We start from the raw sequence: 510834 nt of genomic DNA on the forward strand, positions 1-510834 counted from the left end.
GGCTGCGCTGCAGCGTGTTTTGGAACAGAACAGAACACGCCGTACCACGCAGCCCCACTTTAAACCACGGGCCAGGACGTGAGCGACTGGTACTCAGCGGTCGCTTGTTTTGGGACCGGCCAGCCCAATCGGTGTTCCTTTTTCTTTTTAGTGAATCGCTGTCTTCCTGCTTTGCATGTCATTTCCCCTCATTTGCATGGGTGGATCGGATCGGGCGCGGATCGGATCGGGAAGCAGGATAGTGAACTGGGTCGGGATCACAAACTGGTCAGGGCACTATCGGTCAGCTTAGTGAATCTAGCCCTCTGTCCCATGTTTGTCTCTACATTAATCCTCCTTCCCCCTCCCCCCCCCTTTACAAAAGCTGTTCCGATGGTCATGGAGTTCCTATGAGCGTCAGAGCAGTGCAGAGCATTCAGCGTGCCGGCTGGCGCTAAAAACCTCGTCTGCACTTTTGTAAAAAAAGGGTGGGGGGGAGTTATTCTTTATAATTGTTTCCAGAACTGTAATCAAGCTTACCGGGTCTATAATTTCCCAGATCACCCTGGAACCCTTTTTTAAAAATCAGCATTACATTGGCCACCTTCCAATCTTCAGGACTTTCCTGCACACTAAGCCCATTTCTAATTCGATGGTATTCTAGCCACTGTTTCCACTTCTTTTTTTTTTTTTTTCTTCTCCAGTTCGTGCACTAAGGTTCACATTAATTGGCATTACCTGAAAAAATTAATGGGGGGGAGTACTTACCGCAAAGATGTGCTGAGAATCGAGTTGGTACAGCGAATGGCCACTAAGATGGTCTCGGGGCTCAAAGATCTATCATACGAAGAAAGGCTGAACGAATTGCGGCTATACTCTCTCGAAGAACGTAGGGAGAGAGGGGACATGATTGAGACGTTTAAGTATGTCACTGGTCGTATCAAGGTAGAAGATGATGTTTTCCTTCTTAGGGGACCCTCGGCCACAAGAGGACACCCGCTGAAAATAAAGGGCGGGAAGTTTCATGGCGACACTAGGAAGTACTTCTTCACTGAAAGAGTGGTGGACAGCTGGAATAAGCTCCCAGTACAGGTGGTTGAGGCCAGCAGCGTGCCAGTTTTTAAGAACAGTTGGGATGCTCATGTCGGATCTCTACAAGGGAAAAGGTCATCAGAGAGCAATTAACTAGGGGGGTGGGTCAATGGAGTGGGCAGACTCGATGGGCCTTGGCCCTTTTCTCCCGTCACTTTCTATGTTTCTATGCCTCCTTAATGCTCCCACATTAATCACACGATATCCAATTATCACACGCTAATCAGACTGTGCTGGCTGGATAACACTTTCAAGCCCTTTCCCCAGCCATGCCACGCCCCTCCCCCCAAATATTTAATACAATACAGAACACACAATTAGTGCAATTAAGAAGCAAACTACCCCAAAACGCTTTAATGCATTTTGTGATAGGTCTGTTATGCCACGTAATATACATGTGCACGAGTCGAGTCTCTTTCATTTGAAAGGAAGCTCTGGAAGGAGAGGGCATAGGATGAAGTTAAGAGGTGACAGGCTCCGGAGTAATCTAAGGAAATACTTTTTTACAGAAAGGGTGGTAGATGCGTGGAACAGCCTCCCGGAAGAGGTGCTGGAGACAGAGACTGTGTCTGAATTCAAGAGGGCCTGGGATAGGCCCGTAGGATCTCTCGGAGAGAGAAAGAGATAATGGTTACTGCGGATGGGCCATTTGGCCTTTATCTGCCGCCATGTTTCTATGTTATTCGCACATTAGTGCTTAACGTGATTTAATGAACAGGCTCCCTTCAAGAGTTGGAGTATGGTAATTCTAATATGACTTTAGTCTGTCTCCTGTAGTTAGAACTGGGAAGAGACCTTTGCACTGGTTTGCACAGAAAGAAAGCAGAGATTGAATTTGGTCATGCCCTAGATCAGTGGTCTCAAACTTGCGGCCCATCAGGTACTATTTTGAGGCCCTCGGTCTGTTTATCATAATCACAAAAGTAAAATTAAACAGTTTCTTGATCATATGTCTCTTTAGCTATAAATTACAATATTATTATTATTAAGGCTTAGCCAAAAGGAAAGTTTTACCTCATTCAAAATTGTTATTTCTTTAATAAGACATTAACTATTTTTTCTGAGGCCCTCCAAGTACCTACAAATCCAAAATGTGGCCCTGCAAAGGGTTTGAGTTGGAGACCACTGCCTTAACTGTATCCATCTTCCAAAATAGATGGCTTAGATTAAAGCAAAAATGAAAGCCCAGGTCATCCAAACAATGTCAAAATATACCAATGTGGACTCGGGCTAAAACAACATTAACCTATGTTCTTGTTGCTAAAGGAAAGCCTCAGCCCCACCACTCCACCACTAGTTATGAAATTCAAATGCGGGAAGAATTATGCAGGAACTCATCATTGGCTGCCAGTAGCGTGTTTTATCAAACTAATTTTTTTGTGTGTATATATCTTAAATGCTTATATAGTCAACGTTTTCAAATATCATGTTTTTAAAGCTTGTACTTAGCTCATTCAATTACAGCCAATATCCAGGAGTGGAACCCGACATGCATGTTTCGCACCATATAATAGTGCTGTGTCAAGGGTCTCCCTAGGATAAAAAGGGGAAAAAAGGGGCCATTAGAAACATTCGTAACCCCCTCCCCCCACCTACAAAAGCATTCACATCAAATTTATCACTATACCCATGCCTACCAGAAACGCATAATTCTTCCCGCATTTGAATTTCATAACTAGCGGTGGAGTGGTGGGGCTGAGGCTTTCCTTTAGCAACAAGAACATAGGTTAATGTTGTTTTAGCCCGAGTCCACATTGGTATATTTTAACTGTATCCATGACATCCTGTTTGTCTTTGGGAAGCAGAGCCAAGATTGTGATGTCATTATGCCTCATTCCACCAATAAGAGCCAACCTCATCAATGATGTCACAATGGCTTGATTGTCCCGTTCTCCCCTCTGCCCTCCAACCCAGCCAGGAGATTAACCGTTCCCTTTAACTCAGTGGTCTCAAACTCGCGGCCCGCCAGGTACTATTTTGAGGCCCTCGGTATGTTTAGCATAATCACAAAAGTGAAATAAAACAGTTTCTCAATCATATGTCTCTTTAGCTATAAATAACAATATTATTATTAAGACTTAGCCAAAAGGAAAGATTTATAAACTATAAAGAGTTTTTTACCTCTGCAAAATTGTCATTTCTTTAATAAGACATTAACTATTTTTTTCTGAGGCCCTCCAGTACCTACAAATCCCAAAATGTGGCCCTGCAAAGGGTTTGAGTTTGAGACTAGAGAATGACACGGTGACAAAATTCATCACCGTCCCCGTCCCCGCGGATAACCGCGGGAAACCATCTTCATGTCATTCTTTAAGGAGAGAGCGAAGAATCAGAGTATGAATGACCACAACCACTGCCCCGCAAGCTTTGCTTTGAAGAATGCTGGTGTAGAAGGACTGAGGTTGAAACAGACACTACAGAATAGAAACATAGAAAGATGACGGCAGAAAAGGGCTATAGCCCATGAAGTCTGCCCACTCTACTGACCCACCCCATTAAGTCTGAGTACTAATGACCTATTTCCTAAACTCGACCCTCGTAAGGATCCCACTAGGGCATCCCATTTATTCTTAAAGTCAAGCACGCTGGTGGCCTTGATCACCTGCTCTGGAAGCTTGTTCCAGTGATCTACAACCCTTTCCGTGAAGAAATACTTCCTTACGTCACTATCGAATTTCCCTCCTCTGAGTTTGAGCGGATGCCCCCTTGTGACCAAGGGTCCTTTGAGAAAGAAGATGTCTTCTTCCACCTCGACACGTCCCGTGATGTATTTAAATGTCTCAATCATGTCCCCCCTCTCCCTGCGTTCCTCCAGAGTGTAGAGCTGCAATTTGTTTAGTCGTTCTTCGTACGAGAGACCCTTGAGCCCCGAGATCATCCTAGTGGCCATCCGCTGAACCGACTCAACTCTAAGCACGTCTTTACTGTAATGTGGCCTCCAGAATTGCACACAGTACTCCAGATGAGGTCTCACCATGGTTCTGTACAGTGGCATTATGACTTCAGATTTGCGGCTAACGAAGCTTCTATTGATACATCCCATAAGTTGCCTTGCTTTGGATGAGGCCTTCTCCACTTTTTTGGCGGCCTTCATGTCTGCACTGATGATTACTCCCAAGTCTCTTTCTTCTGAAGTCCTAGCTAGTGTTTCTCCATTTAAGGTGTAAGGTTTGCATGGATTTCTGCTACCGAGATGCATAACCTTAGTGTTGAAGCCCAGCTGCCATGTCGAGGACCAGTTTTCCAACGTAAGCAGATCCTGCGTCATACTATCCTGCAGATTGCTTTCACTTACTATATTACATAGTTTGGCGTCATCAGCGAATAGAGTTACTTTACCCTGAAGCCCTCGGGTCAAGTCCCTTATGAATATGTTAAAAAGGAGTGGACCCAGGACCGAGCCCTGTGGCACTCCGCTGGTCACCTCCGATATCTCAAAGAGGGTGCCGTTGACCACCACCCTCTGACGTCTTCCACTCAGCCAATCATTGACCCATGCAATTAGTGTCTCACCTAACCCCATCGATTTCATCTTGTTTAATAGTCTACGGCAGTGTTTTTCAACCTTTTTTGGGCAAAGGCACACTTGTTTCATGAAAAAAATCACGAGGCACACCACCATTAGAAAATGTTAAAAAATTTAACTCTGTGCCTATATTGACTATATATAAAGTAATTCTCTTGAATAGGAATCAAATAAACACAAAGAAAATATTTTATAATTACTTTATTATGAAATATTAAGTAAACAGAATAGTGAAAAATTATAAAATACTTTATTCAGTGCGAAACCTGGGCCTGTTTGGCTGAACACAAAGCTGATATTCTGGCTGGAATCGAAGAAAGACACACACGTAGCTCTTCGTCAACAGCCGTTCCCTTCACCGCCCCGTCACCGTCACCGCCATCCCTTTCACCGCCCCGTCACCGCCACTGCCATCCCATTCACCGCCTCGTCACCGTCCCCGCTGCATCCATATAAGCCTTAGTACTGTAATATTTAGCTTATTCCTTTCTTATAAATCAAAGTTCCTGCTGCTGAACTAGAGAAAGAGATGTTCAGCTGGCAGGGCTTTGTTTATAAATTTTTATCAACACAACTAATATACTACTTTATCCTAAAGCAAAAAATAAATAAATAAATAAATATAATTTTTTTTTTCTACCTTTGTTGTCTGGTTTCTGCTTTCCACATCTTCTCATTGAATTCCTTCCATCCACTGTGTGTTTTCTCTCTGCGTCTTCCATTTGCTGTTACTGTGCCTCTCCCTTCACCCCCCCAATTGGTCTAGCACCCATCTTCTTCCCTCCGCTCCCCCATAGTCTGGCATCTGTCTTCTTCCCACTCTGTCTTCCACATTTCCCTTCGGGGTCTGTTCCTCTCCACCCTCCTTCAATGTCTGTCCTATTCCTTTCCACCACCACCCTTCCCTCCCTCCTTTACCATCTGTTCCTTTCTACTACCCTTCAGCTCCTCTCACGTGGCTTATCTATCTACCTTCCTCCCTCTTATTTTCATGGCACGTTACAATGTAATTTGTGCAAGCCACTGGAGCTTGCGAGCTCGGTCCCTGTCCCATCCCCACAAACCATCTCGCTTCTGTGCTCCTATTTTCCCCATTTCTAATATCTCCCCTATGTATCTGCCATTGCCCCCCCCCCTGTGTCCATATACCATCCCCATGGCATGTCCCCTTTATGTCTCTGTCCCTATGCCCCATGCACATAATTTCCCCTCTTTCTGTTACCTTCCTGTGTCCAGATTTCCCCTATCTTCCTCTTCCATACCAGTGTGTCTCTTCTTTTCAACCCCATCTAGCTTTTTTCCCTCTTTCTTCCCCCCCCCCCCCCCCCTGCTTCTAGCATCTGGCTCACCTGCCTGTCCTTCCCTTTCTTTCCTGCTGTGGGTTTTTCTTTCCGTCTTCATCCCCTTGGCCCAGAATCCTTTTCCCTTTCACTCCCTCCTTCCAATTTGAGCCGGGAACACGAGCGATCGCACGGTCCCCGCAGCCACCACTCGCCTGCCCAATCGATCCTACTGTTTAGCCAGCTCTCTCCCTTCGCCTCACCTTAGTTTGTAGGTTTTGTTTTTCGGCGACATGCACGCTTTCCCAAAGAGCCGCGCACGCGCGGCTGCTCAGTGTTCAATCTTCTGCTCTGCTGCAACTTCCTGTTTCCGGTTGCGTCAGAGCAGAAGATCGAAACTGAACAGCAGCGGGGACCGGGGGAGTCTCATGGGAGCGCGTGCGGGACCCGGCCTGAGGCCTAATCAGTGTCTGCACCGTACAGCACACCAGGGAACAGCGGTTGAAAAACACTGGTCTATGGTGTGGGACGCTGTCGAAAGCCTTACTGAAATCCAAGTACACTATGTCCAGAGACTCTCCCGAGTCTAGCTTTCCTGTTACCCAATCAAAGAAGCTGATAAGATTGGATTGGCATGACCTACCCCTAGTGAATCCAGAGCAGATATTGTGATGTCATAATGCCTCATTCCACCAGTGCCTAAGAGCCAATCACATCAGTGATGTCACAATGGCTTCATTATCCTTGGCTCACATAAGAATCAGAGTATGAATGGCCACAACCACTGACCCACAAGCTTTGCTTTGAAGAATGCTGGTGTAGAAGGACTGAGGCTGAAATAGACACTAAAAAATGACATGGGATTATTTCCCGCGGTTATCCACGGGGACGGGAACGGTGATGAATTTTGTCACTGTGTCATTCTTTATTTGAGACCACTGCCCTAGATCAATGTCTCTCAAACTATGGGCTACGGCACAGTGGTATGCCCCATAGAGATTCTGGGTGTGCCACGAGAGATTCCAGAATTTGACTTTATTTTAAAAAATTCCTTTCATAAGTATACACTAGAATAGATGACATGTACATCACGTACGCAAGAGTCTGTCAATATTAAGAGCGTCGGTGTGCGTAAGAATACAGATGAGCATCATTCTTTGACGTGACTGGTCCTCGAAAACTAACAGCAAGTTATTTTATTTTTTTTATTTTTTTTTTATGCAGTTGTTAATCCTGACTTGAGCGACAAAGCAATTGAGGCTTTGTTACCATTTGGATTTTCTAATCTTCGTGAACTTGGATTTTCAGCTCTGACAGAAATTAAAATCGAAAAAAGAGAATGACTACAGATGGTGGATGATGAAATGCGTGTTTGCTTGTCGACTATGAGCAGCTAAAAAAAACCCCAGCTCATCCATCGCTTCGATTAGCAATTCTATTTTATATACAGTACTTTAGTTTCATCATTGTTACAATTACCCATGCATAGCTTAAAAAACTTTCAATAAATAACTCTCAATTTTTGGGGAGGGGTTTGTAATTTTATAATTTCAATTATAATGTGCCACAAAAAAATGTGCTCCATTTTCAGTGTGCCTGAGCTAATCTAATCTTTGGTTTATATACCGGGTCATCTCCCAGTAGAGCTCAACTCGGTTCACATACAATTAAGACTAGAGTACATAGGAGAAGGAAGAACTAATTAAAAACTAAAGTACACTTTGAGGACCTGCGTAAGGACCATGGTTGGATGGAGAAGGACTGGTTTTCGTATTTTCATCTTTCCTCCTATATACATTCCTTCTCCCGGGCAGCTCTCACAGATCGGCGCATGGAAACCATCTCAGAGGCCCTAAGTCTGACTGCGCAGGACATGATTCCTTTGAGATTTCATCATCGCCATCTCCAAGAGCAGTTGGGCGAACTTTCATATGAATCCTATGCAGAAAAATGGTCCCTGGAACTATCCTGCACAGTGACAGCGCATATGATTAAGAGAGGTCTTCCTGGGACGGCACGCCTGACACCTAGTGTGCCCTTGATTGAAATAAACTTAAAATTTTTGCTGCATCTCTACAGGTCTCCTGCTTACCTCTTTCGAGCTAAGATGTGTGCTTCGGCACAATGCTTTAAATGTTCTTATTCCCCGTCTACTCTTGGACATCAGTTTTGGTCCTGCCCGAGGGTTCATTCCTTTTGGCTACAGCTTCATCGACACATCCAGACCATGTGGACTTACAACTTTGCCCTCCGACCGGAATTGTTGTTTACCTTGGACCATCTTCCTCTTCTCCATCCGAAGGGTTTTCGGAGTTTTATGGCTCGCTCGGTGTTTTTGGGTGAAGAAGGTGATTTTGCACTATTGGATTTCTTCAGATTCCCCCACTTTGTCCCACTGGCGTGTCTTGATGTTACAACACGCTTCTAGGGAACGTTTACAATTCTCGGATTTTGACTCTGTGAGGGGTAAAGCTTTTAGTTTTTGTTGGGAACCATTCTGGCTTACGTTAACCCCCAGAGCTCGTAGTCATCTGCTTAATGTTTAAATTTCTTTTGTGGCACTACATGGAATGGAGTGTATTTTGCTGTATTGGAACTGGTTTGGGGAAGGGGTGGGGGGGAGAATGGGTGGGCGTTTAGTTCTATGGTGAATTTTGGGAGAACGTCTGTATTCAACTGTTTTGTTGTACACCATGTCTCACGTGCCTGTGTGTATTGTTTCCTTTTTGAAAATTAATAAGCATATTAAACATAAAAACTAAAGTACATAAGAAAAGCATAAGAAAAATAACTATAATATTGTCATTTCATTGAGGCTGTAGTTAAACCATTTAAAACAAAGTTTTCAGGAATTTACGAAATAATTGCAGCTGGCCTAAAAGCCTAACAGAGACCCAGCCAAACACAAAGCCATTCTGGTTTGAGTCTTTTCACCTTCCCAACCTCTTCTCATTCGTCTCCTAGTGCTATGTGATCTCCCAATGATAGGGTCTCGGATTGCAGCGAGGAGTCCTACGTTTTTTCCAGCAAGAATTCCTGTCCCCACACTTTGCCGGACTGTGATGCCGTCAGCGAGGTCGTCAGCCCTAAAGGATGTCATTGTAAATTCATATGCTCCATTTCGCTGTACAGCTTCAATGACTTTCACCACGGCCTCTTTGGTGAAAGCTTTTATTGGGCCGAGGCACTTTGCACTCGTTGAATGGATGCATTGTGTAAATCTAGTGCAGACTCCTTTCCAGATGAGCATTCAGGCTTTTCTCCAGCACTGCTGACAAGGCCCCCCCCCCCCCCCCCCCCCTTTGCTCTGGCTGCAAATTGCAATCTCCATACACTAAATCACTTCCAAACATTATGCAGGGGGGTTGTTGTTGTTGGGGGTGGGGTTTCTCCCCTTACTTACAGAATAGGAGACAACCTTTGAATAAGGGGTTATTTATTTCTGGATCTCCAGATGATGATCCAAATGTTGCAGTTCCCACTTTCTGCCTTAAAGTGTCTCTCAAGCCTCATTTTGATCAATGGGAAATTAAGACATCTTTGGTCTTTTCTCGCCCGGGTTTCCTTGTGAGAAGCTTTGTAAGGCTGCCATGTGCAGCCGGTGGTCTCATTGCAACACAGTGTGTAACAAGCTGGATTTTCCGTCACCTCTGAAACCTCCAGAAAACAGTTTGAAGGGAATCCTATAGAGTGCTTTGGATCAAAGCTGCGTTATTTCTAGTTATGCATCAATAATCTGTTTGTAGTGCAGGAACATAGTGGTTCTGTAGGTTTGGAAAAGAAATGGATTCTTGTAACACCTTCCCTTCTCTCCTAGTTGGAATCAAAGACTTAGGGCTCCTTTTATGAAGGTGCGCTGGTGTTTTTATCGTACACCCCTTCTTAACATACTAACATAGTAGATGACGGCAGATAAAGACCCGAATGGTCCATCCAGTCTGCCCAACCTGATTCAATTTAAATTTTATAATTTTTTTTTCTTAGCTATTTCTGGGCAAGAATCCAAAGCTTTACCCTGTACTGTGCTTGGGTTCCAACTGCTGAAATCTCAGGAACTGGATTGCAACCTCCGCACACTGTTGCATGTGCAGATCGGTAAGCTGTGTGGGAACCCATTGTGCGCAGACTTTCCTGTATGCAGATCCATAGCAGCCAGGACTGCTGTTTGCCAAATAAGCAAACAGCAGTCCTGGCTGGGTAACTACATCAATGGAGCCAGGCTGACCTACGGTGCCTTTCGGAAAGTAATTAAAACCGTACTGTTTGACCGATTCATCTCTTAATCAGAAGCCTCACTAAATTTATATTTTTCTTCTGTCTATTCCTCGTGTAATATGTTGTACCTTCACCATTTGCTTTCTGTAATTCGCCGATTGTCCAGCCCTCTTCGACGTGAACCGCCTAGAAGTCATCTGACTATGGTGGCATAGAAGAATAAAGTTATTATTATTATATCCAGATTTGCAGCCAATTGAGAGACCATTATTCGTCGGCCTTCTCTCATCAAAGTATCCGCTCTGTCAGCGGGCTCTTGGGTACACAATGTTGATGGGCGACTAGAATAACCTTTGTCGGTTACACCTGTTCTTTCCACTTTAGACCTTTTTACCCACTCAGAAACCTTTCGTTGATTCATGGTGCTATGTCCGTACTGAGTCAAGATCCGATGGTGAATGTCCGCAACTTTCACTCTCCCTGCCCAAATACAGCGCACTTCAATGGTGCAATCGTGCAAGGAGCACCTACATTTCTGACCTCATGGCTGCCACATGACTAGATGTGCTGCACTGTGCATGGATGAACTATTCCAATAGGCAATGCATGAGTACATATGTTGCATTTCATTAGCTCTGTTCCAGTTATCGCGTAATTTAACAATTGCCGTAGCGAATAATAAATTATATGTCAAAAATAATTGGAAGATCATTGGGCTGTTCTCCTTCATTCTTTATTTTGGATTTGCCAGAAGCTCTTGGTCATTTACCTAAAGGAAATAGGGTGTTGTGTAAGAAAATGAGTCTCTTGGCTAGAAAATGTATATTACAATATTGGACGATCCCTGATCCTCCGGGGTTTTGGTATTGGTGGAATCAATTGCATCAGTTGGCCATTTGGGAAGCTAGAGATGCTGGAAATATAAGAAAGTGAAAGATGTTATTTTTACAAGTTTGGGATTCATATTTGCAAGATTTGCACCCTAAGGGCCGTAGTGCGATTTTAAAGTTGGATCTCTTAATTGGGCTTTTATTTAGTTAAATGAAGAGAGTATCATTGGGTAGAGAGTACTATTGGATGGGGAGGGGTGGGGTGGAGAGGGACGGTAAAACATTTATAGTTAAAGTGGGGGTTTATTGAAATTGGAATTTGTCTTTTATTATGTATATTAATAATTGATGCATTATTAATGTGCTTTGATGTTGTATTTGATGATATTTGCATCAATAAAAACTGTTTGAATCTAATTTTTGATTCCCCCTCATACATGCTACAAAGCAAGAATAAAGAGATGGACATAGATTAGAGAATGACACGGTGACAAAATTCATCACCGTTCCCGTCCCCGCGGATAACCACGGGAAATAAACCCATGTCATTTTCTAGTGTCTGTTTCAACCTCGGTCCTTCTACACCAGCATTCTTCAAAGCAAAGCTTGTGGGTCAGTGGCTGGGCTTATGTGAGCCAAGGATAATGAAGCCATTGTGACATCACTGATGTGATTGGCTCTTAGGCACTGGTGGAATGAGGCATTATGACATCACAATATCTGCTCTGGATACCAGAGACTGTCATTCTGTAGTGTCTGTTTCAACCTCAGTCCTTCTACACCAGCATTCTTCAAAGCAAAGCTTGAGGGTCAGTGGTTGTGGCCATTCATACTCTGATTCTTATGTGAGCCAAGGATAATGAAGCCATTGTGACATCACTGATGTGATTGGCTCTTAGGCACTGGTGGAATGAGGCATTATGACATCACAATATCTGCTCTGGATACCAGAGACTGTCATTCTGTAGTGTCTGTTTCAACCTCAGTCCTTCTACACCAGCATTCTTCAAAGCAAAGCTTGCAGATCAGTGGTTGTGCCCAATTATACTCTGATTCTTCCCTCTCTCCTTAAAGAATAACATGAAGATGGTTTCCCGCGGTTATCCGCGGGGACGGGAACGGTGATGAATTTTGTCACCCTGTCATTCTCTAACATAGATCCCATGGAGTAATTTTCCAGATGGAAGTGGATACTTTGCTCTGGAGTGTGAATGCATGGGGCTGGAAGAGGGGAGGAGTAGAATAATACTCCTAGTTTTTCTCACTGTAAGGAACTAAATTAGAATGGAAAGGCTTTTTCTTTTTTTGTAAATCTTTATTAGTTTTCAAGGTTCATAGTCATTCGCATGCGAGACTTCCGTGCGCAAATATTGCAGCGCCGACAATTCAGCACAAGACACCAGCTCGCCGCCTAAAAAGTGACTTTTAAAGAGCTCCCCCCAGTTTACTTCATACTCTTCGCGCTGCCATTGGGGGGAGGTTTGGGGGGGTTGGAACCCTCCATTATAGAGTAAACTTAACTTTTTCCCGATTTTTTAGGAAAAAGTTAAGTTTTCTCTATAATGTGGGGGGTTGCACCCCCACCTCCCTCAATGGCAGCACGAACAGTCTGAAGTAAAGTGGGGCGGAGTTCTCCCCCCACACACCCCTCGTCGGAGTTCCCCCCCCCACACCCCTCGTCAGAGCTCTTTAAAAGTCACTTTTTAGGCGGCGCGCTGGTGTCTTGCGCCAAATTGTTGGCACTGCAATGTCGGCGCGCTGAAGTCTCGCGCGCTTTTGTCCCGTCACCGTTTTCAATTGTTAACAGTGCAATATAGTGAATTTAAACATAAACGAATCAAACAAAAGCACTTTAAATATACAAATAATTCAACAACAAACATTTTCACACACACACACCCTTAACTAATGGAAATATAACCACATGTATAATTTCAATAAAAGGCTTTTTCTTTAACAGATTGTGCAGTACAAGTCCCATAAGGTAATGGGGGATGTAGTCAGCACAGCAGCACCAGGCTGGGGAGCAGCCTGGTGGAAAAGTAGAGACTCAGCAGGAGATTAGCTGTTTAACACCCCCCTGCGCAGAAGGTTTATAGTGTACTGAGAGCAGGGTTTAAAGCAGTGGTCCCCAACCCAGGTCCAGGAGGTACTCCAGTCAATCAGGGTTTCGGGATATCCAAAATGAATATCCATGAGAGAGATTTGCATATACTGCTTCCACTGCATCCAAATCTCTCTCATGAGTATTCATTGTGATACATCACAATACAGTTCACGTCACAACCTCAGTTCTGGAAGGTTTAAGGGTTTCATCCATGTTTTTGCATTAGGACTTTCAGAAAGACAGGGTTGTCGAAACATAGACCATGTTGGGTCCTTAGTCCCCATTTCTGGGTCCTTGACATCTCGTCATGTGGATTCATTTTCTGTATTTTCAATAAAGACCTGCATCTTGGGCATCGTCGTCTCCACAGTGTTTTTGATACTCTTTGGGATCCTGCCAGGTACTTGTGATCTGAATTGGCCGTTGCTGGAAACAGGATACTGGGTTTGATGGACCTTCGGTCTGTCCCAATGCTTATGGTCTTATGTTCTAACCATCTGGTATCATTCTTTAGTGTCTAACTCAACCTCAGTCCTTCTACACCAGCATTCTTCAATGCAAGGCTTAGGGCTCAGTAACTGTGTCCATTCATACTCTGATTCTTATGTGAGCCAAGTATAGGACAATCAAGCCATTGTGACATTACTGATGAGGTTGGCTCATAGACATTGGTGGAATGAGGCATTATGACATCACAATCTCAGCTCTGGAATGTAGCTACTCTTTGGGTTTCTGTCAGGAACTTAAGACCTGGATTGGCCAATGTTGGAAACTGGATATGGGGTTTGATGGACCTTCGATCTGTCTCAGTATGGCAATACTTATGGTCTTATGATCTAACCATCCGGTGTCATTATTTAGTGTCTCTCTCAACCTCAGTCTTTGTACACCAGCATTCTTCAATGCAAGGCTTGAGGGTCATTTGCTGTGCCCATTCATTCTTCCCTCTCTCCTTAAAGAATATAGATCTCCCTCATGCATATTTATTAGGAATATCCTGAAAACCTGGTCTCCTTGCCGCCCTTGAGAACCGAACTTGGTGTAGATTGTACAATTCCAGAATTTTGTGACACAAGATTCCTTTCAATCAAATATTAATGGACACACTTTCTTGTGAGAGTAGCAAATGTGATTGAATATTATGTATGTGAAGCTGTCCTCTGAAAACGGTCACGATTGACGCTTTTATTTTTTTTCACTTTGCAATGGCGTACCAAGGGGGGGGGTCCACCCCGGGTGCATGCCCTAGGGGGGTGCATAGTGGTCCGGATCCAGAACGTCCTGCCCTACTGTTGAGAAAGACCTGCGCCTCAGCGTGGCTGCCGGTGTACCCCCTCTGATGTACTTGCTCTGGAGCAGGGTCATCAGCCGCGCTGAGGTGTAGGAAGGTCCCACAATGAGTACGTCTGCCGGCTCTGCTCCGGAAGAAGTAAGTTACATTGGAGGGGGTAGACCTGGGAGTTGCGGCAAGGTCCCACGATGACTGCATCTGCCAGGTCCACCCCCTCCGACGTAACTTACTTCTTCCGGAGCAGAGCCGGCAGACGTACTCATCATGGGACCTTGCTGCATGAAGGGAGCAGGACTTCTGATATGAAAGAGTGGTGGAGGGAGAGAAAGGGGGTAGGGTGGTCTGGAAGGGTGGTACTGATGGAATTGGTGTGCAGGGAAAGGGGAGAGAGGCATAAGGAGAAAGGATACTGGATGGAATTGGATTGGAGGGAAAGAAAGGGGGTAGATGCTAATTGAAGAGGGGTGGATGGAGAGAGAAAGGGCAGACATTGGATGGTAATGGGGAGGGTAGAGGGGGAGCCTATGCTAGATGGAAGTGCAGATGGGAGAGATAAGGGAGCAAATGCAGGAAGGAAATGGTAGGAGAGAAAAAGGAGAGCAGATGCTGGATGGAAGTGGACAGAGAGAGTGGAGAAGGTACTAGATGGAAGGGGTAGAGAAAGAGGGTACATGATGGAAGGAGGGGATAAATAAAAGGAGGGCACATGATGGGGAAAAGGATTGAATTAGTGAAATACTGGAGGGGGTGAGGGAAAAAGGTGGCGAGCTGTAGGTAGACAGTAAAAAAGGAAATTGATGAGAGGGTAGTAAGAACGTAATCTAGACAGATGCAGAAAATAAACTGAAAAGGAAAATGAGGGGAAAAAGGGATTGCAAAAGAGAGGTGTGGGAGAGGGAAGGAGAGTAGAGAGACGCAGACTAATGGGGATGGAAGGAGAGATGGAAGGGGGAGGCATACAATTTCTGGAAGGGGCATAGAAGGATAGAAGATGCCATATAGGGGCAGAGAGACGGCAGACAGTAGATGGAAGGAAGAGAGTAACAAGAAGATGAGGAAAATAGAAGCCAGAGAAGACAAAGGTAGAACAAAAATTTTCTATTTATTTTTTGCTTTAGGAGACATATGTCACTGTTTCTGTGGTGTTGCATTGTATGCAGAGTCCAGCTTCTTGCTGGTTCAATTTAACCTTTGTCTATGTATTTCTATTTTATCCCCCCTTTTACAAAACTGTGGAGTGTTTTTCAGCGCCAGCCGTGGTGGTAGCAGCTCTGATGCTCAGAATTCTATGAGTGTCAGAGCTGTTACCACCGTGGCTAAAATCCACACTACAGTTTTGTAAAAGAGGGAGGGGTTAGTTTGTGATTACATATTCCTTACTAGGTGAAGGTGTTTTCTGTGTTCTGTGTATTCGAAAGACATGGTTTCCTGTTAGGATTGATCTGTACTAGTCTGGCTTGTTTAGTTTTACAATGGGTGTATTAATGTTGTACTGCTCACTACAGTATGTAAGATGTTGCCTTTTCCTAGGTACACTCTTGTGTGATGTTTGGATTGTTACTAAAAATCTCGGCTTTGAGAGTCCAGCAACATTCAGGCTATTTTCCTCACAGCAAATATTTTTCCCTCTTCTTTTTCTGATTCAAAACTGGTCCCTGGATACACAATGAAGATATCAACGAGAGGATCTTGTCTTGTACACAAGCATCTGTTTGGAGAGATGGATTATGGTTTCTATTACACTTCTTTAATCAAGCATGTGGGCATTGTTTTTATCTCCACTGTGTAGAGATGCTACAGGAAACCTCCCAGAGTAGAGCTCTGTGGTAGAGAGTTGCGTGGGGACAGAAATCCCACCCATCCCCGCCCGTCCCTGCCCGTATCCTCTCCATCCCCAACCGTCCCCATCAGGATCCTCTCCGTCCCCACCCGTCCCTGTCAGGATCCTCTCCGTCCCCACCCATCCCCGCAAGGAATTACCTCCATCCCCGCCCGTCCCCATAAAAAGCAGCAATTACTTCAGACAGGATCATCAATTCCACAGTTTCTTTTGCAGTTTTCCTTGTGGAATCTCTTTGGTGGAACCCTTTTTTTGTTTTCTGTTCAAGTAATTAACTTATAAACCCCCTCTTTTACTAAGGCTGACGTGTCCATTATATTATAGAAACATAGAAACATAGAAGATGACGGCAGAAAAGGGCCACAGCCCATCAAGTCTGCCCACTCTATTGACCCACCCCATTGAGTCTGAGTGCTAGTGACCTAGTTCCTTAACTTGACCCTCGTAGGGATCCCACGTGGATGTCCCATTTATTCTTAAAATCGAGCACGCTGGTGGCCTTGATCACCTGCACCGGTGATCACCTGCACCAAAGCCTTCCATCCCCGTGGGAGTCCCGTAGGCCAGAAGGGGGTCCCCGTGGGAGTCCCGTGGGTTATGGGGGGATTCCTGCAGGACCCCCGCAGTACCCGCAGGATTCCCTCGATCCCCGTTCCCGTGCAGACCTCTACTCTGTGGCTGGCTTCTCCAAGGTCTCCTGGTGGTGTTTTCATAGAAACATAGAAACATAGAAGATGACGGCAGAAAAGGGCTACAGCCCATCAAGTATGCCCACTCTGCTTACCCACCCCCTGTCTATGCCCTAATGACCCAATTTCCTTATCTTGACCCTCGTAGGGATCCCACATGGGTATCCCATTTATTCTTAAAGTCTGGCACGTTGTCTGCCTCGATCACCTGCACTGGAAGCTTGTTCCAATGATCAACCACTCTCTCTGTGAAGAAATACTTTCTGGTGTCGCCATGAAATTTTCCGCCCCTGAGTTTGAGCGGGTGCCCTCTTGTGGCCGAGGGTCCCTTGAGAAAGAAAATATCATCTTCCACTTCGACACGTCCCGTGAGGTACTTAAATGTTTCGATCATGTCTCCCCTCTCCCTACGTTCCTCAAGAGTGTAGAGCTGCAATTTGTTCAGTCTCTCTTCGTACGAGAGACCCTTGAGCCCCGAGATCATCCTGGTGGCCGTCCGTTGAACTGATTCAATTCTGCGCACATCTTTATTGTAATGTGGCCTCCAGAATTGCACACAGTACTCCAGATGAGGTCTCACCATGGCCCTGTACAACGGCATTATGACTTCAGGCTTTCGGCTGACGAAACTTCTATTGGTACAACCCAATATCTGCCTTGCCTTAGATGAAGCCTTCTCCACTTGATTGGCAGTTTTCATGTCTGCACTGATGATTACTCCTAAATCTCGTTCTGCTGAAGTCCTAGTTAAAGTTTCTCCGTTCAAGAAGTACGTCCTGCATGGATTTCCGCTTCCGAGGTGCATGACCTTACATTTCTTAGCATTGAAGCCTAGCTGCCAGGTTGAGGACCAACTTTCCAATGTAAGCAGGTCCTATGCCATATAATTCTGTAAACTGCATTCACTTACTATATTACATAGTTTGGCGTCATCGGCGAATAGTGTTATTTTACCTTGAAGCCCTTGAGTCAGATCCCCTATGAATATGTTGAAAAGGAGTGGACCCAGGACCGAGCCCTGCGGCACTCCACTGGTCACCTCCGATGTTTTAGAGAGGGTACCATTAACCACCACCCTCTGAAGTCTGCCACTCAGCCAATCATTGACCCATGCAGTTAGTGTCTCTCCTAACCCCATCGATTCCATCTTGCTTAGCAGCCTGCGGTGTGGGACACTGTCAAAAGCTTTACTGAAGTCCAGGTACACGATGTCCAAAGACTCTCCCAAGTCCAACTTTCTTGTTACCCAGTCAAAGAAGCTGATGAGATTGGATTGGCAGGACCTACCCTTGGTGAATCCATGCTGACTGGGATCCCGAAGATTCCCTTCATTCAAGATCGTGTCCAATTTGCTTTTAATTAGTGTTTCCATGAGTTTGCACACTATTGATGTGAGACTCACCGGTCTATAATTCGCAGCCTCTGCCCTGCAACCCTTTTTATGCAGAGGAACGACATTAGCTAATTTCCAGTCCAGGGGAACTTTCCCCTTACTTAGGGAGAGATTGAATAGCTCAGCCAACGGTTTCGCCAGGACATCGCTCAATTCTATGAGCACTCTTGGGTGCAAATTGTCTGGTCCCATGGCTTTGTTCACCTTGAGTCTTGCCAGTTCACTGTAAACTTCACCTGGTGTGAACTCAAAATTCTGAAACAGGTCTTCTGTGCTTTGTGTTGCCTTCAACTGCGGACCGTGTCCCGGTGCCTCACAGGTGAAGACTGAGCAGAAGTATTCATTCAGTAGTTTGGCTTTATCGGAATCTGCTTCCACGTAACTTCCGTCCGGTCTTCTAAGGCGTACTATCCCGCCTGTGTTCCTTTTTCTGTCACTAATATACCTGAAGAAGGATTTGTCCCCCTTTTTAATGTTTTTTGCCAGAATTTCTTCCACTCGAAGTTTTGCCTCCCTAACTGCCATTTTGACCGCTGTAGACCTGGTCCTATATTCTACTTTTGCCTCTCTTTTCTCCGTGCGCTTGTAGGAGAGAAACGCTTTTTTCTTCTCCTTAATGAGGTGCGAGATCTCCGCGGTGAACCATTGGGGTTTATTGTTTCTTTGTCGTTTATTTACTGATTTTATGAAGCGGCTAGTTGCTTCATGTATGGTTGATTTCAGTGTTAACCACTTAGCTTCTACATCATCGGTCTCCTCTTGGTCCTGCAGCATCTGATGGACGAAATCTCCCATGCGTGCGAAGTCTGTGCCCCGGAAATTGAGTACCTTTGTTTTCGTGTTTGATCTAGGGAAGCCTTTCCTAAGGTTGAACCATACTATGTTGTGGTCGCTGGAGGCTAGCGTATCTCCTACTGAGACCTCTGAAACGCTTTCCCCGTTGGTGAGTACCAGGTCGAGGATCGCCTGGGCCCTAGTGGGCTCCGTTACCATTTCTTCCAGTCCATTTCAAGAAACACACAGAGGCCATGGCAGCGGCTACAATCCCAAGGAGACACCTTTACTAAACCCATTTTAAGTACAGTCCTTTCTCGTTATTCAATGTAGTATGGTTCGCGAAAAAGTTCGCTAACCACAAAATCGCAAATAATGAAAAGCTGAGTCTATGGGAAAATCGAGGTTGGGTTCCAGCCTCAAAACTGCAGAAAATGAACAAGGGATCCTATTGAGAAAATAGGGTTAGGTTCCTGCATGGGACAGCACTTAGGGCTCCTTTTACTAAGGCGCGCTTGCGTTTTTAGCGCACGCAGGAAATTACCATGCGCTACACCGCACGCTGAGCTTCTAGAACTAACGCCAGCTCAATGCTGGCGTTAAGGTCGAGTGCGCAGCAGTGTGACACGCACTATTCCACGCGTTAAAGCCCTAACACAGCTTAGTAAACGGAGCCCTTAGAGTACCTGTAGATGCTTGTAATTCACCCTCCGGACACTTGGGGCCGTGTCCAGAAACAAACGCCTGACCGCAAGATACAAGTGAAAGCTGGTTTTGCAGGCACCGGTCCACGAATACGCAAACACAGCAGTGCGAATGGGGAATATTGTTTGCAATTGATGCAACTGCGGATAACGACAACGCAATGTACTGGGGGGCTGGGAATTTTAATAATTGGCACTGGAATCTCAGTGCTGGAAAAATCTGCACTGAGCAGTATTCTACAGCAGTGTTTTTCAACCTTTTTACACCTATGGACCAGCAGAAATAAAATAATTATTCTATGGACCGGCGGTTGAAGAACACTGGGCTAAGTCGTGGGCCAGACCCCGCCCATCTCTACCCAATCTCCACCCCAGACCCCGCCCCCGTAATAGTACTAATTGCACCTTGCATGTCCCGTGCCTCATCTGGAAGCCTTCCCTCTGATGTTGCAACGTCAGAGAGAAGGCTTCCGGTTCAGGCGCAGGACGCCCATAGGAGCCACTGCCCGTGGCTTTGTGTACTGAATCAGTTAGGAAGAGGGAGCTGGCTCGAAGATAACTCCGCATCAATTGCACCATGGACTGGCGGTTGAAGAACACTGTTTTGGGCCTGTTCTACAGTATAAAGAGCCCAACGGGATGAGCGCCCTTTATAGAACAGCTCTAGGAGCCAATTCCCACTCTTAAGTTCAGGTGCCAGCATTTACGTCTGTTACAATCTGGTGTATACGCTGGCACTTAATTTGCGGGAGGGCACAAATCATAGTGCTCTAAGTTTCAAGTTTTATTAAAATTTGTTGTGTACGCAATGCCAAATATTTCAAAGCGTATTACAAGTTAAAAAAAATTGGGGGGGAACCATGAGACATTTTGCTACAATATAATAATATATATATACGTACAAATTTAGTACTGATATAGAAAGAGAGGGGGGATGAACTAAATTGTTAAAGAAAATGGAGAAACATTTATGGGTAACACATCGGGGGAGGGGCAAAAAGTGAGAAAAAGGAAGATGAACACATTTTTGAGTACACCCTCACATTTTTGAGTACGCCCTCACCTGGAATGCTGTGTCCAGCACTGGTCGCCGTACATGAAGAAAGACACGGTACTACTCGAAAGGGTCCAGAGAAGAGCGACTAAAATGGTTAAGGGGCTGGAGGAGTTGCCGTACAGTGAGAGATTAGAGAAACTGGGCCTCTTCTGGAGACTGAGAGGGGACATGATCGAAACGTTCAAAATACTGAAGGGAATAGACTTAGTAGATAAAGACCGACTGTTCACCCTCTCCAAGGTAGAGAAAACAAGAGGACACTCTCTAAAGTTGACAGGGGATAGATTCCGTACAAACATAAGGAAGTTCTTCTTCACCCAGAGAGTGGTAGAAATCTGGAACGCTCTCAAGGAGGCTGTTATAGGGGAAAACACCCTCCAGGGATTCAAGACAAAGTTGGACAAGTTCCTGCTAAACTGGAGCGTACGCAGGTGAGGCTGGACTCATTTAGAGCACTGGTCTTTGACCTGAGGGCCACCATGTGAGCGGACTTCTGGGCAGGATGGACCACTGGTCTGACCCAGCAGCAGCATTTCTTATGTTCTTATGACTAAATAAAACTGGATATAAAATTTTAACCGTAAACTGGTTATCTTGTCTATGTCTCAAATGCATCCTTGTACAGGAAACTTTTTAAAAAACCTTTGAATTTTGCTAATGAGGTTTCACCATGCAAATAATTTGGTAGATTATTCCAGAGCTGAGGAGCTATAACTGAAAAAATAGTAGATCTCCTAGTGCCTATTGCTTTTAAGGAGGGAATGGTCAGAAGATGTTGCTCTGTTGATCTGAGTGTCCTAGATGGGGTGCTCTAAAACAGCGTTCCTCAACTTGGTCCTGGGCAGTGGCGTAGTAAAGGGGGGAGCAAGGGGGCGATCTGTCCCGGCACCCCTCCTCTTCTGCACACCTCCCCCTTCCCGCCCTTCGCCCCTTTTTAATTCTGGCACGAGCAGCCACCAACTTGCTGCCCACGTCGGCTTCAGCGCCCTCTCTGACATCACTTCTGGGAAGTGACATCAGAGAAAGCGCCGAAGCCGACACAAGCAGTAAGTTGGTGGCTGCTCGTGCATGCATGCAGCAAGAAGGGCGGGAAAGCGGGTGGGGAGCGGTGTCACTGCCCTGGGCACCGCTCACCCTCGCTATGCCACTGGTCCTGGGGTACCCCCCCTTGCCAGTCAGGTTTTCAGGATATCCACAATGAATATGCATGAAAGAAATTTGCATGAAAGAAATTTGCAGGAAATTTGCAGTGTATGCAAATCAAGTTGGTGCATATTCATTGTGGATATCCTGAAAATCTGACTGGCAAGGGGAGTACCCCAGGACCGAGTTGAGAAACGCAGCTCTAAAACATCGCACCTAACTTCTAGGAACGCTCCTGATCTGCCCATACTCCTACCATGGCCATGCCCCTTTGGAGTAGTGCGCTAGAAAAGTTAGGCGTGACTTTTATAGAGCAGAGCCTAGGGCAGACGAACACAAAAACCAGACTGGTGCCAATTAAATCCAATTATTGACTGTTAATAATTGTTAATAATTGATTTGCACGCACATCTGCCCAGCAAATTAACATGCCTAAGTTTTGGTGAACTATTTATGATTTATTTATTTATTTATTTAATATATTTGCTTCCCCCATATCCAACAATTCTAAGTGGGTTCCAGTGTAACATACATAATAAAAGAGCACACAATATACACTGACACACCAACAAACAGAACACAATATCCAAGCCCATAAGAAGCAGGAACTTAAAATGACGTATTGACCCAAAGTGGTGAACTGGATTAGAAACTGGTTGACGGACAGACGCCAGAGGGTGTTGGTTAATGGAATTCGCTCGGAGGAGGGAAAGGTGAGTAGTGGAGTCCCTCAGGGATCGGTGCTGGGGCCGATCCTCTTTAATATGTTTGTGAGCGACATTGCCAAAGGGTTAGAAGGAAAAGTTTGCTGTTTTGCGGATGATACCAAGATTTGTAACAGAGTAGACACCGAGGAGGGAGTGTTAAACATGAAAAAGGATCTGCAACAGTTAGAAGAATGGTCTAATATCTGGCAACTAAAATTCAATGCAAAGAAGTGCAGAGTAATGCATTTGGGGGATTAGAAATCGGAAGGAGCTGTATATGCTGGGAGGAGAGAAGCTGATATGCACGGATGGGGAGAGGGACCTTGGGGTGATAGTGTCTGAAGATCTAAAGGTGAAGAAACAGTGTGAAAAGGCAGTGGCTGCTGTTAGAAGGATGCTAGGCTGTATAGAGAGAGGCATGGCCGGTAGAAGAAAGAAGGTGTTGATGCCCCTGTACAGGTCGATGGTGAGGCCCCATTTGGAGTATTATATTCAATTTTGGAGACCGTATCTGGTGAAGGACATAAAAAGACGAAGCAGTCCAGAGGAAGGCGACGAAAATGGTAGGAGGTTTGTGCCAGAACACGTATGAGGAGAGACTGGAAGCCCTGAATATGTATAGCCTAGAGGAAAGAAGGGACAGGGGAGATATGATGCAGATGTTCAAATACTTCAAAGGTATTAATGTAAAACAAAATCTATTCCAGAGAAAGGAAAATGGTAAAACCAGAGGGCATAATTTGAGGTTGAGGGGTGGTAGATTCAAGAGTAATGTTAGGAAATTCTTCTGTATGAAGAGGGTGGTTGATGCATGGAATGCGCTCCCGAGGGAGGTGGTATAGAAGAAAACGGTGACAGAGTTTAAACAAGCATGGGATGAACACAGAGGATCTCTAATCAGAAAATAATGGCCATACATTGAAGGACCTAAGGCCAGTACTGGGCAGGCTTGGACGGCCTGTGTCCCATATATGGATATTCAGTTGAGGACGGGCTGGGAAGGGTTTCGATGACTGGAATGGTTAAGATGGGGGAGTGAGCTTTGATGGAGACTCCAGTAGATGGAACCTAAGCACACTACTGGACAGGGCTCTGGGTTTCTGGCCCAAATATATCTAACAAAAAGGACCATTTAAACTAAATTAATTTATGGAGCATATGTATGGTTGAGCAGATTGGATGGACCACTCGGGTCTTTATCTGCCTTCATTTACTATGTTACTATGATCTAAAATGTCATATGTAAAACAAAAAACAGATCATACTTCCTTCCAAAATGAAGGTATTCAGAAGGCTCCTTCCCATCCAATTACTTCACCTAGCAAATCGGCATTCAAATAAGGCTGTTTTCAAGCTTTTCCTGAACTAATTCAAAGTAGGTGCCTGTTTTAAGTCTGAAGGGGGAGCATTCCAGCAAACTGGACCCTGCACAGGGAACATAGTTTTGCGAATTACTGATAACTTCACAAAGCTCAGAGGTGGCTCCATTAAACACATCTTGTCCATAAAATTCAATATGCATGATGGTTGATAAAGCTGTGAGACAGGATGCAAAACAGTTGGACAATTGTCCTGCAGCAGCTTGAAAATTCTACATAAAACCTTACATTCAATTCTGAGGTGAATTGGCAACCAATATAAATCACGCAAAATAGGTGAGATACGATCAAATGTGGAGGCATGTATAATCACGTGTGCAGTGGCATTCTGTGTCAATTGCATAGCCAGAAACACATACTCGGGTAACCCCAAGTAGAGAGAATTACAATAGTCAAATAACGGAATGATCATCAAACAATGACAATTCTAAAATTGTCATATTATAGAAAATCTCTCAACCTTCGCAGCAATCGTAATTTGAAAAATATGTGAGAAATTACTTCCCTTACCTGATGTTTAAAAGATAGCGAGGAATCTAATAACACCCCCAAATACCTACATTGCTGTAGAACCAGGACAGCAATACTACCCAACATGAATTTGGAAGGGCAAGCTGACAAATTTTTTTGATGACGAAGAAACAAAACCTCTGTTTTCTCCACATTCAACTTTAGCTAATTTTCCAGCTGACTCATCCAGTCCTGTATTATATCAAAACAAGCAAAGCTTTATCAACCAATTTTTCCACAGGAAAGATGAAAACTTACACCTAGATTCCGCATTCCTTACACAATGGCCACATATAGATGTTGACAACGACTGCTGACAAAGCCACGATTCAATGTGGACCAATCTGATTTTTTTCTGTTCCACTTCGACACAATACACTCTATCTTCCAAGAATGACCAGAACCAGTCTAAAACTGTCCTGGCTATACCCAGCGCACAAAGTCTTGCCAACAAAATTTGATGGTTGACCGTATCAAAGGATGCGGAAACATCTAAGAACACCATAAAGTAGGATGTTCCATGATCAAGCCCCCTGCGCACAATATCAATTATAGACAACATCGTAAAGACCTATACAGAAAGCGGGGCTTAATGGGTTGTTTACTGCACAGTAACCACTAACAGAGAGGTCCAAAACAAACAAGACAACGTCATCAAATGGTTCCACAATAGAAAAGGGACAACCAAAAAACGAAACAGCAATAGAAATGATGATCTTGATAAACCGTTTATTACGAAAAAGTCTTCACAAACAAAAGTGATGCGTGTACTTGAGAAATCCAAATGGTACATAGTATCAAATCTGTGGTATGGACCTGACACGAATCGTGTTTCAGTATTAGAGAGCATCCAAAATACTGTGTGATAAAGGTCAGAGCACAGTCAACGCGGTCTGAGTCCTATTTTTATGGTATAATAAGAACGAACCCCAGAAGGTTGTCTAATACCGAAACAACGGATCATCTCAGCATATTTCTATTGTTGGTTTACGTTTATTTGGACTTGTTCATAATCCACATGCTTTTTAATAGAACCCATTGGGACCCCTGAGGAAGACAGTATTCTCAAAACACGGACCATGTTGGGTCCATATCTCTCAGAGGATTGGGTCCTTGTTTTTATGTGGATTACGAAGTTGAACTTTTAATAAAGTCCTCATCTTGAACACCAATTCTCCACAGAGTCTTTTTGCTTCTATGTTGCTATAACCATATAGTTCTATGACATCACAAGGCAGGTATAAAGAGCCTTAGCCAATAGGAAAAGGAGATGCAAATGTTAAGAGCTTTAGCCAATAGGGAGAGGAGGAGACAGTGCATGCAACAGATGGGCAGACTAGATGGACCATTTAGCCTTTATCTGCCATCATGTTTCTATGTTTCTACAACCATAAAGCTCTGTGATCTCACAATCCAGGTGTAAAGAGCCTTAGACAATAGGGAGAGGAGATGCAAATGTTAAGAGCCTTAGCCAATAGGGAGAGGAGGAGATAGTGGATGCTGCAGATGGGCAGACTGGATGGGCCATTTGGCCTTTATCTGCCATCATGTTTCTATGTTTCTATGATGCACAATTGTCAAAACTTTATATTCAATCCAAAACTCTATTGGTAACCAATATAGTTGCTTTAACACTGGTGAAATATGCTCATACCTAGGTACCTCATGGCAAAGAGTTACTAAGCATTTTGTCTAGAGAAAGAAAATTGAGAATTCCTTTAGTAAGTCTAACCTGCTATTGTCAAATGATTTATTTTACCATTTCAGACTCTGTAAATTGTGGCTTTCACTTGCAGCTGGCAAATAAGAGGCTTTTTACAGAAGCAGAGAAACAAGAAAAACAATCTTTATTAAAGCAATACATAAACATTATCTCAGTGAGTCACTGTCTCCGAGAACCACATTCCAAAGGCTCTTCATTCTGACCTTCAGTCACAAGAATGAGCTCCATTTCATTCTAAGTGATTTTCCAAAGATTTGAGATGTAAAAGAGTCATACTGGCATCTTGGAGAGCCACCAAGTGCCACTTAGGCCTCCAGCTATGGGAGTGTGAACAGAAAGGTGGCACAGGGGTGCATCCTTGAGTGGGCAGAGACTTGGATGTTAGAGATGGTGGGGTGGAGGCACTAGCAGTTCTTTTGCTACCCACTTAGTATAAACAAGCAGAGGAAGCAAAAGGCATTAGATTCTCTCACCACAGCCTTTAGAACTACTTCTTAAGTTTTAGATCGCTCTTATACACATCTTCCTTTAACAGTCAGGCTTTTTTGGCCACTGTTGGAAACAGGCTACTGGACAGGATAGACCTTCGGTCTGTCCCAGTACAGCAATTCTTATGTTCTTATGTGAGCAAAGTATAGGACAATCAAGCCATAGTGACATCACTGATGAAGTTGGCCCTTAGGCATTGGTGGAATGAGGCATTATTATGACGTCACAATCTCAGCTCTGGAATGTTGCTCTGGAACGCATTGACAGAGGTTGTGATAAGAGTGGTTAACGTAGCTGGTTTTAAAAAAGGTTTGAACAATTTCCTGGAGGAAAAGTCCATAATCTGTTATTGAGACAGACATGGGGGAAGCCACTGCTTGTCCTGGATCGGAAGCATAGAATGTTGCTACTATTTGGGTTATTGCCATGTACTAGTGACCTGGATTGGCCACCGTGAAGATGAACTACTGGGCTAGATAGACCATTGGTCTGACTCGGTAAGGCTGTTCTTATGTTCTTATGTCACAGATACATATTAGGAAACATTGCCAGCTATTAAGAACATAAGAAGTTGCCTCCACTGGGTCAGACCAGAGGTCCATCTCGCCCAGCGGTCCGCTCCCGCGGCGGCCCATCAGGTCTGTGACCTGTGAAGTGGTTTCTGACCACTTCTATAACCTACCTCTAGTTTTATCTGTACCCCTCAATCCCCTTATCCTCCAGGAACCTATCCAAACCTTCCTTGGACCTCTGTAAAGTGCTCTGGCCTATCACATCCTCCGGAAGCGCGTTCCATGTGTCCACCACCCTCTGGGTAAAAAATAACTTCCTAGCATTAGTTCTAAACCTGTCCCCTTTCAATTTCTCCGAGTGACCCCTAGTGCTTGTGGTTCCCCACAGTTTGAAGAATCTGTCCTTATCCACTTTCTCTATGCCCTTTAGGATTTTGAAGGTTTCTATCATGTCCCCTCTAAGTCTCCTCTTTTCCAGGCGGGGAGTCACGAGCGGTGTGCCACAGGGATCGGTGCTGGGGCCTTTACTCTTTAACATATTCATCAATGACCTGGAAAAGGAGGCAAAGTGCGAGGTTATAAAATTCGCAGACGATACCAAACTGTGCGGCAGAGTTACGACCAGGGAGGAGTGTGAGGACCTACAAAGGGACCTGGACAAGCTGGAAGACTGGGCAAACAAATGGCAAATGCGCTTCAACGTGGACAAATGCAAGGTCATGCATATAGGGAAAAAGAACCCGTTGTTCAGCTACAAATTAGGGGGGGTATTGTTGGGAGACAGCAGACTAGAGAGAGACTTGGGTGTGCTGGTGGATGCATCACTGAAGCCATCTGCACAGTGCGCAGCAGCCTCGAAAAAAGCCAACAGGATGCTGGGCATCATAAAGAAGGGCATAGCAACCAGAACACGGGAAGTCATCATGCCTTTGTATCGAGCGATGGTACGTCCACATCTGGAGTACTGCGTTCAGTATTGGTCGCCGCACCTCAAGAAGGACATGGCGGTACTTGAGAGAGTCCAAAGGAGAGCAACGAAATTGGTAAGAGGGCTGGAACACTGCTCATATGCCGAGAGGCTGGATAGGCTGGGGCTCTTCTCTCTGGAGAAAAGGAGGCTCAGGGGAGATATGATAGAGACTTTCAAGATCATGAGGGGCATAGAGAAGGTGGATAGGGACAGATTCTTTAGACTGAAGGGGACAGCAAATACGAGGGGACATTCTGAGAAACTGAAGGGAGATAGGTTCAAAACAAATGCAAGGAAGTTTTTTTTCACCCAAAGGGTAGTGGACACTTGGAATGCGCTACCAGAGGAAGTGATCAGACAGAATACGGTACAAGGATTCAAACAGGGATTGGATGGATTCCTGAGGGATAAAGGGATCGTGGGATACTGAGGGAGGAGCTGGGAGGTAACACAAGTATAGGAAGTAAATCAGGTAATGAGTATAAACTAACCTGGTCGTGCATGTGCAAGACCGGAGGGCTAGGACTTCGATAGGAAGGCAGGACTTAAATGGGAAACCAAGGTGGCAAGGGAGCCCCTTCTGATGATTCAGACAGGTCTTGACCTGTTTTGGGCCGCCGCGGGAGCGGACTGCTGGGCGGGATGGACCTGTGGTCTGACCCGGCGGAGGCACTGCTTATGTTCTTATGTTCTTATGTTCTTATGTTCTTAACAGCCCCAGCATTTTTAACCTGTCAGCGTATGAAAAATTTTCCATACCCATTATCAGTTTAGTCGCTCTTCTCTGGACTCCCTCGAGTACTGCCATGTCCTTCTTGAGGTACGGTGACCAGTATTGGACACAGTACTTCAGGTGCGGGCGCACCATTGCGCGATACAGCGGCATGATGACTTCCTTCGTCCTGGTTGTGATACCCTTTTTGATGATGCCCAGCATTCTGTTTGCTTTCTTTGAGGCTGTCGCACACTGCGCCGATGGTTTCAATGTTGTGTCCACCATCACCCTCAGGTCTCTTTCAAGGTTGCTCATCCCTAGCAATATTCCCCCATTTTGTAGCTGAACATCGGGTTCTTTTTCCCTACATGCATGACCTTGCATTTCTCTACATTAAAACTCATTTGCCACTTTTTTGCCCATTTTTCCAGTCTCGTTAGGTCCCTTTGCAGGTCTTCACTAGGTTCTGGAAGATTAAAAGTCTGCTGAAAGAGCCAGGTCTTCAAAACTGCTTTGAAATGTTTAAAAGGTAGTTTCCCACAAATGTGCAACATTAGAAGATCAAACAGTGAAGACAAAAAGTCTTGCCTTAGTTTTTTCACTAACGCTAACAGCTGACATCGCTAGCTACACGCGTCCAAGATTATGAAAGGCATAGAGAGAGTAGAGAGGGACAGATTCTTCAAACTTTCAGAAAATAAAAAAACAAGAGGGCATTCGGAAAAGTTGAAAGGGGACAGATACAAAACGAATGCTAGGAAGTTCTTCTTTACCCAACGTGTGGTCGACACCTGGAACGCGCTTCCAGAGGACGTTATAGGGCAGGGAACAGTATCGGGGTTTAAGAAAGGATTGGACAATTTCCTGCTGGAAAAGGGGATAGAAGGGTATAGATAGAGGTTTACTACACAGGTCTTGGACCTGTTGGGCCGCCGCGTGAGCGGACTGCTGGGCGCGATGGACCTCAGGTCTGACCCAGCAGAGGCATTGCTTATGTTCTTATGTTCTTATGTTCTTCTTAACTGTGCTCTCTGTTCCGATGCCGGTTTTTATATGGCTCTCAGCTGAATGGTTCCAGTTACACTACTCCAAGCAAGCTAGCTCATGTTTGGAATTCATCATACTCAGTGTCCTATGATGAAGGCACTATTTCGGGCTGAAACTTGGGTCCTTGTTGGGACGTTATTTTGTTTACGAATAAATTGATATTATTTGGTTTTAAGGACATCTCTCTTGCCTTTCTTCTGTTTTGTTCAACGTTAGAAGATTCCACAATTGAGAAGCCATAATAATAATAATAATTTATTTTTTTATATACTGCTACACCAAAAAGTTCAAAGTGGTTTACAACAAAGAAAATTAATACATACAGTGTGATTAGAAATAAAATAAAAGGTAAAATAAGCAAATAAAATTGAAATAGATCAGTTAAAACATGAGATTTTTGTAAAAACACGGAACGTGTTAAGGCGTCAACCTATCAAACAGATGGGTCTTTAACAATTTTCTAAAATCAAAATAAGAGGTAGCCTCTAACATAGTTTTTCCAAGCCCCATATTCAGTTTAGCGGCCTGGAAAGCGAAAGTTCTCTCAAGATACTTCTTATAGTGACAGGATTGAAAAGAGGGATAGTTAAACAGGTTAATTCTACGTATATTCTTGTTAGAATGACTCAAGAGAAAATGGAGAATAAGATAGTCTGGTAACATACCGAAAACTGCTTTATAACAAATATTAAAGAATATAACAGAACTCTGGACTCTACCAGCAACCAATGAAGTTTTTGATAAAAACGAGTAATGTGCTTCCATTTTTTAAATCCCAAAATGAGGCGAACAGCTGTGTTCTGAATCAGTCTCAGTTTCTTGAGTATTTTCTTGTAAGCCCCCTAGATACACAATATTACAGTAATCCAGAATACTCAAAATAGAAGACTGCACTGCAGACGAAAAGAGGCTTCGTCAAAGAACTTCTTAATGGTGCGGAGCTTCCAGAGTACCAAAATAAAGTATCGAAATAAAGTAAAATGCAGAGTTTCTTGTTGTCTCAAATTGAGCAAGAAGGGGACTGGGCAAAACCATCCCGTAGTCGTCGTACGAACGAAGCATACAGGCTGGGAAATAAGGTATAGTATGTGTAGAGAGGTACGGTGAGGTAGCAAGAGAAAAAGCATGAATTTTCACTTCCGCCCTTGTTTGACACAGGACTGACATTTGCTTTATTTTTCTAAATTAGACAAATATCTTTTCACTGTAAAATTTCTAAACTTCCAAGTTTGCATGAATGAAGCCTTTAGAATTCATTACTGTACTTCAGCATTTAAAACAGATGATAAATATTTTATTTCCAATCTACAGAAATTAATTATAACCTGCAGCTGTAGTATGAAGCAATCTGAAAGCCCTCCCAGTAATACATGTTTATATTTTCTGAGACTGAGTGCCATTCATAGAAAGGAGATCTATTGTACCACGGTTTCTGCCTTGGAAAAAACCATGCATTGGCGTAATTAGTCTTGAAGAGTCTACATTATATCTTTCTTGTTGACTTAATACTTGCATTCACCGCTGGCAAGGAAGAATGCTCCCCATGTGTCTTTGTGTTGTTGAACTACTATTTCTGAAAAAGAAAAATGGAGTCTGTCTTACAGGCAGCTGAAGCATAAATAATCAGCCAATTGTCTATATTTTTCAATAAAGGTCCAAGTTCCCATTTATGAAATGCTGAAAGATCGACATGCCTTGTAGACTACCTGTGCTCATTAATAAAATAGTGTACACACAGGGCTGTCCCCAGTGTTGTTTAAAGTACTAGATCAAAGTACTTAAGTAAGAGTAAAAAGTATAATGAGAAATGAATTAAAAAATGACCCCCCCTTTCACTAAGCCATGGTAGAGGTTTCTACCGCAGCCCGGAGAACTAAATGCTCTTAAAACTGCTCCAATGACGCTCATAGAATTCCTATGAACATCGTAGCAGCGTCCAAAGCATTTAGCGCCCCAGACCGTGGTAGAATCCTGTACCGTAACTTAGTAAAAAGATGGTTACTCAAGTAAAAAGTGCCTAAAATAATGCTTTTTAAGTTAAAAAGTAAAAGTATTGCATCTATAATGTCTGTTCATCAAGAATTGCTACCAGCTGCAGCTTCATCTCTGCTTTAAAGTGACCCAACTCATCTAACCAGTTCAAACACAGGCAACCCCACTGTTCTTTTAGGCTATATTCAATGGCTCAAATTATAAGAGATCTTTAAACAGGGTCAATGCACCCCCAATACTGAACAAACTCCTTTACTGTGTCCAGGGAGAGGAAATTCTTGTTGGGTTTAGTACCCCCCACGCGTGGAGGGGCATAATCGAAAGGGACGTCTAAGTCCGTTTTCGTCTAAGTCACAAGTCGTCCAAAGTAAAAAAAAACAGCCTAGGACACATTTTTGAAAAATACGTCCAAAAAGTTTTTTGTTTCGAAAATCGTCTAACTATACGTCCTGCCGATCTAATCGTCCAAGTCACTAAATTGTCCATCTTTATAATACATTTTCGTCCAACTTTTCGTCCAAGTCAAAAACGCCTAGAACAAGCCCTGTTGGACGTGGGAGGGGTCTGCAAAGTGATGGACTGAACACCCAGATATGCCACCTAAACAGTGGGGTACTTTACAGGACACTGTTGTGAACTTCACAAAAAGGGTGCCATGTCTTCTCCTCACTACAGCTCCTTTATAGGTCATGGTGAGCCCCCCAAACCACCTCCAGGATCCCCTAGACCCACTTATCTACCATCCCAATAGCCCTTATGTCTGCAGTAAAAAAGGGTTTCGGGGTATATAGGGGAGTGCACATGTTTAAGTATCAATGCAGTGATTACAGGGGCTTATGGGCATGGGTCCTCCTCTCTATAGGTCCCTAACCCCCCCGTCCCTCCCCCCCTGACGACTTAAGCTGCCTCTGTGCTGGACAACTAGGCTTTCCTATGCCAGGCGGCCAGGTGATGATGGTCTGGAGGCTGAATTATAAAGTGTGATTAATAATTTTATGGGGGTGGGGGAGGATCGGTGATCACTGAGGTAGTGTGTGGGGGTCTGTTTTATGTGTTTGCAGTGCTTATCTGGTGACTTTAGGTGGGTTTTTGTGACTTAGACCATGTTTTACATGGTCTAAGTCAAAACATCCAAGTTCCATCGATCCTGGGCTGTATAACTTTCAGTTATACATGCTGTACGACTAAATCTAAGCCAGCCCATGTCCCACCCAACTCTCGCCCTCGACACTCCTCCCAAAATGCCCCGTTTAGCTTTGGTCGTTCAGCAGCACTATGAAGGCCTAGGTCGTTTAGAAATACGTCCAAAACCCATTTTTATTATCGGCACTTGGACGTATTTGGGAAATGTTCGTCCAAGTGCCGAATTAGGCCAGTTTTTGGACGTACTGTATTTCTCTTTCGATTATGAGCCCTATCGCCTTTACTCATTCTAGGAATTTGTCTAACCATTTAATTCAATCCAGATTTTCTTCTCATTTGGAAGCAAATAATTCAGAGGGCAAACTCAGACAGTATGGATGTCTGACGTGTGTCATCTCTCTCAGTACCCAATAAACTAATCCTTGGATTGGAACGACATACAGACTTCAATCTAAAACTACATGCAAATCCATTGGTGTGGTAGATATCATCATCTGTCCTGGCTCTAAAGTGTATGTAGCCTGCAAAATTAAGGTCATCAGGGTCCGGCTTAAGCAGCATAGAAACTGTTTATGTACCAAGAACCTTATGTCACCTATGGCAGTGATTCCCAACCCTGTCCTGGAGGAACACCAGGCCAATCGGGTTTTCAGGCTAGCCCTAATGAATATGCATGAGAGAGATTTGCATATGATGGAAGTGATAGGCATGCAAATTTGCTTCATGCATATTCATTAGGGCTAGCCTGAAAACCCGATTGGCCTGGTGTTCCTCCAGGACAGGGTTGGGAACCACTGACCTATGGTACCATGAATTTGGTGAACTTAGATGGCTGATAATTGAAGCAATACCAGCATCTTATAGTAGCATAGTAAATGTTGGCAGATAAAGACCTGAACGGTCCATCCTGTCTACCCATAAGTTATACAAGTTTCAAGTTTATTATCATTATGTCTAGGCCAGTGGTTCTCAACCCTGTCCTGGGGACCCCGCAGCCAGTCGGGTTTTCAAGCTATCCCTAATGAATATGCACGAGAGAGATTTGCATACCTGTCACTTCCATTATATGCAAATCTCTCTCGTGCATATTCATTAGGGATAGCTTGAATATCCGACTTGCTACGGGGTCCCCAGGACAGGGTTGAGAACTAGAGAATGACACGGTGACAAAATTAATCATCGTTCCCGTCCCCGCGGATAACCGCGGGAAACCATCTTCATGTCATTCTTTAAGGAGAGAGGGAAGAATCAGAGTATGAATGGCCACAACCACTGACCCACAAGCTTTGCTCTGAAGAAGGACTGAGGCTGAAACAGACACTACAGAATGACAGTCTCTGGTATCCAGAGCAGATATTGTGATGTCATAATGCCTCATTCCACCAGTGCCTAAGAGCCAATCACATCAGTGATGTCACAATGGCTTCATTATCCTTGGCTCACATAAGAATCAGAGTATGAATGGGCCCAGCTTTGCTTTGAAGAATGCTGGTGTAGAAGGACCGAGGTTGAAATAGACACTAGAAAATGACATGGGATTATTTCCCGCGGTTATCTGCGGGGACGGGAACGGTGATGAATTTTGTCACCGTGTCATTCTCTATTGAGAACCACTGGTCTAGGCAGTTTACAATAAATTTAATAAAAAACATATCTTATAAAACAGGGGATTAAAAGATAACATTATTACTGGGACACATAGACAATTTTCCAACTCTCGCTCTCATTCTGATAAATTCCCATTATACCCATTAAAAAATACATGATCATCTGCTGTTCTATTGTCCTTTGATACTTAACTTTTGGAGGTCAATATGGAGCAGGATTAATAACATATTGGAATCATCAATTCCACTGACGTATGTGGAATGTTACTACATGTTAAGCCCCCTATGGATCGATATAAATGCTGTCTCTTCATTATCATGACCGGGATAGCCATGCAGATGGTAACCTGAAATTGGAAGAATTACGATCGTCTAAATTTCCCTTTCTGGTGGGCAAATCTTTGCTCTAGCTATAGATATGACAGGATGAATGCCGATAGTTTGGGGCACAGTAATGTATTTAAATTGGTGTGGGGCCCATTGACATCTTATATAACCTCACTATAGTAGGTCTTTGATTGAGTGTCAGTTTTGTTTATTTTCGTACACATCCAGGGAAGGGGGGGTTTTCTGTCCTAATTGTTATTTGAATATTTACATTTGAGTATTTACACTCAGGGTGGGTAGGAGGGTGGGAGGATATTATTATTTAGAATAGGGTAAGGTTTTTGCAATAATCTATGTTTTGTGTTTTAATTGAATAATCATTGGGTGGGAAGGTGGGAGAAAATGGTTGGTTATGAATACTTGTAAGCTGAATGTGCTTTTATTGTATTACTAGTCTTTAAGCCCGTTACATTAACAGGTGCTAGAGCAGATGTCTGTCTGTCTGGGGGGGGGGGTTGGCTCTCTCTCCTTGAACGCTGTCTGTCTGTCATTCTTTCTGTCTGTGTCTCTCCCTGGCCCCCTGCCTGTATTTCTCTGTTGCGCCATGCAGGCCTGTCTCTCCGTGGCCCCAGCCTATGTCCTTAGTGCCCTCAGTGCCTCCTTCCTATGTCCTTAGTGCCCCCAGTGTCGCCTTCCTATGTCCTTAGTGTCCCATCCTTTGTTCTTAGTGTCCTCAGTGCCTCCTATGTCCTTAGTGCCCCCAGTGCCTCCTTCCCATGTCCTTAGTACCCCTTCCTACGTCCTTAGTGCCCCCAGTGCCTCCGTCCTGTGTCCTTAGTGCCCCCAGTGTCTCCTTCCCATGTCCTTAGTGCCCCAGTGTCTCCTTCCCATGTCATTAGTGCCCCAGTGCCTCCTCCCCGTGTCCTTAGTGCCCTCAGTGCCCCTTCCTATGTCCTTAGTGCCCCCAGTGCCTCCTTCCTATGTCCCCCTCACTGCCTTCCAGACTTTGACCCACTCCCACCCCCAAAGCCAGACTGTCTGCCTGCCTGCCTTCCATCCCCCATGCAGTAGAACCATTGAGCAACATCTTTCAATTTCTACCTCCCCCCCATTCCCCCTGTACAGTAGAAGCCGGCATTTTTCTTTCCCTCCCTTCCTCCCATCCACCCTGTGCAGTAGAACCGGTAACCAGCACCCCCCCCCCCCCCGCCACTACCGCCCTGTGCAGCCGACCCCAATGACCCTCCCATCCGACCCTCCCACCGTGAGACGATCTACAAACCTCCCGGCAAAAGCAGCGTCTCCAGCACTTTAAACCAGTGGTGTACCTAGCATATGTGACCCCCATCTATATGAAAAATATGATTTTAGTAACAATCTACATATCGCACAACAAGAGTGTACCTAGGAAAAGGCAGCATCTTAAACACTGCAGTGAGCACTAGAACACCAACACATACATTGTAAAACTAAACAAACCAGATCCTGCACAGTCAATTGATCCTGTACAGTCGATGCTATCAGAAAGCCATGTCCCTTTCATACACACAGACAGATACACCCTAGCCCAATATGGAATAATCACAAACTAAAAATAAAAATATGTAGACAAAAGTTAAACTGAACTGCCAAGAAACCAGACTCTGCATACAATGCAACACCACAAAAACAGTAATACATGTCCTCTAATACTGTGCAAAATATAAAAACAGTAGATGTAAATTTGAAAAAACTGATACATAACAATCACCACTTTACAAATTAACAAATAAAAATAAAACAAATAATGGGAAATAAGAAAATACCATTTTATTGGACTAATCCCCATAAGCTCGGTCCCCATCCCCGCAAACCACCTGATTCCATCCACATAAGCCTTGAATTGTTTTATATTGAACTTATTATATTAAAGTATAAAAAGAAACAATATTCTGTACAATTGACAATTTATAAATCAGCGTCTTTTCCCCACTCTCTGTTCACCATTTCCCTTCAGCATCCTCAGCCCACTCTCTCTCCACTTTCCTTCAGCGCACGCACATAAAAACAAGCAAGTAATTTTATATCATTTTCATTCTATTCATTCATAGAAATTAAAGTCTAAATAATGCTAGTCACATAACAAAACATGATTTTACAAAAATAATTCCCTGTACAGTCAAGCCTGCAAGGATTACTAGATGTCTTTCAGCAGCTCCCCTCCCTTACCTTCGTGGCCAAGTCAAAATGATCTACCAACAATAAAATTTTAAAAACACAAAGCACACTGTACGCAGAGAAAATGTTAATTATCATTTATATTCCGTGGGTTTTTAAAGAGGTCAAGGCAGATGACTTTATGCAATGTCACCTCAGTAACAACTATACAAAAATAGACAAATATACTCCCTCCCTTTTTACTAAACCGCGATAGCGTTTTTTTAGCACAGGGAGCTGCGCTGAATGCCCCACGCTGCTCTCGACGCTCATAGGCTCCCTGTGCTAAAAACTGCTATTGCAGTTTAGTAAAAGGGGCCCATAGTGCAAAATATAGACAGCATATATAAATTCTCAAAACGGACACATTTTGATCACTAAATTGAAAATAAAATCATTTTTCCTACCTTTGTTTGGTAATTTCATCAGTCTCTGGTTGCATCCAATATTTCTTCCCTTCTTTCAACTTCCTGTATGCTTCCTCTCCTCCAGACCTCATTCCCTCCCCCATCTTTTTCTTTCTTTCATCCTGCCCCCTTCTTTCTTTCTCTCTCCATGCCCCCTTTCTTTCTGTATGTCTGTCTTTCTCTTTCTCTCTTCGCGCCCCATTTCTTTCTTTGTTTCACCCTGCCCCCTTCTTTCTCTCTCCATGCCCCCTTTCTTTCTCTATGTCTGTCTTTCTCTCTCTCTCCCCATGCCCTTTTTTTTTCTTTCTTTCACCCTATCCCTTTCTTTCTTTCTGGATCCCTGTCCTCCCCCCCCCTTTCTTTCTTTCTGGCTCCGTCTCCCCCCCTTTCTTTCTTTCTCCCTGCCCTCCCCATACCACTGCCGCCACCAGCACCATGCTGCCACCACCGCCGGGGAAAGGGTGCCACTGGCCATCGGAAACAGGCCTGCGCCGAAATTGCCCTGCTTCGTTTCCCGCGGGCCGACCAATTCTGGCTGTCGGACGTCAATTCTAACGTTGGAGAGGACGTTCCGGGCCAGCCAGGCAGCGATTGGCTGGCCCAGAACGTCCTCTCCGACATCAGAATTGACGTTGGACGGCTATAGTTTGGTCGGCCCACGGGAAAAGAAGCAGGGCGAATTCGGAGGGAGGGAGAACTGGCGCCGGCTTCTTTCAGATGATTGCAATGACAGCCTTTCCTCGGTGGCAGGCCAGCAGTGCACCCCCTTGGGCCCGTGCACCTGGGGCAGACCACCACCCCCTGCTCCCCCCTAGGTACGCCACTGCTTTAAACACACTGCTTTGCGGCCTTCTACTGCCGATTTCCTCTGCCGCATCCATGATGACATCATCAGAGACAGAGGTGCGGCAGAGGAAATCGGCAGTTTAAAGTGCTGGGGACGCTGCTGGTGCCAGGAGGTTTATAGATTGTCTTGCGGTGGAAGGGGCGAATGGGAGGGTCAGTGGGGTCGACTGCACGCGGCGGTAGTGGCGGGGGGGAGATGGAAACATGCGGAGGTTTGTGGTCGTTTCGCGGTGGGAGGGGCGGATGGGAGGCTCAACGGGGTTTGGATGCGTTGGGGAGGGTTGACAACGACGAACTGCCTTCCTTCCTTACAGTGAGTGAAGGGGGGAGGTCGAAGCGCGCATGCGCACTCTTGCCGGCCATGGACATGCGGATCACGGAAAACACAGGTAAGAGTGCGCATGCGCATTTAGGGTTTTATTATAGTAGATTTTATGTGACATTTTTATGTATGGCATGATTGAAGTTTGGAAAATCAATAAAGAACTTAAAAATATATATATATATGATTAGATTAACTTGTCTCTTTCAACTACTGAAGTTGCCATCTAAGCTCACTTCAGCCTATCCAAACATCCCATTGTTTGCAGGATATCTACCGCCAGTAACATCCTCATGTTCCAAGTTAGTGGAGTTCCCATTGATACCCACCCCAGCCCAAACTACACCAAATTACCATATATGGGACACAGACTGTGCAAGTGCATGCAGGAGACAAAGTGCAACATAGTCAACTGAAGAAACAATTCTGGATTTTTGAATTGGGATCTGTCAAACCAAGTGGTTTAAATGATTTCATTGAGTGAAACACCATATTGTGAACCATATTCAAAATTAAATATTATTTTATTTCTAGTCACCTCATATCTGTCAGGTGGATATATGCACAGTATGCGAGTCCCATGTCTTTCTCTGCAGCAACGCCATCTTTACCACCACATGGGAGTTATTCTACAAGGGATCAATGTATAACAAGAGAGGGTTCCAAGAGCTCTGTAGAACCTGCTGGCTCCATCTGATGAGGACACATAGTTGATGTCAGATAAAGGCCAAATGGCCCATCCTGTCTTCCATCTGCAGCATCCACTATCTCCTCCTCTCCCTAAGAGATCCCACTTGCTGATCCACACTTTGTTGAATTCAGACAGTCTTTGGGCCTCTTCTACCAAACTGTGCTAGCAGTTTGTAGCGCGGTGAGCTGCGCTGAATGGCCTGCGCTGCTCCTGACGCTCATAGAGTTCCTATGAGCGTCGGGAGCAGCGGGAGCCATTCAGCACAGCTCTCTGCACTAAAAACTGCTAGCGCAGTTTGATAGAAGAGGCCTTTTCTCTCCACTACCTCTACCAGGAGACTATTCTACCCTTTCTGTAGAAAAAGTATTTGCTTACATTACTGCTGAGTAGGGTTACCATATGGAATATTGCTATACCTTTGGTTTTGGCCAGGTACTAGTGACCTGGATTGGCTACTGTGAGAATGGGCTACTGGGCTTGATGGACCATTGGTCTGACCCAGTAAGGCTATTCTTTAAGTCTTGTTTTATTTATTAAAGTTTTCATACATACAACAACAAAGAAAGAAAAAAGAAAAATCAAACATATCAGGATATACAGATCAAAAGGATTCAATTATACAGTTACATTATGCATTGGAAACACGTGGAGGCATTTAAGAGTCATCAGAACTCAACAGCAAATAATCGTTAAGAATTGACCATTTCCTTAAGGAAGTAACATTGGTTGAGCAACGTTTCTTAACTGAATAACATTCATATCTACAGGTGAGGCATAGTAAGTTCCACCAATGTGTATGGGAGACTTTCGATAGATCCTTCCAGTAGGTACATACTATTTTTACAGCCATGTCCAATAGTGTATCTAACAATTGGCAGAAGTGGTCAGGTAAGGTGGAGGTAAAGTGATCCTCTTAACAATATAATGCATAAAGAGATGGGATCTGAAATGGGGAGAATATCAGTTATGGTGGACCAAACTTCCGTCCAGTATTTATAAAGGTGTGAACATTCAAAGAGGAGATGTTTTAAATCACCTGTCTGCGATCCACAGGACCAACATAGTCTTGTGAATGTCAGGTCAATCAAGTGGGAACGCACAGGGGTCCAGAGAGCTCTATGAAAGAGGAAGAAAAGTGATTGAATGGTGGATGCAGATTTTGAAGTTCTATAAAGACCTCGTCAGATGGAGTCCCAAGTGGAGTCTGAAATTTCCAAGCATTTTTCCAAGCAGAGTGAAGAGATGACAAATTAGAAGCTTTAGTATTTTTTAAGTGCTTGTAAATATTGGAAACAATATGTCCTTTAATGTGTAATTTCAATGAGAGGTCAAGAATGGTAGCATTGGTTTGTAATGAAGAAGGAGAAATCGTACTCTTATGGAGAGAAGATCTCAACTGCAACCAAGGGAAAAACTGGGAATCGGGTAGGGAATAGGAGATTGGGCCTGAGAAAAAGGAATCCAGTTACATGTTTCATGGTCAATGAAAAAAGATATATACCAAATATTTAGTGACTGCCAAGAGGTTCACGAAACCACTTTTTTGTCTATCAGTATAGTGGGATTGTTCCACAAGGGGATGTGAAAAGACTTGGAGGTAGGGGTTTCCAGCATGGAGTCTAAAAATTTAAGAGATTCGTAAGTGTGTTTAATGATAGGGTTAGATTTTCCAAGTTTAGGAAGAGACATGCCAAGAATCGTAGCCATTGAAAGAGGGTGCATATACTGGTTTTCCAAGGAAAGCCGGGGAGGCATAGTTGACGTATAATAAATGATTTATGATAAAGAAGAAGATCAGGGAAATCTACGCCACCTAGGAGTTTAGGGTTTTTCAGTTTCAGTAAGGATATTCTGGAAGCTTTGGCATTTCACAAGAATTTGGCAAGGAGTCTCTCCAATGATTTGTAAAATGGCATGGGAAATAGTAATGGAAACATATTCAAGAGATATATGATTTTGGGAATGAGAACCATCTTAAGGGACTCAAGAGAGATGTAAGGGTGACCACGGGGCAATGGATTATTTGAGTTTGGTCAAAATGAGGTCCATATTTATTTTGGCAGAGGTATGTAAATCCTTACTGAAATGAATTCCCAAATACTTGATGGACAGCGATACCCATGTTAAAGAAAAACTGGGAAGGTAAAAAGGGACACAGTGAGCATTCAGTGACATACATTCCATCTTATCCCAATTGATCTTGTATCCCGAAAGGATAGAGAAGTCATCAATAAGGGTTATCAAAGCTTTCAAGGAATCTTCAGGATCAGTTAGATATAAGAGTATGTCATCTGCGTATTCTTCCTTACCAAAAGGAAGCCACAAATGTGGTGGTTAAGTCTTATGGCAACTAACAGGGGCTCTAGGGCCAAATTGAAAAGCAGGGGTGAGATGGGACAGCCCTGCCATATGCCTCTCTGAAGAGTGAAAGATCCAGAGAGTTCTCCGTTAGCCAATATTCTCACTGAGGGAGAGTTGTAGAGAAGATGGAGCATATGAACAAATTCAGATGGGAAACCAAATTTATCCAATACAGCAGATAGAGCCATTCAACCCGATTGAAGGCCTTCTCTGCGTCCAGAGACACGGACATAACAGGGAAGGTCCTTGACCGGGCCAGATGAATGATATTACAGAATAATCTACTAATATCAGCACCATATCTACCACCAAGGAAAAACTTGGTCTTTATGTATAAGAGGTTGTATGACCTTTTCCAATTGAAAACTCAAGAGTTTAGTGCATATCTTATAGTCAAGATTAAGCAAAGATATTGGTCTGTAGTTCTGTACTAGTTGATCATCTCTACCAGATTTAGGGATAATAACAATTGTCGCTTCAGAAAATAGGCCTAAGGAGGCCGGATTAGATATAATAGCATGATAGTAACATTGAAGTTTGGGAACCAGAAAATCTGAAAGAGATTTGTACAGTTCAGTTGGAAGTCCGTCGGGGCCTGGAGATTTTGCCGAGTGTAGCGATTTTATAGCTGCCAGGATCTCTGAGGCATGAACAGGAGCTTGAAGGTCTTGAAGTTGGGCTTCTCTGACCTGAAGTAAGTGAAGACTGGAAAGGAACTTGTGGGTCTCTCCAGTAAGGCTATTCTTATGTTCTTATGTTCATATGGCTCCAGAATAAAAAGAGGACAGATTGAGACATTTTAGTTAATTTTCTATACCTTTCTCCCAGGGGAGTTCAGGACAGTTTATTCAGGTACTCATGCATTTTTCCCTGTCTGTCCTGTTGAGCTCAAAATCTATCTAATGTACCTGGGGTAATGGGGGGATTAAGTGACTTGCTAGGGTCACATGGAACATCATGGGTTTGAACCCATAACTCCAGGGTGCTGAGGCTGTAGCTTTAATCACTGCGCTACTCTAGAAATCAAAGTGTAGCAAACATGAGCTGAGTATAGAACAATCAAGCCATTGTGTCATCACTGAAGAGGTAGGCTCTTAGGCATTGGTGGAATGAGGCATTATGACATCACAACACCAACTCTGGTCATCAGAGGCTGAAGATTGTCACACTATTTATTTATTCAATTTTCTACATTGTTCTCCCCAGGGAGCTCAGAACAGTTTACATGGATTTATTTAGGTACTCATGCATTTCCCCCTGTCTTTCCCAGCAAGCTCACAATCTATCTAATGTACCTGGGGGGGGGGGGGGGGGGGCAACCAAAACTGGCACACAGATTAGATTAGAGGTCAACTGAATTTTCTGTTTTGGCTTCAGCTTTGGTGCTCCAGCAGTGACGAGATCAGTGGCATAGTAAGGGGTGGCACCCGTCCTCCTCCTCTCGCCACCCCCCTGCTCCTTCCCGACCCTCTCTGCCGTGCAGCCCATCCCTTCCGTCATACTTCTTTAATTTTCCTGGCGCAAGCAGTATCACGGAACTTGCTGCCCGCATTGGTGTCGGCTCTCTCTGATGCCACTACTAGGTCCCATGTCTAGGAAGTGACAGAGGGATGGGAAGGGGTGCATGGGGGGTTGGTAAGGAGCGGGGGTGGGGTGGGGGGGAGAAGCAGGAGAAGAGGGCAAGGGAGGGGCATCACTCACTCACCCTTGCTATGCCACTGCTGGGGATTAGAACTGGCATAGACAGAAGCAATCTTAAAAATGTCTGTCCTAGTCTCTTGAGGCTCTTATGACTTCCTGTGAAAAAAAACAAAAAGCACACCAATATCCAGCAGAAACACAAACAGCCAAAAGGGAAAACGTATCTAGGTTTTACTTCCATTGAAACTAATGGATGGTAAAACTCAGATGTCTCAATCCGTCCTTTTTCTGGAACCATATGGTAACCCTACGCCTGAGTCTATCACCTCTTAACCTCATTCTATGCCTTCTCACTAGGCTGTATAGAAAGAGAAATAACCAGCAGAAAGAAGGGAAGTATTGATGTCCCTGGATAGGTCATTGATGAGGCCACACTTGGAGTATTGAGTTCAGTTTTGGAGGTCATATCTGGCGAGGGATATAAAAGGTGACAAAAATGGTAAGGGGTTTGAACCAAAAGAAGTACACGAAGAGACTGGAAGACGTAAACATTTATTTATTTATTCACTTTGATTTCTATCCCGTTCTCCCAGGAGCTCAGAACAGGTTACAAAAGGACACTCAAAGTAAATTACAAGACATTCACGGTAGCAAGAACATGTTCGGATGTAGAAAGGCATTCACAGTAGTTATAGAAGAAGTTACAAAAAGATTGGTTGTAGAACAAGGAGCCCTTATGAAAGGGGGAGTGGTGGAGTCTGTTGGCTGGTGCTGCTCATTTGAAGAGGAAGGTCTTCTCTGCTTCTCGGAAGGCCATCAATGAGTCCTATGATCTTATCTGAGCGGGCAGTTGGTTCCATAGTCGGGGGGGGGGGGGGGGGAGGGATAAAGTGGCTGTACAAGCATTTACGTGCAGTCTCCATTTGGAGAGATCTTCCTGCGGGAATGCATACTCGTCTCTCAGCTTCGGAGCAGAGAATACGAGTGGGGGTGTACTGAAGTAGCTTGGATGTGATTTAGGCGGGGGGTGATGATGTGGAATCTTTCGTACGCCATTACAAGGGCTTTGAAAGTATAGAATTTGTTGACCGGTAGCCAGTGTTCTGTGTGGAGAGCAGGGGAGATGGGGGTTGAGGCATGTGGGATCACTTCATGGGCGTAGTTAGAGGGTGGGTCATTGGTGTGGGCAGACTAAATGGGCCATGGCCCTTTTCTGCCGTCATTTTCTATGTTTCTATGAGGTCGTATGGAAGGAGGATTGCGGAGCTTTGGACTCGCTGGAGGCGTTCGAGTTCTTTGGTGATTATTCCATTGAATATGGAGTTACAGTAGTCCATCCTGGAGAATACATAGGCGTAGAGGAGTTGGGCTAGGTCAGGTTTAGAGGCATGTGGGATCACTTCATGGGCGTAGTTAGAGGGTGGGTCATTGGTGTGGGCAGACTAGATGGGCCATGGCCCTTTTCTGCCGTCATTTTCTATGTTTCTATGAGGTCGTATGGAAGGAGGATTGCGGAGCTTTGGACTCGCTGGAGGCGTTCGAGTTCTTTGGTGATTATTCCATTGAATATGGAGTTACAGTAGTCCATCCTGGCGAATACATAGGCGTAGAGGAGTTGGGCCAGGTCAGGTTTAGAGATATACGGTTTGATCCTTCTTAGTTGGTACAGGTAATAGAGGGAGGTAGAGACCACCTGCGAGAGAGGAGGGACAGGGGAGATATGATATAGACATTTAAATACTTGAAAAGTATTAATATAGAACCAAATCTTTTCCAAAGGGAAAATGGTAAAACTAGAGAGCATAACTTGAGGTTGTAGGGAGGAAGACTTAGGAGTAATGTTAGGAAATTATTTTTCACGGAGAGGGTGGTGGATGGCAAGAATGCTCTCCCAAGGGAGGTGGTGGAAAGGAAAACGATAATGGATTTCAAAAAAGCATGGGATAAACACAAAGGATCTTTACTTAGAAAACAAATAAATGATATAAATTTAAGAATTAAGGTTGGTATTGGACAAACTTGTATGGTTTGTGTCCCATATGTGGTGATTCGGTGTGGGCTGGGCATCAATGGGAACTCCACTAACTTGGAACATGAGGATGTTACTGGCCAAACTTTACAGTAGATATCCAACGGGATAGTTGGGTAGGCTGGAGTGAGTTTGGACCGCCACTTCAGCAGTTGGAACCTAGGACAATACCAGATGGACTTTACAGTCTATGAGCCAGAAATATCAAAGAGACAAGTTAATTTAATCATGTATTTTTAATGGTGTAACTAATGGACAGACTGGATGAACCATTCAGGTCTTTATCTGCCGTCATTTACTATGTTACTACATTACCTGGCAAATACCCAAAGAGTAGCAACATTCCAGAGCTGAGATTGTGATGTCATAATCCTCATTCCAGGAACAAACAAAACAGAACTGCAGACGTGTACAACAACGTAGGCAAAATTTATTGTGACAAACAAAAAAAAAATATATAAAACCTTTTTACCAAACAGGGGACTCAACACGGTCCGTGTTTCGGACAACCTTCATCAGGGGTCCTATTTAAGTACAAAATGTAACACAAAATGCAAATATTACAATCATATGAAGAACAATATTAAAAAAAATATTAAAACGGAGGATTAAAAAATAATCCTCATTCCACCAATGCCTAAGAGCCAACTCATCAGTGATGTCACAATGACTTAATTAATGGCAACTTAAGCATTTGGAACCTAGGACAATACCAGGTGGACTTTGCAGTCTACGACCCAGAAATATCAAAGAAGAGACCAGTTAATTTAATCATGTATTTTTAATGGGTGTAACTAATGGGTAGACTGGATGGACCTTTCAGGTCTTTATCTGCCGTCATTTACCATGTTACTATATAACTGACTTTAATGAGTAACAAGTGACGTCAAGCCGGCAACAATTTGTGACGCCTCCTGCTCTTTGCATTGTGGGTGTTGTGGTGCGGACGTCGAAGGGGGGAAATCAGGTTTGCAATCACCGCCGTGCAGCGAGCTCTGCTTTAAGCTGGGTCGGGAGACAGGGGAAGAAAGTGCTGTGGGCCCGAGCCAGAGGGTGAAGGGCGGAAGCGCGGTGAGGCCCTGAGGGGCGGAAGCGCTGCGAGCCAGTGCGTGACTGCGGGGCGGAAGTGGCTGCCGGGGAGACATCCGGCTCGGGCTCGTCCTCCTCCGGCTGGGACGGTGCTTTTGGGGCGGTCGGCTGCGCTTCGTCGATGGCGGGGAATTTCTGGCAGAGCTCGCACTAGTAAGTGGGCGCCCCGGGGCTGGGGAAGGGGTTGCTTTGGGCGTTGTTGTCCCGGAAGGAAGAGCGCGTGAGGCTCCTTTCAGCCCCAGGAAGGGTCTTTCTTTAGCTCGTCCCCTCCCCCCCCCCCAGGTAACAGATTGGTGGGTGAGAACTTGCAGTCATAACTAAATTTTTTTCATTATTATGCTCAAAGAGGGGTAATTTGATTGGAGTTCGACACCCTTAATCCTTTTGAAAAGTTATGTTCTTTCTGCTACTACTAAAGAACAAAAAAGAAACCGAAACCCCAGGTAAAATCAAACAACAGAAGAACAAGTGGGGGAATGGGATGGACAAACATAAAAGCAAATTCAAGAAGCAACGAGGGGGCAAAAACAGTTAGCAGAATTTAAAAAAGGAATTGGATAAATACAAACTATATAGCAAGAGAATGAAACAGAATATTTTCACTAAAAATAAATGACTTCCACACTTCAGAGGGCCTGTGGTTAACCTGCTAAACAAGGTCGGGGGAGGGGGAGAGCAGACTTCCTAATGGGCAGGAATGGATGCTCCATGCTGCTCTTTATCCAACATCTAAGACGGGCTACACCAGGACTTTCATATACTTGGGCCATTTTTATGTGAACTTTGGAGTGAACCTGGATGCATTAATATTGTGTATTTATTGATACAAATAAAGATTACTTCCTTGCAGCTTTATTTTATGTTCTCTAGTTCTATAACTTCCCTTTCTTAGGAAATAGGTTTGTTTGTTACTACCTTTTAAACATCTGTCGCATCTCTCCTATGTCTGTAGGGTAAACATATTCAGGTCTTCAAGTCTGTCTTCTGACGCAGACCTCATTCCATTTTGGTCACTTCTTCAGACTTGCTTTGAGTCCTTTTATGTCCCTATCGAGATACCGCCTCCAAAACTAAACACAGTATTCCTAATGTGCCTCACCAACAACTTATACAGGCGCATTTATCACCCCCCTCCTTTGTTAGCAGTTCATCAGTTTGCTTTTGTGCTTCATGTTTACTCCCTGGTCATGCTCCCTTTCTGCACAGCCTTTCATCCTCATCACATTGTTTGTCACTCCAAGTTCTCTCTCCTGGGCAATGTACATTAGCCTCTTGCATACAATTCTGTTGGATTTCTGTACCCAATGGGCATACTCTGCATTTCTTCACACTAAATCTTGGTTGTCTAGCATTAGACCTATCTTCTGCTTATAAAAGATTACTTCTTATGTTGTCTATTCTGTTGCAAATTTTGGTGTCATCAGCATAAAGGCAGATTTTGCCTTCATACCTTTCCCTTACACCAGTATTGCTCAACAGAATTGGCCCATGGCTGATCCTTGATTCACTGTGCTACTCTTTTCCTCCACTGAATTTTGTGTCTCACCACCTTCTGTCACAAGAACATAAAAATTGCCGCTGCTGGGTCAGACCAGTGGTCCATCGTGCCCAGCAGTCTGCTCGCATGGCAACCCTTATGTCAAAGACCAGTGTCCTATTTGAGTCTAGCCTTACCTGCATACGTTCTGGTTCAGCAGGAACTTATCTAACCTTTCCTTGAATCCCTGGAGGGTGTTTTCCCTATAAGAGCCTCTGGAAGAGCGTTCCCGATTTCTACCACTCTCTGGGTAAAGAAGAACTTCCTTACATTTGTATGAAATCTATCTCCTTTTAACTTTAGAGAGTGCCCTCTCATTCTCTTCATCTTGGAGAGGGCACCTTTCTCTATTAAGTCAAGTCCCTTCAATATCATCCAATTCACCATCTTGGGTCTTAGCTTCAGGCTGCTCAGTTTATTGATGGACTTCCTATGAGAGACTATCAAAGCTTTTGCTGAAATCCATATAGATTAGAAACATAAATTGAGGGCGCCTAATTAAATAAATCGCAGTAGTTTGGTATAATCTGCCCTTCTGTCCTTGGTAAAACTGTTGCCTCTGGCTTTGCAAACCATTAGAATGTGGATAGTCCACTACCCTTTCCTTAAGTAGCATTTCCATTACTTTTCCAACCAACAAAGTAAGGCTTACCGGCCTGTAGTTTTGTCACAACTTCTTTGTTACCACTTTTGTGAAAGGGGACCACATCAGCCTTTCTCCAGTACCATGAAATCTTTCTTCTCTTTACGGATGTATGAAATACATCCTTTAGAGCAGGGATCTCAAAGTCCCTCTTTGAGGGCCACAATCCAGTCGGGTTTTCAGGATTTCCCCAATGAATATGCATTGAAAGCAGTGCATGCATATAGGTCTCATGCATATTTATTGGGGAAATCCTGAAAACCCAACTGGATTGCGGCCCGACTTTGAGACCCCTGCTTTAGAGGAACCATCAGAACCTCTCTGAGCTCCCTCAATATTCTGGGATGTACGTCATCAGGCATTAGGGCTGGTTTAAGATGCTTGGTGGTGTTTGGAGAATTGTGAAGACGCCACTACAATAGTGGATTTGCTTTTGGAGCAAGGACTTTGATGCAGCCAGTGTGACACGGGGATTCCCTGTTGGGTTTTTAGGACACAGCATTAAGATTGTAAGGCCTGTGAAGTCTGCTTGAAATCAGAACCACAAGGAGATTACTGCAGCTAAGTGTCCTGGTTTTCATTCATTTGCCTTGCCTTTTCTATGAAGTCTAATTTGCACAGTTTCAACTCTGCATGGATTGTGCACGATTACTACTGAACTAATTCTCTCTATGAAGTCCAGTTAATAGAACATAAGTAGTTCCTCTGCTGGGTCAAACCAGAGGTCCATCGTGCCCAGCAGTCCACTCATGCGGTGGCCCATCAGGTCCAGGACCTGTATAGTAATCCTCTATCCATACCCTTCTATCCCCTTTTTCTTCAGGAAATTATCTAATCCCTTCTTGAACCCTAATACCGTACTCTGTCCTATCACACCCTCTGGAAGCGCATTCCAGGTGTCCACCACCCTTTATGTGAAGAACTTCCTACCATTGGTTCTGAATCTGTCCCCTCTTAATTTTTCCGAATGCCCTCTCGTTCTTGTAGTTTTTGGAAGTTTGAAGAATCTGTCCTTCTCCACTTTCTCTATGCCCTTCATGATCTTGTAAGTCTCTATCATGTCCCCTCTAAGCCTCCGCTTTTCCAGGGAAAAGAGCCCTAGTTTCGCTAATCTTTCACCATATGAAAAGTTTTCCATACCTTTTATCAATCGCGCCGCTCTTTTCTGAACCCTCTCAAGTAACACCATATCCTTCTTAAGATATGCGACCAATATTGGACGCAGTACACCAGATGCGGGTGCACCATCGCCCGATACAACGGCAGGATAACTTCTTTCGTTCTGGTTGTAATACCTTTCTTGATAATACCTAGCATTCTATTCGCCTTCTTAGCGGCCGCTGTGCACTGTGCCAACGGTTTCATTGTCTTGTCCACTATAACCCCCAAGTCCTTCTCTAGGGTACTTCCACCCATTACCAGTCCTCCCATCGTATAGCTGTACTTTGGGTTTCTGTTTCCTACGTGCAAGACTTTACATTTCTCTACATTAAACTTCATCTGCCATCTCGTCGCCCACTCTTCTAGTTTATTCAGGTCCCTTCTGTGTGCTGACTATTCAGGAGTTCAGATGCTGACGCGGTGCCTTCGCTGGGTGTGTCATCCACAATTCCTCCAGATGTGAGCCATCTCCCTGACCAAAACCGCCAAACATGCTGGACACGGAGGATTATTGGACTCCAGAGGCAACAGAGAGATCTCCGAACTCTTTTCAAAGTGGGCTGAACAACTCCAGTATCAGACAACTGAGTAGCTGTTATAAAACGATCAATTGTTTGCTGTGCAGGTGAAGAAGAGAGAACCAGCGAGGGAATGATCCTCATCATCCCCTTCCTTTTCATGTGTGGCATTGTGGCAGGTAAATTATTAGAAGGAAAACAGGATCAGCTTGGGCAGAGTGGCCCAGGGGTCTTGATTTTATTTATTGATTTATTTAATTATACTGCTTAGCATAAAAAGTATTAAATTAGTTCACAGTTAAAAAAATACAACAGAACTTGTCCAAACTTTTCTTAAAACCAGCTACGCTAGCCGCTCTTACCACATCCTCTGGCTTATATTAGGAGCATCTTTAAAAATCATGCTAGGGCTTATTTTCAGGATAGGTCTTATTTTCGGGGAAACAGGGTAGTTGTCAATTTCAGTTATTTTGGGGGAGAGAGTAATCCATATATAAAGTCCAGCATAATAAAATGCTCATTTTCTAGTACTTATTTATTTATTTTAAAAATGTATTTTCTGCCTCTATCCTGAGCGGATCACAACAAAACAGAGACAAAATATTTCACATAATCTTCACAACAAAACAAACTGCAGCAAATAACCCTACCACAGCATTCCCTCTTCCAAAATTTCAAATATAAAATCTCGCAAAGACATCTCAATCTAAAATAAATGATTCACAATATTTTGCTCTAGAAAAAGCTTCTACAAATAAATGGTAGATGTCAAATTAACCAATGTATTGAATGTAATCTGCTTTATTTAGCATATTATGTCCTGCCTTGTTATAATTAGTTGTGGCGGCAGTGCTGCCTCTTTCCATACAAGCTTTCTGCTTCATACAAATTTATAGGGACCTAGGAATTGTTCCTATACTGATAATTTTATTAATATTATTGCTATTTAGTAAATGATCTTCCCTTTAATTGTACTCATATTGCGTGTTTGCTATGGTCATATGTTAATGACACTTGATAACTTCCCAAACCCATTCTGTTATTCTACAGCCCAGGGGAAATTCCCTTCTTCTGTTGATCCTGTTTCCTCTACTTAGGAGCTTTGGGGGGGTTTTACTCACCTTGGGCTAGATTCACTAAGGGCACAGATTGGATCCGATCCTTGTCCGGAGGGCTGGTTCACGAATCGCCCTCAAGCAAATGAGGGCGATCGGAATCACGCACCCAACCGAGCGCCCAGATCACTCTGTAGCGATCCTGACGCATGCGCAGACTGTCTGTAGATGGTCTGCGCATGTGTCAAAGAGCAGCAACTTTAAAAAGAAAACTTAGTCCAGAGAGCCCATGGTTTAAACCCGCGGGTTAAAACTATGGGCTCGCACTGCAGGGGAAGGCCAAGGCAGCGCTTGTGGCAGAGAGCAGGAGAGTCGGGGTAGAGAGCGTGTAGGAGATTTGGGGCAGAGCAGGCCAGCAGGAGAAAATTGGCAGAGAGTCGGGGCAGGAGAGGAGATGTGGGGCAGAGCAGGCCGGCAGGAGCAAATTGGCAGAGAGTCGGGGCAGGAGAGGAGATATGGGGCAGAGCAGGCCGGCAGGAGCAAATTGGCAGAGAGTCGGGGCAGGGAGCAGGAGAGGAAATTCAGGGCAGAGCAGGCTGGCAGGAGCAAATTGGCAGAGAGTCGGAGCAGGAGAGGAGATTCGGGGCAGAGCAGGCTGGCAGGAGCAAATTGGCAAGGAGTCGGGGCAGGGAGCAGGAGAGGAGATTTGGGGCAGAGCAGGCCGGCAGGAGCAAATTGGCAGAGAGTCGGGACAGGGAGCAGGAGAGGAGATTCGGGGCAGAACAGGCTGGCAGGAGCAAATTGGCAGAGAGTCGGGGCAGGAGAGCAGATTCGGGGCAGAACAGGCCGGCAGGAGAAAATTGCAGCAGAGAGCAGGAGAGTCGGGGTAGAGAGCGTGTAGGAGATTCGGGGCAGAGCAGGCTGGCAGGAGAAAATTTGCAGAGAGTCAGGGCAAGGAGCAGGAGAGGAGATTAGGGGCAGAGCAAATTGGCAGAGATTCAGGGCAGAGCAGGCTGGCAGGAGCAAATTGGCAGAGAGTCGGGGGCAGGAGAGGAGATTTGGGGCAGAGCAGGCCAGCAGGAGAAAATCGCAGCAGAGAGCAGGAGAGTCGGGGGCAGAGAGTTGGAAAGACAGGGTAGACAGCAGGCAGTCGGAAAGCCGTGAACGACTGGTCCCCAGCAGTCGCTTGTTTGTGATCGGTCAGCCCAGTCGGTGTTGCAGGGTTTTTGTTAGTGAATCGCTGCCTGCCTACATTTCAGTGCCGTTCCCCCCTCATTTGCATGTGCGGATTGGAAGATGATCAGGACAGAGGTTAGTGAATCAGATCGGAGGGAAATTGGGTCGCAAAGGTGTCGCAAACCGATCGGTTTGCTTAATGAATCTAACCCCTTGAACTTTAGCAGGATTAGGGAGACTTTCACTTAACTTTTTCTGAAGATAAGGAGTGTGCAGCTATTTTTCCTTGCATGGATATTTCCTCCCTTCCTCCCCCATGCCTTTTAACTGTTCTTTCTCTTCCCCACCCCCTTCCCTAAAGAGGTCCAGGGATCAGAGTTGGGAGCCACTATCTTTTTATTCTGTGAAATGAACACAAACTTCTCTGTTAAAGTGTGTTAATATCTCATCTGTATTAGTGAGGTTGTTGTCTTATTCCTGGTTCTTAAATATATAATTTTCTAGTTTACAGTGGATTTTGGATAAACAAGATTTGTTGAAAGAACGTCAAAAGGACTTGAAATTTCTGACAGAAGAAGAGTACTGGAAACTACAGATATTTTTTACTAATGGTAAAACTTTGTTCCGTAAAATTGCATTAAACATGGCTTTATGTTTAATTATATACCAACTGATAGGGAGATATACAATGTTATTCTGTGATGATTATTGAATATCTATTTATTATTATCACAGCTCTATATAATAATTAAATTTAATTATAATTTGTGAAGTGTTCAGACCAATACCCGTGTATTCTGTGATCTCACTGAACTGGGGTACATTTGGGACCATCATCACACTTCTAATGTCCCATTGCCAGCCTCCTTCTTCTATATAATTGGTAAGACTCTTTAATACTCATTATATATGAGGCCGGGGGCCGGGCTTAAGAATAAATTTTAGCGAACACGGAAGTTAAGAGTTAACACTATATGCACAAGCACTTTATGATTTAAGCACTTTACCTCGCTGCAGCTGGAAGTTAAAGAGAATAACGCCAGCCTATTGGAACAGACATCAAGATAAGTGTTTTAAAAAAAAAACTATCTATAAACATATATAATGAGTATTAAAGAGTCTTACCAATTATATAGAAGAAGGAGGCTGGCAATGGGACATTAGAAGTGTGATGATGGTCCCAAATGTACCCCAGTTCAGTGAGATCACAGAATACACGGGTATTGGTCTGAACACTTCACAAATTATAATTAAATTTAATTATTATATAGAGCTGTGATAATAATAAATAGATATTTATGTTTAATTAGAAATTTATATCAGTTCCCATCCTTGTGTTCTGTTTCTGACGTTTATTTTGATTGTTAAGAGAAATGCTGACTTCTAATGCAGTGTGTCTAGTGGTCTTGAGTGCTAGGGTCTTGTATCTGAACTAGAAATTGCTTGCAGAAAACTGTCAGTCATGTAAACTGTCAGTCATGGAAGGGACGTTAATCTCCCGAAACCAGGCTTGGTTGAACCCGTCATCTGACATCCAGCTCTTTTCAACTGTTTCATCTTGCTCTGAAGATAAGTTGGTTATGACTTTCATTTTTGGTGGGAGCTCGCTGGGGAGGGTTCTTTGACTGTCAGTCATGTAAACTGCTAGTCCTATCTTGCTACTGTAATTTGTCCAACCACCATTATTAGATCTGCTCCCCCTATGTTAAATTTGGGTGCAATTGTTTCAACTGTCTTGCTAATGTAAATCATCCAATCATTTATATTAGAACTGTCCGTTAATATATGGGCATTGTCCCACCACTGCAAGATGTCTGTCATCATAAGAACATAAGAATTGCCGCTGCTGGGTCAGACCAGTGGTCCATCTTGCCCAGCAGTCCGCTCACACGACGGCCCCCAGGTCAAAGACCAGTGCTCTAAAATGAGTACAGCCTCACCTGTGTACATAGAAACATAGAAAGATGACGGCAGAAAAGGGCTATAGCCCATCAAGTCTGCCCACTCTACTGTCCCACCCCATCAGAGTGCTACTCGACCTACGTAGAGATCCCACGTGGATGTCCCATTTATTCTTAAAGTCGAGCATGCTAGTGGCCTTGATCACTTGCACCGGTAGTTTGTTCCAGTGATCCACCACCCTTTCTGTAAAGAAGTACTTCCTGGTGTCATCACCAAATCTCCCTCCTCTGAGTTTGAGCGGGTGCCCTCTTGTGATTGAAGGTCCCTTAGGAAAGAATATGTCGTTTTCCACCTCGACACGACCTGTGTACGTCCCACTTTAGCAGGAACTTTTCCAACTTTGTCTTGAAACCCTGGAAGGAGTTTTCCCTTATAACAGTCTCTGGAAGAGTGTTCCAGCTCTCCACCACTCTCTGGGTGAAGACGAACTTCCTTATGTTTGTACGGAATCTATCCCCTTTCAACTTTTACAGAGTGCCCTCTCATTCTCCCTACCTTGGAGAGTGTGAACAATCTGTCTTTATCTACTATTAGTAGACTATCTCAATCTTCTCACTTTTCTCTATTCAAAGTCTTTCTCTAACTTTCTTTAGCTAACCTATATGATGTATGTTATCTTGTAACCCGTTGGCTCTTTTGGGAGGACAGGATATATAAACAAATGTTTTCAACTCCACCTCCTTCCCAGGGAGCTGCATCTGCCCCCTCAGTTTGTTTTCTGCAAGCAAGTTACCCAGAAGTTTTTTTGATCTGCTCTGCGGTTTTATTCTTTTTGGGTATTTTTTCTCAGGGTTCTTTGGAGGCTTGATGCCTGGAGGTTCCCACTTAGTGGGATCTCTGCCTGGGAAAAGATGCAGACTTACATGGTGGAAGTCTGCTTCTAGCAGGATCAGCGTCTCGGAGACACCTGCTGGTATTTTTTTTTATAGCTCAGGGGCCGTACCCTGCGTAGCTGCTCACATCCCTGATTCAGTTGTGAGCTTGAGCACAGGCTGTTTGGGCTCCTTCCCAGCTTGGCTGGAACGAACAGTGGTCTGGCTGCATGATGCTCCCCTCTTTCGTGGCGTGGTTTTTAAGGGGTTGAGGTTCAGTCCGACTGGCAGCCAGAAAACCAGGTTTGTCCAGCGAATCTGTGAGGCAGATTTCTTCTCCCTTGATTCCAGCTGAAATCCTGTGCTGAAGCAGGCAGGCACCATATGGGCACAGTGAGTAAAGCTATTGAAGCCTAGGTGGAAAATCGGGGAGAGCCCTAAAAGTTGAATTTGAGGGTTTCTAACCCCAGAGCCCAGGTCCCCCTCCTCTAAAACCCCTTTCTCTGTGATTTCTTTCCTTCAGAGAGTTCTCCATGGGCCATTCTTTGCGCCATTTTTCTGGCAGTAGCCATCTTGGATTTTAAATGATCTTTTTTTTCTTTTGCATCCATTTGCCGAGGAACCCCTCGATTTTCTCAAAATTGACTGGGATGGACTCCTCAGGCCTTTTTTTTTTTTAATGGAAATACTTTTAACAATGCCCTCAGGCCTTTTTATTCCTATATCATGCCAGGTTTGCACTGACTGGCCAGCTTGCCAAGGAGTGTCCATATCACTCTTGCGATGGAGCGTTCGGGGAAAGGGTGGGAGCCTCAGGCTCAGCCTCCTCCTCCAGGGCTAAGGTTTCACAGGAGGTGCATTGCCAGGGGATGAGACCCTTTCCAGGATCCTCCGAATCTGTACTGGCCAAACGCAGTCACATGGGTGCTGCGGAGCCCAGGAGGACCGGCAGGGGGTCACTGCCAAGGTCAAGGTCAGCGATTACATCAGCGAGATGAGTTTCTGAGTTACAAATTATTTCCTGTACGGAGCTATTTCTTAGGATCATGGAAACAGGGCTCTCTTTCGCACGGTTCCGTCCTTCTTTCACAAAGTAGTTTTGGCCTTCCACGTCATTCTAGAAGTCCTTTTGCCTGCTTTTCACTCTATGGGGTATAAGAAAAAGGATAAAGCATTGCATTTGCTGGATGTCAAGCGAGTGCTTCTTTGTTACCTCGAAGTTACCAATGAGTTTCGCCTTTTGGATCTCTCTTTTGTTTTGAGCAGTTGTGCCAAGAAAGGGAGGCCGGTGTCTAAAGCCTCGATTTCTAGTTGGATTAAAATGGCTATTTCCTCTGCGTATGTTGGCTATGGTAAAGAGCCCTCTATCACTTTGCTAGAGGGGTTGCTACCTCTTGGGCAGAGACTAGGGCTATCTCGCCTGAGGAGATTTGTGGAGCAGCTACATGGTCCACCCTTCATACCCTCACCAGGTTCTCTAGTGTGGACTTAGCAGCCAGGAAAGACCCCGCTTTCAGGTCCTCTGTTTCGAAGGGAGGCTTAGCAGGCCCGCCCTAGACTCCAGGGACTGCTTTGGTACGTCCCTAGCATTCAGGACCACTAGACACGTATCGCTAGAAAGAAAGATTAAGTTCTTACCTCTATAATCTTTTTTTCTTGTAGATATGTCTAGTGGTCCTGAAGCCCCGCCCTGTGAATGGGCTTTGCCTGCCTTCTGCACTAAGATTTCTCTGTCTCTCAGAGGAGCTGAGAGGATATAAAAAAAAAAAATAATGCATAGGAACATCCTCGACCATACCATCTGGTTTAAGTCTACTTGATGGCAGGATATAAGAGTAGCTATATGCATGGTTATATACTAGCTATTTATGAGCTCTATACCTGGTTAGTCCTGTTTTGCACAAGTTTGGATGTTATAATGTTAATTACCATGTTTATTACCGAGCAGAAAAGTATTGTGACTCGGGGATTTTCCCAGTTTCCCTTCTTCTAGTTATGTGTTTTTATTCCAGTGCTATCTGATTGTTTTTGTACAAACTGAGGAGGCAGGAGCAGCTAGCTCCCTGTGAAGGAGTTAGAGTTGAAAATACGATTGATGTTTTTGTTACAAGCAACTTGCTAGTTCAGATACGTGACCCTAGTGTTCAGGGGCACTAGACGCATCTGCAAGAAAGATTACCGAGGAAAGAGCCTAATCTTTTTATCCTCCATTTTTGTTGTTAATGAACAGATGTGTAGTGCATAGCATTGTTAAAATATTCTGCTACAAAATACATAGAATGCACAGCTGTCACCTCCACACTATAGAGTAGGGGTGTCCAACCTGTGGCCCCGGTCGAGGGCAATGCAGTGTTTTCCTCTGCTGCCCCGGGTGTTTACCGTCTTGCTGGCTCCCTCCTCTGTCTTGCTGCAGTGTTTGTGCGGCCCCAGAAACATTTTTTTCAGCCAATGCGGCCCAAGGAAGCCAAAAGGTTGGACACCCCTGCTATAGAGTTAAAGTAGGGGTGACAGTTAAAAATGTGCATTGCTTTTCTGTTGCATTGCACCTTGTTTTGGCTCACATGATAATGCAAAGACTTGATAAGTCGGTAGCACTGCAATTTTACTTGCACTTTGTGAAAATTCCACTAATTTTGTTCACTTTATAATTATGATTTGTGCACTTATGTAGGCCTGTGATAGTGCACAGCGGGGCTTGAAGGTTAATCCTGGAGCACTGGTTCACCAGAGCACTGCTAGCTTTAATTATTTCACTGAGGTTACATATATATAAATATAAAAATTGATTTTTAGCTGGGGATTTTTGATTGTTACTGATAACCCTTGTGGCATGATGTGAAACTTGTGGGATTTACCCCTATAATAAGGCAAAGCTTGTTTTTGGAGCCAACAAACACCCGCTTAAATGGAAGTGATTACATACAAACCAAAGTAAATTGACCCCAGGAAATCCACAGAGAAGAAAGTCCAAAGAAAACCAAGAAAACACTGGAGTTGACGATGATCCTGAGATGGACTTTTAATAAAAGGATCAAATTTCCAAATGTACAATAAAACAATCCACATGAAATTGAAATAATCCACATAAAAACCTAAAGGATCTAGTCCGCTGGGTCCTGCCCTACCAGCAGACTAGGTCCTTTAGGTTTTAACGTGGGGCCTGCCCTACCAGCGGACTAGGTCCTTTAGGTTTTAACGTGGGGCCTGCCCTACCAGCGGACTAGGTCCTTTAGGTTTTAACGTGGGGCCTGCCCTACCAGCGGACTAGGTCCTTTAGGTTTTAACGTGGGGCCTGCCCTACCAGCGGACTAGGTCTTTTAGGTTTTAACGTGGGGCCTGCCCTACCAGCGGACTAGGTCCTTTAGGTTTTAACGTGGGGCCTGCCCTACCAGCGGACTAGGTCCTTTAGGTTTTAACGTGGGGCCTGCCCTACCAGCGGACTAGGTCCTTTAGGTTTTAACGTGGGGCCTGCCCTACCAGCAGACTAGGTCCTTTAGGTTCCTACAAGCAGACTAGGTCCTTTAGGTTTTAACGTGGGGCCTGCCCTACCAGCAGACTAGGTCCTTTAGGTTTTAACGTGGGGCCTGCCCTACCAGCGGACTAGGTCCTTTAGGTTTTAACGTGGGGCCTGCCCTACCAGCGGACTAGGTCCTTTAGGTTTTAATGTGGGGCCTGCCCTACCAGCGGACTAGGTCCTTTAGGTTTTAACGTGGGGCCTGCCCTACCAGCGGACTAGGTCCTTTAGGTTTTAACGTGGGGCCTGCCCTACCAGCGGACTAGGTCCTTTAGGTTTTAACGTGGGGCCTGCCCTACCAGCAGACTAGGTCCTTTAGGTTTTAATGTGGGGCCTGCCCTACCAGCGGACTAGATCCTTTAGGTTTTTATGTGGATTATTTCAATTTCATGTGGATTGTTTTATTGTACATTTGGAAATTTGATTCTTTTATTAAAAGTCCATCTCAGGATCATCGTCGCTCCACAATGTTTCCTTGGTTTTCAGTGATTACATTCAAATCAAATATATTTTAGCTGTGTGATTGGCACATTTCCTTTTGTACAGGAAGCAGGCTGATCACCACCCACAGAACCCAATGCCAGTGGTCTCCAACGCACAGCCCCCAAAGTCCTCCATTGCGGCCCTCAAACAGTTGGCTGAAATGCTCTTCAAAATCCTGTAAATACATTAATTTCAATCTTGCCCACCTGATGTAGTAAACTTCAAACAGTCTCTTAAGTATGTTACACAAGTGTCTCATTTATGTAATGTAATGTAATGTAATTTATTTCTTATATACCGCTACATCCGTTAGGTTCTAAGTGGTTTACAGAAAATATACATTAAGATTAGAATTAAGAAAGGTACTTGAAAAATTCCCTTACTGTCCCGAAGGCTCACAATCTAACTAAAGTACCTGGAGGGTAATAGAGAAGTGAAAAGTAGAGTTAGAGGAAAAATAAAAATAAAATAAACATTTTAACAAGACAGCATTGATCTAAATACCGTATTTTCGCGGATATAACGCGCGCGTTATACGCGATTTTACCTACCGCGCATACCCCTCGCGCGTTATATGCCTGAGCGCGGTATAGAAAAGTTTTTTAAACATAGTTCCCACCCCGCCCGACGCCCGATTCACCCCCCCCCAGCAGGACCGCTCGCACCCCCACCCCGAACGACCGCTCGCACGCGCTCCCACCCGCACCCACGATCGGAGCAAGAGGGAGCCCAAGCCCTCTTGCCCGGCCGACTCCCCGACGTCCGATACATCCCCCCCCCCCGAAGGACCGCCGACTTCCCGACAATATCGGGCCAGGAGGGAGCCCAAACCCTCCTGGCCACGGCGACCCCCCACCCCGCACTACATTACGGGCAGGAGGCAGCCAACGAAGGAATGAGGCCGGATTGGCCCATCCGTCCTAAAGCTCCGCCTACTGGTGGGGCCTAAGGCGCGTGGGCCAATCAGAATAGGCCCTGGAGCCTTAGGTCCCACCTGGGGGCGCGGCCTGAGACACATGGTCGGGTTTGGCCCATGTGCCTCAGGCCGCGCCCCCAGGTGGGACCTAAGGCGCCAGGGCCTATTCTGATTGGCCCACGCGCCTTAGGCCCCACCAGTAGGCGGAGCTTTAGGACGGATGGGCCAATCCGGCCTCATTCCTTCGTTGGCTGCCTGCCGGACAGGCGGGTTTGGCTCCCGTCTGTCCGGCCAACTTCCAAAGGGACGGGGAAGGGGGGTGGGGGGGTCGTGGGGGTCGGCCAGGGGGGTCGCGGGTCGGCTGGGGGACGGGCGGAGGTTCTTGGGGGGGGGCGGTCGTTGGGGGGGGGGGGGGTTTTGCGTCGAGGGCAGGAGGGCCTGGGATCCCTCCTGCCCGTAATGTAGTGCGGGGTGGGGTTAGGGGGTCGCCGTGGCCAGGAGGGTTTGGGCTCCCTTCTGGCCCAACTACACAAAGGTACGGGGAAGGCGGGTGGGGGTGTCGTGGGGGTCGGCCAGGGGGGTCGCGGGTCGGCTGGGGGACGGGCGGAGGTTCTTGGGGGGGGGGGCGGTCGTTGGGGGGAGGGGGTTTGCGTCGAGGGCAGGAGGGCCTGGGATCCCTCCTGCCCGTAATGTAGTGCGGGGTGGGGTTAGGGGGTCGCCGTGGCCAGGAGGGTTTGGGCTCCCTCCTGGCCCGATATTGTTGGGGAGTCGGCGGTCCTTCGGGGTGAGGGTGCGAGTGGTCCTGCCGGGGGGGGGGGGGATGTATCGGACGTCAGGGGGGGCATCAGGCTTTCAGGATGGGGACAGACCTTCAAGGGGGGACAGGACTTCAAGGGGGGACAGTGCACGGAAAGTCAGGGGGGGTGAACGGAGAGTCAGGACAGCGCACGGAAAGTCAGGGCAGTGCACGGAAGTCAGGGGGGTGAACGGAGAGTCGGGACAGCGCACGGAAAGTCAGGGCGGGCGAAAGTAGCGTCGGGCATCATGCGCGTTATATGCCTGAGCGCGGTATAGAAAAGTTTTGGTACATATCATCGTGATTTCTGCGCGCTATACCCCTGTGCGCGTTTTACACAGGTGCGCGTTATATCCGCGAAAATACGGTACTTTGGAAGGTAGAAGAGAGGAGAGAAAGGAATAGAAGCAGAAGGGGGAGCCGTTGAACAGTAGAATTCTGTTTTATTTATTTTATTTATGGAATGTACTACTGCTGACAATACAAAATAAAGCAAGTTTTTAAAATATATCCCTGAATGTTGTAAAATCAACATTAGTATTAATTCTTAATGTCTGAACAAGCAGGGCAAGGCAGTCTTCAAAATTAGTAGTATGTTCAAGCTTGAAATCGTTTAGTGGCCCTCAGTGCTTTCTTGTTTTCACACTGTGACCCTGTACATGAAAAAGGTTGGAGACCATTGTTTAATTTAAACCAATTTTATGGCCGATATCTGTGATACAGCCTGGAATAGTAAGATAACTATGTTCTGCAAGAAAAAAGTGAGGCTTGACCTGGTATTTGAAGAGAGAATGTAGTTTGAAAATATAAAGGCCTAGCAGTAAAACACTTCCTCTGAGGTATTTTTCCTGCAAGACTGAAGGAGAAAAATTGAAAATGCACCAATATGTCTTCTTTTATCCTTGGAGGGAAGAAAATGTGTATTCTTTAAATGGAGGAGGGAGATGGGGGTTTGGCCTTCACTTCTCTGAGCTAGCGGATGAGAAACTCATTTGTCTTGCCTACAAAATCTCCTGTGACTTTTCTAATGGTACAGAGGCAGTTAGGCCACAGTCAACCACAAACATTTGATCTGTGGTACTTTGTCCTATCAGCATCATTGTGTCCAACTGCAAAACGGCAATGAGAGATGGAAGTGGGTTCTACGTAATGCACAATCCCCTTGTTTTGGTGAGGCTCTTCAGAGCACGTGGAGTAATTGTGATGTAACAGAAAGGAAGTCCAACAGGACTGTAGTAAGGAACTAAAGAAGAATACTGCAGAAACGATGCACTTGATGACGAGTCTTTATTTCAGTCACTAAACGCTGTATGATGAAGGAACAGGGACCTGACACGGTCTGTGTTTTGATCAAGACATCTTCCTCAGGGGTCCGATGAGTTCCTAATAAGCCACATCTTCATGCAAATAATCCAGAACTCGCGGTGAGGCGTGAGTGCCTAGAAGAACTGCGTGTCAGCGGGTTCCCGAATGCCGAAGTGGACATGTTGTTGTGGCCTGTTTAGGAACTCGTTGGACCTCTGAGGAAGATGTGTTGATCGAAACACGGACCTTGTCGGGCCCCTGTTCCTTCATCATACAGGTGGACTACATTTCGACAATGTTTATTGACTGAAATAAAGTCTTGTCATCAAGTGCATCGTTTCTGCAGTATTCTTCTTTGGTTTCCTCTAATTGTGATGTAATTCACTTGACAAAGGGATTCAAAACAATATTTTATCCTTGCTGGTTTTCAGTGAATTCAGCTGCCATAGTCTTCACTCTACTTTGCCACTTAAGTTATAGCTGTTCACCAGAAAAACTTACTTTCTTAAATTCTTTTTACAGTTATTCAAGCTTTAGGTGAACACCTTAAATTAAGACAACAGGTTATTGCCACAGCCACAGTCTACTTCAAGAGGTTCTATGCCAGGTACGCCCTTTTCTTATTCAGTGTTCTGCAAGTTTCACTTTTCATGCTGATGGATGTTAGCGTATTAGTTTAACATTTTTGAACAAACATGTTAATGAAATGAGTGTAGAAATAGACTGAGAGCCAGGGAAACCAGGGTTCAAATACCACTTCCTTCACTGATATTCCCTGTGATCTTAAGCAGATCACTAAGGGGGCCCTTCCACTAAACCAGGGATCTCAAAGTTCCTCCTTGAGGGCCGCAATCCAGTCTGGTTTTCAGGATTTCCCCAATGAATATGCATTGAAAGCAGTGCATGCACATAGATCTCGTGTATATTCATTGGGGAAATCCTGAAAACCCGACTGGAATGCGGCCCTCGAGGAGGGACTTTGAGATCCCTGCACTAAACTGTGGTAAAATTTGCAGTTACTGCGGCTACATGCTATTATATTACACAGTAGCTGCATTTTAAACACAGCACTTATTCAGGGCATTCCCATACAATTTTATTATAGATCTGAATACATTCAGATTAACACATATTCCCAGTTAATGTGAAAGCACTTGGCACGTTCTCTTTGGGAGGGGTAAGTGGCCCCACGTTAAACTCTGTTTCAAGTTTATTAAAAGTTTGTTATACCACCAAATCAGGTTTCAAGGCGGTGTACATCTAATAAATATATTAAAAAATAACAAAAGGGTATAACATCAATTCATAGTATAACAAAAAAGCTTAAAACCAAGCAGTAATTTATACAAATTAATACAGAGACAAACAACAAGGAAGGAAAACAAAAGGAACAGGGGGATGTTATAGTGGACTAATTAACTAATTTCCAATGATTTAATTTTTTATTTGTTTTTCATGTGTAACTGTTTAAAATGAATGATTTTGTTGATCATGAAAATGGAAATGAATAAAAATCTAAAATAAGATTAAAAAAAGGAACAGGGGAGAACTTCAATGTATTAAAGTACAGAGAGGGAGGGAGAAACCATAAATTGTAAGCTGAAATAATTGAAGGGGAAAAACGTCCTTAAGATGGTTATGGGTAGTTAGAAACATGAGGGCAGATAAAGGCCAAATGGCAGCATCCACTATATCCTCCTCTTCCTATAGGTTTAGGTTTTTGACACCTGGAATGTGAAGTCATAGAGCCATTATGGTTATGAGCTAAGGCTCTTAACATTTGCATTGTGAGGTCATAGAGCTTTATGGTTATGGAAGCATGAGGGCAGGTAAAGGCCAAATGGCAGCATCCAATATCTCCTCCTCTTCCTATAGGCTAAGGCTCTTTACACCTGGAATGTGAGGTCATAGAGCCATTATGGTTATGAGCTAAGGTTCTTAACACTTGCATTGTGAGGTCATAAAGCCATTATGGTTATGAGCTAACACTTGCATTGTGAGGTCATAGAGCTTTATGGTTATAGGAACATGAGGGCAGATAAAGGCCAAATGGCCCACAGCCAGTCTGCCCATCCGCAATAACATCCTAGATTGAAATAAAGAAGGCTTGATTTTACTCTGCTGGCTCTGGCGGATTGCTCATTGTCCGTTCCCACTGTCTTCTTTGCTGCATTGTGTCCGTGGGTTCCCATCCTGTTGGACTCCTTGGTGGTATTACAGCATTGGAGTCAACATCGCTTTCACTCTAGCTCAAATAATTGTCAATATTGCCCTCATGATCATTGTCCACCACATCACTTAGCTCCTCTAAAATCGCCAGCACCTCTTCATTTGACAGTCCCCACTTAGCCATTATTTTAAAGTTCGTGAATTATTATTATTTTTTTTTTTTGCATTAAAACACTGAGGACAGAAATGCGAATTAGTCAATGGAAGCAGGAAGCTGATTGTTGTGTTCTCTGTAATGAGACTTTGAGATAAGCCATTGTTACATGTAGTCTTGACTTTTTTCTTTTAATTCCTGCAAGTTCCTGAACGATTATGCTTCGTACGACACAACACTCGTGTAAAAGACAAAAGCCATTTTTATTATGTGAAAGGTACTATGGGGTCAGTATGACCCTGAAGTGATAAAACGTAAATTTAAAAAACCCATTTATACAGAAAGAATAAAAAAATAAAAGCATATGTTTTACGACAAAATACATGAAAGGCCACTTCAGGATTTGGGGTAGTTTAAAAAAATGCAGGACTTCAATGACGATTCAAATAGACCGCATGGCACCACACGAGAGTTAAAACAAGAATTCATTTACATTTTGGCTTTTAATTCCTTCCTAAGGAAATGCTAATGGTTAGCATCTGATTCCATGTCTCTGCTGGGGATCTTGGTAAGTCAGGTGGTTTGTTGCTCTGCTGATCCTTGTAGAAACCTTTTGCCTGCATCACCATAACACATGAAAAGTGTGATTATAGCGTGAGCAGAGTAGGAAGGAGAGAGATGATGAATTGCCAAAGTGTAAAGGAATTCTTGAGAGCAGGCTAACTAGTCTGTTTTCAAACCAACTAGAACTGCATGACCTGGTTATTTGACCATGTATATGCAAATCTCTCATGCATAATTGAGATCATCTAAAAAGCAGACCAGAGCCACAGAACTAACAAGTTAATTTTTAGAGCAATGCTGGGGGTGGGGGGGGGGGGGGGTGAAACTTTCACAGCAAGTCATCTGCATTTAGACATAGGTGAAAAGGCTTTGCCAGGATCAGGCTGGGGCTGAACAGAAGAGCCACCACTGGGCTACAAAACAAGAAAGGTAGTGCAGAGAGCAGAAAATGTTCAGATAGAAATAAGCAAAATAGAAAAAATAATTTTTCAAAACTGTTTTAAATGCCAAAAACTGAATATAAAAGGGAAACAAAACCTGATCCAGTGCCCAAGAATTTTGGCCACAGAAATAGGGAAAGAAACCTCTAGAAATCCCTTTAAGTATAACCCCCTTTTAAAATTTAGATGTTTATCAGTTTATACGATCCTCAGAAGCACCACTTAAGAGTTCAAATGATTTCATTACCCTAAGCTTTAAGCGTTAGATCATCATCGGATTACAAAAATTCTTTTTATAAATATATTTAATTCATTTTCATTGATTTTTAGAACTAAATAGTAGTGATGCCTTGGAATCCGAACTTAAACCATTCCAGAACCCCGTTTGAGTTCCAAGACAAATTTTTCCCATTGAAAATAATAGAAACTGGATTAATCCGTTCCTGGATCCCCACAAACTCAAATTTTAACAGTAAATACACTGGATTTTAGGGACAGAAACACACACTTATAATGTGCAGGGCGTTCGGATTCCAAAGCAGAGTTCGGATTCTGGGGCAAAATTTACTGCAGAAAAAAGGTCGGATTCCAAAGCGTTTGAGTTCTGGGGCATTCGGATTCCCAGGTACCACTGTACTTAGCTTTATTCTTGTGGTCTGAATCAGGGACCTGAAATTCACCGATATGTTCGCTGATAAGCAAGTCACCAGTATCATAGACCACTTTAACTAACAAATTTTGGCCAGCACCTAATTTTTATTTTTAAAAAACCCAAAACTGCCCCCTAGAATTGAAAATCTATACCCAAGTGACTTTCCTAATTCTTTCCCAGTTGCTTACCGATCCAGATCAATGGGTCTCTCTCCATTTGTCCTGGTTGGGTTGTATAACTGCAGTTAAAATTTCGATATTATCTAAACTTCTGTATTTGTTTATGACTCTGCCAATCTCGATACAAAAAAACATGTTTTTAGAGAAATACATAAAGTATTCTATTACATCGGATATAAGAAGCCACCTAGAGTGGCTAGAAAGATATTATGGCAATTGAAAGGGAGGCACGGGTGTATCCAGTTTAGAACGTTATCATAAAGTAGCAGTAGGAGATACGCTAGCCTCCAGCGACCACAACATAGTATGGTTCAACCTTAGGAAAGGCTTCCCTAGATCAAACACGAAAACAAAGGTACTCAATTTCCGGGGCACAGACTTCGCACGCATGGGAGATTTCGTCCATCAGACGCTGCAGAACCAAGCGGAGACCGATGATGTAGAAGCTAAGTGGTTAACACTAAAATCAACCATACATGAAGCAACTAGCCACTTCATAAAATCAGTAAATAAACGACAAAGAAACAATAAACCCCAATGGTTCACCGCGGAGATCTCGCACCTCATTAAGGAGAAGAAAAAAGCGTTTCTCTCCTAAAAGCGCACGGAGAAAAGAGAGGCAAAAGTAGAATATAGGACCAGGTCTACAGCGGTCAAAATGGCAGTTAGGGAGGCAAAACTTCGAGTGGAAGAAATTCTGGCAAAAAACATTAAAAAGGGGGACAAATCCTTCTTCAGGTATATTAGTGACAGAAAAAGGAACACAGGCGGGATAGTACGCCTTAGAAGACCGGACGGAAGTTACGTGGAAGCAGATTCCGATAAAGCCGAACTACTGAATGAATACTTCTGCTCAGTCTTCACCTGTGAGGCACCAGGACACGGTCCCCAGTTGAAGGCAACACAAAGCACAGAAGACCCGTTTCAGAATTTTGAGTTCACACCAGGTGAAGTTTACAGTGAACTGGCAAGACTCAAGGTGAACAAAGCCATAGGACCAGACAATTTGCACCCAAGAGTGCTCAGAGAATTGAGCGATGTCCTGGCGAAACCGTTGGCTGAGCTATTCAATCTCTCCCTAAGTATGGGGAAAGTTCCCCTGGACTGGAAATTAGCTAATGTCGTTCCTCTGCATAAAAAGGGTTGCAGGGCAGAGGCTGCGAATTATAGACCGGTGAGTCTCACATCAATAGTGTGCAAACTCATGGAAACACTAATTAAAAGCAAATTGGACACGATCTTGAATGAAGGGAATCTTCGGGATCCCAGTCAGCATGGATTCACCAAGGGTAGGTCCTGCCAATCCAATCTCATCAGCTTCTTTGACTGGGTAACAAGAAAGTTGGACTTGGGAGAGTCTTTGGACATCGTGTACCTGGACTTCAGTAAAGCTTTTGACAGTGTCCCACACAGCAGGCTGCTAAGCAAGATGGAATCGATGGGGTTAGGAGAGACACTAACTGCATGGGTCAATGATTGGCTGAGTGGCAGACTTCAGAGGGTGGTGGTTAATGGTACCCTCTCTAAAACATCGGAGGTGACCAGTGGAGTGCCGCAGGGCTTGGTCCTAGGTCCACTCCTTTTCAACATATTCATAGGGGATCTGACTCAAGGGCTTCAAGGTAAAATAACACTATTCGCCGATGACGCCAAACTATGTAATATAGTAAGTGAATGCAGTTTACAGAATTATATGGCGCAGGACCTGCTTACATTGGAAAGTTGGTCCTCAACCTGGCAGCTAGGCTTCAATGCTAAAAAATGTAAGGTCATGCACCTCGGAAGCGGAAATCCATGCAGGACGTACTTCTTGAACGGAGAAACTTTAACTAGGACTTCAGCAGAATGAGATTTAGGAGTAATCATCAGTGCAGACATGAAAACTGCCAATCAAGTGGAGAAGGCTTCATCTAAGGCAAGGCAGATATTGGGTTGTATCAATAGAAGTTTCGTCAGCCGAAAGCCTGAAGTCATAATGCCGTTGTACAGGGCCATGGTGAGACCTCATCTGAAGTACTGTGTGCAATTCTGGAGGCCACATTACAGTAAAGATGTGCGCAGAATTGAATCAGTTCAACGGACGGCCACCAGGATGATCTCGGGGCTCAAGGGTCTCTCGTACGACGAGAGACTGAACAAATTGCAGCTTTACACTCTTGAGGAACGTAGGGAGAGGGGAGACATGATCGAAACATTTAAGTACCTCACGGGACGTGTCGAAGTGGAAGATGATATTTTCTTTCTCAAGGGACCCTCGGCCACAAGAGGGCACCCGCTCAAACTCAGGGGCGGAAAATTTCATGGCGACACCAGAAAGTATTTCTTCACAGAGAGAGTGGTTGATCATTGGAACAAGCTTCCAGTGCAGGTGATCAAGGCAGACAGCGTGCCAGACTTTAAGAATAAATGGGATACCCATGTGGGATCTCTACGAGGGTCAAGATAAGGAAATTGGTTCATTAGGGCATAGACAGGGGGTGGGTAAGCAGAGTGGGCAAACTTGATGGGCTGTAGCCCTTTTCTGCCGTCATCTTCTATGTTTCTATGACTACAGATCCTGGAGACCTGGACCAGTAAAATCTCAAAACAATAATAATAATAACAGTTTATATACCGCAGGCCTGTGAAGTTCTGTGTGGTTTACAAAGATTAAAAGATGGTACAAATTGATTGAACTTAACAGAGCAAGTGATTAACAGCTCTAGGGATCAGTTATTGTGGAGAAAGAGTTGCACGGGTCAGCTGCTTAGATACTTCAGGAACAGATATGTTTTTAGGCGTTTCCTGAATTCCCTATAAGTAGTAGGCTTCATATAAGCAAAAATGAATCTAATCTAATCTTCATTTTATATACCAAATCTACTCCCAAGGAGCTCGACTCGGTTTACAGTTCGTTAAAAAATGAAACATAACAAGTAAAAACTGTGGGATAAAAACAGAAATTGGTTAGATTAGATGGATGGAAAAAGTTAGAAAAAAAGTATGTTGAATTGCTTAAAATTACTATACGACAGCAAGAATCTAATTAACTATAGTGAAAACAACCAGGTTTTTAAACTTTTTCGAAATTGAAATAATTGATCTACTAGTCTTAGAGAATCTGGAAGTCCATTCCAAATTCTCACCAATTTAAAAATAAAAAGATTTACTAAGCTTCCCAATGCATTTAATACCTTTCAGAGAAGGAAATGCTAATTTGTGAATTGTTGTAATTCTTGAATAGCAGGATCTAAAGGAATTCCAAGAGTCAAATATTCCATAAAGGAGTTTGAAAACCACACATGCACACTTGAACTGTATCCTATGATGGACTGGAAGCCATCAATACCATTATGGACCGTACTATGGCTCCCCAAACAGCAACTCTTTGTACTTATTGGGGAGACCAGACCACTTGTAAGATATTTGCTGCAGTCTTGGCTGTGCATTTATACAAAAATGTTTCCGGAGAGACAGGTCTACGCACTCACGGCGATGTTGTATATGCCGAGGCTATATATGGATCATTTGTGGGGAGTTTATTTTTGATGGGCAAGAGCTTTATGCACCCTTAGTCAATTGTGGTTAGATCAAGGTATGATCCACTGGGTATCAGGTCAAAAGCGTGTCGGGACAAAGGCGCTCGCAGACGAGCACAGCGCGGAGGTGCGCGCCGCACAAAATTACTGTTTTTACGGCTCCTACGGGGGGGGGCGGGGGGGAACCCCCCACTTAATAGAGATCGCACCGTGTTGTGGGGGCGTTGTGGGGGGTGTGGGGGGTTGTAACCCCCCCACATTTTAATGAAAACTTCACTTTTTCCCTGTTTTTAGGGAAAAAGTTAAGTTTACAGTAAAATGTGGAGGGTTACAACCCCCCAAACCCCCCACAACGCCGGCGCGATCTCTATTAAGTAAACTGGGGGGGCTAACCAACAAAACCCCCCGTCGGAGCCCCTAAAAACTGTAATTTTCTTCGGCGCGCGCCTCCGTCTTGCGCTCAGTTGTCGGCGCGCGCCTTTGTCTTTCGCCGAGTTGTCTATGAACCGATCCACTGGGATGTAATATGAGAGGAATATGAACTCTCTAATAGGGACTCCATTTATTATATGCCATTACGAATCTTTCCGTATAAGAGGATGAGAGATGAGCTGCTATTAGCAGAACCATATTAGAGCAAGCTGTGAAAAGTAGGCCCTGGACAGGATCAATAGCATACTGTATAAAGATATGGGAACAAGATTTAGAAGATAATTTTGATACAGATACATGAAATCATAGTTCCAAATGTTGAAGGTCTCTATAGTATATTGTCTCAATGAAAATGGTCATAAATTCTGTATTGCTGGTAGTACACTCCCAAACATTTTGAATGTAATTTATACAAATGTTAATGTATTGTGTTGGAGAGAATGTGGTATTGGAGACTTTTGCCATTTGTGGTGGACATATCCAAAAATTTGTGAGTTTTAGAAACAGTTGTTGGAGAGCTTCACTATTTTCACTGGCGAGACATACATAGAGGATAGCTGGCTCGTCCCCACTAGGAACACATAAGAACATAAGTATAGCCTTACTGGGTCAGACCAATGGTCCATAAAGCCCAGTAGCCCGTTCTCACGGTGGCCAATCCAGGTCACTAGTACCTGGCCAAAACCCAAAGAGTAGCAACATTCCAGCATCTCGAAGAATAGCAGGATTCCTGAACCCCAATCAGAGCAACATTCCAGAGCTGAGATTGTGATGTCATAATGCCTCAGAGCCAATCTCAGCAGTGATCTTACAATGGCTTAATTGTCCTATTCTTGGCTCACGTAAGAACATAAGATTAGCCTTACTGGGTCAGACCAATGATCCATCAAGCCCAGTAGCCCGTTCTCACGGTGGCCAATCCAGGTCACTAGTACTTGGACAAAACCCAAGGTGTAGCAATATTCCATGCTACCAATACAGGGCTACCAATACAGGGCAAGCAGTGGCTTCCCCTTTGTCTTTCTCAATAACAGACTATGGACTCTTCCTCCAGGAACTTGTCCAAACCTTTCTTAAAACCAGCTACGATCAGGTAAACACAGTAGAGATACCTGATAAACAAAGTACAGATAACTAGAATTACCAGCATGTATGTATAGAACGTGATTTCCTTCTGTCAGAGGTATTAAGGCCATGGGATATATTTCTTGTTCTTTTACGTACATTTTTGCGGCTATTTGGAATACACTTTCTTATGAAATCAGGTCTATTACCTTATGTTCTTCATCTATTTAGGAAACCCCTGAAAACTCTTCTCTTTCAGCAGTCCTTAGATGAGCACATAACTAATCTAAATTAGTATTACGAGTGCCAATAAACTTGGACTCCTTTTCCGTCCTGTTGTTCCGAGTCGAGCCCCAGTATCTGGGGATAATCTATATATATAAAATCGGAGGTATGTATGTGTGTATGTGCCGCGATCACGCAAAAACGGCTTGACCGATTTGAACGAAACTTGGTATGCAGATCCCTCACTACCTGGGATGATATGTTCTGGGGGTCTCGCGGCCCACTTGCACACGTGGGCGGAGCTACAAACATAAAATCAGATTTCACCCATTCATGTCAATGGAAAAAAAGTAAAACGCTGCCATTCTCACAGTAATTCAAAAACGGCTTGACCGATTTGAACGAAACTTGGTATGCAGATCCCTCACTACCTGGGGTGATATGTTTTGGGGGTCTCGCGGCCCACAACTCTATGTTGCTTGCTCAAGGGTGGGTTCACCCAAGAATTTATATGTTCTTGCTCCAGGAGGTGAATCTAAAATTGTTGTTTATAATCACGTTTTGCGTTAGTTGTATTGTATTCATTTTGTCAAATATTTCACATTATAATTTGAATATTGTACTTTTTATTAAGCTGTAAAAAAATAATTTCATTCACCACTATAAAGTATCTTTATTTGAATCCATTTACAGTGTTATTGCTATAATTAAATACCCGTGCAACGCCGGGGCATCAGCTAGTTAGTATATAAATGTAAGGATTGGATTGGATTATGTGTGCAAATAAGTAGGATGATTGATTATGGTAAAAATGTGTTGGTATTGAAAACCATCTCAGAAAAAGCTAACAGTATTGTAACACCTTTACAGAAGCTCTTATAAACAGCTCATTAGTAGTGGCACAGAAGCTCTTAATAAATAATATCTGCTGAGTGCTAAGGCCTGTTTGTTGCAAATGAAGCCACCATCTGTTCTGAAAGATAGACATTCTTTGGCCTGTTATTTGTTTATAGCTGGAAAATTGCTTATGGCTTCGCATTGGAAATGACGTGATATACCTACAATGACTCAACTTTAAATTTTTTTTTTTTAAATAAATCTTTGATTTTCAAACTTTTATAGTGTAATAGAAATGATAAATCAGAAATACTGTAGATCACACACTATTAACTATATAATTATACATTAAAACAATTATTTTCTCCCATCCTCATCTTCATTCTAAAATAATACTACATTTGATGTAAATACAATATTATAATTAAATAATTTAACTTTCAAAAATAAATTCCCCTCCCCCACACACCCTTCCTGGATGTGTAAGGAAACATGTCTCTTACTATAATGTAACAAAATTAGTCAATGGGCTCCATATATCATTAAAGAGCTTACTAATCCCCAAATGTTCTGCCGTCATTCATATTTATATGATGGAAAATTATGTCCCCTATGCAATTATCTCATGTACTAAGTATCAAATTACCTAGACATGCCAAGCTTACAGCTATGAAACATGGATGCATACAATTTTACCAAAACATTTGGGACAGTTATATACGATGGAAAGACCAAAAATCAGAGTAGGCACAATTAGTGCGATGGTGTGTGATTGGCAGTACATTTGCTGACTTACAGTTGTTAAGATGAGCTGCTCTGTTTTGCATTTGTAATAATTGTAATTGTGGAGGTTATTGATTAAAATAAACACCACCATTTCTGCCTTTACTGAGTGGCTGTTCGTAAATATAGTCTTTACGAACTTTGCACCGATAATTTACATATGTTTTCATCTTTCAGATATTCTCTCAAAAGTATAGACCCAGTCTTAATGGCACCAACATGTGTGTTTCTGGCATCCAAAGTAGAGGTATGAATGAGTTTTTTTCTTCCAATTTTACTACTACTGCTAGACTTAGGCAGCCCTGTACATTAGACATTACTCCTGACAGAATTCTGCGCAAAAATTTTGAAAATTCTGTGCATAATATTTCAATATTCTGCAAAGTTTATTTGTAGTGTTTTGCATAGTCATCCCACTCACCACCTCTCTCGCTTGCACCCTAAATCCCTTCCCCACTCCCCATGGTCTCTTTCTCTTCCTCTCTCTATGATCAAGCATCTCTTCTTCTCAGCCCCCCTTTCTGGCCCCCTTTCCTTCTCGTCCCTTTTCTCCTCTACTTACTGATCCATCATCTATGTCTCCTCTCCTCTCCCTGCATGTTATGCAACCATGTCCCCTCCTTCCCCCCCCATTGACCTAGCATCCATGTCCCCTCATTGATCTGGCCTCTCTCCAACTGACCAACACCCCCCCCCACATACACATACTCTGTGAGATCTGACATACCTGCGAGCCTCTCAGAACAGCAGTAGCGACAGCAGGTAACTGGCAGAGGCAGCACTGTGAACAGGCTACTCACGGCCAACCTTCCCTCTGCCACGTCATGCATCTACAGGAAGTGATGCAGCAGAGGGAAGCCGGCCACGAGCTGCCTATTCACAGCGCTGCCTCTGCCAGCTGGCTGCCACTACTGCTGCTTCTTTGGAAGGCCCGCAGGTATGTCGGATCTTATGGCAGACGTGGTCAGAGGGAGAGAGGTCAGACCCAAGGAGGTGATAGGAACAGGGGCAGAATTCTACATTGATGGGGAATTCTGTGCTGCCCAGTTGTGCAGAATTCCGCTAGGAGTAAAACATGTACAAGAGAATTGCTGCTCAATAGAGCTTACAGTCATTAAGAGAATCCACCTTTCTCTGCTGCTAGAACGCCATTAGAGTTCATTTCCATGCAAAACCTCTAACATAGTATGCTAAAGGTAAAGTAGACAATGTTTGCCTTGAAACACTAACACTGTATGAATTTCAGTGTAGCTGATGATAAGAAATCTGAAAAGTGAATAAAAAAAGCCTGAAAACAAAGCTTTCTGAAGATTGGCTTTCCCGTTCCACCACAAGTGATAGACAAAGGGAAATGAACAGGTTGTAGCTGTGATAACCTTTTTATTGGACAGACTTCGTCTGTTTGCGACTAATTCCAGTACCAGCAGTAGTGCTTTGTTTTGGGATCTATACAGGTGCCAGTCTGTGCCATCTGTAGCGTTCTTGGGAAAGTGGTTCCTGAAAGCTTCTCGGTGTATGAAATCTTTTGGTTAAAAGGTGTTTGTTTTGGTTTTTTGGGGTTTTTTTTTTAACCTGTTGCCATCTGCGTGCAACCACAAGACTCTACTCATGTGCCCTATTCCATTATCACTGTATTTAACATTGTGTGAGTTCAATCAGTCTGATTAGTGATAGGAATACAAGTTATTCACTAGAAATTCATGCTGAGAAAAATGGGGTTTCGGGACCTTCAAAATGTTGGAGGTTTTTAATATTATAAAAATTCAGAAACCTTAGGGCTTCATTTTATTTTATTTTTTTTTTAGTTTCCATTATACTCCAGCACTACTATTCAAATTAATGTACAGGGTGAGGCAAAATAAAAGTAGTCCCCTAGAGATTTTTGCCATTTTCTCAGCAATTGCTTTTGAATTTCACCAATAATTTTTTTTTAACCGTGTTTATTTGTAAAGGAATATACTTAGGGCTCCTTTATGAAGGTAACGGTTTAACGCGCGTAATAGCGTGCACTAAACCGCCGGACGCGCTAGCCGCTACCGCCGCCTCTTGAGCAGGCGGTAGTTTTTTGGCCAGCGCAGGGGTTAGCGCGTGATGAAAAGTCGCGCGTGTTAAACCCGCTAGCACGGCTTCGTAAAAGGAGCCCTTAGTCGTCATACTTACTTACCATTAAACATTATTTAATTATCTTCAGCTATGTTGATGTTACTGACATTTTGACGCTAATACTGTATTTTTCACTCCATAAGACACACTTTTTTCCCCGCCAAAAGTGGGTGGAAATGTCTGTGCGTCTTATGGAGCAAGTACTATGTCACAGACTGTGATGTGCAGTATTCTCCCTAGCGTCTTTTATCCGGGCGCTCCACCCAGCTAATTTAGTTGAACACCCGGCTGTCTGCCAGGGAAACTTACAGTATATACTGTACCTTTTTTCACCTTTTTAAATCCTGGTGGTCCAGCAGTGTATCGGCAGGAGCGAGCTTTCTGCTGAGCCCCTCCCTCTTTGGACGGCTGCCTCAGACCTCGCGGTCAGTGGCGCACAAGACAGGAGCGAGCTTTATTGCTCTCCAGCCTGGCCCTGCACCACTCCCTGAATGGCTGCCATAAGTTCTCGAGAGTATCTAATCTTTCCATACCAACATTGCACCTATGGCCCTGTTTATCCAGAGAAAGCCTAGCAAATCTTGATATCTCACTGATAACTTACGTGTTTGATGGTTTTGCACTGCAGTAAGAATCCCAGAAATTGGAGAAAAAAGTTTCTCGATTGATAAAATAACATAAAATGTTATTTGTATGCCGTGATACACCATGGAGTTCAGTATGGTTAACAGGGTTATCTAAAGACCATACAAGGTATTGTGTACCATGATTTATTGAAAAATATCTGCCTGAGGTGTTCTCCTTTAACTCTTTCAAACTGGGCATTAGTTGCCAAGGTATGACCTGTCCAGCAGTTATTATGTTTGAACTATCCTCTCTAGTGGCTCTTGCGCCCTCTATACTGATACATGCCCAGGACACAATTTTATATAAAAGTTGTCATGTTGCATCTGCGGAGGGATGGATTCTCCAAACTGAGGCTTCTTTAAACTTAAAAGCATAAGAATAGCCATACTGGATCTGACCAATTGTCCATCTAGTCCAGTATCCTGTTTCCACAAGTACCTGGCAAAAGCCCAAATAGTAGCAACATTCCATTGTACCAATCCAGGGCAAGCAGTGGCTTCCTCCATGTCTGTCTCAATAGCAGACTATGGAATTTTCCTCCAGGAACTTGTCCAAACCTTTTTTAAACCCAGCTATGCTAACTGTTTTTACCACATTCTCTAGCAATGAATTCCAGAGCTTAACTATTCATTGAGTGAAAAATATATTTCCTTCTATTTGTTTTAAATGTTTTGGAATGTTAATGCTGTGTTCTGTAACTGTAGATATTTTCTTAGGGAAAGCTTTGATGACAAAGAAAACCAAAATCAGTTGAGATGGATTTTCATGAGCTCTTGCCTCCCAGACTGACTTCACTTCTTTTTCCAGGAATTTGGTGTTGTTTCAAATACCAGACTGATCTCTGCAGCTACTTCTGTATGTAAGTGCAAAGACTTCCTGTTTGCTCTTTTTGTTGTCAGATGTAAAGTTTCCTTTAGATCTCCGCCATTACTTCTCTGGCCTAAGTTAGCTCTTCATCTGATTTATGAAGAGCTAATAATGCAGAGGCACTGGTGCCAGCTTGAAAAAGGGGCTCGCAGCTCTCTGCTGTTTGTTACAGAAATGTCCAATGTAGGACATACAGTATTAATTTATGAAAACATATCTGTTTGCTAGTACAGTGGTACCTCGGTTTGTGAGTGTTTTGCAAAACGAGCAAAACATTCGCAAAATCGGCACCTCGTAAACCGAGCATGGCTCGATTTATGAGCACCCTCCCCCCGCGATCCGGCACCCCCCCCCCGCCACTGCTTACTGTCATCTGGGCACCGGCACCGGCATGTCCTGTGCATTGGTGCCGGTGCCCGAAGATCGGCCTCCTCTTCTTGCTGGGCCTTGAGCATCTGCACATGCTCAAGGCCTATGCCGGATCGCGGGGGGGGGGGGGGGGTGCCGGATCGCGGGGGGGGAGGGGTGCCGGATCGCGGCAGGGGGGAGGGTGCCGGATCGCAGGGGGGCCTTTGGGGGGAGCAATGCCGGTTCTCGTGGGGGGATGGGGGGGAACGTATCAAAGCGAGTTTCCATTATTTCCTATGGGGAAACTTGCTTTGATAAACGAGCATTTTGGATTACGAGCATGCTCCTGGAACGGATTATGCTCATAATCCTGCAGTTTACAGCCAGTTGTTAAAGCTCTGTCTTACTCGCGGCTCTGCACTACAGTTGTGGCAGGTGAGATCAGAGCAGTATTAGCTGAGCAAAGAAAATGTTGGTAGCTAGAGTGCTACAAATGTCTCTGAAAAAAAAGTGAAAACTAGATGGACCGAAAGTTAAGCTCCCTTTGGTTGTGGGTAGGGTTCACTGTGTTCCATGGTGTTAATGCGATTAAATTAAAAAAAAAAAGTCCAGGGGTAATGGTATCACTTTTGGGGAAAGGTGTGGCTCACAAGTAGAACTGCTGCACCCAGAGGTTGTGGGATCAAATCCCGGTGCTGCTCCCTGTGACCCTGGGCAAGTCACTTAATCCTCCAGTGCTCGCTGCTTTGAATGCCAAAGCTACAAATCACTGTTTCCAACTCGGGTCCCAAGAACCTGGCAGAAACTCAACATTCCTGAGCTCAGATTGTGATGTCATAATGCCTCATTCCACCAGTGCCTAAGCCAACTTCATCAGTGATGTCACAATGGCTTCACTTTCCTATACTTGGCTCACATAAGAACATAAGAATTGCCATACTGGGACAGACTGAAGGTGTGGCTCACTGGTAGAGCTTCTGCCTCTGCACCCAGACCAAATCCCGATGCTGCTCCCTGTGACCCTGAGCAAGTCTCAATCCTCCAGTGCTCACCGCTTTGAATGCCAAAGCTACAAAAAGGCAGTATACAAGTCCCCATTCCCTTCTAGATTGCAAGAATTATGTTGATACAAAGATCGCAGCAATTATGTTTTGCCTTGTAAAGACCTCGGCAATTTTCCTGGTCCCTTCACTTAGCGTACACCCTTTAGACCTGGTATTCTAAGGATTTATTCTCCTAACTTTGTTCCTAAATTGTTGCCTTTAAAAATTTATTAGGGCTGAGTGCCTAAAGCTATACTCTAAATTTCACTTCTAAATTTAGGAGCATGAAGAGTGAGTTGCAACTGAGGAGTTGGGTGAGAGGCACCCAGAGCAGTGGTGCCCCTCCCCCGCTCTCTTCTCTACCCACCGTCCCCCCCTCTCTGCCGCACACACCCCTTCGCTACCCCGTCCCTCTTTTAACTTCCCTTGCGCGAGTAGTATAACCAACTCGCTGCCCGCGTTGGCTCTCCATGTACGGGGCCCGGAAGTGATGTCGGTGGGAGAACCGATGCAGGCACGAGCAGCAGTTGCAGTTGCTGCTCACACCAGTGCAGAGCTAGAGGTATGGTGGGGGGGGGAACTGAAGGTGTGGGAGGAGTGGTAAGGAGTGGTCCGGGGTGGACCGCCACCCCCCTTCCCTTTACTGCACCACAAGGTGGAGGTTATGAGCTTAGCACAGATTTTCATCACTAGTCTTGTAAATAGAAGCAAATGGATGGCAGGCCTTAATTTATAAATTCCCAATACAAAATAATCTTCAGTTACTTATATTTACTCCAGTCCCTCCATAGGTTTGAGAGGCCTTAATTTATACGCATTAGGATGAATTTTCTGCTGAAAGCTTGGGTTTCTAAATTTGGTACAAAGGTAAACCAAGAAGAAGAGGACTTCCATAGAGGGGCATAATCGAAAGGGACGTCTAAGTCTGTTACGTCCAACTTGCAAGTCGTCCAAAGTAAAAAAAACAGCTTAAGACACATTTTCGAAAAATACGTCCAACTTTTTTTTGTTTCGAAAATCGTCTAATTATACGTCCTGCCGATCTGATCGTCCAAGCCGCTAAATCGTCCATCTTTATACCACATTTTCGTCCAACTTTTCGTCCAAGTCAAAAACACCTAGAACAAGCCCTGTTGGACGTGGGAGGGGTCTGCAAAGTGATGGACTGAACACCCAGACATGGCACCTAAATACTGGGGTACCTTACAGGGCACTGCTGTGAACTTTACATAAAGGATGCCATGTCTTCTCCTCACTACAGCTCCCTTATAGGTCATGGTGAGCCCCCCAAACCACCTCCAGAATCCCCTAGACCCACATATCTACCACCCCAATAGCCCATATAGCTGCAGGAGCCACTTATATGCCAGTACAAAAGGGTTTTGGGGGTGTATAGGAGAGTGCACATGTTTAAGTATCAATGCAGTGATTACAGGGGCTTATGGGCATGGGTCCTCCTCTCCATGAGTCCCTAAGCCGGCCCACGTCCCGCCCAAATCCCATCCTTGACACTCCTTCCGAACGCCTCGTTTAGCTTTGGTCGTTCAATGGCACTATGAAGGCCTAGGTTGTTTAGTATCGGCACTTGGACGTTTATGAGAAATGTTCGTCCAAGTGCCAATTTAGGCCAGTTTTGGGATGTATTTCTCTTTCAATTATGAGCCCCTTATTGTATAACCATCCTACCCAGAATGACATGTGGCGTAGAGCAAAGTGGGTCTAAAATTGATGTTTCCAAAAGAATATATGAAAAGGCCTCCCATAGGCTAACTTAAGTGTGCCTAGCCTCAATATTAGCTGTTCCCATATAGAACAAAATAAGCTACTATCTTTTGTAATCGTGGGTGATCAGATTTTAGGACCTCTTATAATTTCCATATTATTTCAGGTCCACAACCTGATTCCAAATTTTAATTGCCTACGCCTGTCCTTCCTACCTGCTATTTTGTGTAAAAAAACTACATCTGCAGGCGTGTGCTTCATGAGCTGTATCATTGAAATATATAATAATCAAAAAACCACTAATCACAAAAGTAGTAGAAGTAAACCCTCAAATCATGTGTGAAGAAGGAAAGCAACTCTTATCTCGAACGGTATAACCCATGAACCAGCGCTGGCTGAAAATAGGTCACAAATTTAAGAGCCAGAATTTGGGAGCTTAGCTTTTTTTTTTTTTTTTTTTTTTTAATATCAGGCCATTCATTTTCACCAAAGTCAGGGCTCTTGTAGAAAAGAGAATGAGTCACTGAGAAGCCAGGTCAGCCAATTCAGCTTTGTTTAATGTGTAAATGGCACATTCAGAGGTCATAATAGGTTTCACTGGCTTCCAGGGTTTTTTCTTGTTAATTGGTTCATTGTCTCTAAACACTTTTAGGCCAGGATTCAGCCATTGCAGTCAGTGTTTTCTTAAATGCTGGCTCCAGTGATACCTGGATAGTGGTCAGCACCAAAACTTTTCTAGATAGTGGCAATACTCAGTCTGCTATTTGGATAATTTAGGACAGTTTTCTGTAGGCCTTTACTTATCCAGGTAAGTGTATTTTTGGATAGTAGACTGAATATTAGAACAACTGTTTCCAGATATGTTGCTGGACTGCCCTGACTCTTCCCTTGCTGCACTCTGGTTCTACCTACATAGTTCAGAGGTGGTCTATAAGGATATTTATACAGAGGCACTGTTCTAACAGCACCCTCTTGATATCCCTGTTAGCAGATAGTAAGTTATGCTGTATTCCAGACCAAAGCTTTTGTTCATTTCCTTTTGTCTCTCCTTAGGGCTAGATTCACTAAAGATAGCAACTCAATCACTGTTGGCAGATTTTCAAACGGCGATTAATTCACTATCAAGTTTGCATGGGACAGATGTTCTATGTGACTTAAACGCGCACCATCTGTCCCATTAAGAAAGCCCTCCCCCCCCGAACCCCCCATAAATGGCAGGAGGGATGCCCACTCCCTCCTGCCACGAAGGCCCTCCCCAGAAAAAAGTGGCAGGAGGGATGCCCACTCCCTCCTGCTACTGCAGTGCTCTCACCCCGCCTTGGTGCCCATACCTTTCTGTTGGGAGCAGGAGGTACCGAAAACACCTCCAGCTCTTCCTCTGGTCGCTATGTCACTGGGCCTTAGGCCCCACCCCCGGTGCATCATGTGATGCACAGGGAGGGGCCTAAGGGCCCTAATTGGCTCAGATGCCTCGGGTTCTTCCCTTGGGAGGGGCCTGAGCTGTCTGAGCCAATCAGGACCTTCCTTAGGAAGTCCCTGATTGTGAGTCTTCGTGGCAGGAAGGCGTGAGCATCCCGCCTGCTGTTTTGTTTTTTGTTTTTTTAGGTTCTGGGGGGCACGGTGGCTCATGGGGGTGTATGCAATTATCGGGGGGGGGGGGGAGGGCTGTTGGCAGTGCTAGGGGGATTTTTTTTCTTTTTTATGGGGCATATATTTTGCATGTGTCATACACACAAAATATCTGTGCCATGAAAAAAAAACCAAAACCCCAGGCAGACCTTAAATAGCCAAGCAATGTAAGTAAATCAATCGCTTGGCTATTTTGCATGGGGTTTTACTGATTTACATGGCCGGATCGAGGGGAAAAACACATGGTGGGCCATTTTGTGAATCAGGTCGGTTAGCAGTGATCGTTGCTAAACCTGTGAAAACAGATTTAGCGGCGATCGCTGACTTTAGTGAACCTAGGCCTTAGTCTTTCTGGGGTCTTTGTCCTTTCTTTCCCTCAGCAGTAGGTTTTTCATTTCCTTTTCCACTTTAGAGCTCTTCTGACTGGTCTATCCTCGGCTTCCACCTGTTTCCTCTCCTGGACTCTATCCAGTTCCATCTGCTGTCTGCCCTCTTTTCTTCCAGGCATTAAGGAGAGGGAGAATTGAATGCAGCTTCTTAGACAGGCAAATAGTGGCTTGGGTTTTGGCCAGTTACTAGCGACCTGGATTGGCCACCATGAGAACGGGCTACTGGGCTTGATGGACCATGGAGCATCGCCATACCCACTTAAGCACCAATGTGCATCAATAACCTTAGTTATCCCATTCAACCCACTATGAAGATATTAGGAGTAACACTGGACCAGAACCTGACCATGAAAAACCAGGTAGACTCCTTGATCAGAAAAATCTTTCTCACCCTCTGGAAGCTTCAGTCCATCAGAGCTTACGTAGACGTCTCATTTCGAATTCTGATACAATCCCTTATACTGAGTCAACTCGATTATTGTAACATCGCCTACTTGGCACTCTCCCAGAAGAATATGCGGTGACTGCAACTAGTTCAAAATGCAGCGGTTAGACTACTTTGTGGACTGAAGAAGTTTGATCACGTAGCACCTTCCTATCGACTTCTACACTGGCTGCCGATGGAGGCACGTGTGAAATTCAAGTTTGGTTGTTTTTGCTTCAAGGTACTTTATGGTTTAGTCCCTAAATACATAACAGCCTTTTTCACTTTCACAACCAACAGAAACAAGCGAAGCTCGCACCCTAACTTTGTTTCTCCACCGGTTAGAGGTTGTAAATTTAAAAGTCATCACCAACATCTTCTCGCACATCAAGCAGCATCATGGGGTAAAGACCTTGAACAATTGCTCGTGCCTACTACCTATGGGGAATTCAGGAAACGCCTAAAAACATATCTGTTCCTGAAATACTTAGGAAACCAACTCGTACAATCTTAGCCCTCAACAAACGATCACTAGAATTGTCAGTCACATGGGGAATTCAGGAAACGCCTAAAAACATATCTGTTCCTGAAATACTTAGGAAACCAACTCGTACAATCTTAGCCCTCAACAAACGATCACTAGAATTGTCGGTCACTAAGTCTGTACTTTGTCTATTCCATTCAACCTGTAACATTTCCAATCATTGTAAACCGCATAGAACTTCACGGTCCTGCGGTATATAAATTGTTATTATTATTATTAGTCTGACCCAGTAAGGCTATTCTTATGTTCATTGCTACTGAGAATATATTTGTTCTCCTGCAGTGATTAATATATGAAATATAGTTCAAAGCATCATTACAATCCAGAAACAAAAGCGCATGTAGCTAGATTTAAAAACAATCGAAAGGTATTTACTTTATTAATGGGAGGGGAATTCCACTTGCTACTCACCTGTGAGGAACTATTTGAATACAGCAGACTAGGCATTCACTAGTAAAGTTTTGGGTTCATAAATTAATCCGATCTATATTTTATCTAAATTCTTTCTCCATTATAACTAACGCTTGTGCTACTTTTCTTCTACGTGTTTTTGATTGCTTAGCCACTGCAGGCATTTTTTTAACATCCCCTTTTCATTTTGAAAATAGCAATTCCTCAAGCGCCCTCAGCCAAGCAACACATATCAAATACCACTAATACTTTTCCTTGGCTTCATACATACAAAAACTAAGGGGCAAATTTCTATAAATGGCTTCCCAATTGTAGGCAGCAGTGGGCATCCTACTGCTGTCTAACCAGCCAATCAGGACACCCGTTTTCTAACCCCCCCCCAAGACAGGCTACCTACACTGTGGGCATCTGTCACGGGTGCAGGGAGACGCCTAGGGACGCTTAAGCTCACCCAAGGCTGGGCATGGGCGTGGTTTCACCCGGAATTGGCCTTAGGCAAGCTTAAGTAGCCCGTCTCCCTAGGGCCCTGATAGGTGCTTGAAATGTAGGCCAGCAAAATGCTAGCCTACATTTCAAATAGATGCAGCCATGGCAGGGGACTCCCAAACCTCACTGCCCACTCCCTCCCACCACCACCCCGAACTCTCCTGACACTGTCCATGGCAGGTGGGATGCCCACTCCCTCCACAAAATTCTCGGCAGGAGGAATGCCTACTCCCTCCTGATGGCACCCCCAAACACATGACCCTCCCCTCCAAACCCCTACATAGGAGGGGCTTTAGATGCCTGGGCCAACTGGAGTCTTAGGCCTCCTCAGTACATTCTGAGAATCACTGGGATTGTTCTAAGACTCCGATTGGCCAGGGGAGGTCATGTGTTCAGGGGAGATGTTAGCAGGAGGGAGTGGGCATCCCTCCTGCTGGAGATATTTTTTTTTTGGGGGGGATGTGCTGGCAGGAGGGATTGAGCATCCTTCCTGCTGGGGTGGGGGTACCTGCTGGGGTTGTTTCAGGGGCTCTGGCAGGAGGGAGTGGGCCTCCCTCCTTCCGGGAATGTTCATGGGGGCGGTGTTTCTCTGCCACAGCTGCTGAGCTGATCGCAGCAGGGGGATTCCCTTGCTGCGATCAGCTCACTGACAACGTGATTCTCTAACCAGCGCCTGTGATATGGGCGCCGGTTACGGAATCGGGCAGGTTAAGTGGGAGACAGATGTGATTCTGTATAGGACGCCTCTGTGCAATTCTCAGCCGCCGCTTATAATCGGGCCCTAAGTGCTTGTTAGCTGTGTGATGGTCAGTCCCCACTAGTATCAGCAATACTTTTTATAAGGGATTGGGAGGGTAGGGTTTTAGAGAGCATCTTTTTTTCCTCTGCTGAGTTTTACATGTACTTCCATTCTCCTATGCAGATCTTGGGTGAGTGTCAGTAGTCATTGACTTCTAATTATACAGCATGTTAATGCTTTTTACCTTGGCATATGTGCAGTGCAAATAGTTTTTCATGATGAGGTTTGTTGTTGATACGTAACTGTAGCTCATGAGTCTTAGAATCTCTTTAAATATTTTTGAGGCCTTACAGAATGAGTTTGCAGTCTGCTGGTCCATGGCCTTGTTTCAGGTGTGGTAGGAGGGAAGGTGCTAACCCCTTTTTTTTTTTTTTCTTTTTTCCAGCTCTGCTTTTGTGTTGAAGGTCTAGTTTCTCAAGAGACTTCTCCTCCAGCTTGTGACCACTGAAGAATTCTTCAGTCATTCCCAAGCCAGTTGTCTAGAGTTAGGATAGGGTTGTCCAACCTGTGGCCCGAGGGCCGCGCAGCGTTTTCCTCTGCTGCCCCCGGGTGTTTACCGCCTTGCCGGCTCCTTCCTCTGTCTTGCTGCAGCATTTGTGCGGCCCCAGAAACATTTTTTTCGGCCAATGTGGCCCAGGAAGCCAAAAGGTTGGACACCCCTGATTTAGAGAAAGTGAGAAAAAGAACTTGTGACCTTGGTGTTAAGGTGGCTAAGAAAAGAACATTACTTACACTCTTATTTTTGTCCTGCAGTAAAAACTAGATTTTCGTATGCCTTTCCGAAGGAGTTTCCCTATAGGATGAACCATGTAAGTATCAATATATTGTATAAAACACTGTGATGCAGCAGTAACTAATACTTTCCTGCAGTTTAATGTGGACAAGAAGCTGTGAGATTTAGTAAACCATCCTCCATTAGGAATGACTTCACCAGGTTCTCTGTCCCTTGGTTTATATGGCTCCTTCACAATGTAAATAGATGGTCTGTTCTGTAATAACTGTTTGTAACAACCGCACGAGCTTGATTGTGGGAAAGAATTTAAGAATCTATAGGTGAGCTTCTTGGAATTTTCTACATTACAATTTTCTCATTAGAGTAGGGTGCTGTCATTCCTCCATCCATCTCTTGGAAGGGGTGATCAGAGTAGATAATGACATGAGTAGAGACAAATAGCAACACACTTCAGAAGCATGCTCAGTCTACTGCTCTGGATTAGAGAATGACACGGGGACAAATTTTTCCCTGTCCCCACAGGAGCTCAATTTCCCTGACCCATCCCCGCCTCGTTCCTATAAGTGCTGCCTTAACTGCACAAGCCTCGAACACTTATGATTTTAAAGTGTTTGAGGCTTGTGCAGATGAGGACGGAGCTTAGGCATTGGTGGAATGAGGCATTATGACATCACAATCTGAGCTCTAGAATGTTACTACTTGTGATTTTAAGGTGTTTGAGGCTTGTGCAGATGAGGCCGGAGCTTAGGCATTATGACATCACAATCTGAGCTCTAGAATGTTGCTACTTGTGATTTTAAAGTGTTTGAGGTTTGTGCAGATGAGGACAGAGCTTAGGCATTATGACATCACAATCTGAGCTCTAGAATGTTGCTGCTTAGGATTTTAAAGCGTTTGAGGCTTGGGCAGATGAGGACGGAGTTTGGCATTGGTGGAATGAGGCATTATGACATCACAGTCTGAACTCTAGAATGTTGCTACTTAGGATTTTAAAGGGTTTGAGACTTGTACAGATGAGGATGGAGCTTGCAGGAATGGGGCAGGGACAGGAAAAGAAGTTGTGGGGATGGGACAAGAAAATGAGTTTCACTGGGGAAGAATTTGTCTCCATGTCATTCTCTAATCCAGAGCTGTAACCTGAGCTTGCAGCTATATAAATGATTACATGAAACTGGAAAAACTGGGATCATCTCAACTTTACATTCTGGTGGGCAAGTTTATGTTTAATTTACAATTATAAGAAAATGAACGCTGATTTGTTAGGGAATAAAAAACCTTTAAATTAATCTGGGGTCCATTGTCGTCTTTTGTAGAATTATTATAGTCATGATTTTGTTGTTAGATAAAATGCACATCCAGGGAGGGGGGAGGATTATAAGGTCTTTTAATTATTTATATATAGATGATAATAAGAGGGAAGGATGGAGTGTTTTTTTGAGGTTTGATTAATCATCTGTATAACTTATGTTTAAAATATCTTGGAACATATGAAAAAATTTTATAGTTACTTTAATGATAAAAGATGGGTGGGGAGGGTAATGATCTGTATGAATCTTGTAAAATCATAAGTGATGTCTAAAGTGTTAAATGTATAATTTATGTTGTTTCCACTTATTGAAAGTGTTTTAAAATGAATAAAGATTATTAAAAAAAAAAAAAGAATATGCTTTTCAAGATGAAAAGCCCTAGCTGGAGGAAGAACTAAGAATCTATGCCCTTGAAAATGCAACACATGTTTGGGAACATATTTGGAAATCTTAGTCCAGAAATACTCGGGGGCCATTTCATGAAAAATTTTAAAATCAAGAACCTGCAATTTAAAGATATGACACTTTTCGATGGGACATTGGGACATACCTAGCGTGACCTTATGTCCCATTTTGAGGTACCTGTCCCATTGTCCCCAAGCACCGAAATACCCCGTTTTCAGAAAGAGAACAACTAGGTCCTCAGTGTACAAGTACCACGGGCTGAAATACGAAAGGTTTTTGACCTTCCTGTTTTTAAGAAGGAGCCTCCATTACTTAGTTTCTCACACTTAGTACTTAGAGCAGTGGTCTCAAACTCGGCGGCCTGGGGGCCACATGCGGCCCGCCAGGTACTATTTTGAGGCCCTCGGTATGTTTATCCTAATCACAAAAGTAAAATAAAACAGTTTCTTGATCATATGTCTCTTTAGCTATAAATGACAATATTATTATTAATACTTAATTAAGACTTAGCCAAAAGGAAAGATTTATAAACTATAAAGAGTTTTACTTCATGCAAAATTGGCATTTCTTTAATAAGACATTAACTATTTTTTTCTGAGGCCCTCCAAGTACCTAAAAATCCCAAATGTGGCCCTGCAAAGGGTTTGAGTTGGAGACAACTGACTTAGAGTGTCATGTGTACAATGTATAAAAAACGCAGCTCTTCAGTTTTGGTATTTTGTAAGTCTTAACAACTGCATAATTTTATCATACCTCAAATCAGTGTTCTAACATGAATCCTTTCAGCCGATACTTACCTAGTGCCTGTGTGGGTAAGAACATGTGTCTATGGCTTTAATTTACTGCTCAGACTTAGGGCTCCTTTTACAAAGCTGCACTAGCGGTTTTATGGCATGCACCGGATTAGCGTGCGCTAGCCGGAAATCTACCGCCTGCTCAAAAGGAGGCGGTAGCAGCTAGCGCACGCGGCAATTTAGCCCTAGCTAAAGGCCCTAGCGCGGCTTTGTAAAAGGAGCCCTTAGTCTTGGGCTTATTTGGAGGGGGAAGGGTTTTCCAAGAGCAGCTGGAAACATATTGAAGTGCAGTACTTGGAGCTTATTCCTGAGCCCCTTAATCTGGATCTTTGCTTTTAGGCAGGGTTTTGTTGATCAGGATAGGAATCGGCCCCAAGGTGGAGGATGTTGCTGTAGCCACAGATCTCCAACAACAACACACTCCTAATTTGCCAAACAAATCCTAAACTAGAAACAACAAGGAAGGCAACCAAGTCACATCAAGGTCTGCGTGGGGGAAGCTCACAGTGCCAAACTTGTCTCACAACTTATGAGCCAAATACAGTGTAACATGTCAAAAAAGCATGTCACACTGTATAATGTTATAGGGCGCTCTCAGTGTGAACCCTCAGTGATAGGAGCACAGCTCCGACACTTCACTTCTGGGTCAAGGCGATAAGCCTCCACCCGCACACCATCATCGAGCGCCCTGCGTGTGCCAGAATCAAACCAATCAACAATCAAAGTGAGTAAATAAAACTCAACACAAACGACCTGAGCGACCCCCACACAAACCCTGCCAGCCAAACCCCCTCAAAAAGCACGCACAAAATCACAACAAAATCAAAAACCATACCAAAAGGTGAAAAACATATCCAAAAATAAACAATACTTATCCAAAACTGTCACACCGACGGAAAAACCGCGCCAGGAGGAAAGGTTCAACCGCGCTGGTTTCGGGAGGAGCCCTTCTTCAGGAACCTGGCCTCCAACAGAACACGAGCAGAGAGGACGGCTGGAGGGCTGGACGGCTGTTACACTGTATTTAGCTCATAAGTTGTGAGACAAGTTTGGCACTGTGAGCTTCCCCCACGCAGACCTTGATGTGACTTGGTTGCCTTCCTTGTTGTTTGTAGCCACAGATCTTGCAGGACTTTCTCTTTCTCTTTGAGGTCCTTTTACTAAGCTGTGATATAAAGTGACCTTAGCATGCACTAATGTAGGCTTTTCCCATATGATATTTTTACCACAGCAGTAAAATGGTTGATTTTACTTTTTCACACTGATAGTCATTCTCTGTCTCTCTCATTGATAACTTTTTTTTTATTACCAGTAAGGGCTCACATGGTAATCCTGCTCTAATCATAGTAGTTCTTTTTTTAAAAAAAATTCTTTTATTCATTTTAAATCCATCAACAAGTGTACAAAATTATACCAGTACGTAACAAACATGAACATAAGAAGTTGCCTCCGCTGGGTCAGACCAGAGGTCCATCGTGGCCAGCAGTCCGCACCTGTTGCGGCCCATCAGGTCCATGACCTGTCAGTGGTCCCTGAACTCATCCTATAACCTATCACTACTTCTATCTGTACCCCTCAATCCCCTTCTCCTTCAGGAATTTATCTAAACCCACTTTGAATCCCTGTATTGTGTTCTGTTCAATCACAGCTTCCGGGAGTGCGTTCCATGTGTCCACCACTCTCTGGGTGAAGAAGAACTTCCTGGCATTGGTTCTAAACCTGTCCCCTTTCAGTTTCTCCGAGTGCCCCCTTGTACTTGTTCCCCACAGTCTGAAGAATCTATCCCTATCTACCTTATCTATGCCTTTCAGGATCTTAAAAGTTTCTATCATGTCTCCACTTTTCCAGGGAGAACAGCCCCAGCTTTTCCAGCCTGTCGGCATATGACAAGTTTTCCATACCTCTTATCATTTTCGTCGCTCTTCTCTGGACCCCCTCAAGTATTGCCATGTCCTTCTTGAGGTACGGCAATCAATACTGGACACAGTACTCCAGATGCGGGCATACCATAGCACGATACAGCGGCATGATGACTTCCTTTGTCCTGGTCATGATACCCTTCTTGATAATACCCAGCATTCTGTTGGCTTTCTTTGAAGCTGTCCCACATTGTGCTGATGCTTTCATTGTTGTATCCACCAGCACACCCACTTGAAAATCTTACACATATAATCATAAAATATAAAAATTACCACCCATTCACCCTCAGTTACTACAAATAAACATAATTCAAGTAGAAACACCACATATTAAAAAAGATCAAATATTTCTCCCCTAACCCCCCCCAATAAAATATATATATCTAACAAAGGAAAATGATGTTCACTCATTACAATAACTTTCTAATGGCCCCCAGATCTTCTTAAAATTATCATAATTACCTTTCTGCAAAGCAATTGCTCTTTCCATTTTATAAATATGATAAAGTGAATTCCACCAAAAAGAATAATTAATATTTGTATAATTTTTCCATTTATTAGTAATATGCTGAATTGAATTATTAGTAATATGCTTTCAAGCAGATTTCCTGGGACATCAAGCCGCAATGTGGTATAAATTACTTTCTGGATATATGAATAAAAAAACAAAAAATGGTCTTAGAGACATTTGGAGCATTGAGATCAAGCAGCAAATTTCTGCATCTCAGTGGCCACGAATTTGGTCTTGGAGAATGAGATGTACAGTGTTAGCATCTATAAGACAAACTTGGTTCTTTTTGTTGCATAGAGCGTTTTGGACCCCTGTTCGTTTACAAAAAGTAGATAGCTCTAAGTCTAATAGATGCTGGCATTGTAATCTGGAAGCAGGGACATTGGACCATTTACTTTATTATTGTCCCTGTATTAAAATTTTTTGGAATTCAATTTGGACTCAAGTAAATTGTCTATTAGAAAACCATGTGGCACTATCCTATGATACTATTCTGTTTGGCATGTCTATGAGGGGAAAAAAAGGGAAAAAAGTCAAATTTCAGCGCCTAATAACAAAACTTTTATTAATAATAATATAGTAGTTCTGATTAGCAAAGAAATGCCCACTCTCTGCGCTCCCAAAAAATATATATTTTTAGCATATGAGTAGTGTGTACCTGAGCAAATTCCACCGTAAGCCCTCTTAAGCTGCAGTAAGTGCTCTATAACACTTAGCTTAGTAAAAGGACTACTTTGTGATTCGAACATGGATCAATAAAACTATACTTGGATAGTGGGTGATTTGCAGCGGGATTCAGGGTTCTGCTTTTTCTTGCATTTTGTCTCGTCAGTACACGTACCCCAGGGAATGATAAATATCTATAGTCAGTTAGCTCTTCTTTTGGCATTTGTATTAACCATGGGTGTTACCTTTTTTCTTCCATTTTCAGATACTAGAATGTGAATTTTATCTCTTAGAATTAATGGTAAGTAAGCTCTTACAACGTCATGATGTTATATTTGCTATACAGCTATAAAACATTCATATGAATACTTGTTTCTGTTCATGTACTGCAGGGGTGCCAAAGTCCCTCCTTGAGTGCCGCAATCCAGTCGGGTTTTTGGGATTTCCCCAATGATTATGCATGAGATCTATTTGCATGCACTGCTTTCATTGTATGCTAATAGATCTCATGCATATTCATTGGGGAAATCCTGAAAACCCAACTGGATTGCGGCCCTCGAGGAGGGACTTTAACACCCCTGATGTACTAGGTAAGATGATTGGTGTTCATTATTCAGTTGGTCTCTGTTGCTTTCAGTATATGCTATTTCCCATAGTATAGTGTGAGATTTCAGCATTCCTTTATTATAACTTTTAGAACATGATATACCAGTGGTTCTTAATCCTGTCCTAGGGTCCACCAGCCAGTCGGGTTTTTGAGATATCCCTAATGAATATGCATGAGGCAGATTTGCATGCCTGTCACCTCCATTATATGAAAATCTGTCTCATGCATATTCATTAGGGATATCCCAAAAACCTGACTGGCTGGTTTAAGAACCATTGTGATATACTATTTCTTGTGACATACTTTTATCTAGGTTCAACCTGATCTGGTTCAAGGGATAGTGGTGCCCTAAGCCAACTTGCTTTGCTAGTGTCCCCTTCCACCTTTTCCCCTTGGGCCAGCATCTCTTCCCACCCTCAGTCTGGCCTGTCTTTCATCTTCCCTATGGATCTGATACTACTGCTCCTTTCTCACTCCCTCAGTTGTCAGAAGCAGTAGCATGACAGGCTACCTTCAGCCAACACCTGGGTCTTCCCTGCGCCACATTCTGCCTCTTCTGTAGGCAAAATGCAGCAGAGAGAAGACCCAGGGGCTAGCCAAAGGTAAAGTTTCTGGAATCCAGTGGATTACAGGACCAGAGGCAACAATGGATTCACTAGAGGTAGGTCTTCAGATAAATCTGATCAATTTCTTTGACTGGGTGCCCAGACAATTAGATAGAGGGAGTGCGCTAGATGTGGCGTATTTAGATTTTAGCAAAGCCTTTGACAGTGTTCCACACAGATGTCTAATAAATAAACTGAATGGTCTTGGGATCGACCCCAAAGTGATTGACTGGTTCAGGAACTGGTTAAGTGGAAGACGACAGAGTGTTGTGGTCAATGGAGATCGCTTGGAGGAAAGGGATGTTACCAGTGGTGTGCCTCAAGGTTCTGTTCTTGGGCCTTTTCTTTTTAACATTTTAATATGTGACATTGCTCAAGGGCTGTCAGGTAAGATTTACCTCTTTGCAGATGATACCAAAATCTGCAATAGAGTAGACACCCTGGATGGTGTGAATAACCTTTCGAAGCTTGAAGAATGGTCTGAAATTTGACGGCTAAAATGTAATGCTAAGAAATGCAAGGACATGCATTTGGGCTGCAAAAACCTGTAGGAACAGTACAGTTTAGAAAGTTACTAAAAACCTAACTGTTTGATAAATTTGTATTATGATTGTTCTCTTGTCTTGTTTACATGTATGCTTCACTGATTGTACAGTCCTTCTTGATTGTTAACCGCCTGGAACTCATGGTTGGGCGGTATACAAGAATAGAGCTTATTATTATGTGCGCGGGTGTGATTGTATGTGATGATCTTAAGGTGGCCAAACAGGTTGAAAAGGTGACAGCGAAAGCTAGAAGGATGCTAGGGCACATAGGAAAAGGTATGGCCAATAGGAAAAAGGAGGTATTGATGTCCATGTATAAGACTCTGATGATACCCTATTTAGAATATTATGCACAATTCTGGAGACCACATCTTCAAAAAGATATAAAAAGGATTGAGTTGGTCCAGATGAAAGCTACTAAAATGGTGCGTGGTCTTCGTCATAAGGCGTATGGGGACAGACTTAAAGATCTCAATATATATACTTTAAACTTTAGAGGAAAGGTGGGAGAGGGGAAATATAATAGAGATGTATAAATACCTATATGGCGTAAATGCGCATGAGTTGAGTCTCTTTCATTTGAAAGGAAGCTCTGGAATGAGCGGGCATAGGATGAAGTGATAGGCTCAGGAGTAATCTAAGGAAATACTTTTTATGTTGCAACAATTTTATTGATGACTATGCAAGAAAACAACAATAAAGATACAATAACAAGACAACCTTGTCATCATTTGTGTAATATGTCTCCCTCCATCCATCCCACTCCCCATCCCCTCTAACAGTCAATAATTGAAGTGAAAACTTCACCATACTGAAACAAATATGAGTACCACTTCTTGCCGAAGAGGAAATACTTTTTTACAGAAAGGGTAGTAGATACGTGGAACAGTCTCTCAGAAGAGGTGGCAGAGACAAAGACTGTGTCTGAATTCAAGAAAGTGTGGGATAGGCATGTGGTATCTCTTTAAGCAATGGTCTCAAATGCAAACCCTTTGCAGGGCCACATTTTGGATTTGTAGGTACATGGAGGGCCACAGAAAAAATAGTTAATGTCTTATTAAAGAAATGACAACTTTGCATAAGGTAAAACTCATAGTTTATAAATCTTTCCTTTAACTGTTAAATGAAAGATTTATAAGAGTTTTACCTCATCTCTCTCCCTCTCCCTCTCTCCCTTCCCCAGTGTAACATTTCTCCTTCCCGTCTTTCCCATCCATCTTGCTCTCTCCATGAGTCCAACACTTTTTGCTTCTTGCACACTTTTTCTCTCTATCCTTGTCTCTTCCCTTGAGTGGCATCCCTCCTTCCCATCCCCCAACCCAACATGCTCTCTCCCCATGCACCATCACACCCTCCCCTTCAGTATGTAGTACTTTTCTTTTCCCTCCCTTTCTGCCAGGTCCAGCAGCACCTTTTCTCCCTTCCTTTTACCTCCCCCCTGTCCAGCAGTAACTCTCCTCCCTTCCATTTCCCTCCCCCCTGTCCAGCAGCACCTCTCTCTCTCCTCATGTCTAGCAGTACCCCTTCTCCCTTCCATCCTTCCCTCTCTAGCAAAACCCTTCTCTTCTCTAGCCTAGCGGCAGCTCACTATATAATTTTAACTTAGCCCCATAGCTGCCACTAGCAGTAGTTTACAAGCAGTTTCATTAGGCAGCCTCAGGACCTTTGCTAGGCCGGCCCAACAAAGACAAAACACCTTGCTTCAACTTTGCACTCATGTGTCCTCTATAAAACATCTCAACAAGACAAATGCATCTCGTGGGTCACATGGCATCCACCATTCATGTAACTCCCTTTGCTCAACTTCATCTCAGATCTACCTTGCATCTCAGACCTATCTGAGGAGTTCCCCAAATCGAGAAGATGTGGCATAAGAATCCACTCGTGCAACTGAAGAAATCTGCTGAGCTTGTCGGCTAGGGTATTCTGTTTGCCTTGGACATATATGGCTTTGACAAATATGTTTTGAGGACTTGCCCAGTTCCAAATGTGCTCAGCTTCTTGTGTCTCCCCTCAACCAAAAGTAACCTCTCTTCTGTTCCAGACTGTATTCTCCTCATCATCTGGAAGTGGATGCCTTTCTTCTAGATTGGTCACACAAGTTCCTCTATGCCTTTTTGCCAATCACTCTGGTTCTGAAGTCATTGGTCAAATTCAAACAAGGGTCAGCCACCATGATCCTAATAGCGCCTTGGTTTTCCCTTCTACGTCAACTGAGTTTCAAGGATTCAATTCCATTACAGATCTTTTCAGCTCTACTCACTCAAAGTCAAGGATCTCTTTTACATCCCAATCTGCAATCTCTGCACCTAACAGCTTGGTCCTCTTAACCTGACTTCAGCAAATTATAATCTTTCAGATTCAGTACAAGCCATTGTAGCTGCTTCCAGAAAGTCTTCTACTCAGCAATGCTATTGACTCAAATGGACATTCTTCATTTTGTGGTGTAATCTCCATCAACTCCATCCTTCCACATCTCAGTATTGGACTACCTTCTCCATTTATCCAACTGGGCTTAAGACCACTTTGGTTAGAGTTCACATTAGTGCTTACCCTGTTCCTTTTAACAATAAACCGTTAGCCACTCATCCACTTGTTTCCCAATTTCTGAAAGGCCTCTTGAACTCCAGACCTCCACTAAAGCCGCCTCCAGTTATCTTGTAATTCAATGTAGTCCTCAATAGTCTGATGAAGCCACCATTTGAACCACTGGCAACTACTCTCAAGTTTCTCACTTGGAAAGTGGTCTTCTTGATCTGTGTCACTTCTGCTCGTCGAGTGAATGGACTACAGGTGTTGGTTTGTGATCCACCATTTACAATATTTCATCACAATAAAGTGGTTCTTAGAACTCATCCTAAATTCCCAAAGTTATTATGGAATTTCACGTGAATCAACCTATTGTGCTACCTGTGTTCTTTCCAAAGCCTTATTCTTACCCTTGAGAAATTGGACTGTAAACGTGCCTTGTCTTACATACAGAGAACTAAGCCACACAGGTCTTCGCCTCAACTGTTAATCTCTTTCGATCCTAACTGGTTGGGTCTACCTGTAACCAAACAAACTATTTCCACATAGTTAGCAACCTGCATTTCCTTTTGCTATGCTCAGGCTGGGCTGCAGGTCGAAAATCTTGTTACAGCACACAAAGTCCGAGCTATGGCAGCATCAGTGGCTTTTTTGTGTTCCACTCTCATTGAAGATATTTGCAAAGCAGCTTACTTGGTTCTCAATTCACACATTTATATTTCACTACTGTCTAGAATCTTATTCCAGAGGAGATGGTCGTTTCAGCCAAGCAGTTTTAGAAAATTTATTTTCTTGCTAATGGCCAACTCTCTCACCATCCTGTTCAGTAAGATAAGGAGTCCCACATGTGAGAATATTCTGCCTGATTGTCCAAGGATAAAGCACAGTTACTTACCTTAACCGCTGTTATCCAGGGACAGCAGGCAGATATTCTCACATCCCTCCCATCTCCCCTGGTTGGCTTCTTAGTTTGCTTATGGAACTGCGAGCTGACGTCTGTTGAGAAGGCACTCACACATGCACAAAGCGGGCAGTCTCGAAGCTTCGTATGAAGTTTAAAGCAACAGTACACTTTTAACACTGTCCAAACCAGACTCCGTGGATGATACCACTCACATGTGAAAATATCTGCCTGCTGTCAGAGAGATAACACCTGTTAGGTAAGTAGCGTTGCTTTACAGGAATATGGGAGAGTGAGAGAAGAGAGGGAGTAGTACTGGCTTGTGGGTTGGGTGGACAGAGAGACAGGACCCAGTGAAAAATAAGTGTTCACCTTATGACCGGGTATGGTCAGAGGATGGATGTTTCTGTGCCTTTAATCACCGGTCCCGTGTCTCACCTTGTCCAATGTTTTGAATCAGTCCAATTGTCCAATTTTGAATCAGTAGTTGGGACTTTTGCAGTCTCCACTCAACATACATCAGTTGCTCCTTTAGAATGATACATAAAGGAGAAAAACTTTAACAAAATATACTTTTCTTGGGAGGGAGGAAAGAAGTTTCTATCAGGACCTAGAAAAGGTGCTACATCAAGAGTACAGGCAAACAAGAATAAATAACCATTGTGGTTGGTATTTAGAATGACAAATAATGCTTTGTTCTTTAACTCCTGAGGAGAGATTAATGCTTAAGGGTTTTGAAAGCTCCTCTTATGTTCAGCCTTAGCAGTCAGCAAACAGGCAAACACGTTAAAATGTGATGATACCTCGAGTGGAGTGGACCTGGAGATTTTTAAATAGGTGTAGTTATAAAAATAGGTCCTATTTAAAAAAGAAGGACTACTATATAGTGTTTTAGAATGAAAAGAGAACATGTCAGGAATAAATCTGGACAAGAAAACCTTAATTAGGAAACGAGTAGCTTGCTGCTTTTAAATTTTAGGCTTAATAAACTCACTTTGCCAGATCTGAGCTCAATTCCAGATATTTCCCTGCCCTGTGCAGCATAAAAAAATAGAGGAGGAGGGGAGGAAGAACCTTATGGCCCTCATTAAAGGGATCCCCATTTGTTACAAAGCCATCTGCTCTCTTCCTAAGAGATCATTAGAATTGCAGACACTGGCCACTGCCTAATGCTCACAAAAGGACAATGAGCAAAAAATTCAGATGGCACCTCTAGTGCTCTCAGGGACCTGCAGGACTCGTAAGAACCAAAGCAAAGCCCATGCTTAGGTACATATGGGATGACATATGAATTCAGTCAGCTTGCCTGTGCTCAGGCCACCAGTAGCTTCTTCAGAATGAATGTTACAGGAGTAGATACATAGCATAATCGAGACAAAATGGACAAGACACGTTTCATGTTTGGAAAGCTAGTTGTCCAATGACCGAGTTATGGTAAATAGTGAATAGGTAACTATACATGCTAAAGTAAAATTAAACAACCGAGATACATTAACTAACTACTGTATACATGCTATAGTAGATATAAACATTTGAGATAATCTAATAAACTGTATATGCTTTGGTGAGGAAGTTAGCGCTATTGGCCAGTTGGTGAGTTTAACCGAGATTGTTTAGGCTTGGTCTTTTCATGGTGAGTTTGTCTGAGATCATATAGGCTTGCTTTTTTTCATGGAGCTGGATTTGTGAAGAGGAAGGTTTTCATGGCCTTCCTAACATTCCACACGTTGTCCAGCTCTCTGATAGATGGGGGGGGGTTGAGGTTCCATAGTTTGGGCAGGAAGTGCGAGTAGGCTGATTCTGTTTTGAGGGTGCATCCAGGGGGAGGAGACAGTCGTCTTTCTTTCTGGGATCTTAATGGTTGTCTTGGGTTATAGATTGGTAGCTTGGGAATCATATAGCCTGGTACCAATTTCTTGAAGGTTTTGAATGCCAGGACTAGGGCTTTGAAGATACAGCGCTTCTTGATAGGCAGCCAATGAACTGATGCTAGCGCTGGGGTGACGTGGTCACGGATGCTCAAGTTTTTTAATAGGCAGACTGTAGCATTTTGGACATATTGGAGGGGGGGAGAGTTTTTTGGCGGATGGGCCTACTAGTAATGCATTACAGTAATCCATAAGGAACAGGACAAAAGCGTAGAATAACTGGGCAAATTCAGGGTCTGAGACATTTATTCGGATGCTCCTCAGCTGGTGGAGGTAGTAAAAGGAGGTTGACCCTATTTGAGAAATGTGGTCTGTAAGAGATAGATTTGAGTCCAGTAGTATTCCTAGGCTGTGAGGGTATTATTTCCTCAAGAAAGGCGGAGACGCGTGTACGTGCAGTTTTTTTTGTGAACCCAGAGGGGCTGCTTTTGATGCATTTAGCTGTAGTTTGTTTATGGTCATCCAACGTTGGATTGGCAGGTCACCATATAAGATAAGTATTGCTGATTTGAAAAAACAAGTACAGTCAAACCTCGGTTTGCGAGTGTTTTGCAAGATGAGCAAAACATTCCTGCAAATCTTGTCTCGCAAACACTCCCCGCCCGAACAGCACTCAGCCTTACTCCATCTAGTACTGGCACGCAGCCCACAGAACGTGCTGGTGCCGGTGAAAGAAGTTCCTACCTCTTGCCTGGACCTTGAGCATGCGCAGATGCTTAAGGCCCAGGCAAGGGGCAGGAACTTCTTACACTGGCACATCATGTGGGCTGCATGCCGTTGCCAGATGGGGTAAGGCTGAGTGCTGTTGGGGGGGGGGGGGGGGGGGACAGTTCGCGCGGGGGGGGGGTGGGAGGAGAGGGAGAGGGGGGAGAGGGGAGAGGGGGGGGCAGTTCACGCGGGGGGGGGAGAGGGGGTGGGAGCCACTGGCCTTGGGGGTGAGGGTGGGTAAGAACATATTAAGTGAGTTTCCCTTACTTCCTATGGGGAAACTCGCTTTGATATATGAGTAATTTGGTTTACGAGCATGCTTCTGGAACGAATTATGCTCGTAAACCAAGGTTTCACTGTATATGAACTAAGAGAGTGAAAGTGATAGTTGTATCACGATTTGCTGGGCAGCTTGATTGATGCAATTGAACATTAATAGATTTAAAATACAGAAACACTAATAACAAAATATCACGAAGTTATAAGGGAAGGAATGGAGGTAATGGCATAAATGAGTATTTGTTATAAACTGGACAGAATGTGGACATGGGATAACGTATGTTTTGGGAGGTCCTATGCACTGAAAACTGTTTATATTGTGTGATATGCCATCCTCCTAGGCTATTACTTGAGGGTTTATTAATGGGGGTCTTTGATAATAAGCAAAAAGGATAAGAAATATGATTAATTATAGAGGAAAAATAGTTTGATGGCATATTTAAGCCAAGTAATATGACACAGTGGTTGTTAAATATCATTTAACCCTGTTTGCTATAATCAGAAATCAAACTATGCCATCTTATCCAGTGAAATGGAGACAAACAGCTTTTCTATCATTGCATATCCATCATTCTATCATCATCCATTGATAGGCGGTGTATAAATAACTAATAAACTAAGCAAAAGATACTCCAGTATTTTGTTTTCGGATATGACCTTAAATTATACAATCTGATAAACACGTTTGACATAATGTCATTTTAGCTCTTTCAGTTCCAGAATCTTCAATCTGTTTCATGTAAGTGGATTTCCGTGGGAGTCGCATAGCATGTGGAATTGGCATGAATGATGATTCCTAAAATCTAGGAAGGTGATGTGATACGCTGCCTGGTCTGAGCAGTCTGTGGGTAGGAAAGCAGACTGAGAAACGTGGCATAGTTAAGTGCAGTGTTTGCAGAGTAAGCTGGAGACATAGATGAGCTCATTATGCTGATCTTGTGCTCTGTAATTTAAATATGAAGATGGTACCATGGGCAAGTAACAATAAAAAACACCATGAATACCTTCTTTCACATCAAGCAGCATTGTGGGGTAAAGACCTAGATCAACTGCTTTCGCCCACTACTTATGAGGAATTCAGAAAACGTCTAAAAACTCAACTGTTCCTAAAGTATCTAGACAACTGACCCACTCATCTTTCTCCTCCATAGTGATTCCTCTGTCCTATTAATCTCTTTCTCCTCAACAACGCACTTCCGGTCCTATTAACTCTCCTCTTCCCCCCTCTTAAATTCAATCAATTTGTACCTCGCTTAATCTATTGTAAACCGCATAGAACTTAACGGTATTGCGGTATATAAACTGTTATTATTATTATTATTAAAGCTGTTCCCCACTTTGTGTTACTTTTCCTATTTCAGGATTGCTGTTTGATAGTGTACCATCCTTATAGACCACTTCTCCAGTACGTTCAGGACATGGGGCAGGAAGATATGTTGCTTCCCCTTGCATGGTAAGAACTTTACTGCCAGTATTTGTTTTATAGTTAGATGGATTGGGTTCCCAGTTACAGTGAAGATGCATAAAACCCATCTGTCCAAATAAAAGAAGTCTGATTTTATTTCTATTAATAACCCCATGTGGCCATGTTTCGCCATAGGCTATGAACGTAAAAGAATCGCAGTGAAATCAAAGTCAAAACATAATGAAATAAATAAGTACAGATATAAAGAAATAATCAAATAAATAAAATCCAGTTCAAATCAAATAAGATAATGCATTAAATTAAAATACTTACATACACTGAGCTTCCATATAAAACTCTGTAAAACAATTTATACCTCTATGTACACCAAGTTTGTTTTTCCCACCAAAGTTTGTCCTGCTTAAACTGTGAAAGCTCTTGTAACCTGTTCTGGGCTCCTTTGGGAGGACGGGCTGAATAAATAAATAAAAGTGCTCACGGATAATAGACAATAAAAATAGTCGGTAGTAAGTTAATTGAGTGGATTCCTGCTCAGGTGATTTGCATAGGTAGTGAACTCAAACACTAGTACAACAATACCTTTCCTGATCAGCAGGGCTAGTACAAGATAGAGAGTTGCGCGGGGACAGAAATCCCGCCCGTCCCCGCCAGGATCCTCTCCGTCTCCACCTGTCCCCGCCAGGATCCTCTCCATCCCCACCCGTCCCCGTGAGGAATTACCTCCATCCCCACCCGTCCCCATAAAAAGCAGCAATTACTTCTGACAGGATCATCGATTCCACAGTTTCTTTTGTGTTTGCGCTGCTGTTTTCCTTGTGGAATCTCTTTGGTGGAACCCTTTTTTTGTTTTCTGTTCAGGTAATTAACTTATAAACCCCCTCTTTTACTAAGGCTGATGTGTCCATTATATTATATGGATGAACCCTGCTTCCAAAGCCTTCCATCCCCGTGGGAGTCCCGTGGGCCAGAGGAGGGTCCCCGTGGGTTACGGGGGGATTCCCGCGATCCCCATTCCCGTCCAGACCTCTAGTACAAGAGAGTGCGACACTGTGCAGGAATTACAAGCCAAATGTAAATGGAGTGTGCCATGTCATACTCATTAGACTCATTTGTAAATACAAACGCATACCTGCAGGGGGAAGATATAAAACAAGCCCCCTGCTAGCCCCTGTGAAACTCAAAATATATACAATAAGAATATAGTTCACATTGTTGGGAGTAAGAATAGAAGGTCTAACATCTTCTCAATCGAAACTTATGGATTTGGCATTCATAGCTGCTAGACTCGCATTATCCCAACAATGGCGAACGCTAAGGGCTCCTTTTACGAAGCCGCGCTAGGGTTTTTTAGCGCGCGCATATTTTTATCGTGCGCTAACCCCCGCGCCTGCCGTAAAGCTACCACCTGCTCAAGAGGAGGCAGTAGCGGCTAGCGCAGCCGGCAAATTAGCACGCACTATTACATGCGTTAAACTGCTAATGCAGCTTCATAAAAGGAGCCCTAAATGTATGTGAGAGAACCTATGTGAGAGAACGCTTAGGAATAGTGTGTGAAAAATATAGACTTTCGGCCCTTTTAACTAATCAGTGGATGAAATTTAATGATATATGGGAGAGTTATATTGAATTAAAAATAAAAAGCTTTTTGAAAGAATTATCTTATTCCTGTGGTTATGGAACCAGGTCTTCTGGGAGGGGGGGGGGGAGAGATAGGGAATGGGATTGTTTCGTTTGTAGTATTTATAAGATGCATTATTTTTTTATTAGTTTCTTAAGCTTATGAAATATATTGTGTTGTATTGAGATCATTGTATTAAAATCAATCATTAAATAAAATTATTTTTTAAAAAGTATATATTTCACTACCATAAGAACCTGCAAAAAACAGTGTCAGAAAGTACAGAACAAGAAGTGCTCACAAATCGGTGTTTTTTTCCTTTAAAACAGTGTATTGCAAACTGTGTGCCACGACACACTAGTGTGCCTCCTGAAATTTCAGGTGTGCCACGAAATGCTGGGAAGGAGAGGCGCCGGCTGACTGCCTACAGGACATGCCGGCGCCAGTGCCTCTCCTTCTTTCCGCGTGTCTTCCCGGCTGTCTGGAGGGCCTTTGCTTATGCGCAATGTCGATGTGCTGATATCACGCATGCACATGATGTCATCGTGTCGACATCACACACTTCCGAGATGCCTTGAGCCGCGGCCACTACGTTTAGTGCGTTGCAGCTCAACAAAGTTTGCAGGACACTGCTTTAGACTAACAGCATTTTTTGCTCACAAGCAGTGAAAAGCGAATGAATCTGCTTATGTCAACTGATGACTAAATACTAGTGCTGCCCGATTCACGATTCGAATCAGGTGAATCGATTCGAATCGGCTCGTTTTTGTAAAACACCGGACTTACCGATTCGTCCCGATTAAAGTTCATTCTTTTTTCACTGCTGGCTGCCAGACTCATTCCCATCTAATGTAACTTCCGGTTTTGCAAAACCAGAAGTTACATCAGAAGAAACGAAAGGATGTGGGAGCGTCGAGGGGGAGCGAGCAGACCTCGTGCAGCGGACCAGTCGGAAGCAAAGGGTATTTTTTGGCTGTCTCTGCATTTCTCCTCTCTTCCCCGCAATTCTACATCCAGTCGAGTAAGTAACTGAACTGGCAGGGGGGCTGAGAATCGGCAGGGGGTGCTCAGAATTGTCAGGGGGGCTGGTGAGTCTTGGGGGCTGGGGATGGAAGCTCAGAATCGGCAGGGGGGCTGTGGATGGAAGCTCAGAATTGGCAGGGGGGCTGGTGAGTCTGGGGGACTGGGGATGGAAGCTGGGAATTTTTGATATGATATTGCCTTGGTTAAATAAAATGTTTAAACTTAAAAAGCTGTGTCATTAACAGTGAATCGAATCGAAAAATCGATTCAACAGGGTGAATCGAATCGAAATATTTTTCTCTGAATCGGGCAGCACTACTAAATACCTTTACTGAGGTCAGAGGTCAAAACTAAGCAGATTCTTAGGGCTCCTTTTACAAAGCCGCGTTAGTGATTTAATGCGCATAATAGCGTGCGCTAATTTGCTGGCTGCGCTAGCTGCTATCGCCTCCTCTTGAACAGGCGGTAGTTTTTCGGCTATCTTGGGGGTTAGCGCACGCTAAAAAGGTGTGTGTGGTAAAGCCACTAATGCGGCTTCGTAAAAGGAGCCCTTAGTTTTAACGACAAAGATTTTTGTGAGTGCTCTTTCAGCTGAGAAAACTAGAATTGGATTGGATTTCTGCTGAAACATAGGTTAGGAAAAAAAATGTTTGAAACAGTACTAAAACAAATCTGCTGCCAAAAATTGCGATTTTCAAAAGAATTTAAAAAATGAAAACGGATGGTACAGATCAATTCCATAACTGCTGGCACCCTCCAAAATATAATTTTTTAAGAAAAAATGCTGTCAAACAGCCGCAAAATTGCACAAAAAAAGGCGTTAAATCCACATGTTTCGGCGTGCATGCCAATGGCGTGATTGGTATCCTCGAGACACTGGAGACACGAAAAGTACCCAGTCAATATCTGTCATTTAAAAAATATTTCTTACACAAAACTTTCATGTGGACTGCCAAACAATTCAAATAGTAAATAGAGAAGAGTAAAATATAAAATATTGGCATGCAAATAATATGCCTATCAGATTTGATAATAAATATAGTTTAAAAGATATATAAAAATTACCTTAGGCTGTATGTTAGACGGTAAAAACAATATAATGAAAGACATATAAAGTTAGCATTCTTTCTCAAATAATGAGTTTTGATATTCATAAAAAGACAGACCTTGGCCACAACTATATCAAATTTAAATATAAATCTTTGTTCTCTTTGCAATAATATTTTATCATTGCGCCACCTCTTCAATCTGGGCTTGTTTTTTGTTAAAAAACATAGAAAGTTAACTCTTCAAATGTATGCTTCAGTAATTCATATGTTAAAAGCTCGCTTACCCCTCCCCCCTTTTTACAAAACCACAAAAGCGGTTTTTAGCACGGGCTGGCATGCTGAATGCTCTGCACTGCGTCGGGAGCAGCGCAGAGCATTCAGTGCGCCGGTCTCTGCTAAAAAACGCTTCCACAGTTTTGTAAAATGGGCGGTTAGTCTTACCTATATACAGTAAACCACAAGGGCATATAACATCATAAATAACATGCCGTCTGGCAATTTGAATATTGTTTCAATTCATATTTCTTTCTCTCCTGATGTTGGATAAATGAACATCTTTGTTTTAACATTCAAATTGCACACAGAACAATTCAGACATAGAAAGTCTTCCCAAACTTTGCCCCTCCTTTACGAACGCATAGCACAGGTTTTAGCGTTCGTAAAAGGCGGGGTTTGTTCCTTATATGTAAAATGGGACATGCAGAAGGTGTTAGGATATCTTAAGTTTTTTTTTAATCTCTTGAAGGCAACTATCAGATATCCCTGTTTGAAAAGTTTTGTACAACAGGCCAATATTTCTTCATATCCTTATTATATTGTATGTATGAATCTCTTGATTTTTGTACTCAGCAGGGACTTTCTGTCTTGTGATTCAGCCTTTAATCCTGTTCTAATGAATCTATCAGGATAACCTCTATCAACAACAAATCTGGAAGCCTTAATTCTAAATTGGCATATTGTCTTCCTCTCTGGAACATAACTCTTAACTCTTAAAAATTGGCTATACGACAAATTTCATTTGATGGCATGACTATTATAATAATTTATTAAGAACATAAGAATAGCCTTACTGGGTCAGACCAATGGTCCATCAAGTCCAGTAACCCATTCTCACGGTGGCCAATCCAGATCACTAGTACCTGGCCAAAACCCAAGGTGTGGCTATATTCCATGTTACCAATACAGGGCAAGCAATGGCTCCCCCCATGTCTTTCTCAATAACGGACTATGGACTTTTCCTCCAGGAACTTACTCAAACCTTTCTTAAAACCAGCTATGCTATCCACTCTTACCACATCCTCAGGAATCTGTTATAGGGGAAAACACCCTCCAGGGATTCAAGACAAAGTTGGACAGGTTCCTGCTAAACTGGAACGTACACAGGTGAGGCTGGACTCATTTATAGCACTGGTCTTTGACCTAAGGGCCACCGCGTGAGCGGACTGCTGGGCAGGATGGACCACTGGTCTGACCCAGCAGCGGCAATTATTATGTTCTTATGTTCTTAACTATTCTCTGAGTGAAAAAAAATTCTGCTTATTGGTTTTAAAAGTATTTCCCTGTGACTTCATCGAGTGTCCCCTAGTCTTTGTAATTTTTGACGGAGTGAAAAATCAATCCACTTGTACCCGTTCTACTCCACTCAGGATTTTGTAGACTTCAATCTTATCTCCCCTCAGCCGTCTCTTTTCCAAGCTGAAGAGCCCTAACTGTTTTAGTCTTTCCTCATACGAGAGCAGTTCCATCCCCTTTACCATCTTGGTTGCTCTTCTTTGAACCTTTTCTAGCGCCACTATATCTTTCTTGACGTAAGGAGACCAGAACTGAACGCAGTACTCCAAATGAGGTTGCACCATGGAGCAATACAAGGGCATTATGACATTCTTAGTCTTGTTAACCATCCCTTTTTTAATAATTCCCAGCATCCTGTTTGCTTTTTTGGCCGCCGCCACACATTGGACAGAAGGTTTCATTGTATTGTCTACAATGATACCCAGATCCTTTTCTTGGGTGCTAATCCCCAAGGTGGACCCTAGCATCCGGTAACTGTGATTCAGGTTATTCTTCCCAATGTGCATCACTTTGCATTTGTCCACATTAAATTTCATCTGCCACTTGGACGTCCAGTCTTCCAATTTCCTAAGGTCCGCCTGCAATTTTTCACAATCTGCATGCGTTTTAACAACTTTAAATTTGCAGATGACACTAAACTGTTCAATCACCTCACTTGTCGTTCCAATTTCCAGATCATTTATAAATAAGTTAAATAGTCCCAGTACAGACCCCTGTGGCACTCCACTGTTTACTCTTCTCCATTGAGAAAAATTACCATTTAATCCTACCCTCTGTTTTCTATCCGATAACCAATTCCTATTCCACAACTGAACTTCGCCAACTATCCCATGACTCTTTAATTTTCTGAGGAGCCTCTCGTGAGGAACTTTATCAAAAGCTTTCTGAAAATGTAGATACACACTATATCAACCGGCTCACCTTTCACCTTTATCCACATGTTTATTCACACCTTCAAAGAAGTCGAGCAAATTTGTGAGGCAAGATCTCCCTCGGCTGAACCCATGCCGACTCCGTCTCATTAAATCACGCTTGTCTACGTGTTCCACAGTTTTATTTTTTATCATCGTTTCTACCATTTTGCCCGATAATATGGTAGTCTTCTAAAACACCATCTACATTGATAATCTTGATATGTAAAAAGATCACCTGATCTTACATAGTAAATAATAGCGGATAAATGAGGTGTTGACGCCCCTTTACTATAATTCATCTGAAACTTGAGGTTCTGCATCCCCAACCCTATATGTCGTGTCTATCCAAGTTAGGTTGTAAGGTCTTCCGAGCAGGGACTGTGTGTAAATGTCAAAATGTACAGCGCTGCATATGCCTTTCAGCGCTATGTAAGTTATAGGAGTGTGTGGCGCAGTGGTTGGATCTACAGCCTCAGCACCCTGGGGTTGTGGGTTCAAACCCCGCGCTGCTCCTTGTGACGCTGGGCAAGTCACTTAGTCCTCCATAGCCCCAGGTATGTTAGATAGATTGTGAGCCCACCGGGACGGAGAGGGAAAATGCTTGAGTACCTGATTGTAAAAACCGCTTAGATAACCTTGATAGGCGGTATATAAAATCCTAATAAAAACTAAAAAAACTTATAAGTAATAGTAGTATATCTCTGGTATTAAGCCATATGTGGAAATCAAAAAGTGCTTCCAATCCTCCTGTCTAGATATCATCTATGTAGTGATACCATAGATACAGTAGACTCTCAGTTAAAATACACCCATGGGGTTTGATAGATGCCGGATAAATGTGGTTTCTTTGACAGAAAACAGTTTCAGCTCATGGTCCAATCCCTAGTCCTAGGATTTCTAGACTACTGCAACATCCTCTTATCTCCCCGCAGTCATGACAAAACAACTAGAAATAGTACAAAACACAGCCCTGAGACTGATCTATTCGCTGAAGAAATAAGACCACGTCACCGCCGCATACCTCGACTCACACTGGCTCCCAGTTCAAGCAAGAATACTATTCAAATTTTACTGTCTACTATTCAAAGCCATGAATGGGGACAGCCCAGCCTACTTGAACAACCGCCTTCTCCGACCTATCGCAACCAGGCAAAGGAGAACCCAGACACCATTCACGCACCCCCCCCCAATCAGAGGCGTCAAACGCAAAAAAATGTACGATGGCCACGCAGGCAGCGAAACTAGACCACCAACTGTCCAATCTACTGATCATGACACCAGACTACAAAATTTTGAGAAAAGAAATAAAAACCCTGCTATTCAAGAAATCCATCAAGACAAACTAACACCGCAGGAAGCATTTCAATCCCCTGAAGTAACCCGCTCAACTCTGTAACTCTTCTGGAAATGTCCAGATAACCTCTTATGGAATCCGCCTTGAACTGCAAGGTAATGGCGGAATAAAAGTCACTAATGTAATGTAAGTCTTATTCAAGGGCATCAGTACCTCATTTCTCCTACTGGCCATTCTTCTCCCTGTGGATCCAAGCATCCTCCTAGCTTTCATTGACATATTTTCTCTGGAACACCTGGTCTAATCCTGTCTGTTTTCAAACTCTCTCTATTTTAACCAGTTTATCCCCGTGGCAAATTTGGTGGTTCTCCATTAAAGTTTTGAGTTGCTACCCCCCTTCTCTGCCTCTTATATATAATTTCTTTACAGCGTTCTGTTGGATGAAAAAGAATGAGTTGAACATCTCTACTGTCTCTCTCATTTTAGAGCTGCCTTCCATTTGGTTTCTGCATTCATTCTCTTTGGGAAACAGAATTAAAATGACAAAGGCACAGCTGTTTCAAACCATCTTAAGTGATGGAATCTTGTCCCCGTCCCTCCAGTTCGTTTCTTTTTGCTGGTAAAACTACAAAAAAGGCTAGTGAACACACATTGCCAGTGCTAGAACGCTGCAGATGAGCCATAAGAACATAAGAAATGCCTCTGCTGGGTCAGACCCGAGGTCCATCGTGCCCAGCAGTCCGCTCACGCGGCGGCCCAACAGGTCCAGGACCTGTGCAGTAATCTTCTATCTATACCCCTCTATCCCCATTTCCAGTAGGAATTTGTCCAATCCTTTCTTGAACCCCAGTACCGTACTCTGCCTTATAACGTCCTCTGGAAGCGCATTCCAGGTGTCCACCACACGTTGGGTAAAGAAGAACTTCCTAGCATTTGTTTTGAATCTGTCCCCTTTCAACTTTTCCGAATGCCCTCTTGTTCTCTTATTTTTCGAAAGTTCAAAGAATCTGTCCCTCTCTACTCTCTCTATGCCCTTCATGATCTTGTAAGTCTCTATCATATCCCCTCTAAGTCTCCTCTTCTCCAGGGAAAAGAGACCCAGCTTCTCCAATCTCTCAGAATATGACAGGTTTTCCATACCTATTATCAGACGTGTTGCTCTCCTTTGAACCCTCTCGACTAACGCCATATCCTTCTTAAGATACGGCGACCAATATTGGACGCAGTACTCCAAATGTGGGCGCACCATCGCCCGATACAACGGCAGGATAACTTCTTTCGTTCTGGCTGTAATACCCTTTTTGATTATACCAAGCATTCTATTCGCTCTCTTAGCGGCCGCTGCACACTGTGCCGACGGCTTCATTGTCATGTCCACCATTACCCCCAAGTCCCTTTCCTGGGTACTCTTATTCAATAACATCCCTCCCATTGTATAGTTGTACCTCGAGTTTCTGCTCCCCACATGTAATACTTTACATTTTTCAATGTTGAACTTCATCTGCCATTTCGCCGCCCATTCTTCTAATTTGTTCAAGTCCCTTTGCAACTTTTCGCAGTCCTCTGTAGTCCGAGCTCCATTAAATAGTTTGGTGTTGTCCGCAAATTTTATTATCTCGCACTTCGTTCCTGTTTCTAGATCATTTATGAAGATATTAAATAGCAGCGGCCCGAGCACCGAGCCCTGCGGGACACCACTCGTGACCCTCCTCCAGTCGCAGTAGTGACCCTTCACTCCTACCCTTTGTTTTCTACCCTCCAACCAGTTTCTGATCCATCTATGTACGTCTCCTTCCACCCCATGGTTCTTCAGTTTCTGGAGTAGACGTTCATGGGGCACCTTGTCAAAGGCTTTTTGGAAATCTAGATATATGATGTCTATGGGGTCTCCTTTGTCCATCCGTTTGTTGATCCCTTCGAAGAAGTGCAATAAGTTCGTTAGGCACGATCTTCCCTTGCAGAAACCATGCTGGCTGGTTATCAGAAGTTCATTTTTTTCAAAATGTTGATCGATGTTTTCTTTTATCAGTGCTTCTGCCATTTTCCCTGGAACCGAAGTCAGGCTCACCGACCTGTAGTTTCCCGGGTCACCTCTTGATCCCTTTTTAAAGATGGGCGTAACGTTGGCTATCTTCCAATCTTCCGGGATCTCGCCTGTTTTCAGGGATAAGTTGCAAATTTGCTGCAGTAGTTCCGCTATCTCCTCCTTTAATTCCTTCAGAACCCTTGGATGTATGCCATCCGGACCCGGGGATTTGTCAGTTTTTAGTTTTTCTATCTGCCTACGAACGTCCTCAAGGCTCACTTCTATGGATGTTAATTTTTCTGCCTGACTTCCGTTGAAGAATTGCTCAGGTTCCGGTATGTTGGACGTGTTTTCGTTTGTAAATACAGACGAGAAGAACATGTTAAGCCTTTCTGCCACTACCTTCTCCTCCTTCACCACTCCCTTCCTGTCTCCGTCGTCCAGCGGTCCCACTTCCTCTCTAGCCGGCTGCTTCCCTTTAACATATCTGAAGAATGGTTTGAAATTTCTTGCTTCCCTGGCTAGCCTCTCTTCATACTCTCTTTTGGCTTTCCGAACCTCACGGTGACATTCTTTTTGATGCTTCTTGTGCTCTTTCCAGTTCCCCTCAGTTTTGTCCTTTTTCCATTTCTTGAATGATTTTTTCTTATTGCCTATCGCTTCCTTCACTGTTTTGGTTATCCACGCCGGGTCTTTTGTTCGATTCTTTTTACACCCCTTCCTGAATCTGGGGATATACAGATTTTGCGCCTCACTCACTATGTCCCTGAAGAAGGACCAGGCATGATTTACCGTTAGCCATGTTTTGGAAGTGTTCCTAAGTTTCTTCCTTACCAATTCCCTCATTGCTTCGTAGTTTCCTTTCCTGAAGTTAAAAGTTGTCGCAATGGATCTCTTTCCTTTTGACACTCCTACCTCAACCTTGAACTTGATCATATTATGATCGCTGTTTCCCAACGGTCCCACTACTTCTACTTCCTTTGCAGGTCCCCTTAACCCATTTAGGATTAGATCCAGAGTGGCATTTCCTCTTGTCGGTTCTCTAACAAGCTGTTCAATGAAACAATCCTGTGTAGCTTCCAGGAATTTTGTCTCCCTAGTGCATTTCGAGCTTCCAAGCCTCCAGTCTATCCCAGGGTAGTTGAAGTCTCCCATAATAACCGTGTTGCCGCTTTTGCATTCACGCTTCATCTCGGCTTCCATTTCCTCATCGATATCTCTGGTTTGCCCCGGTGGACGATAAAATAGGCCTATCTTTATTTCAGGCCCTTTCCTTCCCGGTATTTTAACCCATAGAGATTCCGGCTTGCTGGCCGTCTCTGCTGTGTCCATTTGTGTGGATTGTATGCCTTCTTTTATGTATAGGGCTATTCCACCTCCTTTTTGTCCTGTTCTGTCCTGGCGATAGAGCTTGTATCCCGGTAGTGCTGTATCCCATTTGCTTTCCTCATTCCACCATGTTTCAGAGATTCCAATGATGTCGATGTCTTCTGCGTTGGCCAAGGCTTCTAGTTCCCCCATTTTGTTTCTTAGGCTCCTTGCATTAGCATATATGCACTTTAGATCCTGGTATTTTGCTGTCCTCCTTTCTTTTCCCTGTGCTTCGGTCCATATTTTCTTCTCTTTTGCTGCAGACATTGTAACCACTTCTTCTGGGTTAGTCGACTCCTGCAGTTTGTCCCTTGTTCCTTCCCAGCCATTTTTCCCCTCGGTATCTTCACAGGATACCGTCTTCCGAATCGTCGACCCTTTGTCAACTGTCGGCTTTCCCCTTCTTCTTAGTTTAAAGCCTGTTCTATTCCTCTCTTGACGTTGTTTGCTAGGAGTCTAGTTCCTGCTACGCTCAGGTGCAGTCCATCTTTCCTGTATAGCTTGCTGTATAGCCGTCATTCATTTTGCCGATTTATAACGTTCAAGTGCAGATAGGTTGCAGAGGTGTATTTGGACCAGACTCAATAGCATTGAGGGGGACGTATTGCTCGAGTAACAGTATTTAATTCACTTGTTTGGTCTTTTTTGGACTTGAGCTGAGCAAGACTGCAAGTGAATTACTTTGTGCGTGAGCTCTAGGATGAATGCTTTTATTTTGAAAACAAAACTTTCTGGTAATGTTTTGTATGTGTATGTATAGGTCCCTTGAAGTCTGTTATAACGAGATTATATTGTATACAGTGTGTGTATCCTATATAATAAAACCCTAGAGCGCGCATGCACTCTTGAAACTTCGTGATCCCTGCCGCTGTGATTTCTGATCCGTGGCCGCGTTCCATTTTAGAACGCGGAGGCAGGGATCATTCTAGCCACTCCCCTCCTCCTGCCCTCACTCACCAATACTGTATACAATATAATCTCGTTATAACAGACTTCAAGGGACCTAGCAAAACAGTCCGTTATATCCAGAGTTGCATTTTTTAAAAACTTTATTTAGGTCAACTTGAAACAGCGTACATACAATCAATGAACAACAATCACTGCAACATCAATAACAAAACTCAGCAAAACATTGGTACGGCACAAAATGATTGCAAAACCAGAACGCTAAAAGATGTTCTAAAGCATTATGTCTTACTGTACTGGAAAGAAAAATAATCTTGTCATTTTCTTCTGGGCTGCATTTCTTTCATATGTTTTAGTGATGTACGCATTTTGATACTGTATCACTGGCACGCCACGCGCCTTGAAGGCAGAGCCTATATGTCTGTTATAGCTGAACAAAACTACAGCTAAAAGCGGCTCTGGGGACCAAATTGTTTGTCCGTTATATGCGAGTCCGCTATATGTGGTGCTTTTCTGCATGTTCATAAAGGCACACGGTTGGACCAGCGGACCTCATCCGTTATAGACAGTATTCCGTTATAAGCGAGTCCGTTATAACGAGATTATACTGTGCATGTATATATTTGTTTGTTTAAGTTTATTTAAGATTTGATATTCCGCTTCTGCATTTTACTGACCTAAGCGGTTTACAATGTATCAAACTAAAATGAAATTATATATATTGTACTAGTGTTTAAGCCCGTTACATTAACGGGGGCTAGAAAGCAGCCCCCTTTCCCTCTCCCCCTCCAGTTCCTCCCTGACTGTCTCTCCGTGGCCCACTTCTGTCTCCCCTCCCCCAAGCAAAGCTGCATACCTTCCAGCACACCCCTCCCCCAAAGCAGCCCTTTCCTTCTCCCCCTCCTTTGAGAATTTTTACCTGCATGGGACACCTGCAGCACCGGCATGATACCCTCCAGCCGTTCCTCTGAGCGAAACTGCCACCACCTGTTCAAACTCCTTCATGCGCCGCCCGCCTACACACTGTTGAAGCTGCCGCACGCCGTCCCCACAGTCTGGCCGGCTCCCTTAGTCCCTTCCTGCCCTGATTTGCTCTGCCGTGTCCCTGATGACATCATCAGAGACGGGCAGAGCAAATCAGGGCAGTAGAAGGCCACGAAGCAGCGTGTTTAGAGTGCTGTGTCAGCTGCTGGTGTCAGGAGGTTTGTCGGGACCGCGGGAAGGGAAGAGGGGCGGCGGCAAGGGACTGAGGGAGCCGGCAAGACCGCGGGAAGGGAGGGTTGGATGGGAGAGTCAGACCGCGGTGGGGAGGGTCGGATGGGAGGCTGAACGGGGGTTCGGGTGTCTGGGGGGGGGGGGTGAAGACGCCGCCGCCGAAGACGAACTGTCTTACAGGGAAAAAAACCCTAAGCGCGCATTCGCACTCCTTTGGCCACAGCCCGACAGATCAGGGATCAGGGAAGCACGCGGTAAGAGTGCGCATGCGCGCTTAGCATTTTATTATATAGATGATAGAAACTATTACAGAATTAAATTTTGTGACTTGTCATTGTGCATTTGGGTTGGCGAAGGCTTCACTTTTTTGCTTACCCTAAGCCTTCCTTTAAGTAAATATATTTCTTAGTGGCACATAAGAATAGCCTTACTGGGTCAGACCAATAGTCCATCAAGCCCAGTAGCCCTTTCTCACGGTGGCCAATCCAGGTCCCTAGCCAAAACTCTCCTTTCACAGCATGCCCCACTCATAGATCCCCCGTCTGCCAAAACATAGCCAGTATCCCTCTGGGGAGATGGTGAGAGGGTTGCCAGCTGAACAGACCAAAAAGGAATCTCCCCATATGTAGCTACAGGAAAGGACAAAGCAGTTCAGAAAAACAGTATTGTGGGATCACTGTATTAAGCTGGCTGCCCTCTACAAAAACATACAAATTAAAACTATCCTTCCCCTCATTAAGAGGCATTTCCCATAAAGGAAAACTAGGGACATCCCTTCCCTTCAGAATCACCGAGCTCTGGAACAACCTTTCCTCCCCTCTTTGGAACCTGAGCTCTCTCCAACCTTTCCGCAAACATCCGAAGACCTGGCTATTCTCAAAAATCTGATACTTATTCCATCTCCGGCATTCTAAGCCCTCTAAAACTCTTCATACTTGGACCTCTAACCCTTCATTGTAGTTCCTTTCCATCCCATCTCCTGTAAACCATGCCGAGTTCCACGAATGTGGAGATGATGGCGGTATACAAACCTAAGATTTAGTTTAGTTTAGTTTAGCCTTACTGAGTCAGACCAATGGTCCATCAAGCCCGGTGGCCAATCCAGGTCCCTAGTACCTGGCCAAAACCTAAGGAGTAGCAACATTCATACTCTGATTCTACCGTTTCTCCTTAAAGAATGACATGGGAATGGTTTCCTGCGATTATCTGTGGGGACAGGAACGGTAATGAATTTTGTCACTGTGTCATTCTCTGTCCCTAACCACATTTACATGCTGGCAGGTGCTTCGGTGTAGATGCCTACCAGCTAATTTTTTTAAATTACTTTCAATTATCAGCAACAATTAAGCCAATTAAGAAAATTAAGTTAAGTGCCTAGACCGGCTAGGTGCGTTGATCTTCAGGTTCTATTTATAGAATCTGGGCCAGAATACTCACAGGAATCTGCTAAACCAATTGCTGAAGGCTGCATCGGTGTCTAACCGAAGCAGTATGGGAAAACGGCATCAGCTTACCTGTCTAAAGTCTGTGGGAGAAGCAGGATATGAACCCTGCTCTCAGCTTACTGCTTTAACCAATGGGCTTTCCATCCACCCTTGTTAGCAAAAGTTGGGTCCAGCCACCTCCCGGCACCTATTCCTTTTGGAGTTTTCTAGATGTTATGGCTCCAACTTCTCTCCCAGCCCAAAATATGACTTGTGTCCTCTTTGTCTTTGTATTTCAAGATGACTCTTAGCTCTGTGGGTAGGAAATTTTGTGTGTCTTGTTTTTAACATCCTTAAAAAACCCCAAATAGAAAACACTCTTGGAAGGCTAAATATACATATTCCTTTTAAGAGAAAGGCTTTGGTTCTGGATATATTTTTCCACTAAGTAACTTATGTTTGGCTAACATTCTAACTGGAACCACATCTCCTTTGTTTTGGACCAAATTCAGTTACATTTCTTGTCTTAATCCCTGGCCTTTGAGTAACGTAGAATATCTTTAGCTTTGAAACAGAGCTCTGTTTTGAGACTGGCGTTTACCACTAAACATCTTACAATTTATTTATTTATTTATTTATTTTTTCAAAGAAAGATATGGACTGATAAGCCTCTGATAAAAAGTGTTATATTGTAAGATAACTTTATTCATCCCTGAGAAGATTAATTCTAGCATTTGAAAGAGAACCATCCTTGGGTAACATTTCCTCTTTTGTTAATGTATGTTTTATCTCCATAGGCGGATAGTGAATGATACCTACAGGACAGATCTGTGTCTATTATACCCTCCTTTCATGATAGCCCTAGGTAAGTGATGATGGGTGTGGATATGTTTTAAGTACAGTACAAGCTTGACAAGCCAGTTATTTTGGCAGTATTATCTTGATCTCTGTCTAAAGCCTGCTATATTTTTTTCTCCCATTTCTCAGTCTCCTTTCTTTTTGTCTTAATAGAATTTCTGTTTGCACAATTTATTTATTGCTTCCCATCTTTCTCACTCTTTGTTTTAAAGAGCCCTTTCCCAAATTTACAGTTCAGGTTATGATATATTCTGATAAATATGGTTATTAGGATTCATAAAAATAATTGGAAGGAGCTTTCAGAAACTGTTTAGGTACCAGAAAAGAGGAGAGTTCTGTGTGCTAGGGGCGAGAGGGCTCTTAGAGGAGATAACGTGTGATTGGAACAACTGAGTGACATCACTGAAGGCAGGAACAAGAACAAATGCCATGAATGGTGTGTGGCAGTTGGGATGTGCCCAGAGGGGCATGACCTAAAGGGCACGCACCTTAGAGTCTCTTGGAGTCGAGGAGTGGTTTGTATGAATTCTTCCTCAAGTCTATTTGCTTTTTATTTAATTATGGGTAAGCAGAAAGCTAAGATACATAATATCCCAACCTCCTCACCCAAAATACCAGGCCCAATGGATAAATATAGTGTGTTGCAAACTTTTTAAGCTGCGTCACACTAATCTCGGGGCCGTGGCTGGAGGGCACCTGGAAATGTGTGGACAACGATGCCACGTGCATGTGTGATGTCATCACGTCAACGTCCACCAGCCACAGCCCTGAGCCTCCTATTACCGCCACTGGTGTAGAGTGCTGGAGAAGGAGCAGAGACGCAGGCTGACTGATTACAGGACATGCCTCTAGCTGTGAAAATCACGTCCTGTAAGCAGTGCGCCGGCACTTCGCCAATATCTCATGGCATACCTGGAATCTGCCGTGGTACACAGCTTGCGATACACTGGACAAACACATGATGGCGTTTAAAAGAAATTGTGTCTAATTTTCCTTTGTCTTCTCCAGAGCTTGGCCCCTCCTTGAATCAAGGGGGTAGATCCATTCCATCTCAGCCATGGTTACCCAGTCTCAGTCCAACATGGCTTTAGAGAATGTGGGTAATTTACAATCTTCAGCAGGAGGATCCAAGGGCCACTTGTCCTCACAGTCTGGGGCCACTGTTTCTTTCCATAATAAATTGCACTAGCTAAACAGTTAGATTTAGTTGTGTTCTTTCACCAAAGTTACTGCAGATAAGCTGGAGAAAATAGAGGTGAAGACTTCTCAATTGGGAAATTATATAGTATCTGAGTTGTGCTGGTGTGACTGCTAGTAAAGATAGTTTAGTAATTCCCAGGAAACGTGAATGAATGGCAAATGATCTCAGATTTCTACATTTTCCTGTTACGCATTTCTTATCGCCTGAGACTTTGCTAAGGAAATATTTTTCTGAAGTCTTGAGGCTTCCAAACTCTAAAGAAATTGCTTTATCAGAGATGTTTTTCCTTCCTGCTAATGTGCTTCAGTTGCCTACAGCAGAAGGAGCTGCTGCTGTTCTAATAGTCCCAGTCTAACTGTATTTTTGGAAGACTCACAGGAGATGTCTAAGGCAGCAAAATGGTTGGTGACATTTGTAATAGAAGAAGATAGGAGTATTAAGAAAACATAGAAACATAGAAGATGACGGCAGAAAAGGGCTACAGCCCATCAAGTCTGCCCACTCTGCTTACCCACCCCCTGTCTATGCCCTAATGACCCAATTTCCTTATCTTGACCCTCGTAGGGATCCCACATGGGAATCCCATTTATTCTTAAAGTCTGGCACGCTGTCTGCCTCGATCACCTGCACTGGAAGCTTGTTCCAATGATCAACCGCTCTCTCTGTGAAGAAATACTTTCTGGTGTCGCCATGAAATTTTCCGCCCCTGAGTTTGAGCGGGTGCCCTCTTGTGGCCGAGGGTCCCTTGAGAAAGAAAATATCATCTTCCACTTCGACACGTCCCGTGAGGTACTTAAATGTTTCGATCATGTCTCCCCTCTTCCTACGTTCCTCAAGAGTGTAGAACTGCAATTTGTTCAGTCTCTCTTCGTACGAGAGACCCTTGAGCCCCGAGATCATCCTGGTGGCCGTCCATTGAACCGATTCAATTCTGCGCACATCTTTACTGTAATGTGGCCTCCAGAATTGCACACAGTACTCCAGATGAGGTCTCACCATGGCCCTGTACAACGGCATTATGACTTCAGGCTTTCGGCTGACGAAACTTCTATTGATACAACCCAATATCTGCCTTGCCTTAGATGAAGCCTTCTCCACTTGATTGGCAGTTTTCATGTCTGCACTGATGATTACTCCTAAATCTCGTTCTGCTGAAGTCCTAGTTAAAGTTTCTCCGTTCAAGAAGTACGTCCTGCATGGATTTCCGCTTCCGAGGTGCATGACCTTACATTTCTTAGCATTGAAGCCTAGCTGCCAGGTTGAGGACCAACTTTCCAATGTAAGCAGGTCCTGCGCCATATAATTCTGTAAACTGCATTCACTTACTATATTACATAGTTTGGCGTCATCGGCGAATAGTGTTATTTTACCTTGAAGCCCTTGAGTCAGATCCCCTATGAATATGTTGAAAAGGAGTGGACCCAGGACCGAGCCCTGCGGCACTCCACTGGTCACCTCCGATGTTTTAGAGAGGGTACCATTAACCACCACCCTCTGAAGTCTGCCATTCAGCCAATCATTGACCCATGCAGTTAGTGTCTCTCCTAACCCCATCGATTCCATCTTGCTTAGCAGCCTGCGGTGTGGGACACTGTCAAAAGCTTTCCTGAAGTCCAGGTACACGACGTCCAAAGACTCTCCCAAGTCCAACTTTCTTGTTACCCAGTCAAAGAAGCTGATGAGATTGGATTGGCAGGACCTACCCTTGGTGAATCCATGCTGACTGGGATCCCGAAGATTCCCTTCATTCAAGATCGTGTCCAATTTGCTTTTAATTAGTGTTTCCATGAGTTTGCACACTATTGATGTGAGACTCACCGGTCTATAATTCGCAGCCTCTGCCCTGCAACCCTTTTTATGCAGAGGAACGACATTAGCTAATTTCCAGTCCAGGGGAACTTTCCCCTTACTTAGGGAGAGATTGAATAGCTCAGCCAACGGTTTTGCCAGGACATCGCTCAATTCTCTGAGCATTCTTGGGTGCAAATTGTCTGGTCCCATGGCTTTGTTCACCTTGAGTCTTGCCAGTTCACTGTAAACTTCACCTGGTGTGAACTCAAAATTCTGAAACGGGTCTTCTGTGCTTTGTGTTGCCTTCAACTGGGGACCGTGTCCCGGTGCCTCACAGGTGAAGACTGAGCAGAAGTATTCATTCAGTAGTTCGGCTTTATCGGAATCTGCTTCCACGTAACTTCCGTCCGGTCTTCTAAGGCGTACTATCCCGCCTGTGTTCCTTTTTCTGTCACTAATATACCTGAAGAAGGATTTGTCCCCCTTTTTAATGTTTTTGCCAGAATTTCTTCCACTCGAAGTTTTGCCTCCCTAATTGCCATTTTGACCGCTGTAGACCTGGTCCTATATTCTACTTTTGCCTCTCTTTTCTCCGTGCGCTTATAGGAGAGAAACGCTTTTTTCTTCTCCTTAATGAGGTGCGAGATCTCCGTGGTGAACCATTGGGGTTTATTGTTTCTTTGTCGTTTATTTACTGATTTTATGAAGCGGCTAGTTGCTTCATGTATGGTTGATTTCAGTGTTAACCACTTAGCTTCTACATCATCGGTCTCCGCTTGGTCCTGCAGCGTCTGATGGACGAAATTTCCCATGCGTGCGAAGTCTGTGCCCCGGAAATTGAGTACCTTTGTTTTCGTGTTTGATCTAGGGAAGCCTTTCCTAAGGTTGAACCATACTATATTGTGGTCGCTGGAGGCTAGCGTATCTCCTACTGAGACCTCTGAAACGCTTTCCCCGTTGGTGAGTACCAGGTCGAGGATCGCCTGGGCCCTAGTGGGCTCCGTTACCATTTGTTTGAGACGTGCTCCCTTTATGGAGGTTAAGAGCCTCCTGCTACCGCTGGTTGTCGCTGAAAATGAGTTCCAGTCTGCATCAGGCATATTGAAGTCCCCTAGCAGTACAGCTTCTCCTCGTAGAGTGATATTCTCTATGTCTTCAATTAATTCTGCGTCCATGTCTTCCAGTTGTCTTGGGGGTCTGTAAACCACACCTAGATACAGGCATTTTTCTCTGCCTCTTGCCAGGTTTACCCAGAGGGACTCCCCGGTGTACTTGACATCTGTGATCCTGGTGGTTTTGATGTCCTCTTTAATGTATAGAGCTACCCCCCCTCCTAACCTGCCCTCTCTGTCCTGACAAAGTAGATTGTAGCCCGGTATAGCCATATCCCACCCATATGAGTCCGTGAACCAAGTTTCAGATATTGCCACCACATCTAGGTCGGCATTCCTTATTTCAGCCTCCAATTCTAGAATTTTGTTACCTAAACTGTGTGCATTGACATACATCTTGTGTTTGCTAAGTCCCTGTGAGGCGTATCCTACCCGAGTCGGTGTGACTCCCAAAGAACTGTTTGCAATGTGGGTTCTTACCTTGGACATGGAAGCGGAGTTTCGACTCACCTCATCAGGATAATTCCTTTCTGCACTAATATGTGAATGGGTACCCTCCCCCGACTTACCTAGTTTAAAGCCCTGTGAAGCAGGCGGGCTAGTCGGTGTCCGAAGACGTTCTTACCCCTACTGGTCAGATGGAGTCCGTCTGGTCCCTGAAGTCCTTGTAGCGCTTCCCCATAGTTTAGGAATCCGAAGTTCATATCCCGGCACCATCCCTGTAGCCACTCGTTCGTCCTCAGGATACGTTCATCTCTGGCTCTTCCCTTGCCTCTAACTGGGAGGATCGATGAGAAAACCACCTGCGCTCCTGTCTGCTTCAGCCTCTCACCCAGTGCTCCAAAGTCTCTGGTGATGGTCTCCGGTGTGTTCCTGGTCGTGTCGTTGGTTCCTATGTGGACAAGAAGCATAGGAAAGTGGTCTCGGGGCGTGAGTAGTCTATCCAGACTGGCGGTGACATCTCGTATCCTGGCTCCAGGCAGACAGCAGACCTCCCTAGATTGCATATCCGGTCTGCAAATTGGTCCCTCGGTGCCCCTCAGCATACAGTACTCCCCCGAGTACATACAGTACTCCCCCGAAATTCATGGGGGTTCCGTTCCAGGAACCCCCGTGAACTTTGAAAAACCGCAAATGCTGTTTTTCGCTTGTCGGGAGGCAGGAGAGGGCAGCTGGAGCGCCGGTGGGTGAGGAAAATCACTCGCGGTTTGCTCTGACCGCCTGTTCCTGTAGTAAAGTTGGGCTGCACCAATCAGGAGCTGCTTTGACACGCAACTCCTGATTGGTGTAGCCCAACTTTACTAAGGAAGAGGCAGTCAGAGCAAACCGTGAATGAGTCCACAATTTGCAAACTGTGAATTTGCGGGGGGAACACTGTATTTCCAACATAAAGATTCTTTCTTTTGTGGCCAAAGGATTCAACTTTTTCTGGATGCAACCTACACCATACCGCTGAGACGGAAGGCCCTTTTTTAGTCTTGAAATCTCAACTTGTGGCGTTGGGTGGAATTTTTTATTTGAACTTTGTGTAGATAATTGGTTACTTTTGCAGGGAAGAATTATGTATTCTTTGAGTCATCTCAGTTGGAAAATTTTATTTCTCATAATGTTTTATTTCACTTCATATTCTTGCTTTTTGACAAGAAATTTGCAATAAGGGAGGTAAATTATAAAGTGGATGATTAAGAAAATAGTGCATCTATATAGGATTGTATGATCCTTTATTCCTTATATTTTTCTTTACAATATTGGCCCTGCTCCCTCTCACGATGTGGACTTTATTTAGTATATTTTCTTTAGATACAATTTTCTTATGTTACTATGATTCAGACGTTAAATACTTGAAAGGTATTAACGTAGAACATAATCTTTTCCAGAGAACATAATTTGAGGTTGAGGGGTGGTAGACCCAAGAGCAATGTAAGGAAATTCTTTTTTATGGAGAGGGTGGTGGATGCCTGGAATGCGCTTCCAAGAGAGGTGGTGGAGATGAAAATGGTGACAGAGTTCAAAAAAGCGTGGGATGAACACAGAGGATCTAGAATCAGAAAAGAATAGTAAATATTGAAGAACTAAGGCCAGTACTGGGCAGACTTACACGGTCTGTGTCTGTATATGGCTGTTTGGTGGAGGATGGGCTGGGGAGGGCTTCAATGGCTGGGAGGATGTAGATGGGCTGGAGTGAGCTTTGACGGAGACTTCAGTAGTTGGAACCTAAGCACAGTACCGAGCAGAGCTCTTTGGATTCTTGCCCAGAAATAGCTAAAAAAAAAAAAGACAAATTTTTAGATTGAATCAGGTTGGGCTGACTAGATGGACCATTTGGGTCTTTATCTGCCGTCATCTACTATGTTACTATGTATTTTCATTTTTAAGAACCAGGGATTTTTCTTGTGTTTTCCTTCTCTGCTTGTTCTGACTTTTTCCTAAATGTTATTTATTATCTTCAACCTTTTTTTTTTTTTCTATTCGCCTTCTTTTCCAAATTTGAAATACCAGGTGCTCTGGCTCCTAGATTTTTCTAGCTCTGTTTTTTAGATACATAATATGAGCTTTTAAAATTTCATGGGACTGCTTCAGCAGTTCTAAAGATCTGGTTAGACCTCATTTAGAATATTGTATACAATTCTGGAGACTGCATCTTCAAAAAAGATATAAACAGGATGGAGTCAGTTCAGAGGAAGGCTACTAAAATGTTTGGTCTTCATGATAAGCTGTATGGGGACAGACTTAAAGATCTCAATACTTTGGAGGAAATGCAGGAGAGAGGAAATATGATAGAGATGTTTAAATACCTATATGGCATAAATATGCATAAGGCGAATCTCTCATTTGAAAAGCTCTGGAATGAGAGAGCATAGGATGAAGTTAAGACATGATATGCTCAGGAGTAATTTAAGGAAATACCTTTTTTTACAGAAATGATGGTAGATGCATACAATGGTCTCCTGGTAGAGATGGTGGAGACAGACTGTGTCTGAATTCAAGAGAGCGTGGGACAGGCACATGGGATCTCTTAGGACGAGGAGGAGATTGTGGATGCTGCGGATGGGCAGACTGGATGGGCCATTTGGCCTTTATCTGCCATCGTGTTTCTATGTATTTATTTTGTACCTGGGGCAATGGAGGATTAAGTGACTTGTCCAGGGTCACAGGAGGCAGTGCTGGGATCAATCCCACAACCTCAGGATGCCGAGGGGTGGCCTAGTGCTAGAGCTGCTGCCTCAACTCAAAATGCCTATATATATGTGAACCCAGGGCAGGATTAACCAATAGGCCAAGTAGGCACGTGCCTAGGGCCCGAAATAGTCAGGGGGCCCCGATGAAGGAGGGCATCAACATTGTTTTTTCCAAACGGTGATGGGCCCCTCCAGCATCGATTGGCAATGCGGGCCCCCCCCCCCCCCCCCCGATTGGCAACATGGCCCCCCCCCATCGACAGAAAGTAAGACAAGCAAGCAACATGGGTAAGAAAGGCAACGGGAACTGTAATTGTGCAAGCGGTGCTGCTTGCCCAAAGCTTCCCTCTGACGCAGCTTCCTGTTTCCGCCTGGGCGCATGGTGGGGTGGGGCGGGGCAGGGGGGCCCAATGTGCTTGTGTGCCTAGGGGCCCTCGACGAATTAATCCTGCCCTGTGTGAACCGCTTTGAATGTGTAGCCACCTTTTTGGTATACAAGTCCTTCCCCCTTTATCTGCCTTCATATTTTTCTGTTTCTAATTTTATCACTTCAGATCTGTAGGCAAGCTTTCCAAATTTCAGTTTTAGTGTGCCATACAGCTTATATGAAATAAAATGTCACAGCTTTCCAAGAGAGTTTTTCTCTGAGACCATTATTGTTAAGCATTGTAATGAGACCTTAATGTTGACTAAAGGCTTACTAGCATCAGTCCCTAAAGCCAGCTATTGGCATGACAGAGTTGGCAGTTGCTCTTTTGTGAATCCCATCTCACGTCACAACACAGAGCCTTTTTGGCTCTGACATACAGGGATTCCCCTCTTCCTTCACACACCCTCTTCTCATTTAACTCTGTTCTTGAGCAAGTCAAATTGTCCACCTTGCACTGCTTTCTCCTTCTATCACAAGACTCCTACACAAATTCACTTGACTCCCATCCTTTTAAAATTTGAAATCGGGGGGGGGGGGGGGGGGGGGGGCGTGGCCGTGCAGAGCGCAGGGAAGACGCGGTTCTCCCCTTGATCTAGCCTCCCTGCACTATATTCGGCGACTATATTTCGCCCTGAGAGCTTCCTTCGGTTTTGTTGGGGCTTATGGACAGGTTTGTGCACAAAACCGGAGTGGAGATGGCAGCGAAAACAGGCAAAAAGGAGCGTGAGCGCCTGAAGTCGGGGCCTGGATCTGAAGGGAAAATGGCGGGCTCCGCGGATGCGGCGGATCTGGTGGGTGACGAATTAATTAGCCGCCTCACTGAAGCGGTTGTTACTGCCCTGGGCTCCCGTTTGGATGAAATGAATGCAAATCTGGCGACACTTTCCACCACAGTGGCTGATTTTAATGGTAGAGTGGCTGAGGTTGAGAACAGGGTCAGCTCAGCGGAGGACTCTATCATTGCAGTACAGGAGGAGCTGAACCAACTGCGTAGCAAAGTTCTCAGTTGTGAGGAAAAATTGGAGGACTAGGAGAACCGTTCTAGGCGGAACAATCTGCGTTTGGTGGGTATCCCTGAGACAATATCGGATGTGGAGCTGCTTCCTACCCTGGAAAAATGGATGGCATCTGAGTTGCTGGCTGCACATGGCTTGGGCCCCTTGAGAATAGAAAGAGCGCACCGGTTGGGCAGGAAACAGGAAGGTATGCCCAGGCCTCGTGTGGTGATTGTGCGTATTCTTAACTTTGCCCACAAAGATCTGATTTTCAAGAATTACCGCCAAAGAAAAGATCTGCAGTTCCAGAATCAGCGGATTCTGCTATTCCAGGATTACTCTGCACAGGTGGCTTCTCTCCGTCGGAGCTTCTCTTCAGTCTGCAAACAGCTCACCGAGCGCAAGCTGCGTTTTACGCTGCAGTTTCCCGCCAAGCTCCGGGTGCTCTATAATAATAATAATAATAACTTTATTTTTATATACCGCCAGCTATCTTGCGACTTCTAGGCGGTTTACAGTAAAAGAGATTGTGAATACAGTAAAAGAAAATGTAAATACAATAAAGAGAGGCTTTACGTACAATGAATTAAGGAGTTTAGCAGTGTACATCTCAATACAATAAATAATGGGCAGCCATTTATGTTTGACTCTAGTGATGCGGCTCGGGCCCAAGTTTTACAATGGTTTCCTGACCTGGCACTTGAAGGCTGTGCTTCTTTCCTGTGCCTTCTTCTATAGCCTCAGTGGAGGACCAAATGGAGCAAGGGTGGCCTTTCTGCAGGGACATGATGTCTATGCCACTTTGCATTTACACTTGTTATACCCAATTAATGAGGACAGTATTTTGTTCCGGTTTGAAGATGTTTTTATAGCACTTGTTTGGTTTGTTTGTGCTACTTGTTTTACTACGCTTTGACCTGTGTAGTTCTTTTCCTTTCTGCAGCACATCTGTCTGATGCCACTTTTCTAGCCCTTGTCTTTGATTCTTTTTTTCATCTTGGGGGCGGGGTTTCTGTGTGGGAGGCTGGAGGGGGGGGGGCTTGGGTTACATAGAGTCCCTCCATGAAGGAGTGGTGGTTTTCGGGGGATTGGGAGGGGGGAGTTGGGAGGGGAGGGGGATTTGGGGGAAGAGGGGAGGGGGTTCTGGATCAGTGTGGTGCTTGCTGGGTATAGTATGTGTGTTCTTTGGAAGTGTGGCTGCCGGGGGGAGGGCTGGGACCTCTGGCAGGAGATTTTGGTTTTTTGGGTGCGTTAGTATCGCTGGTTCTATTCACTGGATGTCACCTAAAAAGGGGGTGCGCTGTGTGACGTGGAATGTGTCTGGTATTAATTCCCCCATTAAGAGGACTAAGATTTTGCAATATTTAGCTAGGCATCAGGCTGATATTGTGGGCCTGCAAGAGACTAAGCTTACTAAGAAAGAACATGGTAAATTGCGACAGTCATGGGTGGGCCAATGTTATTCTGCCTCTGCTTCTAAGGCTAAGGCCGGAGTGGCCTTGCTCATACATAAATCTGTACCTTTTATTAAGTCCAGAGTTATCTCGGACCCGGAGGGGCATTATGTACTTGTGCAGGGCACTTTGTATCAACAACCTGTTATCCTGATGTCTGTGTATGCTCCTAATAGCTCTCAAAGATCCTTCTATAAAAAGCTTTTGGGGGTCTTGATGTCACTGACCCAGATCTCTGTGACCCAGACTTTTGCTGGGGGACTTTAATTCTATCTTGGATCCTGTATTGGATTCCACCAGGGGGTCCTCTGGTTCTTCCGGGAGGTCGGATAATGGGCTACAGGCTTGGCTGACTGCTTTAGATCTAGTGGATGTATGGAGAATATGTCATCCTGAGGAGAGGGATTTTACCCATACTTCTAAGGTGCATGATTCCTCCTCTAGAATAGACTATATTTTCCTATATGCTCCTCCTTCTATGCGGTCCATAAGGCTGAAATGGGAACTTTGGTCATCTCGGATCACACTATGGCATGGATGGATATTAGTGTGGGAAGAGGGCCCCCTGGTGGGGGAGGGCGTTGGTGTTTTCCAGTGGCGCTCTACTCGGATCCTGATTTCAAACAGTATCTGGAGCGGCAGTGGCGGGATTATGCAGAATTTAATGGGGTGCATGTGGGGGATGGGGTGCTTTTTTGGGAGACTGCTAAGGTGGTACTCCGAGGGACTGTGTTGGCTTATTGTGCCCACCAGAAGAAAATGAGGGCAGCTAAGATTATGCTCCTTGAACGTAAGGTGCGGGAGGCCAGAATTCTGGCCCTCCGCTTGCCTACTTTGGCCCATAAGAATGCTTTTCGGGTGGCACGGTCAGCGCTCCATGCCCTCCTACACGAGCAAGCCCAGAAATCTCTTTTTTATTATAAATATCGATTACATCGTTTCGGTAATAGGCCTGGCAGAATGCTGGCCCAACTGACTAAGGCGCGGCGGGGTTCTTCTTCCATTACCTCCCTTCGGGATTCTGGGGGGAGGCTGGTAACAGACCAGTCTCACCTTGAACAGCTATTTGTGCGCTTTTATAGCTCCTTGTATACAGCAGAGGTGGTGAACCAGGACGTTCAGATTCACGCTTATCTGGACACTTTGCCCCTGTCTCGGTTATCGGACACTGACAGCGCGAGCCTTACCTCTCCTATAATGAGGGAGGAGGTGTTGGGGGTTCTTAAACACTTGCCTTTGTGTAAATCGCCAGGTCCGGACGGGTTCAGTGGTGAATTCTACCGTCTTTTGCAGGGCTTTGTGGCTGACCCGTTGCGACTGTATTATGAGCAGACGGTGGATGGGGGTCATTTTCCTTCCAGTTCGAATCAGGCTTTGATCACGGTACTGCCTAAGCCGGGTAAAGACCCTCTTTCGGTGGAGTCATATCGGCCTATATCACTTATTAATGTTGATCTTAAAATTTTAGCGAGGATCTTAGCTAATCGGCTAGCGCCGCTTGTTCCCTCATTGGTGGGGGTAGACCAGGTGGATTTTGTGAAAGGTCAGCAGGCGGGCCATAATGTTCGGAAGCTCTTGATAGCTTTGGCTCATTGTGCATCTCGGAGATTACCTGCGTTGGCCATTAGTTTTGATTCCGAAAAGGCCTTTGATAGGGTCGAGTGGGCATTTCTTTTCCCACTCTTACAACGATATGGGGTGGATGGATTTTACCTGAGGGCTCTTCGTGCACTTTATTCCAACCCGGCGGCCGCTGTATTGTTTAATGGGGTTGCTTCTCCGGTTTTCCCATTGAAGAGGGGTACCCGGCAGGGTTGTCCCCTGTCACCTTTACTTTATATTCTATTTCTGGAACCCTTATTACTTCAGATACGTACGCATCCTCGAATATCAGGAGTGGAGATGAGAACTTCTTCCCTGCGTTGCATGGCCTTTGCGGATGATATTATGATGGTATTATCTGATCCGGTCACGAACCTTTCTTTCTTATTGGACTTGTTCCGGAGGTTTGGGGCCTTATCGGGTCTTAAACTTAATGTATCTAAATCGGAAGCATTGCCCATTAATATCGATATACCCTTTGTATGGTCTGATTTCCCCTTGAAAGAGGCTTCTCAACAGGTGAAATATCTAGGAACCTATATTCCTTCTTTGGTAGAGCGTCTTTATGAGCTCAATGTGAGGCCCTTGCTTCGTAAATCTGTTGAGAATCTTTGCCTATGGGGTGCGTTACCGGTATCCCTTGGGGGTCGCATATTTCTCTATAATATGATGATTGTTCCTAGATGGCTTTATTTGCTACAGACTCTGCCCCTCTGGATCCGTCACCGGGACTTGGAGGTGTTGTATCAAGCTCTGCGGGTTTTTCTGTGGAGGGGGCGGCGACCTCGTCTGCCCCTTCGTATCTTGATGTTACCTGAGGCGCAAGGGGGTTTTGGTTTATTGGATTTGCGTACGTATAATTTAGCATGTGGTCTGCGGCAGGTGCGGGATTGGTGCTTGGAGAGTTCCTCTTTTCTGACCTTTGCGGTGGAGAGGGATTTCTTGGCGCCGGTTTCTGGTTTATTTCTGCTGCATGCCCCCTCCATGCAGTTGACTTCGTCTCAGAGGCGGCATGTAGTCTGGTCCTATATGAGTACTATATGGAAAATGCTTTGTAAACATTTGAGTCTTAACTTTACTGTCTCTCCTATGTTGCCTCTATTGGGAAATCCGCATTTTAGTCCGGGTAGTGAATCCCGAGTTTTTCAGGTTTGGCATGATCATGGGATTCGTAGGGTGGGAGATGTCCTTTCTGAAAGAGGGACTCTCTTGTCATCTGTTGAGCTGGCGTCTTTATATGGGTTGGACAGTGTGGATGCCTTCAGCTATTTACAACTTCATCATTACAGCGGCAAGCGCTGAATCGGGTTGCCAGAGCAAAGGAGAAGAAGGCAGCGTGCTCTGGTAGCCTGACTGAGAGAGGGAGAGTCGGAGACACAGAGTTCTGCGCAGGGGAAGGAGGCAGGAAGAAGCACAGGACTCGGGGAAGCGGCGAGAGTACGCTCCGCCCACCCCCACCGCGTCAGAGGCAGCGTCGGACTCCCCCTTGATAGGGGGCGGAGCCAACGCGGCGAGCGCTGAATCGGGTTGCCAGAGCAAAGGAGAAGAAGGCAGCGTGCTCTGGTAGCCTGACTGAGAGAGGGAGAGTCGGAGACACAGAGTTCTGCGCAGGGGAAGGAGGCAGGAAGAAGCACAGGACTCGGGGAAGCGGCGAGAGTACGCTCCGCCCACCCCCACCGCGTCAGAGGCAGCGTCGGACTCCCCCTTGATAGGGGGCGGAGCCAACGCGGCAAGCGCTGAATCGGGTTGCCAGAGCAAAGGAGAAGAAGGCAGCGTGCTCTGGAAGCCTGACTGAGAGAGGGAGAGTCGGAGACACAGAGTTCTGCGCAGGGGAAGGAGGCAGGAAGAAGCACAGGACTCGGGGGAAGCGGCGAGAGTACGCTCCGCCCACCCCCACCGCGTCAGAGGCAGCGTCGGACTCCCCCTTGATAGGGGGCGGAGCCAACGCGGCAAGCGCTGAATCGGGTTGCCAGAGCAAAGGAGAAGAAGGCAGCGTGCTCTGGAAGCCTGACTGAGAGAGGGAGAGTCGGAGACACAGAGTTCTGCGCAGGGGAAGGAGGCAGGAAGAAGCACAGGACTCGGGGAAGCGGCGAGAGTACGCTCCGCCCACCCCCACCGCGTCAGAGGCAGCGTCGGACTCCCCCTTGATAGGGGGCGGAGCCAACGCGGCGAGCGCTGAATCGGGTTGCCAGAGCAAAAGAGAAGAAGGCAGCGTGCTCTGGTAGCCTGACTGAGAGAGGGAGAGTCGGAGACACAGAGTTCTGCGCAGGGGAAGGAGGCAGGAAGAAGCACAGGACTCGGGGAAGCGGCGAGAGTACGCTCCGCCCACCCCCACCGCTTCAGAGGCAGCATCGGACTCCCCCTTGATAGGGGGCGGAGCCAACAGCGCGCAGCCGTTCGGCGCGCGGCGAAGGCAAGCGGCAAAGGCGCTCGCCTTAGCGAGAGCGCCTTTGCGAAGGGCCTTTGAGAAGGGACAAGGCAACGGAGTAAGACAGAAGGGTAAAGAAGCGACAAGTACAGAAGGAAAGCACAGAAGGTAAGAAAGAGATAGACACAAAGGGCCAAGCCGTTCACACAAGTATAACAAGCAGGCAGAGGGAGAGAGTGAGAGAGAGGACACCAGCGGCTGGTAGAGAGAGAGAGGACTCCAGCAGCAGGTAGAGAGAGAGAGAGAGACACCAGCACAGAGCACCAACACAGAGAGAGAAGAGACAGAGAGGACACCACCAACAGGCAGTGAGCGAGAGGACACCAGAGATAGTTAGTGAAAGAAAGAGAGGGCACCAGCACAAAGAGAGAGTCAGGGAGGACACCAACAGCAGATAGGGAGAGAGAAAGGACACAAAGCGGGCACAAGTCACAAGTAATCTCAACTGATATCTTAAAGAAGGAACAACAATGGAAGCAGAAGGAAGCCAGAAGATGAGCTTTCCAGTGTTCTGCACAGACTGTCATATGTACGACTATCTCCCCTCGGGGAGACAGTCATATGTATGCAGTTGGTGTCAGGAACTGAAAAGCTTGAAGAAGGAGGTCAAGCGACTAGAGGACAAGATTCAGGAGCTAGAAGGATTTCACGCCACGGAGAGACACATTGAGGAGGAAGTCAGGGAACTCGAGAGATTCATTGAAGAGGCATACAGGACGAAGTGGAAGAGAACGAACTTCAGATGAAAGAAGAAGCTACAAGGATACCAACATGCAAGGGAGAGCAAGAAGAAGATTACCTCAAGGATGACACCCACAGAGGACTATCGCAAGAGGGGGAGATTTTGGCTAGTCGAGGCCCAAAAGAAGAAAGAGTGAAGTACATTGAGGACCTGAGACCGAAGCGAAAATTGAAGAGAGGAAAGTCAGCGATCCTAGTGGGAGACTCGATCCTTAGGCATGTGGACAGCCACATAGCAGGAGGGAGAGAGGACCGACTGGTGACCTGCCTTCCGGGAGCAAGAACCAAGGACATCGTGGACAAAATTGAAATGATCCTGGAAGGGGCGGAGACAGAAGAGACCGCTGTAGTGATCCACATCGGGACGAACGATGTCAGCAGGAGAGACTACAAAAGAAGCACACTGTTAGAACAATTCAAGATTCTGGGAAGGAAGCTGAAGATGAGGGCCCAGAAGATAGTGTTCTCAGAGATCCTACCAGTTCCGAGGGCAGATGTGAAAAGGCAGGAGGAACTACAATCAATAAATACGTGGATGAGGAGATGGTGTGAGGAAGAAGGATTCCACTTCGTGAGGAACTGGACGGCGTTCTGGGGCAAGAGCAAGCTCTACAGGAAAGATGGACTGCACCTGAGCGCAGCAGGAACTAGACTCCTAGCAAACAACGTCAAGAGAGGAATAGAACAGGCTTTAAACTAAGAAGAAGGGGAAAGCCGACAGTTGACAAAGGGTCGACGATTCGGAAGACGGTATCCTGTGAAGATACCGAGGGGAAAAATGGTTGGGAAGGAACAAGGGACAAACTGCAGGAGTCGACTAACCCAGAAGAAGTGGTTACAATGTCTGCAGCAAAAGAGAAGAAAATATGGACCGAAGCACAGGGAAAAGAAAGGAGGACAGCAAAATACCAGGATCTAAAGTGCATATATGCTAATGCAAGGAGCCTAAGAAACAAAATGGGGGAACTAGAAGCCTTGGCCAACGCAGAAGACATCGACATCATTGGAATCTCTGAAACATGGTGGAATGAGGAAAGCAAATGGGATACAGCACTACCTGGATACAAGCTCTATCGCCAGGACAGAACAGGACAAAAAGGAGGTGGAATAGCCCTATACATAAAAGAAGGCATACAATCCACACAAATGGACACAGCAGAGACGGCCAGCAAGCCGGAATCTCTATGGGTTAAAATACCGGGAAGGAAAGGGCCTGAAATAAAGATGGGCCTATTTTATCGCCCACCGGGGCAAACCAGAGATATCGATGAGGAAATGGAAGCCGAGATGAAGCGTGAATGCAAAAGCGGCAACACGGTTATTATGGGAGACTTCAACTACCCTGGGATAGACTGGAGGCTTGGAAGCTCGAAATGCACTAGGGAGACAAAATTCCTGGAAGCTACACAGGATTGTTTCATGGAACAGCTTGTTAGAGAACCGACGAGAGGAAATGCCACTCTGGATCTAATCCTAAATGGGTTAAGGGGAACTGCAAAGGAAGTAGAAGTAGTGGGACCGTTGGGAAACAGCGATCATAATATGATCAAGTTCAAGGTTGAGGTAGGAGTGTCAAAGGGCAAGAGATCCATTGCGACAACTTTTAACTTCAGGAAAGGAAACTACGAAGCAATGAGGGAATTGGTAAGGAAGAAACTTAGGAACACTTCCAAAACATGGCTAACGGTAAATCATGCCTGGTCCTTCTTCAGGGACATGGTGAGCGAGGCACAAAATCTGTATATCCCCAGATTCAGGAAGGGGTGTAAAAAGAATCGAACAAAAGACCCGGCGTGGATAACCAAAACAGTGAAGGAAGCGATAGGCAATAAGAAAAAATCATTCAAGAAATGGAAAAAGGACAAAACTGAGGGGAACTGGAAAGAGCACAAGAAGCATCAAAAAGAATGTCACCGTGAGGTTCGGAAAGCCAAAAGAGAGTATGAAGAGAGGCTAGCCAGGGAAGCAAGAAATTTCAAACCATTCTTCAGATATGTTAAAGGGAAGCAGCCGGCTAGAGAGGAAGTGTGACCGCTGGACGACGGAGACAGGAAGGGAGTGGTGAAGGAGGAGAAGGTAGTGGCAGAAAGGCTTAACATGTTCTTCTCGTCTGTATTTACAAACGAAAACACGTCCAACATACCGGAACCTGAGCAATTCTTCAACGGAAGTCAGGCAGAAAAATTAACATCCATAGAAGTGAGCCTTGAGGACGTTCGTAGGCAGATAGAAAAACTAAAAACTGACAAATCCCCGGGTCCGGATGGCATACATCCAAGGGTTCTGAAGGAATTAAAGGAGGAGATAGCGGAACTACTGCAGCAAATTTGCAACTTATCCCTGAAAACAGGCGAGATCCCGGAAGATTGGAAGATAACCAACGTTACGCCCATCTTTAAAAAGGGATCAAGAGGTGACCCGGGAAACTAAAGGCCGGTGAGCCTGACTTCGGTTCCGGGGAAAATGGCAGAAGCACTGATAAAAGAAAACATCGATCAACATTTTGAAAAAAATGAACTTCTGATAACCAGCCAGCATGGTTTCTGCAAGGGAAGATCGTGCCTAACGAACTTATTGCACTTCTTCGAAGGGATCAACAAACGGATGGACAAAGGAGACCCCATAGACATCATATATCTAGATTTCCAAAAAGCCTTTGACAAGGTGCCCCATGAACGTCTACTCCGGAAACTGAAGAACCATGGGGTGGAAGGAGACGTACAAAGATGGATCAGAAACTGGTTGGAGGGTAGAAAACAAAGGGTAGGATTGAAGGGTCACTACTCCGACTGGAGGAGGGTCATGAGTGGTGTCCCGCAGGGCTCGGTGCTCGGGCCGCTGCTATTTAATATCTTCATAAATGATCTAGAAACAGGAACGAAGTGCGAGATAATAAAATTTGCGGACGACACCAAACTATTTAATGGAGCTCGGACTACAGAGGACTGCGAAAAGTTGCAAAGGGACTTGAACAAATTAGAAGAATGGGCGGCGAAATGGCAGATGAAGTTCAACATTGAAAAATGTAAAGTATTACATGTGGGGAGCAGAAACTCGAGGTACAACTATACAATGGGAGGGATGTTATTGAATAAGAGTACCCAGGAAAGGGACTTGGGGGTAATGGTGGACATGACAATGAAGCCGTCGGCACAGTGTGCAGCGGCCGCTAAGAGAGCGAATAGAATGCTTGGTATAATCAAAAAGGGTATTACAGCCAGAACGAAAGAAGTTATCCTGCCGTTGTATCGGGCGTTGGTGCGCCTGCATTTGGAGTACTGCGTCCAATATTGGTCGCCGTATCTTAAGAAGGATATGGCATTAGTCGAGAGGGTTCAAAGGAGAGCAACACGTCTGATAATAGGTATGGAAAACCTGTCATACTCTGAGAGATTGGAGAAGCTGGGTCTCTTTTCCCTGGAGAAGAGGAGACTTAGAGGGGATATGATAGAGACTTACAAGATCATGAAGGGCATAGAGAGAGTAGAGAGGGACAGATTCTTTGAACTTTCGAAAAATAAGAGAACAAGAGGGCATTCGGAAAAGTTGAAAGGGGACAGATTCAAAACAAATGCTAGGAAGTTCTTCTTTACCCAACGTGTGGTGGACACCTGGAATGCGCTTCCAGAGGACGTTATAAGGCAGAGTACGGTACTGGGGTTCAAGAAAGGATTGGACAAATTCCTACTGGAAATGGGGATAGAGGGGTATAGATAGAAGATTACTGCACAGGTCCTGGACCTGTTGGGCCGCCGCGTGAGCGGACTGCTGGGCGCGATGGACCTCGGGTCTGACCCAGCGGAGGCATTTCTTATGTTCTTACATTTGGAGTCTTGCTCGGGATCCCTTAAGTGTTTCGGTGGCAAGGAGTTTAGGTCAGAGTTTGGCGGTGTGGGAGGACTCGGTTCCGCGTCTCCGTCTCTTTGTCAGTGCCTTGCAGTCTTCTTTGTCTAATGCACGGGCTGATATACTGGCTGGGGCGTGGAGCGCTGATTTGGGCTGTACTATTCTACCCACTCTGATTTCTCACTGTTTTGTTTTCTTGCGTTTCCTCTCTCAGAACATGCTTCATAGAGAGCAGGAATATAAATTTTTGCATAGAATGTTTATTTCCCCGCAGAGAGCTCATCGTGCTGGTTTTGCGGCACATGCTTGCTGTCCCAAGTGTTCCTTGAGCCCTGCTACTCTGGGGCACATGTTTTGGGCGTGTCCGTTGATCCAGCCTTTTTGGCTGGAGGTGTGGGCTTTCCTGTCCTCCATTTGTGTTTCGTTGCCTGCATGCACCCCTGCTTCTGCCCTTTTTTACAATACTGAGGCTCTTCCACTTTGCTCGGTAGCACAGAGGTTGTTGATCTCTAAGGCTCTCCTATTGGCTAAGAGGATCATTTTGTTCTTTTGGCGGTCACAACAAGCCCCGTCCTTATCCCAGTGGCATGGGTCACTTTTTGATTTAGCTCTGCTGGAACGCAGAGCAGCAGGGACACAGGTTGAGAGCCTTTGGATCAAATTTCAAGATATTTGGGAGGGGTACTGGCTGACTTTTCCGCATGGGGAGCGGAGCCTATTGTTGAATTGCTGACGTGTCCGTTAAGCTCTCCTTCAGGGACCTGGAGGTTCACCTCCCCTTAGTGGGGTTTGCTCTTGTGGGACTGGGTCTGTTTCTGTCTCCTCTTATACTGAGTTTTTCTTTATGGTTCTGTTTTTAACTGTTATTAACCACACTGGTCTGGGGGTGGGGTGGGTTGGGGAATTGGGATTTTTCGCCTTTGCCTTTGTTTTATGCCTCTGGTGCTGGTGGGGGATGGGTGGGGAGGGTAATTGTAAAATCCTCTATTGGGCATGTACCATCTGTATTTTGTGTCTGCTGTCTGCTTCATGTGGACGGGCGGGTGCCATTATTTAGCAGATATGTTTATGTAATATTGCTCTTTTTCTTGTACTTGTGTGATGTTGGTTTTGCTCAATAAAGAAATATTATAATAAAAACAAAAAAAACTTGAAATCGAACGTGGTCTCTCCATTTCTAAAGAGCACCTTCTTCTGAACTTCATAACATTTTTAAATATACCTTACAATAATGGTCATTAATTGGTGATTAGCATCCAATTATTAGCTGACTAGTCTTTAAGCCCGTTATATTAACGGGTGCTAGAATATATGTCTGTCTGTCTGTCTTTCTTTATTTCTGTCTCTCTCCTGCCCCTGTCTCTTTCTTCCTTTTTTTATCTCTCTCCCTCCCACTGTCTGTCTTTCTTTCTGTCTGTCTCTCTCCCTGGCCCCCTTTGTCTGTCTGTGTTTCTTTCTTTCTGTCTTTCTCCCTGCCTTTTTGTGTGTGTGTCTGTCTTTCATTCTCGTGCGCTGCCTGCCTATCTTTCTGTCTCTCTCCATGGCCCCCTTATGTCTCCCCCCCAAAGCAAACCAAGATTGCTCCCTGGCCCCCTTCCCCCCCTCCCCCACTTCCCTGTGCAGCAACAGCAGCATTCCCCCCCTTCTCTGTGTAGCAGCAACAGCATTCCCCCCTTCCGTGTGCAGCAGTATTCCCCCCCCTCCCTGTACAGCAGCAGCATTCCCCCACACTTCCCTGTACAGCAGCAGCATTCCCTCCTCTGTGTAGCAGCAACAGCATTCCCCCCCTTTCCCTGTGTAGCAGCAGCATTCCCCCCCCACACACATACTTTCGAGTTGCCATAAATTTGGTAAAATTAGACTTTGGCATGAGGGGGAGGGAAAGATTAGAGGTGAGACTGATCAGAGCATCAACTCCATGTTACCATTACTGATGTCACTTCCTCTGTAGCTTTATTGTCTGTGGAGATCAGTTGGTTAGCCTCTGTGTCTTCTCTCCACTGCGGCCAACCCTAGCGGAAACAGGAAGTTGTGAGAGGGCAGGCCGCATTGGAGAGAAGACGGTGAGGCCAGTGGAAGCACAGCGCAGTACTTTTCGGTTAAACGCTATGAGCAGGCGAGAGGGAGGAGGGGGAAAAATTGGCATCGAGCATGACAGGTGCCGGATCCGGATAACAAAATTCATTTTTAAATTCAAAGCTGATGCTGCGGCTCCTCTCTCGATCCCCGCCTGGTGCGGTTCGAGAGAGTAGCCGCGGCGGCGGCTTTGAGCTCTGAATCAGCATTGGTATCGAACATGACAGGTGACTCAGCCCCAGATGCGCACCTTTGGAGAGCCGGGTGAGGAAGTCCGCCGTAGCCTCGCGCCTCCCCCCCCCCCCCCCCCCCGGGAGTACAAAAGGAAAGGATGACAAAGTTTATTTTTAAATTCAAAGCCGACACTTCGGCTCCTCTCTTGATCCCCGCCTGGTGTGGTTCGAGAGAGTAGCCGCGGTGGCGGCTTTGCAGGTAATTTCAAGTGTTCAAGCCCGATGCGTGGTAAGCGCGCATGCGCACTCTTGTGGCCACATCCCGACAGATCAGATCTCAGGGAACACGGCTTAAGAGTGCTCATGCACGCTTAACATATTATTATTATAGATGGCTCATTAAGCAATTAAGTTGCATATACAGAATGACACGGGGACAAATTTTTCCCTGTCCCTGCCAGAACTCGTTTTTCCGTCCCCACAAGTTCTTTTTGTGTCCCTGCCCCATTCCTGCAAGCTCTGTCCTCATCTGCACAAGCCTCCAACACTTTAAAATCATGTGTTTGAGGCTTGTGCAGTTAAGACATGCCCACATTTATGCACCATATATAGAATCTGTGGGTTCATGTCAAGCAAGATAAGTATTGTTAAAGCATTGAAGTTTTCTGACATCTCGTAACACTATATTTGCAGATTTACTAGCCGTGTGCTATGATTGAACCAGTGTTGCTGGTAGTCTTGACAAGTATTGAGGCATAAAATTCTGAGATTTTATTCACATTTTTCATCATGATACTTGAGGAGTTAATATAGTTTGAATTATTAAATGCTTATAATTAGGTCCCTGTATTTTGGTAAGATCATTCATCTTTGAACAGTCAAAGTACAACAGATTAATCTATTTTGACTCGACAGTACAGCTCAGATGCTCAGAGTTTTCTCTCAGGCTACCTACCTGCACTGCTAAGAACATAAGAATAGCCTTACTGGGTCAGAACAATGGTCCATCAAGCCCAGTAGCCCATTCTCACGGTGGCCAATCCAGGTCACTAGTACCTGGTCAAAACCCAAGGAGTAGCAACATTCCAGCATCTCAAAGAATAGCAAGATTCCGGAACCCCAATGAGAGCAACATTCCAGAGCTGAGATTGTGATGTCATAATGCCTCAGAGCCAACCTCAGCAGTGATGTTACAATGGCTTAATTGTCCTATACTTGGCTCATGTAAGAACATAAGAATAGCCTAATTGGGTCAGACCAATAATCCATCAAGCCCAGTAGCCCATTCTCACGGTGGCCAATCCAGGTCACTAGTACCTGGCCAAAACCCAGAGTAGCAACATTCCATGCTACCGATCCAGGGCAAGCAGAGGCTTCCCCCATGTCTTAATAACAGACTATGGACTTTTCCTCCAGGAATTTGTCCAAACCTTTCTTAAAACCAGCTACGCTATCCGCTTTTACCACAACCTCTCTTATAGTTACTGTCGTTTAAACCAGTGACACCTGAAGAAGGCGTCTATATACACCGAAACTAGGATCCTGGTTGGGACCATATTCTTTTATTAATAAAGGCTTTGTTTGGGGTTGAAAGGATGTCTCCCTTGCTTTTCTGCTGTACTGTTGCTATTCTAAGGCGAGGCTTTCTCTGTTTGCTCCATTTTGACTCGAGCATTGATGAACAACTATCAGGTGCTTATCCTGGTATGTTTGTAGAACTCAGTCTCTGGCAATATTGAAATCTAGGCTAAAAGCTTTCTTTTTTGAGACTGCTTTTAACTCCTAATTCCCACTCAGTTGTAAATTACCCACGCCTGTTTTATCATTCCCGCCACAGCCATCAAACTACTATATAAAGCTAAAAAATACGACCATGTCACTCTTCTCCGTGAAGTGCACTGGTTACCTGTCTCACATCACTCCACATACAAAATTCTTCTGCTCGTCTTCAAAATAAAACTTAACACGCTCTCCAGCATTCCTCGATAAACACGTCATTCCATACTAGAAACATAGAAATTGACGGTAGAAAAGGGCTATAGCCCATCGAGTCTGCCCATACCAGTGACCCACTCCCTGATTCTTACTCTCCTAGAGATCCCACATGAATATCCCATTTCCTCTTGAAATCTAACACGCTGCTGGCCTCAATCACCCGCTGAGGCAGCTCGTTCCAATGATCGACCACCCTTTCGGTGAAGAAGTACTTCCTAGCATCACCCTGAAATTTCCCTCCTCTGATTTTCAGCGAGTGTCCTCTGGTTACCGAGGGCCCCGTAAGACTGAAGATATCATCTTTCACCACTATACGCCCAGTAATATACTTGAAGGTTTCAATCATGTCTCCTCTCTGTCTTCGCTCCTCCAATGAGTACAATTAGGGCCAGAACTGACTAACTGTTCCAACAATTAAAGAACTTTTTTACACGAGAAATACAATTTTTTCCATAAGAACATAAGAATGGCCGCTGCCGGGTCAGACCAGTGGCCCATCGTGCCCAGCAGTCCCCTCATGCGGCAGCCCTCTGGTCAAAGACCAGCGCCCTAACTGAGACTATCCCTACCTGCGAACGTTCTGGTTCAGCAGGAACTTGTCTAACTTGGTCTTGAATCCCTGGAGGGTGTTTTCCCCTATGGCAGACTCCGGAAGAGCGTTCCAGTTTTCTACCACTCTCTGCCTCTGGAATGCCATGCCTTCTTATCTTCGCCACGAAAATTCTCTCGGTAAATTCAAAACCAAACTCAAAACCTTTTTATTCGAAGACGCATTCCCCAATACAAGAGAGTAACCGCTCCTCAACTGCAGCATCGTTTTATTATAAAGACCTGCTTCTATGAAGGGACCCCCATTCCATGCTGTTTTTCCCCCTCCCCTCGTATCCTTCTTTACTTTTACTTCTATGATGTAATTATCAACTTTCCTCACCCCTTGCTCCTTTCATTCCCAGTTATGTCCATGTCTTTGTCCTCATTTTGTTAAAATTTTTGTCCCATACATTTATTTTAATATTTTAACCATTGTAAACCAGTTAGATACATGTAGGTGTAAATAAACTTAAGAAATTCCCTAACCCTTATTTATCCTGTTTGTTTTAATTAGATTGTAAGCTCTATTGAGCAGGGATTGTCTCTGACATGTTTAATGTACAGCGCTGCATACGTCTATCAGCGCTATAGAAATAAGTAGAAGTAGAGTCTATAGGTTGGGCCTTTTATGTTTTTAAAATGTTTAGTTTATTATTTAGTTTAATGTTTTGCCTTTCTTTCAGCTTGCCTCCATGTAGCCTGTGTGGTCCAGCAGAAGGATGCAAGGCAGTGGTTTGCTGAGCTCTCTGTTGACATGGAGAAGGTAATTTGTTCATTGGGGGCACAGAACGCCAAACCAAGTGTTCTTTAGACATGACAGATCAAATGACTTTCTCAATTAGAACTGCAGGTTGGTTTGTTTTTTTATAAGTGCCCCTAGCCACTATTTATTTACTTATTTATATATATATATATATATATATATATATATATATATATATATATATATATATATATATATATCCTGTCCTCCCCAAAGAGTTCAGAATGGGTTAACAGTTTACATTCACAGTGTTACAATATAGGGTTTACCTACAGTGTGTTGCAGTATATCTTCATATAGGATTGCTTTCTGATGCTGGTGAAGGATTGAGGAAGTGACTAGGCCAAAAGGTAGGTTTTTACAGCTTTTCTAAAGTTAAGAAGTCCTTTAAGGGCTCTGATATGAGGAGATAGGCTATTCCAGAGGTTTGGTAAGAAATGGGAATAGGATTGTTTCCAGGCTGTATGGAGTTGGAGAGTGTGTCCTGATGGTGTATGTAGGCGTATTTCATCTTGGGAGCGTAGCGTTCTCTTTGGGGTGTAGAGAGGAAGTTTGTCTGAGAAGTAGTTGGGTGACATGTTGTAGAGGAATTTATATGCCAGCACTAGGCCTTTGAAAATGCAGCGTTTGGTTATGGGCAGCCAGTGGGCTGATATCCATGATAAGCCGATTCATGGGCTTGTAGGTTTTTCAGTAATCTTATTGCTTCATTTTGAACCTGCTGTAGTCATGTGATGGTGGTTGCTGTAAGACCGTTGAATGAAGCGTTGCAGTAATCTAGGCTTCCGCACAAATCATAGCACAGAAACCGTCTTAGCTTCTCTGACTAATTACCTCTTCCACTTATTTTCACTGGGAAAACGCCCTGATACTCCAGTTCGACCTGAGCAGTGCCTTTGACCTGGTTGACCATGACATTTTACTCAGATGCCTCGACTCCATTGGCATCACCAGACAAGTACTAAGCTGGTTCACAGGCTTCTTAAAAAAACACACTTACCAGGTTCACTGTAACGGAACCTTCTCCCAATCCTGGCACAATCCCTGCGGAGTTCCTCAGGGCTCCCCTCTATCCCCCTCTCTATTCAACGTCTACATGGCTTCGTTGGGTCATATGTTATCTGACCTAAAACTGAAATTGTATATATACGCAGATGACATCACTATTATCATTCCCATAACTTCTCTTACACAAGAGACTGAACAATTCACCTCTTCCGTCTTCACCAAGATAGAACAATGGACCACATTATTCAAATTAAAACTAAACCCAGAAAAAAACAAAATTTTCCTGGCTAGTCCCACCAACAAGCTAACAAATACCTCCTTGAAATTAACGGGTTAGACTACCCAATTAACCCCACTATCAAAATCCTTGGAGTCATCCTAGACTGATGCCTGACTTTCGAAGTCCATACTAATGCACTGGTTAAAAAATGTAAAGAGGGGATAATAGAGCCCCCTGTAGTACTCCATATTTGATTTGTTTTAGTCTCAGTCTCCCAGTGAAAAGTATCGGTCCATCTTTTTGAGTATTTTCCCCAGAAACTTCAATCTTTTCTATCCACATGCCTGAACCAGACCAGTTTTTTTCTTTCCTCCCTCCTCCTCCTCCACAGTCTCTGCTAGCTTTTCCTAACCTTTTATTCCTTCCCTTGATTGTATTTGTCCTAGCATTTTCTTCTTTTGAGGTTTCAGTTCAGTCAGCTTCTTTCAACGGCATCATAAACTTTCGTTTATAGCCGCCCCCTGGGTTTTCTCCTGTATTTTATTTTCATAATCTTGCACAGCCTAGCTGTTGCAAAGACAGTGGGTGGCCAGGAGCCAAAAGCTACTTTTCCCTCCAGAACCCAGTGCCACTATAACTGGCAACTGGTTTTCTTCGAAGATACCTCCGACAAATACCTTTATAATAGCTTATAACAACTCACAGACCTCAGCGGTGTTGCTGCGTGAAAATCAAGTTTTAACACACGCAGTTTTTACACACCAAACTCGTTATCGGTCTAAAAATTTTTGAAAGTGCTTGTAATGCAATCTCTCTCTATATAAATACATCTTATAGGTATAAATACTCATCTTAATGTGCAAAAATGTGGCTTGGGGGTGCATATTCTGACATAGGACTATGATTTGCCACCAGGTTGTATGAAGGAATCCCCCTAAATTATACCTATAAAATCTATAATAATAAAACGCTAAGCGCGCATGCGCACTCACACCGCGTGTTCCCTGATCCCTGTTGTGTCAGGATGTGCCAAGGCGAGAGTGCGCATGCACGCTCCGCGAGGGGAGGAGGGAGAGGGCTGGGGCTGTCCCGCTGGCAGCATGGCCCCGATCCCCTGTGCCCGCTCACCGCCCCACTGCCGAGCTCCAAAGCGAAGAAGCCGCGGTCCGGCCCAGCCCGCTGAGAGGGAGAGCGGCGCTGGCACCGGGGAGGGAGGTGGGACACAGACGAGGGCTTCAAGCTAAGTACTCCCAACCACAGACCTCCCAAGCTCCGCCCTAAACCCACCCAAGCTGTGCCCCAGATCCTACCCCCTTTACTAATTATAATGCAATTTTTTTCCTTTCATTTTTCATATACACACAGGAGATATAAATTCTCAAAACTGACGCATTTCAATCACTAAATTGAAAATAAAATCATTTTTCTTACCTTTGTTGTCTGGTGATTTAATTAGTTCCTGGTTGGACTTCCTTCTGACTGTGCATCTAACGTTTCTTTCACAATCTAGCCCCATCCCCTTTGGGTCCAGGTCTCTATCTCTCTTTTCCCTCTGCTTACCCTCCCCAGATCCAGTGTCAGTTCTCCTTTGTACCTACCACCACCTTTGTTTCAGGTCTCCCTCTCTTTCCCTCCTCTGTTATGATCTTCCATCTATCTGTTCTTCCTCAGGGTCTCTCTCACTCTGTCTGCACCTCCCATAGTCCAGCATCTGCCTCCTGTCTTTCTTCTGCTTGCAACCCCCCGCCCCTCCAGCATTTGTTCTCCTTTCTTCCAGGTCTTTCTCTGCTTCTCTCTTTCTCCTTCCTTCCTCCCTCCCTGGTCCAGAATCTTTTCATCTCTCTGCAGTCTCTCTCTCTCTTCCCTCTATACACCCCCAAGTCCAACATCTGCCCCCTCTCTTCTGCCTCCCCTTTGTTTCAGGTTTCTCCCTCTCTCTATCTTCCTTCTGCTAACATTTTGAGTCCTCCTACCTTTGATCCAGGTCTTTGTCTCTCTCACACTCTGTCTTACCCCTCCCCAGGGCCTGACATCTCTCTCTCCTCGGTTCAGGGTGTTCCCCTCTCTACCTCTAGTCCAGCATCTGCCCTGCCTTTTCCTGTCTTCAAGTCTATTTTTCCGCCCCTCCTCAAGGACCTTTTCTGTCTCTCTCTCTCTCTCTCTGCCTGCCTCTCCTCAAGGTCCTTTTTTGTCTCTCTCCCTCTCTTCCCCCCCCCCCACCCCCGGTGTCCAGATCCAGCGTCCCACCGGGGCCCTCACGATGGGTGGGGCCTTACCTCTGCTGCTTCCCGCACCCAGTGAGAGAGGTCATTCCGCAGTCCACCGCTAAGCTAATTATGGCAGCCTGCAGAGCGAATCTAGCAGGCTGCCGTTGGCTTCTGAACCACATTCCCTCTGCTGCGATCCCGCCCCTCCTCTGACATCAGGGGCGGGTCCGCGGCAGAAGGAACGTGTGCGGAGATTGACAGCAGCCTGCTAGGTTTGCTCTGCAGGCTTCTGTAATTAGCTTGATGGTACTCGAAAGCGGCAGTGGCAGCGCTTTTAAAGGTGAGACTAGAAGGGAAGAGCAGGAGAGCCGGGCCGCATTGAGAGCCGTTTTAGCCTGGGGGCCATTTGTTGTGCAGGGCTGTTTTGAGGTATTATAATACAATACATAATACATGAGCTTGTGTAAAGGTGTTATAATATAGAGTTAGCATTTTTTAATGTTTTTTACTACAGACATATTTATACCATAATCAGTCATTCTACATATATACATGCCTTTATACCATTTATACACTCATACATTTATGCAATCTTCCTACTTATATACACATATAGTATCATGTACATATAATACAATTAGTATGTACTTTGATTTTTATTTATTCCTTTTTTTTCAAGTTTTTATTTTTATTTTGTACATTCTTTTACAAATACAGCATTATAAATCATTATAATTTCCATAGTATAAACCTAACAAATCGACTGACAGACCTTCCATGTTACTACGCGGCATCCACTATGCAGGCAAACTGGGAAAATCCCTTCTCTTCAATATCACAGGTCTTTGGAACGACCTCACCTCCCCGTTGCGGAACCTGAGCTCCCTTCAGTTATTCCGCAAACAACTGAAAACCTGGCTTTTCAGCAAATTGTAACTCTATCCTTCCCCCCTTTCTCTCCCCCCTTCTACACATAAGTTCATGTAATCCTTTTTCTTCTTCTCTACCCACTATTTTAAGTTCTTGTAAACCGTGTCGAGCTCCATTCTCATGGAGATGATGCGGTAAATAAACTTAAGGTTTAGATTAGATTAGATTAGATGTGATTTTTATTTATGTTGTTGAGAAACCAAAAAGAGACTATTGGTTGTGCTTTAACTTTGTTCTATTGTATTGCTAGAGAACAAAATATAGTTTGACGTCATAGGATATTTTAATTAATACTAAATCATCATGCTGACCTTACCAGCTCTCATTTTCATCTAAAATAAGATGTAATTTTTAACAAAAGAGGCAATGTTAATAAATGTTAATAAGCCTCCAAATTATGTTGCCTTTTTTTGTGCATTTTTTAGTAGTTCTTTAAACTTCTTTATGAGAACTAGGACAGAACAAATCTGAACTTGATTTCAACCATGGGTTTGTTTGTTTTTTTTCCATGAGATTTTGGAGATAATCCGGGTGATTCTGAAACTGTACGAACAATGGAAAAATTTTGACGAAAGAAAAGAAATGGCTGCTATCCTCAGCAAAATGCCAAAGCCCAAACCTCCTCCAAATAGGTATGTTGTTCTTGAGGCTTGCGCTCCGTTGTTTTGTCTTTGACTTGCTGATCATCTATGTGAGGGGGCCAGTGGAAGGCACATGAGGGGGTGGGTTTGGACTGTTGATGCATGCAACTCGGGGCACCTTCAAACTATGTGCAAATAGCATTAAGAACTGGGATTCAGGAGGAGCTTTGGCACTTGGCTGTCTGTTAAACACTTAGTGTGGAAATGCATTTGTAAACGCCTAAAAATGACAGTGCAGGCCTGTGGGTTTCAACCTGTTGGCCATATACCCATGATGCTCATGCCCGGCTACCAGGATTCTGGCAAGGGGAAGTCTAGAAAGGAGGAATCTTTGTGGGGGAAGGTACAAAAAAATTGGTTCTGTTTCCCTTACCACTGATGGGCCACATTCTCAAACTGTTGCTTCCCTGCTTATTTTTTCTTTCAATTTTTCTAGTGAATTTAGTGTTCGTGAAAGGTACCCGATTGACAGCACTGGAAACTGAAGCCAACATTTATCCACAGAACAGGTACAGCCTGGGCAGCGGCAGTGCAAGCTTCCTCCCCCTACACACTGCCCCGCCAATGTGCCTCAACCCTGTTCAGTTTCCATATCCGTTCAGTTGTTGGCCTCTCTTCTGGGACTGCCAGGCAAAATGCCGTTTAGTACCTACTGTGGTGGTGGTGGTTTTAATGCCATGAACAATAGGAATGAGGCCACCCATTGACTCTTAGAGGGAAGTGACCAGGGCTCACTGTAAACCTGAGCAGAACTGACAGCAATTAAGTAGGGAATGTTTTCCATGAGGCTGTGTCAATTAACATTTATAAAACAAAATGTTTCCTAGGTTTTTACACCTTCCCTGTGAGTCTGGAAATTGCAGGGACCTCAGATTTTCCCTGTCGCTGCCAGTCATTGCCTCCTGCAAAACAATAGTCATTGCCACAGCATTCTAAGCTACGTGCATTTCTGTTCAGCAATTGCAATATATTGCATCAAAAGTACAGTGATTTTAGAAATAGATTGATGCCGTACCTTCATTACTGAAAATCTAGACCTCGCCCATCGATTTTTAGGGAGATGGCGTCCAGCTGGGAATATTTAGCATGAAAAAAAGTGCTTCAGAATGCTGATATATTATCAATAATCACTAGCACATCTGAATACAGAGCATACAATTTGTTACTCCACTCTCCATCTCCTATGCTGTCAGGGAGCCAAAGGGGCCTCATTATTTGACTAGATGTTAAATTGTTTAGACCATGAAATCCCTTTGTTTTATTTAGCATCTGGTACTTACATGGTTGGATGTATACTGTCTGCAGTGGTGTTTCCCCTTCTGTTTTGCGTTTTAGGTACTAAATGTTAAAAGTAAAGCTTGTTTGAATGTTCCAGTTTTTTAAGCTGGGCTAATGTTTTATTGGTGTAACAGGATAACACAGAATAAAAATTAGAGCTTTGGTTTCTGATTGGTGTCTGATATATACCACATGGCTCCTGTTTCCTTTGAATGGAGTGCTTATATTGGACTAAAATGCACTGGCCAATGAGCTCTCTGCTTGCTGTATATTCAGTAAGGCCAATGGCAATGTATTGCTACCATATTCTGGAAGGATCATTTTTCAGACTGGAAGGCAACTTTAATTAACATGCCAGTTTAATTTCTCCTAAAAAAATTTTTAAAATAATTTTATCCCATTCTGGACTCTCTATGCCTTAACCCTTTCAGGACCATAAGGATCGTAGGCCAATTTTTGTGGTTTTGACGACATTTTTATGGTAAAAAGGGCTTGCAGATGCCAAAAAATTGATTTTTTTTGTGAAATATCATTATTTTTATTTAAAAAATCACACTTCTGGCTTATGGACAGTGTGGCAAGTGAATCTTCTCGTCAATCTGGCAACGACACTAATGAATGAATGTCGGAACCAGTTTGTTTACATAAAGGCAGTATCATATGGAATCCGTACATATCAAATTTAGAACTGTAGACTATCCCAATCAAAATTTATAGGATTTTAAAGTTATGGGACAAATATGTCCCTTGGTCCTGAAAGGGCTACACAAGACTCACTAAATCGTAGAATGCCTGGAAAATTCATACTGAAATTCAATGGGTCTTGTAGTTTTAATACAATACATTTCTATTGCAGAAATAAATCTCCTTTTACATGGTGCTGTCTAGTATTCAAGTTTTACACTTGAGGTTTCTGGTTGACTGAAGATTTTTGGATGGCAAGTTCTCTTGGTCCCAGTTTCAGGACTATCCAGTCTCTAGCTTTGACTCCATTTTCTTTAGATTGCCATCTGTGATTGCATTGTTACTGACACGATAACTTGTCCACCCTGCAGTGAAATTAAGCCCAAGCAACTTTTTCAGTTCACTTTCCAAATGGATGTCAGGTGATTGCGACTTTCAGGTTGGAAATGGCCTTATCCCTCACTTGATTTATGTTTGATCAGGGTACCAAACAGAATCGGTTCATGCATTCAAAAATCATCACATCTGACAAAGTGGACTCTGGTCATCTAAGGCTCAGTCCTCAGTAAATTGGTTGGTCAATAAGATATGTAAACCAATAATTTCTTCTGCCATCTTATAAATAATTATAACCAAAAATTATTTAATTAAAACATCACGTTATTCTCTTAATTTTTAAATAAAAACATTAGTGCTCAGAAAATGGCCACCCAACAAATGGTCTGTGGCCACATTCCCAAAGGCGTTCTGAGCCACCTCTTTTCAATCATCGCACTATTGAGTAAATTCCTTAATTAATTAATAAGATTTTTAAGTACTTATCTTGTGACATTGTTGAAATGTCTGTTTCGGTGTCAAGTCAAAAGCGCGCCGGGACAAAAGCGCGCCCAGACAATTGAGCGCAGCGCGGAGGCGCAATAAGTCAAAAATTGTTGAACAATTGGCCAATGGGACATTTGAAACAGACGGTTCATAGACAACGGCGCGAAAGACAAAGGCGTGCCCAGACAATTGAGCGCAGTGCGGAGGCGCGCGCCGCTCATAATTACTGTTTTTAGGGCTCCGACGGGGGTGTGTGGGGGGGGGAACCCCCCCACTTTACTTAATAGACATCGCGCCGCGTTGTGGGGGCGTTGTGGGGTGTGTGGGGGGTTCTAACCCCCCAAATTTTACTGAAAACTTAACTTTTTCCCTGTTTTTAGGGAAAAAGTTAAGTTTACAGTAAAATGTGGAGGGTTGCAACCCCCCAAACCCCCCATAACGCCGGCGCGATGTCTGTTAAGTAAAGTGGGGGGGGGGTTCCCCAACAAAACCCCCCGTCGGAGCCCTAAAAACAGTAATTTTGAGTGGCGCGCGCCTCCGCACTGCGCTCAATTGTCTGGGCACGCCTTTGTCTTTCGCGCCGTTGTCTATGAACCGTCTGTTTCAAATGTCCCATTGGCCAATTGTTCAACAATTTTTGACTTATTGCGAGACTGCTGTTGAGATCTCAGCATTCATTTTCATGGCTGAAAGAGGATGGCAGGAGCAAGTGGGAATTGATCCTGCCCCAGTGTGCCGCTGGACTACCAGGGAAACGAGGTAGGCTTGGGGTCCTTTCTTTGGGTCCGGCAGGGGGTTGGCATGTTAGTCTGGAGAGGGAGGGGGAACTCTGCCTATTCTTGTTGTTGGGGAAAGTCTCCTGTGGGGGGTGCTGTCCTCTGCAGGAACCTAACCCCATTTTGCAGTTTGTGAATATTTTCAAGAACCATACTACCGTGAATAACGAGAATAGACTGTATATAAAATTAATATACATTTGTTAAGCATTTGCTTTAATTGGAAAAATATTCACTCGCTAGCTCTGTCACAATCCCACATCAACCTATGAGAAACACAAAAATGATCACACTTTCTTACTGGCTATTACCTCAATGTGTTCAATCATGATAGAATATGGACCCACACAATCTCACAGGTTTGTCCATAAGATTTCACTATTCAATTTCAAGAGTATTAGTATTTTATTCACAAATAAATCACTGCTGTCTTTACAGTAGTAAAATCGTTTTCCTTACTGAAATGAAGTTGTTCTAATACCATGAATTGTAAATCATAAAGCTCATGATTAGTTTGTAGCCAGTGATCTTCAAGGGTAACGTCCCATTGCTTAAATGCTCCCCTTTTCGAATTTTAATACGACATCTTGAATGTCCAATATAATATAAACCATAGGGGCATTTAATACAATATATTGCATGTGCTGAATTACAATCCATCCTATGGTGCAAATAAAACACTTCATCTGTCCTTGGAATCAAAATTTTTTAAAATCTCCAAACTTAGAGGGAAGCATGAGTATTATTGACATTTAAAGTGGTCCCATCACTTGACTGATTCAAACTCATTGACGATGACTGAAAAAAGGTGTATCTCAGTACTCATTTAGGAATGTGGGCACAGGATGTTAGTTGGGCGGCCATTTTGTCAGCACTAATAATTTTTTTAAAATAACTTTTTTTAAGAGGATGAAGTAATGAGTTTGGTTTAAAAATAATTTTTTACTTATAAGATGGTAGGACACAAGGAAATTATTAATTTACATAAGTGAACAATTTTTTAGGGTTTATAAGAGTTATCTCCCCAATATTTATAGTTGTAGTCTATAAGATGCCATCTGCCTCTGTCAATTTTGTTACTCCAGACTAGCCCAGCCACTCCCTTTTCAGACCTTATCCCACACAATGCTTGTGAATATGTTCATGATGTAACAAGCAAGTAAAGCAAACTTTGGGTTTCATGAGCCAGTTTTATTGATTGTGCAGGGATAAAATGAGTTGCAGCATTGAACATGAACTTGTTGCAGGTTTTTTCATAAGCCCCTATTCTTGACACCTCTACATCACAAAGCTCTTATTTTTCTTCTAATTTCAGTTCTGTGGTTTTGAAGAGAGGGAGAAGGGGAGGAAGCAATGTATCACCTTGATTTAACCTGTTTAATGTTTTCTTCTCAAACAGTGAAGGAGAACAGGGTCCAAACGGAAGCCAGAGCTCTAGCTACAGTCAATCGTAACCCATGCCAAAAGATTTTGTAATGGACCACTTTGGGTCATGGTGCATCTGAACTTTAAGCTAAAGAAATGGACATGGGTGTGTTGGGGGAGTAGGGGAGCTTCAATAAACCTCTTCATGGAAGCAAAGCAGGAATGAGTGGTTTGTTTGTGTTGAACATTTGCTCCTTCCTTCCAAGGGCTTAGTTCCTCAGTGCTCTCGTGTACTGCCCCACATGACTTCTAGAGCAAGTGGATCATGTGCTGATGAACCAAACCCAGCATGGTTCCTCTCTTCACGCTGAAATATGCTTTTTTTGGAAATAAGCTACTGAGATCTATCAGACAGTTTAAATAAAGTCCTTTTTTTTTTTTTTTTTAAATCAAATGGTAAGAAACTGAAAATGTGTTTAAAAACTGAAAATTTTGTTCCTTCAGGGGTGAAGAGACTGCATGTTTGTTTTTATTGCGGTTTTGATGTTCTGTTCTTGCCTTCTTTGTTGGTAGCGTTTTAAAATAGCCAAGGTGCATCCCTTTAATTTCTTTATTTTTCTTTAAAGAAAAGTACGGGCTTGTGTAAAGTGTTTGGTGCGTGGTACCCATCTCAGAAAAACTATCCTAAGTTGAATGGGATTCCTCCTACAATCTAATTATTCCCCTCATCACCTATTGCTTAAAAAAACCCTCAAGGGACAGAGTTTAGACCTGCGTTTGGCCATTTAGGAACTTGATTTGGTATTAAATACCACAGAGCTGAATACTTGCGTTTTCAAAAAACAGGTTTGAAACTCTGAGTGCTATGATTGGTCAGACCAGATCAGATGACTCTTAACATTCCACTTTGTATGTCGCCTGGTTAAGGGTGTGCAATAGATGTACTTAAAAGAACACTTGTCATGCTTAATTTACTATGAAGAAACTCAAACTACCACTAATCATACTACACTTTTACACGAGTATAAAATCCAGTAGTCACGGCTTACCTTTTTATTAGATTCCCTGCCAATGTTAGCTAGTGGAGTTTTACACAGTAATAAAGGAAACCATGTGACGGGGATCTCTCTCGGGCATTTGACAGTGCGTTTACATTAACTTCATCGTGCTTGGGGAAACTGTTCTTTACTTGAAGCGACCAATTTTAATTTTGCTCACATGGATGTAAATTTACACCGAGCAGTCTTATCTATCCGGGTTAGATTTCTGAATGTTGGTTCTTTAAATTGGTCTCTGTGCAGAGGGAGTGTTGCCAATTACTGCTGCTGTTCTGCCAACTTCCCCAGGAGAGCAGACATTCCGGTATGATAAACCAATGGAAAATCTCCAGAATTGCTCTTATCTTGAATCTCTTAAGAAGGAGCACTGTATGCTTGATCACATAGACCCTGCTATTATTTTCGAAGTCTGTTTTCCAAAGCACAATGTAAATGTTGAGCCTCAGACAACAAAATGGTTGGGCTTGAAAGTCCTTAAAACAGACTGCTTGTAAGTTTCAAAATTTGACCTTTTTAAAATACAAATTATATTTAAAAAAATCTCTGGAACTGTGAAAAGTGTATCATGATGTTCCTCCTCGATCTTAATCATTCTGCTGAATTCAAGGGGCAGTTAATAAGGTGCATGTCAAGGTCTGTTATTGTGCTTAAATGCACCATATTTGACTCTTCCTTCATAAAACCAAAGGTTTTGAACCCTGACGCAGAGGAAACTTGCCTTTGCTCTCACTGTTTGTTGTTCAAGACAATTTATCTGACCTCCCCCCCATTCTGCTTACTGTAATTAGAACCTAGTCCCTAAAGTCTTAGTGATAACCTTTCATATTTGTTATTCTCAGAAATATTTTGATTTACATTGTAGTTTTTAAATAGAAATAAACCAATTCTAAAGTCTGTATTGTAGGTGTGTTTATTTATAAGACCTTCCTCCTGCTTTGGTAAACGTTAACATTATTGCTGTTTAAATTTCTACTTTCTTCATCGCTATTTAGAGGTGATTATTTTCAATAAGCGAGAGATTTTTAAAACTTGTAACACTTAACTGTACAGACCAAGGTAAGCCTGGTAGAAACTCAGCCTTGCTTAAGCATTCTGTTGATAGCATTTTTTTTTTTGGAGGGGGGGTTAGGTGCCATTGACTCGTGCTTGAGTCCTAGCAGCTTGATGAATTACAGATCTAAAAAGAGATCAGTTTTATGCTAGTCCGATAAGGTCCTTTAGCAACATTACCATGTCCAGCCATCTGATTGCAGGTCGCCCTTTTCGCCTGGTTCCTTTGATCTTTCAAAACATGTCCTTCGCCAATGATATTTATCTTCTGACAGTATGACCAAAATTACGACAGTTGTAACTTCATCATTTTGGCTTCAAGTGACATAACCGGTTTGATCTCTTCCAGAATCGATTTCTTAATTCTTCTGGCGGTCCACAGCATGCATAAAATCCTTCTCCACCTTTAGAGCTCAAATGAGTCAGTCTTCTTTCTGTCTTGTTTTCGTAGTGTCCAGCTTTTACATCTCTAATTGACCACTGATAGTGTTGGTGCCATAAAATATTACAGTATGATGGGAAAAGAAACCACTGATAGCGTTGGTACAGGGTGGGCCATGGAAAAGTAGCCCGGCAATAGTATGACAAGATGACTGAGCAAGTGGATTGTTTTTATTCACGTATCCACAAGTTACAACAGATGGTGAAAATGGTCCCCGTTCACGTCTATGTACCTTTGGGCACATTGGATCATGTTGGCTGATACTGTTAGCACGAAGGGATAGGTTCAGAACAAATGCTAGGAAGTTCTTCTTCACTCAGAGGGTGGTGGACACCTGGAATGCGCTTCCAGAGGAGGTGGTAGAGCAGAGTACGACTTTGAGTTTCAAAATGGGATTGGACAAGTTCCTGAAGGAAAAGGGGATCGAGGGATACAATTAGAGGGTTACTATACAGTACACAATGCTTTAGAGTAATAGATCACTTACAGGTCATTGACCTGGGGGGCTGCCGCGTGAGCAGACTGCTGGGCATGATGGACCTATGGTCTGACTCGGCAGAGGCAATGCTTATGTGTAGGAGCGTGGTGTTTTTGCTCCTGCCTCACTGCTCCCTTCTAAAATGGCTGCCTCAACCTTTCGCTGGTGCTCGTGGCATTTCTTGTAGTACCGTGAGAGGTCGCAGCAGCCATTTTAGAACTTGGAAGCAGCAAGGAGGCAAGAGTGAAAGGGCTGCACTCCTATCACAAAAATCCCTGTTGGACCACCAGGTACTTCAGTAGTTCTGGGGGGGCCATGGGAGAAGAGCTACAGGTTGCCAACCCTGCCCTAGTACATGTAGCATCTCTTTCCTCTCCACATTCACTCCCACTACATACAGTATCTCTTTCCCTCCCTTCCCACCAACCCTGATCCTGTGCAATTGTACCGGCCCTTCTCTTCTGGCCAACGACAGCGTTCCTTCACTCTTCCACACTACCGTCAGCTGACCCGGAAGTCTTCTCTCTGACACAAAATACATCACAGGGAAGGTTTCTGGGTCAGCTGCTGGTAGCGTGGAGGAGTGAAGGAACGTTGCCTTCAGCTTGAGAAGACTGAGTGAATATGGCTACATTGGACCTGATGCCAGAAGAAGGTACCATATCTGCGGGATCCCCTATCAACGATGACCCATCCCCATGGGATTCCCACAAGTATAGAGAAGATCCCCCGAGGACCTGGAGGGGATCTTTGCAGACTTCACAGGATTCACATTGCCTCCTTTCCCGTGCAGCTCCTTAGTCAGCGGAGACCCACTCGACCCATGCATCAGCAGGGGAGATACCTTCTGGATCAGACAATCGACCTACATCTTAACACACACTCCCCGATTCATCTAGTAGGGAGTGCTTCAAGGAGTCTGACTCATCTTCAACCGTTCAGACAAGGATATGCCAGAATACTCAGCAGAAGAATCCCATTACATATCTTCTTATCCTTCCACTTCTGCTCAACGACACAAGTCTCAGACAGGGAATACATCTTTTACTGACTTTGTGAGGCAGATGAGTCAAACTTTGCCCATCAAAATGGAAACAGAGGAGGAACCTCACTCTGAAATTTTTAATATCAAAATCAAGCACAATACTATAGAAATAAAATTAATGAAGCAAAGAAAATTTACTACGAAACCTGTATTAAAATAGCTAATAACTCCGCAGCCTTATTTAATATCCTAAAATCGCTAACCTCTTTTAAATCCCGACCATTGCAAGGAGCAAAAAGCGTACTCGCAGCACAAGACTTAGCCAACTTTTTCATAGAAAAAATTCAGAAAATAAGACAAACTTTCCCGAATAATCAAGATTTGGAGACGGAGCATATAGATCCAGGCTCCTGTATTCCAATCTCAAAATGCTCCCACTTCGTATACCATCAATACAAGAACTGCAAAACTTATTCAATGCACTAAAGCTAAAAGGAAATAAAGAGGATTTACTTCCCCCACACATTCTGAAATTTTTTTTTAATATATTTGGCATATACATTCACCAATTAATCTCAACTTCTTTAGAAAAAGGGGTCATACCTAAAAGATGGAAAAACTCCACTATTCACCCGATACTGAAAGACACAAAGGGGAATTTAGATGACCCATGTAACTATCGTCCTATTGCTAAAATACCATTTATAGCAAAAATGACAGAAAAGATAGTCTTCAATCAACTGTCTGAATTTTTTGATAAAACAGGAGCGTTACACCCACATCAAACTGGTTTCCAACAACACTACTCAACAGAGCATTCCCTAATAGGATTGACATCTTCAATCCTATATTTTGGGGATCAACATAAATCTGTTCTTATTTCTTTAGACTTATCATCAGCATTTGACACTATTGATCACCACCTATTATTAAGCAGATTAGAATCCTTAGGAATAACAGATGTTGTTTTGCAGTGGTTTCAGTCATATTTTAAGGAAAGAACTTCAAAAGTGATATTCAATGATTCCTCAGCAAACATAAAACCAAGTCACTTTGGGATTCCCCAGGGATCAATCTTGTCACCATTATTATTCAATGTATTTCTGGCACCCCTATTAACTCTTAGTCAATCAATAGGACTGATACCCTTTGCCTACGCTGATGACGTGCAACTTCTGTACCCTCTAGACACGAACGTAGCCGGGGACATCATTGAAATAAATGACAAACTTTCAAAAATTACTAAATGGCTACAAGACAATAAGCTAGCACTTAATACACTTAAAACTGAAATCATACTTTTTCTCTGTAGAGAGGGGCTTGAACTAGGTACAGATATTATTATGAATAAAACAATCCTCAAAGCAGCTACAAAAGTGAAAATTTTAGGAGTTGTGTTAGATCAAAAACTGAACTATCATGAACAAATTAGCAAAAACCTGCTTCTATAGACTAAGAATGATTAGATCATTATCACCTTTTCTTGATGAATCTACGCTAAATATTTTTATTCATTCACTGGTAATATCAAAAATAGATTACTGTAAAGGAGCTTCTTTAAAAGAAATACGTAGAATCCAGATCATTCAAAATACTGCAATAAAAATAATTATGAAAAAGAAAAAATTTGATCACATGACACCACTTTTAAGAGAGAAACACTGGCTACCAGTAATCCATAGAATCACCTATAAGATAGCTTTACTTACTCATAAAATACTTATAAATAAAGCCCCAACATTTCTAGAAAGATATTTAATACCTTACTCCCCATTTAAATCTTTAAGATCAGAAGATAAAGCTTTATTAATAGTCCCTTCTTTAAAAGTGATCTACTCCAGGAGAGACATGATTTTTTCTGTTTCGGCCCCCCAAATCTGGAACTTACTTCCAATTTACATAAGAGAGGAAAAACTATTGAATAAATTTCAAAGTCTTCTGAAGAGCTGGCTTTTTAAAGATGCTTTTCAATAAACCGGCATTTTTATATTTTGGGGCAGGACGTGGAGGCTCATTGTCACCTGTAGAACTAGTTCGTTGAAATATGTGGGTTTGTGTTTCCCTTCCTGTGTGTACTAACCTGTGCCTGATTTTATTTGTAGTTTTATTTTTTAATATTGTATTTTATACTACCCTTTGCCCTAATGTATCAATGTCTATTAGTATTGTATGTGTTGGATGTGGATTTTATAATTTTTATTTTTTTGATTTGTTTATTGTAAATCGCATTGAAATATGATTTTGCGATCAAATCAAAGATCGCAAAATCATATTTCAATGCGATTATTAAACTTGAAACTTGAATTCTTTGACTTTGAGGCACCACCAAACAAATGCATTAAGGTACCTTTGCATAGGGTCATGAAAGAAGCTTTATTTAAGAACTGGGGGAATCCCCTATCAGTCCAGGTAGCTCTTAAAAAGATAAACACAATGTTAATGTATAGAATTCAAAAGTGTCCAGCTTTGACAGAACTCAGCTTCATCATCATTCATTAGCTGTGGAATCTGCTTCAAATGACTGCACAGCTCATGAGCATTGGAGTCTTTCAGCAAATACATTTCCAAGCATCTGTGCTCATCACTAGAATTATGAACTACTAATTCTACACATCCATTTACTTTAAAAATCTTTACTTAAACAACTGGCAGAGTTGGAGGAATTCCTTCCTCCAGACAAACTAAAACATGGTATGGTTTAATCAACATGGTATGGTTTAATCTTAGGAAAGGTTTCACTAAATCTACCACGCTGACTAAGGTCCTCAAATTCAGGGAATGGCCACCCGGGTGGTCTCGGGACTCAAGGATCTCCCGTACGAAGAACGGTTAGACAAATTGAAGCTATACTCGCTCAAGGAGCGCAGAGAGAGGGGGGACATGATCGAGACGTTCAAATATCTTACAGGCCGCATCGAGGCGGAGGAGGATATCTTATTTTTCAAGGGACCCGCGGCAACAAGAGGGCATCCGTGGAAAATCAGGGGCGGGAAACTACGAGGTGACACCAGGAAATTCTTTTTCACTGAAAGGGTGGTTGATCGCTGGAATAGTCTTCCACTGGAGGTGATTGAGGCCAGCAGCGTGCCTGATTTTAGGCCAAATGGGATAGACACATGGGATCTATTCACAAGGCAAAGGTAGGGGAGGGTCATTAGGGTGGGCAGACTGGATGGGCCATGGCCCTTATCTGCCATCTATTTCTATGTTTCTAAATTCAATAATTATCTAAGAACTAATTCACTATGAGAAAGTATACTGTATTGCTAGAGGAACTTCCAATGCATTTGATATTTTCTTCCTGGACAGCTGCAATTGCAATGAGCCATTTGGCCTGACAAGAGAATCTGATCTGGAAACTTCAGTTCAAAACTGCTTTTCCAATGTTCCTTGTATGAGCAGCGACCTGTTTGGGGATAAAGTTGAAGAGGTGACAGATCAAAAAACATACAGATACTATGATGACTTTATCTAAACCACAAATCTCTCAATCTTCATCTTCTAGAAGATATTCTCCCTCATCCAAATATTCATGTTACAATCAGTCATCATCTAGGCTTTCTGTTCAGGAACTCCAGGCAAGAAAGGATGCAGAAATCACAATCTCAGTCCAAACAGCAGTACTCCTTTTTACTCCTTTCTAGAGAGCATTGCCAATGTTTCCCTGCTTCTTCCTCCCAGTCTCTCTTCCATCAACGTTAGATTTTCATCACAACAGATCATTGGGTGCTTTGGGTCATCACTTAGGGCTACACCTCATGTTTGATCAGAAAACCTCCAAACCACCCTCCAAAAGGAGTCTCCTTTCAACTCCTTCCAGAAGGTCCTACTTCACCAAGAACTCTTGGCTCTTCTGTACCTAAATGCAATTGAACCTGTTCCTTTGCAGGAGAGGGGCTGGAGGCTCTAGTCAAAGAACTTCCTGATACCAATAATGACTGGAGGCCTTTGGCCAATTCTAGACCTTTGGGGCCTCAATAAATACTTGTTGAAAAATTTCACATGGTCTCTCTGGAAACTCTTCTACCTCTACTGGAAAACAGCAATTGGCTTTGCTCTCTAAATCTCAGAGGCCTACACTCACATATCCATCTTATGTGCTCACAGAAAGTACCTTTGCTTTCACATTGGATCTTGACATTTCCAATACAAAAGTCTTGCCCTTTGAACTGGCTTTGTCCCCTTGTGTCTTCACAAAATGCCTAGTGGTAGTGGCGATAGTCCTTAGCACATGGAGGTTTCATGTATTTCCCTGCTTAGACGACTGATCAAGGCTTCATCGTCACAAGTAGCCTAGGATGCCATCAGTTCAACAATTTATCTCCTGGAGCTGGCTCCAGTTTGCAGTCATCTACTAAAAGTCACATCTGCATCCTTCTCAAATGCTGGCATTCATAAATGCTCACCTGTATACGATTCAAGGTCGAGCTTTTCTACCGAAGCGAAGAATGGATAATCTAATTCACCTGTGTCAGTCTTCTCCCTTCAACATACTTCCTTCTCTGCCACATGGCGTCCACATCATTCAATTGCCACTTCTTTACCTCAGCGTTTCACAATGGACCCTAATGACCCACTGGTCTCAAGCCATGGGACCTCTGTCTGCTGCAATCAGAGTTACCTTGACCCTCCTTGCACACTCGCTAAGTCTTCCCTTCTAGTAGCGGAGTGCCTCAGTGCTGTGGTCAAATCTGTTCAATATGTTTGTGAGCGATATTACTGAAAGATTAGAAGATAAGGTTTGCCTTTTTGCTGATGATACCAAGATCTGTAAGAGTAGACACCCCGGAAGGAGTGGAAAACATGAAAAAGGATCTGCAAAAGTTGGAAAAATGGTCTAACGCAGTGTTCTTCAACCACTGGTCCATGGACCAGTGCCAGTCCACAGAAATTTTCTGCCGGTCCACAGGGCCAGCACGTGCAACAGGCCCAAAACAGTGTTCTTCAGTCGCCAGTCCACGGTGCGATCGATGTGGCGTTATCTACGAGCCAGCTCCCTCTTCCTAACTGATTCAGTGCTCCTATGGGCATCCTGCGCCTGAACCGGAAGGCTTCCAGATGAGGCATGGGACGTGCAAGGTGCAATTAGTACTATTATGTGGGCGGGGTCTGGGGTGGAGATTGGGTAGACATGGGTGGGGTCTGGCCCACAACTTAGCCCAGTGTTCTTCAACCGCCGGTCCACAGACCAATGCCGGTCCACAGAATAATTCTTTTATTTCTGCCAGTCCATAGGTGTAAAAAGGTTGAAAAACACTGGTCTAACGTCTGGAAAATAAAATTCAATGCAAAGAATTACAGAGGAATGCATTTGGGAAGCAGAAATCTGAGGGAGCCATATGTGCTGGAGGGTGAGAGGCTGCAAGGGACCTAGGGATGAAAGTGTCTAAGGATCTGAAGGCAACAAAACAGTATGATAAAGCACTGCCTGTAGCCAGAAGGTTGCTAGGCTGTATAGAAAAATTTAATCATGAATTTATAAGACACATAACTAATGGGCAGATTGAATGGACCTTTCAGGTAGGTATTTGTCTGTTGTCATTTACTATGTTACTATGTCTAGGATATACATTTACAAGGTTTTACATGAAAGCAAGCAATAAAATACTTAGCTTTTTTGATGCTTCAGCAAGGATATAAGCAAAGTGGAGGCAGTGTTAGGACTGTTCAAAGCAATTTGCTCAAATAAGAATTTACAAGACAAGTTTCCTGAGTTGAAAACTTCCCTAGCACAAATGTACACCTGTGCACATACCAAGTGAACTTCTCCATTCCAGGCCCAGCCGAGACTTTCAAAGCAAAGCTGTATTTATGGAAACTCCGTACCATCAAACACTACTTTGACTGCCTCTCCTTTCGATTGCTGGTTCAGTCTCTAATCTTAAGCACCTTAGACTACTGCAATACCATATATTTGAGATCCTTCAAGAACACCATCAAACGCCTGAGAATCATTCAGAATACTGCCGTCTGTCTTATATATGGTCACTGGTTGCCAATGGAGGCAAGGGTCATCTTCAAGTTTGCCTGCCTTTGCTTCAAAACCTTAACGGGTTCATCCCCGATTTACCTGTTGTGCCATTTTGTGTTTCCAGGCACCACTTGCACACGTAGTGCCTATCTGTTTGCCTTCCCCTCCCTGAAGGGCTGTGTCTACAAGAGATTCCTTGATAGAACACTGTCATTCCAAGCTGGCAAATGGAATAAATGTCTAACCACCCTCATTTCAAGTGCACCCTCCTACCAATCCTTCAGGAAATCAATTAAAACCTACCTCTGATAAATTTCTCTGACTCCTTCCTACCTTGTTATTTCACTGAAATACCTGCTGTATCTCTGACATATTTCCGGTTATACCCAACCTCTCTAGGCTCACTAATGTAATTGAAATTTGTTACCAATGTACTTGACAATATTTTCTGTAACATCGCTGTCTCTTCCTCTGTAAACCGCTCTGAACTGCTTGTGGTATTGCGGTATACAAAATAAAGTTATTATTATTATAGGAGCCTGTCCTCAGCAGGGATACAGAAGCCACAAGTGCATGCATTCTCTAGCTCTCTTTCCTAGTGCCGTCCTGCTACTCTCATGTGTTCATTCAGGCAGTGCCCCCAGGTCAGCAGCACACACCATCCCCCTAAAATTTTGGCATTTGTGTTTTTTTCTCAATTGCCAACAAATCCTTCACACTCTCCCCCCGTTCTTCAATCCTACTCCTTTGCAACAATCTGTCCCAAAGCCCTTAAAACTCAGCCCCGCCTTCCTGCGACTAAAGCCTTCTCATTGGTCGGATCCTACCACCGCCTCTGCGGTAGGAGAGGGGGGGGGGGAGTATTGGAGAGCTGTAATGAGCTGGAAGTAGTTAGCCATCCTTCTAGTTTTGAGACGGGCAGTTTATCCATTTTTAAAGCTTACAAAATAAAATAAAAATGTGAGACAGCTGGCCATCCTAGCTTCCTGAATTTTGAACATATCTGACAACCTCCTTCAAATCTGCACCTGCCCGGTTTGCCTACGTCTTTAATCAGGCTTTGGGCTGAGCAGAGGTAGCCCAGCGTCAGATAGTCACAACATATTTTTATTTCTCGCTCTTAAGGCAAATATTGTAGTATATTATGGCTCCACATATACAAACTCATCACATCTATATATATAAAATCGGAGGTATGTATGTGTGTATGTGCCACGATCACGCAAAAACGGCTTGACCGATTTGAACGAAACTTGGTATGCAGATCCCTCACTACCTGGGATGATATGTTCTGGGGGTCTCGCGGCCCACCTGCACACGTGGGCGGAGCTACAAACAGAACATCAGATTTCACCCATTCATGTCAATGGAAAAAATGTAAAAAGCTGCCATTCTCACAGTAATTCAAAAACGGCTTGACCGATTTGAACGAAACTTGGTATGCTGATCCCTCACTACCTGGGGTGATATGTTCTGGGGGTCTCGCGGCCCACAAAGCACAGTTACTTACCGTAACAGGTGTTATCCAGGGACAGCAGGCAGATATTCTTAACGTATGGGTGACGTCACCGACGGAGCCCCGGTACGGACCTTTTTAACTAGAAAGTTCTAGTTGGCCGCACCGCGCATGCGCGAGTGCCTTCCCGCCCGACGGAGGAGTGCGTGGTCTCCAGTTAGGATAAGCCAGCTAAGAAGCCAACCCGGGGAGGTGGGTGGGTCGTAAGAATATCTGCCTGCTGTCCCTGGATAACACCTGTTACGGTAAGTAACTGTGCTTTATCCCAGGACAAGCAGGCAGCATATTCTTAACGTATGGGTGACCACTAAGCTAACAGAGAGGGAGGAGGGATGGTTGGCCATTAGGAAAATAAATTTTGTAACACAGATTGACCAAAGTGTCCATCCCGTCTGGAGAAGGCATCCAGACAGTAGTGAGTAGTGAATGTGTGAACTGAAGACCAAGTGGCCGCCTTGCAGATTTCCTCAATAGGAGTGGAACGGAGGAAAGCCACAGAAGCAGCCATAGCTCTGACCCTGTGGGCCGTGACAGGTCCTTCCAGTGACAGGCCGGCCCGAGCATAACAGAACGTAATACAGGCAGCAAGCCAATTGGACAGCGTTCGTTTAGATACAGGGTGACCCAGACGATTAGGATCGAAGGTCAGAAAAAGTTGAGGAGAGGAGCGGTGAGCCCTGGTACGGTCAAGGTAGTACGCCAGGGCACGCTTACAATCCAGCGTGTGAAGAGCCTGTTCCCCAGGATGAGAATGGGGTTTAGGGAAGAAAACAGGCAGCACGATGGACTGGTTGAGGTGAAAGGCTGAAACCACCTTAGGAAGGAATTTAGGATGGGTACGCAGAACCACCTTGTCATGGTGAAAAACAGTGAACGGTGGATCGGCGACCAGTGCATGGAGCTCACTAACCCTCCTGGCAGAGGTGATGGCAATGAGGAAAAGCACCTTCCATGTGAGAAGTTTGAGCGAGGTAGTAGCCAGAGGCTCAAAAGGAGGTTTCATGAGGGCTGACAAAACCACATTGAGGTCCCAGACGACTGGGGGAGGCTGAAGAGGTGGTTTGATATTGAAGAGGCCTCTCATGAACCGGGAAACCAGAGGATGAGCCGTGAGGGGTTTTCCAAGGATAGGCTCATGAAACGCAGTGATGGCACTGAGGTGGACTCTGATTGAGGTCGACTTGAGGCCAGCGTCGGAGAGAGAGAGCAAATAGTCCAGTACAGTTTCCACCGCCAGAGAGGTGGGATTGTGATGATGAAGAAGACACCAAGCGGAGAACCGGGTCCACTTCTGATGGTAACATTGGAGTGTGGAGGGTTTCCTGGAGGCATCCAAAATGCGACGGACTGGCTGAGACAGGTTTTCTGGAGAGGTCAGCCCGAGAGAAACCAAGCTGTCAGGTGGAGCGAAGACAGATTGGGATGTAGTAGAGACTGATGTTGCTGTGTAAGAAGAGTAGGAAACACAGGTAGAGGAATGGGATCCCTGGAACTGAGCTGAAGCAGGAGGGAGAACCAATGTTGTCTGGGCCACCGAGGGGCGATGAGAATCATGGTGGCCCTGTCCTTGCGGAGCTTGAACAGGGTCCGCAACATCAGAGGAAGTGGAGGGAAGGCATAGAGGAACCGATCCGTCCAGTCGAGTAGGAATGCATCCGGTGCCAGACGATGAGGAGAGTAGAGTCTGGAGCAGAACTGGGGCAGCTGATGGTTGTGAGGAGCTGCAAAGAGGTCCACCTGTGGAGTGCCCCATCGAGCAAAGATGGAGTGGAGAGTGGGAGGATCCAGGGTCCACTCGTGAGGTTGAAGGATGCGGCTGAGCTGGTCGGCCAGGGAGTTCTGTTCGCCCTGGATATAGACTGCTTTGAGAAAAAGATTGTGGGCTGTGGCCCAGGTCCAAATTCGGAGGGCCTCCTGACAAAGGAGACGAGATCCGGTGCCGCCTTGCTTGTTGATGTAGTACATGGCGACTTGGTTGTCCGTGCACAGGAGAAGAACCTGAGGATAGAGAAGGTGCTGGAAGGCCTTGAGAGCATAAAACATGGCTCTGAGTTCCAGGAAATTGATGTGATATTGACGCTCCTGAGGGGTCCAGAGTCCCTGGGTGCGTAGATCCCCTATGTGAGCTCCCCATGCATAGGGGGAGGCATCTGTGGTGATGATCATGGAATGAGGGGGCGGATGAAGAAGGAGGCCCCTGGAAAGATTTGAGGAGTTCAACCACCATTGAAGAGAGTGCTGAAGAGATGATGTCACAGAGATGGGATGAGAAAGAGGATCCCTGGTCTGCGACCATTGGTTGGCGAGGGTCCATTGCGGTATCCTCAAATGGAGTCGCGCCAGAGGAACCACATGGACTGTCGAGGCCATGTGACCCAGAAGAATCATCATTTGGCGAGCAGGGATGGATGGTTGGATGAGCACCTGTCGACAGAGGTGAAGCAGTGTCCGGTGCCGGTCGGCAGGAAGGAACGCTCTCATGGAGTTGGTATCGAGAAGTGCTCCGATGAACTGAAGGCGCTGCGTGGGAAGCAGATGCGACTTGGGATAATTGATCTCGAACCCCAAGAGATGGAGGAAAGAGATGGTGTGGTGAGTGGATTGCAGCACAAGTGGAGCGGTCGTTGCTTTCACCAACCAATCGTCCAAGTAGGGGAACACTTGAAGGTTGTGGGACCTGAGACAGGCCGCTACCACAATCAGGCACTTGGTGAACACCCTGGGCGAAGATGCGAGACCAAAGGGAAGCACCTTGTACTGATAGTGGTGATTGAGTATCTGGAATCGGAGGTAGCGACGTGAAGCCTGATGGATTGGGATGTGAGTGTAGGCCTCCTTGAGGTCCAGGGAACATAGCCAGTCGTGTTGAGACAGAAGAGGATAAAGTGTGGCAAGTGAGAGCATTCTGAACTTTTCCTTGACTAAACACTTGTTGAGGTTCCTGAGGTCGAGGATAGGACGAAGATCTCCTGTTTTCTTGGGTACCAAGAAGTAGCGGGAGTAAAATCCCTGACCTCTTTGGTCTGGTGGAACTTCTTCGATGGCATTGAGAAGGAGGAGGGATTGGACCTCCCTGAGGAGGAGAGGAGTTTGGGAGGAGTGAGAAGCAGACTCTACGGGAGGATGGTCTGGAGGAAGAGTCTGAAATCTTAGTGAGTATCCGTGACGGATGATGTTTAGAACCCACAGGTCTGATGTGATGGCCTCCCAGCGTCGTAGAAAGATGGTGAGGCGGCCCCCGATAGGTTGAGGCAGAGGCAGCGAGGGTTGGAGACTGGCTATGCCCTGGAGAAAAGAGTCAAAAGGGCTGAGGAGGCTTAGTTTGAGGGAGAGGCTTAGCTGTCTGGTGAGATTGCGAGCGAGCCTGAGAGTGTTGTTGCTGTTGTTGGCGAGGCCGACGAGATTGCTGTTGAGGAGGATTCAGCGGCCTAGCAGAAAAGCGACGTTGGTAAGAAGACTGAGGTCTGTATGGTCGTGTCGGCGGAGTCTTCTTTTTAGGCTTAATGAGGGTGTCCCATCTGGTCTCGTGAGCCGAAAGTTTTTGTGTGGTGGTATCTAGAGACTCCCCAAAAAGTTCATCACCAAGACAGGGCGCGTTGGCAAGGCGGTCTTGGTGGTTGACATCCAGGTCAGATACTCTCAGCCAGGCAAGGCGTCGCATAGCAATTGCCAGAGCAGAAGCACGGGAGGAGAGCTCGAAGGAGTCATAGATTGAGCGTACCATGAACTTCCTGAGCTGAAGGAGGGTGGAAATTTGTTGTTGAAACAAAGGGACCTTGCGTTCAGGGATGTACTTTTGCAGAGCAGAAAGTTGTTGTACCAGATATTTCATATAAAAAGAAAAATGAAATGAATAATTGTTGGCTCTGCTAGCCAGCATGGCATTCTGGTATAGGCGCTTTCCAAATTTATCCATTGTTTTACCCTCTCTGCCAGGAGGGGTGGAGGCATAGACACTGGAACCATGAGATTTCTTGAGAGTGGATTCTACTAGGAGGCTCTCATGTGGCAACTGGGGTTTATCAAATCCCGGGATAGGGATGACCCTGTATAAACTGTCCAGTTTCTTAGGGGCACCTGGAACAGTAAGGGGGTTCTCCAAGTTTTTATAAAACGTCTCCCGCAGAATATCATGGACGGGGAGTTTGAGAAATTCCTTGGGAGGTTGGTCGAAGTCCAAGGCTTCTAAAAAGGCCTGGGACTTCTTAGAGTCGGACTCGAGTGGGATGGAAAGAGCCCCAGACATCTCCCGAAGGAATTTTGTAAATGAGGACTGCTCGGGCTTGGAGGTGGATTCAGCCATGGAGGGTTCCTCATCAGTGGAAGAGGCATCCTCCTCGGTACCGAGGGGGGATTGCTCCCATAAGTCAGGGTCCCTGATGGCCGGCTCAGCATGGCGGGTTTTAGAAAGGGACTTGCCAGATCTCATGGATACGGTGCCGGGGGATGAAGACCGGTGCCGATCTCTGTCCCGGGAGGAGTGGTGTCGATCCCGGTCCCGAGACGATCGATGTCGATCTTGGGTTCGGGATGGGTCCTCCGCCGTGCAGGTCTGTAATGTAGGCTGTGCCGATAAGACCGGCATCGAAGTATTCATCGGTACCGAGGGGGTGGCCACTGGCGTAGTGGTGCGAGGCTCGGGCCGGACCGGTACCGGAAGGAGCGGTGCCAGCAGGGTTGGGAGCAGTTCCTGAAGCTGGTGCTCGAGTTGCTCCTGTAATTTAGTTTGGAGGATGGCCGAGATACGGTCCTCCAATGGGGGCACCGGTACCGTTTTACTTTTCTTCGGTACCATAGGTGCCGCTCTACGCTCCGGTGATGAGGAGGCCGATGAAGAGGCACTCACCGTTATCGGAGCGGAGCGCTTACGGGACTTGCGGGACGTCGGAAGGACCGGTGTCACCGCCGTGGCTGGAGGGCGCTCAAGGGAAGTGGAAGGCTTCTTAGCTGGCTTACCTGGCGCCATCGACCCCGCAGAAGGATCAGGTGGTGTCGATGTTGACGGTGCCGATTTCGGCGGTGCCGTCGACGTCGGGGTCGGATCCATAGCAGAACCGGTGCCGAAGAGGAGATTCTGCTGAATTTGTCTATTTTTAAGTGTGCGTTTTTGAAGAGTCGCGCAGCGGGTGCAGGTGTCAGCCCGATGTTCCGGACCCAAGCACTGTAGGCACCAGTTGTGTGGGTCCGAAAGGGAAATCGGGCGTGCACACCGCTGGCACTTCTTAAAACCCGGCTGAGGGGGCATGAAGGGGAATACGGCCTCAGCGAAATCAAAGTCGGAGGCTTGTATGATGGCAACAGGCCCCGCCGGGGCCTGTTGAAAAATAAAGGAAAAAATAAAGTTGTTTTTTTTTTTTTTTTTTGTAAATTAGACAGAAAGGAAAAACCCGAAGGAAAAAAGCAGAAAAAATCAAAATAACGCGAGCGGGAAGGCAAAAAAGGAGTGTTCAACAGCCGTTGAATACCACATGCGTCTTCTTCGCTCCGCGGAAACGAAGAAACTGGAGACCACGCACTCCTCCGTCGGGCGGGAAGGCACTCGCGCATGCGCGGTGCGGCCAACTAGAACTTTCTAGTTAAAAAGGTCCGTACCGGGGCTCCGTCGGTGACGTCACCCATACGTTAAGAATATGCTGCCTGCTTGTCCTGGGATAACTCTATGTTGCTTGCTCAAGGGTGGGTTCACCCAAGAATTTATATGTTCTTGCTCCAGGAGGTGAAACTAAAATTGTTGATTATAATCACGTTTTGCGTTAGTTGTATTGTATTCATTTTGTCAAATATTTCACATTATAATTTGAATATTGTACTTTTTATTAAGCTGTAAAAAAATAATTTCATTCACCACTATAAAGTATCTTTATTTGAATCCATTTACAGTGTTATTGCTATAATTAAATACCCGTGCAACGCCGGGGAATCAGCTAGTTATTAATAAAGAGTCCCGGCGAGCTGACTCTGGGTTTTGTGGTCTTCCGGTGGCGCTCGGCAGGACTCCGAGGTGAGCAGGTTTTCCGCGTCCCCCGAGCTCCTTTGGACCTCGCCGGCTCCCGTCTGCCTTGCGGATTGGGGGAGGGTGTTGGCACGTGTCACCTCCCTCGAGCCCGGCGGAGGTGGCGTGGAGCGCGAGATGCGTTCTACAGCCAGGTACGAGTAGACGGGGGGGTGGAGACGCCCGTGCTGCGTTCCGCCAGGAGAAGATTCTACAGCTGCGCGCGGGCGAGGGGGTTTCCCGGAAGCGCCCGGCGAGCCGGGCAGGAGAAGCGCGAGGTGAGGGCGGCGGCGGCGCGCGCGCTCTCTCTCTCCTTCCTCCGGGCTCGGCCTGCTGTGCGGTTGGGGGGCGGGAAGCGAAGCCAGCGTTTCCTCTCACCTGCTTTCAGGTTCCCAAAGCGCAGCCGCAGAAAAGTTCGAGCCTCTTTATTAGATAAATGAAGTGTTTACTTTTCGCAGGTGCCCGGGAGTGTTGACGGCTTCTCGTAGGGATTATCAGGGCCGCCTTCCCTGGTTCCGATTGATTTTTTTCATTCGTGGCCTCCTTCTCTTCATTTATGTGTACTCGAGAATTGTGTGTGCTTAGCCCAGGCTTTCCTTGAATTGAGTTTCTTCCCAGGAGATGGTTCCGTTACTCTGTCTCGAGTGTTTTACACCAAAACAAACCTGTGAGAATTTCTGAAAGAAGTTTCGGACCACTGTGTTGATGGATTTGTACTTAATTGCCGCGTTTGAAGATGAAAAAGGAAGACTCGAGGATTTTGATTTTAGAAAGTTGCCATGCCAAAGCTTAAAGTCTTAAGCTCTTCTTTTTTGCGTGTGGGGTTACAGTCAAAGTGGTACACTTATTTTGTACCTGGGCAGTTAAGTATTAAGTGATTTACTCCGAATCGATCTCAAGGACCTGCACTGGGAATCGAACTCAAAACCTCAGGGTGCTGAGGCAGCTGCCCTGACCACTGGGCCATTCCTCCACTTAGTGCACCTTTATACAGCTCTTTCGTGCTCTCCCGATCCATTTTACCACATCTGTAAAATGGCTGATTTTCTTTGTTGTATTAATGGTCATGAGCTAAGGGAATGGGGACTTGTATACCACCTTTTTGTGGCTTTGGCATTTCAAAGCTGATGTTCAAAGCGGTGGGCACTGGGGGATTAAGTGACTTGCCCAAGGTCACAAGGAACAGTACTGAGATTTCACCTCACAACCTCTGAGAGCAGAGGCAGCAGATTTACCAGTGAGCCACACCTTCTCATTAAAGAATCATGTGAGCACTTCCCACTATCCATTTTGTAAGTGGATGGGTTCATGTGGATTGCTTAGTACAGCTAGTGTTCATCTTAAACACTTAAAACCAAACTTCTCTAGTTCAACACTAACCGAGATTTAATTTTTAAAACGGTGTCCTTAGATGATGTATATCATGGAGGCGCGCGTAAAGTTTAAATTTGCCTGCTTCTGCTTCAAAGCACTACACGGACTTGCCCCTAAATATATAACTGACCTTTTCGTCTTCTCAGCCAACAGACACAAGAGAAGCTCACATTCCAACTTCGTTTCCCCCCCAGTCAGAGGTTGTAAACTGAAAAAACACCATGAACATCTTCTCTCGCACCAAGCAGCATCATGGGGTAAAGACCTAGAACAATTGCTTTCGCCCACTACTTATGAGGAATTTAGGAAACGTCTGAAAACACACCTGTTCCTAAAGTATCTAGACAACTGATCCTCTCTTCTCTCTCCCCTCTATAGCGATTAACTTGTTCTATTGATCACTCTCTCCTCAAAAATGGATTTCCTGTCCTATTAACTCTTTCTTCCTCCCCTCTTAAAGTCAATCAATTTGTACCTTTGCTTAATCTTTGTAAACCGCATAGAACTTCACGGTATTGCGGTATATAAGCTGTTGTTGTTATTATTATTATATTTGAAGGATGAGACTACCTCTAAGGTTCCAGGGACACTTCGTGATATCTGCCTGAGTATTAACACCATACTGCAAGAGTTTCTTTAAATTTAATAAGAACAAACTGACTTCAGTTGCTTTTCTTCCGGTCCACTTTAGGTTGATGGTGTAGATCAGTGTGCCGCAAACTTTAAAGCAGCGGCACACTAAACTCAGGCCCGCAGCTGGAGGGCATCCGAAAGTGCACAGACATTGATGTGATAATGTCACACGCATGTGTGATATCATCACATAGACGTCCGTGCATGCGCGGATGTGCTCTAGTTGCGGCACTGAGACTTTTATTACCGCTGGTGGTGGGGTTCTAGAGAGGGAGAGGTGCGGATAGCAGGAAAGGCATTGGCACCGGCTGACTGCCTATAGGACATGCCTCTCGCTGCGAGAGGCACGACCTGCAAGCAGTCAGCCAGCACCTCTTGGAGCGTCTTGCGGCACACCTGAAATCTGCAGGCCATGGCACACAGTTTGTGATACACTGGTGTAGATGGTGATTTTGTCTACTCTAGATTACTGCAGCTCTTTATGGCCCCCTTTATCAAGCCATGTTAGGGTTTTTTATTTGAACCGCTATGGTAAAAGCTCCAATGCTCATAGAATTCCTATGAGCATCGTAGCTTTTACCACAGTGGCCGGCGATAAAAAACCCTTAACGCAGCTTGATAAAAAGGGACCTATATTTGGAAATCTCAGGGCCCCTTTTACAAAGCTGCAGTAACGATTCTTCAGCAGCAAATGCTCCAAAGCCCATTCAATTCCTATGGGCTTTGGTGCATTTGTCGTGGGAGATTGTAAGCTCCTCTGAGCAGGGACCTCTCTTGCTTGCAGGGGAGCCCGCTGCGTGTGCCTGGTAGTGCTATATAATTACATAACATTAGAGATTTCTATTCCTCCATTGCCTTGTGGTTCAAGGTGGATTACAAAAGAATTACAAAAAACGTATTACAAGAAGAAGATATCTGGTAATTTCTAGTGGAGATAAAGTGTAGATGAAGTTGCTTTGGGGACTCGGGAAGGTATTGGGAAGTGGGAAGGAGCTAGCGGTATTAAGTTGTTTGCAGGAATTTCTTGAAAAGTAGCATCTTTACTTCTTTTCTGAATGTTTTGTAGTCTGGGGTCATAATTATTAGATTGGAGATTTAGTTGTCGAGTTTTGCTACTTGTGTGGCTAGGAGGCCATCATATAGTTTTTTCCGTTTGACTTCTTTGATTGGAGGGTGCGTGAATGGGGTGTGGGTGTTCTGTGTGTAGTTGATGTAGTTTGGATGAGGCGGTTGTTTAGGTAGGTTGGGTTGTCGCCGTTTATTGTTTTAAAAAGTAGACAGAATTTGAATAGTATTCTTGCTGGAATTGGAAGCCGGTGTGAGTTGAGGTAGGCCTCTGTGATGTGGTCGTGTTTCCTCAATGAATATATAAGTCTCAGTGCTGTGTTTTGGATTGTTTGTAGTTGTTTTATCATTGTTGCTGGGCAGGGGAGGAATATTGCAATAAAAGACATAGTTCTTCAACCGCCGGTCCGCGGACCGGTGTCAGTCCGCAGAAAATTCCTGCCGGTCCGCGCAGGGCTGGCGAGATGGACGCTGTTAAATTTCCTGCCCTGGTGGTGTTCGGGGAAATCTTCTGTTCCTCCCAGCCTCGGGCGATCAAGACAGGCTGCTGACGTCGGGCATTCCCTCTGAGTCTCGCCTATGCGGAAACAGGAAGTTGAAACAAAATAGGCGGGACTCAGAGAGGGAAGGTCCCGACGTCGGCAGCCTGTCTTGATCGCTGCCCCTGCCGAGTCGCCGAAGAGGGCCGCGGGGAAGCTGCAAGTAGAAGGGAGATGGTCAGCGTGCGCTGTGGGGGGCTGCGTGTGGATTGGGGCCATCAGCAGCGTCTGTGCTGAGAGTCTGCCCACCTGCAGGATGCGGCGGATAGGGGCCTCCGGCTCGTCTTGGGCGGCAGGGCCTGCGGTGCAAAGCTGTTTTTGCCGGCTTGGGGGGGGTGGGTCGCGAATGTGCAGGGAGCCTTCAACAGTGGCTGTCTCCTCTCCTAGCAGCTCTGTACTTACCAGGGCAGTGATTCACTTTGGCAACTTCCCCTTCCTCAGAGGCAGCAATGACCCAAGGCTGCCTAAGGAAATCACCGCTGCAGGCAAGTACTGAGAGCTGCTGGAAGGAGAGGAAGCCACTGTTGGAGGCTGGGAAGCTGCTGGATAAAGGGAGAGCTGCTACTGCACCTGAAGGTAGAAAGAGAGATGCTGCTGGGAGGGGAAGAGCGAAAGGGATGGGAAGAGAGCTACTGTTGGATAAGGGGGAGGAGTGAAGGGAGAAGGAAAAAAGGAAGGAAACAGCTGGCAGGGAGATTAGAGGAGGGAAAGGGGAGAGACAGGAATGAGAAAGTAGAGAGAGATTGATGCTGGAAAGGGGGTCAGCAGAGAAATGAGAGAGGGATAAATATGCTAGATCTGGAGTAGGAGAGATAAAAATGAAGAAAGCAGTGAAGCTGGAATGAATGATGTAAAAAGGAGAGAGGAGGCACAGGCTGGATGGAAAGGAGAGAGGGGCATAGAAAGAAGTCAGATACATATGGAAGGAGGAGAGGCCAGACAGTGGATGGAACGGGCAGATGCTGGAAGGAAGAGTGGAAAGAAGATGAAAGCAGAGACCACAAAAGGTAGAAAAAAATCATTTTATTTCTATTTTGTCATTACAATATATCAGATTTGAAATATATATCCTGCTAGAGACATAACTGGGGACTGCAAAGCCTAACACTATTCCTATCATGTGTGACTGCAATATTCTGTTAGCATGATATTTCTGTGTAGCATTCTGTAATAATTTGGCTTGTTCAGTTTTCTTGATAGTAGAGGGGATATATGTGAAGGGGAGGGGAGACAGGGGTTTTGTTGGTCCTTACTCTGAATATTTATATTTATAAAATGACAATTGTACAGAATATTGTTTCTTTTTATACTTTAATAAAATAAGTTCAATATAAAATCATAACTGAGGCTTGTGCAGATGGGATCAGATGGTTTGTGGGGACCGAGCTTGCGGAGACGGGCGAAAATGTGTTTTTTTATTTCGGTCTTAGTAGTTTGCCGGTCCACAAAATAATTCTTTTATTTCTGCCGGTCCACGGGTGTAAAAAGGTTGAAGAACACTGGTCTAAGAGACCTTGGACTAGGGATTGTACTAAGAGCTGGAATTGTGTTCTATTGAAGAATTTTCGAACTTGTCTTAAGTTTCTCATAACTGTGAATGATGTCTGTATTGTTTTATTGATTTGTGGTTGCATGGTGCAGCATCTATCTATCGTCATTCCTAGTAGTTTTAGGGTGGGTTGAATGGGGTAATTGAGTTAATGTCTATATTGGTTATGGTTGAGACTTTGTTATTTTCGAGGGGGATGAATTTTGTTTTGTCTGGGTTCAGCTTCAGTTTATGATCTTTCATCCATGTTGCTACTGTTTCTAGTGTTCGGTGTAGTGTGTCTGTCATAGAGGGCTTGGGTTGATCAAAAGGTATGAGAATGGTGATGTCGTCTGCATAGCTTTATGAGGTTAGGCCTAGTTTGTCCAGGCAGGCGCCGAGGGAGGCAGTATAGAGATTGATGAGAGTATGGGATAGTGGGGATCCTTGAGGTACGCCGCAGGGGTTGGACCAAGGTTCTGATTTTTCTTTGTCTGACTTTACTATGTAGGTTCTGGATTTTAGGAATCCTTCAAACCATGAGTATACCTTATCAGTGATACTTGGATCAGATTTGCATGCCTGTCACTTCCATTATATGCAAATCTCTCTCATGCATATTCATTAGGGCTAGCCTGAAAACCCGATTGGCCTGGTGGTCCTCTAGGACAGGGTTGGGAACCACTGTTGTAAAAAATGAATATTATTTTTCCCTTTTGAATATACACATACAATGAGGGATACTTTCTGGTTTCTTGTGTGTGGGGATAAATGTCGGATAGGGAGGGGGAGGGGTATTTGATCTGAATGAATCTTGTAAGAATATTAAGTGATGTCAAGTGTAAAATGAATGTACTGTATATTATATTACACTTATGGGGTAAAGACCTTGAACAATTGCTCGTGCCTACTACCTATGGGGAATTCAGGAAACGCCTAAAAACACATCTGTTCCTGAAATACTTAGGAAACCAACCTATACAATCTTAGTCCTCAACAAACGATCGCTAGAACTATCAATCACTAAGTCTGTACTTTGTTTATTCTATTCAATCTGTAACATTTCTAATCATTGTAAACTGCATAGAACTTCACGGTCCTGCGGTATATAAACTGTTATTATTATTTATTATTATTATTATTATTGAAAGTGAAATGAATAAAGATTAAAAAATATATATATATCTTCTTTTACCAGCAGGAACTCTGTTCGTTTGCTTATGGCTTTTCCTGCTACTAAAAGTCTAAGATACAGGTTTATTTGTGAGAAATGTTTTCCTTTTTACGTAGTAAACATTTGGAATTGTTTACCATTAAATATTTGTCTTCTACTGTTTTAGTTTTCAGAAGTTATTATTATTAGTTATTTATATACATTACATTTACATTACATTACAATGTACTTGTTATCCGCATTACCAAAAGTTCTATGCGGTTTACAAAAAATTTTAATTATAACATATTACATAGAAAGAATGGATTAATTAGTCAAATATTTAAGGAAAAAATAGGTTTTCAATTTTCTCCTGAAATGTTTGTAAGAATCAGCGGAAAGCAGCAATGAATGAAATTCCTTTTCATGAGAAGCTTCCTGGAATACTAGAACATGATTAAGGAATTTCTTACTTTTACAACCTTTTATGGGCGGGAAATTAAACAAAGTGTGTGTTTTTCTACTATTTTTATATATGGCTATAATGAAGCTATCAATCAGATAAATTGGGGCTGAGCCATAAAGAAACTTATAACAAATACCGCCCAGCTTAAACAAAATCCGAGCCTCCACAGGCAACCAGTGAAGTTCATAATAAAACGGTGTTACATGGTTGTATTTCTTCAATCCGTAAATCAGTTTAACTGCTGTATTTTGAATTATAGCTTATAGCAAATGTAACCACCCCGAACATATAATCCAGCTGCCAAAATAACTTCACCGTATATTTATTGTCCAGAATGTAAAGGTAACTTGACCGAATATGTATCGTCTAAAATTGTAATTGTAACATTAACGAAATTGTAACTTCGCTGTAAATGTACAGTCTTTTCATATGTTAACCGCATAGAACTTCCACGGTAATGCGGTATACAAGAATAAAGTTATTATTATTATCAATGGAGGTTGTTTAAGTGGTAACATGATAACTTTCTGGTATTTTTTAAAATATGTATTTACAGTTGTTATTATCTGCCTTGAACTTACTATGATGGGGATTAGGCAGGCTAGAAGTATTATAGTTTAGTATAGAAAGTCATCTCTGTGTTTTGTTCCTCTGTCCTCAGTGAATAACAAATGCGTGTGAAAGACCCTTCATCATATGTGATCCTGGAAAAAATGAAACGGGATAAGAAGCCAAAGAAGCCACCTGATGAAGATTCCTCCGATGACATTGCCGGTGAGTGTTGGGAACAGTGCAGAGCATTTAGTGTGCTGGCCTGCGCTTTAAACCGCTATCGCGGTTTTGTAAATGGGGAGGCTAATTAATAATTATTAAACCATTGGAGCCTCAAAACTCTTTAGCAGGTGCTCTTTTACTGCTTATTTATTAGAGCCCAAAGTATTATCATTGGCTCCATTTCTCCAGGAAAACCAGCACAGTAAAAAAAAAAAACCCTCCACCTTATGGAGAAAAGACTATGCTCCAAAAACCTGACCAAGTATGAATAACAACTTATGAAATCCCGTTCTGTGACAAGGAGGTACTCTCTAGTTCTTAATTTTATATAACTCAACTCCTCTACTTAAAGTCTAAAACATGGGTTTAAACACTTATTTTCTTTCGTGAAAGTGGTAAATCTCAGTTCTGTCTACCGTCTTAACCACAGCATGTCTGTCTTTCTCCAGAAGAGCATACTCCTTCCTCAATATCTTTAGAGGGGCAAAATTGTAATCTACATCATATTCCACAATGAGGCAGAGTGTGAACATATATGGCGATTTGGTGTAGGATGGGCAGGGGAGGGCCTCAATGGAAACTCCACTAACTTAGAACATGAGGATGTTACTGGCCAGACTTTACAGTAGATATCCTGCACACAGTGGGATGGTTGGAAAGGCTGGAGTGAGCTTAGAAGGCAACTTCAGCATTTGGAGCCTAAGACAATACCGTGTGGACTTTAGTCTATGGCCCAGAAATATCAAAAAAGAGCCAAGTTAATTTAATCATGGATTTTTAATGAGAATAACTAATGGGCAGACTGGATGGACTTTCCAGGCCTTTATCTGCCGTCATTTACTATGTTACTATTTGCAGACAGTGTCTACATATTGTATTTCTAGGCTTGACATGTCAGCATGTGAGCCGAGCCGTGGATGTGAATCAGGTGAAAAGGGCAGTGGCCCAGAACGTTTGGTCCATGTGTTCAGAATGTCTGAAGGAGAGAAGGACCAACAATGGAGAGCCGGTGTCACTCACTGATATCTGGTTATGCCTCAAGTGTGGGCATCAGGCAAGTGACTTTTGAAGGGAAGCTTTTTGGGTTGGGTAACATTGGTTTGAAATAGAAATCCAAAAATGCTTAAAAATTGCAAGATATTACTGTTTATTAAAAAGTAATATATAGAAATAAAACAAAAACACATAAAGGAAAAAAAATAACTTTTTTATTGGACTAACTTGCCCCCCATTTTACAAAACCATGGCGCAGTTTTTAGCGCCAGCTGCGGCAGTAACAGCTCAGACACTCATAGGAATTCTCTGGGTGTCGGAGCTGTTACTGCCTCGGCCAGTGCTCAAATCCATGTTACGGTTTTGTAAAAGGGGAATTAATGTAGTTTATGATTAGCTTTCAAAGGTAACCTGTCTTCCTCAGATCAGAAAAATTAGTACAGTGTTCCCTCGCGAATCGCGGACTCGCTCATTTGCGGTCTGCTCTGACCACCTCTTCCTGTAGTAAAGTCGGGCTACACCAATCAGGAGCTGCGTGTCAAAGCAGTTTCTGATTGGTATAGCCCAACTTTACTACAGGAAGAGGTGGTCTGAACAGACCGCGAGTGATTTTCTTTACCCGCCGGTGCTCCAGCTGCCCTCTCCTGCCTCCCATGCCTTTGCACTTTTTCAAAATTTGTGGAGGTTCCTACCAGGAACCCCCCACGAATTTCGGGGGAGTACTGTATTCTACACAATCCTAAACTTTTCTCAAAATAAAGATACACAATATATGAAGAGACTCGCAGACACAGTTTAAAATTAACTAAACTAAACTAAACCTTAAGTTTGTATACCGCATCCTCTGCACAATCGTAGAGCTCGGCACGGTTTATAGGAGTTGGTATAGAAAGGAACTCCAATGAAGGGTTAAATGCCAAAGTATAAAGAATGTTTAGAGAGCTTAGAATACCTAAAATAAAGTAAGATAAAAGGGAAGTCAGCCTAAATTAATGGGTTTAGCCAAAAAGTCATCCTCACTGTTCGCTTTTCAGGACTATAAGTTAGACGTGTTTCTCAACATGCTGTACTTATATCATTGGGGGTACGCAGGCCACCTGTTGGGGGTATGTGGCCTGGCCGTCGCAAGGGATGCCTCCCGCTGGGATCCCAGCCTGCCCCCCACTGAAGCCGCCGGGGATGCCTCCTGTACCACCACCCTCCCCTGAAGCTGACCTGGAGCCGACACGCTCCATCCCCCCCCCAAGCAACAACTCCAGGCTATGGTGCGTGCAGTGGCTGGCCCACAAGCCTCCCCCCCACCCGACATCAGTTCTGACATTGGAGAAAAGGTTCTGGACCAGCTAGGTCGGCTTCGGGGGAGGGGGAGGGAATGGGGTCCGGAGGAGAGGAAACATGCAGGAGGCAGAAAGGAAGAAATATTGCAAATGCAACCAGAGACTCATGAAATCACCAGATAACAAAGGTAGGAAAAAGAATTTTACCAAAATGTCAGTTTTGTGAATTTATATCTGCTGTCTATATTTTACTCTATATTTGTCTATTTAAGAACATAAGAATAGTCTAACTTGGACAGACCAATGGTCCCTCAAGTCCAGTAGCCCGTTCTTATGGTGGTGGGCAAGCAGTGGCTTCCCACGTCTTTCTCAATAGCAAACTATGGACTTTTCCTCCAGGAACTTGTCCAAACCTTTCTTAAAACCAGCTACGCTATCCACTCCACATCCTCTGGCAATGCATTTCAGAGCTTAACTATTCTCTGAAAAAAAAAGTTCCTCCAATTGGTTTTAAAAGTATTTCCGTATAACTTCATCGAGTGTCCCCTAGTCTTTGTAATTTTTGACGGAGTGAAAAATAAAGTTCATAATAAAGTTCTGCTGTATTTTGAATTATAGTTCATAATAAAGTATTCATGAAGTATTTTGAAATAAAGTTCATAATAAAGTATTCATAATAAAGTTCGATCCACTTGTATTTTTAATGTAAATCGCTTAGAAATTATATAAGCATTTAATCAAATTTTTAATAAAATTTGAAACTTAGCCTTGGCTCAACCTGTTCTGAGAGTCCTACGTACTTTTTTGAAGCGTGCATTATTGTTTGGAATGAAATCTATTCTAGTACACGGGCTAGATGCGCATCCTCCTACCTTGTCACAATGGTGATCCTTGATGATTTATCAATTGAAGATGGAACGTTGTGACATTCCTGAGATGGACTCCGTTAAGGGCCATCAATTACAACTTACTTAGGAGCCTTTTTGGGCCTCTATTTGACTGTGTAGTTATTTTCTTGTACTCTCTGTGACATTTGCTCTCCTGCTGCTCCATGCCTTTTTTTTTGGGTGGGGGGAGGGGGTGGTTTTTATGGTTTTGCTAATTTGGTCTATGCTATATTATTATTCTGGTGGTTTTCGCTTTTGATCAATAAACAGTTTTGCAAATAAAACTTGAAACTTGAAACCTGTTCTATTCCACTCAGGACTTTATAGACTTCAAAAATATCTCCCCTCATCTGTCTCGTTTCCAAGCTGAAGAGCCCTAACCGTTTTAGTCTTTCCTCATACAAGAGGATTTACATCCCCTTTACCATCTTGGTCGCTCTTCTTTGAACCTTTTCTAGCGCAACTATATATTTCTTGTAGTGCTGCCCGATTCAGGAAAAAAAATTTTGATTCGATTCAACCTATTGAATTGGTTTTTCGATTCGATTTTCCTGCCCAATTGGGTGTTTTTTTTTTTTTTTTTTCAAACATCCTGGTGGGTTTATTTTATAGCCCCTTTTGGCTTCTCCTAACCACTCTGCCGCTGTGGTGTAAACAAAATAAAAAAAACAAATAGGACTTTTCCTCTCTGTTAAATTCTAGTTCACGTTTGCGGTCTAACGCCAGCTCTCGCAGGATACACTTTTCAAATTTGACATATTGTAATCACAAAACAGAAAATAAAACTATTTTTTCTACCTTTTATTGTCTGGTCATTATTCAAATCATGTTAGTCCCAGGCACTGGTTTGTCTTCTGATACCTCGCTTGCCAGGGTCTTCTTCTTTCTCCATGCTAACCATCCATCTGCCATCTCTGTCCTCCCCTTCCGTTTCCCTTCCCTCCCCCGGAGGTCTGGCATCTTTCCTTTTTTTTGTCTCCATCCACAGATCCACCTTTTCTTAACTACCCTTTCATCCAGCATCTCTCCCTCCTTCCCCACCACTCCAGGGTCCACCATCTCTCCCTTTCTCTTCCCAACTACCCTCCTATCCAGTATCTCTATCCCCCCTTCCATATCATCCCTTGTGTCCAACTTCTCACACTTTCTGTTCCTTCCCTCCCTAAATCCCATTGTCCATCATCTCTCTCCCTCTCCTCTACTTTTAGACCCATTATTTCTTCCCCCTAAAGTCCAGCATATGCATGTCTCTTTGAACCCCCCTTCCCTCCCTCCCTCCCTCCCTCCCTCTGTGTACTTCTACACCAGGGCCCTCCTCCCCTGAAGGTCTGTCCTCCCTGAAGACCTATGCCACCATCCCTGAAGGCCTGCATCCCAGCCCTGAAGGCCTGCCTGTTCCTCTTGAAGGCCTGTCTCCCCCCCTTGAAGGCCTGCATCCCACCCCTGAAGGCCTGCCTGTCACTCTTGAAGGCCTGTCCCCCCCCTCTTAAAGGTCTGCATCTCACCCCTGAAGGCCTGCCTGTCTGTCCCCCCTGAAGGCCTGTCCCACCCCCCACCCCGGAAGACTGCTCAACCCCCCCCCAGAAGGCCTTCATGTTCCCCCTGGCCTCCCACTGGTGGCCGGCTTCCCCCCCTGGCCTCTCCACACCGTTTACCTTTAAGGAGCAGCCTGCAGAGAAGATCGCAGTGCTAGCGATCTTTACACTGCTTTTGAGCTGTTTCCTCCGCCGCGGTCCCGCCCCTCCTCTGACGTCAGAGGCAGGATCGCGGTAGAGGAAACAGCTCATAAGCAGTGCAAAGATCGCTAGCACCACAATCTTCTCTGCAGGCTGCTCCTTAAAGGTAAACGGTGCGGGGAGGCCAGGGGCTAAGCCGGACGAGAGGGAGGGGAACCAGACGCCAGGGGGGAAGCCGGACAGCAGCACTTCAACTGACCTTCCCCCTCGCCCTCTAAAGCAGGTGCGGCAGCTGCCGCTCCTGCTTTAGTAGGCGAGGGGGGAGGGTGTGCCGAATCAGGAAGCCGATTTCTTTGTTGTTTTGAATCGATTCACCCGAAGTGAATCGGTGAACCTATTCGAATCATGAATCGGGCAGCACTAATTTCTTGAGATAAGGAGACCAGAATTTAACACAATACTTCAAATGAGGTCGCACCATGGAGCGATACAGAGGCATTATGACATTCTTAGTCTTCTTAATCATCCCTTTTTTTAATAATTCCCAGCATCCTGTTTGCTTTTTTGGCCGCCACCACACATTGGGCGGAACGTTTCATCGTATTGTCTACAATGATACCCAGATCCTTTTCTTGGGCGCTAACCCCCAAGATGGACCCTAGCATCCAGAGTATTCTTCCTAATGTGCATCACTTTGCATTTGTCTACATTAAATTTCATCTGGCACTTGGATGCCCAGTCTTCCAATTTCCTAAGGTCCACCTGCAATTGTTCACAATCTGCATGCATGTTAATAACGTTGAACAATTTAGTGTCATCTGCAAATTTAATCACCTCACTCGTTGTTCCAATTTCCAGATCATTTATAAATACAGTGGTACCTCGGTTTACGAGTGCACCGGTTTGCAAGTGTTTTGCAAGACGAGCAAAACATTTGCAAAATTGGCACCTCGGAAACCGAGCGTGTCTCGATTTATGAGCGCCCCCCCCCCCGTGATCTGGCACCCTCCCCTCTGCGATCCGGCACCCTCCCCCCACGATCCGGCACCCCCCCCCACCCGCCGTGACCTGAAGTCCCCCAGACCCACCCGAATCTGCTTCTTACTTTCATCTGGCCTCGGCACAGGCATGTCCTATGCGTTGGTGCCGGTGCCCGAAGATTGGCCTTCTCTTCTGTGCTGGGCCTTGAGCATCTGCGCATGCTCAAGGCCTGCGAGTTCATGTTCTCTCCAAGATCTCTGAGAATCTCGGAAAGAGCATGAACTCGCAGGCCTTGAGCATGCGTAGATGCTCAAGGCCCAGCACAGAAGAGGAAGCCGATCTTCGGGCATCGGCACCAACACACAGGACATGCCTGTGCCGAGGCCAGATGAAAGTAAGAAGCGGGTTCGGGTGGGTCTGGGGGACTTCAGGTTGCAGCGGCGGGGGGGGGGAGGGTGCCGGATCGCGGGGGGGCCTTCGGGGGGAGCAATGCCAGTTCTCGTGGGGAGGGGAGGGGAGATAGAGCAGCGTCGCTGGCCTCAGGGGGTGGGAACGTATCAAAGCGAGTTTCCATTATTTCCTATGGGGAAATTAGCTTTGATATACGAGTATTTTGGTTTACGAGCATGCTTCTAGAACAAATCATGCTCGTAAACCAAGGTACCAGCACCAGTCCCAGTACAAACCCCTGCGGCACTCCACTGTTTACTCTCCTTCATTGAGAAAAATGACCATTTAACCCTACCCTCTGTTTTCTATCCGATAACCAATTCCTTATCCAGAACTAAACTTTGCCACCTATTCCATGACTCTTTAATTTTCTCATGAGCCTCTCGTGAGGAACTTTATCAAAAGCTTTCTGAAAATCTAGATACACTATATCAACAAGCTCACCTTTATCCACATGTTTATTCACACCTTCAAAGAAGTCAAGCAAATTTGTGAGTCAAGATTTCTCTCTGCTGAACCCATGCTGACTCTTGTCTCATTAAATCATGTTTGTCTACAGGTTCCACCATTTTATTTTTTATAATCGTTTCCACCATTTTGCCTGGCACCGAAGGGAGGCTTACTGGTCTGTAATTTCCCAGATCTCACCTGGAGCCCTTTTTAAAAATCATCTTTACATTGGCCACCCTCCAATCTTCAGGTACTACAAATGATTTTAGCGACAGGTTACAGATCACTAACAGCAGGTCAGCAATTTCATGTTAGAGTACTTTTAATACCCTTGGATGTATACCATCCGGTCCTGGCGATTTATCACCTTTTAACTTGTCGTTTTGGCTCAGTACATTTTCCAGATTCACCAAGATTTCTTTCAGTTCCTCCGTATCATCACTCTTGAAAACCATTTCCGGTTCAGGTAGATCTCTACAGTTAGTTAGTTTCAAGTTTATTAAAAAAATTTTTAGACCGCTTATTCAGATTTCTAAGCGGTTTACAATATAAAATTACATAAAAGCACATAAAAACAAGGCATACTAGATAATGTCCAAACATAACTAGAAGGTTTTGATGTAACGTACGGAACTACTTCAAACATTAGGGTAGTGGGGAAGAACTACAATTATTATAGAAAAGGAGCAACATAAAAGGGAAAGACAATGGGTTAGGGTAAAAAAGCAGTTATTTTAAATTTTGCCCTTAAGAAGACAGTTGTTATCCAAAAGCATCTTGTTAGTTAGTTATTTAGCCCATCCTCCCAAAGGAGCCCAGAACGGGTTACAGGAGTACATTCATAGTATAGGTAGGACAAATTTTAGTGAGACAAACAGACTTTACAGCATAGACAAAGGGGTTTAGATTACAGCAATTACAGTATAGACATAACATGCAGACTTACAAATAAAGACTTCTTTAGCACTCTCCAGACCAGTAGAGGTTAACTTTACGAGTGGGTATATATCTAATCATGACCAGCAGGTGGAGACTGAAAACAAAACTTTGGGACAGTATATCCTAGCCCCTCCTCTCTATTTCCCTCAGTCTTCTTTCAGTCTCCAGCAGGTGTTGAGTGATCTGTACCCATCTCCCTTGGTAGGGCTGTTGGAATTTGTTTAGGGGTTTATTGTCCCTGTTTTTGGCCGGACGGAGCTTGGTCGGGCCCTGTTTGGGGGTCCGTCCGACCTCGGGGGTGTCAAACCCGGCGGGTCTCGAGCGGGGTCCCTCCCCCCACTTCCTCCACCTCCCCACATTTTTTTAGAGGAGCCTCAGCAGTAAGCCTTGCCCCCTAAGTCAAGCAAGGCATATTGCTTCGAGAGCCTGTGGAGTCTGTTCTGTAAAAAAAAAAAATCCTGAGGTAGTGCTGGTCTGAAGGGTTGTTTCCCTTTAAGAAAACTGTATTTTACTGTATTTTTTCATGTAACCGGCACTTTTTTATAGCTAGGTCACGTATGGAGCAATTGTGCCCTTCTCCGGGGGAGTAGGACACAATTGAGTCCAGCCGCGAGGCACTCGCGGCCGGCCTGAACTCGGCGGTTTGGGTCGGTGAGGTGGTGGAGCTCCGTCGGCAGCGGCTGCAGGCGCCCAGAGCTCCCCGCCGATGGTGCCTCGCGAGTCGGCTTGGAGCAGTGGGGAAGCCCGGTCTTCCACAACCGCCCACGGAGGGATTCCCCGAAGGTTCCCTCTCAGCTGATTTTTTGACAGCTGATGCCGACTTGCCTGTCTTAGCGGCTGAGACTGTTCAGTCTTCTCAGCGCTACAGGCCATGGAGGGAGCATTTTTGGCGGGAACTTCGCCATTTTCTTTGTCTGGCCCCTCCATTTTGTCTGCAACCTCAGGTGACCTTCCCCCTGTATGGCGAACACAGGGGCAGGTTTCAGCATGGACCCCTGCTGGGGCAGGGAGTCCCTGGGGACCCCCAGGGGTTTTTTGCCCCCAATTTATTTTCTTTCTTTGTGCGGACTTTTGGGGGTCCCACGTGCACCTGGGGGGTTTCGGGGGGGGGGGGTTTCCCTCCGCGCCCCCTATGGCTTTGCATCCCTCTTTTCGTTTGGCGTCCCCTCTTCCTCCTCCCTCATCCAAGCGCCCGCGGGGGGGCTTGGATTGCGAATTGGTGGGCGGTGGAGCGTGTTGGCCTGGTTGAGGACCTGGCTGCTTTGGCGGGCTTCCAGGATCCTCTAGAGGGGACGCCCGCTGGCAGCGGGGCGGCGGGTTTCCCGTCTTCCAGAGCAGATGCGTCCGTGGTGCGCTTTTTATTCAGAGGGATGAGTTTTTAGACCTGTGTAGCAGGTCTCCTTGGTGCTGCATTTTTGCAGTGGCGCCACCGGAGACCCCGCGTATGGGGGCCCCTCTGCTTCAGGGGGTCTGTCCTGTTTCCCGCTCTTTTCTTGTGCGTCAGGATTTGCGGGATTTTGTGTTGGCGCAGTGGCCTATGGGCGCAGTTTCGTTTGGTGTGCGCCTTGGCTCTTGGGTATCCCGTCCCGGAGGGAGATAGGGCTACCTTAATTTCGCCAATGGGGAACGCGGTGGTCTCGGCACTTCCTAAGCGGCATACCGTGCCTGTTATGGACGGTTCTGCTCTTAGGGTCTCGGAGGAGCGTGCGTTAGAGACACTTCTTAAGTATGATTTTGATGTCTCTGCCTTTGGGGTCCAGGCGGCTATTTGTGGGGAGCTAGTCGCTCGCGCCGTGTTTCGGTGGGCTGAGCGTGTCCTGGATCGGGAGTCTGATGACTGGTCTCTAGTGGATCAGGAGGTAGCGAAGATTGCGATGGCTGCCTCGTTCCTCTCAGATGCTCGTTATGACTTGGTGCGGATTTCGGCTAAGTATGGCATGGCCGCGCGGCGTATTTTGTGGCTGCGCGCTTGGGCGGCGGAGTCTGCGTCCAAAGCTAAGTTTACTAAAGTTCCCTTTAGGGGGTCTTTTTGTTTGGAGAGGAATTAGATGAGTTGATTCAGACTCTGACGGACTCGAAGGTGCCCCGTCTGCCTGAGGACCGTGCCCGCCCTGCGTTTCGGTGTGGGGCTGCCCGGGGGCATTTGCGGGAATTTCGCAAGTATCGCCCGGGGCGTGGGGCTGCTTCTTTCCCGGCTCAGGGTTTTTCCCGGGGTCGGTTCTTCCAGCGCATGCAGCCCTTTCGGGGGGCCCGTCGGGGGGCAGGGAATCCCTCCGCCGGTTCCCCCGCTTCCCGTCCTGCGCAATGACTCCTTGCCGGCGCCCCCTTTGGTTCCGGTGGGGGCCCGGCTGCGCAAATTTTTCCCCAAATGGGCCGAGATCACGTCCGATCAGTGGGTCCTTGAGGTGGTGCGGGACGGTTACGCTCTGGAGTTCACCCGCTTTCTGCCGGACCTTTTCCTCGCTTCTCCATGTCAGACTCCATGGAAGACGCAGGCTTTTCGTCAGACCCTTCAGCGTTTGCTAGATCTCGAGGCAGTGGGGCCGGTGCCCCCTACGGAGTGGGGCACCGGCAGGTACTCCATTTACTTTGTGGTGGCCATAAAGGAGGGGACCTTTCGGCCCATCCTAGATTTGAAAGGGGTCAACAGAGCTCTCAAGATTCCGTCTTTCCGCATGGAAACGCTGCGGTCGGTCATTCTGGCGGTTCAGCCGGGGGAGTTTCTCACGTCTCTCGATCTGACGGAGGCCTACTTGCAGGTTCCAATTCGGGCCTCTCATCAGCGCTTCCTTCGCTTTGCGATCTTGGGGCGGCACTTTCAGTTCTGTGCGCTTCCCTTTGGTCTGGCCACGGCTCCTCGGACGTTCACCAAGGTAATGGTGGTCGTCGCGGCAGCCTTGCGGTCGGTGGGCATCCTGGTTCACCCCTACCTGGACGACTGGTTGATTCGGGCAAAGTCGTTGCAGGAGAGCTCCCGGGTTACGGCTCGGGTGGTGGAGTTTCTCTGGTTGCTGGGCTGGGTGGTCAACCTTTCCAAGAGTCGGTTGGTCCCAGCTCAGCGTCTGGAGTGCCTTGGGGTTATGTTCGACACCTCCTTGGGGAAGGTCTTCCTTCCAGAGGCCCGGGTGAGCAAATTGCAATCTCAGATTCGCCTGCTTTTGGCGTCCCGGGGTCCTCGGGCGCGAGATTTCCTCCAAGTCCTGGGGTCAATGGCGGCGTCCCTGGACGTGGTGAGGTGGGCGCGGGCCCACATGTGTCCTCTTCAGTATGCTCTGCTCCGGAGGTGGTCTCCCCGGAGGCAAGATTTGGATGTTCCGGTTCCCCTGCGAGGCTTGGCGCGCTGCAGTCTGCGCTGGTGGCTCCGGACCCCTCACCTGGTTCAGGGGGTGGGTCTGGATCTCCCGCAGTGGACGGTGCTCCTTACGGATGCGAGTCTCCTCGGTTGGGGGGCTCAGTTTATGGGCCACTCAGCTCGGGGCACCTGGTCCGCGGAGGAGGCCTCCTGGTCGATCAACGTGTTGGAGACCAGAGCGGTCAGGCTGGCGCTGTTAGCTTTCCACTCCCTTTTGCTGGGCAAGTCGGTCAGAGTCCTGTCGGACAATGCCACGGCGGTGGCTTATGTCAATCGTCAGGGGGGCACCAAGAGCACTCCTGTGGCGCAGGAGGCGGCTCGGCTCATGGTTTGGGCGGAGTCCCATCTTCTGGACCTCTCGGCTTCTCATATAGCCGGGGTAGAAAATGTTCAGGCAGACTTCCTCAGTCGTCACTTCCTGGATCCAGGAGAGTGGTTTCTCGGCGCCGGAGCGTTTTCAGTTGATAGTGCAGGCTTGGGGGCAGCCCCTGATGGACCTGATGGCCACGAGTGGCAACGCCAAAGTGCCCCGCTTCTTCAGTCGGCGCAGGGACAGTCTGGCCGAGGGTCTGGATGCTCTGGTCCAGCCGTGGCCAATGGAGGGGCTCCTGTATGTGTTCCCTCCTTGGCCGCTGGTGGGCAGAGTACTTCTTCGCATTGTTCGCCATCCGGAGCTGGTGGTTCGGGTGGCTCCGGATTGGCCTCGGCGTCCGTGGTATGCGGATTTGGTGAGGCATCTGGTGGCGGATCCTCTTCCTCTGCCTCTCTTGGACGACCTTCTGACGCAGGGTCCCATTCCCATGTTCGACCCGTCTCCCTTCTGTCTTACGGCGTGGCTCTTGAAAGGGGTCGCCTGAGCAGGAAGGGTTATTCAGGCAAGGTAATTTCTACACTCTTGGGGTCCCGTAGGCTTTCTACCTCTCGGGCTTATGTGCGGGTTTGGCGTCTCTTTGAGGGATGGTGCCGGGCGCGGGGAGTGGTCTCTTTTCGCGCTTCCCTGCCTCACATTCTAGAATTCTTGCAGAATGGCCTGGATAGAGGCCTGGCTTGGTCTTCTCTCCGGGTGCATCTTGCGGCCCTGTCGGCTTTTCGAGGGTTGGTGTCAGGTCAGCGTTTGTCGGCCCTTCCTGATGTGATTCGGTTTTTGCGGGTGGCCAAGTTGCTTCGGCCTCCCATTCGGCCCTCGGTTTCCTCTTGGGATCTCAATCTGGTTCTCTCGGTTCTGGTGCGTCCGCCTTTTGAGCCTTTGGATGGCTGTTCTTTGAAGGACCTTACTTTGAATGCGGTCTTTTTGGTGGCCATTACGTCTGCTAGGCGTGTTTCTGAGCTGCAGGCGTTCTCTTGTAGGGCTCCCTTCTTGGAGTTTTCTAGGGAGCGGGTCGTCTTGCGGCCTGTTCCTTCCTTTCTGCCGACAGTAGTGTCTTCTTTTCATGTCAATCAATCGGTGGTCCTCCCGGTCTTGGGAAATCGGGAGGGCTCGTCTGAGCAACGACAGCTGCGCAAGTCGGTCGGGTTCTCCGCTCTTATGTGCAGCGGACTCGGGAATTCCGGAAATCCGATCATCTCTTTGTCCTTCTGGCGGGTCCTCGTCGGGGGGCTGGCGCTGCTAAGGCTATTATTGCGCGCTGGATCAAGGAGGCGATTGCTTCCGCATATCTTCTGAAACAGAAGCCTGTTCCGGAGTTTCTCAAGGCTCCTTCCACTCGGGGTCAGGCGGCTTCTTGGGCTGAGTCGTCGCTCGTGCCTCCAGTGGATATTTGTAAGGCTGCGGTTTGGTCCTCCTTGCATTCCTTTGTTCGACATTATCGGGTAGATGTTCAGGCGCGTCGGGACGCGGTGTTCGGTGAGCGTGTTCTGGTATCGGCCCTTCGGGGGTCCCGCCCGTAAGAGGGACTGCTTTGGTACGTCCCACTCGTAAAGTTAACCTCTACTGGTCTGGAGAGTGCTAAAGAAGGAGAAATTAGGTTCTTACCTGCTAATTTACTTTCTTTTAGCTTCTCCAGACCAGTAGAGGTCCCCACCCTGTCTGTTGTTGTTGTTGTTGGGGCTGTTGCGCGGGCAGTTTTTGGTTTTTGCTGCGGGTTCTAGTATTTTTCTAGGGCCGGGGAGAATTGAAGAACAGCGGCTGTGGCTCGGCTGGCTTAGCTGGCGAGCTGTGGGGACATTCTTCCTTCGGGAATTTCTCCTCTGCATTTTCCAACAGCATTTTGGGTATGTTATTTGTTACTCCTTTCGGAGTATTGTTTTTTCTCTCTGTTTTTTTCCAGTTCTTGGTTCTGCTTGGCTATTCGGCAGACTGAGGGAAATAGAGAGGAGGGGCTAGGATATACTGTCCCAAAGTTTTGTTTTCAGTCTCCACCTGCTGGTCATGATTAGATATATACCCACTCGTAAAGTTAACCTCTACTGGTCTGGAGAAGCTAAAAGAAAGTAAATTAGCAGGTAAGAACCTAATTTCTCCTTAGTGGACATAGGGTGGTTTAAATTGCAGCATTTTCAGTGTTGTCAGAGAATGTGGTAGTAATTCAGGTTATATTGTGGTGGCATGCGAGTTTTAGCGAGATTCCGTTTGGTATATTAGGTGGTGTCTTTGGGATTCCATCAGTCCGGGATATAGACGTGGGTTTTCAAGGAGCTTGGTTTGTAATGAGGAAGATTTTCACGGCTTTTCTGAAGTTCCAAAGATTATCTAGTGATCTAATGGATGGGAGGATATGTAATGAGAATATGAGCTTCTTCGGGCTGTCTCAGATGTGAGTGAGCGACCTGCTGGAAGGACCAGCCGTTTTCTGTTTGGGATCTCAGTGATCAGTTGGGGACATAATTTTGTAGTTTTGATGCTATGTAGTTTGGTGTCATTTTGTGGAAAGTCTTGAAAGCTAGCACTAAGGCTTTAAAAGCGCATCGTTTTTGGATAGGCAGCCAGTGCGTGGATGTTAGTGCAGTGTTTTTCAACCGCTGTTCCGCGGCACACTAGTGTGCCGCGAGATGTTGCCTGGTGTGCCGCAGGGCCGCCGGGCCCGGAGCTGACAGGGGGCCCGAGGCAGGGGCGCCAGTAGCTCGCCAAGGCAAAGTGAGTCGATCACCCAGGACTCACTTTGTCTTGGCGATCTAATCTATCGAGCCGATAAGTCTTCTTCTCCCCGACGTCAATTCTGCAGTCGGAGAGGAAGTTCGGGCCAGCCAATCGCTGCCTGGCTGGGCGGAACTTCCTCTCCGATTGCAGAATTGACGTCAGGGAGAGCATGCGTCGGCGTCAGCTTTGGGGCCTGTTATCCATTGGTGGGTCCTGTTCCCCGATGGCAGCGGCAGTGGCAGTGGCTTGGGGAACGGCAGGGAGAAAGAAAGAAAGGGGGCAGGCAGGGAAACAGAAGGAAAGAAGAGAAACAGAAAGAAAGAAAGAAAGAAAGGTCAGGGAGAGAGGAAGAAAAAGTTGGGGGAGGGAATGAGGTGTGGAGGAGAGAAAGCATACAGGCTGATAGAAGGTAAGAAAGATTGGATGCACAGTCAGAAGAAGAAAGTGCAACCAGAGACTCATGAAATCACCAGACAAGGTAGGAAATATGATTTTATTTTAAATTTAGCAAAGTGGAGGCAGTATTACCACAGTTTTCAAAGGAATTTGCCCAAATAACTTAATAGTTAACTGGGTAAATTCCCAGAGATGAAAACTTCCCTTCACTTACTATGCACAGTTCTGAATTTATATCTGCTGTCTATATTTTACAATATGGTCACCTTTTACTAAACCGCAAAAGTGGTTTTTAGCGCAGGGAGCCTATGAGCGTCAAGAGCAGCGCTGGGCATTCAGCGCAGCTCCCTGCGCTAAAAACTGCTATTGTGGTTTAATAAAAAGGATGGAGGGTATATTTGTCTATTTTTGTATGCTATAAAAACCAAATACAGAGAGAGACTGAGAGCTGTTGACGAAGAGCTACGTGTGTGTCTTTCTTCGATTCCAGCCAGAATATCAGCTTTGTGTTCAGCCAAACAGGCCCAGGTTTCGCACTGAATAAAGTATTTTATAATTTTTATAATTTTTATTTCGTAATAAAGTAATTATAAAATACTTTCTTTGTGTTTATTTGATTCCTATTCAAGAGAATTACTTTATATATAGTCAATATAGGCAGAGAGTTAAATTTTTTAACATTTTCTAATGGTGGTGTGCCTCGTGATTTTTTTCATGAAACAAGTGTGCCTTTGCCCAAAAAAGGTTGAAAAACACTGTGTTAGTGCAGGGGTGACATGGTCGCAGAAGCCCAAGTTTTTTAGAAGTCGGATTGCGGCGTTTTGCACACCTTGTAGATGGGAGAGTGTTTTTGCTGGTAAGCCTACTAGTAGAGTGTTGCAGTAATCTAAGCGGGATAGTACAAACGCGTATAGTAGCTGGGCGAAATCGTTTTCTGAAAAGTAAGCACGGATGCATTTTAATTGGCGAAGGTAATAGAAGGATGAAGATACTAAATTTGATACATGGTCTGAGAGCGACAGGTTTGAGTCGAGAATCACTCCTAGGCTGCGGACTTTGTGTTTGGCTGTAAGGGTGTCATTTCCCCAGGAAAGAGATGGGCGGGGGTATGCGCAGGAGTCTTTATGTATCCAGAGAAGTTGTGTTTTTGACGCGTTGAGCTGTAGTTTATTTGCAGTCATCCAGTTTTTTATTTCTGTTAGGCAGCAGTGCATTTTTTCCATTTGTACATCTCGGTGTTGACCTAGGGCAGGGGTAGGCAATTCCGGTCCTCGAGAGCTGGAGCCAGGTCAGGTTTTCAGGATATTCACAATAGATATGCATGAGATAGATTTGCATCTCAAGGAGGCAGTGCATGCAAATCCATCTCATACATATTAATTGTGGAGATCCTGAAAACCTGACCTGGCTCCGGCTCTCAAGGACTGGAATTGCCTACCCCTGACCTAGGGGAAGCTGTATGTCATCTGTGTACGAGTATATTTTGTTTTGATGCTTCTCTGCGATGTTGAGTACTGGTTTGACATATATGTTAAAGAGGAGTGGGGATAGTAGTGCACCCTGATGCACTCGGCAGTTGAGAGGTTTTGGCTCCGATAAGGAGGGTTCCAGTAGTACTTTCTGAGACATTTTGTATAGGAAGGAGGAGAACCATGCCAGTGTGACATCATGGATTCCGATAGAGTGTAGTCTGAATAGGAGGAGTGGGTGACCTCTTTGAAAAAAATACCCCGAATATAAATGATAATTAACATTTTCTCTGTGTACAGTGCGCTTTGTGTTTTTTTAATTTTGTGGTTGCCATTATGTATTAATAAGATTATATTGTGTGTACAGTGTTCCCCTGTGAGTTTGCGAATCGCAGACTCACTAATTCGCGGCGTGCTCCGACTGCCTCTTCCTGTAGTAAAGTCGGGCTATACCAATCAGGAGCTGCGTGTCAAAGCAGCTTCTGATTGGTGTAGCCCGACTTTACTTCAGGAAGAGGCGGTCAGAGCAGACTGCGAGGATTTTCTTTACCTGCCGGCGCTCCAGCTGCCCTCTCCTGCCTCCCCTGCCTTGCAAAATTTGTGGGGGTTCCTGGAACGGAACCCCCACAAATTTCAGGGGAGTACTGTATATGAAAAATGGATGAAAGAAATTGCAGTTCAATTAGTACTATTATTATGGGGGTGGGATCGGGTGGAGCTTGGGCAGGGGTACTCGGTTGGTATTTGTTAGGCTTAGGGGGTACTTGGCTTGCAGAAATTGAGAAACACTGTAGTAGACAGTAGAAGCTACTAAAGAGGTGTATATATTGTAGTTGTGATATTAATCATATTGGAACTAAAGAGCTGAGCAGAATCTTATCAAAGATCAAGAGCCTGCAAATCATGTTTCCTCTCATTATGTTGAGTAGCATACGTAGATGAAAGAAGTATACGTAGATGAAAATATTGTTGCCAGTTGAACCTAGCCCCACATATCACACTGGTTTGTCCTGAAATTTCTTTCCCTCCTGACCCCCATTGATGTTGAGGCTCATTTCCCATCCAAACCTCTGTGCAAGGAGGGGAGTAAATGGCTAAAGACAGGAAGGGAGCTTGGTCAGCTTATGCACTCTCTCCTAGATCACTTTATGGGAGCTAAAATGGGGCAGCCTTTGATTACATTTTTGTACTATCTGTGAAGGGCACAGATCTCAACCATAAGGCTTCTTGGCCCACCCAAGTTGGGACCTCCTACCTGACCATTAATTCATCACTTGTGAGCAGGAGCTCCAGTGGTATCATAGAAAATATGTAACCTAATCCTTCCTGACTCCTTTGGAGTTGATAATATTTTGTATGCAATTATAATAATAATAATAACTTTATTTTTGTATACCGCAATACCACAAACAGTTCAGAGCGGTTTACAATGTAAGAGAGACTGTACATACACAGTGAAGATACAATGCAAGGGAATGTAATTTGCAGTTGAGCGCAGTTTACAATGCAGAGGACTGTACATATTCAGCATGGGTGTTTATACAGCCTTCTTCCTCTACCATATACAGTATATTACAGAATCATTCACTTTAGTTGTAGGATAAAACTCCTAGGAGCTGATGGGTAAGAATTGTGGCTCAGTGTGATTTGCTTCTTCATCTGTCATCTCAGGCCTCCCTTTGTTGGAAGAGCTGTGGAACCAGTCTGAGGAATATGACTGTGATCCCTATTAGCACAGAACTCCCTGTGATCTAGGGTTAGTTGGAAAAGCTCTAGTATTGTGCAGCCATCTTGTAAGGCTTGCTAGCATCCCTCCTTGTGATACTGGATAAGTCATCTAACCCTCAATTGCTCCAGGTATAAAGTAGAGAATGACACGGTGAAAAAATTGGTCCCCGTCACCGCCCCGTCCCCGTCTCACCATCCTCTGCACCGCCCCTTCACCGCCATTCCCTTCACCGCCCCGTCACCGCCACTGCCACCCCATTCACCGCCCCGTCACCGCCACTGCAACCCCATTCACCGCCCCGTCACCGTCACCGCTGCATACATAAAAGCCTCAAACGGGTACGATTTTATATACTTTTCTTTATTTACGTATAAAGGAAACATTCTTTAAAACCTTAAAACTTAGTTAAATATTAGTTAATAACTATACAAAAACAAACACGACATGTACTTTTAATGCTTACAATGTTAGCCTACATGGTAAGTAGACGCGGCCGCTGTACCTAATCGTGGCAAAGATCTCCCTGCCGTGATTAGCATAGTGATCGCGGCTACGGCTGCAAGTCTCCCCTCCCCCCAGCGATCACGACAGGAGGGCACCCAACCCCTCCTGTATGCTTCTCCTCTGATCCTCCTTCCCTCAACCAAGCATCTCTCTCTCTCCCTCCATGAGTCCAACTTTTCACTCTCTGCGCTCTCCCCCTTCCCCAGTGTAACATTTCTCCTTCCCTCTTTTCTGTCCTCCCCATCCATCTTGCCCTCTCCATGAGTCCAACACTTTCTGCCTCCTGCACACTTTCTCTCTCTGTCCTTGCCTCTTCCCTCAGTGGTATCCCTCCTTCGCACCCCACAACCCAACATGCTCTCTCCCCATGTACCATCTCACCTTCCCCTCCAGTGTGTAGCACCTTTCCTTTCCCTCCTTTTCTGCCAGGTTCAGCAGTACCTCTTCTCCCTTCCTTTTACTTCCCCCTTGTCCAGCAGTACCCCTTCTCCCTTCCCTGTTCCCATTGTCCAGCAGTACCCCTTCCCTCCTGTCCAACAGTATCCTTTCTCCCTTCCTTATTCCCCTCCTCCCCTTGTCCAGCAGTACCTGGTGTACACTGGGCAGGAAGAGAAGCTCCGGCATCAGCGTCAGCTGACTAGCAACTTCCTGCAGCTGCATTTTTTGCTGGGACTCCTGTCTTCGTGTATCCGGCAGATATGCGAAGGCAGGTGTCCCATACGATGGGGGGTTGCTAGTCAGCTGACGCCGGAGATTCTCTTCTTTCCCAGTGTGCAAGATTGCGCCAGCGTCAGCTGATTTGCAACTGCCTGCTGCCGTCGCGTATGCCGGGACTTCTGCCTTCGCGTATCCGGCAGATACACGAAGGCAGGAGTCCCAGCATACGCGACGGCAGCAGGCAGTTGCTCAGATTTCGGGATCAGGTTGCCCAGTTGCAGTTGCCCAGATTGCGAGTTCGGGTACTAGACTGTGTATTCCTGTAGACCCCCCCCAACGGCCCTCCCGACAATCGCAGCAGAAGGGTACCCAACCCCTCCTGCCGGTCCTCCCAATGGCCTCCCCTAAGATCGCCGGCAGGAGGGTACCCAACCCCTCCTGCTGGACCCCCCCCCCAACGAACCCTCCCACCCCGGAACCCCCTTAGTCTTACTTTCCAAGTTGGACCGGACGGCTCCTCACACGTATGGCCAGCAGGCTTGCCTCCGTCCAAATGAGGCGGGCCCGCCCCTACCCTGCCCAACCCACAGGATCCTAGGGCCTGATTGGTCTAGGCACCTAAAGCCACTCCCGCTATAGGAGGGGCCTTAGGTGCTTGGGCCAATCAGGCCCTAGGATCCTGTGGGTTAGGCAGGGGAGGGGAGGGGCGGGCCCGCCTCATTTGGACGGAGGCAGGCCTGCTGGCCAGACAAGCGAGGAGCTGTCCGGTCCAACTTGGAAAATAAGACTAAGGGTGGTGTTTCGGGATGGCGGGGTTTGTTGGGGGAGGGTCCGGCAGGAGGGGTTGGGCACCCTCCTATTGGCGATATAGGGGGCCGTTGGGGGGGCCGGCAGGAGGGGTTGGGCACCCTCCTATCAGTGATCATAGGGGGGCTGTTGGGGAGCTGGCAGGAGGGGTTGGATATCCTCCTGCCGCGATCGTTGGGGAGGGCTGGTTCTGTCGGCATGAAGGGCTGAGCACCTTCCTGCCGGCGATCGTCGGGGGGGGGGGCGGGTTCTATTGGCAGGAAGGGTTGATCTGACAAATGCAAGTTGGATCGAGAGTAAATGCGGCAACGTGCGAGTTGGATCGAAAGTTGGAGGAGACAGACAACATGGCGGAGACATCTAACACCCGGTCACGAACACGGTGAAACACAGGTAAATAGCGGTTCCTAGAAGGGGGGACATTGGCCTACGGGGACAAATCTATTCACCGTTTTTGCGGGCGGTGAAAGGATTTGTCCCCGCGTCTGCGGCGATTTGCTAATGAGGTCACCATAACCCGCAGCCAAACCGCAGCCACGCAGCGGTTCGCTGCGGGGATCGCTCCCCGTGTCATTCTCTAGTATAAAGCTTAGACTGTAAGCCCACCAGGAACAAAAAAGTACCTGCATATGGTATATGTAAACTGCTTTGGTTGTACACAGAAGTCCATTATATCAAATCCATGACTCTTATGCTGTATGCACATGTATGTATGAATGACACCTGTAGTAAGTGGAAAAGATGATGGGGTTCCTCTTCAGATATTGTACACAAAAAGGAATTGTGTGGGACTACATTGGCAAGTATTTCTACCATTCAATATGGCTTCAGTACCATTGGTACTTGATTCATTCATACCAGTAAATTTATCATTCTTGAAGGCTGTAAGTGGATTTTGTATGCCAGGAGAAAAAGATTTACAGTCCCCCCCAATCCCCCAAAATCTCCAGTTTATGGCTTTAAATCCATACAATTACATACTAAATAAATAAAATGTACAGTGGCTAGCACATCCCATTGTTTTATCTTGTGCAGGAAAAAAAATCATTAAGAGTCTGCATGAAGTGGCTGGTTTACAGCAGAGCATTCTTGACGCTATCCTGTATTTTTCTGGAATCTAGGGCTGTAGTCGGAATTTAGATGGTCAGCATTCCTTGAAGCATTTCCAGGCGCTGCACTCGGAACCTCACTGCATTGTAATCAACCTAAGCACATGGATTATATGGTAAGATGCTGCACAGCTGGTCATCTCACTCTTATTTCAGGGTTTCTTTTATCTAAAAGGATGGTTCCATAGTAATAAAGCTGAAAGGGAATTGGAAATAGCTCTGAGGAAAGGAATGATTATAGTGGAGAGTGGTCTTAGCAACCCTCTAACTGCATCTTTCTTGACCTTCATGGACTAGTGGTAGAGTTGGCTCCATATCTTCCTTTAGTGTTGCCTGCTACTACTTCTGGTTTCTTTCCTCCCTCTGAAATGTTCTTTCTTTCTTCATGGAGAGCAATATAGCACCCTCTTCTTATCCTACTCTCTGCCTTTCTTTATTCCTCGGGATTGGTGGAACTTTGCCTGTCCCAAATTTCAACCCAGAACTCTTTTCTAAATAAATATTTTTCATTGCCCCCAAATTTATTCAGGTTGTACTATTGAGCTTTCTAATACAATGTGTCTAGTAGTCCTGAATGTTAGGGTTATGTCCCTGAACCTGCAAGTTGATTGCAGAAGATGTCGCACATCTTTCAACGCTGCCTTCTTCCCAGTGGGCTGGCCCATGCCCCTTCAGTTTTCCCTTCTGCAAGCAAGTTGAAAAGTTGTCTTTCTGCTCTGCTCTACGTGTTTATTATTTTTGAGTTTTGTTTTTAGGATACGAATTTCGAGGCTTGGTGCCCACTAACCTAGGACCTCTGCCCAGGAGAAGATGCAGACTCATTGTGCTGAAGTCTGCAACTAGCAGGATCAACCTTCAAGGATACCTGTCTAACCAGTCTGCTTTAATATTTGTGGAACTTGGGGTCCGTTCCCCTAGTAGCTTGCTTGCATGCCTGATTTATCAGGAGCTGTTAAGAACATAAGAATTGCCGCTGCTGGGTCAGACCAGCGGTCCATCATGCCCAGCTCACGGGCGGCCCCTAGGTCAAAGATCAGTGCCCTAACTGAGACTAGCCCTACCTGCGTACGTTCAAGTTTAACAGGAACTTGGCCATGTTTCTGGCCATTTAGGCTTAATTGGGAGCTGGCTACATTTCCTTCCCCATCATGGCATGGGATTAGAAGGGGTTTGAGACTCAGTCCGACATTGGTCCGACTGGCAACCCAAAGACCACAGATTGTAGAGTTAATTTGAGGGAGAAATCTCCAGTTTTCCAGCTGCAGGTCCCTCTCATAGAAAGCTGTATTTTTTAAAAAAATTAAAATTTTTAGTTTGCTTTCCCTATGTTGCTTTTGGCACTAAAATTGCTGCCGAGGTGACCTTAGCGTTTTAGGCAGGCAAACTACAATGTTGGCTCGTTGAATGTCTTCATCTCCCAAAGTTGACAAAGACTATACACAAATATACTCAGGATACAGGTGAGGGTGTTGCAAGGATATTTATTAACAGTGGAAGATTAAGTTCTTACTCGATAATCATCTTTCCAGTAGAAAAGCACACGAGTCCTGAACCTGTAGGTAGTGCATCTTCACCTGCGAGGAATGCAGAAGGCATCTACTTTTTCAGCTCCACCTCCCTTCATCACTGGTCTCTGCCCTCTCTCCTCAGGTTGTACCAAAACAGAGATAACCCCTGAAAAAGAAGGAACAACAAGAAGGGGCAAGGGGAACTCTTCATTCACATACTTTTGATCTGTGATCAAGCTCCTGATAAATCAGGTATGCGAGCAAGCTGCTAGGGGAATGGACCCCGAGTGCCACAAATAGTAAAGCAGACTGTTTATACAGGTATCCTTGAAGGTTAAATATTCAACGCTGCATACGCCTTTCAGCGCTATAGAAATGATAAATAGTAGTCGTAGTATTTAACACTTCTATAGCACTGAAGGGCATACACAGCACTGTACATTTTGACATTAAATAGACAGTTTCAAGTTTATTAATATCTTACTATCTCACACCAAGGGTAAAAACCATCTGGGCGGCTTACAATCTAAAATCGAATTCCAAATAAAATTGGGTCACATTACATCAACATATAAGGTTAAGAGTTGAAATACAATTATTATAGAAAAGTAGGGGGGAAATACAATTAGGATCAAACTTTCCATGTCTTGCAGATACTCTCAGGAGTCAAGAACAACTATCTATTACGGTAAGCATCTTTAAAAAGAAATACTTTAAATTCAGTTTTAAACTTATCAAGTGTATTCATTAGTCGGAGATTCATAGGCACTGAATTCCAGAGCTGTGAACCTTTTATTGAAAAAAATTGCTGTTCTAATATGCTCATGGACGATATCTCGATATATTGGAACAACAAGACGTTTTTGGATTTCAGATCTAAGAAATCTTGATGGACTATTACATTACAATACATTACAGATTTCTTTTCCGCCATTACCTTGCGGTTCAAGGCGGATTACAAAAGAGATATAGAAGGTGGGTTACAAAAGAAGATTTCTGGTCATTTCCAGAGCGAGTAAAGAGTAGATCAGGTTGATTCGGGGGGGTCAGGAAGAATATGGGAGGAAGGAAGGTATTCGTAGTATTAAGACTTTTTCAGGGATTTCGGATTTCTTGAAGAGTATAGTCTTTATCCCAGGACAAGCAGGCAGCATATTCTCTACATGTGGATGACGTCATCCACTGAGCCCCGATGCGGACAGCTTTTCAAGCAAACTTGATTGAAGATCTCAAAGTTTGCTAGTGCTGCACCGCGCATGTGTGTGCCTTCCCGCTCCACTAGAGGGCGCGTCTCCTCAACGTGGTCCTCAGTTCTTAGTTTTCCGCGGAGCCAGAAAGCCCTGTCTCTCTTCTCTGTATTTTATCGGAAGTCGCTGTGCCCCGCGTCTTTTGTTTTTCTTCGACCGATCTTTAAAAAAAAACTATTTTTTTTGTTTTTCCTACTTTCGTTCGCAACCGGGGGACCCTGTTTTTTTCCTTGGCCGCGGCTTTCCTTCCTGCCTTATGTCCCGGCCTCTTACCGGGTTCAAGAAGTGCACGCAGTGCAGTCGGATGATCTCCATCACAGACCCGCACCATTGGTGTATCCTTTGCCTGGGTGTTGACCACCCTACGTACTCTTGCCCTCGTTGTGGCACCCTTCAGCCTCGGGCTCTTCGTCGACAGCGGGTCAAGATTGTGGAACTCTTCAACATGGACCCATCCTCGGATAAAACCTTGACCCCGGTCTTGGCCTCGGTCTAGACATCGGCCTTGAAGACCTCGGTCCCGAGCAAGTTTCCCTCGACTTCAAAGGCCTCGGCAACTCTGGCTTTGAAGAACTCGGCCTCGGGTAAGTCTCCTTCAGGTTCAGCTCAGCTACCGAAGAAGCCGTCCTCGGAGTCTCTGGCCAACCAGGCATTGAGTGTAGTCCTGCCGGCCTTGACGAGACCTCCTCCTAAACGTGCCTCCACATTATGAGAATACTCTACATCAAGGTCGCCCTCGTTGGAGCACACTGCTGCACCTGTTCATCCAAATTCTTTGGGCTCGGTGCCCATGTTTGAGGATATGCTTAAGGCCATCTTAACCTCGCAGATCTCCTCTGCTTTGGCTCAGCTTGCCCCGTCCTTGACCTCGTTCTTCATTGACCGGCCTGAGCGTTGCGCCGAGGGCTCTCGAGGCAAGGCGCGTCGGTCTCGACGCTCATCCTCGAGTGTCTCCTCGCCTACTACCTCGAGGCGGACTTCTCCCGCCGCCCGACCTCGGTCGAAGCGCCAGCCTAAACGTACTTCTTCCTCGAGGCAGCGGTCAGCCAAACGGCCCAGGGATTCTCCCCCGAGGCAGGGTAGGTCGCCGGGTCCTTGCACTATGGGGTCCATCAAGCCCTCGGACCTAGTACTGTCCGACCCTCGTCTTCGCCGTTCTCCCATGCCGTCTCAGTCTCTGTACTGAGGGGCTTAGAGATCAAAGACTCCAGCCTCCCTGCCGAGTTGAAAGGTCTCTTCTTTCCAGGGCTCGCCAAGGTGGGCTCCCCGGATCTCTGTTCCTCAGACCCTTTGGTCCTCGCCTTCCAGGCTCTATAAGCACAGGCTGTTGTCGACTCCCCCTCGTTCTCTTAGCGGGGCCTCCTTGACGTCCCTGCTTGTGGACACTGACCTGCCAGTGCAGTACTCGAGGGAGGCTTCCCCCTCGTTCTCTGCTGCCCTGAAGTCCTGCTCGGCTTCGCCCCTTGGGGGGCATTCTTCGGGCAAGCCGTCCTCCTTCACCAGGTTCGTGATGGACATGGGCAAAGCGCTGCAACTGGACCTCCAGTCTGGATCCAGGTATACCTGGGAATATTTGGAGTAGATGGAGCTTCCTTACCCAGCAAAGGAATCCCTCTGTCTCACCTTGAACCCCATTGTGCAGCAGACTTTCTTCCGGAATTTGGAGACGCCTTACTCTATTCCGGCTATTCTGTCCAAAATGGAGTCTAGGTACCGGATGGTACTCTGTAAAGGGTTTGAAAAGGCTCAGCTCTCCCACCAGTCCTTGGTGGTGGAGTCTTCCTTGAAGAAGTCTAATCCTTCCAAGGTCTACGCGGCTGTCCCCCCGGGCCGGGAAGGCCGGACTATGGACAAGTTTGGCAGGTGCCTGTACCAAAATTCGATGATGGCGAACAGAGTTCTGAACTACAATTTTACTTTTACATCTTATCTGAAACAGTGCATCAAATCCATGCCCTCTTTTCAGAAGGATTTGCCTGTTCATCGCCAGCTGGAATTTCACTGGCTCCTGGATACGCTGTCGCAGATTTGGCTTTATATGTTTCAGGCGACGTATGATGCCTTTGAACTCTCCTCGAGGGTTTCCGCCTTTGCGGTAGCCATGCGCTGCTTAGCCTGGCTCCGCATAGTTGGCATGGACCCGAATCTGCAGGACTGGCTGGCGAATCTTCCGTGTTTGGGCAACGAACTCTTTGACGACTCCATCGAGGCAGCCACCAAACGCCTCTCCGAGCATGAGCGCTCCTTTGCCTCCTTGGTCAGACTCAAGGCGAAGCCTGCTTCTCCTAAGTCGTACAAGTTGCCTCCCCAGTGTTATCCCCAGAAGTCCACGACGGCTTTTTCAAGGCCGCCTCCTCAGCGTCCGCAGCAGCAAAGGGCCCCTCGGAAGCCTCAGACCCCTGTGGCGGCTAAGCCTGCGCCATCTTTTTGACTGTCCCTGTTGGAGTGGGCCGGCCCCCTCTGTCCTCGAGCTTTCTCCCCTGCCTATAGGGGTCCGCCTCACAGCCTTTTATCGCCGCTGGGAACTGATCACTTTGGACAACTGGGTTCTCTCGGTCATCAGGGAGGGGTATTCCCTGCAATTCCGGACACCTCCTCTGGACCTATCCCCAAGAGAGTGTCCTTCCAACAGTGCGCTACTCCCCCTTCTTCTCCAGGAGGCTCATGCCCTCCTTCGCCTCCGGGCGGTGGAGGAGGTCCCTTTGTGTCAGCGGGGTGCTGGATTCTACTCCCGGTACTTCCTGTTCCCCAAAAAGACCGGGGACCTGCGCCCTATCTTGGACCTCTGGGTGCTGAACAAGTTCTTGGTCAGGGAGAAGTTCCGTATGCTCTCTCTTCCCACGTTGTATCCCCTGATGGATGAGGGGGACTGGTTGTGTTCCCTGGACCTGAAAGAGGCCTACACTCACATCCCGATCCACCCAGCCTCTCGCAGGTTCCTTCGCTTTCGGGTAGGAGACCTTCACCTGCAGTATCGAGTCCTCCCGTTCGGACTCGCTTCCTCCCCACGAATCTTCACGAAGTGCCTCATGGTGGTGGCGGTGGCCCTGCGGTCGCCGGGTCTTCAGGTATTCCCGTACCTCGACGACTGGCTTATCAAAGCACCGTCCCAGGGGGGGGGGGGGGCGTATTTCAGCGACCCTAAGGACTATTACGTTCCTTCAGCGTCTGGGCTTCGAGATCAACTTCCCCAAGTCCCTGTTGTGCCTCTTTCAGTCTCTGCAGTTCATTGGGGCGATTCTAGACATGGTTCGCCTCTGCTCGTTTCTGCCTCAACCTCGGTAGGCCACCCTCATCCACCTGTGCTGGCAGGTCTCCCTTCAGTCCACGGCCTCGGCCAAGCAGATGATGCCTCCATCGTCCATGTGACTCCTTTTGCCAGACTTCACCTCCGGGTACCTCAGTGGACCCTGGCGTCCCAGTGGAGACAGGACCGGGATCCTGCTTCTCAGCACATTGCGGTGACTCCCTCCTTGCGGCATTTGCTCCGTTGGTGGTTGCTCTCTTCCAATCTTTCCAGAGGTTTTCTCTTTCTCACGCCTCCGCCGCAGAAGGTCCTAAAAACGGACTCCTCCGCGTATGCCTGGGGGGCTTACCTCGACGGCCTCCGGACTCAGGGTCTTTGGTTGAGTGCCGACCGTCGTTGCCACATCAACCTGCTGGAACTTCGGGCCATTTTCAAGGCGATGTTCACCTTTCGGCATTTGCTTCGAGATTGCATAATTCTGGTACGCACGGACAACCAGGTGGCGATGTATTATGTGAACAAGCAGGGGGGTACGGGTTCCCTGTCTCTTTGCCGGGAGGCTCTTCGGCTTTGGGAGTGGGCAATATTACATTACATTACATTAGGGACTTCTATTCCGCCTATACCTTGCAGTTCAATATGCCACAACATCTTCCTTCGAGCGGTCTACATCCAAGGCGAGCAAAACTGCCTGGTGGACAAATTGAGTCACCTTCTCCAGCCGCACGAATGGTCGCTCCATTCCTTGACTCTGCGTCAGGTGTTTGCTCGATGGGGGACGCCGCAGATAGATCTGTTCACCTCACCCCTCAACCACAAGTTGCCTCACTTCTGCTCCAGGATTTACTCCCCGAATCGTCTCGAGGCGGATGCTTTCCTTCTAGATTGGATGGGCAGGTTCCTCTATGCTTTCCTTCCCTTTCCTCTGATTCTGAAGACTCTTGTGCAGCTCAAGTCGACTCATGCCGCCATGATTTTGATCGCTCCTCGGTGGCCCCGGCCTCAGTGTCAGGGAGCCTCTACTTCTGCCTGTATTTCCTTCACTACTGTCTCAGAGTTGGGGGTCGCTGCTGCATCCCAATATGTAGTCTCTACACTTAACTGCTTGGTTCCTTTCCACCTGACCCCCCTCCTTTGGTTTTTCTCAATCGGTGAGGGATGTTCTCGAGGCCTCTCGGAAGAGTTCTACTCGACAATGCTACTCCCAGAAATGGACTAGATTTGCTGCATGGTGTGCTGAGCATTGTCTGGAGCCAGTCGGCTTCCTTGTCTTCCGTGCTGGATTATCTGTTGCACTTATCTCGGTCTGGTCTCAAATCGATATCTATTCGAGTCCACTTCAGTACGATTGCTGCCTTTCAACAGCCGCTTGATGGGAAACTGCTCTCTGTCCATCTGGTGGTTTCCCGATTTATGAATATGAGAGAATATGAGGAAAGACTGGCAGGAGAAGCAAGAAACTTCAAACCCTTCTTCAGGTATGTGAAAGGGAAACAACCAGCCAGAGAGGAAGTGGGACCACTGGACGACGGAGACAGGAAAGGAGCGATAAAGGAGGAAAAAGAGATGGCTGAAAGGTTAAACAAATTCTTCTCGTCGGTCTTCACCAGAGAGGACACATCCAATATCCCAGAACCCGAGGTGATTATAAACGGAGAACACGATGAAAGGCTGGTACAACTAGAGGTAAGCAAAGAGGATGTCCTCAGACAGATAGACAAACTAAAGAGCGACAAATCACCAGGCCCGGATGGCATCCACCCAAGGGTACTAAAAGAACTGAGAAACGAAATAGCAGAGACACTTCGCCAAATATGTAACCTCTCCCTAAAAACTGGGGAGATCCCAGAGGACTGGAAAATAGCAAATGTCGCGCCCATCTTTAAGAAGGGATCAAGGGGTGACCCGGGAAACTACAGGCCTGTGAGCTTGACCTCGGTTCCTGGAAAGATGATGGAAGCAATGGTAAAGGACACAATCTGCGAACACATAGAAAACAATGGACAACTGAAGGCGAGCCAGCATGGCTTCTGCAAGGGAAGGTCATGCCTCACGAACTTGCTGTACTTCTTTGAGGGAATAAACAGTCAGATGGATAAGGGAGAATCCATAGACATCATTTACCTTGACTTTCAAAAAGCTTTCGACAAGGTACCTCACGAACGGCTACTTAAAAAACTGTGGAACCACGGGGTGCAAGGGGATATCTACCGATGGATCAAACACTGGCTAGCGGGCAGAAAACAGAGGGTTGGAGTCAAGGGCCAATACTCAGATTGGCAATGGGTCACAAGCGGAGTTCCGCAGGGGTCGGTGCTGGGACCTCTACTGTTCAATATATTTATTAACGATCTGGAGACGGGGACAAAATGTGAGGTTATCAAATTTGCTGATGACACCAAACTCTGCAGCAGAGTTAGGAACACGGAAGACTGTGAAGACCTGCAAAGGGACCTAATGAGACTGGAAGACTGGGCAAAAAAGTGGCAAATGAGTTTTAACGTAGAGAAATGCAAGGTCATGCATGTAGGGAAAAAGAACCCGATGTTCAACTACAAAATGGGGGGAACACTGCTAGGGGTGAGTAACCTGGAAAGGGACCTGGGGGTGATGGTCGACACATCACTGAAACCATCGGCGCAATGTGCAACAGCCTCAAAGAAAGCAAACAGAATGCTGGGCATCATCAAAAAGGGTATCACAACCCGGACGAAGGAAGTCATCATGCCGCTGTATCGCGCAATGGTGCGCCCACACCTGGAGTACTGTGTTCAATACTGGTCGCCGTACCTCAAGAAGGACATGGCGGTACTCGTGGGAGTGCAGAGGAGGGCGACTAAGCTGATAAAAGGTATGGAAAATTTTCCATACGCTGACAGGTTAAAAATGCTGGGGCTGTTCTCCCTGGAGAAGAGGAGACTTAGAGGGGACATGATAGAAACCTTCAAAATCCTTAAGGGCATAGAGAGAGTGAATAAGGACAGATTCTTCAAACTGTGGGGAGCCACAAGCACTAGGGGTCACTCGGAGAAATTGAAAGGGGACAGGTTTAGAACAAATGCTAGAAAATTCTTTTTTACACAGAGGGTGGTGGACACATGGAACGCGCTTCCGGAGGAAGTGATAGGCCAGAACTCTGTACAGGGGTTCAAGAAGGATTTGGATAGGTTCCTGGAGGATAAAGGGATAGAGGGGTACAGATAGAACTTAAGGTAGGTTATAGAAGTGGTCAGAAACCACTTCACAGGTCGCAGACCTGATAGGCCGCCGCGGGAGCGGACCGCTGGGCGAGATGGACCTCGGTCTGACCCAGTGGAGGCAACTTCTTATGTTCTTATGAAGGGCCTCTTCAATGTTCATCCTCCACTCAAGCCTCCCCCGGTGGTTTGGGATCTTAATGTGGTTCTGGCTCAATTGATGAAACCTCCATTTGAACCCATTGATAAGGCTCATCTGAAGTATCTCACTTGGAAGGTGGTGTTCCTGATTGCCGTCACATCTGCTCGCAGAGACAGTGAGCTACAGGCTCTGGTTGTGGACCCGCCTTTTACTGGTTTTCATCATGACAAGGTGGTCCTTCGTACTCATCCTAAGTTCTTGCCTAAGGTGGTTTCGGATTTCCACCTCAACCAGCCCATTGTTCTTCCAGTGTTTTTTCCTAAGCCCCACTCTCATTCTGGAGAAGTGGCGCTTCACACTCTTGACTGTAAGAGAGCGTTGGCTTTTTACCTCCAATGCACCCGATCTCATCGGACGGCTCCTCAACTCTTCATATCTTTCGATCCGAATCGTTGGTGCATCCTGTTTCCAAGCGTACCTTGTCCAACTGGTTAGCTGCTTGTATTTCCTTCTGCTACGCTCAGGCTGGTCTCCCGCTGCAGGGTTGGGTCACGGGGCATAAAGTCCGAGCGATGGCAGCATCAGTTGCTTTTCTCAGGTCCACGCCTATTGAGGAGATCTGCAAGGCCGCCACTTGGTCCTCGATTCATACATTCTCCTCTCACTACTGTCTGGATACTTTTTCCAGATGCGACGGCCTGTTCAGCCAGTCGGTTTTGCGTAATCTGTTCTCTTAAATTGCCAACTCTCCCACTGTCCCATCTTGGTTAGCTTGGAGGTCACTCCATGTAGAGAATATGCTGCCTGCTTGTCCTGGGATAAAGCACAGTTACTTACCATAACAGGTGTTATCCAGGGATAGCAGGCAGATATTCTCGCAACCCTCCCTCCTCCTCAGGTTGGCTTCTTTGATAGCTATCTGAACTGAGGACCACATTGAGGAGACGCGCCCTCTAGTGGAGCGGGAAGGCACACACATGCGCGGTGCAGCACTAGCAAACTTTGAGATCTTCAATCAAGTTTGCTTGAAAAGCAAACATCATCCACATGTAGAGAATATCTGCTTGCTGTCCCTGGATAACACCTGTTACGGTAAGTAACTGTGCTTTATTTCTTTTCTGGACGTTTTGTAGTCTGGGGTAGTCTGGAGTCAAGAAACATACAGGTATAAGATAAGGAGGTTCACCTGTTGTTAATATTTTAAAAGTTAATAGAATCATTTTATAAGTGATACAGTGTGAAATAGGAAGCCACTGGGCTTTTTTCAAAAAAGGGTAATATGGTCGAATTTATGGATGTTAAAAATTAACCAGATCGTTGTGTTTTGAATATTTTGAAGTCTTTGAATGTCCTTTTGACGTATCCCAGCATAAAGCGCATTACAATAATCCAACTGTTGGATTACTAGTGAATGTACTAATATAGTCAAAGCCTCTGGAAAAAGTAATGTTTGGACTGACCGAATTAATCTTAGTTTAAAGAAGGATCATTTTACCACATTGGAGATCTGTAGTTGATATGATAACTTTGAATCAAATTTGATCCCAAGAATCTTGGTTGATGTAACTAGGGGAATTGATATATTGTTTAGTTGAATATTCAAAGGTAAAACAACATTATCATAAGGGGTGAAGGTTATAGATGTTGATTTATCTGGGTTAAGTTTAAAGTTTATGATTCGTTAACCAATCAGGTTAGGAAGACTGGATGGACCATTCAGGTCTTTATCTGCTGTCATCTACTATGTTACAATCTGAAATACGAATGAGATTTGAATTTATAGATGCAATTTTGGTGTTTGAACCAGTATCTAGAGCAGGGGTGCCCAACACGTCGATCGCGATCGACCGGTCGATCGGGAAGACAACGCCAGTCGATCTCGTGTTGCCGTTCCAATCGGCCGGCCGATCAGCCTTCCTCTCCCCAAGGTTCCCCACCGGAATCTCCCCAAGGTTCCCCACGCACACTCATTCTTGCTGCGCCCTTCCTGCCCGACTGCCAGAACCCGTCGTCCGACTGGGGAATGATGTCACTTCCTTCGGGAGAAGGCGGGAGGGAGGTCTAGGGAAGTCACGACCCTTGAGAGCTGAGCGCCGGCTGCTCCTGGCGGAATTGACAAGCCAGACTGGAGAAAGGCGGTCGGGAGCAGGAGGTGATCTGCCCAAAATGCCGGAGCTGCTGCTGCTGCTCTGACGTCTTGAGCCTGAAAATGGGAAGTTGAGTGTCGTGCTAAAAAGAGACTGGAACGGCTCTCATGGAAGACTGGCTTTTTTTCTTTTCTTTTCCTCGGCCCTGGGGATCCAGAGATTTGGGCCTGCAGAAGCCTCACGCTGACCAGCATTCCTCTCCCTGACATCAATTCTTACATTGGAGAGGAATTTCTGGGCCAGCCAATCGCTGCCTGGCTGGCCCGGAACTTCCTCTCCGACATCAGAATTGAAGGGGAGCAGAATGCTGGTCAGTGCAAGGCTTCTGCATGCAGAGCTTGGGGGGCGGTGGCTTGGAGGCCTGTTCCTCGGTGGCGACGGCAAACCTAGTGGCTTGGGGGAGGGCAGGGAAAAAGAAACAAAGGGGGCAAGCAGGGAGACAAAAAGAAAGTGGGCATGGAGAGAGAGAGAGAAAGAAAGAACAGGAGGCAGGGAGAAAGAAAGAAAAAGTTGGGGGAGAGAATGAGGTATGGAAGAGAGAAAGCATATAGGAGGCTGAAAGAAGGAGTGGGCTGAAATCAGAAGATGTCAGAAGAAGTGCAGCCAGAGTGAAGTGAGAAGAAGTCAGAAGAAGAAAGTGCAACCAGAGACTCATGAAATCACCAAACAAAAGTAGGAAAAATGATTTTATTTTCAATTTAGTGATCAAAATGTGTCTGTTTTGAGAATTTATATCTGCTGTCTATATTTTGCACTATGGCTCCCTTTTACTAAACCACAATAGCGGTTTTTAGCGCAGGGAGCCTATGAGCGTCGAGAGCAGCGTGGGGCATTCAGCGCAACTCCCTGCGCTAAAAACTGCTATGTGGTTTAGTAAAAAGGGAGGGGCTATATTTGTCTATTTTTGTATGGTTGTTATTGAGATGACATTGCATAGAGTCATCTGCCTTGACCTCTTTGAAAAAAACCCGGAATATGAATGATAATTAACATTTTCTCTGCCTTTCAGTGTGCTTTGTGGGTTTTTAAAAATTTTTTTATTGTTGGTAGATCATTTTGACTTGGTCATTTTAAAAGTAGCTCGCAAGCCCAAAAAGTGTGGGCACCCCTGATCTAGAGTATACAGGCAGTCCCCGGGTTAAGAATGAGTTACGTTTTTAAAGCTGTTCTTAAGTCAGATTTGAATGTAACTCAGAACTTGTAGATTTTAAGATTCTTGCTGCTTATTTCTGCTCCCAGCTGACAAAAGGACCAACTGTCCCCACCAGTATTCTGTCTAAGTGTAGGAGTCTATGCCACTGGAAATACTGCTCAGTGAAATCAAATGAAGCTGTGACCACGTTGTTAAGTATGAATCGTACTTAAGTTGGGCATTTGTAACTCATGGACTGCCTATATAAAATTTGTATATTGTCCGCATAGACAAACATTGTAAACCCAATTGATTGTGCAAGGGTTAAAAGTGGTGCAAGACATATATGTTGAATAGTAGAGGAGATAGAACTGATCCTTGAGAAATCCCCGATTCTAAAACGAAAGGAGCAGATTTAGATTCCTGGATAATCACTGAATTTAGATGATTAGACAGATAAGAGGTAAATCATGACAGTACTGTTTCTGTTATACCTATTTCTTGGAGTGAAGAATGATCTACAAGATCTAATGCAGAGGATTGATCTAGAGAGATCATCAGCACCTGCTTAAAAGAATTGAATACTCTATGAATATATGATAAGAACATAAGCAATGCCTCCGCTGGGTCAGACCTGAGATCCATCATGCCCAGCAGTCCACTCACGCGGCGGCCCAACAGGTCCAGGACCTGTGCTGTAATCCTCTATCTATACCTCTCTATCCCCTTTTCCAGCAGGAAATTGTCCAATCCTTTCTTAAACCCCAGTACCGTACTCTGCTTATTATGTCCTCTGGAAGCGCATTCCAGGTGTCCACCACACGTTTGGTAAAGAAAAACTTCCTAGCATTCATTTTGAATCTGTCCCCTTTCAACTTTTCCGAATGCCCTCTTGTTCTTTTATTTTTCAAAAGTTTGAAGAATCTGTCCCTCTCCACTCTCTCTTTGCCCTTCATGATCTTGTAAGTCTCTATCATATCCCCTCTAAGTGTCCTCTTCTCCAGGGAAAAGAGACCCAGCTTCTATAATCTCTCAGCGTATGAAAGGTTTTCCGTCCCCTTTATCAGACGTGTCGCTCTCCTTTGAACCTTCTCGAGTAACGCCATATCCTTCTTAAGGTACGGCGACCAATATCGGACGCAGTACTCCAGATGTGGGCGCACCATCGCCCGATACAACGGCAGGATAACTTCTTTCTTTCTAGTTGTAATATCCTTCTTGATTATACCTAGCATTCTATTTGCTCTCTTAGCGGCCGCTGCGCACTTTGCCTTCGGCTTCATTGTTATGTCCACCATTACCCCCAAGTCCCTTTCTTGGGTACTCTCATTCAATAATATCCTTCCCATCGTAAAGCTGTACCTCGAGTTTCTGCTTCACACATGTAAGAACATAAGAAGTTACCTCCGCTGGGTCAGACCAGAGGTCCATCGTGCCCAGCAGTCCGAACCCGCGGCGGCCCATCAGGTCCATGACCTGTCAGTGGTCCCTGAGCTCATCCTATAACCTATCACTACTTCTATCTGTACACCTCAATCCCCTTATCCTTCAGGAATTTATCCAAACCCACTTTGAATCCCTGTATTGTGTTCTGTTCAATCACAGCCTCCGGGAGTGCATTCCATGTGTCCACCACTCTCTGGGTGAAGAAGAACTTCCTGGCATTGGTTCTAAACCTGTCCCCTTTCAGTTTCTCTAAGTGCCCCCTTGTACTTGTTGTTCCCCACAGTCTGAAGAATCTATCCCTATCTACCTTATCTATGTCTTTCAGGATCTTAAAAGTTTCTATCATGTCTCCTCTAAGTCTCCGCTTTTCCAGGGAGAACAGCCATCTCGTCGCCCATTCCCCTAGTTTGTTCAAGTCTTTTTGCAATTCTTCGCAGTTCTCTTTAGTCCGAGCTCCACTAAATAGTTTGGTGTTGTCCGCAAATTTTATTATCTCACACTTCATCTACGAGTGCTGTTTCAATACTATGATTATTACGAAATGCTGTCTGAAGCGCATGTAAGACATTTGTTTTATCACCAAAATCTTAGAGTGTACAATAGTATTCACAATTTTTGACATAAAAGGAAGGATAATTACCTAGATCCAGAATATCCTTAGAATTATCTTTGACTTTTGGACCTAGAAACGTATGCTTCCATAGTTTTGGAAAAATACCGGTCTGACGACTGGACTGAACTATCAAATGTATAAATGGTAATAGTGATTCAAGTGATCAATTAAGAAGACCGGAAGGAATAGGATTAGCTGTGGGGAGGTTGTGGTAAGAAGTTTGGATATAGTTCTAGATAGTTGTTGTAAGTAGAGAATGACACGGTGGATGTTACCTGTGGCTAGCCGTGAGTAGCCGCGGGTAACCCGCCAAAACGGTGGAGGGGAAAGGTGCTCACCGCAGGTATGGGGACAAGGCCATCCACCACCCCGTAGAGTGGTGAAATGCCTTGTCCCTGCAGTTAAGGGAGGAAATTTGTGCGGTCCCCTCCCTCCCCCTTACCTTTGTGGCACGTTTTAAGATTTCAGTCTTGTTGAAAGCGCCGTAACGTATGTACAGTCGTGCCTGTGTGGGTGGAAGGTTCTCCTCTGACGCAACTTCCGGTTGCGTCAGGAGTAGCTTCCGCCCGCACGCGACTGCACGAACATCCGACGGCTTTCAATAAGACTGAAACTTTAAAACGCTCTGTGAAGGTAAGTGGGAGGGAGGGAGATGCATGGACCATGCGAGGGGTGCTAAGAGGGCAGGGGGGACGGGGGGGTGAAGGAGATGGTGGTCCAGTGACGGGGCCAGATTTTTTCCCTGTGTCATTCTCTAGTTGTAAGCTAGGCAGGTTCAAATTTTACTACGTAAAAGATGGCCTGGCATATTGCCATTTGTATTCAACATCCGATTGTTATTGTTAAGAAACAAACTCCTTATGCTCTGTATTTTACTTTGATAAACAACTTCTAGATCTTGTGCTGCAGGTAAAGATGAATTTAGGACTTTAGGCTCATGGTATATTGTAAAGTTTTCAAGGTCTTATATAGAATTGATGTATTTGGCGCTTTCTTTATTTTATTAGAATAATAAGAATTTTTACTAGCCCAATAGCTTTTTTATAAGAATTAGCCGTAGATTTATATGAAAGTACTTGTCTTTTCAATTTTAAAAGGTCTTCAGTAAACCATGGATTTCTATTTTTTGTCACCTGATACTGTCCACAAGGTAATTGTGGAGCAATTTTTTCCAGTACCTGCTTGGAAGAGATTACAATCTAACTCGGACAGACAGACATGACATAGAGGGTTGGCAGTGCAGAACTCAAGGAGGAGAGTGAGGAGTTGAAAGCAGTCTCAAAGAGGTAGCTTTTTAACTTGGACTTGAACACTACCAGAGACGGGGCCCGCGATAGGGATTCAGGCAGTGTTTTCCAGGCATACGATGCAGAAAGAACAGAGTCTGGAGTTGACAGAGGAAGAGAAGGGCACAGATAGGAGGAATTCCCCCACCCACCCTGCAAGCTTCACTCAACTGGTAACATAGGGAGAGAGAAGTGAAGAGAGATATGGGCAGCTGAGTGAATGCATTTGTAGGACAGTAAGAGGAGTTTGAATTGTATTCGGAAACGGATGAGAAGCCAATGAAGTGACTTTAGGAGAGGGGTAACTTGTACAGTGGCTCTCATGGAATATGAGTCATGCAGCTGAATTCTGGACAGATTGAAGGGAGGGAAGATGGTAGAGTGGAGGACCTGAGAGTAGCAAGTTGCAGTAGTCTAAGCGTGAGGTGATATGGCTGTGGGTAAGGGTTTTGGTAGTTTGCCGAGAGAGGAAAGGTCGGATTTGGGGGAAGTGACAAGTTTTAGCGATCTGTTGTATCTGGGCAGAGAAGGAGAGAGAGGAGTCAAAGATGACCCTAAGATTACGAGCAGACAAGATGGGGAGGATGAGAGTGTTGTCCACAGAGACAGAGAACAGGGGAAACAGGGAGGTGGGTTTAGGTGGGAAGTTGAGCAGCTCTGTTTTAGCCATATTCAGTTTTAGATGGCAGTGAGACATCCAGGCAACAATGTCAGACAGACAGGCTGAGACTCGGGTCTGAGTTGCAGTAGAGATGTCCAGTGTGGAAAGGTAGATCTTGGAGTCATTAGCTATAGGTGATTCTAGCAGTGCTATAGAAATGATAAGTAGTAGTACTGGAAACCAAGGGAGGAGGTCAGTGCTCCAAGTGAGCAGGTGTAGATTGAGAAGAGGAGTGGTCCCAGGACAGAGCCTTGAGGTACACAATCGATAGCGAGATGACTATGGAGGAAGAACCACCTTTGCAGACACTGAAGTTGCGATGGGAGAGATAGAAAGAAAACCAAGAGAGAGCAGAATCCTGGAATCCCAGCAAGGGCAATGTATCAAGGAGCAGGCGGTGATCAACAGTATCAAAAGCAGCAGATAAATCGAAAAGGATGAGGATAGAGTAGAGACCTTTGGATCTGGCCAGGAACAGTTTACTGAAAATTTTAGTAAGGGCGATTTCTGTGGAATGCAGCAGGCGATATAGGATGGCTGTTGCTGTTCTAACAGTAGGCTCATCTGTCCCACCCTAAGCTCGGAGGACTGCTTTGATATATCCCACATGTTCAGGAATGGAGTGTCTGTTGCACAGAAAGAAAGATTAGGTTCTTACCTTGGTAATTTTCTTTCTAGTAGACAGACATTCCATTCCTGAAGCCCACTCTGTCAGATGTTCATTTGCTTACTTACTGCCTCAAAGGTGCCGGGGAATCCTATTTCTTTTCTTTGTCCAGCCTCGACATGGATAGAGAATGTGACTGCTGTGTTGAAGAAGCTAGGGGCTATCTATAAAATCTCCCACACTGTTAGTGCAGCTTGCGCTCAAGTTGGTGACTTGTTTGTTTTTCACCTTGTTATGTATTGCAAATGGTTAAGTTTGGTTTATCTGTTACATGTTTAACAATATGAAGAGAGCAGACATGTTTCTCGGGAAGTGTCCCCATACCCCTCCCTATTCTATTTCCTCTCCAGGGCTGACCATCTGCTTTGGTACTTTAGGAGAGGGGTAATGTGCGTATAGTGACTCTCTTGGAATATGAGTCATGCAGCCAAATTCTGGACAGATTGAAGGGGAGAAAGATGACAGAAGCGGAAGACCTGAGAGTAGCGAGTTGCAGCAGTCAAAGCCTGATTAATTCCAAGATTCAAATTGGCGGATCTAAAATCTTATGGAAAACCTGGATCATTGCAGGCATTCGAACTCTAAATGACGTTATTTCAGATGGTAAACTGCTTGAATTTTCACAGCTGCAACATAGATTCGGTCTTAATAAATCACAAAGTTTTAAATGGTTGCAGCTGAAGCAGGCAATTCAGGTAGGGTTCCCTGAATGGAAAAATCTGAATAATCAATATAGTCTGGAGTTCCTTTGTTTTCAAGCGGATTTCCTGGGACATCAAGCCGCTTTGTGGTATAAATTATCTGGATATATGAATAAAAAACCAAAAAATGGTCTTAGAGACATTTGGAGTATTGAGGTAAGGCAGCAAATTTCTGCATCTCAATGGCCACGAATTTGGTCTTGGAGAATGAGATGTACAATGTCAGCATCTATGAGGCAAACTTGGTTCTTTTTGTTGCATAAAGCTTTTTGGACCCCAGGTCGTTTGCAAAAGTTAGATAGATCTAAGTCTAATAAATGCTGGCATTGTAATTTGGAAGTAGGGACATTGGATCATTTACTTTTTTACTGTCCCTGTATTTAGTAATGTAATGTTTTAATATTAATCATTTGTCAGTTTTAAAATGAATAAAGAATTAAAAAAAAAAAAAATCTAAGCATGAGGTGATGAGGGTGTGTATAAGGGTCTTGGAGGAATTGGAAAACATCTCAGAGGGATGGTAGGCCGAGCAAAAGAATGCTAATGAAGCTCCTACGAGAATTCTCACGAGAAGGGCTTGACTACCCACATGTTCAGGAATGGAGTGTCTACTAGAAAGAAGATAATGAGGTAAGAACCTAATCTTTCCATATTGTGGTGTGTGTGTTTGAGAAGTTTTGGCCTGTGTACATTCTGAAAAAACACTTTTTTTGCAATCCTCACACTAACCCTAACTGCCCGAGGGACTCTTCTCTAAATGTGAATAAGAGGGTGCACATTGTGAAGGAACCTGCATGCTGGATAAGCAAGCTCATTTTTGTAGGTAAAACACTATTACCTACAGGAGTGGCTTTGAGAATTTCCCTCTTTTAGAGGGAAGGGGTAAATTATATAAGTGCACAGATGAGTAGAAAGTACGTACATACTTTTTATCCGTACATGCTTCACCACATTTTCAAAGTAGAAGCAATTGTGCACATCCACTTTGAGAATCACCCCAGGAAAATTATATTGCTTATGTTTCCCTCTGCTTTTAAAGATTCTTCAGTATTTCTGGATTAAATTCTGTTCATATGGTCAAATATTCCAAAATATTGTGCCTCAGGGATGTTGGCTCAGTGACTAACCTTAGGATTATGAAGGCTATATGTGTATAAATTTATTCATGTATAAGGTAGACAGTCTCATAACAGACTGTTACTTGCATAAAGCAGTGCTTTACCCTCAGAAATGCTTTTTAAAATTTTTATCTATATGAAAACAAAATACATGAAAATAAAAATACACATCCCCTCCTTATTCATGGGTTCAGAACTTGTGACTGGTTATTCGCAGTTTTCATCTGGGTGACCCATCCCTGCTTCCTAGACCTCTCCCCTTACTTGCTTTTTAAAACCTGGTGGTCTAGCCATGAAGCAGGGTAGGAGCAATCTTCCTACACTTCTGCCCTTTGTAGAACTGGTAACAAAAATGACTGCTATGAGTTCCTATGAACTCACAGGAACTCACAGCAGCCATTTTTGTTCCCGGCACTGCACAGGGCAGGAGCGTAGGAAAATCGCTCCTGACCTTCTTCACTGCTAGACCACCAGGCTTTAAAAAGTACAGTTAGGAGGTCGTGGGGGTGGGTCAGAGTCGGCCCTAAAGTTATTCATGGGCCGGCTTTGCCCCTAACCCCTGTGAATATGGAGGGAGACATGTATACTAAAATATAGATTCAAGCCTCCAAACGTTTCCCTTGATCTTAGGTGTAGTCTATGGAGCTAGGATCTAATATAAAAAACCTACCAGTATGTCCCTTCTTCATTGGTCATATGTAAGGCAGAATATACATCCTAGCTGTTCTTTCTCAGTATTGCTTTCTATTTATTCCCAGCATCTTTTCCATCATTTTGTTTTGTAATTCCTCAGGTGTTATGATTGCAATGAGCAGCTTTCAACACATTGCAACAAGAAGTCCTTGACTCAGATGGTGGATTTTCTTCAGAAACATGCCAGCAGGGCTGAAACAGGTATGTTGCTTTGTTTCTAGTAAGATTTTTTTGCTTGTGATGTATTTTTTTGGAATGGGATGATTCATCGCGGGAGGTTTAAGCACTACTGCAATGAAATGTCTGCTGAATCGTCCCTTCCGTTAGGAGTGCTTGAGGGAGATGACACACCTGTTGCACTAGAAAGAAAGATTAGGTTCTTACCTTGATAATCTTCTTTCTTGTAAACGTGTGTCATTCTGGAACCCCGCCCAGTCAGCCTTACAATGTTCCTGCTTACTGTCTCAACCAAGAATGTCTGTTTTCAGAATGATGTTAATGTCAGTTTGACTATAGGGAGATGAAGAAGTATAAGGCACAAAATTCGCTGAGGTATGTAGCACTCCATAAATGTTTTTGCTTGTTGATATTTTCCTCTCATACATTCTGGTTATTAACAGTGTTAATATACTTGTTGCAGAGCAGACAGAACACTACTTTGTTTTCAGGGAACTTCCCTGTGCCCTTTGTCCATATGTTTATAGGGGTTATTTCCCACTTTGGTACAAACTGAAGAGGGCAGCACAGCACACTGGATAAGGAGGAGGAGTTCAAAACTGTGATCGATACCTTCTGCATAGCTTGTGGGTTCAGACTAAATACTCATCCATCCAGAATGACACAAAATGGGTATTCAGTCTGAACCCATCCATCCAGAATGACACACCTATTTACAAGAAAGATTATCGAGGTAAGAACCTAATCTTTCTTTAATGAAGCCAGAGAGGGAGTGCATCACATTGCTGGAGGAAAATTATTCCAGATGTATGAAATAAGAGAGTCTGGGAATTGGTACTGGAGGATAATCCTTTGTATTCACTCTATTTTTTTATTTTAAACCAGAGATGGTATCAGCTTCTCATCTCCCCATATTCTTTAGCACTCTCCAGACCAGTAGAGGTTAACTTTACGAATGGGTATATATCTAATCATGACCAGCAGGTGGAGACTGAAAACAAAACTTTGGGACAGTATATCCTAGCCCCTCCTCTCTATTTCCCTCAGTCTTCTTTCAGTCTCCAGCAGGTGTTGAGTGATCTGTACCCATCTCCCTTGGTAGGGCTGTTGGAATTTGTTTAGGGGGTTTATTGTCCCTGTTTTTAGCCGGACGGAGCTTGGGCGGACTCTGTTTGGGGGTTCGTCCGACCTCGGGGGTGTTAAACCCGGCGGGTCACGAGCGGGGTCCCTCCCCCCACTTCCTCCACCTCCCCACATTTTTTTAGAGGAGCCTCAGCAGTAAGCCTTGCCCCCTAAGTCAAGCAAGGCATATTGCTTCGAGAGCCTGTGGAGTCTATTCTGTAAAAAAAAAAAAAAAAAAAATCCTGAGGTAGTGCTGGTCTGAAGGGTTGTTTCCCTTTAAGAAAACTGTATTTTACTGTATTTTTTCATGTAACCAGCACTTTTTTATAGCTAGGTCGCGTATGGAGCAATTGTGCCCTTCTCCGGGGGAGTAGGACACAATTTTAGTCCAGCCGCGAGGCACTCGCGGCCGGCCTGAACTCGGCGGTTTGGGTCGGTGAGGTGGTGGAGCTCCGTCGGCAGCGGCTGCAGGCGCCCAGAGCTCCCCGCCGATGGTGCCTCGCGAGTCGGCTTGGAGCAGTGGGGAAGCCCGGTCTTCCACAACCGCCCACGGAGGGATTCCCCGAAGGATTCCCTCTCAGCTGATTTTTTGACAGCTGATGCCGGCTTGCCTGCTTTAGCGGCTGAGACTATTCAGGTTTCTCAGCCGCTTCAGGCTATGGGGGGAGCTTTTTTGGCGGGAAAACCGCCATCTTCTCTGTCTGGCCCCTCCATTTTGTCTTCCACCTCAGGTGACCTTCCCCCTGTTTTGACTATGCAGGGGCAAGGTTCTGCTGGGTCCCCTGCTGTGGCAGGGAGTCCCTTGGGACCCTCGGGGGGTTTTTCTCCTGAATTTTTCTTTTCTTTATGCAGAGCCTATTTTCAGGCGGCTGGGGGTCCCGGTTGCGCCCAGGGGGTTTCGGGGGGTGGGTTTTCCTCCGCGCTCCCTGCGGCTTTGCCTCTTTCGTCTGGCGTGACGTCCCCTCCGCCGCCTCCCTTGTCCAAGCGTCCGCGGGTGTCGTGGGACGAGAATTTGTGGTCGGAGGAACGGGTCGGTCTGGAGGAGGACCTGGACCCTTCTGAGGAGTTCCAGGACTCTCTGGAGGGGACGGAAGCTGGCGGCGGGTTGTCTGATTTCCCGTTCTCCAGTGACGAGGCGTCCGTGGTGCGCCTTTTTCAGAAAGATGAGCTGCCTGACCTTATTCAGCAGGTTTCTTCGGTTTTGCGTTTTGAGGACGCGCCGCCGGAGACTCCGCGTGTGGGGGACCCCCTGTTACGGGGGATCCGTTCCGTTTCCCGCTCTTTTCCTATGCATCAGGATATTCGGGATATTATTCTGGAGCAGTGGAAAACGCCGGAGACGCCGTTTCGGCTGGCGCGCAGCATGGCTCGCCTGTATCCCATTCCGGAAGGGGATCGGGCTACGTTAGCTTCGCCAGTCGTGGATGCGGTGGTCTCGGCAATTTCCAAGCGGCATACTGTGCCTGTTGAGGGCGGTTCTGCCTTGCGGGACTCTGAGGAGCGCAAATTGGAGAGCATCCTTAAGCAAAATTTTCAGGTCTCTGCCTTTGGGGTCCAGGCGGCTATTTGTGGGGGACTGGTCGCTCGCGCCGTGTTTCGGTGGGCGGAGCGGGTCTTGGATCGAGAGTCTGACGACTGGTCTCTGGTGGATCAGGAGGTAGCGAAGATTGAGATGGCGGCCTCATTCCTCTCAGATGCTCTATATGACTTGGTGCGGATCTCGGCTAAGTCTATGGCTTTTGGCGTGGCCGCAAGGCGTGTGTTGTGGCTGCGCGCTTGGGCGGCGGATGCTGCGTCCAAAGCTAAGCTTACTAAATTTCCCTTTCGGGGGTCGTTTTTGTTTGGAGAGGACTTGGATAAGTTGATTCAGACTTTGTCGGACTCGAAAGTTCCCCGTCTGCCGGAGGACCGTGCCCGTCCGGCGTCTCGGGGGGGTGCGGCCCGGGGGCGTTTGCGGGATTTTCGCAAGTATCGCCCTGGGCGTGGGGCTGCTTCTTTCCAGTCTCCGGGATTTTCCCGGGGTCGGTTCTTCCAGCGCATGCAGCCCTTTCGGGGGGCCCGTCGGGGGGCAGGGAATCCCTCCGCCGGTTCCCCCGCTTCCCGTCCTGCACAATGACGCCTTGCCGGCGCCCCCTTTGGTTCCGGTGGGGGCCCGGCTGCGTGAATTTTTCCCCAAATGGGCCGAGATCACGTCCGATCAGTGGGTCCTGGAGGTGGTGCGGGACGGTTATGCCCTGGAGTTCGCCCGCTCTCTGCCGGATTTTTTCCTCGCTTCTCCATGTCAGACTCCGGGGAAGACGCAGGCTTTTCGCCAGACCCTTCAGCGCTTGCTAGATCTCAGGGCAGTTGTTCCGGTGCCCCCTCCGGAGTGGGGCACGGGCAGGTACTCCATTTACTTTGTGGTGCCCAAGAAGGAGGGGACCTTTCGGCCCATCCTCGATTTGAAAGGGGTCAACAGGGCTCTCAAGATTCCCTCTTTCCGTATGGAAACTCTGCGGTCGGTCATTCTGGCGGTTCAGCCGGGGGAGTTTCTCACTTCTCTCGATCTGACGGAGGCCTACTTGCATGTTCCCATTCGGGCCTATCATCAGCGTTTCCTGCGCTTTGCGATCTTGGGTCGGCACTTTCAGTTCTGTGCGCTTCCCTTTGGGCTGGCCACGGCTCCTCGGACGTTCACCAAGGTGATGGTGGTCGTCGCGGCAGCCTTGCGGTCGGAGGGCATCCTGGTACACCCCTACCTGGACGACTGGTTAATTCGGGCAAAGTCGTTGCAGGAAAGCTCCCGGGTTACTGCTCGGGTGGTGGAGTTTCTCCGGTCGCTGGGCTGGGTGGTCAACCTTTCCAAGAATCGGTTGGTCCCGGCTCAGCGTCTGGAGTACCTAGGGGTGCTGTTCGACACCTCCTTGGGGAGGGTCTTCCTCCCAGAGGGCCGGGTGAGCAAATTGCAATCTCAGATTCGCCTGCTTTTGGCGTCCCGGTGTCCTCGGGCGCGAGATTTCCTCCGGGTCTTGGGGTCGATGGCGGCGTCCCTGGACGTGGTGAGGTGGGCGCGGGCCCACATGCGTCCTCTCCAGTATGCTCTGCTCCGGAGGTGGTCTCCCCAGAAGCACGGGATGGATGTTCCGGTCCCCCTGCGAGGCTTGGCGCGCTGCAGTCTGCGTTGGTGGCTCCAGACCCCTCACCTAGTTCAGGGGGTGGGTCTGGATCTCCCGCAGTGGACGGTGCTCCTGACGGATGCGAGTCTCCTGGGTTGGGGGGCTCAGTGTTTGGGTCACTCAGCTCAGGGCACCTGGTCCGCGGAGGAGGCCGCCTGGTCGATCAACGTGTTGGAGACCAGAGCGGTCCGTCTGGCGCTGTTGGTTTTCCACTCCCTGTTGCTGGGCAAGTCGGTCAGAGTGCTGTCGGACAATGCCACGGCGGTGGCTTAGGTCAATCGTCAGGGGGGCACCAAGAGCACTCAGGTGGCGCAGGAGGCGGCTCTGCTCATGGTTTGGGCGGAATCCCATCTGCTGGACCTCTCGGCCTCTCATATAGCCGGAGTAGAAAATGTTCAGGCAGACTTCCTCAGTCGTCACTTTCTAGATCCAGGAGAGTGGTGTCTCGGCGCCGAGGCGTTTCAGTTGATAGTGCAGGCTTGGGGGCAGCCCCTGATGGACCTGATGGCCACGGGTGGCAACGCCAAAGTGCCCCGCTTCTTCAGTCGTCGCAGGGACGGTCTGGCCGAGGGTCTGGATGCTCTGGTCCAGCAGTGGCCAACGGAGGGGCTGTTGTATGTGTTCCCTCCTTGGCCGCTGGTGGGCAGAGTGCTTCTTCGCATTGTTCACCATCCGGGTTTGGTGGTGCTGGTGGCGCCGGATTGGCCTCACCGTCCGTGGTATGCGGATCTGGTGAGGCACCTGGTAGCGGATCCTCTTCCTCTGCCTCTCTCGGACGACCTTCTGATGCAGGGTCCCATTCCCATGTTCGACCCATCTCCCTTCTGTCTTACGGCGTGGCTCTTGAAAGGGGTCGCCTTAGCAAGAAGGGATATTCAGACAAGGTGATCTCTACACTGTTGGGGTCCCGGAGGCTTTCTACCTCTCGGGCTTATGTGCGGGTTTGGCGTCTCTTTGAGGAATGGTGTCGGGCGCGGGGAGTGACCTCTTTTCGCGCTTATCTGCCTAACATTCTGGAGTTCTTGCAGGATGGCCTGGATAGAGGCCTGGCTTGGTCTTCTCTCCGGGTTCATATTGCGGCCCTGTCGGCCTTTCGAGGGTTGGTGTCAGGTCAGCGTTTATCGGCTCTTCCTGATGTGATTCGGTTTTTGCGGGCGGCCAAGTTGCTTAGGCCTCCCCTACGGCCCTCGGTTCCCTCTTGGGATCTTAATCTGGTTCTCTCTGTTTTGGTGCGTCCGCCTTTCGAGCCCTTGGACGACTGTTCTTTGAAGGACCTTACTTTGAAGGCGGTCTTTTTGGTGGCCATTACTTCTGCTAGGCGTGTTTCTGAGCTGCAGGCTTTCTCTTGTAGGGCTCCCTTCTTGGAGTTTTCTAGGGAGCGGGTCGTCTTGCGGCCTGTTCCTTCCTTTCTGCCGAAGGTTGTTTCTCCTTTTCATGTCAATCAATCGGTGGTTCTCCCGGTCTTGGGTGGTCGGGAGGGCTCTTCTGAGCAACGGCAGCTGCGCAAGTTGGATGTCGGTCGGGTCCTTCGCTCTTATGTGCAGCGGACCCAGGAATTCCGGAAGTCCGATCATCTCTTTGTCCTCCTGGCGGGTCCTCGTCGGGGAGCGGGCGCTTCTAAGGCTACTATTGCGCGCTGGATCAAGGAGACGATTGCTTCCGCTTATCTTCTGAAACAGCAGCCTGTTCCGGAGTTTCTCAAGGCTCATTCCACTCGGGGTCAGGCGGCTTCTTGGGCTGAGTCGTCGCTCGTGCCTCCAGTGGATATTTGTAAGGCTGCGGTTTGGTCCTCCTTGCATTCCTTTGTTCGTCATTATCGGGTTGATGTGCAGGCGCGTCGGGACGCGGTGTTCGGTGAGCGTGTACTGGTATCGGCCCTTCGGGGGTCCCGCCCGTGAGAGGGACTGCTTTGGTACGTCCCATTCGTAAAGTTAACCTCTACTGGTCTGGAGAGTGCTAAAGAAGGAGAAATTAGGTTCTTACCTGCTAATTTACTTTCTTTTAGCTTCTCCAGACCAGTAGAGGTCCCCACCCTGTCTGTTGTTGTTGTTGTTGGGGCTGTTGCGCGGGCAGTTTTTGGTTTTTGCTGCGGGTTCTAGTATTTTTCTAGGGCCGGGGAGAATTGAAGAACAGCGGCTGTGGCTCGGCTGGCTTAGCTGGCGAGCTGTGGGGACATTCTTCCTTCGGGAATTTCTCCTCTGCATTTTCCAACAGCATTTTGGGTATGTTATTTGTTACTCCTTTTGGAGTATTGTTTTTTCTCTCTGTTGTTTTCCAGTTCTTGGTTCTGCTTGGCTATTCGGCAGACTGAGGGAAATAGAGAGGAGGGGCTAGGATATACTGTCCCAAAGTTTTGTTTTCAGTCTCCACCTGCTGGTCATGATTAGATATATACCCATTCGTAAAGTTAACCTCTACTGGTCTGGAGAAGCTAAAAGAAAGTAAATTAGCAGGTAAGAACCTAATTTCTCCTTTTTCCCAAGGCCTCATCCATACAACTATGAACAGACCTTTAACACTCTAGATCAGTGTGTCTCAAACTGTGTTCCACGGCACAGTGGTATGCCTCGAAGAGATTCCGGGTGATCCATGAGAGATTCCAGAATTTTACTTTATTTTTAAAAATTCCCTTCATAAGTATACACTAGAATAGACACATTGTAAATGAATGGTCGGGTGACAACGGAGTGATTGTGAGAAACGATTCTTGATAAAGCGTTGAATACGCGAAACATGTTGGATCAGAGTTTCCCCGATCATAAAAACTGAGATAAGTCATAAACCTTTAGTACATATGTAAAAGCATTTGACTAGTAGCACTTTAAGGCACTTTTTAAGCATTTTGAAACTGGTGCACTTTAAAAAACTGCACTTTAAATATTGAAATCCAATTAGGATAAAAAAGTGGGCCATTGAGGAGACATGTCAACCTTATCGCTATGATAAACGTTTGAGAGATGAGTGGTGTTTCTGAGGTCCGAAGCTTCAGTAAAGTTATGAAATTTATAGCTATTAAGAGTGGTTGAATCATATATCACAACGGATATTTATCACTTGGAATAAGAGGTATTTATACACTAGAATAGATGGCATGTACGTTGCGTATGCAAGAGTCTGTCAATGTTGCAAGTGTCTTTGTGCGTAAGGATATCACCGCCCAGATAAGCATCATTCTTTAGCACTCTCCAGACCAGTAGAGGTTAACTTTACGAATGGGTATATATCTAATCATGACCAGCAGGTGGAGACTGAAAACAAAACTTTGGGACAGTATATACTATCCTCCCTTCTCTATTTCCCTCAGTCTTCTTTCAGTCTCCAGCAGGTGTTGAGTGATCTGTACCCATCTCTCTTGGTAGGGCTGTTGGAATTTGTTTTTTTTTTTTTATTTTATATTTATCATTTTATTACATCCCATTTTACAAAGATGTTAAAGGAAATACAAAATTATAATCTTACTTAGTTAGAAAACTAAGATACAAAATATACAATGAAAACAATCATCAAATACAGTCCACAATTAGAGGAGAAGAGACAAAATTAAATAAAGCCCCTCGGGAAAGGGGAACATATACCCAAGAAAATCACAAATTAGGAAATAGAGCAGTGTAAGATGTTATCCTATCCATTAATTAATACCGCATTAATATCCTGTTTCATTCGGACTGTTTAGAGATTCCTTTACCCTCCAGGAAAAACCCTAATTGGGCAGGTTCAAAGAAAATATATTTACTCCCTTGATAGGAGACGAAACATTTACAGGGAAATCTTAACTGGAACACTGCCCCCAATGCAATCACTTTTGGTCGATAAATCAAGAATTCTTTCCTCCTAGATTGTGTCCATTTAGAGACATCCGGAAATATATATATCCTTTCACCTAAAAAGGTGACCTGTTTCAGATTAAAATACAATTTCAACAACATTTCTTTATCTTGTAGAAATACCAACGAGACTAATAATGTTGCCCGCCCCTGAATTTCAATATCAGATGATTGCAAAATGGCTGAAACATCCAATTGTGTTCTGTTGGAATTTGTTTAGGGGTTTATTGTCCCTGTTTTTGGCCGGACGGAGCTTGGTCGGGCCCTGTTTGGGGGTCCGTCCGACCTCGGGGGTGTCAAACCCGGCGGGTCACGAGCGGGGTCCCTCCCCCCACTTCCTCCACCTCCCCACATTTTTTTAGAGGAGCCTCAGCAGTAAGCCTTGCCCCCTAAGTCAAGCAAGGCATATTGCTTCGAGAGCCTGTGGAGTCTGTTCTGTAAAAAAAAAAAAAAAAATCCTGAGGTAGTGCTGGTCTGAAGGGTTGTTTCCCTTTAAGAAAACTGTATTTTACTGTATTTTTTCATGTAACCGGCACTTTTTTATAGCTAGGTCGCGTATGGAGCAATTGTGCCCTTCTCCGGGGGAGTAGGACACAATTGAGTCCAGCCGCGAGGCACTCGCGGCCGGCCTGAACTCGGCGGTTTGGGTCGGTGAGGTGGTGGAGCTCCGTCGGCAGCGGCTGCAGGCGCCCAGAGCTCCCCGCCGATGGTGCCTCGCGAGTCGGCTTGGAGCAGTGGGGAAGCCCGGTCTTCCACAACCGCCCACGGAGGGATTCCCCGAAGGATTCCCTCTCAGCTGATTTTTTGACAGCTGATGCCGACTTGCCTGTCTTAGCGGCTGAGACTGTTCAGTCTTCTCAGCCGCTACAGGCCATGGAGGGAGCATTTTTGGCGGGAACTTCGCCATTTTCTTTGTCTGGCCCCTCCATTTTGTCTGCAACCTCAGGTGACCTTCCCCCTGTATGGCGAACACAGGGGCAGGTTTCAGCATGGACCCCTGCTGGGGCAGGGAGTCCCTGGGGACCCCCAGGGGTTTTTTGCCCCCAATTTATTTTCTTTCTTTGTGCGGACTTTTGGGGGTCCCACGTGCGCCTGGGGGGTTTCGGGGGGGGGTTTCCCTCCGTGCCCCCTATGGCTTTGCCTCCCTCTTTTCGTTTGGCGTCCCCTCTTCCTCCTCCCTCATCCAAGCGCCCGCGGGGGGGCTTGGATTGCGAATTGGTGGGCGGAGGAGCGTGTTGGCCTGGTTGAGGACCTGGCTGCTTTGGCGGGCTTCCAGGATCCTCTAGAGGGGACGCCTGTTGGCAGCGGGGCGGCGGGTTTCCCGTCTTCCAGAGCAGATGCGTCCGTGGTGCGCTTTTTTTTATTCAGAGGGATGAGCTTTTAGACCTGTGTAGCAGGTCTCCTTGGTGCTGCATTTTTGCAGTGGCGCCGCCGGAGACCCCGCGTATGGGGGCCCCTCTGCTTCAGGGGGTCTGTCCTGGTTCCCGCTCTTTTCCTGTGCGTCAGGATTTGCGGGATTTTGTGTTGGTGCAGTGGCCTATGGGCGCAGTTTCGTTTGGTGTGCGCCTTGGCTCTTGGGTATCCCGTCCCGGAGGGAGGTAGGGCTACCTTAATTTCGCCAATGGGGAACGCGGTGGTCTCGGCACTTCCTAAGCGGCATACCGTGCCTGTTATGGACGGTTCTGCTCTTAGGGTCTCGGAGGCGCGTGCGTTAGAGACACTTCTTAAGTATGATTTTGATGTCTCTGCCTTTGGGGTCCAGGCGGCTGTTTGTGGGGAGCTAGTCGCTCGCGCCGTGTTTCGGTGGGCTGAGCGTGTCCTGGATCGGGAGTCTGATGACTGGTCTCTAGTGGATCAGGAGGTAGCGAAGATTGCGATGGCTGCCATCGTTCCTCTCAGATGCTCTTTATGACTTGGTGCGGATTTCGGCTAAGTCTATGGCATGGCCGCGCGGCGTATTTTGTGGCTGCGCGCTTGGGCGGCGGATTCTGCGTCCAAAGCTAAGTTTACTAAAGTTCCCTTTAGGGGGTCTTTTTGTTTGAAGAGGAATTAGATGAGTTGATTCAGACTCTGACGGACTCGAAGGTGCCCCGTCTGCCTGAGGACCGTGCCCGCCCTGCGTCTAGGTGTGGGGCTGCCCGGGGGCGTTTGCGGGAATTTCGCAAGTGTCGCCCGGGGCGTGGGGCTGCTTCTTTCCCGGCTCAGGGTTTTTCCCGGGGTCGGTTCTTCCAGCGCATGCAGCCCTTTCGGGGGGCCCGTCGGGGGGCAGGGAATCCCTCCGCCGGTTCCCCCGCTTCCCGTCCTGCGCAATGACTCCTTGCCGGCGCCCCCTTTGGTTCCGGTGGGGGCCCGGCTGCGCAAATTTTTCCCCAAATGGGCCGAGATCGCGTCCGATCAGTGGGTCCTTGAGGTGGTGCGGGACGGTTACGCTCTGGAGTTTACCCGCTCTCTGCCGGACCTTTTCCTCGCTTCTCCATGTCAGACTCCATGGAAGACGCAGGCTTTTCGTCAGACCCTTCAGCGTTTGCTAGATCTCGAGGCAGTGGTGCCGGTGTCCCCTACGGAGTGGGGCACCGGCAGGTACTCCATTTACTTTGTGGTGGCCATAAAGGAGGGGACCTTTCGGCCCATCCTGGATTTGAAAGGGGTCAACAGAGCTCTCAAGATTCCGTCTTTCCGCATGGAAACGCTGCGGTCGGTCATTCTGGCGGTTCAGCCGGGGGAGTTTCTTACGTCTCTCGATCTGACGGAGGCCTACTTGCAGGTTCCAATTCGGGCCTCTCATCAGCACTTCCTTCGCTTTGCGATCTTGGGGCGGCACTTTCAGTTCTGTGCGCTTCCCTTTGGTCTGGCCACGGCTCCTCGGACGTTCACCACAGTAATGGTGGTCGTCGCGGCAGCCTTGCGGTCGGTGGGCATCCTGGTTCACCCCTACCTGGACGACTGGTTGATTCGGGCAAAGTCGTTGCAGGAGAGCTCCCGGGTTACGGCTCGGGTGGTGGAGTTTCTCCGGTCGCTGGGCTGGGTGGTCAACCTTTCCAAGAGTCGGTTGGTCCCGGCTCAGCGTCTGGAGTGCCTTGGGGTTATGTTCGACACCTCCTTGGGGAAGGTCTTCCTTCCAGAGGCCCGGGTGAGCAAATTGCAATCTCAGATTCGCCTGCTTTTGGTGTCCCGGGGTCCTCGGGCGCGAGATTTCCTCCAAGTCCTGGGGTCAATGGCGGTGTCCCTGGACGTGGTGAGGTGGGCGCGGGCCCACATGCTGTCCTCTTCAGTATGCTCTGCTCCGGAGGTGGTCTCCCCGGAGGCAAGATTTGGATGTTCCGGTTCCCCTGCGAGGCTTGGCGCGCTGCAGTCTGCGCTGGTGGCTCCGGACCCCTCACCTGGTTCAGGGGGTGGGTCTGGATCTCCCGCAGTGGACGGTGCTCCTTACGGATGCGAGTCTCCTCGGTTGGGGGGCTCAGTTTATGGGCCACTCAGCTCGGGGCACCTGGTCCGCGGAGGAGGCCTCCTGGTCGATCAACGTGTTGGAGACCAGAGCGGTCAGGCTGGCGCTGTTAGCTTTCCACTCCCTTTTGCTGGGCAAGTCGGTCAGAGTCCTGTCGGACAATGCCACGGCGGTGGCTTATGTCAATCGTCAGGGGGGCACCAAGAGCACTCCTGTGGCGCAGGAGGCGGCTCGGCTCATGGTTTGGGCGGAGTCCCATCTTCTGGACCTCTCGGCTTCTCATATAGCCGGGGTAGAAAATGTTCAGGCAGACTTCCTCAGTCGTCACTTCCTGGATCCAGGAGAGTGGTTTCTCGGCGCCGGAGTGTTTCGGTTGATAGTGCAAGATTGGGGGCAGCCCCTGATGGACCTGATGGCCACGAGTGGCAACGCCAAAGTGCCCCGCTTCTTCAGTCGTCGCAGGGAAGGGCTGGCCGAGGGTCTGGATGCTCTGGTCCAGCCGTGGCCAATGGAGGGACTGTTGTATGTGTTCCCTCCTTGGCCGCTGGTGGGCAGAGTGCTTCTTCGCATTGTTCACCATCCGGGTTTGGTGGTGCTGGTGGCTCCGGATTGGCCTCGACGTCCGTGGTATGCGGATCTGGTGAGGCACCTGGTGGCGGTTCCTCTTCCTCTGCCTCTCTCGGACGACCTTCTGATGCAGGGTCCCATTCCCATGTTCGACCCGTCTCCCTTCTGTCTTATGGCGTGGCTCTTGAAAGGGGTCGCCTTAGCAAGAAGGGATATTCAGACAAGGTGATCGCTACACTGTTGGGGTCCCGGAGGCTTTCTACCTCTCGGGCTTATGTGCGGGTTTGGCGTCTCTTTGAGGAATGGTGTCGGGCGCGGGGAGTGACCTCTTTTCGCGCTTCTCTGCCTAACATTCTAGAGTTCTTGCAGGATGGCCTGGATAGAGGCCTGGCTTGGTCTTCTCTCCAGGTTCATCTTGCGGCCCTGTCGGCCTTTCGAGGGTTGGTGTCAGGTCAGCGTTTATCGGCTCTTCCTGATGTGATTCGGTTTCTGCGGGCGGCCAAGCTGCTTAGGCCTCCCCTACGGCCCTCGGTTCCCTCTTGGGATCTTAATCTGGTTCTCTCTGTTTTGGTGCGCCCGCCTTTCGAGCCCTTGGACGACTGTTCTTTGAAGGACCTTACTTTGAAGGCGGTCTTTTTGGTGGCCATTACTTCTGCTAGGCGTGTTTCTGAGCTGCAGGCTTTCTCTTGTAGGGCTCCCTTCTTGGAGTTTTCTAGGGAGCGGGTCGTCTTGCGGCCTGTTCCTTCCTTTCTGCCGAAGGTTGTTTCTCCTTTTCATGTCAATCAATCGGTGGTTCTCCCGGTCTTGGGTGGTCGGGAGGGCTCTTCTGAGCAACGGCAGCTGCGCAAGTTGGATGTCGGTCGGGTCCTTCGCTCTTATGTGCAGCGGACCCAGGAATTCCGGAAGTCCGATCATCTCTTTGTCCTCCTGGCTGGTCCTCGTCGGGGAGCTGGCGCTTCTAAGGCTACTATTGCGCGCTGGATCAAGGAGACGATTGCTTCCGCTTCTCTTCTGAAACAGCAGCCTGTTCCGGAGTTTCTCAAGGCTCATTCCACTCGGGGTCAGGCGGCTTCTTGGGCTGAGTCGTCGCTCGTGCCTCCGGTGGATATTTGTAAGGCTGCGGTTTGGTCCTCCTTGCATTCATTTGTTAGACATTATCGGGTAGATGTTCAGGCGCGTCGGGACGCGGTGTTCGGTGAGCGTGTTCTGGTATCGGCCCTTCGGGGGTCCCGCCCGTGAGAGGGACTGCTTTGGTACGTCCCATTCGTAAAGTTAACCTCTACTGGTCTGGAGAGTGCTAAAGAAGGAGAAATTAGGTTCTTACCTGCTAATTTACTTTCTTTTAGCTTCTCCAGACCAGTAGAGGTCCCCACCCTGTCTGTTGTTGTTGTTGTTGTTGTTGGGGCTGTTTTCGCGGGCAGTTTTTGTTTTTTGCTGCGGGTTCTAGTATTTTTCTAGGGCCGGGGAGAATTAAAGAACAGCGGCTGTGGCTCGGCTGGCTTAGCTGGCGAGCTGTGGGGACATTTTCCTTCGGGTATTTCTCCTCTGCATTTTCCAACAGCATTTGGGTATGTTATTTGTTACTCCTGTTCGGAGTATTGTTTTCTTCCTGTTTTCCAGTTCTTGGTTCTGCTTGGCTATTCGGCAGACTGAGGGAAATAGAGAAGGGAGGATAGTATATACTGTCCCAAAGTTTTGTTTTCAGTCTCCACCTGCTGGTCATGATTAGATATATACCCATTCGTAAAGTTAACCTCTACTGGTCTGGAGAAGCTAAAAGAAAGTAAATTAGCAGGTAAGAACCTAATTTCTCCTTCTTTGATGGGATTGGTCCTTGAAAATTAACGGCAAGTAATTTTATTTTTATTTTTTTATGCAGTAGCAATCAAGGCTTTGTTGCCGTTTGGATCTTCTGATCTTTGCAAACGTGGATTTTCAGCTCTGTCGGAAATTAAGGGCTCCTTTTACTAAGCTGCGATAGCAGTTTTAGCGCGCTTTGAATTTCCACAAGTGCTAGACACTAACACCAGCATTGAACTGGTGTTAGTTCTAGCCACGTAGCGCGGGTTTAGCGCGCGCTAAAATTCTGCGTGCGCTAAAAAAGCTATCGCAGCTTAGTAAAAGGAGCCCTAAATTGAAAAAAAGAGAACGACTGCAGATGGTGGATAATGAAACGCGTGTTTGCTTGTCGGCTATTGAGTCATGTTTTGAGTTAATTTGCACTCAAAAACAAGCACATCCATTGCATTAATTATCTATTTAATTTAATTAATTTATTTATTTATTTAGTTGAATTTCTAGCCCGTCCTCCCAGAAGAGCCCAGAACGGGTTACAAGTTTGCATACACGGTAGTAGAAGGTTTAGCAACAAGATTACAACTTCATATATAGTAGTTAAACAGAAGAACTCATTAAAAGGATGAAGAGCAATGGTAGAAATTCCTATGTACATGGTTTGGGTACTGGGCACAGTAGCATGGCAAACGATGGGCAACAAGGATGCAAATTCACATATAAGATATTCAGAACAGCAAATTAAAGGGAAGAACAGCAGCAGAGGGATAATTCTTATGAACTGTATGTTGGGAAGAATACAAGATTTAGAGGCTGAGCACAGTAGCATGGCAACCGATAGGCCCTATAAGTAAAGCAGCTAGAAATACAGTACATTCGATGTATAGGACAGTTTTTGGCTTTTATGGTGTGGGTGCAAGTAATAGGGAGATAAGATCTTGCATAGTTTCACACTGAGTGCACGCCTCGAGACTTAGTTCTGCCTGTACGTCAAGTAGAGGGCACGTTCAGTGGCAGAATAATTTTGCTGAGGTAGAAATAGAAGTTCAGTGTGTGTTTGCAAGAGTCGGGTAAAGAGGTGGATTTTTGCCACTTTCCTGAAATTTACCCCCTTTTAGCGCGCCTTTGTAAAAGAAGGCCTTAATAAGCGTGTCAGTGATCTAATGGTTAGTGGGATTAAGGACATAAGCAGTGCCTCTGCTGGGTCAGAGCAGAGGTCCATCCCGCCCAGCAGTCCGCTCGTGCGGCGGCCCATTCAGGTCAATGACCTGCATAGTAATTCTCTATCAGTAACCCTCAATCCATTTTTCCTGCAGGAAAATCCACTCCTCTATTGCGTTCCATAATTTGGGTAGGAAGTGTGAGTAGGAGTGTTTGCGGACACTTTCTAGTAGGAGGGTTCGTGCTGGTGGGGCGGTCAATCTGTTCTATCTATTTTAGTTTCCCTGATGTTACAATGACCCATACATAGCTTAAAGAACTGTAAATAAATAACTCTCAAATTTAATTTTTTGTTAGTTTTGCAATTTTATAATTTCAATTATAATATGCCATGACATTTGCTCCATTTAGTGTGCTGCAAAAAACATGTGCTCCATTTAGTGTGCTGGAGCTAAAAAAAAATTTGAGATACACTGCACTAGATTGTAAGACAAAAACTGCTTTTACTTACATGTAAACAATCGAGTTGAAGTTTAATCAAATTTGATAAAATCGCAATTTCAAAAATTCAAAGCGATGTACAATAAAATTTGGGGATGACAGGTAAAACAATTACAGTGATGCCTTGGAATCCGAACTTAATCCGTTCCAGAATTTGAATTCCAAAGCGTTCGAGTTCCAAGACAGTTTTTCCCATTGAAAATAATAGAAACTGGATTAATCTGTTCCTGGGTCCCACAAACTCAAATTTAACAGGAAATACATTGAATTTTAAGGTAAAATATTAACAAATATTCCAAAGCAGCATTCTGATTTTGGGGCACAACACACACACATACAATGTGCAGGGCGTTTGGATTCCAAAGCAGAGTTCGGATTCCAAGACAACATTTACTACAAGAAAAGGTTTGGATTCCAAGTCGTTCGAGTTCTGGGGCGTTCGGATTCCGAGGTACTACTGTACTAACATAGACATGGACTAAAGTGACTAATTAGATACAAAGGGTTGAAGGGAGAACTACAATTGTGATAGGAAAGAGACAGTTAAAGGCTAACACAGAAGGACAGGGAAAAGAAGATTTCAGAGCCTCTTAGAAATTTTGACCATCGAAGACCTCTCCATTTTTTCATATCTTTTGCAGTGACTAAAAGCCTGTTATCTCACTGGCAATAGACTTCAGGTCCTGTTGCTGTAGTCTAGCAATATTGTAGCTAAATGAAAATATGGAACGGATGTATGATAACATCAGTTGGCTATTTCTACTTGTTTCCCATAGAAGGAATATGTGAAACTATAGCAAGGTCTGCCATTTACATCCCATGACTCTCTGGGCAGTGTTCTAAAAGACTGCTTTTGATCAAGCCATAGGCATCAGAATGGGAGAGGACACAGGGGCCATGGCTTCCTCAAAAATTTTCAGTTACCGCCATCACCTTCCCTCCCTCCCGTCTCCTGGTGTTATGATTTTATTTGAAACAATTTTTTAATTAAGCGACAGCAAACAAAGAATACAGAGCATCCACAAAATGAGCAATATACTGAACAAAGCCCCGCCTCTAACAATCCCTCTAACCCCCAGAGCCCAGTGAATACTTCCCCCCCACCCAAGGAAGGAAAGCATACCACAGAGAATCTAAAGAAACAAATGGCATGACAGGGTGGTTCTCTTAACCCCCCCAATGCAAAAAACCAAAACAAGCTCTCCAGCAGTAACCCCCCCTCCCAAATCAACCCTGGACCCCAGACAGCATAGACTATCACAATAGATGATACCCCGTCCCCCCAGCCCTCACCCCCAACCACAAAGAAGGAGAAGAGAAAAAAGGAGAAAGAACAAAAAAAAAAAAAAAAAAAGGAAAACCAAAATAGGGGAAGGGGGGAACCTGCACACCAGCACCTCTGGCACCACAGTGCGACACCTCCCGATAAGATCAATTTAAAGGGAATTCAAAATGGCACTGCGAGCTCGAGAAGACAAGGATTGAACATAAGGATCCCAAACAGTAAGAAAATGTCGTTTACGTTTAGCACTAAGACAAGCCTCCCTACGTTCCAATAACATAAGTGCATGCAAGTTGTTCCACCAAGCCCAATAAGATGGTGGAGTAGGATCAACCCAAGCCGCAAGGATCACTCTCTTTCCCAGGGCTCCAACCTTTTGAATATATTAACGGTGACCCCATTGTGGAAGCCAAAAGGCTTCATATTTATCTAGCAGAAAACCTGCATGATTTTAAATCTTCGGGAAGCCACCACTCAGCATCAAACAATAGGCTTGCCTGGAACCCTTCATTCTACTTCCAGGAGCAAGTCTGCTCGTGGACTCTGCGCAACAGCTGGCCAAAAATATAAAACTATAGCACTGGGAGGAGGTGGGTGGGGGACTCAGGGGCTGCCAATAGGTCGTATGCTAGGGTGCAGCTCCTGGGCTCCCCCAAACAAAGCAGCATTCTGCTGCCTATGCGTCAAGCTATGTTATGCTTCCCCCAACCGAGGGCAGTGGAACATTTATTTGGTTAGAGGGACCAAACAAACCAAACTGTGGCCCTGCTTCCAAGCTCTCTAGTTGTTGATAATATGTTGGACACAATTTTGGCAGGCCAGTGGCCCCTGTGGTCCACCCCATTCCACTACATATGTCTCCAACTTTCAGACCGGCTTGCCTAATGTACATAAGAACATAAGAATTGCCGCTGCTGGGTCAGACCAATGGTCCGTCGTGCCCAGCAGTCCGCTCCCATGGCAGCCCTTAGGTCAAAGACCAGTGCCCTAACTGAGACTAGCCTTACCTGCATACGTTCTGGTTCAGCAGGAACTTGTCTAACTTTGTCTTGAATCCCTGGAGTGTGTTTTCCCCTATAACAACCTCCGGAAGAGCATTGCAGTTTTCTGCCACTCTCTGGGTGAAGAAAAACTTCCTTATGTTTGTACGGAATCTATCCCCTTTTAACTTTAGAGAGTGCCCTCTCGTTCTCTCTACCTTGGAGAGGGTGAACAACCTGTCTGTATGTACTAAGTCTATACCCTTCATTATCTTGAATGTTTCGATCATGTCCCCTCTCAGTCTTCTCTTTTCAAGGGAGAAGAGACCCAGTTTCTCTAATCTCTTGCTGTACGGCAACTCCTCCAGCCCTTTAATCATTTTAGTCACTCTTCTCTGGACCCTTTCGAGTAGTACCATGTCCTTCTTCATGTACGGCGACCAGTGCTGGACCCAGTAATCCAGATGGGGGCATACCATGACCCAATAGAGCGGCATAATAACCTTCTCCGATCTGTTCGGGATCCCCTTCTTAATCATTCCTAGCATTCTGTTCGCACTTTTTGCAGCCGCCGTGCATTGCGCGGACGGCTTCATCGACTTGTTGACCAGTATTCCCAAGTCTCTTTCCTGGGAGGGGGGGGTTCTCCAAGTACTGCACCAGACATCCTGTATTCGTGTATAAGATTTTTGTTACCGACATGCATCACCTAACACTTATCCACATTAAGATCTCATTTGCCATGTCACGGCCCATTTCTCGAGCGTGTTTATGTCACGTTGCAGGTCTTCGCAAGCCTTCTGCGTCTTCACTACTCTGAATAACTTCGTATCGTCTGCAAATTTAATCACCTTGCTCATCGTACCAATTTCCAGAGCACGGGTCCAAGCACTGAACCCTGCGGCACTCCACTCGTGACGCTTTTCCAGTCCAAGTATTGTCCATTCACCCCCATTCTTTGTTTCCTATCCGCCAACCAGTTTTTAATCCACATGAGTATTTCACCCTCGACTCTCTAGCTTGCAATTTTTCAACGTAGTCGTTCATGCGGACCTTGTCGAACGCCTTCTGAAAATCCAGATATACAATGTTGACTGGTTCGCCCTTGTCTATCTGCCTTTTTACTCCCTCAAAAAGGTGCAGCAAGTTAGTCAAGAAAGATCTTCCCTTGCTGAAGCCGTGCTGGTTGGTCCTCATCAGATTGTGTCTGTCAAGGTGATCAACGATGCGGTTCTTTATCAGCACCTCTACCTAAACATCAAATTTAAACAAGGGGCAACCATCAGCTATGGGATTCCCCATTTGTGTGGCTGGTTTCATCCTGCTTATAGATGTAGAAAATATAGTTGCTTACCTGCAATAAGGAAACTCTGTAGAAAGCAGGATGAATCAGGCACATATATATCTACCAGCCTTCCTGGGATGTTGACCTATAAGTTTTGCATTGGATTGAGAGGACTTGTGAAGTAGAAACTATGTGGGGAAACAGAGAAGTGAAGAAAATAATGGTATATAAAGGTCATAAGGCCTATTTAGTCTGCCCTTCCATACCAAGATCTAAAATCCCTTCTTCTCATGAGATCTTGTGCTTACCAGTGCTTTCTCGAATTCCGATACTGTCCTCATCTCTGCCATCTCTTCTAGAAGGCCATTCCATACATCCACTAAGCACCCTTCCTGTAAAAATAAATGTTTTTAGGTTACTCCTGAGTGTATCCTCTTTCATCTTCATCAAATAGTCCCTCATTTCAGTGCTTTCTCTCAGTTGAAGGAAGCCCTGAGAGAGCTAATATTTTTCTCTATCATATGTTACCCATTTTTGTGTGTGGCTTTATCCTGCTGTTTATGGAACAGTTATGCTTTCCTCATGATGGGGGGAATGAAATTGCATCTCATCCTATGTTCCTCTTGTCCCTCCCTGCTACAACTCTGTATCAGAGATGATGCAAGTTGGCAAACAGGACATGCATGCCTTTTAAAGTGAGCAGAGATGAGTTACTGCACTTTATGTTCCCCCTTCATAGGTTCTTCATCAAAAGTGATACGTCTCTGTGAGGAGGACCCTGAAACCTGTGGGATATCAAAAACAAAATCACTGGTCAACAATACATCTGTCCCTGTTAAAGGAATAAGTAACCTGGGAAATACCTGTTTTTTCAACGCTGTTATTCAAGTGAGTTCTGAACTCTTTCGCTTATATCTCCAAAGAGAACTAGATTGTTGGCTAGATTTCTTGGGAGGTGGGATATTTTAAGTGTCTTGATATTTTAATGTGCTTAATTTTATTATTTAAAATAATTTTATTTTTCTTTTAATGATTGCAAGCTTGATGCATCACAAACCTTAAGGTTGTAATATATTCACACAGGGGTCCTTTTACTAAGGATGTGCTAATGACTGGATGGATCATGGCACTGAGTTGGCTGCCAACTTATGGCAACATGCATAATGAGGAATTCACCGTGTGATGATTCATGGCAGAATACAGGAGTGGTTTGCCATTGCCTTCTCCTGCACAGAGTCACTATTGGCCATCCTGAGTAGGCCCTCTTACTATCTAAGCTAAGCAGGGTCAGGCCTTACTAGTACCTGGATGGGAGATCATTTGAGAATATCAGGCACTGTAGGTTGAGGGGCCCTATGTTGGGCAGCATCGACATATTAATGATTAGCATATGCTAAATGCTAAGATGCTCATTATATTCCTATGGGTATCTTAACATTTAGCACACCTTTGTAAAAGGACCCCATAGGCAGTCTTCCTGAATTACCTAACAGATTACAACTTTTAACAAAACAAATCCATGTCACTATACCCTCAATCCAATCTTCTTTCCCTTTCATAATCCTCTCCACCCTTTCCCCTTTTTCTTAGGCCACCCGGTTTATGCCACTCTAGTTCCATATCTGACCTGCCTAAGTGCACCCAAGCATCCTTCCCACATATTCTCTCCTTTCCACCACAAATACTTAATCCATGTTCCGCACCCAGCTCTCATACATGCTCCAAATTCTCTCAGAGTTTTGAAAGCACCCTCATTGCATCACTGCCAAACTGTAAGTAATAAATTCCAAGGCAGACTAGGTGAGCTTTCAAGCTGGTGGCAATTTTGCAGTGAGCACTGCTATATATATTTTGATCAGCTCCCACATATTTTTTTAATATATACAGGTGGTTTGCAGTGCAAGAAAGATTTTGAGATATCTTGGGAGTTGAGTTTGTTATGGATTCCATAAATGTACATTCATGAATAGTCAGGTAACATAGAAACATAGAGCATGACGGCAGAAAAGGGCTGACGGCCCAACAAGTCTGCCCACTCAAGAACCCTCCCTCCTCGAGAATCCATCTTATAAGCATTCCTCTGGAGCGACCCCACCAGACGGTCCCATCGACCATTCCATCGATCAATTACCCTTTCGGTGAAGAAGTATTATCCCAGGACAAGCAGGCAGCATATTCTTGACTGATGGGGTGACGGCACCGACGGAGCCCTGGTACGGACAATTTTAGAGTGATTGCACTCTAAGAACTTGGAAAGTTCTAGTAGGCCGCACGCGCGAGTGCCTTCCCGCCCGACAGAGGCGCGCGGTCCCCAGTTTCTTAGTTTCCGCGGAGCTAAGAAGACGCACTTTTCAACGGCTGTTGAAAACTTTTTTCTCATTCGCCTTCCCGCTCGCGTAAACCTCTACGGAAATTGTATTTCCTTCTTTCTTTTATTATTTTTCTTTAAAAAAAAAAAAAAAGAATTTTTTTCCTTTCTTTTTTCGGTTTTGCCCCAACGGGGCCTGCTGCCACCATCGAGGCCTCGGCCTTCGATTTGGCAGAAGCCGTTTTTACGTTCATGCCCCCCCAACCCGGGTTTAAGAAGTGCCAGCTTTCCGGAGCAGGTGAGATAGACGTCTTCCCAGGACGTTCTTCCCTCTTCTGGTTAGGTGTAGCCCATCTGGTCCCTGCAGTCCCTGCAGTATCTCTCCGTGGTCCAAGAAGCCAAAGTTCATTTCTTTGCACAATCCCCATAGCCATTCGTTTGTCCTCTGGATCTGTTCTTCTCTAGCTCTTCCCTTGTCTCTTACTGGTAGGATGGAGGAGAAAACCACCTGTGCTTCCATCTGCTTCAGCTTCTCCCCTAGGGCTCTAAAGTCTTACGGTATATTCTCTGGTGAGTTCCTGACTGTGTCATTTGTCCCAACATGGATGAGGAGCATCGGGTAGTGGTCTTGGGGCTTGAAAATTTTTCCTACGCAGGTGGTCACATCCCGGATCCTGGCTCCTGGTAGACAGCAGACCTCTCTTGATTGTAGATCTGGTCTGCATACCGGTCCTTGGTTCCCCGCAGAAGAGAGTCCCCAATGACAACCACTCTGCGCTTCTTGGGGGGGGTGCTGATTCGTTGCTTCTTGAGTTGTGGTCGACTCCTGGATGTCCTCCTGAATATCCTCCTGAGTTCCGTTGGCTTGTCCTTCTTGTAGGAGTTGAAATCTGTTGCTCAGGGTGATTTGTGGTGCATTTTCCCTGTCTGTCCCGGTAGGCTCACAATCTATCTAATGTACCTGGGGCAATGGGGGGATTAAGAGACTTGCCCAGGGTCACAAGGAGCAGCATGGGTTTGAACCCACAACCTCAGGGTGCTGAGGCTATATTCTAACTAGTGCTGCCCGATTTTCGATTCGAATCAATTCACCGATTCGAATCGGGTGAATTGATTAGATTTTTTTTAAAATCGGCCTCCCGAGTCAATGACTGACCCTCCCCCTCTTGCCTTCCTAAAGCAGGAGTGGCAGCGCTGCCTCTTGCTAGCCGTCCGCTGCCACTCCTGCTTGAGGGGGGAGGGTCAGTCAGAAAGGCTTGCATGTTCCCCCAGCTTCCCTGCTCTTACCTTAAGCTAATACGGCATCCTGCATGATCGCCAGTGCTGTAGTGATCTTTGCAGCTGCCCATTGTCCTCAGCAGCACGTTCTGTCTTCTATGGTCCCGCCCCTCCTCTGACGTCGGGGCAGAATCGCGGCAGAGGGAACGTGCCGCTGAGGACAACAGCTGCTGCAGAGATCGCTATAGCACCGGCGATCCTATAGGCTGCCATATTAGCTTAAGGTATAAGCAGGGAAGCTGGGGGAACATGCAGGCTTGCGGGGGGAGCAGTCCTTCGCGGCGGTGGGGGCAGACCTTCACAAGGGGGGCAGTATAACACATTTGCTATACTCGTATGTTGAAGATTGAGAGATGCCTGCCAGGTCTGTGCAGAGGGAGGAGGAGAAGGAAGGGGCAAGAGAAAGTAAGAGAGGGGAGGGGAGATGCCAGCCCTGGGGTGAAGTGAAGGGGAGAGACAGAGAGACCAAACCAAAAAGAGGGGAAGGAAAGCACAGGAGAGGTGCTGGACTAATGGAGAGAGAAGAGAGAAATGCAAGACCACAAGGGGAAGGGGTACAAGAGGGACAGATACGGCTCCAAAGTAGGTGAGCAGGGTGCAGGATGGCAGGAGAGATAGGAGGAGAAAGCCTATACCTGGGTAAGGGGATTCAGGAGGTAAGGAAGAGAGAAGGAAGAAGCTGGATATGGGAAGAGATATGAACAGAGAAAAGATGCTGGGATTGAAGGGACAGGGACACAGAAGAGAGATGCTGGTTATGATAGATAAGGGATTCAGAGGGAGGATGGATGGTGGACAGGGGAAGCTGGGGGAACATGCAGGCCTTTGGGGGTGGCCCAGATGTAGAAGTACATGGAGGGAGGGAAAGGGGATTCAAAGAGATATGCATATACTGGACTGGGGGGAAGGGGAAGAAATAATGGGTCTAAAAACAGAGGAGAGGGAGAGAGATAGACAATGGGATTTAGGGAGGGAAGGAACAGAAAGGGAGAAAAGTTGGACACAAGGAGGGGTAGGGATAGAGATACAGGATAGGAGGGTAGTTGGGAAGAGAAAGGGAGAGCTGGTGGACCCTGGGGTTGAGGGGAAGGAGGAAGAGATGCTGGATGAAAGTGTAGTTGAGAAAAGGAGAGATGGTGGATCTAGAGATGGTGGGGTCCATCGCTGCAGCTGCGGGGGAATGGAGATGAAAAAAAGGAAAGATGCCAGACCTCCGGGGGAGGGAAAAGAAACAGAGGGGGAGGACAGAGATGGAAGATGGATGGTTAGCACCGAGAAAGAAGGAGACCCTGGCAAGCGAGTTATCAGAAGAGCCTGGGACCAACATGATCTGAAAAATGACCAGACAACAAAAGGTAGAAAAAATAATTTTATTTCCTGTTTTGTAATTACAATATGTCAGATTTGAAACATGTATCCTGCCAGAGCTGGTGTTAGACCGCGAACGTGAGCTAGGATTTAACAGAGAGGAAAAGTCTTTTTTGTTTGTTTATTTTGTTTACAGCACAGCACCAATGTGGGTAGGAGAGGGCAAAGGGGGTGAAGAGGCTATAAAATAAACCCACTATGATGTTTGGAAAAAACCACCCAATTGGGCAGGAAAATCAAATCGAAAAATTGATTCAATAGGCTGAATCAAATCGAAATTTTTTTTACTGAATTGGGCAGCACTAGTTCTAACCACTACTCCACACTCTCCCTTAAATAAATAAATATAAACCCTCCAGGAATAGGGAAATAACTACTGTACCTGAATGTAACTTGCCTTGAGCTATAACTGAAAAAGACATGAGACACATTCTATTCTAATAAATTAAATAAAAGCAGACAGTCCTAAAACTGCCCCCATAAATCCCCATACTTAAACAAATACCAGTTCTCACCCCACATTTTTTATTCAGCCTCCCAACCTTGTTCCTGTGTCTTCCTGGTATATCTGTCCCAAGTCGAAGCAGGAATTTTGGATGCTCCCATTTGGGCAGCTTTATACATTAGCACCGGACTTTTGTGTGCCATATGGACCAGTGCAGCTGAGGGGCCTGTTTCATTCTCTCGCTGCCACTATTGGGGGGCAACTATGATCTCGCTTCTGCTTCATTGACTGCCACCAAGTGCCTTGTGCCAGAGGTTAGTGTGGGGGAAGGGAAAAAGAAGAACTTTGAGGGCTTTAAGACGCTGCCATTTGGGTGTCCAAAGAGTAGCATAGTAGATGACTGCAGATAAAGACCCGAATAATCCATCCAGTCTGCCCAACCTGATTCAATTTTAAAAATTTTAAATTTTTTTCTTCTTAGCTATTTCTGGGCAAGAATCCAAAGCTCTACCCGGTATTGTGCTTGGTCTCCAACTTCTGAAGTCTCCGTCAAAGCTCACTCCAGCCCATCCACACCCTCCCAGCCATTGAAGCCCTCCCCAGCCCATCGTCAATCAAAAGGCCATGAAACCAACTACCTTCTAATGCAGTGTTTTTCAACCGCTGTTCCGCGCCACACTAGTGTGCCGCGAGATGTTGCCTGGTGTGCCGCAGGGCCGCCGGGCCCGGAGCTGACAGGGGGCCCGAGGCAGGGGCGCCAGTAGCTCGCCAAGGCAAAGTGAGTCGATCACCCAGGACTCACTTTGTCTTGGCGATCTAATCTATGGAGCCGATAAGTCTTCTTCTCCCCGACGTCAATTCTACAGTCGGAGAGGAAGTTCGGGCCAGCCAATCGCTGCCTGGTTCGGGCCAGCTAATCGCTGCCTGGCTGGGCGGAACTTCCTCTCCGATTGTAGAATTGACGTCAGGGAGAGCATGCGTCGGCGTCGGCTTTGGGGCCTGTTATCCATTGGTGGGTCCAGTTCCCCGATGGCAGCGGCAGTGGCTTGGGGAACGGCAGGGAGAAAGAAAGAAAGGGGGCAGGCAGGGAAACAGAAGGAAAGAAGAGAAACAGAAAAAAAGAAAGAAAGGTCAGGGAGAGAGGAAGAAAAAGTTGGGGGAGGGAATGAGGTGTGGAGGAGAGAAAGCATACAGGCTGATAGAAGGGAAGAAAGATTGGATGCACAGTCAGAAGAAGAAAGTGCAACCAGAAATCACCAGACAAGGTAGGAAAAATGATTTTATTTTAAATTTAGCAAAGTGGAGGCAGTATTACCACAGTTTTCAAAGGAATTTGCCCAAATAACTTAATAGTTAACTGGGTAAATTCCCAGAGATGAAAACTTCCCTTCACTTACTATGCACAGTTCTGAATTTATATCTGCTGTCTATATTTTACAATATGGTCACCTTTTACTAAACCGCAATAGTGGTTTTTAGCGCAGGGAGCCTATGAGCGTCAAGAGCAGCGCTGGGCATTCAGCGCAGCTCCCTGCGCTAAAAACTGCTATTGTGGTTTAATAAAAAGGATGGAGGGTATATTTGTCTATTTTTGTATACTATAAAAACCAAATACAGAGAGAGAGCTGTTGACGAAGAGCTACGTGTGTGTCTTTCTTCGATTCCAGCCAGAATATCAGCTTTGTGTTCAGCCAAACAGGCCCAGGTTTCGCACTGAATAAAGTATTTTATAATTTTTCACTATTCTGTTTACTTAATATTTCATAATAAAGTAATTATAAAATACTTTCTTTGTGTTTATTTGATTCCTATTCAAGAGAATTACTTTATATATAGTCAATATAGGCAGAGAGTTAAATTTTTTAACATTTTCTAATGGTGGTGTGCCTCGTGATTTTTTTCATGAAACAAGTGTGCCTTTGCCCAAAAAAGGTTGAAAAACACTGTTCTGATGTAATGTAATTTCATGGAAATGTCCAACTTTCTTCCAATGTATCTTCCTGGAAATGTCCAGCTATCTTCCAATGTAATGTAACTTCCTGGAAATGCCCAGTTATCTTCCAATGTAATCCGCTTAGAACCGCAAGGTAGAAGCGGAATAGAAATCCGTAATGTAATGTAATATACAGACACATACCATGCAAGTCTGCCCAGTACTGGCCTTAGTTCAATATTTACTATTATTTTCTGATTCTAGATCCTCTGTGTTCATCCCACGCTTCTTTGAACTCTGCCACAGTTTTCCTCTCTACCACCTCCTCGGGAGCGCAGTCCAGGCATCCACCACCTTCTCCATAAAGTAGAATTTCCTAACGTTGCTCTTGATTCTACCACCCCTCAATCTCAAATTATATCCTCTGGTTTTACCATTTTCCTTTCTCTGGAAAAGATTTTGTTCTACGTTAATACCTTTCAAGTATTTGAATGTCTGAATCATATCTCCCCTGTCTCTCCTTTCCTCTAGGTTATACATATTCAGGGCTTCCAGTCTCTCCTCATATGTCTTGTGTCGCAAACCTCCTATCATTTTTGTCACCCTCCTCTAGACCGCTTCAAGTCTTCTTGCGTCCTTCGCCAGATACGGTGTCCAAAACTGAACACAACTTTCCAAGTGGGGCCTCACCGACGACCTGTACAGGGGCATCATCACCTTCTTCCTTCTAATGGCTATGCCTCTCTTTATACAGTCCAGCATCCTTCCGGCAGCAGCCACCGCCTTGTCACACTGTTTTTTGGTCTTTAGATCTTCAGACATGTCCGGTGTTTATTTAGCGGTGTCTAAAAGTCATGCACCCATTCCAGGCATGTGTAAATTCCAGTTGCATTTTCCTCCCCCCTCTCTTGCTGTAAAGTCATTCAAGCCTTTGTTCTCTTTGGTTCGTACAAGTCCCTTATGTAATTCAGCACCCAGGGCCCCCTTGTGTGTCTTGCTAGCAGGCTGCATAATAAGACAGAGAGCCACCAAAACTAGTGAAGCTGTTATCTGAAATATCTGTCAACTCCATGCTCATTGCTGGTAGGTCTATAACTAGGGCTTCTGTTATTAGCTGTTTATAAAATGTAAATGTAGTTGTTGCTTTGCCAGCTAATTATCAGTATGCTTTACATTTGCAACAATTTACCTTGGATACAATTTTCAGTTAATTCACAGACTCTAATACCTCTAATTGCTTCTTACTGTTGCGCACATAGGTTATGCTGAATTGAAAGGGAGATATGATAATAGACGTTTAAATAACTGTAATATAAAAGTGTATGAGTCGAGTCTCTTTCATTTGAAAGGAAACTCTGAGAGGGCATAGGATGAAGTTAAGAGGTGATAGGCTCCGGAGTAATCTGAGGAAATACTTTTTTATGGAAAGGGTGGTAAATGCGGAAGAGGTGGTGGAGTCTCCCAGAAGAGGTGGTGGAGAAAGAGACTGTGTCTGAATTCAGAAGGGCCTGGGATAGGCACGTTAGATCTCTCAGAGAGAGAAAGAGATAATGGTTACTGTGGATGGGTAGACTAGATGGGCCATTTGACCTTTATCTGCCGTCATGTTTCTATATGTCCTGTATAGTGGTGCTCTTCTTGTGAATATAATGGGACCCCCCCACACCTCAGCTATATTTCACTGAGAGTCATGGGGTCAAGTGATAGCAGTCTCAGCAGCCCTGAATTAGAGAGGAAGGACAGCTGCTTAGACCTGCTGCCTCAGCAACTAGAGGTTTGCGAGTTCAATCCCAGCCTGCTCCTTATGACTATGCAAGTCACTTACTGTATTTTTCACACCATAAGATGCAAGAGGAGGAAAACAAGAAGAAAAAAAACCATTCTGAACCAAATTCTCCCTGCCAGGCTCTGTACCCAACCCTATACTCCTTGTCAGGCTCTGCACCCTGTTCTCCCTCCCTGCCAGGCTTTGTACTCTGTCCCCCATCTAGTGGTCTAGTGGTAGGCAGGGACAGGGCACAAGGCAGGCAGGCCTAGTGGGAGGTAGGCAGGCCTAGTGACAGGCAGGCAGGCCCCCATACCCCCCCAGTACCTTAAATCATCCCCCATACCCACTACGTACCCCCTCAGTACCTTTTTTAATCATACCCCTTGTACTTTTTAAAATCCCTACCTCCCTAGACGGCTAATCTGGTATTTTAAACATCGCCCCCACCCTCGGTACCTTTTTAAATCCCTCTCTCCCTCCCTAGATGGCTATCCTGGTATTTTAGCTAGAAAAACTCGGATTAGTGAAAGCTCAAATCTATTCCAAATACACTTTCACCAGAAAAGTCTAAAAGATGTCGTATAAAACATAAACAGTACTGCTTTGGTTCAAATAAGGTGTGCCATAAAAAATGGAGGAAAAAGCCTCAGACTAAAGCCCTCCCACCTCCACAAAGGTGGATAAAGATGGTTGGGTGGTAACCTCACTGGCAAAAAACCTCCATTGCACTCCCAAAATGTGAAAATCCTAAGCAGGGCTGTCTGTGCTGGATGATAGAAGAAAGAAACTTTCAACTTATCTTCTGTTGATCGGTACACCAAAGCGGTACTGTTTTATATGACATCTTTTAGACTTTTCTGGTGAAAGTGTATCCTGGTATTTTAAACATCACCCCACCCTCGGTACCTTTTAAAATCCCTCCCTCCCTCCCTAGATGGCTATCCTGGTATTTTAAACATAAGACACACCCTTATTTCCACCCCCTTTTTGGGAGTAAAAAAAGTGCGCCTTATGGAGCGAAAAATACGGTCATCCCTCCATTACCCCAGGTACCACAGTTAGATTATGACCCTGCTGGGACAGATAGGGAAAAAATTATTGAGTACCTGATTACTATTCAGTGCATTGTAAACCGCTTTGGGTGAATCTCTTCATAAGTCATTATTAAGATGGCTTAGGAAAATAACACTGCTTAGTCTTACTACCACTACTATTTATCATTTCTATAGAGCTACTAGACGTACGCAACACTGTACATCAAAACATAGAAGAGACAGTCCCTGCTTAAAAGAGCTTACAATCTATTCAAGACAGACAAACCGGACAAGAAGGTGCATCATTACACAGTGCTCAGGTGGGGGAATTTCAGAAGGAATAATAAGACAGATATTGGTGCTTAGCAGGTAGGAGAATTAATCCTAGGATAAGCAACTTAAAATCTATTTTTTTCCTTGGGATCTTGCCAGGTACTTGTGACCTGGATTGGCCACTGTTGGAAGCAGATAACTGGTCTTGGTCTGTCCCAGCATAGCAATTGTTATTGCTCCTGCCAAAATTCTGCACTACTATGCTGCGCAGAATTTGCGTAGTAGTACCCATGTCCACAGAATTCTGTGTATACCTATCATCTCCCGCACTCCTGGTCCTGCTTCTGACTTGACAGCACCCCTTCCTTTACCGTTGTGTGGGTCTGGCTTCCAATTAGACTCCCTCCCCATGTGGAGCTGGTTTCTCTTACCCATAGGCCCTCCCAAAGCAGCAGAGGCAGTGCTGTAAACAGGCTGCTTGCAGCCGGCCCCGCAAGAGCCTTTCCTATGCCATGTCACTTCCGATATATGGAATAACCAAGGCCATGTCGGGACCATATCCATGGTCCAGCAAAAGTAGTTTGACCTCTCTGTGCCTCTTTCATCTTGTATACACTATAACAGGGGTGCCCACACTTTTTGGGCTTCTGAGCTACTTTTAAAATAACCAAGTCAAAATGATCTACCAACAATAAAATAAAAAAAAAAACTGTACGCATAGAAAATGTTAATTATCATTCCTATTCCAGGGTTTTTCAAAGAGGTCAAAGCAGATGACACTATCACCTCAGTAACAACCATACAAAAATAGACAAATATGCCCCCTCCCTTTTTACTAAACCACGATAGCAGTTTTTAGAGCGCAGGGAGCTGCGCTGAATGCCCAGCGCTGCTCTCGACGCTCATAGGCTCCCTGCGCTAAAAAACTCTATTGCGGTTTAGTAAAAGGGGACCTTAGTGTAAAATATAGACAGCAGATATAAATTCAGACACATTTTGATCACTAAATTTAAAATAAAATCATTTTTCCTACCTTGTCTGGTGATTTCATGAATCTCTGGTTGCACTTTCTTCTTCTGACTGTGCATCCAATCTTTCTTCCCTTCTTTTAGCCTGTATGCTTCCTCTCCTCCAGACCTCGTTCCCTCCCCCAACTTTTCCTTCCTCTCTCCCTGCCCTTTCTTTCTCTCTGCCTCCCTTTCTTTTTTTTCTGTTTCTCTTCTTTCCTTCTGTCTCCCTGCCTGCCCTTTTTCTTTCTTTCTCCCTGCCCTCCCACAAGCCACTGCCATCAGGGACCAGGACCCAAACCGCCACCAATAACAGGCCCGAAAGCCGACGCCGCCCCAACCTCTCCCTGCTTCGGCCGACCAGCATCGCGATCGAGCTGTTGGGGGAAATGCTGCCGGGTCCTGCCTTCGCGGAAACAGAAAGTAGGCAGGACCCGGCAGCAAGAAGAGGAAATGCTTCACTAACCTGTCTCCCGCCTTAGCCCATAGCGAACGCTTGCTTCAGGGCTCTCAACATATGCGTGCCAGCTTCCCTTCTCCCCCCCCCGGACATAACTTCCGGTTTTGGAGGGAAGAGAAGGGAAGCCGGCATGCACACGTTAAAGCCACGGAGCATAAGTTCGCTACGGGCTGAAATCTCCAAGCCGGTTTTTTTTGGGTTTTTTTTATGTTCAGCAGCGGTGGCAGCAGCAGATGACAGCTGGGCGGACCGCCCAGCTAAAAGGCCCTAGAGAGAACACTGGAGAGGAAGGCTGATCGGCCCGGTAGATCAGGACGGCAACACGAGTCTATCACGGAGCCCGGGATGGGCTCCGCGATCGACTCGCGTTGCCTTCCCGAGCTACTGGTCGATCGCGATCGACGTGTTGGGCACCCCTGCACTATAACATCCTTGTTTCCATGTTGCACCATTCGTACCTTCTCTCCCCATCCCACCTCTGTAAGCAAAACAAAACTTGACAGTATGTGTTCAAGGCTTTCATTGCGATATGATTGCACATTCAGTTCTCATGCTGTGCAGCAAGCACAGCTCACTTGAATTTAGAAACAAACATGCTTTTTTCTTCTGTTGAATGCCTGGATAATGAGGACAACAGTGGGAAATGTCAAGAGTCTAGTACTTGGCATTCATGTGTAGGTTCAGCCCAGCTGCCACTGTAACTGGATTCACTGATAACTCTACAAACAAGCAGAGTCTTATGGCACATGACTGTTTAACTGTGACTGATGCATTGCTGCCATTCCCTGCAGGCACAAGTTAAATACTTTACAGGGTTGAAAACGAAACAAAAAACAACAGGGGCTTGCTTTTTCTGGTACAGCACCTTCTCATTAAAGAGAAGGGATTGGAAGAAAGTTATTGCACTTTTCCCTGTTATAAGCTTCAAAGGAAAAGCAGAACAGAGTAAGCAGAAAAGGTGAAAGAGACAGGTTGGAGGAGGATTATGGTTGAACACAGGTCTAGACTGTTAATAGTAGGTCATCAACTGCAGAAAGCAGAGCTGAGTGTGCAGTAAATAGATGTGGTGCAGAGAGGAGGTTGCGCTATGGTCTTTCTTCCTTATGTGAAATATTCCTGGCGCACGTTCAAAGGGGAAGAGGAAAGGGTTCCCTGGTGTTAGATCTGAGTTCTGACTGGGTGGATTCTATGTGCATTTTCTTAGATGGATGGCATGTTGGATTATAGTTTTTGTTAATATTCTCAATTTTTTTATATATATTGATTTTAGTGCATAGTTCAGTGTTCTCCCCAGACATTTTTCCAGCCGGGTGGCATGAAAAAGTAGCCGGATGGGAAAATTTGGTGGTGGGGAAAATTAACCCCCTCTTTTACTAAGGTGCGCTAACATTTTTAGCACGCGCAAACTCCTGCACTACACGGGAAAACTAACGCCAGCTCAATGTTGGCATTAGCGTCTAGCGCGTGTGGTAATTCTGTGTGCGCTAAGCACATGCTAAAACCATTTTCGCAACTTAGTAAAAGAAGCCCTAAATGTGTACTATTTTTATTAGTTAATTATTATTATTTTTCAATGCTCAATATGACTTCCTTTTTTAAGGTTTGACACTTGTGCCAGAATATTTTTACTTAATTTAAGAAGCATCCAATGCTAGAAGGGAATAATTAGATATTTGCCCTCTTTCAAATGGTATAGAGCAGGGATCTCAAAGTCCCTCCTTGAGGGCCGCAATCCAGTTGGGTTTTCAGGATTTCCCCAATGAATATGCATTGAAAGCAGTGCATGCACATAGATCTCATGCATATTCATTGGAGAAATCCTGAAAACCCGACTGGATTGCAGCCTTCAAGGAGGGACTTTGAGACCCCTGGTATAGAGGTTTAAAAAAGGGAAAGGCATTAATGAAGTCATTAGGTTCAATTTAGCCATTTATTTCTGCATGAATTTAAACAACTAAAAAAAAAAGATAAATATAGCTCATCCAGTCATACAAGAATGGCTCTACAGCAGGAGTGCCCACACTTTTTGGACTTGCGAGCTACTTTTAAAATAACCAAGTCAAAATGATCTACCAACAATAAAATTTTAAAAAACACAAAGCACACTATACGCAGAGAAAATGTTAATTATCATTTATATTCTGCGAGTTTTCAAAGAGGTCAAGGCAGATGACTTTATGCAATGTCACCTCAGGAACAACTGTACAAAAATAAACAAATATACCCCCTCCCTTTTTACTAAACCACAATAGTGGTTTTTAGCGCAGGGAGATGTGTTGAATGCCCTGCACTGCTCTCGATGCTCATATGCTCCCTGCGCTAAAAACCGCTATTGCGGTTTAGTATAAGTGGGCCATAGTGCAAAATATAGACAGCAGATATAAATTCTCAAAATGGACACATTTTGATCACTAAATTGAAAATAAAATCTTTTTTCCTACCTTTTTGTCTGGTGATTTCATGAGTCTCTGGTTATACTTCCTTCTTCTGACTGTAAATCCAATATTTATTTATTTCTGCCACTTCCCTTTTCTTTCTGTCTCTCTTTCTCTCTCCCCCCTGACTGCCTGTTTCTCTCTCCCCCTGCCCCCTCTTTATTTCTGCCTGCCTTTCTCTCTCCCCCTGTCCACCCCAAGCCATCACGCCGATTTATCCACTTCCCCCATTCGTTCCCTACCCCCTAAGCCACCACGCCAATTTCTCCCTGCTGCTTCCCTGAGCTAGGCCAGGCATGTACAAGCGCCGGACTCACAAGACTTTACCTCTGACGTCAATTCTAATGTCGGAGAGGAAGTTCCAGGCCAGCCAGGCAGCGATTGGCTGGCCCAGAACTACCTCACTGACGTCAGAATTGACGTCAGAGATGAAGTCTTGTGAGTCTGGCGCCTGGCCTGGCTCGGGGAGGCAGGAAGAAAAAGATTGCAAAGGCAAAGCAATCGACTCACATTGCCTTTGTGATCTACTGGTTGATCGCGATCGACCATTTGGGCACCCCTGCTGTTATGGTATCCTGTCCTGACCTGAGGAAAGGGGTTTAGTCCAAAAAAAACTGCCTTATTTCAATTTCCTATTTATAAACTTTAATTAATACAGTTACAATACTACTTGATTCTACGTAAAGCAACAACAAAAAATTTTTTTCTACCTTTTGTCGTTTCTGCTTTAATTATCTTCTCTTCAGCGTTTATCCTCGCTCCCTTCCATGCAACATCTGTCCTCTCTTTGCCCCTTCCACCCAGCCTCTCTCGTTCTACCCCTTCCATCTACTGCCACCCTCTCTCTGCCCCTTGCATTCTCTGTCCACCCTCTCTGCCCTTTCCATCCAGTGTCCGCCCTTTTTCTGTTCTATATGGCATCTTCCCCCTTTCTATGTCCCGTCAATAAACTGTATATCCTGTGCCCTTTCTCTCCTTTGTACATGATTCATTTCAGTTTCACCCCTCCCCTATGCTCTGGCATCTCTCTCTTCTCCTTTCCTTCCTTCCTTCCCACTTCATCCCATGGTCTGGCATCTCTATCTCCTTTCCTTCTCTTCCCCATGCCCTAGCATCTCCCTCCTCCCCCATATGCGCTGACATCTCTCCCCCCCCCATGGTCTGGTAGCTCCTTTCCTTTCCCTCCCTCCCATGGTCTTGGCATCTCTTGCCTCTCCTCTCCCTTCCCTAGTCTTCCTTCTCCCCTCTCTCTCCCCAATTAGGTGCTGCTGCAGCAGCACTTCTCATCCCCCTCCCCCTCCCCAATTGGGTGCTGCTGCAGCACTTCTCTTCCCCTCCCCCTCCCCAATTGGGTGCTGCTGCTGCACTTTTCTTCCCCTCCCCAATTGGGTGCAGCAGCAGCTTTTCTCTCCCCCCCCCAAATTGAGTGCACCAGCTTTTCTCTTCCCCCTCCCCCCAAAAAAAAAATTGGGTGCAGCAGCAACATTTCTCTTCCCTTCCCCCCAAAATGGGTGCAGCAGCAGAATATTTTTCTTCCCCCTCCCCTCCCCTATTCGGTGCAGCAACAGCATTTCTCTTCCCATCCTTCCCAGCTCACAAACCCGGTAGTCGCTAGGCAAGTTGTAAGCTTCCCTCCATCGCTGATCTATCTTTCATAGATCAGCGATGGAGGAAAGCTTACAACTTGTTGCTTTTACTTGCTTCGGACCTTCCTCTTTGCCGGGTCCTGCCTACTTTCTGTTTCCGTGAAGGCAGAACCCGGCAGCGAGGAAGGCCCGAAGCAAGTAAAAGCAGTAAGTTGTAAGCTTCCCTCCGGGGCTCTGTGTGCGTGCTGGCTTCCCTTCTCTCCGAAACCGGAAGTTGCGTCCCGTGGGGGGGAGGGAAGAGAAGGGAAGCCGGCATGCACACAGAGCCCCGGAGGGAAGCTTACAACTTACTTCTTTTACTTGCTTCGGGCCTTCCTCGCTGCCGGGTCCTGCCTTCACAGAAACAGAAATTAGGCAGGACCCGGCAACAGGAAGGCCTGAAGCAAGTAAAAGCATGCTGGCAAAAAAAAAAAAAAGGCAGGCGTCAAACAAAATTTTCAGCGGCGAGTCAGCCCGGGAAGGAGCATCGGCGGCAGCAGCAGCAGGATTAGCTGGGCGGTCATCTAAATCAGCCGGGCGCAGCGCCCAGCTGTAAGGCCCTGGAGAGAACACTGTAGTTTATTCTTGTAGTTCCCAAACCTGTTTGGATTTTTAGGATATCCACAATGAATATGCATGGAAAAAAATCTGCATACAGTTGAGGTAGAGCATGCAAATCTATCTCATCAGTATTTAATGCAAATAGTTCTGAAGACCTAACTGGCTCTTTTGCCCTGTTCTTAGGCTTATTACTTTACTCTTTTACAAGCAGTTTATATAAGATAAAATAAATCAATATGATGTGGAATAACACTTTTAAAAATATCAGGATAGCAAAAATGCATGCAGAAATAGAAATGGCTAAAAATGTAAAGATTGGTGATAAGACGTTTTTTTCAGGCATGTTGGGCAGAGGAGGAAGGCCAGATATAGAATTGCAAGACTCAAGGATTCTGAGGAACAATGTGTGGAAGGGTGATGAAGAAAAAGTAGAATTGTTGCCGTTCGATGTTCCTGGTAGAAAATCCTGGAAGACTTTAAATGATTGCTGAAGACATATGTGGGAATAGGTTAGATACCACACCATTCACAGAAGATAGTGTTCATGAAGAACTTGAAAATCTGAACGTGGACAAAGCCAAGTAGCTGGATGAGATACATCCTAGGACATAGGCGTTGGAACGCGAGGGGGGGGGCACAGGGGCCATGGCCGCCCCAAAAATTTCCCGTTCTGTTGGTGATACGGTGGGGGGAAACCCACTCCATACTTCTTGCGAGGCTGGGAGCTTGCTATCGGCCAGCATACCTACTGGTCAGCACTCTCTAACTCGCCCCTTCACCTGCATCTACTCCTCCCGCCCCGCTCGCTTACCCGCCCGCTGCGTTTAACTTCTTAGAAAAGTGCTGCGCCGCCCTGCTGCTGGCCCGGCATCTTCTCTCCACTGTGGCCCGCTCTCTCTGATAACTTCCTGTTTTCGCTAGGGCGGGCCGCAGTGGAGAGAAGATGCCGGGCCAGTGGCAGGGCGGCACAGCGCTTTTCTTTTCTTTTCTTGTTGTGTTTTGTTTTTTTTTACATCTTATTTAAGTTTTATTTTTTATTTTTTTGTCAGGCAGGACAGGTTCCGCCGGCTCTGGCTTAGCGAGTAGGGATGGTTGAGCCGGGCTCCCTCCCCATATGCACGTGTCGGGAGGGACGGACACGTGAAACTCAAGGCCCGGGACATAGAGGGATGTTGTGTCTGCGGGTGTGTGTTCCTGGGCTGTGCATCTTGCCCCAAGCTGGCAGGCGGCCTTCATTTCTGTGCGGCAGCCCCCTCTGAAGGGCACATCACATGCAGTCATGAAATCGAGTTTTAGAATGGCAGTGTGCAGTTGGTGACTATTCGGAGCCAACACCTGACATACGTGTCTGATGCAGGTGGGCCGAAGAGCCCATGCAAAGCTTTTCTAAGAAATTAAATGCCGCAGGCAGGTGAGCAGGCAGGAGGGAGGAGTAGATGCAGGTGAAGGGGCACGTTAGAGAGTGCCGACCAGCAGGCACTAGCTGGTAGCTAGGTGTATGGGACTGGGGGAAGGGAGAAATATTGGACTCAGATGAGTGAAGGAGGGAGAGGTATGATGAATGGAGTAAGGGAGGCAATGATGTCAGAAGTGTAAGGAACAGGGAGAGATGGATTTGGGGATGGTAGAGGGGGAAGAAGGAGGACAGGGAGGGAGAAGAAGAGGGACAATAAGAGATGGATTTGGAGAAGGACAGAGGACGTAAGAGAGGGAGAGATGGACATGAGGGAAGGTAGGGAGGGAAGGGAGAAATAGATATGGAGGGGGCAAAATGGAGAGAGGGACAGAGATTAGTGGAGTAGGCAAGATGGGGAAAGGGAAAGAGATTCAGGGGAGGAGACAGGAGAGGGAGGGAAAGATGGATAACTCGGGGAAAGCAGAGAAGGAAGAGAAGATGCAGGGTAGTGAAGACGCAGGGGGATTGCAAAGAACTGCAACGTGACATAACCAGGCTCGAGGAATGGGCATTGACATGGCAGATGAGGTTCAACGTGGATAAGTGTAAACTGATGCATGTCGGTAACAAAAATCTCATGCATGAATACAGGATGTCCGGGGTGGTACTTGGAGAGACCTCCCAGGAAAGGGACTTGGGAGTTCTGATCGACAAGTCGATTAAGCCGTCCACGCAATGTGCGGTGGCGGCGAAAAGGGCGAACAGAATGCTAGGAATGATAAAGAAGAGTATCACGAACAGATAGGAGAAGGTTATCATGCCGCTGTACTGGGCCATGGTGCGTCCTCACCTGCACTGGTCGCCGTACATGAAGGAGGACACTACTACTCGAAAGGTCCAGAGAAGAGCGACTAAGATGGTTAAAGAGGTTGGATTTGCTGCCTTGCAGTGAAAAATTAGAGAAACTGGGCCTCTTCTCCCTCAAACAGAGGAGATTGAGAGGGGACATGATCGAAACATTCAAGGTGCTGAAGGGGATAGACTTAGTAATAATAATAATAATAATAATAATTTATTTCTTATATACCGCCAAAGCCGTAGTAGTTCGAGACGGTTTACAACAAAGAAGGGCTGGGCAATCAGCGAATATAGGTATAGTCAGCGAAAATAGGTACAACAAGTAAGGGCTGGACAGACAGCGAAAAGATACAATCAGCGAATATAGGTACAACAAAGAGGATCTGGGTAGTCAGCGAAAATAAGTACAATCAGCAAATTAGGATACAGTGTATAAGGTTAAGCAGGAAATCGGTATAATAAAAGGGGGCGTAGGTTGGGCGTAGAGGTCTTAGGTTATAAATCGGTTAAATAGGTTAGTTTTTAGTAATTTCCTGAAGTTTAGGTAGGAAGAGGAGCGCGAGATAATATTGCCCAGCCAATTATTAAGTTGACCTGCTTGGAAGGCGAGAGTTCTATTCAGGTATCTTTTGTAACGGCAGGCCTTTAGAGATGGATGGCTGAACAGATGAGTTCTGCGTGTGGGACTGGAAGGACAGTCTAAGATAAAATGGGGTACCAAGTATAAAGGGGAAGAACCAAGGATGACTTTGAAACAGACAGGCAAACTTGAATTGCACTCTTGCTTCCAAGGGTAGCCAATGGAGTTTTTGGTAGTAGGGAGTTATATGTTCCCATTTTTTTAGTCCAAATATTAGGCGGATTGCCGAATTTTGGATGATTCGTAGCCTTTGAGTGGTTTTTTTTTTTTAAAGATCCCAGGTAGATGATGTTACAGTAATCGAGTAAGCTTAGGATGGAGGATTGCACAAGTAAGCGGAATGAGGAAGCATCAAAGTACTTTCTGATAGTTCTTAGTTTCCATAAGGCGGAAAAGCCTTTTCTGACCAGTAGGTAGGTGTATGCTTCGAGGGTAAGGTTGCGGTCTAGTGTCACTCCTAGGAATTTTATGGAGTCTGAGATAGGGAAGACTTGACTATTCAAGGCGATTGATGAATCTTTGATTTTGTCATTCGGACTCGCCAGGAAGAATTTGGGTTTTTTCTGGGTTGAACTTCAGTTTGAAATCGGCCATCCATAGTTCGATATGCTTTAAGATGGATGCCAGGTGGTTAGTTGTCTCGGGAGTTAGGTTATTTAGGGGAAAGACTATGGTGATGTTGTCGGCATAAATGTAGAATTTGATTTTCAAACTTTGCAGTAGGTTCCCTGGGGCGGCCAGGTAGATGTTGAACAGCGTGGGGGACGGGGACGGGGACGGGGGGGGGGAGGAGCCTTGCGGGAGTCCACATGTGTTAACCCAGCTAAAGGAATGAATATTGTTGCTGTAAATCTGGTAAGATCGTTTACTTAGAAAACCCTGGAACCAATTTAACACGTTGCCCGAGAGGCCGATAGACTCCAAACAGTTCAGAAGGATGGCATGATCAACTAAGTCGAAGGCACTGCTAAGATCAAACTGTAGGACTAGTGCACTTGTGCCCTGACTAAACAGGATATGAAGGGAGTCTAGCAGAGAAGCGATGACAGTTTCAGTGCTGTGTCCGGCACGAAAACTTGACTGGTTATCATTGAGAATGTTGAATTTGTCAAGATAGGTTATTAAGTCTTGGTTGACCAGACCTTCCACCAACTTTGTAAAGAAGGGAATGTTCGCAATGGGTCTGTAATTAGATGTCAGAGAGATGGACTCTTTGAGGGTTTTTTTTACAATCGGGGTGATAAGTATCTGGCCTAGGTCCTCAGGAAATGTGCCTGACTGAAGCAGGGAGGAGAGCCAAGTGTGTAGCTTGGCTTTGAAGGTGATCGGGGCAACTTTCATTACATTTGGTGGGCAACAGTCTAGTTTGCAGTGGGGATTGGTGTATTTTGAGTAAAACTTGCTGAATTGTTGCTAGGTGGGGATGGTAAAGTTGTTCCAGAACAGATCAGCCCTAATTTCGTCGTAGAGCTGAGTAACTGGGTAGTTCAGATGGTTGGTGGAGGAAGAGGGTAGGGTGGATCTTAGGTTGGAGATTTTGCTGTTGAAAAACTCGGCCAGGTCGTTGGCTGGGGGTGGGGAGTCTAAGGAAGGGCGGGTTAGGGTCTGAATGTCATAAAGGTTTGATGACGGGGTTGGGGAGCCAATTTTTTGGGCGTAAAAGTTGGTGCGTTTGGTGGTTATGAGTTTTTTGTATTCTTTTAATTTTGTTCTCCAATTGGCTCTCTCTTTGCTGTCACCGGATTTCAGCCATAGTCTTTCAAGTTTTCGAAGTTCCCGTTTTACTGATCCCAGTTCGGCATCAAACCAGCTGTCCAGATTTTTGTTACTCATTTTCTTTGTTTTAATGGGGGCCATTTTGTTTAGGATCTGTGTGCTCGTGTTGGTCCAGGAGTCAACCGTAAAGGAGTCAGGGTCTGGGTTGGAAGAGATATCATAGTGGGACCAGAATTCCACTGGGTTAATTAAGCCTCTTGTGGATATTACCTTCTTAGACCTTTTTGCCAGCTTTGGATTGGATAGATGGTGTCTTGTTTGCCAGTTGAGATGGAAATTGCATAATCTGTGGTCTGACCATAGGGAATCTGTAGATAAGGACAGGTTGTTCACCCTCTCCAAGGTAGGGAGAACGAGAGGGCACTCTCTAAAGTTGAAAGGGGATAGATTCCATACAAACGTAAGGAAATTCTTCTTCACCCAGAGAGTGGTGGAAAACTGGAACGCTCTTCCAGAGTCTGTCATAGGGGAAAACACACTCCAGGGATTCAAGACAAAGTTAGACAAGTTCCTGCTAAACAAGAACGTGCGCTGGTAGGGCTAGTCTCAGTCTTTGACCAGAGGGCCGCCGTGTGAGTGGACTGCTGGGCATGATGGACCACTGGTCTGACCCAGCAGTGGCAATTCTTAGGTTCTTATGCTAGGGAAAGGCGGAGGGGATATGGATTGGGGACCGAGAGATGTCATATTTGGGAGCACACCAGGACCTCTGGCCATTCTCTGCTGCTGCTGCTGCCTGTGGCTTTGTGAAGAAAGAAGTACAGCTGGAAAGGAGGAGACCTACTTGGATGTTTTAGAGCCAGCCAGAACACAGGTACACATCTTGGGAGGGGGCATGAACTTGGGTCACAGGAGGGAGGGAGGGAGAGGGACATGTTGGGACACAGGAGGGAGGGGCACATTGAGACAAGGAAGGAATGGCGTGTGATCTTGGGACAAACGAGGGAGGGGGCATGAATTTGGAACACAGAATGGAAAGAGGGGATGTGTTAGGATACAGAAGCAAGAGAGGAGATACAAACTTGGAACAAAGGCTGGAAAGGAGAGAGGGAGCACTGACTTGGGACACAGAAGGAAGGGAGGAGGCATGAACTTGAGACATAGGATGGAAGGATGGGAGAAAGAGATGCTGAGGTGGAGGAGGGAATAGAAAGTGAGAATTGTTAAGCATGGGTGTGAGTGAGAGGGAAAGAAATGGTGTACATGGGGAAAGGAAGAAAGAGGAGAATTATTGGACATGGTGATGGGAGAGGAGTGAGGTAGAGAGTGATAAGAGGGAAAAATATTGGATGTGGTGGTGGAGAGGAAACAGTGGAACAGATGGAAATGGATGTAAGAGGGAGGAATGTTGGACATGGTGGTGGAGGGAATGGAGGAAGAGATGTGGCATGGAGCTGGAGAGGGGTGATAGAAGCAGAAATGTTGGACATGGGGCTGGTTGGCAGGGGTGAAAGATGCTGCACACAGTCCAGGGGATAATAGAGGGAGAAATATTGGATGTGGCATTAGGGGTAGGAGAGAGGCACCCTGGATCTCTCTCTCTCTCTCTCTTTCCCCACTCCCTTTGCAGCAAGGGAGGGAATGAGAGCGAGAGAGAGATGGTGGACAGTGAGAGAGAGAGGAAGACGTTGCACATGGGGATGGAGGAGAGAGGAAGAAATGCTGTACAGTGGTGGGAAAAACGAGTGCACTTTGTGTAGTTTTATTTTGTGGTTACCATTGTGTATTATTAATAAGATTATATTGTGTGTATATGAAAAATGAATGGAAGAAATGGTGTTTACAATTACTACTATTATTATGGGAGTGAGATCTGGGGAGGAGCTTGGGAAGGTCTGGGGTGGGGTCTGGGGCGGAGCTTTTGGGCCCCCCCCCCAACAAAAAAGTGTTCCGCTGCCTATATCCTAGGATACTGAAAGAGCACTGAGAGGTTCCTCTAAAGCAGTGTCTCGTAAACTGTGCCCCGAAGAGATTCTGGGTGTACCACAAAAGATTCCAGAATTTTACTTTATTTTTATAAATTCCCTTCATAAGTATACACTAGAATAGATAACATGTACAGTGGTGCCTTGCATAACGGACGCCTCGCACAGCGAACGCTGCGCACAACGAACTTTATGTCTTGATCCGTACAACGAACTTCGTTTCACACAACGAAGTCGCCCGAGCTGCATCCTTCCGCGCAGGCACTGCGCTTAACTGCCCTCTCTCCGCCTGGTTCCCTCTTGCCCCCCCCGACTCCCCGACACGATCGGGGCAAAAAGGAGCCCAAGCCCTCTTGCCCCGCCGATTCCCCAACTCCCCACACAATATCGGGCCAGGAGGGAGCCCAAGTCCTCCTGGCCACGGCGACCCCCTAACCCCACCCTGCACTACATTACGGGCAGGAGGGATCCCAGGCCCTCCTGCCCTCGACGCAAACCCCCCCCTCCCCCCCACGGCCGCCCCCCCCCAAGAACCTCCGCCCGCCCCCCCAGCCGACCCGCGACCCCCCTGGCCGACCCCCACGACACCCCCAACCCCCTTCCCCGTACCTTTCTGTAGTTGGCCGGACAGACGGGAGCCAAACCCGCCTGTCCGGCAGGCAGCCAACGACGGAATGAGGCCGGATTGGCCCATCCGTCCCAAAGCTCCGCCTACTGGTGGGGCCTAAGGCGCCTGGGCCAATCAGAATAGGCCCGGGAGCCTTAGGTCCCTCCTGGGGGCGGGGCCTGAGGCACATGGGCCCAACCCGACCATGTGCCTCAGGCCCTGCCCCCAGGAGGGACCTAAGGCTCCCGGGCCTATTCTGATTGGCCCAGGCGCCTTAGGCCCCACCAGTAGGCGGAGCTTTGGGACGGATGGGCCAATCCGGCCTCATTCCGTCGATGGCTGCCTGCCGGACAGGCGGGTTTGGCTCCCGTCTGTCCGGCCAACTACAGAAAGGTACGGGGAAGGGGGTTGGGGGTGTCGTGGGGGTCGGCCAGGGGGGTCGCGGGTCGGCTGGGGGGGGCGGTCGGAGGTTCTTGGGGGGGGGGCGGTCGTTGGGGGGAGGGGGGGTTTGCGTCGAGGGCAGGAGGGCCTGGGATCCCTCCTGCCCGTAATGTAGTGCAGGGTGGGGTTAGGGGGTCGCCGTGGCCAGGAGGACTTGGGCTCCCTCCTGGCCCGAGATTGTCGGGGAGTTGGGGAATCGGCGGGGCAAGAGGGCTTGGGCTCCCTTTTGCCCCGATCGTGTCGGGGAGTCGGGGGGGCAAGAGGGCTTGAGCTCCCTCTTGCCCCGATCGTGTCGGGGAGTCGGGGGAGCAAGAGGGCTTGAGCTCCCTCTTGCCCCGATCGTGTCGGGGAGTCGGGGGGGGCAAGAGGGCTTGAGCTCCCTCTTGCCCCGATCGTGTCGGGGAGTCGGGGGGGGCAAGAGGGCTTGAGCTCCCTCTTGCCCCGATCGTGTCGGGGAGTCGGGGGGGCAAGAGGGCTTGAGCTCCCTCTTGCCCCGATCGTGTCGGGGGTGCCAGGGACCACACGGAGTCACCCACTGTACCACCCGATTCGGGTAAGCGCAGGTATCGGTGGGTGGCTTATTTGCGGGGGGGGGGTGCCTTATTTTACATTTTTTTCTAAAAAGGGGGGGCTGTCTTATTTGATGGCCCTGCCTTATCATCGGGGAAACACGGTAGAAAAAAAAAAAAAATGAACAGTTAAGTCCCAGTTTTTGCCGCTGAGACTCTGCCCTCTCACTGTAAAATTAGACTCTACTTAGTCTGTCTTTAAATTTAAAAAATGTGTGTTGTTTTAAAAAACAATTATGTTTTTAGATGTATCTAAATAAAAATAATAACCAAAAATTTATCTTTTTTTATGTCATCTTAGCATATTTTATGCTACAGAACGAATTATTTTTTTTAACATGTATTGTTATGGGAAAACGCGTTTCACACAACGAACGTTTCACATAACAAACTTGCTCCTGGAACGGATTAAGTTCGTTGTGTGAGGCACCACTGTATGTCGCAAACGCAAGAGTCTGTCAATGAGTAAAATTATATGAGTAACATTACTGGATGGATGGAAAGGCAGGGTCTAAGATTGAATGTAGAAAGACTGAGGTAATGTTTGTGGAGAAATCTGATCAGGTTAATTGGCCCAAAATGCTGAAAGTGATGGATGAGGTACCAGTCGCGTACCTAAGGTATGTGGCACCCAGGGCCCATCATTTTTTTTTTTGACACCCCCTTCCCATGTAAAAAAATATTTTTTGTAATAACCATGAAATGGAATAAATGGTCAGAATAGAAACAGGCAGTGAAAATATTCTTTTATTGAACCTCATATATGTAATCATTATTCCAAACATAACATAACATAAATTATGTCTGAATTGTCATGACATTAGAAGTGCATATGGAGTAGTTGCAGGTGATGCTTGGGACAGTTCTGATTGTGTTAGTTCAGTTTTATGTGTTTTTTGAATAGAAGGGTTTTTATTTATTTTTTGAAGGTTTTGTAGTCTGGTCAAGGTCAATAGGTTGTAGAGTTGGGGGTCGAGTGTTGCAGCTCGAATGGCTAGGAGGTTGTCGAACAGTTTTTTTTCTTTTGACGTTTTTGGTTGGAGGGTGTGTGAATGGTGCTTGAGTTCTCCTATGTCTGGTTGAGGTGGCTTGAATTATTTAGCTGAAGAAATTAGTTACCCCCCCCATTCCACACACATGAATTCTCTTCCAATTTTGTTCCCATTATAAAAAAACACTGATAAGTTCCCAGAAAAAAATACATTAAAATAAGAAGTGAAAACAAAGGCCCCTACAGATGAGAACATAACATAAGAATAGCCTAACTGGGTCAGACCAATGGTCCATCATGCCCAGTAGCCCATTCTCATGGTAGCCAATCCAGGTCACTAGTACTTGGTCAAAACCCAAAGAGTAACAACATTCCATGCTACCGATCCAGGGCATGCAGACACTTCCCCCATGTCTTAATAAGACTATGGACTTTTCCTCCAGGAATTTGTCCAAACCTTTCTTAAAACCAGCAATGCTATCTACTTTTACCATAACTTCTGGCCACTTCATTTTTAAGCTTAGATCTTTCCTTCCAAACAGAGACCTTGCTAGATGTCAAATACAGAAAGAACAAGGTAACTTCACAAGGACTTAGCTGTACAGAAAATGTGAATCTCCTCATACACCCATCATATAATGCAAAAATGTGCAAAGGTCTGGTTTTTTCTTTTGATCACTTCATAGCCTAATGCCACACAAGCAGCGCTGTTACAAACATATTTTGAAGGTCAATGCTAAGGTTAACAAAGTTTCCTTCCTTGGACCACAAGGAGATACTGACAAACCACTGGAAGAGATCCCAATACAACTACCCAGGCACAACACCCAAAGACCCACTCAGCGTGTGAACCAGTTGAATGGAGTGGACTAACTGGGAGGTGGAAATGGGCCCGGAGTTTGCTCAGCAGAATTTCCCAGACCACCTCTTCCTCTCAACACATTGACACGCTGCCACCACCACTAGGAACACCTCACCGGGTAGGCCAGCAATGCTTATAAACTTTATAAAACACATTATTATATTTAGCTGATGCCCCGGCGTTGCACGGGTATTTAATTATAGCAATAACACTGTAAATGGATTCAAATAAAGATACTTTATAGTGGTGAATGAAATTATTTTTTTACAGCTTAATAAAAAGTACAATATTCAAATTATAATGTAAAATATTTGACAAAATGAATACAATACAACTAACGCAAAACGTGATTATAAACAACAATTTTAGTTTCACCTCCTGGAGCAAGAACATATAAATTCTTGGGTGAACCCACCCTTGAGCAAGCAACATAGAGTTTTGGGCCGCGAGACCCCCAGAAAATATCACCCCAGGTAGTGAGGGATCTGCATACCAAGTTTCGTTCAAATCGGTCAAGCCGTTTATGAATTACAGTGAGAATGGCAGCTTTTTATATTTTTTCCATTGACATGAATGGGTGAAATCTGATTTTCTGTTTTAGCTCCGCCCACGTGTGCAGGTGGGATGCAAGACCCCCAGAACATATCACCCCAGGTAGTGAGGGATCTGCATACCAAGTTTCATTCAAATCGGTCAATCTGGTTTTGAATTACTATGAGAATGGTAGCTTTTTACATTTTTTCCATTGACATGAATGGGTGAAATCTGATTTTCTGTTTGTAGCTCCGCCCACGTGTGCAGGTGGGCCGCGAGACCCCCAGAACATATCACCCCAGGTAGTGAGGGATCAGCATACCAAGTTTTGTTCAAATCGGTCAAGCCGTTTTTGAATTACTGTGAGAATGGCAGCTTTTTACATTTTTTCCATTGACATGAATGGGTGAAATCTGATTTTCTGTTTGTAGCTCCGCCCACGTGTGCAGGTGGGCCGCGAGACCCCCAGAACATATCACCCCAGGTAGTGAGGGATCTGCATACCAAGTTTCGTCCAAATCGGTCAATCCGGTTTTGAATTACTGTGAGAATGGCAGCTTTTTACATTTTTTCCATTGACATGAATGGGTGAAATCTGATTTTCTGTTTGTAGCTCCGCCCACGTGTGCAGGTGGGCCGCGAGACCCCCAGAACATATCACCCCAGGTAGTGAGGGATCTGCATACCAAGTTTCGTCCAAATCGGTCAATCCGGTTTTGAATTACTGTGAGAATGGCAGCTTTTTACATTTTTTCCATTGACATGAATGGGTGAAATCTGATTTTCTGTTTGTAGCTCCGCCCACGTGTGCAGGTGGGCCGCGAGACCTCCAGAACATATCAGCCCAGGTAGTGAGGGACCTGCATACAAAGTTTCGTTCAAATCGGTCAATCCGGTTTTGAATTACTGTGAGAATGGCAGCTTTTTACATTTTTTCCATTGACATGAATGGGTGAAATCTGATTTTCTGTTTGTAGCTCCGCCCACGTGTGCAGGTGGGCCGCGAGACCCCCAGAACATATCACCCCAGGTAGTGAGGGATCTGCATACCAAGTTTCGTCCAAATCGGTCAATCCGGTTTTGAATTACTGTGAGAATGGCAGCTTTTTACATTTTTTCCATTGACATGAATGAGTGAAATCTGATTTTCTGTTTGTAGCTCCGTCCACGTGTGCAGGTGGGCCGCAAGACCCCCAGAACATATCACCCCAGGTAGTAAGGGATCTGCATACCAAGTTTCGTTCAAATCGGTCAAGCCGTTTTTGAATTACTGTGAGAATGGCAGCTTTTTACATTTTTTCCATTGATATGAATGGGTGAAATCTGATTTTCTGTTTGTAGCTCCGCCCACGTGTGCAGGTGGGCCGTGAGACCCCCAGAACATATCACCCCAGGTAGTGAGAGATCAGCATACCAAATTTCGTTCAAATCGGTCAAGCCGTTTTTGAATTACTGTGAGAATGGCAGCTTTTTACATTTTTTCCATTGACATGAATGGGTGAAATCAGATTTTCTGTTTGTAGCTCCGCCCACGTGTGCAGGTGGGCCGCGAGACCCCCCAGAACATATCATCCCAGGTAGTGAGGGATCTGCATACCAAGTTTCGTTCAAATCGGTCAAGCCGTTTTTGCGTGATCGCAGCACATACACACACACATACACACCTCCGATTTTATATATATATAGATATATATATAGATATATATAGATATAGATATAGATATATATAAATATATATATATATATATATATATAGATATATATATATATATATATATATATATAGATATATATATATATCTATATATATATATATCTATATATATATATATCTATATATATATATATCGATATATATAGATATATAGATAAAGCACATGTCCCCGGCCTATACAATATTTTTCTTCTGCAGACCCTTCAAAAGTCTGACCAAATCCTCATTTCACTTGCATTATAAAGTACTGAGGATGCCATCTCTCCCCAATCCCAGGTCCTAAAGTCTAAGACAGTAGCGCAAACTAGTGCTGCCCGATTCAGGAAAAAAAAAAAATATTTCGATTCGATTCAGCCTATTGAATTGGTTTTTCGATTCGATTTTCCTTCCCAATTGGGTGGTTTTTTTTCAGACATCCTGGTGGGTTCATTTTATAGCTTTTTCACCCCCCTTTGGCTTTTCCTAACCACACTGGCGCTGTGGTGTAAATAAAATAAAGAAACAAAAAGGACTTTTCCTCTCTCTTAAATCCTAGCTCATGTTTGCGGTCTAACACCAGCTCTGGCAGGATACACATTTCAAATCTGACATATTGTAATCACAAAACAGAAAATAAAATTAGTTTTTCTACCTTTTGTTGTCTGGTTATTTTTCAAATCTTGTTGGTCCAAGGCTCTGGTTGTCTTCTGATAACTTGCTTGCCAGGGTCTCCTTCTTTCTGCATGCTAACCATCCATCTGCCATCTCTGTCCTCCCCTTCTGTTTCCCTTCCCTCCCCAGGAGGTCTGGCATCTTTCCTTTTTTTCATCTCCCTCCATATATCCATCTTTTCTTAACTACCCTTTCATCCAGCATCTCTCCCTCCTTCCCCACCACCCCATGGTCCACCATCTCTCCCTTTCTTTTCCCAACTGCCCTCCTATCTAGTATCTCTATCTCCCCCTCCACACCATCCCTTGTGTCCAACTTCTCTCCCTTTCTGTTCCTTCCCTCCCTAAAACCCATGGTCCATCATCTCTCTCCCTCTCCTCTATTTTCAGACCCATTATTTCTTCCCACCCAAAGTCCGGCATATGCGCGTCTCTTTGAACCCCCTTCCCTCCATGTACTTCTACACCAGGGCCCCCCCCTCCCCTGAAGGCCTGTCCCCCCCTTAAAGGTCTGCATCCCACCCTTGAAGGCCTATCCTCCCTTGAAGGCCTGCCTGCTTGTCCCCCCCTGAAGGCCTGTGTCCACCCTGAAGGTCCACTGGCCCGCCCCACTCTGAAGGACCGCTGGCCCGCCCCACCCTGAAGGACCGCTCATCCCCCCACCCCGAAGGACCGCTCGCCACCCCGAAGAACCGCTCATCCCACACCACCTACGGTAGAGAAGCAGCCGCAGCAAGATCGCGATGCCAGCGATCCCTGCGCTGCTTCGGCGCTGCTTCCTCAGCCGCGGTCCCACACCTCCTCTGACGTCAGAGGAGGGGCGGGACCGCGGCGGAGGAAGCAGCGCCAAAGCAGCGCAAGGATTGCTGGCATTGCGATCCCTCTGCAGGCTGCTTCTCCACCGCAAATGGTGCGGTGGGGCCGGGGGGGGGGAGGAATCCAGATGCCAGGGGGGAGAACCGGACATCGGGTGGGGGAAACCGGACGCCAATGGCTTCAAGGCCGGGAGCCAGTGTTCCCGCTAAGGTGCGCTGGCCTGCGCTCGCGCACAAAATATTACATCGCAGCGCAAAGTTTCTCTTCACAGCGCACACACGCGTCGCAAAGGTAAGGTAAGGGGAGGTAAGGTAAGGGGACGCATTAGGGGGATTGCACTTCCCCACAATTGCCATGCTTCGGTTCCTCTTCTTCCTTCCTTCCTCCCCCCCCCCCCCCCCGCGGGACCCTGCGGCACCATCAACTCTTACTCCCTCTAATGTCGGCCCTGCAGCTCCAGACTTCCTCGCACCTTCTCCCCTCCCCCTTTGGATCGCTATTATTTTAAATGTTATAGCCGCGGAGCTGTATCCATCAGTGGAGATGTCTAACCTCGGCCTGCCCCGGAACTCTTACTGCAACAGTGACTTCCTGTTCCTGCCTAGACGGGCGGCTGCTGCAGTAAGAGTTCCGGGGCAGGCCGAGGTTAGACATCTTCACTGATGGATACAGCTCCGCGGCTATAACATTTAAAATAATAGCGATCCAAAGGGGGAGGGGAGAAGGTGCGAGGAAGTCTGGAGCTGCAGGGCCGACATTAGAGGGAGTAAGAGTTGATGGTGCCGCAGGGTCCCGCGGGGGGGGGGGGGGGGAGGAAGGAAGGAAGAAGAGGAACCGAAGCATGGCAATTGTGGGGAAGTGCAGAGCTGCAGGGAAGAGTGTTGCGGTACCCAGCTGGAGGGAGAAGGAAGATGAGGGAGGGAATTAAAGGAGATGCCAGGGCTTGGAGCATAGGAGGAAGGTATGCCAGTCTAAGGGAAAAGGAAGGGGGAGATGTGAGAGCATGGAGGGGGAGCGAAAGATGGAAGAAAAGGAAAGGAGAGAGATGCCAGAGAATCAGGGAAGGGGAGATACCAGACTATGAGGAGAGGTGTGGGAGAGGGAAGGCGAGGAGAGAGATGCCAGACCAATGGGGTGAAAGGAGAGATGGAAGGGGGAGGCATACAGTTTCTGGAAGGGGCATAGAAGGAGAGAAGATGCCATATAGGGGAAGAGAGACGGCAGACAGTGAATGGAAGGAAGAGAGTTACAAGAAGATGAGGAAAGGAGAAACCACAGAAGACAAAGGTAGAAAAAAATTTCTATTTATTTATTGCTTTAGGAGACATGTGTCACTGTTTCTGTGAAGCATTGTATGCAGAGTCCAGCTTCTTGCTGGTTCAATTTAACCTTTGTCTATGTATTTTTATTTTATCCCCCCTTTTACAAAACTGTGAAGCGTTTTTAGCACCAGCCTTGGTGGTAGCAGCTCTGATGCTCAGAATTTTATGAGCATCAGAGCTGTTACCTCCGTAGCTAAAATCCACACTACAGTTTTGTAAAAGAGGGAGGGGTTAGTTTGTGATTACATATTCCTTACTAGGCGAAGGTGTTTTCTGTGTTCTGTGTGTTCGAAAGACATGGTTTTCTGTTAGGATTGACGGTGTAGGATTGATCTGTGCTGGTCTGGCTTGTTTAGTTTTACAATGGGTGTATTGATGTACTGCTCACTGCAATATGTAAGATGCTGCCTTTTCCTAGGTACTCATGTGTGACGTGTGGTTTGTTACTAAAAATCATGTTTTTCTTACAGATGGGGGGGGGGTGCCAAAAAATGATGGGCCCCGGATGTTACATATGCTAGGTACGCCACTGTATGTAAAGATACCAGAAAGCTGGCGTAGCAAAAACTTCTAAGTTTTGAGTATTTAACCCTCCCACAATCTCACGGGCACTCGTTTCAAGTTTATTGAGATTTTGATTTAAACGCAATATCAAATATTTTCAATGCGTATAACAAAAATAAATTTGGGGAAATAAATAAAACCATTTGCCAGTGTTCCCGCTAAGCTGCGCTGGCGTGCGCTGGCGCACAAAATATTACATCGCAGCGCACACGTTTCTCGTCACAGCGCACGATCGGAAGAGGCGTACGGCAGATGGCAGGGCGGCGAGAGGAGAATCGGGCGAGTTGGCTCATAACTTGCTGGCGCCCGATATTTTTGGCTCACGGTGAAAAAAGTTTGCTCACAACACCCGCCCGCTTAGAGGGAACACTGCCGGGAGCACCCCCTCAGGGCTTGCACCCGGGGCGAATTTCCCCCCCCCCTCTTGCTACGCCACTGTGAGGTGCTACCAGTGAGGGAGTTTGTGACAGTCCTGGGAGTAAAATTGGACCCAGGACTTACAATGGGTTGTCAGATTGTAAGGACAGTGCAAATATGTTTTGCACAGATACATTTATTGTATGGTTTGAAACCAATGTTGTTACCATCTGACTTCCGTGCTGTTGTACAAGCAATGATCTTGTCACGCCTGGACTACTGCAATGTCCTGTACCTGGGAATAACTAAGACCAGGTGCAAGGCTTTGCAGGTGATACAGAATGCTAGGCTAGAATGATAACTAGAACATCAAGATATGAGCATATTACCGTATTTTCACGCAAATAACGCGCACCCGTATAAAACGCGCACACGGGTATAGCGCGCAGAAATCACGATGATATGTACAAAAACTTTGGTATACCGCGCTCACGGGTATACCGCGCATGCTGCCCGACGCTCCTTTCGCCCGCCCTGACTTTCCGTGCGCTGTCCCGACTCTCCGTTCACCCCCCCTGACTTCCGTGCACTGTCCCCCCTTGAAGGTCTGTCCCCATCCTGAAAGCCTGATGCCCCCCCCCGACGTCCGATACATCCCTCCCCCCCGAAGGACCGCCGACTCCCCAACAATATCGGGCCAGGAGGGAGCCCAAATCCTCCTGGCCACGGCGACCCCCTAACCCCACCCCGCACTACATTACGGGCAGGAGGGATCCCAGGCCCTCCTGCCCTCGACGCAAACCCCCCTCCCCCCCAACGACCGCCCCCCCCAAGAACCTCCGACCGCCCCCCCAGCCGACCCGCGACCCCCCTGGCGACCCCCACGACCCCCCCACCCCCCTTCCCCGTACCTTTGGTAGTTGGCCGGACAGACGGGAGCCAAACCCGCCTGTCCGGCAGGCAGCCAACGAAGGAATGAGGCCGGATTGGCCCATCCATCCTAAAGCTCCGCCTACTGGTGGGGCCTAAGGCGCGTGGGCCAATCAGAATAGGCCCTGGAGCCTTAGGTCCCACCTGGGGGCGCGGCCTGAGGCACATGGTCGGGTTGGGCCCATGTGCCTCAGGCCGCGCCCCCAGGTGGGACCTAAGGCTCCAGGGCCTATTCTGATTGGCCCACGCGCCTTAGGCCCCACCAGTAGGCGGAGCTTTAGGATGGATGGGCCAATCCGGCCTCATTCCTTCGTTGGCTGCCTGCCGGACAGGCGGGTTTGGCTCCCGTCTGTCCAGCCAACTACCAAAGGTACGGGGAAAGGGGGTGGGGGGGTCGTGGGGGTCGCCAGGGGGATCGCGGGTCGGCTGGGGGGCGGTCGGAGGTTCTTGGGGGGGGGCGGTCGTTGGGGGGGAGGGGGGTTTGCGTCGAGGGCAGGAGGGCCTGGGATCCCTCCTGCCCGTAATGTAGTGCGGGGTGGGGTTAGGGGGTCGCCGTGGCCAGGAGGGTTTGGGCTCCCTTCTGGCCCAACTACCAAAGGTACGGGGAAGGGGGGTGGGGGGGGTCGTGGGGGTCGCCAGGGGGGTCGCGGGTCGGCTGGGGGGGCGGTCGGAGGTTCTTGGGGGGGGGGCGGTCGTTGGAGGGAGGGGGGTTTGCGTCGAGGGCAGGAGGGCCTGGGATCCCTCCTGCCCGTAATGTAGTGCGGGGTGGGGTTAGGGGGTCGCCGTGGCCAGGAGGGTTTGGGCTCCCTTCTGGCCCGATATTGTCGGGAAGTCGGCGGTCCTTCGGGGTGGGGGTGCGAGTGGTCCTGCCGGGGGGGGGGGGATGTATCGGACGTCGGGGAGTCGGCCGGGCAAGAGGGCTTGGGCTCCCTCTTGCTCCGATCGTGGATGCGGGTGCGGGTGGGAGCGCGTGCGAGCGGTCGTTCGGGGTGGGGGTGCGAGCGGTCTGGCCAGGAGGGTTTGGGCTCCCTTCTGGCCCGATATTGTCGGGAAGTCGGCGGTCCTTCGGGGTGGGGGAGCGAGTGGTCCTGCCGGGGGGGGGGTGTATCGGACGTGGGGGAGTCGGCCGGGCAAGAGGGCTTGGGCTCCCTCTTGCTCCGATCGTGGATGCGGGTGCGGGTGGGAGCGCGTGCGAGCGGTCGTTCGGGGTGGGGGTGCGAGCGGTCCTGCTGGGGGGGTGAATCGAGCGTCGGGCGGGGTGGGAACTATGTTTTAAAACTTTTGTATACCGCGCTCACGCATATAACGCGCGAGGGGTATGCGCGGTAGGTAAAAACGCGTATAACGCGCGCGTTATATGCGTGAAAATACGGTACTCCATATCTCCGACAATTGCATTGGCTGCCAGTTGCATTCAGAATTCAATACAAAGCAATTTTTATAAATGGTACGATCCCTGAATTTTTTAAGGGCTTTATGTCAGAGTATCAACCATTAAGATCATTGCGCTCTGAAAGTACGGAGGCCATTACTTTTACATGTGCAGGGGTTAAGTTTTGGAATGGCCTGGTTGGTCAAATCCGAAAATATAGAGATAGGAGCTCATTTAGGAAAATGTTGAAAACACAATGCCATTATATGTAGATGCATTTCTTTGAGAAATTGATTCTATGTAAGGATTGAATCTGTTTGTCTTGTTTTAACCTTGTTTTGAATTGTATAATATCTTATGTATGTAACCATTTGTAAACTGCTTTGGGAGTAAAATGGTATATAAATTTTAAAAATAAATAAATGTTATGAGCATCTGTGCATAAGATACAACTGCCCAGACAAACATCATTCTTTGTCCTGATTGGTCCTTTCCTTCAGCAACACTTCCATTATTTTTCCAATGACTCAAGTGAGGCTTACTGGCCTGTTTCCTGCTTCATCTCTGCTACCACTTTTATGAAGATGGTTCACATCCACTCTTCTCCAGTCTCATGGTACCTTGCCCATCTCTAGCCATTTTCTCTTCCATTTGCACTTTTACCAGACAAATCTTTCTCTTGGCTTCTTTCAGTTTCATCCGGTTTTCCTTTCTGTATTCCTCTCCCTAAGCTTTTTTTATAAATATTTCACAAATGCCAACGCTTTTGCCTTTATTTTCTCCACCACTAGTTTGGAGAGCCATATCAGTTTCCTTTTTCTCTTGTTTTTATTTATTTTCCTCACATAAAGGTCAGTAGCCATTTTTATTGCTCCTTTCGGCTTGGACCACTATTTTTCCACTTCTCTTATGTCCTCCCATCCTATCAGCTCTTTATCCCAGGACAAGCAGGCAGGTATTCTCACTAGTGGGTGATGTCATCCGACAGAGCCCCGATACGGACATCTTGCAAGCATGTCTTGCTTGAAGAAACTCAGAAGTTTCGAGATGCCCGCACCGCGCATGCGCCAGTGCCTTCCCGCCCGATGTACCGGGCGCGTCTCCTCAGTTCTTTTCTTTCCGCGGAGCTGAGAAGTTCTCTTCAATTCTGCGCTGACTGAAATTTCAGTATTTTGCCTTCTTTCCCCGCGTTTTATTGTTTTACTTACTTTCTTTGACTTTTATTTCTATTTAAAAAAAAAAAAAAAAAAAAAGTTACAATTATTTCGTCCGGCGGTTCGGCCGGGCCGGCCTCGTGGCTGCGACCTAGCTCCTTCGACCTAGCAACGTCACTTTTCCGGCCTATGTCCCGGCCTATCACCGGTTTTAAAAAGTGCAGCAAGTGCCAGCGTGCGATTTCGTTGACGGACCCACACCGGCGCTGTCTTCAGTGTCTTGGTCCAGAACACGTTCCGAAATCGTGCCGGCCTTGTTCCACGCTCACAGCGCGCTCTTTTAAACGGCGCTGCTTACTTTGGGAGTCCATGTTTAAGATGGAGTCTTCTAAGGAGCCATCTGCTTCGACCTCGACAGATGTTTCACCGGTCTGTTTGAAGCCTGCATCTGCGACTCATGCATCGAGCATCGTGAAGCCAGCATCGTTCACACCGGCTTCTGCATCGAGTTCAGCATCGGTTCCTGCTCCCGTCTCCTCGGTTCAGGTACCGCCTTCCACTGTTCCTCCCGTGGTCATAAAAGTGCCCAAAGCTACCAAGCAGAAGCACTCGACCACGAAGGAACGCGATGACCGTGCAGGAGGACCCCCTTTCGGTGCGGATCCCTCCATATCGGCATCGCTTAAATCCCTGCTCGAAGCTCAATTTGTTGAGCTCATGCGGACGATGGGACCGAGGCTTATCGCTAATATTCAGGGCGATACTACGGTCCCGGTCCCGGAGAGCGGTCCGCCCCCTCCTCCTCCTCCTCGTCGTTCGATTTCCCTGCTCGACGAGGGGGAGCGGCGGAGGGCGGCGGAACCCACTAGGCGGGCTTCCCTTTCTGACATGCCGCCTTTAGAGCCCATTACACCTCCACGTCACCAGGGTACTACATCGGCCCCTGATAATCGGAGTCCTGGGCATACTGCATCGCAGGAGGAGTTCTTTCGCACTCCATACCAGACTTGGGTGGCACTGCGTGAGTCGGCATCGTTGCCTCCCATGCGCTCCACTGCATCGAGTCCAATCCATTCCTTCGAGGCTTCAAGGGATCGATCGATGCATCGAAGATCACGTTCCCCATCCCGGCATCGGGAGGGGCATCGATCTCGACATTCTTCTAGACACTCCTCGCGTCATTCAGAGGTGTCTCCACAGAAGAAAATGCAGCGTATGGGATACTCATCCTCAGATTTATCCCAGCCAGAGGGACCGGAGTATGAAGAACCATCTACCTCATACTCTCCATGCCGCTCCCAGCTCTCCCTGGAACCGGAGGCTTCCACGTCTTCTAGTCCGTCTCGCCGGCCGGCCTTGGCGGACCAACTTTCCTTTTCATCCTTTCTCAGACAGATGGCGGATGACTTGGATGTGACCTTAGATACTGGGTCGAAGTACTCTAAGGAGTATCTGGACACCATGCATTTACCTCATCCTCCGGCGGAGACACTTCGGCTTCCCCTGCATAAGTTACTTGACCAGACTCTCATGCGGTGTTTGGAGACACCGTATTCCATACCTGCGGTACCTAGCAAGTTGGATGCTCGATACCGCATCGTGCACCACAAGGGGTTTGAGGGAGCTCAACTCTCTCATCAGTCCCTCCTAGTCGAGTCTTCCCTTAAACGTTCGCACCCCTCCCAAGTCTACGCTTCCGTGCCTCCTGGCAGGGAAGGGAGAACGATGGATAAGTTTGGTAGACGTATCTATCAAAATTCAATGATGGCGACTCGAGTGCTCAATTACAATTTTTTCTTCTCGTCCTATTTGGATTTTTTCTTGCCGGTACTCCGCAAGTTCACACCTTTCATCGATGCTGAGGCTCGGTTTGAGTTTGAGGAGGTGGTGGCGACCCTGTCCCAGTTGCGCCTCCAATTGATGCAATCCTCCTATGATGCTTTCGAGCTCTCGGCTCGTGCTGCGGCCTGCTCGGTCGCCATGCGTCGACTGGCTTGGCTTCGCACCATTGATATGGATCCGAATCTCCAAGACAGACTTGCAAATGTGCCTTGTGCGGGAGCGGATCTGTTCGATGAGTCTGTCGAGACTGTTACTAAAAAACTGTCAGACCACGAAAAATCTTTCCAGTCTATCATGAGGCCTAAGCCTAAACCACAACAGTCTCGTCCTTCTAGACCGCCTATAATCTACCAAAGGCGTTATCAACCGAGGCAGGCCCCTCCTGCGAGACAGCCTGCAAAGCGACAGCCGCCTCAGAAGACTCAGCAAAAGCCTCAGATGCCGGCTGCTCCCAAGGCTACTCAGCCTTTTTGACTCTCCTCCAGGGAGCATAACCGATCTCGTTCTGTCTACCCCATATTTTCCCATAGGGGGTCGCCTCCATCATTTTTGTCATCGATGGGAGGCGATCACCACGGACCTCTGGGTCCTCTCCATCGTAAGAGAGGGATACTCTCTTCATTTCCAACGGGTCCCCCCGGACCATCCTCCAAGAGAGTATCCTTCCAACTCCACACAGACCGCTCTTCTTCTCCAGGAAGCTCAGGCTTTGCTCCGGCTTCGGGCCGTCGAGCCGGTACCGGTGGATCAACAAAACCAGGGGTTTTACTCCCGGTACTTCCTGGTCCCGAAGAAGACGGGCGATCTGCGTCCCATTTTGGACCTTCGGGTCCTCAACAAGTTTTTGGTCAGGGAACGGTTCCGCATGCTGACCCTTGCCTCTCTTTATCCCCTCATCGAGCAGAACGATTGGTTATGCTCTCTGGATCTCAAGGAGGCCTACACTCACATCCCGATTCATCCGGCCTCCCGCAAGTTCCTCAGATTCCGGGTGGGACATCTGCATCTGCAGTATCGAGTGCTTCCCTTCGGCCTATCTTCGTCGCCCAGAGTCTTCACGAAGTGTCTGGTAGTGGTGGCCGCTGCACTCCGGAACATGGGTCTCCAGGTGTTCCCATACCTCGACGACTGGCTCATCAAGGCCCCGTCCGCTCCCAAGGTCATTTCGGCGACCTTGACTACCATTTGTTTTCTGCAGAGCTTGGGCTTCGAGATCAACTTTCCAAAGTCCCATCTTCAGCCCACCCAGTCTCTCCCCTTCATAGGGGCTGTCCTGGATACCATTCAACTTCGAGCATTCCTTCCTCCTCCACGCTTACATGCTCTCCTTCTACTCTGCCAGTCAGTGTCTTCTCGCCAATCCATCTCAGCGAGACACATGATGGTCCTTTTAGGCCACATGGCATCTACAGTTCATGTGACGCCTTTTGCCAGACTACATCTCAGGATCCCTCAATGGACTCTGGCATCTCAGTGGACTCAGGTGTCCGACCCATTATCTCGTCACATTGTGGTCACTCCTGCTCTACGGCAGTCTCTTCTCTGGTGGATGACCTCTTCGAATCTATCCAGAGGTTTGCTGTTTCATTCTCCTCCCCATCAGAAAGTTCTAACGACCGATTCATCGAACTATGCATGGAGGGCCCATCTGGATGGTCTTCGCACTCAGGGGTTCTGGACCAGTGCGGAACGACTCCATCAAATCAATCTTCTGGAGCTCAGGGCCATCTTCAATGCTCTCCAAGCTTTTCAACATCTGCTTCACGACATGGTGGTCCTTATTCGCACAGACAATCAGGTCGCCATGTATTATGTCAACAAACAAGGGGGCACGGGCTCGGCCCCTCTTTGTCAGGAAGCTCTTCGAGTCTGGGATTGGGCGGTTCGCCACAACACCTTCCTCAGAGCAGTCTACATTCAGGGGAAGGACAACGTCTTGGCAGACAACTTGAGTCGTCTACTTCAACCTCACGAATGGACGCTCCACTCCGACCCCCTTCATCAGATCTTTGCTCAGTGGGGGACACCTCAGATAGACCTCTTTGCAGCCCCCCACAACTTCAAGCTGCCTCAATTTTGCTCCAGGATTTACACTCCTCATCGCCTAGAGGCAGATGCTTTTCTGCTGGATTGGAGCAAACGTTTCCTATATGCGTTTCCTCCTTTTCCTCTCATTCAAAAGACTCTAGTCAAATTGAGATTAGACCATGCCACCATGATTCTGATTGCTCCTCGGTGGCCCAGACAACCTTGGTTCTCCCTTCTACTTCAACTCAGCAGCAGGGAGCCAGTACTTCTTCCAGTGTTTCCTTCACTACTCACTCAACATCAAGGTTCACTACTTCATCCCAATCTGCAGTCCCTCCACCTGACAGCTTGGTTCCTTTCAACATAACTCCTCACCAGTTCTCTCAAGCAGTGAGGGAGGTCTTAGAGGCTTCCAGGAAGCCTGCTACTCGACAATGCTATTTCCAAAAATGGACTAGATTCTCTTCCTGGTGTATTTCCAATGCCACGGAACCTCAGCGAGCTTCCCTATCTTCTGTATTGGATTATCTTCTACACCTGTCCCAGTCTGGCCTCAAGTCTACCTCTATACGAGTCCACCTGAGTGCTATTGCGGCTTTCCATCAGCCTCTACAAGGGAAACCTTTGTCTGCTCATCCTGTGGTTTCCAAATTTATGAAAGGACTTTTTCATGTCAACCCTCCTCTCAAACCTCCTCCTGTGGTTTGGGATCTCAATGTTGTCCTGTCTCATCTTATGAAGCCTCCGTTTGAACCTCTCAACACGGCTCCACTCAAGTATCTCACCTGGAAGGTGGTTTTTCTAGTGGCCCTCACGTCAGCTCGTCGGGTCAGTGAGCTTCAGGCCCTAGTGGCGGATCCACCGTTCACCGTATTCCATCATGACAAGGTGGTTCTCCGTACTCATCCAAAATTCTTACCTAAAGTGGTCTCTGAATTTCACATCAACCAATCCATCGTGCTTCCGGTGTTCTTTCCAAAGCCTCATTCTCATCCTGGGGAATCTGCTTTGCACACTCTGGACTGTAAACGTGCTCTAGCTTTCTACTTGGATCGCACAAAGCCACACAGAACTGCTCCTCAACTTTTCGTCTCCTTTGATCCAAACAAGTTGGGACGACCGGTATCGAAGCGCACCATCTCCAACTGGATGGCGGCTTGTATCTCTTCCTGCTATGCCCAGGCTGGATTATCCCTTCCCTGTAAGGTCACAGCCCATAAGGTCAGAGCAATGGCAGCCTCTGTAGCCTTCCTCAGATCGACACCGATTGAGGAGATTTGTAAGGCTGCCACTTGGTCCTCGGTTCATACATTCACCTCTCATTATTGTCTGGATACTTTCTCCAGACGGGATGGACAGTTTGGCCAAACAGTGTTACAAAATTTGTTCTCTTAAGTTGCCAACTCTCCCACCATCCCATTGGGGTTAGCTTGGAGGTCACCCACTAGTGAGAATACCTGCCTGCTTGTCCTGGGATAAAGCAATGTTACTTACCGTAACAGTTGTTATCCAGGGACAGCAGGCAGCTATTCTCACGTCCCACCCACCTCCCCTGGGTTGGCTTCTCAGGCTAGCTACCTGAACTGAGGAGACGCGCCCGGTACATCGGGCGGGAAGGCACTGGCGCATGCGCGGTGCGGGCATCTCGAAACTTCTGAGTTTCTTCAAGCAAGACATGCTTGCAAGATGTCCGTATCGGGGCTCTGTCGGATGACATCACCCACTAGTGAGAATAGCTGCCTGCTGTCCCTGGATAACAACTGTTACGGTAAGTAACATTGCTTTCTTCAGATACTCTCCCATTCTATTAAAGTCTGCATGTTTGAAATCCAAGATCTTGAGTTTTGTGTGGCCACCCTCCCTTTTAACTGTTAAATCAAACCAAACCATTTGATGATTGTTACTTCCCAAGTGGGCACCCACTCAGACATTAGAGACACTTTCCTCATTTTTGAGCACCAGATCCAGTATTGTTTATTCCCTTGTGGGTTCTGTCACCATTTGTCTGAGCATAGCCCCTTGAAAGTCATCCATGATCTCTCTACTTCTTTCTGATTCCGCAGAAGGAACTTTTCAGTCCACATCTGGTAGATTGAAATCACCCAGCAGTAGCACCTCTCCTTTCTTGCCCAACCTTTGGATATCTGCAGCCAGTTCTTTATCAATTTGCTGCGTTTGAGTCGGAAGTCTGTATACATCACTCACATAGATAGAAGTTCCTTCTTCCCTTTTCAAATCGATCTACAGTATATCACTTCTTCCTTTCCCCAGGCTCCCTGCATTTCAGTTGATTTGATATTGTTCTTCACATATAGAACTACTCCTTCGTCTTTTCGTCCATCTTTGCCCTTCCTAAAAAGATTATAGCTCGGTATTTTTGTGTCCTATCCATGGTAATCACTGAACCATGTCTTTATGATAGCAACAATATCCAAGTCTGCCTCTAACATCAGGGCTTGCAGATTCTGATTTTTGTTTCTTAGACTGTGAGCGTTTGTGGTCATTGCTTTCCACTTACCATTCCATGGTAATCTCATTTTATGTATAGTTCTTAGTTTCTTCTCATTTCAAGTTTTTTCAAGTTTTATTTAAAATTTGATGTATACGCATTGTCGTTATTTCAAAGTGTATTACAAATCTAAAAGCAGGGGAGTAATAATATACATGTACAAAATTTTGACAAACTTCTAAATGACAAACCTGATACAAAAGGAGGAAGGGAGGAACTACAAATGTTATAGTGAAGAAAGAAAAAAACAAGGGGAGCACAACAGGGCAAGTAAAAAAATAAAAAGTAATTCACAACCACTCAATTGGAGAGATATCTAAAAGTCCTCTGTGATATTTAAACACTAGTAATTTAACTTCTTTAATCACAGCTCTAAAATTTGTTAAAATATTGTAAATATATTAATTGTGAATAGCTCAGACCCTTTAACCCGTGAATTAGTGTTGACACCAAACTGAGGTTAATCAGGGGACCATCATCGTTTTCACTGTCCCCTTCACCATCCAAAAATAGTTTCAAAATCAAAAAAACTAAATGAAATAAAGAATAAAAAAATATATAACTTATCTGAACAGGATGGTTTGATAGAGGTTGAGTACAAGATACTCGGATCTGTGAAAAATCAATAATATGGCGAAACACACTTTCACAAGAAAAATGATATGGCAATGTCATATAAAGAATGTAGGCAGTGCTGCTTCAGTTCCAAGGAGAAAGTTCAGATTGAACTGGAGGAAAAGCCTCAGATAAAGGCCCTCCCACCACCACAATGGTGGATAAAGGTGGTCGGGTGGTAACCTCACTGGCAAAAACCTCCGTTATACTCCCAATATGAAAAACTGTAAGCAGGGCTGTCTATGCTTGATAAGTTATATATTTTTTTATTCTTTATTTCATTTAGTTTTTTTGATTTTGAAACTATTTTCGGATGGTAAAGGGGACAGTGAAAGCGATGATGGTCCCCTGATTAACCTCAGTTTGGTGTCAACACTAATTCACGGGTTAAAGGGTCTGAGCTATTCACAATTAATATATTTACAATATTTTAACAAATTTTAGAGCTGTGATTAAAGAAGAAAAAAAAAAGTAGAACATCTAAGGAGGAGGGGGCTTGGTGGTTGAGGCTAAAAAATAATATGAACGGAGAGGTGCTCAAATTTAACGAAATTAAGGGCTCCTTTTACAAAGCCGCGCTAGAGTCTTAAAGTGCGGAATAGCGCGCACTGAATTGCCCCACGCGCTAGCCGCTACCACCTCCTTTTGAGCAGGCGGTAGATTTTTGGTTAGCGCACGCTAATCCGGTGAGTGCGTTAAAAATGCTAGCGCACCTTTGTAAAAGGAGCCCAAAGTCTCAAAAGCATCTCTGTATAAGAAGGTCAGGAGCTTTTGAATTTATCCAATGCAATTTCGCTACGAAGGTAACCCGGCAGGGCGTACCAAAGCTGGGGACCTGTCACAGAAAAAAAATTGCAGTCCACCTTGTAACAATAATTTATAGAGAGAGTGCAGTAAGCAGATTCTGTTCCTGTTGCATTGCTATAAAGTGAGTTGACAATATTGTTGTTTTCATTGCTGTCTTCAGTACCATCATATCTCGTCTTGCTGGGGGTGGCCAACGGAAATGACCTGCATACATACGCCACCTCCATCTTCTAGTTTAAATGCCTAGAAACACGTTGCCTGAATTTTTCAAATTTTATGTGCCCATTATCTCAAAAATAGATTAAAACATTAAGGGCTCCTTTTACTAAGCTGCGATAGTGTTTTTAGCGCACGCTAAACCCGCGCTAAGCAGCTAGAACTAACGCCAGCTCAATGCTAGCGTTAAGGTCTAGCGCACGCTAAAACCGCTATTGCAGCTTAGTAAATGGACCCCTAAAAGTCTTGTATATTACACCCTGATTGGTTAAATACAGTAAATGCCTCTCTTTGTATCAGCCAAATTGCCTCTGTCCCAAACATTCAACGGCTGCCGATTGAAGCCCCTCCCTATGCAAACTTATCTCCTCCAAAGTCACTTCAGCAGTGCCACCAAATTGTCATGCATAATCCTTCTTGAATAATCCTTGATAGCAGAGACACCTGCTGATTATAAACAGAGGAGATTGCAAATTCAGGACTGGCTTCTCTACAGAGGAAAACTTCAGCTTAGAGACAGTCTCAGGTGAAATTACATGGCTGTGTCACACTGAGTCACACTCAGTCCTGGCCTCACCAGTGAGAAATATTCTGGGAGCCAGAAGGCTCTAGCAAACTTTCGGCAGCAACAGGAGAAAACACCTTTAGGCATAATAGACCCAAATACTTTATCAGTTTAGGGAACCAGTTCAGCCAAGTTCTCCACCTTGGAGACAAAGTAGAGAGGCTCCCTCTTGAGGCAAGACATTAAATACTGCTATCTCATACTTATCCATTGGCCCTTTAACACTAGAAGTGGATGCTCTCATATACTTTGATTTAATTTTCCTCTTACCCATAATTGCAACAATTCAAATGTCCAAGACATCACACCGTTCTATTAGTCTTTCTGCCTCCCTTGTGCTCCAAAGGAGGCTTTCCCCTTTTGTGCATGTCTTTTTGGGTGCACAGTTGCAACGTAACATGTATTTTATGGATTTAAGAAATGAAAACCAGCTCCAAAAAAAAAGGCAATTTTATGTTTTTTTCATTTTCTGATAAATTGCACATGCTTTCGAAAGAGTGTGCACTGTTTGCACAGAGGGCATAGTCTTTTCCTGATAGTGCACCCATTCAGATCATTTTATATGAGCGATCAATGTACATATGCAGGTATTTTCAGGAGCAGCATGCCTCCTCTATTCAAATAGTGCACAAACTTTTGAAAGAATACACACAACAACTAGTCAAACAGAATCAAATAAAATGAACTTTCCTGGAAAATACATGAAATGAAAATTTTCTGCTTACTTGTCCCTGATTAAGGGCTCCTTTTATCAAGCTGCGCTAGCGGGGTTAGTGCGTCGGACATTTCATCACGCGCTATCCCCTGCGGCAAGCCAAAAAACTAGCACCTCATTAATGGAGGCGTTAGTAACTAGCGCGGCAGGTGGTTTAATGCGCGGTATTCAACGCATTAAATCCCTACTGCGCCTTGATAAAAGGAGCCCTAAGTGCAGTTGTACAACCTAGGGCTCCTTTTACATTACATTAGGGATTTCTATTCCATTACCTTGCGGTTCAAAGTGGATTACAAGTGGTTTGTCAGGACATTAGAAGTATTTAGGGAGTAGTTTGTACATTTCTTTGAGTTGCTAAGGATTACATTTGAATTGTCATGGTATTAGAAGTACAAATGGAGTAGTTGCAAGTAATGCTTGGGACATTTCTGATCGAGTTAGTTTGATTTTATGTGTTTTTTGAATAGAAGGGTTTTTATTTCTTTTTTGAAGGTTTTGTAGTCTGGTCGAGGTCAATAGGTTGTAGAGTTGGGGGTCGAGTGTTGCAGCTCGAGGGGCTAGGAGGTTGTCGTACAGTTTTTTTCTTTTGACGTTTTTGGTTGGAGGGTGTGTGAATGGTGTGTGGGTTCTCCTATGTCTGGTTGAGGTGGATTGAACTAGTCGATTGTTCCAATAGGTTGGGCTGTCTCCGTTTATTGCTTTAAATAGTAGGCAGGAAAATTTGAAGTGTATTCTCGCTTGCATTGGGAGCCAATGTGAGTCGTAGTATGCCTCTGTGATGTGGTCGAATTTCTTCAGTGAGTAGACCAGTCTTAGGGCTGTGTTTTGTATTGTTTGTAGTTGTTTTATCATTGTTGCTGTGCAGGGGAGATATAATATGTTACTAAGCTGTGTTAGCGTTTTTAGCTAGAACTAACACCAACTCAATGCTGGCGTTAAGGTCTAGCGCGCGCAGCAATTTAGCGTGTGCTATTCCGCGCGTTAAAGCCCTAACGCGGCTTAGTAAAAGGAGCCCCTAGTCTCTTATCTTTCCATTGGGTTGATTGTGTCCTTTCTCTCACTTTTAGTCCTCTATATAGCCAAAGGCATATTTCACTTCCACCTACTTACTTTACAATACTGGACTTTGGTTCTCCTCTATTTTTATTTTCTCATCTGATCCCATACTCTCCTGTGTTCCTCTAATCAATCATTACTGACCATCCCATCAACTAGGTAGCTTTTTCTAGACATTTACAGAGATTCTAGTTTCTCTGTAATGGCCCCAAAGCTCTGGAACTCCCTTACATAAGAACATAAGCAATGCCTCCACTGGGTCAGACCCGAGGTCCATCGTGCCCAGCAGTCCGCTCACGTGGCGGCCCAACAGGTCCAGGACCTGTGCAGTAATCCTCTATCTATACCCCTCTATCCCTTTTTCCAGCAGGAAATTGTCCAATCCTTTCTTGAACTCCAGTACCGTACTCTGTCCTATTACGTCCTCTGGAAGCACAGAAAAATCTCTTAAATCATTTAATTCACATTTGAAAGCCTATTATTTCAAACTGGCGTTTGACTCTAGTTCTTAACACTTCAGTTTAGTTCTTCCTTTGCTTTCTTCTCGCATTTTTTTTTCCTATACTCCTGTTCTTACCTTATTTGTTCTTACCTCTTGATAATTGTAAACCTTTCCTGCCCTTTTTTTTTTTTTAATATTTTTTATTCTTTTTTTAAAATTCTTACATCAAGTGAAATACATGTAATACATTCAATTATGAAAAAACACTTGAAATTATTATTAAATGTTCTTACAATGTGAATTAAATAAACCCTTTATCAGAATTTTATATCATATTAATATTACAATAGTTTTCCCTCCCTACCCCTTCTATATGTTCTATACATGTGTTATTATATCTGATCAGTAGAATAATTTGTCAATGGTCCCCATATTTTATTAAATTTTTTAATATAACCTTGTTGTAATGCCAATACTTTTTCCATTTTATATATATGACAAATTGAATTCCACCAAAAAGTGTAATTCAATTTAGTGTAATCCTTCCAGTTCTGAGTAATTTTCTGTATGGCGACCCCTGTTAAAATTAATAAAAGTTTATTATTGCTAGCTGAAATCGGACTTTGTGTTCTCATTGCTGTTCCAAATAATATTGTATCATATGATAGTCCAACATGATTTTCTAATAAATTATTAATTTGGGGCCAAATTAATTTCCAAAAGGAATTAATGCAGGGACAAAAGAATAGTAAATGGTCCAATGTCCCCACTTCTATCCTACAATGCCAGCATCTATTAGATCTATTACTATCTAATTTTTGTAATCTCGTAGGGGTCCATAAAACTCTATGTAATATAAACAACCATGTTTGACTCATAGATGCTGATCTTGTAGTATGTATTCTCCAGGACCAAAATTTTTGCCATTGAGATGGAGAAATTATCTGTCCTATCTCAATACTCCAAATATCCCTAAGTCCTGATCTCTTTTTTTTGTTTAAAAATTCGTTTATATTCTTATACCATTTTGCGGCTTGGTGTCCTTGAAAATCCGCTTGAAAACAAAGGATTGGTAAACTATATTGAGTGTTTAGATTCTTCCATTCAGGGAACCCTTCCTGAATGACCTGCTTCAATTGCATCCATTTAAAATATTGTGTTTTATCTAATCCAAATTTTTGTTGCAATTGTGAAAAACTAAGCAGTGATCCATTTATTATTATATCTTTTAAAGTACGTATACCTGCTTTTATCCATTGTTTCCATACTATTTTAAATCCACCAATTTTGATCCTGGAGTTTACCCAAATAGATTGATTTAAAGATTTAGTCAATGGATCTTTTGATAAATTGCTTATAAATCTTAATGTTTTCCATGTATCTGTTAGAATTCTATGATCTTTATATCTCTTAGGTATTGTTATACTAATGAAATGTTCTGGATGTAAAGGGAACATGAGGCGCCATTCTAAATATAACCAGTCGGGTACATTTTCCATGAGATCTGGGAGGATCCAATACATTCCTTGTCTTAAAATATAGGCTTGATGGTACCTATAGAAATTTGGAAAATTTACCCCTCCTTCCTTAATTGTTTTTTGTAATGATGCTAGAGCGATTCTTGGTCTTTTCCCAAACCAAACAAATTTTGTTAGTATACTGTTTAACTTTTTATAAAATGACCCCTGAAAAAATATTGGAATCATACTCATTTGATAACAAACCACAGGTAAAATCATCATTTTAATTGTTTGGATTCTTCCCCACCAAGAAAGATGTAAAGGATTCCATTGCTCGCACATTTCTGTTATTTTCTTTAATAAAAGTTTTTCATTCTCTTTAATTGTTTCATCAATTGTATTTTTTATAAGAATACCTAAATATTTTAGTCCTTCCTCTTTCCATTTAAATGAATATGAATCAAATAATCCTTTGGTGCAATGGATATTAATTGGAAGAACTTCAGATTTTTCCCAATTGATTTTATATCCAGAAAACTTTCCAAATTTTTCTATTAAATTAAGTAGATGTGGAATGGTGTCTTCTGGTTCTCTTAAATATAATAATATATCATCTGCATATGCAGATAATTTAAATTCCCAATTAGAAAATGTGATTCCTTTTATTCCCTTAGTTTGATTTATTGCAATTAATAAGGGTTCTAGAACGATATCAAAAAGTAAGGGAGATAAAGGACAACCTTGTCTAACTCCCCTTAGCAAGTTAAATTTATCAGATAAGTTATTGTTTATATTTAATCTTGCTCCAGGGGAGCTATATAATGTTTGAATCATTTTAATAAAACCAGGTCCTATACCAAACCATTCTAGAGCTTGATACATAAACTTCCATTCTACTCTATCAAATGCTTTTTCTGCATCTAATGATATTAGAAAAGCTGGATCATTTAAATTTTTTGCAAAATTTAGAGAATGAAATGCTAATCTAGTGTTATGTGCAGAGTGTCTTTTAGCAACAAATCCTGTTTGGTGTATATCAATAATAAAAGGAAGAGCTTTTGCTAATCTTATAGCTAGCACTTTAGCAATTAATTTAGCATCTACATTCATCAAAGATATAGGCCTATAATTTGTTATCAATGTCGGATCCCTGTTTGGTTTTGGTAAGACAATTATAACAGAATCAGCCATAGTTCCTGATATATTTTCATTGTTTATTTGATATTGATATAAATTTAATAGATAAGGTAATAAAATATTTTGAAATGTTTTATAATATTCAACAGTATATCCATCTCCACCTGGAGCGGATCCAACTCTAAGAGCTTTCAATGCTGATTCTATTTCTTTTAAAGATATATGTTCTTCTAAACTTCCTTTTATATGATCCGGAATATTTGGTCCAATAAATGCCTTTAAAAATTCTATACCATCTTGTTCTTTATTTTCATAAGTATCAGAAGTATATAAATCCTTATAAAAATCAAGAAACTGTTTTATAATATCTTCATTACTAGTGTGTGTATTGCCCCGTTTATCCTTAATTGCAATAATCTTAGATTTTCTTTTTTTTGCTTTAATAAAATTTGCTAATAATCTTCCATTTTTATTTGAATTTCCATAATACTGTACCTGCCGACAGAACATATCTTTCCTTACAATTTGAGAAGAAATCTCATTATATTTAACTTTTGTTTTTAATAATTTCTGCAATGTATCATGTTCCCATTTAGTAATTAATTTTTGTTCTAATAATTTAATTTCTTGTTCCAATTGTATAAATTGTTTTTTTAAGTTGTTTTTTCATATATGCAGAATATGATATGATATTTCCTCTCATTGTTGCTTTATAAGCGTCCCATAAAATTTCAATGTTTATGCTATCCGAATTATTGAATTGAAAGAATTCATGCATTTTTTCTTTAACATCTTCTATAAATTTTATGTCTGCAAGTAAAGCATTATCAAATCTCCAAATTGGTTTAGAATAAACTGATATATCATTCTGCAGATCAATCCACACACCAGCATGATCTGATATAATAATAGGATCAATAATTGCTTTCATCACTTTTTGTGCTATGTTATTAGAAACGAATATATAATCAATTCTTGAAAAGGATTTATGGACCTGAGAACAAAAAGAATATTCTTGATCATTAAAATGAAGGATACGCCATATATCTACTAAATCACAAGTTTGTATCAAATTATCTAATCCTAATGATTTCATAATTTTACTTGGTTTTTTATCCAAAATAGGATCCATTACAGCATTGAAATCTCCAGCTACTATTAAATTATTAGCAGCCAGTGGTAGTAATATCTGCTGAATATTTTTGAAAAACTCCATTTGATTTGAATTAGGAGCATATAAATTAAATAAGTCCAGGGTTGTATTCCTCAGATCCATTTTAATATGTACCCATCTTCCTAATGGATCAAATTTTATTAACTTAAAATCTGCTATACATTTTTTATTTATGAGAATAGCTATTCCTGCTTTTTTTCCAACAGCCGGTGCAAAAAAACATTTGGACACCCAACCCTCTTTTAGTTTATTAGATTCAATACCTGACAAGTGTGTCTCTTGTATGAAATAAATATCAGCTTTTTGCTTATGAAGAAAATCTAGTATTTTCTTTCGTTTGATTAGATGGTTAAGACCATTGACATTAAGAGAATAAATTTTAAGAGCCATTTAATTTAGTAAGTAATATTTGAAGTAAAAATCTATAAATATATTTTTGATCAGATATCCACACATGTTTAATATTTATTCTTTTATTTATTATTAAACCCTTACTTTTAAGATTTTCTTTAATTAATTTCATCTCCCTTTTCCTATCCCCCTCCCTTCCCTCCCCATTTAGCAAAAATAGTGTATACTTGGCAACACGCATATCAAAATCAGCCATAACACACTCCAAGAAGACCATTTAGCTTTCCAAATACAGTTTAAGTCATTAAATATTTAAATAATATTAAAATATAAATAATTCATATATTATATATCTATGAATTCAGTCAGTTTCATATAGATTTCTTAGGATATTTTAAAATTCTATATTTAATACCATTAATTCATTAATAAATAAATAAATATAGTATTTATCTTTTATTATATCCTATAAAGCTTTTTCCTCTCATCTTATATTTTATTATAGTAATATCATTAATATGGGAACATAATGATATAGGAACAATAGTTTCACAAGTAAAGAATCTCCCCCCCCATGAGAGATCACCGCTAAAATCACACACCAGGCACATACATCGTTTCTCCACTTATCTGATTCTCTCTTTCTCTCTTCTCATTTTTATTTTCTTCTTTTCCTTGTCTTCTTTCTTCTTCTTTTCCTAAGGAGATTGTATTGAATAGTTCTTTACGATCTTCCAAAGTTCTTGTAATCCATTTTCTGATTTCTTTTTCTTCTTTTTTCTTCTTATATTTTATATTATATGTTCATGTTGTGTTTCCGGTATGAAAAAAAATCCATTTCCTGTGTTCCTCACGCATAGACCTTCGGGATTGTAAGTTTTTAAATTTTTAAGTCATTTTGAAGAGAGAAGAGGGAACACAATTCAAACAAGCATATATATGTGTCCGGTGTGCGACCCCGCAGCAGTCCCACCACAGGAAAAGAAAAACCTCACCCGAAAAACTATCCCCTTCAATTTTTTTTTTTTTAATCTCTGATATTCCCACCAATCTATTCTGTCTGTTGTCAATTTCAAAGCAGGCTTTTAGTTATATTATCTTTTCTATATTACATTCATTTAAATTTATGTTAACTTTCTTTCTTTTCATATTGTATATTATAATTATAATTATTTCCTGTTAAACTTACAAACATATAATTGCATTAAGCCTTTTAAAATTTTATTTGCATTTTAGAATGTCTGTTACATTCTAATTCTATTGTAAGAGAGACGTTGAAAAGAATATATTTGAAGCTAATTAAAAACATTCTAAATCGTTGCATTTTGAAATATAGTAAATTCTTTAAAGTTATTTTCTCTATATAATTAATATATGATGATATATATAGTATAATATTTTTCCCAACATTTCTAATTAATAAATTAAAGACATATTATTCAAAATTAGGATGACATAGGTATTTCTTGAGTTTGAATAAATTTCTCTAGTTTCTCAGCATCATCAAATGTAAAAGTTTTATTTCCGATAGTAACCTTCATGTTTGCAGGATACATTAATCCAAACTTTGCCTCAATTCCAACAACTTTTTCCTTTTTATCGCTGTGTTTTTAGCAAAATCAGGAACAAAGTGGATATAAGCATCTTGATATTTAAGACCTTTATTTTGCTTTGCTAGTTGAAGTATTTCTAAGACCTGTTGGTGGCGCAATAGTTTGAATATAAATGGTCTTGGTCCATGTTGATTTTCTCCTCTCTTCATAGGCACTCTATGTGCTCTTTCTACCTCTATGGGATATTTTGTTTTTATCGGAAGTAGTTTGGGTAACAGATTTTCAATAAAGACTACCGGATTTCCCTTTTCTGCTCCTTCTGGTAATCCAATCAAACGGACATTACTTCTTCTTTCTCGATTAGAATAATCTTCAATTTCTTTAGTAAGTATTTCTATTTTTTTTCTATCCGTTCGACTGTAACTTGCTTCTTCTTCTACAAACATCATTCTTTCTTCTAGATTATTTGACTTTAATTCCAGGAGATCCATTTTTTTGTTTAGCGTTGAAATGTCCTCTGATATATTCGTAACTTTTTTTGTTAAAACTGATAGCATTTCTTTTATTTCCTTTAGTTCTTTTATTACTTCTATATCTGTCATTTTTGTACCTGTCTCCTGTTCCGGTTTTGCTGTTTTGCTGCTACCAGCCATCGCAAAGTCATTCTTGTTTTGTTTTCCTGTTGCCATCTTTTTATCTTATCTTCTTTATTTAATCCAAGCTTTTTTTCTTATTTTTTTTAAATTCTTTTAGACTTTTTGCAGTCTTTCAAGGTCTTTTTCTTGGAGCTCACTTATTAGCCGACCTTCCTCATGCGCGTCCAAGCCACGCCCCAACCTTTCCTGCCCTTGATTGTCATTTTGTGTCTAGTATTGTTAATTGCACATTTCCCTGTTGTGTTTATTATATTGTTATTTTTTAAATTATTTCCCTTTGATGTTTATCTATTCTTAACCGCTTTGATTTGACTTTTTTTTTTTTGTTAATAACCTCTTGTCTACCTCCAGCCTTCCATCACCTTATTTCTACCTTGCATAAGCTGTCTTAAGTATGTGCAGATGAAAACCGACACAAATAGATGCAGTTGTCAGGGACATGTGGCGTTCTTACACTTATCGTCGAGAGTGCATATATGTAACAAGATTCTAACAAAATGGCAGCTAGTTAGGTCATCAACTACGCTGTCTCTCTCAGTCTACTTTTTGTTTTAATTTTTTCTTTGCCTTATTTGGTTTTATTGTTGATTTTCTATTTTGCTGGTTTTGTTTTTGGGTTTAGCTTCTCTTTCTGTGTTCTTCTCCCTTGTTTCGGAGGAGAAGGGAAGCCAATGCACGCCGTGTTAAAGTCCCGCGGCCTGAGTTCAATTCTCTCATGGGCCGTTACTGTGGAGACAACAGGACGCTTTCCCATCTCCCATCCACTACCTGCCTCAGTGCCTCTCCGTTAAAGTCACCGGGCAACGGAGATGGGCCCAGACCGGAGGAGTGCTTGTGAAGGTGGCAGTCCTGTGCCGAGTTCAAATCACTTACGGGCCCTTTACTGTGGAGACAACAAGTCGCTTTCCTATCTCCCATCTACTACCTGCCTCAGTGCCTTTCCGCTGGAGCCACCGGGCAATGGAGATGGGCCCAGACCGGAGGGAGTGCTCGTAAAGGTGGCAGACCACCCACCACACACTGAGGGTCACAGCAATTGACAGTTGCATTCAGGGCCATGAGAAACATGCTTTCCTATTACCATTAGCTTCGATTCCTTCCAGCCAGCCTTTGCCGCACAGACTATTTTCTGCTGGTGAATTTGATCCAAGCCACGTTAACATGTCCTCCTCCAACACCTCCGTGGACTCAATGTCGACTCTCCTGATTGAGGAGTACGTTACGTTCAGCTCCGACCTTCATGTAAGAGGTTAACATCCACTGAGGATTACAGTAGCAGAAAGATGTACGAGGAAGCAGCTTCTTTATTACACCAAACAAACTGGGATCTGCTACACCTTTCAAGGCATTTACACCCGGCAAGCTAATAAAGCTCAGGATTCCATATTGATAGCTGTACAGTGCATGCTATAGCCAGTGGTTCAAGCTTCTTTGCTGGCTCCCAGAGTAGAGCATGGTACTCTATATCTGGGTTCACTACAACACTGGACTCGATCAGCCAGCTTATAATTGCCTTCCAGTGATCAGAGTGGTCTTCTTCCTGTAACGGGATCATCTCATAGTATACCAGACAGTACAGACTTAATTCTATAAGGAGCCAACTAAAAGTAGACAGCATGTACATCATATATATTATATCTTTTATTTTTCTACTTGTTGTTTTATTTCCTCATTTCAAATTTCTTTAGAATTCCATTGTCTAACGGTCTTTCTATATTTTAATTTAATTTTAGTTAATCAAATGTATTGTTGGGATGTACAATTCGCTTTAAAAGTATGGCCGCAGAAAGATCAACGTATTCTTGTTAGGATGTTTCTAACCTTATTTTACCTCTATTTATTTTTACTCTCTTCTATTTACTAATAATTTTCTTCTTAGGTACTTTAGTTAGATTGTGAGCCTTCGGGACAGCAAGGGAATTTCTAAGTACCTATCTTATTTATATTATTTTTATTGTATCCTCAATGTATATTTTCTGTAAACCGCTTCGAACCTAACGGATTAGCGGTATATAAGAAATAAAATTACATTACATTAAAACATGAAATGGCTCCTATTTAAAACAGTAGCTATTCCAACGTCATGGCCCCCACAGAAATAGTGATTACAAGTAGAGAAGAATACGGGGACAAATTTGTCCCTATCCCTGCAGGAACTCAATTTCCCCGGCCCCACGAGTTTTGTTGCTGTCCCTGTCCCTGCCCCATTCCTGTAAGCTCTGCCTTAACCGCACAAGCCTCGAACACTTATGATTTTAAAGGGTGTAAGGCTTGCACAGTTGAGGACGGAGCTTAGGCATTGGTGGAATGAGGCATTATGACATCACAATCTAAGCTCTAGAATGTTGCTATTTGTGATTTTAAAGTGTTTGAGGCTTGTGCAGATGAGGACGGACCTTGCAGGAATGGGGAAGGGACAAGAAAAGAACTCGCGGGGATGGGACGGGAAAATGAGTTCCGTATCATTCTCTAATTACAAATGTCACTGAAAATACCATTAATACAATGTTTAAAGCATGGCAACTCCTTTTGAAATTTAAAAAAATTAAATTAAATTAAAAAGCTGCTTAAAAGTACGTAATATAAACACATGGAAAAGAACGGTTTTAATTGGGAGAATAGAATTTAGTAATTTCAAAGTTGTGTGTTTGCACAAAGTATTTCCCCATTTAAATTATTTGTAGTAGTACGATGCATAGAGTGCTCGCCAGTAACCTGCAAAGGTCACAGCGCACGTTATTGCCATTAATCCTGTGACAATAAGCATGGATCTTTGTTTTCCTTTAAAGAATTTGGCACAGACCCACATGTTGAGCGAGCTGATGCATGAAATGAAGGAAAAGGGGACAAAGCTAAAGATATGTCACTCTGTGGACACACAGTTGGTGAGTATGTGACATAAGGCCCAGTGCATTACACGTGTTAGAGGATTCTCATACTGGCCTGTTGAGATTTTGCATGTCTCTTGGTATGAGCATAATTTGCTTTTATGCGGGAGAGAAACTCTTCGGAAGAACCAATGTTACAGAGAAAGGGTGATGGGATTTCATATCCAGCACCCATGAGGATTGGTGGATGCCGGATAACTGTTTTTCTGGTTGATTGAGAGTGCTGTGTTAGAAACCTTGTCTAACATAGATCTCAGTTCCTCCCCCTCCCGCCCCGAAGCACCAGCATGGCAGCGTTCCTGAGCCGCAAAGCCCCCCTCCCTCCAGCTCTGAAGCAGCAGAAGCAGGCAGCAGTCCTGAGCCGTGAACCCCCTCACTCCCTTTGCAACTCAGGACCACTGCCGTGCTGGTGTTTTCGAGGCGGAATGACAGGAGGCGGGGAGGGGTCACAGCTCAGGAATGCCACCACTTCTGCTGCTTCGGGGCTTAAGGAAGGGACGAAGGATTTGCGGCTCAGTACCCCTGCCGCCCTGGTGTTTCAGGTTGGGAAGAAGGTGGGATTCGCAGCTGAGGACTGCCGCTGCTTCTGTTGCTTCGGGGCTTGAGGGGAGGGATGGGGTTCGCGGCTCAGGACAGCTACCGCTGGTGCTTTGGGGGACTTTTTTTTTTTCCTGGCAATTTTTTTTGCTTGGTGAGAGTGCTGGTTAACCGAGTACCCGGTAACTGAGATTCTACTGTACTGCCTTCCTGTGGTACAATCATAGTGAGTCACATTCATTATATGTCGTTACATTTTTTGTCCCTAGAGGACTCACAATCTTGTTTTTGTACCTGGAGGACAAAGGAGGGTTAAGTGATTACCCAGAGTCACAAGAAGATGCAGTGGGAATTGCACCCAGTTGCTCAGGTTCTCAGCCCACTGCACTAACCATTAAGGCCACACCTCCACTCCATGCAGCCTTATGTAGGAGCTAATTTTAATCAGCATGCATCTTGCTTTGAGCTTCAAAAAGTTGACTGGCCACGTTTTAGCAGTATTGTCCAGTTTGATACTTCTGTCTTCTTGAGATGGCAGTAAAATTCATGTCTTGATGTGTATTTGCTGTTTAACTGTCAAGAAATATACCTTAAGCTTTCAAATATGGTGCTCAGAATGTTTGGCTTGTTGACTGGAACTGTGTTTCATTCCTTTCTGAAGGATCCTTTGGTGGTGAACCTCTCGAGCCCAGGGCCACTGACGTCGGCCATGTTCTTGTTTCTCCACAGTATGAAAGAAACTGGGAAAGGCCCTCTGTCGCCCAAGGTGCTTTTCAGTCAGCTCTGTCAGAAGTGAGAGTCCTTTTATTAAATATGCATGATCAACTACCATGTTACAAGGCACAAATGAATAATTTTATTTTGTTGATTTTATTCAGATTTTTGTCATGTTTTTAATCGCACCCAGGGGTGGGTCACAATAAAAATAAGTAAATAGACATCAATAAACACAGTGCTTGGTAACCCAGTTCTTCACACCTAGCCAGTCAATCAGGTTTTCAGGATATCCATAATGAATATGCATGAGAGAGATTTGCATAACAAAGAAACAATGCATGCAAATCTCTCTCATGTATACTGTGACAAGAACTTGTCACCAGCCTATTAGAACTGACAAATTGAGGATTATTTCCAATAAATTAACCAGAGAAAATCCAATCCTTTTCAGCAACAGTAAGTTCATATCTTCAGGCAGTATTATACGCAAAGTGAACCGCAAAGCACATTAAAATCTCCCTTCATAAAGTTGCACATTACTTTTCCTGTGACCAACAATAATGCTCTTAGTATTTAGAACTTCCAATGACTCTTTCAGAGGAGAAACAAGCTAAAAATAAATGTTGCATTCATCAAATATGCAAATTAGATTCCTGGTCTCTCAGGTATGGAACCTGAGCTCACACTTCAGGCTTGAGCATTTAAGGCTTCAACAAGTGCATAAGGTTTTATTTCTCAATATTCTTTTAGAACAAAATCTGGCTTCCACTCTCTATTAGGCATGCTCAACCTAACAATCACCCCTCCCCTTAGGATAGTATACTCTACAAACATTTAGAACTATCCTCCACCCCCGACTGTTTTAATATAAATATATATATCCTCTATAATAAAACCCTTATCCATGCATGCGCAATTGAAACAGCGTGAACCCTGCCGCCGTGATTTGTGCTTCCGTGCCATAGAAATAGACGGCAGATAAGGGCCCAAGGCCCATCTAGTCTGCCCACCTTAATGTCCCTCCCCTACCTTTGCCCTGTGAATAGATCCCATGTGCCGATCCCATTTGGCCTTAAAATCAGGCACGCTGCTGGCCTCAATCACCTGTAGTGGAAGACTATTCCAGCGATCAACCACTCTTTCAGTGAAAAAGAATTTCCTGGTGTCACCTCGTAGTTTCCCGCCCCTGATTTTCAACGGATGCCCTCTTGTTGTCGTGGGACCCTTGAAAAAGAAGATATCTTCCTCCGCCTCGATGCGGCCCGTAAGATACTTGAACGTCTCGATCATGTCCCCCCTCTCTCTGCGCTCCTCGAGCGAGTATAGCTGTAATTTGTCAAGCCGTTTTTCATATGGTAGATCCTTGAGTCCCGAGACCATCCGGGTGGCCATTCTTTGCACCGACTCCAGTCTCAGCACATCCTTGCGATAATGCGGCCTCCAGAATTGCACACAGTATTCCAGGTGGGGCCTCACCATGGATCTATACAATGGCATAATGACTTCCGCCTTACGACTGACGAAACCCCTTCGTATGCAGCCCATGATTTGTCTTGCCTTGGACGAAGCCTGCTCCACTTGATTGGCAGACTTCATGTCCTCACTGACGATTACCCCCAAGTCTCGTTCTGCTACCGTTTTTGCTAGGATCTCGCCATTAAGGGTATAAGACTTGCATGGATTCTGGCTGCCCAGGTGCATAACTTTGCATTTTTTGGCATTGAAGTTGAGTTGCCATGTCCTAGACCATCGCTCCAGTAGGAGTAGGTCGTGCATCATGTTGTCGGGCACTGAATCTTCGTCTGTTGTGCATTTGCCCACTACATTACTCAGTTTGGCGTCATCGGCGAATAATGTTATTTTACCTCGAAGCCCTTCTGCCAAGTCTCTTATAAAGATGTTGAATAGGATTGGGCCCAAGACTGAGCCCTGTGGTACTCCACTAATCACTTCCGTCATTTCGGAGGGGGTGCCGTTCACCACCACCCTTTGGAGCCTACCTCCAAGCCAGCTCCCAACCCATTTCGTCAATGTGTTACCTAATCCTATAGAACTCATCTTGCTCAGTAACCTGCGGTGTGGTACGCTATCGAATGCTTTGCTAAAGTCCAGGTACACGATGTCCAGGGACTCCCCAATATCCAGCTTCCCCGTTACCCAGTCAAAGAAGCTGATCAGGTTGGATTGGCAGGATCTCCCCTTAGTAAATCCATGTTGTCGGGGATCTCGTAGATTCTCCTCATCCAGGATCTTATCTAATTGGTGTTTGATTAGAGTTTCCATTAGTTTGCTCACTATCGATGTTAGACTCACTGGTCTGTAGTTTGCTGTCTCCATCTTTGAGCCTTTCTTGTGGAGTGGAATGACGTTAGCCGTCCTCCAGTCCAACGGGACGCTGCCTGTACTAAGGGAGAGGTTGAAGAGCGCGGACAGTGGCTCCGCCAAGACATCACTCAGCTCCCTAAACACCCTGGGGTGCAGGTTGTCCGGCCCCATTGCTTTGTTAACCTTGAGCTTTGACAGCTCACCGTAGACACTGCTGGGCGTAAACTCAAAGTTACTAAACGGGTCAACTGAGCCAACCCTTGTCTGTAGCTGAGGGCCGAGCCCTGGCGCTTCTCGGGTGAAGACTGAGCAGAAGTATTCATTTAATAGTTGGGCTTTTTCCGAATTCTTTTCCACATAGTCTCCGTCTGGTTTCCTAAGACGTACAATCCCGCCTGAGTTTTTTCTTCTATCACTGATATACCTGAAGAAGGATTTATCTCCCTTCTGGATGTTCTTTGCTAGAGACTCCTCCATAAGGAATTTAGCCTCCCTGACTGCTGTTTTGACGGCTTTTGATTTGGCCAGGTAGTCTGCTCTAGAGTCCTGCTTCCCTGATTGTTTGTAAGAGATGAATGCTTTTTTCTTCTCCTTGATCAGGTCTGAGATCTCCGCAGTAAACCACTGCGGCTTATTGTTCCTTTGCCGTTTACTTACTGATTTTACATAGCGGTTTGTTGCTTCTTGTATGGTTGCTTTCAAAGTCGACCACATGTCTTCCACGTTATCGGTTTCTTCTTGGCTTTGTAGCGCCTGGTGAACAAAGTCTCCCATTTCTTTGAAATTTGTGTCCTTGAATTTGAGGACTTTGGTTAGTGTAGTAGATTTAGTGAAACCTTTCCTGATATTGAACCATACCATGTTGTGGTCACTGGAGGCCAATGTGTCACCCACCGAGACCTCTGTGACACTTTCTCCATTGGTAAGTATCAGGTCCAGTATTGCCTGATCCCTTGTCGGTTCCAACACCAGTTGCCTGAGGCTTGCTCCTTTCATAGAGTTTAATAGCCTCCTGCTGCTGCCGGAAGCAGAGGTAAGTGTAACCCAATCCACATCAGGCATGTTGAAGTCACCTAGCAATACTGTGTCCCCACGCAAGGTGATATTTTCTATATCTTCGATTATTTCCATATCCAGGTCATCCTGTTGTCTTGGGGGTCTGTAAATTACGCCAAGATACAAGCATTTGTCCTTTCCTCTGGCCAAATTAACCCAAAGGGATTCCCCAGTATACTGGACATCTGAGATTCTCGTGACCTTAATGTCATCTTTAGTATATAATGCTACACCCCCTCCCTTCCTACCCTCTCTGTCCCGGCGAAGCAAGTTGTAACCCGGTATGACCATGTCCCACCCGTGGGAGTCTGTGAGCCAGGTTTCGGATATCGCCACCACATCCAGGTCGGCATTCCTTATTTCTGTTTCCAATTCCAGGATCTTGTTTCCTAAACTGTGTGCGTTGACGTACATAGCCCTCCATGTTATATTTTTGTTATGTCTCAGTGGGGATATTCCTGTTTGAGCTATTTGAACACCTTTAGCATTGTTTGTGTTATTTGTGCTTTCCTGAGGCTCAGAACCACAATGTGTACTCCCCATATACCCAGAACTACAGTGTGTACTCCCCCTAGACCCGGAATTACAATGTGACCCATAAATATGATGTGACCCTACTCCCGACTCAAAAGTGTGTGCACTCACCCCTGACCCAGAATTTCGGTGCCGTGTTCAATTTGTAGCATGCGGCGTGCGTTGGCTTGCGGCACGTGCGGCAGTGAGAGCAACGGCAGGAGGGTGTCATTTGAGGTGCTGTGAGATGTACGGCTGCTACTGCTGCACAGGGAAGTGGAGGGGGAGAGGGAAAAGGAGCTGCTTTGGGGGAGGGGTGTGCTAGGAGCAGGCAGCAATCTTGGTTTGCTCGGGGGGCCAGAGAGAGATAGGCAGGGGGCCAGGGAGAGAGACAGACAGAAAAAAGTGGAGGGAGAGAGGGAAAAGGGGCTGCTTTGGGGGGGGGGAGGGGTGTGCTGGGGGGCAGGCAGCAATCTTGGTTTGCTCAGGGGGGCCAGAGAGAGATAGGCAGGGGGCCAGGGAGAAAGACAGACAGACAAGGGGTCAGGGAGAGACACAGACAGAAAGAATGACAAACAGACAGGAGGCCAGAGAGACAGCCAGACAGCCAGTGGCCAAGGAGCGAGAAAGAAAGAAAGACAGACAGGGGGCCAGGGTGAGTCACAGATAGAAAGAATGACAAACAGACAGGGGGCCAGAGAGACAGACAGACAGCCAGTGGCCAAAAGAGAGAGAGAGAAAAAAAAAGACAGACAGAAAGCAGCCAAGGAGAGAGAGAGAGACAGACAGACAGACACACACATCTATTCTAGCACCCGTTAATGTAACTGGCTTAAAGACTAGTATAGTATAGAGCACTATCTAGGAAACTCTTAAAGAAGAGCCAAAGCTCAACAGAGATAAAGGAAAGGAACACGGTTTGGTTTTTTTTTTGTATGAACTTGAAAATTGAACTGAGAAAGTGAAACCAGGCACATATCAAGAAAATAAAATATGTGCCTGGTTTCACTTTCTCAGTCAAATTTTCAAGTTCATACAAAAAAAACCCCAGACCATGTTCCTTTCCTTTATCTCTGTCAAGCTTTGGCTCTTCTTTGAGAGCTTCCTAGATAGTGCTCTCAGGTAGGCTTCTTGGCCTCTTTAATTTCTCCCTCTCTTCTCTTTCACTGCTCTCAGAGAAGTTCTTAAATGTTCTAAAAGTATTGCCTTCCCCCCCTTATTAGTCTTCTGCCTATAAGCAAAATTAATTCTTTTTCATAAATTAGGACCAGAAGAATCTCCTCTCCCAGGGCGGTGGCATTTCATATATCTTATTTTTTCCTAATATAGCCATTACCTTCCTCTGGGTTTTAGGGTTCTTTATGTATACCCCTGTGGGATAATTTTTGCAATTGGACTGTTCCTTAAGGAGCACTCCTCCCTATGTAGGGGTCCTTTAACCCTCTCTAATGCTACACTTTATGGGACCTACGGTATAGTTTCCTTCTTTCTTAAAGGCAGACTACCATTTTTCTACTTCTTTTATCATAGAATAAGAAATTGGCTTACTCCTATTTCATTCTCATGATAGGGCACAACGGTGACCTGTCACAATATTCACTGTGGGTATCCTGAAAACCCAACTGGCTGGATGTGCACCGAGGGCTGGGTTGAGAACCACCGCATTAACATATCCTCCCGGACCCTCACCCCACTCCCACAGCCTTTCGGTAATCTGAAAGGTATTCATGAACATAAATCTTTTTCAAAGAAATGGAAGCTATAGAACTAGACACCTCTAATGCTGTGAATAACATGAAGAAGGACTTAGCGAAGCTTAAAGAATAGTCTGAAAATTGGCAGCTAAGATTTAATGCTAAGAAATGCAAGATTATGCATTTGGGCTGCAAACACCTGAGGGAACGGTACAGTTTACGGGGTGAATAACTTTTGTGCACGAAAGGGAGTGAGACTTAGGTGTGACAGTATGCAATGATCTTAAGGACGTCCATACAGGTTGAAAAGGTGATGGTGAAAGCTTTGAAGGATGTTAGGGTGCAAAGGGAGAGGTATGGCCAGTAGGAAAAGGAAGGTATTAATGCCCTTGTATAAGACTGGTGAGACCTCATTTAGAATATTGTGTACAGTTCTGGAGGCTGCACCTTCAAAAAGATATAAATGGAGTTGGTTCAAAGGAAGGCTACTGAAATGGTCAGTGGTCTTCATCATAAGGCATATGGGGACAGACTTAAAGATCTCAATATGTAAAGTGGGAGGAAAGGTGGGAGAGGGGAGATATGATATGATAGAGACGTTTAAATACCTACATGGCATAAATGCACATGAGGTGAATCTCTTTCAATTGAAAGGAAGCGCTGGAATGAGACGGCATAGGATGAAGTTAAAAGGTGATAGGCTCAGGAGTAATCTAAAGAAATACTTTTATACAGCAAGGGTGCTAGATGCGTGGAATAGTCTCCTGGGTAGAGGTGGTGGAGACAAAGACTGTGTCTGAATTCAAAGAAGCATGGGACAGGCACATGGGATCTCTTAGGGAGAGGAGGAGATAGTGGATGTTGTGAATGGGCAAACTAGATGGGCCATTTGGCCTTTATCTACCATTGTATTTCTATGTTTCTATGAAATGAAGCTGTAAGGATAAACGTAATAGCAACATCAGGAAACACTTTTTCATGAAAAGGGTGGTAGATGCCTGGTGTGCCCTGTTGGTGGGGAAGCAATGATGAAATTCAAAAAGGACCATTGTATTAAATAGTGATCAAACTATAGGAATGGGGAAACCATATACCAGTCCTAAAATTCCCAAACAATACTGCATGTCCGCACCCACCCTAGGAGCAAAAATTTAAATCTAATGTACAGTCAAACCTCGGTTTGCAAGTAACCCGGTTTGCGAGTGTTTTGCAAGATGAGCAAAACATTCTCGCAAAACTTGTCTCGCAAACCGAGTGTTGACTCGATATGCGAGCACCCCCCCCCCCCCAGATAACCGGCATCGCTCCCCCCGCTCGCAAAGGCTCCCCCCCACTCGAACTGGCACCCCCTGCCCGAACAACTTGAATTTATCCCCCCCCCCAGTCTGGCACCGGCACGCAACCCACAGGACATGCCGGTGCCGCTAGAAGATCTTCCTGCCTCTGCTGGGCCTAAGGCCTTCTAATTCTCCCTCTCGCCGAGATTCTCGGAGATCTCCGAGAATCTCGGCGAGAGGGAGAATTAGAAGACCTTGAGCATGCACAGATGCATGCTCAAGGCCCGGCAGAGGCAGGAGGATCTTCTAGCAGCACCGGCACGTCCTGTGGGCTGCATGCCGGTGCCAGACCGGGGGGGGGGGGGGTAAGTTCAAGTTGTTCGGGTGGGGGGTGCCGGTTCGCGCAGAGGGGGGGGTGCCACTTCGAGCAAGGGGGGGGGCTTTGCGAGTAGGGGGTGGGAGCAGCGCCGCTGGCCTCAGGGGGGGTGGTAGGAACGTATCAAAGCGAGTTCCCATTATTTCCTATGGGGAAACTCACTTTGATATACGAGTATTTTGGTTTATGAGCATGCTTCTGGAACGAATTATGCTCGTAAACCAAGTTTCCACTGTATTAACCTTCTACATCAGGGGTGGCCACACTTTTTGGGCTTGCGAGCTACTTTTAAAATGACCAAGTTAAAATGAACAAAAATCAACAAAAAAATTTTTAAAGGCACAAAGCACACTATACGCAGAGAAAATGTTAATTATCATTTGTATTCTGGGGTTTTTTTTCAAAGAGATCAAGGCAGATGACTTTATGCAATGTCACCTCAGTAACAACTATACAAGAATAGACAAATATACCCCCTCCCTTTTTACTAAACCGCAATAGTGTTTTTTAGCGCAGGGAGCTGCGCTGAATGCCCACGCTGCTTTCGATGCTCATAGGCTCCTTGCACTAAAAACCGCTATTGCAATTTAGTAAAAGGGGGCCATAGTGCAAAATATTGACAGCAGATATAAATTCTCAAAACGGCCACATTTTGAACACTAAATTGAAAATAAAATCATTTTTCCTACTTTTGTTGTCTGGTAATTATTCAAATCTTGTTGGTCCCAGGCTCTGGTTGTCCTCTAATAACTTGCTTGCCAGGGTCTCCTTCTTTCTTCTTTCTCCGTGCTAACCATTCATCTTCTATCTCTGTCCTCCCCTTCCGTTTTCCTTCCCTCCCCCGGAAGTTTGGCATCTTTCCTTTTTTCCGTCTGCATCCACAGATCCACCTTTTCTCAACTACCCTTTCATCCAGCATCTCTCCCTCCTTCCCCACTACCCCAGGGTCCACCATCTCTCCCGCTCTTTTCCCAACTACCCTCCTATCCAGTATCTCTATCCCCTCCTTCACATCATCCCTTGTGTCCAACTTCTCTCCCTTTCTGTTCCTTCCCTCCCTAAATCCCTTTGTTCATCATCTCTCTCCCTCCTCTGTTTTAGGCCCATTTTTTCTTCCTCCCAAAGTCTGGCATATGCATGTTTCTTTGAACCCGCCTTCCCTCCCTCCCTCCGTGTACTTCTACACCAGGGCCCTCCTCCCCCAAAGGCCTGTCCCCCCCTGAAGGCCTGCACCCCCACCTCTAAAGGCCTGCCTGTCCCCCCTGAAGGCCTGCAACCCATCCCTGAAGGCCTGCCTGTCTCCCCCCAAAGGCCTGTCCCCCCTGAAGTCCTGCTATCTTCCTTCTGCCGCAGTCCCGCCCCTCTGAGTCAGAGGCAGGATCACAGCAGAGGGAAGACAGTTCCTGAGGCCTATGGCAATCTGCAAGGATCACTAAAGTACCAGCGATCCTCTCTGCAGGCTGCTCCCTGCTGGAATTAGGTAAAGGGATGAATGGGAAGCCAGGGAGAAAGCCGACACCACAGCACTTCCCGATTGAAGCAGGAGCGGCGGCGGCCGGCCAGCAAGAGGCAGCATTGCCAATCCTGCTTTAGGAGGCAAGGGGGGGGAGGGTCAGTTACTGAATCGGGAGGCAACCTTGGCTCTTACCATAATAGGTGTTGCACCACTTCTGTCTCCTGGAGTAGGGCGCTAAGCTCCATCCCCCGCCAACCTTCTAATCCCGCCCTGCCAGCACTCTGATTGGCCGTCATTCTTCAAGAGGCAGATTAATTACATGCCAGTCAGGAGGGGAAAAAAAGAGAAGAGAAACCGCATGACTCCGCAATCGACTCAGGTTGCCTGAGCGATCGACGTATTGGGCAGCCCTGTTCTGCATGTTTCGGTTTTTGCATGCCTCTTTGGCCATGTCTGTATGTGTATGCTTTCTAAAGTTTTGTAAAATCCTTGTTGTATGTATTATATGTGTTTTGAGGTTGAGTTCTACATAGATTTGGGTTTAGTGGACTCTTAATTTGCGAGGATTTGGCAGGATATAAGATTGCACATAACATAAATGGAATTTATTATTAAAGGGCCCAAATTAAAATCCCCTGAAACTACTATCCTTGGGTACAAAACTAACCAAATCTTCCAGTTCGTGGGTAACCTGAGGCCGAGACATGTGATGAATGATAAACTAATAATGCAACCAAATTTTTATTCATTGTCAGCTGTACTAATCAAACTTAAAAGTCCAAGTATTCAGTTTCACAATTTCAAGAATGGCCTCTCAACCATTGTTTCCTTTCCCCTTGTGTTGTTCCATAGAAAAACCCGAAGCCAGCTCACACAGTCATGATTCAATAATACAAAACACATCAATGTTACTCATAACTAGATCATTAATTAATGCTTTTCAGTTCATAGGAAGAAGAACATTTAATAAAGCAATTTCAGAACGTAAAGCTGTCTTATTGCACTTGGGCTGTCTGTGCAGAGACTGTAACCAACATCTCCAATCTGCCACTGTATGTCCAGGAGTACTATCTAACTCGTACGATCCCTGTTTCTCTCCCACAACTTTTTTCTTTAACCAGCCCACACTTCTAGCTTCCCATTAACCACCTTTTATCATCCCTCTTTCCAGAATCGCAAAATAAAACCAGAATAAAATTCCAAAACCAATCACACTTACAATACTGCCTATAAAAAGATTTTCAGCTGCTGTAAAGCCTAACTTCACACTAGTACAATTTCTGCATTTCAGGTATATTTTATGTGCTCCAGGGAGCACGTTAATAGTTAAATGCTATCAAGTAACCCCCTCCTAGATTTAAAGTTTGAATACATTAGCATCAACACTAGCTGGAAGGAATTATTTTTTTGATCACGTGATTCTTCCTTTCTCCTTCTGCTTTTAGGCCATTCATAGCAGGTGTTAAAGTTCTGGCACCATGAGCCTTCATTCACAACTATCTGGGAATTTTCCCCCTTATTTTAATAACCCTCACTCCCTGTTTCTATTCTGATGTTTACAGCAAACATTCTAGCACTAGGAATTATTCAGCAGAGTTATTTGTAGAGCTCATTATTTATTTTTAATTTTATTTATATACCACTTATATCCTAAGTGGTTTTACATTCAGGTACTTTTATCATATTTCCCTATCTGTCCCGGTGAGCTCAAACTCTTATCTAGTGTACCTGGGGTAATGGGAGGATTAAGTGACTTGCCCAGGGTCACAAGGAGCAGCGAGGAATTTGAACCCACAACCTCAGAATGCTGAGGCTGTAGCTCTAACCACAGCACCACACATTTCCATAAATCTAACTATCAAGTGTCGCCCTTGACAAGGTCTATGACTTTTTCTGTATCTTCCCTCCCAATTTTAAATGATCAATGAGTGTTCCACAGTGAAAACCAGAGTAGGCTTTTCACACTCTGAGCTGGATGGGGGCAGCAAACAGTGCTTATAGCCCCTACTGGTCTAGGACGATTCAATGTGGCTGTTTCAGCACTGAATCATCCCATGAAATGTGCTGCAATGAACTGCTCACACACACATTCGGGACCCGGGGGTGACCAATCTCTCCTCCCCATGGTCTGCCATCTCTCCCTCTGGATGAAGCAGTATTTGGATGGGGGGCATGCCCCTCCACACTCCTCCAAAATTCAACCCTCCCCCTCTCCTCCCTATTCATAATCTGGAGGCCGGATTTCAGGGACCTTGATCACCAAAAAGGAGGGCAGGAGGCAGGGCCGGGCTCGGTTAACATTGATCTTGTCATCCTGACCCAGATCTGGTAAGTGGACCCTGGCAGCAGAGCCTCGTTCGCTCGATTGTGGTAAACAGCCTGTATCTCCTTCAGTTCAGGATGCTTTCTTCAGGGCTGAAACAAGCCTCTTGGAAAGTGCAAAGAATCTGAAATACGTGGTGGGATACATTGTAGCAAAGAAAGTAAAAACAATTATCCCAGGATAAGCAGGCAGGTATTCTCACTAGTGGGTGACGTCATCCAACGGAGCCCCGATGCGGACATCTGACAAGCATACTTGCTTGTAGAAACTTTTAGAAGTTTTGAGTTGCCCACACTGCGCATGCGCGAGTGCCTTCCCGTCCGATGCACCAGGCGTGTCTCCTCAGTTCTTTCTCTTCTGCGGAGCTGAGAAGTTTGCCTTTGAAACTCTCTGCGCGAAGTTCCTTTATTGTGCCTTCTGTGCCTGCGGGTTTGGGTTTTTTTTGTGCTCATTCTCGTTGGCTCACGTTGCGTTTTGTTGTTTAAAAAAAAAAAAAAAAATTTAGTTCGATCGTTCGACCGGGCAGGAGCTTTTTCGGCCTATGTCCCGGCCTGTTACCGGTTTTAAAAAGTGTGTCAAGTGCCAGCGCGTGATTTCGTTGACGGACCCGCATCGACGCTGTCTTCGGTCAAGGAAAACCTTTTGCAGTTGTATTTTTGTAAGCTGGTTTAGAAGATTTATATGGAATAGAAAGGGTGCCAGAATGGGACAACTGCGATGAAACATCCCATGATGAACTGGCCACAATGAATCATCCCATTCCGGCCTCTACATAGGAACTGCTGCTGTTTTATTTTTTGCTGCAATAGATTTTGCTTCATTGAGTTTCACTGAGGGATTTATTATGCTGTAACATGTTACACATATACAGCCTTTATATTTTATGTTGTTTCTATATTTTATTATGTATGTTGAGTTGTTAACTGCCTAGAATTGTAGATGGTGTAGGTTAAATTTTTTTTTTTTAAATAAATACATTTCAGCTTGCAGTCCTGCCACTGTGCCATACCTTCTGAGAGAGAGGGTTATCTTCTGATTTCTAATGACCAGTGTAATGGGGTAGATCTGTTTCTTGAGGCCCTGAATTTGGTTCCTTACTTGATAAATGCTAGTTGGTTATCCTGTATATGGTGGCTTTAGATCAACCAGATACTCCATACTAGAAAAACCTTAATTTGTAATACACTTGGTGGTATAGAAAGATTAAAATTTACTTAGGTTGCCACCTCATTTTGGTGGTGGTGGGGGAGGGAAGGGGAGGTTAAAGTAGTGGAAACACCCTACCCCACCTGCCTTGATCAGTTTCATAGGAAGGTTCATGGGACCAGACCCGACCTCAGATTGTTTTTGAACTGAAAGGGAACAAGAAGAAATCTTCCCTTCCCCCCCTCACACACACCCTCACACACTTAAATTTTGTGTTCATGAGATTAGCTTGCTTTTTATTGTTTTTAATTATTTATTTATAGCATTTTTATACCACTTATAGCCTAAGGGGCTCATAATCAAAACGGAAATACGTCTAAAAACTGGCCTAAATCGGCACTTGGGCAATCAGTAAGACAAGTTGTCCAAGTGCCGGGTTTTAGATGTATCTAAAAATGACTTAGGCTTTTCAGTGCTGCTGTATGACCAGAGCTAAAAGGGGCATTTTAGGAGGAGTGGTGAGGGCAGGATTTGAGCGGGACGTGGGCTAATCTCAACTTAGTCGTACTGCAAGTATAACCGAAAGTTTACGAGGCTGCCTGGACGGAACTTGTACGTTGTGACTTAGGCCATATAAAACCAGGTCTAAGTGCCAAAAAGATATCCAAAGTGACCAGATAAGCACTGCAGACACAAAGTACAGACCCCCACACACTTCCCCAGTGATCATTGACCCCCCCCCCCCCATAACACCATAAACATCTGAATAAAAACGTACATACCTGCCTCCAGAACATCATAGAAACATAGAAAGATGACGGCAGAAAAGGGCTATAGCCCATCAAGTCTGCTCACTCTACTGTCCCACCCCATTAAGTCAGAGTGCTACTCGACCTACGTATAGATCCCACGTGGATGTCCCATTTATTCTTAAAGTCAAGCACGCTAGTGGCCTTGATCACCTGCACCGGTAGTTTGTTCCAATGATCCACCACCCTTTCTGTAAAGAAGTACTTCCTGGTGTCACCACCAAATCTCCCTCCTCTGAGTTTGAGCGGGTGCCCCCTTGTGACTGAAGGTCCCTTAGGAAAGAATATGTCGTTTTCCACCTCGACACGACCCGTGACGTACTTAAATGTCTCAATCATGTCACCCCTCTCCCTGCGCTCCTCCAGAGAGTAGAGCTGCAACTTGCCCAGTCTTTCCTCGTATGAGAGACCCTTGAGTCAGCACCTCGTATGAGAGACCCTTGAGTCAGCACCTGGCATAGCAAAGCCTAGTAGAGCAGCACAGAGGTGGCTTAAGTAGTGGGGGGAGGGGGGCTAGTGAACCATAGAGAGGAGGACCCAGGCCCATAAGCCACTCTAACCACTGCATTTATGGTGGAATATGTGCACCCTCAAACCATACTGTACTGCCATATAGGTGCCACCTGCAGCCGTGAGGACTATTGGGATGGTAGACATGTTGGTCTAGTAGGTTTTGGGGGTATTTTAGGGGGCTCACCATGACCTATAGGAGAGTTATGGTGAGATGTTTATGTGGCACTCTTTTTGTGAAGTTTGCAGCAGTGCCCTGTAAGGTGCCCCACTACTCTGTTGCCATGTCTGGGTGTCCAGTCCATCACTTTGCTGGCCCCTCCCATATTTAAAAGGTCCTTTTCTGGGTGTTTTGACTTGCATGAATTTTGGGACGATAATGGGGTATAAAGATAGACGATTTAGCGGTCTGGGCGATCAACCCAAGATCTTTGGTTTCGCCAGGCTTCTCGGTTTCAGTAGAAATTTAAACTGTAAACTAAACAGCTCCTTCCATCTCCTACATCTAACAAAAAAAGCCCCTGTCCAAACCCACTCCCCTAAGACAGCAGACCCTCCTCTCTCTCTCTCTCTCTCCACCCCTTCTCACATTCACTTTCTGCTCTCCCATCCCACCCAACCACATGTAGGCCTTTCTGGAGTCTTCCTTTGTGGTCTCTTCAGGGGCAGGAGCAAACCTCACTTGTTTCCACCCTGTGCTGTTGCTCAGTTGTAGTGACTGCTGATACTTTCTGCAGCAGTCACTTGAGACTGTTGTTGGAGATCCTGTCTTCCATTATGACTGGAACCAGCACAGGAGTTCCCTTTCACAGCTGGATTGTATGTAGGCCAATGAGTGCAACATATCTGTGGGCATGTAAGTATTGCTACTGGTCTGACAAGTTTGCTCACTTATAAAAATAAATAAATAAATAGAATAAAAACTTTAAAAATACAACATATGCTGAGCGGTAGTCTCCAGGCTCTAATATGTCTGGATGCATCCCTACCTTTGGGATCTTTTGAAAACATCAGGGAAATTATCTTGCTTAATACCTAGTAAGTAGCAAACGTGACCATCTCTGGGAAAAGGTGACTAAAGTAGCAGATCCAAAATGTTAAGACTGGCCAATTTTCCATGTTACGAGTCCTTATGCAATCTAAAAAAGTTACGTTTTTGTGTGTGTGATTTCCCCACACAAAAAGAATGATGTAATTTGGGTTGTTGTATTACAAATTGTTTACACTTAACAGAATTCATTAAGACCTCATTTTTTGTTTCTGGTGATTTTAACCACAACTAAAGAAATATCTATTTTGAGCACCTGTTCCCACACTCGGAAGACACAAACATAGAGTACACACACAGGTTTGTTGTATACTTGTAGAGCTGGGGTATGTTAACATAAATTCATTACTAAAGGCTGCCTTCCTCCCCCTCAAAAAAAAACACACCCATAAGTTGTTTTTCCGTTGTTTGTTTAAAGTTCTGATTTTGTCAGTTTTCCCCAGCAGCTGTGGTGTCTGGTAGTAATTCATCCATGTTAATTGTGTTAGTGTTACCGCTGTCGGGCATTTTGCCTGGACAGATTGTGTGCGTGACTGCAGGGCCCTTCTGTCGGTTTCCACCACTCTGGGTATCGACACTGAAGACTTTCTTCAACATTTTTGTATGTTAAAAAGGAAACAAACATTGCCTTGAATTATCCAGGCTGCTCATTCCTGCAGTAGTCCTTTGCTTGGATCCGTAAAAGAGAATATTTCAGGTTGCTTTGTCTGTAATGTAGTGGAACATGTTCTACTTTGATATTTTTGTAGTCATGTGCTAGTGCCATGGTTCTGTATTGTTCCATTCTCTGTTTATGTGCAGAAATTACAACTCCTGATGCAGGCTGTAATTGCCGAAACATGGTTCCATGTCGAGTCTCTTTATGGTGGATATTAAGGGCTCCTTTTACTAAGGTGCGCTAGCGTCTTTAGCGCGCGCACAAAATTACCACGCGCTAAACCGCATGGTACGCTTTTAGAATAAGGCCAGCTCAATGCTAGCGTTAAGGACTAGTGTGTGCTATTCCGCGCGTTAAGGCCCTAACGCATCTTTGTAAAAGGATACCCAAGAGATTTTTTTATAGATATCATTCAGTGAAATTTTTTATCGACTTTATTCCCCTCTGGTTCCAAAGGCCATTTGTTTAGTCCTATTCCTTTTGCTTGCTTAGTTTCCTTGGGGCTTTATCCTTTTTCCTCTTTTTGGATTCTTGATATTTTTGTTTGCATCACAGGAGTTTTATATGCATTTATTTTTGTATTCTGCATCTGACGCATGCCCATGTTTTTCTATTTAGTTGGTTAGTTTTCTATCCCGTTCTCCCCAAAGTGCTCAGAACTGATTACAGGTTAAATATATTGTGCTCAATGCCCCCACCTACCTGGACTTCAGAAAAAAACCTCAAAACACACTTATTCCACGAACAGAACCCTTAATTCACCCTCCTCTCCCCCTTCACCCCCCATCAATACACGCGAATCTCGACCTACTCCTTCTTTTTGCACAAAACCTCAACAACCTGCTTTCCTGTATATGACCTTCCTATCGTACATTCTTTTATATTCCTGTTAACTTCAATGACTTCATTGTTTGTAACCTTGATTAACTGATGTGAACCGCCTAGAACTCCCTGGGTATGGCGGTATACAAAATAAAGTTATTATTATTATTATTATATAATACACTTCTCCCTCCGTATTTACGGTTTCAGCATTCATGGTTTCGATTATTCACGGGTTTTAGCTTGCTGGCTCCTTCTCCCAAATTACATCAGCTTGCATAGAGAAATCGCTGATTCCAAGCATTTACAGAGAAAATTGCCGATTCACAGCACTTTCTTCACCGTGTTTTGCCTCTCCTTCAGGTACAGGCCAGATCTCCCATTAAGTTGTTCACGGTTTCACCATATTCACGATGGTTTTTAATAGAAAACAGCGAATAACATATGAAAAAGTTATTTGCGGTTTTGTTAATCCCCTATCACAGTGAATACAGAGGGAGAAGTGTATACAGTTAATGGGTTATAATTTGCCATAATTACAGTACAAGTTTTGCGATTCAAGTTTTTATCCTATCTTGACACACATTAGGGATCTAATACCAATATACATAATATACAGTTTACAGGTTAAATTTGCCTTAGTTACAGTGCAAGATTTTTCAATACAAGTTTTTATCCTAACATGACACCGAGATCCTAGTACCAGTATACATTTCTTTGTAATCCATTGGTCAATGGGCAGGGGAGTTGGGTGAAGAGGTATGTTCTTATTGCTTTCCTAAAGCTGAGGAGTTCTTCCAGAGATCTGATTTGTGGGGGCAGTTGATTCCAGTGGTTCGGTTTGAAGTGGGACTAGGAACTAGAGAATGACACGGTGACAAAATTCATCACCATTCCCGTCCCCGCGGATAACCATGGTAAACAATCTTCATGTCATTCTTTAAGGAGAGAGGGAAGAATCAGAGTACGAATGGCCACAACCACTGACCCGCAAGCTTTGCTTTGAAGAACGCTGGTGTAGAAGGACTGAGGTTGAGATAGACACAAAAAAATGACATGGGATTATTTCCCGCGGTTATCCACGTGGACGGAAACGGTGATGAATTTTGTCACCGTGTCATTCTCTAGGAACGTCGTTTGATGTGGGGTTTTATGGCTTTCCTGAAATTTAAAAGTCCCTCCAGGGATCTGATGTGTGGAGGGAGGTTGTTCCATAGAATTTGATTTTCTAAAGCTCCCTTAATGCAAGAACCCTCTTTTTCTATTCTCCCCCACCATAATTGCTGATAGATGTAACCATTGGAGGATAGATGTAACCATTGCTGATAGATGTAACCATTGGAGGTAGGCTCCAAAGGGTGGTGGAGGTAGGCTCCAAAGAGTGGTGGTGAACGGCACCCCCTCCGAAATGACGGAGGTGATTAGTGGAGTACCACAGGGCTCAATCTTGGGCCCAATCCTATTCAACATCTTTATAAGAGACTTGGCAGAAGGGCTTCGAGGTAAAATAACATTATTCGCCGATGACGCCAAACTGAGTAATGTAGTGGGCAAATGCACAACAGACGAAGATTCAGTGCCCGACAACATGATGCACGACCTACTCCTACTGGAGCGATGGTCTAGGACATGGCAACTCAACTTCAATGCCAAAAAATGCAAAGTTATGCACCTGGGCAGCCAGAATCCATGCAAGTCTTATACCCTTAATGGCGAGATCCTAGCAAAAACGGTAGCAGAACGAGACTTGGGGGTAATCGTCAGTGAGGACATGAAGTCTGCCAATCAAGTGGAGCAGGCTTCGTCCAAGGCAAGACAAATCATGGGCTGCATACGAAGGGGTTTCGTCAGTCGTAAGGCGGAAGTCATTATGCCATTGTATAGATCCATGGTGAGGCCCCACCTGGAATACTGTGTGCAATTCTGGAGGCCGCATTATCGCAAGGATGTGGAGTCGGTGCAAAGAATGGCCACCCGGATGGTCTCGGGACTCAAGGATCTACCATACAAAAAAACGGCTTGACAAATTACAACTATACTCGCTCGAGGAGCGCAGAGAGAGGGGGGACATGATCGAGACGTTCAAGTATCTTACGGGCCGCATCGAGGCGGAGGAAGATATCTTCTTTTTCAAGGGTCCCACTACAACAAGAGGGCATCCGTTGAAAATCAGGGGCGGGAAACTACGAGGTGACACCAGGAAATTCTTTTTCACTGAAAGAGTGGTTGATCGCTGGAATAGTCTTCCACTACAGGTGATTGAGGCCAGCAGCGTGCCTGATTTTAAGGCCAAATGGGATCGGCACATGGGATCTATTCACAGGGCAAAGGTAGGGGAGGGACATTAAGGTGGGCAGACTAGATGGGCCGTGGGCCCTTATCTGCCGTCTATTTCTATGTTTCATTAGAAAGTAGCAGGAAATAAAGGGTGGCCATGTCTTCCTCAATCCCCAACCTGGCTAGTTAAACTGCAATGTATATGAAAGCCATGGCAGCAGCCTTGACTGCATATCTGTGCCTACTATAGGGGCCAACGTTTCAGAATGATTGGGGTACTAAACACAAGTGAATTCTCCCTGATCAGAGTAATGAAGTTTCCTCAATATTTGAGGGTGCTCAGGCACCCACAGAGCTGGCACCTAGGGGACCTACTGCCAGTATGGCAGAAATTCTTATTTCTAACACTGATCCATCTGTAAGTAATCCTTATAATAGTGCATCTCAATCCTCTCCTGGAGCAGCACCTAGCCAGTCAGGTTTTCAGGATTAATACAGTGACTATATGTATATGCAAATGCAAATTTATAACATGCTTATTCATTGTAGTAATCCTGAAAATCTGGTTAGGAGTGCCTTCATGAGAGTGATAGAGAAACACAGCCTTTAGAGTACTTGTCCCCTTTGATGCTCACTCTCCAACTGCAGAAAGCAGTAGAAGCTCAAAGAACACTATAAGTGGGACTGGCAGGAGATTTTCCACTTAAAAAAGGAGAGTTAGTTTGTGCTTCCACACGCACGTGAACAATGTAAAATAAAAAACACCAGAAGGTAAGGGGAGGGAGGGATATAGATAGATGTGGCAGGTAGGTAGGAAGGAGGGAGGAGGCCGCGCGCGTTCCCTCCCTTAATTGTGGAGACAAGGCTATTCACCGCTCCACGGGGTGTTGGAGTGCCTTGTTCCCATGCCCGCAGTGAGCACTTTTTTCCCCTCACCGTTTCGTCGGGTTACAGCCACCGGTGTCATTCTCTAATTCCCATCTACCCTTTCCACTCTACTCATTATTTTGTAGACCCTCCTGACACAGTCCAAGGCAGGAGGGATGCCCATTCCCTCCTGCCACTAGCCCCATCATCCCCTGAACCCCACCAAACACTCCCTGACTCCACCCCAATACTCCAACAACACCCCTGACATACCCCGAAGCCCCCAAGATCCCCCCTGACACTCCCGGACTCCACCTCGAATGCCCCCCCCATACATGAAAAAAAATAAGATATCCCCTGAAAATAAGCCCTAATGCGTCTTTTCTGGTCTTATTTTTGGGGAAATACAGTAGATAATCACCCTTTGTGTCACTGCTGAGACGCTGGTCTTCCGTTTTCCTTGCACTTATCATCAAACATGCAAATCATTTTAGAAAAAGTGATCACTGGGGAAGATTAAACGCAGAAGTTAATGCAGATTTTTCACAGAAAGGGGGTGGAGGAAGCATAGAACAGTATCCCAGTATGTGTTTGTGTGCGTTGAGGGATGCAAATAAAATTGAGGAAAATGTAATGTATGCCTAGAGAATCCATAGTTTTGGGTAAGTCTGGATATCGCTTTTGTTTTCTGATATTGGGCAGACTTGGATGTTCCTAGAGGTCTTTACATAGCTAGAAATAATAAGCCCAGGAGCTGGCAGAGTGGCTCTTACCACTTACATCCTTGGATGCATTCTCAGCAGTGTTCAGCATAGTAGCGAGCAGGCACGTGCATAACCATCATACTAGTGCAATGTGTCTAGTCATCCTGAACTCCAGGGTTTTGCATCTTAACCCACAAGTTGCTTGCAGAATGCTGTCAGTCATCTTCCCAGGGAGCTGCTTCTACCCTTTCAGTTTTTTCCTGCAAGCAAATTGCTCAGAAGCGTTTCTGCTCTTCCGATACGTTTTTATTATTTTTGGTTATTTTTTTTCTAAGTATTCAGTCAGATGTTGGGACCTCTGCTTGGGTGAAGACACAGATTCGCACTGCGGAAGTCTGCAGCTAGCAGGATCACCTAGCTTGGGGACACCTAGGTAGCCAACCTGCTTGGGGACCTTGGGGACACCTAACTAGCCAACCTGCTTTTGTATATTTTGAGCTCAGAGGGTGTCCCCTGCATAGCTGCTCATATCCCTGCTTTATTAGGAATTTGAGTGCAGGCTGTTTGGCTCCTTCCTGACATGGCTGGGATAGTGGGTCGCTGTGTGGTCCTCTCCTCCTTCATGGCACAAGGTTATTCAGAGGTTGAAGCTCACTCTGACTGGCAGTCCGAAGACCAAGTTCATCAGGTGAATCTGAGGCAAAGTTCATCTCCATTTATCCCAGCTGCATTCCGAAGCTGAAGCAGCCAGGCACATGGCACAGTGAGTATGGCTATTATAGCCTATGGGGAAATCGGGGGGGGGAGGGGAGGCGTGGAGTTTAAAATTGAAATTTAAAGGTTTCTGCAGCCAGAGCCAAGATCTCCCACCTCTTAAAACCCCATTCCTCTCAATTTGTGTTCTTTAGGGAAGACCCTCATAGGCTGTTTTTGGCACGATTTTACTGGTGGCAACTATCTTGGATTTTAAATGATCTTTTTTTTCTGAAACCCCTCAATTTTACTTAAAATTGACAGGGATGGACCCCTCAGGCCTTCCTACCCCTGTATCATGCCAGGTTTGTGCTAGATGGCCAGCCAAAGGGTGTCCATGTCCCACATGCAGCTGAGCATGCGGGGAAGGGGTGGGCTCAGCCTCTCCTCCTCCAGGTCTGGGGATTCACAGGAGGTGCATTTCCAAGGGAAGAAACCCTTTCCAGAGCCCTCTGAAGGTGCAGTGGCTAAACTTAGATGTGTGGTGGTTGCTAGTCACGGGAGGACCAGCAGGGGGAACCTGCCTAGGTCCTTGGGACCCCCCAGTACACCACTTTACCCCCAATTTTGTGAGCCTTATATGGAATGTGTACTTGAACTGCTGAGGGTCCTCAGCATCTGCATTCAGTGCAAAGGAGGCATTGGCACAGGGGATCTCCCCTTAGCATGTGCCCCAAGCAGACAAGGACACAGATCTGGACCAAGAGTTTTTCAAACATAGGTTGGGAGGATGGAAGATCTGATTCTAGAAACATAAAAACATAGAAAGATGACGGCAGAAAAGGGCTATAGCCCATCAGGTCTGCCCACTCTACTGACCCACCCCATTAAGTCTGAGTACTAATGACCTAGTTCTTTAACTCGACCCTCGTAGGGATCCCACTAGGACGTCCCATTTATTCTTAAAGTCAAGCACGCTGGTGACCTTGATTACCTGCACTGGAAGCTTGTTCCAGTGATCTACAGCCCTTTCTGTGAAGAAATACTTCCTTACGTCACTATCAAATTTCCCTCCTCTGAGTTTGAGCGGATGCCTCCTTGTGACCGAGGGCCCTTTGAGAAAGAAGATGTCTTCTTCCACCTCGACACGTCCCGTGATGTATTTAAATGTCTCAATCATGTCCCCCCTTTCCCTGCATTCCTCTAGAGTGTAGAGCTGCAATTTGTTTAGTCTTTCTTCGTACGAGAGACCCTTGAGCCCTGAGATCATCCTAGTGGCCATCCGCTGAACCGACTCAACTCTAAGCACGTCTTTACAGTAATGTGGCCTCCAGAATTGCACACAGTATTCCAGATGAGGTCTCACCATGGTTCTGTACAGTGGCATTATGACTTCAGGTTTGCGGCTAACGAAGCTTCTATTGATACATCCCATGAGTTGCCTTGCTTTGGATGAGGCCTTCTCTACTTGTTTGGCGGCCTTCATGTCTGCACTGATGATTACTCCCAAGTCTCTTTCTTCCGAAGTCCTAGCTAGTGTTTCTCCATTTAAGGTGTAAGGTTTGCATGGATTTCTGCTGCCGAGATGCATAACGTTACATTTCTTAGCGTTGAAGCCCAGCTGTCATGTCGAGGACCAGTTTTCCAACGTAAGCAGATCCTGCGTCATACTATCCTGCAGATTGCTTTCACTTACTATATTACATAGTTTGGCGTCATCAGCGAATAGTGTTACTTTACCCTGAAGCCCTCGGGTCAAGTTCCTTATGAATATGTTAAAAAGGAGTTGACCCAGGACCGAGCCCTGTGGCACTCCGCTGGTCACCTCCGATGTCTCAGAGAGGGTGCCGTTGACCACCACCCTCTGACGTCTTCCACTCAGCCAATCATTGACCCATGCAATTAGTGTCTCACCTAACCCCATCGATTTCATCTTGTTTAATAGTCTACGGTGTGGGACGCTGTCAAAAGCCTTACTGAAATCCAAGTACACTATGTCCAGAGACTCTCCCGAGTCTAGCTTTCCTGTTACCCAATCAAAGAAGCTGATAAGATTGGATTGGCATGACCTACCCCTAGTGAATCCATGTTGACTAGGATCCCTTAGATTCCCCTCATCCAAAATTGTGTCTAATTTACATTTAAGTAGTGTTTCCATGAGTTTACACACTTTTGATGTGAGACTCACTGGTCTGTAATTCGCAACCTCCGCTCTGCAGCCCTTTTTGTGCAGAGGAACGACGTTAGCTGTTTTCCAGTCCAGGGGGACTCTCCCCGTACTTAGGGAGAGATTGAAGAGCATGGCTAACGGTTCCGCCAGGACATTGCACAGCTCTCTGCGCACTCTTGGGTGCAATTTGTCTGGTCCCATGGCTTTGCTCACCTTGAGTCTTGACAGTTCGCTGTAAACATCAGCTGGTGAGAACTCAAAATTCTGAAATGGGTCTTCCTTGCTTGGCTTTGCTTCCAGCTGTGGCCCGTGTCCAGGTGCCTCGCAGGTAAAGACTGAGCAGAAGTAATCATTCAGTAGTTTGGCTTTTTCGGAATCTGTTTCCACATAATTCCCATCTGCTGTTCTAAGGCGTACTATCCCGTTTGTGTTCTTTTGCCTGTCACTAATATACCTGAAGAAGGATTTGTCCCCTTTCTTAATGTTCTTTGCTAGAGTTTCTTCCACTCGAAGTTTGGCCTCCCTGACTGCTGTTTTGACCGCTGCAGACTTTGTCCTGTATTCAATGTTAGCTTCTTTCTCCCCGGTGCGTTTGTATGAAAGAAATGCTCTTTTCTTGTCCTTGACTAGGTGTGAGACCTCATCAGTGAACCAATGGGGTTTCTTCTTTCTTTGTTGTTTATTTACCGATTTTATGTAGCGGATAGTTGCTTCGTGTAGTGTCACTATTGTCCCAGGATGTAGTTTTCTCTGGCTGAGAATGGTTCTCTGCATGAGAAAAGTGGTCAAGAAACGGTACTTGCCCTGGGGAAGACCCCACAGTACACTAGCTGTTCAAAGCCTCTGCACGTTTGGGGTATTATTTCTACCTCGCTACGGGAATTGAAGCTGGAAGTCCCTACAGACTCCTTGTCGCAGTGCTCAATTATGAGCAGCTTGGTTTCTCCAACCGCGTTCTTTCTCTTGCATCTGGATATCACAAAGCTGGTCACAGACTACAGGGAGTCACCAGAAGGGTCCCTGCGTGTGGCTAAGACTATGGCCAAGATTTACCAAATAGCTCCAGATTTCCAGCAACTGTTTGTTCAACCAAATGTGGATTCACTGGTGGCACAGGTCACCAAATGAGCCTCCTTGCCTAGCAAAAGAGGGGTGATGTTAAAAGATAATCAGGACCATGAAGTGGATGAGGTCCTTAAGTAGCAGTTTGATGCTTGGTGGTATATGTTTGCCACACTCATCTCTCTTGAGTCCTAGCCTCAGAAACCGACGAAGATCCTCAGATGCTCCTATCTGGGGTGGATTGTATAGCAGGCACGCCGTATGATATCAGAGTTATGAGCTAGGTGTCAGCCTTTGTTGTCTTCACCCGTTGAATGCTCTGGATCAGACAGTGGGCAGGAGATTTCAGCCTGTAAAACCATTCTGAGCAGACTTCCCTTTCAAGGGCAGATTTTATTTGACAAGAGTCTGGATTACCTGATGGCCAGCATTATGGACCATCGCCCTAAAGCCTTACTGGACAGCAGACTCCAGATGACTTGTGGTACGGGATGTGGGAATTTTTGAGGCTCTTGAAGATTCCGTTCTTATGCACAAGGTCAAGCAATGCAAAAGTCCTTTCAGGGGTCATGGCAGAGGTTCAGTGGCTCTCTGTCTCCCCAGGTATGGGTGGTGGGGGTGTCCACAGATGAATCTGATGGCCTCGGCTGTAAACACAAAAGCGGATCACTTTTACAGCAGAAGATACAAGCCCAGAAGCACAGGGTTGGACACGTTAGTCCATTTGTGGCCAGAAAAAGGGCTCTTGTATGTGTTTCCCCCAAGGCCCATGCTAGGGCGAGTCATCTGTAGGATTGTGAGTCATCTGGGGTTGGAAGTCTTAGTGACGCCTGATTGGCCCCTCCAGAGAGTCAAAAGCCTCAAACTGCTGGTCCAAGTGAATCTTCTCACTCAGGGACCAGTTCCTATTGAACATCTGGAACACTTTGGGCTTAAGGCATTGGCTCTTGAGTGGGCAGCCCTGAAAAGCAAGGGTTACTCAGATGTGGTTGTTTCAACTCTGCTTAAAGCTAAGAAGCCGTTGATGGTGAAAAGGATTAGGTCCCAATTCCTGCCCCATACTTTCACTGTCTCTGTCATTTGGAAGTCAGGTACCTGGGGACATATCTTAAAGACCAGAAATAATCTTCCAAAACATGTCCAATTTTATTGTGAGCTTTACATCTCTTTTATATCATTCTACATGAATCAGTGTTGTCAGCATGTGTCAGCATGTGACGTAAACACAAACCATATATGGACACAGGTCACATGAAACTTTAAAGAAATCAGCATTTTTCTATCCCTAGACTGGAGTCCAAAAGGTCAGAAGAGCCTTGGCCAGCAAAGCCTCCTATCTCAAGCTGTTTGCAAATACGGCTTTATGAAAACAATTGAAGTCACTTCACAACAAGATACACATCTTATCAAACATAAATGTCCTTGTACTATTTTCAGAGAAGGAAAAACAAACAGGGTCTGGTTTTCTTACAGCTTCAAAACATTCTATGGAAAACTACAAGACGTGTCCCTTCAGATGGTAGCAGCGTGGATGATGTAGTGCCATTACGAGCTCTGATTTCGGTAGTCCTGGACTTTTTGCAAGAGGGACTTCAGAAGGGTCTGTCAGTTGGTTTATTGAAGGCGCAAATAGCAGGCCTTTCCTGTTTCCAAGCTCAGGGGGAAAGAGACTCTCTGGCCTCTCACCCAGATGTCACCCGATTCATTAAATGAGCTCTTCAGTTGTGCCCTCTGGTGCATCTCCCTTAACCTTCCTGGAATCTTAACACCATATTACAAGGTCTCAGTAGAGCTCTGTATGAGCCCTTATAGGAAGCTTCCTTTCTGGATCTTACATTGAAGATAGTGTTTTTGATGGTGATTATGTCAGTGAGATGAGTTTCTGAGTTACAGGCTGTGTCTTGCAGGGAACCATTCCTTAAGATTACAGATATAGGGATCTCTTTGCACATGGGTCTGTCCTTCCACAATAGTCAGGAAGTCCATTTGCTTGCTTTTCACCCTATGGGTGAAAAAGGATAAAGTGTTGCATTTGCTGGATGTCAAGCAATTGCTTCTCCGGTACCTCGAAGTTACCAATGAGTTTTGCTTATTAGATCATCTTTTTGTTCTGACCAGTCTTGCCAAGAAAGTGTGACTGGTGTCTAAAGTCTTGATTTACAGATGGATTATAATGGCTATTTACTCCGCATATGTGGGCTGTCTGTAGCAGCCACCAATTGCATTGAAAGTGCACTCTACCTCATGGGTGGAGACTTGGGTGGTTTTGCCCGAGGAAATCTGTAGAGCAGCTACTTGGTCTACCTCTCATACCTTTACTAGGTTCTATAGTGTGGACATAGCAGCCAGGAAGGGCGCTGCTTTTGGGTCCTCTGTTTTGAATGCAGGCTCAGCGGGCCTGTCCTTGACTCTGAAGACTGTCTTGATATGTCCCTAATGTTCAGGACCACTAGACACATTGCACTAGAAAGAAAGATTAGGTTCTTACCTTGATAGTCTTCTTTCTTGTAGATGTGTCTAGTGGTCCTGAAGCTCTGCCCTGTCAAGGGGCTTCGCCTGCCATCTGCCTTAAGATCAGTCTGAATTTGGAGAATTATCTGTCTCTTAGATGAACTGAGAGGATATACATATGAAAAAGGAAAACACTCAAGAATAGTCTGGTTTAAGTCTCTGCTTGATAGCAGGACATGAGCTTTACATAAGATTATTGCTGGTTGCACACAGTTTTTCTATCTGTTTTGATCAGTTACTTGAATGTTATAATGTTAATGGATATGGATATGTTTGTTACAGAACAGAACAAAATTGTAGTGTCGGGGTTTTTTTCCTGTTTCCCCCTTTCCAGTTAAGTCTGTCATTACAGTGCTATTTGATTGCTTTTGTACAAACAGGGGGCAGAAGCAGTTCACTGGGAAGGAGGTGGAGTTCAAAAGATGATTGACAGCATTCTGCAAGCAACTTACTGGCTCAGATGCAAAACCCCTAGCATTCAGGACCACTAGACACATCTATAAGAAAGAAGATTATCTAAGAACCTAATCTTCCTCTGTCTAAGCTGCATCAGTATTGAGTTTTGTGCTAGGCTTCTGCTTGTGTTTCTGGTCACTAGATTGCATATACAGTATATATCACACATGGTGCATGTTAGTCCATTAAAAAGTTAACACCTGTAACTTTTTTGGTATCAATTTTCTGTTAAAATCTTGTAAATTCCATTTAAAATTGGGGAGTAACGTGAGGAAAAAATATTGAATTCAGTTTCTGAAAACAGTCATTAAGGGGATTCATATTTAGTTCATGTCTTTTTCAGTAGTAGCTCAGATGAATTACATTCAGATAGTATAAGAATTTCCCTTTCCCCAGAGGTTGTATAATCTAATTTTCTGCTTGAGGCATATTATGGAGGGTTAAGTAAATTGGCCAGGCTCACAAAACACACAGGTAGGATTTGAACACAGACTTGTTGAACACAAACTCTCTTGTCCTTAAGCGCAGCCTGAAAGCAGACCACCTTGAGGTGGTTTTTATTTGTTTAAAAATGTATATACCGCATAAAAACTATGCTGTTTACAAAATTACATGCATTACATATTCAAAATGCTAAACATTTTTAAAACTTAAAATTTATTCATCTTGCACATGGCCTTCTTTCCTTGCCCACAGGCTGTGGTACCTTAGATGATCTCTCATAACACCTCACTTGTTGCAGTTGGCCACACTGTTTTAATCTAAAGGCCTTTTGGGTCTGTCTTATTAGACTGTAAAAAGTAGGGAACTGTTATGATAATGTCTCTGTAAAGCTTATACAAATAATATAATAGTTCCTTCTTTAAGTTCTATACTATTGACCTGAGCCTGGGTTGACTACATTGGGAAGAGGGAAAAGGCTCTTAATTGGTGGTGATAGGTTTCACTGAAGAGCTGGCATTAAGCTCTGAAAATTCTTTGTGCGTAGCTTGTACAGGAAGACTTTTGAAACGTGCTACAGGCTTGGATCTCTTGTTGTGTTTGACAGAGCCCCTCGATTTAAAGCCTTCCAGCAGCAGGACAGTCAGGAGCTTCTCCACTATTTGCTGGACTCAATGAGAATAGAAGAAACCAAGGTACTGTCTTTTCATGTTCTCTCTTATGCCCATCAAAACTGTGTGTAGCTGTATTGATTTTATGCTCTTCTCCCCAGCACTGGAATCCCAGCCAAAGTCTCCTCCAAACTGCCATCCTCCATGCCTCTTCCTCACCACTCATGCTTCAACTCAGCAGTGGAGGTTCTTCTACTAATTTGCCCTTCTGATCTGTCTTGCCTTGCCTTTGCCACAGGATGCTGCTGCTATTATAGTTGTTGGCCGATAAAGATCTTTTGACTCAACTAGTCAGATATTTGATCACATCTTCTCTTTGCCTTTGCTGCAGTCCCCTCTGTTCAAAGTACAGTATGTTTAAAATCTGCCATTGTTTTGGTCTCCCTGTGCTAGTAGACTGTTTCAGACCTCCACCGCTCTCTGCATGGAAGCATTTCCTCCTCCCATGCAAATTTCTTATGACTTAATCATGAGTTTTTTTGGGTGGCAATACTACTTTTATTAGAGTTTGCAAATAAGTGAATGTTTCTATCACACTATCTTCTGTCTTTGGGAGTGTATTCTTTATTTAAGAATTCTATCTGTATACAGTTAAATACGGGTGTAGTGTATGTATCTGTGAGGTTATGCACTGATGCACTAAACCCTGTGGTTCCACCTTTTACCACAAGTAAACACCCTTGTTTTACTTTAGTATTGATGTTCATTCTCTCCCTTTCCCCAGGCTGCACCATAGGGGACCTTACAAGTAGACACACAAGTGGGGGGGGTTTCTGCTTATTCTGTGCTGTAGAAGATGTAAAAGAATTAACATGTCAGGTCTGTGAATCTATTCATCTGTGTGAGCAGCAACAGTTATGCCGGTCAGATGCAGCCAGTGCCCTGGCAGTAACAGCATTGTCCGTCCTGGGAACGCCACAGCTGCTGATCCGGGCCTTTGTTGTGGAGTGTCAGTGCCATGTGTTTTCTGACCAAAGAAGACCCGCAGCAATATGTCTGCCACAAGGGTCCCTTTAGAAAACATTACAGCTACTAACCTTCCTCTTTTGTTCAATTTTTTAAGTTGCTTGGTTTACTTTTTAATATAAAAAGTCTTGATTACCTGAAATTGAAATCCCAGCTGAAAAGCCATGGTTTTGTGTTCGTGCATAGCAAAGGTTAGTGATTCAAACCAGCCAAAAAAGTACCCTATTTTATTTTGGCAACTTTGATTGACCTTGTTGTAAAGCTTTACAGTTATCTTTTAGTATAAGAGGGTTAATGCAGGAAAAGCATGAATGAGGTGACCCACCACTATCAAATGGGACAAATGTAGGTATAGTTGTTAGATGTTGGTATTAATTGTGGATTAGTTAGCATTAAATTTGTATACAGATTTATTTCCTCGTAAATGCATTTTGATTTAAAACTTTGAAGCTATATGGGTCTGATTCGCGGGGGTTCCATTCCAGGAACACCCATGAATTTCAAAAAACTGCAAATGCAGTTTAGTAGCAGATCAAAGGCAGGAGAGGGCAGCTGGGGTGCCGGCGGGTGCTGAAAATTGGGTGCGGGATCATGCTTAGTATTTTCCGACCGCCTTTTCCTGGTATTAAAGTCAGGCTACCAGGCTACACCAATCAGGAGCTGCTTTGACACGCTATCTGGCATGTCAAAGCAGCTCCTGATTGGTGTAGCCCAGGGATCTCAAAGTCCCTCCTTGAGGGCCGCAATCCAGTCGGGTTTTCAGAATTTCCCTAATGAGATCTATGTGCATGCACTGCTTTCAATGCATATTCATTGGGGAAATCCTGAAAACCCGACTGGATTGTGGCCCTCAAGGAGGGACTTTGAGATCCCTGGTGTAGCCTGACTTTAGTACCAGGAAGAGGCGGTCGGAAAATACTGCGAAAGACTGAGTCCGCGATTCACGAACCGTGAATTCATGGGGGAACACTGTACATATATTCAGTAGTGCTGTACGTTTAAGGGCACTGCAAGATATACGTATAGATGGAGACTGCTCTTGCAGCTATCCATTTTACCCCTTCATTCTATAACAGAATCTCCTTGTCGTACCATCATTAAAATTAATCAACACGCTGAGATCCAACAATTTTGCTGTCACTGCACCTTCTCTCTGGAATTCGCTGCCTAATCATTTACGAATCGAATCCGTGCTAAAGCAATTTAAAGCAAAATTTAAAACATTCTTGTCCCAAGATGCTTTTGGATAACAACTGTCCTTGGACTAAAACAAGTTTTATAGCTTTCCTTACCTATTGTTTTTCCCCTAATTGTGCTCTTTTTCTCAAAGATTATAGTTCTTGCCCTTCTTTCCTAATTCTGTGTAGTTAGTATATATGTTTACTAACCTAACCTGGTTCTGTTTAGTAATTTAACTTTTACTTGTTTTTAAGATACTTTTTATTTCTGTACACCACCTAGAAATTTGATTAAGCAGTATAAATTTTTTTTAATAAACTTGAACTTTGCACCTATATTTGCATGACAAATGCATGCATAGTTATATAATACATACGTGCACTGTAACAAGTTGTACCTGTAAGTACTAGTGCCGTGCCAAGCTCCACTTCTGTGGAGATGATGCGGTATAGAAACTTAAGGTTTAGTTTAGTTGGGCTGTAAGTGGAATTCTGTAACTTCAACATGCAAATGTAAGGCAGCATGCAAAGGGAAAGTACATGAGTGGTTCATTTGTGTGTGTTATTTACAGAAGAAGTACCTGCTTACTAGTCAGTGTAGTGTAAACCACTTTGATATCTGCAGAGGAACAGTAGTATAAGAACATAAGAATAGCTTTACTGGATCAAACCAATGGTCCATCTAGCCCAGTATCCCGTCTTCACAGAAGCCAATCCAAGTCACAAGTACCTGGCAAAAACCCAAATAGTAGTAGCATTTCCATACTATCGATCCAGGGCAAGCAGTGCTTCTCCCATGTCTGTCTCAACAGCAGTTTATGGACTTTTCCTCCAGGAACTTGTCCAAACCTTTTTGTAAACCAGATACATTAACCGTTCTTACCACATCCTCTGGCAATACATTCCAGAGCTTAACTATTCTCTTGAATGAAAAAAAATTTCCTCCTATTGGTTTTAAAAGTATTACTCTATAACTTCGAGTGTCCCCTAGTCTTTGTAAATCTTGATGCAATAAAAACTTGATCCACTTGTATCCATTCTACACTACTCAGATTTTGTAGATTTCAGTCATATTTCCCTTCAGCCATCTCTTTTCCAAGCTGAAGAGCCCTAATCTCTTTAGTCTTTCCTCATACGAGAGGAGTTCCATCCCCTTTATCATCTTGGTCGTTCTTCTTTGAACCCTTTCTAGTGCCGCTATATCTTTTTTGACATGAGACCAGAACTGAACGCAATACTTTAGGCTTTAAACTAGGTAAGGCTTTAAACTAGGTAAGTCGGGGGTGGGTACCCACTTTTACACCAGAGCAGTAAGTAACAATCCTGATGTGGCGAACCAAAACTCCGCTTCTAAGTCTAAGGTAAGTACCCTTACTGCAAAAGAATTGCTAGGAGACACTTTAACTCAAATGGGTGGCTCTCTGCATGAGCTTAGTAAACAAAAAGAGTGGAGAGCTATGTATGTTAACGCACACAGCCTAGGGAATAAATTTCTAGAACTGGAAACAGAAATAGTTAATGCAGACCTAGACGTAGTAGCAATTTCAGAAACATGGTTCACAGACTCTCATGGTTGGGATATAACTATACCAGGATACAACCTGCTTCGCCAAGACAGAGAGGGTAAGTTAGGAGGAGGGGTAGCTCTTTACATCAAAGAAAACATCAAGACAACCAGAATCACGGATATCAAGTATACTGGGGAATCCATCTGGGTAAACCTGGCCAGAGGCGGAGAAAAATGCCTGTATCTTGGTGTGGTGTACAGACCTCCAAGACAATCGGAGCACAAGGACATTGAATTAATTGAAGACATTGAGAATATCACCTTACGGGGAGACGTTGTTCTGTTGGGAGACTTTAACATGCCTGATGTAGATTGGAACACACTCTCAGCGACTACTTATGATAGCAGGAGGATATTAACGTCCATGAAGGGAGTACAGCTCAAACAATTGGTATTAGAGCCCACTAGGTCCCAGGCCATCCTGGACCTGGTACTTACGAACCGGGAAAGCGTCTCAGAGATCTCGGTGGGAGAACCGCTAGCCACCAGTGACCATAACATGGTATGGTTCAACCTTAGGAAAGGCTTCCCTAGATCACAAACAAAAACAAGGGTACTCAATTTCCGGGGCACTGACTTCACACGCATGGGAGACTTCGTCCATCAGACGCTTCAGGTTCAAGAAGTAACGGATAATGTGGAGGTTATGTGGTCAACCTTGAAATCGACCCTTCATGAGGCAACTATCCGCTACATAAAATCAGTAACTAAACAACAAAGAAAAAAGAAACCCAATGGTTCACTGATGAGGTCTCGTACCTCGTCAAGGATAAGAAAAGAGCGTTTCTCTTGTACAAACGCACGGGGGAAAAAGAAGCAAACATTGAATACAGGACAAAGTCTGCAGCGGTCGAAACAGCAGTCAGGGAGGCCAAACTTCGAATGGAAGAAACTCTAGCGAAGAACATTAAAAAAGGGGACAAATCCTTCTTCAGGTACATTAGCGACAGGAAAAAGAACGCAGACGGGATAGTACGCCTTAGAACGCCAGACGGGAATTATGTGGAAACAGATTCTGAAAAAGCCAAACTACTGAACGATTACTTCTGTTCAGTCTTTACCTGCGAGGCGCCAGGGCACGGGCCACGGCTGGAAGCAAAGGAAAGCAAGGAAGACCCATTTCTGAATTTTGAGTTCACACCAGCTGATGTTTACAGAGAACTTTCAAGACTCAAGGTGAACAAAGCCATGGGACCGGACAATTTGCACCCAAGAGTGCTCAGAGAGCTGTGCGATGTTCTGGCGGAACCGTTAGCCATGCTCTTCAATCTCTCCCTAAGTACGGGGAGAGTCCCCCTGGACTGGAAAACAGCTAACGTCGTTCCTCTGCACAAAAAGGGTTGCAGAGCAGAGGCTGCGAATTACAGACCAGTGAGTCTCACATCAATAGTGTGTAAACTCATGGAAACTCTACTTAAAGGTAAATTAGACACGATAATGGATGAAGGGAATCTAAGGGATCCCTGTCAACATGGATTCACCAGAGGCAGGTCATGCCAATCCAATCTTATAAGCTTCTTCGATTGGGTGACAGGAAAGCTAGACTTGGGAGAGTCTCTGGACATAGTGTACTTGAATTTCAGTAAAGCTTTCGACAGTGTCCCACACCGTAGACTATTAAACAAGATGAAATCGATGGGTTTGGGTGAGAAACTAATTGCATGGGTCAGTGATTGGCTGAGTGGAAGACTTCAGAGGGTGGTGGTCAACGGCACCCTCTCTGAGACATCGGAGGTGACTAGTGGAGTGCCGCAGGGCTCAGTCCTGGGACCATCCCTTTTCAACATATTCATAGGGGACTTGACCCGGGGGCTTCAGGGTAAAGTAGCACTGTTCGCCGACGATGCCAAACTGTGTAACATAGTAAGTGAAAGCAACCTCCAGGATAGTATGACACAAGATCTGATCACGTTAGAAAACTGGTCCTCGACGTGGCAGCTAGGCTTCAATGCTAAAAAATGTAAGGTCATGCATCTCGGCAGAGGAAATCCATGCAGAACATACTCCTTGAATGGAGAAACGCTAGCTAGAACTTCAGAGGAACGGGACTTGGGGGTAATCATCAGTGCAGACATGAAGGCTGCCAAACAAGTAGAGAAGGCCTCATCAAAGGCAAGGCAAATGATGGGATGTATCAATAGAAGCTTCGTCAGCCGAAAACCTGAAGTCATAATGCCACTCTACAGAACCATGGTGAGACCCCATCTGGAATACTGTGTGCAATTCTGGAGGCCACATTACCGGAAAGATGTGCTTCGAGCTGAGTCGGTCCAGAGGATGGCCACTAGGATGGTCTCGAGGCTCAAGGGTCTCTCATACGAAGAAAGACTGGGCAAACTGCAGCTCTATACCCTAGAGGAGCGCAGGGAAAGGGGTGACATGATTGAGACATTTAAGTACGTCACGGGTCATGTCGAGGTGGAAAACGATATATTCTTTCCCAAGGGACCCTCGGTCACAAGGGGGCACCCGCTCAAACTCAGAGGAGGGAAATTTAGTGGTGATACCAGGAAGTATTTCTTCACAGAAAGGGTGGTAGATCACTGGAACAGACTTCCGGTGCAGGTGATCAAGGCCACCAGCGTGCTCGACTTTAAGAATAAATGGGACATCCACGTGGGATCCCTACGAGGGTCGAGTTAAGGAACTAGGTCATTAGCATTCAGACTTAATGGGGTGGGTCAATAGAGTGGGCAGACTTGATGGGCTGTGGCCCTTTTCTGCCGTCATCTTTCTATGTTTCTATGTTTCTACTCAAGGTGAGGTTGAATCATTAAGCGATACAGAGGCATTATAACATTCTTAGTCTTGTTTACCATCCCTTTTCTAATAATTCCAAGCATCTTGTTTTCTTTCTGGGCCGCTGCCGCACATCGGGTGGAAGGTTTCAGCATATTGTCCACAATGACACCCAGATCTTTTTCTTGAGTGCTAACCCTAAGGTGGACCCTAACATCCGGTAACTATGATTTGGATTATTCTTCCTAATGAGCATCACTTTGCATTTGCCCACATTAAATTTCATCTGCCATTTGGATGCCCAGTCTTCCAATTTCCTAAGTTCTTCCTGCAGTTTTTCACAGTCTTCATGCACAGTTTGCATGAACAGTTTAGTGTCATCTGCAAATTTAATTACCTCGATTATAGTTCCAATTTCCAGATCATTTATAAATAAGTTAAATAACCCCAGTCCCAGTACAGATCCCTGCAGCACACCTCCTTCATTGAGAAAAATGGCCATTTAACCCTACCCTTCGTTATCTGTCCAATAACCAATTCTTAATCTACAACTGAACATTGCCTCCTATCCCATGACTCTTTAATTTTCTCAGGAGCTTCTCATGAGGAACTTTATCAAAAGCTACATCTACTGGCTCGCCTTAATCCACATGTTTATTCACACCTTCAAAGAAGTCAAGCAGATTAGAAAGGCAAGACCTCCCTCAGCTGAACCCAAGCTGTCTCATTAAATCATGTTAGTCTACATGTTCCACATTTTTATTTTTTATAATTGTTTCCACTCTTTTGCCTGGCACTGAGGTCAGGCTTACCAGTCTAATTCCCTAGATCTCCCTGGAACCCTTTAAAAAAAAATCGATGTAACATTGGCCACCCTCCAATCTTCAGGTACTACAGATGATTTTAGCGACAGGTTACAGACCACTAACAACAGGTAAGTAATTTCATGTTTGAGCTGGGATGTATACCATCCAGTCCAGGTGATTTATCACTCTTTAACTTGTCGATTTGACTTAGTACGTCATCCAGGTTCACAGAAATTTCTTTCAATTCCTCCGCCTCATCACCCTTGAAAACCATTTCCGGTTCAGGAAGGTTTCTTACATCTTCGGTAAAGACCGACACAAAGAATTCATTCAGTCTCTCCACTATGGCCTTAACCTCCCTGAATGCACCTTTTACTCCATGATCATCCAAAGGTCCCACAGATTCACTTACAGGTTTTCTGCTTTTGATGTACCTTAAAAAATTGTTACTGTGAGTTTTTGCCTCTTTGGCAAGTTGTTCTTCATATTCTTGTTTAGCTTTCTTTATCAATGTTTTACATCTGACTTGTCAGTGCTTATGTCTCTTATTTTCTTCATTGGCATCCGTTTTCCATTTTTAAAGGATTTTTTTTGGTTGTACACTTCCCCCTCCGAATCCGCAGTTTCAGCATCCGCGGATTCGGTTATTCGCAAATTTAAAAAACATTTTAATTTTTCAGGCTATTTTAAGCCTTACCTGGTGGTCTAGCGGGTTTTCGGGGCAGGAGCAATTTTCCCACGCTCCTGCCCAGTGCACATCGCTCATAGGAAACGGCTGCCTTGAACTCATGTCATAGTCTCAAGAGACTACGGGAGCTCAAGGCAGCCATTTCCTATGAGTGATCTGCACGGGGCAGGAGCGTGGGAAGATCGCTCCTGCGCCGAAAACTCACTAGACCAGCAGGTAAGGCTTAAGGGGGATGCTTACAGGGCTTAAAATAGCCGGGGAGTTAGGGGCAGAACCAGCCCGAATATTATTCATGGTTTTTTAATATTTGCGGGCCTGCTCTGCCCCTAACCCCTATGGATACGGAGGGAGAAGTGTAATAGCCTCTTTCACTTAACATTTTAACCACGCCGGCTCTCGTTTTGTTTCCACCTTTTTTTTTAATCCGTGGAATACATCTGGTCTAGGCTTCCACGATGGTATTTTTAAACAACATCCAAGCCTGGTTTACACTTCTAACCTTTGCCACAGACCCTTTTAGCTTCTTTTTAACCATTTTCCTCATCTTATCATAGTCGCCCTTGTGAAAATTAACTTTTCTACAGTATTTTATTTAGTTCTAAAATTTATAGACTGCCTATCCTATTTCTTTAGTGATGTCACTCCAGTTATCAGCTCAAATTTGATCATGTTGTGATCACTGTTTCCCAGCAGACCCAACACAGTTACCTCCCATACTATGTCCTGCATTCTGTTAAGGACCAAATCTAAAATATCACCCCCATCTTGTCGGTTCCTAGACCAGTTGCTCCAAGAAGCAATCATTTATGATGTCTAGGAATTTTATCTCCTTAGCACTCCCCAATGTAACATTTATCTAGTCAACATTAGGGTAGTTGAAATCACCCATTATAATACTGTTGTCCAATTTGCCAGCTTTCCAAATCTCTGAAAACATTTCATCATCTGTCTGCTCATTCTGTCCCGACGGTAGTATAACCCTACCTTTATAGTCCTTCCGTTCACACATGGAATTTCTATCCATATAGATTCATGCAGAATATTTATTTTGTTTGATTCCGTTCCCTCTTTAACAAATAGTGTAACCTCCCCCTCCAATTTGATCTACTCTTATCTTTGTGATATCATTTGTAGCCAAGTAACACTGTATCCCATTGATGGTCCTCCTTCCACCAGATCTCTTAGATGCTTATTATATCTACCTCATTATCCAGGGCTATATATTCTTAGCTCTCCTACTTTATTTTTTAGACTTCTAGCATTTGTATACAGACACGTTAAACTGTGTTTTTTACTTGTATCTACAGGCTGCTGAGAATATGACAGAGATAGCGGGACATCTTTACTCTGCTTCCCTTTTAAGCACTCTTGGCTTTCTTTCACCGTTTTTGAAACCTCTCAGTTGGGACTCCCTAAATGTTCTGATTCTTCAAGGATACTCCACACTGAACCATCTGCTCCTGGGCGACTGTCGGCTTCCCCCCTCCCCCCAACTTAGTTTAGAAGCTGCTCTATCAAATAAAAGAAAGACATAACCATACTATAAGTTACACGCTAAAGTGCTGCATTTGTATGCACACATTTACGCCCACTATTATAGAGCTTAAGTGTACGAGTGTAGGCGCATTTCTGCAGACATGCTAGTATCAATAAAAAAGATTTAATGATTGTGATTTTATAGAACAGTGATCAGCATGTTTAAATCTGTCACTTCATTTCTAGCACCCAGTTATAGAATTGCCCCCAAATTATATGTCTGCTATGTGGCATGCCTGCATTAATGTAAAAACCATTTTTATTGATGACTATAACAACATGACAACACAACAGTATCTAAACTAAATTAAATCTTGGACTTATATACCGAGTCATCCCGAGAAACAAGGTTTGACTCGGTTAACAATAGTTGTAGTTAATAGAGAGAATTGACCTCATGGAAACTTATCTGCTAGAAAACGCTGAAACAGTAGTTTTCAGAATTTTTCAAAAAACTTGCAAGGATAGACAGGATCTTATTTGAGAAGGTAGGTCGTTCCAAATTGCTTTTAATAAATAGGGGAAGATCTGGCACCTTTTACAATGGGAAAATAAAGTTTAAATACATGGATAGTTCTGCAACTTGTGGATCTCGAAGAAATTAAAGCTAGAGGGACCAACAAATCAAAGATACCATGTAAGATTTTAAAAACCATGCAGGTATCATAACAATGCATCGATATTAGTCATCTACTTTTCTATTATCCCATAAACCACCCTCCTCCTACTTCTCCACATATCTTCCCTCCTAATTATAAAATTCACCATTTACTGGCCTGCATAAATAACGTGACCATTTATTATTATTATTATTTATTTATTTATTCAATTTTCTATACCGTTCTCCCAAGGGAGCTCAGAACGGTTTACATGAATTTATTCATGTACTCAAGCATTTTTCCCTGTCTGTCCCGGCGGACTCACAATCTATCTAATGTACCTGAGGCAATGGGGGGATTAAGTGACTTGCCCAGGGTCACAAGGAGTAGCGTGGGTTTGAACCCACAACCCTCAGGGTGCTGAGGCTATAGCTTTAACCACTGCACTACACACTCCTCAAAATGGGACAGGAACCGCGGATCCATTCCTCCCTTCCCCCCACCCGATCCCATTAAATATAGTGCAAAATATAGACAGCAGATATAAATTCTCAAAAGTGACACATTTTGATCACTAAATTTAAAATAAAATCATTTTTCCTACCTTTATCTGGTGATTTCATGACTCTGGTTGCACTTCCTTCTGATTGTGCATCCTCTCTTTAATTTTTTTTCTCTTTCTTTCTGCCACCCTGCTTCCCCGACAAAGCCTGCTTCCCCTGTCCCCCGACAAGCCATGTCACCCTGCTTCCCTGACACAGCCTGCTTCCCCTGCCCCCGACAAGCCAAGCCACCCTTCTTCCCCTGTCCCCACGCACTCTGCTTCCCTGACCCAGCAACATCAAGGCGCATGCAGTGACTGCACTGCACAAGCGCCAGGCCTACAAGTCTTCTCTCCGCTTCCCCCGATGTCAATTCTGATGTCAAGAGGAAGTTCTGGGCCAGCCAAACGCTGCCTGGCTGGCCCGGAACTTCCTCTCTGACATTAGAATTGACGTTGGGAAGAAGGCTTCTGGGCGGCAAGCTGCAGCAGTAGCGGACCGTGGGGGGAGTTTTTGAATCAGCGCTGGAAGGAGGCTGGTAAGCAGCGGTGGACCATGGGGGGTGGGGTGTTGAATTTGGCGCTGGAGGGAGGCTAGCTTCGGCGCAGCAGGGAGGGAGGGGAAGCGATCGCCTGTCCCGTTATCCCCGCGTACAGCTTCAGGACGCTGTCCCTGAAAACGGGACATTTTGGCGTCCTGAAGTTGTGTGTAGGGACAATGGGACAGGGGATCCAACAACGGGACGTATGGTCACCTTATGCATAACCAACACAGGACACCCTATAGTTGAATACAACGATAATCATCCTGTATCATAACATAAAGCAAACTCCCCCTGTGCTCCTTCCTATGTTTGCAATGCCTACATTAAACAAATAATTTGACTGGCTCTGTCTCTGACCCTGCCCTGACCCTTTGTCACCCTAAACCTGAACCATTATTTTCTGGATAAAGTCTGTCAGTTTAGCCAGTTAAATGGTCCAGATTTATCTGGAGTAGGGCTGAAAATATCCAGATATGCATTTATTGACAGCTGGCATATACATAATTCGCTTAACTTGCTTTAAATATTGGGTCCTCTGTATTTTTATAAATGTATATATATGGAAGGGGTTTTTTTTTCTCTCTCTCTCTCAAAAGTAGATGTAGAGTTCCTTCAGTATTTTTTAGCTTGATCCTCTAAAAGTTTTCCTTTTGCCTTTCCATCCCATGAACTAGGCCCTACTGATCCAAATATTTCTGCAAATGCATTTTTTTGTATGTGTTAATGGGAAGGGGGTGGGAGTATTTTGAGTTTCATAGCTATCCGAGTTAAAAATCCAACTATCCTTCCTGTTTACGAAAGGGTGGCTCTTTGACAAAGGGACAATTGGGTTGGACCCTGCTACAAACTGATTAATGTCGGCTGCCATTGTACCCTGAGGCCTGACCATTCAAAGACCCTGTTTTGTTTGACCTAAATAAACGGTTCAACACACTAATCCCAACAAAGGAGATTAATTATGGCTTTAAAGTCATTTGGGTACTTAATTTGTGAATTGCCTATGGATTATCCCTTTAATGTATTTGTGGCTTTAAATTGGGTAGGGACAGGGGGTAGGTAAAATCACATGATTAAACACAAGAAGCAATACTATATACCAAGTCTGATGATGAACTATAGAACAAACAGAAGCTTTCTTTGCCTGTGAGAGAGGCAGCACAAGTGTTTTCAGCTCCAATACAGATTTTCATAAGCAGCCTTAAACAAAACAGTTCAATCAGAATTTTAGCTAAGTGAAACAAAAGCAAGGGAAGCTGACAAAGCTCCTCTTATTAGTGTAGATATCTGGGTATAACTGTGTAGATATTTTTTTCTTAATTTGCTTGTTACATAATCTTGGTGTTAATTCAAAGTGTGTTACGTATACATAATGCTCACTATTGTTCCAGCTGTTCAACATACAGGTGAAGATACAAGTCATCCTAGGAGAATTATGCTCTTTTACAAAGACTCGGGCAAGAAGTTTCAGTATACATATGTATTATAGTAAACATGGTTACAATTTGTGAGGATGCCATCAGGAGGTGCAAAGGCTTATTAATGTCAGAAGTCGTCTCCAAAAGGTGTATTTATAGCAGGAGTGGGAGCCTGATGTACCAGCTCTGAGAAGCTATTCCAGGTAAATGGTGCAGCAACAGATAAGCACATCTTGCCCAAAGATCAGAGAGGAGAGATAATGAGGAGCTGAAGACTGAAGGCACTTGTAATAGCTTCAACTCTATTTGGAAGTAGATGGAGAACCAGTGTAGGAGTTTGAAGAGGGGTTAGACGGTTGTCAACAAACTATAATAACTGAATTTTGAGTAGACTGTAATGCAGAGAGATGTTGACAAGCAGGATGTAATTAGCCACACAAATGGGGACAAGAACATCCAGTGACACTTGGAAGGACAGTTCCCAGATGGCCCTCCCTCTACTCAGCCATCCTTGCCATCTTTCTTAAGTTTTATTTCCCTATCTGTCAAATGAATGTGAATACAAGTTTTTTTCTGAAGATATTCTCTTCAATTTTTCTAATGCTATCTATTTGTCTGTCTGCCTTTCTATTTTTGGTAATCTTTAATTAAAAAAAATAATTGGGACTTAGTTTTATTTGTGCCATAGCTCTATGTTGAAAATAATAAATGAGGATTCTGTACCTACCCTAACTCTGACAAAAGAAAGATGGACAGCAATGCTTGTGAGATCAGCCTGAGACCCACTCCGAAGCAAGACATTCTTAGAATGTGAGTAGATGTTCCTGAGAATCGAGAAGCATCATTTTTCCACCTCTGCAAACATTGTGAGACTGAGAAGCATCTCATTCAACCTAAGATGACAATGTCAGCTCCCAAGTGAACTGACTCTATGCAATCTAGCAGATCTTCATCATTGGATGTTGCTTGCGTCTCCTTACACAGTTATGAAAATGGGAGAGTCCATTAACTTTTTTAAAGCAGGTGCATACACCTCATCCAAAAGCATATAGTTATTAAAGGAACCCAAACCAATCATGTCTGTAGGATATCCCTAATGAATATAGATGAGAAATTTGTATGCATTGCCTCTTTGATATGCAGGCATATTTTAAAATATTCATTAGGCTATCTTGAAAATCAGATTGACTTATGGTCTTTCAGGATTGCAGTTTGACACATGTTCTCTAAAAGGTATAGTTCAAAGAGCTCTCCTCTGTGCCAATTCCAGTAAAAAGCTATTAATTTCAATGCCACTCTTGGTCACATTGGTAGGTTAGCTGCCCTGTTTTTATTATTTCCTCTGCCTGAACGGCCACATTCCCTTTTTGCAAAAATGTCCAGTGGTTTTATAAAAGGCTATTGCAAAGATATGCCAAGAGTCACTGATAAGCTCTTTCCCAAGCTGCATCCCAGATGTTTCATTCTATCCAGATTACTCCAATAGTTTCACTTTTATTCCTATCAGATTCTGAGCTGTAAGGGGATCATTGCTAGCCTCTGCCTATTTAGTCCCGGACTGTTCTAGAAGGTAATGCAGTGCTACATTGTCAGGCATATAACTCTTTCTGTGAAGCAGAGGACCTACCATCTTTACCCTTCCAAGAAATACACCGTGATGAGTTGATACATAGATGGACAAAAAAGTGCTTTTTCCTCTACAGCTAAGTCAAGATCAGACATCTCCAGTTTGCTAAGGTTTCTGGAATCTCCCAAGGATATAGTAGCAGTTCCAGTGTACAGACACTGCCTGTCCCTTAAAGTTAGGCCTCAAATATAAAGTACAACCTATGCCTGGATTCAATAAAAATTCAATTACAGTCGACTCCGCTTAAGTGCACGCCCCTCGGACCGGGTCGCCACATGCACTTAAACAGAGTGGGGGGTTGGGTAGGGGGAGGCTGTAGCTAAGCCGGCTCAGTTTAAATGTGGTGCATGGGCTGCTGGAGCTTAAAGTACAGGAAAGCTGTGCCCTACAGCTTGAATGGAAGCGGAGCACTCATTTTCCCAGCTGTCCCAGCACTTAAGCTGCTGTGTGAAGCCTAGCCATTCCCAGTCAGAACGTGATTGCATTTAGCCAGAGTGAACATAATGTGAAAGAATAGAGGTTGGACCTATGACACATAAGCGGATTGTGTGCTTATCCGAATTGCAAATATACGGAGTTTACGTCCATTGACTTTAATGTAAAAAAACAACAGGACCCTGGTGGTAGGGTACGGATAACCAAAGCGTGTGCTTAACCGACGTGCACTTAGGTGAAGTCAACTGTATATCATAGCTCAACTATAATTAAGTCAGCTATAGGAAAAGCTAACGTGGACAGACTCTGAATAATCCACCTATAAAGCAAAAAAGAAAATTTGTCAAGGCTCTATGTTCTCTGCCAGAATTGCTTCCATCAACTTTCTATAGTACAGTATATCTTCTTTTTTAAGCCAATCCTGAGCTCAGTATAGAAAAATTAGGAGCTAAAGAATGTGGTAGTCATCTTGCATTCTATATGCAATGCACTCAAGATTTCTTCAAGACTTTCTGTCTTAGTCATTACTGTCCAAAGGTTTGTCCAATTAAAGGTCTTAGGAATTAGAGAACATATCCATTGTCTGATGCCCTTTGTTCAGGTAACTTTTTTTTTTTTTTTAAATCAAAGAAATGGTCAATACCAGTGAAGGCCATTGCACCATTTTTCAACATTGTCTTTCCTTGTCTCAGAGCTCAAATCATCTTCTAGACTAGGGACACCAAAAATTTGACATGATGGGTCACATAGGACATTTCATATTAAGAGACATATAAGGGTGGAGTCTTTCTTGGAGGAAAGCTTACTGACCTGGGGAAAGGAAAGAAGACCACTAATTTTCTTTTCAGCAGATTCAAAGAAAGAACAGAGAGAGAAAGTATGGTTTTCTATGGTAAGGCAGATATCCTTATCTCTTCCCTTCTTATACTCCCTTTTTTTACCCCTCTCCTCTCCTATTACTCCCTCTTCACACTTTTTATTCCATCTCTTCCTCTCTCTTTTACTTCTTTCTCTTCTGTCTCCTTTTACTCATTTCTCTAACTTCTTCTCCTCTTTCATCTCTATCCCCTTCCTTCCTTTGGTCCTGCAGCCACAGAAGATACATTCCTGGAGCAGGGAGCCATCACCCAGAGTAGGGAACATCATCTCCCCTCAGATGTTCTGCTTTTACCCAGTAGAGAGAAGGAGGGGAAGTTTTCTTACCATCATTGAGACTGAACCTGAACTTCTTGCAATGTCCTGGCTAAAATTCCGTGAGTTGCTTCAGGGAGGTGGGAGAGAGAGGCTGGAGTGTATGAATGGGAAAAAAAACTTCTTCTAAGGTAATATCTGATCTGGAGATAGGAAAAGCATGGAGTCTCAGAAAACCATGCTGCAAGGGCCACATCCAGTCCTTGTGCCTTAGTTTAGAAAACCTAGCACTAAATGTGCAAGTATTACTCAATGTAAAAGTTTTTCTTATATAAAAAAACGTTTATTTTTTATTTTAAAATTAAATTCTACTTACCCTAAGCAGCTTCCATAAAAAAGCATACATATTAAAATAATAAACATCAAATACCATTAACAGAGATCAGATGTAGTCATTAAACATACAAAAAACAATTGTCCACCACTTCCATCTCACTTCAGTCATTGTGTTTGGTGACATCAACTCATGCTCGAGTCCTAGCAACTTGAATTACAGATCTAAAAAAAAGATTGTTTTTTTTGTGCTAGTCCGGTAAGGTTCTCCAGTGTCATCCCCATGGTTGTTTTCAACATGTCCAGCCATCTGATTGCAGGTCACTTTCTTTGCCTGGTTCCTTCGATCTTCCCAAACATAATGTCCTTCTCCATTGATCTTTCTCTTCTGACAGTGTACCCAAAATAAGACAGTCGTAACTTCATTTGGGCTTTGAGTGACAGCCGGTTTGATCTCTTTCAGAATTGATTTGTTTAGATCTTCTGACAGTCCAAGGCACCCATAAAATCCTTCTCCAACACCAAAGCTCAAATGAGTCAATCTTCTTTCTGTCTTGTTTCCATAAGTCCAGCTTTTGCATCCATAATTGATCAATGAGAAAATGAGTGTGTGGACAAGCCTGATGGATATTCATTTGGAGTGTTATTTCCTTGCATTTGAATACTTTGTCAGGAGCCTTCATTGAAGAGAGACAAAGTTCTATTTTGCAGAGTATTCTTCCCTGCTAGTTGCTTCTTTGTTTACAAAAGAGCCCAGGAGATTGAAATCCTTTACAACTTCTTTTCTATCACCTCCAAGTTTAAAATCTTCATCATTTTCTGTGTTCATGGTCTTTGTCTTGTTTATGTTCAGTTCTAATCCCATGTTATGACTTTTGGCTTTGACTTTTCTCATTAGATACAGCATGTCCTTCTTTGCTGCTGGTGAAGAGCGTTGTATTATCTGCATAGCACAGGTTGTTTATATTTTGGCCACCGACTTTGAACCCAACGCTCTCTTCTTCCAAATTTGCTTTTCTGAAAATGACTTCACCATAAAGGTTGAACAGGTAAGATGACAAAATGCATCCTAATGCATTCTTGCCTGACACCACGTTTTATTGGAAACCAGTGTTGCCATATTCTGTTTTCACTGCAGATTATTGATTTTCATAGAGGCTCTTTATCAGCTGAGTTATGTGTTTGGTTATTCCCATTGTGCTAGAGTTCTCCATAGTTTATTGTGATCCACACAGTCAAAAGCTTTGCTGTAGTCGCTGAAGCAAAAGTATAGGAACTTTAGGTTCGAGGGGAAATTCGGAAACTACAGACCGGTGAGTTTGACCTTGGTATCAGGAAAGATGGTAGAGGCGCTGATAAAGGACTGCATTATTGATCACCTTGATGGACACGGTCCTATGAAGACCAGCCAGCACGGTTTCAGCAAAGGCACATCTTGTTTGACGAACTTGCTGCACTTCTTCGAGGGAGTAAACGGGCAGATAGACAAGGGCGAGCTGGTCAACATTGTATATCTGGATTTTCAGAAGGCGTTCGACAAGGTTCCGTATGAACAACTACTTCAGAAAATTGTGAGCCATGGAATCGAGGGTGAAATACTCATGTGGATTAAAAACTGGCTGGAGCATAGGAAATGGAGAGTGGGGGTAAATGGACAATACTCGGACTAGAAGAGCGTCACCAGTGGAGAGCCGCAGGGCTCGGTGCTTGGACCTGTGCTCTTCAACATCTTTATAAATGATCTGGACATTGGTACGACAAGTGAGGTGATTAAATTTGCGGACGATATGAAGTTATTCAGAATAGTGAAGACACAGGGGGATTGCGAAGATCTGCAACGTGACATAATCAAGCTCGAGAAATGGCATCGACATGGCAAATGAAGTTCAACGTAGATAAGTGTAAAGTGATGCATGTCGGTAACAAAAATCTCATGCACGAATACAGGATGTCCGGGGCGGTACTTGGAGAGACCTCCCAGGAAAGAGACTTGAGAGTTCTGATTGACAAGTTGATGAAACCGTCAACGCAATGCATTGCGGCAGTGAAAAGGGCAAACAGAATGCTAGGAATGATAAAGAAGGGGATCACGAACAGATCGGAGAAGGTTATCATGCTGCTGTACCGGGCCATGGTGTGCCCTCACCTGGAGTACTGCATCCAGCACTGGTCGCCATACATGAAGAAGGACACGGTACTACTCAAAAGGATCCAGAGAAGAGTGACTAAAATGGTTAAGGGGCTGGAGGAGTTGCCGTACAGTGAGAGATTGGAGAAACTGGGCTTCTTCTCCCTTGAAAAGAGGAGATTGAGAGGGGACATGATTGAAACATTCAAAATACTGAAGGGAATAGACTTATCAGATAAAGACAGATTGTTCACCTCTCCAAGGTAGGGAGAACAAGAGGACACTCTCTAAAGTTGAAAGGAGACATATTCCGTAAATATGTAAGGAAGTTCTTCTTCACCCAGAGAGTGGTAGAAAACTGGAACGCTCTTCCAGAGTCTGTTGTAGGGGAAAACACCCTCCAAGGATTCAAGACAAAGTTGGACAAGTTCCTGCTAAACTGGAACGTACACAGGTGAGGCTTGACTCATTTAGAGCACTGGTCTTTGGCCTGGGGGCTGCCGCGTGAATGGACTGCTGGGTACGATGGACCACTGGTCTGACCTAGCAGCGGCAATTCTTATGTTCTTATGTTTTGATATTCTTTGCTCTTCTCCAGTATCCATCTAGCATTGGCAATAATGTCTCTTGTTCCTCAATCTTTTCTGAAACCAGTTTGAACTTCGAGTAGTTCTTGCTCAACATATCCTTGATTGTATTATTTTCAGTAATATTTTGCTAGTGGGTGGAATTAATGCAGTTGGTCTTTAGTTGTTACAGTCCTTGGTGTCACCTTTCTTTAGTATAGGTATGAACAGTGATCTTCTCCAATTGGTTGGCCATGTTTTTTTCTTCCAAATCTGTTGACACAGTCAAGTGAGGGCCATGATAGCACCTTCTGAGCCTTTGATTAATTCATTTGGCATACCATCGATACCAGGTGACTTGTTTATCAATAAAGCTTTAATTGCTGCTAGGACTTCTTCTTTTACAATATCTGGTTCTTCTTCAGCATCAGTTTCCTGTTCAGTTTCCCCAATTTTATACTCTCTGTCTTTTGTATAGATTTTCTGTATATTCTTTTCATCTCTTTTTTTAATACTTTCTGAATCATTCAATATCATTTCTTTGGCATGTTTATGCATCCGAATTGAGGCTGGAATTTCTGCAGTAATCTCTCAACCTCCTGATACGCTAATCTGACAAATATCCTTTATATATCATTCTTTGTCTTGTCGAACTTGACGTTGAAACGCTGTTCATTTGTGATACTTTTTCTCTGTCACTGGAAAGTTTTGCTTGTCGTCTTTGTTCTAATACTTTTCTGGTTTCTTCTGAGATCCAAGGCAATTTCTTGGCTTTCTTTCACTTCTGGAGTGTTTTTCGGTTCATCTATAATTATGGTTTTGATGAAATTCCATAACTCTTCGGGCTCTCTATTTCTTGTATCAAGACAGGCAAATCTGTTGTGTAGTTTTATCCAATAGTCTGATGGAATATTTTCAATGTCATATTTTGGGAGGTCTCTAATGATCTTCTTCTTGCGAAGCTTTACTTTGATCTTGCATGTCAAAAACTCATGGTTGCTTTCACAATCAGCCCCTGCAGACAAAACTACAGATTTCCGTCTCTGTCATTTGGCGAGGTCCATGCTTCAATCATATCACCTTTAAATTCAAAAGTCTTCCAACATTACTGTTTCATATTAGTCTTTATCACAAACAAAATTTCCAAAAGTCTTTATCTCACATCAGGGAATATTGAAAAACGCTTAAACCAACAACTGGGTTTTCAGCAATTTCTTAAACTGTGCAATATTCATGCACTGCCTCAAATGACCAGGCAAACCATTCCATAGCATTGATCCAACCACGGAAAACATAGAGGCTCTTGTCATAACATAGTGTATAGGCAAAATTGAATCCAAAGCTATTTTCTTATAAGAATTAGATCTGATAGTTCATTCAGGTAAATAAATTTTGATCACATTCTGAAATAACCAAGGCACCGTAGCATACAGAGTTTGGTGGATCATATATAGAGTCTTATATTGAATTCTAAACTGAATTGGCAACCAGTGAGGGTGTTTTAACACAACCATAATGTGATCAAACTTAGAGACTTCTGACATTAATCTTACAGCAACGTTGTGCAGTTTGTAAGGCCTTCATCTGGTAACCTATGTATGTCTCCTTCCACCCCATGGTTATTCAGTTTCCGGAGTAGGCTGACTTGTTTATAGAGAACCTGAAGCTGCCTAAACTCCTCCATCAGCTATAATTAGAGAAACTGCTGCTCTTTGTATTTAGATATTGCAGTTGATGAAGACTTGGAGGAGTCATAGAAAGATGTATACAGTACCCCAGATCCTTTAGATCAGTGGTCTCAAACTCAAACCCTTTGCAGGGCCACATTTTGGATTTGTAAGTTCTTGGAGGGCATCAGAAAAAAATAGTTAATGTCTTATTAAAGAAATTACAATTTTGCATGAGGTAAAACTCTTTATAGTTTATAAATCTTTCCTTTTGGTTAAGTCTAAATAATATTATTGTCATTTATAGCTGAAGAGACATATGATCAAGAAACTGTTTTATTTTACTTTTGTGATTATGATAAACATACCGAGGGCCTCAAAATAGTACTTCATGGGCCACATGTGGTCCCCAGGCCACGAGTTTGAGACCACTACTTTAGATAGTCTGCCTGAGTGGAGCAAAATGGCTCTTGGGGCTGGCTGAGGAAGCCTGCTAGCTTTGCAGGTGCTGTCTTTGACACAGGAGAGTTTAAAAAAGAGCTGGAAGGGAGAGAGAAAACTATTGGATCACTGGACTGGAGGAGAGAAAACCTCAAAAATACAGCACTGGCCTGGGCTGAAGATTAATTGCAATTAAAATTTTTAACCACAAAGAAAATGAATGTGTTAATTGCATTAGTTAATGTGCATAGTCAACAGCTGTAAACATAGTAACATAGTAAATGACGGCAGACAAAGACCCGAATGGTCCATCCAGTCTGCCCAACCTGATTCAATATAAATTTTTTTAATTTTTTCTTAGCTATTTCTGGGCAAGAATCCAAAGCTCTACCCGGTACTGTGCTTGGGTTCCAACTGCCGAAATCTCCGTTAAAACCTACTCCATCCCATCTACACCCTCCCAGCTATTGAAGCCCTCCCCAGCCCATTCTCCACCAAACGGCCATATACAGACACAGACCATGCAAGTCTGCCCAGTACTGGCCTTAGTTCAATATTTAATATTATTTTCTGATTCTAGATACTCTGTGTTCATCCCACGCTTCTTTGAACTCAGTCACATTTTTACTCTCCACCACCTCTCTCGGGAGCGCATTCCAGGCATCCACTACCCTCTTCGTAAAGTAGAATTTCCTAACATTGCCTTTGAATCTACCACCCCTCAACCTCAAATTATGTCCTCTGGTTTTACCATTTTCCTTTCTCTGAAAAAGATTTTGTTCTACGTTAATACCCTTCAAGTATTTGAACGTCTGAATATACTTGAAGGGTATTAACGTAGGTGATCTCTATAATTGTCCTTCGTACATACACCACCCCCACCTTCTAGTTTAAATGCCTAGAAAAATATTGTCTAAATTTCTCTGCAAGGTTTCTTTTTCCTACTGTAGTAATATGTAGCCCATCAGTGCAATATAGCTTCTTGTCCTTCCATGTATTTCCCCATCCTCCTATGTACCTGAAGCCTTCTTGATGACACCAGGCTCTGAGCCATCTATTAAAGTCCTCTGTGTTTTTCACTCTTTGCTCTCCCTTTCCATATGCAGGCAGTATTTCAGAAAAAGCTAAAGTCTTTACAAAAGATTTCAAGCCCTCACCAAGCTCCCGAAAAGCTTTCTGTGCTGCAAGTGTGGAGTTGTTGGCCAGGTCATTTGTTCCCAGATGGATAACAACATCAGTGTTAAAAGCCTTAGTTTCTTCCTTAATTATAGTCAGTATTTGCCTGGAACTCCTGGTAGCTGAGGATCCAGGAAGACATTTCACTATTTTGGTCTCCTCGCCTTGTGTTCCAAGGTTAATGCCTCTGATGATGGAATCCCCCAACAGTAATAGTTTTCTGTTTTTGGTTTTTTTATTTGTGCTTAGGGTGCGCTTGTTCTCTCGAGTTACCTTCATTGGTTCCAGTCCCATCTCCCTTCTGTTTTCTTGAGTATCGTAGCGCACTAGTGGAGCGAAGGAATTCTGTAGAGGTAATATTAGTGAAGGTGGATGTTTCTGTGTTTCATGTCGCAGTCTTCCTGAGCCTACTGTGACCCATTTATTCCTGGGCTGTTTTATTCTTTGAGGTAGAGGTGGTAAGTTGGTATGATTTTTGTGGAGTGATGGAAGATGCTTTAATTGTATTCAATTCCTGTTTAAGTTTGCTGAGCTCCTTCTTAATACTAGCAAGTTGAAGACAGATGGGGCAAGCCTTAAGCCTCCAAATAGTGTGTCTTGGAATTAAAACACAACAGTAATTGCATAGAATAAAGGTCATCTTGATTGGTTGTGAAATGACTTGATTTGAGTAGTCCTGATTATTTGGGTATCTATATATGAACAGAGGTCCCTGGTGTGGGTGGGACTATAAGTCTTACCCTTAGTCCTATGAAGAGGAAATAAGATTTAACAAAGGAAAGAGAAGGGTTTATTTTTTTGTTTTTTTAAGTAAGAAACAGGGAGGAGGAGAAGAGAAATTAAGCAGATATAATGCTGAAAAACAGTGAAAAGAGCAGAATATGAAATGCTGAGTAACTTAGCTTTTTGAAGTGCACAGGGCAGACTTGTTCACAGCACTGTCCCAAAGATAATGCAGTTAACCTTAGTAGTAAATCAGAGCCCCTCCCTTCTCCACCTAATCAGCAGACACAATGGCTGAAAACTAGTAGGTCAGAAATACAGGCTCTATACCAGATCAGTGGCTACCCTAAAACACAGGATTTATAACAGGATTTTCCCTACTTTTGTCACCCTGTGCCACAGGCACCAGGATTTAATTAGAGTTAATATGTCTTACTCTTATTTCTTTGAAGAGGAAGAGGAAATAAGATTTAACAGAGGAAAGAGAAGGGTTTATTTTTGTGTTATTTTAAAGTAAGAAACAGGGAGGAGAAGAGAAATTAAGCAGATATAATGCTGAAAAACAGTGAAACAAGCAGAATATGAAATGCTGAGTAACTTAGCTTTTAGAAGTTCACAGGGCAGAAATGCCTATTGCACCTGAATGTACACCACTTCTATAGCTTTCAGATTTGTAGGCAGTATATAAGAAATTAAAACCCCATTTTAGTAAGCCACGGTTGCGAGTGCCATTCGGCAAATGCTCTGACACCCATTCATTTCTGTGACATCAAAACAATTTAACACATCAACCCACGCTATCAGGCTTAGTAAATGAGGGGGTAAATAAATAAAAATTGTAGTGTTCCCCAGGGCCCATTACTTTGCTAATTATTATTTAATGTATTTGAGTCCTCTTTGCACTTTGATTCAATTGTTTGACATACAATTGTGACTTGAAATTGAGAATTCTAGGAAATGGGCAGGAGATGTACTTCATGTAGGCTGTCATTGATTTCTCTGGGTTCTGTCTCACAACTACTGGAAACATTCCTGTTTTATTGGAGAGAGAGGATTTCAAACTATATGCATTGGATACATTTTATAGGCAGAATTCATACCACTATTAAAAGGGAACATATTACTACTACTGCTACTATTAATTATTTCTTTAGCACTACCAGATGCATGCAGGGCTGCAGAGTCACAAAGGGTAAGAAAACAGTCCCTGCTCGAAAGAGCTTACAATCTAAACAGGCAAGACATACAAACAGGATGCCATGGATACAATTAAGGGGAACAATTAATCAGCGGCCTCGGTTGGAGGGCAGAGGAGTAGGGTTAAGGATTGAAAGCTATATCAAAAAGGTGAGTTTTCAGTCTGCTTTTAAACAAGGGAAGGGGCTTGACAGACAAACTTGGGTAATTTATTCCAGGCATAGGGGGGCAGCTAGATGAAAGGAACGAAGTCTAGAATTGGCAGTGGAGGAGAAGGGTAACGCTAAGAGTGACTTATCTGAGGAACAGAGTTCTCTGGGAAGTGTATAAGGAGAAAGGAGAGATATTGAGGGGGCAGTGGAGGAGAAGGGTAACGCTAAGAGTAACTTATCTGAGGAACAGAGTTCTCTGGGAAGTGTATAAGGAGAGAGAAGTGAGGAGAGAGATTGAGGGGCAGCAAAATGAACACACTTGTAGGTATATATTGACGAGCTAAGGCCGATACTGGGCAGACTTGCATGGTCTGTGTCCCGTATAGCAATTCGGTATAGGGTGGGCTAGGGAGGACATTGATGGGAACTCCAGTAACTTGGAACATGAGGATGTTGCTGGGCTGACTTTACGGTATGTATCCGCAAGTGATAAGATGGTTGGATGGGCTGGAATTAGCTTTGACAGTACCGGGTGGACTTTACAGTTTATGGCCCAGAAATATCAAAGAGAAAAGGACTAATTTTATTGAATTATGAATTTATAATGCATGTAACTAATGGGCAGACTGGATGGACCATTCAGGTCTTTATCTGCTGTCATTTACTATGGGCTCCTTTTACTAAGGTGCACTAGCGTTTTTAGTGCACGCACAAGATTAGTGTGTGCTAGCCGAAAAATTACCGTCTGCTTACAAGTAGGCGGTAGTGGCTAGTGCGTGCTAAAACTGCTAGTGCACCTTTGTAAGAGGAGCCTTATGTAACAATGTTTTTTGAAACTCACTATGAGTACAAAATGCCCACAGCCCCTTTACATCGCCTTTTTTTTGTTTTGTATAGTGGTGTTATTTCATGAAAAATAATGTATAAAGAGTTGCAAATACTGTTTGGGGTGCGTTTACATTCCTCCTTCAATTTAAACAGCCCCCCCTCAGAACATCTTGCTTAAATGCAGCTAAAAGGAAGCACATTATAGAGTGCCACCTATTTTAGCAGTATCAAGGGAGGGCAGTTTTTTTATGTCTCAGTAGAAGCATTCACATACAACAGGCTGTGCATACAGAAAAGTCTGCTCTTTTGTTTTACCCTCTTGATCTTCTGCAAAGAGCTAAAGTTGTTTTAAGGCAGTGGTCTCAAACTCAAACCTTATGCGGGGCCATATTTTGGATTTGTAGGTACTTAGAGGGCCCCAGAAAAAATAGTTAATGTCTTATTACAGAAATGACAATTTTGCATGAGGTAAAAACTCTTTATAGTATATAAACCTTTCCTTTTGGCTAAGGGCTCCTTTTATGAAGGTGCGCTAGTGTTTTTTAATGCACGCACCGGATTAGCACGCGCTATAGTGCACGCTAGCTGAAAAACTACCGCCTGCTCAAGAGGAGGCGATAGCGGCTAGCGTGTGCGGCATTTTAGCGTGCGCTATTCTGTGCGTTAAGGCCCTAACGTGCCTTCGTAAAAGGAGCCCTAAGTCTCAATAATAATATTGTAATTTATAGCTAAAGAGACATATAATCAAGAAACGGTTTTATTTTACTTTTGTGATTATGATAAACATACCGAGGGCCTCAAAATAGTACCTGGCGGGCCGCATGTGGTCCCCAGGCCGCGAGTTCAAGACCACTGTTTTAAGGGGATCCAGTAAGCAAGAGCTCAGAAGAACACACTGGTAAGGATTAAAAATCAAAGAAGGGAATACTGAAGTGTTACTGTATAGCATCACTGTAACTGATGTCATGGGGCATGCCTTGTCACGTTTTGTATTCAGGTGGGGTTTATTTATATCAGTTGTTCCCAAACCTGTCCTGGGGGACCCCCAGCCAGTCAGGTTTTCAAGATATCCCTAATGAATATGCATGAGAGAGATTTGCATATAATGGATATCTTGAAAACCTGACTGGCTGAGGGTCCCCCAGGACAGGTTTGGGAACCACTGATTTATATAATGGCAAATGTGTATTCTTTAGCACTCTCCATACCGGTATAGGTTAATCTTACAAGCGGGTATATATCTCATCATGACCAGCAGGTGGAGACTGAAGCAAAACTGTGGAATAGTACATAAGAGGTACCTTCCTCTAGTCCAGGGTAGGGAACTCCGGTCCACGAGAGCCATATTCCAGTCGGGTTTTCAGGATTTCCCCAATGAATATGCATGAGATCTATGTGCATGCACTGCTTTCAATGCATATTCATTGGGGAAATCCTGAAAACCTGACTGGAATACAGCTTTCGAGGACCGGAGTTCCCTACCCCTGCTCTAGTCCAATCGGTCTTCTTTCGGTCTCCAGCAGGTGTGAATGAGCTGTACCCATATCCCTTGGTAGGGCTGTTAGAATTTGTTTAGGGATCCTAGTCCCCATTTTTGTGCCGGATGGAGCTTGGGTGGGCCCTGTTTGGGGGTCCATCCGACCTCGAGGGTGTCAAACCCGCGGGTCTCGTGCTGGGTCCCTCTCCCATTTCCTCCACCTCCCCAACATTTTTATAGAGGTGCCTCAGCAGTAAGCCTTGCCCCCTAAGTCAAGCAAGGCATGCTGCTTTGAGAGCCAGTGGAGTCTGTTCTGTGAAAAACAACAACAAAAATCCTGAGGTAGTGCCAGTCTGAAGGGTTGCTTTCCCTTTAAATATGCTGTAAATTACTGTATTTTTTGACTAACTGGCACTTTTATTCTAGCTAGGTCATGTATGGACCAATTGAGCACTTCTCAGGGGAAGTGGTGCACAATTTGGTCCAGACACGAGGCACTTGCGGCCGGCCTGAAAACAGCTGTTCAGGCCGGTACGGTCATGGAGCTTCGTCAGCAGAGGTTACAGGCATCCAGGGCTCCCCGGCCTTAGTGCCTCACGAGTTGGCAGGGAGCAGTGGGGAAGCTTGGTCTTCCCCCATCGCCCCTGGAGGGATTCCCTCTCAGCTTAATTTTATCAGCTGATGCTGGCTTGCTTGCTTTAGCGGCTGGGACAGTTCAGGCTTCCCAGCTGCTACAGGCCCTGGAGGGGTTATTTTTGGCGGGAACTTCACCATTTTAACAGACAGGGGCAGGTTTCTGCTGGGTCCCATGCTATGGCAGGGAGTTCCATGGGACCCCCTGGGAGGTTTTCCCCTGATTTACATTTTTCTTTGTGCAGAGCCTATTTTCAGGCAGCTGGGGGTCCCATGTGCGCCTAGGGGGTTTCGGGGGGGGAGTCCCTCCGCACCCCCTGTGGCTTTGCCACCCTCTTCTCCTTTGGCGTCCCCTCTTCCTCCTCCCTCGTCCAAGTGCACGCGGGTGGCTTGGATTGCAGATTGGTGGTCAGAGGAGTGTGTTGGCCTGGATGAGGACCTTGACCCTTTTGAGGAATTCCAGAATCCTCTCGTGGGGACGGCTGCTGGCAGCAGGGCGTTGGGTTTCCCGCCTTCCGGCGAAGAGGCGTCTGGTAGCTCATCCCTTTTTCAGAGGGATGAGCTACCAGACCTGATTCAGCAGGTCTAGGTGCTGCATTTTGAAGAAGTGCCACCGGAGACCCCACGTGCGGGGAAGCTCTGCGCTGCTTCCTGCTCTTTTCCTATGCATCAGGATTTTCGGGATCTCGTTCTGGCACAGTGGAATATGCCGGAGGCGCCATTTCGATTGGCACGCGACCTGGCTCGTTTGTATCCCACCCCGGAGGGGGATAGGGTTACTTTGAAGTTGCCAGTGGTGGACGCAGTGGTCTCAGCGATTGATAAGTGGCATACTGTGCCTGTTCAGGGCGGTTCTGCCTTAAGGAACTCTGAGGAGCATAAGTTGGAGACCATTCTTAAACAGAATTTCGATGTCTCTGCCTTGGGGGTCCAGGCAGCTATTTGTGGGAGCTGGTGGCTCACGCTTTGTTTTGGTGGGCCGAACGTATCCTGGACCGTGAGTATGATGACTGGTCCTTGGTGGATCAGGAGTTGGCAAAGATTGAGATGGCCGACTCGTTCTTCTCGGCTGCTCTCTATGACTTGGTCTGGACGTCTGCCAAGTCTATGGCTTTTGGAGTGGCTGCGCGACGTACCTGTGGATTTGCGTTTGGTGGGCAGATGCCGCGTCCAAAACTAAGCTTACCAAATTTCCCTTTCGGGGGTCTTTTTTGTTTGGAGAGAATTTAGATAAGTTGGTTCAGACTGCCAGATTTTAAGGTTCCTCGCCTGCCTGAGGACTGTGCCCGCCTGGCATCTCAGGGTGGCACTGCCCATGGGCGTCTGCGGGAGTTCCACAAGTACCGCCCTGGGCGTGGGGCTTCTACTTTCCAGGCTTCGGGGTTTTCCTGGGATTGTTTTTATCAGCGCATGCAGTCCTTTCAGGGGGCCCGTTGGAGGACTAGGAATCCCTCCGCTGCCCATCCTGCCCAATAACTCTTTGCCAGTGCCCTCTTTGGTTCCGGTGGGTGCCCGGCTGTGCAAGCTTTTCCCCAAGTGGGCCGAGATCACGTCCGCTCAGTGGGCCCTGGAGGTGGAGCGGGACGGTTATGCTCTGGAGTTTGCCCGCTCTCTGCCAGATTATTTTCTATTCTCTCCGTGTCAGGCAGTATGGAAGACGCAGGCCTTTTGCCAGACCCTTCAATGCTTACTCGATCTCAAAACAGTTGTTATCCCAGGACAAGCAGGCAGCATATTCTCTACATCTGGGTGACGTCACCGACGGAGCCCCATAGCGGACGTTTTCGCAAGCAGACTTGCTTGAAGACCTTCAAGCTTGCGATTGGCATGCGCGTGTGCCCCTCCCACCTGGTCTAGGGCATGCGTCTCCTTAGCGTGTCCTCAGTTCTCTGTTTTCCGTGGAGCCAGAAGCACTGCTCCCTTACTTCGCTCGATATCGTTGTCCCTCTTGCACCACGGTTTGTTTGGTTAGTTTATTTTGAGTCGCTGTGCTCGCGTCTGTGTTTTTTCTTCTTTTTGTTGTTTTTCAGTTTGAATCTTTTTGACCGGATTCCCGGTCTTACTTTGGCCGCCTGGCCTCACGGGGCCGCAGCCGTCTCTTTTTTCTTATGTCTTGGCCTCGTTCCGGGTTTAAAAACTGTAATAAGTGCAACCGGGTTATTTCCATCACCGACCCTCATCGTTGGTGTGTGGAGTGCCTGGTTGCCCCCGTTGTGTCCCCGTTGTGCGACTTTGCAACCGCGGGCTCTTCGTAGGAGGGTGGCCAAGATTCTTCAACTCTTTGACCCATGGATCCTGCGGGACAGGCCTCGAGCTCGGCCTCGGCGCCCTCATTGGGCGCTTCGGCCTCAAAGTCCTTGGCCTTGAAGTCCCTGTCGGCCTCGAAGGGTCCGGCCTTGGCCCTCCTGTTACTCCGGCCTCAGGTAAGTCTCCTCTTTCCTCCTCAGGTGTGCCGGCAAAGAAGCCTACCTCAGAGTCTCATATCAGTGCCGCCTCGTCGGCCTCTTCGAGACATCACTCTAAGCATGCCTCCTCACGTAGGGAATACTCTTCCTCGAGGTCGCCCCCGAGGGAGCGCACTGCTGCACCTAAGACCCAACCATCTTTGGTCTCGGTGCCTATGTTCGAGGACATGCTTAAGGCTATTCTTACCACCCAGCTTTCCTCGATGGTGAGCCAACTGGTCCCGACTTCGATGCCTCTGACCTTGGTCTCGACCCAGTCTCTGTCTGACTAGCCTGAGTGTCCCCTCGTTTCTCGAGGCCCTGCCCGTAAAACTTGCCGGGTTCCCTCAAGCGATTCTTTATCCCCTGAGTCCCCTGTAAATTTTCGGGTATCCAGACCAAGGGGCCATTTTTCCCCCACTACTTTGTCGAGGTTTGCCCCTCCTAAAAAGCCCCGGCCATCTCCGCCCCTTCGGGGCAGGTCTTCGACCGCGAAACCTTGTAGACACACGCTTGTCCTCGAATTGGAATCTGGGTTGTGTTCCCCATCGAGGCAGCTACCAGCCTCTAAGGGGTCTTCTTCGAGACTGGTGGAGGAATTTTCCTTTACCCAGTCTTCCCTGGTGCCAGCTAATTCCTCGGACCCCGGGGTCTTCCCTGGCCCATCTATCGAGGGGTCATTCCTCGACGTCCCCCAGACACTTTAGTAGAGCCTCTTCAGTCTCCCATTCGCGGGACTCCAAGGCCCCGACTTACTATTTGAGGGAAATTTCTCCCTCTTTCTCGGCTGCTCCCAGATCTCACTCGGGGTCTCCTCAGGAGGATGAGTCTTCATCTCGAAACTCCTCCTTTACTCGTTTCATCTCTGACATGGGTAGGGCATTGGAACTGGACCTCCAGTCTGAGTCCCATTATACCCAGGAATATCTGGCAGAAATGGGTGTTGATCATCCGCCCCGTGAGGCGCTGCGCTTGCCATTGCACCAGGTTCTCCGGCAAACTTTTCTCCGGAACCTGGAGACCCCCCTATGCGGTCACGGCCATTCCCTCCAAGTTAGAGTCCCGTTACCAAACGATCCTGGTCAAAGGGTTTGAAAGTTCTCAGTTTTCTCATCAATCCTTGGTGGTTGAGTCTTCCTTGAAAAAGTCCAACCCCTCTAAGGTTTACGCTGCCATTCCTCCAGGTCGGGAGGGCCGTACAATGGACAAGTTTGGTCGCAGTCTTTACCAAAACTCGATGATGGTGAATCGTGTCCTTAACTATAACTTTATCTTTACGTCCTACCTCCTGTTCTATGTGGACGCCCTCTGCTCGTTCCTGGAGGACATACTGGATTCTCGGCGTCAGTAGTTTCGTCTCCTTGAGGAAACCCTCACCCAGCTCCGCCTCTAAATGTTTCAGGCGGCCTTTGATGCCTTCGAGTTATCCTCGAGGGTCACGGCCTTTGCGGTCGCCATGCGTCGCCTCGCTTGGCTCCGCATTGTGGACATGGATCCGAATCTACAGGATCGTCTTGCCAATCTCCCGTGTGTGGGTCATGAGCTCTTCGATGATTCCATCGAAGCGGCCATCAAGCGCCTCTCGGACCATGAACGGTCCTTCACCTTTCTGATGAAACTTAAACCGAAGGCCCCTCCGGCTCAGCCATACAAAATTCCTCCCCGGAGGTATCCACAGAAATCTACACCTGCCTTCTCTCGGCCTCCTTCGAAGCGGCTGCAGCAACGTCAAACTAAGACCCAGACGCCGGCGCCAGCGAAGCCTAGGCCGTCCTTTTGACAATTCCAGTCCGAGTCTTCAGGCTCCCTTCCCATCAGGGTTCGTCTCCATCATTTCTATGCCCAGTGGGAAAGCCTTACCACCAACAGTTGGGTGCTTTCTATCATCCGGGAAGGGTACTCTCTTCACTTAAGTCATGTACCCCCGGACCTGCCTCCAAGAGAGTTTCCTTCTGCTCGGTCCCAGCTGCCTCTCCTTCTGCAGGCAGCTCAGGCCCTTCTTCACCTTCGGGCGGTCGAGGAGGTTCCCCCGGACCAGTGAAACACTGGATTTTATTCCCGGTACTTTCTGGGGGATCTGCGTCCAATCCTGGACCTCCATGCTCTGAACAAGTTCAGAATGCTCACCCTTCCTACTTTGTACCCCCTCTTGGAGGAGGGGGACTGGCTATGCTCACTGGACCTCAAGGAGGCGTACACGCACATTCCGATACACCCGGCCTCTCGCCGGTATCTGAGATTCTGGGTGGGGGATCTCCATCTCCAATATCGTGTTCTTCTCTTCGGCCTGGCGGCCCCTCTGAGGATCTTCATGAAATGTCTAGTGGTGGTTTCTGCGGCCCTGCGTCTCCGCGGCCTGCAGGTGTTTCCCTACCTCGACAACCAGTTGATCAAAGCGTCCTCTCGCCACGAGGTTCTGCGAGCGACGAATCAAACCATCTTGCTCCTCCAGAGCCTCGACTTCGAGGTAAACTTTTCCAAGTCTTAGTTCTGCCCGTGTCAGTCTCTGGAATTTATCGGAGCGGTCTGGACACAGCTCGTCTCCGCTCCTTGCCTCGGTCTCAGCAGGAGACCCTTGTTTGCTTATGCCGGAAGATAGCCCATCTGTCCTCAGCCCCGGCTCAGCTCATGATGGTCCTCCTAGGTCACATGGCCTCCACGGTTCATGTGACTCCTTTTGCCAGACTTCACCTCCGTATTCCTCAATGGATTCTAGTGTCCCAATGGAACCAGGATCGGGACCCTATCTCGTGACTCATTGTAGTGACTCCTTTGTTGAAGAAGTCTCTCCGTTGGTGGATGCTCTCTTCCAATCTTAAGAACATAAGAAGTTGCCTCCACTGGGTCAGACCAGAGGTCCATTGCGCCCAGTGGTCCGCTCCTGCGGCGGCTCATCAGGCCTATGACCTGTGAAGTGGTTCCTGACTATTCCTATAACCTACCTCTACTTCTATCTGTACCCCTCAATCCCCTTATCCTTTAGGAATCTATCTAAACCTTCCTTGAACCCCTGTATTGTGCTCTAGCTTATCACAACCTCTGGAAGCGCATTCCATGTGTCCACCACCCTCTGGGTAAAAAAGAACTTCCTAGCGTTTGTTCTAAACCGGTCCCCTTTCAATTTCTCCTAGTGCCCCCTTGTACTTGTACTTCCCCACAGTCTGAAGAATCTGTCCCTGTCTACCTTCTCTATGCCCTTCAGGATTTTGAAGGTTTCTATCATGTCTCCTCTAAGTCTCCGCTTTTCCAGGGAGAATAGCCCCAGCATTTCTAACCTGTCAGCGTATGACGTATTCTTAAACACTTAATTTAACTTTGTGTTCTCTCTGTTTTTGCTTCTATGAAAAACTAAGGAATACCGACAGAAACAAGATAGAGAAAAAGTTGCTTGGATTATGTCTTCTCACTGCAATTTTACACGCCACTCTGCTTGTTTCAAGCCATGTCAAGTTTTATGCTCAAAGACACGTACATTGCTCATATTTTTATCTTTGTACCCCTGAGGAAGGCGGTCTCACCGAAACACGGACCATGTAGGGTCTGTCAGGACAATCATAGGTGTATTACTAATTCAGACTTTTATTTGTATTTTTATTGTGAAGAGTGAATAAAAATCAACTTTCTGAACATCCACATTAGAGAATGACACGGGGAAAAAATCTGTCCCCGTCACCGCCCCGTCCCCGGCCCACCATCCTCTGCACCGCCCCGTCACCGCCATTCCATTCACCGCTCCGTCACTGTCACTGCCATCCCTTTCACCGCCCCGTCACCGCCACTGCCATCCCATTCACCGCCCCGTCACCGTCCCCGCAGCATCCATATAAGCCTTAGTACTCTAATATTTAGCGTATTCCATTCTTATAAATCAAAGTTCCTGCTACTGAACTAGAGAAAGAGATGTTCAGCTGGCAGGGCTTTGTTTATAAATTTTTATTAACACAACTAATATACCACCATAATGTTTCCGACAGAGGACAAGTATGCAATAAATGCATTTTGCTGTTTCAATGCCAGTGCTCAGCAGAACAACAGACAGCAATATGGACATTCACCTTATGTAGTACTTTTTTAATATATAAAAATAGGCAAAATTAGTTGCTGTTTTATCATTATATTTTCTTGCCATTATAGTATTCTTCATTGATCATTTTTCTTTTTAAATTCAAAACAAATTCAACCTATCTTGTGTCCCAGCATGAATTCATGTTTCACTCAATTGGCTGTTTCAAGGGAATTAACCCTCCAACTTCCATTTGCAAAAATACCCAATGTTGTTCCTTCTATGAGCAATATTTAAATTATGAGGAACAACATTGGGTATTTTTGCTGAATTGTGTGACACCATTTGGGCTGAACATGAAGATTGAAAATGCCTGGTTAACCCTGGACAGATGATTTGAATAGCCAGGAGCCTGTCCTGGCCATTTAAATCATTTTGAATATCTAGTCTAATGATAACAGAATTAGGGTGATTATAGAAACATAGAACTTTGTTGATCACTAAAAACAGTGGAGACTAAGGGTCTATCAAGCTCAGCATCCTGTCTTTGACACTGGCCAGTCTTGGTCTTTGGAACTGCCCATTGTGTCAGAAGCAATAGGGATTAAGTGATTTGCCCAGGGTCACAAGGAGTGTAGTGTAGCTCTAACCACTGGATTTAGAAGTTGGCTTCTTTTGGGATCTTTAACTCATCATCGCTAGGACTCGAATCTGAGTCCGTGGCACCTAACATAGAATGGAATTAGTATGGCAAAGTAATGAAGAATGGTCCAGCAGCCCCCACCCTCCCTCCACCTCACCTTATATTCGTTCCGAGTTTGCCGGCTTCCTTTTTCCCTAGCCGCATGCGTTCAAAAAGCCGTGCATTTAGCCAGCTCCCTCCCTCCACCTCACCTTAAATTTCGAGTTTTCCGGCTTCCTTTTTTCCGAGCCGCACGTGTTCAAAAATCCGTGCACGCGCGGCTGCGCGAGTCAATCAAACTTCTCCTCTCCTGCAACTTCCTGTTTCCGGTTGCGTCAGAGGAGAAGATTGATTGACTCGCGCAGCCGCGCGTGCACGGATTTTTGAACACGTGCGGCTCGGAGAAAAGGAAGCCGGAAAACTCGAAATTTAAGGTGAGGTGGAGGGAGGGAGCTGGCTAAATGCTACGGGCGGGCGGGCGGTGGCTGCGGGGACCGCGCGATCCTTGATACCTCACTGCGGAGACAAGACCATTCACCGCCCCGCGGGCGGTGAATGTCCTTGTCCCCGTCGCCGCAGCGACTGCTAGTTTTCTTCCCCGTTTTCGGCGGGTGACCGCGGCTAAAATGCGGTGGCCGCGGGTAAACCGCCACCGTGTCATTCTCTAATCCACATCCAAAGTCTGTTGCTTTTATCTTTGGATTGTTTTTACTGTGGAACATTGGGTCTTCCTTTTTGTTTTTTTGGATTATGAATCTTCCTTTTTGTTTTTTTGGATTATGAATCTTTCCAGAGGACTCGTCAGTCTACGCTTGGGGGGGCTCATCTGGACGCACTCTGGGTCTTTGGTCTTCGCACTCTGGGTCTTTGGTCCAGTGCCGACCGACTTTGTCACATCAACCTGCTGGAGCTTCGAGCGATTTTCCTTGACCTGAAGGCTTTTTGTCACCTGCTTCGTTACCGAGTGGTGCTGGTCCGCACGGACAACCAGGTCGCCATGTATTATATCAACAAACAGGGGTAACAGGGTCCCTGTCCCTGTGCCAGGAGGCGATGAGGCTCAGGGATTGGGCCATCCGCCACAACATTTTCCTTCGAGCGGTCTACATTCAGGGCCAGCATAATTGTTTGACGGACAAGTTGAGTTGTCTTCTGCAGCCTCACGAATGGTCCATCCACTCCTTGACCCTGCGTCAGGTATTTGCTCGTTGGGGGACTCCGGACGTCGATCTGTTCGCGTCCCCCCACAATCACAAGTTACCCCGCTTCTGCTCCAGGGTCTACACTCCACTCAGACTCGAGGCGGATGCTTTCCTGCTGGATTGGACGAATCTGTTTCTGTATGCATTCCCTCCATTCCCTCTGATTCTGAAGACTCGTCATGCTCAAGTCCATAAGTACCACCATGATTCTGATAGCTCCTCGGTGGCCCCGACAGCCGTGGTTCTCCCTTCTGTTGCAACTCAGTTCCAGGGAGCCTCTTCTTCCTGTTTTTCCTTCTCTGCTTATGCTGAGTCAGTGTTCTCTACTTCATCCCAACCTACAGTCTCTACACTTAATGGCTTGGTTCCTCAAGACTTGATGCCCTCGTTCCAGTTCTCCCAGACTGTGCTGGATGTCCTGGAGGCATCTCGGAAGGAGTCCACTTACCAATGTTACCATCAGAAGTGGACCTGTTTTTCCTCCTGGTATGCTGCTCGACAGCAGGAGCCGCTATCTGCCTCCTTATCTGCTGTCCTGGACTATCTGTTACACTTATCGGGCTCTCAAAATTCCCTCTTTTCGCATGGAAACACGGTGGTCTGTCATTCTGGCAGTTCAGCTGGGGGAGTTCCTAACTTTCTCAATCTGATGGAAGCCTACTTGCATGTTCCAGTTTGGGCCTCCCATCAGCGCTTCCTTCACTTTGCAATCATGGGTCCGCACTTTCAGTTCTGTGTTCTTCCTTTTTGGCCTGGCCACCAAGGTTATGGTGATTGTCACGGCAGCCTTGAGGACAGAGGGCATGCTGATGCATCCCTACCTGGACGACTGGTTGATTCGGGAAAGTCTTTGCAGGAGAGCACCCTAGATTTTGGCTCTGATGGTGGAGTTTTGCAGTCGCTGGGATGGGTTGTCCACCTTTCCAAGAGTCGGTTGGTCCCATCTCAGCGTCTGGAATACCTTGGAGTTCTGTTCGAAACCTCCTTGGGGAAGGACTTCCTTCCAGAGGCCCGGGTAAACAAATTGCAATCTCAGATTCGCCTGCTTATGGCATCCCGGTGTCCTCGGGTGCAGGATTTCCTCCAAGTCTTGGGGTTGATGGCGGCTTCCCTAGACGTAGTAAGGTGGGCGCAGCCCACATGCGTCCTCTTCAGTATGCTCTGCTTCGGAGGTGGTTGCCCCAGAGGCACAATTTGGATCTCCCTGTTCCTCTGAGAGGCTTGGCGTGCTGCAATCTTTGTTGGTGGCTCCAGACCTCTCATCTTGTTCAAGGGACGAGTCTGAATCAACCACAGTGGACGGTGCTTCTCATGGATGCCAGTCTCTTCGATTGGAGAGCTCAGTGTCAAGGTCACTCAGCTCAGGGCATCTGGTCCACATCACTGGATTGGAGACTGTTAAGGCGGACTTCCTCAGTCATCACGTGCTAGATCTCAGAGACTGGTGTCTAAGCCATGTGGCCTTTCAGTTGATAGTGCAGTCTTGGGTTCAGCCTCTGATTGGCCTGATGGCCACGAATGTCAATGCCAAAACACCCCGCTTCTTCAGTCGTCGCAGAGACAGTCAGGCCAAGGGCCTGGATGCTCTGGTTCAACCATGGCCAACGGAAGGGCTGTTGTATGTGTTCCCTCCGTGGCCATTAGTGGGCAGAGTTCTTCTCCACATTGTTCGTCACCCGGGCCTTGTGGTTCTGGTGGCTCCAGATTGGCCCCGCTGTCCATGGTATGAGGATCTAGTGCAGCATCTGGTGTCGAATCTTCTTCCTCTGCCTCTTTCGCCTGATCTGCTGACTTAGGGCCCCATTCCCATGTTCAATCTGTGTCCCTTTTGTCATATGGCTTGGCTCTTCAAAGGGGACGCCTAGGTAAGAAGGGGTATTCAAATAAAGTGATCTCTACCCTCTTAGGGTCCCAGAGACTTTCCACATCTCAGGCTTATGTGTGGGTTTGGTGCATCTTTGAGGATAGGTAAGGGGTGCATGGAGTGCTCTTTTTTTGCGCTTTCGCTGCCTCACATCTTAGAATTCTTACTGACTGCCATTCCTGATGTCGTTCGCTTCTTGCAGGTGGCCAACTTGCTCAAACCTCCCATATGGCCATCAGTTCCCTCTTGGGATTTGAATCTGGTCTTGTCTGGGCTGGTGTGCCCTCCTTTTGAGCATTTGGGCGCCTGCTCGTTGAAGGACCTTACTCTTAAGGCGGTCTTCTTGGTGGCTATTACTTCTGCTAGACGTGTTTCGGAGCTGCAGGCTCTCTCTTGTAGGTCTCCCTTCTTGAAGTTTCTAAGGAATGGGTAGTTTTGAGGCTTGTTCCTTCCTTTTTGCCAAAGGTAGTTTCTCCTTTTCATGTCAATCAGGCAGTGGTCCTCCCGGTGTTGGGTATTCAGGAGAGATCATCTGAGCAGAAGCAGTTGCGCAAGCTAGTTGTCTGTCAGATTCTTCACACTTATGTGCAGAGGACCCAGGAGTTCAGGAAATCTGATCATCTCTTTATCCTTCGTGCAGGTCCTCGTAAGGGGGATGGTGCTTCCAAGGCTACCATTGCACGTTGGATCAAAGAGGCTATTGCGTCTGCATATCTTTTTCAGAAAAAGCCTGTTACGGAATTTCTCAAGGCTCATTCCACTCGGGGTCAGGCGGCGTCTTGGGCTGAGTCTTTGCTAGTGCCTCCTGTGGACATTTGTAAGGCTGCTGTTTGGTCTTCCTTGCATTCCTTTGTCAGACACTACCATGTGGATGTTCAGGCGCGTCAGGACGTGGTGTGTGGTGAACATGTTCTGGTGTCGGCCCTTCGGGGGGTCCCACCCATGATGGGGACTGCTTTGGTACGTCCTGCTTGTAAGATTAACCTGGAGAGTGCTAAAGAAGGAGAAATTTGGTTCTTACCTGCTAATTTACTTTCTTTTAGCTTCTCCAGACCGGTATAGGTCCCCACCCTGTCTATTGGTGTGTTGTTCTTATGGCTGTTGCGCATACATTTTTTTTTTGTTTTTTTTTCTGCGGGTTCTAGTATTTTTCTAGGGCCGGGGAGAAATGAAGAACAGCAGCTATGGCTTAGCTGGCGAGCTGTGGGAACATTTTCTTTCTAGGATCTCCTCTGCATTTTCCAATAGCATTTGGGTATGTTAGTTATTACTCTTGTTTGGAGTATTGTTTGTTTCTGTTTCAAGTCCTTAGTTCTGCTTGGCTATTCGGCAGACTGATAGGAATAAGAGAAGGTACCTCTTATGTACTATTCCACAGTTTTGTTTCAGTCTCCACCTGATGGTCATGATGAGATATATACCCGCTTGTAAGATTAACCTATACCACTCTGGAGAAGCTAAAAGAAAGTAAATTAGCAGGTAAGAACCTAATTTCTCCTTGGTTTGTGTTATAGCGTATCCAATCTGGCATCTTAAGGGCCTTCAATAATCCAACCACTAAGACGGCAGATGAAGAAACCAAAAGAAAAGTCAAAGGTAAGCAGCGTTTAGTAAATTAGGCATACTGGGTTTCTAGTTAGATTTAGGAGACAGAACATCTGAAATTTTGGTGTTTCACCTTTGATTCAAAACACACAGTTACATTCGTAATGTCACCAATCAAAGTATTTTGCACTGCAGTTCCTCCTTTGAACCATTCTGCAGTTTGTTTTTTTAATACATCTTTTCAAAATTCATACTGATTCTCAAAATCTTATAAAATTTCACTTACTCATTTGTTGCAGTCTGTCGACGGGGCAAAAATTATTAAGAGGGCATCCATGAAACAGTCTTGTGGTGAAACATGTAGGATGTTGTCCCTGCTGAAAAACTGCAATAAATGAATAAGATAAGTGAATCAAAGGTGGAGCACTTGATAACATAATTGTTGTTTCAGAAAGAAGGTATCACCATGAAAAATATTGCTATTGGGATCACTCTCAAAGGGCTTCGGCACTATTGTTCAACACATAGTGAAAACAAGGGAGGGTCCATTTTTAAGAAATTTATGGCATGTAGTCACAAATCTGTTGGTTTGGTGGCATTCTGGCTGCTGGAAAGGCAATGACTGAAGTAACTTCACAGATGGTGTGAAAAGAATTTCCAAGCATGCCCTGAGTTTTTGCTGGTATATATTACATCCTTGAGATCAGCATTATCACTGAATCTGAGAAATTAAGATCATCTCTGGCATACCCTGACATTGAAATTAAGATCATTCCTGTCATGATATGCACAAAACAAACCCATTTGTAGACATTACCCGTAGAGGGGGGTTTCTGCAGTCTGTACTGTTCATGTTCCTTCTCTCTCTCGTGCTTGACATACCAGTGCCATCTAGTGCACAAGTGTGGTAGGAACTGCAGCTCTACTAGGCCCAATACAATGAAGAATTGCTTTCTCTAGTGATACCATAGAAATCATTTAAAATTTCAATAGCAATATGTTTATACAGATTCATAGAAAGTTCTTGTTACTTGCTGTGGACATTCTAAAGAATATCATTAAAGAAGCACACACAACAATAGAGATCTATTCTTGTTCTGAACAAAAAAATTTTTAAGTTTACTTTTCAGTGGCTTCAGCAGAGAATATTTTTATTTTGGGCAGCACAGCAATGTGGGGAGTTGTACTTAGAGAATGACATGGGGAAAAATTTGTCCCCGCAAGTTCATTCCATGCCCCGTCCCCACGAGCTCGTTCCCTGTCTCTGCCCCGTCCCCCACAAACCATTTGATCTCATCCAGACAAGCCTCAAACAGTTTTATACTGAACTTATTTTATTACAGGATAAAAAGAAACAATATTCTGTACAATTATCATTTTATAAATCAAAGTTCTAGCTGCCGAACTAGAGGAAGAGATCTTCAGCTGACAAGGCTTTGGTTATAAATATTTATCAACACAACTACAATACTACTTTATCCTAAAGCAAAAGAAAAGAAACAGAAATTTTTTTCTATCTTTGTTGGAGAACAGCAGGCCACCACTTTTCACCAATACCAATAGTGACAACAACATACAGGCAGACACAATCACCCAAGAAACTTCACCAGACAAGAAACCTAATAGAATGCACAACAGCCTCACAAGAAAGCATCCCACCCACATGGGGACGAAAACCACCCCCTAACACAAAGAAGTCGGGTCACAAACTCCCCCATACACCCAAGAACCTCCTTCACCCACAGATTAGCCCCAGCTACCACAAACATCTTTTCTCAATCTCCTGTGCATACATGAACATAAGATCAATCAGCCCAAAGGCAGACCTAATAAAAGACTGGATAGTTAATGAACAACTAGGCTGCCTTTTCCTATCCGAAACCTGGCTATCCTCCTACTCGGACCCAAGCATTACAGAATTTTGCCCCAAGGGATACAAACTTGAATTAGTCTGCCGAGAAAAAAAGCGAGGGGGCGGTTTGGCCATCCTAGTAAAAAACAACCTTACCATCACTGTCCTAGACAAACACTCCTCCCCACAATCAGACCTGCTAGCCGTCCAACTTTCCAGTAACTCACTCAAAGACACCCTTACCTGCATCCTCTGCTACATAGCTCCAGGAAAATGGAACACCACAAAACACGATCTTTGAAGATTTCATCTTCCGGAACTCATTAACCTCAACACACAACCTGCTCCTCGGAGATATAAATCTCCACCTAGAAGACACCTCCTCCAAACAAGCTTCTGGCATAATTTCATACCTCAACGCACTCTCTTACCAAATTCTACATCCTCAACCCACACATGAAAAAGGCCACCAACTTGATATTGCAGCCTACATGTCACAACACCCCCATGCACCGAACATTCATATCTCCAATGGGGCCTGGCATCCTTCCCTCTGGTCTGACCACTTCAAATTCACCTTCAACATCAACTGGACTCAAAGCACAAACAAGCACGAAACCCACAAAACCTCCTTCAAAACCCGACCAAAAATCGACCCTTCTACATTCTGGACCACAGTAGACCCATCAATCGTCTCCATAGACCACGATGTATTCATTCACCAGTGGCGCTCTCTGAGCGAAACAACCCTGAATGGTCTAGCCCCAGAAAAGACAAAACACAAACTCTGCAGATCTTCAGACAAATGGTTCGACACAGAACTTCTTCAACTAAAGAGACACTGCAGACAACTCGAAAGAGCATGGCAAAAAAAGAACCAAGAACCAACCAAAGTAGCTTGGAGAAACCTAATAAAACAATACAAGATCAAACTTAAGGAAAAACGAAGAGCTTATTACTCCAAACTAATAGGCACAGAATCCTTTGAAAAAAGAAACTCTTCCAACTTGTGAAGAACCTCACCGACACTCAACCATTCCTAACCACTCAAGGAATCCACCCTCCAACGGACACCCAACTAGCGGACCATTTCAAGAATAAGATCGCCAATATTAGAGCCTCCTTCAACAACTCACCGTCCCTCCTAGACGAGATCATAATAAACCCTACAACAGATGAAGCCACTGCAGCTGACAGGCACTGGTCCAACTTTACAAAGGTGCAATGGCTGGACATGAACCGACTCTACAGAAAATACAGTCGAGCGTCATGCGACCTGAACAACTGCCCGTCATATCTACTGACAAACGCATCCCCCAAATTTAGAGCTTGCCTCTTGCAATGGATCCAAACAACTCTCACGGAAGGCCAATTTCCACAAGACCTAGGGGAAATCATAATCACCCCAATACTGAAAGATCCCAAAGGACCAATAGACACCCCCTCCAACTACAGACCCACCGCCTCAATTCCATTATATGTTAAACTAATAGAAGGTCTGGTTGCCAAATACTTCACCAACTACCTTGAAGACCACAACCTACTCCACCCAACTCAATCGGGGTTCAGATCTAACCACAGCACCAAGACACTGCTAGCTTCCCTTCTAGATATAGCCAGACAGCACCTTAGCAAAGGAAAAAGGATGCTGATAATTCAACTCGACCTCTCTGCCGCATTCGACCTGGTCGACCACACCATACTTCTTCAGATATTAGAAGCAATAGGGATCTCAGGCGAAGTATACAACTGGTTTCAAGGATTCCTTAAAACAAGAATATACAGAGTAAAAACAAACGATCTTATATCGGAGCCTTGGACCAACCCCTGCGTACCCTGTTAGACAAACTCAAAGTAACTTCATTCAGCTATGCAGACGATATCACCATACTCCTCCCCTTTGACACACAAGACCCCACCAAATCAGGCATCCTGGAAAAAACTCTAGAAGCAGTGGAAAAATGGATGACAGAACATAAACTGAAGCTCAACCCAGATAAAACTAAATTTCTACTGCTTGAAAAGGACAAAACCCCTTCTATAACAGAGCTAGAAATAAAAACCACTAAATATCCCCTACAACCCACTCTCAAACTCCTTGGAGTAACAGTAGACAGAGGTTGCACTCTTCAGGTGCAAATCAACAAAATCACACAAAAAGCTTTCTTCACCATGTGCAACCTTCGCAAAATCAGAAAATTCTTTGAAAAAGAACAATTCAGACTCATAGTTCAATATCTAGTCCTAAGTCTATTGGATTACTGCAATATCCTCTACCTTTCTTGTCCTACCTACCTAATAAAACAACTACAGACTGTGCAGAACACTGCCCTCAGAATGATCTATTCCCTTGGAAAATTTGACCACATCACCAACTCCTTCCTAGACTCACACTGGCTTCCAATACAAGCCCGCATCCAATTCAAACTATACTGTATGTTATTCAAAACCTTAAACGGAACGGCACCCACCCACCTAAACAACCGTCTAAACAGGAACCTCTCAACCAGACAGAGGAGAACCCAATCCCCTTTCTCCTTCCCCCCTTTTAAAGGAACTAAACGCAAAAAGATGTATGACAACTTACTTGCAACACATGCACCTAAATTGGACCCCTCCATCACCAACCTACTGACAGCATCAACTGACCTCAAGGCTTTCCGCAAAGAAATCAAGACCCTACTATTCAAGAAATTCACCCAAATGTCCTAATCCCTTCCTTTCCCCCTCTCTCCCCCTCTTAGAACCCACTCATCAAAATTGCTTTAGACCTTACGCCTTAATTGTAATTTGTATGTCTCTTCCTGGAAATGTCCAGTTATCGTTCTGATGTAATCCGCTTAGAACTGAAAGGTACAGGCGGAATATAAGCCAGTAATGTAATGTAATGTAATGTTTTTGCTTTCATCTTCTTGTCATTTTATTCCTTCCATCCACTGTCTGCATCTTCCATATGGCATCTGCTCTGTTTCTATGCCTCTACCACACACTGTCTGCCTCTCCCTTCCATCTCTCCCTCCACCCCACCCCCTCATTGGACTGGCACCCATCTTCTTCCCTCCGCTCCCCCCATAGTCTGGCATCTCTGTCTTCTTTCTTCCCATCTTTCCTTCCCTCCCCCAGGTGGTTTTTAGCAACTCTCTCCTCCTTTCCTCTCCTCATATCTGGTATCTGTCTCCCCAATCCAACATGTGCCCTTTTTCCTTTATCCCTTCCTTCCATCCAGTATGTGCTCCCCTCTCTCCTCTCCCCTCTTCCCTTCAACATCTGTTCCTCTCTCCCCTCCCCACTTTCCTTCTAGCGTGTTCCCCTATGTCTCCTACCCACTTCCATGCAGCATCTGCTCCCTACTCTCTTCTCCCCATTTGCCTTCAGCTTCTGTTCTTCTCTCCCCTCCCCCTCTCTCTCCACTTCCCTTCAACGCCCTTCACACACGGTCCAGCAGCCCCCACCCTCCTGATTGCCGCAGTCCAGGCATCTCCCTCCCTTCCCCTCACCTTCACTGGAAATTTTAATTTTTCTGTCTCCAAGTGGCCATGCCTTTTCTCAAATTGCATACGGCTGTCCTGAAACTTCTCCTCTGACGCAACTTCGTGTTTCCAGTTGCGTCAGAGGAGAAGTTTCAGGCAGCCGCACGCGACTTGTAAAAAGGCTTCTGCCGTTGGAGATAGAAAAATGAAAATCGCCAGTGAAGGTGAGGGGAAGGGAGGGAGGGAGATGTCTGGATCGTGGCAATTGGGAGAGAAGGGGTTGCTGGACCACGCGATCGCAAGGGGTTATAAGTGAGGCAATGCACGCAAAATACTTAACTGTGGGGACAAGGCCAGTCACCGCTCCACGGGGCGATGAATGGCCTTGACCCGTACCTGCGGCAGCCAGTTTTTTATCCTCCCTGTTTCGGTGGGTTACTGTGTCATTCTCTAGTGGTACAAAAGGGCTGGGAAGAAAGAGAAGGAAAGAAGGAGAAATATGGTGCAGGTGAGGGACTTGAGGGACTGTAGACTGCAAGGGGCAGACAGAAGACATCAGACACCCCATCCACCTACCTTCTTTCCACCTGTACTCTACTTTCACTCATGTGATTATCCGCATCCCCCCTCCCAACTTACCTGCCTACCTACTTTATTTCTAAAATTTTTATTCTGCACAATCCACTGTTCTTGATGGATTACAATTAAGCATACACAAACAAAAACATATGTGACCTTTCTGGAAAAATGTGACTAAAGTCACTGAACTTTAATCATATTTTCTCAGAGATGATCACATTCGAGATTATATTCAGAAACAAAATATTGCACAAAACAAAACATCAAATAACTTTTTCATGTATGCATCAAGTGACTTAAAAAAGCTTCTAACATCACTTTTAATAATAAAAAATAAGTTTGAGAAGCCCTTTGTAAAAGATATGATTTTAGTTGCTTCAGAAAAATTAATAGTGATTCTGCCTTGAGGGGAAATTCATTCCACCATTGTGATCCTACACAAGGATTTGGAAGGCTGTAGAGCATAGTCTGTGAAGGCTGATTATTTGATAAGATGATACAGGTACACAATCTTTTATCCAAAATTCTGAAAACTGAAAGTTCCCTCAACCAGAAGTCCCCTGATGTGACATACTGAAACCACACAGGTGCGAGTGTCTCGTTTTTTTCTTCATGCTTTTCATCAGATGTATCTATGCAGCTTATTGAGGGCTGTGGAAATGTCAGCTGCAGATTCCCCTCAGGGTGGCAATGAGAAGCAGAAAAGGAAGCATTTGTCACTGTCAATAGCACAGAAAGTAGTTATTGCAGAAACTTGATCATGGTGTACCTGTATATCAGCTAACCGAAGTTTATGGTGTGGGACCTACAACCATATATGACTTAAAGAAACAGAAAAATAAGTTATTGAAGTTTTGCAGTGACAATGATGATCAGAATTTAATGAAAAACAGGAAAAAATTACATAGGGCAAAAAATGAAGATCTGGGTCATGTGCTAATTGAGTGGGTTCAACAAAAAAGAAGTGCCCATGACAGTTATTACAGCTTTGACTAGTATCTATAATAATAATCCTCTAAGCACGCATGCACACTTAGGAGGATGTGGGGACCTGACATGTGCTGTGTCCGTCCGTGGCAGCGGCTTGAGGCGCATGCACCACAGCACAGCTGGCGATTCCCCCCTCCCACCCTCACAGCCAAAACTTTCTCGCCGGCTCACTCACCGCCAAAACCTTTCCGCAGCCCCATTTTCAGCCGCCGCGTTTAAATTCATAGACAAGCGCTACACCGCGCTACCGCTGGCCTCGCCGTCTTCTGTCCACTGCGGCCCGCCCTCTCTGACTACTTCCTGTTTCCGCTAGGGTTGGCCACAGTGGATAGAAGACGCCGAAGACAGTGGTAGCGCGGCGCAGTGCTTTTCTGTGAATTTAAATGCGGCGGCTGGGAAGGAGGCTGCGGGAAATACTGCTGCTGCACAGGAAAGGCCAGGAAATGCTGCTGCTGCACAGGGAAGTGTGTACGGGGAGGAAATGCTGCTTCTGCACAGGGAAGGGTGGGAAATGCTGCTGCTGCACAGGGAAGTGTGTGGGGGGGAAATGCTGCTTCTGCACAGGGAAGGGTGGAAAATGCTGCTGCTGCATAGGGAAGTGTGGGTGTGGGAGGGAAATGCTGCTTCTGCACAGGGAAGTGTGTGTGTGGGGGGGAAATGCTGCTTCTGCACAGGGAAGTGGAGAGGGAAAGGGGGCCTGGGAACAATCTTGGTTTGCTTTGTGGGAGGGGAGACAGAAGGGGGCCATGGAGAGACAGAAAGACAGGCAGGCAGGCAGTGCATTAGAACGAAAGACAGACACACAGAAAGACAGCGGGCAGGGAGAGAGACAGAAAGAAAGAAGGACAGACAGCGGGAGTGAGAAAGAAAGGGGCAGGGAGACACAGAAAGAAAGAAGGACAGACAGCGGGAGGGAGAAAGAAAGGAAGGAAGAGAGACAGGGGCAGGGAGAGACACAGAAAGAAAGACAGACAGACAGACATATATTCTAGCACCCGTTAATGTAACGGGCTTAAACACTAGTTGTTAATAAATCTCTTGTGACTGGAGAAGTACCAGATTTACTGAAGATATGTACTGTGAAATCTTGGGATATGGCACCCTTTCTGATTTTTGGCCAGTAGTCTCTTTGGCTGCAGTGGTGAAAGTTATCGAATGGGTGGTTTTTAGAACATAAGAATAGCCTTACTGGGTCAGACCAAAGGTCCATCAAGCCCAGTAGCCCATCCTCAAGGTGACCAATCCAGGTTACTGGCCAAAACACAAAGAGGAGCAACATTCCATGCTACCGATCCAGGGCAAGCAATGACTTGTCCCATGTCTTTCTCAATAACAGACTACGGACTTTTCCTCCAGCTTGAAGACCACCTATCAAAGGCTAGGAGTTTGAACCTATTCCAACATGGGTTTCAAAAGGCACATAGTACCAAATCCTTGCTAACAGCCATACGTGATGATTTCTATCAAGAATTAAATCAATATACCTGCTATTGGTTAATTTTTCAGGTTATCACAGCAGCTTTTCACACCTTGGACCATTAGATTGTGCTACAGTGCCTTAGAAATTGTGGCATCGCAGGTACCGTGCTGGGATGGTTCCACTCGTATCTTGCTGATAAGAAGGTCCAGGTCCATATAGGTAACTTATCTACACTATGACAGACTGACACTGGGTTACCACAGGAATTTTGTTCAATCTGTATTTGGTGCCAATATGTTAACTACAGAAATCATTGTGAGTAACTTATCATCTGTATGCAGATGATATACTAATTGCGTTATCTTTGAAAAAGCCTGTCCCTGAGGTTATTCTCCAGTTGCAGAATATGTTTATTGAGATGGTTAATTGGATGAATGGCAAATGTTTGACACTGAATATAGCAAAGACTGAGCTGCTGTATGTTGCTTCTGCTCCAGCTGTTTCATTCACTGCAGAAATGATAACACACAAATAATAGTTTTTACTAGGGTAAAATATTTGAGGCTCACAATGGATACAGTTAACATTTAGAAAACTCTTTTTTTAACTTAAGTTTATTGAATAAAGTCAAACAAAAAAACACAATAACTCATACAACAGCAGATGCACAGTTGGTTCTTCAGTGCACCTACCCCTTACACACACTTCCTATCCCCCAAACCCCCCTCCCTTGACCACCCATAGAGAAGAATACTTTACAAGTAGGAATTCCAATGAATTAAAGAGTCTAACCATGGGTCCCAATAGAACATTCTGTAAAAATTTCACCTTTAAAGTTTCGCGCTCCGGTTAATTTCCAGGTTTCATAAGACGTAGCGCATGAGTCTCCTTCATTCCAAAAATTGGCCTGTCCAATAATTCCACCTCCCTATTTTCCACCTTCCCCAAGGTCATCCCCCAAAAAAATAATTCCCAGTATCCCAAACCCCCTTTTGCAGCTTTCTCTAGTGTATAAAGCATCTTATAGAACTGAAGAAACTGGTCTCGTATATCCTGAGTGTCTACTAGCTCCACCTGACACTGTCCTTTAATGCAGGTAATATTATTAATAAAGCACCTCGTCTTCAGCTTTTGCACCAATAGCCTACTAGCCTTTTTATTCAAAGTAGTGCTGGTGGACAAGCTAGAACTAATATTGCAGCTCCTCCATCTATCAGTTTCTTCTTCTTCACCTCCCCCAACTGTACTAAGATAGCCGGGTAGGCAGATGATGCATATGTTATCCCTCCAGGATAACCAGCCACTGATACAGTCCACTCAGTTCCCTCAATTTCTGATGCTTTTTGGGGGCAACTGTTGCTATCAAATGACCCAATGTTGAGATCCTCCTAAACTGCCATTGGAAATTTCTTTGTGTAGATTATCTATGGAGAGGTTTTTGCTGGCAGTGTCCAAATGCCTAAGAGTCTGAGAGTCTACAGGATTGCTTTGGCAGTTTGGAAGGTGAGAAGTGAGGTTGGGTTCCAGGGCTTTAGAGGAAACTTTGTTTCTGGGCTAGAAAGGTAGGTATGTCCTTGGTTTCCATAATCTGTATAGATATAATTACATCCAGAAGATGGATTTGGTATGAACATGTGCAAATAAGTAGGACGATCGATGTGCCGGTAACATAAGTAGGATGATAGATTATGCCATAATTATGCCAGTCTTAATAACTCTGTATTGTACCTCTACAGAAGCTCATGCAAACCGCTCTGAATTGATTCCCCAGTCATTAATAGTGGTATAGAAACTCACAATAAGAATTGCCCTACTGGGACAGACCAAAGGTCCATCAAGCCCAGTATCCTGTTTCCAACAGTGGCCAACCCAGGTCCCAAGTACATGGCAGGAACCCAAAGAGTAGCAACATTCCAGAGCTGAGATTGTGATGTCATAATGCCTCATTCCACCAATGCCTAAGAGCCAACCTCATCAGTGATGTCACATTGGTTTGATTGTCCTTTACTTGGCTTATATAAGAACATAAGAATTGCCATTCTGGGCCAGACAAAAGGTCCATCAAGCCCAATATCCTGTTTCCAAGAGTGGCCAACCCAGGTCCCAAGTACCTAGCTAGATCATGTTTTTTCACTGAACTACTTACTGTACCCCTTATCTAGGGTGCTACCCATTCCTTATAGTGGGGGACTTCAGTCTCTCCATGGACCTTCAGATAGATCCTCTGGCGCTGTGCCCTGGTAAGGAGAGAGGGGAGGCCCTGTCGCTTTTCTGTCATGTCTTGGATTTAGTTGACCCTTAGTGCCTCCTCCACCCCAGTGAGTGTAATTAAACCCATCTTTTCAGGGCTCACGGGACTCTTTCTCAAATAGATTACATCTTTGTTACTACAAAGTTATTTCAGGACGTGATGCATGTGCAGATTGGCCCTTTGGAAATATCAGAACATTCCCTTATATGGATCAATTTACAGGGTAATCCCCATTATTCTCAATATTCCCGCTGGAGATTTCTATTTTACTTATATGATGATAAAGAATTTTGAAAATATTTCATTGATAAATGGGAGACTTATTGCAAAAATAACATCCAACACAAGCAAGACCCACTTTTATTTTGGGAAATGGGCAAAGTGGTGGTGCAAGGGGACATAATATCTTATGTGTCAGCCCGAAATAAAATTGCAAAGGGTATTATTACTTTAGAAAAGGCCTTGAACAAAGCCAAGAAGTGCTATAGCGCGCTGCCCAGTCAACTAACTAGGGAACTCTCTTTATTTACCCAAGCAGCTCTTAATTTTTTAGTTTATGATAGCATGAAAAAGTGGCACTTCTACCATAGGTTTAGGCTTTCGCTGATGATAATAAACCTGGTAGACCGTTAGCTAACATTGTTATAACATGGCAGGGTCGCCAACCTATACTGTCCTTCAACCGCAAAGATGGCACAGAGGCATCTAAAATAGAAGATGTCACTCAGGAATTCCTAGATTACTTTGCTAAGACATGTCAGGCGGATGCCATATTCTCTTTAGACTTATTCACAGATTATTTAAACCAATCGGGTCTGCCAAAGTTATCTAGTACTGCTGCCCAAGAATTAAATCGCTCTTTGCAGGTCAAAGAACTACAGAAAGGTATTTTGTGGATGGCAGGTTTAGTTGAATTCTGTTTAGGGTTCTTCTTGATGTCAACCAGATTCTGTATGGAAACTCAGCAGTCCCCCTCATCCAACTATTCTCTACTGTTTGGTTAACATCAAGAAGAACCCTAAACAGAATTCAACTAAACCTGCCATCCACAAAATACCTCCACTTCAAGCAAATTATCCACTCTATGCTAACTTATCTGGGTGTAAAAACCTGGAATGACCTACCAGAAGCAATCAGGAAAGAGACAAACTACACCGCATTCAGAAAAAATCTGAAGACCCACCTCTTTGACAATGAACTGTTTCAGTTTCTGTATAGAACCCCCTACTTCTAGGCCCCTCCCATACTACTTTCCCATTTCCTCTTTGATCTGTCGCCTTGAGCTTTTATAGGTTTGTGCGACTCACAAATGGAAGATTAGATTAGATTAGAATGCTGTTAAAAAGCTATGACTTTGCTCTGGGAGTGGATGGATTTTCCAGTGAATTTTATAGAATGTTAAATCTACAGGTGGGAGAGGGGGGCTTTGATAGAATAGAATTTATTCATTTATTTATTTATTCATTCAATTTTCTATACCGTTCTCCCAGGGGAGCTCAGAACGGTTTATATGCATTTATTCAGGTACTCAAGCAGTTTTTTCCCTCTCTGTCCCAGCAGGCTCACAATCTATCTAACGTACCTGGGGCAACGGGGGATTAAGTGACTTGCCCAGAGTCACAAGGAGCAGCGTGGGTTTGAACCCACAACCCCAGGGTGCGGAGGCTGTTGCTTTAACCACTGCGCCACACTCTCCCTTGAAGAGGGTCAGTTTCCCAAATATGCAAAAGAAGCCTTGATAACTTTACTTTTGAAGCCTGGGAAACCTCAGGAGCAGACAGACTCTTATTACTCAATCTCCCTTATAAATGTAGATTTAAAGCTGCTTGCTAGAATCTCATTATACTTGCCAGTCTTAGTGGGGGAAGATCAGTCGGTATTGAATATTCATAAAGTATTATTGGCCACTTCTTTTAGTCAGGAACACCACATCCCCACTTTGCTATCCATTTTGGACACTGCTAAAGCGTTTGACAATGTAAGTTGGACCATTTTGTTTCATACTTTAGATTATATAGTTATTACTGGATGGATTTGGGCGGCCATTATTGCTTTACATCATGACCCCAAGGCCGCTCTTGTGATTAACAGAATACAATTTGTTTTATCATCCACAAGAAGAAATGCAAAGAGAGGGTAAGGTTGGACTGGATGGATCATTCAGGTCTTTATCTGCCGTCATTTACTATGTTATTTTGAAATTAGAAGACTAAGGCCACATAGAGAAGAGCAGGGCACCTAAATGAAACTTTGGAGGACACAACCCATTAAAGATGAGGCATCTGAAGAAGAATTGGAATAGTGTTCAAGCCAATTAGGAGGATAGGGGAAGAAGGGTTTTGCTAATCCTTCTGGTTCATGTTGGAGCCCCCAAAGAATCCAACTTTCCCCTGCCTTTCATTTGTAAAGAAATGCAATTTCTTTTTTAGCCTATGGAAGAGAAGGCGTGAAGCTGAACTTCATTGAGAGAATCTTTGTTGGTGAACTGACCAGTACTGTCATGTGTGAGGAATGTGAAAATGTGAGTATTGTGCATGAACTAGTCACCCAGTGGCTACTTTTTTTTTTTTCCATTTCACATAGTCTACATGTCATGTTTTTAGTCTGTAAAGTTTATTAGTATACATTCAGGCCCATTTTACATAAAAGTTAAAATAGGAATTGAGATGTTCAGGTTAGGATGGGTCATAGTCGAAAACACGCAGGACAATCGAGCGCCGGACATAAACTTAATTTTAAAGTCTCTGAATGGGGGTTTGGGGAGGGAACCCCCGCAGTTAAGTTAGTACTGTTTGCGCTGCTGTTGAGTGGGGGGGAACCCCATTATAGAGGGAAGAGGCGTTTTTCCATTTTTTTAGGGAAAAACATCAATTTTCTCTGTAATGTGGGTTATCCCAGGACAAGCAGGCAGCATATTCTTAACGCATGGGTGACGTCACCGACGGAGCCCCGGTACGGACCTTTTTAACTAGAAAGTTCTAGTTGGCCGCACTGCGCATGCGCGAGTGCCTTCCCGCCCGACGGAGAAGTGCGTGGTCCCCAGTTTCTTCGTTTCCGCGGAGCAAAGAAGACGCATGTGTTTTCAACGGCCGTTGAAAAACTAATTTTTGCCTTCCCGCTCGCGTATTTTTTCACTTTCTTTCCTTTTTTCTTATCGGTTTCCCTTTATTTTTGTTTTCACAAAAAAAAAAAAAAAAAAAACTCGTCGAGTTTTCCTTATTTTTTCAGGCCGGCCCCGGCGGGGCCTGTTGCCACCATACAGGCCTCCGGATTCAATTTTGTGGAGGCCGTGTTTCCCTTCATGCCCCCTCAACCGGGTTTTAAGAAGTGCCAGCGGTGTGCACGCCCGATCTCTCTCACCGACCCACACAATTGGTGCCTCCAGTGCTTGGGTCCAGAGCATCGGGCTGACACCTGCACCCGCTGTGCTACGCTTAAAAAGCGTACTTTGAAAAATCGGCAGATCCAGCAAAATATTTTGTTTGGTACCGGATCTGCCATGGAACCGGCTGCGACGTCGACGGCACCACAAAAGTCGGCACCGACGACATCGACACCACCGGACCCTTCCTCGGGGTCGTTGGGCCCAGGTAAGCCGGCTAAGAAGCCTCCCACTTCCCTTGAGCGCCCTCCTGCCACGGTTGTGACACCGGCCCTCCCGGCACCGCACCGGCCCCGCAAACGCTCCGCTCCGATCGCGGTGAGTGCCTCATCATCGGCCTCCTCATCGCCGGAGCGTAGAGCGGCACCTATGGTACCGAAGAAGAAAAAAGCGGTACCGGTGCCTCCCTTGGACGACCGCATCGCGGCCATACTCCAAACACAGTTACAGGAGCAGCTGCAACAACAGCTCCAACAACTGTTGCCAGCGTTGCTGGCACCGCACCTTCCGGTACGGAACCGGTCCGAGCCTCACACTGTCCCATCGATGTCGACCCCCTCGGTACCGATTAATACTTCCATGCCTGTGCTCTTGGCAGAAACACCTACAGTACATACCCGTGATGCTGCCGACCCTGTCCGGTCCCAGGAACGACATCGGTCTTCCTCACCCGGTACCGCCTCGGTGCGCTCAGGCAAATCTCTTTCAAAGACCCGCGATGCCGAACCCTCCACACCGATGTCCAAACATACGCACCCCGACGTTAGTGACCCAGATTTGTGGGAAGACTCCCCTCACGGTACCGAGGAGGACGCTTCGTCAACTGACGAAGAACCCTCCATGACCGACACCGTCTCCAAACCAGAGCAATCCTCTTTCTCCAAATTCCTTAGGGAGATGTCAGCAGCTCTTTCCATTCCCTTAGAGTCCGACTCTAAAAAGTCTCAGGCTTTCCTCGATGCCCTAGACTTTGAGCAACCTCCCAAAGAATTTCTGAAGTTGCCCGTCCACGACATCTTACGGGAAACTTTCTATAAAAACTGGGAAGCTCCCCTCACGGTTCCTGGAGCCTCTCGTAAATTGGATAGCTTGTACCGGGTTATTCCAATCCCAGGATTTGATAAGCCTCAATTGCCCCACGAGTCCCTCCTGGTGGAATCTACTTTGAAAAAATCTCAGGGTTCCAGTGTATATGCCTCCACCCCTCCTGGCAGAGAGGGAAAAACCATGGATAAATTTGGTAAGCGCCTTTTCCAAAATGCCATGTTAGCCAATAGAGCCAACAACTACACCTTCCACTTCTCCTTCTACATGAAGCATCTGGTGCAACAGCTCTCCTCCTTACAGAAATACCTTCCTGAACGTAAGGTCCCTCTTTTCCAGCAACATATTTCCAGCCTCCTCCAACTCAGGAAATTCATGGTTCGCTCCATCTACGACTCATTTGAGCTGACCTCTCGCGCATCTGCCATGGCGGTGGCCATGCGACGTTTGGCATGGCTGAGAGTCTCTGACCTGGACATTAACCACAAGGACCGCCTGGCTAACGCACCTTGTCTGGGTGATGAACTCTTCGGAGAGTCCCTGGACTCAACAACCCAGAAACTCTCAGCACATGAGACTAGGTGGGACACTCTGATTAAACCTAAAAAGAAGACTCCACCTGCTCGCACCTACAGACAGCAGTCTTCCTACCAGCGCAGGTTCTCGGCCAGACCTCTCAACCCGCCTCAACAGCAGCCTCGCCGACCTCGTCAACAGCATCAATCTCAGGCTCGCTCACAGTCTCACCAACCTGCCAAGCCTCTCCCTCCATCAAAACCATCTCAGCCCTTTTGACTTTTTCCTCCAGGGCATAGCCAGTCTCCCATCATCTTTTCACCTCAACCAGTCCATTGTGTTGCCTGTCTTTTTCCCTAAACCCCATTCTCATCCTGGGGAACAGGCGTTGCACACGCTGGATTGTAAGCGTGCCCTTGCATACTACCTTGACCCTACCAGGGCTCACCGCTCGTCCCCTCAGCTCTTTCTGACCTTCGATCCTAACCGTCTAGGTCGTCCTGTCTCTAAACGGACGCTTTCCAACTGGCTTGCTGCCTGTATTGCGTTCTGTTATGCTCGAGCCGGTCTCTCACTGGAAGGTGCTGTCACGGCCCACAGGGTCAGAGCTATGGCTGCTTCTGTGGCTTTCCTCCGTTCCACGCCCATCGAGGAAATCTGCAAGGCTGCCACTTGGTCCTCAGTTCACACGTTCACTACTCACTACTGTCTGGATGCCTTCTCCAGACGGGATGGACACTTCGGCCAATCTGTGTTACAAAATTTATTTTCCTAATGGCCAACCATCCCTCCTCCCTCTCTGTTAGCTTGGAGGTCACCCATGCGTTAAGAATATGCTGCCTGCTTGTCCTGGGATAAAGCACAGTTACTTACCGTAACAGGTGTTATCCAGGGACAGCAGGCAGATATTCTTACGTCCCACCCTCCTCCCCGGGTTGGCTTCTTAGCTGGCTTATCTTAACTGGGGACCACGCTCTCCTCCGTCGGGCGGGAAGGCACTCGCGCATGCATGGTGCGGCCAACTAGAACTTCTTAGCTGGCTTATCTTAACTGGGGACCACGCTCTCCTCCGTCGGGCGGGAAGGCACTCGCGCATGCATGGTGCGGCCAACTAGAACTTTCTAGTTAAAAAGGTCCGTACCGGGGCTCCGTCGGTGACGTCACCCATGCGTTAAGAATATCTGCCTGCTGTCCCTGGATAACACCTGTTACGGTAAGTAACTGTGCTTTCCCCCCCCACACATACACACCCCCTCAGAGCACTTTAAAATTAAGTTTAAGTCCGGCGCACTATGGTCCTGCTCTGTATTATTGGCGCTCAATTGTCCTGCGCGTTTTTGTCCAGTCACCGGTTAGGACATATAGGTACATGTTATTTCTTTGCATATGCAATGGGAGCAGCCATTTTACAAATGAAACAAATTGAAAAAATAATTGGTACAAAATTGACTCCTTCCATTTCTAAGTGGTGAGGTTTCCACATGTAGTCTGCCCATTAGAAGCCTATACAAACCTAAAGGTAGAAATGGAATTAAATAGAATTAGGGGGTAATTTAAGAAAGGGCATTAAGCACATTGGCATGTGTTAACTGCTAAGAACGCCCATAAGACTATAATGGATGCACTTAACGCCCTTTCATGACCTACCCCCTTAGTCTCTTAACAACTTGTGTAGAATCCTGGCTGAAATAAGCTCTTTTAAAAAATCTGTGTGCACCTCTGAGGTGGAGCAAAACACAACAGGAACATTTTTTTTTCTTTAATTATTTATTTAGAATAACAATTTACATGTACACTCTTGTTTTAGTAATTCAGAGTACAGAAAAACACAATAACAAATTGTTATGCAGATCATATATAACCACTCTTCCTTAAACCTCAATAATTGAAGGGGTGGGAACATAAGATGAGAATATCAAAAAGAAAAAGGAAGAACAATAGAAAAGGCCATAACCTAATTACAGTGTTCCCCCGGTCATTTGCGGTTCGCGGTCCCAGTCATTCGCAGTATTTTGCGACTGCCGACCAGAAGAGGACAGCTGGAGAGGCAGGAGAGAGCAGCTGGAGCACTGGCGAGTGAAGGAAATCACTCGCTGTATGCTCCAACCGCCTCTTCCTGCACTAAAGTCGGGCCTTGCCAATCAGGAGCTGTGTGTCAGGTGGCACTCTTGTGCGAGCCACTATTGAACTTAACATTTATGCATCAATCAAAGTGAAAGTGTTGTCGCTCTCACAAGAGTAATTTGCAATATCTTGCTGCTGGCTAGCAAACCTGCTGGTCGCCTTTTTGCTGCATCTCTTCCCCATTCATCCAGTCCTTAAACACTTTGGACTGCCAGCGGTAGATGTAGATGAGAAAGTTTAATCCTTAATAAAGTTCCCCCGACCTTGAGAAAGATTGGCGAAACGCGTCGGGAAGGGGAACCTGCAATGACAAAAGCTAAGTTTAATTGAACAATAAGTTATTTTGAATATAAATAAAATTGAATAAATTTGGATATAAATAAGAGTAACGGTACAAAGTAAAGTTATAAAGGGAAAGCTATAAAGGGAATAATGAAGAATACCACTGCTACCAATTTTGAATGAAATGGTGGAATCTGAATTCCCAGATAGCTGTTCTTAGAGTGTTTAAGGACTGGATGAATTTGATATATAAGTGAGTCAGAGAGGTTGGGAAGAGGCATCTCTTCCCCAGCATCTTCTCCCTTTATTTCTCTCCCCCCCCCATGTATGCGTCTACCTTAAATTTATTGTAAAAGTTGCCGGGCGGCAGCAACACCTCACATTGCTGCCCTGCTGCCAGACCCAATGCCTTCTCTCCACTTTGTCCCTCCCCAATGAAAAAAGGAAGTTATCAGAGTGGGCTGCAGTTTCCCCTAGTCTTTAATTTTTAATGGCATAGAAATCGATCCACTTGTACCCGTTTTACTCCACTCAGGATTTTGTAGACTTCAATCATTCATCCCCTCGGCCGTCTCTTTTCCAAACTGAAGAGCCTGAAGTAAATGCTGCTTTGTTTTACCTTATTGGAATGACTACGAGATGGCATTGTATGTTCCAAAAACAGACAATATTTTTTATTGTTAGTATAAAGACTTACACAATTACAGCAACAAAGGCATAGCAGAAAGAAATATATTGTCAGTTCAGAATATGCAATGGAGAGTAGCTTACACCCATATGCCGAGCAGGGGGCTAGCATGTCCCTGCTGGCATACCCAAGTGAATTCCTCTCTGGTTTTACCTATGATGCGTGGATTGTTATATAGAGAAATTCTTCCTTTGTTTCAAAAAGCACATCCCCGAACTCTGGTCATGTACTTCCCTATTGGTTCAAAAATGTTTACCTAACTATTCCTCCCCCTAGTCCACACCTCTCTCACTTCCCCCCCCCCCCCAGGAGGGGGGCCCGAGCATAAACAGACAATTCTTGGTGAACTTTCTTCTTCCAGCTCTGAGATCCTTATCACCTTGCAGATGCTAATTTGTGGTTTTACAATTCTGTGCATCTTCAGGATGGCATCCTTGTAGATATGCAGAAAGTTGGCAAGGGTGACCTCCAGCATCCCAGCTGTGCTTGGTTGCCATAACTTGCTTCAGAGACAGGCAGCAAATGTCCAGCTTGGGTAAGAGTTCTGTCTTGGTATCAGGCTCCTACGTCTCTTACTCCTCTTTCATCCTGCAGGGAATGTTGCTTGTTATAAATGTTTTATGGCTTTCCAGGGTACCTGGCATATGTGAAGTCATACAGCACTGATAACAGCTCAGCAGAACCTTGGAGAAGTATCCTCCCAGCAGGGAATGGCAGCTGGGTTAGCATTTCAAAGGATACATGTGTTCACAGATAGCAAGGTACAGGCTGGGCCAGGCTGTGGGAAAATATATGTTAAAAATGTCTGTAGTGTCCAGCATACACAAGTGAGGCCAGTATGTCCAGTTTATCCATGTGTATGTCCAGGTTATCCATCTCAAGCCCTAACCTCTTTAGTCTAGTTCCACCCACTTTATCATCTTGGCTCACTCTTCTTTGAACCTTTTCTAATGCCATTATATCTTTTTTGAGATAAGGAGACCAGAACTGAACGCAATACTCAAGGTGAGGTCGCACCATTGAGCGATACAGAGGCATTATAACATTCTTAGTCTTGTTTGCCATCCCTTTTCTAATAATTCCTAGTTTTTTTGGCTAGCGCCACACATTGGGTGGTAGGTTTCAGTGTATTGTCTACAATGATACCCAGATCTTTTTCTTGGACGCTGACCTCCAAAGTGGACCCTATGATTTGGGTAACTATGATTTGGGTTATTCTTCCCAATATGATTTATATTGACAGATTTTTTACTGGGGGACGTGGTGTTAACCAGATAGCACGTCCCCAATTCCACACACCATCTGGTTAATGGTGGCTTAATGCATGAGCCCTTAGGAGGTGGTATGTGCCCTTGTGTTAATATTTATCATATATGCATGCTATGCAAACATTAGTGTGCAACCTGAAAAAAAAAAATCTTTGACATGCCCTGTATCTTGGGAACGCTAGAAGTGGACTTAGCGCATGGGAAAAAGTCCCACGTTAGCATATGCTGTAGTGCTCTTTAGTAGATATACACCTAGGTCTTGTTGCATGAAAAAGGACCTGTGGTAAAATAACACATCTTAATGACAGTCCATGTTACTACATTCCTAAAGGCTCCTTTTACTAAGGTGCGCTAGCGTTTAGCGCACGCAGGATATTACCGCATGCTACACTGCACGCTACGTGGCTAGAACTAACACCAGCTGAATGCTTTGCCGCGCGAGCTATTTCGCATGTTAATGCCCTAACGTAGCTTAGTAAAAGGAGCCCTAAACGTTATAAATCTCTATCTGAGTGGTGGGGGTGGGTGGGAGGGGGCGGTTTAAGAAGTAGTTTGCAATGGTACGTCATTAACCCAGGTACATTAGATAGATTGTGAGCCCATTGGGACAGATAGGGAAAAATGTTTTGAGTACCTGAATAAATTCATGTAAACTATTCTGAGCTCCCCTAGGAGAACGGTATAGAAAATTGAATAAATAAATAAATGAAATGTAGTAGTCAAATTTCTGCTGTATTATTAACTCCTTGCACAGTGAAACAAAACTGAAAAAGCCTTTCAAAGGTAATCTAACTTTAAAAAATGTGTAACAGTTCTCCATTAGATCTAAAGGGGTTTTTTCCCCATTAAGTAAGAAGATATTTTACTATTTATGAGGTGTAGAAAACGCTGTCGCTTACTTTATGGCTACTGAGAATAAGAGTTACTGTAAGATTGAGAGAATGGCTGTCCTTTGTTCTGTGTGTGCTCAGGTTGTTCTTCCAAGAGATGCATATAAGCTGGGCATCTGGAAGAGATTCCTCCTGGGTTTTAAAACAGACAGCGGGATTGCATTTCCTAGACTTGTGCAACTGCTGACAAGAGGAATGTTTTGGGCTCTAAAACATCTGAAATTTTTCCCAAAAATTTCTTGGCATTGGCAGTCATGCCCTTTGGAATCCACACTAAATATGTGCCCTTTCTCCACTGAGGTTGGGATGGCCGGCACTGTTGGACATATGAAACTTGTAAGGCCATGAGTTTATTCTACCCCCCCCTCTTTGTACTGAGCCATCTGGTAACAAGGGCTTTAGGGGGCTCATTTAATCTTGTATGGTGTATAGTCACACAAAATAGCCAGGCTGCTTAAAACTGTGGATATGCAAGATATACATGTTTTAAAATAAATAAAATAAAGGGGCATTAGGAACAAGGAAACCATAGTCCTGGTTTTAAAAAAGGTTTGTACAAGTTCCTGGAAGAAAAGTCCATTGTCTGCTATTGAGACAGACATGGGGGAAGCCACTGCTTGCGCTGGATCGGTGGCATGGAATGCTGCTGCTATTTGGGTTTTTGACAAGTACTTGTGACTTGAATTGGCCTCTGTGAAGATGGGATACTAGGCTAGATGGATCATTGGTTGGATCCAGTAAGGCTGTTCTTATGTCCTTACTCAGGGAAGTAATTTCTGTTTCTCTTTTTTCTTCCCCTGCTGAAAATTGAAGATTTCTACTGTAAAGGAACCTTTCATTGACCTCTCACTTCCGATTATAGAGGAGAGGGTAAGAACATTTATTTTTTAAGTGGCTAAAATGGGCAAGGTTAGAAAAATAAATGATGATGCAAAAAGAAAAACATTTTAAAAATCTTGCCTTTGGAATTCAAGATCCATCAACAACATATTGATTAGAAATACAAACACTGGAAACTGCTGAACCAAAAAAACGATAGAAGGGTAATTATTTCAGAGGACAACAAGGCGATACACTAATTGGGAAAGCTAAAAGTATGCTTGGTTGAATAAGGATAAGTAACAGCTGGAAAAAGAAGGTAATATTGCCTCCATGTATAGGCCATGCCTTTGTAAGGACATTGAGTGATTGCTTATAGTTTAGAGAAGAAATGAGATGTATTTGATGATGAAATATAGTAGAACCATTTACAATTGAATGGAGGAAAAATCATGAGCTGGGTGGTTTCTATTTCCTGTCTAACTTGATTCTTTTTTTTTTTTTTTTAAAGTTCTTTATTCATTTTAAATTTCTTACATCAAGTGATAAATATATAATACATATAATTTTCAATATACACTTGAATATCCATCAATATATATTTTAATACAAACATATATAAAAACCCCTTTTGCAATAAATTATAAATCATCTGTTATTATAATATTGTACCCACCCTAACCCCTATTATATGATCTATCCTTGTGCTATGATATCTGATCTTTAGAAAAAAGAGCCAATGGTCCCCAGATTTTATTAAATTTTTTAATATGACCATGTTGTAACGCTATTGCTTTTTCCATCTTATATATATGGCAAATAGAATTCCACCAAAAAGTGAAATTTAATTTTGTGTGATCTTTCCAGTTTTGAGTAATTTGTTGTATGGCGACCCCTGTTAATATCAATAAAAGTTTATTATTGTTTGCTGATATTGGACTCTGTGTTCTCATTGCTGTTCCAAATAAAATTGTGTCATATGTAAGTCCAACATGATTTTCTAATAATATATTAATTTGGGGCCAAATTGTTTTCCAAAAGGCATTTATACAGGGACAAAAATAGATTAAATGATCTAATGTCCCAATTTCTACCTTACAATGCCAGCATCTATTAGATTTAGAACTATCTATTTTTTGTAACCGAGTAGGGGTCCATAAAACTCTATGTAATAAAAACAACCATGTTTGACTCATAGATGCTGACATTGTAGTATGTATTCTCCAGGACCAAAATTTTTGCCATTGAGTTGCAGAAATTGTCTGTCCTATCTCAATACTCCAAATGTCCCTAAGTCCTGTTCTTTTTTTTTTTTATTTAAAAATCCATATAATAATTTATACCATTTTGCGGCTTGGTGTCCCAAAAAATCTGCCTGAAAGCAAAGGATTTGCAAACTATATTGAGTATTAAGATTCTTCCATTCAGGGAACCCTTCCTGGATGGCCTGCTTCAATTGCATCCATTTAAAATATTGTGTTATGTTCAATCCAAATTTCTGTTGCAATTGTGAAAAACTAAGCATGGATCCATTTACTATAACATCATTTAAAGATCGTATACCTGCAATTATCCATTGCTTCCATATTATTTTGAATCCACCAATTTTGATCCTGGAGTTTACCCAAATGGATTGATTTAACGATTTAGTTATTGGATCTGTTGTAATATTACTAATAAATCTTAATGTTTTCCATGTATCTAATAAAATTCTGTGATCTTTATATCTCTTGGGCATTGTTATACTTATAAGATGTTCCGGATATAATGGAAACAAGAGTCGCCATTCTAAATATAACCAGTCTGGTACATTCTCCATGAGGTCTGGGAGGATCCAATACATACCCTGTCTTAAAATATAGGCTTGATGATACCTATAAAAATTTGGAAAATTTACCCCTCCCTCTCTAATTGTTTTTTGTAATGTTGCTAAAGCGATTCTTGGCCTTTTCCCAAACCAAACAAATTTTGTAAGTATTCTATTTAATTTTTTATAAAATGACCCCTGAAAAAATATCGGAATCATACTCATTTGATAACAAACCACAGGTAAGATCATCATTTTTATTGTTTGAACTCTTCCCCACCATGAAAGATGTAAAGGATTCCATTGCTCGCACATTTCTGTTATTTTTTTTAATAGAATTTTTTCATTTTCTGTTACTGTATCATCAATTGTATTTTTAATAACAATTCCTAAATATTTTATTCCTTCCTCTTTCCATTGGAATGAATATGAATCAAATAATCCTTTGGTACAATGGACATTAATTGGAAGAACTTCAGATTTTTCCCAATTTATTTTGTATCCAGAAAATTTACCAAATTTATCTAATAAATTTAATAAACATGGAATGGTATCTTCCGGTTTCCTCAAATATAAAAGAATATCATCTGCATATGCAGATAATTTATATTCCCAATTTGAAAATGTGATCCCCTTTATTCCCTTAGTTTGATTTATTGCAATTAATAAGGGTTCAAGAACAATATCAAAAAGTAAGGGAGATAAAGGACAACCTTGTCTAACCCCCCGTAACAAGTTAAATCTTTCTGAAATGTTATTATTTATATTTAATCTTGCTCCAGGAGAGCTATACAATGTTTGAATCATTTTAATAAAAAAGGGACCTATTCCAAACCATTTTAAAGCTTGATACATAAATTTCCACTCCACTCTATCAAATGCTTTCTCTGCATCTAACGATATTAAGAAAGCTGGTTCATTCATAGTTTTCGCTAAGTTTAAAGAATGAAGTGCCAGTCTGGTATTATGTGAGGAATGTCTTTTAGCAACGAATCCTGTTTGGTGTACATCTATAATAAAAGGAAGAGCTTTTGCCAATCTTAATGCTAATACTTTAGCAAGCAATTTTTCATCTACATTCAACAATGATATGGGCCTGTAGTTTGAAACCAATGTAGGATCCCTGTTTGGTTTTGGTAAGACAATAATTACAGAATCTGCCATAGTACCTGATATATTTTCATTATGTATCTGATATTGATATAAATTTAATAAATAAGGCAATATAATATTTTGAAATGTTTTATAAAATTCAACAGTATATCCATCTCCACCTGGAGCGGATCCAACTCTAAGAGATTTCAATGCTAGTTCTATTTCTTTTAATGATATATGTTCTTCTAAACTTCCTTTTATATGTTCTGGAATATTTGGTCCAATAAATGAATTTAAAAACTCTAAGCCATCTTGTTCTTTATTTTCACAAGAATCTGAAGTATATAGACTCTTATAAAAATCAAGAAATTGTTTTACAATATCTTTAGTGCTGGTGTGTGTATTACCTTTTGTATCTTTTATTGCAATAATTTTAGTTTTTCTTTTTTTGCTTTAAGAAAATTTGCTAGCATTTTTCCAGCTTTATTTGAGTTTCCATAATATCTAAATTGCTGACAGAACATTTCTTTTCTAACAAATTGTGAAGAGAGTTCATTATATTTAGTTTTAACTTTTAATAGTTTTTGTAATACTACATTTTCCCATTTAATAATTAATTTTTTTTCTAATAATTTAATTTCTTCCTCTAATTCCATAAATTGTTTTTTAAGCTGTTTTTTCATAAAAGCCGAATATGATATAATGTTTCCTCTCATTGTCGCTTTACAAGCATCCCATATAATTTCAATATTCATATTATCTGTGCTATTAATTTGAAAAAACTCTTTCATCTTTACTTTTAGGTCTGTTACAAAATTTTCATCAGCAAGTAAGGCATTATCAAATTTCCAAATTGATGTAAAATTTGTTTTTATATCATTTTTTAGATCAATCCACACACCAGCATGATCAGAAATTATAATGGGATCAATAACTGCTTTCATAACTTTTTGTGCTAAATTACTAGAAACAAATATATAATCAATTCTTGAAAATGATTTATGGACCTGAGAACAAAAAGAATATTCCTGATCATTAAAATGAAGAATACGCCATATATCTACCAAATCACAAGATTGTATCAAATTTTCTAGCCCTAATGATTTTATAATTTTACTAGGTTTCTTATCCAAAATAGGATCCATAACAGCATTGAAATCTCCAGCTACTATCAAATTTGAAGTAGCCAATGGTAGTAATATCTGTTGAATTTTTTTAAAAAACTCCATTTGATTTGAATTAGGAGCATATAAATTAAATAAGTCCAGGGTTGTATTTCCCATTATCATTTTGATATGTACCCATCTTCCTAATGGATCAATTTTTATAAGTTTAAAATCAGCAGTACATTTCTTATTAATAAGTATGGCTACTCCTGCCTTTTTCCCTAAGGCAGGAGCAAAAAAACATTTAGATACCCATCCCCCAATTAGTTTATTAGATTCATTCCCTGTAAGATGTGTCTCTTGCATGAAATAAATATCCGCATTTTGCTTGTGAAGGAAACCTAAAATTTTTTTTCTTTTTACTGGGTGATTCAGACCATTGACGTTAATGGAAAAAATTTTAATTGTCATTTAATAATTTGAGTAAAATTAAATATCTTCTTAATAATAAAATTTTGATCAGATATCTGCACTTTTCTTTAATTATTCTAGATTTAATTATTAATTTTCCCCTCTTCTTATTCCCATCCCCCACCCCTCCCTCCCTTTTAATTAAAAATTGTGTATACTTGGTAGCACGCATCTTAAGTCGATAATAAAGCACTCCATAAGACCTGTTCTTATTGTATTCTATAAATTAAAACATTTGTTATTTAAATGAAATATAATATAATTTAGCCATGTTACACACATATATATATATATATATAATATTCAAAGCATATTATATTGTTAATTTATCTAAATTGTTATATTTGTAATAAATATATATCAATAAATAATCCCTTATTTGTTTTATTTTAAATAATATGGGAATTCAATGATATATAATTAAGTATTTTATGATCAAAAAATCCCCCTCCTATGGAGGAACCCACCGTAAAAGCACATCTCGATTTCACATATATATTTCTTTTACTTTTATGTTAGTTGAATCCAGAAGAGAGAATAATTTCAATACACACTCATTTCCTTCAAGTATATCTCAGTCCACCTTTATTCTTGATTGTAGTTTTCTATTCCGTTTTGAATTTTCATTTTCTCTTCTTTTCTTCTTTTTCCAATGTATGTAGTTCTTCTCTTTATATGATCAATACGATGCAACAACAAGATCTGTCCATAAGTTCAACGGTTATACAAAAGTCTTTCTTTATAGTTCCGGTGTCTGCTCTGTCCATCACATGCAGTTCCCTCGCTTTGACATCTGGGAATCTGAGTCTTTATTCTCTCCTCTGTATCTAATGTTATATATGTTCGAGATGCACCCCCACTGCGCATCCCCCCATGGAGGAAGATCTTTACTTTATATTGTATTAAATTAATTAAAATTATAAAGTAGTCTTTCAAATATTTTCTATTTTTCTAAAAATGAAAATCATTTATCTGAAAATTATTAATTAATATTGAATGTTCCTGAACATCTTTCCTTATAAATTCATTCTTTAATATTATATTATATTTTCCTTTAATACATTCATATCTTTCTTTAATAAACTTAGTTCATGTTTAAAACATTCACTTATTCCCTTAATAGAAGTTTTTTTTTTTTTTTTTTTTTGGAATTTTAATTTCATTTGAATTCCATTTTTGAATATCGTTAGTGTAGAATATTTGAATTGAATTGAATATATTACATTCTATATCTTTTTTTCCAAATCAATTTATAATACCTTTTTATCAAATTAGTTATTTAACTATATTCAGTTATCTATATATAGGAACTAAAATATGATAAACAATTTAAGAAGACATTGGTACTTCCTGGTTTTGAATAAATTTTTCTAATTTCTCTGGATCATTGAAAGATAAAGTTTTGTTTCCAATTGTCACTTTCATAGTAGCAGGGTATACCAATCCAAACTTTGCTCCTAATTCTCTCAGCTTTGGTCTTAAATCCAATAACTTCTTTCTTTTTACAGCTGTATTTTTTGCGAAATCCGGCACTAGATGTATAAAAGCATCCTGATACTTCAAATCTTTATTTTTCTTGGCCAGTTGTAATATTTCTATGGCCTGTTGGTGTCGCAATAGTTTAAAAATAAAAGGTCTTGGTCCTTGCTGGTTTACTGCTCTTTTTAACGGCACTCTATGTGTTCTTTCTATTTCTATGGGAAATTTCGTTTGCAAAGGAAGTAGCTTGGGAAGTAATTTTTCAATGAAGGTGACAGGATTTCCTATTTCTGCTCCTTCCGGCAAGCCAATCAGACGGATGTTACTTCTTCGTTCACGATTCGAAAAATCTTCCAGGTCTTTAATAAGTATTTCAATTTTTTTCCTGTCTGCTTGGCTATAACAGATTTCCTCTTCAACTGTCAGCATTCTTTCTTCTAAGTTGTTAGATTTCAATTCAAGCACATCCATCTTATTTATATTTGAAACCTCTTCTGTTAAATCGGTAACTTTTTTAGTAATAATAGAAAGCATTTCTTTAATTTCTTTTAACTCTTTCATAACTTCTGTGTCTGTCAGTTTTAAACTGCTCTCCTGCTCCGGTTTTGCCCTTTTGCTACTTCCTGATACAGCGAAGTCGTTTTTATTCTGTTTACCAGTTGCCATCCTTTTTTCTTCTTTATTATTCATAGGACCAGTGAAATTTTAATATATCTTCCGTTTTCATTCAATTTATTTAATCTTTCAAGGTCTTTTTGACGGAGCTCTTCAATTACACGACTTTCTTCATGCGTGTCCAAGCCACGCCCCCCACTTGATTCTTTTTTTACTTTTTTATGAGGCTTATATAATTTTATATTGTAACTAGTTAGATTAACCCGTTAGATTAACGGGTGCTAGATGACCGCCTCTCCTGCTTTTGAACCTGGGCAGAGGCAGAGCCGGGACGGGAGGGAGTGACGGTGGGAGAGCAATTTCAAAGCCTCGGCAACGGCGGCTCCTTGACCAATCCGCGCTTACAACGGCCCCACACTCGCGGTCTGGCTGGCTCCCCCACCAAAGCCCTTCACAGCGGCAGCCCTTCCTGCATCCGTCCCCGTGTCCCAAGCCTCTCCGAAGGCCAGCTCCCACGAAAATGGTACCCCTCTGTCCAAAGCCGCGGCGGCAGCCTCCCTCAAAACACATTTCAAATCTGACATATTGTAATCACAAAACAGAAAATAAAATTATTTTTCTTACCTTTTGTTGTCTGGTCATTATTCATACCATGTAGGGGTCCCAGGCTATGGTTGGCTTTTGATAACTCGCTTGCCAGGGCCCCTTCTTTCTTCTTCCCTCCCTCCATCCCTGCAGCTGAAGACAGGCACCTCCCCCCAGTGGTCTGAGACAGGAGGGAGCAGTTAGGAGAGGGTCTGAGGACAAAGAGGGGCTCAACAGCGCACAGCCACCTTTCCTTCCCTCCCTCCATCAGGTGCAGTGAATCCACCAATGTTAAAAGGAGCCGCGTCGAAATCGGAGGCCTGCCACTGCCGTAGCACGTTCCCCTCTACCTTGGTCCCGCCCCTTCTCTGACATAAGGGACCGCGGCAGAGGGAACGTGTTACGGTGGCGGCAGGGCTCCAATTTCAAAGCAGCTCCTTTTAACGGAGCTGAACTGTACCTGATGGAGGAAGGGAAGGAACGGTGGGGCAAATTTCGGCAACGGCAGAAATTGTTTGGCGAGCCAAGCACCGTAAAACTTTTTTTCTTTAGGCAGCCCCGGGGGGGGGGGGGTGAGTCGTCGACGTGCAGGCCGCTGTGAACAGGAGCGGCGGCAGGACCATGAGGCGGGAGTGAGCAGTTCTGCTTCCCCTATCTGGGGAAACCGGGGAAATCGCCGTGCCGAACTCAGCTGCGCGTCGGGAGTGAGTTGTTCGACTTCCCCTATCTGGGGAAACCGCCGTGCCGAACTCAGCTGCGCGTGGGGCCGTAGTAAGCGCGGGGCATGCTGCACTCTTGGTGGCCACGGACATACGGATCATGGAAGCACGCCGATAAGACTGCGCATGCGCCGCCTACAGTTTTATTATATAGATGATATTATATGCTAACACTTAAAAGTCAGGGGCCATGGTTCATCTTATGAAGTTGCAAGGTGGAGGGATATACAGGGAAAACCTGAGGAAGCGTTGCCAGGAATTAAGAGTTAAATAACTGATAAGCCCCACAGCAAATTATCTGTTTGTATCCTAAGAGGGCTGCCATTAGTCATTTGAAATATTGTTCAGCTGACCCCAGAATAGATACTGATGATGCCATTCATACCTTAATTCTTAACATAAAGTGAGGTTATGGAATTTGTGCAACGTTTGAGGTTCTCTTCTGCAATAAAGTGGTTATTAGTCTATAATAGTTCTTGTTGCCAATGAAGGCATGCACAGAGCACAAAACCAGGATAAAAGGACTTGCATATAGCATAGAAACACAGATAAAAGACTGTAAGGCCCATCTCTTCTGCACACTTTTATTCCTGATTTTAATACCATAGACCCCAACAAATCTGTCTTTCCCTTTGCAGCTTAGATTGAAAATTCATTGACCAACAGCAGGGGTAGGCAATTCCGGTCCTTGAGAGCCGAATCCAGGTCAGGTTTTCAGGATATCCACAATAAATATGCATGAGATAGATTTACATCTCAAGGAGGCGGTGCATGCAAATCCATCTCATACATATTCATTGTGGATATCCTGAAAACCTGACCTGACTCCGGCTCTTGAGGATCGGAATTGCCTATCCCAGGCTTACAGTGAGCATACCCAGTCAGTTGGATTTTCAGGATATCCACAACAAATATTCATGAGGGAGAACTGCATATGCATTGCATCCTCGGTATACAATCTCTCTCATGCACTTCGTTTATGGAAGTTCTGAAAACAGAACTGGCTAGGTAACCCCTGAGGACCAAATTAAAAAGTATTGCATTAGTGCAAGGAAAGGGGTGAAAATGTGTGTTTCACCCTCCAGCATATCTCTAAATAGTGTGTTTGTGTATGAAGGTTTCAAAGCCTGTGCCCTTGGGAAGAACAAGTAAAGGCAAAAACATACCAGAGGCAGACGTCAACCAGCACAACTGCACTGCTGGTCCCAACATGAATAACCAACAGCCAGAGCTGAACAGGAAGCATTCTTTAGCCAAAGACAAGGTGAGGACAGAATAAAATTGTTTTACATTCAGCCAATGGAAATAGACCCCTGATGAAGGCAAATACGTTTGCCGAAACATGGACCGTGTAAGGTCCCCCTGCTCGTTAATTGGAGTCTATTACACTGCTACAACATCTGTTCAAGATCTGCTACATTTGGATTTATATCTCACCATTATCAATTATATTGGGACTACCTTTGGCTATAATGAGTTGCATATGGATATAATATTTGGAACTCATGTTTATATTTTAGAGTCTATGCTTATTTTCTACTTTAATTTGTATAGCTTCTCTTATTGTATTCATATGTTTGTATTATTGTATGCATTAGTTTTATGTTTTTACGTATTATTTTTATGATAAAAAACCTGGGACTTTCTGGTTCAGTGATTCCACTGTTCCATTTTTTTTGAATACCGGGCCTTGTTTGTTGCCATATTGAGGAGGAGCCAGGCCCATAACTACTACATTTATGGTGGAAGCTATGGGCCTTCCAAAACTCTACTATACTGCCATATAGGTGCCATCTACAACCATAAGAGCTATTGGGATGATAGATAGGTGGGTATAGTAGGTTTTGGGGGCATTTTGGAAGGCTCAGTATAAATTATAGGGGGTTATGGTGAGATGTATATATGGCACCCTTTCAGTGGAGATCACAGCAATGCTCTCTGAGATGCCCCCAGGCTCTGTTGGCATGTCTAAGTAAATAAAGTTAATATACTTTCAATGTGTTTTCCACTATATATATAGAAATTGCATTGAAAAATAGTATATTCTATATCATCTCTCCCAATAGCTCTATCTTCTAACTATAGGTGGATAAATAGCCTCAGAATTAGGGTGACTGTTTTATTATGTATATAAATAGCAGCGCATTTCACCAGTTTCAATCATAGGCTATGCCACCTCCCCCTCATTTTATATCTATATGTTTATTTATCTTTTATTTATATATAACTTTTTTTATTATTTTTTATTATTATTCTTCTATTTTCTTTTATTATTATTATTATTATTCTTCTATTTTCTTCTATTTTCTACCTTAAAATTCTCAATAAATACTTTTTTTTTAAAAAAAATTAGTTGATCTATTTAAGGAGGGCTGATTTCATAGTAATTTTAGGTTCACATTTTTTATAGATAAATTTTCTTCTTCAACATACTCAAATCTCATTCATTTGAAACAGTTGAAGATTTTATAGTCCTATTTCATAATCTTCACAGTGTTAGAGGATATAATATACTAGTGTTTAAGCCCGTTACATTAACGGGTGCTAGAATATATGACTGTCTGTCTTTCTTTATTTATGTCTCTCTCCCTGCTCCTGTCTCTTTCTTCCTTTCTTTCTGTCTCTCTTCCTCCTGCTATTTTTCTCTCTCTCTCCCTGGCACCCTTTGTCTGTCTCTCTGGTCCCCTGTCTGTCTTTATTTCTGTCTGTCTCTCTCCCTGGCCTCCTTTGTCTGTCTGTATTTCTTTCTGTCTCTCCTCCCCCCCCCACACTTTCCTTTGCAGAAGCAGCAGCAGTATTTACCTTCCCCTCCAATTCTCTTCTCTTACCGTGAGCTGTCCTGCTCCGTTCGGCCCCTCCCCCTCCCGCGGGCTGACCTGCTGCGGCCGAAGGTTTTTGTTTCAAGTTTTAAAAGTGCCGGCGGCGGCTCCTCTCACACTGCTGATCCTCCTGTAAAGAGCAGCCTGCGATAGTGGCCGGCTTTAGCGAACCTCGCAGGCCGCTCTCCAGCCTTGGTAGCACGTTCCCTCTGACGCACGGGATCGCGTAAGAGGAAACGTGCTACCGAATTGGAGAGCGGCCTGTGAGGTTCGCTAAAGCCGGCCACCATCGCTGGCTGCTCTTTACAGGAGGATCAGCAGCAGTGGCGAGTGAGGGCCGAGGTGTGTTCCCTGCCGAGGACGCGGGCAGGGAGAGAGCTTGCCTGGCTTCCAGGGTGAGTGAGGGCGGGAGGAGGGGAGTGGCCAGAATGTTCCCTGCTGCTGGGTTGGCTGCCACGGATCATACACCACAGCGGCAGGGAACACGAAATCCTAAGTGCGCATGTGTGCTTAGGGTTTTATTATATAGGATAACTCTACAAAGAAGAGCCACCGTCATATTCAAGTTTTCATCCTGTTCAAATTTTCCCATGACTTCAAAAACATTATATCCTCTTCAAATTCTACTTAGCTTAGTAGCTCATCCGTTTTTCTCCTTTCTCACTCTAGCCAAGCCGCTTCAATATAACTCCAACGCGGCCAGTGTTTCGCGGTTTAGTCCTTAACCGCTGCCTCAGGGATTAACTAGGGCATAAATAGAAACATCCTTATTACTCCTTCCTGTAGCGATTACAGAAAATGGCAGCGGTGTCTTTTTTATCTCGTTGTCTTTTTTACCTCGTTAAACAGAGTTGACGTCAGACCAATCAAAACACAGGAAATGGAACTTTGGTCTGACATCACTTTGTTTAACGAGGTAAAAAAGACGCCGCCGCCATTTTCTGTAATTGCTACGGGAAGGACTACAGGTCAGGAGACAGATAAGGTATGTTATTTGTTATACCACGGGTGTCTATTGAAATATACCAAGAGAAGAAGTAATAAGGATGTTTTTATTTATGCCCTAGTTAATCGCTCTGAATAAATCCCTGAGGCAGCAGTTAAGGACTAAACAGCAAAACGCTGGCTGCGAGGGAGTTATATTGAAGCGGCTTGGCTAGAATGAGAAAGGAGAAAAACAGATGAGCTACTAAGCTAAGTAGAATTTGAAGAGGATATAATGTTTTTGAAGTCATGGGAAAACTTGAACAGGATGAAAACTTGAATATAACAGTGGTAGTTCTTTGTAGAGTTATATATTATATCCTCTAACACTGTGAAAATTACGAAATAGGACTATAAAATCTTCATCATCAACTGTTTCAAATGAATGAGATTGAGTATGTTGAAGAAGAAAATTTATCTTTAAAGTATGTGAATCTCAACTCGATAAAATTACTTTGAAATCAACCCTCCTTAGATAGATCAACTAAGTTTTTTTAAAAAAGTATTTATTCAGGATTTTAAGGTAGAAAATAGAAGAAAATGAAAACATGATTTTAAAAAGTTATATATAAAATAAAAGATAATAAAATATTCACCCTAACTCTGATGCTATTTATCCACTTATAGTTAGAAGATAGAGCTATTGGGAGAGATAGGGGGTGGATGATATAGAATATACTATTTTTCAATGCAATTTATATATATATAGTGGCATGTCTATGTAGCCAGTCAATTACAATTCTACCTTCCCCTCCCCACACACACATCTAAATGGTGCTGATTTGAACATTTCTAACTTGAAAATGGGGTATAAAGTTAGAAGTCCTGTTGGCCAAGAGGTCCAAGTAGACGATTTAAAAATATATTTATTGTACAATCCCACTCTATTCCTGAACTCTCGGGTAGTCAATCCCATCTTGTGAGTTCTCTTGTAGGAAGCTTCATTTACATAGTTTTGCTCCACCTCTTTTACCTCTAAACTGCCCTCCAACTTCCTTTTGTCTTCCTACAAGCGAGATAGCAGAAACTAGTCTTTTCTGCTCATGTTATTTTTCTTTAACTTCAGCATTTTTTTCACTACTTTGCATGATTTATTTTTTGTGCTGCAGAGGATCCCCTTGGCGGACAGCTTTGGCTGTGGGATATCTGAGGTGCAGAGTCTGTTTCCAGGGGGTTTGGCTGCTTGGCAGTTCACCCACCTGGACAGCCTGCATTCACAGTTTGTGAGCTCAGGGACTGTTCCCTTGGGAGCATGGTGGTAGCTGTCCATCTATGCAAGATGGGCTTGCAGGTTCATCCATACCTTGGCAATTGGCTGATCAGAGCTCTGTCGTTCCCAGAAGGTAAACAAGTGGCTCATGTGGTCTGGGTCCTGCAAAGTCTTGATTAAATAGTGAATTTCTGAAAGAGCCAGCTGGTTCCCTCTCAATCCCTGGAATACCTGGGAGTCTTCTTAAACACAACAGAAGGCCATGTCTCTCTTCCAGAAGCAAGCAGACAGATTTGCACACAGATAATGAGTTTGTTGGCCAAACCAGTACTTCCATGTGCTAGACTCCATGGCAGTCACGATAGTCATGGTCCTGTGGTCAAAAGCGTCCTCTCCAAAGTGAGCTGCTATCACAGTGGTCACCTCAGTCAGACTCCCTGCAGATGCCTCTGCTGTGGGCTCTGGAAGCCCAGGCTAGTATGGGCTGGTGGCTCTGCCCACAGGAGTTATCAAGGGTCATGCCCCTCAGAATAGATTTGTGGGTAATTATGAAAATGGATATCAGCGTATTCGGCTGTGGGGCTCACTGCAATAAGCACCAGATCAATACCATACCATTTCTTATACCCCGAAAATGTCAACTAGGAATCCAGGGATGTTGGTCGGCCTCCCAAATGAAGCAATCAACAGATCTGAACTTCAAGCCATTCGATTGGCTTTGCAGAGGCTGGAGAAGAGTCTGGAGGGACAAGCAGTTCAAGTCTTCTTAGACAATACAACTGCTGTGGTGTATATCAATCACCAGGGAGGCACCAAGAGTGCCCAGTTGAGTTGGAGGCTCGTTTACTGTTCAAGAGGGCAGAATTTCATCTTCAGGCTCTTTCAGCAGCACATGTAGCGGAGTGGAAAATGTCGAGGTCAATTTTCTCAGCAGACATACACTTTATCCAGGAGAATAGAGCCCTGCTGCAACCTTCTAATCCATTGTTCGTTGCAGGGGTCAGTCAACATCCAATCTGATGGCAACAGCAAAAAACAAGAAGGCGGACTGCTTCTTCAGTCGCAGATCTGAGCCTGAAAGCACATATCTGGACACTCTGGTCTAGTCGTGACCAAAGAACGAACTCTTGTATGTGTTTCCTCCGTGGCCCATAATAGAGTAGACACTCTACAGTAGTGGTCTCAAACTCAAACCCTTTGCAGGGCCACATTTTGGATTTTTAGGTACTTGGAGGGCCTCAGAAAAAATAGTTAATGTCTTATTAAAGAAATGACAATTTTGCATGAAGTAAAACTCTTTATAGTTTAAAAATCTTTCCTTTTGGCTAAGTCTTAATAATAATATTGTCATTTATAGCTAAATGATCAAGAAACTTTATTTTACTTTTGTGATTATGATATATATACCGAGGGCCTCAAAATAGTACCTGGCGGGCCGCGAGTTTGAGACCACTGCTCTACAGGATTGCAAGCAATCTGGGAAAAGTCATTCTCATGGTTCCAGATTATCAATGCAGATCTAGTGCTGGACCTTCTTTCTCATGGGCCAGTGGTCATATATACAGTAGAAGATCTGGATCACTTTGCTCTTATGGTATGGCTCTTGCGTTAGTGATCAAAGAATACTCAGAGTGATTGTTACTCTTCTCAGAGCCAAAAAGCATACAATAGTTTCTGCTTATGCAAAAACATGAGCAGCATTTCAACACTGGTGCATTAAAAAGAAGGCAGAGCCTTTCACTGTTCTGATCTCAGTGGTGTCAGCTTTCCTCCAGGCTGGTCTTGACAAGGGTCTTACAATGGTGGGACGCATCTCATCCGTATATAGCCAGATTCCTAAAAGGTGCACTGTGGCTCAGTTCCCCAGTAAAACACCCGTTTCCATCTTGGAACTTTAATGTGGTCTTGCAAGACCTCAGTCAGGCTCCATATGAGCCACTAAAGGAAGAAGCACCCTTGATGGATCTAATGCTCAAGACTTTTTTTCTCGTGGCCATTACCTCAGCGAGAAGAGTCTTGGAGCTGCAAGCTCTTTCCTGCAGAGCCCTTCGTCAAGATCATGGAAGCTAGAATTTCTATGCACATAATTCCATCCTTTTTGCTGAAGGTTATTTCAGCTTTCCATGTCAATCAAGAGGTCAGATTGTCGGCGTTCCTGTCCACAGGATCTAAGAAAAAGGACTGGATTTTGAAAAAGTTTGTGAGGAGAATGCTTCTACAATATCTTGAGGTTACCAGTAAGTTCAGGCTGTCTGACCATCTTTTTGTGTTGACTTGTCTGACTCAGTGTGTGGCTTCCCTGGGCTATTATTGACACTAAAATTGCTGCCGCGACAGCCATCTTGGATTTCTCGATTTGAAATTAAAAGCTTCTATCTGCCTCCTCAGGTCAGGATACTTTAGATTCATGACCTATTAGTGGCAGATGGTAGTCTGCAGAAGAGCTTACAATCTAATTTGGACAGACAGGACATCTCAAGGTTGAGGAGATTCAGGTAGAAGGAATAATACAATGGCTTTAGGTATCTGATAGTGAGTGGGAGGTTAAGAGTTGAAAGCAGCTTCAAAAAAGTGGGCTTTTAGCTTGGATTTGAAAATACTGCTAGAGACGGAGCATGACGTATTGATTCAGGCAGCCTGTTCCAGACATACAGTGCAGCAAGAAAGAAGGGACGGAGTCTGGAGTTGGCAGTGGAGGAGAAGGGTAAGAAGGACTTATGTGATGAACGGCATTCACAGGGGGGGGGGGAGGGAAGCATAGGGGGAGATAAGTGAGGAAAGATATTGAAGGGGCTACAGAGTAAATGCACTTGTAAGTCAGTAAGAGGAGTTGAATTGTATTTGGAAATGGATGGGGAGCTAATGAAGTGACTTGAGGGGATAATGTGAGCATAGCGGCTCTCATGAATCATGCAGCATAATTTTGAAGGGGTGAGAGATGGATGCACAGGAGACTTGAGAGAAGTATGTTACAGTAGTCTAAGCGTGAGGATCATCCATATTCCATGTGCCATGCAGCAAATGAGGGGGTGGGAGTCGCTACTGTGGGAATCACTACTTTAGCCCCCTCTGTCCCCTCAGGAGGTTCTGGGACCCAGTCCACCCGATGAAAGAGTCTGAAGTCAAAACTTGAGCCGGGGATGTGGGGGCAATACAGGTGCATCCTCAGCAAAGCACAACTGCAATTCGGTAGTGAAATCACAAAAAAAGTGCAAAACAGGAGCCACAGGGGCAGGGATTCCCCCCTGAATTTATTAATATCAGGCCTATCTGATTAACAAGGGCCCCATGAAACCATCTGGTATTGTGGCCCTGCTAGCACAGGGGGTTCCCCCTCAGAGTCTCAAGAGCGCATGTCCCTTGCAGAAGGCCATGTACAGGTTGGGGACAGTCCACGTGCAGATAACTCGGATGATTAAGATTCTATTTTTGTGCCTTTACTCTCTCTGGTAGGAACTTCTACAGTGAGTGATGATGATGATCCAGATCTTGGTGAGGATCCCACTGTGTGCTGACTGTTTAGATTCAAACAATTTTTATTGATGTAAACATCAGCAAATACAGCAAATACAACATCAAAGCACATCAATAATGCATCAACTATTATAATATAATATACATAATAAAAGACAAATTCCAATTTCAATAAACCCCCACTATATCTATATGTGTTTGAACCTTTACCATCCCTCTTCACTCCCACCCCTCCCCACCCTATAGTACTCTCTACCCAATGATACTCTCTTCATTTAACTAAATAAAAGCCCAATTAAGAGATCCAACTTAAAATCGCACTATGGCCCTTAGGATGTAAGTCTTGCAAATAAGAACCCCAGATTTGTATAAATAACATCTTTCGCTTTCTTATAATTCCAGCATCTCTAGCTTCCCAAATGGACAGCTGATGTAATTGGTTTCGCCAATGCCAAAATCTAGGAGGATCGGGGATCGTCCAATATTGTAATATACATTTTCTAGCCAAGAGACTCATTTTCCTACACAACGCCCTATTTCCTTTAGGTAAATGTCCAACAGCCTCTGGCAAATCCAAAATAAAGAAAGGAGAACAGCGCAATGATCTTCCAATTATTTTTGACATATAATTTATTATTCGCTTCCAAAAGTGCTGAATTATGGGGCAAAACCAAAATGCATGACCTAATGCTGACTGTTTAAACTGTCAGTGCTGATGGGGAAGATCTCTGAATTCTTCCAGGAGTTAAAGCTAGAGGCTCCTCAGGCATCAGCTATGCAGTGCTCTCTTATGAATAGCACTAAGCTGCAGTCTTCCAGTTTTCCATCGCATTCAGACATCATGAAAACGCTTACGGAACACTGGGAGATGCTGGAAGGACCACTGCATATGGCCAAGGCTATGTCCAAGCTCTGTCCAATGGATGCTACATTTAATTAACTCTTTGTTCCCCCAAAGGTGGATTCTCTGGTGGTGCAGGTTACCAAGCTCACCTTTCTTCCCGGTGAAGGTAGTGTGGTGTTAAAGGATGCCCAAGACCACAGGATAGATTTTGTGCTCAAAATGATTTTTGACTCCTTGGCCTCTGGTTTGAAAGCGGCTGCGGCGGCATCATTTGTTGCCTGTGCCTGTCACTCCAAGTTGCGCCACAATCCAAATACTATTGTGGACAAGGATCTTCCATTTTTGATTACTAGAGTGGATTACATGGCTGATGCCTTATATGATACCCACAAAAAATAGGGGAAAAAGCTTGGTATACCAAGTAGCTCAATCCTAAATGTGAAACATTATGTCAAGAAACAGATAGGACTGGTAATATTGTCAAAATGCTTAAATCAGCTGTATGAATCAGTGCTCAGAAGGTGTTGTTCTCAGACCAGACTATGGGGCAAAGCCCGGATGTTTGCACGTCTGAATCTTAAGCTCTTAATCATTGCACTGGCATACTTGTTATTGAAAGAACAGCTTTTAACTTATGCTGAAAAACTGCACATATGATATATGAGTATATATAACTTGTTTGACCATACTTATCTTTAGATATAGATGACTCTGGGCTCTGACTCGGTGCGTTTCGCGGCTGCTGCCTCGGAGAAGCCCGTAGCTCATGTGGCTTTCCACGTTCGAAAGGTCTGTGGAAAGATAAAAAGCAGTTTTCCTGAATGCTATAAGATAAAGTAATAAAATAAACTACAAGAACTGACTCTTGGGAATTCAAAATGGTACCTGTCCCTTAAACTCACTCACAAAGGCCAGCAGCCCCCCCCCCCCCCCCGGTACCTTTTTTTTACATCTGTTGATCCAGCACTGTATCGGCAGGAGCTTTCTGCGCTCTTGCCCCTCCCTTTCTGGACAGCTGCCTTCATGACTTGCGGCAGAGCGGTGAACAAGGCAGGCGCAAACTTTTCATGCTCCTGCCTGGTCCCGTGCCATTCCCTGAATGGCTGCCACAGGATCAGGCAGGAGCATGAAAAGCTCGCACCTGCCTTGTGCGCTGCTCTGCCGCAAGAGATGGAGGCAGCCGTCCAGCGAGGGAGGTGCAGGAGCACAGAAAGCTCCTGCTTATACAGCGCTGGACTAACAGATTTAATAAAAGGTACTGGGGGAGGGGTATATTCGCTCCATAAGATGCACCTACATTTCCACCCACTTTTGGGAGGGGGAAGTGCATCTTATGGAGCGAAAAATACATTAATTCGGTGGTGTCAATTTTTATTTTTGTGAAATAATTGAAATCTTATTTATGTATATTTATGAATGTGCTGATGTACTTTGCCTTGTATAACGCAAACTATAAATAAAACAAACCAAAACCTTTGCTTCTATAGTGAAGAGATGGGGACGTCCAATGTTCAACCAAATGGCTTTGGCTTCCAATAAGAAGGCAGCTCAGTTCTTCAGCTGAAAGCGCGAACCAGAAAGCAAAGGTCTGGATGCCATGGGTTTGCCGTGACCAACGGCAGGTCTTCTCTATGCCTTCCCTCTGTGGCCCATGATAGGCCATGTTCTGCGCAGAATCATGGCACACCAATGATAGTTGATTCTATTGGTGCCAGATTGACCAAGATGTCCATGGTATGCAAACCTGGTATGTCTACAGCAAGTTCAGGGTCTAAAGCTTCCTGTCATTCCCTACTCCTCATGCAGGGCCCAGTGGCTCTGCAGGATCCAGAATGCTTTGGTCTTATGGCATGGTTCTTGAGCATGCAGCACTAGTGCGCAGGGGCTACTCAGATGGTGTAGTTGCTACCATTATACATAGTAAAAAGAAGTCAACTGTTGCAGTATATGTGAAGGTCTGGAAATGTTTCCAATCATGCTGGTGTGCTCGGAGGAGCGAAGACCTAAGCTCTGCATTGGTCCCTGTGGCACTTGCTTTTCTCCAGGGGGGCCTGGAAAGGAGTCTAGTAGTAAGCTGTCTGAGAGTTCAGATAGCTGGGTTTTCTTGCTTCGGCCCCAAGCTCCATGGGGGCTCTCTTGCAGCTCATCTGAATATGATTAGATTTTTAAAGGGAGATTTACGTATCCACCCTCAGCTGCGGCAAAAATTTCCGACTTGGAATCTTAACCTGGTCCTCAGGGCACTTGTGACTCCACCCTATGAGCCACTGAACCAAGCATCTTTGATGGATCTCACCATCAAGACGTTTTTTTTGGTGGCCATTACCACCATCCAGAGAGTGTCTGAGCTTCAGGCTTTGTCCTGTAAAGATCCTTTTCTTAGAATTATGGATTCAGGTGTGACTTTAAGTACTGTCCACTCTTTCTTGCTGGAAGTGGTTTCTAGCTTCCACATCAATCAAGAAGTGCGCTTGCTGGCCCACACACCCTTGGGTTCAAACAAACAAGACAGAATGTTAAAATCTCTGGATATGTGCAGGCTTATCCTGAGGTATTTGGAGGTCTCAAATGACTTTTGATTGTCAGATCATCTGTTTGTCCTGGTTGGTGCGGCCCAAAAGAGTCAGCCAACATTGAAGGCATCGATTTTCAGATGGATTCAAATGGCCATTTCTTCCACATATATCGGAGCTAGGAAACAATCTCCTATCTCGGTGAAGGCCAACTCCATGTGCAGCGTTACTTCTTCATGGGTGAAGTCTTCAGCGGTTTCCCCAGAAGAGATTTGTAGAGCCACCACTTGGTCTTCTATGCATACATTCATGAAGTTTTACAGAATAGATATGGCCAAACGAGATTCCGCATTTGGATCTTCAATTCTTATAGCAGGTTCATCGGTTGCACCCTAAGTTTGAAAGACTGCTCTGTTACCTTCTGAAGTTTCAGGAATAGAGTAGGGTTGTACAGGAAGGAAAGATTAGGTTCTTACCTAGTTAATTTTCTTTCTTGTAAACCCACACTCTATTCCTGAAGCCCACCCTGGGAGATGTTGATTCACCTTCTGTCTGCTTCAATAAGTACTGATAAGTTGGATTTCTTGTTTCTTTGTCCAGACTCAACATGCATATAATCTGCAAATACTGTGCTGTTCAATCCTGGGGGTCTATATACAACAAGCCCCCACACTGTTAGTGCAGGCTGAGTTCTAATTGTTCACTTGTTTATTCTGTTCCCAAATATTTGATTGATTCTTGTGCTGTTTACTGATATGAGCAGATTAGCAGCCCACAGGTAAGAAAGGAGAAACATAGAAACATAGAATATGACGGCAGAAAAGGGCCGACAGCCCAACAAGTCTACCCAATCATGATCCCTTCCACCATAGAGAAACTATCCTCTATCATATCTCTGTAGCGATCCCACATGTTTGTCCCATCGTTTCTTGAAGTCAAGCGTGCTACTAACCTTGATTGCCTGACGTGGAAGGCCATTCCATCTATCAATCACCCTCTCGGTAAAGAAGTATTTCCTGGTGTCCCCATTAAATCTTCCTCTAAGTTTTAGCGGATGTCCTCTTGTCACCTCGTGGGACCCGTAAGAGTAAAGATTTCCTCCTCCTCCTCGATGCGACCCGTTATGTACTTGAAAGTTTCTATCATGTCCCCCCTTTCTCTGCACTCCTCGAGCGAGTATAAGCGCAGACTGCTCAGACGATCTTCATATGAAAGATCTTTAAGTCCTGAGACCATCCTTGTGGTCATTCTCTGAACTGACTCAATTCTCTTCACATCCTTTTGGTAATGTGGCCTCCAAAACTGTACGCAGTACTCCAGGTGCGGTCTCACCATGGATCTATATAATTGCATTATAACGTTGGGCTTTCAGCTGATAAAGCTTCTTCTGATGCAGCCAAGCATTTGTCTAGCCTTTGCTGAGGCTTTCTCCACCTGATTTGCAGCCTTCATGTCTTCACGGATGATTACTCCCAAGTCCCTTTCTACTTCAGTTTTTGTTAAGTTTTCTCCATTTAGGGTGTATGTAGTGCAAGGATTCCCGCTGCCAAGATGCATCACCGTACATTTTTTGGCATTAAAGTTTAGTTGCCAAGTACTGGACCATTGTTCTAGCAAAAGTAGGTCTTGTTCCATAGTGTTTTGCACTGTTAGGTTCTGTTGCCCTGCCCACAATGTTGCACAGTTTAGCATCATTGGCAAATAACACAATTTTGCCTCGAAGTCCTTGAGTCAGATCCCTTACAAAGATATTAAACAGCATTGGGCCCAAGACCGAGCCCTGCGGCACTCCACTGGTCACTTTTGACGTTGTTGAGAGAGTACCGTTTACCATCACCCTTTGAAGTCTGCCACTAAGCCAGTCTTCTACCCATGCAGTCAGCGTTCCTCCTAGTCCCATCGCGTTCATCTTGTTCAGTAACCTGCGGTGTGGAACACTATCAAAAGCTTTACTAAAGTCTAAGTACACGATGTCAAGGGCCTCCCCCCGTTCAGCTTTTTTGTTAAAGCTTATTAGGTTGGATTGACAAGACCTTCCCTTCGTAAAACCATGTTGGTGGGGGTCCCTTAATTTTTCCTCGTCCAGAAACATGTCTAATCTGTTTTTGATCATTGTCTCCATTAGTTTGCACACTATTGAAGTGAGGCTTACCTGTCTGTAATTCTCAGCCTCTGACCTGCATCCCTGTTTGTGAAGAGGAATAACATTGGCGATTTTCCAGTACAGGAGGAGCAAAAGTATGCAAATTAAGGTTCCTACAAGAGTTCTCGTGAGAAGGGATTGACTTTGTGAAGGTTCGGGAATAGAGTGTGGGTTTTCAAGAAAGATTAACGAAGTTAGAACCAAATCTTCCCTTAGCAAGGTAAGAACCTAATCTCTTTATATTTTCTCTGTCCCTAGTGCATTCCCCTGGTTCTTAGCCTACTGCACTAATCATTTGGCTACTCTGCAATGCTATTTTAAGAGATTGGTGTTGTACTTGTATGCACTTCATGTCTACATTCTGCCTGATCCTTTCTGCTTAATAGCTCCATCATGAGAGCAAAAAGTGGTTGTGATAGTGGGCAGCCCTTCCTAGTCCCTCTCCTCAAGAAAAACAACTCTTAAGTAATCTCATGCTTCTTAATCCTTATATATATATTGCCTTAATCCAGGTACAATATTACGTTCCAAACCCAAACTTCTGTAGTAGCTTGAACACGAAGGCCCAGTGCATGCAGTGGAACGCCTTTTCAGCATTGATTGCTATCAACATGACCAGGTCCAAGCTATTGGCTATCGTGGTAAAACCTGGGCTGGCTTAGTACAAGGGCCCCTTAAAGCCTTAGAAGCTGTTGATATTATGAGCTGCTTGGCATAGAAGCATCATAGCTGTTGTACTTTAGGTCCTTGTTCACTGAGATTGCTGATCATGCTAAATGCTTTTGAATATTGATCTTGTTATATTTAACCTTGTTATATATGACTTCTCCCAGAGCAATTTGTACCGTTTCTTTCTGTAGGGATATCTGAATAACTTTGTCACTGCATAACTGTTTTCATTGATGGTTTGACATGTTGATCTCATTTTACAGAATCAATTGAACCAGGAGAGGAGCCTAGTGAGAACACCCTCTGGTGGTGATGAAGAAAGAAGCCCTGTGATAATGCAAGAGGATAGTGACACACAAAAAGTGGATGGTGATTCTGCAACTTTGTATCCAGTAAACCAGAAAGGAATTCGAGAGTCCACAATGATGGGCAGCCAATCTGATGGCAGTGAACGAGGAGAAGGTAGTCACTCGGAGAGCAATGTGGATGCAGACAGTGAGGCCTCAGACTGCGAGAGCACCTCTAAACAGACTATTTCAAGGAATGCAGTACCCATGTTCATGCCCTGTGCTGGTAACATCAATGAGCTGCCTGTCAATGGCAGAGTGAAAGACTGTAGTAGCGAGATGCTCGCCGACACAGTTTCCAAGCTCTGCATCCGTTCAGCTTCTCACGAAAGTACTGGGTTCTGTGCTGGGAATTTATCATCAGGACTTGCAGGCAGACCCATCTTGTCTCAAAGCCCTCAGACGGCTTTCCAGACACTTTCCCAAGCCTATGTCACCAGCTCCAAAGAATGTTCCATTCAGTCCTGTCTCTACCACTTCACGTCCGTGGAGCTCCTGATAGGTAACAACAAACTGTTGTGCGAGACCTGCACAGAGAGGAGGCAGAAGTATCAAAAAAAGACTGACCCCATCGGTACATACTGCTCTACTTTTTTGTTTTGATCTAGAATTACAATGTACACTTCCCCCTCCCCATTCGCGGTTCCTGCACTCATGGTTTCATATAATCGCAAATTTTTTCTGGGGAGGGGGAAAAATTTTAAAAAACAGTCTTTTTTCCTCCCTGCCGTCTTCCCGGCCTTACCTGGTGGTCTAGAGGGTTTTCGGGGCAGGAGAGATCTTCCTACGCTCCTGCCCCGTGCAGATCGCCATGAGGAAATGGCTGCTGGGAGTTCCCGTAATCTCTCAAGACTACGTCGGGAACTCCCTATAGCCATTTCCTGATGGCGATCTGCACGGGGCAGGAGCGTAGGAAGATCGCTCCTGCCCCGAAAACCCTCTAGACCACCAGGTAAGGCCGGGAAGGCGGCAGGGAGGTGGGGGTGGGTCAGAGCCGGATAATCGCGGCTTTTCGGCATTCGCGGTCCAGCTCTGCCCGTATCCCCCGCGAATGACTAGGGAGAAGTGTACCCTAAATTAGGTGCAACAAATGGCATATGGGTACAATGAATCCCTGCCATTAAGTACTTAATTTAAGTGGATGCCTAGGACAGTGGAATCCTATGGCTTGCCAAAGGACACAGCAGATAATTGGTGGTTGAAGGAGAACTTGATATAAGGTCCCTATGTGATTCTGTCAAATTGCTCTACCACTCAGCCTGTCTCTTAGATATACAGTTAGTGAGCATTTTGTATGTGGCACCATTGAGGGTAGTAAAGTTAAAATTGGCTCCATTTGTTTACAAATGAAAACTGCATGTGCAAAATTATGCTGATTCAGCAGTGGGGTTAGCCTGGTTCTGCTGAACCACTGCTGTCTCCCAGGCCTCCTGTAACATGCCGGCAGTTTCTTAGAAGGTGGCTCAGGCCAGCTGTACTCTTCCTTAGTGAGACGTTCCTTGTTTTCATAAAATAATGCAGCAGAAGGGACTCTTCAGCACATTCTTTGTGACATCCCTTTGTAGATCTTTTCTGTTTTACCACAGTTAGCCACATATTTGCATGCTCATTTAGTGTAGCATGCCATAATCATCTAAAAACAGGGGTGTCCAACCTTTTGGCTTCCCTGGGCAGCACTGGCTGAAAAAAATGTTTCTGGGGCCGCGCAAACACTGCAAGACAGAGGAGGGGAGCCAGCAAGACGGTAAACACCCGAGGGCAGCAGAGGAAAACACTGCATCGCCCTTAACCGGGGCCGCACAAAATACTTCAGGGCCGCATGCAACCCTCGGGCCATAGGTTGGACACCCTTGATCTAAAAGGTTCACTTTTTATTTTTAAAATATGGCAAAGATTTAAAATAAAATGAAGCATGATTGACCACAGATAATGCTGTAATAAAATTACTTTTTCACAGCCTTCCTGATTCTCATGCTATTAAACTTAACTGGATCCCTGTGGCGTAATCCATGCTTTAGATGAAGGGAGCACAGCTTTGAAGTAGCCCCTGAGCACTACACAAGGAGCAGGAGACTAAGGGCCCAATGATCAAAAGTCCCCATTAAAATCCTGTATGCTGTTATAGTGCTGGTAAATTTTCCAATTTCTAAATGACAAGCGATGCTCAAAAACCTTTGCATGCAAATGAGGTTCACGGAAATTCCATTACATCAGTTGGAGAAAGTGACTGACACGTGCAGAATAGTTTTATGGAAAGGGGCACAAATGTACACATGCATCAGGAAAAGCTATGTCGTAGGTATGCATGAGCGTTAATCATAGGCATGCTTTATTGTAATGCATTATAGGCACATGTCATAAGCGCACGTCACATGCGTCGATAGTCACAAAAGCGATTTAAAAGTCCGGCGCTGTAAGGCATTTTCATTTTTCGTTCGTGTTGTAGTAGTAGTAGCAAAAGCTATTTAAAAGCTATTTCACTTGTTTAGTAGTACAGTAATTGCAAAAGTGATTAAAAATCCAGCAGTTTTCACTTTTTGTGATACTTTTTTTTTTTTTTTTTTAGTTGTGGGTTTTCACCTGTTTTGGAGGGGTTTTTTGGTATAAGTTTTCTATTGGTGAGTATGATAGCTGGTTTATCTGCTGTGATTGCACTCCCTTTTGCAACATTACCAAGTAGGTGTGGGTGGGGGTTGTTGGGGGCTTTGGTTTATCCTTGTTGGGATTGTTTTGGTTTCTTTGCTTTCCCTTTTGCAACATAACCAAGCACATGTATACAGCAGGGTAGGAGGAGAGGTTCTTTAGTATATCTCTGTTGGGATTGTTTCTTTGCTTGCTCTCCCTTTGGCATAATCAATGTTTTTACTTCCCTTGATGAGGCATGGAACAGCACATTCAGCAGCAGGCCCACATGGTGTAGGAGGAAGTGCAATCCCAACAGAGTGCCTTGCTCAAAGCCAAGCAAACGTGTGCACTGAAGTTCAGCTTGGAAGAGCTAGAGTTTCTGGTGCATCGTGTCAGTAAGGATTTTGAATGACTTTTTTTAAAAGCAATGCCTTTCTACAGGCCAAAGGATCCTGCTGTGGGTCCAAATAGCTGCAGATGTCAATGCCCTAGGGGTGAAAAAGTGCACTGTGGAGCAGGTGCAAGCACTAGTGGTAGGATTTCCGTTGCATGGTGACAATGAAGGTCTGCAAGATGTGGAAATACACAAAGGGTACGGGGAGAGGGCACCTTGGCGCAATGTGAGGCTCAGCCCCCTGGAACAGTATGTGTTGGTGTGCCCAGTGGTATGAACACATCTGTGGTGCCCATCAGTGGAAAAAATGGTGAGTTGGGTGTGGTTTGACAGGGGGGAGGGAATGATTAGATTTCTGGTACAGATTGAACAGTTAGATTACAACTAATTTGTGGTTTTTCTTGTAGAGGATCTGCATGAGGGAACGTCTAGCAGGATGGCAGGGGTTCCATGTGCATCAGGCACATCTGAAGAGGATGGTGAGTTATGTAGGTACGCTATGCACGGTGAGGGGGGGTTAGGCTAAATACTGCAGTTTGTGATCTGTAATACATTTATCCACTATTATATTTTAGGAGCTGTGCAGGTGAGGAGTGACCTAGTGGTAGAGCTGCTGCCTAAGTACCCTGAAGTTGTGGGATCAAATCCCAGCACTGCAGCTGGGCAAGTCACTTAATCTTCCATTGCCCCAGGTACAAAATAAGTACCTATATATATTGATTGATTTAAAAGATTTATAGCCTGCTTAAACCTAAGCATGTTCCAAGAAATTTGTAAACTGCTTTGAATGTGTAACCACAAAAAAAGCAGTATACAAGTCCCATTCCCTTTCCCTTTCCCCTCATCACATATACCTTGGAATTGTGTCTAATGGAGAAAGAGGAGACACGGACTTGGGCTCCAGAGCCTGTGAATTACCCCAGGAATAGACAGGTTTTGGCTTGTGCTGGAGATTCTATGAATCCCCCAGGAAAGAGGCAGGTCTCAGCTCGGGCTTCAGAGCTTGTGGGTCCCCCCAGGCGGGCTCTGGCTCCTGAGACATGGCCTGATTTTCAGCAAGGGTGGAAAAAGCAGGACAAATGGAATGCTGACACCCAGAGCTTGCTGAGGGAACATAGGCCATGTCACAACATTTCCAGGATCTGGTTATGGAGCTCCAGAGACAGAACCACTTAATCTCCCCATTGCCCCAGGTACATTAGATAGATTGTGAGCCCGCCGGGACAGGCAGGGAAAAATGCTTGAGTACCTGAATAAATTCATGTAAACCATTTTGAGCTTCCTTGGAAGATTGGTATAGAAAATTGAATGAATAAATAAATAAAATGATGACCCTGGCAAGCCATTAGGTGCAACAGTTAGGTCACCATAATGCTTTCCGACATGTTTTACTATTCTTTGCAGTCTGGCTCATGTCATAATTGAGCTCTGATGTGTTTTTTCTCCACAGGCTTCCATAACATTTATACTGTAGCCTCCATCCCCACCCCATATCGCCAAGTCCGACTCAGCATAGTAAGTATCTTCCATGTGTAATATGTTTTGTTATCCACCCTCTAACTTACCAAATTCTATGCAACCACTCCTGATCATCTTCCTTGTACTTTTTTAAGTCTAAAAGATTTAGCAAACTGGCAGTCGCCACTCCTGTTCCCCTGGCCTTCATCATCAAAGACAGGGATGTAGTTCAACACACACCATCGCAAGTTGACTATCGCATACACACAATGCTTTGGCTTTTCTTATCCTAACTATCTCAAATGTTTGTTTCTTTACTTGTATTTGGAGCGGGGACTTGTACACCATCCAGGTCACATACAGCGAGGGACATACTTCTCCCTCTTATCCTTCACCTTGCACCCTTAAGTGCCATCACTCATTATTTTTTTCTTTTCCAGACAGGAAGATCACCACTGTTAATCATGTTAACCGGTGGACGCAGATTTGATTGATGCCTGTTCTTAATAGGTTTATTTTCCACGTTTTTTGCACATTTTTGCATCTTTACACTGTGATATATAACAGTTTAAAAGTAAATATTGTATATATGTTTGGTTTTTGATGTTTAAAATATCACAATGGATTTCACTCCTGGTTTTGAAATTCATATTTAATCCCAGGACAAGCAGGCAGCATATTCTCTACATGTGGGTGACGTCACCGACGGAGCCCCTTAGTGGACATTTTCGCAAGCAGACTTGCTTGAAGACCTTCAAGCTTGCGATTGGACTGCGCATGCGCGAGTTCCCCTCCCGCCCGACCTAGGGCATGCGTCTCCTCAGCGTGGCCTCAGTTATATGTTTTCCGTGGAGCCAGAAGCACTGCTTCCTTGCTTCGCGTGATCTCGTTGTCCCTCTTGCACCGCGGCTTTTTTGTTATTTTTGATTGAGTTGCTGTGCTTGCGTCTTTTCTTATTTTCCTTTGGGTCTTTTTGACTGGGTCATCAGTCTTGCTCTGGCCACCTGGCCTCGTGGGGCCACAGCCGTATTTTTTCTTATATCCCAGCCTCGCACCGAGTTCAAGAACTGTACTAGGTACAACTGGGTAATCTCCATCACCGATCCTCATCGTTGGTGTATGGAGTGCCTGGGTGCAGAGCACCACGCTGAGTCGTGTCCGCGTTGTGCGACTTTGCAACTGCGGGCTCTTCGGAGGGTGGCCAAGATTCTCCAACTTTTTGGCCCGATGGATCCTGCGGGACAGGCCTCGAGCTAGGCCTCGGCACCGGTGTTGGGTGCCTCAGCCTCGAAGTCTCCCTCGACCTCCAAGGCTCCGGCCTCGGCTCCTCCTGCTACTCTGGCCTCGGGTAAGTCTCCTCTTTCCTCCTCAGGTGTGCCGGCAAAGAAGCCTACCTCAGAGTCTCATGCGAATGCCGCCTTGTCGGCATCTTCAAGACCTCATTCTAAGCGTGCTTCCTCATGTAGGGAAAACTCTTCCTCGAGGTCACCTCCGAAGGAGCGCACTGCTGCACCTATGACCCAACATCCTATGGTTTCGGTGCCTATGTTCGAGGATATGCTTAAGGCTATCCTTACATTGTGCAGCTTTCCTCGGTGGTGAACCAACTGGTCCCGACCTCGACGCCTCTGACCTCGGTCTCGACCCAGCCCCGGTCTAACCAGCCTGAGCATCCTTCTCTTGTGTCTCGAGTCCGTGCCCGCAAGACTCGCAGGATTCCCTCGAGCGATTCTTTGTCTCTGGAATCAGGGCCTGTGATTTTCCGAGCGTCCATGACAGGGGTCCGCTTTTCGCCCGCTACTTTGGCGAGGCTTGCCCCTTCTAAAAAGCTGCGGTCTTCTCCGCCCCTTCGGGGCAAGTCTCCGACCGCCAAACCTTCCAGACACACCCTTGTCCTCGAGTTGGACTCTAGTTTGCATTCCCCTTTGGGGCTGATGACTGCCTCTCAGGGGTCTTTTTCGAAACCAGTGGAGGAATTTTCCTTTGCCCCATCTTCTCCGAGGCTTCCCAAGATGGTCCCTCGGACTCCGGGGTCCTCCCCAACCCACCTTATGCGGGGTCGTTCCTCGACGCCCCAGAGGCAATTTAGTCGAGCCTCCTCGATCTCCCATTCGTGGAACTCCGAGGCTCCTGCATGCTATTTGAGGGAAATTTCTCCCTCTTTCTCTGCTGCCTCTAGATCTCGCTCGGGGTCTCCTCAAGAGGATGAGTCTTCTTCTTGAAACTCCTCCTTTACTCATTTCATTTCTGACATGGGCAGGGCCTTGAACCTGGACCTCCAGTCTGAGTCCCGATATACCCGGGAATTCCTGGCGGAAATGGGTGTTGCTCATCCGCCCCGTGAGGCACTGTGCTTGCCGTTGCACCAGGTTCTCCGGCAAACATTTCTCCAGAACCTGGAGACCACTTATGCGGTCCCGGCTATTCCCTCCAAATTGGAGTCCCGTTACCGGACGATCCCAGTCAAGGGGTTTGAAAGTTCTCAGCTTTCTTACCAATCCTTGGTGGTTGAATCTTCCTTGAAGAAATCCAACCCCTCGAAGGTATACGCAGCCGGGCCGGGAGGGCCGTACGGTAGACAAGTTTGGTCGCCGTCTTTATCAAAACTCAATGATGGCAAACCGTGTCCTCAACTATAACTTTATCTTCACGTCCTATCTCTGGTTCTGTGTGGAAGCCCACCACTCGTTCTGGGTGGAAGTGCCGCGCCGCCCCTCCCCCGAACCAGCGGGGTTACTTGATTTCATCGCCGCCTGAGCCCAGCCATTTCATCGGGAACCAGCCCTGAGAGAGGCACGCATGCACCGCGCCGCCCCTCCCCCAAACCAGCGGGGTTACTTGATTTCATCGCCGCCTGAGCCCAGCCATTTCATCGGGAACCAGCCCTGAGAGAGGCACTCGTGCACCGCGCCGCCCCTCCCCCGAACCAGCGGGGTTACTTGATTTCATCGCCGCCCCAATGGTGCGCCGCCGTTCGGCGCGCGGCTAAGGCGCACGGCAAAGGCGCGTGCGCCTTAGCACGCGCCTTTGTGAAGCGTCCTGGTGAAGCTTCCTGATCTGCTAGCCGGGAGAGGAGACTTCTTCTGTTGAGACTCTGCGGTGGGAACCAACCCACGACGCCTAAGTGAGCGAGAGACACCATAGGCCCCGCTCCGCCGCCCCCCCCCCCCCACTGCTAGTCGGGAGAGGAGACGTTTTCCGTCGAGATTCGGCGGCAGGAACCAGACCACGCAGCCAAAGAGAGCCCGACGCCGCAAAGACCATCCCTGCAACGACTCTTCTTCCGAGCCAACTCGTCTCCCCAGCTCCTTCGAGGGCCACCAAAAACCTCCTGCCCTCAGGACATTTCGGCCTCGCTTTTACCCACCTCACCGTTTGCAGAAATCTTCGCCCACTTGAGGGCCACCGAAAGTTTTGCCACTCAGATCAAACTCTTACCTGCTCCTGCCTTTAATACCATTTAAACTTAACATCCATATTGTTCAACTGCTGATACTGTTCATTGTCTCTTACAACCCACTGCTTGTATCCCTATCTAGCTCATAATCTTAACTTGTTCATCTGCCCACAGTCCCTCTCTCCCTACCGCTCACAAACACCTTACCCATCCGTATTATTTCATACTAACCCTACCACTACTCAAGCATCTGTCTCTCCTCCCACCCTACATCTCCAGTCTGCCCTCCCCCCTCTCCCAGTTTACCCCCCTAGCTACCTCACCTGTCAACAAACATGTCCAGCCCTACCCACAAGCTCACCGCCCTTCTCCTTCTCTACCTCCTTACTACAAGAAGCTGGATCCCCAAAGCTTCAGCCTTCGAACCTATACCTACCTACATCGCATGGACTAGAATCCCGGGACACGACAAACCCCTCCGACCTCACCGACTCATTCAGGACGTCACAGAAACAGGTCCTTTTCCCATCCCCGTCATCCACACTACCCGCCACACACCCAGACCAACACAAAACAAAAAACGATCCCTAAAAAATTTACAACGCACGTAACTCTTGCCCCCCCTAGAACAATCCATTCTCCCAGGCGCCTACCTGAACATTCGCTCGGTTAGAAACAAAGCCCAGCTCTTCAAAGATTGGCTTGAAGAAACCCATCTGGACTTTGTACTTCTAACAGAAATATGGCTCATCTCCGACCAGGATGCCATCATAGCAGACATTCTCCCACCACACTACAAAATAATCCCCCTCTCAAGAAACTCCAAAAGGGGAGGTGGCCTGGCCATCATATTACGCGACCACTTCCACTTCCAAATCCTAGATTCCAAATTAACCAATGATCTAGAAATCCTCACCTGCAAAATCTCTAAAACCGACCTCATCGATAATCTCAACATCACGCTATTCTACATCCCCCCTAATAAATGGAACTTAGCAAAAGAAGACTACTTCGAATTTCTTATCACAAACTCGGCAGCTGGCACCCACAACCTCCTAGCAGGAGACATCAACCTCCATCTTGAACAAGAAGAAAACCCCAGCGTTGCAGACCTATACTCCTTCCTCACATCACTAGGCTTCGCCAAACCCCCTTCCACCACAACACACAATAAAGGTCACCAGCTTGACATGGTCACTTTCCTTTCCAACCCCTCTACTACTCCACACATAAGTCTCACTAAACTAAACTGGTCTAGCACTCTCTGGTCTGACCACCTCCTATGCCATTTTGAACTATCCTGGCTCAAAAAACAACCAGACAGGAAACACACACCTAACCAAACAAAGACAATGACCTGGACAAGAGAAAAAATTAATCCTGTAGATTTCTGGTCCCACTACACCCTCATTTCCAAATCCGACCCCAACCCCAACTTCCACCTTGACTGGAAACACTTCAGCGACAAAGTCCTTAACACCATCGCCCCCCCAAGACTCCGCAAAAAATCCTCTCGGCCCACAAACAAATGGTTTGACATGGATCTCGTAGCCATAAAACGCAAAGTAAGGAAACTTGAACGAAAATGGCGCAAATCAGGGACCGACAATGACAGACTTAACTGGCGGAAAAAAGTCAGCGAATACAAAAAATCCATAGCTGAAAAACGCAGTAAATACTACTCTCAACTCATCAACACCCCTACTCTAAACAGCAAAGCACTTTTCCGACTAGTCAACTCCCTCCTAGACACCGATTCACATAAACGCTCCAGCTCAGAACTCCCGCCCCCCGCAATGATCCTAGCTGACCACTTCGCCAATAAAATCAAAACCCTAAAATTATCACTTACAACTCCCAACACTGAGACAATTCCTACCCTTCCAGCAATAGACACAACAGGCTCAAGGGCTGACATGACCTGGAGCTCATTCGAAAGCCCAGACTGGAACCTTTTTCTCAAACTCTTCTCAAAATATGCCAACTCCAACTGCCTATTAGACAACTGCCCACCCACCATTATTAAATCTGCTCCCCCTCAATTCAAAGCCGAACTCTTCAATTGGGTCTCATTATGCCTGTCCACCGGCCTCTTCCCGACTGAACTCGGCCACATTCTCGTATCCCCCCGCCTCAAAAACAACAAAGAACCCATCTCCTCCATCACCAACTATAGACCCATCGCCAACATACCACTCTTCCAAAAACTAATGGAAGGCCTCATTAACCATGACCTCATGAACTACCTAGAAAAGTTCAACATCCTTCCTGATTCCCAATCTGGCTTCCGCGCAAACCACAGCACGGAAACAGTCCTAGCTGCTCTAACCAACTACCTCCTCCAACTATTCTCCCTGGGCAAAAGCGCCCTAGTACTCCAATTCGACCTAAGCAGCGCTTTCGATCTGGTCGACCATGATATTATGCTCCGTTGCCTTGACTCCATCGGCATTTCCGGCCAAGTACTCCACTGGTTCTCTAGCTTCCTAACTAGCCGTACCTATCAAGTCCATAGCAATGGAATCTTCTCCCATCAATGGCGTAATTCCTGTGGAGTCCCACAAGGCTCCCCACTCTCCCCCTCCCTCTTTAACATCTACTTGGCACCTCTAGCACGTACACTAGCTGATTTAAACCTTAAATCATTCATCTACAGACGGAACAACTCACATCTTCCATCCTCACCAAATTAGAACAATGGACCTCACAATTTAAATTAAAATTGAACACCGAAAAAACCAAAATCTTCCTAGCAAGCCCTACCCACAAAATAACAAACACCTCCATAAAACTGAACGGCCTAGATTATCCTATCAACCCCTCCATAAAAATACTCGGAGTCATCCTAGATAGATGCTTAACATTAGAAGACCATACCAATGCCCAGGTCAAAAAATGCTTCTGTACCCTCTGGAAACTCTGCACTATTAAACACCACTTCGACCACCTCTCCTTCCGCTTACTGGTCCAATCATTAATCTTAAGCATATTGGACTACTGTAACATCATATACCTAGGAGCCTACAAAAACACCATCAAACGCCTAAGAATAGTACAAAATGCTGCCGTCCGCCTCATCTTCGGCCTCAAAAAATACGACCACGTCAGCCCCTATTATGCTAAACTCCACTGGCTGCCGGTGGAGGCAAGAATCACCTTTAAATTCGCCTGCCTCTGCTTCAAAACCTTAGCAGGCTCCTCACCTATCTACCTATCCGAACACCTTGAAATTGCACGCCCCTCTCGCACACGAAACACCTTCCTGTTCTCCTTCCCCTCCATGAAGGGCTGCCTCTACAAAAAATTCCTTGACCGATCTCTAGCATTCCAAGCGGGCAAATGGAACAAATGCCTCTCTACCCTCATCTCCAATTCCCCCCCACTATCAAACATTCCGGAAGTTAACCAAAACCTACCTCTTTGACAAATTCCTCTGATCAACCCTCCCTCCTTCCCCTTCCCCTCCTGACCTCTCCCCCTAAACCCTTACTACCTCATGTAACACTGCAATCTGTAACGCTGCTGTATCTAACTATAGCAATTGTAACCGCTCTGAACATATAACCTAACTGCCAAAATAACTTCACAGCATATTTATTGTCAAAAAATGTAAAGGTAACCTGACCGAATTTGTATCGTCCAAAATGTAAATCTAACCTTAACGAAATTGTAACATCGCTGTAAATGTACAGTCTCTTCTTCTGTTAACCGCATAGAACTTCCATGGTAATGCGGTATACAAGAATAAAGTTATTATTATTATTATTATTCTCGACATCAGGAGTTTCGTCTCCTCGAGGAGACGCTCTCCCAGCTCCACCTCTATATGTCTCAGGCGGCCTACGACACCTTCGAGTTGTCCTCAAGGGTCACGGCCTTTGCGATCGCCATGTGTCGCCTTGCTTGGCTCAGGATTGTGGATATGGATCCGAATCTCCAGGATCGTCTAGCCAGTCTCCCTTGCGTGAGTCATGAGCTATTTGATGATTCCATAGAGGTGGCCACTAAGCGCCTCTCAGAACATGAACGGTCTTTCACCTCTCTGGTTAGACTTAAGCCGAAGACCCCTCCAACTAGGCAATACAAAATTCCTCCCCGGATGTATCCGCAGAAATCTACTCCTGCGTTCTCTCGGCCTCCTTCGAAGCAGCCGCAGCAACAGCAGCAGCGTCAAGCTAAGACCCAGCTGCCGGCTCCAGCAAAGCCGTGGCCGTCTTTTTGACAATTCCGGTCTGAGCCTTCGTGCTCCCTTCCTCCTGGAGCCTTCTCCCCTCCCCATCGGAGGTCATCTCCATCATTTCTATACCCAGTGGGAAAGTCTTATCACCGACAGTTGTGTGCTTTCCATCATCAGGGAGGGGTACTCCCTTCACTTGAGTCACGTACCCCCGGACCTTCCTCCAAGAGAGTTTCCTTCTGTCCAGTATCAGCTGCTTCTCCTTCTGCGGGAAGCTCGGCCCTTCTTCGCCTTCGGGCGGTCAAGGAGGTTCCTCCGGACCTGTGGAATACGGGATTTTATTCCTGGTACTTTCTGGTACCCAAGAAGACGGGGGATCTGCGTCCGATCCTGGACCTCCATGCTCTGAACAAGTTTCTGGTCAGGGAATGGTTCAGAATGCTCACCCTTCCTACGTTGTACCCCCTCTTGGACGAGGAGGACTGGCTGTGCTCGCTGGACCTCAAAGAGGCGTACATGCACATTCCGAGGCACCCGGCCTCTCGCCGGTATCTGAGATTCCAGGTGGGGGATCTCCATCTCCAATATCGTGTTCTTCCCTTCGGCCTGGCGGCCTCTCCGAGGGTTTTCACGAAATGTCTAGTTGTGATAGCTGTGGCCCTGCGTCTCTGCGGCCTGCAGGTGTTTCCCTACCTCGATGACTGGTTGATCAAAGCGTCCTCTCGCCATGAAGTTCTGCGAGTGACGATTCAAACCATCTTGCTCCTTCAGAGTCTCGGCTTCGAGGTGAACTTCCCCAAGTCTCACCTCTGTCCGTCCCAATCTCTAGAGTTCATCGGAGCGTTCCTGGACACGATTCGTCTCCGCTCCTTCTTGCCTCGGCCTTGTCAGGAGGCCCTTGTTTATGCTAGAGAGTGGCCCATCTGTCCTCGGCCCCGGCTCGGCTCCTGATGGTCTTACTAGGTCACATGGCCTCCACGGTTCACGTGACTCCTTTTGCCAGACTTCACCTCCATATTCCTCAATGGACTCTAGCGTCCCAATGGAACCATGATCGGGATCCTGTCTCTCGACTCATTGTCGTGACTCCTTTGTTGAAGCAGACTCTCCGTTAGTGGATGCTCTCTTCCAATCTTTCTAGAGGTTTTCTGTTTCATGCTTGCGAAAACATCCGCTAGGGAGCTCCGTCGGTGACCTCACCCACATGTAGAGAATATCTGCCTGCTGTCCCTGGATAACACCTGTTACGGTAAGTAACTGTGCTATATGTAGTGTTGTAAACGGTAACATGTTAATTTATTTTTCCCCATGTCTTATGCACGTGTAACAGTTAAAACCTAAACTATTGTATACATGCTGTTGTTTTTATTTTTAAATACAACAAAACAAACCAATGGGTTTCAGTCTTATTTCCAAAAAAATTATGTCTGTGTGTGCTGAGGGTGGGTGGTCTCCTAGTAAAAATGATATCAGTGACGTGCTTCAAAATATATAGACATCACAATGTTTGTTTTTTTGTTTAAGTAATATAAAAATATAGATTATATCATGTAGATTTGTACAAATCAGTCAACAGAAAAGAAATATAATGGTTCCTGTGTTACACTGAGATGTCCCAGACATTTCTACATAGCAGTAAGATAAGACAGAGCCCATGCTAGAGAGTAGATACATGCTTGCAGTTCTGTTCATCACTCAGGTTACAACCAGAAAGTAGGAATCCAGCAAAATAAGACCCTCCTCCCTCTTCCCATCATTTATTTTTGTTTTATTTAAAGATATAAATATAAACTTTCCTTTCCCCCTGTCCCTCAAAATCGCGTATGTCAATATATTCATCTATTTTATGTCCAGCCTTTTATTTTACCTCATTCTTAAATTTATTTTAAAGTTTTTAGCTTTGTAACCCGGCCAGATACGTGTTGATGGTCAGTATATTAAAATGTAAATAAACTTGGAAATATATAGACATCAGAATGCCTTGGTAATATAAAAAAAATATATAGATATGTACATAGTTTATACTGGCCTAAGAACCATATGGGAGAAAGTACTGGTTCACACTTGGAACTAAAGAGAAGGCACATGCAGTTCTGGTTATCACTCAGGTTACAACCAGAAAGCAGGAACCTAGCAAGACTGCAGGGAGTCTTATAACAGCCATGAGACGGTGTAGTCCTGAAAAGCAAGACCTCCAACAGTTCCTTGAAAGGTTGGAGTCCTGTGCTGCAGGGAGTCTTATAACAATCATGAGACAGTGTAGTGTAGTCCTCAAATAATGGTTGCTGCTGGCCTCTAATCACAGTTAGGCTGACAGGCCCCAGGCCTTATGCATATAAACATATATGGTGGGGAGGGAGGAGGAGAGGGTCAGGATGGTGGGGGAAGGTACATAGAAACAGAGAAACATAGAAACATGATGGCAGATAAAGGCCAAATGGCCCATCAAGTCTGTTCATCCATAGTAACCATTATCTCCTTCTCGATCCCATGTGCCTATCCCAGGTTCTCTTGAATTCAAACACAGTCTGTCTCCATCACCTCTTCCGAGAGACTGTTCCATGAATCTACTACCCTTTCTGTAAAAAAGTAATTCCTTAGATTACTCCGGAGCCTATCACCTCTTAACTTCATCCTATGCCCTCTCATTGCAGAGTTTCCTTTCAAATGAAAGAGACACAACTCATGCGCATTTACATTACGTAGGTATTTAAACGTCTCTATTGTATCTCTCCTCTCCCACCTTTCCTCCAAAGTATACAGATTGCAATGTTTAAGTCTGTTCCCATACGCCTTATGATGAAGACCACGCACCATTTTAGTTGCCTTTTTCTGGACTGACTCCATCCTTTTTATATCTTTTTGAAGGTGCGGCCTCCAGAATTGTACACAATATTCTAAACGAGGTCTCACCAAAGTCTTATACAGAGGCATCAATACCTCCTTTTTCCTACTGACCATACCTCTCCCTATGCAACCTAACTTCCGCAGTCAACTTTTCAACCTGTTTGGCCACCTTAAGATCATCACATACAATCACACCCAAGTCCCGCTCTTCTGTCGTGCACATAATTTCTTCACCCCCTAAAACTGTACTGTTCCCTCGGGTTTTTGCAGCCAAAATGCATGACCTTGCATTTCTTAGCATTAAATTTTAGCTGCCAAATTTCTGACCATTCTTCAAGCTTCACCAAATCATTTTTCATGTTATTCACACCATCTGGCGTGTCTACTTTATTGCAGATTTTGGTATCATCCGCAAAGAGGTAAATCATACCTGACAACCCTTCAGCAATATTGTTTATAAAAATGTTAAAAAGAACAGGCCCAAGAACAGAACCTTGAGGCACACCACTGGTAACATCCCTTTCCTCAGAGCGATCTCCATTGATCACTACCCGCCTGATGCAGGTTTAGCTCCTGACGACGCTTTTATAGCGAAATGTGGTGCTACGTTGGGCTGACTGGAGACACGTCTGTATGAAAGGAGAAGGCATTTTTCCAACTTTGATAAACTCTACAAGAAAAACTCTACAATTACCATTGTATGCTCAAGGAAGGCAATTAATCCTTATAAGGACTATTAATAAGAATTAATCTTCATGATGGACTTTGAATAAACTCCAAGTTTTCTACCGCCATAGACAGTATATCACAGAAGTTGGGCTTACGCCCATGAGAACCAACATGCTCCTCCATCTTCTCAAAGGGGATAAGATACACCGATTATATATCCCCACATGCATAGGGGAGAAAAAGTCACATTGCCCCAGGATGCACAGGGTAGCTAGCTTTCAAACCTAAATCACCTTGGTACAAAATTAAGTTACATCATTCTAAGCACAAATTCTGTCGCATTAAATGCCTCTGAAGTAAACACCGTTCCCCTGCATTACAGGACCATTGTCAAAAAGCAAACCAATACTACAACTTTCTACTCAAACAAGCTAAAGCTTCTTATTTTTCGAAACTATTGGATCCTACCACTAACCCAGCTTGTTGTGTGTTCCATTTCAGTATCCTCTAATATCAAGAATATATCCAATACCTCGGATATTGCCATCAGCTGAGAATTTAGCTGAAGCCTTTTTCTTAAAAATCCTCAAGTTAGGGAGGAAGGAATTCAAGATGGCGGATTCTATCTAGCTGAGCTCGGAAGGCTTAGCGTTTTCTTCAATTTCTATAACGAATATCCTGGAAAGCTGATACCTTTTGCCGATATGCCCCATACTAAGAGGAAGGGGACTGTGAGAGCAGCTCAGTTACCGCTGCTCACTTTGTCGCCGGCCCAGCAGACGATCCAGCGTTTCTGCAGCCGCTGAGCCCAGCTGACACTCGGACATCCCCGCAGCGGTTGAATTCCGTGTTGGACTTCCCTGGATCTGCTGTCATCATTGTCATCGCCGCTTCTCTCTGCGCCACCGTGCCCAGCAGGAGCGCAAAGTGTTGAGCTTGATCCCGAGGGAGAGGAGCAGGAGACCCCGGAGCAGGCACTGGGAGGAGCTAATACCCTAGCTGGAATGCTGGGCCGAAAGATCGCTGAAGGAGAGGGAGGAACAGCAACTACCCCAGCAGTGACACTGGAGATACTCCTGGAGGCTATTAAGAAGGTGGATGTTGAAGGTAGAGAAGACTGCCTTGGACATGGAGTTATTGGTTCAGAAAATGGATACTTTCTCAGATAGTTTGCTTAAAGTTAAACAAGAATGCATGGACAAAATACAAACTGATTCAGCCTCCTTGAAAAACTCAATTACCACTATAATTAAAGAACAAAATTTTACTGCTCGTAAAATAGAAATGATAGAGAATTATAATAGAAGATTGAACTTGAGAGTTCTAATTTGCCCAAGGATACCGGCAATATCACAGATTGAGATTTTTAAAAAATTTCTTATAGAGTGTTTGAATTTTCCGCAAGACCAGATACCACCTATAAATAAAGCGTACTTTTTACCTGTTTCAAAAAGAAATTCTGTTGATAATGATATACCTAGGGGAGAGAATTTGATCTCTGACAAAGACTTCCAAAATCTTACAGCAGTATTAGAGGAACCGTCTATAGAAGTTAAAGAAAGAGTAACTCTAGTTGTTAACTTTATCTTTGAACAAGATCTTAATTCAGTGATGAGGTTATTCTTTAAAAAAATCTGGAACACTCTTCTGTGGTCAACATCTATGGTTGTATCATGATGTAACTAGAGTAACTCAGGAAAGGCGAAAATTGTATTTGGAAATGAGAGAAGAGACAAGGAGGCTAGGTGCTACATTTTTGTTAGCCTATCCATGCAAATGTGTTATTAAGTTTATGGGATTAAAATATGTGTTCTTCACACCAGAACCATCTACGATCCTTTTTAGATCTTAAGGGTTTATCTAGTGGTGGGAGTGAAGCTCAAAATAATGCCGGGTTGTAACGTTTAAGTCTTTTCTTTCTATTTTATTGCAATGTTACTCCCTGTAATCTTTTTATTTCCTTCCTCCTTCTAATTGAGGTCTAAGGAAGAGTTAGTTTCATAATAATTTTTACTTTTAAATGTTATTATGTTAATTTTGTTGGAATATGACTATTTCTATAACAAGTAGTTTATACTTGTAAAGTATCTTAAAATCAATTAAAAAAATTTTTTTTTAAAAAATCCTCACTATCTGCTATTCCTGCTAGTCCCTCTCCCAGACAGATTGACTTGTTACAGAATTCATGTACAGATGTTTCAAATTTGATTGGTTCCTTCACATGATCTTCATTTAACATCACAACGTTAACCTCTTTCTCTCTAATCCTCAATCATATGAGGCCTAATTTTTGCCCACTTGATATGTTACCTGTTTCTTGGTTAAAATCATCCACATAGCCTCTTGCCTATTCTTTTATCCATTAGAGACGGTCTGTCTTCTGGATCTGTTCCTTTTGATTGGAAAAAGGCAATTGTCACTCCACTCTTAAAGAAAACCCTCATTGGATGCCTCTGTCAAATAACTATCATTTGGTCTCTAATCTCAGTTTTCTCTCAAAAAATTCTAGAAAAACTTGTTCTGTCTCAACTGATTTCATGCTTTGAACATTCCTTGGTCTTACATGCAAACCAGGCATGCTTTCAAATGTCACACAGTACTGAGACAGTCATTATTACCCTTGTTAATAATAATAATAACTTTATTTTTATATACTGCCATACCACAAACAGTTCTATTGATCTCCATGCTACTCTTGATGCTAATAGAGTGACTTTGTTAGTATCACTAAATCTATCAGCTGCCTTCAGTCTGTTGGATCTCCAGCTACTTTTAGGTCATCTTTCATAAACTGAACTATTTGGCACTGTCTGGGCTTGGTTTTCTTCTTTTCTTTCTGAGCATTTATATGCTGTCTTCCACCAAAATAAAACTTTGAAGAGATACAATTTGGTCTGTGGAGTTCCACAAGGTTCACTTCTTTCACCAATTCTTTTTAATATATTTATTGGTCTAATAGCAACATTGATTCAGTCTTTCAGTATTAGGTTTATCACATCCTTTTGGTCTTCCCCTGCTCTCCTTTGAGCTCCGATTTCTTTCCTTTACAGTCCTGTCTTTCTGCTCTTTCATGTTTGTGTATTCATCGATTAGTACTTAACCCCGACAAAACAGTAATTTGTTGGATCACCGGGTCTTTACCACAACCCTCAATTGTTCCAATGTTATTAAGTCCTGTCTCCTCTTTTTGCTATCTAAGGTGATTTTAGACTCTCAACTTTCCTTTCAAGAACACATTTCATCAACAGTTTGCTCCGGTTTCTTTTCTCTATGTCAATTATACCCGATACATCCCCATTCCTTGATTTTAAGTCACTCCATACACTCATACATGCTTTTGTGGTTTCTAAGTTAGACTATTGCAATTTTAAGTTAGACTGTTGGTAGAACTGCAATTCTAGTTAGGCTATTGGTATATTGCAATTCTAAGTTAGACTGTTGGTAGAACTGCAATTCTAGTTAGGCTATTGGTATATTGCAATTCTAAGTTAGGCTATTGGTATATTGCAATTCTAACTTAGACTGCTGGTATAACTGCTGTTCAATTAAAATATTTACAGATGCTCCAAAATATAGCTTTACATTTCCTTTTCCATGCCAATCACCATGACAAGTTAACCCTATTACTTTTACGGATCCACTGGCTCCCTTAACAATATCATCCATTATTTAAGATTTTGGTTCTGACGCATAAGTCTTTACATAATGGCCAACATCTGTTATCGCTTACACTTCTTCATGTCAGTTGAGGTCTCTAGATGCTAGCTGTTTTGTCCTCCCTGCCCTGCGCCTTGTCCCTTGCCCATTACGAGTCTACTAGGAAATCAGCATTTTACTTTCTCTTGCCAAAAATCTGGAATGACCTTCCCTTATATATTTATTCAGAAATTAATTTCACCAAGTTCAAATCTCTACTAAAAAGTTTTTTCTTTCAAAAAACTTTCAGTCTGGTCCCCCTACATGATACTTCTTACCGTTCAGGTGACAGCCTGGGGGAAGATCAGGAAGTCCCTGATATGACGGCATTTTAGTTTGATTTTTTACTTATTAGTTTTTTAGTTCTATGGTGTGAATTGAGTGACTTTCCTATAATTGAATGGAGTTCCTTTCTTACTAAATGTTTTGTACTTTGTTAACCGCTTTGGTCCATGTGTTGGTAATAGCCTTATATCAAATCAACTTAAACATAAATATGCATCTAAAAAAAATGTGCACATAATAAGCACATCCAAAAATTTGTGGGGGGCGAGGTTCAATTGTACTATGATGCTGTGCACAAATATGGTTTATTTATCAAGGTTAAAAACTTCTGAAGAGGTACTGTACTTCTTTTGTGTTCTAGCAATTCATGAGATCAGCATATGGGAAATACATTCCCAGATCCTCAAAATGTTTACCATGCCAGCCTTAAGTATAGCCACAGCAGACACTTCTTTGTGTGTAGGGCCATGGGCATCATCAATTTACCAGCCCCCTCTAGTCTCTTACCTTGTCCACCCCTACCTCTGCTGAGTTTGGAATGCTTTTATGTGCCAAGAGGACAACCATGGAGATCTTGTTTGTTCCCCCAACACCCCCTTCAAAAAAAAAAAAAAAAGAAATCGGATGCAGCCAGACTCTTCAACTTGCTTGTACTCTTTAGGTATGCCCCAGAACAGGATATAGGATGGTTAGGAATTGGCACACAGGCACCAAAAATAAACTGCAAGGGCATAGGCCTTGGCAGCAGTTATACATGCCAGTTAAACAGATGATAATGCAATAAACCCCAAATATCTTTTGTACTGCTTCCTCCCCCCCATCCCCACACAATTTTTTTATTTTAACCATTTACAGCAGTATCTCTCAAACTTTTTAGCTCCGGCATACTAAATCAGTGTTTTTCAACTGCCGGTCCATAGAAATTGCCTGCATTTTGCAGGGCCGGCACATGCATCTGGCCCAAGACAGCCGCTGGTCCACGGTGCAATCGATGCAGCGTAATCGGGCCGACTCCTTCTTCCTCACTGCTGCAGTGCACAAAGCCGCAGGCAGCAGCTCCTACGCACGTTCTGCGCCTGAACCGGAAGCCTCTCTGATGTCGCAGTGGGAAAGTTTCCGGATGAGGCGCAGGACGTACAAGGAGTCACTGCCTGCAGCTTTGTGCACTTTGTCAATGAGAAAGAGGGAGCCGGCCCGAAGATAACGCCAGGAGCAGCATAAAACGGCAGGCCAGAAAGTAGGGCACAGCATGGAGGGAGGGAGACAACAAAGATAGGGGGAATGATTTTATTTTTAAATTTAGTGATTGAATTTTGTCAATTTTGAGAATTTACATCTGCTGTATTTTACACTGTTCAGGAAGAAATGCATTTGTTTCTTTTCCGCTGAGGTTCTACTGCATGCAGAGTCTTGCATCTTAGGATTTGTTTGTATATATTAGTACTTTTAGGGCTCCTTTTACAAAGGAGCGCTAGCATTTTTAGCGCATGCTATAGTGCAGGCTACATGAAAAACTACCACCTGCTCAAGAGGAGGCAGTAGCGACTAGTACATGTGGCAATTTAGCGTGCGCTATTCCGCACGTTAAGGCCCTAGCGCACCTTTGTAAAAGGAGCCCTTAGTTTTTGATCCCTTATGTGCTTAGGGGTTATCTGTGTTCTGGTAGAAATGAATATTGAGAAGCATACAGTGTGCTTTGTGTAGTTAAATTTTGTGGTTAACCATTATGTGTTGCTAATGAGATTATTGTGTGTGTGAACATAAGAACATAAGCAATGCCTCTGCTGGGTCAGACCAGAGGTCCATCGTGCCCAGCAGTCCGCACACGCGGTGGCCCAACAGGTCCAGGACCTGTGCAGTAATCCTCTATCTATACCCTTCTATCCCCTTTTCCAGCAGGAAATTGTCCAATCCTTTCTTAAACCCCTGTACTGTACTCTGCCCTATTACGCCCTCTGGAAGCGCATTCCAGGTCTCCACCACTCGTTGGGTAAAGAAGAACTTCCTAGCATTCGTTTTAAATCTGTCCCCTTTCAACTTTTCCAAGTGTCCTCTTGTTCTTTTATTTTTCGAAAGTTTGAAGAATCTGTCCTTCTCTACTCTCTCTATGCCCTTCATGATCTTATAAGTCTCTATCATAGCCCCTCTAAGTCTCCTCTTCTCCAGGGAAAAGAGACCCAGTTTCTCCAATCTCTCAGCGTATGAGAGGTTTTCCATCCCTTTTATCAAGCGTGTCGCTCTCCTCTGAACCCTCTCGAGTAACGCCATATCCTTCCTAAGGTACGGAGACCAATATTGGACGCAGTATTCCAGATGCGGGCGCACCATCGCCCGATACAATGGCAGGATAACTTCTTTTGTCCTTGTTGTAATACCCTTCTTGATTATGCCTAGCATTCTATTTGCTTTCTTAGCGGCTGTTGCGCACTGTGCCGTCGGCTTCATTGTCATGTCCACCATTACCCCCAAGTCCCTTTCTTGGTTACTCATTCAATAATATCCCTCCCATCGTATAGTTGTACCTCGGGTTTCTGTTTCCAACATGCAATACTTTACATTTCTCAACGTTGAACTTCATCTGCCAACTCGCCGCCCATTCCCTCAATTTGTTCAAGTCCCTTTGCAATTCTTCGCATTCCTCTTTAGTCCCAGCTCCACTAAATAGTTTTGTATCGTCCGCAAATTTTATTATCTCACACTTCGTGCCTGTTTCTAGATCATTTATGAATATATTAAATAGCAGCGGCCCGAGCACTGAGCCCTGCGGAACACCACTCGTGACCCTCATCCAGTCCGAGTAGTGGCCCTTCACCCCTACCCTCTGTTTCCTACCCGCCAACCAGTTTCTGATCCATCTATGTACGTCTCCGTCCACTCCATGGTTCTTCAGTTTCCGGAGTAGACGTTCGTGAGGCACCTTGTCAAAGGCTTTTTGGAAATCAAGGTATATGATGTCTATGGGGTCTCCTCTGTCCATCCGTTTGTTAATTCCTTCGAAGAAGTGCAATAAGTTCGTTAGGCACGATCTCCCCCTGCAGAAACTATGTTGGGTTGTTTTCAAAAGTTCGTTTCTTTCCAGATGTTCATCGATGTGTTCTTTAATCAGTGCTTCCGCCAGTTTCCCCGGAACCGAGGTCAAACTCACTGGTCTGTAGTTTCCCGGGTCACCTCTTGATCCCTTTTTAAAGATGGGCGTGACATTGGCTATCTTCCAATCCTCCGGGATCATGCCTGTTTTCAAGGATAGGTTGCAAATTTGCTGCAGTAGTTTCGCTATCTCCTCCTTTAATTCCTTCAGAACCCTGGGATGGATTCCGTCCGGACCCGGGGATTTGTCAGTTTTAAGTTTTTCTATCTGCCTGTGTACATCATCAAGGCTCACTTCCATGGATGTTAATTTTTCTGCTTGATTTCCATTGAAGATTTGTTCAGGTTCCGGTATGTTGGTTGTGTCTTCGTTTGTAAATACAGACGAGAAGAACATGTTGAGTCTTTCTGCGACTTCTTTCTCCTCCTTCACCGCTCCCTTCCTGTCTCCTTCATCCAGCGGTCCCACCTCCTCCCTAGCTGGCTGTTTCCCTTTAACATATCTGAAGAACGGTTTGAAATTTCGTGCCTCCCTGGCTAGCCTCTCTTCATACTCTCTTTTGGCTTTTCGAACCACACGGTGACATTCTTTTTGATACTTCCTGTGCTCCTTCTGGTTCCCTTCAGTTTTGTCCTTTTTCCATTTCCTGAATGAATTTTTCTTATTGCCTATCGCTTCCTTCACTATTTTAGTCATCCATACTGGGTCTTTTGTTCGACCCTTTTTGCACCCCTTTCTGAATCTGGGGATGTGCAGATTTTGTGCCTCGCTCACCGTGTCTTTGAAAAAAGACCAGGCATGTTCTACTGTTTGCCATTTTTTGTAAGTGTTCCTAAGTTTCTTCCTTACCATTTCCCTCATTGCTTCATAGTTTCCTTTCCTGAAGTTGAAAGATGTCGCTATGGTTCTCTTTCCGTTTGGTATGCCTACTTCAACCTTGAACTTGATCATATTATGATCACTGTTTCCCAACGGTCCTACTACTTCCACTTCCTTTGCAGGTCCCCTTAGTCCATTTAGGATTAAATCCAGAGTGGCATTTCCTGTTGTCGGTTCTCTAACAAGCTGCTCCATGAAGCAATCTTGTATAGCCTCCAGGAATTCTGTCTCCCTAGCGCATCTTGAGCTTCCAAGACTCCAGTCTATCCCAGGATAGTTGAAGTCTCCCATAACAACTGTGTAACCGCTTTTGCATTCTCGCTTCATCTCGGCATCCATTTCTTTATCGCTAACTCCGGTTTGCCCAGGTGTACGATAGTATAGGCCCATCTTTATTTCATGCCCTTTCCTACCCGGTATTTTAACCCATAGCGATTCCAGTTTGTTGATCATCTCCGCTGTGTCCATTCTTGTCGATTGTATGCTTTCTTTTACGTATAGGGCTATTCCTCCTCCTTTCTGACCTGACCTATCCCGGCGATAGAGCTTGTACCCCGGCAGTGCTGTATCCCATTTGTTTTCCTCATTCCACCACGTTTCAGAGATTCCAATGATGTCTATGTCCTCTGCATTGGCCATGGCTTCTAGTTCCCCCATTTTGTTTCTTAAACTCCTTGCATTAGTATATATGCAGTTTAGATCCTGGCATTTTGTCGTCTTCATTTCTTTTCCCTGTGCTTCGGTCTTTGGTGTCTTCTCTTTTGCTACAATCTTTCTAACCTCCTCTTCTGGGTTAGTTGACTCCTGTAATTTGTCTCTTGTTTCTTCCCTGCCTTTTTTCCCCTCAGTATCTTCACGGGATACCTTCTTCCGAATCATCGACGCTAGGTCGACTGTCGGCTTTCCCCTTTCTCTTAGTTTAAAGCCTGTTCTATTCCTCTCTTGATGTTGTTTGCTAGAAGTCTTGTTCCCGCTGTGCTCAGGTGCAGTCCATCTCTCCTGTAGAGCTTGCTCTTGCCCCAGAACGTTGTCCAGTTTCTCACGAAGAGGAATCCTTCTTCCTCACACCATCTCCTCATCCACGCATTTATTGATTGTAGTTCTTCCTGCCTTTTCACATCTGCCCTCGGTACCGGTAGGATCTCTGAGAATACTATCTTCTGGGCCCTCATCTTCAGCTTCCTTCCCAGAATCTTGAACTGTTCTATCAGCGTGCCTCTTCTGTAGACTCTCCTGCTGACATCATTCGTCCCAATGTGGATCATTACTGCGGTCTCTTCCGTCTCCGCTCCATCCAGGATCATCCCAATTTTGTCCACGATGTCCTTGGTTCTCGCTCCTGGGAGGCAGGTCACCAGTCGATCCTCTCTCCCTCCTGCTATGTGGCTGTCCACATGCCTCAGTATCGAGTCTCCCACCAGGATCGTTGACTTTCCCTTCTTCAATTTTCGTTTCGGTCTCAGGTCAATGTCCTCAGCGTGCTTCACTCTCTCTTCTTCTGGGCATCGACTAGCCAATTCTTCCCCCTCGTGCGGTATTCTTCTGTGGGTGTCTTCTATGAGGTCACCTGCTTCTTGCTCCCCCTTCCAAGTTGGTGTTGGTGTAACTTCATCTCTCCTCTGGAGTTCGTTCTCTTCCACCCTCCTCCTGTATGCTTCCTCAATGAATTCCTCGAGTTCCCTGACTTCCTTCTCGATGTGTCTCTCACTCTTGAAGTCTTCAAATACCCTGGTAGAGTCCTCTGTGGTGTACATTCCTTCTAGCTCCTGTATCTTGTCCTCAAGTTGCTTGACTTCTTTCCTCAAGCTTTTCAGCTCCTGACACCGACTGCATACGTATGACTGTCTCCCCGAGGGGAGGTAGTCATACATATGACAGTCCGTGCAGAACACTGGAAAGCTCATCTTCTGGTTACCTTCTGCTTCCATTGGGGTTACTACTTTAAGAAAACAGTTAAGTTTACGTGTTCCTTCTGTGCCTGCTGCCTTTGCACAACCTTGCCTAACTTTTGCTTGTGTGTGGTTGTTCCTTCTATATCTGCTTTTTGCCTTGATGCCTTCTTGTGTGTGCTGTCCTTTCTCTTCCTTACCTTACTGCTGCTTGAATGTGTTCGTCCCTTCTGCTCCTGCTTATTCTTACCTTCTGTGCTTGCCGCTTCTTTACCTTTCAGTCCTTCCCTGTGCTCTTGGGTGTAGTGACTTGGCCCTTCGCAAAGGCGCTCGTCTTCGCCGCGCGCCGTTGGCTCCGCCCCTTTTATGAGGGAGTTCGGTTTCTGACTCTCCGACGCGGTGGGGGTGGGCGGAGCTAACTCTCGCCCTGCCCCTAGCCTCCTGCTCTTCTCTGTCTCCCTCCTCTGCTTTAAAACAGCTTTAAAACTGCTTTTCTCCCTTTCTCCTGCTGACTCTCTTGCTTTCCTCTTTGCTTCTGCTGCTCCTCTTGCCTGATGCTATTGCACCATGTTCGCCCTTGGCTCCGCCCCCTTTTATGAGGGAGTTCGGTTTCTGACTCTCCGACGCGGTGGGGGTGGGCGGAGCTAACTCTCGCCCTGCCCCTAGCCTCCTGCTCTTCTCTGTCTCCCTCCTCTGCTTTAAAACAGCTTTAAAACTGCTTTTCTCCCTTTCTCCTGCTGACTCTCTTGCTTTCCTCTTTACTTCTGCTGCTCCTCTTGCCTGATGCTATTGCACCGCGTTCGCCCTTGGCTCCGCCCCCTTTTATGAGGGAGTTCGGTTTCTGACTCTGACGCGGTGGGGGTGGGCGGAGCTAACTCTCGCCCTGCCCCTAGCCTCCTGCTCTTCTCTGTCTCCCTCCTCTGCTTTAAAACAGCTTTAAAAACTGCTTTTCTCCCTTTCTCCTGCTGACTCTCTTGCTTTCCTCTTTGCTTCTGCTGCTCCTCTTGCCCCTGTGTGTGTGTGTGTGTGAGTGTATATATGAAAAATGAATGGAAAAAATGGTGTTACAGTTAGTACTATTATGGGGGTGGGGTCTGGGGTGGAGATAGGCGGGGTCTGACCTACGATTTAGGCCAGTGTTCTTCAATTGCCGATCTACGGACCGGTGCTGGTCCACAAAATAGTTATTTTATTTATTTTAAGCTATATTAGTTCTACGTTAATACCCTTCAAGTATTTGAACGTCTGAATCATATCTCCCCTGTCTTTCCTTTCCTCTAGGGTATACATATTCAGGGCTTCCAGTCTCTCCTCATACGTCTTCTGGCGCAAGCCTCCTATCATTTTCGTCACCCTCCTCTGGACCGCCTCAAGTCTTCTTACGTCCTTCGCCAGATACGGTCTCCAAAATTGAACACCATACTCCAAGTGGGGCCTTACCAATGACCTGTACAGGGGCATCAACACCTTCTTCCTCCTACTGACTACACCTCTCTTTATACAGCCCAGCATCCTTCTGGCAGCAGCCACTGCCTTATCACACTGCTTTTTCACCTTTAGATCTTCGGACACTATCACCCCAAGGTCCCTCTCCCCGTCTGTGCATATCAGCTTCTCTCCCAGCATATACGGTTCCTTCCTATTATTAATCCCTAAATGCATTACTCTGCATTTCTTTGCATTGAATTTTAGTTGTCAGGCATTAGACCATTCCTCTAACTTTTGCAGATCCTTTTTCATATTTTCCACTCCCTCTTCGGTGTCTACTCTGTTACAAATCTTGGTATCATCTGCAAAATGGCACACTTTTCCTTCTAACCCTTCAGCAATGTCACTCACAAACATATTGAACAGGATTTGCCCCAGCACCGATCCCTGAGGGACTCCACTACTCACCTTTCCTTCCTTCAAGCGACTTCCATTAACCACCACCCTCTGGCGTCTGTCCGACAGCCAGTTTCTGACCCAGTTCACCACTTTGGGTCCTAACTTCAGCCCTTCAAGTTTGTTCAACAGCCTCCTATGAGGAACTGTATCAGAGGCTTTGCTGAAATCCAAGTAAATTACATCTAGCATATGTCCTCGATCCAGCTCCCTGGTCACTCAATCAAAAAATTCAATCAGGTTCGTTTGGCACAATTTACCTTTTGTAAAGCCATGTTGCCTCGGATCCTGTAACCCATTAGATTCAAGGAAGTACACTATCCTTTCTTTCAGCAAAACTTCCATTATTTTTCCAACAACTGAAGTGAGGCTCACCGGCCTGTAGTTTTCTGCTTCATCCCTGTGAACACTTTTATGAATAGGGACCACATCCGCTCTCCTCCAATCCCCAGGAATCACTCCCGTCTCCAGAGATTTGTTGAACAAGTCTTTAATAGGACTCGCCAGAACCTCTCTGAGCTCCCTTAGTATCCTGGGATGGATCCCGTCTGGTCCCATCGATTTGTCCACCTTCAGTTTTTCAAGTTGCTCATAAACACCCTCCTCCGTGAGCGGCGCAGAATCTACTCCATTTTCTCGTGTAATTTTGCTAGACAATCTCGGTCCTTCTCCAGGATTTTCTTCTGTGAATACAGAATAAAAGTATTTGTTTAGCACATTCGCTTTCTCCACATCATTTTCTACATATTGGTTCCCAGCATCTTTTAGCCTAGCAATTCCATTTTTCATCTTCCTCCTTTCACTAATATATCTGAAAAAATTTTTGTCTCCCTTTTTTACATTTTTAGCCATTTGTTCTTCCGCCTGTGCTTTCGCCAGACGTATCTCTCTCTTGGCTTCTTTCAGTTTCACCCTGTAGTCCTTTCTGCTCTCCTCTTCTTGGTTTTTTTTATATTTCACGAACGCCAACTCTTTCACCTTTATTTTCTCAGCCACTAGGTTGAAGAACCATATCTGCTTCCTTTTTCTCTTGTTTTTATTGATTTTCTTCACATAAAGGTCCGTAGCCATTTTTATCGCTCCTTTCAGCTTAGACCACTGTCTTTCCACTTCTCTTATGTCCTCCCATCCTAACAGCTCTTTCTTCAGGTACTCTCCCATAGCATTAAAGTCCGTACGTTTGAAATCTAGGACTTTAAGTATCGTGCGGCCGCTCTCCACTTTAGCCGTTATATCAAACCAAACCGTTTGATGATCGCTACTACCCAGGTGAGCACCCACTCGAACATTAGAGATACTCTCTCCATTTGTGAGGACCAGATCCAATATCGCTTTTTCCCTTGTGGGTTCCGTTACCATTTGTCTGAGCAGAGCCTCTTGAAAGGCATCCACAATCTCCCTACTTCTTTCCGATTCTGCAGACGGAACATTCCAGTCCGCATCCGGCAGGTTGAAATCTCCCAACAACAGAACCTCCTCTTTCCTTCCAAACTTTTAGATATCCACAATCAGATCCTTATCAATTTGCTGCGATTGAGTCAGAGGTCTGTAGACTACACCCACATAGATAGACGTTCCATCTTCTCTTTTCAGAGCGATCCATATCGCTTCTTCCTCTTCCATTTCGGTCGCTTGGATATTGATCTTTATATAGAGAGCTACTCCTCCACCTTTATGACCATCTCTGTCCTTCCTAGAAAGATTATATCCCGGTATGTTTGCATCCCATCCATGTGATTCACTGAACCATGTCTCTGTGATAGCGACAATATCTAGATCTGCCTCTAACATCAGGGCTTGCAGATCATGAACTTTGTTGCTTAGACTGCGAGCATTTGTGGTCATCGCTTTCCAGCTATTTTTCAGCGGTAATCTCCTTTTTCGTATAGATTTTTGTTTCGTTTCACTTTCTGTTGCAATACTAAGAAATGAGTTGCTGATATTGCTTATGTTGCAGTCTTTATTACTATCACATCTTTTCTTTTGCCGGGGGTGGTCTCTATAATTGTCCTTCGTACATACACCACCCCCACCTTCTAGTTTAAATGCTTAGAAAAATATTGTCTAAATTTCTCTGCAAGGTTTCTTTTTCCTGCTGTAGTAATATGTAGCCCATCAGTGCAATATAGCTTCTTGTCCTTCCATGTATTTTCCCATCCTTCTATGTACCTGAAGCCTTCTTGATGACACCAGGCTTTGAGCCATCTATTAAAGTCCTCTGTGTTTTTCACTCTTTGCTCTCCCTTTCCATATGCAGGCAGTATTTCAGAAAAAGCTAAAGTCTTTACAAAAGATTTCAAGCCCTCACCAAGCTCCCGAAAAGCTTTCTGTGCTGCAAGTGTGGAGTTGTTGGCCAGGTCATTTGTTCCCAGATGGATAATAACATCAGTGTTAAAATCCTTAGTTTCTTCCTTAATTATAGTCAGTATTTGCCTGGAACTCCTGGTAGCTGAGGATCCTGGAAGACATTTCACTATTTTGGTCTCCTCGCCTTGTGTTCTAAGGTTAATGCCTCTGATGATGGAATCCCCCAACAGTAATAGTTTTCTGTTTTTGGCCTTTTTATTTGTGCTTAGGGTGTGCTTGCTCTCTTGAGTTACCTTCATTGGTTCCAGTCCCACCTCCCTTCTGTTTTCTTGAGTATCGCAGTGCACTAGTGGAGCGAAGGAATTCTGTAGAGGTAATATTTGTGAAGGTGGATGTTTTTTAAGCTATATTAGTTTTTTAAGCTATGTATGGGTAATTGTAACAAATAATGTTGCTTGTCTGGATGGTTGTATCCTTATGCACACAGAAGCTCATAACATTGAAGACTCTTGTATACTTATGAAGGGAATTTTTTTTTTAATAAAGCAAAATTTTGAATCTCTTTGGGGCATACCACTGTGCCCTGGAACACAGTTTGAGACAGGGTACAATTTTAGTTAAGTTTTGACCCTCATCCTTATTAATCAAACTTGTTTTAAGTGAAAATACATTTTATTTAAACAGTGGGTTCATTCTGAAAACAAAACTGCAAATTTGTCAGGATAAATACTCTTGATCAGCTTGTGTCCCACTGTGTTTTCCTTGCAACATCTGATCCTAAAGCAGGTGCGGTGATGTCCAAGTCATTGTGTGCCACATTGATAAGAATCTCTACTTGATGTCTCAGTGCAATATTGTGCAGCACACTATCACAATGTCTGACACTTTCTGAACGCTATACTGCAAGGATCCTCCCGAGAGATACACATTTTTAATAAACACCTGAGATGTACTTTTAACACACACATAACATATATTGTGTTCAATGCTAACATCACCTTCAAACCTGCCGGTAATTTTGGAGTTCTTAAGGTTGGCGCTTCATTTTGTGCATTGCCTAGAATGCTCATTTTAATGTTAATGAGCTCACTGTAATACTTTTCCATAGTATGCTCAGAGGCACAGAATAGACCGCGCAGAGCCATTTTTGCATCAGAAGCTGAAATGCTTGTACGCTAAATCGGTTAGAACTGGTTTAGCATCACATGTTACAGGCACGGTAAGTTTTGAGCATCGTGGCCTGAGTTGGGCGTCAACCTTGGCACTACAGAGTTAATTGTTAAGCCGTGTGCACTGTCAATGCTTGAGGACAATACCTGGCCTTGCTGCCTCTTTTACATCCCTGTTCTCCCACCCTCCCTCTCTATCTCTATTTGTGTTTCCTTCTATTGTTTTATGTAGAAATATAAAACTGTCATGATTCCTGGAAAATCCAATTACTTTTTTAGTCTGTTTAATGTTAGCAGAAACAAATAGGAAACACAATCAGAATATGGTTCATAGAATTGTTTCAATCCCTTTGTATGCAAATGTGCATGTGTTTGTGTGTGTGGGGGGGGGGGTTGGTGGGGGGAACTACCAAACCCTCACCTTGGTTTACTGAAAACCTAATAGTTGAAAAACAATCTTGCTGAAGATTTGAGAGGCAATGGCAAAATAGCAGCCTACCAGAACACAAAATAGCCTGGAGAGTTGCAATCAATAAATACAAATTCAATATCACTGAAGCCACTATGCTTGCAAAATTGAAAACAAAAAATTTGCACCATGATTATACTCCCTAAAGTAGGTTTGACATTAATTCCCAGCCAAATACCCATATACTAGCTGACTTCTTAAACAAGATCAAAAATGTACAAACTAAGGTTGATAAGACAACGTCACTATAACACCAGAATACACGCTACACCCAACAGACACCTATATGGCTGACCGAATTTGGAATACCTTCAAGTCTAACACCATCTGACAAAGCCTCCCAGCTAAAAAAAACTATCCACTTGCAGCAGCATCCATGACATATGCCCTACTCGTTTATTAGCAGACACCCCAGATCACATATCCTGGCTGACCAGACTCCTAAATAGCCTACTACAATATGGACAACTACCACCTCAAATGGGTCATATTGGCCTCACTCCTATTCCCAAGACCCAAAACACAGATCTCTTAAATCCTTCAAATTACAGACCCATCTCTGGCAACCCTATACTTACTGAACTTCTAGAAGTGCATGTCTGCAAACAACTCTCAACTTATATTGAAAAATTATCCTGCCTCCATCCCTCACAGTTCAAGTTTTATTCACAACATAGCACATAACTTCTACATAACATAACAGCAGATTTCTAGACCGTATAGCCATTAGTTCAGTGCGGTTAACAAAAGATTATACTATGAGAAAATATAGTATTAGTGAGATACAAAGAAATTTAACTAGTCCAAAATTTGGAGAAAAGAAAAGTCTTCAAAAGTTTTCTATAGTGCTTTCCAAGATATAGATCTCATCAATAATGGATAGAAGTCTTTAAAGTGAAAGCAGCCTGATAAGCAAGACAATGCCCATGATGTCTCTTACTCTAACAACCTTAATCACCAAAATCAAACAAATCTTAAGCATGGAACACCAGGCAGTTCTACTCCAATTTGATATCTCAGCCACTTTTGACTCAGTCAATCACCACCTACTTCTAAACAAACTAAATGAAATAGGCATTAAAGGACACTGTTCTAAACTGGTTCAAAGATTACCAACAGAATATGAAATACCTTATCAGGAAAGATGGAACATTTTCCAGAAGCTGGAAAGCATTCTGTAGCATCCCTCAAGGATTGCCACTTTCCCCAATACTATACAATCTCTTCATGATAAATTAATTTTGATAATGAATGCTTTCTATCTTATGCAGATGACATCCTCCTGCTCATCCTGATCAAACACAACTCACATGATCTCTCTCAAAAAATACCCAATGAAAGAAACAAAATACATACCTGGGCTACAAACAATAAACTCAAACTAAACACAACAAAACCCAAAGTCCTATGGTTTCATAACACCTCACAAACAGTCCCTACAACTGTTACATAAGAAAGTCTTACTGGGTCAGACCAATGGTCCATCAAGCCCAGTAACCCGTTTTCACGGTGGCCAATCCAGGTCACTAGTACCTGGCCAAAACCCAAAGAGTAGCAACATTTCATGCTACCGATCCAGGGCAAGCAGAGGCTTCCCCCATGTCTTAATAACAGATTATGGACTTTTCCTTCAGGAATTTGTCACTACCCTCTGCCATTCAGTCTCTTCTGTCACTACCCTCAAGAACCTCTAAATATAGACAAAACCTCTAAGGTCCTTGAAGCTCCTTCTTATGAACCCCAAATCTCCAACCTATGGAAAAAAAACTTCTTTAGCATGAGACAACCAAGACTAATCAGATCCTTCTTCCATGATCATCACTTTACCATACTGACACAGATGCTTGTGTTATCCCAACTAGACTACTGTAACTCTCTCTATGCTGGCATTAACTCTACAACTACACAACTACAACTGACACAAAGTTCAGCAATAAGACTAGTATTCAGACTGAAAAAATATGATTCCATTTCTTCTTAAGAGCATAAGAATTGCTGCTGCTGGGTCAGACCAGTGGTCCATCATGCCCAGCAGTCCGTTCACACGGTGGCCCTCTGGTCAAAGGCCAGTGCCCTAACTGAGACTAGCCCTATCAGCATATGTCAGGGATGTCCAACCTGCAGCCCGAGGGCCGCATGCGGCCCCATGAAATATTTTGAGCGGCCTTAGTCGAGGGCAATGCAGTGTTTTCCTCTGCTACCCCGGGGTGTTTAAGAACATAAGTAGTCGCCTCCGCCGGGGCAGACCAGAGGTCCATCCCGCCCAGCGGTCCGCTCACGCGGCGGCCCATCAGGCATATTGCCTGAGCAGCGGTCCCTGACTAATTTTATACCTACCTCTACACTTATCTCTAAACCTTCCACTGCTCTTATCTGTACCCCTCAATCCCTTTGTCCTCCAGGAACCTATCCAGGTCTTCCTTGAAACCCTGTACTGTGCTATTTTCTATCACGGCCTCCGGCAGGGTGTTCCATGTGTCCACCACCCTCTGTGTGAAAAAGAATTTCCTTGCGTTTGTTCTAAACCTGTCCCCCTTCAATTTCATCGAGTGACCCCTTGTTCTTGTGGTTTCTTTCAAATTGAAAAATCTGTCCTTGTCAACCTTTTCGATGCCCCTCAGGATCTTGAAGATCTCTATCATATCTCCTCTGAGTCTCCGCTTTTCCAGGGAGAACAGCCCCAGCTTCTTCAGTCTGTCAGTGTATGTAAGGTTTTCCATACCCTTAATCAGTTTAGTTGCTCTTCTCTGGACTCCCTCAAGCATTGCCATCTTGCCAGCGTTTACCATCTTGCCAGCTCCCTCCTTTGTCTTGCTGCAGCGTTTGCGCATTTATGCGGCCCCAGAAACATTTTTTTCAGCCAATGCAGCCCAGGGAAGCTAAAAGGTTGGACACCCCTGGCGTACGTCCTTGTTCAGCAGTAGACTGCACTGGCTACCTATTAACGCTCGCATCGCCTACAAACTATCATGTATAATGTTCCACATCCTATGTGCAAACTCCGCAGAGCCACTTATAAACCTTTCTGTCCTGGTCAACTCCTGGTCAATATCAGCCACAAAACTTAAAACATTTCAATTGATCCTTCCCGTTCCCAAAGGTATAAAAAACAAGCGCATATTTAACTCGCTACTCACCTACCTCAACTCTAAGACCTAGAACAATCTTCCAATAATTATAAAGACAGAACCTAACTACCCCAGATTTTGAAAGAAACTGAAGACTTTCCTTTTTGAGAACATATACTCCATCGATACTTAACAAGTATGCTTTTCCACAGTAACCTACATTGCATTCCGCCCTTTCAGAAACCACAAGTGATCCTTCCCCAAACTCTACATAACATAATCACACCAATCTACTTGTATCTAATTCAGCTGTATTGTACTTCAAACTGCTGTGCTGTAATTCTAATGACAGCTCAGTTTTTCCTGATTACTACATCTCCAATCTCTGATAATTTGGGTCCTGGGTTGGCCACTGTTGGAAACAGGATACTGGGCTTCATGGACCTTCGGTCTATCCCAGTATGGCAATTCTTATGTACTTCATAATACACTACCCCTCTATATTTGTGGGGGTTAGGGGCAAAGCTGGCCCACGAATAAGAAAAATTTGCAAATAACTTTAGAGACAACTCGGACCCCCCCCCCCCCTCCCTCCTGGACCCCTCCATTTCTCTGGAATTCTTGGTCCAATTTGGCCCATTTTCAAACTCGATGTTTTTTTGTTTTTTTACTGGGTTTTCCCAGATGCCAAATTTCATCTCATTTAGTTAAATTTTCTGAAAATGATTTTTGTCCATTGGTTCCTTTTTTATTGGATTTTAGAATTACCTTTCTATATCTGAGTTCAAAGAGAGTTATAATTCAGGTATTGTAGTTAATTCTTTCCCTAAATAATCTAAATTGCACATGAAGCAATGGAAAGGATGTGACTCTTCCAAGATAAGGAGCATGGGTGGCAGAAGCATGGGATTTGAGCCCTTGCTTCCCTTATTATCAAATTGTTGCTTTAATTAAGCTGCTCCTCTCTTGTCTAGACAGAATTTGAGAGAATTCCAAACATTGCACCATTAGTATAAACTGATATCTACAGTGGTCTGCAGGCCTGCTATCAGTACTGTTGTGGACAAGAACCCTGGATTCTGCTACACACACATCCAGGTGCCTATAATTTAGTCTCCTGGTCCATAAAAAGCAGTAAATAAGCATATTGTTCATCTAGAGAGTCTTACATCAATGCACGGAAGTAGAACAGTGAGCCGAATTATTAATACCAAGAATTTTAGCAACATAATGAAATTTATTTAAAATGTATAATCAGTAATGCAAGCAAATAAATCTCTGTAAGGCTGGACCTCATGTAAATGCTTAATCTGTTGCAATATTCATTTTGTCTATCTAGAAAATATAGGAGATTTCAGTACTAGCAATAGCCACAAGTTACTATAAAATATAAGAAGTTGCAATATCTTCTGTGGCCACAATATGTCAGTGTCTTCATAATCATAGAATCGTTTCAGTGCAGTGGCAAGGGTCACTTCTAGTGCAAAAGACATGAGTCTTGTACCAGTGCATTATTAACTTCTACTCATGAGTTTGTGTAGAAGGTGTCAGCTGCAATTTTTGACGCCACCTCCCTTATCTCTGCACTGTGCTCTGCTCCTCAGTTTCTCTTTCTACACACAAGCTGAAGGTGTCTTTCTGATCTAATCTGCTCAATTTGTTATTTTTGGGCTTTTTGGTCTCATTTTTATAATAATAATAATAATTTATTGTTTATATACCGCCAAAGCCAAAGTAGTTTGAGGCGGTTTGCAATAAAGAAGAGCTGGACATTCAGTGAAAAAACAATGAATTCTTTGAGTACATGAATATTTGTACAGAGTAAGGTTACATTGTAGGGGCGGGTTTACAATAAGAAGTAGCTCAAGGCGGTTTACAATAAGAAGGGTTGGTCATACAGCGTGGGGTAAGCAGTGAAGACTTTAGGCATCCTTGGTCACAAATCGGTTGAACAGGTTGGTTTTAACTAGTTTTCTGAAGTTGAGGTAGGATGAGGAGTGCTTAATGATGCTGCTTAGCCAGTCGTTCTGCAGACTTGCTTGGAAGGCAACCGTTCTGTCAAGGAATCTTTTGTATAGGTTTCTCAGTGCTATAGAGGTCCTCAGGTTCCCTGGGGCAGCTCTGCTTGGGTGAAGACACAGACTCTCTCTTTTAGATGTCTTTAGTTGGGAGAGCAACTTTTTTTTCAGGTCACCTACCTTGCCAGCCTACACTAACACTTATGGTGGCTTGGAGACTGTTCCCTTGGTAGCAAAGCTCGCTTCTGGTCATTACCGAAGCTGGAGCACAGGCTGTCTGGCATCCATGTTGGTCCCAAGGACTTTATCAGTTGCCGGCTGCATTCTCCCCCATTGAAGACATGTGAGAAGCTGTGGGAGTCTGGGGTCTCAAGCTGTAACATATTCTAACTGGCAGCCTGAAGAAACACACATCTGGAACTATTTTTACAGGTTTGTCTGAGGCAGTGGTCTTCACCATCTTCCAGTTGCTGTTTAAGCTGAAGCAGGCATAGCACCAGCTGCACTGTGAGTACTGCCTATTGTAGTCTGTAGGAGACATCGGGGGGGGGGGTCTTAAATTACATTTTGGGGAGTTTCTGGGGCTTGAGTATGTGTCCCCTACCTCCAAACACTCATGGCCAACATTTTGTGAACTTTTATTTAGCTCTCCCAGACCATTTTTTGGCACAAAAATGCTTCTGTGGCTGCCATCTTGGATTTTTCAATCTGAATTAAAAGCCTCCATCTGCCTCAAATACAACTCAAATGATTAAAATCATTAGAGATGGACTCCTGATCTATGCTTTTTGGATGGCTGAGGAATGCCCTTGTTCCAAGTGCCGGGGGGGGGGGGGGAATGGGAGCTTGGAGCTTAGCCTCCTCTAGTCCCTCTAAGGCGATGGAGTCATGGAGCCTGTTTGGGGGGAAAAAATTCTCCCTGGAGACCTCAGACAGTGACTCAGCATCTTTGGCAAAGCAAAGATGCCTCTAAGCCCACGAGGAGACAAGGAGAGTCCCTGCAGGTATCCATAGGGCATCCTGTTCAGGGATTTACCCCAGATTTTGTCAGGCTTATGTTTAAAGTGTATATGGGCTATCGAGGCCCTTTTGTGCCATCTGGAGTCACTTTGGTTGTGGTGCATGGGGGTTTTCCCTCACAGAGCATGGTTTTCCCCAACAGTTCCTCTTCAGGAACTGGATGTCCAGTCAGAGAAGGACTGAGATGAATGGGGGTCAGAATCCATGTTTTTACTCCCTCAAACTGATTCTTCAGTTTTGGAGGAATCAGGGTCTGAGGCAGGGGCCACTAATCAGGAGTTTGTGATGGCCCTAGACCAGGGGAGAACCCAACCACAGTTGCTTTTAAGCCGGCAGCTTTGCTGAATGTTATCACAGAATCCTTGCGGGTTTTGAAGCTAGAACCTCCACAGACCTCCACTGCTCAGTGCTTTGTCATGAGTAGCTCTAAGCCTCAAACCACTTTTTTTTCCTTTTTCACCCAGACACTATAGTTAATGGAGAATTAGGAGACTTCAGAAGGTCCCTTGCAGGTTGCCATGACTGGCAAAGTTCTATCTGATGCCTCCTGATTTTCAAGAGCTGTTTGTCCCGCCTAAAGTGAATTAAATTGGTAGCACAAGTTACCAAACATACTTCTCTACCTAGTAATTTTAAAGGATGTGCAAGGCCAGAAGGTGAATTTGGTCCTCAAAAGACTATTTGAAGCCTTGGCTCTGGAGCTGAAGGTGACAGCAGTGGCTTCCTCTGTTGTACACATGCCTGCTGTACTATCCTGTGTCAGACTCCGACAGCAGAGGAGGACACATGCTTCCAGTTACTAATTTCAGGGGTTGATTATGTAATGGATGCTTTCTATGATGTGTCCTGAGCAAAATGTCTACTTATTTATTTCTACCTTTAAAATGCTCTGGATCAGGCAATGGGCGTGAGATTCTGATTCCAAGGCTACTTTGAGTAGGCTACCTTTCAAGGGCTGCATGCTCTAATAATGGACTGGATGCTCTTATGGCCAGTGTGGCAGATCATTGCCCTAACTCTGTGTTAGACAGTAGACCACAAGTCCCTGGGAGGATGGGTCATGGTGCTTTTCATGATTCTCAGTGATTTCGGCAATACTCACTGGGGTCCTGTTCAGAGATTATTTCAGGGATCTTGACGGAGGTTTCAAGGCTCCAAGTGAGCTCAACCATCAGATTCATGCACCGCAAAAGCCTCCAAGAAGTCACAATGCTACCAGGCCAATAGCCAAACTCCAGCGGATAGGACGTAGGTTGTTGGCTTAGTGGAAGGCCTGGGTGAGAATTTGCTCAGACCATTGGGTGCTGGACATCATTCAAGAGGACTACAATTTGGAATTTCATCATCTGCTGGATTTATTTGTTGTCTCCCTGGCCAGATGACCAGAGTAAGCGAACAGGGTCCAAGCAATGTTGAAATGGCTCCTGGATATTCAAATCATAGAACCCGTTCCAGCTGAGGAATCGGGCTTGGGCAGATTACTTAAATACTTTATCGTGCCCAAGAAATAATCAGCCGACTGGAGGCTAATCCTGGATCTGAAGTCAGTCAATGCAGCACTGAAAGTGCCCCAGTTCTGGATGAAGACCATTCAGTCATTGCTTCAGTGTGTGTGTGTGGGGGGGGGGGGGGGGATTTCTAGCCTCACTGGATCTGATGGAGGCTTACTTAACATATTCCAATATTTCTGGAACACGGAAGTTCCTGAGAGTCCATATATTGGAGAGATATTTCCAATTCTTGGCACTCCCAGTGGGAGTGGGAGGCAGTGGGCCTCGCACCTTTACCAAGGTGATGATCATTGCAGCAGCTCATTTACATAAGGCATGGATCCAGGTGCATCCATACATGGATGATTGGTTGCTCTGAGCCCCTTCAAAAGCCAACTGTGACAAAGCAGTGACACAAGTTATCCAATTTATTTAAAAAATTGATCACCTGCTTAAAACCTAAGCAAGTTCCATAAAACCATACATAAAATCAAATATCAAAACCTAAGTCATCAGATTCTAAAAAAGGGAAAGAATACAACTGATTTACTATTGGGTTAGATCATCAATTTTTGAAAAAGCCATCTGGAGTCGGCACAATCCCTAGAGTACTTGGAGATCCACTTCGAAATGGCAGAAGGCCATGTCTTTCTTTCAGAGCCATGCAAACTGAATCTACGATATCTTGAGTCCTGCTAAATCAGTCCAGGGCTTAGCCGGGAAGACAATGGAGTTCTGGAAGTTATTCATTTTCTTTTTATACAAAACTTTCTGTAATGCTCATGGCTTCCCGGTTCCGGTCCTTGAGATTTACTGGCAGGCCAGTTTTTCAGGATATCCACAATGAATATGCATGAGAGAGATTTGCCTGCACTGCCTTCTTAGTATGCATATCTCATGTATGAGAGAGATTTGCCTGCACTGCCTTCTTGGTATGCATATAACTCATGCATGTTCATTGTGGGTATCCTGAGGACCTGGCCTGCTAGTGGATCTCGAGGACCAGAATTGGACAGCCCTGTTCTGGAGTGTACATACAGGTTGAAAAGGTGACGACGAAAGCTAGAAGGATGCTAGGGTGCATAGGGAGAGGTATGGCCAGTAGGAAAAAGGAGGTATTCATAGTGAGACCTCATTTAGAATATTGTGTACAATTCTGGAGGCCGCACCTTCAAAAAGATATAAAAAGGATGGAGTCAGTCCAGAGAAAGACTACTAAAATGGTGCATGGTCTTTGTCATAAGGCGTATAGTGACAGACTTAAAGATCTCATTCTGTATACTTTGGAGGAAAGGTGGGAGAGGAGAGATATGATTGAGATGTTTAAATACCTATGTGATGTAAATGCACATGAGTTGAGTCTTTTTTATTTGAAGGTAAGCTCTGGAATGAGAGGGCATAAATGAAGTTAAGAGGTAATAGGCTCCAGAGTAATCTAAGGAAATACTTTTTTTTTACAGAAAGGGTGGTAGATGCGTGGACAGTCTCTTGGAAGAGGTGGTAGAGACAGAGACTGTTTCTGAATTCAAGAAAGCCTGGGATAGGCACATGGGATCTCTTAGAGAGAGGAAGAGAATGGTTGCTGTGAATGGGCAGACTGGATGAGCCATTTGGCCTTTATCTGCCATCATGTCTCTGTTAGCAGCCAATAAAAAAGTCACTCGCTTCTTCAGCCAAAGATTCAAGCCCAGAAGCGCTGACATGGATGTTCTAGTATAACCTTATTATACAGGTAATTTGAAGAATAGCAACCCACCTAGGGTTAGTAATCCTGGTTGCCCCAGATTGGCCGTGTTGGCTGTGGTACATGGATCTGGTCCTTCTACAGAGGGACCAATGTTTCAAACAGCCACTTCATTCAACTCTTCTCTCACAGGGTCCAGTGGCCCTGGGGGATCTGGAACATTTGGGGCTTACAGCATAGCTCGAGCACGCAGCCTAAGTGTGCAAGAGCTACTCTGAGGTGGTCATGGTTACTCTCCTAAGATCTAAGGAACCAGCAACAGTTGTGGCCTATACTAAGGCTTAGAAGACTTTCAGCGCTGGTGTACTAAGCAGAACATAGAGCTTTTCACTCTCTACTGTTGCTGATGGATCTTACCAGTAAGATAGATTTTCTGTGGCTATTGCCTCAGCGAGAAGGGTCGGAGCTGCAGGCTCTGTTGTGCAGAGAGCCTTTCCTCAGGTTTGCAGAGGAGGAATTTTGTTATGCATGGTACTTTCCTTTTTGCCAAAAGTGGTCTCGGCCTTCCATGTAAATCAGGAAATCCGGTTGTCTGCATTCAATGCCATGGGTTTGAAGAAAAAAGATAGTCTTGGCATTGCTGGATGTTAGAAGAGTTCTTTGTTACCTCGAGGTCATCTGCCCCACCCTAGATTCAGGGGAGTGCTTTGTACATCGCACTGGTTCAAGAGTCATATGCCTTTTGTACTAGAAGGGAAGATTAGGTTCTTACCTTGATAATCTTCTTTCTAGTAGAAAGGCATATTGAGTTTTGAAGGCCCACCCTGTCAGATTTCAATTTTGTCTGCTTGACTGTCTCAGACATGTATGTGTTTTCTAGATGCTTGACCTACTCCTGTCCAGTTTTTCCCTTTCCTTCTTTCCTTTCCTATTGAATTGTAGTTTTTTTATTTTCTAATATTATGTACATCACCTTGGTCTAAGCGAAGAGCGGATTATGTTAATCAGGTTTTCTATTCTGCCTTTACCTATTCAGTGCGAGGTCAGATTGCATTACGAGAGGTTAGGTCACTCTAGCCCTTCAATATCTCTCCTCACTTATTTCCCCCTATGCTCCCTCTTGTTAACTACATTCGTCGGGTAAGTTCCTCTTATCTGTACCCTTCTCCTCCATTGCCAACTCGACTCCATCCCTTCATTTTTGCCACACTGTATTCCTGGAACAGGTTGCCAGAGTCATTGCATCACGTTTCTAGCAGTAATCAAATCCAAACTAAAAGCCCACTTTTTTGAAACTGCTTTCAACTCTTAACTCACTCACCGTCAGTTATGTTTACCCATTCTTCTGCTAGAAATACCCCAACCCTGAGATGTCCTGTTTGTCCAAATTAGATTGTAAACTCTTCTGAGCAGGGACCATCTATTGAATGTTAAATGTACAGCACTGTGTACATTTTATAGCGCTATAGAAATAAGTAGTAGTATGTAAATCAGGTTTTCTATTCCTCCTTTCAGTTCAAGGTCAGTTTACATTACGAGAGGTTGTGTCAGTTACCCAGGAAGTTACAAGGTTTTGACATGGATATTCAATATAGTTGCTAATATAGGTAGATCAGCATGGTTATTAATAGTTAGGTCTTAGTTACAAATACGTAGCTACAAGTTCAAGTAGGTCATTGTTAACTCATCGTTATGTACTAGGAGTTGTAGAAATGGGCTTTTACAATATCTATTTCAGTTACTTCAGGGTTAGCTCCCTGTCTTAGTACAGAAATGCTTTTAAAAGTTTTCTGAACCTAAGTTAGTGGTTGCAAGATCATAGTGTAAGTGGTAGTTGGTTCTTATTAAACATTAGTGATGAATACCCAGAAGGTCTCCACAGTGTCCTCGAGAGGGGAGGTTTGTCAGTAGCACTCTATTGTGTATAAGAAAATGTTTTGATAAATGGGAGCCTGCGGGAACAGCATAAGTGTTAGTGCTAGTTGCACTCAGATTGTTAAGTTCTACCTTGTTTTTATGTTCCTGTTGGCTTTGTTTATCTTTAATGGTAGTTGATTAGAGCAGAACAGATTTGACTTCGTCGAGGAGGTCACTGTGCCCCTTCTATTTCTTTTTCCTGTTGTAGTGTCTGTCAATTGCTTTGGTACGGACTGAGGAGCAGAGCACAGTGCAGAGATAGAAAAATATAGATAATGCCTTCTACACAAACTCGCAAATAGAGGTGAATAACCCATTGGTTCAAGATTCATATGCCTTTCTACTCGCTCTTGAAAGAAGATTGTTGAGGTAAGAACCTAATCTTCCCTTTTTTCAACCTGGCCAATGGCTTATGGAATCTGTCAGGGTTCTCCATTGTCACTAATGTATTTAATATACAGTATATTTAAGTCCTCTAAGTCAGGTTTTGTAGTTTTTAGATGAATGTAATTTTTTTTGCTTATGATTTTGTTACATGTATCAATGTTTTATTCTGATTTTCTGTCTCTCACAGAGAAAAGAGTGGAACGTGTGTACACTAATGCCAGGAAACAGCTGCTGATCTCTACAGTGCCAGCTATTTTAATTCTCCATCTGAAAAGATTCCACCAGGTACAGCAGAGCACTTTCCTTGATGAAAAGAAGACTTTGTGAGTTCTGATGTATTTAAATGAGTGCCTGTAAATCTGAAAAGAAACTTAAATCCACACACACAGCAAAATCTAGCTGCCTAACTGTGGATTAGAGAATGACACGGTGACGGTTTACCCGCGGCCACCGCATTTAAGCCGCGGGTCACCGCCGAAAACGGGGAAGAAAACTAGCAGTCGCTGCGGTGACGGGGACAAGGCCATTCACCGACCGCGGAAACGGTGAACAGGTTTGTCCCCGCGGGCCAATGTACCCCCTTCTAGGAACCGCTATTTACCTGTGTTTCACCGTGCTCCTCATTTGTCAGATCAACCCTTCCTGCCAATCGCAGCAGAAGGGTACCCAACCCCTCCTGCCGGTCCTCCCAATGGCCTCCCCTAAGATCGCCGGCAGGAGGGTACCCAACCCCTCCTGCTGGACCCCCCCCCAACGAACCCTCCCACCCCGGAACCCCCTTAGTCTTACTTTCCAAGTTGGACCGGACAGCTCCTCGCTTGTCTGGCCAGCAGGCCTGCCTCCGTCCAAATGAGGCGGGCCCGCCCCTCCCCTCCCCTGCCTAACCCACAGGATCCTAGGGCCTGATTGGCCCAAGCACCTAAGGCCCCTCCTATAGCGGGAGTGGCTTTAGGTGCCTAGACCAATCAGGCCCTAGGATCCTGTGGGTTGGGCAGGGTAGGGGCGGGCCCGCCTCATTTGGACGGAGGCAAGCCTGCTGGCCATACGTGTGAGGAGCCGTCCGGTCCAACTTGGAAAGTAAGACTAAGGGGGTTCCGGGGTGGGAGGGTTCGTTGGGGGGGGGGGGTCCAGCAGGAGGGGTTGGGTACCCTCCTGCCGGCGATCTTAGGGGAGGCCATTGGGAGGACCGGCAGGAGGGGTTGGGTACCCTTCTGCTGCGATTGTCGGGAGGGCCGTTGGGGGGGTCTACAGGAGGGGTTGGGTGCCCTCCTGCCGTGATCGCTGGGGGGAGGGGAGACTTGCAGCCGTAGCCGCGGTCACTATGCTAATCACGGCAGGGAGATCTTTGCCGCGATTAGGTACAGCGGCCGCGTCTAATTACCATATAGGCTAACATTGTAAGCATTTAAAGTACATGTCGTGTTTGTTTTTGCATTGCTAGCCCCAGGGGTGGTGGAAGATTAGTGATTGAAAAACTGTATGAAAAATAACTATTTTAAATTTAGTGATCAAAATGTGTCAGTTTTGAGAATTTATATTAATTAATTTTTTCTCTGCGTGTTTTGTTTTTGTATAGTTATTAACTAATATTTAACTAAGATTTAAAGTTTTAAAGAATGTTTCCTTTATACGTAAATAAAGAAAAGTGAATGGGATTGCAGTGGCGGTGACGGGGCGGTGAATGGGGTGGCAGTGGCGGTGACGGGGCGGTGAAGAGGATGGTGAGACGGGGACGGGGCGGTGACGGGGATGGTGAGACGGGGACGGGGCGGTGACGGGGACCAATTTTTTCACCGTGTCATTCTCTACTGTGGATTTAGGTAGCTAGATCTGCATTGCAGTGTCCTGTACTGGGCTAGTGCTATTTAAATCAAATTACATAAAACTATCCAAGTTGTTAAAACATATGTGGACTGTGAAAAATTGCAGGAAGACTTAGGAAACTGAAAGACTGGGTATCCCAATGGCGATGAAATTTAATATAGACAAATGCAAAGTAATGCACATTGGGAAGAACAATCCAAATCATAATTACCAGATTCTAAGGTCCAACTCAGGAGTCAGCAACCAAGAAAAAGATCTAGGTGCCATTGTAGACAGTAGGTGGAAATCTTCTGTCCAGTGTGCAGCAGTGGCCAAAAAATCAAACAGGATGCTATAAACGTTTAGGAAAGGCATGATAAATATGACCAAGAATATTATAATGCCTCTGTATCACTCCATGGTGTGAGCTCACCTTGAGTGTTGTGTTCTATTCTGGTCTCCTTATCTCAAAAAAGATATAGCAGAATTAGAAAAGGTTCAAAGAAGAGCAACCAAAATGATAAAGGAGATGGAACGCCTCTTATATATAGAAAGGCTAAAGAGGTTAGGGTTCTTCAGCTTGGAAAAGAGACAGCTGAGAGGAGATATGATTGAAGTCTACAAACTCCTGGGTGGTGTCGAGCAGGTACAAGGCAAAATGCTGGCCTATATAGTAAGTAGATGTGGCCGCTATACTTAATCGCGGCAAGGGATCTTCCTGCCATGATTATATAGCGGCTACGGCTGCCAGTCTCCCCTCCCCCCCTGACAATCGCGGCAGGGGGTGCCCAAACTCTCCTGCTAATAGAACTCCACGAACGCCAGCAAGAAGGTGTTCAATCCTTCCTGCCGAAAGGCCCCCCCCCCCCCAAAGATCGCTGGCAAGAGGGTACACAACACCTTCTGCTGTACCCGCCCCCAATGTCCCCTCCAACAAAATGCCCCAACTCTCCCTCCCCGGACCCCTTTCCAACAAAAAACCACCACCCCGGAACCCCCCCCTTGGGCTTACCCGCAAGTTGGCCGGACGGGTCCTTGCACCATCCGGCCAGCAGGCCCGCCTCCATCCAAATGAGGTGGGCCCGCCCCTCCCCTGCCCAACCCACAGGATCCTAAAGCCTATTGGTCTCCTGCCACAATCATCAGGGGTGGGGGGCTGTCTACAGGCAGTAAGGGTTGAGCACCTTCCTGCCGGTGATCATGGAGTTCTGTCGGCAGAGGGGGTTGGGCACCTTCCTGCCGTGATCGTCGGTGGGGAGGGGACCCCTTGCCGCAATTGCCACATCTAAAGTAACCTGGTTCTGTAACCGGCGTCTGCAACATGGACATCGGTTACAGAATCGGGTTTAGTTTGGGCAGGTGTAGGCCTGATTCTGTATAGAATGCCCAGGATGGGCGTCCTATACAGAATTTGGGCCTAAATGAAGTTAACATGGAAATGTTTTTAAAACAAAAATGAGGAAATATGTTTTCACTCATTTAAGTTAAGCTCTGGAACACGTTGCCAGAGTATGTGGTAAAAGCAGTTAGCATAGCTGAGTTTAAAAAAGGTTTGAGGGAGGAAAAGTCCATAGTCTGCTATTGAGACAGACATGGGGGAAAGCCACTGCTTGTTTTGGTATCGGTAGCATGGAATATTGCCACTTGTTGGGTTTCTTCCAGGTATTTGTAACCTGGATTGGCTACTTTTGGAAGCAGGATACTGGGCTAGAGGGACCACTGGCTAAGACTATTCTTTTTTTTAATATTTTAAATTTTTATTAAATTTTCATAAAGAAAAACAAACCAAAATAACAAAACAGTTCAATATACAAATCATGATGCTCCAGTACCCCCCAGTCACTACCTAATACATCAAAATCCTTGCTAAGAAAGGAACACCATCCCACAATTGAAGCCACATAATAGAAAACACTCCCCAACACCAAAAGCTCATCAAGAACAACTCCCTCCTTCCCACTTTTTCCCTAATACTCCATAAGAGGGGGCACGCCATGTGTTCTTTAACGCGCCCCCCCAAACAGCTCCCCCCTCCCTCCCAAAACAACCACCATATCCCACAAAACAAGGATCAAAGGAAAGCAAATATTTTCTTCCAAGTCCACTCCTGGTGTTCATAAAAACCATAGTGTTTAGCAACAAGGCGTTCCATTTGCACCAACTGAAGATTCCAATCCTCTCCTGTCAGCGTTGAGCTGCTTTTCCACTTCTGGGCAATGAGACATTTAGTAGCCGACAGACCTAGGCGAACCAACTTGGTCTGCCAAGGAGTAGATTTGACATTGTGCAACACCAGAAGACAGCTCTGGGGTAAATATTGAACCGGATCCTGTATCCAAGATGTCAAAGTGGTAGTAACATGTAACCAAAACAATCTGATATCAGAACATTCCCACCAAATGTTTAAATAAGAACCCTTTCCCCTGCTACACCTCCAACATATATCACTTGTCTGGGGATACATACAATGCAAGCGTGCTGGGGTAAGATACCAGCGCGTTAACACCTAATAAGCATTTTCTTGCACCAAAACACTTTGGGATGCCTTTTGGACCTCAAGACATATTTGTGCCCACTCTTCCTTTTGAAAAGTAAGACCCAAATCCTCTTCCCATTTCTACATATATGGATATTGAATGACCTGCCCCCGAAAATAATAATATAAAAATGAAATGGGCTGGGTACCCTCCCCAAAAGAAGCCACATATTTTCTAAATGTTCAGCATTCTGTGGCAACTCCCTCACCCATCCCATAGGTAACATAAAATGGCAAAGTTTCACATATGCAAAGAAATCACCCCGTATATCCTCTACCCTCTCAACTAGCTCATCAAAACTGGGAATCCTCTCACCCAAAAACACATCCCTAAACGTATTCAAGCCCAAAGCAGCCCAATGTAAGAACGAAACCCTGTCCATACCCACCGCAAAGCGAAGTTCCCCCCTAATGGGTGCCAGAGAGGATATACCCCCCCCACCCGCTCTTTTCTCTGAACTTTACCCCATAAACCCACCAGATGTCGCAAAAAAAGGTTATGTAACTCTTGTAAGTTGTCAGAATCTAGAGACGAAGTCCAAAGCCAATACCATAATTCAAGTTGGGGAAGGAAAAAATGCTCTAACCTGACCCCCAACTTAAAATCCACAATGGACTAATCCAACAGAAAGCGCATCTGCGCTGCCAAATAGTACCAGTGTAAATTGGGAACTGGTCTGCCACCGTCCTCCCTAGCCGACCACAGCACCTGTTGAGACAAACGAGGATGTCTACCCTGCCAGATAAATGTGCGAAATTCTTTATGCAACGATTGAAGCACCCTGTAGGATACCTCCAATGGTAGAGTTTGGAACAAAAACAACAAACGAGGCAGCACATTCATTTTAATCACAGCTATGCACCTCCACCAGTTAAGCCACAGCCCATACCATTCTGCAAATCAGCCCTTACCAAAGTAATAATGCCCCCATAATTAAGATCATAAAGGTGAGATAAATCTCTTGGTAAGTGGCTACCCAAATATAGAACCTACAGCCCTCTTGAAAGGAAAAGACTCAAGCAGCCTCCGCTCCTCATTCTCCGTCAAAGTGACCCCCCAAAATTCTAATTTGTCCATATTAATAGTAAATCTGGCTAGTCGACCAAAAGAGCGGAACACCTCGGAAGGCTCAGGCGCCATCTTTTTTTTCCGAGGAACCAGCCCACTGCCCTCTCCCTGCGATTTCACATCCGAGTCCTCAGCAAAGCGGAATTTTTCCAGGTGCTTTCGGGTTGTCATCGTTAGCCCCAATCAGTGTGTCGGTTTCCAGCAAAAATTGCAATCAAATAATGCTTTATTTCTCATTAAACACCGCGGCCCCTATGGAGCTAACAATTCAAGCAGCCATTCTGTGGCGTGATGTTACTTCCTCCCTCCGGCTATGACTATTCTTATGTAGATCCAGCAAGCATAATTATAGGAGATTTTTTTTAAATTTCTAAATCTAGACATACAATTTCTGGATGCTATATTTAGTTGATAGAAGATTAGCCTATAGTTGTTGGATAAGCTTTATTAATCAGCACTGTTAGCTGACTGATATGTTCTCGTAGGCTTTCATTTAACGTTAAGGAATCAAAATAGCACCAGTTTAAACAGAACAAAAAATAAAGTGTGGCATAGCGGAATGATGGCACTGTCACTCACTGCTGTGCAGGAGGCCCAGCTTCAGATTCCAAGCACTTAAAGGAGTGGAGCTGCATACATCTCAACTGCAGATAGTGTTGTTTCAGAGCACATGCATGCCAAGTTCTGCTAGGGGCCATATCCCTGTGTCTCTCAGCTCTGAGAGTTGTTGGGGCAATAGTTGGGGTAACAAAACACAGGGTCCATGAATGAAGAGCTATGGCATTTCAGCTTCACACCCATCCAGTCTTTGTCAGTAAGAAGGACCGAGGCAGGCTTTGACTGGACGAAAGCTGTGGGGATGAAGATGCATGCAAAGACATTTGCATTATGCTGTGCTTGGAAGAAGGTAGCTGAACATCTTTAAGCTGTCAGCTTGGGAAACGTAATTCACTTATGCGGATGATATCTTTATATTAATTGAGATTGATCCGGATATTACCAATCTAGTTTCCAAAGTAAATCTTTGCATTTCCAAACTTCAAGCCTGGGCTTTATCTGTCCGAATGAAGCTTAATACAACTAAAACTAAGCTTTTGTGGTTAGGTCCAAGATTGGACTGTCTTCCTCCTACTGTAGCTCTGGTATCTGGGTCCTCCTTACCAACTGAATTCTCTGCTAAGATATTGGGAGTCCTTTTTGATTCCTCTCTTTCCTTTAAGGACCAAATAAATTCCTTGGTCATTAGTTTGCAAATGCTGAAGAAGGTTAGACATCTTTTTCATCACCGTCATTTTTCTATCTTAGTTCAATCAATTATATTATCTCGTCTTGATTACTGTAACGCTATCTACCTCGGCATTACAAAAATTTGTCTTCATAGATTACTATTAATTCAGAATACTGCTGCAAAGCTGATCTTTGGAAAATGTAAGTTTGACCCCTTTGCTTCAGAGTCTTCATTGGCTCCCTGTTTATTTTAGAATTCAACTAAATGCGCTTATTTCTTTAAAAATTCTACATGGTATCTTTAATCCTCTTATTTCTTTATTTTGGAATGTTTACCAATTCTCCTTTGCGAGAGGTATCCAAGAATTTAAACTTTCCCTCCCTTCTAAAAAAGGGATTAAAGGAGTCAAGATCTTCAGTCAATCTTTGGTCTTTAAACTCTCTCAACTCTGAAATGATCTCCCTCTTTTTTTAAGGAGTTCAAGTTCATTTCAATTTTTCCATAAATCTTTAAAAACTACTCTATTTGCCAAATATTTTGAAAATTAATTCTTTTAAAATTTTGCTATTATCTTCTATTTATCATTTGTAAATCATTCCATGTTTATTTAATTTCTGTAAACCGAGTCGAGCTTTCTCAGAATGATGACTCGGTATACAAAGTTAAGCTTTAGTTAGTTTAGTTTCTCTGCTTTTTGGCTTCTCTCTTCATTTAAATCAGGGGTCTCAAAGTCCCTCCTTGAGGGCCGCAATCCAGTCGGGTTTTCAGGATTTCCCCAATGAATATGCATGAGATCTATGTGTATGCATTGCTTTCAATGCATATTCATTAGGGAAATCCTGAAAACCCGACTAGATTGCGGCCCTCAAGGAGGGACTTTGAGATCCCTGATTTAAATCCTGCATATTTGTTTTTGCACTGATATATTTTCTTATGCTTTTCTCCATTCTTTTTTTATTGGCAAACGGAGGTGGGGTTGGCGTCCCGACGGTACCGGTGGTGGGCCAAGCCGGGCACACGGCGACGGCGGTGGCTGTGGGGGTTTTCTGACAGCAGGAGGAGTGGGCATCCCTCCTGCCATATCTAAAGTTCGGGGGGGTCTCGGCCAGGGGGAGGGCAATGGCAGGAGGGGAATGAGCATCCTTCCTGCTATATTCATGTGGGAGAGATGAGAGCATTTGGTGGCAGGAGGGAGTAGGAATTTTGGGGGGTTAGGGGAGGGAGGAGATTCTGCTTCTCCTGTCACTATTGTCAGGGCTCTGCCCAGACTCAATTGCTCACTGAGCAATTGAGTTGGGGAGTTTGCATGCAAATGATTTCCACCTCCGTGCAAATTATTTGCATGCAAACAAAATAGTAAATCAATCGCTGTTTCAAAATCAGCCAGAGAATCAGCCAGCAGTGATTGAATCGCTATCTTTAGTGAATCTGGGCCTTACTACTGCCCGTGACTTATGCTGTGGCTTTCCTGTCTCCCCTTAGAGAGTAGCCACCACTGAGGAACGTAAGCTTCCTCTCACCTGTGTGCAATGGGTCAGTCAGTAACAAAACTCTCTTGCCTTTGCCCGGCACTATGCTGCAAACATTTCACAGGTTTTAGAGACAAGTACACTTCCCCCTCCGAATCTGTGGTTTCGATTCGGTTATTTGCGATTTTAAAACAGACAAAAAAAAAATAATTTTTTGGGCTATTTTAAGCCCTGTAAGGACCCCACTTAAGCCTTACCTGGTGGTCTAGCGGGTTTTCGGGGCATGAGCGATCTTCCCACGCTCCTGCCCCGTGCAGATCGCTCACAGGAAATGGCTGCCTTGAGCTCCCGTAGTCTCTTGAGACTACGACGGGAGCTCAAGGCAGCCATTTCCTATGAGCGATCTGCACGGAGCAGAGGCGTGGGAAGATCGCTCCTGCCCTGAAAACCCACTAGACCACCAGGTAAGGCTTAAGGAGGGGGCTTATAGGGCTTAAAATAGCTGGGGGGAAGTGGGGGTTAGGGGCAGAACCGGCCCGAATATTATCCGCGGGTTTTTTTTAATATTCGCAGGCTGGCTCTGCCCCTAACCCCCGTGGATACGGAGTGAGAAGTGTAAACATTTTATGAATACTGTTTGACTTTCCTAGCAGGAAGAGCTCTTAGGAAAATAGGGCTATATTCACTAAACAAACCAATCGTGTACCGATCGGTTTGCAACCCCTTAACGAGCAGATTTCCCTCCAGCCTGATTCACTTACCTCTCCTGCGATCTACTTCGAATCCATGCATGCAAATGAGGAAAAAGGCATGGAAATTGGACAGTGAACCGATTCATTACACAAAATTTCACATCAGACAGGTCTGGCCGATCAACGGAAGAAGCGACTGCTGGGGACCAGTTGTTCAATGGTTTCCAACTGCATATGCTGCTCTCTGCCCCAACTCAAGCACAAATCTCCTGCCCCGAAGTCCTGCCACCCTGCACTGCCTCAAAGTCCTGCCGTCCTGCACTGCCAAAACAATGGCCAATCAGGGACTTCCTTAGACACCTCCCTAAGAAAGTCCCTGATTGACTGAGGTGCCCCGGCCCCTCCAAAGGGAGGAACCGCAGCCAATCAGTGCCATAGGCCTCTCCCTGTGCATCAGATGATGTGCCGGGGCCTAAGGCCGCTATTGGGCAGTGGCGGGCAGCAAAGTAGGAACAGGAGGAGGGTCCAGGCACCCCTCCTGCTCCCAACTATTTTACAGGTAATCCCTCCCTCTTTGATTATCAATTCTCACTCTCTTCACCTTCTGTAGTCAAGTTACCTTATAAGTCAAAGTGAGAATGTTTCTAAAAAGAGGGAAAAGTTAGCATAAAATATAAAATCTACCCTAAATAAAAGATACTGGGTGAACAATAAATGAAACCTTTTAAACAAATACTGGTTCTAAAAGTTTTTGTTAAGTTTATTTTTACAAATCTAACAAAATGTATATATCTATATAACTTTAGAACAAGTTTCCATATAAAATCTTTCTCAAAGAATTTAGTTCTTTGAAATAATTTTTTCCTCACAGGGTCCAGGTGTTCTTTTTTCTGCAGAGCCGTTGGGTACCAGCGCTTCTTCTTCCTCTCTGGAGATTCAGCTTCAATAAATGGAGTACCTACTCCCTAACTAAAAAAAACCCCAAAGGAAACAAAACCCTATGACACCCTGAAATTTATATTTGTTTCTTTAGTTTTGACTAGCTACCCAGAGAAAAAAAATGGATAATTAAAATTTCCCTAAACTTTTTCCCACCCACAATGTATCTTAATCTGTAGGCTTATCTCCAAGGTTATAAATCAAATGGTTATCTAAACCAAAATATTTTAGTGACAGAATTCACTCCAATTCACAACTGGTTTTTATAAATAACAAGAATTCATCAATAAATTTTTCCTTAGCACTACTTCTTACAACGTCAAAAAGATACTTTCTATCCTGTTTTCTTAATGTTAACCAGGACAAAATTAATTTAACTGTTACTAGATTCCATTTAAATACAAGAGCTCTGCACCTCAACGCAAAAGTGACAGAAAATCACTGTATGACATAACCAAACACAGCCCTTGCCACAAAAATAGGCCAGACTTGAATTTAATTAACATTAGCCAAAAATCCACTATAAAATTTTTTAAAATCTTTTTCTATTCTCAGGCAACCAAGACCAACCTGTCTTCCAGGCTGATAACCCCCCCACTGCTCTCCCTGGCAGTTTTAGAATTCTCCCCAGCACTCCTGACTTCTCCATGAGGTCATCAGACCTGTTGCAGACATCAGCAGTCTAGAGGTCCAACAATCAGTCATGCAAACACAGCATTATCTTTGCTGGGCAAGAACAACTAAAAAACTTCTCACTTTAAAATATTAGAGGAAAAAACCTCTGTCAGGTCTCTCCTGCCCTGGGTCAACTATAACATATTTTGTAACCCATGGTTACATTCACCCTTGCTGAAAAGAAAAAAAAATTTGCCTTCAGACAAATTTTATTTTTTTTTTTTTACATCTACAATTTCCTTGAAATTGTCAGTATTCCAACCTTAAACAAAAATTTTTTATCATACACAATGTCCCATAAATTTATCATACCAGATATCTATTTCCTTTACAAATTTTCCATAAATAACCCCCAATCTATCCTTTGGGATCAGAGCCTTTTCGGAATTTCCACAATGCAGTCCTTCTTTCTTCTGGGCGGGTTGGGTGGGCCGTGCCCGACTGCCTAACCTGACTAGGACTGGGCCGGGGGATGGGAGGCCTAGGAGCAGGAGGGACTGAGCACCCCTCCTGATCACAACTTTTTACTGCTGGGGGTAGGCCATGCCGGTCGGCAGGGGGGGAGGGCAAGGGCCGTGGCGGTTGGGGGGGAACGAGGGCCGTGCTGCATGCATGCAGCATTTAAAAAAAAAAAACAAAACACCGATGGCAGCAGAGAGTTGGTATCCCTCTTGCTTTTTTCTCCATGGGGGGGGGGGGGGCAGGCGGAGCAGGGCAGGCAGGAGATATCGGGGCCTGGGAGAGTGTCGGACAGATCTCTTTTGCTTGTTTCTGGATTCTCCTGCTCTCTGCCACCATTCTCCACAGTGCAGGCCCGCTTTAAAACCACAGGCTTGCACTGCAGGGAATGGTGGCAGAGAGCAGGAGAGTCCGGGAGCAGGCAAGAGAGATCTGGGCTGGGCTGGCCTGAGCAGTGACAGGAGGCTGCTACTACTGTCAGGGTGTGCGCATGAGCAGGGATCACTCTGGCCGTGGGTAGTGGGGATGCTAACTATCGCCCCCATTTGCATGCAGGCCTTTACTGAATCAGTCGGCAGGCATGCCATAGGAAACGGATCGTGCATGGTTTAGAGGTTAAGTGAATCATGCCCATAGTGAGGCAAAGGGAGATCTAAAACTCCTACAGATTAGTGGAGATTAACAGTCCTTTCTCATTCACAAAACATGTCATCATCTGTTTGAAAGTCTTCAGAGACCTCTTCATCCAAGCTCAAATCGCTGGCTATCTCTCCCTCAATTAAATTATCATCTGATACAGACTGCATATCACACTCTGTTAGCAAAAGGGTGTAAGCTTTGAGGACACTTATCTGTCTGTGACGGTGAAACCCTCAGTCAGCTTACTGGACTCAGCTTCCCCTTTGCTCCTGTCTTTCATTCCTCTGGTTCCTTGTTCTTGTTCCTATTCCTGATCTCTGTGTCCCTGTACTCTGCAACTCTGGTTGTTTAACCACAGCCCTGGCTAGAGCTGCAGCTCTGATTTTTGATAGCGAGTTTTTTCGGTTATTGGTTCAATCTTTACTATCAACTTTGGACTATTGCAATATAATTTATTTGTGGTTACTTAAAAAGATTATATTAAGACTCTGATTGGTGCAAAATGCTGTAGTTCGCCTGATTTTTAATCTTAAAAAACATGATCGTATTAGACCTTTCTATATTAAGTTGTATTGGCTGCCTTTTGGGGCCAGAGCGCTTTTTAAGTTCGGATGCATTTGCTACAAGGTGCTTTTTGACTCCCTATTTGAAACTTTCCTATTCAACAAAAGGTACTAGAAATTCTGGAAAGTTCATCTTCCCTACTCCAAAGGCCTGCCATTTTAAAACTTTCTTAGACAGGACCTTGGAGTATCAAGCTGGGAGGATGAACTCCTGGTTAAGTCCGATGATTGCTCAATCTAATTCTTATTTCACATTTAGGAAAACATTAAAGACCTATTTATTCGACAAATAAGAATGCTGATTCTGATATATTTTTAAATAAGGTCTAATGTTTCTACTGTTGTTATAAAATAATTTTTAATAATTTCTAGTAGTATGTTATAATTTTTTTAAATAATTTGTATCACTTTTAACATATAATTTTAGATTGTACTATACATAGATAGTGTGTTCTATGAAACTATCATGTGCTGAAATGTCTCAGTTTTTCCTGTTGTGAACCGCCCAGAACTATTGGTTGGACAGTATACAAGAAAATAAATTATTATTATTATTGCTGTCCCTATAATGGCTTGATTGCCCTCAGGGAAACCTGATCAGCAATGTGTGCTTGTGCGGTTTCTCTCACCCCACCCCCCCTTGCCTCCTGCTAGGGACAGTGGGTAAGAAACCTGCCTCTGGCCTTTGCCTAGCAAAATTCTTCTTACCAGGCAAATAAGGCTTAGGCTCAGGAATGTTCCTACTTCCTGCAGCCTTCTGTTTTATTTTACAGGCACTAGTACTGTGTTTCTCCTCAGTGACAGGACTTAAAACTACTGGAATCCTGGATGTTGCAGTGGTTCCTGCCTTCTCCCTGTACAGTGTACAGCGAAATTGTTGATAGGTAATATAGCATTTGCATAGAAATTTAAGGAAAAAAATAACTCACAAAGAGGGCACATAATGAAAGAAACTTACATTCATTTAGGTTTCTTTTTAATAGTCCCCACTGTTATCTTCTTTTTTTTGTGTGTGGGGGTTAGGTTTCCCTCCCTATCTGTGCTATATTCCTGATTGTAGAACATAAGCAATGCCTCCGCTGGGTCAGACCTGAGGTCCACCTGTGCAGTAATCCTCTATCTATAGCCCTCTATCCCCCTTTCCAACAGGAAATTGTCAAATCCTTTCTTGAACCCCAGTACCGTACTCTGCCCTATTATGCCCTCTGGAAGCACATTCCAGATGTCCACCACATGTTGGGAGTGCTGCTTACATGGGGTTCAGAGGATCCAATGTTACACAGTCCTCTAATCTGCAGAGAATTTGCTAAACCACCTATTCTGATACACAGGATGAAGTGGTGTACAATCTAAAAGCATAAAACAAAGGAACGCCAGATATCAGACAGACAAGGTAATATTCACATAAAGGCTATATGCTGACTACTCACCAAACCACTCCCAGGGTGACAATCCCCAATACTAGTTCACTCTAAGGGCTAGATTCACTAACCTGCCCGAATCGAACTGATCCATTTCCAATTCAGGAAGGTCCGAGGGATTCACTAAGGAAGAATATTCAAATGGGGGTGATCGGAGGAACACCCCCATTTGCGAGCAGGGATCACAAATGTGCGATCCCCACTCATGCGCAGACCCTGACAGTAGTGACAGGAGAAGCAGCCTCCTGTCACTGCTGTCAGGCCTCTGCCCTGATCTCTCTTGCCTGCCCTGCTCTGATCTCTCCTGCCTGCTCGCCCCAACTTTCCTGCTCTCTGCTGCCCTTCCCCGCAGTCGGCCCGAAACTCCCTCTGAATCAAACCCGACCGTCCCCACCGCTTCACCCACGACCAACCCACCCCAGGTTGGGCAAGGTGGCCGTGCCTGAACCACCAGCCCGGCGTACCTTACTAATTGTTGGAAGCAGGAGGGGTGCCCAGTCCCTCCTACTCCTTAGGCCTCCCCATGCACATCTTCGGGAGCAGGAGGAAGCACAAAGTTCTTTTGCTTTTAAGGCCGCTAGGCCATAGCGGCCTTAGGCCATGCCCCAGTGCATCATCTGATGCACGGGGAGGGGCCTAAGGCCCTGATTGGCTGAGGTGCTTTGGGCTCCTCAACCAGTCAGGGACTTAGGCTCCTCCCTGCGCATCAGATGATGCATCGGGCTATGGCCTAAGGCCGCACTCGTCAGAGGAGGAGACGTGGAGCAGGCGGGACTGAGCACCCCTCCTGCTCCCAACAATATTAAAGTACGGGGAGAGGTGGGCCTTGCCCGGTCATCCTGCCGGCCTTGGAGGAGGCATGGAGCAGGATGGGGCTTAGCATCCCTCCTGCTCCCAACAATTTTGAAAGATATAGGGGGAGCGGGTGGGCCTGGCCTGGCCCGGTCAGCAGGCCTGCCTAGGTTAAAGTACAGGGAGGGAGGTTGGCCAGGCCAGGAGGAGTTTCACATTGCAGGAGGGAGTTGGCATTCTCCTGCCTTTTGTGGGGCATTGCGGGGGGGGGGGGGCGCATGGGGGGCATGCGTCTGCCGCAACTTAAAATTTTTTTTTTTTTTACTTTAGGCCGGGGACCTCCAGGCCCGGCTTAGATATTTTTTTTAACGTTAGAAGCCCATAGTTTTAACCCACTTAAAAGCCCATGGGTTAAAACCACGGGCTTACACTGCAGGGAAGGGTGGGAGTCAGAGCAGGCAGGCAATCAGGGTAGCTACAGTCGGGGCAGGCAGGCAGATCTGGGAAGCAGGAGATCGGGGCAGCAGAAGGCAGTCGGGAAGGGCTTCAGCAACTGGTCCTCAGCAGTCACTTTTTGGGTTGATCGGCCAGCACAGTCGAATCGGCAAATTTGTTTAGTGAATTGCGTCCCTGCTTACTTTGCTTGCAGTTCCTCTCATTGCATGCATGGATCGGAATCGGATCGCAAAACAGGTTAGTGAATATTGCAGGAGGGAAATCGGATCGCAAAGGGCTCACAAACCGATCGGTTTGCTTAGTGAATCTAGCCCTAAGTTCCCCAAAGATTTTCTTAAATAACAGAGAATCAGTCAAAAACTTCAAATGCTAGCATCCAGTTAGAAGAGAAATTGTTTATCTACCAGTTAATTTATTTAGAGGAAATTTTGTAAACTCTGCTAAATTGAGCTAAATGCCTTGGTACTCCTGGATTAACATTTTTTTTTTTCTTATGCACTGGCCCAAACCTTATCCTTCTGCTTGTCCTCACACTGACACTGCCTCGTCCTGGAAGGATGTGAGAATGTTATCAGAAGTGAGAAGGCAGACCTGTGTGATTCTGTGTGGTCAATAATGATGAAAGTGAAGCTACATAGAGGCAGTCTTGTACCTTAAACTGGATCATTTGGGTTCTATTTTGTACCCTACTGTTTACAGCTCCTTGCTTGCCTTTCTTTATTTTTACTGTACCACCTTGAATATTTCTTAATTTCTACAACATGCTGTTCAAGTTTTGCTATGCACTTACAAAATAAATTTATTGGCTCTTTTCTTCTAGGCTGGTTTCAGTTTACGGAAAGTAAACAGACACGTGGATTTCCCACTTACTCTAGACCTGGCACCTTTTTGTTCAGCATCCTGCAAGGTACTTTATACTATAAGAACAATTCAGAGACGTAGAAATTGTAAAACTGAAGGACATAAATTGAGGGTGCAGGGTGATAGACATAGGAGAAATGTCAGGAAATTCTTTTTCATGAAGAATGTGGTTGATGCCATGAATGCCCTCCTGAGGGAGGTAGTGAAGACAGAATTGGTAACAGAATTCAAAAGGCATGGTATAAAACCAAAACTTAAATAACTGTATAGGCTTTGATGTGTTTCAGTAATGCTTAGATGGAGACACTCTGGCTCTGGCGTCAGTGCTAGGCAGACTTCTATGAGCTGTATTCCATATATAGCAAAACAGTTTAGAATGGGCTGGAGAGGGCTTTCTCAGAAACTCCAGTAGTTGGAACTTGAAAACAGTGCCAGGTGGACTTCTATTGTCCATGTCCTGTATATGACAAGACAGATTGGGATAGGCTGGAGTGGAGTGGGCTTCAACAACAATTCAGTAGTTGGAGCATAAGGGCAATGTGGACAGACTTCTATAATCTGTGTCCCAGAAATGGCAAAGAAAGAACATGATCAAGTATTTTATATCACATAGAGATGTTTAAATACCTACATGATGTAAATGCACATGAGTCAAGTCTCTTTCATTAGAAAGGAAGCTCTGGAATGAGAAGACATAGAATGAAGTTGTGATAGGCTCAGGAGTAATCTAAGGAAATAATTTTTTATAGAAAGGGTGGTAGATACGTGGAACAGTCTCCCGGAAGAGGTGGAGACAAAGACGGTGACTGAATTCAAGAAAGCCTGGGATAAGCACATGGGATCTCTTAGAGAGAGGAAGAGATAATGGTTACTGCAGATGGGCAGACTGGATGGGCCATTTGGCCTTTATCTGCCATTATCAAGTAAGTTGCTATAAGAATAGCCATACTGGGTCAGACTGGAGGTCCATCTAGCCCAGTATCTTTCTTGCAGCAGTGGCCAATCCAGGTCACAAGTACCTGCCAGAATCACAATAGTAGAGAAATCAGACCTAAAATTACATCTTACCTGATATAAAACTGTATAGGAAGAAATATGGGTAACACGATGTTCAAAATTAAATTTGTAAAGCACAGCTATAAAAAAATTCCTTTGAAGTGCTAAAACTAGCTACTACATTTTCTACATTTACATAAGAACATAACATAAGAACATAAGCAATGCCTCTGCTGGGTCAGACCAGAGGTCCATCGTGCCCAGCAGTCCGCACACGCGGTGGCCCAACAGGTCCAGGACCTGTGCAGTAATCCTCTATCTATACCCTTCTATCCCCTTTTCCAGCAGGAAAATGTCCAATCCTTTCTTAAACCCCTGTACTGTACTCTGCCCTATTACGCCCTCTGGAAGCGCATTCCAGGTGTCCACCACTCGTTGGGTAAAGAAGAACTTCCTAGCATTCGTTTTAAATCTGTCCCCTTTCAACTTTTCCAAGTGTCCTCTTGTTCTTTTATTTTTCGAAAGTTTGAAGAATCTGTCCCTCTCTACTCTCTTTATGCCCTTCATGATCTTATAAGTCTCTATCATATCCCCTCTAAGTCTCCTCTTCTCCAGGGAAAAGAGACCCCAGTTTCTCCAATCTCTCAGCGTATGAGAGGTTTTCCATCCCTTTTATCAAGCGTGTCGCTCTCCTCTGAACCCTCTCGAGTAACGCCATATCCTTCCTAAGGTACGGAGACCAATATTTGACGCAGTATTCCAGATGCGGGCGCACCATCGCCCGATACAATGGCAGGATAACTTCTTTTGTCCTTGTTGTAATACCCTTCTTGATTATGCCTAGCATTCTATTTGCTTTCTTAGCGGCTGTTGCGCACTGTGCCGTCGGCTTCATTGTCATGTCCACCATTACCCCCAAGTCCCTTTCTTGGTTGCTCTCATTCAATAATATCCCTCCCATCGTATAGTTGTACCTCGGGTTTCTGTTTCCAACATGCAATACTTTACATTTCTCAACGTTGAACTTCATCTGCCATCTCGCCGCCCATTCCCCCAATTTGTTCAAGTCCCTTTGCAATTCTTCACATTCCTCTTTAGTCCCAGCTCCACTAAATAGTTTTGTATCGTCCGCAAATTTTATTATCTCAAACAAATTTTATTATTTCAAACAAATTCTTGCAGAACTATCAAAAAGTGTTTTTATTTCATTTTTATAAGGTTTCCATCAAAATGTATATATCACTTGGGATTGGAGGTGAGCATATCATAACCTACTGGATGACCATATCATAGGAACTCCTATAATCTCTATATCATTCCAGGTCCGCATCCTGAATTGAGTATTATAATCATTTATGCTCTAGTTCTCCCTGAATCAATTATCCACAAGTGCTAAAACTTATTATAAAAAGCTTATTCAAAGTACATTTCCCCCTCCGTATTCGCAGTGGTTAGGGGCAGAGCCGGCCCGTGAATATTAACAAACCGCGAATAATATTCTGGCCGGTTCTACCCCTAACACCAGCTTCCCCCCGGCTATTTTAAGCCCTGTAAGTCTTAACTGGTGGTCTAGTGGATTTTAGGACAGGAGCGATCTGCCCACACTCCTGCCCCTTGCAGATCGCTCACAGGAAATGGCTGCCTTGAGCTCCCGTTGTCTCTCGAAACTACGACGGGAGCTGAAGGCAGCCATTTCCTGTGAGCGATCTCATGGGGCAGGAGCATGGGAAGATCGCTCCTGCCCGAAAACCCGCTAGACCACTAGGTAAGGCTTAAAGGGGGGCTCACAGGGCTTAAATAGCCCAAAAATTGTTTTTTGGCAGAAAATCGCGAATAATCGAAGTGGTAGATACGGAAACTGCGAATACGGAGGGGGAAGTGTAGTTCAAAGCAGAACACACCAGACAACCATAGTGTTATTTAGTGAACACTTTTAGGAAAAAGGCATCACTTATCTTGGGTGGAACCAGCCACGCCACCACAAATGCTGGTATGTTGAATACAAACTCCCGACACCTGATGGTATTGGTGTTTCAATCCAAAACAGATCTTCCTCAGGAGATTATTTAGAGTTACTGCCTCTCCCTGTAGGTTAATCAAGTGCAAACAATCGCTCGATTAATGGTTTCAATACTGCAACTTAAGTTGTGTCATGCTCCAGGAGTGGAGGCCAATTCGGATCACCAGTTCCTTATGTTGGGAGTGGATTATGTGCAATGCTCTGTATGATCTCTTTAGAGTGCTGAGCAAGGTCTTCGCTTATGCCATTTCCGCCCACAGAATGCTTTGGATTCTTCTTCCAAGGCTACTCTGAGCAAATTGCCTTTCAAGTATCAACTGCTCTTTGGCAAGGGTCTGGATGATCGCAAGCCAAAATCTTTACCAGACAGCAGGTTGTGCTAATTTTCATGTTTCTAAGCGTTTTCACCAATATTCGGGAGTATTGGTCAGAAGTCTTATCAAAGGCTTGCTGAAATCTAAGTAAATTACATCTTGCTTTCTCAAACTTCTCACTTAGAAAGTCATTTTCCTTATAGTCCTCACCTCTGCACACTGTGTGAGTGAACGTCAAGCGCTTAAATTGGATCCTCCCTACACAAGATTCTACCACAATGGCATAGTGCTTCGAATTCATCTAAAATTCCTACTTAAAGTCATTTCAGAATTCTACCTCAATCAATCTATAGTTCTGCCTGTTTTCTTTCCAAAACCACATACACATCCTGGAGGCAGCTCTTCACACCTTGGACTGCAGGCATGCTCTGGCATATTACCTGGATCGGACTAAACCTCATAGAGGATCCTCCCAGCTTTTTGTGGCTTTTGACCCTAACAAACTTGGAGTTCCTGTTACCAAGAGAGCCATCTCCACTTGGCTAGCAGACAGGTTGTTGACTCAGTCATAAACATCAAAGAGATATCCCAATACCTCCAAACATTCAACTTACTATTCTATTCAGAAGTATAACCAACCTTCTACATCCACCCATTCAACAATAAGGAGGCGTCCCAGGCAACAAAGACAGTAGAAGACTCCATCTCATCTTCAATGCAAGCAACAACAATCTTTATGATTCCCTTATAAAGAGCGTTACCAGCATATCTTTAACATTACCTCAGACTCTACCCATAGGAGGTTGACTTTTACCATTGATAGACCTTCATAACAACAGATACTATCACCTTTAAGTGGTGAGTCAGGGCAGTGCCTTTCATTTACAGTGAAAATCTCCAACCCATCCTCCAAAAACCTCTTTTCAACTCCCTTCCTTCACCAAGAGCTCTCAGCCCTCCTCCAGCTAAATGCCATAGAACAAGTTCCCCTGCTGGAGATGGGTCGAGAGTTCAACTCCAAGTTCTTTCTGATACCGTGAAAGACCGGAGGTTTCCATCCAATTGTGGACCTTCATGTCCTCAACAAATACTTAGTGAAGGAGATTTTCATGGCCTCTTTGGGAACCCTGTTACCACTGTTAGAGAAGGACAATTGGCTCTGCTTTCTAGACCTCAAGGAAATATACACCCATATTTCCATTCTGCCTGCCCACAGGAAATATCTTTGTTTTTGAGTGGGGACGTGCCACTTCCAATATAAAGTACTACCATTTGGACTGGTGTCAGCACTGAGAGTATTCACAAAATTATTTGTGATATTAGTTGCAACCCTGCACTCATGTGGCTTTCATGTGTTCCCTTACCTAGACAACTGGTTAATCAAGGCCTCATCATTGCTACAAGCTCAGCCATCAACTCCACAGTTTGTCTACTGGGACTTCTAGGTTTTGCAGTTAATTACCAGAAATATCATCTTCAACCCACTCAAACCTTAGAGTTCATTGGAGTTCTCCTCAACACAACTCAGGCTTGAGCCTTTCTACCATAGCAGATTCTCAACACTTCTTCATCTGTCAGAAGGTCTCCTCTCTTCAATGCATTACTGCATGTTAATTGTTGGGTCTCCTAGGCCACATGGTATCTATAGTTCATATGACTCCATTTGCCTGTCTACATCTCAGAGAACCTTAGTGGACCCTCCCAACCCAATGGTCTCAAGCCACTGGGGCACTATCCCAACGGATACAAGCGACCTCAGACCTTCATCAGTCCCTTCAGTGGTGGCTGTTACCAGCCAGTCGTTCCAGGAGCCTTCTTTTCCCCACTGCACCACATCAAAAAATATTAACAACAGATGCTTCTATGCTCAGTTGGGAAGTCCACCTTGACAAACTCCATAATCAGGGCAGCTAGACTCCTCACGAGAAAACTCTCAATCTTCTGGAACTTCGAGCAATCCGCAATGCTCTCCTTACATTCCAAGATTGCCGTTTCAATAAAGTAGTACTCATTTAAACAGTCAACCAGGTAGCCATGTACTACATGAACAAAAAAGGAGGGACAGGGTCTTGCCCACTTTGCCAAGAAGCGATCCAAATCTGGTCCTGGGCGATTCTTCGCAACATATTTCTCAAGGCAGTTTATCTAGCAGGAAAACAGAACATCTTTGTAGACAAAATGAGCAGACTCCTATAACCTCACAAGTGGTCACTCTGTCATCTTACAACAGATATTCTCAGATTGGGGAATCTTGGAGTTAGACCTCTTTGCTTCCCCCCACAACCACAAACTTCCACTCTTCTGTTCCAAACTCTAGACTCCTAATTGTGCGGAGTTGGATGCCTTCTTCCTTGATTGGTGGGGCAAGTTTCTTTATGCTTTCCTCTAGTTGAGAAGACTCTATTCAAACCGCCAAGAACAGGCCATCATGACGAGCAGAACCAAGATGGCTGCATGCTAGCTGGTTTTGAGCAGCATTCCCCCTGAAGCTCCCTTTAATTAACCTCCGTTGTTACAATTTTACCTGCTTTTGGGCAATGCCGAAGAGGAGGGGACGAAGCGCTGCTGGAGCCTCGCAGCGCTCCAGGACGACCGCCTTCAGCAATATTGAGGAGCTGGTGAGGAGAATGCAAGGTACGCTGTTGCCATCAGGGAATTCCCAGCAAGAGACACACAGTGGAGGCGAGTCTGTGGCGATCTCTATGGGACTAGAGACATCCTTAAGCCCCGATGTTAGAGCACCTCTTCCACGCCCTCAGTCCACCAGCTCCCTGCGAGAGGAGGCACTACCGGAAGTTGGAGTTTACCTCCTCCCGGAGGCTAAGGAAGTCGAGAAGGGGACTGTGTTGTTGGTGCAGGGGAAACTCGGCATGAAGACTGAGGAGGAAGCGGTTGGAGAGGAACAAGCTGTTCGACGAGACACGCTGCCAGAGGGTGAGCCAATTAAATTAAAGTCACATTCCTTTCAAATTGAGGAGCCTCGAGAAGTAACACTAGATTCTTTATGGGATCTTGTGGCTAATTTGGCAAGTTCTATAAACTCACAGCTACAACAGTTGGAAAGGAAATTTAATAACCATGAAACTGAGATTAAAAGCTTAAAGACTGAAATAGAGGACTCCAAGACTATAGTACAGACTGTCCATCAAGAATTAAAAGTCTCTAAGCAAATTACTGAAATATTAATTAAAGACAATACTAACTTAAGAAGGAAGATGGAGACATTGGAAAACTTTTCTCAAAGACTGATTAATTTCCCTAGGGCTCCAATGATAGCCCCTAGGGAAATGTTGAAATGTTATATGTTAGAAGTATTGGAGGTTCCTGAGGAGTCAGTTCCTCCATTTACACAGGTTTATTACCTTCCAAATAAGACGCAGGATCGACAACAGCAACACGAAATGGGACATGATTCAATGAATATATCAAATCTGTTGGAACTATTTGATAAAGATTTAGTGACCCCAACAACTTTACTTCTGACAGTAGCTCTCGCACCAGATAAAAACTGGTTGTTGAGACTTTTCTTTAAAAATAAACAAAAATAATTTTTAGGTCTTAAAATACAGATGTTCGCAGATTTGGTTAAAGATACACAGAGAAGGAGATGTGACTTCCTATTAATGAAACCTGGTGTTATAGCTCTGGGGGCGACCTTTTACTTGCGACACCCATGTAAATGTGTAATTAATTATCGATCTCATAAATTTGTTTTCTTTGAGCCATCCCAACTGACAACGTTTCTCTCAACATCACGTCTGGAGAAAGATGGAACATGCTCAGTTTAAAGAAATGGTGCCTTAGTTTCACCCAGCTGGTTTACTGCCTTTGTGAATGTAGTTTTCTTTAATATTCGCCTATAACCATTTTGGTTCCTCTTTTGAGGACTTGAGTTGAAATTCAAGCGTATATTTGATTCCTTGTTATGTTAATTTTTACCTTATTCTCTTTATTTCTTGCTGAATTTCCTTTCTGTACAAGTTATGCTTGATTATGATTGAAAAATCAATAAATATATAAATGGAAAAAAAAAGAAAAGAACAGGCCATCATGATTCTTATAGCACCTTGGTGATTACGTGAACTATGGCTTACTCTCTTCCTACAGCTCAGCATACAGGAACCCATCACACTTCAAATCTTTCCAACATTGCTGATATAGAATGAGGGTTCTCTTCTCCATCCCAATCTATGTTCATTAACACTCATAGCTTGGCATTTCTCTCCCACCAAGTAGATGCTTTTACACTATCTGTACCAGTGTCAGCCATCATTGAAGCTTCTAGAAAACTTTCCACACAGCACTGCTCTTGATTCAAGTGTACTTGCTTTACAGTCTGGTATAATCTCTACTCACTCGATTCGATCACTTGTCCTCTTGCATCGGTTCTAGACTACCTTCTACACCTTTCCAACACTGATCTCAAAACTACTTCAGTAAGAGTTCACCTCAGTGCTATTAGTGCTTTTCATACACCACTGGACCAGATTCATGGAAGGCCTTTATCATACCAAGCCACCACTCTCAACATCACTCAAACATCTCACTTGAAAAAAAATGGACTTCCTTGTAGCTATTACATCTGTACACCAAGTTAGTGAACTTCAAGCACTCATTTTGGATTCACCTTAAACAACTTTCTATCATGACAGTGGTGGTTCTTAGCACACATCTGGTTACTCCTGAAGGTCGTCTTGGAATTTCATCTGCACTAGTCCATAGTTCTACCTATCTTCTTTCCAAAACCACACACTCACCCTAGTGAATCAGCATTCCATGCACTGGACTGTAAACATGCTCTTGCTTACTATTTGGATCGGACAAAACCTCACAGAACTACCTAACAGACTTGGAGCTCCCATCGCCAAGAGAACCAACTCCACATGGTTGTCGACTTCAGTAGCTCATCTGTAGTCCACTTCCATTGAGGACATTTGTAAAGCAGCCACCTGGTCCTCCATTCATATCGTCACATCCCACTATTTTTGGGAGAATCACTCAGATGGAATAGTCAGTTTGGCCAAGCAAAATTTATTCTCCACTTAGATGCTAACTTCCCTCCAACCCTTTTGGTTACGCCAGGCTCATGGTAGTTGTCAATAACCTTCTCAGAGGCATGATCCTGGCAGCTTGTGAGTCCCATATGCGAGGATATATAGCCTGCTGTCCTCGGCAAATACTTTTAAAACCAATAGGAGGAAATTTTTTTTCACTCAGAGAATAGTTAAGCTCTGGAACGCATTGCCAGATGTTGTGGTAAGAGCGGATAGCATAGCTGGTTTTAAGAAAGGTTTGGACAATTTCGTGGAGGAAAAATCCATAGTCTGTTATTGAGAAAGACATGGGGGAAGCAACTTCTTGCCCTGGATTGGTAACATGGAATATTGGTACTCCTTGGGTTTTGGCCAAGTACTAGGGACCTGAATTGGCCACTGTGAGAACGGGCTACTGGGCTTGATGGGCCATTGTTCTGACCCAGTAAGGCTATTCTTATGTTCTTATGCTACAGGTGAATAGCTATGCTTTCTCTGAGGACAAGCAGGCATTATATTCTAACCAATTAGGGGAGTTGAGAGGGTTGTGAGAATATAATGCCTGCTTGTCCTCTGAGAAAGCATAATTACTCACCTGTAGCAGGTGTTCTCTGAGAACAGCAGGTATATATTCTCACAACCCTCCCACCTCTGCTACTTGATTTCTTAGCTTGGTTAACTGAAGTGATGGTCCCATGAGCCGACATTGGGCAGGAAGGCACCAGCATGCATGTGGTATGGGCTGTCTTAAAGTTTTAAACAGTTTTTGACTGTCTGTGCTGGGCTCCGTGGATGACATCACCCACATGTGAGAATATATACCTGTTGTCCTCGTAGAACACCTACTACAGATGATTAACTATGCTTTAGCAGTGTGTACTGTTCTCATCGGTTTTTCAGAATGGCAGTAAAATAAATCCAAATGATAAACAATTTATTTTGATTTAGCTCATGCTTTTTCATTGAGAGCTCTTGGTAAGTTGCATTCAGATACATTTAGGTTTTTCCATGTGCCAAGAGGGCAAATCTGTTGGTTCCTGAGGAAGTGGAGGGTGAAATACTTGGCCAAGGTCACGTGAGATCAGTGGAATGGTATAGAGCAGTGCAAGTTAGGGCTTTTCAGCTTAGAGAAAGACAGTTGAAGGGAGAAATGATAAAGGTCTATAAAATCCTGAAAAGATATAGACCCAATCAAGTCACTTCACAACCAATCAAGATGACCTTTATTCTCTGCAATCACTGTGGTGCTTTAATTCCAAGACACACTATTTGGAGGCTTAAGGTTTGCCTCATCTGTCTTCAACTTGCTAGTATTAAGGAGGAGCTCTGCAAACAATTAAAGCAGCTTCCATCACTCCACAAAATCATACCAACTTACGACCTCTACCTCAAAGAATAAAACAGCCCAGGAATAAATGGGTCACAGTAGGCTCAGGAAGACTGCAACATGTAACACAGAACATCCACCTTCATTAATATTACCTCTACAAAATTCCTTCGCTCCACTAGTGCACGGCGATACTCAAAAAAACAGAAGGGAGGTGGGACTGGAACCAATGAAGGTAACTCAAGAGAACAAGAGCACCCTAAGCACAAATAAAAAGGCCAAAAACAGAAAACTATTACTGTTGGGGGATTCCATCATCAGAGGCATTAACCTTAGAACACAAGGCGAGGAGACCAAAATAGTGAAATGTCTTCCAGGATCCTCAGCTACCAGGAGTTCCAGGCAAATACTGACTATAATTAAGGAAGAAACTAAGGATTTTAACACTGATGTTGTTATCCATCTGGGAGCAAATGACCTGGCCAACAACTCCACACTTGCAACACAGAAAGCTTTTCGGGAGCTTGGTGAGGGCTTGAAATCTTTTGTAAAGACTTTAACTTTTTCTGAAATACTGCCTGCATATGGAAAGGGAGAGCAAAGAGTGAAAAACACAGAGGACTTTTATAGATGGCTCAAAGCCTGGTGTCATCAAGAAGGCTTCAGGTACATAGAAGGATGGGAAAATACATGGAAGGACAAGAAGCTATATTGCTTTGATGGACTACATATTACTACAGCAGGAAAAAGAAACATTGCAGAGAAATTTAGACAATATGTTTCTAGACATTTAAACTAGAAGGTGGGGGTGGTGTATGTATGAAGGACAATTATAGAGACCACCCCCGGCAAAAGAAAAGATGTGATAGTAGTAAAGATTGCAACATAAACAATATCAACAACTCATTTCTTAGCATTGCAAAGGAAAGTGAAACGAAACAAAAATCTATACGAAAAAGGAGATTACCGCTGAAAGATAGCTGGAAAGCGATGACCACAAATGCTCGCAGTCTAAGCAACAAAGTTCATGATCTGCAAGCCCTGATGTTAGAGGCAGATCTAGATATTGTCGCTATCACAGAGACATGGTTCAGTGAATCACATGGATGGGATGCAAACATACCGGGATATAATCTTTCTAGGAAGGACAGAGATGGTCAAAAAGGTGGAGGAGTAGCTCTCTATGTAAAGATCAATATCCAAGCGACCGAAATGCAAGGGACCTGTGGAGAGGAAGAAGCGATATGGATCGCTCTGAAAAGAGAAGATGGAACTTCTATCTACATGGATGTAGTCTACAGACCTCTGAATCAATTGCAGCAAATTGATAAGGATCTGATTGTGGATATTCAAAAGTTTGGAAGGAAAGAGGAGGTGCTGCTGTTGGAAGATTTCAACCTGCCGGATACGGACTGGAATGTTCCATCTGTGGAATTGGAAAGAAGTAGGGAGATTGTGGATGCCTTTCAAGAGGCTCTGCTCAGACAAATGGTGACGGAACCCACAAGGGAAAAAGTGATATTGGATCTGGTCCTCACAAATGGAGAGAGTATCTCTAATGTTCGAGTGGGTGATCACCTGGGAAGTAGCGATCATCAAATGATTTGGTTTAATATAACGGCTAAAGTGGAGAGCAGCCGCACGATACTTAAAGTCCTAGTTTTCAAACGTACGGCCTTCAATGCAATGGGAGAGTACCTGAAGAAAGAGCTGTTAGGATGGGAGGACATAAGAGAAGTGGAAAGACAGTGGTCTAAGTTGAAAGGAGCGATAAAAATGGCTACGGACCTTTATGTGAAGAAAATAAATAAAAACAAGAGAAAGAAAGCCGATATGGTTCTCCAAACTAGTGGCAGAGAAAATGAAGGCGAAAGAGTTGGCGTTCATGAACTACAAGAAAAACCAAGAAGAGGAGTGCAGAAAGGCTACAGGGTGAAACTGAAAGAAGCCAAGAGAGAGATACGTCTGGCGAAAGCACAGGCGGAAGAACAAATGGCTAAAAATGTAAAAAAGGGAGCCAAAAATTTTTTCAGATATATTAGTGAAAGGAGGAAGATGAAAAATGGAATTGCAAAACTAAAAGATGCTGGGAACCGATATGTGGAGAGTGATGAGGAAAAAGCAAATGTGCTAAACAAATACTTCTGTTCTGTGTTCACGGAAGAAAATCCTGGAGAAGGACCAAGATTGTCTAGCAAAGATACACGAGAAAATGGAGTAGATTCTGTGCCGTTCACGGAGGAGAATGTTTATGAGCAAATTGAAAAACTGAATGTGGACAAAGCGATGGGACCAGACGGGATCCATCCCAGGATACTAAGGGAGCTCAGAGAGGTCTCTGGAGACGGGAGTGGTTCCTGGGGATTGGAGGAGAGCGGATGTGGTCCCTATTCACAAAAGTGGTCACAGGGATGAAGCAGGAAACTACAGGCCAGTGAGCCTCACTTCGGTTGTTGGAAAAATAATGGAAGTTTTGCTGAAAGAAAGGATAGTGTACTTCCTTGAATCTAATGGGTTACAGATCTGAGGCAACATGGCTTTACAAAATGGTAAATCGTGCCAAACGAACCTGATTGAATTTTTTGATTGGGTGACCAGAGAGCTGGATCGAGGACATATGCTAGATGTAATTTACTTGGATTTCAGCAAAGCCTTTGATACAGTTCCTCATAGAAGGCTGTTGAACAAACTTGAAGGGCTGAAGTTAGGACCCAAAGTGGTGAACTGAGTCAGAAACTGGCTGTCTGACAGACGCCAGAGGGTGGTGGTTAATGGAAGTCGCTTGAAGGAAGGAAAGGTGAGTAGTGGAGTCCCTCAGGGATCGGTGCTGGGGCCAATCCTGTTCAATATGTTTGTGAGTGACATTGCTGAAGGGTTAGAAGGAAAAGTGTGCCTTTTTGCAGATGATACCAAGATTTGTAACAGAGTAGACACCGAAGAGGGAGTGGAAAATATGAAAAAGGATCTGCAAAAGTTAGAGGAACGGTCTAATGTCTGGCAACTAAAATTCAATGCAGAGTAATGCATTTGGGGATTAATAATCGGAAGGAACCGCATATGCTGGGAGGTGAGAAGCTGATATGCACGGACGGGGAGAGGGACCTTGGGGTGATAGTGCCCAAAGATCTAAAGGCGAAAAAACAGTGTGACAAGGCAGTGGCTGCTGCCAGAAGGATGCTGGGCTGTATAAAGAGAGGCGTAGCCAGTAGAAGGAAGAAGGTGTTGATGCCCCTGTACAGGTCATTGGTAAGGCCCCACTTGGAGTATTGTGTTCAGTTTTGGAGACGTAAGAAGACTTGAAGCGGTCCAGAGGAGGGTGATGAAAATGATAGGAGGCTTGTGCCAGAAGACCTATGAGGAGAGACTGGAAGCCCTGAATATGTATACCCTAGAGGAAAGGAGGGACTGGGGAGATATGATACTTGAAGGGTATTAACGTAGAACAAAATCTTTTCCAGAGAAAGGAAAATGGTGAAACCAGAGGACATAATTTGAGGTTGAGGGGTGGTAGATTCAAGAGCAATGTTAGGAAATTCTACTTTACGGAGAGGGTGGTGGATGCCTAGAATGCGCTCCCGAGAGAGGTGGTGGAGAGGAAAACGGTGACTGAGTTCAAAGAAGCGTTGGATGAACACAGAGGATCTAGAATCAGAAAATAATATTAAATATTGAACTAAGGCCAGTACTGGGCAGACTTGCATGGTCTGTGTCTGTATATGGCCATTTGGGGGAGGATGGGCTGGAGAGGGCTTCAATTGCTGGGAGGGTTTAGATGGGATGGAGTAGGTTTTAACGGAGATTTTGGCAGTTGGAACCCAAGCACAGTACCAGGTAGAGCTTTGGATTATTGCCCAGAAATAGCTAAGAAGAAAAAATTTAAATTGAATCAGGTTAGGCAGACTGGATGGACCATTGGGGTCTTTATCTTCCGTCATCTACTATGTTACTATGGTAAACGTGAATCAATTGTTTACTCTTTTCCTGGTAGTTACAGTACATAGTAGTACATTTAAAAAAATAGAAGAAACTGTGTTTTCACTCAATGTATACTTAAGCTCTAGAACTCATTACCAGAGCAAGTTGTAAAAGCAGTTAATAATGCTGAGGTTAAAAAAGATTTGGACAAGTTGCTGGAGGAAAAATCCAGTGCTGCGTTTGTCTAGTAGTGCTTTAGAAATGATTAGTAGTAGTACCTATGGAAAACCACTGCTTATCCTTGGAGTTAAGTAACAAGGAATCTTGCTACTTTTAGGACTTGGCGAGATACTTGTGACCTAGACTAGCCACTGTTGGTAATAGAAACAGGATAATGGGCTCTGTGACCCAACAGAGCAATTTTTACATTTGTTAGGATCACAAGAGCATGAGGCAGGTGTTGGGAAAATGGTTGGAGAGTTTAAGGACTAGGATAGAGACAAGCTAAAAAAAGATAAACTTAGCTTCATAAGAAGACAAAAAAGGGGATCCTCTTTGTCAGTTTGCTGTAGAGATATAATTTGTGTTTTGCTATCAGGGCCACAAAAGGAGAATGCAAAACTAGGAACAGAGGGAATGGGACAGCTTATAATGAAGGAGCAAGATTTTGAGTGAGTTACAGTTTTTTCCTACTTTTTCTTGACTTCTTGGTATACAGAATGTGACAGAAGGTGAAAGAGTTCTCTACAGCCTATATGGAATCGTGGAGCATAGTGGCTCGATGAGGGGTGGACACTACGCTGCCTACATTAAAGTCCGAATGCCTTGCAAAAAACTATTGGAGCACATTACTGGCACCAGACATGTTCAAGGTGAGACCTGCAGGGAAAAAGCTGTCAGATTGAAATAGCAATCATTTGCATAGAAGCTGGGCTGAAAGCTGGCAGGTGAGATTCTCTGTTAAGTGTGATCCATAAGCAGAATGGCTCTTTCTCAGTATAGATCCCTACTTGTCACATTGGTCCTAGAGAATAATTGAATCCTTATGGGTTATGAAACATTTTATTAGGGCATAAATAAAATAGAAAGCCCTCCTTCTTCAGGTTCCACAAATTACCTCTTTCTGTTGGTCCAATTAAAGATATCACAATCTTCAAAGATTCCAGGATTCTTCCAGGAATGGTGTATCCTAAAATTCTCAGTCAAATTAAGTAACTTATTTGTAAGGAGTAACATACTACTACTACTACTACTAATAAAAATAATAATCATTTCTTTAGCTCTACTACTACTAATAATAATCATCATTTCTATAGCTCTACTGTAAATAATAATAATCATTTCTATAGCTTTACTACTACTACTTACATAGCACTGAAAGGCGTACGCAGCGCTGTACATTTTGATATTTATAAATGGTCCCTGCTCAGGAGAGCTTACAATCTAACTTGGACAGACAGACATGACATATAGGGTTGTGGATGCAGAACCCAATGTGAGAGGAGTTAGGAGTCAAAAGCACTGTCAAAGAGGTAGGTTTTTGACTGGGCCTTGAACACTGCCAGAGACGGAGTCCACCCTAGGGATTCAGGCAGCTTGTTCCAAGCATACGGCGCAGCAAGGTAGAGGGGACAGAGTCTGGATTGGCAGATGAAGAGAAGGGCACAGATAGGAGGGACTCTACATCGCTGTACATGAAAACATTGAAGAGACAGTCCCTGCTCAAAAGAGCTTACAATCTAGTCTAGAAAGACAAACTGGACAAGAAGGTGCATCTGTACACAGTGTTCAGGTGGAGGAATTACAGATATTGGTGTTTAGAAGGTGGGCTGGAGTTTGGAATTGAAAGCATCTTCAAAGAAGTGAGCTTTGAGTCTGGAATTGCAATATGAGGTTTACCTTTAAGGTCATGTATAATCTGATAAAGTCTGATAAGCTAACTCCCTTAGGGTTTCAAAAAAATTATATATAAGTAAAAAAATAATAATAAAAGCGGAAATGATCTTCCAAGTGATGAGAGCAAAAGAGAGACATGGTAAAGGGTCTGTATGTAACATGGCAGTTAAGCAATCAAAATTTTTTTTTTCTTTATTAGGAATAAGAAAGCGGTGGAGAAAGTACCTGTATATAATATGTACAGCACTGCATACATCTAATAGCACTTTTGGAATAATTATTTTTATTCTGCCTAATAACAAGATAGACTACAACACACATACATAATTAAAACAAACACAATAATCCAATAAAAAATAATAAATTATAAACTATATAAAAATGATAAGTTGTAGTTAATGCTCACATACAAATGACTGAAAAAAGTGAAATTTAATGCTACTTTCGGTGCACTGTTCAAGGGATTGTGTGCCCTCTCTTCTCTGGCATTCAATAGCACTACCATGGCATAGCATTTCAGACTTGTGCTTTGGAAGTTTCAAACTGCAAATCATAAGCATTAGGTCCCATCAAAATAGTTCTCTCATTCACTGACTCCCCACCTCTGCAGGCCAGTATCTCTCTTCCCTTCTCCTACAGCCCTCCAACCTTGCCTTTGGGTGGCAGTGCTAAAGAAATGCTGTGTGTGGATTACATTACATTAGTTTCTTTTATTCCGCCAATACCTTGCGGTTCTAGGCATATTACAAAAGGAAGAGGTTCTGGTCATTTCCAAAAGATTACAGGGAAGCTATTGGTTGGAACATTTGGAGTCTGGTGATGGAGTAAGGATATTGGTTGTACACTTCCCCCTCTGAATCCGTGGTTTCAGCATCCGCGGATTCGATTATTTGCAATTTTTTAAAACAAAAAAACCATTTTAATTTTTTGGGCTATTTTAAGCCCTGTAAGCCCCCCCCTTAAGCCTTACTTGGTGGTCTAGCAGGTTTTCAGGGTAGAAGTGATCTTCCCACGCTCCTGCCCCATGCAGATCGCTCATAGGAAATGGCTGCCTTGAGCTCCCCTAGTCTCTCGAGACTACGATGGGAGCTCAAGGCAGCTATTTCCTATGAGCAATCTGCATGGGGCAGGAGCGTGGGAAGATTGCTCCTGCCCCGAAAACCTGCTAGACCACCAGGTAAGGCTTAAGGGGGAGGCTTACAGGGCTTAAAATAGCTGGGGGGGGAAGTGGGAGTTAGAGGCAGAACCGTCCCGAATATTATTCACGGTTTGTTAATATTCGCGGGCCAGCTCTGCCCCTAACCCCCATGGATACGGAGGGAGAAGTGTATCAGGAGTTTAGTTTGATACATTGTAAACCGCTTAGGTCAGTAAAATGCAGGAATGGTATATCAAATCTTAAATAAACATAAACATATTTCTTGAAAAACCTAGTTTTTACTTCCCTCTTGAAGGTTCTGTAGTTTGGTGCTGAAATCAGTAAATTGGTGATGTAGCTGTCTAGTTTCACTGCTTGCGTGGCGTGTAGTCCATCGTGTATTTTTTTATGCTGAATACCTTTGATTGGGGGGGGTGAAGGGTGCCTGAATTCTCCTTGGTCTGGAAGAGTTGTTCCGAGTTAGGCGAGTGTTCAGGTAGGCTGGTCCATTGTCATGTAGGGTTTTGAAGAACATACAGTAGAATTTAAGAAGTATTTTTGCTTGTACAGGTAGCCATTGTGTGTCTTGGTATGTGGCGGTGATGTGGTCGAACTTCTTCAGTGAGGAGATCAGTCTGAGGTTTGTGTTTTGTACTGTTTGTAGTTGTTTTATCATGGTGGCGGGGCAGAGTAGGTATATGACATTGCAGTAGTCTAGTAAGCCTAGTATTAGTGCCTGGACCAGGAGTCTGAATTGTGTTCTATCGAAGAATTTTCGGATTTGCCTTAGGTTTTGCATGACTGTGAAGGCTTTCTGGACTGTTTTGTTGATATTTAGTTGCATGGTACAGCCTCTGTCTATAGTCACTCCTAGTATTTTTAGGTAGGGTTGTAAGGGGTATGAGAGGTTCTGTCATTTTTGAGAAGTAGGAACTTTTTGTGTGGGTTTAGTTTTAATTTGTGGTTTTTCATTCATTGTTTTACTGTTTCTAGTGTTTTGTGTAGTGCTTTTATTGCTGTAGGGATCGGTTAGTCGAAGGGAAAGAGGATGGTGATGTCCGTATAGCTGTATGATGTTATGTTTAGTTGATCTAAGCAGGTGCCTAGTGAGGCAATATGTAAATTGAAGAGTGTTGGGGAAAGTGGGGATCCTTGGGGCACACCGCAGGATACTGATTTTTCTTTGTTTTTACCCTGTAGTTTCTGGATTGAGGGAATCCTTAGAGCCATGTGTATACCCTGCTTGTGATTCCTATTGTCTCCAATATTTGTAGTAGTATGTTGTGATCCACCAGACAAATGCTGCGGTGAGATCTAGTTGCATGATAAGCATTTTTTTTGCCTTTGCTCATGTGTTGTCAGGCTGAGTCCAGGAGAGAGCCTAGTAGTGTTTCTGTGCTGTAGTTGGTCCTAAAGCCTGATTGGGAGGGGTGGAGTATGTTGTGGAGTTCTAAGTAGTCCATGAAAAGTTTTGCCACCAGGCCTTTCATGATCTGTGCTGCATCTTATTTCACTGGAAAACAGAAAGTTGCACCAGAAGAGGTAGGATGCAGCAGAGGGAAGGCACTGGGCTGGCTGGAGAAAGCATGACTTTAGTGCTGCTGCAGTAGTCTCAAACTCGCAGCCTGGGGGCCACATGCGGCCTGCCAGGTACTATTTAGAGGCCCTCTGTATGTTTATCATAATCACAAAAGTAAAATAAGACAGTTTCTTGATCATATGTCTCTAGCTATAAATTACAATATTATTACTAAGACTTAGCTTAAAGGAAAGATTTATAAACTATAGAGTTTTACCTCATGTAAAATTGTCATTTCTTTAATAAGACATTAACTATTTTTTCTGAGGCCCTCCAAGTACCTACAAATCCAAAATGTGGCCTCGCAAAGGGTTTGACTTTGAGACCACTGTGCTATTGCTACTGATCAAAGTCAAGTTTGGAGGGCCTTGGGAAAGGGAAAATGAGAGATGCCGAATCATGGGAGGGAAAGAAGAGAGAGGGACACATGCTGGATCCTTGGGGAAGAGGACAGGAAGGAGGAAAGAGAGAGGGGGATGATGCTGCCCGAGGGGTGGAGGCAGAAGTAAAAGAAGAAAGTTGAAGAAATACTGGGTCCCAGAGGAGGGGAGGGGGGCAGTGCAAGAGTAAAGGAAAAGTGAAGGGAGAAGGTGGACATGGGATACAGAGGGGTGATGCTGGACATTAGGAGGCTAGGGACACAGATGGTGCTGGAAATAAACGGAGGGATAGGGACACAAGGGGAGGTGTTTGCAATTGGTGGGGGTGGTAGAAGATCCTGATACTAGGGCTGGGAGATAGAACTCAGAGGAAACACACGGACAGGGGATAGGGGTTGGAAGAGGTATTTAATGCTGGACCTGAAATATACCTCCCACACATACAAAAAGGTTGCCTTCCCCATATGCAAATTATAGAAATATTTCTCTTTCTTCCATTAGCTGCTGAGGAGTAACTTCAAGACTGGAAAAGAGAGTCAGGGTTTTAAAAATAAAGAAATAGATTTATCAAAGCTTTACCCAAACATCTGGCCTATACTTGCAATAAAGAATCATGTTGATACTTAATAATTACAAAACTGTGTGCTTTCATTGCAGGTTTCAGAGAAACGATGGCAGCATCAGCTGGTCAGTGGGTGTATGTCAGTGACACTCATGTGCAGACAGTACCTGAGTCCAGGGTACTTAGCTCACAGGCATATCTACTCTTCTATGAAAGATTGCTATAGCAGCAGTCACCAGTTTTATCAGGCAAAGCTAGTAAAAATGTGGTGAGACTCAAGCTTAACCTTCTCCCACCAAACTTGTAAACTAATGAACTCTCAACCCTGCAGTCATGGATAAGATCATGGTGAAATAAATTGGACTTTATGGAACAGTGGAAATCCTTAAAAATGACTTGGATGTATTTTTTTAATTGATACAACTGCTATTTCTCAGCAATATTTGTACACCAGGCATGTTTAGAGTCAGCCAGAATTTTGCACCATTGAGAATTTGCCACAAAGCAAAACATGGCTGTCTGATCAGTAAACGCCAGGAAACGTCCACTAGCAAAATAGAAGATGTCAGAAGAAATGGACAATTTCTTCCACCCAGTCTGCTCATTTGCGCCTTCTCCATTGTCTCTGCCACTAAGGTCCCTTTGCATTCTTGAATTGTGTCGCTACTTTGGCTCCCGTAGCCTCTGCTTAGAAGTCTTTTCCAAGTGTCATTCACTACTCTCACAGCAAAGACACCACTTCAAAAGAAATATTTTCTCCCATTCTCTCTGAGCTTTGCTTTATGTGTATAAGAAAGTCTCAGAAGAAAAATAACATCAGAAAGCAATAAAACTGGGAAAAATCAATGTTCCAAAACCTAGATCACTGCTGACACTTATGCTATAATATTGAATGGTACGACCCCAGAAGCTCTTTAGAGCTGTCTTTTGCAGCCTCCAAATACATTTTAGCTTTAGCTTTATACCTCCTTGATTGCAGTTATTTTTTTAAGGCCATCATTTGTAGTATTTAATATATACACAGTCACAAAGAACATGTAATTCCTCTTGATCCCTGGCGTTTAACTTCACACATTTCTTTTGCATTTTTGGTGGCTGCTGGCTGATCTGTTTTAATGTGGTAGAGATGAGAATATTCCTGTTAATTTTGGTTCAGGTTAGCATGATGGTTCCTGTCTGCACTGGACATAGTGCACTGAATTAGAGAGGGCCCGATGTATTCTGCTCAGGCTGCTGAGAGTTACCTCATCTTGTAAGTGCATGCTCTTCTGATTTGGGCTTCCCTGCTAAGAGTATGTTTCATGGAACCAAATGGAATAAAACATTTGATGCAAAAATGTTAGTTACTGTCTTATTTTTTGTTTATTTATGAAACTTGATTTGCAAATGCACCAGTTTTGTAAACCTTGTTAATAAAAATTGCCTTTATTGTACACTTTGGTTAAAAAAAACCCACGTAATTAGTGGCACATGTTGTCTGACCACTTGAATGCTGTTACTGGTAGGGTGAGAAAAGGATAGTGTATGATACAACAACAATCCAGCACTGGAGCAGCAGGATCCACCAGACAGAACCCCTTCCTCGAGTTTCTGCTTCCCACATGTAATACTTTACATTTCTCAACATTGAACTTCATCTGCCATCTCGTCACCCATTCCCCTAGTTTGTTCAAGTCCCTTTGCAGTCCTCTTTAGTCCGAGCTTCACTAAATAGTTTGGTGTTGTCCGCAAATTTTATTATCTCACACTTCGTCCCTATTTCTAGATCATTTATGAATATATTAAATAGCAGCAGCCCAAGGTGTCTCATTTATTATTATTAAAATTTTCTGGTTTTCTTAACAGCCAGTGAATTTTCTTTGAGGGGTATATACAGGGCACTACCAATTTCTTTTGTTCTATTTGATTATATTTTTGGTAGTTTTCTATAGCGTTTTTGGATTGCCATAGCCTATGAGGAACATTGGAGGGGGGGGGTCTGTAAATTTTATTTTTGCAGTTTTCTGCCTTTTCCCTGATGATGATCACCTCTAGAATCTGTTTTTGGAGTCAAAATGCTGCCATAGAGCTTTATGGACCCCTACACGTTTACATAGAATTGATAGCTCTAAGTCTAATAGATGCTGGCATTGTCATCTTGAAGCAGGGACATTAGATCATCTTTTATTCTATTGTCCATTCATATTAACATTTTGGAAATCAATTTGGCCCCAAATCAATAGGATGTTAGAAAATCCTGTAGCCTTGACATACGATACAATTCTATTTGGTACTGCAATGAGATCTCAAAGTCAAATTTCATCAAATAACAACAAACTTTTATTTATAATGACTGGAATAGCAGTACAACAAATTACACACAACTGGAAAAATTGTGACAGATTGAACTATAATTTTTGGTGGAACTCAGTTTGCCATATATATAAAATGGAACATACATTTGCAACACAAAAAGGATATATGGATAAATTCAAAAAAATTTGGGGACCATTAACAAAATATTGTAATAATTAAATTTCATTTTCCCATAATAAGAAAATAGTTAAAGAAGAAAGGGAGGGAGGGGATATGGGAGGGGGATTTATACTCTTTATTATAAATTATAAATAAAATATTATTAATAAATGATATTCATACATGAAAACAATGTAATAAAGAGAGGGGAAAAAGGTTAATAATTTAAAAAATAATTGATAAAATCATTACAATATATATGTTGTATAACTTTATAAGAAAAATAATTACAGTTATATGATATATAAAATCATAAGAAATATAAGATAAGAAATGTTATGTACAAAATATATTATAGAAATATCAAGTGTATTATTAAGATAACTAGTCTTTAAGCCCGTTACATTAACGGGTGCTAGAACATATGTGTGTGTGTCTGTCTTTTTTTCTCTCTCTCTCCTTAGCCGCTTTCTTTCTTTCTGCCTTTCTTTTTCCTTGGCTGTCCATCACCACCCCTTGCCTGCTCCCCCTGTCCATTTTCCCTTCCTTTTACCTCCACTGTGTCCACCACCACCCCTTCACTGCTCTCCTTATGCAGCAGCAGCCCTTCTCCCTTTGTTTTACCTCCCCCCTGTCCAGCAGCACCTCTTTCCTTCTCCCCCTGTCCAACATTAGTCCTCCGTTGTTTTTTCTTCACCTCCCCTGTCCATCAGCATCTATTTCCTTCTCCCCCTGTCCAGCAGTAGGCATCCCTTCCTTTTTTATCCTCCCTCCTCCTTCTTATCCCTATGATACTCTTACCTTGCTCTGCCCCTGATCAGAGGTTCCCGACAGCTGCCCAGTTGCACCCATTGGAAAAGTTCCCAGTGCCGCATCCCGCACCCCTCCTGACGCGGCTCCCGCTGTCCTTTCTGTCTGTCTCTGTCCCCCTTTGCCTGTCTGTCTTTCTGTGTATCTCCCTGACCCTGTGTCTTTCTTCTTTCCTTTCTGTCTCCCTTCCTCCCTCTGTCTGTCTGTCCAAAGCAGCATTCCATTCCCCTCCCCCCACACCAGTTCCCTGTGCACCTGCCCCTGTGTCTTTATTTTCTTTGTGTTTCCCTTCCTCTCTCTGTCTGTCCAGCATTCTATCCCCCTCCCCCCACACCAGTTCCCTGTGCCTTTCTTATTTTCTTTGTGTTTCCCTTCCTCTCTCTGCCTATCCAAAGCAGCATTCCATCCCCCTTCATTTCCCTCCCCCCACACCAGTTCCCTGCGCACCTGCCCCTGTGTATTTCTTATTTTCTTTGTGTTTCCCTTCCTCTCTCTGTCTGTCTGTCCGTCCAAAGCAGCATTCCCTTCCCCTCCATTTCCCTCCCCCCCCACCAGTTCCCTGTGCAGCAGCATTAGCGTTTCCTCTACCCCCCCTGTCCCTTCCCCTTCCCGCGGGCCGGACTACAAAGGTGGTGATTCCAGCAGCGCTTTTATCAGTCTCCACACGCTGCTTCGGGCCCTTGTGCCCTGATTTACTCTGGCACGTCCCTGATGACATCATCAGAGACGCGGCAGAGCAAATCAGGGCAGAAGGGCCCGAAGCAGCGTGTGGAGACTGATGTACACGCTGCTGGAATCGCCATTCGGGATCGCGGGAAGAGAAGGGGGTGGGCGGCAAAGGCGAAACGGAGATCGGCGGCGGCGACAGGAGAAACGGAGAACGTCGTCTGGCTGCGGTCCGGCTTGTGGAGGCGATCGGGTGGTGACGTATTCGCGCGCATGCTCACTCCTTCGGCCACAGACCTACAGCGCACGGAACACGCAAATAGAACTGCGCATGCGCGAGTTAGCCTTTTATTATATAGGATTGTATGAAAATTTATGACATTTGTTGTTAAATGAAAAAATCAATAAAAAACTTAAATCAAAAAAAAAAATGCTGCCATGGTGGCCATTTTGGATTTCCCAATTTTTTAATTTTTTTTTTTCAAAGCTCTCCAGAAGCTTCAAATCACCATATTTTGCCTCAAAACTGGCAGGGATGGAGTCCTCAAGCTCTTTTAACTCTAATTCAGTCCAGACCTGCACTAGACAGGTGCCCAAAGAGTGCCCTTGTGCCATATGCCATGCAGGACGTGAAGGGGGGTCAGAAGCAATCAGCTTAGCCTACCCTTTGCTCTCTAGAGCTGAGGAATGGGTGGGCATTCCACTGGTTGAAGCCAAATTCCTTGTGAAACCCCAAAATAGTGGGCATCTTAAACACCGGGACGTGGAGATTGCAGAGCCCAAGAGACGCAAGCTGGAGTCCTCTACAGGAGACTCAGTGCTACATAGTACAGCATTTTCTCCGGAATTTGTTAATCTGATATGGAGAGCCAAACTTTCAAAGGGAAGTCTCGACAAAGCATCTGAGGACGCACGAGAGGGCTATGACTCCCAGGGTTCATCTGCCCCCCTGTCAGTGATTGACCAGGATCTAGGGGGTCTTTCATAGGGTGACTCGGAGGATGAAGGGTCTATTACTATGTCCCTTCTCAAAGCACACCCTTCCTGTCGGTTGGTGGTGGGTCACAGACATTTGTGTATGCGTTAGATTCTGTAGTGACCCTGGATCAAGGCAATAACCCTATGGTCCACTGTTTGTTCAAACCCTTGGCTTTGAGGGATCTTGGTACTGATTCTCTGTGGGAGCTAAATTTGGACTCTCAGCAAATTCCCTCTGCTCCCTGCTCTATAATGAGCAGGGTGGGAACCCATTTCAATGTATTGGTCATGGAGCATTGGGATTTTCCTGAAGGGTCCCTTAAAGTAGTTAAGGCCATGGCTCAGCTATATCGGATGGCACAGGAGTGTTACCAGCTGTTCTCTTAGCCTAAGGTTGATCCCTTGGTAGCAAGGTTACCGAACACTTGTCTCTACTGAGTGAGGAAGGCATGGTATTAAAGGGGTATGGGCAAATGCAAGCAGTGTCTCACTTCCGGTTCACCACACAATTGTTTCCCACGTACTCACCTTTATAGGACCCCCAGGGACCCCTGAAGAAGACTTTTTGTCGAAACGCGGACCGTGTTGGGTCCTGTATCCCTAGCGGACTAGGTCCTTTAAGGCTCTTATGTGGATGATTTACTTTTATGTGGATGGAATTATTTTATGAGGATGATTTTAGTGTACCTTTGGAACTTTGATACTTTCAAATAAAGTCCTTTTGGGAACATCGTCACTCCACAGAGTTTTTTTGGTTTTCTCTTCATTAAAGGGAACCTGTTATACCAGGTTGCAGATTCTTGAGTTGGTGGGTGACGAGCCTTTGCCCCTGCTCCTATTGGCAGGGGCGGATTACATGGCAGATGCTCTTTACAATATCATTAGAATCGAACTTATTACACTTCTTCGAAGGAATTAACTAACAAATGGACAAAGGGGACCCCATTGACATCATATACTTGGATTTTCAAAAAGCCTTTGACAAGGTACTCCCTGAACGCCTACTACAGAAACTGAAGAATCATGGGGTGGAAGGAGACGTACATAGATGGATCAAAAATTGGTTGGCAGGAAGAAAGCAGAGGGTAGGAGTGAAGGGCCACTACTCGGACTGGAGAAGGGTCACGAGAGGAGTTCCGCAGGGGTTGGTGCTCAGACCGCTGCTGTTCAATGTATTTATAAATGATCTAGAAACAGGGACGAAGTGCGAAGTTATAAAATTCACAGACGACACCAAACTATTTAGTGGAGTTAGGACTAAAAAGGACTGCGAAGATTTACAAAGGGACATGAACAAACTGGGAGAGTGGGCGAATAAATGACAGATGAACTTTAACATGGAGAAATGTAAAGTTTTGCATGTAGGAAACAGAAACCCGATGTACAGCTATACGATGGGAGGGCTTGTAATGGGTGAAAGTAGCCTAGAGAGGGACTTAGGGGTACTGGTGGACAAAACAATGAAGCCGTCGGCACAGTGCGCAGCGGCCTCTTAGAAGGCGAATAGAATGCTAGGTATAATCAAGAAAGGTATTACAACCAGAACGAAGGAAGTTATCCTGCCGTTGTATTGGGGGATGGTGCGCCCACATCTGGAGTACTGCATCCAATATTGGTCGCCGTACCTTAAGAAGGATATGGCGATACTCAAGAGGGTACAGAAAAGAGCGACGAGATTGATAAAAGATATGGAAAACCTTTCATATGCTGAAAGACTAGAGAAACTGGGGCTTTCTTCCCTAGAGAAGCGGAGGCTTAGAGAGGACATAATAGAGACTTACAAGATCATGAAGGGCATAGAGAAAGTGGAGAGGGACAGATTCTTCAAACTTTTGAATACTACAAGAACGAGAGGGCATTTGGAAAAGTTAAGAGGGGACAGATTCAGAACCAATGCTAGGAAGTTCTTTGTCACTGAAAGGGTGGTGGCCACCTGGAACGCGCTTCCAGAGGGTGTGATAGATCAGAGTACGGTATTGGGGTTCAAGAAGGGATTAGATGATTTCCTGAAGGAAAAGGGGATAGAGGGATATAGATAGAGGATTACTATACAGGTCCTGGACCTGATGGGCCGCCGCGTGAGCAGACTGCTGGGCATGATGGACCTCTGGTCTGACCCAGCAGAGGCACTGCTTTGAGCAAAGTTTCCGCCTATTCAGTCTCAGCCTGCAGAATGCTCTGGATCAGGCAATGGTCTGGTGATTCTACCTTCAAGGCTACCCTCAGTAGGCTTCTTTTCAAAGGACAAATATTGTTTGGAAAGGGACTAGATGATCTCATAACCAGTGTGACAGATTGTCAACCAAAATCTCTGCCTGTCAGCAGATCAAGAAACTAGAGGTTCAGGGCAGTCTAATTTTCGTGGCTCCAGGCTTTTTTGGCAGTACTTAGGTTGATCCACCTCTCTCAGATTCTTCCAGGGATCCAGACAAAATCAAGGCCTAGGCAAAATCAAGTCTCCAGTTTTCGTTCTGCATCAACTTCGAAAAAGACAGTGATACCAGGTCTGGAGCAGTTCCCCTAAAAATGGGGGATGGCTCTCGGACTATGTATAGGCCTGGGCACAGATCTCATCAGATCATTGGGTACTAGAGATCATTCAGAGTGGTTACAAGCTGGAATTCGCCCAGCCCTTAACAGACTAGCTTATGGATTCTCCGACAGAACCAGAAAAAGCAAAGCAGGGTCAAGGCCATAGTTCAAAGACGGTTAGATATCTAGGCCATAGAATTTGTACTGCCTGAAGATTTGGGCTCGGGCAGATACTCCATATACTTTATCGTGCCAAAGAAAGGCTCAGACAATTGGAGATCCATTCTAGATCTTAGAGTTCCGCACTTTCACATGGAGACAATGCGGTCAGTCATAGCAGCGGTTGCGCCGAGAGTTTCTAGCTTCTCTGCATTTGACAGAGGCCTATTTGCACATTCCCATATTTCCAGACCACAGGTAGTTACTGCAGATTGTCAGACTGCATGGGCCATTGGCCTTTATCTGTCCTCATGTTTCTAATGTTTCAAGACCATTGGATAATCAAATAAATAACAAAGCTGTCATGTTTTATGTCAATAAAAAAGGAGAGATTTGGGATCCATATGCCTGTGCTGGAGAACAGCAAGAATTTAGGGCTTTGTCCTAATTAGTCACATCCATATCCAGGCCGCTTTTCTTCCTAGTCTACAGAATCAAATAGCTGACAAACCCAGCAAAGTTATTCAGTTTCCCCATGGACTGAGGAACTCTGTGCTACATCTTTAAGTCATCACATACCTTGCCCCAATAGACCTCTTAGCAAGCAACATAACATGATGGCAGATAAAGGCCAAATGGCCCATCTAGTCTGCCCAACCGCAGTAACCATTATCTCTCTGTGGTTCAGTTTACCCATCTTCAAGTCTACTAGTAAGGGATACCCTGACAAGTCCCTGCATGTGGCCTCTTCTTTATGCTTATTCCTCCATCCTGCTCATAGTAAAGACCCTGCACAATTTCAGTAGATACCCAGTACCATTATTCTCATAGTGCCCTATTGGCCTCATTGAAACTTCTTTTCTCTACTCGTGACTTGCAGTTCCACCACTGTGAAGGCTTCAGGTATTTCCCTCATTGATCATCCAAAAATTAGGGCTGCTACCTTCATTCCATTCTTAACTTGCTAGCCTTCATAGTACATAAATTGAGCAGCATTTAGCCTCCACCTTAGGACTGCCAGCACTTACTTAAAATACTTATTTATATACTTCACTTGATATATGCTCTTATCCCAGGACAAGCAGGCAGCATATTCTTTACGCATGGGTGACGTCACCGACGGAGCCCCGGTACAGACCTTTTTAACTAGAAAGTTCTAGTTGGCCGCACCGCGCATGCGCTTTCCCGCCCGACGGAGGAGTGCGTGGTCCCCAGTTTCTTCGTTTCTGCGGAGCGAAGAAGACGCGTGTTTTTTCAACGGCCGTTGAAATCTTCCCTTTTGCCTTCCCGCTCGCGAATTTTTCCTTTTATTTTACTTTCTTACCTTCGGGTTCCTTTTTTCTTTTCATTTGCAAAAAAAAAAAAAAAATTACTTTCTTTTTCTTCTTTTTCGAACCAGCCCCGGCGGGGCCTGTTGCCACTATACAGGCCTCCGGGTTTGATTTTGCGGAGGCCGTATTTTCATTCATGCCCCCGCAGCCAGGTTTTAAGAAGTGCCAGCGGTGTGCACGCCCGATCTCCCTCACTGACCCACACAATTGGTGCTTGCAGTGTTTGGGTCCTGAGCATCGGGCGGACTCCTGCACCCGCTGTGCCACTCTTAAAAAACGAACACTTAAAAATCGCCAGATCCAGCAGAACATCCTATTCGGCACCGGGTCTGCGATGGAATCCACGGCGGCGGTACCACCAAAATCGACTTCCACCACTTCGACGACGCCCGATCCGACATCGGCGCCGCTGGCGCCAGGTAAGCCGGCTAAGAAGTCTTCCTCTTCCCTCGAGCGCCCTCCAGCCACAGTGGCGGCACCGACCTTACCGGCTTCACGCCGACCCCGGAAACGCTCCGCCTCGATCTCGGTGAGTGCCTCGTCATCGGCCTCCTCATCGCCGGGGCGTGAAGCGGCACCTATGGAACCGAAACAAAAGAAAGCGGTTCCGGTGCCACCCCTGGATGACCGCATCGCGGCCATCCTCCAGAAGCAATTACAGGAACAGCTGCAGCATCAACTCCAGCACCTGTTACCCACTATCCTGGCACCGCTCCTTTCGGTACCAGACCGGCCCGAGCCCCGCACCGAACAACCGGTATCCACCCCATCGGTGCCACTTAATACATCCATGCCGATTCTCTCGGCTGAACAGCTCCGTGCCCATCCTGTAGTTCCCTCACATACCACTACAGATCCACCTTGGGACCGGGCAGGGCACCGTTCTTCCCGAGACCGGGACCGACACCGATCTTCCTCTCCCGGTACCGTTTCGGTGCGCTCGGGCAAGTCTCTATCTAAGACCCACCATACCGAGCCTTCCACCCCGGTTTCTCGACATGTGCAACCGGAGGTCCGGGACCCGAACTTATGGGAAGAATCCCCTCCCGGTACCGAGGAGGATGTCTCCTCATCGGACGAGGAACCCTCAGCGCCCGATACCACTTCCAAACCTGAGCAATCCTCATTCTCCAAGTTCCTCAGGGAGATGTCAGCGGCTTTGTCGCTCCCTCTAGAGTCAGACTCCAAAAAATCCCAAGCCTTTCTGGAGGCCCTGGATTTTGAACAACCACCTAAGGAGTTCCTCAAGTTACCCGTGCATGACATACTATGGGAAACCTTTTATAAAAACTGGGAGAATCCCCTCACAGTCCCCGGGGCCCCCCGTAAGTTAGATAGCCTTTACCGGGTTATCCCTATCCCGGGGTTTGACAAACCTCAATTGTCCCATGAGTCTCTCCTTGTTGAGTCCACCTTGAAGAAGACTCAGGGTGCCAGTGTTTATGCCTCCACCCCTCCTGGCAGAGAGGGCAAAACTATGGACAAGTTTGGCAAAAGGCTCTACCAGAATGCCATGCTGGCCAACAGGGCGAACAATTACACCTTCCACTTTTCATTTTACATGAAACACCTGGTCCAACAGCTGTCCGCCCTTCAAAAATATATTCCAGAGAGAAAGATTCCACTTTTCCAGCAACAAATTTCCAGTCTCCTTCAACTGAGGAAATTTATGGTACGCTCTATCTACAATTCTTTTGAGCTGACCTCTCGTGCCTCTGCCATTGCTGTTGCCATGCGCCGCCTGGCTTGGCTAAGAGTATCTGATTTGGACATCAACCACCAAGACCGTCTAGCCAATGCTCCCTGTCTTGGGGATGAACTTTTTGGGGAGTCCCTGGATTCAACCACCCAGAAACTCTCGGCCCATGAGACCAGATGGGACACCCTGGTTAAACCCAAGAAAAAGGCTCCACCTGCTCGACCTTACAGGCCACAGTCCTCATATCAACGCAGGTTCTCAGCCAGGCCGCTCAATCCGCCTTCACAACAACCTAGGCGGCCCCGTCAGCAACAACACCACACCCAGGCTCGGTTTCAGTCCAACCAACCTGCCAAGCCTCTTCCACCTTCCAAGCCCTCTCAGCCCTTTTGACTCTTCTCTCCAGGGCATAGCCAGTCTCCCGCCTTCATTGCCTCTTCCTCAACCAATCGGAGGCCATCTCCACATCTTTCTCAGCCGTTGGGAGGTCATCACATCGGACCAGTGGATCCTCAACATCATTCGCCACGGCTACTCTCTCAACTTCCAGATTCTTCCACCGAACAATCCTCCCGTAGAGTCTACTTCTCACTCCTCCCAAACCCCCTCCTCCTGAGGGAGGTCCAATCCCTCCTTCTCCTCAATGCCATCGAAGAAGTGCCTCCGGCCCAAAGGGGTCAGGGTTTCTACTCCCGCTACTTCCTGGTTCCCAAGAAGACAGGAGACCTTCGTCCCATCCTCGATCTCAGGGACCTCAACAAGTGTCTGGTCAAGGAAAAGTTCAGAATGCTCTCCCTTGCCACGCTGTACCCTCTTCTCTCTCAACACGACTGGCTATGTTCCCTGGACCTCAAAGAGGCCTACACTCACATCCCAATCAATCCAACTTCACATCGCTACCTCCGTTTTCAGATACAGCACCGTCACTATCAGTACAAAGTGCTACCTTTTGGCCTCGCTTCATCGCCCAGGGTGTTCACCAAGTGCCTTATTGTGGTGGCGGCCTTCCTCAGGTCTCACAACCTCCAGGTGTTCCCCTACTTGGACGATTGGTTGGTGAAAGCACCTACATCACCACTTGTGCTTCAAGCCACTCATCACACCATCTCTCTCCTCCATCTCCTGGGGTTCGAGATCAACTACCCCAAGTCGCATCTACTTCCTACGCAGCGACTTCAGTTCATTGGAGCAGTTCTCGACACCACACTAATGAGGGCGTTCTCCCCTCCGATCGTCAACGGAACCTGCTCCACCTCTGTCGTCAGGTGCTCCTTCATCACTCCATTCCTGCCCGACAGATGATGGTCCTCCTGGGCCACATGGCCTCGACGGTACATGTGCTTCCCCTGGCATGACTCCACCTCAGGACACCCCAATGGACTCTTGCCAACCAATGGTCACAGACCATCTCTGTGACATCGTCTCTTCAGCAATCTCTTCAATGGTGGTTGAACTCCTCAAATCTTTCCAGGGGTCTACTCTTTCATCTACCCCCTCACTCCATGATCATCACCACGGATGCCTCCCCCTATGCGTGGGGAGCTCACCTCGGAGATCTACGCACCCAGGGACTCTGGACCCCTCAGGAGCGTCAACATCACATCAATTTCCTGGAACTCAGAGCCATGTTCTATGCTCTCAAGGCCTTCCAGCACCTTCTCTGCCCTCAGGTTCTTCTCCTGTGCACAGACAATCAAGTCGCCATGTACTACATAAACAAGCAAGGCAGCACCGGATCTCGCCTCCTTTGTCAGGAGGCTCTCCGCATCTGGACCTGGGCCACGGCCCGCAATCTCTTCCTCAAGGCTGTCTATATCCAGGGCGAACAGAACTCCCTGGCCGACAATCTCAGCCGCATCCTTCAACCTCACGAGTGGACTCTGGACCCTTCAACACTCCACTCCATCTTTGCTCGCTGGGGCACTCCGCAGGTGGACCTCTTTGCAGCACCTCACAACCATCAGCTGCCCCAGTTCTGTTCCAGACTCTTCTCTCCTCATCGTCTGACCCCAGATGCATTCCTGCTCGACTGGACGGATCGGTTCCTCTATGCCTTTCCTCCACTACCTCTGATGTTGCGCACGTTGTCCAAACTCTGCAGGGACAGGGCCACCATGATTCTCATCGCTCCTCGGTGGCCTCGCCAACACTGGTTCTCCCTCCTTCTTCAGCTCAGCTCCAGGGAGCCCATTCCTCTTCCTGTGTTTCCTACTCTACTTACGCAGCAACGTCAGTCTCTACTGCATCCCAATCTGTCTTCGCTCCACCTGACAGCTTGGTTTCTCTCGGGCTGACCTCTCCAGAAAATCTATCTCAGCCTGCCGTCGCATTTTGGACGCCTCCAGGAAACCGACCACCCTCCAATGTTACCATCAGAAGTGGACCCGGTTCTCCTCTTGGTGTCGACGGCATCATCACGATCCCACCTCATTGGCGGTGGAAACTGTACTGGACTATTTGCTCTCGCTATCCGACGCTGGCCTCAAGTCTACCTCAATCAGAGTCCACCTCAGTGCCATCACTGCGTTTCATCTGCCTATCCTCGGAAAACCTCTGACGGCTCAACCACTGGTTTCCCAGTTCATGAGAGGCCTCTTCAATGTCAAACCACCTCTGAAGCCTCCTCCTGTCGTCTGGGACCTGAATGTGGTTTTATCAGCCCTCATGAAACCTCCTTTTGAGCCTCTTGCCACAACTTCTCTCAAACTTCTAACATGGAAGGTGCTTTTCCTCATTGCCATCACCTCTGCCAGGAGGGTTAGTGAGCTGCATGAACTGGTCGCCGATCCACCGTTCACTGTTTTTCACCATGACAAGGTGGTTCTGCGTACCCATCCTAAATTCCTTCCCAAGGTGGTCTCGGCTTTTCAACTCAACCAGTCCATTGTGTTGCCTGTCTTTTTCCCTAAGCCCCATTCTCATCCTGGGGAACAGGCGTTGCACACGCTGGACTGTAAGCGTGCCCTTGCATACTACCTTGACCGTACCAGGGCTCACCGCTCGTCCCCTCAGCTCTTTCTGACCTTCGATCCTAACCGTCTGAGTCGTCCTGTCTTTAAACGGACGCTTTCCAACTGGCTGGCTGCCTGTATTGCGTTCTGTTATGCTCGGGCCGGTCTATCACTGGAAGGTGCTGTCACGGCCCACAGGGTTAGAGCTATGGCTGCTTCTGTGGCTTTCCTCCGTTCCACGCCCATCGAGGAAATCTGCAAGGCTGCCACTTGGTCCTCAGTTCACACGTTCACTACTCACTACTGTCTGGATGCCTTCTCCAGACAGGATGGGCACTTCGGCCAATCTGTGTTACAAAATTTATTTTCCTAATGGCCAACCATCCCTCCTCCCTCTCTGTTAGCTTGGAGGTCACCCATGCGTAAAGAATATGCTGCCTGCTTGTCCTGGGATAAAGCACAGTTACTTACCGTAACAGATGTTATCCAGGGACAGCAGGCAGATATTCTTACGTCCCACCCTCCTCCCCGGGTTGGCTTCTTAGCTGGCTTATCCTAACTGGGGACCATGCACTCCTCCGTCGGGCGGGAAGGCACTCGCGCACGCGCGGTGCGGCCAACTAGAACTTTCTAGTTAAAAAGGTCCGTACCGGGGCTCCGTCGGTGACGTCACCCATGCGTAAAGAATATCTGCCTGCTGTCCCTGGATAACACCTGTTACGGTAAGTAACTGTGCTTTCTAGCACAAAACCAATCAATGCAGTTTATAATTAAAGTCCAGCACTTAAATAACAATGCAAAAGAACACATAGGAACAAACAAGGCTTCTTTGAATTCAATCATCAAACATATAACATTAAATAAAGGTACCAAAAATTCAGTAACAGTCTAAAACTAATAATCAGATATAGAACAGAAAAAATAAAACATGGACTCAAACACCATGGAGCTTCCCAGATCAGTATGAAGGGGTGCTGACTTCATAAATTCTGAGCGTTATTTTGCCACTGTAGCTGAAAAGAGTATCTTATTTCGTTAAGTGCCAATTTGCAGAAACAATTCTATATTTTGCCATTGTTTCAGATTATTAATTGAACCGATCAACTTGTACCCATTCTATACTACTCAGGATTTTATAGACTTCAATCATATCTCTCCTCAGCCATTTCTTTTCCAAACTGAAGAGCCCTAACCTCTTTAGTCTTACCTCATACAAAAAGAATTCCATCCCCTTTATCATTTTGGTAGCTCTTCTTTGAACCTTTTCTAGTTCCGCTATATCTTTTTTGAGATAAGGCGACCAAAACTGAATGCCTATAGTGGGGTGAGTTCTTTTATTTTCATTGAAAGACAATCAATAAATACAACTTGCAACAAAGCCAGCAAATAAAGAAAAAAAATCAATCAAGTACAGCCCTCAGACTATCGCATGCAAATAACTTAGTGCTCTTGTCCTGGCTCACCACAGGACCACCAGATGCCTGTGGGAATCTGAGAGGAGGAATGGGTGGGTGCAGAACCAACTGACACTTGAATATAAACTTATTTCCCCTAAAAAAGAGGGAGGAAAATGTTCTTGATTTATAATCACTGCTCACTACATTGAATTTAGATTTACCCACAGCAAGTATCCCAAGTGAAGCATTCTCCACTCATTGCTTTAAGAGACTGAGCCTGCTACTCCACCATCACCTGAAATTGAGCTGCTATATATTTTCAGGTTGAGAAAGGAATCCCCAGTCCTCTCCCTCCCCTTTAAATTTACACAAGGCCTCTTTATCTAACCTATGGTGTTTCCCTCCACAAAGAAAACATATTCACAAACTTTGTTGACTACTCTAAGGTCAGTATTCCAAGATGCAAAGACACCTAAAACACAATCAGTGAGAATGAAGTGGAAGGCAACAGAGGGTAGTGTTCAATGGAGATCTTTCTGAGAAAAGGGATGTGAACCACTGGTGTGCCTCAAAGTTCAGTTCTTGGGCCTGTTCTTTTAACATTTTTGTAAGCAATATTGCTTAAGGGCTGTCAGGTAAGATTTGCCGCTTTGCAGATGATGCCAAAATCTGCAATAAAGCAGACACACCTTATGGTGTGAATAACATGAGGAAGAACCTAGTGAAGCTTGAAGAATGGTCTGAAATATGGCAGCTAAGATTTAATGTTAAGAAATGCAAGGACATGCATTTAGGCTACAAAAACCCCAAGGGAATGGTACAGTTTAGGGGTGAAGAACTTTTGTGCACGGAAGAGACGCTTTTAATTAATTAGTTAGCCTCTTAAACTGAGTTGCTATTCCCAATTGAAGTAGGCAAGCATTGATCTAATATAACTCCTATTGGTTTATCCTTATTTGTTCTCTTCCCTATATCAAATTGTAGTTCTTCCCTGATTTCCCAATGAAGTGCACATTTGTTTATCCCTATGTTGTATGTCCCCCTTATTTGAAAATTATTTATTGTACATCGCTTTGTAATCTTTGAAAAAAGCAATTTTATCAAATATGAAATAAACTTGAAACTTGATAGCATGTGATGATCTTAAGGTGGCCAAACAGGTTGAAAAGGCGACGGTGAAAGCTGGAACGATACTAGGGTGCATAGGGGAGGTGTGACCAGTAGGAAAAAGGAGGTATTGTTGCCCCTGAATAAGACTCTGGTAAGATTTCATTTAGAATATTGTGTACAATGCTTGGGACCACACCTTCAAAAAGATATAAAAAGGATCGAGTTGGCTAGTAAAATGTTTTGTGGTCTTCATCATAAAAAGTATGGGGACAGACATAAAGATCTCAATATGTATACGTTGGAGGAAAGGTGGGAAAGGAGAGATATGATAGAGACATTTAAATACCTGTGTGACATAAATGTTTGTCCTTTTGGAATAAACAAGTTTGTGTTTATATATATATATATTTTTTTTTACTATTGTGGAGTGTTCATTGTCTGTTCCCACTGTTTTTTGTGTGATTTTGATCCCGTGGGTTCTTGTCCTGTTGGACTCCTTGCTGTCGGTTGAGGCAAATTTTTTTCATTTGAAAGGAAGCTCCAGAATGACAAAGCATAGGACAAAGTTAAGAGATGATAGGCTCAGGAGTAGAGAATGTCACAATGACAAAATTCATCACCGGTCTCGTCCCCATGGATTACTACAGGAAACCAACTCCATGTCATTCTTTAAGGAGAGAGGGTAGAGCAGTGTTCTTCAACCTTTTTATACCCGTGGACCGGCAGAAAAAAAAGAATTATTTTGAGGACCGACAAATTACTAGGACTAAAATTTTAAAACCCCATTTCCGTCCCATCTCCGCGAGCTCGTTCCCCACAAATCATCTGATCCCATCCACACAAGCCTCAGTTATGATTTTATATTGAATGTATTTTATTAAAATATAAAAAGAAACAATATTCTGTACAATTGTCATTTTATAAATACAAATAATTCAGAGCAAGGATCAACAAAACCCCCTGTCTCCCCTCCCCTTCACATATATCCCCTCTACTATCAAGAAAACTGAACAAGCCAAATTATTACAGAATGCTACACAGAAATATCATGCTAACAGAATACTGCAGTCACACATGACAGGAATGCAACTAGGGCAACTGCCCCCTGGTCAGAGAGCGCCCTAAGCCAGCTGGAAGCTAAAGAAGCACTGCCTGGGTTTTGCAGTCCCCAGTTATGTCTAACACCAGCTCTAGCAGGATATATATTTCAAATCTGATATATTCTAATCACAAAATAGAAATAAAATTATTTTTTTCTACCTTTTGTCGTCTCTGCTTTCTGCTTTCAATCTTCTTTTCACTCTCTTCCTTCCAGCGTCTGCCCTCTCTTCAATCCATCATCTGCCCCTTCCATCCACTGTCTGTCCTCTCCCCCTTCCATATGGAATCTGTCTTCTTTCTATGCCCCTCTCCCCTTTCCATCCAGCTTGTGCCCCCTCTCTCCTTCTTACATGATTCATTCCAGCTTTACTGCTCTCTTCATTTTTATCTCTCCTACACCAGATCTATCATCGTTGTCCCTCTCTGCTTATTTTTCTGCTGACCCCTTCCCTATCATCAATCGCTCTACTTTCTCATACCTGTGTCTCCCCTTCCCCTCCTCTAATCTCTCTGCCAGCTGTTTCCTTCCTTTTTTCATTCTCCCTTCCCTCCTCCTCCTGTCCAGCAGTAACTCTCTTCCCTTCCTCCCCTCCCAGCAGCATCTCTCCAGTAGCAGCTGTCCCTTTTTTTTCCCTTGCCCACAAGCTTCCCTCCAGGTCCAGTAGCAGCTGTCCCTTTTTTTCCTTTGCCCAGCAGCTTCCCAGACTTCTTTCCCTCCTCCCCTCCCAGCAGCATCTCTCCTTCTCCTTCCCTCCAGGTCCAGTAGCAGCTGTCACTTTTTTTCCCTTGCCCAGCAGCTTCCCAGACTCCTTTCCCTCCTCCCCTCCCAGCAGCATCTCTCCTTCTCCCTCTCCAGTAGCAGCTGTCCCTTTTTTTCCCTTGCCCAGCAGCTTCCCAGACTCCTTTCACTCCTCCCCGCAGCATCTCTCCTTCTCCTTCCCTCTAGGTCCAGTAACAGCTGTCCCTTTTTCCCTTGCCCAGCAGCTTCCCAGACTCATTTCCCTCCTCCCCTCCCAGCAGCATTTCTCCTTCCCTCCAAGTCCAGTAGCAGCTGTCCCTTTTTTTCCCTTGCCCAGCAGCTTCCCATATTCCTTTCCCTCCTCCCCTCCCAGCAGCATCTTTCCTTCTCCCTCTCCAGTAGCAGCTGTCCCTGTTTCCCCTTGCCCAGCAGCTTCCCAGACTCCAATAGTGGCTTTATCTCCTCCCAGCAGCTCTCCTTACTTCCCAGCACAGCGATTCAGGAAGGCAGTCTCGGGTCCTTTGTTGGGTTGCGCCGCCTCTGAGGAAAGAGGAAATTGCATCATCAGAGGCAGCCGCGACTCAGCAAAAGCCCCGAGGCTGCCTTCGTGAATCGCTGCACTGGGAAGTAAAGGAGAGCTGCAGAGAGGGGAGAAAGCCACTATCAGAGGCTCCCCAAGATCTCTCCGGCCCAGCGCAGACTTCAGCTGTTGATCTTGCCGGCCCTGCGCGAACCGGCAGGAAATTGAAGGGAGTCAATCTTGCCAGCCCTGCGCAGACCGGCAAAAATTTCCTGCGGACCGGTGGTTGAAGAACTGTGGGGTAGAGTATGAATGGGCACAACCACTGACCCTCAAGCCTTTCATTGAAGAATGCTGGTGTAGAAGGAACGAGGTTGAGATAGACACTAAAGAATGACAAGAGATTGTTTCTTGCCGTTATCCACGGGGACGGGAATGGTGATGAATTTTGTTACCTTGTCATTCTCTACTCAGGAGTACTCTAAGGAAATACTTTTTTACAGAAAGGGTAGTAGATGCGTGGAATAGGTAGAGATGGTGGAGAAAACATGTTCAAGAAAACATGGGATTTCTTAGGGAGTGGAGGAGATGGTGGATGCTTAGGATAGGAAGACTGGATGGGCCATTTGGCCTTTATCTGCTGTCATGTTTCTAATAAGATGTGGTGTATAGGGTGAAAAAACATGATGGACTTGCAGTGATCTTGAAGGCATGCACAGCTAGATGAGAGAACTATAACCATACCAGACACAGGGAACTAGAACGTGTGCTTAGAAAAAAACTATCACAGAGAACTACAGGATCACAGAGATTTGTAGTTCAAGTGCACAATCTAATTTAAATGCACAGATAATACTTAATATTACATTACATTATTGTTTTTCTATCCCGCCAATACCTTTCATTTCTAGGTGGTTTACAAAAAAAAAAAAAAAAAACCAACTGGTTTGGGCATTCCCAGGGAGCTTACAAAGTTGATAGACAGAATGATCTTTCAAGAGCTGATGGATAGCATGAGCGATGGGATTTGGAGAAGGGTTTTTAAGGTTATAGTTAGATCATTTGAAGAGATTAGTTTTCAGTTCTTTCCTGAATATATACAAAACAACAAGCAACCTGCCTCCATATACAGTCGTGAAAATTAGGACACCCCATGAAATATTCGGTTCTTTCTTAAGAAATGTTCACATATCAATGTCAAATCTTTTTTTTTTTTTTTTTATCTCTAGAAAAGAAAGTGATGTAATTGCAGGTAAACAAAAGATATCCACAAAAAAGTGTATTCTAACTGTGTCCCATAATTGGTGATTTGGTGTAGGATGGGCTGGGGTGGGCATCAATGGGAACTCCACTAACTTGGAACATGGGGACGTTACTACCCAGGCTTTACAGTAGATATTCTGCAAACAATGGAGAGGGGGGGTGAAGCAGAAGTTAATCGTACATCAGAAAAATGGAGAGGGGTAAAGCTGAAGTTAATCGTACAAAGGAGAGAAAGGGCACAGGATATATAGTTTATTGAAGGGACATAAAAAGAGGGAAGATGCTGTAAGGAAGAGAGAGAGGGCAGACACTGGATGGAACGGGCAGAGAGGGTGGAATGGACCGTGGATGGAAGGGGCAGAGAGAGGGTGGACAATAGATGGAAGGGGTGGGTAGAGACAGGGCAGAGGCTGGGTGGAAGGGGCAAAGAGAGAGGGCAGGTGTATGGAAGGGTAAGAGGACAAACGCTGTATAGAAAGAAGAGAGTGAAGAGAAGATGATTGAATCAGAAACAACAAAAGGTAGAAATAAATTTTTTGTTGTTGCTTTACATAGAATCAAGTAGTATTGTAACTGTATTGATAAAAGTTTATAAATAGGAAATGGAAATAAGACAATTTTTTTGGGCCTAAACCCCTTTCCTCAGGTCAGGACAGGATTCCATAACAGCAGTATACTGTACTGTCTTGAAGAAAGATTTGGCCTCTGAAAGCTAATTGAAAAATGAATTAGTCTAATAAAATGGTATTTACTTATTTCTCGTTATTTGTTTTACTTCTATTTGTTAATTTGTAAAGTGGTGATTGTTATGTATCAGTTTTTTCAAATTTACATCTGCTGTCTTTATATTTTGCACAATATTAGGAGACGTGTCATTGTTTCTGTGGTGGTGCATTGTATGCAGAGTCTAATTTCTTGGCATTTAAGTTTAACTTTTGTCTACATATTTCTATTTTTAGTTTACATATTTCTATTTTTAGTTTGTGTTCTTTGTGTATGAAAAGGACATGGCTTCCTTTTAGCATAGACTGTACAGGATCTGGCTTGTTTAGCTTTACAATGCGTGTGTTGATGTTCTAGTGCTCACTGGAGTGTTTAAGATGCTGCCTTTTCCTAGGTGCATCCTTGTTGTGTGACTCATGGATTATTACTAAAATTAACTTTTTTTATATAGAGGAGGGGGTTGTTAAAAAATGATCAGCACTGGCTGTCATATATATTAGGTACGCCACTGGATTTAATGACCCTATTCTAACCACCAAATTTCCCCGTTCTGCCCCACCCGGCTGGAAAAAATTTCTGGGGAGAACACTGTATTTACACCCATAACCTCTCATGATCTCCTCTGCTCACAGCCTCCCCCCAACTAACCATGCTACCCCCCCCCCAAAAAAACCACCTCCTAACCTACCTGATCTTATCCTTAATCTGCTTTCAATCCTGGTCCTATGGGACACTAGCCTTTTAACCCATTCCCTATTCCTACCACAAACAAGTATGGCCGGATGGCCACCATCCCCATCCCCAACTCGCCTGCCAGAACCCTGGCCCTTTCCCAATCCAAGTACTCCATACCACCCGCCACTCTTCAAAACATACCTCCCTGAGAAAACAATGCCGGCAAAGAACATCACTACCTCGGAACACACCTTTGCCTCTGACACCCACTCCCTCTCCTGTGCCTACCTCAACATACACTCAATTAGAAATAAAGCCCAACTAGTAAAGAACTGGCTAACAGAATCCAAACTCGACTTGGTATTCCTAACCAAAACCTGGCTTATCGCTGACAATGACATAATTATCTATGATAGGGCTGCCCAAGTCCGGTCCTCGAGATCTACTGGCAGGCCAGGTTTTCTGGATATCCGCAATGAATATGCATGAGAGAGATTTGCCTGCACTGCCTTCTTGGTATGCAAATCTCCCTTATGCATGTTCATTGCGGATATCCAGAAAACCTGGCCTGCCAGTAGATCTCGAGGACCGGACTTGGGCAGCCCTGATCTATGATATCCTTCCTAGGGGCTACAAGATCATTCCCCTTTCCAGAAACTTCAAAAGAGGTAGTGGAATAGCCATCATCCTTAAAGACCACTTTCACTTCCAGGTCATTGACTCCAAATCAACTGAAAACCTAGAAATCCTCACCTGCAACCTAATGAAACATGGCCTGACAGGCAACCTGAACACCTCCCTGTTCTATATCCCGCCCAACAGATGGAGTAATGCTAGTGAAGACTTCTCTGAATTCCTTCTACTAAACACTTCCAAAGACAAACACAACCTACTTGGCGACATCAACCTTCACCTAGAGCAACAAGATAACCCAACTGTCAAAGAATTATTCTCTGTCTTAACATCCCTAGGATTCACCATCTCCCCCATGACCACCACCCACCAGAAAGGCCACCACCTAGACCTAATTTCCTTCTCATCTAAAGACCCTCACTCATCAGCCTAACAGATGTAACCTGGACTGACACCATCTGTTCGGATCACCTGAGGGCTAACTTTCAAATACTATGGAGCAATCCACACCCCCACACATCTATAAAACATAGAAAGGATAACTCAGCAACAACCTTCAGACCCTCCTTTAACACTACAGAATTTTGGTCTCATTTCGATCTATCCAACCCAAACACAGAAGTAGATTTCAACACTAATTGGATCACCCTCGGCAATCTGATCCTAGACAAAATCGCTCCACTAAAGAAAGGCAAAAAAAGACATCACATAATCGACGGGTAGTATGACACAGAACTAACCACACTTAAAAGAAAAGCACACCAACTTGAAAGAATCTGGAACAAGACAAAGAAAGAAGAGGATAAAGCAATATGGAGATCCAAAATCCATGAGTACAAAAGAATCAGCAAGGAAAAACGATGTACCTTGTACTCCAACAAAATAGGATCCTCCACAAAGAATAGCAAAGAACTTTTCAGATTAATTAACTCATTACTTGAAACAGATCACCTCCTCTTCACAACTACCAACTGCTGAGAACTTCGCATGTTACTTCAAGTCAAAAGTTCTCAATCTCAGGACCTCCTTCCAAAATACACTATCCAGCTCCTCCTCAACTACCACACCCACACACACTAACTCAATCCTGGTAGCCAGGAACTGGAGCCATTTTCTCAAGCTCTATAATAAATACGCCAAAACCTTCTGCTCCTGCCGCCGTACCTTAAGAAGGATATGGCGATACTCGAAAGGGTTCAGAAAAGAGCAATGTGATTAATAAGAGGTATGGAAAACCTTTCATATGCTGAAAGATTAGAGAAACTGGGGCTCTTTTCCCTGGAAAAGCGGAGACTCAGAGGGGACATGATAGAGACTTACAAGATCATGAAGGGCATAGAGAAACTTTCAGAAACTACAAGAACGAGAGGGCATTCGGAAAAATTAAGAGGGGACAGATTCAGAACCAATGCTAGGAAGTTCTTCTTCACCCAAAGGATGGTGGATGCCTGGAATGCGCTTGCAGAGGGTGTAATAGGACAGGGAATGATATCAGGGTTCAAGAAGGGATTGGATGAATTCCTGAAGAAAAAAGGGATAGAAGGGTATAGATAGATAGAGGAAAAATGGGATAGAAGGGTATAGATAGAGATCATTATACAGGTCCTGGACCTGATGGGCCGCTGCGTGAGCAGACTGCTGGGCAGGATGGACCCCTGGTCTGACCCAGCAGAGGCACTGCTTATGTTCTTATGACAGTTGTCCACCCACCATCATGAGAGCAGCCATGCTCTTTGACTGGATCTCTCATCTAATGGCAAACGGCAAATTCCCAACCCACCTTGGCCACACCCTCGTCTCACCCATAGTTAAGAATCGCAAAGACCCTATATCCAATTACAGACTAGTAGCCAACATCCCCTTCTTCACCAAATTGATGCGCCCACATCTGGAGTACTGTGTCCAGTACTGGTCGCCGTACCTCAAGAAGGACATGGCAGTACTCGAGGGGGTCCAGAGGAGAGCAACTAAAATGATAAAAGGTATGGAAAACTTTTCGTATGCTGACAGGTTGAAGATGCTGGGGCTCTTCTCCCTGGAAAAGCGGAGACTTAGAGGAGACATGATAGAAACCTTCAAAATCCTGAGGTGCATAGAGAAAGTGGACAGGGACAGATTTTTCAGACTGTGGGGAACCACTAACACAAGGAGAAATTGAGAGGGGACAGGTTTAGAACAAATGCTAGGAGGTTCTTTTTTACCCAGAGGGTGGTGGACACATGGAACGCGCTTCCGGAGGTTGTGATAGCCCAGAGCACATTGCAGGGTTTCAAGGAAGGTTTAGACAAGTTCCTAAAAGATAAGGGGATTGAGGGTTACAGATAGAAAGAAGAGGTAGGTTACAGAAATGGACAGGAACCACATTACAGGTCATAGACCTGACGGGCCGCCGCGGGAGCGGACCGCTGGGCACGATGGACCAATGGTCTGACCCAGTGGTGGCAACTTCTTATGTTCTTATGATGGAAGATCTGATCAACACTACCCTGATGAACTACCTGGATAAATTCTCAATACTTCACAAATACCAATCAGGATTCCGCTCACATCACAGCACCGAAACAGCCCTAGCCTCCATTATAGATCACATCACACAACTACTCAATTCAGGGAAACACACACTAATACTCCAATTCGACCTTAACAGCGCCTTTGACCTGGTGGACCATGATATCCTACTCAACTTTCTAGATGCCATAGGTATCTCTGGCTACATACTCAACTGATTTAAAGGCTTCCTAAAAAATGATCCTACCAAGTCATCAGCGAGAAAACCTACTCCCAAGCTTGGACCAACCCCTGTGGTGTTCCCCAAGGCTTCCCTTTATCCCCCACCCTATTCAACCTGCACATATCCTCCCTAGGCCAGGAACTATCCAAACTGAACCTTCAATCATATATCTACGCTGATGACATCACAATCATCGTCCCCATCTCTACACTTTCAACCAAAACCAGACACTTACTCTCATCTATCATCAACCAAGTAGAACAATGGTCAGCAAACTTCAAACTAAAGCTAAACCCGGAAAAAACCCCAACAAACAAACCAACCAAATCTACTATCAACCTAAATGGAAGAAATTTCCCAATTAACCCTACCATCAAAATTTGGAGTCACCCTAGATCAGCAACTGATACTAGAAGACCATACCAACATCCTAATTAAAAAATGCTTCCATTTACTATGAAAACTACGCACCCTAAAACCATACTTCGATTTCACATCATTCAGACTGCTGGTCCAGTCCCTGGTCCTAAGCTCACTGGACTACTGCAACATAATCTACCTAGATTCTCACAAAAAACCCATCAAGAAACTTGGATTTATCCAGAACACAGTCCTTTGACTAATATTTGGCTTGAAAAAATCCGACCACATCACCCCATACTACAAGAAACTTCATTGGCTACCTATCAAGGCCAGAATTATCTTCAAATTCAGTTGCCTCTGCTTCAAGACTCTCTTCAGCACTGCACCCACCTGAAACACCTCACCCTACAGGACAAACTCCGCTTTTCATGCAGAACACTACTGTTCACATTTCCTTCCTCCAAAGGATGCGAATTCAAAAGATTCCTCAACAGGACACTCTCCTTTCAAGCAAGGATCTGGAACAACACCTTAAGTGATCTCATCCTGAACTCACTAACATACCATTCATTCAGAAAATCACTAAAATCTACCTGTTCGACAGATTTATCTGACTCTTCAATTCTGCTTAACACCTACCATGCCTTACACATCCCTTCCCCCTTTTCTCCCAGTCACATATCTGTCTATCTATCCCTCCCAAATCTAACTGATGTAACTTCGCTGTCCTTACAGTTCCACTTGTTGTATACCGTCTTGAACTGAAAAGGTATGACGGGATATAAATAAAGATATTATTTTTTTTTGCCAATGACGGATTAGAAAAATGAGAAGTCTACAGAGCCGTATGCTATGAATGAAGGGACAACATGCAGCAGCTCTTGCATGCTGCACGTGGATAACCCAGAACCAGAACTGGATTAGCAGTGTGCAAGAGCCACTGTGCGCTGCCCCAGAAAATAAGTTCGGCTGGCACTGAAGATAAGGAGCAGCCAAGCTGAAAGGAAGATGGTGTCTGCCGGTCGAAGTAACTGCCTGGGATCCCCAGCTGAACAGAAAGGCTTCCCTCTGATGTCAAGTCTGACATCAGAGGGAAGCCCTCCAGTCAGCTTTGGCGGAGGGGGCCTGGTGCGATGGTGGGGGACTGATGGACTCATGGGCAATAGGGAGGGTGTCAGGCAGGTGGTTGCAAGCGCAAGGGGAGCTGCCAGTGCTGATCTGACTTTGGCAGAGGGGGTCATGCTCAGCTGGATGGCCCTGAACAAGTAAGGGAGAGAAGGGATAACGTTGGACAAAGGGAGAAAAGAGGAGGGAGTTGGGACATGGGAGGGGCATGAATTTGGAACAAAGGTTAGAAGGCAGGAAGGGGAGACACGAACTCGAGACACAGAAGGAAGGGAGGAGGCATGATCTTGGGACACAAGGGAGGGAATAGAAAGGGAGAATTGTTGGGGATGAGTGTGTAAGTGAGAGAGAAAGATGGTGCACAAGGGGAAAGGAAAATTGTTGGGTATACAGAGAGGAGTGTGGTAATGATACAAGGGGAAGAGAAGGATGAGAGGGAGAAATGTTGGATATGGTGGTAGAGAGGGAACAGAAGGACAGATTGAAGAGGATGCAAGGGGGATGAATGTTGGGTACGTATAATGATGTAGGGAGAGGTGTGGCATGGTGTTGGAGAGGGATGATAGGAGAAATGTTGGGCATGGAGCTGGTCAACAGTGAAATATGCTGCACATGATCCGGGGGATGAAAGAGGGAGAAATGTTGGATATGGCAGTAGAAGGAGTGGGAGAGATGCACCATGGATCTCTCTCTCTTTCCCCACTCTCTGTACACAGGGGGAGGGGATCATAGAATGGTGAGATGATGAAGGCAGAGAGATGGGCACAGGGGAAATACTAGAAAGGGACGTATAGGAGACATAGAGAAGGGAGATGCTGAACATGGACAATACATACATAAAGATAGAAGATGGATGGTGAGCATTGTGAAAGAAAAAAATGTCAAATGGTTGGAGACTCTGGCAAGTGAGTTAAGAGAAGGCAAAAGAAAAAAGAGCAGTGCCTGAAACCAACATAATTTGAAGAATAAAATGATGAGACAACAAAAGATAGAAAAAAATAATTGTATTTTCTATTTTATGATTAGAATATACCAGATTTGAAATATGTATCCTGCTAGAGCTGGTGCTAGACATAACTGAGGACTGCAAAACTCAGGCCCTGCTTATTTAACTTCCAGCTGGCTTAGGACTGTCTTTGACCATGGGGCAGTTGCCCTAGTTGCACTCCCCTAACACTATTCCTGTAATGTGTGACTGCGGTATTCTGTTAGCATGATATTTCTGTGTAGCATTCTGTAATAATTTGGCTTATTCAGTTTTCTTGATAGTGAAGGAGATATATGTGAAGGGGAGGGGAGGCGAGGCAGGGGTTTTGTTAATCCTTGCTCTGTATTATTTGTATTTATAAAATGACTATTGTAGAGAAAGCACAGTTACTTACCGTAACAGGTGTTATCCAGGGACAGCAGGCAGATATTCTTGACTGATGGGTGATGGCACCGACGGAGCCCCGGTACGGACAATTTTAGAGTGATTGCACTCTAAGAACTTGGAAAGTTCTAGCAGGCTGCACCGCGCACGCGCGAGTGCCTTCCCGCCCGACGGAGGCGCGCGGTCCCCAGTTAGGATAAGCCAGCTAAGAAGCCAACCCGGGGAGGTGGGTGGGACGCAAGAATATCTGCCTGCTGTCCCTGGATAACACCTGTTACGGTAAGTAACTGTGCTTTATCCCAGGACAAGTAGGCAGCATATTCTTGACTGATGGGTGACCTCCAAGCTAACAAAAAGAGGGATGGAGGGAAGGTTGGCCATTAGGAAAATAAATGTTGCAAAACAGACTGGCCGAAGTGTCCATCCCGTCTGGAGAAAACATCCAGACAATAATGAGATGTGAAAGTATGAACTGAGGACCAAGTAGCAGCCTTGCAGATTTCCTCAATAGGAGTGGAACGGAGGAAAGCTACAGATGCTGCCATAGCTCGAACCCTATGGGCTGTGACAGAACCTTCCAGTGTCAGTCCGGACTGAGCATAACAGAATGAAATGCACGCTGCAAGCCAATTTGACAACGTACGTTTAGAAACGGGATGTCCCAATTTATTCAGATCAAAGGACAGAAAGAGTTGGGGAGTTGATCTGTGGGGCTTAGAACGCTCTAAATAGTAAGCTAAAGCCCGCTTACAGTCCAAAGTATGTAAAGCCTGTCCTCCAGGATGAGAATGAGGTTTCGGGAAGAATACAGGCAGGACAATCGATTGGTTGAGATGAAATTCAGAGATAACCTTAGGGAGAAACTTTGGATGTGTACGCAGAACCACCTTGTCATGATGAAAGACTGTAAAAGGTGGATCAGCCACTAGTGCATGCAACTCATTGATCCTCCTGGCAGAGATAAGAGCAATAAGAAAGACCACTTTCCAAGTGAGAAACTTGAAAGGAGCCGTAGCCAAAGGTTCAAACGGAGGCTTCATTAAGGCGGAAAGAACCACATTGAGATCCCAGACTACAGGAGGAGGCTTAAGAGGTGGTTTCACATTGAAAAGACCCCACATGAATCTGGAAACCAAAGGATGAGCTGAGAGAAGTTTCCCATGAACTGGCTCATGAAAAGCAGCAATAGCACTGAGGTGGACTCTGATGGAAGTAGACTTGAGAAAGAAGATAATCTAACAAGGTCTCCACTGCAAGCGAAGTGGGATCATGATGATGAAGAAGACACCAGGAAGAGAACCGGGTCCACTTCTATTGGTAGCATTGAAGAGTGGCCGGTTTCCTGGAAGCATCCAGAATAGAACGAACGGGCTGAGACAGAAGAGAATAAGCTGAGGTCAGCCCGAGAGATACCAAGCTGTCAGGTGCAGAGACTGGAGGTTGGGATGCAGAAGGGTCTGCTGAAGCTGGGTAAGCAGAGAAGGAAACAGTGGAAGAAGAATGGGCTCCCTGGAACTGAGTTGAAGTAGAAGGGAGAACCAATGTTGCCTGGACCACCGTGGAACAATGAGAATCATGGTGGCTTGTTCCCTCTTGAGCTTGAACAAGGTTCGTAACATGAGAGGCAGAGGAGGGAAAGCATACAGGAACAGATTGGACCAATCCAGGAGAAATGCATCTGCTGCCAGACGGTGAGGAGAGTAGAGTCTGGAGCAGAAGTGGGGCAGCTGATGATTGTAAGGAGCTGCAAAGAGGTCTATCTGAGGAGTGCCCCATTGAGCGAAAATGGACTGGAGAGTCAAAGGATCGAGAGTCCATTCGTGGGGCTGGAGAATTCTGCTGTCCCTGAATGTAGACAGCTTTCAGGAATAATTGGTGATCTATCGCCCAAGACCAAATCTTTTGGGCTTCCTGACACAAGAGGCGCGCATGTTAGCATGATATTTCTGTGTAGCATTCTGTAATAATTTGGCTTATTCAGTTTTCTTGATAGTGAAGGAGATATATGTGAAGGGGAGGGGAGGCAGGGGTTTTGTTAATCCTTGCTCTGTATTATTTGTATTTATAAAATGATAATTGTAGAGAATATTGTTTATTTTTATACTTTAATAAAATAAGTTAAATATAAAATCATAACTATTTGAGGCTTGTGAGGAGGGGATCAGATGGTTTGTGGAGATGGAGACAGGGACCGAGTTCGGGGGACAAAATTTTTCCCCGTGTCATTCTCTAGTTTGAACCCACAGGCTCAGGGATAGGATAGGCAATGTTGCTCTGTCTTTGGTGGTGACCTTTTGCTCTT

The 510834-nt window shown here is 44.8% G+C and overlaps 2 protein-coding genes and 1 long non-coding RNA gene across 28 annotated transcripts; all 3 read left to right on the plus strand.

The window, feature by feature from the left end:
• Positions 1 to 46468: 46468 nt before the first annotated feature.
• On the plus strand, positions 46469 to 152308 carry CCNC (cyclin C). Of its 5 annotated transcripts, none has more exons than XM_033937908.1 (13): positions 46555 to 46776; positions 50366 to 50661; positions 53218 to 53324; positions 63024 to 63108; positions 73697 to 73766; positions 77057 to 77108; positions 85665 to 85720; positions 91512 to 91547; positions 100710 to 100801; positions 115984 to 116051; positions 140342 to 140421; positions 145300 to 145418; positions 150387 to 152308. In XM_033937908.1, exons 5-13 carry the CDS (start codon positions 73728 to 73730, stop codon positions 150439 to 150441), a joined length of 597 nt encoding a protein of 198 aa, XP_033793799.1. In that variant the 5' UTR covers positions 46555 to 46776; positions 50366 to 50661; positions 53218 to 53324; positions 63024 to 63108; positions 73697 to 73727; the 3' UTR covers positions 150442 to 152308. The 5 variants fall into 5 exon arrangements, with proteins under 5 accessions (XP_033793801.1, XP_033793799.1, XP_033793797.1 ...); XM_033937907.1 differs by lacking the exon at positions 50366 to 50661 and adding an exon at positions 145864 to 145936 and having other exon boundaries at positions 46558 to 46776; positions 150387 to 152304; XM_033937910.1 differs by lacking the exons at positions 46555 to 46776; positions 50366 to 50661 and adding an exon at positions 46469 to 46501.
• Positions 152309 to 167824: 15516 nt separating this feature from the next.
• Positions 167825 to 482542, plus strand: USP45 (ubiquitin specific peptidase 45). 22 transcript variants are annotated; one of them, XM_033938032.1, is made up of 18 exons: positions 167825 to 167853; positions 175264 to 175376; positions 176261 to 176430; positions 196141 to 196244; positions 216034 to 216134; positions 235966 to 236114; positions 291115 to 291210; positions 292412 to 292542; positions 320209 to 320356; positions 359136 to 359217; positions 372158 to 372249; positions 380736 to 380792; positions 389736 to 389882; positions 403538 to 404195; positions 446626 to 446723; positions 462000 to 462086; positions 476364 to 476517; positions 481296 to 482542. In XM_033938032.1, the coding sequence occupies exons 2-18, from the start codon at positions 175274 to 175276 to the stop codon at positions 481424 to 481426; spliced, it is 2508 nt and encodes an 835-aa protein (XP_033793923.1). In that variant the 5' UTR covers positions 167825 to 167853; positions 175264 to 175273; the 3' UTR covers positions 481427 to 482542. The 22 variants fall into 22 exon arrangements, 13 of the variants coding, with proteins under 13 accessions (XP_033793923.1, XP_033793920.1, XP_033793933.1 ...); XM_033938029.1 differs by lacking the exon at positions 167825 to 167853 and adding an exon at positions 167867 to 167999; XM_033938035.1 differs by lacking the exon at positions 167825 to 167853 and adding an exon at positions 167934 to 168122 and having other exon boundaries at positions 403538 to 404123.
• On the plus strand, positions 406427 to 407263 carry LOC117357443. Its single transcript, XR_004538808.1, has 3 exons — positions 406427 to 406950; positions 407048 to 407119; positions 407216 to 407263. It is a non-coding gene; the product is annotated as an uncharacterized LOC117357443 (long non-coding RNA).
• Positions 482543 to 510834: the final 28292 nt, after the last annotated feature.

This window comes from Geotrypetes seraphini, chromosome 3 (assembly GCF_902459505.1).
Source record: "Geotrypetes seraphini chromosome 3, aGeoSer1.1, whole genome shotgun sequence".
NCBI lineage: Eukaryota > Metazoa > Chordata > Amphibia > Gymnophiona > Dermophiidae > Geotrypetes > Geotrypetes seraphini.

What these genes read in the sequence shown, in the direction of transcription:
- CCNC (XM_033937906.1), top strand. Translation starts at nt 46,745, where the DNA reads ATGGCGGGGAATTTCTGGCAGAGCTCGCACTA. An exon ending in CTCTGCAGCTACTTCTGTAT is followed by an intron (nt 77,109 to 85,664) that starts GTAAGTGCAAAG and finishes TTTGTCCTGCAG; the next exon opens with TAAAAACTAGATTTTCGTAT. An exon ending in TCTCTGTTGACATGGAGAAG is followed by an intron (nt 140,422 to 145,299) that starts GTAATTTGTTCA and finishes TTTTTCCATGAG; the next exon opens with ATTTTGGAGATAATCCGGGT.
- USP45 (XM_033938032.1), top strand. Translation starts at nt 175,274, where the DNA reads ATGCGTGTGAAAGACCCTTCATCATATGTGATCCTGGAAAAAATGAAA. An exon ending in GCCTCAAGTGTGGGCATCAG is followed by an intron (nt 176,431 to 196,140) that starts GCAAGTGACTTT and finishes TCTGGAATCTAG; the next exon opens with GGCTGTAGTCGGAATTTAGA. An exon ending in TGCCAGCAGGGCTGAAACAG is followed by an intron (nt 216,135 to 235,965) that starts GTATGTTGCTTT and finishes CCCCCTTCATAG; the next exon opens with GTTCTTCATCAAAAGTGATA.